General features: G+C 37.0%; 6 protein-coding genes across 6 annotated transcripts; 3 read left to right on the forward strand and 3 right to left on the reverse strand.

The window, feature by feature from the left end:
• Nucleotides 1-18,288: 18,288 nt before the first annotated feature.
• On the forward strand, nt 18,289-104,200 carry ITK (IL2 inducible T cell kinase). The gene is made up of 17 exons (XM_051978794.1): nt 18,289-18,525; nt 42,732-42,836; nt 48,515-48,596; nt 50,650-50,778; nt 56,709-56,749; nt 62,840-62,991; nt 70,580-70,645; nt 73,176-73,230; nt 82,724-82,806; nt 85,204-85,337; nt 85,737-85,811; nt 88,584-88,755; nt 92,385-92,601; nt 94,767-94,831; nt 94,922-95,040; nt 99,845-100,002; nt 101,785-104,200. The coding sequence occupies exons 1-17, from the start codon at nt 18,388-18,390 to the stop codon at nt 101,854-101,856; spliced, it is 1,863 nt and encodes a 620-aa protein (XP_051834754.1). The 5' UTR covers nt 18,289-18,387; the 3' UTR covers nt 101,857-104,200.
• A 15,568-nt stretch (nt 104,201-119,768) lies between these two features.
• CYFIP2 (cytoplasmic FMR1 interacting protein 2) lies at nt 119,769-262,996 on the forward strand. The gene is made up of 31 exons (XM_051978795.1): nt 119,769-119,918; nt 145,996-146,135; nt 148,319-148,408; nt 153,046-153,123; nt 154,606-154,707; nt 160,154-160,335; nt 160,675-160,771; nt 161,861-161,989; nt 164,960-165,064; nt 166,821-166,912; nt 168,952-169,069; nt 171,299-171,418; nt 171,516-171,641; nt 177,064-177,230; nt 178,182-178,329; nt 181,721-181,874; nt 184,928-185,084; nt 185,820-185,916; nt 189,411-189,487; nt 190,725-190,833; nt 194,753-194,872; nt 199,453-199,652; nt 202,646-202,733; nt 221,851-221,994; nt 224,321-224,411; nt 226,129-226,259; nt 251,721-251,793; nt 252,175-252,269; nt 256,866-257,104; nt 258,370-258,517; nt 259,287-262,996. Exons 2-31 carry the CDS (start codon nt 146,019-146,021, stop codon nt 259,452-259,454), a joined length of 3,762 nt encoding a protein of 1,253 aa, XP_051834755.1. The 5' UTR covers nt 119,769-119,918; nt 145,996-146,018; the 3' UTR covers nt 259,455-262,996.
• Nucleotides 202,947-209,280, reverse strand: FNDC9 (fibronectin type III domain containing 9). Its single transcript, XM_051978796.1, has 2 exons — nt 209,181-209,280; nt 202,947-205,101 (listed from the first exon to the last, which is right to left on the reverse strand). The coding sequence occupies exon 2, from the start codon at nt 205,092-205,094 to the stop codon at nt 204,435-204,437; it is 660 nt and encodes a 219-aa protein (XP_051834756.1). The 5' UTR covers nt 205,095-205,101; nt 209,181-209,280; the 3' UTR covers nt 202,947-204,434.
• Nucleotides 262,997-285,327: 22,331 nt separating the features above from the next.
• Nucleotides 285,328-313,167, forward strand: NIPAL4 (NIPA like domain containing 4). Its single transcript, XM_051978798.1, has 6 exons — nt 285,328-285,532; nt 302,692-302,931; nt 303,555-303,611; nt 306,614-306,704; nt 307,602-307,762; nt 308,776-313,167. The coding sequence occupies exons 1-6, from the start codon at nt 285,496-285,498 to the stop codon at nt 309,393-309,395; spliced, it is 1,206 nt and encodes a 401-aa protein (XP_051834758.1). The 5' UTR covers nt 285,328-285,495; the 3' UTR covers nt 309,396-313,167.
• A 256-nt stretch (nt 313,168-313,423) lies between these two features.
• Nucleotides 313,424-434,245, reverse strand: ADAM19 (ADAM metallopeptidase domain 19). The gene is made up of 23 exons (XM_051978797.1): nt 434,097-434,245; nt 431,323-431,405; nt 416,742-416,812; nt 382,244-382,322; nt 374,914-374,990; nt 361,352-361,544; nt 358,388-358,453; nt 347,151-347,222; nt 343,630-343,796; nt 337,659-337,743; nt 336,459-336,598; nt 331,809-331,986; nt 330,212-330,301; nt 328,854-329,049; nt 328,084-328,192; nt 327,093-327,297; nt 326,533-326,610; nt 326,284-326,392; nt 325,927-326,068; nt 324,832-324,916; nt 324,187-324,411; nt 316,344-316,502; nt 313,424-315,682 (listed from the first exon to the last, which is right to left on the reverse strand). Exons 1-23 carry the CDS (start codon nt 434,218-434,220, stop codon nt 315,629-315,631), a joined length of 2,787 nt encoding a protein of 928 aa, XP_051834757.1. The 5' UTR covers nt 434,221-434,245; the 3' UTR covers nt 313,424-315,628.
• Nucleotides 434,246-487,096: 52,851 nt separating this feature from the next.
• SOX30 (SRY-box transcription factor 30) lies at nt 487,097-513,072 on the reverse strand. The gene is made up of 5 exons (XM_051973673.1): nt 511,598-513,072; nt 509,831-510,070; nt 508,029-508,208; nt 495,177-495,669; nt 487,097-488,084 (listed from the first exon to the last, which is right to left on the reverse strand). Exons 1-5 carry the CDS (start codon nt 512,856-512,858, stop codon nt 487,703-487,705), a joined length of 2,556 nt encoding a protein of 851 aa, XP_051829633.1. The 5' UTR covers nt 512,859-513,072; the 3' UTR covers nt 487,097-487,702.
• Nucleotides 513,073-529,206: the final 16,134 nt, after the last annotated feature.

Here is a 529,206-nt window from a genome sequence, read left to right on the forward strand (position 1 = left end):
TATCCTACCTCATATCATATTTATTTTTTATTCATCTCATATACTCCCAAATTTCCTTGAGGAGAAGGAACATATCATTTTCCATCTTTAGGGACGTGGCTAGGGATCTAGCACTGAACACATTATACATAGTAGACATTTTAGAAATTGTTGTTATTTTTCAATGCATTTACATTCATAGCTAAAGGTCCACTGGAAAATAAAACTGTCTATATCACTAGTTCAGGTCCAAAAAAAATGTGACTGGTTAGAAATGAAAATTAGAGGAAGAAAAATATCCTTTAACAAAAGTATGTGCCTCTGTCTGAAAGTGGAAATCCCCTTCTGGCTATATAGCACTATTTTATCCTCTATGACTTTCTTATCATTCATGACTGCCTTTTTTTCCCCCATCCTTCCTCTGACATCATTTCCTTTGACACAAAGTGCATATTTTAGGGCTTCTTCCTGGAAGGTTGAAATTTAGGAAGATATATCTTCATTAACTCTTCTCAGCAAAAGGGAATTAAAAGCAACATAGTCTAAGGCAGATTCTGTGAGTACAACGTAGGCTGAGTTCTATGACCTCTGACTAGGAAGGTCTCTTAATCTGTCTTGGAGCATGTCCAAAAGATTCCATTTTTATCTTTGTATTCCAGGATCTTGCATAATGCTTTACATGTATTAGATACTAATAAATATTTCAACTGATAATCTTATAAGGTGTTATCTACAGTGGAGAGATTGCTGGTCTTATTATATAGCATTATTTCCTCAATCCTTTGATATATGTTGTGCTTTAAAATCTTGAATAGTTTGTAGATGAATCCACTGCATCGAACAGGTAGTTCCTAGAGAAATGGTTGTTGGTTATCCTTTGTTCTCCAAGAGGACTAAAAGGACTTCACTATTTTGGGTTTGGGTACAGTGTTTGGAGATGACTGATCAAATCAAAACAAGATTGCTAGGCTCTACTAAAGGTCAGGTATAACTAGTTCATAATGAACATTTGAACTGGAGATGTTACTAAATTTGCACATCTCACATCTCCTTTGAATTAGATTAGAGCCTAGAGACAGATATATGACACAGAGGCATTTATACACCAACAACAGGGAAACATCCCCATTTACTAGACTCTCCAGAGTCACCAAGTCCAGACACACGGAGGTTTAAACTAGCTCTCCTTTTTAGCAGTGAGTTTTGCAGTTAAGAGAAGCAGTTTAGAAACACAGCCAGCCAAGAAGTCTGTCCTAGCTTTGTATTTGCACAATGATTTCATTCAGCCTCAACGGGGGCTAAGATGCTAGTGCTCTCATAAAGTTTGATGGCAAAGCTATTGGTAACTATGCCCCTTAAAACTCAATCTTTCTCCTTTCCTGCCCTTGGAAGATTTGTGTGATTTGGCCTTCTTCTATGTATCTGAGTGAGAATTGATTTATATCAAATATGGGTCTAGACATCTTTCCTCTATTCTTTAGCGTGCTACATAGTTGCCAGGTTTTTATAGCCACTAGTTGTTGGTTGGCCACCTTCCCCAGAGATGACTATTTCCTTTGTCTAAGGACCACATATCTCAACATCTATAAGCAGTCTATTTTACTACTTTTCTCTGAAAGGACTGATTAGTACTAATGGTTACTCTATTTCCTCTCTCCCTTTCATATTTTAAAGGTTCAGCCAGAAGGATCAGACTGTGTCTTGCTGGCCTGAAGTAAGAATTTAAAATTATGAAAGCTGTCAGCCTAGGCCTTTTTTCCTCCCTTACAAGCAAGATTGATTTTTAAAAAGTTTTATTTATTTATTTACAAAGCATTTGCATGGGTAATTTTTCCAAAACTAACCCTTGCAAAACCTTTTGTTCCAAATTTTCCCCTCCTTCCCCCTACTCTCCTCCCTTAGCTGGCAGGTCATCCAATACATGGTAAATATGTTGAAATACATGTTAAATCCAATATATGTATACATATTTAAACAATTATCTTGCTGCATGAGAAAAATCAGATCAAGAAGGAAGGAAAAGAAAAACAGAAAGAAAACATAATGCAAGCAAATAACAACAGAGAGTGACAATACTATGTTGTATTCCACACTCTGTTCCCATGGTTCTCTCTGGGTGTAGATGGCTCTCTTCTTCACCACACAAGTAGAACTGGTTTGAATCCTCTCATTGTTGAAGAGAGCCATGTCCATCAGAATTGATTATTCTATAGTGCAAGATTGATTTTAAAGTTAGATGAGACTTAGAGATCCTCCAGATGAATACCATTTTATAGGAAAGGAAAATAAGGCTTTAGGTTAAGTGTTTTGCCCAACAAGGTCACACAGATAGTAAATGGCAAAGTTGGGCACTGAACCAGGTCATCTGATTCCAAATCCATTAGTACTAATCAGTCCTTTCAGAGAAAAGTAGTAAAATAGACAGCTTATAGATGTTGAGATATATGGTCCTTAGATACAGGAAATAGTCACCTCTGGGGAAGGTGGCCAACCAACAACCAGTGGCTATAAACACCTTGCAACTATGTAGCATGCTAAAGAATAGAGGAAGGATGTCTAGACCCATATTTGATATAAATCAATTCTTACTCAGATACATAGAAAGACTCTGCTGCCTGCTGGGTAATCTGGACTGTCCTCCTTGTTGGACCATTACATTTTTTCCTCTTAATACCAACTGTTATAGAGATCATTGTGAAGTAATGGATTAATGGACTTGGTGTAAGGAGAAATGTGGGAGATTTCTCCAATTGCATAATTGAATGATAACCTCTCTCAGCCTCAGTTTTCTTATCTGTCATATAGGTATAATAATTCCTGAAATTCCTTTTTCATGGGGTTGTTATAAGAATTAAATGAGATAATGTACATAAAGTAGTGTTTTATAAATACTAGCTCTTATTATTATTATTTAGGAAGATATGACACTTTATCCTTAAGAGCCAGATTTAGGGAAGGCTCCTTGACTTGTTCTTGAATCAAGGCAGGCATGAGTAATTATGACCCAAATACTGGTCCCTGGGATGATAATGTTCACCCCAAAATACCTGGTCTGAGAGAAATCATTCCCTTATATATCTACTTTCCTCTCAGAGAAGATAATCTAAGACACTCATTCTGTACACAGGGACATCTTCCTATTTTAATAAACTATAGGCAAGATACTCTCCTGAAGCAATAGATGCCCCTCACCCTTACTCCTTCAGTTTTAGTAATGTCTCCTATTCTGATATCAAATATCTCATTTGCTCCTTTTATTTCTATTATAAAGGAGCATCATAGGATAATAGGATCACATATTAAGAATTTTATTTAAGAGATACCTTAAAGATTAAGCCCATCATCAATATTTTATAATATTGAGGACTTATGTTAATTGAGTACATTCTTTACTATTTCTTTTTCTCCTCTTGTTCCTAAAAGATAGCAAGTTCTGTGATCTGTGAGGACTGAATCACCAACCCCTAGCAAAGTGGCCCACACATCACAGATACACAACAAAATGTTTGTTAGATTGTAAGATCCTTGAAGTAAGGGGATGTCTTTTGCCTCTTTTTTGTATTCCCAGTGCTTAGTCCAGTGGTTGGCACATAGTAGGCTCTTAATAAATGTTTATTGGTTGATTGTTGTTGAACTGAGAGAATTAAATGACTCTCCAACTGGCATCCAAATGGATGTCAACCTCGTTATGTCTGTGGTGTGCTTTGGACCCTCCTAGACAAAAGTAGGCCATGAATCAAGCATATAAGCAGTTCATCAGACTGCTGTGATTGTGTCAGCAAAGCAGCTGCCATGGTGATGAAATCTGTTGTCACAAATATTGACTGCTACTTGATAGGGCTTCCCATCAGATACCCCAAAGGAAGAGCTGCTTGATAGAGAAACACTGATATTTGTGCCTTCATCTCTTGATGAATAGTCAAGATAGAAAAGGAAATGCAGAGAAAGTACATGACGGAGTTAGTCTTGTGCACTTGGCATTTCCCACCTGCCACCACCCTTGCTTAGCAAGCACCCGTTATTGAATAAATAGAATGTATGGTTAAAAAACAAACAAAATAGGCTTCATTGAGGCTTAGAGAGAAAAATGGGGAAGACAGGGTACTTTCCAATTTTTTGAAATGAGTAAACAAATGAAAGACTAGAAAAATGAGAAATTTGGGGTCTCCAGAGCAAAACTGGATAATTCCACCATATGTATTCCTCGTTCCAGTTGGTCCCTTCCCTTACTAGTTCATGTGCTAATGGTTCAGATTCCCTGCTAGTCTCTTGGCTCATATCCCCTTCAAGTCCTCTCAGTCTCTCTTTGGCTTGTTTCATCCATTTACTCCCCTCACTCTACCCAACTGTCTCCCCACCCAACCTTGCCCACAATTCACTCTCCCCCTATTCCCCACAAAGAGCCCTTGCTCTATAGAAACCACAAGATAGGGTTCTGTAGCTACCCACCAGAGTCACTTCAGATGGTCCCCACCCTCCCTCCTCCCCAACATCCTCATCTTCCCCCTTCCCCACCCTTCCAGATACCTCCACCCTTCTCTACAATAGCTTGTTTTGTCATCAAAATAGGCAGTATTTTTAAGCTCTTCTCCACCTTTGTTTCCTTCCCCCATTAGAATGTAAGCTCCTTGACAGCAAGAACACTATTTTTGTTTTTATTTGTATCTCTAGGTTTAGTCGAGTATGTAATAAATGCGTGTTGACTAACTGACTCAGTGAACTAGGCAGCTCTTTTGAGACTAAAAATTGCAGAACAGGTGTTGATTGGCGTTGGTTGAGGAAATTCTTTGTATCAAGTTCTGCTTTTTTTTTTTTCTTTTCTTTTTTTTTTTTTTAAGTACAGAAGCAAGAGCTGATGATCAAAACCTTAGAGAAGACCTGGTCTTCAGCTTCATGTAGTGGATAAGACATCCATATACATATAACTCTAGGACTAGGGACTAGATCTATGATTTCTCTTAGGTGAGGAGATCTGGATGTGGGACTTTACCAATACAGAGACAGCCTTAGAGAGCTACCTACAATATTGAGAAGGGTCGCATGGCCAGTGTGTGTTAGAGACTTGATTTGAACTCGATCTTCCTAGCTCTAAGATCAACTCTTCTTTTTTCACTGCTCCTCACTATCTCTGTATCATTCAAAAGAATTACAAATAAATATAAAAGAGTTACATGAAATCAAAAGTTGTAGCTGATGTTGGTTCAATGTGATGACAGGGAAAGCTTTTAAGAGATTGTTTTTGAGTTGGATAAATTTTTTGAAAGAAATTGTTTTTGGATTTGTGGGATTTTTTGGCCTTTATATCTCCAGTAGTACAGTGCTTGACATATGATAGGTGATAAATACATGTTTGTTGATTGATTATAATTCTCTTATTTCTAAAGCTTTTTATTTACAAAACATATGCATGGGTAATTGTTCAACACTGACCCTTGCAAAACCTTCTGTTCCAAATTATCCCTTCCTTCCCTCTGGCAGGTAGTTCAATATATGTTCAATATGTTAAAATATATGTTAAATCCAATATATGTGTATATATTTATACACTTATCTTGCTGCAAAAGAAAAATCGGATCAAGAAGGAAAAAAAAAACTGAGAAAGAAAACAAAATGGAAGCAAATAACTACAAAAGTGTGAAAATGCTATGTTGTGGTTCACAATCAGTTCCCACAGTCTTCTCTCTGGGTGTAGATGGCTTTCACTGAACAACTGGAACTGGTTTGAATCAGAATGATTATAATTCAGATCTGTAATGTTAAACTCAAATAGAAATGAGAGCTATTGATCCATTTATCTGAGCCAGGTAGAGTGAATGAGTACCACGCCTGGACTCATAAAAACTTATCTTCTTGAGTTCAAATTTAGCCTGATATACTTCCTAGTTGTGTGATCCTGAGCAAATTGTACAACTCTGCCTCAGTTTCCTCATATATAAAATGAGCTGGAGAAGGAAATGGCAAACCATTCCAATATGTCTGCCAAGAAAATTCTAAATGAGGTAGTGAAGAACTAAACATGATTTAAAAATGACTTAATAAAAACAATAAATTCATACATAAGGATCCCTGCCTATTTTGCAGGCAACTTTGACACATCTCTTTAGAGGACTAAAATTAATTCAATAATCACAGACAGTAGGAAACAACATTCTGAAGATAAGAAACAAAGTCACAGGACTGAAATGGGTTCAAGAAGGGATGTTAGATTGGTCAAGTTGTGGGAAAGGCTGAGACAAGTTTGACTATACTGTAAAGTATATGAAAAAGAGTAATAAGAGAGAAAGTAGAAAGCGTAGGGTGATACCCTACTGTGGAAAACCTTAAAAACTAGGGAGAAGTGAGTTTATTTAGTGAACTGTTAGGAGTCACTGAAAACTTGTGAGTAAAAAACTAATATGACTAGATCTGGGTAATATAATCATGGCAGTACTATAGAAAGGACAGAGATTGGTCAGGAAAACAGATTATAAAGCTCTTTAAATAAATTCATAGTGAATAAAGGAACAATTGAAAGAGACTCAGAGACTGCATGATGCATGATTCTGCAACATTAGATGCAAATTTTCAGAAAGGAAAGTGTGGTAGTATTCATTGTTGTTTAATTGTTTCAATCATGTCTGACTTTTCATGAATCTCATTTGGGGTTTTCTTGGCAAAGATATTGGAATGATTTGCTATTTCCTTTTTTTTTTTTTTTGATATAATTACATTTAAATTTATTTTCATTCAAAAAATATAGAAAATACACGAATATGTACAATCCAATATCACTCCATTTCTTAATACAAACTTTCCCCTTTTTGTTCCAGTTCTAAGAAAATTGTTGAATCTTATGCTACCTTTTTGTTGCAGTCTTGTTAATAAGATATAATAAAAATAACAATACTCTCTTGGGGCCCAAATCTCTTAGGTTTCAAAACCCAACTCTCAATTAAATAATTGCCTCTCTGAATTTGGATAGGCGTTTCTGGGCTTCAATTTCTCATTGATAATGTTATATCTAAAGAGTTTTTAAGTTCTACATATTTTATCTTTTTTTTTTTTTAATAACTTTTTATTGACAGGTTATTTCCTTCTTCAGCTCAGTTTACAGAAGAGGAAACTAATGCAAACAGGATTAAGTGACTTGCCCAGGGTCACACAAATAGTAAGTGTGTAAGGCCAAATTTGAACTCTGTTCTTTGAAACTGGGACAGAATTTTATTCACTCTACTACCTTGCAGATTAAGATTGCCATGACACAAGACTACATACAAGAGATTACAAGTTAATGAAATAGAATAAATTTTTAAGAGTGAGAATCAAACCAATGAGAAGTCCACAATTTGAGAAAATATAATGCTTTGACGTTTTCAGGATATTCATTCTGACCTTTGATCTCTAATCTTAAATTTCCTTTGAAACTCAGGAAATAATTTAATATATTTGGTATAAGTGAAAATACTATATTTTCCTCATTTTGTGGAAAGAATAAAATCAAAACAACCCATGGTGATCAAATTTATTAATACTATAGATAGCAGTGATATATACTAGAAGGAGTGCTAAGTTTGCCACCAAAGGAATTTTTGAATTCTGATTTTGGCATTGAGTGCTCTTGGGTCAATGATTAACCATTTGAGGAAAAGTGCCCTCATCTGTAAAGTGAAAGGCATTAGACTAGATGACTCCTACAATTTATTATTTTTCTAAATCCATGATTCTATGGTAATAATTTATGTCAAATGCTAATATCTTTTTCACTCTTCCTCACTCCCTGCTTTTCACATGCTGCTTATTAGGAGGATGGCCACTCAATAAATAGTTATTGATTAGCTAATCAACTTATAAATTATATGATTGGACTTTGGGGTCATAAAGATTGAATTCCTGAATGACTGAATGCCTGAATGAAAGGAATGAAAGAAATTTTTTCAGCATTCATAAAGACATGATTCAGCTAATTCTCAAACATTGTCCCTATTCTAACATCTCTGTTCAGTTTTGGGGGAGGGAGAAGAGGGAGTTCATGATGGAGGGTTTCATTTGGATCTGAAATGATATTACTGATTTTGCTGGAGAAAATGCTCTTAATTCCAAAACTCCTGAATCATGCTTTAAATGATTCTGATTTTATATATGTGAACAAACACTCTATTGCACACCTTCCTATACACACCTTCTCAACCTGTATTATTCTTGTCCATGCCCTTCCATAAATTCTTCATAGAGAATTTGTACAACAAAAAGGCTAGAAGAGTTTTTCTGCTTTCTTTAATATTTTGCGGATTCAAATACAGAATCTGTTGTCTGGTTATCTTTTATCTGTGAGAAGCAGCTATGTGACATAGTAGCTAGAGCACTAGGCCAGAAGTCAGGAAAACCCAAGTTCAAATCTAGCCTTAGATACTTCCTAGTTATGTGATCCTGTGCAAATTACTAAACCTCTCTCTGCCTCAGTTTCCTTATCTGTAAAATGGGAATAATAATGACATCTCCCTCCATAAGGGTCAAAAGAGATAATTTTAAAGTGCTTAGCACGATGCTTGGTATATAGCAAGCATTATATAAATGTTAGCTATCATAATTATTATTATTAAAAAGTGCTTTGTAAACTTTAAAATGATATATAAATACTACTACTATAATTATTACTCCTCAGTTTTACTATTTGTTTGTCCTACCTCCATTTCTGCTCATACATACTCTCAAAGATGTCATTTCTTAAATATAAGTTATCAAATGAGAGAACATTGATTTCATTAGAATCAAAATGTAGCTGAGCCAAAGGGCAATGGAAAACTACACAGTAGAACTAAGTCAGCTATTGCATTTCCATTGATCAAGCTTATTGCTGATGCTAAATTGCTAAATAAGAGCCTTTTATTTATTCTTTTGGGGACAATTTGAAAGCTGTGTTGGCAGTGTGCTAGAACAAAAATAGTCATAAGGTGGGCATAGGGTTACTGTGACATGATAGATTTACCCAAGTATAGCTCCTTCAGAAATCAGCAGAAAATCTGCAAGTGTGTTTGGAATGGGGGCATCCCAGAAGTTTTCAATCGCCCTCTCCTTCCCATAGCAATAATACTTGTGATTTCATATCTCTAATCCAAATAATAAAGCTTTGATACTCTATTCAGGGGTCCTCAAACTTTTTAAAAAGGGGACCAGTTCATTGTTCCTCAAACTGTTGGAGGGCTGGACTATAGTAAAACAAAAACTTTGTTTTGTGGGCCTTTAAATAAAGAAACTTCATAGCCCTGGGCGAGGGGACTAATCGTCCTCAGCTGCTGCATCTGGTCGGTAGGCGGTAGTTTGAGGACCCCTGGACTCTATTTCTTTGAACCACTTTTCATAGAAATTAGAGCAAGTGTACAAGATGAAGTTCTGTTCCTCGGCATAACATGATGACTCCAAATTCCTTCTGCTTAAGTGAGAAAACTGTTTGTGCCACAAAAAATTGGATTTTATTCACCCCTACCATTCCCAATTGTCACTCAAACATAGCCTATTTCTTTATCACCTATAAATGTCTCTTACCAGATAGAACTTAAATGGTTGTTTCCTTTTTAAAAGGACAATCCAATATTAGTGATATATAGTAAACAATTTAATTGTTTAGTGGCAAAGTAGTTTTCTGCCATATTTATTCTACATGGCACAATGGATAGAATATAGAACTCGAGTCAAAAACAGCTGAATCCAAATCCTGTCTCAGACACTTATCAGTTGTGTGATATTGGGACAAGTTACTTACCTTCTCTCCACTTCAGCTTACTCTTTTATAAAATGAAATTGATAATAGTACCTACATCAAAGAATCAATATGAGTTTCAAATGAATTATATGTAAAGCACTTTGCAAACTTTAAAGTACTATATACGTGCTAGTGATAATTTAAAGTCCTAGATTTTTGTTTTCTCTGCAGTTAGGTGGCACAGTAGTCTGGAGTCAGGAAAACTCATCTTCTGAGTTGAAATCTGGCCTCAGACACTTACCAGTTGTGTGAGCCTGGACAAATCACTTAACCACATTTGCCTCAATTTCTTCATCTATAAAATGAGCTGGAGAAAGAAATGGTAAACAACTCTAGCCATGTTTCCAAGAAAGCCCCAAATGGGGGCATGAAGAATTTCAAGACTGAACAACAACACTTTTATCTTCCTGCTTCCATGGTCTACTGCTGCATACTATGCTGGACAGCACCATGGACCAGGGCACAGGAGAGACTGAGTACAAATCCTAACTGTCACTTTCTAGCTATGTCATCAGGGGAAAGTCATTTAACCTCTGAGTTTTATTTTCTGTATTTGCAAAATGGAGATAATTGTGCCTTTAGAACCAAGTTCACAATGCTGTTGTGAGGATCAAATGAGATAATATGTGAAAAAGGCTTTGCAAATGTGCTATGGAAATATCAATTGTTATCATTTCCCCTCTGCAAACCATGCTTCCCATCACATCAGAGTAATCTTCCCAAGATACTACTCTGATCATGCAACTTCATTATTCGAACGCTTCAGTGGCTCTCTATTGTTAATTGAATAATAAATATATCTTTTGTCTCTGCCATTCAAGACTTTCTACAATCTGATTCCAGCCTACTTGTCCAATCTTATATCCTGCCATTCCCTTTCACATATCTAAGGTTCCTGTAAAACTGAACTAGTCTCCATTGCTTTAGTCTAGTGCTACTCTTTTCTATCTCATTGTCTTTGCTCATACCATCCCTTATGCTTGCAATGGAATTCTCCTCCATTTCAATCTCCCTGAAAGCCTCTGCCTGCAAGGTCATCTCAAATGTTATCTCCTTGATAAAAGTTCCATGATTCCTACCAATATCCCATTCTTCTTTGGTTCCTCCCCTTACTCCCATACCCCATCAAAGTAACCTCTCCTTTCTCAGATTTATCATTTCTTAGCGCACATGCTTGCAATTCTTCTTTAAGTTTAATATATTTTCTGTCTTATCAGTGCAACCTTTAGTCATTCCATTCTTCTCCTCTTTCCCTGTTTACGAGCCCTATTCTGACCTTATTTTATTCCTTTTGAAATTTTTGACTCTAAAGTTAAGCAGTTCAACTTTATACTGACTTTTACCTTTAAATTCTCAGCCTTCTAAATCCTATCATGATTCTCTTACTCACAACCTTTGAAACACTACAAAAAGTCCCACAACAGTTGGTGACTGAGCCCACTTTGAATTTGTTATATAATCTCCACTGGCATCTCATTGCTGATTAATGTCTATCAAAACTTCCTTCTCCATCATTTCCCTTCTCTTTCTTTCTCAAGTCACTCTCTACCACTCTATTTTAGCAAATATTTTGCTAGGAGAATTGAGGCCCTCCATTATTAGCTAAGCCTTCTTCTCCCTATTTCTACATACCCCAAATGTCCTAAATATTATTCTTTCTGTTTTTTGCTTTAATCTGAAAGGAAGAGGTGGTCCTGCCCTTCCCAAGGTTTATTTTTGTCTCTATTTGTCTCATTTGATCTCATATCTTTGCAGGGCTTAATCCTTCAATCATCTCCTTTACTAACATTACATCTCTCTTTTATCTAATAGCTCCTCTCCTTCTGCCTATAGATATGCCCAGTTTCCCTCATTCTTAAAAAAAAAATCTTTCATTTTACCATCTCTTCTAATCAAGTGATCATGCTCTCTCATCTTTTTCACTGCTAAACTCTTAGGCAGGAAAAACTATACTCATTCTCTCCATTTCCTCACATCCCACTCACTTCTTAACGCTTTGCTGTCCCAACACCATCATTCAACTGGAACTTCGCTTACTAAAGTTACGAATGATCTATTCACTACTAAATTCAGTCTTCACCATTCTTGGTATCTCTGTACTCTGCCTGATACTATTAGCCACCTCTTTCTCCTGAATACTTTCTTATCTCTGAGTGTTCATGGTATTCATATTAGTATGGCTACTTTTCGCTGACCTTTGCTAGTTCATCAATCAAGTTCCAATCCATTTGTATGGGTATGTCTGAAAGTTCCATCCTGGGCCCTCTCCTCTCTCTGTGCTATCTTGTTTTGTTATCTTATAAGTTCCTATGGATTTACTTATATAAGTTATGATTCCCATATTTGAATATCCTAATTTCATCTTTCTCCTAAATTTTGGTCCCTCATTTCCAGTTGCCCACTGGCAACTTCTCAACTTCTCAACACACTTCTCAAACTTCTCAAAGACAATGTACCTAAAATGTAATTCATTATCTTCCCTCTAAAGCCTATTTATATGTCTTCATAACTTTTCTTCATGATCATTCGTCTAATCATCCAGGTTCACAACCTCAAAGTTTACCTTTTGCTTTTAATTATTTCTTATCCCCTACAAATAATTTGTTATCAAATCTTGTCCTCTCTACCTTCAAACTTTCTTCTTTCCATTGTCCATTTCTCTCCACTCATACCAACACCACTAGTTTAGGTATGCCCTCATAATCTATTACCTGGATTATTGTAATAAACTACCAAACGGTGCTTTACCCTCATATTATTCTCTCCCCACTCTTCAATCCATCCTCCACATAATTGCTAATAGTATACTACTAAAGTGCAAATTTTTCATGGCATTCCTATGCTCAAAAAATTTCCATGGCTCTCCATTGCCTCCAGGATAAAATACAAACACCTCTGTTTGACATTTAAGACCCTTTACAATCTGTCCCAAGTTTATCTTTCCAGACTTATTTCATATCACTTCCCTTCTGGCATTCTTTGCTCCAGCCAAACAGGACTATTTGCTGTTTCCAGGCATGACATTCTATCTCTCAACTCCATACTTTTGCATGATCTGTCCTCATGCCTACGATGTTCTCCTTCATACCCCTTACAATCCCTAGCATGCCTCAAGGCTCAGCTCCAACGCAATCTTCTACACAAGGTCTTTCCTGATACCCGTAGTTATTGATGCTATTTTCCCTCCCCAAATTATTTTGTACTTAATTTGTATATTTTAAAATTTTATATGTCCATGTAGAGTTGTTTTTCTGTAAACATTATAAAGACAGGGAATATTTCCATTATTATCTTTGTACCATCAATACCTAACATAATGCCTGCTTTGTGGTAGGAACTTAACAAACCCTCCTTCAATTGAATTCAATTTTTTTGTTTGTTGTTTCCCAATTAACTGATAAACTGCCTGAGAATAGGGCCCTTGCACACTATCACAAAGTAGACACTTAATGTCTGTTGAATTGAATGACTAGAAGAATAATGTCCTAATAATGTACTTTATTGGTAAAAGAAAATCAAGACAAACTATGAAAAGTCTTCTAAAAACAACCAATGAACAGAAATGGAAGAAAAAATTGAGAATGTCATCCACATGGATGATTTCTGGTTCCATGTTTCTCAATTTGCCCTTTTTTCTTCAAAATTTCTAAAATATCATGATATAAAAATAAAGTAAATGTCATCCAAAGCAAATCCTCTACCTTTTCTTTTTCCTTTAGCAATCTTCTGAAAATGTATCATCTCTCTTACCCCCAAAACAACCAGAAGTGACAAGTATTCAGGACATTTATCCTATTAAAGAATTCATGTTTCTGATTTGACTAATATATTTATTGAGTAGCTATTACACATACCACACTGCAAAGGATACAAAAGTTTAACAATAACAATAATAGTGGACAATGATATTAACTAGCATTCATTAGGTGCTTCCTTTGTCCCAGGTCCTGTGCTAAGGACTTTACAAATATTATCTTATTTGATCAACCCTGAGTGATAGGTGCTCTTATGACCCCCATTTTGCAATTAAGGAAATTTAGGCAAATAGAAGCTAAGTAATTTGCTGAAGGTCACACAGCAAAAAAGTATCTGAAGTTGTATTTGAATTCAAGTCTTCCTAATTCCAGCCTTACTGCTCTATGCATTGTGAACAAAACATGGTCTCTTCCCTCAGAAAAATCATAATCTACTTCTGGAGACCAAAAAAATTCATTCTAAACAATCAGCAAGCAGAACAGTGTGTGTGTGTGTGTGTGTGTGTGTGTGTGTGTGTGTGTGTGTGCGTGTGTGTGTATTTAAAACATGCTTTATTGATACCCTTTTTATATCTTCATCATTTCCAATTATATCCTCACCACCAATGAGCTCTACTTTGTAACAAAGGAAAACAGTTCATAAAAATCAACGGATAATGTTCACATAGAATGGGTTTTGCAGCATTCACAGCTTATAATTTGAACTCCTCAACAAAAAGAAGGGAGGAACATTTCAACCACTGTTCTTCCAGACTAAGACTAAGATAATATGCAATTAAGTTTTCAATTATGTGGTCTGTGAATGTTAGATAAATGATGATCTTCAATCTCTGCCACTGTATTTAAAAGTTATTTGAAAGTCCATGGGTCAGAACAGAGAAGGCTAACATAAAATGAAAATATTGTACAGAAGAGATTTCCCAGCTCTAGAATTTTATGACATCTAGAGAAAAAGCTATTTTTGTTAAAAAGTCCATAAAACCACAGACTTAAAGATATGCTTTTTTTTCCCCCTGAGGAAATTGGGGTTAAGTGACTTGCCCAGGGTCACACAGCTAAGACCTGTTAAGTATCTGAGATCAAATTTGAACTCAGGTCCTCCTGACTTCAGTGCTGGTACTCTATCCACTGTGCCACCTAGCCATCCCTTAAAGATATTCTTAAGTCATCTGAGACTAGAGAAATCACTTCCAGAAAATGAAATATAAGCTATCCAAATAAATTTCACGTGTATGTCAACATATATAATTAGAAGTGATAAGTCAATATTTTGTAAGTTTTTCCAGATTTTTCTGGAAGAATATTTCATGGGAAGGGCAATTTCTCTGGCTATGTCTAATAGTTTTTGCTACTTTCCTGTCTTTTATTTAAAAGAAAGAAAAAGGAGAGTAAAAGAGAACTTTGAGCTATTTATAACTTTTTCAATGATTGCACATCAGAACAGTTTTGTGAGCTGAGCAGGATGTGAGGGTGGGGAGATTTCCATTCTCTACACAGTAAGTACCTGCTGAGTAAATCCCCAGTTTATAACCAGGAGAGACAGGACTCTTGTATTAGTGTTGTACAGCGGAGGTGGCAGGGACCATGCTGTGGTTAAGCATCAGTCTATAAAGAAACCTGGCAGGGACTTCAGGAAGTAATCCTGATTTAAATCTTGAGTTTTCTACCAGTTAAGAAGGACCAAGGTCATCTAGATACTTCCCTTTTAAAAAAATTATCCTGCACTGACCTGCCTAAGGCCTTAAAGGAGTCAGGTAATTGACTCTAAGAAACAAGTTAAGGATTTTGATAAGCTCTTTATCTTCCCACTCATTCTCTATTCTCCTTCTTTCCTTCCTTTCTTCTTTACTTTGACCCTCTGGCCTTTACTCCTTTCTGTTCTTCTTCCTTTTCCCCCAGCCAAATGACTTTTGTCTCACTTTAGCATTCTGAGCTATATTGTGAATATGATCCATTGGTTTTCCTATTTCAATTCTCAGTTCCTTTTACTGATTTTTCTCTCATATTCTTTTCTATGGAGAAAGTAGAGGAAAAAGAAAATATTTTTAATTTGTTGAAATTTTTTTTTTGTATTTCTAACATGTTAGTACCTCTAGCTAGCTCTAGTTTTGCAGAGACTTGAGTGAGGCAACCAGATGACACCCAGAACAGGATTTTGATATCTGGTTTCCATGAGCTAAAAATTCTAATAATTAAGTTTTTATGGCACTTTAAAATCACAAAAGGACTTTACACATGTATTAATTCATTTAGTATTCACAATCCTGATAAGTAGGTATTATCATTATTTCCATTTTACTGATTAAGATGCTGTGAAGAGTCAGTATCTTGCCCAGAATCACAGAACTAGCAAATAGCTGAAACAGGGTTTGGATTCAGGTCTTTCTAATTCCAAGTCTGGCACTCTATTTTTTTATGAACTTTGTCACTGTATCTAATCATTCATTCATTCATCCATTCTTTCATCCATCCAAAATCTATTTATTGAGTACGTACAAGGCAGGTAGGAAGTATAGTGGAAAGAATAAGAGACTTATTCAAAGTCAGATCTGAATTCAAATTTTGCCCAGTTTCTTAACTCCTTTAAGTTTGTTTATCTCAATTTCCTCATCTGTAAAACAAACTGAAGAAAGAAATGGCAAATCTTTTCTTTTTCTTTGACAAGAAAACCCCAAAGAGTCACAAAGAATCGGATATGACTGAAGTAACTGAACAATAATAATAACAATACAACAACAATTACTAAGAGTAATTGTAGGAAATAGGTTGAATAAGACATAATTCCTGCCTACAAAGCACTTATAGATTAGTAAGGGAGATAAGATGGATACAAAAACCATGAAATGATGTATAATATGAAAGTACAATAAAAGAGACACAAATCATGTGCCATGGATGTTCAGAGGAGGGCTAGCTTGAGCTAGAGTATTGACAGCTTCATAGAGTAAGTAGCATTGAAGCTGAGCTTTGAAGAATGTGCTTATCAGTTGAATCAGTTGTTAAGGGAAAGAGCATTTGCAGGTTATAAGGTGAACAAAGACATGGAAAAGGGAAAGTTGACAACCTGGAAATATAGGAAATAGCATGAGGAAGAGAAGGAATTCTAAATTTAGCTGGAATATAAAGTACAAGAAGTAAAATAGTGACAGATAAATCTAAGAGAGGCTATATCATGGAAGTTTTTGATCCCAAGGCTAGGGAGGCTGGGCTTTATTCAGGAGGCAGTAGGGAGCCTTTGAAAGCATTTTTGGAGTAAATTGAGGGATGATGTGATCTGATTTGTGTTTAAAGAATATCAATATGTATAAGATGAATTTTAGAGTGGATAGGGACCTTATTCAGTCAGCCAATAAACATTTATTGTTGTAGTATGTTCTAGACACTATGCTAAACATTAGAGGTAAAAAGAAATGCAAAAATAGTCCTTGTTTACATTCTAATGGGGGAGAAAGATAGCATTCAAATAACTTGATATATATATATATAAGATATAGATAGATATGGAAAAGAGAGGAGAGGAGAGGACAAAGAATCTCAAAGGGAAAGGGGAAAGGCATTTGCATTTGGGGGGAGGAGCAATCAGAAATAACCTTTTGCAGAAGGTTGGGTTTGAATTGAGTCTTTAAGGAATTAAGAAAATTAAGAGGTAAAATTGGGAGAGGGGAACAGGGCATTCCAGCTAATATTAAGTACAGAGACAAGGAGGTGGAAATAGAGTACCAAATAGACTAGTATAAACATATTTATTGTAGAGTCTGGAGAGAGGAGTAAAATGGAAAGGTAAGAAGGGGCTAGTTTATGAAGACCCTTAAATTTTTTTTTTTATTTGAACCTGAAGATAACAGGGAGTCAGTAGCCCTCAATGCACTGCTTTAAAATAATCACTTTGGTTTTGAAAAAAACCAAAAGTTTCCTTGAAAGGAAGGCTGACCTGGAGTGGGAAGAGACTTGAGACAGGGAGCCAATGCAAAAGTCCAGATGAGAGGTGACAAGGTCCTGAGCGAGGGTGGCCACTGTGATTTTATAATTTTTTTACCTTATCAATTGGCTAATGTTTCCCTCTTCCTCACTCTTCTTATCAAAGGAAACTAGCATTAGGAATAGGAGCTGGGTTCAGGTACATAAGAATGAATTTAGTTTTAGGCACACTGAATCTGAATTGATGACAAGATCATCACATCAAGGTTTTGTCAAGCAGAAATATTTATCAAGTAAAATAAATGGGAATATCCAATAAAATACTATGGAATTAAACTGTGGCTTCATGATTTAAGACAAAATAACAAACTTTTAAATAATTCTTTATATCAGAGACTAACAATTTTTCCTTCCTTTAATCATACCTGTCTATAATACACTTTCTCCAGTTCTCCAATACTGTTTGGTTTGCTGAAAGCAGATTGAAAGACATCATGAGTTACTACATGTGACATGTGAGCAGCAAGATGTATGTCCCTCTTTTGCCAGTTCAATTGTATTGTCACCAATGTGTAGATCAGCAGCCAGCTATTTTTGGAATATATTAATTAATTAAATAGCTCATAAACTAGCTAATCTATGAAAAAATGGACAGCAATTTTTTTAAAATTAAAGAACTAATCCTTAAATTCACTTTGATCACTATCCCCTTCAAAAATAATTTTCCAAAACATACAGTAAAGAATTTTTTTTCAGTCCATGGTGCCTCATTTGTTGAATTTTGAAAGGATGTGGTTATGGCTTTTGACATCAGAAAGGAAGCCAAGCGATGCTGACTGAATGTAGATAGAAAGATAAAACTGGAGGCACCTAGCCTGCCGTTCAATAGTGTTTTAGAATTAACTGTCTTCCCTTCACAGTCTTTTTCCTAAACTGGCTTCCTCCAGCTGTGCAGAGAGGTTATGTCAAGGTGTTTGACTTTCTTAGGGCTGGACCATGAATAACTGTATCCTTCTGGAAGAACAACTGATCAAAAAATCCCAACAAAAGAGAAGGACTTCCCCCTCCAACTTCAAAGTGCGCTTCTTTGTTTTAACCAAAGCCAACTTGGCATATTTTGAAGACCGCCATGGGGTATGTGACTGCTAATTTTTTCCCCCAATATGCTAGAATGTATCCTAGAGAAGATGGATTAATACTCTGAAGATATAAAGGACATTTAAGTTTTTTATAAATTATCTATTTTGTTTTTACCAGAATCCTTAGGAATGTATCAGTTATTATCAAATGCAGGTGTCCTAAACTTTGCCTGTAGGTTGGCAAAACAAAAAACAGTGGGAGATCTTGATAATACACAGGACAAAGTGAAGAGGCATAAGGCAGCTATTTTCTATTCTAGAATATCACTTACCTAGGGATTTGTTCTCAATGTGATTTCCAACTGTCTTTCTAATTCCAGTGAAAAGTTTCAGCCATCAGATTGTTTCCACTTATCAAGAGAGCAGAACACAATGACATTATATCATTATCATCATCATTAATTTACTGTAGGGGAGAGCACTGGAGCATCAGGATGCCTGGGGTCTAGTTCAAGCTTTACTATCTCAGTCATTAATTTTCTAGCAGGGCATTTGTCTTTAGAGAGCTTTTCAGCTTATAGATGCAATGGGGAATTGTTCCTTGTATAGTACTTTCTAATTTTTCAAAGGGTTGTCATCTATAATTCTATATTCATAGTGTCTCAATAATGTGGATAGATACAAGTTTTAGTTTTGTTTTTACAAAAGGAGATATGTTATAAAATGATGAAGTTGGAAATGACATTTAGACATCATCTTATCTAAACTTTTTATTATACAGATGAGAAAATAAAGGCCTAGGGATGTTAATTGCTTGTAAAAGGTCATATAGCTAATTAGGGACCACTCTGGAATGGTTAGATTTCCTCCCTTCCAATCCAGTCCTTGTTTTGCTATAACACGCTTGGTGGCTCTCCATGTGCTTGATAGATAACTGTCAAAAATAACAACCTGATTTTATTTAGAATCTGAACCTTGCATAAGAAAGCAACTGTGACTTACTGGTTGTTAGTAATCATATACATTTAATGTTGAAATCATGTGGCCTATTTTTCCATTAGTATGTATATGTGTGTACAAGTATGTACATATATGTAAATGTGTATTGCATGGATGTGTGTTGTGTTCATGTGCCTTTAAAAAAGAGAGAGAGAAAGAAATCTGTAATAACTGAGGACAGATACTGGGACTAAAGCATTGTGATAGATAATATAGAATAAAGTTTTTTAAACTATGGGCCACAATTCCATCTAGTTTTATAATTGAATGTGAAGGTCATGAAATTATGATTTATTACCAGTAAATGTTTGATCACCTATATATCTGGGGTCACACTAAAATTTCTTGGGTAAAAGGGGTTGTGAGTGGAAAAAATATAAGAAGTACTGTTATAGAAGATCATAGTCAGGTTATCAGTCTAGATGATGAAATATTAACCTTTTTTGGTTTGCTTTTATAGTATTTTGATAAATCTGTTTCTGTATAAAAATTTCCTTTGAAATCCTATGTATTATATTTTATGTGTTTAAAAACATTATCCTGAAAAGGAATCTATAGGCTTCAAGAACTCTCAAAAGAGTCCCTCATAAAAAAAAAAAATAAGAGATCAAATACAAATAATGTATTCCATTGAGCTAAGAAATAACAAAATATGACTATATTTTTTATTTATTGTAAATGATACCTTTTGCTTAAGTCCTTGTTTTAATTTTAATAGTAGTTCTTGGCTCTTAAACATTCCCATTCATTACTTCTTGTTTGTTCCATGTACCATTGCCTTATTGAGCAATGAAGTTAAGACATTATTGTATTAATTAGGCATAAAAAGTGCTTTGAGGTTATAATTTCCAAATAAGAACCCATCCTATTGGTTTAATTCCATAGAAAACATTTTCTAAAGGCAAAACTTAATTATGTGAAAAATTCTGTAATACAGAAGGACAATTTGTCAATCCTGGGAAGTAAATGTTCTGACTAAAGATTCCTTGCTGAGTTCCAAGAACATATTGTCATTACTCCAAGAGTTTATTGTTTTCTTGTATTTATAATGCATGTATGTAAACAAAGGTAACTTGCTTTTTTCTTTAAAAATATGTAGTAAATTACAAAGAAACTTGTTTGAGATAGCAATGGTATTGTTAGGGTAAATGGCTTATGGTTTTTATTATTACTTTCTCTGTTATAAATGCTAAAGCTACTGTCTCCCACACAATCTGTTCATTATGGACCACTTGACATTAATACCAATATCATCATTAGGAGCATAGCACCTTTCTTCTCAAGATTTCATTAAGTGTGATCACCTAAATTCTATTTGAAGTAACATAATTATAGATTTAAAAGTTAGAAGGGGCCTTAGAAGTCATCTGGTCTAGTCCCTTCATTTTACAGTGGAAGACACTGATCCCCAGAGAGTCACTAAGATTACTACCTTAAATAAGTAAGTAAGTAGAAGAGGTAGAATATGAGATAGTATTCTCTGCTTCTGAAGTTAAGACATTTAGCACATCACAGTGGGAAATGATATGAACATCTTAATTTTCAAGTGAAAGAAAATGAAAGCCAAGAAATTAAATGACTCCTCATGATCACAGTCACACCAGGAGTCAGTAGGAAAGTTGATCTTAGTTCTTTCTATTAATATGGCTTAAATATAGCATTCTCTCTCTGTGTGTGTAATTTCCAAAGTTAAATAGCCACTTTCATAGAACCATAACATTTCTCAACTCTAGGAGTTCTTAGGTCATTGAATATCAGAGCTAGAAGAAATCTTCAAAAATAGATCATTGCATGTCAAAACAAGAGAGTTCTTTGAGCAAACTGTTCATGCCAAAACCTTAGAAAATGTAATGTCAGACCATGGAGGGACTCTGAACATGGCATGTTAAAGCTGGGAGGAATATTTACTTGCTGATCCTTGTGTCCTTTTAGAAGAGCAGTCCATATGGAAAACCAACAGGTCACAACCCTCCCCATAATTTAAAAGCTAAATTAAATGACTATTATAGTTTATTTTGTTGTTGTTGTTCAATCATTTTCCAATTGTGTCCAACTCTTCATGACCCTTCATGACTCTTCATGGAGTTTTCTTGGCAAATATATTGGAATGAGGTGTCACTTCCTTCTCTAGCTCATAATGTAGATGAGGAAATACACAAAGAGGGTTAATTGATTTGCCCAGTATCACACAAAGTAGTAAGTGTCTGAAGCTAGATTTGAAGGCAGTGCTTCCTAACTGCAGGTCTGGTGCTCCATATCTAGATGCCCCATTATAATTTATAGAGATATTTATATTATATTAAATAGGAAATTTAAATGATGCATATAGCAAGGGTTGCATAAGACTGAGTTATAGTCCCCAAACTAATATTAGCTAGCTAACTTATTTTAGGCAAATCATTTTCTCTTTATGACTTTCATTTTCCTTCTCTGTAAAATAAAGGAGTTTGTCTAGATGATATCTAGGACTCCTTGACAAATCTAATATTCTTTGGTTCTACCTAAAATCCTAGAACAATATCCCTCTAAGGGATAAATGACTTTATTTCTTCAGAGGTAGTTCTGGTAAAGGGAGCAGAAAGATCACAAGAAAATGTCAAGCACTTGGGAAAAAAGGGACTCCAGAAAAGGAGGAAAGGGGAACAGTAAGGGAGGCTTGGTCCACCAAAAACAAATTTCTGGAGTTTACAAATATACAATCCTAAGTTTTCTTCAAGACTGCTTGGTAGATCAAAACTAGCCTTAAGAAATATGTTTTCTCCTTTAATGTTTTTCTTTTGCAAGAGTTGTCAGGTGGCAAATTGTGTCCCCTTACACAAATAGAAGTTTAAACATCAACACCAAGCAGCATGAACGTTTAAATGGAAATATAAAACTGCCCCAATTTTGATTATTGTCGATTCAAGGGTAGAAATATTACTCTGAGAGTCATAGAACTTTAGAACTAGAAAGACCCTTACAAATTATCCAGTCCAACACATTGATTTAGCAGGTGAAGAAATTGAGGCAAATAAACCTAAAATAAATCACGCAAAGCAACATAGTGACAGAGCTTGGCCTAGAATCTATACTAATTAATGAGTTAGAATGACAACCCAAAGCTCCTGATGCTATTCAAGGGAACTTTTTCATTATATTGTCCAAAATGCAGATTTTAGGCCAGGCTCTGTCACTATCTATCCTGTCAAAGAATAAAAAGCTGTAAGTAGGTATTTCTGCTCAAATAAGAGTTTTAAGGTCTCTAACATCACCTCCTGTTCAGGCACTCTATAGTTGATTAATCGCTGCTATTACAGTCTGCTTGGAAAAAGCACTGACTCTTTCCTGGATTACAATATCATTTCTGTTGCTTCTTATCTATATGACTTTAGGTAAGTCATTTAAACTCTTGGGCCTCTGCTTCCTCATCTTTAAAATGAGGGAGTTGAGTTAGCTGCATCTGAAATCTTTTCCAGCATTAGATTTATTATCTTTAAGAATTTAAACTATTTTAGGCACTTCATATATATTCATTGATTGATTCTCTCACCTCATAAGAAAACAAATTTATTATCTAATCCAGTTTGATTTTATAGATGATGAATTACAAAATGACCTACCCAAAATTATCTAATTTGTAAATGGCAGAGCCAAGACCCAAATCCTGGTTTTCCAGTTCCAAAACCAGTGCTTTTCCCACTTATCTTTCACAAGAAGGTTGTGAAACAAATATTTTATTTTGAAGCTAAAGCCCCTGAGAAGCATGAGCTAGTACATAAAGAAGAGTTTTAATTTTATGTATAATCCTTTTTTAGTAATATATATGTGTGTAAACAGTCATTTCATTTCAAGTTTGCTAAATTGAGGACTAAAAAAAGTTAAAGGTTAAAAAATGTGAGATAATGATATTTCAATTATGATGTATGCAGGGATTTCTCCACTACCTGTCTCTAAAAACAATGAAAAACTTATGTGTAATAGTAGTAGTGATAGTTGTGGTAGTGGTGGTAGTAGTAATAGTAGTAGTAGGAAGAGGAGGAGGAAGAGGAAGAAGAGGAGGAGAAAGAGGAGAGGAGAAGAAGGAGGAGGAGGAGGAGAGAAGGAGGAAGAGAAAGAGAACTAACATTTATATAGTGCTTATTATGTACCAGGCATTATACTGAGAGCTTTATAAATTTCTCATTTGATTCTCTAGAAGTAGATGCTATTATTATTCCCACTTTACAAATGGGGAAATGGAAAGACAAAAATTAAGAGAATATCTAATCTAACATTATCTTTTGTAGATGAGAAAACTGAGGTGCCTAGAAAGCCAATGGCATGCCCAGGGGCCATTTAAAAAGCCAGTCACACAGCCAGAGCTGGAATCCCTGCTTCTTGATACTCAGTCCAGTACTTGCCTCAATTATTATCAACATTCTCATTATTGAAATTATTACCCATTGTGCTAGCTCTTTCATTCGGATGATATATATATATATATATATATATATATATATATATATATATATATATATATATATATAAAACTTTTTATTGATAGAATGCATGCCAGGATAATTTTTTACAGCATCATCCCTTGCATTCACTTCTGTTCCGATTTTTCTCCTCCCTCCCTCCATCCCTTCCCCCAGATGGCAAGCAGTCCTTTACATGTTGAATGGGTTACAGTATATCCTAGATATAATATATGTGTGCAGAACCGAACAGTTTTCTTGTTGCACAGGGAGAATTGAATTCAGAAGGTATAAATAACCCGGGAAGAAAAACAAAAATGCAAGCAGTTTATATTCATTTCCCAGTATTCTTTCTCTGGGTGTAGCTGCTTCTGTCCATCTTTGATCAATTGAAGCTCTCTTTATCGAAGAGATCTACTTCCATCAGAATACATCCTCAAACAGTATCGTTGTTGAGGTATATAATGATCTCCTGGTTCTGCTCATTTCACTTAGCATCAGTTCATGTAAGTCTCTCCACTCCTCTCTGTATTCATCCTGCTGGTCATTCCTTACAGAACAATAATATTCCATAACATTCATATACCACAATGTACTCATCCATTCTCCAATTGATGGACATCCTTTCATTTTCGGATAATATTTTTAACTGGAAATCAAAGACCTGAAGAATTAGGGTTTTCTCTAATATCCTTTAGAGGATGTTGATTTGACATTTTGTGCAGTGTATATGGTATACTCTTCTCAGTTTATGACAAGTTCTCTCATTTGAACAAGTATCCATTCTCTATCAGGAACTATTCTCCTTTCCTGGTTTGCATTTAGAGGGGGAAAAAAAGTAAGAGTTGATTTGAGACACAGTGATCTAGCTGCTAAATTACTTTTCATCTACTCTGTTTTTATTTTATATTTTCTAATTTGTACATGCTGTTTCCCCCTAAGAATATAAACTCCTTAAGGGTAGGTACTATTTTTGCTTTTTTGTTTTTTATCCCTAGAGTTTAGCACAATGCCTGGCAATTAGTAAATGCTTAATAAGTACTTTTTTGATTGATCTATAGGTACAAAATAAGGCATAAATTTTCAATAGAGACAAAACTCTGATTTTTTGCTTGGGCTTTTACCTACTTATTTTGAAAGAAGGTTCTATTACTGGAACAGTTTTAGAGAAGTGACAGGGATATATAAAAAGAGCATGAATAAGTTCCTTTTGAGCAGATGAACTTTATATCCTCAGTACCTAACATAATATCTGGCATGTAGTACGTGCTTAGAAAATGTTTGTTAATTGATTGATTAAAATTTTTAAAAAAGAGAGAGAGATTAATAGACACTGGCTTTAACATAAATTTAGCTACAAAGATCTGATATTTTACTTCTCTTGTATTTAAGAATAGGATGTTCTTAACAACTCTAATTCTCTTTGTAGTAAGTGATCTCATTTAAGAAGCCATTAATCTTCGTTTTTCTTCCTCTAAGAGACTTTCTTTTCTTTTTTGTTCCATTAAAAAACTTGGTATTAAATGATATGTAATAAGATAACAATGCTCTCAAATGCCTGCCAGGTGTTCACTTGAAATATGATCTTAATGACCACACAAGTTTACTGCTAGTCTGTGTTGTGGACTAGCTATGAAATTAGAGAAAGCCAGTATTGTTGTACATCAAAAAGTATTGTTAATTTAAATTATGGTGCCAGAAAGGACTTTAGAGATCATTTAGTCTAACCCTCTTTTTTCAAATGAAGAGACTGAGACCCAGAAAGTAATTGACTTTACTGAGATCATTTATCAAATGGGTTGATAGAACTGGGACTAAAATATGTCACATGCATAGTTCAGTGCTCTTTCCCTATCATTCTTCCTCTACTAGAGAGATAATACATTGTTTCCAGTTATTGCTTTTTTTTTTTCAGCTAAGCATAGAACCATAGACCTAGAGTTACAAGGGACTTCAGATTTCAAGTCCCATTCTCTCATTTTTAGAAATGAAGAAACTGAACATCAAAGATAAGTTATTTGCCCAAGACCACATAGAAAATAATTTCTGTTAATATTTGGTTGCTCCATAAATTTAAACTAGTTTACCTGGTTGTATTACAAGGGAGATTTACCCTCATTCAAACCATGTGAATGATATTCTTCAGACCTTGACTAGTTTTCTGAAAAGGGATTTGTAGTGCCTTTTTACTTCCAGGAAAGGCCAGCTTATAGTGTTCCAAGTGTATTCCATTGTATGATTCTTATAGTGACAAAGAAAAGTCCACAAACAAAATATCTGGCTCATGGTTCCCAATTTTTCCCATATATCGAAAGCATGGTGGCCAAATTCTCCAAGTTATCACACTGTTTGGTTGTTCAGGTTTTTTGTATTTACATTATCTTCCCTTCAAAAAGTGTTACATGAATTAATTCTTCCTTTAATCTTATTGCTGAAGCTAGCATTTCTAATACAAATATTGAATAGTAATGGTGCTAGTGGACAACCTTGTTTCACTCCTGAATTTATTGGGAATGGTTCCAGTTTATCACCATTACATATGATGCTTACTGATGGTTTTAAATAGATGCTACCAACTATTTTAAAGAAAAGTCCATTTATTCCTATATTCTCTAGTGTTTTTAATAGGAATGGGTATTGGATTTTATCAAATACTTTTTCTGCATCTATTGAGATGATCATATGGTTTTTGTTAATTTGGTTATTGATATAGTCAATTATGTTAATAGTTTTCCTAATACTGAACCAGACCTGCATTCCTGGTATAAATCCTACTTGGTCATGTAATCTTTTTGCTAATATTTTATTTAAGATTTTTGCATCAATATTCATTAGGGAGATTGGTCTATAATTTTCTTTCTCCGTTTTCGTCCTACCTGATTTAAATATCAGTACCATGTCTGTGTCATAAAAGGAATTTGGTAGGACTTCTTAAATCCCTATTTTTTCAAATAGTTTATATAGCATTGGAGTTAATTGTTCTTTAAATATTTGGTAGAAGTCACATGTAAACCCATCTGGTCCTGGGGATTTTTTCTTAGGTAGTTGATTAATAGTTTATTCTATTTCTTTTTCTAAAATGGGATTATTTAACCAATTTACTTCTTCCTCTGTTAATCTGGGCAATATTTTTGAAGGCATTCATCCATTTCATTTAAGTTATCAAATTTATTGGCATAAAATTAGGCAAAGTAACTCTTAATTATTGCTCTAATTTCTTCTTTCATCAGTGGCAAGTTCTCCCTTTTCATTTTTAAGATTAACAATTTGATTTTCCTCTTTCCTTTTTCTAATCAAATTTACCAAGGGTTTATATTAATTAATTCTTAAAAGCAAAATCTTCTAAAAGGGTTTTATACTACTCTTTAAGGTAAGTGGAGACATCTTAAGGAGTTGTGAAATCCTGGTTGGTAAGCACTACTCTTAAAGTGGGATAAATGTGAGAAGGATCAGTCAATCAATTAACAGATACAATTAAGCATTTGCTATGTGCAAGGCATTGTGCTAAGCTATCTGGAGGAAGGCAAGTAAGACTTGGGTGGCGGGGAGCGGAGAATAATGGCTTGAAATTATAAAATTTTTAAAGGCTTACAAAGCATCCTTCAAAACAGCTATATGAAGTACATGGTATGGGTATTATTCTTCCAACTCTATAAATAAGGAAGCTGTGATCCAAAATGATAAAATGCATTAATTATGTTCATATAACTAGGAAGTGAAAGTGCCAGAATTCAAGTCCAGGTTTCCTAACTCCAAACCCAAAGTTGTTCATATTATACTACAATGTATCCATTTGAAAAGTTAAATATTAGGAGATGGAAAGCATATGCAAAGTGTCAAGTAGATGTTATAGTCAGTGCTATAAGAGATTAGAAAGAGAGCCCCTTATGGACTGCAATGGCCAAAGAAACCAAGGTGGAGTTTGAGTTGGTCTTTGAAGGACAACATTCAAATAAATATAGAAAGTATTTCACTATTAAAATCAAATTTACAAAAACTCAGAAGAAAAGAGGAAGGCAAGGAGTGAATTTTGGGCCCCTAGTTAAGCCCACACTCTCTATCCCACACTTTCTCATTCCATTTAGATGTGAAAGCATTTATAGCAGTTTCCACATCATAGGATTAATCAATGAATCAACCAACAGATACTTATTCAGTACTTACTACACACCAGGCACTGTGCTAAAGTTGTGAATACAAGTACAAAGAATAAAATAATTTCTATCTACAAGGAACTTGCATTCTAATGAAGAGACAAGTACCTAAATAAATGCTTACAGAATAAATTTTAAAATGAATAAGAAGTAATTAATTAAATACAAGATCATTAGAGAGGGAGGGAGTTAGTGGTTGGGGAATCAGAAAAGTTCAGCAAGAGGTAATGCTTTTGCTGCATCTTCAAAGGAGAAAAAGATACTGGGAGGTTCAAGTAAGGATAAAGTGCATTTAGTATAGTAGAGAATCATCATAAAAACATGGATATGGGAAATAATGGAGTGGCAACTATGTGGAAAAGAGAAATGGTCATCTAAACATCTAGGCCAGTCCCTTTATTTTATCGAAACTAAGGTCTAGAAATGGGAAGTGACATGTTTGAGATCACTTAATCAGCAAATAAACGATCAAGATTTGTTCCAACTCTAGTGTGTTTTTTTTTCCCATTATACCACATATAAAACTTGGATAGTAAATTGTAAAGGTTGTCACCTTTGTATATGAGACACTGTTAAATCAATAAATAGGGCTTGGGATCACATTTAGACCTAAAAAGAACTTTTAGAGATTATCTATAATGTAATTATTTTGTTTACAATTGAAGAGATTGAGGGACAAGTTGCATCTAACTTTGGCTTTGACATCAATGAATAGAAATAAGTGAGAAATTAATTCCAGGCATGGGGAACATTTTGAGTAAAGGCATGGAGCCTAAAGAAGACTGGAAAAGAATTATAGAGAGTGTAGTTGTCTTTGTTGTGGTTCAGTCTTTTCAGTCACATCCTACTTTTCATGACCCCACTTGGATTTTATTTTGGCAAAGATACTGGAGTGGTTTGCCATTCTTTCTCCAGCTCATTTTACAGATGAAGAACCAAGCCAAACAGGGCAGGATCAGGAATTCATATTGTTTTTCAGTAGGCAATAAGGAGTTACTTAAAGATATTTGAGTAGAGGAAAAAAATAACCAAAGATGTATTGCGTGTTCAATGGTGATGAAGAGAGATCAGACTGGGAAAAGACTAGAGGCAAAAGAAAATGGAAGCAAGGACATTTGTGGATAATTCCAGCTACCCATACTTCTATAGGGATATTATAGAAAAAGAGATTTTATCTGACCCAAATTTTCACTTTGGAGATTTACACTAGTCATATAATAAATATAAATATTTAACTAATAGTTAATGATCTACTTCACTTGACTATGTCTGCTGTAGAAAGTCTTAATGACCTCAAGCAATCTCATTCAGAATGCCAATACAAATATACTAACAATAGATTCTGGTGGAAATTCTACTCTTCTGAGCAACAACACTTTTACTCAGGGACCGATGCCTATTATCATTTCAATTTCTGCACTTAAAACAGGTCTGAGGGGAGAAAATGTTATACACATACACACTCACACATAAAAGCACAAGACTCAGGAGCTTTTGAAAACTAGAAAACAAGAAGGTCCATTTTCTTGTGCTATGAGATCAATATAAAATGAAATATGCACATGTCAAGCCCATCAAAATGAACACACAGAAATCAAACAACTTCTTAAGCCTTTCCAAAGACCTCATAAACTAAATGCTAAAATTCTTTCCCTATACCGCCTGGAACCTGCTCATAATCAATTACACCATTCATCCATTAGTTATTGGACCTGTCACAGCATTATTTTCACTAAAGCCCAATGTTCCTGTTTGACTTCATGACACTCTAGAGCCACTGAAAAGGTGAGAGCAGAAACGCTTAAGTAGTTTCCCATGCATATAAAATTCCCCCTTGGATCAAATTTCCCTCCAGTACCTTGAAATTCAGTAAAAGTAGGCTGTACTCTATAGGTTAATAATCTGGCCCAAGGGCTTTATGTTACTATATAATTTTCATGGAGCCTGAATAATTTATGCAAAAGGTCCCTGATGTGTTTAATTGCTTAACATTCAAATTTTCTCTCGGTCACCCTCTTTCTAATAATGCTTTCAATAAGAAAGCATTAAAGTGACATTCATGAGAGGCATCAAGCTTGAATATTAATTAGGCAATGAAGATGATTGGCAGCATTAAGTTAAACTATATGTTCATTCTAAAGAACAATGGACCACAAAATATCACATTTTGATCTTCAAGTTATTACATTTCTAGGGAAGATTATGTTTCTAATGGGAAACTTTAAGTATTGAAGAATACTATTATAGTGCTGGCATTCTGAAAGACTTTTCATCAAATTTAATCCTTGAAGAGACATCTGAGTTCTCCTTAATAAGGCAATATTCTTATCATGTTACTCTCCTGCTCAAAAACCATTAATGGTTCCTTATTGCCCAAGGATAAAGTACAAAATTTTTAGCTTAGCATTTAGGGCCCTACATGATCTGGTTTTAACTTACATTTCTAGCCTTATTAGCTACTCTCCTTCCTGAAGTCTACATATTAATCAAACTGAGCTGATCACTAAAACTCATGTGCCATTTTTCTCTCAGGACCTAGTGAGCCACCTTGCCATACTTCAGATGCCTTCTTCTATATCTCTTCCTCTTAATATCCTGAACTTCCTTCAAGGTTTAGTGTCAATTCATGAATCCTTCCCCGATTCCTCATCTATTAGTGGTCTTTTTATCCTCAAATTTTCCTAAATCACTGTGATTTTTTTTTTAACCATTTTCACTCCAACTTTGTATTATATTAATCCATGCACATACATTTATATACACACAAACATGCCTACACATGTGTTTACACACATACTTACCGTTAGGGGAAACAGATATATTTGTGGTATGATTTAAACAATGTGCTGCAAAAACAAAAAACCCTGTTCCAAAATACTCCCCCCACTGATGCTGTTAAGTTGCCTAAAATTCCCCCATTGCTTGAAAAAACAAATATTACCTAGTAGAATATATAAGCTATTATTATTAGCTAACACCATCAAATTAATAGGTAACTACCTAGAAGGATCCTGAGGGAATTAAATACACAACAAACATAAAGAGGATCCAAAAATGACTCAGCTAAAAAAGTGGTGGCTAGAAACAAGAAAAGGAGGGAAATGGGCCCCTGAAGGGAGGGGGGAGTTTTGTGCCAGCAGGAAAAATGGGTCAGGCAAGAAGATGAAGAATTAACAAAAATATATTTAGGTTTTTCTAACAAAGCTGCTTCAAACTGGCTCCATACTGAATAACCCAATCCCTAGACAACTTTATATTGAGATTTTAACTATGGTATTTTATATTGCATGCTCTCACAATAGCTGTTTTGTTTCTTTAACAGTTCTGAGAGTAAACTCTTATTGCTTCCATTTTACCGGAGGAAGTTTAGTATGAGGAAAAGCTGGAAGCTGAGAAGTAAGTTAGGTCCCATTTATTCCACTTAACTAACATAACACATAGGTCATTATTTTGTCTTACCAAGTTGTTGTAATTGTTTGTCCTTCATTTTTGAAGATGACCATGATATCAGGGAAGTAATGTCATGACATTAAAGTAAATTGGATTTGAGTTAGGGAGAGCTCTGCAAGGTCACCTTCCTCATTTTCCCCTCCAGAGTTATCTGGGTCCAGTGACCAGATATAGATCAGGATGACTGAAGATGGCCTGGATGCAGAGGGAGAGCTTGGTCTTTTTAAGCTAAGGTCTTTAACATGTATCAGTTTGACTGAAGCAACCACCCATTCAGCGGTTAAGGCTAGGTAAGAAAAAATGAGACAAAGAATGACCTTTTTAAAATACCAAGTCACAAATAAATATACAATAAATCAAACCCTCAGTGTTTCTGGACAAAACAATAATCATTTGTAGTAGGGAGAATGGTTGTTTAAATTACAGCAGCAATGCTTGATTGTTATATTTTGGTCAGTAAAAAAAAATCTATCTCCCTAAACATACATACAGTATGCCTCTTTCCATTTTTTACAACTATTCTATAAGGTGAGGGGAGGAGGTTATTTTTGTTTGTTTTGTTTTATTTTGATCTGGAGTTCTGGTTTTGTTTATATAGAGAACTCCCAGTGAGGAAAATCTTCCACCAATGCATAACAGCATCTAATCTGCAATTTATAGTTTTAGAAAGTTAGTTATTTATGGTACTGTCAGGTTAAGGGATTCTTCATTTAGGGTCACAAATCCAGTATATTACAGGTATTTATGCCTGTTAATATGCCCATTTTTCAGATAAAGAGTTGGAGGCTAAGAGAAATGAAATTATTTTTCTCAAAGTCTGCCAGATCATGAATGGCAAATGGCAGATGGATCTGAGCCCAGGTATTCATTCTCATATCTCAGGCTGCTTCATTTTATCTTCTCTGAGTTTTCTTCATCTATAAAACGAATAGGTCAGAATTCATGATGTCAAAGGTCCTTTCTATGATAAAGTGAAGAAGAAACTAAGATGTAAGCTTGTGCACTAATCACGAGCTTAAACAAAAAAAAACAATCATGTCTCAGTTCTACAATTATTCCTTCCCTTGAATCATAATAGTTTGTTTGCTGCGGTAAATAAAGTTTTTCTTTTTTTTTTCTAGTCCAACTTCTTTTTATTTTATTTTTTATTAAAGCTTTTTGTTTTCAAAAGATATGTGATAATTTTTCAACACTGACCCTTACAAAATTTTGTGTTCCAAATTTTCCCCTCCTTCCCCCTACCCTCTCTCCTAGATGGCAAGTAATCCAATATATATTAAACTTGTTAAAATATATTGAACTTTTTCTAAATCAGAAATCTCTGTGATCACCAACTTAGAAATTATTCCCCTCTATTCAGCATTTAAAACCCTTCACAACTTGGTTTTGCCCTATTAGAATGTAACTTTGAAGGCAGAAGTTGTTTTTATCTTCATATCATCATTGCCTAGCAAATCTATCCCTGTGCTTGGCACGTAGGTAATAAGTGCTTAACAAATGTTGCCTATTAATTGGTTAATTAATTTAAAAATTAAAGAATAGTACATTTGAATGAAATGACAAATCTGCGTCAAATTGGGCTTGTTATCTCTTCTCTAAAATGATGAAATCCCCATCACAAAGCAGGGTTTGCCTAAAAAATCATAGTGATCATCAGGAAAATAGAAAGTTCACCATTGTAGAACTGTGTACCTGATTGTCCTTAGTGACAGGAGATTTCCTTTTATCCTGAGGGAGGGTAAAAACTTAAAAAGATATAGATGTCTGGGGTCAGCTAGATGGTGCAGTGGATAGAGCACCAGCCCTGAAGTCAGGAGGACCTGAGTTCAAATTTGACCTCAGATACTTAACACTTCTTAGCTGTGTGCCCCTGGGCAAGTCACTTAACCCCAATTGCCTCAGCAAAAAAACAAACAAACAAACAAACAACAACAACAACAACAACAACAACAAAAATATATATATATATATATACATATATATATATATATATATATAAATGTGTTATGTCATCATATGGAAATAAGGAAGCTTATAAGATCAACCATCACTCTCAAATGGATTCTTGTCTGTTGTTCAGTTGTTTCAATCATGTCCAACTCTTCATCTCCCCATTTGGGATTTTTTGGGCAGAAACACTGGAGTGATTTGCCATTTCCTTCTCCAGCTCATTTTATAGATGAGAAAACTGAGGACAACAGGACTAAGTGACTTGTCCAGGGTCATTCAGAGTGTCTGCAACCAGATTTGAGCTCAGAAGGATTAGTCTTCCCAACTCCAGACAAAGCACTCTATCCTCCGTGCTACCTAGCTACCTCTCTTGTGGTCCAAACTACACCCTAAAGAGAAAAACTCTACAATAACCTTAAGAGATGGTTGTCCAGCTTTCACCAGAAAACCTCTAGAGATGAACAATTCTTTATAGCTCATTCTGTTCCATAGTAGTATTTCTCTAAATCAATAGATAGAAGTTTCTTGAGAGCATGACTAAAATTATAAGCATGTATCTAATGCATGCTGGATATGCCCAAGCATATTACAATGTGTGAGTAGCCCTCTATCATCACAATGGGGCTGGCTGGGATCCAGACCCCACCAAAGTTGAGGGAGACCTTCCTAGTCTCCCGGTTGCTGCATCTGCCATCTCTGCTACTCTTGCTTCCCTCTTCCATTTCCCACTAACTTCCCTTCACTGATTCCAACAGCCTTTGGTGAAGGAGCAAGTAGGAATGTTTACTGACCTGACTGCACCATAGTCAAAGGCCCTTTTATGTCTTTCCAGGTTCTAATGTTTCTTTGCTTGCTCAGGTAGTACTTTGCCAGTTCCTATAGGGAAGGAAAATAGGTGACTGGATGTTGACACCAGAACATTGAAGTCCTGCTCTCATCATTCCAATTGCTTAAGGAAAAATCAGCTAGCCCTATTTTCTGCTTTAACTCTTCAGGCTATTTTGTCTTCCAGGGTTCTAGTTAGTAACGCTAAGGGAGGCAACAAAGATAAAACTTTAAAAACATGTACCTTTGGTCACCAATCCTTAACCTTCACTCTGTTCTTCATGGCAAAGTTTGCAGGAAAGGGAATAGAGTATCATTACAAAGATGCTTCTCTTCCTTTTATATTTTATTTTATTTTTTAAAATCCAAGAAGATAAAGGTGAAAATGTTGTTTTATAGCGAAGGAATAAAAATTGACTAAAAGGAGTCATTTGCAGAGTTTATTTTAAAGTAAAGGATAGTTTTTAATTTATTGATTGTTTTGGGGGAGGCAAAACAGAATAAGTGGTTTGGTTGGGATGGCAAAGCTAGTAAACATCAAGTACCTGAGATTGCATTTGAATTCAGGACTTTCTGACTTCAGGGTTGGTGCTCTATCTAACTAGCTTAGTTTTTTATTCTTTTGCTTGATGAATAATATCCTTTATTGTTGCATATTCAACAAATGTTTGCCTTAAAAATATAAATAAAATTCTCTGCAAATGTTCTAATGTAACATACTAACATTTACCAATGTTTAAAATGCACTCCCTCCTTGCCTCTGAGAATCCCTAGTTTCCTTCAGAACCCAGTTCACATACCCTACTCTTACATAAACTTTCTAATTTTTCCATCCACTGGTGTCTCCCTCCCACTTACTATGTATTTACATTGCACGTATAATTTTTATTTACTTCTGTGTATATCTGTTGCTTACTTCCATGGATTGTAAACTCCTTGAGGGCAAGGATGTTTTTCTATCTTTGTATATCAAATAGTAGACATTTAGCTCATTTTTTAAAAAATGAATGAATAAAGAGGGGTTATAACTTTCTTTCTCTGAGGTACATCTTATCTCAGATGTCCCTCTCCCCCATTTAATTCAATTCATTTATTAAGCCCATATAGTAAAAAAAAAAAAAAAAAGAAATATATTAGAACCTGAGATGCAAAGATAAAAAAAAATCTCTCTTTCATGGAACTTATTTTTCATTAGTAATAACTCTTGCTAATATTCAAGCAAATTAATCAATAATTATTTATCAACATAGTATATATAAAGAATGGATTCTTGTATAGAGAACTTGAGGCTAATGCTAAATTTTACCCTGGAACAGTGACAGAAACCACAATGTGTTGAAAGATAGCCACACAAAAGCATTTTAAACTTGCCTTTCAAATTACCTAGCACTGAAATAATTAGTGGTTTGAAAGAGCATTTGCAGACTGGAACGGAAGCAAAGAGATAACCATGCCAGATAATCTAGGTGGAAGCCTCCATTTGGCTCCATGTATCTGGGTAAAAATCTCAATCCTACTTTATTCTGATGAACTGTCTGTCACATTAAACTCATGATTATTATTTTCTGCACCTAATTTGAGTTCTTTTTAGAGAATCTCTTATCACATAGGGAATTATACCCATATAAGATACAGGTAATATTCCAAGGGAATGTGACTGATTCAAAGACTCTGAGCAGGACACCACAATTTCTGAACTAATAGCTCTATGTGTACATGCAAAAGTATTGGAGTCAGATTCACTAAATACTCTACTACTAATGGGTCACATGGTTGCCACAGAAGCAGGCCAGATCCTTTACATGTTTGATAGGAAATTTTCATATATTGACAATTCTGTTGCCATCTTCTGCTATCAAATTCACAATGTGATATGTCTATGCTAAATAATCTTTTCTTTTGGTAGTAACCAGGGCACAATCTTTGGGGTTTTGTTTTTTTTAATGGCCCATTATAAGATAATCTGGATGGTCTCCAAACCATAATCAGTCTTTTGGCAGAAAAGGAGGAAAATTATATGACTATGATATCTTAGAAAAGAAAAAAGGACAAAAGATCGATTAGAGTGTGCTCTGTTCTAACTATCCACTCAAACATTCAACTCTATCAAATGAGAATCTCATTAGTTTAGCATGTAGATGAGAACTCTCCGGAAAAAACCAACTATAGCTGGATGGAAGCTGCACTTATGTTTCTATTACCAGTACTTCTTACTTTGAGTCAGTACTGACTTTATATCCTAGGAAAGGGAAGGGAAGGACAGAGGGTAAATAGATTGTTCTTTGTAAAGCATATAAAATCAAGATCTCAGGAAGTGAATGAACTCATGATTCATCCTGGGTATTTTTCACATGGGCAGTGTTAGACTCTTCAGAGAGATCCCTGAAGAGTTGTGGTTGTTGTTGTTTAGTAACTCATAGAATCTAAAGCACCTCAAAATCTGGATGGGACCTTAGAAATTTTCTAGTCCAACTACCTGATTTTTACATAGAAGAAAATTAAGGACCAGAGAAGGCAGAGACTTTCTTTTCCAAGGTCACTTGATTAGTTAGCAGCAGGTACAAAAGCAGTTTTCAGATTTCTTGACTGTTAATCCAACACTCTATCCATTATGACAAGTGATTTTTTTTTTTTTAAACTATCACCACCAAAATCAAATCCCCTTAAATCCTGCATTATGCACGTATAGGTGAAATAGATAACTGTCTTCTTGGAGTTATCCCAGAAGTCTCAAGAAGAGGGGTTGGGATAGTTGAGAGAAGAGCATCATTATAATGGAAAGAGCTAGAGACTTGAAATCAAAAGTTCTGAGTTCTAGTGCTGATTCTACAACTGACTATGTGACTTTGGGCAAATTATGTAACCTTTCTGATTTGAGTTTCTTCATGTGTTCAGTGAGGATAATAATATTTGTTTTCCTCTCTTCCTCTAGGCTTGTTGTAAGGATCAACCTATATATATATATATAGGTATGTGTGTATAGATGTGTAGGTGTGTGTGTGCCATCATTAGTCTCTCTGAGATAATGGCAATACAATTTTAAAATTACCTGATGATAGGCCAATGACAAGACTATAGTAATGAGTTTAGAGTAATGTCATGACAACTCAGCTTTATCTCAGTCTTTAAATCTGTTTTCCAATTTAATTTTTTAATTTAAAAAAATCTATTTTCTCTTTCTAATCTTAAAAAAGAAAATGAAACAAGAAAACTCTTATAACAAACATATATAACCACACTGGCCATTACCTAAAAATTTAAGTCTCCTTCTGTGCCTTGATTCTATCACATTTCTGTCAGAAGGTAAGTACGTGCTCCATCCATCACAGTGTATTTTAATAGTCTTAGAGAAATTCTTGGAATATGAAGAAGTCTAAATATCACAACTAGTACATGTTAGAGGCACAATTTAAACCCAAGGCTTTCTGATCTTAAAGCTAGGCTTCTATCTATCGAGCCACATGATCATAAAATGCACTTTTCAAAGGATGACTATGAAAGACACATTTTTGTGGAGTGTGCATTTTTTGTATATGTATGGTCATAAATAACTTGTCCTTTTGTATTGTGATGTATATATGCCAAGTATCCTACATAAAGCCCTGAGGTTGCCACATATCTTCTAGCTCTATACTCGGCAGATGAAAGAGATGAGACCAAAAGACAATATAATCCTGAGTTAGGCAGACAGAATAACAAACAGAAAACCAAGGGTATGTTTGGCTTGGGCTCTCTCTGGCTTATGGGTATAATCTTTTACTGTTTTTCTTGAGCTATTTTACCCTGGCATTTTCAGAAATAGCACGGTTGTTTGGGAGAGATTACAGGGCAATAGACATTTCCCAGACACAGGATTGTATTTAACCTCCTGGCCCACGGTTCACTCAAGTACAGCTGCCTAGATATTTCTAAGGCATCAGGACTCATGTTGCATCAGGAGAGGTCATGGAGAAAACTGTGACTGAGGACAAAGAGAGAATAGAATGGCTTCTAAAGGCAAACATGAAGAGTCAGATGATAATGAAAAAAAACTGTTGTATTAAGTCTATTCAAACATATGAGCAATGGGTTCATCAGGAAGGCAAGCTTTATAAGACAGGCTGATTTAAGTCTTAGAGACAACCACGATCTTGGTTTCACTTCCTACTTAAGAATAAAAGAATATTGAAAACTCTTCTGGGCAAGGTTTTGTGCTCAAAGATAGATCTCTTGTAGTTGAACTTGAGGAGGCTTCATTGGAAATTTTAGAGTTTCCCATTATAGACTTTTTAATCCAAATCTTCAAACCATCATTTATTTAACTTCATTGTCCATATATTAAGCCTTATTTATACAGCTCCTAGAAGCCTGATATCACCATTATCTTTTAGCCACGAAGAATGAATAACAACAGAGCTCACAGTATCATAGAAGCACAGAAATTGGGAGTCAGAGGGAATTTGATTGTCTATCTAATACAATATGTTCATGAAAGAAATCTCCACTGTAATATATTCAACACTCGGGCAAAATTGGAAGATCTCCAAGGAGGACACCCCACTGCTTCTAAGGCTTCCTATTCTACTTTTGGAGAGCCCATCTACAGCAAGTTTTCTTGAGATCAAATCTAAATTAGTCTCTTTATTATTCCATTCATTATTTTTTATTTTGACCTCTAGAACCAAAGAGAACAAATTCTCAAGATAGCCCTTCAAATACTTGAGACAAGTATTGTGTTCCCCCTCCCCCCATCTCAGTTCTCTACCCAAGTCAACTTTTCTTCAAGAAAAAATATCTCCTGATCCTCATATATTACTGACTGATCCTCATGTTCTCTCATAAGTCACTGACTCAAAGAATCATATGCTTCCCATGTGCTGAAATTAGATTATGGTACTGAGAATTTAAATGATAAAGAGTTCAATGAAGAATATTAACAGATAGAGAAGACAAGGACAGCTAGATGACACAGTGAATAGAGCATCAGCCCTGTCAGGAGAACCTGAGTTAAAATCCAGCTTTAGACACTTGACATTTACTAGCTGAGTGAATATGGGCAAGTCATTTAACCCTGATTGCTTCACACATACACACACACACACAAAAAAAAAAAAAGAAAAAAAAAAAAAAGAAAAGAAAAGAAAGAAAAAAAGAAAAGAAAAGAAAGGAAAAAAAAAGAGGATAGAGGCAGTGTGATATAGTGGCTAGAGTTGGATAAGAGAGAGACCGAGGTTCAAATCTAACTCCTATCACGCACAATCAAGGTAATCCTGGACAAGTCTCCTAATTCATCAATTTCCTCAGCAAATCTCTAAGAATAATTTGCAAACAGGTGCTGCCAATTCACATTAATAAAGACAGCTTCCTCATTGGAAGTTCTAATGAAATTGCCCAAATTGTTAATGCCTTTTCTTTTCTCATCTCCCTTCTTCCCCCAAAAATAAAAATAAAATAAAGAAATATAATAAAAGATGACACAGAGAAAGCAATCAGTCATCAATCAGAAGGAATATGGAAGCATCCACATTAACTTTTCAATTTGCAAAGTAAAAGATATCTTTTAACTTGTCCCCAAATATAGAAACATCAGCAAAGAGTTATCAAGGTTGCTGTCACTTTATCTCTGTTGCATCACATATATCATCAAATGGACAACAGAGATATAAAACTGGTAGCCTCATAACCTATGTAATTCAAAAGTCCATACCATGGTTCTGGATAGTTGCTGATCGATGCAGGAAAACAATTTTTTTCCATTTAGTCTATTTTGAAATATATTCAGATGAACCATGTTAAAGAACTATGATTATAGGGAGAGCTACAGTGTTTAATCCCAGCTGTGGCAGACTCAAAAGAAAAGCTAGCTTGTGTCTGATGAGAGAGTATGCTCATAGAAGTTCCTATAAGCAGCTGTTACTAAACCTTCATTTAAATCTATCATCTTATCTATCTAGCATATATTATTTTACAAATGGGGAAACAGTTCCAGAGATATAATGTTACTAGTCCAAATCCACAAAATAAACTGATGACAGAGGTGCTATTTTTTTGTTTCCTAGTTTACTTTCATTTTATGAAACTGCAGTCCTATAATCATAAAATTTTAGGCTTGAACGCTATTTCAAATTTCATCTGATTCAATTTATATCTAAACTTGAACTTCCATTACAGTGTCCTCAACAAATAACTATCCAGTCTCTGCCTTAAAACTTATTTTTTTTAAAAAAGGATATTTTCCCTCAAATTATATGTAAAAATGATTTTTAATATTTTATATTTTTTCAAGTTTTGAGTTCCAAATTCTATCACTCACTTTTTTTTCTCTCCTCCCTAAGATAGTAAACAATCTGATATAGGATATACATGTGCAATCATATAAAGCATTTCCATTTAGTCATTTTGTGGAAGAAAATTCAAACCAAAAAAAGGGAAGAAAGTGAAAAATGATATGCTTCCCTCTATTTCTGAAGACTTCTAATGAGATAGAATTCACTATCTTCCTGAACAACCTATCTCACTGTGAGCAATACTAAATAATTTCTTTTTTTATGTATATGTTCTCATAAGTACTTTCTTAAGGGAAAGAATATAGGCAGGATATTTGGTTTTTTCCTACAAACATATGCAATTTTATTTTATTATATTTTTTAGATAAGAGTAACCAGAGCTTCTTAAACTTTTTCCACTTTGTGGATCCCTTTGTGTCTGAGAAATTTTTACATGATCGTGGATATATAGGTATATAAAATAAGTATACAAATCAAACGTTTACTAATAATAAATCATAATTTCATGACTTCTACATTGAGTTACAAGACCCCATATGGTGTCATGACCCACAATTTAAGAAGCTGAGGGGCAATTATGATACTGTAAAGTGGTTTATTCTTGGGTGATTTGAAGTTTCTGACCCCATAAAAGATAAAGCCAAATCCATGGAGTAAATATGTTTTATAACAGACTTCTTCTTGTATCCTAAGGAAGTCATACACATTTTACCATAGATTACTTTTTTAGGCTAGCATAGGAAGACCCTGGGATGGGCACATTTTGTTGGGAATATAACAAAAGGAAAGATGTAGAATATGATGTATAGTAAAAACAGGTCTAACTGTAATACCACGATGTTATCATAACTAGTCAAAGTAGTTGAAGTAAAGAAGAAAAGTAAAAGGTACCTGATGGTTATAGAAAGTGATAAGAAGGGGATAGTGAATGTCAACTTTATCCAACTAATAGTAATATTTAGGGCTATGGGTTATTTAAATTATTGAACTAATGAGACAGTAGATTGGAACCGTAGGTAAACCAGTTAGCTCTGCTGCATTTATGACCATGGACCTTACCTAAACTAAAGCTCAAACTGTTTGCTTTTCAAATGTATGTCCTAAGTCACCTGGGAAATTTTGTAAAATACTGTGTATTTTTCAGTGGAAAGAATGCTGAACTTGGAGTCATAGGACTTGAGTTAAAATTCTGGCTCTCCTATTTACTACCTTATACAAGACATTTCTCTTCATCTGTAAAATGAAGGGGTTTCATTAAATGACTTTTAAGACACTTTCAACTATGATTATATCTACATTAATGGGAATATAACTCAGAACATGTGCAACTGATGGTGAGTAAGCAGCAGCACCTGCATTTGTTATAGAGGGCAAGCAATCCTTCTCCCTGAAGGATGGAGATAGACCAATTCATTTTGGAAGGCGTTATGAGAGAGAACTAAGGATTAGGGAAGGAATGGGAAGAAGATGATGGGAATTTTCATTCATCCATTCATTCATTTACTTATGTATTTTTGTATTTTTTGGCAAGGCAGTTGGAGTTAAGTGATTTGCCCAAATTCACACAGCTAGCAAGTTTTAAGTGTCTGAGGTTGGCTTTGAACTCAGGTTCTCCTGACTCCAAGGTCTATGCTCTATCCAGCTGCCCTCAGTGGAGAATTTTTCATCATAGGCTCATAAATGTAAAATTGGAAAGGGTTTTAGAAGTCATCAAAGACAACCTTTTCATTTTATAGATGAGGAAACAAGACAGTTTTGCCTAGAATCATATAGCTAGTATCTGAAGCCAGATTGAAACATAGGTCTTCCTAATTTCAGATATGATGCTTTTATGTACTGCACCATCTAGTTGCTTCTGATAAGTAAGATGGCAAATAAAAAAACTAGGATTTGAACCTAGATCCCCGACTCCAAATTCAGATTTTATTTATTTATTTGTTCATATTATTATGTATATGATGATATTATTTTAATTATGATAATAATTAATATGGATGATAAATAATTATTATAATAAAGCATAATATAATTAATATTAATAACCAATAATACAGCAACTATATTATTATTTATATTATTATCTTATTAATTAATTTATATTGCTGCTTCTGTCATTTGGAAGAATTCTAGACAGAACTTTTAAATTTTGCTTACTTAAGAGTTACAATTTTCTCTCCATAGAAAAAGAGAACTTTGAAGGGTTCCATTGAACTTTCAAGGATCAAATGTGTGGAGATTGTGAAAAGTGACATCAGCATCCCTTGCCACTATAAATATCCCTTCCAAGTAAGTCAACTAAACCATGCAATGGCAAGCCATTCATTCCTAGTGCCACAGTGACTGGACTTAGAAAAGAGAATGGAGACGGGAGGCGGGGAGTTTATGACTTTAGTCTTTTTTGTTGTTTATTCCTTTTTAAGTCATGTCTGACTCTTCATGACTCCATTTGGATTTTTCTTGTCAAAAATACTGGAGTGATTTGCCTTTTCCTTCTCTAGCTTATTTTACAGATGAGGAAACTGAGGCAAACAGGGTTAAGTGACTTGCCCAGGGTCACATAGCTAATAAGTGGTTGAGGCCAAAATAGAACATAGGAAAATGAATCTTCCTGATTCCAAGTCTGGTCCTCTATCTACTTTAGACAATAGTATATTGGTTTGCAATTTAGAGAGGGCCCCTAACATATCCCTGTTCTCTTTTTTACTGATAGATTATGAGTGGAGGTGTCAGTTTCAATTTCTGAGGCCATCGGCAAAATGTGGTTAAAGGTGCTGTACCTACACTTTGAGCCCATCACCCCTAGGAATTTCCTTGCCATTCTGTAGAAAAGTATATCTCCTTTGATGGGGCCCCAAGTTCAATAGTGGCAAGTCAGGTGGTCTTTCACCAGTGATTTTGAGATGGATTTGCACAGGAGGTATGTTATCAAAGTCAAAAAAACTTTGATGCCCACACAGGAAAAGTGACTTTCCCACGACCACACATAAATCAGGAGCAGAGTCCCAGATTAATAATTACTTGGGTATTACTGAGGAGGGAAACCTAGATTTCATAAACAGCATGTATCTGCATTGTATCCAGAACTCCCATGTTATCTCATCATAGTCTCTCCCTGCCTCAGAGACCTTCCTTCTCCAAATTTTGCTTACAAAGCTTCAAAGGGACATTACTTTGGCCTGAGTCTGATTATGACACCTTCTCGTTTTACTAAATGCAGCATTCTCCATTACTTCTAAAATTAAATAGAAAACTTGGGGGAGGAGACATTTAAAGCCTTTCAATGCATGATTCCAACCTATCTTTACAGACTTAAAATACACTACTTTCTTCTCCATGTTTCAGTCCAAACAAACTTCCCTTCTCTGTTTCTCACACATAACCCTCCACCTATTACCTAAGGCCTTTGCATAAATTGTCTTCCACTCCAACTGAGCTCCTCATACTTATAATGTACCCTTTCACATCGATAGCTTAGAATCCTAGTTTATTTAATTTTAATTAATTTTTCCATTGTGAACTTAACAATCATTTGCAAACATACAAAAAAAAAAAGATACAAAAGACAGTCAATCAATCAACAAGCATTGTTGATTGATTAAGGTCCCATACTAAAGGCTGGGTATACAAAGGAAAAGTAAAACAGACCCTGACCTCAAGGAACCTGCATTCTGCCATTAAAAAGATTATATAAGAAATTAGAAAGGAAAGACTATTAAAAAACAAACTGTGAGCTTCTATTATTCTGTATTATTCTATTCTTTATTTTAAAAAAGAAACATACACATTAAGTTTAATAAGACTAACAGAATCATTCTATTTGAGTTTGACTGTGCTCCTCTTTTTCCTTCCATTCTTTTTTTTTTTAAGTTTTATTGATGCTTCTTTTGCTTATCTTCTCCCATGCATCTTTACTTCTTTCCCTGTCCCCAGTAGTTTTCCCTTCTGATTTTGTCTGAGAATGCAATCTGGTTCTTTAGGTCTAGTCTTGCACCTCTGTGTATAGAAGAGGGAGGTTATCATCATAACTTTTTAAAATTATTTTTTGATGAATTATTAGTTTCCTTCAGAGCTCACCTCAACTATCTGGTCCTTACATGAGGCCTCTCCTGATCCCCTTACCTACTACCAAGCCCCCCATCCCTTTGTACTTCCCTTGTGTACTTGTCCATGTACTTATCTATGTACATGTTGCTTCCTAGGTCAGCCAGGTGCTATACCTAGCAGTACACTCTTCCTAGGTTCAAAAAGGACCTCAGCATTTCCTAGCTGTGTGGCTCTGGGATTAATCCTGCTTGCCTCAACTTCTTCATGTATAAAATAAACTGGAGAAATGGCCAATTACTCCAATATCTTAGCTAAGAAAACCTCAAATAGGGTCATGAAGAGTCAGAAACAACTGAACAACAATGCCTCCCTAAATAGAATGTAAACTCAGGGAGGGCAGGGATTGTTTCATTTTTATCTTCATAACTACAGGTCTTATATTTTTCATCATCCTTACCTTTGCATAGAAATCATTCAATATATTGATATATTTTATATAAACTCATATTATTTGTTTATATTTATATATTATATTGATATATGTATAATATATAATAACATATATAATAATATATAACATTATATATTTATATATTATTTATATTTATATATATTGATCTATTTTGAAGATTTCATCAAGTTTTTGGCAAAATTCCTCCACTTCTTCATCCTCAATGACTATGATGGATGCATAAGTTTCAATTAGTTTGATAGTAGTCTTCTTACAAATTCTTATAATTAGAATTGCAATATAAGACAATCATATATACTGCAAATAAAGTTTCTTGGGTGCCTTTGAACCAAGGATGCAATGGAATCAGATCAAACTAATGTATGAGAACCAGTTGTTAAATTTTTCTTGTAAACATTTGCACCTTAGAAATTGGTAAATACTATAAATCAAATCTTGATTTATGGTTTTGTTGTTGAATTAAGAAAGTGATGGGACAAAACTGACTTTGTCAAATCCTTTCTTTGCTTCTCCAAAATGTACTTGTGAGCCATCCTTCCCTTTAGTTGCAACTTCCATCTTTTGTTTTCAGCAAGAATGTCAAAATTAATATGATTCAGTTTCTACAACAGTATCATGGGCAAATAGAAAAGCAATAAATATGATAATTCTATTTTAAAAAGCATGGTTCAGAAAAAAAGAAAGGAGAGAGGTAAAAAACTTATAGAACAGAAATGGTAAGCCCTGGACTATAGCAAGCAACAAATATCATCACAAAAATGAAATCGGTTATATTTTAACATAGAAGAAAAGATTAAAAAAAAAAACTAATGTGGGAATTATATCAGAATAAACTGTCTATATATAGTTAGATCACTGATATGTAAGGGAAAAAACCCATATTTTTCCAAAGAGGGAAAAATAATAATGAGAAAATGATAGGGAGTACTGAAATAATTCAGTCTCAAACTACTTAAACAAGCAATGAAAACAAGCAATGTGGCACAGTGGAGAGAGAGCTGACTGACCTCACCTTCAGGAAGATCTGGGATTCAACTCTGACAAATGTTGGCAATTTGACTCTGCAAAAGTGAAATCTTCTCAGCATCCCAGACAACTCTCTAAAAGTATCTTTTACAGAGATAACGCTGACCTATATTGGTTGAAGGAATTTCTCAACGATAGTTTCTTGGGTTCATGAAATCCTGGATCTGAATTAACTATGGGAAATGGACATCAGACATGACATTGACATAGTTTTACATCAGAAATAAAATTAAAACAGTTTTTATACAGAAGTTTAACTGCTTTAAATCTATTGCCATAACAAAGAGACAAAAAGAGCCTAGAAAGGTCCATAGTCAGTAACATTTGATCTACTTTTCAAGCAGAGTGGTTAGCTAAAGGCAATAATGGTTTATAATACAAATTCATTCCATGAAGGATAGTAGTTGATTATGAGCAGGATTATTTCATCAACTGTTATTTTTCCTGAGTAGGAAATAAGATGAATTTTTTAAAAGCCTGGCAAAATATCCAATCAAGCAAAATCATGCCAAGGACAATTAAAAACAAAACTGAAAGAATAAGAAATAGAAGAAAATGCTTAACAGAACAAATTTTCCCCCTACTAAGGATAGTGAAATCCCTAGATTTGAATTCTAATATTACAGTCTCAAATGTGCTCATAGAGAAGGTAGAAATGGCAATAAAGAGAAAAAGGACTAGGAAAGCAGCTAATTATAAATATTGTACATGACACATATATACACATTATATATAATATTGTAGCACAATTGTGAAATATGATTTATGTTACAGTAGGATAGATACAATTGTGAGGATACAATTATGAAATACAATTATAAGAAATTTGAGAGACTGATAAGCAAAGAAATTCACATGGGGAAAATATAAAAGACATGTAGAAAGAAAAAAAAATCCAAGCCTTTTGTATTAATACAAAAAAAGACAGCTGAAAAAACGTGAACAACTACTGACCTATGTGCTTTACCCCCTAATGTATACAAAATCTTTATGAAAGTCATCTGATTTGAGGATCTCCAATACTTAATATATTGCCTGGTACATATTACTACTTAATAAATGTTCATTGATTGATTGATTTGATATGACTCTGATGGGACTCATAATTGGAAAGGTAGATAATTATTCTCATATTGGAGGTGTCTATTAAACTGAAACTATGAGCATTCATCATAAGCCTGGCATGGGAAAAGAATATCTCTCCTATGGAAAAAGATCCTTGTGTTCTGACTTTTGTGAAAGAAAATGAAAGATTTGAAATGAAAGAAATTACTTCAGTGACTATTGTTTGAAAAGCTGATTGCATATTTTCCATTTAATATCTTTATATCACATATGCCAGAAAGACCAAGCAAAAATTATCACACAATTGCAGCCTGAGAAATAAATGTGCTTTTTTAGTAAGAAGAAATTTGTCTTTTGACAGTGTCAAAATGTTATCTGATGTAAGTCAAAGTTATTTTGCTGAAGGCAAGAGGTCTAAACAACAATATTTGTTGTTTAGTCATGTCTGACCCTTTATGACCCTATTTTGGAGTTTTCTTGGCAAAAATACAAGGGGTTTGCCTTTTGCTTCTCCAGCTCATTTTTATAGATGAGGAAATTGAGGCAAACAGGGTTAAGTGACTTGTCCAAGGTCACACAGCCAGAAGCTTCTGGCACTAGATTTGAATTCAGATGTCTTCCTGATTCTAAACCCAGTGCACTATTCACTGGACATTTAGCTGCCCACCTAATGTTTACTCTTAGATTAAAGTAACTAACCACCAAAACATCTTCATTACATTAATCATTTGGACCAGCTATCATTTTAAGAGTAATTGGTGATTTGTATAGTATTTTAGAATTTGCTGAGCACTTTTACATACATTATCTCATTTGAGGCTCATAATGACCCTGTGAAATAAGTACTATTGCCGTAGTGATTACTTCAGTTTTATAAATAAGAAAATAAAGATTAAAGATGGCTTTCCCTGCTAGTCAGTATTAGAGACAGATCTGAAGGCAAGTTTTGCCTGACTTCAATTCCAGCAAACTAGACCCTACACAACTATGTCTCAATATCCAAATGTTTTATCTATATGGTGTCAAACAAATACAGCAACAATTCTCAAAGTGAGAACTGAATGGATCTCTGAGGTCCTGAGTCCTTTTCAGGGAGCCTACAAGGTCAAGACTATTTTTATAATAATACTAAGTTTTAATTTCCAATACAGGAAATCTAGATAGATACAACCCACCTAAACAAAAGTTTTTTGAGGGCTTTAATATTATTTAAAAGAGTAAGTGGATCCTTAGATGAAAAAGTTGAAGCCATTGACCTAAAGAACGAGGAAAAATTGCATGAAGCAAAAAAAAAAATCTTGTTAGCCAAAGAGTTTGTGTTATATTTACTAATTCTGTTACATGTTTCCAACTCCAGGTGGTACATGATAATTATCTCCTATATGTATTTGCTCCTGATCGAGAGAGCCGACAGAGATGGGTATTGGCCCTCAAAGAAGGTAATCATTTTTTAACATTTGTTTTGAAAATTTGGGGTCAAGTTGCTCAAGTTCACACAGTTAGTGCAAGTTCACACAGCTAGTAAATGTCTGAGGTTACATTTGAACTCGCATCCTCCTGACTCCAAAGCTAGTGCTCTATCTACTCCACTATCTAGCTGCCCCAAAAGTTACTGTTTTTGCCTATGATTAAAATAAATAGCAGTAACAAAAAATGCATTAAAGCTCTGTGACTTTTTTCAGTAACAAAAACATCATTTACCAATACAAAATGAAGCAAATCTATAATATCATAGAATAATCTTAAGAGATTAGCCTACAATCATATATTTAGTGTTCCAGCAACTCATGCCCAAGTGTTCATGACATCAATTCTAGCTTTCTAACCACTAGATCCTACAGCCTCCCTAACAAACTAATTTTGTTCTTAGTCATTTCAGATGTGTCCAATTCTTTGTGACCCTACTTGGGGTTTTCTCGGCAAAGATACTAGAGTGGTTTGCCATTTTCTTCGTTAGCTCATTTTACAGATAACAAAACTGAAGCATATAGGGTTAAATGACTTACCTAGTCACATAGATAGGATTTGAACTCAGACTTCCTGTGTCCAACATTCTATTCCTATATTACTTATTTGCCTATAAACCAATAAATAATTTGTTTTAATTTAAATAAGTCCCTACAATTAAAAAGTGCCTTCTTCCCTAAGATGATTCTGCTCAACCACAATTTAATACACTGACAAGTTTTGCTAGAGAGAAGCATATAATTTAGAGGCAGTACCTGAACGGTGTTCTTTGGTTTTGATTGTAAGAAAATAAAATAAATAGCAGTAACAAAAAATGCATTAAAGCTCTGTGACTTTTTTCAGTAACAAAAACATCATTTACCAATACAAAATGAAGCAAATCTATAACATCATAGAATAATCTTAGAGATTAGCCTATAATCATGTATCTAGTGTTCCAGCAACTCACGCCCAAGTGTTCATGACATCAATTCTAGCTTTCTAACCACTAGATCCTACAGCCTCTTTTACTTTTACTTTTCTCTTACTCTCATTGACTTCTATTTACTATGAAAGATCTATAGTTTACCATTTATAATTGGATACCCTCAGACTACCTATAGATCTTTTTATTAAGCTCTGTTCTGAATGTATGCTGAACAGAATCAAAACCAGAAAATTTTAAAAGTAGCTATTCCTGCCTGTTAGAAGCTGCCAATCTGAATTAAATTCACAAAATGTTACAGATGGAAAGGACTTTGGATGTTGTCTGTCTCCTCATTTCTTGAATGAGGAGAATGAATTCCGAAGAGTTTGAAGTGGTTTCCCCAATCTTACCCAAAGGTAGTCCAGGAACCAAGAATAGATGCCAGGTCTCCTACTGTGATCTTTCCACTATGACACACTCCAGATGTACTGATGGTACTACCAGTACCATCAATATAGGGATCATAGAATCACAGACTGAGAACAGGAAGGGAACTTTGAGGCCATCTTGTCCACTTCATTCTACAGAGGAAACAGAGACCCAGAGAAGTTAAATCACTTATCTGAGATCACATGTGTAGAAAGTGGTCTTAAACTCAGGTTCTCTGACTTCAAATCCAGCATCCTTTCTATTGCACATTGCTCAAGAGAATTCTGAGTGATATTCACTGTTTCTATTTGATTTTGCAAGTAAGGAATTTGAGGTCCATAGAGGATACAAAAACTTCCCAAGATGACAAAGAGAGTAAATAACAAAGCCAAGATTTGGATCCAGGTCTTCTGATTCAATGTTTTTGTCTTCCAACAATTCGGTGAGGTAGGCAGTATAAGTATTATTATTTACATTTTACAGGTAAAGAAATTGATGAGAGAGATTTGGTGAAACATAGTAAGTGTCTTAACTGGGACTGGAATATAGGCCTTTTGATTCCAAGTTCAATATATTTTGCAATAAACCAGAGATTGTTACTGCTAAAATTAGGAACCCAACTAATTCCATTTGTCTTCAAAATAGCTCATCTGCCTTTTTTTACCTAAATATTTATCAAACTCTTTCAGAAACCAAGAATAACAACAGTTTAGTGCCTAAGTACCACCCCAATTTCTGGATGGATGGGAGGTGGAGATGCTGTGCCCAGACTGAAAAGCTTGCATCTGGCTGTGCTGAGTATGATCCGACCAAGAATGGTAAGAATGTGTCCCCTTTTTAGAACCACATAAGGAGGGTAAATTTTCTTTTCTGCCTTTTCAGTAGTACTAGGTAATTTCTTTCTTTCTTTCTTTCTTTCTTTCTTTCTTTCTTTCTTTCTTTCTTTCTTTCTTTCTTTCTTTCTTTCTTTCTTTCTTTTTGACTGAGACAATTGGGGTTAAGTGACTTGCCCAGGGTCACACAGCTAGGAAGTGTTAAGTGTCTGAGACCACATTTGAACTCAGGTCCTCTTGACTTCAGGGCTAGTGCTCTATCCACTGCACCACCTAGCTGCCCCCAATACCAGGTAATTTCATACATTCATCCATCATCTTTGAGTGTCCCCATAGGCAATTTATATTTTCTCAACTGATAAATTTTGTTTAAGTCTTGAGGACTAGGAAGGGAGGAAAACCACCGATATGAATAAATGTAACGTGTTATTTTAAAGAGAAAATGTGTGAATATCCTCATGTCCACATTGTCTATACTTTCTTTCCATGTCTTTTTATGTATGTGTTGCCTCCCCCATTAGAATGGGAACTCCTCGAAGGCAGCAGCTATTTTTATTTTTTCATATCCCAGCAATTAACTCAGTGTCTGGCATATTACTCAGTGCTTATTAGCATTCAATAAATGTTTATTGATTGACTCCTTCCTCCTTTCCTCTTTCAACTGAGTTTTCTTCATAGTTGTTATATTATAATATGAGTATATGGATTGGCAAAGTATAGGATGATTGCTGATAGTACATACCCCGTTACTTACTATTATGAGTTACCACAATCACACACAATTTTGAGAATCTGCACTGCCTTAGTATCAGTTCCTGTCTTACACTTGCAAGAATGAGCACTGGACTCAATTCCATATTCTGTCCTCTGGAAGACCAGAATAATAGAATTCACCAATGTGGCCCTAATTTCAAAATATTGCTAACTTCAGTATTAGTATCTGGTGCTCACAGTACTGATAGGTCTCAATTCTGTCAGTGCGTTAAGGGGATGTCTACCTAAAGCATCTGAAAACTTCCCCCAGCAGAATGGGAGGATGAGAACAATTTGTTCCAATGGCTATGAAAGTAGCTTAAGTGAAGCTTACTCAGATATCAAAGAATTTAAGATCTTCCATTTCATTTTAGGCCATAGACAGTTATCTTATGTCCTGCCACTGGACTTCAATGATTGTAGAAGAGAGAATAAGAAGAGAAGAATAAGCAACTGACTTACTTCAATCCAAATTAAGACACTGATGTCATTTGTCCTGTTTGAAAACTAAGGATGAGCAACACCTGGAGCTCATCTACTTATCTAAGAGCTCATCTACTTATCTAAGAGCAGTCTACTTTATCTCCATTGGGCTGATCTGGGTAACAGGATCTTTTAGCAATAAACCACAACATAAAAAGGAAGTTAATACAAGAAAGTACTCTTTCTTAGGTGGAGATAAAATGTCACCTCTGCCTATGGGAAGTTCTGCTACCTGGGTACATGACCTTAGGCAATCTACTTCAACCCTGAACTTTAATTGACTCTTCTGTAAAATAAAGAAATGATTTTAGATCATAGATTATTAATCTGGAGTTCAGGAAATTCCAAGGGGGTTCATAGATTTTGGGGGTTTGTGAACTTAGAAAAAAAGTATGTGTTTATTTTCTAACCTTAGTATTTCTTTCAATTATGAATTTTTTTAAAGAGTACAATTATTTTCTTTTTCTTGCAAGGAAATTGGGATTAAGTGACTTGTATAGGGTCACACAGCTAATAAGATGCCTCCTAACTTTAGGGACAGTGTTCTATCTACTGAACCATCTAGCTGCCCCAATTCATCACTATTTCGAAATGGAATCCATAGTTGTCACCAGACTAGCCAAATTATCCATGACACAAAAAGATTAAGAACTCCTACCCTTTCAGCTTTAACACAATTACATTAAAGGGCATTAGGTTTGGACTTAAAAGACTGTCCCTAAGTTCAAATCCCAGATTTGCCACTTACCTGTAAGCCTTTGTAATTCACTCACCTTTGGGCTTCAGTTTCTTCATCTATGAAATAAAGACATCAAATTCTGTCTCTGCCAGCCTGAAATCTATTATTCTGTCTTTGAGACAATGATCATCAATTCAATCAATCTTTTAAGTGGGGCAGTTTTCATGAAGAGGAATATTGCTTTCAGAATCAGAGAGCTGAAGGTTGTACTGGAGGTATTCTGCTCTCATCAAAGACTGTGTTCATTTCAAGGCATAAGGATGATGTCCAGAGGAGGGCTAGTAGGATAGTGAGAGGCTTTGAATTTCATACAAGGATCAGTTGAAGGAACTGGGAGTATTTAGCCTGGAGAAGACTGCATTGTGGGGGAAAGGAGGAAATAAAATGATAACTGTCTTTTAGTATTTTGGGGGGGGTATGGAAGGGTTAGATTTATTCTATTTAGTCTCAAAGGGACCAACCAGAAGCAATGGTTGCAAAGTTGCCAATTAAGATACCATGTCAATAAAACCTTTCTAATTATCCAAGAGTGGAATGGGCTGCCTTCTTAGAGGTCTTCACGCAGAGGCTGAACAAATTGGATATATTTTCATATATGAGTTAGACTAGATGGCTGCTGAAATCCCTTTCAACTCTCAAATTCTATGATGATTCTGGATTACTGTACTGTTCAGGCTTGGGTCTGGAAATATAAAGACAAAAACAAGATATTTCTTGTCCTTAAGTAGTTACTGGTCTTCTCGGGTGAGGAGGAGAGGGGGTCTAGATATACACAGATAAAATTTAATCTAAGGTAATTCAAAGGGGAAGAGAGCCCTAACAACTAGGAACAAGAAGAAAGTGTCTAGGAATTTCCAGCAAGTAAGCTAGGAATTCCTAGGGGAGATAAAAATCATAGGGGAAGAGGAGTTGACATTTTGGAAGATAAGGAAGAAGAGATGACCAGCTTCATTGTAATATACTCTGTGTGTCTTTGTGTCTATGTAGGTCTGTGATGGGGGGAGAGGGAAAGAGAGAGCAAGAGCAAGAGCAAGAGTGAGATCAAGAGCAAGAGCGAGAGTGAGAGGTAGGGAGGGGGAAGAGGGAAAAGAGAGAAGGAAGGAGGAAGGGAGGGAAGGAGAGAGGTAACATTAAAGGTAAAAAAAACAAAAAGGCTGAAGCCAAAATATGGAAAACTTGAATTGCTGAGCTGAGTTTGTATTTTATCCTAGAGGCAATAGGAACTACTGAAGATTTTTGAGCAGGAAACTTCTATAGTTAGACCTAAGTCTTATGACAATAATTTTGACAATTGTGTGGTTGGTAGACATAAGAAGAAGATGGGGAGAAACTGGAAAGAGCTTAATTAAGAGGTTATTATAATAGTGGTATTATAACTGTCTAGGTGACTGGTGATGAGGGGCCAAACTAAAAGATAAAGGCTTTATCTGTAGAAAGAAGGGAGCAGATATTAGAGATTGTATCAACAAAATTTGGCAGTTAATTGGGATTGGACATAGTGTTAGGATGGCATATTGAAAAAGAAAGAGTTAAAAATGACTCAGAGTTTCTGATCGTGAATGACTGGAAAGATATCAACACCCTCAATAGAAACAGAGAAGTTTAAAGGACGGGCAGGCTTAGAGGAAAACATAATAAATAATCTTTTGGACATGATGAATTTGAGATGCTAGCAGAACCTCCAGGTAGAGCTATTCAGCCGTCAGAAATACAGTAAAAAGATAAAGATTATATATATAGATTTATAATTTAAATATAAAGAGATAATGAGTGAAACCATGAGAGGTTAAGCTCTCCAAGAGGGAGATAGTATAGTTAAAAAAAATAGAAGAAGGGGACATCCACACTAAAGAGACAGGAAGAAGAATGAGGAATAAGTAAGGAAAATGAAGGCGTAATCATACTAAGTGAGAACCTTATTATGGAAGCCAAGTATACCTGGTTACTAAGAAGGATTAGACAATAGTGTCAATAGATTGAGAGATCAAGTAAAAAGAGAATGGAGAAAATGTCATCGGGTTAGTAATTAAAAGATGATTAGTGACCTTGGAGAGAGCTCTTTAAGTAGAAAGGTGGGGTAAGACCAAATTGCAAAGTTTTGAATATAGAGATGGAGGGGACTTCCAAATCAATGTGATCACAGCTTCTTTTGAGTATAAGAACTCAATAAATACTTACTGATTGACAATTAAACCATCCCTATCTGAGTGTCCCTTTGATGAGGATCATACAGTGAGAGAGGTAGATATCTTGTTCATTACTGGGAGAATCCCCCAGTTGAGACAGTAAACATTCTGTATGATTCTGGCATGAGGAAAGAAAGATACCCCCTCCCCCATTCACTTATTACCAGACTAACCTTGGTGAAGGATTGTATTTGTGTGAAAATTAATGGCTGACCATGGTACCAATTCTGTTTCATGGTTAGAGAAGATGAGTGTTGGTAATTGAACACAATAGAACAAAGAAGCCAGCATGGTCTTGTCAAGAGGAAGACCTGAGTTCAAATTTGGACTCAGATATTTACCTGGCTCATAGTTTCTTCATCTGTAAAATGATCTGGAGAAGGAAATGGCAAACCACTCCAGTATTTCTGCCAAGAAAACCCCAAATAAGATCATGAACAATCAGACATGACAGGGGAAAAAAAAAAAAACCACTGAACAAGGGAACAAGGTCTACAAAGCTGACTCTCGTAAAAACCTTATGAGTTGATGTTCTGTCATTAGTAAGGGAGTGGAAAGGGCCCTGGCTCTGGAGTCAAATTCTCCCTCTGACATTTACAAGCTGTACGATGTTAGATAAGACATTTTAAGCTTCTTGGGTCTCAGTTTCCTCAATTACAAAATGAGAGGAGTGGAATAAATAGTCTTTTAGATCCCTACTTCCTCTAGATCAATTATCCTCTGCTCTCCATTTTATACTTAAGGAAATTGAGGTTCAGATGCTTCAACAGCTTGCTCAGGAGTCCATAATGAGGTCTGAAATAGGATTTAGCCTCGGAGCTTCCTGACCCTAAGCAATGCAAAGCAAATCAATAGTACTGAGTAGCATCTATAAGTGTCTGTGCTAAGGCACTGTTCTCCTTCAGTCTTGTCTTTCTCATGTTAAACATGTCCAGTTCCTTCAACCAATGGCATGTCTCAGCTTACCTTTCCCAGTCACTTTGCCCTAAAATAAGCCTGTGTCATTAGAAACCAACAGCTTCTACAAGAAGAGAAATTAGGAGAAGTGATAGTGATGAATAAAGGGAAAGAAAAAATGGAAAGCTAACGAGTGGGTGCTTGAAAGCCATAGCATATAGATCTGGTACTCCAAAAAAAAAAAAAAAATCCACCCCCAGCTCAAGTCTGTTCAGAAATGATGTGCAGGAGGTGACAAGGAGCCAACAGCAGTGTCAGGAAATCAGTGATTCACTAGTTCCCTGAGTCACTAATTCCCACTTTTAGACCATAATTCTTCTTCATTATATAATATAAAGAGCAAATTACCTATTCTGCCTTGTGAATTAGCACATATCCACATGCTTCAGTCTTAAATGAATTGGAGTAAATCATTCATCTCCCCTGTTTCTTTTGCTTTAGGTTTCCCATGGAATCTAGGGGTATAGAAGCTAGAGTGCTAACTTCAGGCAATGGCTAGCATCTCTTAGCCAGGCAAAGTGGGACTCAGCAGGAAAAGGAAGGGCTAGGGATAGTGAGTGAGCATACATATGGGCAGAGGAGAGCTTTCAGACTGCTGAAAATATTGACGGGCCCCCAAATTGAGAATTCTTTAACAGAAAGATTTTAAGCACTGTTTTTTTCTTCTTCTCACTATTATCCTTTTGTTATGCTACCTTTTTTTTGATGAAAAGCTTCCACATCCCTTAGGTGTTTGTCTCTGGGGTTTGCCCAGTTTGCTTTTATGTTTATTTTGTTTTTCTGGTTTTTCATTTCAGCTTCAAAGAAGCCTCTTCCTCCCACTCCTGAAGACAACCGGGTGAGTAAAGCCTTAGGGTTTTTGCAATGGTTTGACACCCACCACAAGAGTCTGGATGCATGTTTCCCCTCTATGTTTTCTCTCTCTACTCCTTTTTTCTTGGAAACTGGCTAAAAACTGCAACCAATTTCAATTCAATTCAGATCACTTAAGTGGATTTCTTGTGTTCATATTAATTCATTTGATGATCGAGTACAGTGTAATAAAAAGAACATTGGATTAAATGGTTTAAAATCAGAAGACTTAATCTTTAGGCCTACCTCCACCACTGAATTTGCTCTGTGACTCAGACTCTGTCTTAATTTCCTTATGTATAAATGTATAAAATGGTGATTACTTCACAGTAAGGATCACACAAAAGGATCAAAAATAATTAATTTAAAGGACTGTCATTACACATGGCTTTATAAGCATGGGTTGTTATGATTATCAAATTAAAGTAAAATTGACCTCACTATACAGCGTATGTTCAATAAGCATTTATTGATCACAGTGTACCCTCTGAGCAAATAATATTCCTTTACATTCATATAACTTGTCAAATCTTCATTTGTTGCTACTAATTCTGATATAACATCTCTCTTCCACTGTTTTCAAGTTCATCAGGTCTCTTGTTGACCCTTGCCAGTCACTTGATTGGGGAGAGAGTCCAATCTACAGGTAAAATACATGGTCTGAGTTCTTAAGGACCTTACAGATGAATTGGAAAGAGAAAACCCACACAGACACAGATGGGCAACAATAAAAAAGCAAAAAATCAAAAGTAACCAGTCCCTTATCATTTAACTCTGAAAGGCGATATCTTATCGATATCTCAAACTGAGTATGTCCCCAAAATAATTCACTATCTTTCTCCCAAGTTTCCCCTATTCCCAATGATCTTATTTCAGTTGAAGGTACATCTATTCTCTCAGTCACCCAAGATTAAACTTCAGAGAAATCCTCAATACTTCACTCTCACAATACCCAACCTGTTATCAAATCTTGTCATTTGTACTCTCACAGGATCACATGTATGTACCCTTCTCTTCACTCAACCAGCAACCACTCCAGTTTAGACCCTCACTCCCTCTTGCTTGGATTATTGAAACAGCCATTTAATTCTAATCTATGGTCCACTCAACTGCCAAAGTAATGTTCTTAAAGTGCAGTTCTGATGGCCATGCACCTATGTAATAAACTCTAGAGTCTAGTAGCTCCCTATTACCTCCAGTATCAAATACAAAGTCTTCTGGAGGGTATTTAAAAGTTCTTTACCACCTGATTCCTTCCTACCTTTATAGTCTTTGTAATACTTTACTCTCCTTGTTGAACCCCAGCTAACTGGTTTAGTTGCTGTTTCTTAAATCCAACACTCCTCTTGTGTGTGCCTTTGGACTAGCTATCTGCCATGCCCATTACCTATAATGCTTTCATTCCTCACTTCTGCTGTTTATTTTCTCTGTCTCTCTCCAAGAATCAGCTCCAATCTCATCTTCTAAAGCCTTTTTCCAGGTCTCTTCCCCCATCCCCCAGCTGTCCCTGCTTTCCCCACTGAAATTACCTTCCACCCACTATGCATATATTTTATGTGTGCCTAGTTATTTACATGTTGTCTGCCACATTAGATAATGAGCTTCTTGAGAAATTATTTTTGTCTTTCTTCATATCCTCAGAATTTAGCACAGTACTTGGCATGTGATAAGTTTCTTAAATGATTTTGATGTAATTTTTGATATTTTGATATATAAGATGATATGAGCACATAACAAAGCTAATTTTCTTGATATAGCCTTGTAGACTTTTCCTTACTAAGGGCAGTGAAAATATTTATAATTCCAGATAGCTTCTCTAATACCACATGGAGAATTCTTTCTCTATTGTTTCAATCAAACTGATTCTGCCTCTTTATGCTTCCTGAGGCAGAGAAGCTTTCTGCCCATTTCTCTCCAAGCAGAAGAATGACATTATAAAATTGGCATGTCCCCAGGTGAACAAACCCTGAATCACCACACTGAGAGAATAAGCCCATCTTCTTGGCAAGAACTATACCAGTTATTCTGGAAAAAAAATTCTTTCTACTCTTTTCTCTAAATGCCACATATAAAGTTTCACAACCTTCTTGGCAACGCCTTGCAGAAATTCACCCCGCTCCCTCCCCCTTAGTTTGGTACAGTGGAATAAGGCAATGGATTTAATCAGAATACCTGTGTTTGAACCCTTGACCTTTCATTTACTACTTTGGCAAGACATTTCGCCCTCTGGGACTCAGTTTCCCTCTGTTTTTTAAAAATCTTTCTAACTTGTCTTTGCTTGTTATATTTTCAGACATTTTTATTAAAAAACTCTTTTTAGAACAGAATTGATGCAGCTTCTCACAGTCTGACTCCTGGAGTTTGGAATCATAACTAAATGAGAGGGTTAGATGATTTCTAAAGTGTCATTCACTTCTGACAATTCTCCCTATCCCCATTTCCTTAATTCTCTTTCTCTCTTCTTTTCCCTTTCTCTCACTTCCCCTTTCCTTCCTTCCCTTTAAATTCCTTTCTTTTCCCTTCTTTCCTCCCCTTCTTTTTTCTCTTTCCTTCTTTTCTGTCTCCAATCTTCCTTTCCTTCCCTTCCCTTCTTTTCCCTTTCTTTTACTCCTTATCCTTTTTCTCTCTTCTTAATAATTTTCATTTCTTCAACTTTGAGCCATAGAATTTGTGACTCCACATCTTTCTCTTCTCTGTCCTACCTCTGGCTAGCCACTGGGGCTAGCATTTGTGATGTGTTTTTAAACACACACACACACACACACACACACACACACACACACATTCCTTTTGAGTTAAATAAACCTTGTCAGGTGGGAGAAATTACAGTATTGAAAAATAAGGTCTGCAAAATGTGATTAGGAAACACGGTGTTGGAATACAATGTAACTATGAACATGATTTTGCCTTTCAATTTGTCAGCAATTTAGCTTCATGCAAATAAATGTTTCAGTGCATTCAGCTAGTTCCCAATATTCTCTAATACAAAACAACAATAATAGGGAGGGGAAAAGGAAGATCCTCTCAAATCCCTTTACTTCATTTTTGTAGGTTGTTTCAACCTCTTTCTCCCCTAAATTTCTTTAATTCCACCCTCTGATGACAAACACAGATAATTGATTTTGAGTTTTGTCTTCCTTTCTTTGACTCTAACCTGTCTCCTTCTACGAAATTTATTCCAGAGCAGGGGCTTGAATAAAAGACAGTCTAGAAGAAGGAGAAGCAAACAGAAAAAAAGAGTAGAGCTGAAAAGGACCTTAGAACCTAGAGTATTATAAGTGGGAGGATCTTAGAACAATATGTTTGATTTGAGAAGAATCTTAAAATAGGAATGCCCTGGCCAATGCAGGAATTAGTTTTGCTTGACTTTGTTTATTTGTTACCAAGGTTTTGTTTTTCTTTCTTCTTTCTCACTGGGTTATAGGTAGAAGGAAGAAGGAAAAATAAAAGCTCAATAATTGAAAAAGATAAAATTTAGTTTAAAAAAATCTTCAGAAAAGAAAGGATGTAGGTCAAAGACTATGAAGTGTTTGTGCCTGAAGGATCCTTAGGATCATAGAATCATTGATTTGGAATAGAAAAATCTTTGAAGATCATATAATCCAACTCATTTTACAGGGAACTGAGGTATAAATAGAACTCACCCAAGTTCACACAGTTGGTAATTGACAGAGTTGAGATTTAAACTTAGATATTTAGACTTCAACACCCATGCACTTTTTCTACTGGATTATAATGTCACAGAATATAGAGCAGAGAATGTCACATCTGGAAGGGGATCTGAGAACATTTTTACAAGTCTTCCCAGGTTTCTCTGAAACCATCTCCTTCACCATTTCTTACAGGATATTAGTATTTCATTACATTCATGTACCATAATTTGTTCAGCCATTTTCTAATTGATGGATATTCCCTCAATTTTCTATCTTCAACCACTGTAAATGACACTCTAAATGGTTCTATATACATGGATCTTTTCCTTCTTTCTCTGACTTCTTTGAGATATAGACTTAACAGTAACATTGCTGTATGAACAGTTTCATAGTTTAATTATTTTTTCTTCAGTTGTAAAATGAGGCTTTAGAATATATGAAGAATGTCAGAGCTGGCTGGAACATTAGAATATAGTTTGTGAGAAAGAGCTGGAAGTAATCTCTTAAAATCAATGATAGGGCAAGAAGGATAGCTGGAAAAGATCTTGGAGCATAGCATAGAACATTAGGGTTAGAAGAAACTTAAGATAGACTGTCATTTTACATGGAATGTTAGAGATCCTCAAGGGATTTTTGAGACCATCTAAACTATAACTCCCTCATTTTACAATTGAAGAACTGAAGGCCCAAAGAATAGTAATTTGCACAAGATCAGATGGTTAGAAACCCAAGTCTTTTACTCTGATCTTGTGCCCTTTCCCTTTTTCTTTTCTTTTAAAATAACCTCATTAAAGAGAAAAAAACAGCAAAGACAATGGATAATAACAAAGAGAATCAACAATCCACTGAGAGATCGAAAATTGAATATAAGCCTTTGTAAAGAGCATGATGCTTCAGAAAGAATGAATGTGACTTGGTTTATAATCCAATATAGACTCAACTATCAGCATATAAACTGCCCGGGCTTCACTGTGAGCACAAATTACAGTGAGAAGGGCGGCAAGCTCCACTTATTTGGCTCTTAAGTGCATGGTAATCTCTGAGCCTCCTGCTACTATCAATCCTCTTCATGTCATAAGGGGATTTCTTCTATTCCTGAACTAGCTCCTCATTTCCCACTTTCACTTCTTGCTCAAAACCCATATTATTGACCTCCAGTTCCCACCCACTCTTCTTCCTGGATTCTTTGCATTCAGATTCACTGTGAAAAGGAACACAGGTTCCAAATTCTTCCCTAACCTGATGCTTAAGAAAATATCATATTGCCTCCTTTAGATTTTCATTGTTAGTCATTTTCAGCTTCTTGTTTTCACTACTAGTAACTAAAGGTATTGTAGTCAAGAGTTTTAAATAAGAAAGAAGGAAAAGCTTTAAAATTTAATTCATTTTGATTCACAAATACTTAATTACCTATTCAATGCCAGGTTCTGTATAAGGATATTTCAATCTGATGCTGGGGAGAAGGCATGTTTACACCTTCCCACCAAAAAAAAACAAACAAACAAACAAACAAACAAAAAAAACAAACCTTAAGATAAAGGGGAAAAGAAAAAAAGTTCTAACAAAATGCTGAGAGGAATTTGAAGCGGACATCTTAGTCTGTGGGGATGGTTTCATTGAGGAGATGGTTACTGAATTAACCACAAAGATTGTAAAGATTTCAACTGATGGAGAGAGGGATGGGGTTAATTTTACAGTGGGAGAGGGGGAAGCTTGAGGAAAGGCATAGAGAAAGAGAGGGGTTTTGTCTTAGCTCCTCTCTTCATTTTTTTTTTTCCATTCTTGTACCTGAATGATCCTTTCCTAAATTCTTTATTTTTTCTTTTAAATCCTACATTTTTCAGTAGATCCTAATCCCCTCATCTCTTTTTTAAATTTAATTTTATTGTATTTTCCGCTCTAAATTTTTTGCCTCTCCCTCTTCCTCACCCATTGAAAAAGCCAGAAAAATAAAACCTGTTGCGAACATGCGCCTCACTTTTTTTTTCCTTTGATCAAGATAGAGAATTCTGGAAATCCCCTCTTAATCCCACTATAGACCCCAGAAAGAAACCATGGGTATTAATGAGGACCCACAAAACCTAAGTTCGGTTTGTTTCCATCTTAAGTGTTAGGCATGATGAATACTGAGGTTCTGTGATCTCAGAGGAAACTCCATACTGGTATTGCAGCCAGTGTCCTACTTCTTCAAGAAGAAAGCAAAAAGCCAATTATCTTTAAAATGCCCCTTGGTTCTAACTATGCTGTCAAACCAAACAAAGAATTTGCAGATGGTTTTAGCTGATGTCCAAATGCGTTGTTCAAAGTTTGTTACTCTCATGTTGTCAGAAAATGAATCTAAATTTCAGTTCAGGGACTGGATAACCACATTCAAAATCTGAACCTCTTAATTCTGTCTTTATTTTATTCTTCCCTCATGACAGCGGTCATTGAGAGAACCTGAAGAAGCCCTTGTCATTGCCTTGTATGACTACAACACAAATGATCCCCAGGAACTCACCTTACAAAGCAATGAAGAGTATTACCTCCTTGACAATTCAGAAATCCATTGGTGGAGAGTGCAAGATAAGAACGGGTAAAGTATCTTTTTAATCTGATTCCCAAAACTCAAAGTAATAGAAGGGGACGTTGGAATGCTTCCTCTAACCCTACTAACTTTGATGACTACTTTGGATTAAGAAAGAAGAGGAGCAGTGGAAAGTACAAGGGATGGGGGAAAGGACAGAAAAAGAAGGAAAACAGAATCATAAATAGGATAGACCATGGAGACTTTATCCAGATAATTTAAAGGGCACTGACAAAATTTCATCCTCTGCATCAGTAGCCAAGAAATCTTATATATTGCCTTGGGTTATACTAGGATATGTTTCATCCCAGCCCAGACCTGCCTACCCAGCAGCCAGCAGCCCTTTAGCAGTCTAAAAACCTTTCAATATTCTATCCTGCTTCTTTCCCCTAAACTCCTCTACTTTTACTTCTATATAGAACAAATATTGCTAATTATAGCTCTGAAAGTAGAGAAGAGGTTTGTTTCTTTCTTAGAAATAGGAAAGGCCCGCTGTAAGCACTGAGTTGGCCCCTGACTAGGCTGAAAGTTTCCTGAGTTTTTCCATTGACACCCATAGTTTAGGGACTTTGAAACTCATAACAGTCTTATTGAATCTGGTTACATCAATATTTGGGCATGGTTGAAGATATACCACACAGAGGGTCATTTGTTTTGGCAGAAAGAAAAAGAAATACTATGCTGTATAGTTTTTTGTCCTCTTCTTAATGTAGCCACCAAAGATGTACTTCTGTTAATGTTCTCTTCTGAGACTTTGTGGCATGGAGATGACAGTTCTTGAAAACTATGCCGATTGAGCAGAAATTCCAAGAGGTTTTGCCAACCTGGGAAAGTTGTTGTTGTTGTTGTTTTTAAGATTTTCAATAGATTATTGATTCTGCAAGTCTATTGGTTCTGACAGTATCCAATATGAGGAGAGAGCAGGATTCTTGAGACTGGCCATGTCCCTTTCTCACCCTAACCATTTCCAGTGATTCCAATCATGAACCATCCATATATCTGCCTGCTCTATGCAACCAGAGTTTGTCACAGAGGATATTAAAGAGAATGGGGTTCCTTTTGTCCTTGCAAGCATAAGAAGAAGGCACACTGATTGTCCAGCAGTTATTAAAATTTTGGCATTAAAATACTGGAAAATCTCACATAAATCCTTCTCTTAAATATAGATAAATGACTGAAATTTGAAAATGGTATAAATTTGGGGATGTCTAATTCAGATTTTAGCCCCTACTTGACTGATTTATACCAAGGCCAAATAATATATAAACATTTGAAAATTTGTCTTATTTTTTAGACTAAGAAGCTGGGGCTAGAGCTAGGTACAGATGCATGTTATTAGTACAGAAGAACTCAAAACCAGATCTCCTGACTCTTCATTAAGTGTTCATTCCTTGCTTCATTAACTTTTCTTCAAATTCTACTTAGGGAGATGTTCAGTACCTGATCAATGGAAGCAATTTGAGATACTGGCAAGAACAATGGGGTTGGTGCCAAAAGACCTGAGGTCAAGACTCACACTAGCTATGTTGCCACAAGCAAATCACTTAAAGTTTTGGAGCCTCAGCTTCCTCATCTGTCTAATGGGAATAATAATCTTTGCCAGACTGTGTTCATTAACTATTTAAGAGTCCACCAGTTGTTAGTTTTTATGAACAACTGCTGTGTGCTTAAATTGTTAATGAAGCCAGCCTGATACCAGCTGGTTTAGCTATTTTTGGACATTTGGCTGAAATACTTGAGGCATTACCAGTATTCTTTGGTTCTGTCAGGGAGTTCTACCAGTAAAGGAAATTTGATACCAAAAAAATGGCTATTAGTACAAAATGGTAAATTCTTATTTATTTCTAAGTTTTAGGAATGACAATCAACTTGCCTTTTTATTTTGTTGACCTTATTATTGTTGCCAACTCTGATCTTGATGCAAATTCTGCATTTGTGACTTGCCCAAGATCACACAGCTAGTATGTAGCAAGTATTGGAGGCTGTATTTGAATTCAGGTCCTCCTGAGCCCACAGCTGGTGCTCTATCCACAGCCTACCAAGCTGCCTGCTGATGCAAATTATAAAAAATTCATATATTATATTTGCAATCCAAATCATGAACCATGAGTCTATTCTCCTACATAATGATTGATGGCATTGATCATTTAAGCCAGGGATAGAACCTTTTTTTTCTGCTAAGGGCAATTTAGATATTTATAACATCATTTTCAGACCACACAAAATTATCAACTTTAAAAATCAAGCAGTGGGGGCAGCTAAGTGGCACAGTGGATAGAGCACTAGCCCTGAAGTCAGGAGGACCTGAGTTCAAATCTGGTCTCAGACACTTAATACTTCCTGGCTGTGTGACCCTGGGTAAGTCACTTACCCTCAATTGCCTCAGCCAAAAAAAAAAAAAAAAAAAAGAATCAAGTAGTGGAGGGTTGTTGTTCATAGTTTTCAGCTCATCATTACCTGCAGTTGCCTTGGCAGGACCCAACCAAATGATTTTGCAGGCAATATACAGCCCATGTGCCAGACATTCCCTATATCTGTCTCAAAAATCTTGGTGGAAAATGTATCAAGGAGAAGAGGGCAATCAATGGTATCAAAGTCATGAGGATTGAGAAGAAGCCTTTGGATTTGCCATTTGAAATCACTTGTGAGCTTTGGAGAAAAGCCAGATTTAAGGGGTTAAAGAGAATGTGAGAGGAGAATAAGTGGAGACGCCTATTCTCAACAACATTCTCAAAGTGTTTAGCTACAAAGGACATCATGGATATAGGATGATTGTAAGAAGGGATGGAAAGATCAAGTGATAGTTTTTTGGGGAAGACATGAGCATGTTTATAGGTAATAAAGAAGATGCCAATAGGGAAAGATTGAGCAGAAATGACAGAGAAAAAATAACAGTTGGGGCAATCTTTTGGAGCAAGACAGGATAGAATGGAATCACTAATGCAGACAGAGATTGGGGTTTCATGTTACACAGGGATCACAAATTTCTACTGGCATATTTTTGCTTTCCATCCTTTCAAAGAACTATGGAATACTAGAGTTGGAAGGGACCTTAAAAGATCTTATAATCTGGTCCTTGCCCCAGGGAATAAATCCCATCAGACATCTGGTAATACAATAGATAGAATATTGGCCTGAAGTCATTAAAATCTAAATTCAAATTTGGTCTCAGATACTTACTAGCAGTATGACCCTAATAAGTCCCTTAACCTCTCTCTTTACCCCAGTTTCCTCAACTATAAGATAGGTGTGGTAATAGCATCTACCTTTCATGGTTGTTATAAGGATCAAATGAGATATTTGTAATTAAGTTTCAGTCAGTGAAGATCAAATGAGATAATATTTGTAAAACACTACACAGCCTCTGGAAGGCACTATTTGCGTTAAAAAATATATATATATATTTATTCCTTTCCCTTTTTCCTTTCCTTCCTGCTTAATCCAATGACATGGGCCTCTTGCTAGCATGGGACTCCACTAGCAGTCCAATCCATCTCTTCCCTTCAGCATTTACTCTGGCTGTCCATTTATTCTTGAAATGTTCTCCCTCCTCATCTCTGATTCCTGGCTTCCCTGATTCATTTAGGTTCCAACTAAAATCCTATCTTCTACGGGAAGTCTTTCCCAGCCCTCTTAATACTCGAGCCTTTCCTCTATTAATTATTTCCTGTTTATCTTGTTTAAAGATTGTTTATACATTTTTGTTTGCTTGTTGTTGTTTCCCCTTTTTGAGGACAGGGAATGTCCTTTGCCTTTCTTTATATACCCAGCACTTAGCATAGTGCCTGTCACATTATGGGCACACAATAAATGTTTATTGACTGATTCAATATTTAAAGAACCTGAGTTGTAAGGTCAGCCAGATACTGGCTGATGATGAGTTGGTAGTAAAAGTAAATAATCAAATGAGATTAATCAGCCTACTCATGGTCACAGAGTTTTAAGTGTCAGAGACAGAATTCAAACCCAAGTGTTCTGGTTTAGGTCCAAGGTTTTCTTTTATTCTCTCTCTCCTTTTTTCCCCCTTTTTCTCTCCTTTCTTCTCTTTATCCCCCTTCCTTCCCCCCCATTTACTTTCCCTTTCTCTTTCTTTTCTTCTCCCTTTCTTTTCCTTTTTTTCTTCCCTTACCCTTTTTGTACAACCTATTCTTTAAAAAAAATTAATGTCTTTTGTCATTACATAAATCACTTCCACCCCCTTCCTCTTGTAAGAAAGAAAAATGGTTAAGCAAAACCAACACAGCTCCATGTTCGGCAGGTTATGTAACATTCTGCACTCACACTTCTTTACCTAGATATTTACTGAAATGCTAATTTTTAATTCCTTCTTTTTTGTAAAATGCTTTAAGGATAGGAATAGCTGTACCAAAGTCTTTGAAAATTCAGCCTTCCCATGACCTAAACAAACTGTAACTCTGGCTCTATTCATTCTAAAAGAGGCAGCTACATGATGCAGTGGAAAGAGTGCTGGGTCTAGCACTTATGTTCAGATGTGACCTCAAGCACTTACTAGGTATGACCCTGCAAAAGTCACTTAACCTCTGTCTGCCTCAATTGTAAAATAGGGATGATAGAACCAACCTCCCAATATTGTCAGGACCAAATGAAATAATGTTTGTAAAATATTTTAGCATAATGTCTAGCACATTGTAGGAACTTAATAAATAAACCTTCCCTTATGTATATATTATCACCTTTGATAGAATGTAAACTTCTAGAATGTAATTATGTGTGCATTTATCTCTCTAACTAGATCAAAAGGTTTTTAAAACCAGGAGATGCATTTTGTACTTTTATAGTTCAAATCTAGCCTTATTTACTAGCTATATGAACCCTACACAAATTACTTAACCTCTGCCTACCTCAGTTGTAAAATGGGGATAAAAATAGTAGCTATTTTGTAAGATTGTGGTGAGGAGCAAATGAAATAATATTTGTATTTCACTTAGTATCATGTGTATTTTATAACAGGTACTTAATAAATGCTTGTTTCCTTCCAATAAGGTTATTCTCAGTTTTTGAACAAAATGAAAAGAAACAAAGCTAGTTCCTGAACAGTCAAATTTCAACAGGAAGATGAAACTATCTGATCTCCCAAAAGCCTTCTATATAGAGATCTGACATTTTCTGCCACATACATTCAAAATATGTAGATTTAAAAAAAAAAAAAGAATTCAAGATGTGTTTTCCTTTGGGGGTGGGTAATCCAGATAGGGAAAGAAACTTCCAGTAGAAAAAAGATCAGATTTGGAATAAAAAACATGGGTTCTAATCTCAGGTAGTAATCTATGTGACCTTAGGCACATCATTGCTTAGTTTCCTATAATTTTACTATATATTTAAAATACTATTTCCAGGGAGTAGTGAGTCATGGGTCTGTTCCTTACACCAAGTATTCCATCCAATCTTACAGGAGATAAAGACAGTGCTTAGATCAAAACCTAGGTGTGAGAGGTTCTTGGTGACTAAGCAACAGACCATAAAGACCCAAAATTAAAGTTTTGTTTTGTAGTTAACTTACCAAGGAATTCTGGGTTAGTAACATTTTCTTTGGATCTAAACTCCAACAACCTGAGGCTAATGGAATAAATGGCCCATAACTTACAGGAGAAAGACTGAGAGAAAGGTTGAGCTTATCCATATACAGAGAAATAGAGGCTATTATTCAGGTTATTTAGGCAAAAAATAAACAATAAAAAAAACCACATCTTTCCTTCAAAAATTTGAAAAATGGGGCAAAAAGTATTATGTTTAAAGCCTGTTCCCTTAGCTTATAGTACTCCCCTCAGAGATTTTGCACACACACACACACACACACACACACACACACACACACATACACACACACTTACATGTCTTTCCAATTAAAATATGAGTTTCTTGAGGGTGGCGATTGTACAGTGCCTTGTGCAAAGCATTTAATAAATGCTTTTTTACTGACTATGACATATCACACATCATTATAAAAAGGCAAATTCAGTCATCCATGTTGCTAAATAATTGGATATTTAGTATAAGAGGAAAAGTATATTATAAGAGAAAAAACATTGGCCCAGAGGTCAGGCAAGCTGGATTCTGCCACTAGCTGTGAAACCAATAGCTTCCCCTCTTTGTGTCTCAGTGTCCTTCTTGTAAAATGAAGGGTTAAACTAGAACATTCCCTCTGACTTTATTATTCAATAAAAAAAGTTACAAATGATAACTATATTTTGCAGGGAATAGAAAGTTGAGCCTGGTCAGGAAGACTTGAATTCAAATTCAGCCTCAGAAATTTACTAGCTGTGTGACCCTAATAAAGTTCCTCTGTCCTCTTTTATAAAATGGAAATAATAATAGCTCTTACATCCCAAGGTTATTGAGAGGAGCAAATGAGAAAAATTTGTAAAATGCATAGTACAATGCCTGACTTAGTTTGTTTAATAAATGCTTTTCCCTTTCCCCAGCTGGTTTTCTTCTCCATGGAAGACTTTGTAGAGCCAGGCTATTTCTGTTAAATTCTTCAAGTGATTGTTCTCCATTTAATTCACACAGTCAGCTAATTCTACCTCTACTCAGCAGAGTTTTTCTGATTCAGGATAAGCTTTATTAATTTCTCACTGTAAAGATTAGAGAGAACTTTAAATGCAAGCTCGCAATTATTGACTGATATTTTCTGTGAACTGTGGTTGGAAAGTCACTTTTAAAAAATATTTTAATTTGATTTCCTGAATGCAAACTTTTGGCACTGATGTGGAAAAAATAATTATCACAAAAATTTCCACAAGAAAAAAGGAAACTAATTAAACTTTCTTTTCCAATAAAGGAAATTTCATAGTGAGCCGGAAGAAGGTTATTGAAATAAAATGTCAAATTCTTGTTTAAGTTTTAGCAGTGGCAATCTACTCTCCTTTAACTTCAATTTGATCCTGTTTTTGTTGCCATTTCTGATCATGATGCAAAGCCTCTCATATTCAATATTAATATGTACATGGCCCAAATCTATTTATCTATATTTATAAATCTATCTATCTGTCTGTCCATCTGTCTGTCTGTGTACATAAAACTCACTTTTCCTTCATAGAGTCCATGAATTTTAAAATTTCTCTTGGTTTATTACTGTTGAGGTATGGGCTAAATTTTTAATGATTTCTGAGATCTCTCCTAATCTGTGATGTGAATCTGTGATGGTGCTTTAAGCGTGGAACTTTAGACATCAGTCAGAAAATGAGAGAATATTTAGGGACAAAAGGACTTTTCTAAAGTTCCCCAAATCACAGCCCTTCTCATAGAGGAGACGATACTGGTTGTCTGATCTGTTATAAGCAAGGGTAATCCAAGCTTAGAGATAGAGAAAGTTTCAAGGAGGAAGACTCATAAATGGGTCCCTCCCACAAGTTTCCCTTCTACCTTTTGGGAAAGGTTAATCTGTATATGTCACACCTTCTCCCCTACTTCCAATATCCCAATATTAAGTAACAATATCCCAGACAGGCAATGTGGCCTTAGGCAAAGGCAATTCCTTGATTGTAGATCATCTCTAGTATATTTTCCAGCTCTGTGATTTTAAAATTAATTAGGAATTTTAGTAATTTTCTAACCATGACTCATGTTTTAACAGGCATGAAGGTTATGTGCCAAGCAGTTACCTGGTAGAGAAATCTCCAAATAACCTGGAAACATATGAGTAAGATGATATTATTTGATTCTTGTGACTTTGTAATCTGATATGTACTGGTGTCCTTCCTAAGTGTTTGTTGGGGGGAGGAGGGGAGAGGGAGGCAAGGTTATACCCTCAAGTGTATATTTAAATGACATTAGCTTAAAATGAACAGACATCTTTGAAAGAGAAAAGCAGTCACAATAGAGGAGTCTGAGGGGTTTGTGTGGAAGGCAGGACCAACATTTTGCTCTAGTGTATATGGGGGAATTGGGCAGAACAAGATATGAGGTTTAAGAGAAAGATCATGTACTGACTGTACAAATTATTTCTGCTCCACCCCATGTCTCAAGTCATTCTCAATTCAATCTGTAGAAATATGGGTCCTTCCAAGTCTCATCACCCTGATTCCTCATATTCAAGGGATAGTCCTGCTTAAATGAATGGATTCATTTAAGGGAAGGGAAAAGGACATGTTGGATGGACCAGAATTACTGGTTACCCTTGAAAAGACAAGAAGAAAATTACAGGAAAAAAGTTCCATAAAAACATATCCTTGACACAGCTCAGATTCCAGGAAGTTCCCATACAATGTTTTCAAAATAAAAAAAAAATTCTATCTAGTGTGTCTATATTACGAAAGAAACAGCAAAAGTATTCTTTCCTAACCACTCTTTAGAACACTATATGTGGATATTAATTCGGAGGAAACAATGACCACCTCCCCCAGCCTCCCTCCCCAAATAAAAGTTTCACAATATAGAGCTGCAGGGTACAAAGTACTTGTCTTCTGAAAGAGCTAGAGATGTCAGTAGAATACAGACTAATGAAAACTGCTATTAAATCATTGTTGTTCTTGACAGCCCAGATATGGATGTTATTTGTTGCTGAAATTCTGATAGTATGAGCAGAGAAACACAGTAATGAAAAAATATAGGTATCATTTCCTGAAGAGGCTCTTACCCTTGGACCCATTATTATACTGATTGGCAGTGGGGTGTGTGTGTGTGTGTGTGTGTGGTGTGTGTGTGTGTGTGTGTGTGTGAGAGAGAGAGAGAGAGAGAGAGAGAGAGAGAGAGAGAGAGAGAGAGAGAGAGAGAGAACATAGTTTACTAACATGACTGGGAGGGCCATCAGCTGCAAGGATATGTGGAGTGCAAGGGGAGAAACATTTGGCCTATTTGAGTAAAATAATAGTATTCTGTTTGCCCCCAAATACATCCAAGAGATTTGATGAGGTCAAGGGAATTGTTCCAACTCTAAATCCTGTAGGTCTTTATTTTCCTCTTTGTTGATGATCAAAGGATATCAATGAAAAGTGAGAAGTTCCATCAATCATTGAAGTATTCTGTCTGTACAAGGACAAACAGTTCAAGGCATAGAAACATCAATGTCTTTTCATCCTCATGCTTGACCTTATGTTGACAGGGTCTGTTTCTACATAATAAACATAAGAGTAAACATCATGATGGCCTTAGGGACTTGGTGAGCAGTAAGATGCCCCAAATATTGAGATTTCAACTTTCACTGAATCTACCAGTTCCATTATGCTTTGTTGAAAGCTACATTCAGATTGTCACATTGACTTGACAAATTTAGGGATTTTTGTTGTTATTTAGACTAAGTAGTAATCTTTTTACCTGATTGACAGTGGTAGTCCCATGCAAACTTTAATGTATAAGTTCTTTGTAAATAGAATTTGTGCTTATATTAATGCTCCTATTGATCATGAAATGTTCCATATTAAATGACAATTCTCTCATTTCCTCCTTCCTTGCTACCATATTTTATTCAAAAAAAAAAAACAATTTTAAGGTTATTGAATCAGATGTGTGTGTGTGTGTGTGTGTGTGTGTGTGTGTGTGTGTTTCATTTTTGGTCCATACCATACATATAATTTCATCAGTATAGGAAACTCAGACGAATATGAGCTTTTTCTACCAAAGCAAACCAACTCCTGTTCTTTACTATATCATCTTAAAGAATTCCCTGGGAACATGAAGACCAAAATCTCAGAGCCAGTATGTGTTAAAAATGGAAATTGTGTCTCAGAATTCTTGACTCTAAGTCTAGGTCTCTATACACTATTCCTGTTAGCCTCTCCTACCTATGTTTTCATAACTAGAATTCCACCCTATTTCCATTCCAAATTCATCTGTTTTTCCTTTTGATTGTTGCTCTTAAAAAACATAGAGACACAAATATTTTTTATCAGTATTTGAGTCTGTGGTAAATCCAGCCTGAGTCTGTAAAAAATATGATTATTGCTATTTTAAAAAGCTATTTTATAGTCATTTAATTGGCATTAATGTTTTGAGCAGTCCCAGAAATCATCCCACATATAACCACCCACTGTGTTTTTAAATGAAAAATAAGATAAGAAAAATTAAATATTATATTATATGTGAAGGTATTATATATTTTATCTATTGCATTTGGGTAAAATGATGAAAGAAGGATAAAAACATATTATTTTTGGTCCTGATTCTTCTTTTTTATAATTATATAGTTAAATTTTCCATAATTCAAATGATGAGGACTTTTAAATTATTTTCAGGTGGTACAACAAAAGCATCAGTCGAGACAAAGCAGAAAAACTCCTTTTAGATGAGGTAAGCACAGTGACCTTGGCATTGGACTTGGGCAAGAGGGGAGAGAGAGAGAGAGAGAAAGAGAGAGAGAGAGAGAGAGAGAGAGAGAGAGAGAGAGAGAGAGAGAGAGAGAGAGAGAGAGAGAGAAAGAGAGAGAGAGAGAGAGAGAGAGAGAGAGAGAGAGAGAGAGAGAGAGAGAGATTGGTTTCCTTATACATTGTGATTGATATAAGAAACACAAATTGATTGATTCCTTGTATTAATGCAATAATTTCCATTCAAGGCAAGTATGGTCTGTGCTTATGTGCTATAGTAAAAAGAGAATATTGTCCATGTAATGTTAACGTCTCTCTGTTGTTGTTTACAAGTTATCTGGCTTTGGATAAATGTGGCTTGTCAGTTTTCTCATTGTAAAAAGAGAGCAGTGGCCCAGATGGTCTCTGAGGTTCCTTTCAACTTTAGCTTTATGATCCTATGAAAATTAATGAGGCTGGTCTCCTGTGTTGCACTGGTATAGATTAGTGCCCAATTATTACGGCCCTACTAATTGCAGATGGACCAGAGTGAACTGCAAATAATTTTGCTGTGTCTTTTTTTCTGATTATCATCATAGCCATGGCCACATCTAAGTAGTTATTTCTCAAATCCTGGCTGAGAGCCTGGTGAAGAAATGTTGATTGGCTTCAGGCTATTGGGAGAGAATTTGATATGATCACTGGAATAAGAGTCATGAGATGCCAGGAGTCAGGAGATATTAATTCTATTCCTAGACAGTAAATGTAGTGGAAAGAATGATGGATTTGTAATCAGAAGGATGAGGTTCATATTCTGATTCTTCTGCTTACTATGTGACATTGAACATACTTCATCTCTGTGGAACTCAGTTTCTTCATCTGTAGAACAAAGAGATTGGAAAAGAAACAGTTAAGTGACACAGAAAATAAAGCCTGGAGTCATCAGGAAGACCTGAGTTCAATCCTGCCCCAGACACTGTGTGATCCTGGGCAAGTCACTTAACTTGCATTTACTTAGTTTCCTCAGGCATAAAATGGAGATAATAACAGCATCTACCCGGCAGGGATACTATGAGGATAAAGTGAGATATTTGTAAAGCATTTGACAAATTTTAAAGTGCTATATAAGTGCTAGCTATCATGACCTTTAAGGTAATTTCCAGCTCCATCATCCCATGAGTCTTCACTAGAAAAAAGGAATTTTCAAGAATGATGAGCAAACTTTTCAACAATGAAGTGATTGAAGGCAATTATAATAGACTTGTGATGGAAAGAGCCACCCGCATCCACAGAGAATATGAACTATTCACTGAATGTGAATCAAAACATAATATTTTCACCTTTGTTATTGCTATTGTTTTGTTTGCTTGATTTTTTTTTCCTTTCTCATGTTTTTGTTTTCCTTTTTGATCTTTTTTTTTTTTTGCACAGTATGACAGGTATGGAAATATGTTTAGAATAATTGCACCTGTTTAATTTATCTTGGGTTGTTTACTGTCTAGGGGAGAGGGGAGGAGGGAGAGAGGGAGAAAAATCTGGAACACAAAATTTTGCAAGGTGAATGCTGAAGACTATCTTTGCACATATTTGGAAAATTAAAGTACTATTAAAAGAAAAAGAATGATGAGCAGAATCATGGATTAGAATTGTACAAGTATGTGTCAACTAAGGTTATAAAGCAGGAAGTTGTAATGTTGTTCTACCCACACCACACTGCCCTGAAACCCCAATGAAAGTAGATTAGGACTCTTGAGCCCAAAAAGAAAAGGTAAGATAAGAAAAAGGAAAGAAGAGGAGAAGAAGGTAAAGGGAGGGAAGGGAGAGAGACTAAAAAGGGAGGGAGGAAAGGGGAGAAAAGGGGAAGAATGATAGGAAAGGAAAAATTCCTAAGATTCTTTTAATATTCTAAAGCTATATGACTATATAATATAGAACAGTGATTTTCAAAATGGGACCCACTGACCCTTGAGTATCCCTAAAATCTTTTCACTGGCACTGTGAAGTCAAAAGTATTTTCACAACAATACTAAGATGTTTACATTTCTGATATGTGACAGTAGATATAACTTACCTAAACAAAAGCTCTTTTGGATCTTAATAGTTTTTAAGAATGTAAAGGGATCCTAAAAGTAAAAAAAAATCCTATGGATAGATTATAAGATTCTTTTAGCTATTTATACTTTTAATTATAAAAATTTAGAGAAGGAAAGAATCGAGATGGGCTGGAATAGTTTTGAGAGATTTTAAAAAAGAAGACCAGAATTTAACACTGGGCTTTTGATTATATGAAAGCAGACCTACTCCCTTCTTAGGTCCCATGTGCTCAGAATTTATACACAATTTATGCCGTAGTGAAACCTCACTAATTAGAACTAATTAGGAGGAAGACAAAATTAGTAACAAATCTGACCTATTAGGATTAGCTGAAGGGACTGAGTGTGTTTAGCCTAGAAACAAGAAGATTGCTTCATCATGTCTTCTATAATATTTAAAGGCTATCATGTGAAACAAGGGGTTATGTTTGTTTTGCCTAGATAGTCCCAAAGGGCAGAGTAATGAGAAGTTACAGAGAGAGGCTGATTTCATCTTGAGAAAACAACAGTTCTCACTGTACAAGGTAACTCAGGTAGCAAGTAGTAGGGATGATATTTGAATGAAGATCCTCCAACACCAGTGTTATTTCCTCTGTACCAAATTACCTCCCTAGATCTGAGGTGAGCCTCTGTTTGCTCATCTATAAATGAGAATAACTACCTGTGAAGTAGTTGAGAGACTTGAATGATATTATGCATGTAAAACACTTTACAAACATGAAAGTACTATATAAATATAAATCATTTTACAACAATAATTATTAATACTATTGATTATTTCTTTAGTCAATCCTTTTTTCAAATATCCATAAAGAATGCAAAGGTAAACTTCAATTTGACCCCTTTTGGAATCAGCAACAATTCTATAAAAACTAAACCAGTATATTCTATCCCCCAAAAAAATGCTTCTTTATAATTACTCTTGGTTTGTTTACTCTCTGTGTATATTTAATACTTTTGTTTAATTAATTATTACTTAATATCTTCTCAAAGAGACTGTACAATAGGACCAAGACAAGGGTGTTGCTTTTTTTTTTAAACTTTCCAGGGGGTTTAGTATAGATAGGCCCAGTGGTGTTCATTGGAAAGAGCCTAGTAAGTGCTTGCTAGTTGAGTGACCAATAGTAAGTTCTAAGTCAATTAGAAGTAGTTATAATGTTCTCTGTAGAAGAATGAAAGGAATACATACACAGAACACAGGTTTTAATGCAAGATTAGGGAAAAGGGCTTTAAAGCATGTAGATCATTAAATCATACCTACTCTCAATGATAATAAAGTCACCTTCAAATCCAAAGAACAATGAAAAGTCAGTATATATAAACAAGCCCCAAACACAGCTGGTTTTTCCTAAACTAAGGAAAAACAGTGAAAGAAATGATTAACTTTGAAAGGTAAGGTTTTACATAGTTTGACATGGATCACAGAACCATAGGGATGGAAACAAACTTGGAAGGCATCTAATCTAAGCCCACTCCTCATTTTATAAATAGGAAATTGAGACCCAAAAAGGTTAAGAGTCTTAATTCAGGGTTACACTGTTACTAAATAGCAGAAATGGGATTCAAAGTGTTATCCTAAACTAACATGGAAAAGTCGGTGTTGTCTGAAGTAACAATGGAGGGAAATTGGTAGAGACTGATTCCATTACACATGTTAAAACCTCTATTAGATTATACTCGCAAAAAATAAATAAAAATTAAAATAAAAAAGATTATATTCACCATCTAAGGGAGAAAATGAGGGAAAGGGAGGACAAAAATTTGGAACACAAGGTTTTGCAAAGGTGAATGTTGAAAACTATCTTTACATGTATTTTGAAAATAAAAAGTTATTATTAAAAAGAAAAAAAAAACTGATTCCAGAAAGAACAATAACCAGTGAGTAAAAGCTGGGAAAAAGAGGTGGAGGCAGTTGGAAAGTTTTCATTTGACAAATAAAAGAACTTCCTGTCAATTGGGGCTGAGCACTGAGACTGACTAGTGAAAGGTATTCTTCATCTTTTAGAATATTTTAAACATAGGCTGAATGATCACTAGTGGGAGACACTGTAGCATGGATTCCTTTGTTGAGTAAGAGTTAGGGCTAATTAAAGTGACTTGTTCAGTTGTTCAGTTATGTTTGATTCTTTATGACCCCATTGGGGTTTTCTTGTCAAAGATACTGGAATGTTTTGCCATTTCCTTCTTCAGCTCATTTTACAGATGAAGAAACTGAGGCACACACGGTTAAGTGACTTGCTCAGAGTCACACAGCTAATAAGTGTCTGAGGCCACATTTGAACTCATGAACATGAGTCTTTCTGACTCTAGGCTCAGCACTCCATGAAAATGATACCTCCTAGCTGCCCCTCCCCACAATAAATAACTGAGTGGCAGTCCTGACTGATTTTTTTTGAGGCTATGAAATCTGAGTGTTTTAGACTTCTTCTGAACTCCTTGAAGGAAGTGTACAGGTTTGTCGAAGTTTGGCTCACTCACCTTTCCCAGAATTGGGGCTCTATCTATTAATTTTATCTTCTGACCAACATTTCCTGTCTTTAAGACTGAAGGTTGCTCAGAGCAGCAACCAGGAGGAGACAAAGCAGCAGATTCTATCAGTTATAAAGCACTAGTCTCAGCAGTCCAAGCCAATGTGATTTAAACCTTCAGCTGCTAACCAAGAAATGACCAGCCTTTTCTATATTGGCAGAACCAAACAATCATCTATTGACCAAGACCATGTCTTCAGAGAAGCAACAGCTTCTTTAAAAAAAAAAAAAGTCTTCATGGCATTGTAAAAGCAATTTCTGCCTCCCTCTGTTCGAGTATAAAGCACATAATATTCCAGCCTAACAAACTGATGGTTCACAAACTTCACAGATGAAAAGTTAAAGTCAATTTTGTCTATTGATAGATCTTTCTCTCTCTTTCTCCCTAGCCTTAACTCTTCTCTTTTTTTCTAATAATAGCCTACTTCAAAGAAAGGGTCTGATGAAGACATCTGGGGAAGTGGGAACAAACATTTATTAAGTGCCCATTATGTGCCAGGCATTTTTACAAATATTATCTCATTCATTCTTCATATTTACCTTGTAAAGTAGATGCTATTTTTATCCCTACTTTATAGTTGAGGAAACTGAGATTAAATGACTTTCCCATATGACTAATAAATGTTATAGTCCGGATTTGAACTCAGTTCTTCCTGACTTGAAGCTCAGCTGCTCTATCCTCTGTATCACATGGCTACCTACTTACACTGAAGTTTATACAAGTGATATGTTTTAAGGTATGATATCCTCCTCTAGAGCATTATGAAATCTCCAAAAGAACAAAACAAAACTAGTGCTATGCTAGTAGATGAAAAAGTGAAATTCTTTGAATACATCCATATGATTTGCATAGCACCACCCAGAATCCCAGAGTTATATGGTTTCTCAGCAGCCATGCAACTAATTGAACACAGAACTATATAAGAATTTCCTCTACTTACCTCCTCAACAAAAATTCATCCTGCTTTACTTGAAAATTCGATATAATGGAGAGCCCATTCTCATGAAAGTAGCCCATTGCATTTAGGGGAACCCAAATTGCTAGGAGGTTTTTCTTCACATGGAGCTGAAATCTACATTTCTACTATGACTACTTCTTGCATCTACTCTTTCCCTGCAGAGTAAATGTTCTTAACAGGAGATCTGAGCACTTGGTCTTTTTTTTCTCCTATTTTAATGATTGCATTTAAATAACATCTTTTCCCTTTATAATTCTATGCATTTTACTTTATATATTTCAAAATGTTATTTTGAGAAGGGGTACAAAGGTTTCCAAATAGTGACAAAGAAAGCCAGGCAGAAAAAAAGGGCTAAAAACCTTTAATAACCACAATATCTTTCCCTTTTCTTTCCTCTATTCCAAACATCCTCATTTCCTTCAGTTAGTTCTTATATGCCCTCACCATGCCAGGCTGCTTCCTTTTGAAGAGCTTCAGCTTGTTACATTTTACAAAAATGTGGCATTCAGAAAAGAACCCTAGGTATGGTCTGCTAGGGCACAGTCCATACCCCTCTTATCTTACCTATTCTGGAAACTGCCTCTCTTAATGCAGCTTAAGATAGTACCTAATTTTTTGATTGCTAAATCACACCTACATTTTGAAGTTGCAGTTCCCTAAGACTTCTAAGTCTTTTTTTTCATACAAATCATTGTCTGGTCATACCTTCTCCATCTTATATTTGAGAAGATCTTGAATCCAAATGCAGAATCCTACATTTTTACCAATAAATCTCATTCCTTTAGATTTACCCCATAGGCTTAACCTCTTGTGGTCTTTCTGATCTCTTATTGTAGTATTCATTCCATTAGAGATAGTTTACCTTTCTTGATTTTGTGATACCTGCAGATTGGATAAATTCACCATCTGTGCCAGAATCTGATAAATTGTTGAACATTGCAGGATAACAGTGATTCCTCATTTTTCTATAATACTTTCCTTTCAAGGTCCTGTGAGATAGATAGTGCTCCCATATATAACAGAGAAGAAAAAGAAAAACTAAGTTTTAGAGAGAGGAAGTAATTTTTCTGAGGTTATGCAATTATTAAGTAGGTTAGTCTGGACTCATTCCAAACGGAGTAGCAAAGTAAAGCAATTACACATGTTGAAATAGTTGTTTTTAAAATATTTTAAAAAATTTTTTATACTTTTTAAAAGTTCACTGATTCCAAGTTAAGAACAGCTTCAAGTTAACCTCTACACCATGCTGCCTCTTAATAATTAGAACATTCCATTCATTAAAAAGTGTTATGTTCGCCAATATAAATTTTCTCTAGTTTTTCAGACAACTAGGTGATGGAATAAAGATACTCAACCTGAAATCAAGAAGACTCAAAGTTTCTCAGACATTTAATAGATGTGTGACCTTGAACAAGATCCTTTAACCTGTCTGCCTCAGTTTCTTCACCTCTAAAATGGGGATCATAGTAGCACTTACCTCCCAGAATGAGAATAAAGAGAATTAATATTTGTAAAATCCTTTGCAAACCTTAAGGTACTATACTAATGCTTATAAAATAATATATAATTGTATTAAATATAATGCACTATATAATATTTACTTGTGTATCATATTATATAATATCCAATATGATATGATAATATATGCTTAATATCATATACAAATTATATTATATGATATGTGATTATGGATTATATGTAATAATATAATGCTATAATAATAGTATTGTTATTATCATTATCATTTACATTATAAAGGATAGAGTATAGGCAAACTATCCTTTGCTGGAACTCTGTTCTCACTCCTCTCCCAATCTGGCCCTTAGATTCCTTATACTCCTTCTACTTCCTCCACCAGAAAAATATGCTCCAGAGAAAGCATCTGAAATACACCTATATACTCAGAAGTTTAAATAGATGATATCACTTAATATATATATACCCCTTCTAGGTATACGTGCATTTGTCTGGAACCAGATATCTTAAGAAAGGAATATCAAATTGTAAAATTTCAGAAGTTTGTGATCCTGTAGGGACAATACTGAGTGAATTACCTTTCTGGTACTCATAAGGGCAAAAATGTTCCAACTAAAGTCACAAACCCCTTCCAATGTGCAGGGTTCTGTGTCAGATTGCAGTAATACAAAGCTGAAAGACAATACATTTCCTGACATGTCACATTGTGATACACTATAAAGAAACATTCAGAGCCAGAAAGCCAGGATACAAATTCCAGCCTTTGTCTTCCTCACGGCTTGTTCATGGAAGATAGTGTAAATTATAATTGGACTTTAAAAGCTTGTGCAAATTGCTTAATCCCTCAGCCTCAGGTTCTTTCTCTATATAATCAAGGGAGAAATGCCAGCAAAACCTACTTCACAGGGTTTATGTGAGGCTCAAATGAAATGAAGTTTGGAAAATACATTGTAACTTTGTGCTATATAGATGGCAATTATATTATTAGTCTTATGATGTTGAGTAAGTCACTTAACTTTTCATAGTTTCACTTTACCCAGATGATTAAAAAAAGGAATGAATAAGGATTTATTAAATGTTTACTATGTGCCAAGTGCTGTGAATTCAAACACAGACAGAAAAAGTAAAATAGTTTCTGCGCTCAAGAGGCTCACACTTGAATTCCAGGAGATAATACACCAAAAAAACTCAGGTGGGGGCAGATAAAAAGGTCTGGAAGCCCTAAAGGAATACTAGAAAGGTAGATGGTAAAGTCCAGGGTTTCCTAAGTTACAATAGTAAATCATATGACAATGTCCAGGTAGAAAAAGGGTAGATGATAAGGCCTGTTGGTTCTCTAAAGGAATAGAACCAATAAGTCTTGTCTCATCCAAATGACGTCTGATTGGGCACTGGGCATTGGGCAAGGAGAAAGTGGGGAGCCAAATAAGAAGGGCACCCTGAGTTGAGGCAAATCTTTTTTCCTCTCAACAACCCAAATGGCTTCTGGGAAGCAAAGGATGATGGGAAGGGGCAGAAGGAAGGCAAGAAGTAAAGGACTGGATTAGAAGATCTCTAAAGTTCTTTCTATCTTGCATTACCCACATCACAGGGTTGTGGTGTGGATTAAATAAGATAAAGTATATAAAAAGCTTTATGGACTTTAAAACCCTGCATCAAGAAGAGCTGTTATGAGAGGCTTGGAGAGACTTACATGCACTGATGCTAAGTGAAATGAGCAGAACTAGGAGATCATTATACACTTCAACAACGATACTGTATGAGGATGTATTCTGATGGAAGTGGATTTCTTTGACAAAGAGACCTAACTCCATTTCAATTGATAAATGATGAACAGAAGCAGCTACACCCAAAGAAAGAACACTGGGAAATGAGTGTGAACTGTTGGCATTTTTGTTTTTCTTCTCAGGTTATTTTTACCTTCTGAATCCAATTCTCCCTGTGCAACAAGAGAACTTCGGTTCTGCAAACAGATATTGTACCTAGCATATACTGCAACATATTTAACATATATAGGACTGCTTGCCATCTAGGGGAGGGGAAAAAATCGGAACAGAAGCGAGTGCAAGGGATAATGTTGTAAAAAAATTATCTTGGCATGGATTCTGTCAATAAAAAGTTATTATGAATAATAATAATAATAATAATAATAATAATAATGTTATATCACTTGCTCCTAAATATAGTTGCTTTTGAAAAAATCTGACACTTAAAAATAAATTAAAATAAAAAGCTCCTTCACACAATAAAAAAAAAAGAAGAGCTGTTATTATTCTGCCTCTGTATAATACCATTGTGGAGCCACAGTTATCTGCTTCAAGCTTTGTTCTAGTACCTATAAGAATTATGGTTTCTCTAGAGTATTTGAAGACATGGCTGCACATAAAATTGAGTGGTTTCTAGTGATGGATGGAAAACCTCCATTTCTTCTGCAATTCTTACAGGGAAAAGAAGGAGCCTTCATGGTGAGAGACTCTAGGACGCCAAAAACATACACTCTTTCAGTTTTCACCAAAGCAATCTTAAGGTACGGTATGCAGAGATTCAGTTAGGCATTCTTGCCGTTACTGACCAAATCAGTTTTTGATGGGGAGGAAAGTATGCCTCTGGTCCAGATATGGTGAGAAAGGGATTGATCCATTTCCCAGAGAACACAGCCCATATCTCTGCAACAAATATTCTTACTTAACCCCCTGGGAGTAGGTGACAGGGAGAAGGGAGGAAATGTTCAGTCATGCTGATGGACTGGGTTCTCCAAAAGGAAAGATCATACTACAAGAGGGAAGAATGTAGGGAATAAGAGAACCCTCTTTCCACACCCACCTCATTGTACAATTCCTCCTACCCCTCCTAGCCTGTGTCAGCGGTCTAAGGGAAAAACTCTAATAGTAGAATAATTCTATTCTCATAAATATACCAGGTTGTTTCAGATCAACACCTTAGCCAAAGGCAAATCTGAAATTTGTAATGATTATGAGAGGAGTCAAAGGGAGAGAGAAAACAAAATTAATAACAAATATAATCTCTGGCCTGGAGTTTATAGTCTCCTGTGTCTCCTCCAATGTAGTCACTGATCTTCCTTACCAGTAAGTGAAAAGAATATCATTACCTGGGCCACTCCTGCTTCAAGTGTGGATTCTAACTAACTAGAGGATGAAACTAAAGTCAAACTTAAGTAGAATCTTGAAATAAAGGATTCAAGAATTAAAAGTCCTTACCACTCTACTTTTTCATTCTCTTTAAAACTCTTCATCAGTGTAGTTCAAAAAAAATGTGTTAAACTCTACTGATGTTTCTCTTCCAAGATGATTCTAAGCAGATTGATTGCCTTCTGGAAATAGAAACCAAGGGAATTTGGGTAACGTGAAGAAGTCTGTGCTAGCCTTTATGGGAGATGCAGTGGAAGTTCAGGGAATAAGCATTTGTTCAGTATCTATGAAAGGTTGTCACTGTTCTCTAAGCACTTTATAAATGTCATCTTCACATCTCCCTACCTGAGAGATAGGGGCTATTATTATTACCATTTTTACTGATGAGAAACTGATGCAGAACAGAAGGTTAAATGACTTGCTCAGAGTCACATAGCTAGTAAGTGTCTGATGCCAGATTTGAACTACAGAAATACAAAATATGTTCCCTGATGTTGAAGACTTTTCAGACTAGTTATAAAGACAATCAACACAGAGAATTAGAGAGTACATGTTAAATTATCTGGTACTGACTAATAGTATAAGAAGACTTCAGAGGAAGACCACAGGACAATGGAAGGTTGAACTAGAAGTGGCTTTAGCAATCTTTTCCTCCAATCCCCTAATTTTACAGAGGGAGAGGTTGAAACTTAAAAAGAGAAAATTTCATATGAGCTAAATAAGTCAGAAGAATCTTCTTAAGGAGGTGTGACTGGGTAGGAAGCAGAAATAGAGTGGAAGAAGGAGGGTTTTCCAGGCAAGAGAAACTGTATCATCACAGAGAGAAAATAAAAATGGCACATGCAGGGAAGGATGAGGAGACTGGCCTAGATGGGTGCAGGAGGCCAACTTGTGTCATGGAGCTATGGGTTTGGGTCCTGACCCATGATTTTATTAATGAACCCTTGGTGAGGGAATTATCTGAATCAATGCACATCAACTAATGCTCTGAACCTCTTGAGCTACATCTTGCCACTGGACTCAGATGACTCTGGAAGGAAAAGTGAGGCAGATGACTTTGCACAGCCCTTCTTCCCTTAAATTCACTTCACTTGCATGTCATGGCATCACCTCCCTGATGTCCTGGTCTTCTTCATAAACAAAGGACATACAACAAGTCTTAAACAGTTGCTGGAGAAATTATGTCCGGTGTTAACATAATATATGTCAGAGAAAAGGCATTAAACTAGAACTTTTTTTAGAAGCATCCAGGCATAATGTGTAGTTCTGGGCCTGGAATTAGGAAGACCTAATTTAAAATCCTACCCCAGGCACTTCTTAGCTGTGTGACTCTGAGCAAGTCATTTAACCTCTTTCAACTTGTTTTCTCAACTATAAAATGGGGATAATAATAATCCCTACTTCCCAAGATCATTGTGAAGATAAGATAAATTAATATTTGTAAAGTATTTAGTATAGTGCCTGGCATAGAGGTGTTTAATAAATGCTTATTTCATTTCTGACTTTGAGGTTGGTCCTCTAATTATTTCTCTATATAATGCTGTTTCTATGTTTCAGAGTAGAGGTAGGTAAAAATGAACACATACATGATGCTGGGATCACCCCTTGTTTTCTACTACCTGAAGCTAAGGATTAATTTGTACTCTGCAGCAGTTCAGTGAGAAGATAATTAGGACTTTGGGTAAACCAGTACTTAACAGATGTGTTTATTCTTCTTAGAAACACCATGATTTTTTTTTTGGGGGGGGTGATTTTGTTTTGTTTTGTTTTCATAGTGAGAACAACCCATGTATCAAGCACTATCACATCAAAGAGACCAATGACCATCCCAAACGATACTACGTGGCAGAAAAATATGTGTTTGATTCCATCCCCAACCTGATCAACTATCACCAGCACAATGGAGGAGGTGAGTCTTAAAGGGCAGGCTCAGAGAGGGATGGTTTACCTAGGGAATTTCAGCAAAGTAGGAAAGAAAAAAAGGTTCTTCTGGGTTTGGTTACTTGGTAGGTAACAAGGCAACTAATCTGAAACCAAGAAAGCTGTCAGATCTTTGAGCCTACTATGTAGTATTACTGGGACCTGTTCTGATTTTAAAAGCTTTGACCTTGATATAGATGTGACTTGTCACTAAACATCAGCTCCTCCCAACCCATATGGACCCATATGGACATTTACATTATCTTTCTAATTGTTTTCTTTTTCAAAGTAAAAAGGAGTTTCAATGTCAAAGAAGACTCCCTGAATAGTTTTAATCTGAACCATCCTTGTGACAGAATGATTACCTCTCTTTTCTTGATGTATGCAGGTTTAGTTACACGTTTAAGGTACCCTGTTTGTTCCTGGAGAAAAAAGGCCCCTATCACAGCTGGTTTGAGATACGGTAAGTAGTTTATGTTGAGATCCATTTCCATTGCTGGGTCAATAATTGAAACATCAATCTTATATCCGGGGCGTAGATAATGCTAATTCTAGAATTTCCTGTAATTAAAATGTAATTTTTTAAGTTTTTAACTTAAAGATTCAGGAGAAGATGGAATGCACTTGGAGTGTGCATAGAATTTGCACGGGCATATAGGCATGTGTAAGGCATCTGGGTGGATTATAAATGTATGTGTATTTGAACATATTATGTAATTATCACAGGTCTGTGTTTCTCTATTGATTTGAATTAATAATGTATCTATTCTACATCTAATCAATGCCTAGAATTAGTCAACCTTTATCCAATGCTTACAGATAGTCCATAAGTATTTTAAATATTTTTTCTACTTACATATAAAAACAATTTTAAAAATTCTTTAAATATTCTGTGCATGTCTGTACATGTATATAGCCTATATGCAATTGTATTCCTTCTCAATTAGTGGGAAGATGAGGGAGGAAAAGAATTTGGACCTCAAAATTTTAAAAAGCAAATATTAAAATTTGTTTTTCTATATAATTAGGGAAAATATTAAATTAACATTCTTTTTAAAAAATTTGAATTCCAAATTCTCTCTCTTCCTCCTTTTCTTTCCCCTTCCCAGAAAAGACAAGCAATGTGATGTAGTCTATATATGTGTAGTCGTTCATAACATTTCTTTATTAGCTATTCAGCAAGTACTTATTAAGCACATACCATGTGATAAGTGTTGGGGATATAAATACAAAGAGAGACAATTCCAGCCCTCAAGGAAGTTGCTTTCTAATGAAGGAAGAGCACAGAAAAGGAAGATGAGACAATGAAAGTACTCAGGTTAGAAGCATGGTAAGGAAAGATTAAAGTCTAGTCTGGAAAGGAATGAGACAGCTTATCCCTAACTATTAGCTCTGTTTAAACAGAGGTGCTCAGAGGTACAATGCAATCAGAGGCAATAAGTATTTGTGAAGTGTGACTTCCAGGATTGGAACAAGGTTTCAGGTTGAGGAGCTCAGGTATGTAGACTACCTTCCTAGGATAGCCTGGAAAAGAATGAGGATATGCCACAGAGCACAGATGTTAGAAACAGAAGACGAAGTTCCTCTTCTCAAGGAGTTCAGCGTAGGTATTTCTAAGTATTCTATGAAGGGCTCCTGCACTATAATCTCTCTTCAAGGTTTTGTTGCATCATGGTCTGCAGGGGGCTCTGGGTTTTCTCAAAGACCATGCCAGCAGAAGACCCAGGTCTCACCATGATGGAGAGATTTTAAGTTTAGCTCTCATGATATGATCTATAACTGCTACCTGAGGGCCGGACTACTAAGACATGAAAAAAGCTATCCATAGGCTAGCAACCAGGTGATAATTTTTTAAAACTAATAAATTAAAAATACCTACTCAAGTGTGAAAAGTCAATAATAGTCAATTTTGAGTAAGTAGCTACATCATAGTAAATTGAGTATGAGAAGACCTAAATTTGAATCTGGCCCCAGTCACTTACTAGCTATGTGACCCTGGGCAAGTCATGTCATTTCCATCTGCCTCAGTTTCCTTAACTTTAAAATGGAGATAATAATAGCACCTACCTCCTAGGGTTGTCGTGAGGATAAAATGAGATAATATTTGAAATAATATTTGTAAAAGTTTGTAAATAATATTTACAAAATGCTTTGAAAACCCTAAAGGATTATAAAATTGCTATCATTGTTATTACTAAGTGACTTGGGGCAAGTCATTTTAATTCTCTAGACCTCAGATACCTCATTTAAAAACTAAGAGAGTTGGATTTCTATCCAAGAGTTTTCTAAATCTCAATCCTGTGGTTTTGCAAGTATGGTACAAATGGTAGTCTCTATGAGAAAATTCCATGTGAATCCTTATTATAATAAAGATAATCTGTATCAAAAATGCCAAACCATTTTTACTTCATAATAATATAAATATATATTTATAACAGAATAATATATATACATAATATATTGTAATGTGTAATAAATTTATTATAAATATATACATAATATAAAGATATGCTGGCATTTTAAAAAATTAAAACTTATTTTGAGAATCATCTTAGATCCCCCAACTTCCCCACATCAACTCTCTAGTTTCCCATTCCCTGAACATTTCATTTGTACACATGATTCTGAAGATTATTTGTACAATGTTCTCTCTCTTCCATCTTGTCTATACAGATCCTAGCTGCCTTCAAGGTTCTCCTTTATTAATCTCTGTCTGCTCCCTAAAACCAGGCTTCCATCCAACTCCAAATTCAGTATTCTCTTCCCTATATCATATTGCCTGCTATTTTTCCAATTGTACTGTGAGATCCTAGAGGATAAGTATTGTGCCTTATATATTTTTGGTGTCTAAAAAAGTGCTGAAAACATATCAGATAATCATTAAATGCTTATTGAATGAAGGTGTCGATGAATTAAGAAAAAATAATTGTAACATTATTATAAAAAATGCGATTTCAGTACCAAATAGATACTGTACCGTATTATTGGGATTTTATTAGAACACTTTCAGTTACTTTTAACTGGTTTCTTGATCATTGCTTCCTTCTATGACCCTACCCATAGTTGTCTAAGTTTTCATATTGAGGGGAGAAAAAGATTAAATCCCTTTCCCATATCTTGAATTAGCAATAGCAACTACCCACCAAAATGTATTGCTGCTGTCTCTTGAGAGATGAGAAGTAAAAAAGAGAAATGAACTGAGTATCGAAAACTTCCCTCTTTTTCCCTCCTGTAGGCAAATGGGTGATCCATCCCTCAGAACTCACTTTTGTGCAGGAAATTGGCAGTGGGCAGTTTGGTCTGGTGCATCTCGGCTACTGGCTAAGGAAGCACAAGGTCGCCATCAAGACCATTCAGGAAGGAGCCATGTCAGAAGAAGATTTCATAGAGGAGGCTGAAGTCATGATGTAAGTGAACAATGGAAGAATTAACGACACCCTGGAGTGACCTGCTCTGGGGTCTGTCCTTCAGTGGAGTCATTCTTCAGATGCCTCTTTAGTGAGTAGAAAGGCTCATATAGTTTCTAGGTGGGCACAGAAGGGACACACAGTCTGACCAGGTTAGAAGATTTGAGACTAGGTTTAAAAAAAAAAAGATTCTGTTAGATACAGTGTTCAAGATATTCAGTTTGGTTGTTATTTTATTTTATTTTTGCCTGTTTAACCTAGCTCTGTGATTTTGTTGGTAAGGAAAACTTCCTAGACATTCTCCAGTGAAAATCTTTTCTTCAACTTAGAGCCTTGGAAGATTAATTAAAGGCACTGAGAAAGGAGTCTGCCCAGAGTCATACATGTAGTATGTATCAGAAGTTAGCCTTGCCCCAGGTCTTCCTGGTGTCCTAATTCCATTGTGGGTGGAGAGAAAGTTAGCTTAAGCATCTTTCCAGTTTGATGCAGTGCTGCCATATAAACAAAGCCTCAAGTTTTTCAGAGCATGAGATTGACCTTGGAAAAATATACTGGATATTCAATACTTACATACACATGTACAGCAGAGCTTTCCAGCTTCTTGTCAGGGGAATTATATGTCACCTCCTAAAAGGATTCATAAAATCTCAAAGTTAAGAGGGATCTTAGAGGTAATTTAGTATAAGCCATGCCTAGTGTATAAATCCCTTTTCTAAGACAACATAGCAAGTAGACAGTTTCAGAAAGTTTTATGGAAAAGTTTCATTTCAAATATTGAACACAGTGTATGGAGCCAGAAGGAACCATAGAGATCACTTTGTCCAACTTCCTCATTTTACAAATGAGGAAACTGAGGCCCCCCAAAATTGATTTACCCAATGCTACCTAAGTGCTAAATTGCAAAATCCAGAAGCATACTGGCTATCTTCTGCTTGAATATTCTGCAGTGATGGGAAACTCACTGCCTCCTCTTCACTTTTGAAAAAAATATTTTTTGGAAAGTTTTCCCTTATGTTGAGCCTAAACCTGATTCCTTGTATCTTTTACCATTGCCCCACTAGCAACTCAAAAATCAGGCAGATGACACCCATTCCAAAAATGTAACCTAAAAGTGAATCAATTTGAGATGTGGGAATTTCCTGGGGGAAGAAGAAAAGGGGTGAGGAAGAAGGACTTGGACTTGATCAGCCATATAAGTAGACAGCATCAGAGTCCCACCATTGGGGGTAGTTTAAGCAGAAGAGAGGCAATACTCAAACCAAAAATATCTAATCACTTCCCCATATGACAGTGCTTCAAATATTTGGAGATATTTATCCTCTCTTACTCTAATCCTACTGGGCAAGAATTCATATGACATGGTTTCCAGTACTCTGCTGATAACCCTGCTCTGTACAATGTGCAGATTTTCAGTGCAATTCCTAAAATGTGACATCCAATGTGTTCAATAGGCAAGTCCAGTTAGAATTATCAGCTATTCTCTACCTACCCTATGGGGTAGATACCTTATTCTAGATCCTAGATTTTTATGAATTCATCTTGATGAACCACATGGTACAGGGATAGAAGACCATACTTGGAGTCAAGAACTTATTGTTCAGTCCTTTTTCAGCCATGTTCAAACATTCTTGATCTCATTTGGAATTTTCTTGGCAAAGATACTAGAGTGATTGACCATTTCCTTCTCCATCTCATTTTATAGATGAGGAAACTGAAGCAAACAAGGTTAAATGACTTGCCCAGGATCAGACACACTTTCTAATTATCTAAGTTCAGATTTGGACTCAGGAAGATGAGTTTTCCCCCTACCTAACTCCAGGCCCAGGTATTGCATCCCCCAGATACTGGAGTCGGGTAGACCAGAATTTAAAGTCTTGGTTCTGAAGCTATTTGACCTTAAGTCTTGAACTGTGCGGTTCTGAGTATGTTCACTCTCAATACTTCAAGCATCTTTCCAAGATATTAAGTTACAGATTATTTATTCATCTGCATGGGGGAAGGAATTTCCACATGAAGAGATCCTTATACTATGAATCAGATCAAGACAGAGTCAGAGAGAGAAACACACACAAAGCAGAAAATAAATAGAAGCAAATAGGATGGAGGGAAATGCATTGTGTGAATAACTGTGAATGTGAATGGAATGAAATTACTCATAAAATAGAAATGGATAGTAGAATGGATTAGAAAACAGAATCCAACTATATGTTATTTTTGAGAAACAGATTTGCTGACACATAGAGAAAGAATTAAAATAGGGTTTAGAGCAAAATTTGTTATGCTTCAGCTGAAGTAAAAAGGCAGGGATAACAATCATGATCTCAGACAAAGCAAAAGCAAAAATAGGTCTAATTAAAAGAGATAATGCTAAAGGTACCATAGATAAAGAAGTGATATCAATACTAAATATAGAGGTACCAAATGGCATAGTTTCCACATTCTTTAAAAAAAAAGTTAAATGAGTTACAGAAGGAAATAGTAAAATTATATTAATGGGGGACTTCAAAGTTCCCCTCTCAAAACTAGACAAATATAACCATAAAATAAATAAGGAAGAAGTTAAAGAAATGAATAGAATTTCAGAAAAGTTAAATATGATAGATCTCCAGGGGAAAAAATTAAATAGGAATAGAAAGAAATATACTTTGTTAACATATACATGTTACTTTCACAAAAATTGACCGTGTATTAATCTCACAAACAAATGCAGGAAAGCAGAAATATTCATTGCATCTGTTTCAGAATAATACAACAAAATTTACATAATGCAATTAAAAATTACATTCAATAAAGGCCCTTGGACATATAGATTAAAATTAATTGGAAACTAAATAATCTAATCCTAAAATATGAGTAGATCATAGAAACAAACAATAATTTCATTAAATATAAAGACAACAATAAGATAACAACAAATTTTGTTGGATGCATATACATACACACATTATTTTATGAAGAACTCACATAAGGCAAGTGTTCACAAGGTGGTTAGAAAATGTGATACAAGTCTCTTTTAAGAACTTTAGAATTGATTGTATAACATGGGAGACACTGGAACAGGATTATTTCATCAGAGAAGATGCTGTCCTCTATGAGCAAAAAAGAATTGAATTAGCTCAGAAGAAACACAATATGTGCAAAATTAAAGAATCCACTTAAAAAGTTCATAGGGATTATTTGTGTCTCACCTGTGGCAGAACATTCTGAGCTCCTATTGGTTTGATCAGTCAGTCCATTGTAACTTGACTCTAATATAGTGATGTCATTTTGGTCCTTTTCAAGAACGAAAGTCAACAACTAACTATACATACAAACCCACATATATATGTATGTATACACACATACACATACATATAAACACACCAATAAAAGAGAAAGAACAAATCAGAAAATTGGATGTCAAACTAAAAATAAAAATAAAACAGAATAATAAATTTAAATCTCTGATTCAAATACCAAAACAGATATTCTGAAAAATCAAAGGAGAGATTAACAAAATTGAAAGTATGGAGTGATACAAGCAAGAAAACATGTTGCTCTACACTGTCTCAAACTTATTCCCAGGACATTATGTTATATGTTTACTTGGTTAATTGATTCCTTCTTCTACTCTTTTCTTCTTCCCCCAGGAAACTCTCCCATCCTAAACTGGTGCAGCTCTATGGAGTCTGTCTGGAGCAGGCCCCTATTTGCCTGGTGTTTGAGTTCATGGAGCACGGCTGCCTGTCTGATTATCTCCGGAACCAGCGGGGGCTCTTTTCTGCTGAGAGTCTCCTAGGCATGTGCCAGGATGTGTGTGAGGGCATGGCTTACTTGGAGGAAGCTTGTGTCATTCACAGAGACCTGGTAGGTTACTACTGAACTCAATCTGTCAAGCCAAGGATAGAAATCAATGCCTCTGGCATTCAGCCTTGGTCAAAGTGGCACACATTATTGCAATAAGGATCCAAGTGGTCCTACAGTAGGGTACCTCTTTAAGTAAATGGCATTTATATAGTGTTTGATGACTAGTAAGAATGCTTTAGAACATCCTCTTCTTTGATCCTCACAACAGTTTTAGGAGATAGCTAAACTTATTATCCCCATTTTGCAGATGGGGAAACTGAGACACAGAGGACAAGTGACTTGTCAGGGTCACATGGCTAAGAAATATTCGAGGTAGGATTTGAACTTAGCTCTTTCTGATTCTCTAATCACCATCTCCACTGCCCAGTTATCTATTATAAATAAGAGGTAACAGGACATCTGAGTCTAGAGTGCAAGTCATCTTCTTCTGGATAATGAGGAAATTCCTTTCTCTTTTCTACCTTTTCTGAAAATGAGGGGATTGAATTATATATTATTATTTTTAAATAATATTTTTGGCAGGCAATTAGAGTTGTGACTTGCCAGAGTCACATAATTAGTAAGTGTCTGAAGTCAGATTTGAACTTAGATTCTATCTTCTGCATCACTTAGCTAGATATGATTTTCTTGGAAAGGCATTTGGGATTAAGTGACTTGTCCGGGGTCATACAGATAATATGTGTAAAGATTCTGAGACTGGATTTGAACTCAGGTCCTCCTGACTCATCACTAGTAATGAGATGGCTGCAGATTCCTCATAATGGGGATCTCAGGCATAAGCTACTGGAGCAAACCCATGTAGCCTGATAACTGGAATGGTGATCTATCCACTGTGCCTAGCTGCCCCTAGGCACAATGATCCCTTTCAGCATTAAGTCTGTGCTCACTTATAAAGAGAGCAAAGCTTACTCACCTGATGAGTGGCAGGGCAGTCAGAACTTGAACCCAGAGCTCTCTGACTTTGTATGTTGTTATCTCCTTTGACTGAGAGAAATTTGGGCCATCTCCATTTATCCTGATCTATGTCTGGCCACTGGCCCCAGATGGTTCTGGAGGGGAAAGTGAAGCAGGTGACCTTGCGTAGCCCTCGTTCAGTCAAATCCAACTCCCTTGCATATCGTAGCATCACCTCCCTAACGTGTGGTCCTCTTCAAGAAGGAAGGCAAACAACAGTTATTGGATAAATGAGAGGTAATTCTCACAAAGTAGAAGAAAGCCCAACTTTGAGAGCAGAAAAATCTGGGTACAAGACCTGCTTCTGGTTTAGAGCATCTGGGTGACCTTGAATATGTCCATATCCCACCCTCCCCAACTACTCTCCAAGACTCCAAATTGCAGTTTCTACACTGTTCCCCACCCCCACCAAACAAACATAAATAAAACATTTATTGAGCAGCTACTCTGGACAATGCACTCTCCTCATTTCTGCTGATTGTGGCAGGAGTTAAAAATGTAAAGACAAATGTGCTGCGGACCCTTGTCGCTGATCATTTAAAAATCTAGTTGGAAAGATGAGAAATACACAGAAGAGGGGGCACCTGATCTAGAATTAGGGAGACTTGGGGTCAAATCTAACCTCAAAAACTTCCTGGGTGGGAGACCCTGGGCCAAGTTATTGAACTGTTATTGGCCTCAATTTACTCAACTGTAAAATGGGAAGAATAATAGCACCTCCCTTCCAGGGTTGTTGAGAGGAACAAATGAAAGAAATATGTGTAAAGCTCTTAGCATATAATAAGTGTTATATAAATGTTAACTATTATTATTACTATTAATTACAATACAAACGTGAAGACAGTCAGCATATAAAAGGAGCAGTATTAATTGCTCCAAAAGATCTAAGGTAGGAGAGATGATTTATCTGGTCCTTAATGCTATAATTTCTTCTCACACCAGACTGCATCAGTCAGAGCTCATCACTGGTAATGAGATTTCTCATAATGGGGATCCCAGGCATAAGCTACTGGAGCAAACCCATGTACCCTGATAGCCAGACACCTTCTAAGTAACTTCCAGCGGGGGAGTCGTGAGGCTTAATTAATGTTTGTAAAGCTCCCTTGATGTCCTTGCACAACAAATAACACAGGCAGAATACTATGATTATAAGAGACTTTAATTACTGATTACTTGCCAACCGTTTCCCTTTTCTTCTGCCTCAATTTCAGGCCGCCAGGAACTGTTTGGTGGGAGAAAACCAGGTCATCAAAGTGTCAGACTTTGGCATGACAAGGTGAGCAGCCAGGCTGGATGGGCGCTAGCCTCCCTCAGTGGGGTCCCCCTCCCCTTAAGTTGGCTCTTATTCCCTGCCCTTCTTTTCCAGGTTTGTTCTCGACGACCAGTATACAAGCTCGACAGGCACCAAATTCCCTGTGAAGTGGGCGTCCCCAGAGGTTTTCTCTTTCAGTCGTTATAGCAGCAAATCTGATGTGTGGTCATTCGGTAAGTTTCTGTCCAGCTTCCCCACTGACCCACTGGGTCAAGTGGGGCAAGTTGTGCCTCTGTGGACCTCAGGTTCTTCATCTGTGGAAAACAAAACAAAACACCCCAGCAAGTTGATGGGAGTTATCTTTAAGGCCCCCTGCAACTTTAGTAGTCTGGGTTTGTTATTTGTTTTTCCTTTAAATGCTTGTAAATAATAATAAAGAGGTATTTTTAGATGAGCCTTCTTCAGGGAAATTTTTTTGACAACTTAACACACTAATACATTACTATTTATTGACTGAATACTAACTATGTGCTCAACACTGAGTACCTACTATGGGGGATATGAGGGAAATGGAAGACAGTCTCTCAGAGATGACTAGTTGAAAAATTCATCTAATCCTCAGAGTTGAAGGAATCTCAATGGTCTAGATACAACCCAATAACTGCCTGAACAATGATCTCTTGCATTGTATTTGTGATAGCAGCAGGGTATAATGGATAGAACAAAAGACTTAAGAATCCAGAAGTTTCAAATCTTACCCATATGCTTATTAATTGTTTGAACTTAAGCAAGTTGCTTTACATCTCCAGGCCCCAGCATCCTCACCTATAAAATGATCTGAGATACCTTTGAGCCCTAAACTTACAATCCCTTAATGAGAAGTTAACCAGTCTTTCCTTGAGGATCTGCACAAAAAGGGAATCCAACATCTCTCAAGACAGCCAGTTCTTCTTTGGGGGCTGACCTAGTTCTAGGTGATTCAATATGTAGAAGGCTGAACTTCGGGTCAGGAAGAACTGGGTTCAAATATGACTTCAGACATTTGCCAGGCGTGTAACATTGAGCAAATCTCTGTTATCTCTAGTGTCTGTGATCTCAGTGGGCAGAAGTACCTATAAAGATGAAATCATAGTTCTTTGAAGTCAAGAGAGGGACCGTGTTTACTATATATGTGCCTCATATATTTCCACAGTGATCTCAATTTCTTCATCTGTAAAGTGGGCTTATCCATCTTTGATGTTCACTTAACATCCAACTCTCACCTTGGCTCCCAGGAACTATGGCACAGCAGCCACATATCATTGGAACCATCTTAGCAGATGGGCTAAAACAGGATGAGCTAACCCACAGACCTCAAAACTATAAGCAAGTTAGGGGGATATCTTTCCCCAGTGGAATGAGCAGATGAGAACAATTTGTTTCAATGGCCACAAAAGCAGCTAAAGCAGACACTGTGGCGTGCTTAGAGCTTCATCAGACATTGAAGATGTCAACATCATTTACTACATCCTAGAACAGTGGTTCTCAAACTTTTGTTCTCAATATCTTCATGTTGTTAAAAAAAAACTATCGAGGATCTGTTCAAAGAGTTTTTGTTCACATGGGTTATATTTATAACTATTTACTACATTAGAAATAAAAAAAATTTGAATTTGTAGATCCTCTGAAAGGTTTTCAGAGATCCCAGCAATTCTTTGGACCACACTTTGAGGACCACTGTAGGCCATCATCAGTCATCTTGACTGTAGTTCTGCTTCTGGACGTCGATGACTCTGAGAGAGTCAGTAAGACTGATGACTTGGTACAACTCTGCCTGACTTAAACCCAATCTACAAGGAAGTCATCCCCCCATGATGTGATTCAGCCTCTTCGAAAATGAAGGATAAACACCACAGTGAGGAATAATTGTAGCCCTTATTTTGTAGGGCTGGTGTAAGAATCAAATGAATTAATATGGATAGAGCAAACTATAGAATTGTTATCTTTGTTGTTAATGAACTTTCTTAAATTTATCTACACTGATCCTCAGACAACAAATATACAGTCTGACACCTAGTCCACAATCAAAGCCTTTGTAGTTTGAAAGGATTATCACCCTCTGGCATTGCCTTTAAGAACCCAGCATCACAGCCAGGTCATAAGGGACACATCAGATTGGAATTCAGCGGAGGGACTCTTCCTAAAAGAACAAAAGCATAATTTTGTTTCAGGAGATGATATATAGCACAGAGAGTAGTAAAATATGAAGTGCTCATTTATATGGTATAGGCAGAGTCACTGATATTCTGTAAGAGAAAGATCAGTGTACTGGAAACCCTTCTTTTCTCATATTGGAGTGACAAGCTGGCTGGCTGTGCCTTCAGATGATGATTATAGGGATTATTTGGGGGAGGGTCCTCTGTCCTATTAGCAATGCTTTAGGTGGTCCCTTAGAGAAGCAGGTGCTCCGGTGACCTATCTGTTATAGTCATTGTTTTATCATACAGTAGCCCAGCTTACATAACATCGAGACACAGAGTGGTAATAGGTTCTGCTACCTGCTTGTCTATTCAATTCCTTTGCTGCAGGTGAAGAGAAGGTAATCACAAGAGTTCTTGGTTTCTCCCAAATGAATGGTTTCTGACTCCAGACTCTTCCCCCCTTAAATCCATCCTATATTCCATTGCCAGATTAATCTTAAGGCACCACTGGGCATGTCACTACCCAGATCAAAAACTTTAGCAGCTCCCCACTGCCTGAGAGATGCCCCCTTAGTTTTGAAGTCAAAGTCCACCGATCTTCCTTCATAATTTTCTCCTATTCATGCTTTATACAACACTTGCACTGTAGTTGTACCTTTTAATTGATAGGTCACTGAATGCTTTCCATTTCTAGGTCTTTGCTCTTAATATTCCCTTTGCTCAAAGTGCATCATTCCTTCACTACCACCACCACCCTTTTTTTTGTATCTAAGTTTTAGCCTTGAGCATGGCTCAAGTCATGCATCTCACTTTTGGTGCTAAGTGTTCACTTTGCCCTCTAGTCTCTGTAAAAAATGTTGTTTATGTCAAAAATAGACCAAGGAGCCAGAATTCACCCTTGAGCTCTAGTTTGCCAACCCCTGGTCTATACCATATTTGTGCTATTTAAAATCATAGATTTAGAGCTGGAAATGACCTTTAAAGTTCCTCTACTCCAACCAATTTACAGATGAGCTGAGAACCAGAAAATTTACACTGTCATATGTATAGTGACAGAATTAGGATTTTAAGATAGATTCTCTGACTTTTATAAAATTTGATTACAAATTTAGCACTCTTTCCTCATTAGCTGTCTTTAGCTTGTCACCTTGTATTATTATAAATGTGTGCATGCATATATGCATGAATGTAAATATATACTTGCATTTATATTGTATACATACATATTATGTATATTTGCATATACATATACATATATGTAAATCGCCTGCATTTCCAACTTCATGTAATAGTCTGGAACGCAGGATTAAGATATTTTTTCTTTTGATCTCCAATAGTAGGTTATCTGTGATGTTCTTCAGTGATAATGCCATCCATGTGCATGATATTTATTCTTCTATTATGTCAGAAAGACAGCATTAGGATAGTTTCACCCAATCCAGATCATGTTAGAGGAGCAGAGCCATGTCTAAGCCCAGACATTTGCAATTTGCAAAGCATTTGAAGAAAAGCTCAAATAATAGAATGAACAGCAAGAAAATTATCAGAGACCATGGCTTTATCAATTTGAAGCTGTAAGAGACCTTATAAGATGACCAAGTTCAATTCCCCCCATTTTGCAAATGAAGAAACAAAGGACTACAGAAAAGAAGTGACTTCTCTAATGCTACCGAGGAATTAAGTGGTAGAGCTGGGATTTGAACTTAGTCCATGTGAATCAAAATTCCTCATTCTTTCGATCATAACATTCTATTTAGGCCTAAAAGACAGTATGAGACAGTGTTTAAAAGTATTGGATTTACTCTGGTCCAGAAAAACCAACTTAGAATCTCATTTCTGACTTATTTGCCATATAGTTCCTTTCCTTCTCTGAACCTCAGTTTCTATTATCTGTAAAACATATGAAATACAAAAAAAATTATAATATCTCCTTAATAAAGCTAATGTGACCTGAACTATAAGTACTATATAAATGAGCACTCACAGTATTATCCTAAAGGAAGAAAGGTTAAGAGACTTGGGGGCACACAAGAGTGGGGGCTGAAATATAGACTAACTCAAAATACTTTTCTTCAAATAAATGAAACATCATCAAATATGCTACACTTCAAAAAATTTTGTTGATGCTTTTTACCTGTACATCATATTTATTTCTGAATACACTGCTCCTTTCTGAACCCTCTTCATTGAGTCTCTCCTAGTAACAAATATTTTCAATGTAGTTTAGCCAAACCAACTGACTCATCAGCTAGCTATAACCTGCAACATTCCATACTCTATAGGCCTCCACCTCTTCCATGAAAGGATTAAGATGGTTTTTCTACCTCCAAACATTGTTTGGTTATGTAAATTGAAAAAAAATGGGCTAAAATCCTAGTAGGAGCTACTGTGGTTAGACATGAGCAAGAATGTCCTGAGAAATATTAAGTCTTGGGTCTTTGTTAAAAGTCAGAATTGATTAGTCCAAGCTGGCAGAAGTCTAGATTATGCGATTTTTATGTCGTTTTGGATGGATATTAATTTTTTTTTTGTTTTGGGATAGAGTCTACCCATGTCTTGAAGGATGTAAGTGCAGTGGCTACTCCTGGGCCTAATCCATTGCAATATTGATTGCTCTGGAATCTTTGTCTTGATTCATTTCTGACTTGAATCAGTTCACTCCTTCTTAAGCAGTCTGGTACTCCTGGGAGCTCACCATGATGGTGTTATAATTAGTGCAATGAATTGATCAGTTTTAGCCTCATTGCCACGTTGAGCCTTCAATCTCAAGCTACCCACCAGCCTCTCCAGTAATAAGGATTACAAGCAGCTGCTTAGTTTTTATTGTTAATCACAATATTTTTGTCCCTTTTTATAGGAGTCCTCATGTGGGAAGTCTTCAGCGAGGGCAAAATCCCTTATGAAAACAGCAGCAACACCAAGGTGGTGGAGGACATCAGCACTGGATACCGGTTGTATAAACCAAGGCTATGTTCCCCTCTCATCTACCAGATTATGAATTGTTGTTGGAAAGAGGTCAGTATGAGAGAGTCCTCCATTATCAAGTCCTTGTCATTTTGTAGTTCTTTCCTAGAAAAGTGTCATCAGTTTAAGAAATGAGATAAAAAGATGATTGGGTGATAGCAAATTTGAGCAGGAAACTGGTGTGGGGAAGTAGTTAAAAGCTACTAGGAACAGTAGATGATCAATCAATTGACTGGACATCTGTCATTGGTACACCAACTGAGATAAATTCAGAAGGACCCTTTACTAGGTTGGCTTTAGGATCATGAATTTTTTTGGTCTCATAAACTTGTAAAGACCATGGGCACTAAGTAGCTATGATTTGTCACATAGGAGAAGGATCTATAATGATAAAATTACAAGTTCTTGAAAATTTGAAATACACCGCAAGTGTATGTGTGCATCAAATATTTATTAAGTGTCTCTTATGTGCTAAACTCTGTGTTAGGTGCTAATGATAGCAATACACACACAGAGTGAAATAATCCCTAATCTCACAGATTTATATTCCAAAAAGAGGAGACAACAAGGACATATATAAATCAAATACAAAGTAGTGAAATACAAGATAGTTTGAAAGGGAGGGACTTGTGATTTCTCTCTCTCTTTCTCTGTCTCTGTGTTTCTCTCTGTCTCTGTCTATCTCTGTCCCCCTCTCTCTTTCTCTCTCTCTCTCTGTCACTCTGTCTCTATCTTTCTCTCTCCTGTGTGTTTCTCTCTGTCTCTGTCTTTATTATTCCATTTCTCTGAATGCATAGAATATTACTAATTGAATTTTCTGATTAATTTGAATTTCCTTTCTTGCTTTATTCTTGCTTTTGTAAATCTTTCTAAAAAGTCTGAGTTAACTTTTCTGCCATCCTAATGTAAAATAGATGCTCCATATTTGAATATTTTTCCCACAATCTTTCAGAACCTGTTCATTATCACTTTGAATACCGAGGATTACTGTAGACACCAAAGATGCAGACACAGAATTTCTAACTGATTCAGCTAAATAGTTACTGGCTAATCCCAAGAAATTGTTGTTGTTTTTAAGAGTAAATAGCTAGTATCAGTTTCTTTCCTTTAATTCAATTCAGTTCAATTCAGTAAACATTTACTGGGTACCTACTATGTGTTAGGTATTACACAAAGCACTAGCAATACAAGTAAGAAAAAAACAATCCTTGCACTCACTGAGCTTATAATCTAATGGAGGAAGACATTACACAAAAGGAGGCAAAAAGGAAAAAGGAAGTGGATAAGGTCACCAGAAATATCTTATTCCATGGATTTGAAACCAGGAAGAGCAGTGATGTAGAGTGAAGTATAAGTCTAAGTTTTGCCCTCTATAAAGGAAGATATTGAGAGGAAATTGTTACTCTACTCTTCAGCCCTCCTATCAGAGGAGAGGAGAGGAGACTTGAGGGAGGGGAGTATCCAAGGCTTGAGGTAGCAACATGGTAACAAGATTAGAAGTGATGAACTTATTGTAGGAAGAGCATCTTGTTCTGTGTAATGGAAACTAAGCAGTGCAGCAGATGATGCTGGAATATGGAAAAAGCAGAGGGAACAGTGAGGAAGAAACTTCAATTAATTAAAGATTCAAAAAAGTTAAATTATGGTTGAGGGTTTTTGTTCAATGTCTGTACACACACACACAAACACACGCATCTCCTGTTTATTTGTAATGGATGAGTGTGTTGGCAAATCATGATTTGGACTGTTACAGGATGGAAAACACTGCTTTAGGGCTGTTGGATTTGTTTCCTGGGAAGATTCACACTACTGTGCTTTCCTCCCTCTCTCTAGAAACCAGAAGACAGACCATCTTTTGCTAGCCTGCTGTGTCAGCTGGCTGAAATCGCTGAATCTGCACTTTAAGCCAGAATCTCTGGGACTGCCAAATACAAGCTCTAACCAGGGGTCTCTACGGCCCCCTGGGCAGCAAGTGTCTGAGTGGGGACAGGGAGTTCCTCCCTTCACAGAGCATTAAGGACAACCTCCATCCCAACCCTTTCTAAAGGCCCTGAGACCTGCCTGAGCCAGGCTCCAGACCTGCTAGGAAAGCAGTAATTTGAGAGTTACCTAGAGAATAGGGGGAGCCAGATTGGAATACAGAAAAGGTGGCAGAGGTCAGAACTATCCTGAAGCCCACTACTCAACTAACCTCATGCACGGAGGACAAGACTCAGTCCGGAAGCTTTTTGTGGGGTATTTCTTGAACATGAAATGGGGAAGGAGAGAAGCTATATTCTAACCCCGTGGCCTAAATGAGGCTTTCATTAGACTCAATAACTCCACACCCCAGAATTTTCAAAGCCTTTCAGGCCCACATGCTTTGCAGCAGAACAAGCATGCACTCTCCTACCCACCCCCGCAAGGAAACAGGGAGCTGCATCAGCTGTGCCAGGTACATTGCCCACCACCGAGAACCACAGCTTCCTGCCCATGTGCAGAGGAGGCTGAGATGACTCCCCGGTGTGGACGGGCTCAGCAGCAGCTGGCTGCAGTTGCAGCGAGCAACCCTGGCACCTGTCTGCTCAGAGGAGATGGATGGAGCCCCCATCTCTTACTGAGCAGGAGAAAAAACTGAGCTCTCAGGGGCAGCCAAGTCACTGTGTGAGTCTTGTGTTTCTGGAGGGATGGGGGAAGACAAAATGGAAGGTTTACAGGTAGGGTTAAGTTCCAAGATTCACAAACATCGAGAAGGAACAAGGAGTCAGTGCATTCTCTCTAACACAGGTGGGTGGCAACTGTCAGATGGGTGAGAAATCCCCCAGTCAGTTACCTAGGTGGGAGGCAAGAGCAAAAAGAGAAAACAAGTCTACGTGGTTTTTGATCTCCTGAAGTCATTCCCAGTCTCTGTAAACTAGAATGTAATTCCCATTCTTCTGCTCTGTATCTTTTACTTCTCACAGTGATCCTACTACAATTTAGTTCAGCATGAGAACAAGGCAAGAAGCAATCATTTATTAAGCACCTGCTATGTGCGGGACCAGTACTGTGCTAGGTGCTTTACAAATAGTCTCTCATTTGGTTCCCACCACAACCTTGGTGCTTTTATTATAAAGCTGAGGAAACTGAGGTAAAGAGAAGTTAGATGACCTATCCAGGATCTCATAGCTAGTAAGTACATGAGATCATATTTGAACTGACTCCAGGTGCAGTCTTGTAGCTGCCTAAACATACATTTATTAAGCATCTAGTGGATACAAGGACTACAGAGACTGTATCTGTCAACAATCTTTATGTTGTTCAGCTTTTTAGAAATGATTAAACACTGATCATTTGGAAAATAATAGTGCTTGATACATTAGTGGCCCTAAAATTGCATGCCAAGCAACATTATTACATGAATCCATTTACTGTATAAGTTGTGACATTGCTATTTCTAATTTTGTATTGAAAGAGAAAAATAGAAAATACCAGGTTTTCATGTTGTTGGATTTTTATTGGTAGTGGTTGGTTTATTTTTAGCAGACTTTGAAGAAAAGCTTCTGCAGTCTTTTTTTTTTTTTTTTAACACCTTGTAGCCTAATATAAGACAGGTCAGTTTTCTATCTTATTCGGGTAGTTATTTGAGAAATTACTGAATATGTCATAATATGTTCTTTGTAGACCGTGGAATAATTTGCTAATCCAAGAATCAAATGTTTTAATACCTTTAAGGGGAGCAGATGATTTCACTTACCTAACCAAAATAATTTCTATATATACAATTGTTTTGTTTTAATGGTGGGGCTAAAAGTCAGACTTTTCTTTGGAAATACTCGAGACCTCTGAAACTTTCAGCCTAGAATAGAAGCGTCTGGACTGATTGATTCCAGTGGTCTTTTTGTTTTCTGTAATATCCTATATGTTATGTTGTTTGCTTGTTTTCTTTTTCAAGCAATTTTATTGTGAATTTGACAGGACCTGTGGAAATATTTCATTCTTCAGCTATCCAGTGCTTCAAATCCAATTTTTTTCTGGTGTTTTTTTCTCTGAAAATGGTGTCTTAATAATAGAAACTCGCATTCGGGTCAGTTTTCTAGTCTTATTTTGCATTTATCTGCAATATTCCTTTGAGAGTATATATTTATATTTTAGTGAATTATAGTATTTATGAGTTGACAGCTGTATCTAGCAATGGAATGAAGTAATATACAATAAATGTTATAATTTTTCTTATTGCACAAAGCATAAAGCCAGTCATGTTCAATAAATGCAATTCTTCCCACTGTGACTATCGTGTATAAGATTTCAGTTCAAATATGGAATATAACATATTAACCAAAACTTTCATGCCTATAAAAAAAATTCTCACCTGGATCTAGATTAATGAAATAAGTAAAAACCTACACTTTTACTTAGGGTCAAAATTGACTAATTAACTGGACCCAAAGATTAGTAAATAAATTGAAACCAATAAAGAGGGAGGTCTTCAGTGGAGTTTCTGAGATTTTTGTCCTTATCCCTGTCCTACTTAATACTTTTAACAGAGATGAAGATGAAGGCATCCTCAAACCAATCAAACTGAAATCTATAAAACTTAGAGGTATAGATAATATGTTGGATGCCAGAACGAGATAAAGTGAGGATATTAAAGATTGAAATAAGGGACTGAAGCTAATAAAATTTAATAAGACTAAAGATAAAGTATAATACTTGGGTTCAAAAAATCAATTGTAAAAACATGGAATAGAAAAGATATATCTAGAAAAACTGTAAAGAAGGTTTGGTAATTTTTGTGGGCATACTAGCCCAATAGCAGATAGTAGTGTGTTTATAGCAACCAACCAAATCTCAATAGACTAAAGAACTTTTAGGCCACATTAATAGAAGGATAGTGTCCAGAAAGAGGGATTATAATAATTCTGCTGTCCTCTTCCTTGATTGGACACCCTTCATTCTGGGCTCACCATTTTAGGAGGTACAAATGGCAACCTTGAGCCTATACAGAGGAGGATACTCATGAATGCTGAGGGAACCTAAAGCCATGTAGTAATTGATGATATTTAGCCTGAAGAAGAAAAAACTTAAGGGAAATTAATCTTCAAAAGTTTTCAAAGAACATGTTAAAGAGGGTTAAACTGGTCATCTTAACTTTAGAAGGTAATGTGTGCCCATTAAATGACATTAATTTCCAAAGTACATTATATTTCCAACATAATGAAAACATTCCTAACAATTAAGAGTGAAATGGATTTCATCAGGCAATAGCAAGTTCTCCATCACTTGAAGACCGTAAGTAAAAAGCTGAATGTCCTCTTATGGGGAAATCATAAGCTTCTTGTTTTGAGTTCAGGTTGGATGAGGTGCCTTCTGGAGTCCATTTCAACATTGGGATTCATCTTGTCAGAAAAGTTTTATTCAAGACTAAATTCTTTTCTGATGCTCATTATCCTTCTCCCCAAGCTATTGGTGCCATCCCCAAATCACCTGAGCTAAACCAAGTCAAGGGCAAGCAATAGACCTGAAACCCTGCATGAGTTAGGAGCATGTGAATGCTTCACCAGGGGCAGAATGGCCAAAGAGAACGATTTATTCCAATGACCATGAAGGTTGAAGCAAGCACTGTTGAGCCCTAAAGCTTAGTCAGTAATTAAAGCTGTCAAGGTCATCCATTGCATCCTGGTCAAGATTTTTTGTCTTGTCTCTGGACGTTGATGATTCTGGAAGAAACAGTGAAGCTTAACAACTTTGTGAGACTCTGCCTCTCTTAAATCCAATTCATGTGATGGTATCTCAAGATATTGCCCTGTATTGTCAGTGATCTTTAAAATGAAGGATGAACAACAACAACCACAATAATTTTGTATAGGTTTTAAATATATCTGTATATATGTGTATTATTTTCTTCAGACAGATGGTAAACTCCTTAAATTCAGGGACTTTTTTTTACTTGTGTTTTTGTATCCCCAGAATCATTCACAATGCCTGACACATAGTAGGTGCTTGGCAAATGACCGCCAATTATTATTGTAATATTAACTTCTGAGTACTTAATGATCTAGAACAAAATTGAGTCTAAAGAGCCAAGGTAAGTAGTGAAGCAGTAAGCTATGAATGATTTTTCCTTTTTTTTAAAAAAAAAGTTTCATTATATTTTAAAATGTAAAAAATATTCTTAGCATATTGGCCTGGATTTGACCTTTGAGCCATAGTTTGCAGACTGTGCCAGAGAGGGAAAGGAAAAGGTTTTCAATATAGCTTTGCAATTCAGCTGCCTAGAAGATGAGCGGGAAAGGACTTTAGAGACTCACATTGAAAGAAACAACTTGAGCCACTAATAAGTTACTACTCCATCGGAGACACTTAATTAACCAGAAGACCATTAGCTGTGGGTGAGAAAGCATCTGCTTTCCACACATGTTGTAATAATAATAGCTGGTATACATGCAGATACTTTATCTCATTTGATCTTCATGACAACCTTGTGAAGTAGGAACTTCAGATATTATTCTTATTTTACAGATGAAGAAACTGAGTCTCAAAGACGTTAAGTGATTTTATTACTAAAAACATTTAGAGGCAGAATTTTAACTTACCTCCCTACTTTCTTCAAATTCTACAGTTGCTACTAAATCACACTGATTCTCTAGTAATTCAGTCAATAAACACTTATTAAGCACTTACTATGTGCCAGGCGGCTGTGCTAACTTCTGGGAATAGATACAAAGAAAGGCCAAAACAAAACAAAACAAAACCAAAAAAAAGTATTTGCTCTCTAGGAGATCAATGATGGGAGGGACAGCATGCAAATTGGAGATAATTAACAGAGGGAGGGGACAAGAATTAAGTGGGATGAGGAAAACCTTCCTGCAGAAAGTATGATTGTATCTGGGAGTATCAAAGAAACCAAGAAGAGTGAGAAGAAAGAGAATTTCTAGCATAGGAATTCTGTGGAAATGCCTAAAATCTAGTATGATAGTGTACCTACAATTTACCTGGTCATATATTTCTCATCTGGATTCTTTTTTTTTTTTAATTTTTTAATAACTTTTTATTGATAGAACGCATGCCAGGGTAATTTTTTACAGCATTATCCCTTGCATTCACTTCTGTTCCGATTTTTCCCCTCCCTCCCTCCACCCCTTCCCCCAGATGGCAAGAGTCCTTTACATGTTGAATGGGTTGCAGTATATCCTAGATACAATATATGTGTGCAGAACCAAGCAGTTTTCTTGTTGCACAGGGAGAATTGAATTCAGAAGGTATAAATAACCCAGGAAGAAAAACAAAAATGCAAGCAGTTTATATTCATTTCCCAGTGTTCTTTCTCTGGGTGCAGCTGCTTCTGTCCATCTTTCTCATCTGGATTCTTGATGAATGATCTGGGAGAACAAATGATCTGGTGTGGAACAAAACAATAATAATAATAATAATAACCTTAAGTAGCTTTAATATAATGCTTTAAAGTTTGCAAAGCTCTTTGCAAATTTGATCTCATTTTATTCTCACAACAATCCTGGAATTTAAGTACTATTATTATCCCCATTTTACAGATAAGGAAACTGAGGTAGACAGAAGTTAAATGATTGAAGTTGCATTCATACTTCAGTCTTCTGGACTCCAGGCTCCACACTCTACCCACTGAGCTTTTTTTTTTTTTTTTTTTTTTTTTTAAATTCTGCATTTTATATAGCTGTTCCAGAATGAGAGGACATCTAACCTTAAATAGTGGCCTGGAAGGAGGAAGCACCTCAGATTATGAAAAAGATCGGAAGTCCATTTCATTAAGGGAGACCATGGACCCTTTAATAAAGTGCCACTGGCTCAGCTCTGCCCCAATCTCTCTTATTGTAGATGGGATAATTTTAATCCCCACAAAAGGACTTCAAGGTCATCTAGTCCAACCTAGAGCTGAACAAGAATTCCCTCCACAACATTCTCAATAAGTAAATCAATCAATCAACAAACATTCATTAAGGACTCACTGTGTTACAGGAAGAGTGCTAAATACCAGGATTACAAAGAAAGGCAAAAATAGGCCGCGGTCAAACACTGCTTGAAGACAACTAATGAGGGGGGAACCTGAGCTTCCTGAGGTTGCTTATTTTGCTTTTGTACAGCTTGGATTTCAGTATTTTCCTGCAATTAAACCTCAATCTGCCTCTTTGCAATCTCTCCTCAAAGTTCTTAGTTTTATTCTTTGGAACTAAACAGAGCAAGGGTAATAATCCCTCTTCCATATGCTAGTTCATCAAAGACTGGAGCACAGCTGTCATGTCCCCTTAAATCAGACCTTCTTAACCTGATGGAAACTTAAAAAACAAAGATAGCTATATTTTAATATAATTGGTTTTCTTTGCAATTCTACGTGTTTTATTTTATGAAATTAAAAACATTGTTCTGAGAAAGGGTCCATAGGCTTGACTGGATCGGAGACACAGAAATTTGGAAGGATTACTTAAGTCTTTTTTCCATCCTTCAGCTGATTATCTCTCTCATTCTCCTTCACTGGATGTTACAGCTAAATCAGGGGTTGTCTCAAAATGTGGTTCCAAATGCTGAACACCATAAGCCAGCTGTGGGCTACAAAAGGCAGAGTACGTTGGCCTTGGGACAACCTCCCAAGATCAAGACACCATACCTTTGTACCAAAGGCAAAGACTGACATTTGGTTTTAGCCTGCAGTGGCTCTCTCCTAGAGGGCCACAGGCAAACTGGTTGAGTCTCCTGATATTGAAACACACTTACCACAGAGGAAGAACGCACAATAAATCCATTTATACATGTCCTCAATGAACTTTGAGGCCTAAGGGCTTCTTTATAGGGCTCTCTAGGTTAATATAGCACAGGGCGATGAGTAACAACCATAATCCCATCAAGAAAAAAAAATCAGTTAAAAAAACATGAGCAGGAAGCAGTCTGGTCAGAACCACAGAATTTGAGTCTGAAAGTTCCAAAATCCTGGACTTTTTCTATTTACCAAGCTGCCTTTTAAACTTTAAAATGGAGGTGAACAGGGAACATAGTCTGAAGCAGCTAGACAGCACTGCAGTGCCTCAGACACTTAGTAGCTGTGTGACCCTGAGCAAATCACTTTACTCTATTACATTATCAAAGACTGTTCTAAATATATTCTAAGATCTATTGTTTAATTATTCTATCTTTTTGTAAAATGCTAGTATAAGCAGCAATGGGGAGCCCCTAATGCGCTTGTAATGAGGTTTTGCTGTGTAAAATGATCCAAGACAGGGGCACCATGTTGGGGATGGCAAAGATCTGATGCTTCTGGTTGAGGACATCACATGTTACCTTACCACAAGGTGGAGAGATTTCTTTCCATTGATTGTGGGTAGCTGGAAGAGGTAGAGTCTATAAAACTACCAGACTCTCTGTCTCTGTCTCTCTTTTTCTCTCAGTGTACATGGGGTTGAAGGTCTTGTCCCCCCCAAACATGGTCGCTATGTACTGAACCATCCTTCTCCTTTTTAGTTCTGCTGGCCCTAAGAATTAGATTTGGGGCTTTGCTGTAAGATCCAGAGATGGAATCTAATGATGACATTAGAACCAGAATTCCAGGATAGATGTTGTTGCCTACCCAGCAGGAAAAACCTAAAAAGTTAGGATGTTGGGACCCAGCCCAGGAGGACTTTGGACTTGGAACTTGGTGAGACAAATTCTATATAGAAACTGTGAATCTGATCCCTTTCCTCTCCTCAGAGACTGAAATGGTATAAAGATGGGTTTTGCTCCCATCTTTGTTTAGAGTTAGGAAATATTTGGTTTGTTCTTGCTAGACCTTTGAAATAAGTATTTGTTTCTAAAATCTATTATGTAATGTAATTAAATAGAACTGGGTTGCATGGGACTCCTAAAACTGAGGGAACATAGTTGGTGGGGATAACAATGGCAGAAATCAGTCACCCTCCCCCAAGTCTCTTCAGACTGCTGAAGAACCCTAGGGGAGAAATGAAATGTATTATACCTGGGTTTCAGGCAATGGGGAGCAGGGTTGTCACTCATACACACCTTCCTTATATTCTTGACAAAAAACCCTTCAAGATTTAAGGTTTTTAATGGATACAAAACACCTTGGTTTCAGCCTAATGGGTAATTAGGTGATGTAGTAGATAGATCGCTAAGCCCAGAGGACCTAAATTCAAACTGACCTCAGACTCTTCCTAGCTACATGATTCTAGGCAAGTCACTTACCCCTGTTTGCCTCAGTTTCCTTGTCTGTCAAATGAACTGGAGAAGGAAATGGCAAACCACTCCAATATTTTTGCCAAGAAAATCCCAAATAGAGTCACAAAAAGTGAAAAACAACTGAACAACCCTAATGGTGAACAACTTATATCTCCAATAAAGGCTAAAAGTTAATTAAGCCCTTTTCACTGTGTAAAATAACCAAATACTTCTTTTTAGTGGCGATGGAGGTGGCTGAAGGCGAGAAGGCAGGTCACAGAAGTTAATTTATAGGGCCAAGGTGACACAGTCCATAACCACATTCAAATGTAGGAATGCTCCATAGAATCTCAGAATATCAGAATTGGGAGAATTTCTATGACCATCTGTTCCAACCTATATCTCAGAAAAATATCTCCTGTTGATTAACATATATAAAATATGCATTCCATTCTTGCCTGCATTTTCCCCAAGTTTTTATTTATTTAGTTTATTTTACATTGAAGGCAGCTATGGTCTGGCCTTTAATCATTCTGTACGGTGTAATGAACAGAAGATTGGACATTGATTCAAAAAAGCTTGGATTCTAATCCCATTCTAGAATCTCTACCTTTTGACCATACCAAATATAAATTGTATTCAGTAGATCTATAACTAGGACAAGGCAGTGGAGATTTTAATGCACCAGAATTTACAGGACACACAAACTTATACAGATTGTTCAATTTTCAAAGTTATTCTTACATTTAGATAGCCTTGCTCTGTTTATCAATATTGAAGTAACTAACATTAGCACCTATTTAGCAAGAGCAATTAATCAAATTAGGAAACTGCCAGGTTGTTTCCCCTAAGCTACTAAAGTCCAGGTGACCTTCTACCCAGAATATTCTCTGTTCCTTTCTCCCATCTACCCAACAGTAGCTTTTATGATGTCCCAGGTTCTCCCTCCCAATGCCAGGCAATGTGCCAGGATCTATTCATCTTTGCCCTGGAGGATTATCTTGGAGCTTTGTTTCATCATAGAAGTAGGGGAACCAATGTCCTAGTTTCTCTCTCCATAAAAGTCAGTAATCCCAGGGTTTCTCCCTGAATTGGAATCCTAAAATCTCATCTCCTGCTCAATTTAATCAGTCTTGATTTTTATTGTATTTTCACTTTGGGAATTACAAACCTATGAAAGCATGCTATTTTACTGCTTGCCCTGGGCACCAAAATTACCAGTTACAATTCAGCAGAATTGTATTCAGCAGAGAGCTGAATAGCTCTCATACCATTTGAATGGGAAAAGAATCATTGGCAGCAGATCTTATGTCTATGAATTTACAGGCAAAGGGGAATCCTAATTTAATTAAACAAATATTTGTTAAGTTCATCTAAGCATTGAAGATACCAAAACAAATATAAAACAATCTCTGTCCTCAAGAGGCTTACTTTTTATGGGGGTGGAGGAGGAGGGATGGGGATATACAAATAGTACATATAAATAAATGTAAAACAAGGAAACCTGATGGGGAGAGATCCCTAACAACTGGGAAAGGGACTGAAAAGATTTCATAGAAAATGTGTTAGTTAAATATGAAGCTCAATTACTTCTTTCAGAAGATGGAATTTTAGCTGAGATTAGAAAGGAGGAAAGAAAGAAGGGAGGAATGAAAGAAGGGAAGAAGGCAAGGAGGTAGAAAAAGAGGGATTAAGAAAGGAGAAAGGAAGGAAGGTAGGGAAGGAGGAAGGAAAAGAGGAAAAGTTGTTTCAGTAACACCTGAGATCAGTGCCAAATGATCACAGAGTTTGTGAAGAGGTGAGAAAGACAGAAATGTAGGAAGGGTCCAGTCAGGAAAAGCTTTAAAAAAAAAAAAAAAAAGAAACAGAAACAGAAAAATTGATGTTTTGGTCTGAAGGCAGTAGGGAACCCTACAAGTTGTTTTGTTTTTTGTTTGTTTGGTTTTAATAGCAGAGTGACATGTTCAGACCTAAGCTTTAGAAAGATCAGTTTGACAGTTGAGTTGGAAGCAAAGGCTAAATTTCAGTTAGAGATTAGTGTGATAAATAAATTCCCCTCCCCATCCAAGTTTACAGATCTCCTGGATCCTAGCTTAAGAATCCTTGATCTGACATCTTCATCATACAATAAAAGAAACTGAGGCACAAAAAGGCACAATAAAGTATGGATTCGTGGCTAATCTGGAACTAAAACTCAAGTCCACAGCCCTCATTCCATGATACCATAGGGTCCTTCAGAAGACATTTTATTATGTATTACTATCTTTCCAAGGAGGAGATATACCACTGTAGATTGATAACCTGGAAGGCAGTAAGACCTAGATTAAGTCCCATCTCTAACATACCCTGACTCTCTCTCTTACCATGGGCAAGTCACTTAATCCTTAGTGCCCCTGGCAATTCTCTAGGACCACACAATCTTTATTTTCTCTTGAGAAAATAACTACAAACTAATAAGGTAGAGGGCGTTTCCTCACCTGGAACTTCTCCACACAAATGAAATCACAGGCTCATTCCCTGAGATTATCTTAATTATATCTGCAAAACCTCAAAAATAGATTGCAAGAGTCAAAGGAACCATTTATAATTAAGATCTCATGCATATGCAGCTAGGTTTAAAAAAAAATTATTATCAAGACACTGAATCAATATTTCAACAGAAGAATGTATAATTCCTGGAAAATAAAAATCATTCTCAAGGGGAAGGTAACATCTAGCTTACCACGGCTAACTGAGCTCATTCCTATCAAACATTAGTTATATAAAAGTCTATCACAAAAAGCAGGTAAAGCCTCTTTGTCAAAATAAATAGCAAACAGATGTTGGGGAGATACACAAATTAGAGCAGACAAAAGTCTACATGAGAGTAGATGAGCTCTTTGGGAGTGAGTTAAGATCTTAGCTTTGGAGGAAAAAAGAATGATCTCACCAGGAGTAGTCTCCTCTCAGAAGTCTTAGCAGTTGCAGATACTGATAATCAAGGGACATGCTAGATGCTAACTTTCCCACATATCTGTGGCTGGGCAGGGGTGATCAGAGAATCTCCAATCTACCATTCAAAATTTCTTACTTGCTTTTCTCAATCACCTGTCTCAAACTCTTTCCCTGAAACTTCTGCAATATTATCCTGAGGGGCTTCTCAGCCAATCAGATGTCAAATCTCGTTCCACTCAGGGTAGCGATCAGGAAAACCAGGCCAGACTTCAGACAAAAGAATGGTTACATTTACACAGTATTTTGAGGTTTACAATACGCATAGCTGTCAGGGAGTATAGCATAATAACGCTATAATTATAATTATTTCCATTTTGGGGGACGAGGAAGGGGAGGGAGAGAGTCCAAATTTGTAATTTCTGTTTAGGGAGTTCCAATTAGGAAATTACCTCTGCAAAAGCAGATTTGAATTTTTTTTTTTTTAAAGCAATTTAGTTCTCTGGGACTTTGGAAAGTTAAATGACTTATTCAGGGTCACACAACAAGAGTATATACCTGAGACAAGACCTTGAGTTCAGATTGTCCTGATAATGAAGACAGCTCTCTATGCTATATCCTATGCTGTGTCTCATCACTGTTTTACAGATGAGGTTATTTTGGCTTAAATAAATGAAGGGAGATTTATCTATAATTACATAGCTAGGTCGCTGAAGAAACAGGATTCAAACTAGGGTCTTTAATCTGGGTTTCCATTATACTACACATACTGTAACAACACTAATAAATTCAGGTTTTTAGGGTTATCATTTTTGAGTACTTTTAGAAACAGCCTCTGAAAATCCCAATGTTGTTATTTGGAAAAAGTAAGTTTAGGTTGGAAAAAGAGAAAGGAAAAGGAAAGGCCAAAAAATAAAAATCCTTGATTTCTTATTCAAAGCCATCCTCCACAACCACCTCCACATCTTTCTCACATTGCATTTTTAAAAAATCTTTCTGAAATAGCGTTTAAAATTGGAATCCTAGAAACAGCAATACATCATCCAACCTAAAGGATTGCACATTCTAGGTGTGTGATGATAATGGAAATTCTTTGAGGGCCAAGATTTCTGTAAGTCCTTTCTGGGTCTAGCCAGCCTATAAATATTACTGTATCAAAAAATGACCTTGTGGATAGCCCTGAATTCTGGGGCAGAGCTTGCATAAATGTCTTCCTCTACAAAATTAATAATCTTTTATACTGGAACAGTACTATACATATTTTTTCAATGCTTATTTCTTACCAATCCTGTAAGGCAGGAAGGGTAGATATTATTTAATTCAGCAAGCATTTATAAAGCTCCTGTGATATCTCAGGCACTGTACTTGATCATGAGAACACAAAAAACAGAGATAAAATAATTCCTGCCTTCAAGTAGATTACATTCTATTAGGGGAGGAGGTATACAACATGTACATGGATAACTAACTATAAGACATATACAAATATTTCAGGAGGAGAAGAGAGCACTAGCACTTGAGGGGAGTATGGAAGTATTTCCCCTTAAGAGGTAATATCTGAGCTGGTGCTTTGAAGGAAGCCAGGGAATCTGTGAGAAGAAAAGGGAAAGAATCCTATTCTCTTTTTACAATTTAGAAAATTAAGCTTCAGAAGTTTTAAAGGACTTGCCAGCATTACATAACTAATTAGTGGCAACTCAAGACTAAAAAGCAGGTATTTTCACTTTTAGTCCTAAATCCAATCCAGCACACACCAAAGAAAAGATTACTAATAATAAGATTTACCTTTCTGAAAACCCCATCTGGAATTGTGGTTCCAATGCAATGGAAAAATTTGAGAATGAAGGGCAAACAACAAACAAAAACAACAAAAAAGTAGACTGATGAACAACTGAAGTAGTAGATAAACAATTAATGAAAACAGGTGACAAAAGAATCCATGGGAAATGTTTCCCTTCCCAGCATCCCTCAACACTTCTCACCAGAAAGTGTTATAGAGGAAAAAATGGACGATCTAGAAATGGAATAATGCAATGGAAAAAGATCTGTCTCTAAATTCAAAGGACTCAGTACTTTTGCTGTTCACTTCTTGTGTGATCATAAGCAAATCTATTAAGCTCTTTGGGTTTGAGATTCCTAAATTTTAAAAGTAGGGCCTTGGACTAGATAGTGTTTTAGGTCTCTTTCAGCTGTAAAATGTGATTTTCACTTATATTGATGACTTTACATAGATACCATCATATTGGTTTTTACAATACATGAAAAATAGCTAAATTCCCCAACTTCATTTTCCATAATTCAGAATTCAGAAATATAGAAATTACTTTGTAGGACTAGATGATCACCATGTACCGTCCCAGCTATTAAACTGTGTCAACTTTTTTTAAACTAGTATTTTATATTTTCTCTGGTTATGTTTCAAGAAAATTTTTGGCATTCATTTTTACAAGATTTTAAGTTTCAAATTATTTCTCCCCTCCCGCTCGTTTTTCCTTTCCCTGTTCCAAAGATTGTAGGCTGTTTCATCTAGTTTATATATGTGCTATTATGCAAAATATATTTCTGTATTAGTTACAGTTGTGAAAAAAGAAACAGGTCAAAAGAAGAAAAAAATGAGAAAGATTAAAGTAAAATATATATATATATATATGCTTTTATCTGCATTCCTAGTCCATCAGTTCTTTATCTAGTTATTGATAGTTTTTTCCTTTGTGAGTCTTTTGTACTTGTTTTGGATCATTGTGTTCTGAGTAGAGTGGGTCAATCATAGTTGATCATCATACAATGTTGCTGATTCTGTGTACACTGTTTTCCTGATTCCATTCATTTCACTCTGCATTAGTTCATACAAGTCCTTCCAAGTTTTTCTGAAATCTGTCCGTTCATCATTTCTTATTGCACAATAGTATTCCATTGCATTCACATAACACAGCTTGAATGACCACATTCTCCAACTGATGGGCATTCTCTCAATTTCCAATATTTTGCCACCACAAAAAGAGCTACTACAATATTTTTTGCCCTTTTAGATCCTTTTCCCTATTTTCATGTCATCTAATCCAATTCTTCCTTTATATAAATGCGGGTCAGGAAAATTAAAGCACTTACATCATTAGCAAGTGGCAGAAGTGATACTGAACCCATGTCTCTAGATCATCCATTTTTTCCTCTATAACACTTTCTGGTGAAAAGTGTTGAGGGATGCTGGGGAGGGAAACATTTCCCATGGATTCTGTTGTTACCTGTTTTCATTAATTGTTTACTACTTCAGTTGTTCATCAGTCTACTTTTTTGTTGTTTTTGTTTGTTGTTTGCCCTTCATTTTCAAAGAGGACCTATGACACTGGAATTCTTAACCTCTTTTGTCTTTTAAAGTGACAAATTTTGTTAAGCCACTCTAAGGCAATGATTCTTGTAGTATCTGTGATCCACAAGGGCTCTTCCGGTAAATCAGAAGGATCATTTTAAAAATTGGTGTCCGTGTGAGCGGCTCACTCTTTAAGTAACTTTTAAGGCTAGAAATTCACCCAATGCAAAATGATCTAGGTTTGAGTTCCAACTCTGCTGCTATGTGACCCCAGGAAAGTTATCCAAGTTCCAGGAGCCTGAGTTGCTTTATCTGTAAAGTGAAAGGACTGAATTAGATGGTTTCTCAGGTACCTTCTAACTCTAAGTAGATAATTCTTGAACCCTTTCTGGTTTCAGACTTCTGATCTAAAGAGCTCTCTGCATTTTAGGTTCTTTAGTCATAAAATAAAGGATCAAAGATAGGAACCAAAGTCCAACACATATCAAAATAAGCATGGCAACAGTCTTTGTGGTAGCAGAATTGGAGGCAAAGAGTACACCTATCAAAGCTCACTGTGACATAAAAATATAAAGTAATAGGATGTACTTGAAGAGCTAGAGTGAATTAAATAGAACCAAAGAATAATAAACACAATGATTACAACAAAGCAAAGGAGAACACTTGGAGGGGAGGTGAGGAATGTTGTATATTTTATTAGAATTGCTTAGTGTATTGGGTAATGGGGTTAGTATTTCCAAAAATAAAAGGATCATCAATAAAACATTTACTTTTAATAAAATGAGGGGATTGGTCTCTAAATGGTCTCTAAAATTCCTTCTTGCAAAAAATCTATGACCCTATGACCTCTGGGAAACTGTGCACTATTTATAGTGAGCCCTGGGAGAATTTGCATTTCTGTTGTTACAAAAGCCAACAAATAGTAATGTTTACTTGATAAAATGCTGGGTTGATCAAAAAGTTTGAAGGCTACTCCTCAATCAATCAGCAATAATAAAACCTTGGTAATGATAAATTAAGGGCATCCCAAAATAGAATCAGAGAAATTCTAAGAAGCAATGACCCTTGGTTTTGAATGTACACATAAATTCACACATTCCACTATAAATAAAAATCCTCCCACACTCACCCCTATTTCCTGCAAAGCCTTAAAGGTCTTCAGACCTCATTGGGGGCCAACAGAGAACCTGGCCAGTAGGTGGCATTAGACAACCCTGGGTCATGAAAGAATGATGGGCAAAGTGAAAAATCTACAGTTGGCTGTAGAACTGACATAGCCACACATAATCAGTCCCTTAACTTAAATTTTCTTTAATAATGTACAGTTCCCTTTGGCAAGGTAAACTAATTTTGGCTAATTTCTTATAAGCTGAGATCAAATGTACCATATAAAAAAATGGTCTATTATACTTTGGGCTATTTATGGAACCTTCTTAGCTTTTTCAAGAAATATTTAAATACACACACACACACACACACACACACACACACACTTCTCTTTATAGAGACAAGGGTATATACTTTTAGAACTGAATACATTGTCAAGGTTTTTTTTAATATGTTGGGTAAAAATTTCCCCTTCTTGAAGAATTATTTTTTGTTAAAGGGGATGATTCTCTGATAGATAATGAGTGACACTGAAAATATAGATGATTTGAAAACCAAAGAAAACAAAATTTATTTTATTTAAAAATGAAATATTTAGGAAAGAGAATACCTTATCTCATGATATCTTTGAAGGCACTGAAGGATCCATACTCTCAGGACATTAAATCTGAAGGGAACCTTAAAAATAACCTATAAACTTTGTCTTTTAGAGAAGACCAAAGGCCAAAGAAACCAGGGGGGATGGAAGGGTTAGTGTGAGATAAAGGCTGGATAGAGCTCCTGACTCCTGAACACTTTCTATAGCATCTTCTTCTTTTCTCTTTACCAAGGGACATTTTTTAGGAATCAGAACAATTAAAGTATGACAGCATGGTGTAATGGATAGAGGACTGGATTAGGATTCAATTGAACTGTATTCTAATCCTGCTTTTACTATCTGTGTAGTCTTATGCAAGTCATACAACTTCTAAAGACTTCTGTTTCCACCACTGTAAAACCAGGCAGTTGGGTAGCTAAATGATCTCTAAGGTCCCTTTCAGCTATAAGTCTATAATCCTATGGTTTATGTCCCAGTGTTGAATGGGACAATCCCATTTTGCAGAATGAAGAAGGAATTATGAACTTCAAACAAAGTACTACCATTAATCCCCCCAATTCAAAAAACCTTTATTAAGCATCTCTATGCAAGGCAAGGTCCTATGCTAGGGAGTGGAAATACACAGTATAACAACATTTTAACAAAGTATTTGACAGTCTGCCTTGCTTCTCTTAAGAACAAGGTGACAAGATATGGATTAGAAAGTGGTTTATGCTTAAATGGTTGAATGAATTCAACCAGAAATGGTTTGATAACCAAGTAAGGCTTTATGGTAAGATACATGATTTAAGCCTGGAAGGAAGAAACTTCATCATAGGGAAATATGGAAGGATCATAAGTCTAGAGCCCTAAGGAAACTCAATAGTGGTCTACTAACTCTACAAATGAGGAAATTGTGGTCCAGGAAGATTAAGTGACAGTCAAATAGTGAACAGCTGAAGTAGGACTTGAACCCAGGTCCTCTTACTCCAAAGCCAGTGTTCTTTCTACCACACTATGTTCATTTTAGGCATTGGGGTGACTTGGGAATTGGGTGATGTTAGATGGGAATAGATAGGAAAAAAATAGGAAGGATGGAGATCAGTCATAATAAAGAGGCAATGTAGAATACTGAAACAGAGTGAACATATTGGAACAGTATGGTATCAGGCTCGAACGGTAGAGTTGGATTAGAGTGTGGAGGGCCTTGAATGCCAGAATCAGAGCTATTAAAGTAGTAAGAGACCTGTGCTCATGAAGGGAGGATGGGGTGCACAACGACCTCTTAAGCTGCCAGTCTTTTAAAAGGGATCTGATAGGTGCAGTTGTGCTCAAAATATAGAGCACTTGGGCCTGGATTCAGAAGAAAAGGGTCCTTGAGGCATGTGGACTTGAACCTAGTCAGATGCTGTTCTCCTCCCGCTCCTTCCCCTCCCTTTGCTCCAACGCTGCGCGGTCCCCTCTCCGAGAGAGACTTCAGTGCACAATTCCCATCCCAGTCCCCGCCTCCTGCTCTGTCAGGCCCCAGGGCCCGCCTGGGGAAGCGGGCAGAGCCCTGGCCTGATGGTGGGAGAACGATTTAGAGTCCTTCCGCCCTTCCGCCCGGGTCCAGGTGAGGGGATCGCGGCCACTTGGGGAAGAACACGGTTGCTGGGGCCATTTCCTGCTCTTTGTGTGACACATTTGGAGGCAGCGGCGGCTGAGGCAGGAGGAGGAGAAGGGGGAGGCGAAGGGGGGCGGGGGCGAAGGCGGGGCCCGGAGCAGCCGGCGGAGCGGAGCCGGAGCCAGAGCATCCTGAGCCCCGGCCCCGGCCCCGGCCCCGGCCCCGGCCCCCGCAGCAACCGTGGGCCCCTCCCCGGGACCCGCCGCAGAGCCGGCGGCTACCTCGCCCGCCGCGGACACCAGGTAAGCGATGCCCAGGGCTGCGCAGCCCGGGGGGTGCGTGGCTTCAGAACGAAAACAGGGCAAGGATCAATAAGGATGGGGATGGAGATGGGAATGGGGATCGGCAGCTGGAGTCAGAGAGAGGCAAGATCATCCCAGCAGTCCCTATCCCTTTTCCATCATCCTCAGGGCACAGCGGTCGCGGGGCGCACCGAGCTCAGTTCGGTGACTGAATATCAGGGCCCTGCGGGTCCTGGCCCCGCGATTCTCCCTCCCTCTCCTTTGATGTCCGTCGGGGCCAGCGCCGGCTCCAGCCCCTCCCTCCCTTTCAGCCGGGTGGCCACATCTGGGCCCCAGGCGATCCCAGAAGGGCCGGGGCGCACGCGGCCCCTCTTCGGAGAGGGGGCGGGGGGGTGTGGAGGAAGGCGTCCGGGCTCTGCCGGTCCCCACCGGCTCCCGGAGGAGCAAGGGTAGGGGCATAACGGGGTCTGGCTGTAGCAGGTGCGGGCCCTAGGGCCGGAGGAAGAGGGGAGAGAGGAAGCGGCTCTCCCACAATGCCTAGAGACACCTGCAGCGGCGGCACGGCAGCATCCCCGCGCCTTGTTTACTGCAGAGCAGGAGCCGCCGCCTCTGCTGCCATCGCAGCCGCCACCACCGCTGCTGCTCCTGTCCAGGGCCGCCCCCCATCCAACACCCGCCCTTCCCCCTCACCCTGTCCCCCTCCCTCTGCCCTTTCCATTGGTGGCCCTTAGATTTATGATGAATTGCGGGATTTGAGGGGAACGTGGGAGCTTGAGCTGGGATTCTGGGAGGAGCAAGGGACACAGGGAGGATTCAGGAGAGAGCTAAAGAACCACAGAATGTCACAGCTCGGGGACTTAAGACAGGAAGACTGCTGTCACCATAAGGTGTCAGGCGTTCATTGGCTCCTCCCAGTCAATGGCCTTAAGGGGTGGGTAGGAAAATAAATCTAGGAAATTAGGCTCTTACTACCTGGTGATAAAGGTCAAGATCTTCTACCTAACATTCAAGACCTTCCCCAATCTCGAACCATCTTCTCTTTCTTTTCTAATCTCACATTTCTCCCCTGAGAGAATTCTGTGCTCCAGCCAAAGAGGACAAATTCCAGAGACAAATTGAGCTCTCTGTGAATCTGAAGCACCTTGGTTCTCACGCTGTTTCCTCTGTTTGGAATGTCTCTCTTTTTAATTGCTGAATTTTTAGCCATGCTTTTAAAACCCAACTCAATCCCCCACTCCTATGATGTCTTCAGTTTTGCTCCTATGGTCAAAGAATTTCCCCCTTGACACTCAGGGAGTATTTTGTTTAGTACACCTAGAAAATAGGTATCATGTAATACTGTGTTTAACAGCTATTTTTGCTGAGGTTTGATTCCTTCTAAATATCCACTATTGTCATTGTCAATGAGGTCTCAGTCAAACTGAGACCTGTTGAAAACCTTGGCTTAAAAAGGCCAAGATCTCCCAGTGCATCCAGGCCATTTCCAGTCGTCCTGATCTATACCTGGCCACTGGATCCAGATGGCTCTGGAGGGGAAAATGAGGCAGGTGACCTTGCACAGCTTTCTCTCACTTAAGTCCAATTCACTTGCATGTCATGGCATCACCTCCCAGATATCATGGTCCTCTTTGAGAGTGAAGAATAGACAACAATCTCTGTGAGTAAAGCTGGTTGCAAATTGGAATAGGTCGCTGGAAAAACTTCCTTCCTTCCTTCCTTCCTTCCTTCCTTCGTTCCTTCCTTACTTCCTTCCTTCCTTCCTTCCTTTTTTTTCCTTTCTCTGTTTACATAGGATATCATGCCCTTATCTATCAATGCTCTTAAAACCACTTTTTTTCTTTTCTTTTGGATCTCTGAATGAGTACATATATCTATGGCGCTCTCTCTCTCTCTCTCTCTACATACATTTACATATATACATACATATGTGTGGGCATGCACACATATATGATGTTGAATTGTGCAGAGCCACTATGTAGGAGGATATTATGCAGAAATATCTTGAATTTTCAGGGAGAAGTTTATATGTATGTAACTAGGTGATTAGAGATTGAGTGGGCTGCCAGAATCAAGTGAATGAAACGATGAACAGAGCGTGCTTGTGGCCAGTCAGCTCACTTCATGGAGACTCATTTTCCTCAAGTAGGGTCAGTGTCCTCACAAATACCTGGAGAATGCTGAAAATTTATCAGCTTTTCCTCAAAAGTGGTTTGGCCTATATTGTGGCACTGAGAACCAGGGAGTAAAAAGGCCTTTTTCCTCTCTAACCTACTTTTTAACACCATATCTACTGGTACTATTTAGTCCCTGCTATGTGACTTTCTACGGCAAATAGCAGCCTCCGCCCAAGTGAGGAACCCAGTCTGGGACACACTGGTGTCACTTTCCCTTAACTACCTCCTAACTGTGTGCCCCTTCAGCTCTGTGGATCTGAACTTGTTCTTGGGAAGTTATTCAAAGACAATCAAAGTTTGGGAGGCTAGAAAGAATTAGAAATATCACTTATAGGAAGTACTAGAGAGCGTATAATCCTTGGGCCAAATGGTGTATGGTTGGCAGTTTGTTTTCTTTATTCCTAATCACCTCCACCACCTGCCAGCATTTACTGACCTCGTGCTCAGTCACTTTTCTGACCTCTGAATTCTATTCTGAAAAGTCTTTGCTAAAGTCTTTCACTTGAATACATGTGTGTGCTTGACAGATATGTACAAAAAACTGCCCATTACTTCTTCCAGAGGTATTTGTCCCTGTCATTTATAAGCTGTATGACCTGAAACATATGACCTGGGCCTCAGGAAAACTGGGGGTGGAGTGGGGATAGACTAAAGTGATTTAAGTCGCCATCTGGCTCTAAATCTTATGATTCTGTGATAGATTTTTAAACCAAAGAAATGAAACTCCAATAGTAAAATAGTAATAAAAGTAATAGGTTGGTTTGGTGTGGTGTAGAAGTGGATGTGAGGGTGAAACATTAGAAGAGTAGTCCACTGAGGGAGTCTGTGTGGTGAGGAGGGGGAAGAGAGAGACAGAGAGAGAGAGAGAGAGACAGAGACAGAGAGACAGAGAGAGACAGAGAAAGAGAGACAGAGAGAGGGCCAAGACTTATTTTCATCCTTGGAAAGACTTTACTAAGTGCCCAGCACCTAATTGTATGAGGTTATGGATTGTATTTGATCTCTCCCCACAAAAATTTGATATTTTTACTTGTTGCTATCCTGCACAGGACCTAGCTTTCAGGCAGAAGGAAATAGGGCAATGTTACTGCTTATAAAGCTTGGTGCCATTGGCCAGCTCTGAACACTGAGACTCCTGCCTGGCAGCATTAGCTTTCCCCTTCTTTAAGCTCTCCCCTTCTCTAAGCTCTTTCATTATATTTCCTGGCCAGTTCTGATTGCCTCCACAGGCACCCAAGCCTTCCTGAATGATACATGCTGGAAAGCAGAAGGGCAAAAACTTGTTCTATGTCATAGGTTAAGTTTGCTTGATTGTCAAGATTGAATACAAATCAAATAAAGCTGGGTTCTAGGGTGGAGGAGTCATTTAAGACCAGAGACTGTCTCAAAGAAAGAAAAAGAACAGAAAAAAAATAAAAGACTGGAAGGGGCGAGGTGAAGGAAAAGAGGGAGAAGATACAGAACACAGTGTGTCTTCTTAATAATTCATATCCCCACTGCGCTCATTCATTGGGAGGCTCCATTTCCCATAGAACACTTTTCCTGTGTTCCTAACACTGACCAGCAAGCAAAATTAGGTAAGAAATAAAGCAGGCTGCTCATTAACATTGGGAACAGCTCTTCTAAAATTAGCACAGGGCACAAATTGACATTTATCAACCTCCAGCTTTGAAGATTTGGCACAATCTCAAAGAGTGTTCCGGGGACCACTGTTGGCTGCAGAGAACTCCACTAGGTGGCCTTAAAACTGGTGATTTTAGTCATAATGGTGATACCATGAAGACATCTCTGTTTTTAGTGTGATTTAACCTTTTATTTTTATGTAATAACACCAGGAATCAGGCCACCCCATTGATAGATTAAGAGAGGCATGGTGTCTAGGAATAGGAGGTCAGATGATATCTGTAGGATCAGATTCAATTCTAGAAAGGACATTTGGGGGATGATATTGATAAAATGGAGGCTATCCAGAGGAGATGAAGATTATAGATTCTCTGGTAAACCAGAGGTGATTGAACATCACTTAGAAATTGAGGTTGTTTATTTAGCCTGGAGAAAAAAGGCTTTAATAATAACAACTAGCATTTATATAATGATTTAAGCTTTTATGGGAGAAATATCTCCCCTCTGAGTTCAAATGGTAGGTAATTGCTGCCAAATATATATTTACCATAATGCAGAAATTGTGGGGGTAAAAACCTTGCTTTTATTAGTATGCCCAAGCCTAGGTTCAGACTTCAGAGAAAACTGGGACAATTATTAGGATTCTAATAAGGTTTCTCATAGGCAAAATTATATCAGAATGATAGAAGTAATTCTTTTACATTTTGTATTCCTGTATATTCCTCATATAGCCATAAAAGTTAAATAGAAAGTAGATCTGTAATTTTATACTCCCTTCAATGTCTTAAAAGTTGAACAAAGTCTTAATCTCATACATTCCTGAAGGTAACAGACTTTGTTGAACAAACTCTCTAAGTAAACTAAGTCAGGTTACAGACTCAACTACATTTAGATGATTCACAAATAGACTGATTGAGGGGGAAGAGAATTTGTTACCAAGAAATCAGGGACATGAAATTTTTCTTTTGGCTACAAGAAATACTTAAGACCCTTAAGTAAATTTTTATATCCTATGGGATAGCTCTTGTTCAAGAGAGGTTATTAAAAAAAAAAAAAAGCCTTTTAACCAAAATTTGCAGGAGGAATGTCTCTGAATCCTAAATTATACAAGGAAATAAATTCCCATAACAAAGCAATACAAAGCACTGTATAAATATCATCTAATCATATGATTCCCACAAAAATTCTGGGAAATAACCTCTATTATTACTCCCTTTTTCATAATGAGGAAACTGAGGCAGACAGAAATTAAGTGACTTGGCCAGGGTTATATAGCTAGCAAGTGTATGAAGCTACATTTGAACTCAAGTCTTTCTTACTCCAGATTCCACAATCTATCTACTGTGACACCTCTTTGTATTCAATACTTTGAAGGGCTTTTACTGGTTCTGTTTGGCCAGAGGGTGGTACTAGGAACTTTGAGGAGGAGTTGAAAAAAAGGCCGATTTAGATTTGACCTAAAGATAAAACTTTCTTAACAATCAGAGCTGTCCTGAGGTGTTATAGGCAATCTCAGGAGATGGGGTTTTCCCCTCATCAAAGGTCTCCAAATAGAGGCTAGACAACAACTTGAGGAGATTATAAGGGGAATTCTTGTTCAGTTTTAGAATTCTTTATTGGGATTCTGTGATTCCATGTTTCATCTAAATTGTGTTGTAGGGAAAATGTTAGCTTTGGAATCAAGAAATTTGGGTTCAGTTGGCCTCTCAAAGCTTCATTTTTTTTTCTTTTTCAAATGGGGACAATAATATTTATATCACCTAACTCATCCGACCATAATATTTAGGACTAAAATAACAACAATCAGCATTTATATGGTGCTTGATGGTTTGCAAAACTCATCCAGCCCAACTTTATTTTCTATATTCTCATTTGATCCTCATAATAACTGTAGGAAGTGCTATTATTATCTTCATTTTTCAGATGAAGAAATTGAGGCACAAAGAGTTTAATCGAATCACTCAGTGTCATACAACTAGTTAAGTGTCTGACTTCAAATTTCTCCTGACACCAAGGGTCATTCCCACTGGAAGTAGCTAGAGATGATTTAGGCCCATGGTTGAAAAATTCTTATGAATAAGAAACATCATAAACCATAGGGTTCCATATAAATGTAATCTGTTATGAGTCCCTTTCATTCTTAGTAGCAGAACTTTCTTTAGAGGACTGTACTTTGAATTGCAGGGCCTATGCCGTTAATCAGTGACTAAGGGAGATATTACCAAAAAATTGTGACTGTTTTTTTCTTCCCAGATGGTTTTAAATGGTAGAATAGGAAATCTTGTGGCCTGGGTTGGCAAGAGTCAGCAGATAGAGGTTCTAGGATTGACTTTATTGACTTCCTGTGGGATTTTGACCATTCACTTTTCTCTCTGGACCTCAGTTTCCCACACTGTAAAGTGAAGGAATGGAGTAGATGACCTGTAAAATCCCTTTTAACTCCTATGTGGAATAGTGCTATGATCTTTCATGTAGTACATCCAGTCACCCATCTATCCACTGATCCATTCATCCAAACCCTCACTACTTATTAGCACTAACACACAAAGCTGGATCATGGGATTTAAGGTTAGAAAGAATCTCAGATATCATCAGTTATAAGGACATAACATATTTAGATCATCCAGTCTATCTCTTCTTTTTATAAATAAGGAAAAATTAAGACCATAGAAGTGAGATGAGGTAAGGTGAGGTGACTTTTCTCAGGTCTTTTAGAAAACAGAAGAGAGCCAGGATTTGAATCTCATTGTTTTCTTTGATAGTATTGTTCCCCAACACTTCATCTTCCCTTCCCCAATTTACAATATATATCCTATTGGGATAAACATTGCCCCTTTGTGTCTACTTTTTCCTTCAAGATTATTCTTCATTTTCATTTTATTCTAACTTCACTTGGTTATAGATATAGGTGCTAGAGGGATGCTTACAGTTTGATTTACTGTGGATTTCTTCCTCCCAAGAATAGTTTTGCTGGGAAGCTTTTATTTTCCTTTTTCCAGTGTCAGCTGTGGAGCAAATGGGTTCTTTGATAGCCACAGTTTTCCACCTCTGCTGAGGCTTCCTTTAGTGACCTAAAATGTCTGAATCACAGAATCTTTTCTGAGCTCATCTCTGGCTTGGGCTGTATAGGAGCATTGTGGGGGTTCCTGGAGAAGCTAACTTCAATAAATAAGGAAGTTAGTTTTCTCTGAGGCTTGAATGAGAAGACATGGCAAAGGGAACATGGATCAGGAATGACTTTTATGGAAGAGGTAAGATTTTAACTAGATCTTGGAAGAGGGATTGAAATTTAAATAGAGAGAGAGGAGGGGAGGAAAACATTCCAGAGCTGAAGAAAGCCATGTAAGCAAAGGCTGAGGCAAATCTCACATTTCAAAGCATAGAACAGAAGGTCAGGAAGGAATTTTCCCCCCTGTATGCTCCATGTTATGCAATCAACAAGAGAGATTCAGAGAACATTTTGCTACTTACAAAAGTGCTAGGCAAAAAAAGTAACCTTGGCTTTTGTTTGTGTAGGACTAATGAATAGAGTAGTAATATGGGGTCCCAGGATTTTCCCATCACTAGTTATGTAATTAACATGCTATGTGACCGTAGGCCAGCCCCAGAACCTCTGTTTTCAGTTCTTTCCAAAATGGAATTGGTTTTACTTGCTACCTACTTATTCTATGAAATTGTAAGGATGAGATAATGTCTGTAAAGCAAAGAGTCTTAGGAGAAAAATGCTACCGAAATAGAAATGATGCTGACAATATTCCTGAATGTTAGAACCATTTGGACAGATGCCCTTCCATTCCTGAAGAGACTATTTATTAATTGCATACTCTACGTTGATCTAAAAAGGAGGATTGTGGCTTGTACCACCGAGCGACTGAGGGACTGAAAGGGACTTTGATTCAGAAATTCTAAAATGGCTTTTGGGTATAGAAAGATATTTCAACATATATTCAGTATGTGCCTGTGGGACGCCTATCCAAATGTGAAGAATTGAGAGATTTGACTCTCCATCCTCAGCCATTACTTAGAGTTCTGTAATGGACCTGTGTGGAATGGTATCCAATTGCTGGTTCCCAGGTGCCAGAAACTGCTAAGAGCAAGGATTGGATGCGGATCATTGCTAGGGGTGATTTGAGGATCTACCTTTGCCTGGGGATTGGTTTCAAGTGGGGGTGGTTTGGAGTCTTGTTATGCAATGCTCTGAAAAGCTGACACCTATTAAGCTGGGGTTCAAGGGAACTGGAAAGTAAACATGACTTTGTAGAAATACCTGAGAGAAAACCTACTGATTTAGGGAAAGGGAGTCCAGTGGGGGAAGGGGGTGTTTTTATAATCAATCACCCTCTGGTTATTCCTGTTGTCTACTAGGCAACTTTCATGAGTCTAGCATCTAAAAGTAGGTGTGAGTGAAACAATAACTGACTTGAAACAAAATCCAGGATTGGGGTTCAAATAACATACTGTGAGTAATGTAGCATCTTCTTGTTCCTGAAAAGGGCTCTTGTCTCCTTAACAAATTGAATGCTTTCAACCTATAGGGAACTTAGAGAAAGGCAGAGAAGAAAGACAAATTTAATAGCTACTCTCTGGTCTGCACACAGTTTAAATTCATTTCTCCCCCCCCCCCCCCCCCCATCATTCATTCATTCATGCATGCATGCATTCCTTCAAACAAGCATTTACCAAGTGCAATGCATTGTGGGGAATGTAAAGATAAATAAGACAGTCTTTTCATTCAAGTAAGCTTTGTGTCTGTCTTTGAGGGAAACATCCCACAAATGTTCTTTCAAACTGAATTTAAATCCTATTGTCTTAGCACTAGAATTTCAGTGCTTCAAAGAGAGACCACATTTCTATTCCATTTTTTATCTCTCACAACACGTACAACCAGGCTGTGTGCACAGAGCAGTCATTTACCAGCACATGTGTCAACATCCCAGCACTGCACTTCCATCTTTGTGGAGCCTAGGAAGACCACTCTAAACTATGGAAAGTCGGGCTGACTCTTTTCTTGCTCCCCTTTCTCCTCTTACATTAGGGGATAGAATTGCAAACATCCTTAATTGCTGCCTGATGCCTTTCATATAGCACTCTCCCCAGAAATCACTTTTATCCAACAAACATTTAAGTAACTATTTTGAACAAGGGACTTGCATTATGCAAGATACTGAGAATATCATACAAAGGCAAAAAGGAATAGACTCTACCTTCAGGAACGTATAGTTTAATAACAGAAAAAGAAAATGATCAATGATGATGAGGATGTGGGAATATCGGGACACTAATGCACTGTTGGTAGAGTTATAAACTGGTCCAACCATTCTGGAAAACAATTTGGAATTATGCCCAAAGGGCCATTAAATGGTGTATATCCTTTGACCTAGCAATACCACTCCTAGGACTTTTTCCTCAAAGATACTAAAAAAAAAAAAAAATGTATGTACAAAAATATTAATAGCAACTCTTTTTGTGATGACAAAGAATTGGAAATTGAGGGGATGCATTTCAATTGGTAAATGACTGAACAAGTTGTGGTATATGACTGTGAGGGAGTACTACTGTACTATAAGAAATGGTGAGCAGGATGATTTCAGAAAAAAACTCGGAAGATTTATATAAATGAATACAAAGTGAAGTGAAGCAGAACCAGCAGAACATTGTGCACAGTGATAGCAATAATATAAAGATGATCAATGTGAAAGATTTAGCTATTCTGATCAATACAATGATCCAAGATAGTCTCAAAGGCCTAACAATGAGAAATGCTATCTCCAAAGAGAGAACTTATGGATTCTGAGTGCAGATTGAAATAATTTTTCACTTTCTTTATTTTTCTTGCTTTTTATTTTTTGGCAACTTGACTAATATGTAAACATGTCTTGCATGATTTCACATGTGTAATTATCACATTTCTTATCTTTTCAATGAGTGAGAGAAGGGCAGGCAGAGAATTCAGAACTCAAAATTTAAAAAACATAAAGAATGCTAAAAATAAATAATGATTTTTAAAATCAGGAACTTTTGATCTGCCTCTTAAAAGATTACTGATACTTATAGTAAGTTTAAGAAATAAATATTGAGTAGACATTTTCTAATATGCTACGAAAGAAACTGTGTCCTTAAGACCAATCTTGGCAGGGTATTTAAAGTCCTAAGCAGATTACTAAAGTTTTCAAGGGCATTGGACCTGCAGAAGAAAAAGACAGGTACATAACTGAATTGTGAAGCTCATCTTGAAGACCTTTTGAAATCTATGCAAAGATTCTTTGGGATATCTGTGGACCTCCTGTGTTAAGAAACTTTATTATAGATTTAATAGGAAATCATTGAAGATTTTTTCAATTGGAGAGTGATATGGTTAGATCTGTGTTTCAGGAGTATCAATTTGGCAACTGTGTAGAGGATGAACTTGAGTAGGGAGATACTTGAGATAGGGAGCTTCAAATATAAGTAGGAGAAACCTTAGAATGATCAGAGTAGGTTATAAATTAATATCTGACCACAAAAAAAGAGCTAGATGTTCAGATTCTTATCAAGATTGAGGCAAATTGACAACTCTAATTGCTCCTTAAGATACCCTTTTTAAAACCAATAAACCTGATTTTGGTTAGTGGTGGACTCAACAAGCATGTAGAATCACAACAGCAGAAAATTTAGAAAAGAAAACAATCTGAGAGATGTTCTAGGTGAACAACCTTTTTTGTTTGTTTGTTTGTTTGTTTTTGTGGTGGACTGCTAAGGTGCCAGTAGTTAATGTGAATGCAGGATCTGAGGGGATCACTGGGGATTACCAGCAAGTAATTTTGGTACTGTGACACTTTCCTTCCTTCCTTCCTTCCTCCCTTTCTCCCTCCCTCCTTCTTCCCCCCCCCTCATTTTCTCTCTCTCTCTCTCTCTCTCTCTCTCTCTCTCTCTCTCTCTCTCTCTCTCTCATTCTCTCTCTCTCTCTCTCATTCTCTCTCTCTCTCTCTTCTCTCTCTCTCTCTCTCTCTCTCTCTCTCTCTCTCTCTCTCTCTCTCTCTCTCTCTCCTCCTCCTCTCCCCCCCCTTCCTCTCCCTCTTCCCCGTCCTCTTTCTCTGTCCTCTTTCTCTCTTCTCTCTCTCTCTGTCTTGCTTTTTGTCTCTGCCTCTGTCTTTCTCTCTCTCTTGGTATCTCTTTTCACATATATGAATGTATAACATTCACACACATACACACTTGCCCAAATCTATTATTAGAGGGTCCCTCTACCCTCACAGCAACACAGGAAACGGCTAAACAAGTTAGTTAACAGAATGGGGAGCCACTTGCAGTACTTCTTAATCCTATTAATCCTCCATTCTACTACGAATGCTGATCTGGGCTGGTTTCTTCTTTGAGACTCAGATAGCAGCACATTCGGTGCTCTTCTCTGACCAGGTGGTGGAAGAGAGGGCTGAGCAAGGAAGGGTGGGGAGAATGGGTGTGGCATTCTGATCTACTTGGCAGGATCAAAAAAACAACAATGATCAGCTGAGCAGTCAGAGCCCCACCTTCAGCCCCTTTCAGGCAAAAGAGAATTGAGGAGATCAGCTAATATTTGGCAGTGGAGAAGATCTGTTCTTGGTCAGAAACCTTGATGTTAGTGCTGAGAGGGAGGTTCAAAATTTTGAAAGGGACTGCTTTGCACAACAGCCTATCTACTCCCGTATCCCCTTAGGTCACACGGCTAAAAGAAGCTAAAGGAAGGTCAGTACAAAAGATTCTTTTTATTTAAGAGAAAAATGTATGCTTGTGCCTAGTTTGCTTGTCCCCTTTGGAGTGGGGGACCTTGGTCTTGGCTTTTTTAAGCATGTCTTTAATAGGTTTTAGTTTGAGGCAACAGGCTAGGTAAAGAAATGAGTCAGAGAATGGGTTAAAAAAAAATCTAGGAGGAGAAGAACATTAGGGTTTCTGGCCAAAACACAAACAATTGTTATTTACTTTCACTCTGAGCCAATCTGGGCCCAAACAGGTACCAAGTGGTTCTAGGCTAGGATATATTATTGGTCAAATAATGGGAGCCAGAGTGATTTGGATTTAAGGTTTGGTCCTAGTCCATGAACTCTTTAACAGTCTGGTTTAAAAGATAAAGATCTGGCCTTGGGGCAGGAAGGTAAGTTCAAATCTTGCTTGACAGATATTAGTTGTCAGTGTTTTTATCTTCTCTGTGTAATTTCTTGCTAAGTCTATGCAACTAAGACTAAACTGCAGAAAAGACACTGATCTCTACTGAGAGTTTCCTATGCCAATGAAATCACAGATCATGAGTCCTTAATGTTTAGTGTTTTGTCTTAAATCTGTATCTTGTGATTTCTTCGACATTCCCTCTGCAGAAATATCTTCCCCCAGGACAACTCAGCAACTCTTCTGTAATTTAGTCCTCATGAGTTGTTTTCTGGGCACTAAGAGTTTCTGATAGTGAGTATCAGGGACAGGAACTGGGCCTAAGTCTCCATGACTCTAAGGCTGACCCTAACTAGGTGACTCCCCTTCCTTGAGCGTTTCTTGGTAGATTGAATACTTAGATTGAAATGAGAGATACCATTTTAGAACTTGATGTTGAAAGAAAACTGATTGGGCTAGACTGCTTCCATCCTTTGATAAGAAAAGTTCACGTTCATTCTAAGTGAGAATTGGATTACCTAAGTTAAACAATGAACCTATCTCAAGTCCCAAAGTTCATAAAAAAACAACCAGGAATTATTTATAAATCAGATAGCCTGCTTCTCCGTCCATTCTATCCTGAGAGATTGATTCACATTAGATTTTCATGGCAAAAGTTTCTATGCTGTCTGGCTAAGGAGGAAACTTGGTTCTGCCACTAGCTGTGTGAACTTGACTAAATTATTTTGCCATCCTGGGCCACATCTAAAAAATGAGTGGTTTGGAGTAGATTACTTTTCAGAGCTTTTCCACCTCAGACATATTGTATTCTAAGCTTCTTTTCAACTTGGACATTCTACACTGTAAGGTATTTTCTAGCACTTAAAGCCTATTTTTATTCTAGTTTAATGTTCTATGTTCTAAGGTCACGTCTAGCTCTGACATGCTCTAAGACTCCTTAGAATTCTAAAATTCTGTGTTCCAAGTTTTCTTTAGCTCCAAAAATATATGTTCCTTGTTCTAAGGCAGTGGCTTTCAAACTTCTCAGATATTCTAAGTTCTTAAAAATTATTGAGGATACTCCAAAGAAAATTTTTTGAGTTATATCTATCAATATTTATTGTATTAGAAATTTAAACATCTTAGCATTATTATGAAAATAATTTTGATCCTACTGAAGACCTTTAGGGTTCCCAAAACCAAACTTTGAGAACTTCTGTTCTAAGGTAATTTATAATTCTTAAGTACTAGCTCTTTTAGCTGTTAGGTTCTAGGTTCATTTCTAATTTTAATATAAGGCCAGTTCCCTTGCAATCCTGACATGCTATATTTTATGTTAAAGAATTCATTCACCCTGAACCTTCTGTAATTGATTAGCTCAGAGTACTTTTCTCTCTTCTAGCCTAGAGACTTCTCATCACAGGACTTTTTCTGGCTAGATTGGGGAAGCCCCATAGACATCTGTGGTAAAAATTTAAAAAAAAAAAAAACTGTTATAGAGAAGAAGCATTTGGGCCCCTTCCTCTGGTACCTCCCTTTGGTTCCTCGTGAGGCAGGAAGTTGCCCAGAGGAGCAACGTGGGTGTGCCTTGCTGTCATTGATTGTGGCACCTGTTCAATGAAAACTCAGTTTCTTTCTGTCCTCAGCCTTTGAAGCAGAGGACATCTGAGGCTGTATCTAGCTGGAAAGTGAACTCAGAGTTTGTTGGTAAAGTTGTACTTTCTTTTTGGGAAGAATTAGAAATTGAAGAGATTTATCATCTTCCTAATTGCCTTTCTAAAGTGTTTAATGGTTTACAAGGTGTTTTCTTCACTACAAGCCTATAAGGAAGGTAGAACATATGTAAATATATCTCTATTTTACAGATGAGGAAATTGAGTCATGGGCCTTATACAACTTGGCTCAGGTTACACAGCTAGTGAATATCAAGAGCTGGAACTTTATTTAGACATCTACCAAACCATCCACCAAATACCTATTTTGTGCCAGATGCTGGAGATATAAAGGGAAGGGAACAAGCATTTATTAAGCATCTGCGTGCCAGTAACTACACTATCACAACAAAGCTGTGAGGTAGATACTATTATTATCCTTATTTTTAGGTAAGGAAACTGAGGCAAAGAGTAAGTATATGGGCTAGAGTTACAAAGCTGGGGAGTCTTTGAGACCAGATAGTTAGGTACTAGAGTGATAGAACACGGGGACTTGGAGTAAGGAGGACCTAAACACAAATATAATCCTAGACATTTCCTAGATGTGTGATCCTGGGCAAGTCAGTTATCTCATTTTCATCATCTACGAAATGAGTTGAAGAAGGAAATGGCAAACCTCAATATTTTTGCCAAGAAAACCTCAAGAAGTCGTGACAAAGAGTTGGACATAATTTCCTGAGTTTAGACCTAATGCAATTTTAAAAAATGAAACAGTTTCTGCCCTCAAGGAACTTAATGTTCATTTGTTGGGGGAAAGGTGCAGATTATGTAAAATGACAGTTAAATACAAAATATGCACAATATGGATACAAAGTAATTTCCAGGGAAATGGCACTTAGATCTTAGGGAATATCAGGTAAGGATCAAGTTGGTTTATTGGAAGATTATGGCATGTGATAGTGGTGAGGAGGGAGGGCATACCAGTCATAGCAGAAAGCCTCTGCAGTCAAAGAGGTGAGGAAATGGATTATTTGGGGGGAGAAGTGAATAGCGAAGGAGCTAGTTTGGCCAGACCGAATGAAGGAGAGTCATGAGAAAAAAGCCTATAAAGGAAGGCTAGATCCAGACAGTAGTCTTGTTGTTATTCTTGCTGTTATTGTTGTTGTTATTTATCCTTTGTTCTCAAAGAGGATCATCACATCAGGAAGGTGATACCATGACATGCAAGTGAATTGGGTTTAAGTGAAGGAAGGCTGTGTAAGGAAGGTCCTATAAAAGTCAAAGAAACAAATTTGCTTTCTCTTTTAGAGAAAAAGGAAGTTTCTGGAGCTTTTTGAATGGGGGAGTAATATGGCCACCCCTGTACTTTTGATATATCAATTTGTCAACTATATGTAGGATATATTAGAGAGCCATGAGATGCATGAAAACTAATACCTGCACAAGAGTGATGAGGACCTGAATTCGGGTGGTGACTGAATAGAGAGAAGGTCTTAAGCTTGGTTCTTTTGACTCCAAGACCAACGTTCTTTGTACCATGCAACTTATCCCTACATCATTTATGTATAGATGGATACTCTATATGCTATGTAACTGTGCATACCTGGAATTCAGATAATTTTGTAACGAATGAGCACGTTGGGATTAGACATTTGATCAAGAATAGCATGTAATTATTTCACAAAGTAAGGACTCCTGGTTTCTCATCCCACCTGTGCCATTATCTGAGGTGAGTAATTTTCCTTCTCTTTTCTTCACCTATAAAAAGAGATAATTAGACTAGATAAGCCCAACAACCTTTTTTGTATCTGTAGCATCTCTAGGGCTATCTCCCTGTAACATGTTCTCCACTGTTGGCTCCCTGGGAAATGATCATCCCCAAGGTCTGTGGGTCTGCATTCCTGAAACTGTAATTTACAAGCTGCCACTAATATTTTTACTTTTAATAGTGAGACAGAGGACATAATTAGCACAAAGCAAAGATATTTACTGAGGTGCCATTATAAGAACAATAGAAACCACTAGGTAAAAGCACTAGCCTGAGAGTCAGAAAGATCTGAGTTCAAATCCAAGCTCTGTCATTTCCTAAGTGTGTGACCCTGGATATCTATTAAACTTTTTTGGCCTCAGTTTTCTCATTTGTCAAATGTAAATTATTATGTCTCCTATGTTGAAGGGTGATTGTGAATATCAAATAAAACACATGTATACATATACTATGTGTGTGTGTGTGATCTTCTTCTTTTAAAATAAGTAGAATAGTTCTCTCTGGGGGAAAGAGCAGGTTTCTCGGGGGAGGTTTTCTTGGAGACAGCCTTAGTATCAGTTCGGATCAATACCCCAAATGCAGCCAGCTGGTAAAAATACAAACATTTATTTTCTCCTTCCAAAATAGCCTGGCTAGTTGAGGCCTATCTCTCTGCTTGGTTCCAAGAGCTCTTGCAGATTGTCCTTTGCTTTCTTCTGCCTCCAGCCAGTACAAAGATGGAATGAATCTCTTGTCTCCTTCACTTGGGGCTCGGCTAGCTTTCTGGTGAGTCTTTCAGACCAGCTTGGTCTCAGTGGGGGAAGTGCAGGAGCCCAGCCACCACAGTGGTGTGAGATGAAGACGAATCTGGTTGTGCCTCTGAGAGAGCCTTCTCAATCTTCCGCTGAACTCTCGACTGGTAGCTTCTTCCTCCCAAAACTCTCCTTCCGCCACCAGCCAGCCAAGTGGAAAATATTCTCCGGAATCACTCTTCACTGGCTTATATATGACTCTTCTGAGAGAATGGGATTATGGGTTTTCTCCCATAGTGCTCTCTGGCCCTAAGAGCTTTAAGGGAGGTGTGAATTCAGATATCTCATACTAAACCCTGAAATTTCCCAAACGTGTGAACTCCAAGGAGTAAAGGTACAAACACAAGCATTGTATCAATTAGTTTTACTTAATACCTTGTTTCAGGTTCTGGCCCAAAACATCTTCTTGTAAGATCAGATCAATAATCTATCAATTCTAATGAGTTAGCAGTTTGTAAAGATTCCAACACATGTGTACATTTCTTTGAAGGTGACATAAATGTATATACATATATGCAAATACCCATAAACATGACACCTGCTCTCTCACAAATGCACACAACATTACTAGGATGAATGGGGACATCTGTGGAGTAAATTATTAAGGAGACATATACTTATGGAACACACGTGACCAATACAGCTCTGAGTCTGCAGATCCTGATATCCTTTTTTTGTGATGTCCTCATTTTCTCCTCTGTATACATCATCTTTGCTTGCCATGTCCTTATGATGGTCTCCCCAGGCTTTCTCCCTACTAGATAAGGTCTTCTGGGCAAGTAGTTCCACTGGAAGATGCCAGGGCTGATGGCGAGGAGCGAGGAAAGAGAATCTCCTTCCTTCCAGTGTCCATTTCGAGAATTGAATTCTTCTTCTATAGGTGGCTCATTTCTCAGCTGTTAAAGTTCATCTTTGTAACAGCTGTCTCCTGACAACTGAATCCAAAGAAATGTTTCTTGCTTTTTAAAGAGCCACTAGGACCTGGCTAATTCTTTAATCATCAATGTCTAGCCTGCTTTTCAGTTCTATCAAGTTTGAAAGAAGGATTTCTTTGCACTTTATAAAGGAATAACAAAATGTTGGTACTTCTATGCATTTCATTTAATAGTACATCACAGGCAAGGAACTGGAAACTGAGTGGATGTCCATCAGTTGGAGAATGGCTGAATAAGTTATGGTGTATGAATTTTGTGGAATATTATTGTTGTATGAGAAACGGTCAGCAGGATGATTTCAGAGAGGCCTGGAGAGAGTGAAGTGAGTAGAACCAAGAGAACATTGTATACAGCGACAGCAAGATTATATTATGATCAATTCTGTTGGATGTAGCTCTTGTCAACAGCAAGGTGATTCAAGCTAGTTCCAGTGGTCTTGGGATAGAGAGAGTTATCTGTACTTAAAGAGAGGACTGTGAGAATTGAGTGTGGATCACAACATAATCTTTTCACATTTTTTATTATTGTTGTTTGCTTTCATTTTGTTTTCTTTCTCACTTTTTTCCTTTTTGATCTGATTTTTCTTGTGCAGCATGATAATTTTGGAAATTCATATAGAAGAATTGGCCATGTTTAACATATATTGGATTACATGCTGGGAGGGGGAAGGGAATAAATTTGGAACACAAGGTTTTGTAACGGTGAATGTAAAAAACTATTATGCATGTGTTTTGAAAATAATAAGCTTGGTAAAAAAAAAGAAATAAAAATAATATCACATCACAGGAAAGACAAATATCTAAATAGCTAGCACAAAATAATAAGAGAACAAAATGTCATTAAAGAGATAGGAACAAAAGACCATGGGTGTTCAAAAGAGAGAAACTTTATATTTGGTTGCAATCAAAAGAAATTTTACATAGGAAGGTATATTCCATCTAGGCACCTAGGTGGTATAGTGAATAGATCACTGGCCCCAGAGTCAAAAAGTTGTTGTTCAGTCATGTCTGACTCTTCATAACAGCAATGAGAATGTCCATTCTGCAAAATTGCTGATGCTTCCTTTTCCAGATTATCTCCATTTTACATAAGAGAAACTGAGGCAAATAGGAGTAAAGTGACTTGCTCTGGGTTACACAGCTATTAAGTGTCTGAGGCTGGAATTGAACTCAGAAAGATGAGTCTTCCTACTTCAGGCCAAGCACTCTATCCACTGCACCAATTATACCCCGAAGTCATAGTGGCCTGAATTCAAGCCTCAGACACCTAATAATTATATGACACTGGGCATATATAACTTAACTCTTATTTGCCTCAGTTTCTTGTAAAATGTGGCTTATAATAGCCCTATTTTCTAGAGTTGTTGTGTGGATCAAATGAGATAATAATTGTTAAAGCACTTAGCTAGTACATATTAAGCAATATATATATACATATACATGTGTGTATCTGTGTGTATGTTAGTATTTGATGAAAGGAGTTAGAGTTGAGTTTGGGAGAATATTCTAGGCCAAGGAAATTATGAACAAAAAAAAACAAAGATGGGAAGAAAGGAAATCACTAATAAGTGATTAAGTCTGGCTAGAGTTTAAGATCTATGGAAAGGAATAAGGGGAGATAAATTTGGAAAAATAAATTGGGGCCACAACATGATGAGTTAGGACTTAATTTGGTGAATAATGATGAATCATTGAAAAGTCTTGAGTGACATGATCACAGCTGTACTTCAGAAAGATTGTGCCTAGAAGTTCAGTTTCTGGCTAATAAATCAATGAATTGAATAAAATCATCTTGGCAGCTTTAAAAGAATTACAAAAACAGGTACCATCCAGGTAAAAGAAAGCAGAAGTGATGACCAGAAAATCTGGGTTCTATGGAAGGTGAATATAATGGAATATTATTGCACTATAAGGAATGGGAAAAGGCATGGATTCAGAGAAAGCTGAGAAAATGTGTATGAACTGATTGATGCAATGGGAAGTAAACAGAAATAGAATAATTTATTTAGATACTATAATATAAAGAAAGACAACTTTGAAAGACTTAAGAATTAGATCAATAAAGTAATAGATCACAATTTCAGAAGAGTGATTCTGAAAGAAGCATGTTTCCCACCTATAGATAGAGAGGGGATGGACCATAGGTACAGAATGAGACATGCATTTTTAGACCTGACCACAGTAGGCATTTGTTTTGTTTGACTATGCTTACTTGTTACAAGGGAGAGCTTTTATTTGGGGGACAAGAAGAGTTTGGAAGGAATGGGAGGAGTTGAAGAGATTTTTAAAAGAAGAAAGAATATAATGAAACATAAAAAAACAAAAAGAGATGCACAAAAGAAAGGCAGTGTTTGTACTATCCTATTAAATATAATATTTATAAGTCTATACATAATAGATTTACAGTTTTACACATAAACATCTTTTTCTGTCCCTTGATTATTGAAATTTCCATGTTTTTCAGGTTTATAATTTTTTAAAAACGTTAAAGATTTGTAAAGGGCTGAAATTCTTAAAAGATGGGCTTGAATCAGATAACTGAGCACTTAAAGCTAATTACTTATTGGACAATGATTCTATCAGCATATGTTTGGGAAAATGGCCCTTCTCACTGTTCTGTGCTGGCTCCATGTTTGGTGAACACAGATAATCATAGGAAGGATTAAGGGGTGGAGTGAGAGAGGCAAGAGAACTACACTTGGCCATAGGACAAGGAGGAGAAAAGTGTGGAGATTCTGGACTCTAGAATCAGGGAGGGATCGTTGGCAAAACTCCGGGTGATTTTGTCCATCTCCTTCACTTCTCCCCCTAAAGACCGAGGTCTTTTGCTTACCCTGACTCTGGCTGATCCTGAAGCCTCCAGGGAGCTAGCTTGGACTTCACAAAGATCCTACTCTTTTTTCTAATTCTGTTTCTTATAACAGTGTAATCCTGGACAATTCTCTTTACTTATGTCAGATGGAAATGGGACTGTTGTGCATGTGATTAATAAGAGTGTAATTTCTTTGGAAAGTCACCAGGTTTACATAGCATAGCCATACACTATTATTTATTTGGGGGAGATGGAAGAAAGTATCAAGGCAGGGATCTGCTATTGTATCTGTCTATGTATGGCATTCCCAGTATGGAAATTCATTCCACTAATGAAGATTGCCTGATGGTTTGTAATTCTTTAAGAAAACATGGGACACTAAGAGGTTAAATGACCTGTCCAAGGTCACACAGCAGGATATGTGTGTGTGTGTGTGTGTGTGTGTGTGTGTGTGTGTGTTCTCTTAAAACAATTTTATTTTGGGTTATTCTGGTACTGGCCTTCTATCCACTAATTTGTGCTGCCTCTCATTCTTACTATTATTTATAATTACTCTTTGAGCTTCAGAGATGAAAATTTTAAGATTATTCATATCAGAGGCCTTGAGTACCCTTGCTTCCTATCCTATAAACGAAACTTTTCTCTTTTTTCCTTCCAGTACACAAATAGGTGATTCTAATACAAAGCCATGTTAGCAAGGCTGGGACTCCCGAGGCCAGAATTTCTTTGGTCCCACAGCCAAGTTCCCACAGTGCCCTTGTCGACTGCTCCATGTTCCTTTCTCCTGCCATGGCCAGTGGCAGTTGTCAGCACTGGAGCTGAAAATGTATCACCAGCCTTGTCATCTCTGTATCCAAGGATACTTGGGTTCCTGAGCTGTACCAGTCCACAGCGTCTGACTTGCCTATTAAGACAAATCTGTGCCCTCCCACACATGGAGAGATTGCATTTTGGGCTTATTTCATGTGCAAATGGTAAAGAACACGAATCATCTTCAGTAGGAAGTTTCCATAATAGCTTGGAAACCCAAGCAAGACCATATAGGCAAACTTCTCTTTGGGCAATAGCCAGAGATCGCTATGTAAAGTCGATTTTGGGCAATTGAAACAGTATACATGCTGTACAACTGTGTGGCCTGGCACCCAAGGTTCCAGCCTAATTTCATAGGATTTACCTTTTACACTATTTTTATTTTACACTATTTACTTTACACACTATCCATCACAGGCAATGAGACTATGACCCATTCCCCTAGTTTTGTTCCATTGCTTTCTGTCTTGGAGCACTCGCACTCTTGTTAGTTATTCCTCAGCCTTACACTTACTCCCTTCTCATTTCTGCTCATCTAATTCCTTCTTCCTTTTTGAAGGCTCAACTAAATTGCCATAACTTCCAATGAAGCTTTCCCTTGATTTCTACAGCTGAAACTTCTCCCTCCTCAAATTTTTCCACAGAACTTGAGGTCTCTCCATTACCATGTGACAACCTACCTAATCTTAGGGGCATCCGGTTTAGGTCCATCTCTGGTAGAATGTAAGTTCCTTGAGATCAGTAACTGTTATTTTTGATTTTTTTAATTTCTGAAATACTTTGAGCAGAGTAGGTGCTTAATGAACATTTATGAATTTAATGGCACTTTTAAGTTTTTTTTTCTTTTCTGGATGATATACAGACTGCAGGGATTTTTGACATATAAGTAAATTTCTCTGGTCTCCTCCACGTGGTTCAGAGATGTATATAATTTCAGAAATGATTGCAGCTTTTGCAGAAGGCCTAAGGATCCTTTAAATGTGTATGTTTACATATATTGGGGCAGCTAGGTGGTGCCATAGTGCATGGAGAACTGGGCCTGCAATCAGGAAGATTCATCTTCCTGAGTTCAAATATGACTCCAGATTCTTCCTAGTAGGGAGACTCTGAGCAAGTCACTTAATCCTGTTTGCTTTAGTTTCTTCATTTATAAAATGAGCTGGAGGAGGAAATTGCAAAGCACTCCATTATCTTTATCAAGAAAACCCCAGATGGGTCACAAAGAATTGCCCCAGACTGAACAATAATACACAAGCACACAATACTCTTGATTTATCTGTTTTGTAAATTTATTCATTCATTCACTCATTTATTTATTTATTGACTTTCAACACACAAGATCCTAGATAGTTCAACCACAAACACTTCCACCCCACTCCCTGTTTTACAGATTAAAAATTTCATGGCCAGTGAAGTAAGGGACTGGCTCCACATCATGTCATACAGCTAGTTAAGCAGGCTTTAAGTCAAGTTGACCTAAGAATCATAATCAGGCCTTTTGATTCCAAATTCAGTTATTGTTCTTTCCATTCCTTTCCTCAAGGGTCATTCTGGGGTTTGTTTGTTTGTTTTTGTTTTTTTAATGAAAAGTTTAGGGACATCCAGGAGAAGAAACCAAATATCTAAATATCTAAAAACAACCCAAAAAACTAAATATCTAAAAAAATCAGAGAAATTCTGAATTGAAGGGGACCTTATCAACTTTGTTTTATAGTTGAGGAAGAAGGGAAATAATTAGCCCAACCAGGATCTGTGCTTTGCCCTGGTCTGTTGACTGCCAGGCCAGTGACCTTTTGCCTTTACCACCCTGCCTCCCACCTCCCTGGATGTTGCCCAGTGGGTGGTACCGAGAGAACAAGGAAGGAGAAGTTGCTTTTGAACATGGTATGCCCTTGTGAGGCTGTGGCTTTTAACTGTTACCACAGTTCATAACAGGAAGGTGTACTCACAAGAGCACTTAAGGGTGAAATAGTCATCTTCACAGGAGTTTAGGAAGATTCTTTTGATCTTCAGGTGCAGAGACTATTGGCCAGTCCCCCCCAAATAAGAGTTCAGTCCTGTCAGAATGTTACCTGCTTTGGCTTGGTCTCAACCTCTGGATTCTGCTCTTATGTGGGAGATTGGGATTTTTTTTTTTTTTTTTTTTTTTGGCCTTTTCTTTCCTATTTTTTGTCTTTTCTTTTTCTTTCTTTACCTCATTCCTTTGTTGTTCTTTTCTACTTCTTTCTCTCTTAGTCTCTCTCTCCCTTCCTTTTCTTTTTTCCTTCTTCCCTTCCTCTTTCCTTTTTTCTTCTTTCCTTTCTTTTTTCTTCCTTCTTCCTTCCTTTCTATCTTTTTCTTCCCTCCCCTTTCTTCCTCTTCCTTTTTTCTTTCTCCCTCTTCTTTTCTTCCTTCCTTTATTTTTTCCCTCTTTTTCTTGCCTCCCCTTTTTCCTTTCTTTCTCCCTTTTTCTTTTTTCCTTATTTCCTTTTTTCTCTTTTCCTTTCTTTCTTTCCTCCTTTCTTTTTCTGTTTTCTTTCCTCGTTTTCCTTCATCTTTCTTTTTTCTCCCTCTTTTTTCTTTCTTTACTTTTTCTTTCTTTTTTCTCCTTTCCTCCCTCCCTTCTTTCCTTCCTTTTCTTTTCCTTTCTTCCTTCTTTTATATCTTTCTTCCCTTTTTTCCCTCCCCTTTCTTCCTCTTATTTTTTTCTCCCTCTTCCTTCTTTTTTCTTTTTACCTTCTTTTTTCTTTCTTTCTATTTCTTTTTTCTTTCTTCCTCCCTCTCTCCATTCCTTTCTTTCCTTCATTCTTTCTATCTTTTTTCTTTTTCTTTTGTTTCCTTTGTCTTTTCTTTTTTCTCCCTCTTTTTTCTTCCTTTCCCTTTTCTTTCTTTTTCCCTCTCTTCTCTCCTTTCTTTTTTCCTTCTTCCCTCCCTTCGTCTTTTTCTTCTTTCCTCCCTACCTCCTTTTTTCCCTTCTTTTCTTTTTCCCTCCCTCCCTTGTTCCCTCCCTCTCTCTTTTCCCTTCTTCCTCCCTCTCTTTCTCCCCCCTCTATTTCTTTCCCCTCTCTTTCTTTCCTTCCTCCATCTCTTCCTTCTTCCTTTTTTCTCTCTCTTCCTTCCTTCCTTCTTCCTTCCTTCCTTCTTTTTCTTCCTTCCTTCCTTCCTTCCTTCCTTCCTTCCTTCCTTCCTTCCTTCCTTCCTTCCTTTTCTTTCTTTCTTTCTCCCTTTTCCTTTCCTTTCCCCCTTTCTTTTATTCTTTCTTTATTTTTTCTTTCCACTACTTATTAGAACTAATCCAAGCATGAAAAGAGAGATTAAAATATGATTGTAAAAGGAAAGAGAATGAGGCCAACATTAAATGCATGATTGGGTTTTTCACCAGCCTTTAACACAGTGGTGTGTTAATCAAAATAAATAAATAAATAAAAGAAAGAAAGAAAGAAAGAAAAAGAATTCAGGTTTCAATCCCAGGTCTGGTATTTACTAAGTGCATACTCTTGGACAAGTTACAATCTCATATGTCCCCAGTTTACTCATCCATAAAATAAGAGGGGTGAACTTGACTAGGCGTTCTTAACCTGAGGTTTATAAACTTGGAAAAAAAAACTGAATAAGCATTTTTCAATATAATTGGTTTCCTTTGTAATTTTACATAGATTATTTTCTGGGGTTGGGGATAGAAAAAGGGTTCTTAACCTTGGGTATGTGAACTTTAAAACAAATTTTGATACACATATTTCAATATAATTGGTTTCCTTTATAAGTCTATGTTTTTCAATTTATGCATCTTCAAACAGACTACCAAAGATGTTTAGTGCACCAAAAAAACTTAAGAACTCCTGAACTAAATAATCTCTTAAATTTTCTCTCAGTTCATGAAGCAAAGTGAGGATCATAGTTCCCCTATTCTATATTGTGGTCATTTAATTGTAACTTCTGATTTAATCAGTATTTAAAATCATTCACTTCATTTCCTTTCTCCAGCATCAAATACATTGACATTCAGGAATGAAACTCATTTTCTGAAAAATTCCTTTCCACTTCATTTCAGATCATCTGAGCTCTGTACTCTGCCAACAAGATCTTATCCAGGACACAAAATTTCCTGTTTGGCCTCCTTTGATTGGTGTGCCTCTCTAAACACCTATGTCCAGAAACAATTTTTTCCCTTTCTAAAAAAATAGTTTATTTGTCAGAATTTTAATTCTTTTATTTTAAAATATATAGAGAATTTATTTTTTAAAGGAAGAAAAGCAAAACTCATAACAAATTTACAGTCAATCAAAATACCTACATTGAAAATGCCCCCAAAATATGTCACATTCTATGTCCTGAGTTCATCACCTCTCTATCTGGAATCATTATCGATCCTTATGTTGATCAAATGTCTTAAGTTTACATAGTTATCTTTTAAATGTTACTGTATAAACCATCATCCTGGTTCTGCTCACTTCAGTCTGAATCAGTTCATAAAAATCTTCTCAGCTTTTCAGTATTTAATTTCTTTTAGACTAAACCTTATATTTGTACAAGCTTGGGCAGTGTGTCATATTTGAAAGACAACTAGCAGCACATAATGTCAGGATCTAAATCCATTCCTTCCTAGTTGTGTGTCCATGAATAACCCACTTAACTATTCTATTTCTCAATTTTCTCCCAGGTGAAATAGAGGGTGTATGACTTTAGAGGAATGAGTTTACCTCTCTGTGTCTGTTTATTTACATGATGGGCCTAAAAAAATAGTATATTTGTAGCTAGAAGACTAGAGTTCGAATCTCAATGTGACAATTAATTGCTGAGTCTTAACTTCTTCATCTATAAAATGGGTGAAGTACCTTACAGAACTGTTGTAACAAAAATATTGGGAAAATGGGAGTATTACTATGATAAAATTAGGGAGATTGAAAGAGCTCATTTCTGAGGTCTCTGCTAAGTCAGAGGATTCCCAAATTCACAAGTTCTACACTCTGGGACAGAGGTTCTTAACCTGGGATCCACAAATTAAAAAATATTTTGATAATGATTTCTATGTAATCATTTTCCTTTTTAATATAATATATAGATATTTATAAATTTAAAATGTTATTCTTAGAAAGGCTCCATAAACTTCATCAGATTACTAAGGGGATCCATGACACAATAAAAGCTAAGAACTTCTGACCTAGAATATATAGTCAGAAAGGAAGTGTCTGTGTAGGTTCCTGGTTCCCATTCAACATATGCTATAAACTCGCTTCTCTTGGTCACTTAGCAGGAACCATCCCCCCAGGAGTTCCTTATGAGGAATCACTAATTACAAGAATTGATTGCAAGGCAATTTCCCCTTCCTCAGCTTGGCTACAGTGTATTGGCTGGGGAGTGGAGATGGGGAGGGATTTCTGGCAATACCTGAGGTTTCCAAACGTTCTGTCCTCTTCCCTCACTTTGGAACCAGAACAGAACTGAGACGCCACAACCATGACGACGCACGTCACCCTAGAAGATGCCCTGTCCAATGTGGACCTGTTGGAGGAGCTGCCTCTCCCCGACCAGCAGCCATGTATCGAACCTCCACCATCTTCCATCATGTACCAAGTAAGTGCTTTCAGAACCAGTGCCAGAACATCAAAGCTCAGACATCTCCTGACACGATCGATTCACAGGCAGATGGGAGATTGAAGGAAAAGGTGGAGACCCAGGCCTGCATCAGGGAAGTGAAAAGTGGTGTTAAGAGGGGCAATCCCAGGTGCATTTTAGGAACGTGTATGTTGAGAGTAAAGTCATGGCAAATCTTATTCTACCTAGTCAAAGTTTAAAAATTGTTCTTCCTCTGCAGATTATTATCATAGTCTCTAAACATCCACAATAATGTATGCAACTTGCCTTAGTACAAAATAAATCCCTGTGGATTGTGGAGAGTAGACTTCTCTGTCTTGAAAGATATGTGCATTTATTAAAAGTTGTATTAGAAAGTGTACCTTGCTATAATACCTGCTTATGGTGCCCTAGGCAGCTGTCCATCTTTCTTGCCCTTAGACTGGGCTCTTTTGGGAGGAATAAACTGTAGTGTGTATAAAAGGACCTTCTCCCCTCTCCTGTTCTGCTGTGACCCCAAATAACTACTAACTGCTCCAGCTGCTGAACCAATCTCAGCTTTAGCAGTATTGACCTCATGAATTAAATATTGCAATTTAAAAACCCCTGGAGCCCAACTGGGTAATTACATTTTCTTCATGTATGTGAAAAGCTCTTGCTCCCTAAAGCGGATAATGGCTTGGGGAGCCTGGGTTATGACTGTTTGTTTTAACTTAAGTGCAAAGAGAATGTTTATAATAAATATTGATTGGCTTACCCAAGGAAGCAAATGCAACTGGAGAAGTGTCTTGATGCAGATGCAGTTAGCCTTGCAAATAGCCAGTGGCCCAGTCACTCTGGGCCACTTTCCACCAGATTGGTTTATTCATTTGTCTCCCTATGTACTTCCTGGTGGGCTGATAAATAATTTCACTGACTATGGATTGTCAGTGAAATATACTTACTTCCAATATTTCAATACTTCAGTATTGATCATTCAGTAAGCATTTAGTAAGGACTTATTCTGTGTCAGGTGCTGTGTTATAGGCTAGACATACAAAAATAAATAGTTCCCGCTGTCAAAAAGGAGACACCATGTACACTTATAAATACACATAGAATATATTCAAAATGCAGGGTCACCTAGAATAACCTCCATGCCATGAATTTTTTTAAAATTCATTTTTTAATAACTATTATTATAGTTATTATAACTATAATATGTTATAGTTATAACTATATATATTTATATATATAACTATTTATATGTAATAGATTTCCTTTTTAATCTAATATATGAATATTTATGCATTTTGAAAAGTTATTATTAGAAAGGCTCCATAAACTTCATCAGATTACTAAGGGAATCTATGACACATTAAAGGTTTATTGGAAGGAGGACTTTAAAGGAATATTTTTGCCTAAGGTTCTATTCCATTATAATAGGTATGAAATTAACCTCCTATTGACATAATACTTATTGTAAATTAGGTAGCTCAGTAGAGAAGAGTGCTAATCCTACCTCAGATACTTATGAACTGTGTAAACTCGAATAAATCATCATCATCCTCTCTTAACTTCAGTTTCCTCATCTGTAAAATGGGAACAGCACCTACTATCTGTTGTGAGGATAACATGAAAAAACATGTGAAGTTCTTTGTAAACATCAAAGTGCTGCACAAATGCTAACTATTAAGATCTTTATGATGTAGATTTGAATAGCACACCTAGTCTGACCCAATAGAATACAAGCTTATTGAGGGCAAACTTTTTCAGTTTTGTCTTTGTACCTCTTGCACTTAGCACAATTCCTGGCACAGAGTAGATGATTAAATGATTAGCTGGTTGATTGACTATCCCTTGGTGGTAGAAATGAAAAGGGCAGGGCAAAAATTCTTTCCTTGGAAAGCCCAATTTTTTTTTTCACTTTTGATAGGGTAATTTTCTGGTTGGGGAGAATGCCATCACTCCCAAGTGCTGGAAGATTTTGCTTGGAGACCAGTATCCCAGCAGTTCCCTTAAGCCTGATTTATAAAGATTATGTCACAATGACCTGTTCTATTTCAGCTGGATATTGCAAACTCTTTGATTTGTAGAAGCAGTGACATACCTGATCACCAAACCCACTCAGCAGAAGATATCCAGTGCCTTAGAACTGTTCTCTTCTGATCTGGCAATGACTTCTAATCTTTGGGTTCCCACAGGCCAACTTTGATACAAACTTTGAGGACCGGAATGCCTTCGTGACGGGCATCGCGAGGTACATTGAACAGGCCACAGTGCACTCCAGCATGGTGAGTCTCTGTGGGCACACATATACATGCAGATTTTGTAATCTGTAAATCCAGATTTTGATTATGACACTCATATTCACCTCTATCCAGACCATTCACCGTGGGCAGTCTAGACCAGAGGTTTTCAAACTTTTGTTTTCCGTATTCCTTTAGAAATTTTTGAGGACTGTTCAATGAGTGTTTTTTATTTATGTGGGTTTTATCTGCCATAGAAATAAAAATTAAAGTTGAATTTTTAGAATTTCTGAAAGGGTTTCAGGGACTCCTGAGATTCTCTGGACCACACTTTTGAGAACCGCTGCTATCTCTACCCAAGCCTATTTGAGTAAAACACAATGAGCTGAAATTCATTTAGATTAGATTCTTTTTGTAAATTGTATGTATGTGATCTGAAGATTTGAGCAATCTCTTCTATCAGCAATGTCCTTCAAATACTGTCTCTATGACTTACAGGGATATGTATGCAGAAGTAGAATAGGACCTTAATCTCAATTAGTAATTGGTTATTATATGAGACAATTAATTAATTATTAATTGATTAATAATTGATCATGTTACTCAGAACAAGTCATTTAACCTCTGTCTTCCTCAATTTTCTGTATTGTAAAATGGGATAATGAAAGTATTCACCTCATTGGGTTGTAGTGATCAATGAGATATTATTAAAGTGCTTAGCATAGTGCCTGCTTTATAGTGGGCACTTAGTAAATATTAATTCCCTTTCCCTTTCCTTATTCCTATCCCCACCCAGGAAGTAAGAAAATTATTTGATTTTTCTACAGAGCCATGAATTTATATTAAGCTTCAACATCACAGATTTCTTATTTATTGTTATAGAGTAAGGGCACCATGAGCAAATGAAATAGCTTACAGAGAAATGGAGTTTAATTTTATCAAACCTTTCATCATGACTGCTTGGAGTCAATAAAATAGATTGATGAAAGCTAGGTTTTGTATGTAATTTTTCTTGCCCTTTGGAGATGGGGAAATAGGTATAGCAGCCAGTGCAAGGGGGAGGAGAAAGAGGAAGAAGATATTGCATGAAGTATGTCAATCAGTTGAGCATTCTTTCATGAGGGTGAACCTTCAGAATAGAATTGAAAATCTTTTCTATAGTTAATTCTGAAATATTAATAATGTCACCTATACTCTAAAAATATTGAACATATTTTTTTTTAATTTTTAAATACATTTTTTTTTGTGGCCTGTGTAGGACTTTTTTTGTTTTTTAATATTGAACATATTTCAAAGAATTCTTGAATTTCTGCTCTTGAAAGGACCTTGGGATCCCTTTGGAATAATCCCCTCACTTTGTAGATAATAAAACACAAAAATGAACAATTAAGTGGCACAGTGGATTAAGGCCTGGAGTTAGGAAGACTCATCTTCCTTGTTCAAATCTGGCCTCATATAATACTAGCTAAATGACCTTTTGGGAAAAGAACTCTGCTGCCTCAGTTTCCTCATCTGTAAAGTAAGCTGGAGAAGGAAATGGCAAACCACTCCAGTATCTCTGCCAAGAAAACACCAAATGAGTCTTGAAGCATTAGACATGACTAAAAAACAAACGAACACCAAAAAATGAGATGTCGTGCTAATGACATACAGCCATTTACTAAAAGAGTAAGGACTATAATCTGGATTTCATCAACCACAATCCAGGTTTTTTCCCACTCTAGCAGACTACTCCACCCTGTTCTACTAAAAATTTAAAAATCATTTTTGCAATCATCTAGATTAGACAACTACAATAAAGCACTCAGAAAGACTGCTAGATCATAGATTTAAAGCTGGAAGGGGCCTTAGAAATTATCTTAGTCCACTCCCTTAATTTATAGAAAAAGAAACTGGGACTTGGGGAAATAAAATAGCTTGTAAAAAGTCACTTGGGTAGGAAGTGGCAGAGCCAGTATTTCAGCCCAGATTCTCCAACTCCAAATCCATTCTACCATGCCACATATTTAGTGCAAGTTGCTAGGACTTTGAGACTAAATTCAGTAAATATATAAATTAAGCCCAGCCTTGGTGGGGAGGAAGAGTATTTTTTGATCCAGATTTGTGATTTCATCGGTGTAGAAAAGTCACCAGTGTGGATACTTCCGCCTTTGATACAGATGAGCAACTGGTCTGCTATTTGTTTACCTGAGGACCTAAGAAGTTGACTTGCCCATGGTCACACAGATAGTATGTGTCAAAGACAGGATCCAAATCCTGATTATTTCTGATTCTAAGACTCTGCTGGCTACACCATGTTGTCTCTTGAGGGGATGTCAGTGAGGTATAAGACAAAAGACCTGTATTGAAATCCTAGTAGCTCTGCTTCTGTGTGACCTTAGGCAGTCACTTAATTTTTCTACCTCAGTTAATTTATGTGTAAGATGAGGGAGTTGGGTTAGGTGACTTCTAAAATTCCTTTTATTTCTTTAGCCTACATCCATGTCTGCACAGCATACAATAATGTAAGGGACACAAGACTAATGCAACTGCAGATGGGTACAATACAGCCCATGACAAAGTGCTTTATTGATAATAGCCAAGGGCCCAGACTATGATCTAAATAATCTAAGGACCTGGAGAGTCCTTGGCAGTGTTCAATGTCAGAAATCAGAATATGCTGCCATTCAGAAGAAAATGAATGTCCTCTCATCCACATGTACAGTGAAGCAAAACAATTAGCACAGGCAGCTCTCGCTCTGTAAAAGCGCCTCCTCCTCTTCCTTTATACACATGGAAACTCCAGAGCCTCCTCCCAACAACTTCAGCCTAGATATGGTCAGCACCCACTCTATTAGGACAGTGAAGGAATGGGGGGAAAGGTTAAGTGGTATTGGGTGGAAAAAAAATCTATCTCATTATAGGTTCCCTTTTTTGATGTGAACTCTGGGGGCAGATGACAGAACTATGTCTATGTTCTGATTCTTATTCTACCAGCTGCTCTTTTGTGGTCTTAATGCAAAGTCTTTTGGGTTTTTTTTCTCCATTTCTCCCTCCCTTTCCTTCCTCCTTTCATTTTTTTTCTCTCTTTTCCTTTTTTTTTTTTGCTTCTTTTTCCTCTTCCTTCCTTCCTTTCTTCCATCTTTCCTTCCTCCCTCCCTTCCTCCCTTCCTCTTTCTTTTTCTTTCTTTCTCTCTTTCCTTCTTCATTCCTTCCTTTTTAAAGCACTCAGCTTGGGAAATGAACATTTATTTCTAGACAACATTTGCTCTAAAAGGTAGAGCAGTTTAGAAAACCTAACTTCTACCAACTCCCAACAATTTGCTTGCTATATGTGCCTATGTTGATAGTCGGTAGCAATAAGTATTTATTAGGCAATATTCTAGATGCTATATTAAGTAGTGAGAATACAAATAGAAGCAAAATGAAGACAGTTCTTGCTTTCAAGAATCATACAGTCTAATGGGATAATGGGCAAAGAGAAAATATAAAGGGGAGATGGGAGATGGGAGATAAGATACTCTTACACAGAGGCATGACATCGAAGTCTGACTTTAGCTGGGAAAGAGATGAAGGTTTGCTGGCGTAGGCCCCTTTCAAAATGGAGCTTCTCCTCTCTTACAAGAGGAACTCACTAATGGAAGGTGAGGGCCAGTATGGCAGAAGGATGTTTTAGGATGGGAAGAGATAGAAGTAGATGGATGTTCAGGATGAGGAGGCCTCAGATGCTAAGGGAATTTCCAGAATGAGACTATATTTGAGACATTATACTGAAGTTTGGAAGTCAGAAGCAGAGACAGGAGGGGGATGAAAGTTGTGTCCCTTGGACTGCTCCCTAATATAGAAGCTCTGAGAGGAACTCATTACTGGAGAAAAAGACCCACATGGAAGAGGGAAACTCCAGGGTAAGGAGGCCCCAGGTACCAAGGGAGTTCCAGCGTGAGACTGCAACTGAGACATGGGGTTAAAGTCCAGAAAGTCAGAACCAGAGATAGAAGGCAATAGGTAAATTGGTATAAAGAGAATTAGTAACTAATGTGTGATGAAGTAAATGCATTTTGTGATTTGGATTTTATTATTATTCACTAGATCTAGGATTCCACTAGCATAGTTTACTTCCAACTTCCAGGAAGTATTCTGTAACTTAATAATTTTAAACAGTTTTCTAACACACTAAAAAGCTAAATGACTTAGCCAAGATTACAGACTAAAGTCTTAGGCCAGTTCTTTGTACAGTACAGAATTCCACATCTCTTTTTAAAATTATTACAGATCAACAAATAATCTGTGTAATTTTACTTTTTCTGATGCATGTGTGGTTTGGCAGTATAGATGGATGGATAAATAGGTGGGTGATAAGTAGGTAGATAGATATATAGAAGAATGGATAAGTGGGGGAGAAAGAGAAAAAGAAAGAAATGGATGCTAGGTAAGTGGATGGATGGATAGCTGGATGGATGGATGAATGTGATAGATGCTAAGAAGCTATGATGTAGAAGTGGCCAGGAGGAGGGATGATTTGCTCACTGTAGTCTTCTTATTTGTGCTGAATTTCAATCAGACCATTTGTCTGGAAATTAGACTCACTCTGGGAGCTATTGGGGTTCTAAACAGGGGTTTGGTGGCTTCTTTTAGAGTCTGGGGAAGTACGAATTATTTCTCCTCTAAAATCCCAGAAACATAGAAGTTTATCTCTATTTCAGAATGAAATGTTGGAAGAAGGGCATGAATATGCAGTCATGCTTTACACCTGGAGAAGCTGCTCCCGGGCCATCCCCCAGGTAAGTAGCTTCTTAGAATATGATCCTCTTCTCCTTCTCCTTGCCAGTGGATGCTATTAAGTAATGCTTTATACCAAGAAATAGTCATATATAAGGACAGACTCTTTTCTCAGACAGGAGAGGAATTCAGAGAGCTTTACAAAGAAGGTCACTGTATTTATGGGGTGGAAAAGTCTTAGTAATTAGCTAGTTCAACCCCCTTATTTTACAGATGAGAAAACACATCTCAAGGAGATGAAGTAATTTGATCAAGATTACTCATGCCAGGATTTAAACAGATTTTTTTTTTACTCCAGATTCAGTGTTCTTTCCACTGTGTGTGTCCCTGGAGGAGACTGTAGTCTAAGTGACTTGGTTTTATTAAATTTTTGTTCCAGATTTCATTAGTATAGGCCCTCTCCTTGAGGAAACTCCTGACAGGAAAAATTGGCTATTGTTCCATAACCTCTGCTCTTAACAAATTGAGTGGGGGTGTTAAAGGTTAAATGATTTGCCCACAGTCACTCTACCAGTGTGTGTCAGAAGGATGAGCCCAGGATGCCCTAACTCTTTGGCCATGCTGCCATGTTATTTTTACATATCAAGTAAATGCCTATGATTCACAAAGAGAATGAAAATTAAATGGATTTTTTTTTTGTTCCTTAACAAGTATTCCTTCCTAGTCTGCCCAGCTCTATGTGTGAAATAGGTTTTTCTTTGTGAGCAGTGTGATAGAAAAAAAGGAGTACTATCTGGAATCACAGCATTTGGGTTCTTATGAAAACTTTACAATTTATAGCTCATATCATCAAATCAGTTCACTTCTGTGAGGGTTTCAGTTTCCTTACTGGGGAAATTGTGGGGTTAAATTTGACTGCTCTAGTTCCTTTTAGTTCTAAATCCTATAAACTTTGGGTGGGACAGTGGAGATCCTTGGATGTGCTCGAGCCAGCATGAACCAGCTCCCAAAACCCAGTTGTTAAATTCTTATTGTCTACGTTTACATCTTGGAAACTCTAGAAATCAGGGATTGATTTATTGTTTTATTGATTGTCTAGATTTGAGTAAGCGATGAAGAAAATGTTAATAATGAGTGCCATGTATACATCTTTCCATCTTCTGAGAATTGGTTGTTAAAACATTTACCAGCATACTCCTGGATTTTGCCCTCAGTGCCCCATCCCCAAAAGAATGGATGGAGCATTCTACACTCCCAAAATCTGTTCCCTTCTCATCTATTTCTGGGGGGAAAGGGAGTGGCATTGGGAATGGTGGTTAAGAATAGAAGAGAAAGGTCTTCAGTGGAGGAGGGGAAGATATACATAGATCGATCAGGACAGATAGGGAAGGAAAGTAAGGTGGGTGAGATTCCTGGATGTAGCTATTTGCGTGTCTCCATCAATCTTCTGCAGGCTCCATCCAGTCTCCAGGCAAGCCTGAGTCCTCTACCTCTCTGTTATCATCAAAATACCCATCAATCCATGGTCTCTTATCCCCCTACAGGTAAAATGTAATGAGCAGCCAAATCGTGTGGAGATCTATGAGAAGACAGTGGAAGTTCTGGAGCCAGAGGTCACCAAACTGATGAAGTTCATGTACTTTCAGGTAAAAACGCAGACTAGAGATGGAACAAGGTGAGAGGGTATCTCTGAAGAGCCTCTCATTTTATTCTAAAGATAAGTGTTTCTAAGTTCCAATTATCTCACATAACTGCCTTGGAAGTGCCCATCCTTTTCAGGCATGTAGGCATTGTGCTATCATGGGTAGAATGCTGGACTGCCTTAGAGTCAGGAGAGCTGGGGTTTTATCCCACCTTAAATACTTCATAGAATGTTACTTGACTCTCTGAGAGTTAATTTCCTCATCTGTAAAATGTTTTTGTGACCTACTACATAGGGTTGTTATGAGGAAAGTTCTCTTGGGCAGTAGAAAATGAATTGAATTTGGAATCAGGAGATATGCATTCAGATCCTGTCTGTACCACTTACTGTCTGTGTGATCGTAGGCAGTTCACTTTATTCATTTGTAAGACTGTCTATATATTAAACTCTCTGTGTATATGTACACACAGTCATGAGGTGGTCAGAAAAAGCAATACAAGGACACTCTCAAGATCTCTCTTAAGAACTTTAAAACTGATTGTATGATGTGGGAGACACTAGCATAGGACTGTCCAGTATGATGTGCTCTTATTAGAGAAAGTGCTGTGTTCTATAAGCAAAGTACAATTGAATTACCTCAGAAAAAATGTGAGATATCCAGAGTTAGAGAGTCCTCTTCAGATGTTCATAGGAACTATTTGTGTTCAACCTGTGGCAGAGCCTTCCAAGCTTGAATTGGCCAGATCAGCCATAGTCAGACATACTAACTAGAGTCTAACATAATGATGTTATTTTGGTCTTCCTCAAGAACGAAGGACAACAATCAATCATTCATACACACACACAATCTGGATATATATAAACATATAATATATATGCATGTATAATGTTATATAATATTAAATAAATATATTCTATTATAATATAAATATTATATATATTTACATATATATAAATATATGTTGCAAACCTTAACGATACTTAACGATACTCTTACATCTAGCCCCACACAGACCAGGGTTCCTTGACTGCAAAAAGACTGAGAATGGCAACTGTGCTTTTATAATCTCTTTATTATTATTCCTCAATGACCACTATCTTGGGGAAGTCTCACCCTCTCCTTTTACAAAAGAGGAAGGGAAAGTGAACTTGACACCTGACTCCAGAGAAACAGAGACCTACAAAGTCAGTTCCTTTCTAAAAGAATACATAGCTTGTCAGAGAGAAAGCAGCAGAACCAGATTTTAATGCCCTGACTGAAACTGTGTGAAAAAGGAAGAAGAAAAGAGGAAGGAAAGAAGGAAGAAAAGACCGAGGCTGTAAAAACTTCAAGCTGGTCTGGAAAGCAACACAAAAGCACTGGGGGTAGGGAAGGGTGGTACTACAGGGGCAAAAGCAGAGGATTGTTCATTAATTTGGTTCTGTCTTATTAAAGCATAGGTGGTTAGGGTAACATTTTGCTTCTATTTTTTGAGTTTGCTTGGTTGACTGGATTGACTAAATGAATGAATGAGGGAAAAGAATAAGCATTTATATAGTACCTACTATGTGCCAGGCCATATTCTTTAAAAAAAAAGTTTAAAAAATATTATCTAATTGATCTTCACAACAAACTTTTAAGATAGGTGCTATTATTACCCTAAATCTCCCATTTCACAGTTGAAGAAACTGAGGCAAAAAGATGTTAAGTGATTTGCCTAGGATAATATAGCTAATGTTTGAGAATGGATTTGAACTCAGAACTTCCTGACTTTGTGCCAGCACTGCCTACTGTGTCACCAGGTGTCTCTGAATGAATATAGCACTTATTAAATGTTCACTATGTGCCAAATTGACAGTGTGTTAAATAGTTTTGGGGGCAAATAGGTGATATAGTAGATAGAATGCTAGATCTGTGTAGTCAGGAAGAGTCATCATCATATGTTCAAATTCAGCCTCAGACATATACTAACTATGTGACTCTGGCCAGTTCACTTAACCCTATTAAATAGTGAACTAAACAGGGAATTTGTTTATCAGTCATTTCAGTCCTATCCTCTTTGTGATCCCATTTGGTTTTCTTGGCAGCGATATTAGTAAGATTGGCTTGCCATTTCCTTCTCCACCTCATTTTACAGATGAGGAAACTGAGACAGATAGGGTTAAGTGAATTGGCCAGTCACATAATTAGTGTGACTTCCCTTTAAGGAAGGCTGCTTCTTACAGGGAGTCACTGGTATGGTAAGTTACTTAATAAGGAAAACTAATCAGCAGGCTCTTGTCAGATGCAGTGGTCATATTAATCTGATTGCTATGACTATAGCTCTTTGTTGACAGCTATTAAAATATATAATTTTATATGTTTAAAACCTTGAGAGCTAAAAGAGATAGTAGAAGATACCTAGCTCAATTTCCCTTTTGACAGATGATGAAACTCAGGTTGGGAAAGAGGAAGTGACTTGTATAATGTCATAGAAAAAATGGTCCATCACAAAACTGAAAATCATTAGATTGAACTAATAACAATAGCTCTTATTTACAAGGTATTTATCTTAATTTTCGATTTTCACAAGAACTCTGTTATGAGCTATTATTATTCCCATTCTAAAAAATGAGGAAACTGAGGCATTAGAGGGGAGTGACTTTCCTGGGGTCATATAATTAGAGAGTGACCAAGGTGTTATTTGAACTCGTTTTCCTGATTCCAAGCCTTATAATCTATCCATTGTGCTATCTGGATACCTGTGAAGTATGTAGTACCATCCTCACTTTGCAGATAAATCCATGGAATCCTAGATAGATTATCTTGTCTGAGGTCACATTTCTTCACAGATTAAACCTAGAATAGATTATAAAGATCATTACCTACTCTAATGACTTGACTTTACTGATAGGAAAACTGAGACACACAAAAAAGGGAAGTGATCTGTCCTGAATCTCTTGGTTAATCTGTAGAGTGGAACCCATGTCGCCTGGGTTCCAGATACATTATCTCATCATTACATTATCCTCTCATCAGAGAAAAAAGATTACAAAGTCTTCATAGGAGAAAGTGAATTTAAATAAAAAGCAAAACAAAAAGTCCATACACAAAATACCCTTACAAAGTATGGTCTCCTTATAAATTATATTTCCATGTTAGCATTAGCTATATTGAAATACATAATATATATCAATAATTCATGTGTATATATACATATATCTGTATATAATTTTATATATGGACATAAAGAGATATATCACACATACATGATACATATGTGATCATACACATGTATTAGTATATCTAATCATCTACAATACACAGGCATGTTATAAACATGTGTATATATCTGTAGACATGCATGCGTTTTGTTTTATTGTGTTGTGGCACATGTAACATACATGTACATATAATGTATAATTTTATTTTTATATATGTAATAAAACAAGATATTTCACAGACTGCTTTCTTGCTCTAAACACTTCAAAGCCTACCTTTCAACTCAGAGCAGTCAGACCAAGGTGTGCATCATTTCACATACCTTAGAGATGCAGGAAGGCATAATAATGTGTTGAACTTGTCATTAGGAAAACCCAGTTTCAAATCTCTCCTCTAACACATTAACTTTATGATTATGGACAAATCACTTAACTGTGTTAAGCCTCAGTTTTCTCTTCTGCAAAATGACAAATTGATAATATTAATATTTAGTGCATTGGGTTTGTTTTGAGGTTTCAGAGGTTGTTGTTCGTTCTGCATTCTCAAAGATGACCACGACATCAGGGAGGTAACAGCATGACATGCGAGTGAATTGGATTGAAGTGAGAGAGGTCTGTGCAAAGTTACCAGCCTCATTTTCTTTTTCAAAACTATCTGTATTCAATGGCCAGATACAGATCAGGCAGCCTGGAGATGGTCCCGGATGCAATGGGAGACTTTGACCTTTTTAAGCCACGGTCTTTCTTTAACAGTTCTCAGTTTGACTGAAGCAACCACCCATTCAGTGATTAAAAAAAAAAAGAATGACCTTTTTCACTGAGTCAAAAAAAAAAGTAACCCATCTGGGAAGGGAAGACTCACAGCGTTTCTGACCAACATGTCTGTGAGGCTCAAATGAGAAAATATAAGCAAAGCACCCTGCAAACTTCAAGCCACTACATAAGTATCTTACATCTCTCCTTTTTCCGTTACACTGAAGGAAAGATCTTGGTTTAGTCAGTTACTGAGTCTAGTGAGCGCCTTAACTATCGGAAGAGACATACAAGTAAAATACAAGCGAAGCCACAGAACATGGTCTCTGCCTCACAGAGTTTGGAAGTTAGAGGAAGTGAAACTGACAAACGTGTAACAAACATACGGCAGAAAGAGTGATGGGTTTGGAGTCGGTGACCACGGTTTGCATTCTGGCTCTGCTACTTAATATCTAATTATTGACTTTGGACAATTCACTTAACTTCTCTGGACCTCGGTTTCTGATGTCTAAAGCATCCTCCAATTCCATTTCTGTGACATCAGTACATTAGGGTGTCAGTGAAGGCAGAATCATGTCCTGGAGTTGTCAAGAAAGGGGATGGATCTAATCTGAGCTTTGAAGGATAGACAAGGGGGTAAAGAAAGAGAAAGAATGAACATTTTAAGCAAGGGAAGTAAAATGAATAAAAATAACTAAGTTGCAAAGTAATTGATGACCTATATTGGTAAAGGGAGTTTTCTCACCAGGAACTTATTATTATTGGATTTTTTTTTATTATTGGGATTTTATTATATTAATGAAATTTCAGGTTCAAACCAAAATAAAGATAAACAACAATTCACATTCATTTGCGCTTTAAGCTTGCAAAGCACTTTATGTACATAATCTCATTTGATTCTCACAACAAGAGTGTAGAGTTATTTATTATCTTCATCTGACATATTAGGAAACTGTATGAGAGATTTATTCCCACTCCCAAACCCAAGTATCTGAGACAGGATTCAGTAAATGTCTTGAAACCAAGAAGAATCAGATTCAAATCCTGCCTCAGACCTTTACTAATTTAAAGATCCTGGTCAAGTCCCATAAGCTTTCTGTGCCTCAGTTTCTTCATCTGTAAAGTAATGGATTGGGCTAGATGGTCTCTAAGGTCCCTTTCAGCTCTACAGCTATGAGCCTATCCAAAAATCTACCTTCGAAGACACTTTTCTCCCGATGAACAATATTTCCCTGTAGAAAAAGAATGGATTTGGAGTATACAGGAGACAGGGAAGGGATTAATCTGATTGCACTAGTGTATTAGTGTTGGAGAGGAATGGAAAACAGTGGTGTCTTTGATAAGTGAATTAGTCTTTTGATTAAAGTAACACAAGGAATCACAGATTCCACCCTATCCTAGAAATCAGGTTTGGGCTTGGGAAGTCCTTTAAGAAAAACTTGTTGTTGAGGACGACGGGTTTTGCAGTATCACCTTTGGTCTTCAGTCCACTCTAGCCCTTCTTTATTGCTTTCCAGCGTAAGGCCATTGAGCGGTTCTGCAGCGAGGTAAAGAGACTGTGTCACACGGAGCGGAGGAAGGACTTTGTCTCTGAGGCATACCTCCTAACCCTGGGCAAGTTCATCAACATGTTCGCCGTCCTTGATGAGCTGAAGAACATGAAGTGCAGTGTCAAGAATGACCACTCTGCCTATAAGAGGTCAGGGGAGCCCCTTCCCAAAGCCTCTTTCTCCAAGGCTTCTTCCAAGGGCCTGAGCTTTGGGTGGCACTGGGGACAAGGGCCCAGAGGCTTGCAGAACATGACTTTAGACACAACTTGAGGTTTGGGGGAGATGGGGCAGGTGATGGCACAGCTGGGTCCTTGAAGGGATCATTTCAACATAAAAATAGAACCTGAAATGTGTTTCTTCTGCTTAGAGGAAACCCAAAACCTTTCTTTTCAACCCAGACACAAAAAGTGAAAGCCTTCAAGACCAGCTCAGATCCACAGTGCCAGCTTTTTCCAGGGAATTTTCTGAGGGGGTTTTCTGTATTTCAGAGCAGCCCAGTTCCTGAGGAAGATGGCAGATCCCCAGTCTATCCAGGAGTCTCAGAACCTCTCCATGTTTTTGGCAAACCATAACAGGATCACCCAGGTGATAACCACAGGCTCCCTCACTACTCTCTTCTTCCTCCTTTTTTCCCTCCCTTTGTGTTAGTGTTCTCAGAAATGCAAACTCTGGGTGGGCAAGGGAAGGCATGCAATGAATGGGATGTTTTGCAGTCATTGATCAGACTAGTCCTTCTGTCACAGAGATTATCTGTTCCCAGTGTAATTTTCTACAATAGCCTTCAGCTACTATGTAAACCAAAGATTCAGTGGGAAAAACCATCCCACTATGATTTTAGCTTTTCCTTTTCCACCAAAAGTCAACCTTTGGTATCCTTTTCTAACCAGTCTAGCTTGAGATGCATGACAGATAATTTAGGCCTTCTATATAATATTTTTAAAGTCTATAAAATGCTTTACATTCATTATCTCATTTAATTCTCAAAACAATCCTGTGAAGTAAGTACTATTATTATCCCCATTTTATAGATGAGAAAACAGAGGCAAGTAATACAACTAGTACATGCCTGAGACAAGATTCAAACTCAGGCCTTCCAGAACACAGCCACTTTCAGCTATCACTCAACCCCAAGCTGACTTTAATGATGTGCTATCAGACAGAAGAGTTGACTTCCTATACAAATCTGAGAATAGCTATTCCTCTGTGGAAAGCTGTCATTCAAATTCCTTTCACCAAGACTGGATTTTCATTCTCTGCCTTGTCTTCATGTGGCTGGACAATGTTGCTTAAGGTTGGAAAGAGAAATATTTTCCCCCCAAAGAATTAGTTATTCATTATCTTATTCAGATTCTATCATTGGATACTCCTAGAAAAGCAAGTTTATAAATATTCCTTATAGGTTTCATTTGTCATTTTGGACATTTAAAAGAATGGTGCTAGAAACCTCAATGAGCTGATAAATTTCCTGATGGTCAGTACCCATATTATCATCATAGGGGAGCAGGGCTGCCCATAACTCTCTGGATTCTCAGATCTCTCACCTCCCATTGAGTTCTTTCTACCATCACACTACAAAGGCTCATTTCAGAGGCAGTTGAACCTGCACAGGAAGACAGAAAATCTTGGATGGAAAATACCAAAGGTTTTATCTAACACGGTGGGTGTTTTCTTCAGTGTCTCCATCAGCAATTGGAGGTGATCCCAGGCTATGAGGAACTACTGGCTGACATTGTCAACATCTGTGTGGATTACTACGAGAATAAGATGTACCTAACTCCCAGTGAGAAACATATGCTCCTTAAGGTAAAAGGTTTAATGTTCATTTATCATTTTATCTTTTCCCCTTCCTAGCCTTTCCTTCATTTTGCTTTTTTTAAATGCTTTATTAAATGCTTTTTATACCATTGTCACTTTCCAATAACCTGCCATCCCCACAGATATACAGAGACTATAACTTAACTGGATAAGTACTTGTAGTGCATCTTTCCTCTGAGAGAAGGAAATTGCATTTCATTATAAATTCTTTGAAACCAAGATTAATTCTTGCACATAGTCTAAATTGTGCTGTCTTTGAAATTATCTCTCTGAGACTCAGATGAACTATGGTAATCCAGATTCTCTTGTCTTTTAGTCTTATTTTCATTTCAGTAATTATAGTCATTATGTATATTGTTCTCCTGGTTCTACTTTTTCTTTTTTGCTTATAAATCTTCCCAAGTTTCTCTGACAACCTTGTATGTCTTGCATCTTATTCTCATTTTCAGACTCCCTTATTCCTTTTTTTTCTCAAGGCAGCATGGAATGATGAGTAGAAGGCTGGGTCAGGAAGATCCGGGTCTTTTGTCCTACTTCTAATACATCCTGGTTGTGTGACTTCAGGCATGTCCTTTAACCTCCCAATACCCAGAGAGCCTCTTTACGATAAAGTTGCCAAGAAAGTTCCAAATTGAATTGGTAGATAGAATCACAAGGTGTATCCTACCAATAAAACCAAGTTCTGACCCAGCCTCATTACCTACCCTCAAGCCAAATAAATCCTCTCATCTTCATTTGGACTCATTTTTTCTTTATTAAAATTTCATTTCACCTGAAATTTCATGGTTTTTTAAACTCCTATGCCAGTTGTTTCAATTCTCCTTCCCAATGACTCTCTCTTCAGGAATCCTAGTCACACCACATTCTCCCATGATGTCCCACTTTCTCATCTCCTTGTGATTTCTTTTGGGAAATAACTGCTCATTTCTTCTATCTCACTTTTCTCTATCAAATTTTCCATAACTGAGTTTGGCTTTATGAGTCACATTCCCAAATCTATTTGAACAGCACTAGCAGAGGTCTGCTAGGACAGTGAGATCTCATACTTGGGGCTCCAGGATTATGCTATTTTTAGAGTATTTCTAGGGAATAGCTAGACAGAATTCTTAACTCATATGCTCAAGTATCGTACACTTTGCTTTCAAATTATTGTCATTTCCGTACCCATCTCTCTCTTTCAATAATATTTCTCCCCTTTGCTTTAATCCTTCTTTTAAAGTCAACTTTGTCATTTTCCCCCTTTAAATTAATCATATGGAATTGTAAGTTGGACATTGAATAGTGGACCGAGTGTCGGGTCTGAAATCGGGAAACCTGGCTTCAAATCTGGCCTCAGATGCTAAAAAGCTTTGTGACCCTGAGAAATCACTTAATCTGTTTGCCTCAGTTTCCTCATCTGCAAAGTCAGAGTGAACATAATAAATATAGCAAGTGCCACATAAATGTCAGCCATTGTTTTTTATTATTATTATTATTATTATTTAAAGTACAGCAATTAAAGTCTACATGTCAGTGTATTATACTCTGCCACCACCAGATGGAGATACCTTACCAATAAACTAAACAGAAAGATGCCCATCATTTAAGGATTTATTAAGACAGGTTTTTTCCTTAAATTTTTCAGTGGGAACTTGTGTATTCTTACTCATCAAAGGAAAGTTTTGCCTTCGTGTGTATATGTATGATTGTGTGTTTCTATCCATTTCCCCTCCCTTTATTTTATAAAGCTCATTCCCTATAGAGCAGGGGTCCTCAAACTACAGCCCACGGGCCAGATGCAGCAGGTGAGGATGGTTATCCCCCTCACCCAGGGCTATGATGTTTCTTTATTTAAAGGCCCACAAAACAAAGTTTTTGTTTTCAGGATAATCTGGCCCTCCAATAGTCTGAGGGACAGTGAACTGCCCCCCTATTTTAAAAGTTTGAGGACCCCTTCCATAGAGAATCAGTCTTATAAAAAACCTTATGGTGTGGTATGGGGAAAAAACCAATCCAATATCCAAGAGATCATTAGAAAAATTATTTCTAGCCTAGGATGTTCTGTGAAAATTATTCTTTGAAATCTTAACAGTGTTGAGAGTGGCCCACTGGAATATCATGAAGCATATCAGAGTTCAAAGAGAAAGTCCCCCTTTTATCTTTCAATTTGTGATCCTACAAACTAAAGAGGTAATCTAGTTCAAAGTCTCTTAAACTGAGTTGCAACCCAACATAGGGTTGCATAACTGAATTTTTTGGGGGTAATGAAATTATGATTTGATATCAGCAAATGTTTGATTTGTATATCTTTTAAAAATATACCCAAGGTTACATAAAAGTTTCTCAGACCAAAAGGGGTCACAAGTGGAAAAAGTTTAAGACGTCTTCATCTAGTCCACCCCCTTTCTAAGCACTCTGCAACTTTTGTAGCAAATAATCATCCACTTTTCACTTGAAGATTCATAAAAAGAAACTTACTATTGTGTGAGGATACCCATTCCACGGTTGATTAGCCCTGTTAGAAAGTTTTACATTATGTTGAGTAAAAATATATCTTCATTGCACTTCCAATCATTCATTAATTCTGGTTCTTCTCTCTAAGATGAGAATGATTCTACTTCCTAACTATAGACCATCAAATGTAGAGCGTCTGAAAAATCTTGGGTACCATTTTTGCACCAAGACTTTTAGAATACTGGAACCTCTCCTAGGTTTCTTCTTCATGCTAAACATATCCAGTTTTTTCAACTGATCCTCAAATAATATCTTACACTTTCAGGGTTTCTTTAGGGAGACATTGAAGTCTTTTTTAAAAGTGAAAATAGAACTCAATTTTCTGCTTCCTTTCTTTATTTGAAGCTGAAATGAATAATATACTTTTCAAAATGTATTCTTTTGAGAAAAGAGCTTTCACAGGGATCTATCTGATCATGGGATGCCTTGCACTTAACTTCTCAAGCTTTCCCCACTTTCTTCTAGGTCATGGGCTTCGGTCTCTACTTGATGGATGGAAACGTCAGTAACATTTATAAATTGGATGCCAAGAAAAGAATCAACCTCAGCAAAATAGACAAGTTTTTTAAGGTCAGTGTCTGCTGTTGGGGCAAGTCAGATGATTATGGGGAAACTGAAATGTAGGCTCTCTGCTGCAGGGAGTACCTTAATTGGAGAACCAAGGGGGTCTGCTTGTGAGTATCTGAAGTGCTACTTATCCCCCAAAAGAAGTGTCCAAGAGAGTCAAGAGATAAATGAGGACACCATCTACACAGGGACAAAATGAGATGGAACCTGGCTTTGGACTTTGGAATATTAGAAGATAAAATGTAGAAGCTTTCAAGCCATAGTCATAATTCTGTCTGATGAGGAAAGCAATAGTTAATCTTCTGTTTTTGAATCACCATGTCCCCTCTCTGTCATCTAGAAAAAATCATTGAAGGAGGTATCTCCTAGTCTCATTTTCTGCTAAACAAGGTTGCCATTCCTACAATCATTCAGCTACTGCTACAATCAAACACGTACTGCATACAAAAAACATTAAAGGCACTGACAACTTATGTTTGTAATATACTTAACAATTTACAAAATATTTTACACATTTTTTTCACTTGGACCCAATAACTTGAGAAATATGCAGTAGAGCAATTGTTACTCCCATTTATAAGTGAGGAAGTAGACCAGAGATGAGATGGTTGGCCCAAGGTTATATTAAGAGATCTGGGATTTGAACTCAGACTTTTTGTGTATAAGTTTAGAACTTTTGGCAAGGGAAGAACCAAACTGAGAGTTTCACATTGAATTAGAATTATGGGATTAGAAAATGCTGAAAAGACCTTCCTGGATTCGATGATCTTGTCTAGTCTCATGTCTCCAGGCAGAACTATCTCATGGCCAATCTAGACTCTAATTTTTAAGGATCCCTAAGGGAAGAGAATGCCCTCCAGACATCTCTTCTAATGTTTTATTAATATAAATGTTGAATCCCGATATCTTTTTTTTTAATTAAAATTCCAATGTTTTCATGAAAAAAGATTCTATAGTTTTATAATTTCATCCCAATTGCATTTTTTTCAGTTTCTAGTTTTTCTATTAGTGAAATAAAATAATAACAACCTGTTCTTGAGGATAATGGAAATCTTCTAAGTCTTTCTGCTGATTTGAGAGAGATACCAAGGAAATAGCTTTGACTTAGTAGTAGGCAGACTTAGATTTCTAAAACTAGGCTGCCTGTTGACTAGCTCTGTAACTTTGGACAGGTCACTTAATCTACCTGGGCTTCAGTTACTTAAATGTAAAACAGGGATTATAATACCAAAGAGAAGGATTCTTAGACCATCAGTTCTGGGCTCCCCTCCATATCCTAAATTAGAGATTCTTAAAATGTGGGCTGTGATTCCATATGAGATTGTATGACTGAACGTGGGAATTGAGAAATTATGATTTATCATCATTAAATGTTTGATTTGAATTCCTATTTTATATCTTTATATACCAGGGGTCACTTTAAAATTTCTCAGGCAAAAAGGGGTCGTGAGTAGAAAAAGTTGAGGAAGTTAGCCTGGCTATTTTCAACTGGTAATTTAATTCAACAAATATTAAGTGCCTGCTATGTGTACTTAATATGTAAGACACTATAGTGTACCTAGAAATAAAAGCAAAAATGAAATAGTTCCTGCTTTCAAGAAGCTTACCAATAGAAGGGAACACAGAGTCGTCTCCACAAGAGTGAACTATTCCTGTCTTCAGGCTCACTTTTCTTCTTCTTTGCTGTCCCAGAAAAGCCCTGTGATTTCTTTCCCCTTCAGTCTTTTATTTATTATATTGTGTTTTGTTTCCTTTACAGCAGCTGCAGGTGGTCCCTTTATTCGGCGATATGCAGATAGAACTGGCCAGATACATTAAGACCAGTGCTCACTATGAGGAGAACAAATCCAAGTGAGTGCGTGCCGTAATGTCTCTTGGCTGCTGTGTGGTCACCTGGCAGGGAGGCTGAGGGAGCAGCTTCCTCCTCCCTCCCTGGCTTGGGGAGTGTTTGGGGTCTGGATGCGAGCCATAGCACCTGGCACCTGGCCTTGGAGGTGGAGCCTCCCGGGCTCATGGTCTGTGAGTGGGAAGGAGTGAGTGTACAGGTGTGCTTGGTGGGGTGCTCTGAACACTTTTTTACCCACTCTTTGTTCTCAGGGTACAAACATGCTCAGAGCATAGTCACAGCACTCTTTCTGTGTGATGTTCAGGTGTGTCAGTCCCCATATCTTTGGATGCTCCAGAAAGCAAAGGAAGTCCCTCTCCACTCTGAACTAAAAAAGGAATGTAGGATGTTGCATCTGGAATGTTTTTTTGGAAACTATGTGGGTACCACAAGTGAGTTACCTCCACCATACATGTGGTGAGGACCTTACCACATGAAATGGGTCTGACTGTCTCATCTTAGCCCATCTCACAAAATCACTCCATTTTGCACCATGGGGCACAGTTATCAGCAGTGCTTCTCTAAGAGTTTAAGCATCCCAGGAAATCTGTCCAACATCCTTGGATTCAGCCTGCCTTAGACCTTACCTGCAAGAGGGATCAGTCAGTCAGCAAACGTGCTTACTATATGCCAGACATGATGATAAATGCTGGGCACACAAAGAACGTGGCTTATACCAGCCAAAGCAAACCAGAAGATGAATTGTCTGAAACAAGATAATGCATGCAAAGCAAGCCTTACATCACTTTATAAGCAACTGACAATAATGAGGATGAGGAGGACGACCTTTGTCTCTTGCTGGCCGGTACTGCCCACTGTGTTCCCACATTGTGTGCAGAGGTTTTTTGAGATGGGCACCAATTTGAGAACTTCAAACTCATTTTCCCCAAGTGTACATGAATTCTCAGAGTTGAGAAGTTAAGAGTGAAGGCAGGTGCTGAATTGGTGAGAAGTGGACCAGCAGTAGGAAATCTGGGTTCTAGTCCCCACTCTAGGAAAAATATCACAAAGAACAAACAAAGTCCTTCTTTCTGGGCTTATGTGTAACAGGATTGCAGATTTAGGGCTGAAAGAGATGTTAGAAATCATCTCCTTAACTATCCTCACTTCAGAAATGAAGAAAATCGAAGCCCAAAGAAATTAAATGACTAACCTTAATGCCAGCAGAAGTTTGATTCAAATCCAGATCTTCTGCCTGCTGATTGAGGGTTGTTTTCCCTGCTCAAACACTGACACATTATACCAAATAAAGAGACCAAGCCAAGTGATCTCTAAACTCTTTTCTAGCCCTAAGCTTATGATTCAGGATGACTCCTCATCTTCTCTCCTATTCATAAAGAGAGATAGGAGTTGCATATCTAATTCTGGAGTTTTCTGGGCAAAAAGAGAGTCATTTGGTGTGAGAAGGTCAGTAGCACCAAGGATATTCCTCCACCACAATGATTCATTGTAAGTGATAGGCTTAAGAAGAATCTCCAGTCTAACCCACCAATCCCTAACCCAGGCCCCCATCCCAAATAAAATGCATCCTCAGGATGGTGGGACAATGGCACTGGCACATTGCACAGCTTGTGCTGCCTTTCTACAGCCACCAGAAGCTGAGTTATTTGTAGCCCTGAAGAGTGTCTGAGGAGAGGGTTGGCCATTCTCTCACCCCTCCTACCTGCCAGGTAAGTACGCAGTGGAGAGGGGCTGCCTGAAGTGGTGGTCAGTACAAGATAGTGCACTGTATGTAGAAACTAGTTCCCTAGCATTCTACCTGCCCCAGAGAAGAGGAAGCAGAAAGACCCGCTCCAGTGTGGGTTCTTCAAATAGTTGGCTTGGCAAGTTCCCCTGGCCATGCTGACTGAGCTGTGTCCTGGATCCTTGCTTGTTCCTAAGTCCCAAGAGGGCCATAGTGACAGACTGATGGATACGAAAGGAGCGGCTTCTGAACAGAAGGACTCTGCCCCACGCATGAATGTGATGCTGGGTGCCTACTCAGACCCCATGCTTTTCTGTCCAGGTGGACATGCACACAGAGCAGCATCAGCCCCCAGTACAACATCTGTGAGCAGATGGTCCAGATCCGGGATGACCACATCCGCTTCATCTCCGAGCTTGCTCGCTATAGCAACAGTGAGGTGAGCCCTGTTCCAGGTCTACTGGGATTGAGTATGGGAAGGCAAAAAAGGGGCCAAGAAGCAGAGGTTCCTTGTTCCCTGAGAGGGAAAGAGAAGGAAAAAGAAAGAGGGAAACAAGGAGACAGAAAAAGGAAAAAGAGACAAAAAGTGGCAGAAATAAAGAGAGAGAAAGAAAATGGAGAGAATGCAAGAGAGAGAAAGGTGAATGAGATAAAAAGTTCTGTGAGTTTGTAAACATGACTATATGAGGAGGTTAGAGCCTGAGGATTAATCTCAGAGGAATGCCAGTGAAGGTTTAAGAAGTGACTTTCCAAGAAAAAAAATACTATGATACATTCTTAAATTTAATCTGAATTATAACGTTTTCTTCATCCCTTTAAGTCCAAACAGCCAACAAAATGATAAATCAAGCCTTCCTTATCTGCATATTTCTGAGGTGTAAAAGCTCACAATGAAAATTTAACAATCAACTCTCAGAAGCCATTTGAAGCTGATCCTAGAACACTCTTTGATTCCCTCCTATTCTTTGCAATGAAGAAAAAGATGTTACTAGCTTTTCCCAAGTTTGTAATATTTGGCCAAAATAAGAGAGTTTTAGCAAGACTTTTAGAATCAATTTTGGGCCACATATGCTGGGATTAAAAACATGCTGTCAATAGGTCACAGATTTGGATTGTTTTTCATTCATTTATATTTTCATCATATTGTGGCCAATGATTTGCATTTAAAAATTATTGATAGTTTTTGTTTCTGTAGCATCGTCTGAATATTTCATTGCTCAGATAAGCCATCTCTTATAACAGAAGAAAAAAAGAAAGAAAAAAGTCTCAGTAAGCAAAATTAACCCACATATAATTGGAGTCTGACAGCAGGTGCAATATCCTATACCTATAACTGTCTTCTTAGTCATCCCTCTCTCCTTTCCCTCTGCAAAGAACAATGAGACATAAGACTTGCATTTTCAAGATGGCTGCCTTAGACATAGGTTTTGGATTATAAAATTATCGATTTAGGGCTAGAAGTAATCCTAGAGATGATTGAGTTTTTTACATTTTACAAATGAGAAAATTGAGGTACAGTTAGGTTAATTGACTTGCCTGGGATCATGCAGTGTCTGAACCAAAATTTAAATTCGGGTCTTATTGACCCTAAATATAGCACCCAAATATGATAAGATGGTACCCTTCCATGGCCATGAAGCAACAAATCACACAAGCTCAAACCTAATAGTCATAGTGCACTGTGTTCTAACCAGCCATCGACAAGACTACAGAAACAATTATTAAGATCTTCAATTAACACTGAGAATATTGAGACCATCTTGGCACTTTGATGCCATATTTTGGCTTAGTCTAGTTTTCCAGGCAACAATTAGTCAAATAGCAATTGAGCTCCTACTATGTCTTTGATACTTTTCATACATACTTTGAAGAGATGGGGCAGATAAAAAAGAAAAGACATCATTTCTGCCCCAAAAGAACTTATATATAATTTTGCCTGAGAGATAAGGCGTATTAAAAAATAAAACAATGTAAGGCAGCATATGATAAATGTCAGATAAGGGGAGATGACTAGTAGTGATGATGATGATGATGATGGTCAGAGTGATTATCTCTGGGCTGAGTGATTATAGAAGGTTTGACGGAGGTATGGGGGTTGATTTGACTCTTGAAGAATGGATAAGATTTTGATAGGCTGGAGAAGGGAGAAGGGCAGTACAGATGAAGTAATGACAAGATAAGGTAAGAAAGTGAAAATCTATGTATATGGAAAAGGAAATGCCTGAGCTAGATGTAAGATTCCTTCGAATTCTGGATCTATTATTCTAGCTTTCTATGATTCTATAATGGTTAGTAACATTCAACAGCTGTATTGTCCAAGCTGAGAGAGTTAGGCAACTGACCTTAGAATCGGGAACATCTGAGTTCAGATCCTAGCTTTGACATACACTAGCCATGTGATCCTGGCAAATCACTTAACCTCTCATTGCTCTCTAAGATTATAAATTGCAAAGAAGATACTTTGGTACAGGAAGTTTTTACACCAAAGACATCCTGCCTCCCATTACTCTCCCTAATTATCCTTGAGGCAAGTAGAAATGAATGAAAAGGTCTGTTTCCTTGGGAAAGAAAACCAGAGATGGAGGCAGGGGCAGAGCCAGGGGGCTGGGAGGGAAGAGAAATGAATTTGCAGATTGGTCTGACCGCCTTGTTGGGTGATATTCTCCAGGTGGTGACTGGTTCTGGATTAGACAGCCAGAAATCAGATGAAGAGTACAGGGAACTCTTCGATCTGGCTTTGCGGGGGCTCCAGCTGCTCTCCAAGTGGAGTGCCCATGTCATGGAGGTGGTAAGTGACCTCAGCTCCAATCCCAGGCAAACTGCATCTGCTTCCCATCCTGCCTTTAAAAACGTTCCTGGGTACATCTCTGGTCTTCCCTCCGCAGTACTCCTGGAAGCTGGTTCATCCTACTGACAAATTCTGCAACAAGGACTGTCCTGGAACAGCAGAAGAGTATGAGAGAGCCACGCGTTACAACTACACTAGTGAAGAAAAGTTTGCTTTTGTAGAGGTGAGTATCTCCTTTTTTCTACTCTTTGCTGCTCATGGTTGGCAGGAATGTTTAGAATGGTACACTTAGGCTAAGGCCCTATGCCCAATTTCTATGTTACTGGCATTCTATTGTCTTCACTGAATGGCCCTTTTCAGTTTTATCTCCCATTTACACATCATGATAATCTACAAATATTTATTGCTATCTTTTCCTTCCTCTCTTTTGCCCTTTTTTTTTTGCTCCTACCCTTCCTTCTGTCTCTTTATAGTTTTTTTCTGGGAACAAAATTGTTCCTAGGCAAGGTTCTAAAGCTCATAAACCCTGAGGCATAAATGACTGAGAACCATTACGTTATGACATCATCCAATCTCAGAGCTGGAGTTTACCTCAGAGCTCAATTATGCAACCCATACACAAGTATTCCCCCTATAATTTTCTTGACAGGTAATTCTCAGCTTGCATTATAAGGTCTCTTGGGTCAGACTTTTGTACTTTTGGAGAATTTCTAATTGTTATGTAGAGAGTCTTTCCTAATTTCCAGTCCAAATTTGTAACTTGAGAAATCAACTCTCCCAAAGGGTTATGCAATTAATTTCATGGACCTCAAAACCTAAACAAAGCCATGAAGGCTTAGGATAACATTTCAGTCTGCAAGTAACAAAAAGAGGAAAGATTTTTAAAAATAATGATGATAGATAATCATTCTCCCAAGTGTACCTTGCCCTCTGGAAGCTTTCATTTCCTAGCCAGCCTGCCAAAAGCATTTCTAGGCATAACCTTAAAAGGAAAGAGTCCTGAAGGAATGTTCCATCTGAAACAAGAGGCTGTTGTTCATGCTGGTTCCCAAGTCCACTTGATTGAAAAGGTTATCCCTGGGATAGGATAAAGAGAAGCGAAATACCTTCTTCCTTGCCATTTGCCCAGCTCTGACTGCTTCCCACTCTCCTAGCTAGCTAGCATTTATACAGCACTTTCACGTTTACAAAATGCTTTGCAATTATTGCTCCCATTTATCTATCCCAAGAGAAAAGTGCAATTATCACCTCCACTTTATAGATGAGGAAACTGAGGCAGACAGATTGAGTGACTTGCCCAGAATCTCATGAAAAGCAGGGTTAGAATTCAGATTTTCCTGTTTCCAGGTTCAGTGTTCTTTCTTTACTGTATCCCCTCTCTGCCTTTTCTAATCTTGGTTCCTGGGAAGCACCAATCATCAGGGATTGTGGTATTTGCCACCAGAACCTAAAACTGATCATCAATTCATTTCTCATTGAGTTTGGGTGAATATTTTGACATCCCACTGCCATTATGGCTCAGTGCTTGTTTGGTTACTTCCAAGATCCATGTTTTCTTCAGTGTGGGTGAAACTTCATACCTTAGAACAGGGGTCCTCAAACTACTGCCCGCGGCCAAATGTGGCAGTTGAGGACAATTATCCCCCTCACCCAGGGCTATGAAGTTTCTTTATTTAAAGGCCCACAAAACAAAAGTTTTTGTTTTTATTATAGTCCAGCCCTCCAACAGTCTGAGGGACAGTGAACTGATCTCCTATTTAAAAAGTTTGAGGACCCCTGCCTTAGAAGATGGTGCAGTGGAAAGAATGCTGAATTTCAAAGCAGAAGACCTGGTCTTAAATTCTAATTCCACTTCTACTACTTGGACAATCACTTGGTCTCTCTAAGACTCAGTTTCCCCATCTGTAAATCAGGGGGCAGCTAGGTGGTTGAAACTGGAATCAGGAAGACTCATTTCCCTGAATTCAAATCCAGCCTCAGATACTGCTGGCTGTATGACCCTGGGCAAGTCACTAAACTCTGTTTACTTCAGTTTCTTCGGCTGTAAAATAAACTGGAGAAGGAAATGGTAAATGAACTGCAGAAGGAGATGGCAAATCACTGCAGTATCCTTGACAAGAAAATCCTAAAGGTGTCATGAAGAGTCAGAAATGACTGAACAATGTTCTTTCTTCAACGGCATCCCTACTGAAATGGACAGCTGGACACAGAAAGTCTGGATTACTATAGAGAAACAGATTTGGGGCAAATTGTTTTAAGCTATTTGATGTCAGCAGAGGAGACAATGCACACTCACTAGAGACATGGAAAGAAAAAATGTGAAAGACCTAGATAAGCTCCTGCAAGTCTTCAATGTTAGGAAAAGCAGCCAGATTGACCAAGAGATAGTGGTCTGTGGGTGTGGAATGAGACATGCCCTTTCAGACATGGCCAATGTGTTTGTTGATTAAATTTTTTTTACTGTATTTTTTCACTTAATAGCATCTTATTTTTTCCAATTACATGGAATGATAATTCTCAAACTTCATTTTTGTAAGATTTTGCATTTTTCTCTCCCAAGCAATATGATATGGGTTATACACGGACAACCATGTTATACATATTTCCACATTATTTATTATATTTTAAAAGGGAGCTTTTATTTATTGTGGGTAGAGTTCAGGAAACGAGAAAGGATTGGGAAGAAACAGAGACAGGGCAGTAGTCTCTGCCTTTTTTTACAGATAGGGCAGTAGTCATTTGAGAAAGATACACACACATAAATAGAGTCAGAAAAAGAAAGAGAGACAGAGACAGAATCAGACTTAGAGTCAGAGAAAGAGAGAGAGAGAGATAAAGATACAAAGACAGAGACAGAAATGAAAAAAAGATATTCTCTCCATCCTCCCCCTAAAAGAAGCAGTAGCCCTTGGTTCAGTAAGAGAACCAATCATTGAGTTGACGCAAATCAAATTGAGTCCACAGGTAGCTCCTAAATGTTACCTTCCCTTACATTCATAGAGGCAGCTGTAGGAGGCCCTGGGGAAGGGGTGAGCAGAGAGCTGGAGGAGATGGTTGTAGAATCACTGCTTTCTTCTCATTCCATCAGAATTCATCAATCAACAAGTCTTTATGAATACTGACTGGACTCAGCTGAATAGGCTCAGCTGTAGCTGAAGTGGTTCATCTGGGGGTTTTATTTAACTTTGGGGCAGTCTCTGGACTAATGTTTGTTTGGAGATTTATAAATTTAATGCACGGATTTAAATATGGAAATTAAGTGTTCTAATTGAGGGGGGTCATCATTTAGTTCCAGATTTTGTTTACCACAGGTATCAGCTCTTAGTGTCACAGACTTTAGAGCTAGAAGGGTCCTTCAAGATGGCCTATCATTTTGCAAATGAGAAACCGAGACCAGTTTCAGTAACTTGTAATTTGTTACTTCAATAACTTGTTTAATTCAAACTCATAGTATTTGATGCTAGAGCCAGTGATGTGGCCACCAGATTGCAATGCCTCTTGCAGGGAATTATACTTGTAGACACCTCTGAGCTGGTTTGCATTTAGGCTGCATGAAAAGGAAAACAGAATGCTGACTCCCAAGTAAGGATTAGGAGAGTTCAAGTATTTCCCCCACTAATAGATAAAAAATGTGTGTCAATGTGACCCTGGACAAGTCATCTGACTTGTTTGGAATCTGAGAATCTGAGTTGAAATCCTGACCAAAATAGAAGATTGTGCACTTTTGGGAGGCTTAGGGACTCAGTCTAGGCACAGTCCTTCTATGTTAGAATTCTCCAATAATGTAGATTGAGAAATTATCTTTGAGAATTAATTAGGGCACCAAGAAAGAAAGATAGAGATAGAGAGAACTTCTAGAATGTTAAAAGAAAAAGCTTTAGTAGTTATCTATTACAACCCTTTTACAGATAGAGAAACTGAGGTATGAAATGACTTGAAGTCACACAAGTTAGCCCCAGCCAATTATTTTAACTTATTTCTATTCTACAAAATATCCACTTTACCCAGGTTAGTCCCTAACTTCTCCAAACTGCCATGTATATTCCCACCTCCCCATTTTTACTTCCTCAACTTCTTAACATGCCTTTCTCTCTTTCTTTCCCTTGTCTAAGGTCTACCTTGCCTTCAAAGCTCAGTTTATATCCTTCCAGCTCTGTGAACCTTTTTCTAATTTTGATGAACTGCATGGGTTGAGATGGAATGCCAAAGCTGTGACCCTCTTTTCTCTCCTCCCTGACTCCCTCTCTCCCCCATTATGTGCCTATAATTAAAGGTCTTCATCTGGGTTTTTTCCCACAGTTATCCTGATGCCTTTAAAAATGTTTAATTAATTATTTTTATCTTTAAATTATAGTCATTTCCTTTCCCATCGACCCTTCCCATATGGGAAAAACAATTGAACAAAACTCCTTTTTGTCTACTGATGTATACACTATTTTCATTTGGTGGTCTCACCTTTCTACAGTGAGGAAGGGAATATCATCTTGTTTTACAGCCATTCCTCTTTAATGTCTTCCCCCTGCTCTACCACCAAATCCTGCTTAGAACAAAGAAAAACATTTAAGGAAGATCAATGGACAGAGAGACCTTGTCTGATTGCATTTATCATATTCTTCCTCCATTGATCCCTACTTCCCTATTAAAAGAAGGGACACTTCACAGATCATTTTAAGGAAGGAGCTTTGTCAACATTAAATCACTGTATAAGTGGGAATTATTTTTGTTATTCAGCAGACAAAACTCTTAAGAGTTAGGAATCAGAACTATAACATTCTCATCCCAGCTTTACCAACTCATTGTATGACCTTGGTTGTGCACTTGACCTCCTTTCTCTCACTCCCTTCCGTTTCTTTAAAAAAAATTAATAAGTAAAAATGGAATTGTAATCCCTGTCCTACTAACCTCATGGTTAGAAAGTACTTTGGAAAAATGAAAAAAAAAAGAAAGAAAAATGAACATGAGGAGGAAACTGTCACTATCGAGTCAAAAGGAATACAACACAGCCCCAAGGGGAACAAAGACTGTTAGCTTTGAAAATGATTTTTGTCATGTTTCAGAAGGATTCAGGGATTTCATGGGAAACACAAAGAATGAGGGCAATCTGGGGATCAATCCAGGTCTGCTGTGCTATGTTTTGACCCTATGTTCAGAAATAGGGAAGAACAGTGCTCACTTTTTGCCACTTCAGAGTACCCCAGTAAGGCAGTGTGGTGGATTGGATAAAGGGCCACCTTTAAAAGCCAGTAAAAAAAAATATATATATATATAGTTGTGTGACTGTGGTCAAATCACATTACCTCCTAGAATTCTAGGCAAGTTTCCAAAGCTAAGTTGCAGAACAGTTTCTGATTTTTATATTGATAGAGGGAGTTTCCTCACTAGGATTTTATCACCCAAATGAAATTATAAGTGACTAAAAATTAAATAAATTAAAAAGCAACATGACATTATGGAGTTGGAGTGAAAGAATATGGGTTTGAATACTAAGTCTGCCATTTTACTATCTTTTTGACAACTCACTCAACTTTCCAATACTTTAATTCTTAATGTAAGGATTGAACGTCCCTCTTGCTCTGATGATTCTAATCAAAGACAATTGAATGTACAACCGATATGGTTGATTATCAAATTTGTTTTTGACACAGGTGATAGCTATGATCAAAGGTCTACAGGTGCTCATGGGCAGGATGGAGAGTGTTTTCAACCAAGCCATCAGGAATACCATCTATGCCGCCCTGCAAGACTTTGCTCAGGTGACCCTGAGAGAGCCCCTGAGGCAAGCTGTGAGGAAAAAGAAGAATGTCCTCATCAGGTTAGTGACGGCATCAATGCTGAAACAAAGATCTGGGGTCTCACTTTCTCATGATTCCTACTGGAACAAGGTTTAACCACAACCCAGAGAAGAAATTCTGAGCAGAATAGTCTTCATTAGCATACCATTTTGATTCCTTACTAAATTTCCATGTTATTGGAATTGTCCAATGCTTAGACAAACCAGGTGTATTTCCATATATGGGAGCTGGGCCATCTTCATTAGAGTAGTCCAGGTAACAGATGAAGGAATTTAGCCAAAAAGTCCTAAAAAGGGAGATTTCTCTTTCATCCAAAATGAAAAAAATACCCAATCTATAGGCACCTTAATTAGTCCAGTCTCTGTATTACAGAGTAAAAGCCTTGGAATCAGAAGACATAGGTGAATTCTACTCTGAATGCTGTCTACCTTTGTTACATCAGTTTTCTCATTTGTAAAATGAAGGGGCTGAACTAGATGGATTCTAAAATCCCTTCTAGATTTCTTTCTTTTCTTTTTTTCCATTTTCCCCCAGTTACATCTTTGTGTTATATGTGTATATTCATTTTTGACACATTTCTCTATGAATCATATTGGAAGAAAAAAATCAGAACAAAAGGGAAAAATCATGAGAAAAAAAAAGTGAACATAGTATGTGTTGATTTATATTCCATCTCCATAGTTCTCTTTTGGGGTGTGGATTGCATTTTCCATCCAAAGTTTATTGGGATTGCTTTGGATCGCCAAACTCTTGAGAAGAACCAAGTCTATAATATTTGGTCATCGCACAATCTTGCTGTTACTGTGTATAATATTTTCCTAGTTCTCTAGCTTTTTTTCTATGACTATGTGATCTTCCACCCAAGTTATTTCCCTTTACATGAGTTTTAGATTAATTTCCTGTCACATGAGTTTAGATTAATTTTCTCTCTTGGAAAACCAGGTCTGATTTCATGTCCCTTCCTGCTCCAGTGTCCTACAGGCTATTCGGAAAACAATCTGTGACTGGGAGGGAGGTCGAGAACCCCCCAATGACCCTTGCTTGAGAGGGGAAAAGGATCCTAAGGGTGGCTTTGACATCAAGGTTCCACGTCGAGCTGTTGGACCCTCTAGCACTCAGGTAAGAAGCACCAAGTACAGCCCATCAGATAGTTTGGCTTGGAGGTTGCAGGCCCAAACCAACAAGAAGACAAAAAATAAAAATAAATACTCTATTCTTATCATTTCATCTTGCATGGTATAGTAGAAAGAACACTGGATTGTGCTTCAGGAGACCAGAATTTTTGTTTCAGATATGACACAAATTCTTTGTGTGACTTTTGAGTAACCTCACTTTTCCATATTTCTGTCTCCTATCTGTGACACAGACAATGATGATTCCTCACCTTCCTTACAGGTTTCTTGTATAGTACAAATGAAGTAATATACATAAAAACTCTGAAAAGTATAAAATACCAGACAGGTATAAGGTAATACTATCTATATGTAGCAGATATTCAATAGTAACATATCTATATGTTATCATTTCTCTCTGTTTCAAAAAGAATAGTATTAATTATAATAGTAGCTTTGGGAGACATATCCCAAAAAACTCTTGGGAATTTGAGAAAGATTGTTTTCTAAAAGGATTATGGGAAAAAGAATTCATTAAGACACATTTTTTTTCCTGGTGTCCTCCTATATAAGAAGGGAATATTTCAGTTAGTATAATGGGACTTTAGAGCTAGAAGGGAGCCCAGAGATCATCAGAAATATCGCTCTGATTTTACAGAGTTTCTGAGAAATGATGTGACTTGCTCAAAACACATAGCTAGGAAATGGCAGAAGCAAATATCAAATGCTGGTCTCCTGACTCTAAACCCAATCATCAATCCTTTATACCATAACCATCTCCAAATATTTATGTTTCATACCAGAGTCAATGATCTTTTCAACTCTGAATGCTTTAGGGCATTAAACTGTGTTGTGATACAGGAGCCACCTGCCAGTGGCTGCTGGAGCTCTAACTCAGACCTGTAGAAAGGATCTCTTCCTGTGAGAGGATGATGATAATACAAGGAGACTGAGAGGCATTTGTGTTCTCTGACCTCCCCACTGAGAGGCAGTTGCATTGTCTGACCTCTCTCCTTTTCCCTCTTGACTTCAATTTATTTCATTCCCCCAAAACTGAGTACCTGGGTACTACTGGCAGGCCTGAGAGATGAGCAGGAGAGAAAGGAGATGAAAATAGAGTAAGAAAAGATGCTGAAGAAAAGATGAGGAAAATAACAAAATATAGATGGAGAGGAGAAGTAAAAGAGAAGGGAGTTGGATAGTCACTTTAACTCTGTTGACCTCAATTTCCTTATCTGTAAAATGGGAATAATGATAACATCTACCTTCTAGAATTATTGTGAGGATCATCTGAGATACTAATGTTTGAGAAGCACTTTGTATAGTACTTGGGACGTAGTAAGCACTATATAAATTAGCCAATATTATTATTGTTGAGGAAAATTGTGAGTAGTAGGGAATAGGAGAGGCTCACAAGCATTTATCCTTCTAGAGCAATCCCATGCTGGCCTCTATCTTTTCTCAGTAACAACATCCATGAATCTCAGTATTTCTTAGATATTGCACACCTTAGATTTGCACATTCTTAGATTTGCACACCTTTGTTTTATAATCATTTATATTGTAGCATGGGTTCTTAACCTGGAGTCGACAGAAGCCCAAGGGATCCATGAGTAGATTTCAAAGGGAATATTAAAAATTTTAATTTTAATTTTCACTAACTTCTAACAGAAAAATAGCATTTCCTTCATTTGTGAATTAAAAAAAAAATATTCTGAGTAGTGCCTAAGAAGACTGCCAAAGAAGATGAGGACTCTTTAAGCCCTTTATTATTCTCATTAGGTGGTATGATTAGGGAATAGGAAGCACAGGTGCTTAGGGGTATCCTAGGAAGGTCAGTACTATGAGACAGATTGCTGTTGAGATGAGACATTTGAGTTAATCTCTTCCTTGTCCTATTTATCGTGTCTCTGGCATGACTTCCACAGGCAGTAGCAATTTCAACAGCATTGCAATAATTGTTTTTATTGGATTATCTCCTTGTGATAGAGCCAAGGCTTACAACAGCAAAAACTGCAGTATAAATGCTTGAGTCTTGAAAGTTGTTTAGGCAACCTCACTGTTGGTATAAGTTCCAGCAAATCCATATTGCTGGGCATCTTGGATTTAGGGATTGCTGAGTCCCTAGAGTGTTTTAGGAAGATACGACATTAATTCCTGAATGCATCAATAAAATAGCCTTTAATCAGGAAATTGTCCTTGTCAATATATTCATTGGTTCAATTTCTAAAACCTCAGAACAAAGAAAAGAAAAGGGACATGTTGGCTTGGTTTTAAAGCATGCAATCAATAGGCAGTGACAATCAGTCCCTTAAAATAGGGCAAGGATTGTATTGTCTGTTCTTAAGTCATATCTCACTTTTCATAATCTCATGGATTATATCACACCAATACTGTCACATCTCACTCTTTAAAAACCCCATGGACTATATTACACCAGTAATGGGATTTTCTTGGCAGAAACTGGCCTTTTTTTCCAGTGGATAAAGGCAAACAAAAGTTAAGTGACTTGGCCAGGTTCACAGCTAGTAAATATCTGAGGCTGCATTTGAGCTTGTCTTTGTGACTCAAGCCCAGTACTTGATCCACTGAGCCACCAAGCTGGCTCTACAGGGCAAGGATTACTACCCTTATATAGATTGTTGGAGAAAAAACATTAATACAAATACTGCACTATGTACATCAGGTAGAATTCTGACAGAAACTACTTTTTAGACATTATTCTAAATACAAGCATTTCTAGCTCAGAGAGAAATGTCCAAACTGACGTTATCCTTCCATGTCCTTGAATATCTCTCTATACCCAAAGATAATTTGAAGTAATATTTATAGGAAAAGGTCATGATCTATTAAAATATACTTTAGAGTTAACACTCTATTGCATAAAGTAGAATAGTTACTCAATACTTACTCAGTTTCTTCTTTGACCACCCTCCTCAAATGTTCTCCTAGAGTGGTCAAAGGGGACTTCTCTGTGATCAACACCCTTATCCCTCCAGAGTTAAACAACAATTATCTTAAATAGAAAAAAAGCATAATTTTTCTAAATTTGTTTGCCACCCTTATTCCATATTTTTGTTCCATACTTTCCTAAAGGGAAAATTCTAGAAATGACTCTAGGCTAAAGAAATAGTATTTCTTCATATTTTCAGTGGAATTTAAAAGAATGTTTTTAATATATTTCTAAACTATAATAGATGGCTATTTACCTCAAACAATTTAAATTGGTAAAAAATACTTGACACTAAAAGTAAACTGAATGTGGTCAGATCTTTTGCTGATGATTCAGATGTCATCTTATAGTCAGAGCTATTGGGTGTTGCCAGCAGTATTACTATTTTTGGTATTATTGTTAGGGTAAATCCTCTAACTTTCTGGTGTCTTTTTGTCCTTTCAAGCTATACATGGTAAGGACCATGCTGGAGTCCCTCATTGCAGACAAAAGTGGCTCCAAGAAAACCTTGAGAAGTAGCCTTGATGGACCAATTGTTCTTGCCATTGAAGAATTTCACAAGCAATCCTTCTTCTTTACTCATCTGCTCAACATCAGTGGTGAGCCTTGATTCCAAATTCCAAATCAGAAGAATTTGGGAAGGGGGTAAGACCATGTTAATCTGATGAAATCTCTTTTGTTGCCATAATTGCTCAATTCCCTGTGGAGCATATTTATGGTGTGATTTGGGAGGCTAGGGAAACTCAGATCTGTCTGGCTTCTTTTCTTCCTGATTTAGCAAAATTCCTTTCAGCAGATGTTTGTGGCTGGCTTGGCTCATAATCCTCGAGGGAGGAATAGACATAAGCCTCCATGTCCTTGGGGAATAAGTATAACATAACTTTCTTTTTCCTATCACCACATCTGTCAAATTAGCTGTTTAAGATCCATTAATTAGTAATAGCTTACAACAAGAGAGGAGCCCAAGGCATTTCTAATAGTTTTGTTATCTTCCTTTTCCTCCCTGTAGAATGATTTTGTCTAGATTGGACAAGATGAGATGAAGGAAGAGTGGTACAGGGACATGGATAATGATCTCATGTGTGAGAATCTTGGATGATTTATACAGTCAGGATTGCTCCAAACTTAAGTCATGGCTTCATTGCCCTCTAAAGTTAGTACAAAATTTATTTTCCAAAAATTAGTATAGACTGTGATTCTATAGACAAGTTGATGAGTCAGTCTGATAGTAAATAACTAGAATACAAGAGAACTATAATATATGCCCTCTGACATTTTCTATTGGAAACACTAGATTAATGCTCATGAAACGATTAGAAAGTAGGTCAAAGTCATCAATTAGTCAAGCCTTTATTAAACACTTATTATGTTTCAGACACTGTGCTAGGTAGGAAGGAACCAAATACAAAGAATGAAATAATTCTTATCTGAAAGGAACTTACATTCTAACAAATGTATAAACATCAAGGTGTGTTAAGAGAAAGGAAATTAGTTTTGGCTGGAGTAATTAGGCTGAGCTTCAAGGAAGATGTGGAATTTGAGCAGGTTCTTTTTTTTTTTAATAGCTTTTTATTTTTCCAAACATATGCAAAGATAGTTTTCAACATTCACGTTTACAAAACCCTGTGTTCCAAATTTTTCTCCCTCCATTCCCCCTGTCTCCTCCCATAGACAACAAGCAATCCAATATAGGTTAAACATGGCAATTTTTCTAAACATGTTTCCACATTCATTATGCTGTGCAAGAAAAATACAATCAAAAGGTGAACAAAAATGAGAAAAGAACAAGCAAGCAAACAACAACAACAAAAAGGTGAAAATACTGTTTTTTTGATCCACATTCGTTCTCCATAGTTCTCGCTCTGGATGCAGATGGCTCTTTCTATCAAAACTCTGCTGGAATTGCCTTGAATCACTTCATTGTTGAAAAGAGCCAAGCCCATCACAGTTAATCATCATATATCTTGTTGCTATGTACAATGTTCTCTTGGTTCTACTCACTTTACTCAGCATTAGTTCATGTAAGTCTTTCCAGGCCTTTCTGAAATCAGCCTACTGGTCATTTCTTGTAAAGTAATAATATTCCATTACATTCATATGACATAACTTATTTAGCCATTCCCCAACTTATGGGCATTCACTCAATTTGAACAGGTTCTTGAAACAGGAACAGAAATTTTTTAGGAGGCATCTGGCTTAAGTGACTTACCTAGGGTCACACAGCTAAGAAATATCTGAAGCTATATTTGAACTCAGGTCCTCTTGACTCCAGGCCCAATATTCTAGCCACTGTGCTATTTAGCTGTCCTAAGAATAGGATTTAATATCAAAGAGCAGAAAAGAAACTTCTCAGGTGAGAAAGACATTAAGCAATCAACATAGATGGGAGGCAATGAAGGCATTAAAGAGATCCATCTGGTGTGAGCCGAGTTTATTTTAGGGATTAATGAGAAGTAGAGATGAATAAAATTATTTTGCCATATAATAGATATTCTCCAATTTTCCATAAACTTTTTTTTATTTCAAAAATATTTTATTTTTCCAGTTACAAAGATAATTTCCAACATTTATTTTTGTAAGATTTTGAGTTCCAATTTTTTTGCTGCTCATCCTTACCTTCTCATTCCCCTATATTATTTATGTTTTGAAAGAAAAAATCATAGCAAAAGGGAAAAAGCATGAGAAACAAAAAGCAAATTAAAAAACATGAAAATAGTATCTGCATTCAGCCTCCATAATTCTCCATCTGGATGTAGAGTTAAATCTGTCATAGTTGATCATCACATAATCTTGCTGTTACTGTTCACAATGTTCTCCTGGCTCTGCTAACTTCATTCAGCATCACTTCAGGTAAGTCTTTTCAGGCTTTTTGGATATCAGTCTATAATTTCTTCTAGAACAATACTATTGTATTACATCCATATACCACAATATACTCAGCCATTCCCCAACTGATGGGCATCCACTCTGTTTCCAGTTCCTTGCCACCACAAAAAGGGCATATGTGGGTCCTTTTCCCTTTTTTATGATCTCATTGGGATATAGATCAGCAATGATACAAAGGATTTTATAGTCCTTTGGGCATAGTTTCAAATTGCTCTCCACAATGACCGGATCAGTTCTCAACTTCCCCATCAATGTATCAGTGTTCCATGACTCATCCAACATTTATCATTATCCTTGCTTGTCATCTTAGCCCATCTGAAAAATGTAACTTATTTTAATTTGGATTTCTGTAATTAATAGTGATTTAGAGCAATTCCTGTTATTTCTTTTTGATCTCCTTAACCATCTTCTGACTGATAACTCCTAAAACTCTTGTTGTTATGGCTGCCTCGAAGGCCCTCCATTAGTGCTCCTACTATTCTGTCAACATTTTTGTCCTTTACTTCTTCAGGACAACTGGTGGCTACCACGATCTGCAAAGACATTAACCAAATAGCAATATCAGTGGTGATGATGATTAACTGATGCTGTTGTAGCAATGGATTCAATGAACCTGGCATTAGCCCTGTGAGATCAGTTTTTGAACTCCTTTTAGGCCCTAAATCCTAAAGAAACATGCAAAAAATCTGGTCCCCCTTCTGCAGACATTTGACATTATCCCTCCCTGTGATGACTAATTCTGGCTTTCTCTTTCTTGTTCCTCCAGAAGCACTGCAGCAGTGCTGTGATCTCTCCCAACTTTGGTTCCGAGAATTCTTCCTGGAATTAACAATGGGCCGTCGAATCCAGTTCCCGATTGAGATGTCCATGCCCTGGATTTTAACAGATCATATCCTGGAAACCAAAGAACCTTCCATGATGGAGTAAGAAGCAGCAGGGCTGGGATTAATGGGGAGGCTTGCAGTGGAAATGGCTGTTAAGGGATTGGGCCTCCCAGGGCCATAAACTCTCTGGGGAAACTGGAGAAAAATCAGAAACACAAAAGAAACTCGCCCAAACACAAGTCATTTGAATCAGCTTTGTAAGTAGACTGAAAAAGTCTACTCTCGTTATAGTGGTCGTTCAATTACTCCAGTTGTGTCCAACTTTTCATAACTCCATTTAGGGTCTTCTTGGCAAAGATACTGGAGTTATTTACCATTTTCTTCTCCAATTTATTATTTTTATGTTAGGAAACTGCATCAAACCAGGTTAAGTTACTTGCCCAGAGTGTCACAGCTAGTCTGAGGCCAGATTTGAACTCGGGTATTCCTGACTTCAAGCCTGGCACTCTATGCATTGTATTACCCAACTACCCCATTTATATGCCTCAGTTTCCCCATCTATAAAATGACCAGGAAAAGCAAATGGCAAATCACTCAAATATCTCAACAAAGAAAACTCCAAATGGGGTCACAAAGAATCCTATACATCTGAAACAACTGAACAACAAACTTTGGGTCCAAATGTATATAATATATTGTGCCTTAATTAATTCCCAAATTCTGCTCATTCTTTTTTTTTCTCATCCTTTTTTTTTTCCATGGAGTCCAAAAATCCTGCATTATGGTGGAGTTTTTTTTTCAGAGCTAACAACAAACATCCTTTGTTCCCCGTAGATATGTGCTGTATCCTTTGGATCTCTACAATGACAGTGCATATTATGCCTTGACGAAGTTCAAAAAGCAGTTCTTGTATGATGAGATTGAAGCTGAGGTAAGGACCTAGCATCACATTTCTGCCTCTCCCCTGCTTTATAACTGACAACAAAAATCTCTTGTCTTGAATATAGAGACAGCCACCTTCAAAGATGTACCAGCATGAAACATTTTAGAATATACATAAAGGAGAATGGAAGGAAGTTCAGAAAAAGACAGAGATAAGCAGGGTGGTGTTGGAACTATTGAGCTAAATTTAATATCTGCTTTTAAAAAATTCCAAGCTATACATAATAGAGATCCACCTCCTACACAATCCTCTTTTTTTGGTTCTTTGTATGAGGGAACATTAATGTTTGCTCATATCTGTCAAGTTTTTAATAATAAAAAAGAAAAATTAAATTAATAAAGTACCTCCTTTAATATCTATAACAAGTTGACAGTTTTTTGGGAAGGATTAGTTTAACAAAGGGACATTTATGTCTAGGTCATCTTGGGTTAGGGAGGCAATAGGATGGAATGGAGAGGGAGCCACGCATTATGGTGTTCTACCTCTGATCTATCCTGGCTATTTGACCAAAATTATTTAACCTTTCAGTGCCCCTGGCAACTATTTAAGACTCAGTTACATATGAGTTGCTGATCAGTATCCATGGAAGGGAGTTTCCATAGTGGGAGTTCAGTATATAGGTGAAATCATTTGTCCAAACAATTGCAATAAAAACAGCTATTGTTGCCTTGATCCTGCCCCACTCCCAAACAAACAAATTTTAGTCATTTGAAGCACTTTCTGTGGCTCAGTTTTACTCTATAAAGAAGCAATGATTGTCCCTCTCCTACCCTACCCCACCTGAAGAACTGTCATGATGCTCAAATGAGATAATGGGAGCAGAAAAACACTTTGCAATATAAAGTGGAGGACCAATTAAATATCATGATTGGGGAAGCACTGGGAACTACTCCTGCAGTGTGTTGTGAAGCAAAAGCTTGTATATTTAGGGGGAAAATGAACAATAATACCAACTTCTTCCCAAACTTCCCAACTTCAGCCCAAAGCCCTGGAATGGCATGCATACTAGAACCAGTAGGAACGCCAAGCCAAGTTGGGTGCCACAGATACTGGATATATAACAAGGCTTTGAGGAATATGGCATCAATATCAAATTGAATTTACTAAATCTTGGTCATTGTAAACTTCTTGAAAGCAGAGACTATGTCTTATTTCATCTGTTTCTCCAGTGCCTAGTATGGGGATCTTTGTCCATAGCAGATGACTCATTATTCTCATTTTTTTATTTTAGATGCTTTATTCTTCAGCAAACTACCACTAAAGGAACAAAATCAAATCAATAGAACAAAAAATATCTTGAGTGAAATGGGGAGGTGGCTGTCCCTACTTTTTAGCTTATTCTGTTTTATATGTAGTTGTAGTGATACAAAAGTTCTGTTAGAAATCAAAGAAGTTTCAACAGAGAAGTGGGTCTTGCAGATCTGAGGATTTAGGAAAGAATAATGCAGGATAACATAGTTAAATATAACCTATTTCTTTTATATTTGTCTTCACACCCTGCTCTTTGCTCATCCACATCTCTTTTATAGCCTCAGCCCTGGCCCATTTACAGGTCCTGCCTTTGTTAGATGGTTGAACTTCTATTTCTGAGGTGAACTTTTATTCATGCTGGAACATGACAAGTTCACCACTGATGGTTTTCTATTGTGTCAGGAGATAGGAGATAACTGTATGGTCACCACATTTCAAGAAAGATATTAACAAGTTGAAGCATGCCCATTAAGGCTGATGGAGAGTATAGACCAGTGGTTCTCAAACCTTTGTTCTCAGTATCTTCATGTTGTTAAAAAAACTATTGAGGATCTGTTCAAAGAGCTTTTGTTCACATGGGTTATATTTATAGCTATTTACTATATTAGAAATAAAAAATAATTTTGAATTTGTAGATCTTATGAAAGGATTTTAGAGACCCCAACAATTCTTTGGACTACACTTTGAGGACTACTGGCATAGACCATACCATATGTTGTTTCTATTGTCTTTCCTCATCTCACAAACATAATGTCTTGACTTGTGCGTGAATTGGATTTGAGTGAAGCAGAACTATACAAAATCAGCCTAGCACCCTCCTCCAGTCATGAAATCCAGTGGCAGAACAAAGATCAGATGGGATGACCCAGGATGCAGTGGGTGATCTTGGTCTTTTTAAATTAATGTTTTTTCCTAGGTCTTAGTTTGTCGAGACTTCACTTAGTCAAATTCAGTGACTAAGAACTATAAAAAAATTGAGATAAAAAATGGTCCAGTTTACTATCCCAAAGATACTTTTCTGAGTGGGGAAGACCTTTAGAGTTTCTGGACAGAATAGAAAAGAATTTGCTATTTATACTTATTCTAAGCCATCAATACCCTAAGCAATATGTCATAGAGGTTTACATACTGTATGAGGATTGATTGAAAGCACTGGGAATATTTAACCTGGAAAAAATGTAGGTAGTATATGATCATTTTCTTCAAATATCTAAGTGTTGTAATGGGGGGAGGGGGCAATTTAGAAATATTTTATTTTGTCCCAGAAAGTAGAGTTTCAGAGAGATCAATTTTGTCTAAATGTAAGGAAAATCCTAATTTTCAGATCTGTTCTAATGTGAAATTGAATGCCTCATAACAGCATATTTCAAATAGAAGATGGATGATCACTTGTCAGTAAGCGTTGAGAGGGAACTAGTTTTGTTTTGGTTTTTTTTTTTTTAGATACAATTTAGACAAGATTCTTTCCAATTCTGAGATCCTATGATTCTTTGAAAGAATGTGGAAAACTGGTAAAAACAAATAAACAGGAAGGAAAAACGGTTCAGAAGCCAGAGGAATAAAAAAATATCATCCCAACATCCATGTTAGAGTTTGGAAAGCATGTCCCAAATGAGATGCAAAATGGAAACATAGCAATTCAGCAATAAATGGAGGATATTAGTGTTGAGAGTATCATATCATTCGTTACAGGTCATGAAGTTAAATTTCTGAGAGATGTTGCTCCCTCACCCCTCCATTGTTTTGCCCTCCAATCCAAGCTTCTTAAAAACAGAGAATACTTGGTTTTTGTCTTGAGTCCATGGCAGATTACGGTAGATTAGCCTTTGTACTCCTGCTTCCGTGAAGATTTTGGTGACTAAACAACTTTGCCATGTCTATAAAATAGACCTATAAAATAATTATAATGCTAATTCATCAGTTTTCATAGTACATTTACGAAATGCTTTCTTCACAACAACCCTATGAGGCAAATATTACCATTCCCCTTTTACAGATGAGTAAACTAAGGCTCACTTGGCCAGGATCACACAATCAGTATGTATCAGAGGTGAAATATGAATGTAGTCTTCCTCACACAGAGTCCAGAACTCTGTTTCTTTCTGCCACCTCAGCTCTTACTATAGCTCAAGATAACATTGAAAACCATATAAATTGTTTCTTCTCCATTTCATAAATTCAAATTAGAGTGATTAAGAGGTGCCAATAATACTCTCTGTTTTCTTCATCAGGTCAATCTTTGTTTCGATCAGTTTGTGTATAAATTAGCAGATCAGATTTTTGCCTACTACAAAGCAATGGCTGGCAGGTATGAAAATCCCCGGGATGGAGTGGTGAGTGATATTACCTCTAAAAACTCCACTGGGACATGTCATTCCCCGGCTAAACGATAAAATCCTTGATGAAAAGGACTATCATTTTTGTTCTTGCTTCTCCACTTCTTTACACAGTACCTGGCATGTAGTAATTAATACTTGCTGATTGATCAAACTATTAACATTTTATTCATCTCCTTACATAAATTCAAAGTAACTCTGTTCTTATCCATATCAATCATTTTTAAATCGGCATTTTAATCCTTAATCAGATCTTTAAGTCTCTGAGATAAAGGATATCCAGATAATCCAAAGGAAAATATTGATATTTCCCATTGCCAAGAATTCAATCTCCTGCTTCTCCAAAAAAAGGTGTGCTATCCATAATCCCAGCATTAAAACCTAAATCATGATTCAGAAGGTCATTCTAATTAGTTCCAATGCTATTATGAAAATATCTGACTCATACTTCAATCTGTCTCTCCTTATCAGACTCAAGATGATTATCAGAAAAGGCCTCAAGCATAGTTATGGCCCGCTTCAGAAAAAACTAATATGAGAAATTCTAAATTTGAAAAACAACTGCATTATAAAATGATTTTTCTTATTTTAAAAGGATTCCCTGTGACATGATTTCAGGTCATAACATTTTTGCTTATGACACAGTATTCTTTATTCTGAGGAGTCCTGGCCTAATGACATCACAGGAGATTTGGGACACTCAGACATGCACAGGACCCTTTTTTAGAATCTGATATGTATTGAGATTACTATATAAGAAAGGCAAGTTTACTTTTTTTGTAAATATTGTACTATAAAAATTTGATAAGGAAATTTTGTATTAAATAAAATTATTTCTAAATTTTCCTTCATCTGCAATAGTATTACATCCAAAATTTCATGCCACAACTGCATCCACCCTTGGAGAATCATTATTTGACAGGTTTGGAAATATGCTTATCTTTGCCCAAATTTTATTTGTTTTCAAAATTCCTATTGAGGAATATAATATATCTCTTATAATAAGTTGTTTGTTTATATATGATGAAAAGAGAAGCAAGGAGATGCCTAGGAAGCAGTCACTTTGACTCCTTATCCCACTTTCTGCTACCTAGGGCAGAAATTAACATTGAAAAGCATTCAGGAAGATTCTAATAACATAGATTTTCTGTTCTGAACAGATTTCTGAGGATGGTTATGTTCATTTATCTTATTTTTTTCTCCATCTAGTGTACTATTGGATAAACGTTTTAGAGCAGAATGCAAGAATTACGGAGTCATTATTCCATATCCACCATCTAATCGCTATGAAACTCTGCTGAAACAGAGACACGTCCAGGTAAGGTGGAAGAGTCAATAATCAAAGAACATCTAAAACTCCTTTAGAGATGGGTGGGTGGGCTAAAGCAGCCCGGTGATCTGTTCTAGATTGGACCAAGAAAACAAATCAGAAAAATGTAAAACATCCATAGTATTACATGTGTGATAAGTTGTATCTTTCTTTCTGTGTTTCTCTCTCTCTCTCTCTCTCTCTCTCTCTCTCTCTCTCTCTTTCTATATATATAATGTATGATATATAAATACTAAACTTGAGTGATTTTTCTTCCTCCCTGAGACCATCTCTGGTAGCTATTGCTGCTATCAATGTCCCCTCTTACCAGAGGCAGTTGGTGGCCTGGTCATTAGGCCACGGGTCAAGGAATAAGTAAATTGAGTTCAAATCCAGCTTCAGACATGTATTACCTATGTAACTCTGAGCAAGTCATTTTAACTCTCCTTGTCTTAATTTCCTTAACTATAAAAAAAGGAATACTAACAGTACCTCCCCCTTAGAGTTCCTCATCTGTAAAACTAGCTAGAGAAGGAAATGGCAAACTATTCCAGTATCTTTGCCAAGAAAACCCAAATGAAGTCCCAAAGAGCCAGACGCTGTTTAAAACAACTCAATAATAAAACACCAACACAACTAAAACAACTCAACAACAAAACAACTTCCCAGAGTTGTTGTACAGATCAAATGGATAGTATTTTTGAAAGCACTTAATATTTGTAAAAGTGCTAGTACATAAAACACTTTTTTTTCTTCCTACCTTCCCCACATATCCCTAAATGGCTGTCCACCATGGTCCTTTCTATGTGTCCCCAGCTCCGTCCTTAGCTTTATCTCTTAAAATCCTCAGTTTCCCTCGAGGCTCAGATAAAGTGACATCCTCTTCCAGCTACCAGCTGCCATCCCTTCAAAAATCAATGCTGTTTATCTAAGTAGTTACTCCCATAAAGGTAAACATCATCTCCCCTCATTAAACTGTAATATCTTAATATAAAGAACTGTATCATTTTTGTGTTTGTATCACCAGCTCTTTGCATAGTACTGGCCCATAGTAATTAATTAATGCTTATTGATTTATTAATTAAATTTTTAACATTTATTGATCATCTACATAAATTTTAAGTGCCTCTCTTCTTACCCATGTCTGCCATTTGTAAGTGATCAGACCTTTAAGTTTAGAAAGATGGGGGGGAGTCTCTGAAGTGTAAGATAGTCAAATAATTCAAAAATAAAAATTGATATTCCCCATCATCATGTTTGATTCTTAATGTCGAGGAAATAGTTCTGAGAGCCAAGCACAAAAATTCCCCAGTGAAAGATTTGAAGATGACTGGGGATGTCAGGCTCCAGATAGACATGGAGACTTCATATCCTACTTTTGGGGACCCCACTGTGTGACAAGCTGTCAGCTAAATAACCCTGGAGCTCTTAGCTCTCTGTGCTAATTACATGGTCTGTGCACAGCCCTGCCTTGCCCAGTGATTTTTCCAGGAAAGGAGAGAAGTAATGTCACCACAAGGACTGACTAGCAAAGGTCCCAAAGATCAAAAGGAAGTGGTAGAATTGTAATCAGGAGTGTTGTAGGACTCAAATGAAATAATAGATACAAAGCGTTTTGTGGACATTAATGTTCTATATAAAGGCTTATCGTGAAGATGATGATGATGATAACTCCAATCACCAGATTTTTCTTGACCTTTGTACTATTATTGACATCAAGCAAGGTTTATAGAATAATACAGAATGTGCTAGGAAATGTTTAACAGTCTGATTCTCTAAGAAAAAAAATGTATGCACACACTTTTAAGTTTAGTTTACATTATTAATATTTTCTTAAAGCTAGACAATCAAAAAAAACCCAATAAATCAAGCCCTGATTTATAGCATTTGTTGATTTCTAAAATTTAAATGCTCTCATTGAAAACTGATCAGAAGGCAACTAGCTAGAGCTGGCTCCAGTACATCTTTACTATGACTGATTATGACCAGGACATAGTAATAGAAGGAGCCATTACTTCTTGGATTGGAAGTGAGAAAACCTCATTTTGAATACTGATTTTAAATGTTGGGCAGATTGTTTTGCTATTCCTTGATTAGGTATCTCATATGAAAATGAAGAACTTGGACTAGATTTCTGAGATCTTTTTCAGCTCTACAACTTGGATACCATGAATATTGATCCCTCAGAGAAATTAAAAGGCTATAAAAAGAAGTATTTATAATCATGAACATTTTGTTATTTTGACTAACTGGACCCTGAAAGAAAACTTTGGCATTCTTCAGTATTCATCTTTCTATATTTCCTATACTTAACACAATTCCTTGCACATAAACTAGTCAATCAATCCACAAACATTTATTGTCTACTGTGTACTAGACCTTGATAAATGGGAATAAACAAAACTGCCCTCAAGGAGCTTACATTCTACTGGAAAAGATAACCTAAATAGTTTTAAGTTTATAAAAGAGTATATGCACAAACAAATGAATATAAACATGATAATGGGTGATAGATGCACCCGCTGCTTAGGGGATAAGAAAAGGCTTCAGGTAATGCTTGAGCTGGACTTTGAAGGAAGTTCAAGAGTTGTGGATGAGGAAGGAGTATATTCCAGGCATTAGAGACAACTAATGCTAAGATGTGGAAACAGAGGTTGGAGGTTCAGTTGTAAGGCACGAGAAAAAAGCCAGTTTGATTGTATCAAATGTTGTAAGAAGGAAAGTAATGTGTAATAAGGCTGGGAAGATAGTTTGGAGCTAAGGAATTCATTAACATGAGAATTTCTGGTATGGAAACCCTCTCAACTTAGATCACATATTGCAACCCCTCTATGACTTAGTATATAAGATTTAAAAAGTTGCTTGACATTCTCTATTACTCTCTGTGTCTTTCTTTTTATTTTTAATTTAATTTTTCTTGAGGGTTTTTATTTTCATTAGGATGTTTTCTTTCACAACTTGACTGTTATGGAAATGCTTTGCATAACTTCATATGTGCTTTCTTAATTGTGGGTGGGGATAAGGGAGAGAACCTAGAACTCAAAAAACTTAAAAAACAAATATTTTTAAAAATGTTTTGAATGTAAGTGGGAGAAATATTAAAGAAATACATTTTTTAAAAAGAAAAAAAGTTGCTTGAGGTACAAAGGGTTAAGTCACTTGCCCGGGGTCATACAACAAATAAATACCAGGAGTATCCAAGCCCAACAGTCTTTGTACTATGGCCTAGACACTTGAGATCTGAGAAGTGCTTAATAAATGCTTGTTAAGCATGTTGAGTTGAATGTGATTCCACTTTCCCCAAAGCAGATATATTGAATTCAGTTCTGGAAACAGCCATAATGATCCACAAGGTGGCCCTAAGAGAATGCAGTGCAGCTCTTTCACTACAAGAGATCCATTACTGTCAGTGGAACATGTTTCCCCCATAGGGAAAAAAAGATAGAAAATTTAAGTAACGGTATTAATGATGATGGCAGTAATGACATATAGTGAAATACTATCAATACATACAAGATTTTTCCAATGAAGTATTTATTATTATATAGGGCATGTGCAATAATATCCATGTCTATGCACTGGGGAAATTTTCTCCTCTGCTATATTTTGCATTCCTGAAATAAACCCTTCCTTTATGCCACGGGCATTAAACTATACCTCTGTGATATGACAGCAATAGCTGTGTAGAAGTAGGTCATGTTTAAAGTACCTGCTGCTCTGCAGTGGCTCTGAGATGGTTTGTTAGGATGTGGGAGTGTGGGAGGGAAGATAAAGAGGTAGAGAAGAAACAGGGGCTAAATTTAGGATTTAAGTTGGGGGAAAAAAAAAAGGCACCTGAATCAGTGCCCAGAATCCTGCCCCAAGCCTGCTGTTAGCATTTTCTCCATTGCCTGCATGAATGTTAAATAACTTCTCTCCTTCTCCACAGCTGCTTGGTAGGTCAATCGACCTAAACAGGCTCATTACCCAACGTATCTCTGCTGCAATGTATAAGTCTTTAGACCAAGCCATCAGCCGATTTGAGAGTGAGGACCTGACCTCAATTGTGGTAAGAGAATTAACTGGGAACTCTTGAGGGTCTGGGCCCAGAACTGGTCCCTGAGTTGGAATCGTGGAGACAGAATACTCAGAAAGGAAGTGACTAGTTGTAGTTAATAGAATGAATGACTTTCTTATGAAGAGAAATGGATCTCTTATTTCTTCCCATCCTCAATAGAGCCAAATTGAAAGGAATGGATAGTCAATAGAATATTAGCCTTGGAGTCAAGAAGAGAAAATCTGGGTCGAAATCCTGACTCAGCCAATGATTAGCTAAGTGGTGTTGGGCAAGTCATGTAATTTTTCGGTTCCTCAGTTTCCTCATTTTTATTTATTTGGAATTGGGGTTAAGTGACTTGCCCAGGATCACACATCCAGAAAGTGTTAAGTGTCTGAGGCCATACTTTAACTGAAGTCCTCCTGATTTCAGGGTCTAGTGCTCTATCCATTGCACCATCTAATTACCCCCAGTTTCCTCATTTTCAAAGACGGGGTTAGACTCAGTGGCCTTTAAAGTCCCTTCCAGCTCTAAATCTGTGATCCCTTGATCTCTGATTGGAAACAAAAGCAGAGGTTTTGACATTCTCCAGGAATCTCTTAAAGTTCTGCTCCTGACTCACAGGCATAACTGTTTATTCCCCAAGATGTTTAGAATCAAATGCGTGCACAGCATTTTACCGGGATGTGGGAGGATGAAACTCAAACATAGCTACACTCTCCCAGTCCCCTCTCTTTTCAAAGTTTCCCTGAGGGTGACGTAGAGGAAAGAACATCAGGATGGCAGATAGAAGACCTGAAATTTACTCTCAGCTCCAACACAGATATTGAGGGGTATTGTACAGGTCCTCTCCTCTCTGAATGTCAGTCTCTACATCTCCAAAATGAGAAGATTGTACTAAATGAATCTCATAAGTTCTTTTTCAGCTATATCATTATATTTTTAAGCAATTGGTAGCTTAGTGAATGGAGCTTGGAGTCAGGTAGACCAACTTCAAATACAGCCTCCAAATACTTCCTAACTTTAACAATTAATCTTTGTTTTCCTGACAAAAAAAGGATCCATAAAGATGATCCACTGGAGAAGTAAATGGCAAACCACTCGAATATCTTTGCTAAGAAAACCCATGAACAGAGTTAGGGAGTCACTAAGAGTCAGACATGACAACAATTAAACCACAAAGCAACAACAAATTATATTTTATATTCTAAGATTTCTTTCAGTTTTTATATTCTGTATTTTAATTCCAATTCTGAAGAAGAATCATAGATCTGGAACTGAGAGAGCGTTTAGAGGCCATTTGGTCCAACCCACTTATTTTATATATGAGAAAACTAAGGCCTAAGAAGGTTAAGTGCCTGACTCACCCAAGATTACACAGGTAGAAAATGGCAGCTATCTAATTTGAACTCAGGTCATCCAAAATGTGTTCTACTTTAATGTCTCAGCACGCTATACTTAAAGTCCTTTCTAGATCTGAAATTCTATGTGTTTTTGAATGACCCAGAATTTAAAATAGACATGGGTTGTAAATGAAGTGGGAGCTTCATATTTTGTGGACAGCATTTTGTTTCAATAGTATCTGAGAGGAAAATTGAAGTTTTTCTCTTTCTGGTGAATTTTTTCCAGTTTTTCATAATGAAAGTGGTCAGTTGCTCATTCTGGTGGTCCCAGACCACATCAGAAAAGTACAGTGTTCTATAGGAGTGTTCTATAGAAGTACATTTTAACCAATTTAGAGTCCAGAATGGTCTCTCTTTTTTCCTCACAATATAAAATGTGCTCTTTGTTGGTAAATGTGAGAGGTGCTGGTTTTGATCATGCAAAGAAAGACAACCCCCAGAGAGCATCTTTTTCTGAGAATCCAGTACAGTAACCCCAAGATAATGCTCGGTTTGCTGGGTCAAGGTGGCCTTGGCTCATGTTCATTAGGAGAGAGAGGCTTTTGGTGCTGCTTAGCACAATCTAACAAAGGTAATTGCCTCATTGCTTTTCTGCTTTAGAAACTTGATACCTAATGAGTTCTGGGAATAAGAAAATGTTAGAGTCAGTGCTGAGTCTTCTCCCCTTAGGCCTTAAAGAGCTCTTGGTTTGTGCATCCTGGTGCATTTTTCAAGTTTCATTTTATATTATAGTTACATGGATATAGTTCATACCTTCCAACTAGATTGTAAACTTCCTGAGGGCAGAAATGATCTTCTTTAAGAAAGGAAACAGTGCTTTGAACACAAGAGGCCCTTAAGTTTAGGAGTCAGCATTTTTTTCAGGAGAGAGACTTTAGAGCCATCTGGTTTTGCCTTCTAGAATCTTGAAGCTAGAAGGACCCCCTGAAGCCAGTGGTACCTGATCAGTATAACATATTCAATGATGCTCATCCAGATTTTCCTTAAAAAACTCTTAAGAGAGAAAAGCACTTTTCTCTTTGGGATGCTCTAATTTTGGGCAAGTTTTCCATTATATTGAATTTACATGTGCCACTCTTCAAATTCTATCCAGTGTTTCTTATTTAATTTTGGGGACCATACACTTGGTAGCCTTTCAGACATTTAGGCAACTTGATGCTGCAATAAATAGAGGACTGGACCTGGAATTAGGAAAAACCAAATACAAGTCCACTCTCAGTCATTACTAACTATATGATTCTGAGCAAGTCGCTCTTGACCTCTGTTTACCTCAATTTCCTCATTTGTCAAATAAGGTTACTTACCCAGGTAGCACTTACCTCCCAGGGTTCTTGGGAGGATCAAATGAGATTTTCATTGGTAGAGGGAATTTCTATGAAGATATTTCCCTCCACTTGATAAAATCTCAAATTTGGACCAAAACCTCATGAAGCAGCTAAGAGGCACAGTGGATAAAGTGTTGGATCTGAAGTCAGGAATACTCATCTTGAGTTCAAATCTCACTTCAGACACTTACTAACTGGGTGACCCTGGGCAAATAATTTAATCCTGTTTGCCTCAATTTCCTCATCTGTAAAATAAGCTGGAGAAAGAAATGGCAAACCACTTTAGTATCTTTGCCCCCCCAAAAAAAACCCAAATGGGGTCACAAAGAGTCAGAAATGATTGAAGTGACTAAACAACAACACCTATTTCATAGAGTTGTTCATAGAGTGTATGTCAAGGAAGGGAATAAGTATTTATTCAATTACCAAGAATTGTGTTATGTCCTTTACAAATATTATCTTATTTGATCCTTTATCTTGTGAGGTAAGTACTCTTATTGTCCCCATTTTACAGTTAAGAAAACTGAAGCTAAAAGAGGTTAAGTGATTTACCCAAATTCTTATAGGTACTGAGGATCTGAATTTAAGGTTGAACTCAGGTCTTCTTGACTCCAGGCCTAATATATCATTTTATGACATAATTATATCATAAAGTAAATCTCAGAATTAAAGGAGATAATATATGTCAAGGACTATTAACTAATCAATCAAAAACACTTATTAAGCACTTATTATATGCTAGATATTGTGATAAACTATGATGATACAAAGAGAAGCAAAAATAGTCCTTACCTTCAAAGGATTTATACTCAAATGGAGGAAGATAATATAAAAATAATTAAATATGTACCAGATACATAAAGTAGAAGGACAATAACCTTAGAGAGGCTCTCGTAGCTAGAAGAACTAGGAAAGACATTGTAGAAGGAAATGTTTGGGCTGACTTTGAAAAAAAGAGTCAAGAGAGAGAGGGATAGAGAAAGAGACAAAAGGAGAGAGATACTGAAACAGAGAGAAGGGAGAGAGATGGAGAGAGAGAAAGGGAGGAGAGAGAGACTGAAAGAAACACAGAAAACAGGAAGAGAGAAAGAAAAGAAAGATGGGGGAGAGACAGGGGGACAGAGAACAGAGAGAGACAGTGGGAAGATGGAGGGACAGAAGGACAAAAGGAGAGGGAAAAGAGAGATAGAAAGAAACACAGAAGACAGAGGAAGAGAGAGAATGAGAAAGGAAAGGAGAAAGGAAAAAAAAAGAGATGGTGAGAGGGATAAGGAAGGAAATAAAGACAGAAGGAGGAGAGAGAGACAGAGACACAGTACAGAGAGGAAGAGAGAGAGAGAAAGAAAAGAAAAATGGAGAGAGAGGAGAGAAAAAGACAAACTGAAAGGTAGTCTATGAGGAGAGAGAGAGAAGAAGGAGAGAGGGACAGAGAAATAGAACTGAAAGAACACAAAGGCTCAGAGGAGGATGAGGTTCTGTGTGGCTGGATTGCAGATTACAGATGCAGATTGCAGATGGAGGAGGCTAAAGTGTAAGCGATCAGGAAGGTGCAGGTAGTGAAGAGCTTGAAATGTCAAACAAAAGGCCTTCTGTTTGATCCAGGGGGCAGAAGGGAACCCTTGGAGTTCGAGGAAGGAGGTGACATGGTCAGATCCACAGTGTGGTAGTTCTATGGGTGTTTTTAAGTTCCTATTTTATCAACTTCCCTTCAGTCTAATCAAGTCCCTCAATCCCTTGCATTGCCTTAAGCAGTTTTTATTTTTCATAGAATTTTCGTATACCATTATTTAATTGTCCCCTCATCCAAACCCTGGAGATAAGTGAGGGCTCATTCAGCCAGCTCTGTCTTCTTTCTCTGGGGCAGGAGCTTGAATGGCTTTTAGAGATCAACCGTCTAACCCATCGGCTACTGTGTAAGCACATGACTCTGGACAGCTTTGACGCCATGTTCCGGGAAGCCAATCACAACGTTTCTGCTCCCTACGGCCGCATCACCCTCCATGTGTTCTGGGAGCTGAATTTCGACTTCCTCCCTAACTACTGCTACAACGGATCCACCAATCGGTGAGGGCGTTTTTGTGGCGGACGGGGGGCTGTGGGGGTTTGGGGGGGGAGTGATGGGTACTGTCTGTGCATACTAAGCACCTCCTGTGTGCAGAGCACCATTTAGGCAGTACGGGAGATCCAGACTAGGTAGGAGAGGGTCCTTACCCTTAAGCAGCCTAAAGCTACCAGGAAAAAACAACAACAATAAAGTCTGCCTACAACATAGGTAATAGTGGGCAATATGACACGATTGGTGCATTAACAGGTGCAAAACATCGAGCGGGGGAAGTCAGGAAACAATGCCAGAGTATGTGGCTTCGGACTGGATTTCAAAGGAAGAGAGAGAAGGGGAGCAGGAATAAGCATCTTAAAGCACCTACTGTGTGCCAGGTGCTGTGCTAAGCTGTTTACAATTATTATCTCATTTGATCCCCACAACAACCCTTCGAAATATTGTTATTATTCTCATTTTTTATTTGCTGTTATTATTCTCATTTTTTAATTGAGGCGAGTGAGACGAACGGGTAAAATGGCTTGCCCAAGTTCTCGCAGCCGGTAGTGTCTGAGGTCACATTTGAACTCGGGCCTTCCTGACTCAAGGCCCAGCCTTCTATCTGCCGTACCCCTAGAAGGACCCTCCTGGTATAGAAGACAGCGTAAGAAAAGATGGAAAGGCACGGAGACATTGCCTGTGAGGGGGCACATGTTCCTTAGTTTGACTGGTATATAGAGTGCAACTAAGGATGTAATATGAGAGCAGACTGGAAAGTTCCAGGCTGTGCAGGGCCTTGAGTGTCAAGCACAATATACATGAATAAATGAATGAATGAAAAAACATTTATTGACTGCTTACTAAGTGCCGGGACAGTGCTAAGGAAACAAATAGAATAGCAAACAGAGGCCTTGCTTGCCCAAAGCTCACATTCTAAATGGGTGAGATATGCAAATACACAGAGGAGCCATGTAGTACTTAAGTGCATGAATATATTTACATATATGCATATCTCAATAGACCTGTGCATAATTAAAATCAGTTAACAAACATTCCTCATGGACCTACCACATATATGGCACTCGACCTGCTTAGTATTGTAAGGGATCCCAAACTCATGTTTCCATAGTGCTTTTTCTCTGTGCTCCTGTGGGTTGGTACTATAAGTAATAGTATCATTACCTGTATATTATAAGTAAAATAAAACTAAAGCTTGTGGGAAGTTAACAGACTTGACCACGTCATATCATATAAGTGAGTGATGGATTTATCCTAGATGCCTGCTCTGTATGTGAGAGGTACGAGATAAGGCTCCTTGCTCTCTAAGAGCTTACATTCTGGGAAGGAGAACAAATGTTCACAAATAACTGGGATACTCAGTGAACTTATGTGCAGAAAGGCTTCAGGCATAAGATGCACACAGGCCCACCTTTTTATATACATATACCCCAGTACAACAGAAAACATGTGACAGAACGGGCTTTTTAACCCCTTGGGAGTCTGTCCTCCTGGGCACCCAGAACACTAATTGAGCTTGCTGGTCGATGGAGAGACAGCTTGGTATATCGGAATGGGCCCTGCTCTCAGAGTCAGACTGAATTAGAGTCCATTCTCTGCCACTTACTAGCCATTTCACTAGACAGGTCACCTCCCCTCTCCGAGTCTTCATTTTCTTATGTAACAGAGGGGAGAGAGGCAGGATTGTGTAATAGCCAGATGCCAGGAAGTGGGCCAGCTGCCACCTCGGAGCTTTATTGGCTGTGAGACAGACCCTGGGCCAAGAGGCCTCTGTTCTCTAGGCTAGACAAGCCAAACACACAGCCTGAAACACAACCTAGTGAGTCCGAATCAGAGGAAAATGCAGTTGGAAAATATTTAACAAAAGAAGCAAAAAAGTTAGGTGCCATAGAGAGCCAGGACTGGAGTCAGAAAGATGTGAGTTCAAATCTATTCTCAGATATTTAATATTAATGTAAACTTGAGCAAATCATTGAAACACTATTTACCTCAGTTTTTGGAAAGTGAACTGGAGAAGGAGATGGCACAACACTGCAGTATCTTTGCCAAAAAAACCCAAATTGCGTCAAAGAGTCAGACAGGTGACTAAATAATGAACAACAATGAACGTTAATATGTGGTTTTCTGGGGGCAGGAATCCGTGTGCATGGTTAATGGCCCCATTTCTATATGAGCTTGACACCACTATTCTAGGTGCCTATGACTTTCAGGTGGATGGAAAAGTAACAACCTACATCAGTAGTAGATCCTTCCTTACCAGGGAGTTCTCACATAGCAAATCACAGTCCCTTACCTAATTCCTTTTCTCTACATACATAATCATACATGTGTATGTTTACAGAATGACACCTGTATATGCTTACGTACACATAAGAAAATGGTGAGAAAGAACTTGAGATCTAGACCGTGTCTGTCCCACTGAATTGCTGATTGTATGCAAAGCAAACATTTACTTCAGGCTACATTTTTTTCCCATTTGTGGAAGGAGATAATACTCCTTAATGAGAAAAAGTTTGAAGAGTAAGAGAACCTTGAAAGACAACTGCTTGTTAATTATGACTGGTGCTATTTTAGGGGAGTTTTTTTTGCTGATTCTAACAAAGTACTTTGTCTTTTGGATCTCAACATGGAACTTCTTGGACCTCAATCCTCTTTTTAACTTATTTGACCTTGATAAACATGCAGCTAAGAGCAAATGACCAGCTCTGCAAACCTATTTCGTTTTTCCATGGCCATGTAACTTTCAAAAAGGAAAAGTGGGAAAGGAACTTATAACCTCCTATAACATCCATTCCAGGGCTTTGCCCATATTAGGTGGTTAGTAAATGCTTTTTGATGGATAGAACACGATCACCATAGTCTTTGATAAAACTCCCGAATTAATAATGGGTGAAGTCCATTCTCTCGATTCAGTTCAGAAGGGGCTTTATTACAGCACATATCCCTGTATTGGAATTTCAGAATACATCTAACTCTTGATCCCTCTCTTCTCCTGTGTCAGCTTTGTCCGAACAGCCATTCCCTTCACCCAGGAACCACAGAGGGACAAACCTGCCAATGTTCAGCCATACTACCTCTATGGGTCCAAGGTCAGTGATTTATCAGCACATTCCTTGTAAAACTGTCAGTAGAAGACCTCATATCAACAGATTACATGAAGGGAAGTGTCTTCCAGACTGGGAGCTCAATGAGTCAGAAGGCTTAGGGATAAAAGGACAACAGAGAGAAACAAGAAGACTGGAGTCTTTTTAAAATCAGCTTTATTTAGGCTGAAAATCTGACTTGTGCATGACAATGTAAAAACATGGTATTTTATTTTATCCTGGTCACATAATCACTATCATGAAGGGCTTGAGAATAGGAGGAGGGTATATAATGATCCTCTCTAAGCTTGGGTACTTCTTTTACTTCTTTCTTTATATACTAATTATAGGCTGCTCATATAGTCCTGTGATTCTGCTAAGTGATGACATAGGTGTAGAGTGGAGGGAAGGGATGGATGCTGGTGGTGTTAGGGAGAGTGTAGAGATGTCTATCTTTGCTCGCTGGTTTCAGCCTTAAGGGCCAGCAAACCCTCATTTCACACTGATCTAATGTTTTTCCCTTCCTGCTATTTATATTTACATTGTATATGTACATATATATATATGCACAGATCCAGCCTACGGCCATTGTGCCTTTTTTGGACCATCATCCACAAGGTGAGTTCACCTAAGAAGGAAGTTTCATGTCAGGGGGCTTTGTAATAGGAGAAACAAAAGAGCTGAACATTTCAATTATTTAAGAAGATTATAGTAAATCCAATCAAAATTCAAGAAAAGTTTTCCTCTCAGTTAAACAAACATCTACCACTATTAATTATCAAGATCTTTCCCAAGCATCTGGCTTGGGACTCCGAATTGATAAAAATAACCCCCAGGGGAATGAGAGTGTGTGATCTTGGGCAACATTAATTACCTATACTTATTCTTAAAAGTTAGCTTAAGTCCTTTCTTCTCAATACCCTTACAAAGTAGAGAGTACACAGATTTCTCTTTGATTTTATTCTTGACTGAATCTGCAATTTCCTTTGTATTGGGTGCTCTTCATGAAGAACTTCTTCCCTCAATGAGGATCAACATCTGTTCTGTAACTCTTAATTTTGGAAGGGGGAATAATCTTCTGGAACGTTGAAAGTTTAAATGGTTTGCCTGGGAACACATTGCCAGTGTGGGTTCAAGGTGGGACTTTGAATTCAGGTCTCCCTGCGTCCCAGGCCAGCTTTCAGTCCAGGATGCCATACTTCCTCTCTGGTGCAAACGTCACTGTCCTCAGGATCATTGGGGCTAATTGGCTTGTCTATGGCCATAAAGGAACTAGATATCATATTCTAAGGCCAGTCCTTTTTCCCACACAGTTTAAATTCATACGGTCTCCCTAAAGCTTCACTTCTTCCAATATAAAATGGTAGATGGGGGATTGTTGGACTAAGTAATCTCTATTATTTTCTGCCACTCTACACGCCACTCTGTGCTCTCCCCTTCCAGAATGTAGGTAGGGGTGGGAAATATATGTTTTGCACTTGAGATGAGAATAGATAGAAGCCACAATGTGCTAGAGGCTGTGGGGGTTTTTTATTTAACATCGATCCAAACCTTAAATTTTGTCTCCCCTAGAATAAGAGAAAAGAAAAAGGAAATTTTTCTTTTGACAAAGGAAAAAAAAAAGCAAATTAACCAATATTACTTAAGCACATGTCAAGAAATTGGCTGCACTCCTTTGGCACATCTCTCTAACCACTCATCTATCATTCATAGTCCACAATGAGGAAATACAGCAGCTTGATCGTTAGTCCCCTTGTGGGAGAGGCAGGCAGAGGGAGAACTGTGGGAGCTCTCAGGGATGGCGGTGGAAGCCTTGGTCAGTAGCACTGTCATGGGAAACTCCTGCAGGTCTTCCTCCCTCTGCCCTCGGCCCGGAGCATCCTCAGCCCACCTCACCAACTCATCAGCTTCTTCCTGCTGGCTGGAGTGGTATGCCCACCGTGGCTCATGGCATCTCAGACACCAGAACTGCAGGCAGAAAAAAGCTAAGATGGCCATGAAGCAAGCAAGGAGAAGAGCGGTGACTACCCAGAGAGATACGCCAGCATCCAGCTGAGAGCCGGGAGAAGCTCTGGTGCCTTTATCCAGAGTGTGGAACATAGTGCAGTGGTTGCTGGAGGGGTAGGAATTCTTGCAGGTGATGCACAGGAAGTAGAGAGTGGATGGAGCGAGTTGGCGAAGGACCAGGGAGCTGAGCGTTCGGGGCACTCTTTCTTCATGGTGAAAAGGGTGGCGAAGGTAGCCTGAGAAGATGCTGTTCCAGTTGGGCCTGTACATGACGTGGTAACTGTTGTCCAGACAGGGCTCCAGCGTGGACCAGGAGATAGTTGCTTTGGTGTAAGAAACATTGTTCACTTCAATGTTCATCACGTCTCTGAAATCCAAAGCACAAAAAAAGATCAGTTCTCCTTACCCTGGCTAATCTGCCTCCATCCCAAGGACAAGAGTCTGGAGATGAGCAGTAAGCGTGGTCTCGGTACATGGCGTGGCCAGGACATATTTTTAAGGAAGACTTCTGGAGAATTCGGATATTTAGTAAAAGCCTGTTATACGCAGAACACTGTTCTCAGTGCTGGGGGGATCGATAAGTCACAGTTTCTGTCTTCATGGTATTTACAGTCTAGGGAGACAAAGGGGAAATGACTATAATACGGTCAGATCCAATGAGCATCTGTGAAGACCTTGTTCACAAAGCGCTCTGCTGAGCAATGGGGGTACCAGGAAACTGTAAAAGCCCCAAGAAGCTCATATTCTACTGAGGAGACGAGAGGACGAGGAACAACGTCTTAACATAAATGTAGGGATAGGGACTAGATCTGTATTTCACTTCAGTTGAGGAAATGCATTCTCATCTGGGCAGGTCAACTCCTCTGCATTTTCTAGTAGTAGAAAGTTGTCTACAATGCTATGAAGTTCCATGGCTTGTTCTAAGTTCCACAGCCAGGTATACAGCCTAAGCCACAAAACCAGTCTCAAAGGTGAGACTTAAATCCAGATCATTCTGACTTCAAAGCCAGCTCTTTAGCCATTCTATTGCACTGCCTCTCTCTCTTACAGATAAATATATACATGATAATTTGCTCATTAAATTAAAGAAGAGAGAGAAGACACTGAAAGTTAATGGATCAAGAAAGGCTTTTCAGCTAGGGAATGAAACTTGACCTGAGTTTGGAAGGAGGCCAGAGATTCCAGGAGCATGTATGAAGAGAGTCTGCCATCCAGACCTGGGGAACAGTCCAAGCAGACAGTGCCCCATAACTGGAAGGCACCTCCAGGAATGTCCCCACTAGTATCTCTTCTCATCCCAGCTTAGGGATGAACCTGGGCTCTTGAAGGCTATGCCAGTGAAGTACAAACCCTGACGAGTCCTATCAAAAGGCCAAGGGTTTGATTCTGTGCCCAGAGAGAAACTGTGGGCCTATCTTTCAAGATAAGCTTTGTTAAGTCGATCAATCAATCAGTCAGTATTTATTAAATGCCAGCACTGTGTTAAGTGCTGGTGTTTGGAGAGATGCATCTGTTTGAGCACCAGATGATTGTTATTTTTTTTTTTTTGCCATAATAATTCTATTAAGTTGGACAATCTCTTCTGAATCCTGGAGTGGCTGTAATCAATTTTTTGTTGGTTTTGTTTGTTTTTTTAAAAGGAATCCTCCCCTTTTACTCCATGAAAGAATAGGTCTTTTGAATTTTGAAATAAAAAATTCAATAGAAATGCATTGAAAATATAGAGAATAATATGAGCAAAGGCATGAAGGCAGGTAAATTTAGAGTAAATAAAGACGAAAGTGAGTAGTTCACAGTCTAACTGAAGCACGCCTTGCCTGGAGATAAGGTTGGAAATATTATATGGCATTATATTGTGGAAGGTCTAAAAAACCAGGCTTATGAGGATGAGCTTTTCTTAGTAGATGACAAGGAGTCATAAAGGAATTTTAAGCAAGGAAATGAAATTTTGAGTTCTGTTCCAAAAGAAAGATTTCTATGGCAAGGGTATATGGGATGTCTGGGGGGTAAGAAAGAGCAAAAGCAGTAATATTGGTTAGGAGGCTATTGAAATAGTAAAAAATGAGTGATAATGAGGAGCTGGGTTTATATAGTATCTGTGAGAATAGAGAGGAGGGGTTAGGATATGAATCATTGCAGAGATATGGTTGATGAGACTTTAGCAGCTAATTAAATGTGGCAACTGAGGGAGGGGAAAGAAAAGAGTGAAAGGAAAAAGATATAGTTGTAGGGATAGGATTGAAACAATCTCAACTAGCTTAGCTTAGAATGATCTTCTGGTCCAAACTCTAAGAGCAGAACAGCCCAGAGTTCTGGGAGGCCCTGCCTAAGGAAGATGTTAGCATGGAAGAGACTTAGGGTCTTTGGCACAAATGGGAGAGGGGAAATTCTAGGTAGACACCCCCTCAAGTGGTACCTGCGACAACAGTAAATAGGCCCAAATCCCCCTTCATCTCTTCATATATATTTTGCTTTTTTCATCTCCCTCTCTGTTTCAATTTCTCTCTCTCTCCTCCTTCTTCTCTTCCTCCTCTCTTGCACCCTTCCCTTTTTGCCATCTGCTTTGCCTGTGCTATGAGATCCAGTGGTCCCCATGGACATTGGGACAATCTCATTAAGTTTTCCAAGCTAAATAGAAGGGTATTTCCCTCTGGCTAAGATTCTTGATCTTTGAATGGTCTTAAAAAAGAAATATTCTTAGAAGTATAAGGAGGAAGGAAGCAGCCGAACTAGAAGCTTCAGGTTCGGTCACCGGAGCTCCCAGGTACCTATTCAAATTCAATTTATGCAGCTTCTTTCCTCTGTGATAGCTCCCCTTTGTCTATTCATTAAACTATAAAATGCGTCATGCCTGATAACATGGGAGAAGGCTTTGTGCCAGACAGCTCCTGTCTCACAGCGTGGTGCACTCAGCAAAAGCCAGCCAGGCTTTTACAGGGAGGTCCATCAGAAGACAGAACTGCTGGGCTCTGTCTGGAGACCCTGGCAAAACTTGGGACTGGCGAGGAGAGACACAAGTGCTTTTGGCTCCTGGCTACCAGAAAACTTCATCAAATCAAGCAAAACCCCAAAGAGGCTCCCACAAAAGAGGAAAGCTATTGTAAGCCATTAGCCTGGCCATATTTGAAGGGAAGCTATGATCAATTCTGTTCTGCTGATTTACAGTCTTAAAGCGGGTCAGAATCTTGTAATCCTTCTACTCCAAACCCTCTCATTTTACACTGAGCCCCAGAGAGATTTAGTAACTTTTCTCTGTAACATGCCGTCCATACTTCCTGAATTCCTTCTCTAAGTTCTTGCTGTAACAGTAAGAAACAGACATACTCTGCATATGCAGTTTTGCATGCAAATCTCCCCCCAATACACATGCACTGTTTTTTCCTAAGACAATAAAAATTAAGCAATCCAATGTTATCTTGAGTTTACCAAGAGGCTTGTTTTGCTTTTTTCCCTTCACCATCTCCTTATTATCTTGCCTGCGTTTCTTAAAGGAACTGAACTAGAGGAAAATATATGGTGCTGAAATGATTTTCCAGGTATTGCTTTTCATCTGAGATCACAACAGTCAGGCTTGGAAATATTCCTTCCATTTGGCTGAGCATCCCTTCCTTAAAAAATGGATTCTAAAGGGATTCATTAAGTGCTTTCAGTAACTATCACTGAAAGGCTATTATAGGACAGTATCTGGGGAATCTTGTTCATTCTCTCCCTTCTCTTATTCCCTCCCACACAAGCATATAATCTCTTCAACCTAATTTGACTCGGAGTGGAGGGCCCAATTCATTTACATAGAATATCCAATGGAAGGACCTTTAAAGATAATTTATATTTACCCTATAATTTTATAAGTTGAGAAAACTGAGACCACTAACGTGGTCTGAAATGAATATATACCTCAATAGTGGAAGACTTGGGATATGAACCCAGGACTGCTGACTGCGAGTCCTGTGATTTTTCTACAGTACAACCCTGCCTCAAATCTATGCTGTTCAGTACTTTATACCTCATGGAGGATTGGGAAAGAAGATTTTTATAATGGTTACCCCGTCATCTTAGTTTTAAAAAAAAAGTGCCTCTTTTCTCTTCATTTTAGCCTAGGGCCATGGTATATTGGCTCACTTGACAGATTGAATTGTCTAATAAAGCATCTTCTAGTTCCCTAATAAATAATATAATATATAGATATATAATTTACCTACATATACATATGTAGTCATTCCTTTCCTCTCTGAATAAATGCCTACCTCTTCTAATTCAGCCTCACTCTCCTATTCTCCTTCACCCCATTCCATTACATTCCTACCTATTTCCTTTTTGTCTTCCTCTCTGCTTTTGTTCTTAAAAGCCCTGACTTTGTTGATTCATTCCCTTGTTCCCTCCTCTGTTCCAAGTAATGGCAGGGGTTTCTCCAGACAGAGCGTGAGAAAGAAAGGCTGTGTATCTTACCTTACAAGTTCTCTTCCCTGGAGAACTATTCAGCCAGAGCCCAGCTCTCGGTGATAGAGCAGACAGAAAGCAGAATTAATGATGCTTTTCCTTCTTTCCCTCACAGTTAGGGTCCTCCCTGATGTCTCTTTTGCTGCTGACTGAGAAAGCCCATTGCCACCTCTACGCCCCTCCAAGCTTTGTATTATACATTTCTTCAGAGTCAGCATCCCTCACCATGGCAACCAATAAGACCTGTACGCACATCCGTTTTCAGGGAGCCAGTCAGTGGTCTGTCTCCTGAAAGCCTGCAGCCCTGGGAGGGAGAACATTGCTTCTTTCTGTTTGGACAAAGAATTTTAAAAAAAAAATGGGAAAAATCAAATTTCATGCTTGCCTTAGTTTTATCTCTTCTTTAATACTCCTGTTTGTTCATATTTTTCTTTACTCACTTCAGCCATGATTGAAGAGTTAAGAGAATCCATTTGAGTTTTTTGGTGGCAAAAATTACCTTATCTTCTTATCTCCATTTATCCTAGTTGCACTTAACGCCTTTTCCTTTTTTATTGCTATTCATTTGAGTCTCATCTATCACCTTATTTTCTCCCCATCTGACTCTTCATCTCTGTAATATCTCTTAATTTCCTTATTTTGCACTGGTATTATGCATTCATTATGCAATCTTGCCATTTAATCATTCAGACAGGGTCTCAATTTCCTCACTTGTAAAACGAGAGAGCTAGTCTACTTGAATCTCAATGATCGAGTTCAATGATTCTGGGATCCTTTCAATGATTCCTTGTTCTCTTTCTCCACAGCAGCATGCTCTGCTTGTGAGATTTCAACTCCTCTCCTCCCTATGCTTTTTATGTCCAAAATGAGCCACCAAAAACCCTGTTTGGAGAATACAGGAAGAAGATTTACTCCAACAAAATAGGGATATAGCTATATTATTCAGAGAGAAACAAATTCATGATAAAGTTTTTTAAAAGCACTATACTCAAAGTCAGAAGACCCAGCTATGGTAAGCCCTCAACTCTGACTGGTTAGTGTCTGTTAGTGTACTGATAGTGACCATGGGCAAGTCACTTATTCCATTTGAATCAGTTTTCCAATCTTCAAAGTGGGGATAGTGTTCCTTACACAACCTTTCCCCTTAGGGATGTTGTGTGGAAAGTGCTTTGGAAATCAGAAACAGTTATATAGACATGTGAGCTGTTATTAAATGTGTCAACCTTTCTGTTGACTTGTCCAAATTTATTCACCTGGTAAAAGGTGGGGGTGAAGTTAAAACTTATGAATTCAGATTCCTTGACTAATACTTTTTCTACATTGCCAGGTGGAATAGCCAAAACCAAGAATAGCCTAGAGTAGTAGGGAATTGTCTGGAGACAAATAATTCATCCTTCAGCCCTGTTCTTCAGTCAGTGATGAAAAATCCTCAGTATGGTCCTTTCACCGCATTATGCTCTAATGTTTTCTTTCCATTTTCATAATGAACAATGGCCAGAGAAAGTCATCATAACTTTGGGTCAGAATCAATCCCAGATGACAGGAAAGGAGCTATAGAATGGCATCTGAATGTACCACAATCTCTATTTGGCCATAGTAAAATCAGGGACTAAAAGATTAAAAAAGGTTTTGTTGTGCTCAATCATGACTGATTCCTTGTGACCCTATTTGGGGTTTTCTTGGCAGAGATACTGCAATGGTTTGCCATTTCCTTCTCCACATCATTTTACATATGAGGAAACTGAGGCAAACAGGGTGGAATGACTTACCTAGGGTCATATAGCTATTAAATATCTAAGGCCAAATTTGAAATCAGGAAGATTAATCTTTCTGACTCCAGGCCTGGCACATTATCAAATATGCTCCCTAGCTGCCCAATAAAAGATAGAAAAGAAAATAACAGCTCTGTTATTGTTAGTCTGGCAAGGGTTTATACCTGATGGTCTCATTGGGCAGGACAAGTTTTTTCAATGTACATACATTCCTGTTTTTTTTTTTTTTTTTTTTTAATAAACAACAGTGTTTCATGGTGCAGCAAGGTGAAGAGTACCAGAGAGTAATTATTACCAAAGTAGAGATTCAAGTTCCAATAGAGAAGCAGTTTGGTATACGACAGCTTAGGCCAGCCTTGGAGCCAGAACAACTTGGATTCATGTCCTGCTTCTACTTGCTGTGGGATGGTAGTGAGTCACTTAACCTCCTAATGTCCACACAATTGGTAGGAATTGGTGATAAGTATCTGTAGATGGAATTTCCAATATTGGGAGTTCCTTACACCATTAAAATCATTTAAAATCATTAAAATCACCAGATAACCAGATTTTTAAAAAAACAATTGACACATCACTTAAAATTTCCAAAGCCGTGTGTGTGTGTATGTGTGTGTGTATGTAAATAAATTCATTTAGTCTCACAAATCCCTATAAGATTTCTAGATGTTTTATTTTATTTTACAGAAGAGTAAAACTGAGCCTCAGAGCAGTTAAGTGCATGGCCCAGGGTGACACAGTTAATAAGCATCATAGATAAAATTTGAACCCAGTTCTTCACGATGACAAGTTTGGGACTTTTTCTACTATATCACACTGCTTCTTAAGCACCAAATTGTACATAGTAGACATAGCTCCCAAGAAATTTAATATTTCCTCTTAAAAGCATCTCTGATCAAATTTTAGGAACATGTAACTATAATTTTTCCCCAAAATTGTCATTGCCTCTTAAAATTGTAAGGTTAAGAGAAGGCTATACAGTACAATATATTTGGCCTTAGCTTTCATACTGCAGTTATCCCTTCCATATTTCTGGGTTAAGGGACATGGGAAAGTGCCCATTGGGATGAAAAGTACTGGGATCTGGAAAATCCTTGCAAGATTTTTTTAGCCCTCCTTTGTACCAGAGAAGAAGTCTGAAGTTTTTCTTTTTCTTTTATGGAGTATTTATGGTACCTTGTTGTAAAATTTGTGTTAGGTATTTGGTTATAGGCTCTGTGTTGTCTTCTGGTCTTCTTGTGTCATCTACAGCTTCTGCAAAACTCCCCAAAAGTTCCCATTTAATTTCTTATGCTAACCTATGATATATCGAAACCATGATGTGTATTCCATCCCAAAAGTATACTGTATCCATAAGAGCTATCTTTTACTGAATTTAGCAACTACTCTACATGACACTGGTCAGCTAGGTGGATGGTGATTAGGAATAGGAATATTGATTTTTTAGTTCAGATCTGGCCTCAGATACTTTCTATTTGCATGACCCTAAGATCACACAATCCTATTTACCTCAGCTTCCTCAATTCATAAAGTGAGTTGAAGAACTTGGAAATGGCAACCTTTTCTAGGACCTTTGTCACGAAAACTCCAAGTGGAATCATGAAGAATTGGATACAATTAAAATGACTGAAGAGAAAAACAGTAAACAACTTCTGTGATCACCAAAACCAAAATACCACTTATTACTCAGTCACAGGAATAAGGACTAAACCTATGTTTTCAATGGTATGAGTAACTTCTGGGTGATGAAATTCCCTCTGTCAGTACAGGTCAGACCTTTCTCTGCAATCTGCAGTCTTAGAGAAATTGACTTATCCAGGATTACAAAACCAAAATGTGTCAGAAGCACGTCTTGATTCAGATCTTCACATTACCTCCCTCTATTTACTCTTTGAGAGCTCTCAAACATCTCATTCCCAAAAGGACAGGATAGCAACTACCAGTTCCAGAAGAACTGGATCATCTGGTGGTTGGAAAACTGAGTCTTAGAATGGATTCAGACAAGTAATAAAAATATAAAACTTTGGCTGCTTCTCTCTGTGCCTCTGTTTTGCATTCTCTAATATGAAAACAATGAATTACAAAAACCTTTAAGAGCCATTCTTTATATGATATTCTATGTTCTGAGGTTCCTTCCAACTCTGATGTTGGATTCTTTACTGTACTTCTTCCCAAGCATGGATACTGCTGATTCAGTCATTCACTTTCAAAGACTTTGGTTTTTCAAAGTGATTTAGAATTTTAAGATCTATATATTCCACCTGAATCAAAGATCTAGTTTATTTGTCAAAGTGTGACCAACTGGTTACAATCAAATATCTAGGAAGAGGAAAGAAATTGGAAAGGGGAAAGTAAAGAATTGTAAAAAAAAAAAAAAAAAAAAAAAAAAAAAAAAAAAAAGGAGAGGAAATCTGAAACAGCTTTAACATCAGGGGAAAAGTCCTTAATACTTAGAAGTTTTGAGAAAGATAGCAATTGTGACTACAGATTTCAGGGATGCAAAGTGTTTATAAAATAGTTTACTAAGGAATTAAGTACTTTTAGACTGTCCTCCCACTCCCACCTCCTACACACACTGGAAGGAAACAAAAGGTTAAAACCAAAAGCCATCTTAGAACATAGAATTTTAGAAGAATCTGGAGTGCTGAAACTAGGGAAAGAGTTAGAACTAGTAGAAAGTTACAACAGCAAGGGATTCTAGAATGTCTCTTAGGCATTCCCAATTGGAAGAGACTTGCAAACATAGACATTATTATCTGATTTCCACAAAAATCAAGGTAAAATAGGAAATTCCCTGGTACTATCCATCATGATTTGTAAGAATATTATGCTCATAACAAAGTAGAAATCTCAGTTTAGAAAGATACATTATATAAAACCTGTTTAAGGAGATCCACCAAGGGTGGCAGTGGCAGATATCCATCCTCTTATGTCATGAAATACCAAGCAGATCAGAATAGATGACAAATAGGTGGGTTATTCAACAGACTTGATTCCATCATGTGACAAACAACTGAGACTCAATAGGGCCAAACAATGATATGGGAAAAATGGGTGCAGGGTTAACAATTCTAGCATTCATTAACTTAGTGCTTGCTTTAAAATGAGAATATGAATTATCTTATGGCCAGTAGACAGTCCTATGAAATGCAGATAGCTGATTCACAACATTCAGTTACTAATTGGGTTTTGTTTTGTGCTTCTTTAAGCATCCTTCACACACACCTCCATTCTTAAGATATTCCTTTGCCTGAAGAAAATGCATTTGGCATCAAACCCAATTAATATGTGGCCTTAAATTAGGGTTGCTTGTTATTTTAGAGGAAAGAATCATACCATTTTAGTGCTGGAAGACACCCTGGGGCTCATCTAGTCCAACAGATGGGGAAATGAAATCCAGAGAGGAAAGTGGCTTTTATTTCATGCAGTTTGACTTTAAATGAAGTCTGTTTTAAGTGAGCTTTCCTAAAATGACTAGGTACATATTGAATTCAAGATACGCGAGTGTTCAGCCCTGTTAATTGAGTCAGCTCAGAAAGGATGTTCAAGTCTGCTAATGAACCAGTCCTGCTAATTTGACTCTGCTCTTTTTAGTGAAGTCAATTAGCAGGATCAATTTAAATTTAGTTAATTGGAAGTATGCCCAATAGGAATATTTGTAGTAGGTTTCAAAGCTCTAGAATCACCATTGCATCCCTATTTTTCTTCACATGGTCAGAGCATGTCCAGCCTTCTGCCTCTCCACCCATTCCCCTATGGGGCAGTAAGGTCCAGCCTCCTATTGAGTCAGCAGGTTAGACTGGGTGCCCTCAGGGGTTTTATGTGCATGTCTCTGTTGGCATGGGTGTGTTTCTATACTTGCATGTGTTGGCGTGTCCATGGGAATGAAGAAGGGTGACAGTTGAATATTGGTGATTTTTTTAAAGGAGTTTTGTTTGCTTAATGCTGACTTTGGAACTCTTCCATGCAATCCTATTTCTGAGAGACTTGGGTCATACCTTGAAGGATTTAACAACTGAGTTCCATTGAATTTGGCAAGCATTTCTTGAGTATTTTGTTATGTGTAAGGATCCATGAAAGACACAAAGACAAAATATACGGTCCCTGCCCTCAAGGAGCTTAGTCCTATCAAAATGTCCAAAAGAGGGTCTTCCAATTGCATGGTGTGTGCTTGGTTTGTTTGTTTTGTTAGTGGTCCTGTCCTGTGTTGGTGAAGCAATTCGACATTGAATTCATTCCTTACTCCTGCCTAGGAGAAAAAAGAAAACTCTCTCTGAGTCTTGTAGTTCCAAACTTTTGTTCTATCAAACTTGTCAGGGAGCTGATGAATTGTCATCCACTTTTATATGATTTATTCATGTTTGCTGAGAAGAGCTGCAATCGGCAATAGGAGACCTTAGAAAACAGACATCTCAGAAACAAAACTTTTGGGGGACAAGACAGTGGAGTATATTCCATACTTTCTTCACTCTAAAGTGATTCCTCCAATAGAGGAGATTCTGGAGGTGGCCCACCTGCCTGCTTCCCAGGATAACGGTGAAATGAAAGGAATTTGTGCTAAGCCTTAAGGCAGCTTCAAAATAGTACTGTGGAAAATTGTATACCCTTTCATTCAATAAGTATTTATTAAGTCTACTGGGTGGCCGGTGCTGCTGTGCAGGTACTGGGAGTACAAAAATAAGTCCCTACCTTCAAGAAATTAACATTCCTTCATTGATTTTGTGAATCTTGAAGTGCTATGTAAACAAATGAGTTGAGTTGTTGGGTACTACTATGTCTCAGTCCTGAAATGTGTAAAATAATCAAATTAGACTAAATTATCCCTAAGCTCATATTTAGCCTTGATTGTCTCTGATTCTAGAGTAGGCCTCAGGTCTGTGACATAAGAAAAAAGCCAAAAGATTAAGAAAGAAATGACAAACTGCTGACTTTCCTTCAGTGGGCACAGTTCAGAAAAGTGATCATTGTCCCAACTCTCCTATCCTAAAGAAGCACTTATAGGAAGACCAGGGTGCATTCTTGCTACTCTGTGGGCTAGAAGAAACAGCTAACTGACACTGAGAAAAGAGTGTAATGGACCATAAACTTTGAGTTTTTATCAAAGGCAGTATTCTCAAATGCTCACCATTACCAGATCAGCATCTCAGCATCCTCCTGTGGACCTAGACAACAAAGCCAAACCATTAATGGCTCTTGTCAGAGACTGTTAGCTAAAAAAGCACTCACTCACTTGAAGAAAAATCCTTTTTCCTAAAAGAAAACAGAAAAAATTAGAGAAATCAGTCTTTTGTGGCTGCTGTGTTTCAGGCACATTGTATCTCAATACATTAGACAAGAAGACACAAAATTTAAAGAGCTGGCCTAAGAATCAAAAAGGCTTGGATTCCAAGCCCATTTCTCATACTGTCAGCTCCTCAACCTTTAGCAAGTCACTTAATTTCTCACAGACCACCAGCAGTTCCCTAAGAAGAGTACTAGGTGCTTTGGGAGAACTTCCACATCAAGAATTCTCTATTGCAGTGATTCTCAAACTTTTTGGTTTCAGGACTCCTTAATGCTCATAAAATTATTGAGGACCTACATCTATCGATATTTACTATATATGTAATCAAAATGACTTAGTATTATTATGGAAGTAGTTTTTGCTTCATGAGTCCCCTTTTGAAAATGTCCCAGGGACCTCAGGAGTCTCCAGAATTCACTTTAAGAAGCACTGCCCTTACAACTAATATCAAAGATCTGGTACCAAAAAAAAAAAAACCATACAATTATAATATAAAAATTGCAATATGTACTGCATTGTGTGACATTTTCAAAGTTTGAGAGGTGTAATTTCTAGGTAATTAATAATTTTATTAATAATGGTGTTATTTTGTTAATAAAAGGCCAGTGACATTCTTAAATGCCAAAGATCAATCATGGTAGTAGGATCACAGTTTATATGTCCTTAGAAACCTGGGTGTTTCTGATTTTAGTGATCAACTCTGACTGGTTAACAGGTATTAAGGAAAAATAAATATTACAATGAGTAGTGGACCTATTCTAATGAGAGGCCCCAGGAATGTGACTTTGATTATGTCATTTAATTCTGAATTGCCCAATCTTGAGCAACTTAATCAAAGGATTTATGTCTTACATCCAAGATAGAGCAGAGGATAATGGGTGGTGTTTCACCATAAATTAAATTCTTTGTAAAGTTAGGTGGGGTAGCAATACCTATACTGAGATGAATGTTAATCTTATCTGCTATCATCTTGAAATGAGGAATTTAGAAAAAGAGGGAGAACTGTGGATCTCCCCAAATCATTGATTATTAATAATCATTTCTTTCAACTGTTAACATGTACATTTGATTTGAACATGAAAACTTAATTATAGTACTGATCATTTTCATAAAAATGCCTGGTATGTGCATGATACTAACTTGACCAATTATCATACTTTTGACTCTGTAATAGGTACAGGGCCACTCCTACCCTGGGCCAAAGTGGCCATTAGAATTTTGTAGCTACATGTGATAATGTCTCCATTCACCCTCTATTTGGTTGAGAATTTTATCACAATCAAGTAATATTAAGAATTCATCTGCATAGCACCAAAGTGGATTTTTGCGGCATAAATGTTGCAGCTGCATATAACACACTTTGAACTCTTACCTAAAAGTGGATGAATTTTTCATATAATGAATGTATTCTGTTATCCAGAATGGTGAAGGGATGGGGGACTGCAATTGATCAAGTATCCTGAATTTTATGCAATGCAGAAATTTTCCATATTAAGATGATTAAGATTAGATTGATTAGAACAATAAAATTAGATTGAATAGAACGGAAATCTTTCTTTGAGGATCCTTATAAGAACTCTGAAACATAGTTAAGAATGCCATTAACATTGTATTGTGGAAATGCTAGGTAGCAGTGTTCTGGCTAACAGAACATCAGGTAACACTTTCTGTTGATTAAATTACAATGTATTATTAATTTCTGATAGAGGCAGAGTAGCATAGTGAATCAATAACTTGTTTTAAAGCCACAAAAATTTGGATTTAAGTCCTTCCTTGAATATATTCTACCTGTGTAAACATGGACAAATCTTTTATCCTAGCTGCAACAATTAGGTGGCACAGTGAATATAGAGTGCTTAGTCTGGAATCAGGAAAACCTGAGTTCCTATACAGCTTCAGATACTCCCTATCTGAGTGACCCTGCTAGGCAAGTTACTCAAATTTATGACTGTTTCAGTTTTCCTAACCATAGAGAAATATAATCATAACATACATTCATCAAATTATTGTGAAAAACAAATAAAACAATAATTGTAAAAAGTATTTACTATAGTGCCTGGCACATAGTTGGTTCTTAATAACTGCTCATTCCCTCCCTTCCTCTTAACTTCTCAATGTCCTAGTCTAAAGTCTCTAAAATGGGAGGAAAAGGGTTTAAACTGACCTCAATGTGATCAGTTAGGGCTTGAGAATATCAATTGTATACTATAGAATTCTAAAGCCAACTCTTCCCAGCTGGAGAGCTAATTATTAAATTTTCACTGTGAATGTAATTACCACTCTGTAAACTCATGATGTAGATTAAACTTTAAAATATACCCTACATACATTGGAAGGCTGATTATTAAAGCATTTACTAGCATACCTAAGTTACATACCATATTCCCTCCCATAGCCAGTCTATACTTAGTCTCTAAAACAAGTACCCCTACTTTAGCCTCTCTCCTAAGCACTCTCTACCTCGCCCTTTTTGTCCCTCAAAACAATATTCTAACTGCTATCCAAAGAACTAATGCCAGGTATATGGAAGCCATTGGGAAAATGCCTACCCTCCCCCTAGCATACCTAGCTTCTATCTCCCAAGTCTCTCATCTCCATGCTGTAATTGGTGAGTAAGAGCCCCAGTTTTGGGTGGGTACTTAGAAGAGATTACCTTCCCCTTGTCCCTAACCCACTTGTCTTCTAAATCTCCCTATTACTGATAAGATAACCACCCTCTCTCCAGTCACCCTGTCGCCAGCATTCTCTCTCCTTCCTCTTTCTTCTTCATCTGGCAAATTCCTCCTTCAATTATACCTCCTGAACATTTTTTAACAACTCACCTCCTTTTCTCCATCTATATAATGGCAACCACTCTGATTCAGGTTCTCATGATCTGTCACCTGGATTATTGCAGTAGCTTTCTGCAATATTCTCCCTACATCTTCACTTCTTTCTCCACTCTGTACTGTCAAAGAGATTTTCCTAAGTACAAATCTAATAACCATATCATTCCCCTATTCCTTAAATCCTAATTGCTCACTATTGACCCCAGGATCAAATATTATTTCTCTTTCATTTCATCTTTTTAACATATAAATTTTGGGAATAAATTTTATGACATATATATAATTATTACCACAGTTACATATATGATAAATAAGTAATTCTGTATGTGGACAGTATAATAACAATTGTTTACTACAACGGATGTGTAATCCAAAAATATTGGAGGCCCTGGACAGCTCTGATAGAGGGCCCTCCTCTTTGATAAATTCCTCACACCAATGAACTATCAGGTTCATACTAAAAGAAAAGTCCTTAGGGGTGGGGGTTAGGGGAATTCAAGTTAAATAGGTCCTTTTATACAAATAAAGAAGATTTCTAAAAATTCTTTCAATTATCTGACTCTGTTGTCTATGCCATTCCAAATTTAATTGTTTTATCATTTCTGTCATTGAATTAACTGATTTGAGGATTGAACTAAATCATCTGACCAGGTATTGTGGTTTTGTGTAAATATCAAAATGCCTGTAAAAGAGAAGAGTGGTCTATGTGATTTTGTAATCGTTACTTATTCTATGATGTACCTGTGTGAATATTTCTAAAATTCTTTGTTACAAAGAAAGGGAAAGAAAAGGCAAAAGAAGAGGGGAAAGGCACTTATATGTATATTTTCATGAAATATGGGATATTATATCTTTGATATTTTGCCTCACAATTTTTGAAGAGTCATTTAGAGCAAGATATTCCAATATGTTGATTACATTATTAGGATAGAAATCAAGAGTTTTCAGTTAGAGAGAATTTCTTTTAAGTTCTCATATTTCAGAACTCTTTTTTTAAAAATAAAATAAGACCTTAATTTTTTAAAAAATAAACTCAATCTAATCTCAAAAAGAAAAGAAAATTATGAAACCAATCCACTAGTTTTTAGTTTATGTCAATCATTGAGCCCTGCTAAGTGCTGAGAATTAGTCTACATTTTAGTTGGGGAATAAGGGGGGGAAAGATAACATGTACATAATTAAGTACATATAACATACAGAGTAAATGAAAGGAAGTGTTGGAGGATAAAGCATTAAGAGTTAGCGGGAGGACTATCAAGGATCCAGACTTTAGAATATTTCTTTTCCTTAATTAGCCATCTAGTTATTTGCTTGTGTTTAGGTATTTGAATCTAATATGAAATCAATAACAAAGGAAATTGCATTTGTGATTTTAAGTTTTACTCAGAATCATAATTTTAGAGCTCAAAGAACTTTAGAACTTAGAATTTTAAAGCTGAGACATTGTCAGAGCTGAGATATGCTTTAGAACAGCAATGTTAGAGTTGGAATAGGCTTTAGAACATAGAATGTTAGAGCTAGAACCTTAGAATATATAATGTCAGAGCTGGGATAAAAGGCTGGGATAAAGTTTAAAACATAGTATTAGAGCTAACACCTTAGATACAATGTTAGAATTGGGAATAGGCTTTAGAATAAAAAGTGTTAGAAAAGGAAGGAACTTTACAAATAATCTAACTCTAACTCTGTGAGGTCAAGGTTACATAGCTAGTAAATGACAACATACATCTTCCAACTCCGAGGAAAATATTCTTCTTATTATGTCAAGCTCTCCTAACTATAATAGTGTTTAGTCACAATTTTTAGTTACAGAAATGCTTATAATGAGAGAGAATAGTTTCTTTCTTCTTTTTAAATTTTAAAGCCTTTTATTTTAAAAACATATGCATGGATAATATGACAACATTGATCCTTGCATAGCCTTGTGTTTCAGATTTTCTCCTCCTTCCCCCCATCCCCTGCCCTAAATGGCAAGCAATCCAATATCTTGAACATGTTTAAATATATGTTAAATCTAATATGTATAAACATATTTATACAATTCTCTTGCTGCGCACACACACACACACACATTCAATATAGATCCCAAAAAGCATTTAATACTAAAAACACTTTCCTTTAATCTATAGGAAAACAATTAGCTCCAGAAAATTAGATGTGAGCATGCCATTTGTATACTACAGATTTGAGAGGGCAAGAAATGGGAAGAGGCTCCTTCTCATAATACTAGTAGGTTATTGAAGAAGACCTAGAAGTTCTGTGTTACTGGTTTTTGTGGAGTTAGTCTGTGTTGTTGTAAATATTTTATTCAGCATTACTATTAGTCATTAGTACATCATCTAAGTATTCTTATCTTCCAGATTATAAAAAGTCAGCTCAAATTGGGAAGAGGGATGTTTTAACTAACATAAAAATCCACCTAGAAAATGTTTACACAGACTTGAAATAGTTATTTATTTTCTTAAATAATTATTTTCTTTTTTCCCCATTAATCACTTACTGTTAACTACCTACTCCTCCACCCCCAGAATCCTTTATTGTATTAAATAACCTAAAAAGTACAGTTAAACAAGGCAAAGCAACACTTCTGCCACCTGTGAACATGAATGCCTCATCCTTCTCCTCTAGTCTAACATCTCTTTTCTAAGAAGTGGGGGATATTTCATTATCCCTCTTTTAAAAATAAGGATTAGTCTAATTAAAGCAGATGAATTTTAAAACACAATTTTCAGGGAAAGAAAAAAATCAGCCCATCTTTCAGTGCTCCATTCATATTGCAAACTTTCCTGTTTTTGCAGCCCCTCAATATTGCCTACAGTCACATCTACAGCTCCTATAGGAATTTTGTGGGGCCACCTCATTTCAAGACAATCTGCAGGCTCCTGGGTTATCAGGGCATTGCTGTTGTGATGGAAGAACTGCTGAAGATTGTCAAGAGTTTGGTAAGTTCAAGTCTGAACAAACTAGTTTTGCCTTCAGAAGGCTTGATCCACTTTCACTTTTAGTTAAGTTTTACTAATAATGAGAGTCTTTTTGAATAAATGAATAAAAAGCATTTATTAAGCTTTTACTTTGTGCTAAGTGTTGGGAATAGAAATACAGTGGTAGGCCAGTACTTGCCCATTAAAAGCTTATATTCTAATAGAAGTGTTTGGGTCTGGGATATCAGAGGAACAGTGGTACAATTCATTGACACATCTTTTCCAGAAACAGTGGTACTGTGGATTTGATTGCAAGTGGTAGAAAATGGAGAAGTCAACCATTAAATTGAAGACTGGTTAGATTTAATTGGCTCTTCCTAAATCAATAGCTCAATCTAGGAATATACTGGTAAATGTTTAACAACCATCTCTCTGGGGGGAATATGTGCCCACAACCCACTTTAAAATTTAACATGTATTATTTAACACTTTCTTAAGTGTAGACAATGAACAAAACAGTAAATCAAGCTCTGGTTTATAACCATATTTTTTTTCCTATTTCAAAGTTTAAATGCCCACGCTGAAAATTTAACAGTCAGCTCTCATTTAACTAGCTCCGGCACAAATCTGGCTTATTGCCAGATTGAGATTCTGATTGAGAGGGTATAGCAGCAATTTCCAGCATTAGGGCATGATCACAGGATATAAATACACATGGCCAAGGTGAAGAAGCAGGATTCATTTTCTTCTTTGAGGAAGGGGAAAGGGTAAAACCCCCACATTCTTGGGTTTAAGGTCCTGAGAGCAGTTAAACAGTCTTTTAACATCACTATACACATTTGTGTAATGATTGGAGAGTATACCAACAAGATGCCTTCTGGATGAGGAAATAAAAATAGCTTCAGAAAACATCTAGATAAATTCATGGGTTACACACTAGTTCATTTGTACTGCATATATTCTATCATATACCCTGTAATGTACCATGTGTGAAACAGCAAAATACCATAAACATTTAGTGTATATAATATACAGAGCCTTGTGCTAATGATGAGAGTGAACCTTGTGTGGCCTGAATGAGCCCTGTAAAATCACACACACAAAAAAATTGTCTCCTTTGATCTACAAACCCAAATGGTCTTGCATCCTCTCAGAGCAAGATAAGCTTTCTTGGGAGAAGTCACAACTCCTGGCAAGATTTCACATTTACTTGAGACTTCCCTTAGACTCATACATAAAATGGGTCTTCAAAAAATGACTCTTTGCAGATCACTTCTTCCTTGAGAATGATTAGCCAGCCAAGAGAATCCCTCTGGGTGTTTCTTTAACAATAAACCTTTTTTTTTTTTTTTTTTAAACCATAGCCTCTGGGTTTAGTGAATTCCTTCACTCAGAACTGCTTGTGCTTTGGAGAGAAGGAGCCCCACTCATTCCTGCCTAATCTCTTCTTCTGTACCCTCATCCCTCATCAAAAAGTCCCAGTAAACATTCAAAGTTTAGATCAGATAGATTCCTTGCCCTCAAGTAACTTTTTGCATAGTAGGGATACAAGATACCAACAAAGATAACCAGACTATCCAATAAGTACATCAGTTACAAAATAGTGTTAGGTGGAGTATGAGGGAGAAGGTCATCGCCAACTGGGGTCAGGGAGAGGAGCAGGAAAAGAGAATTAAGGAAGATTTCATGGGCCAAGGGACATGTCAATTGAATTGTAAAAGATAGATAGTAATTCAACAAGCTGAGGGACAGGTGGACCACTCCAGGTATAGGTGATGGCTGAAGCAAAAACATAAGGTCACAGATTAGTCAGTGTTGGAAGAGACCTCAAAAGGCTTTTAGTCCAACCCAAATCTAAGCAACTTTATAACCTATCCAATATTCTTTGCCTGAAAACTCTTAGTGAGGAAAATCTCCTGTCTCCTAAGGAGGCATCCCATTGCATTTCTGGATGGCTCTAATTGTTAGGACATTTTAAGGCTGGAGTTTCAAATCTACCTCTTTGAATATCCATTGTTGCTACTTCTATCTTTAAAGGGTTAAGGAGAACATGACTAATCCAGCTTCCCTGTGAGTCTTGAGATATAAGAATTCAGTCCAATTTGGCTAAAATTTGGGATTAATAGGAAACAAGGCTGCAAAGGTATGATGACAGAGATTGTGGAGACGCTTGGGAATCCATCTGTGTTTTCATGTACTAACATTCAGGAGACAGTATCTAGGTTTCAGACTCCCATCTTTGAGTCTTTCCTTTCTGGGTCCCTATTTCAGAGAAGGAACCTTATGGAACTTGAGCCTAACATTTTCTTTTCTTCTCATGCTGTCTTTTTTCCTTTTCCTTTGCCAGCTACAAGGAACCATCCTCCAGTATGTGAAGACCCTGATAGAGGTGATGCCCAAGATCTGCAGACTGCCACGGCATGAATATGGCTCCCCAGGTTAGTCTTGGGAAAGGCATTTAATTCAACGGGCATTTGCTTCATGGCTACTGAAAGCCAAATGGCACACCGGGGAGTAACACAAAGACAAAAGTGAGGGTTCTTGCCCTCAAAAAGCTTACTTTCCCCTGTTCAAGTAGTTGCTTTGAGTGAGCTTTCTTTTGGCACAGCAGCATCAGGGTGAACAATAAACGAGGTAGAATTCAGGAGACTTGAGTTCAAGTCCCATATCTTAACTTGTTTGTGATCTTACCATTCTTTACGTGTAGATTTTACATATTGTCTCCCCCATTCGAATATCAACTTCTTGATGCTTGTTTTTGCCTTTCTTACCCCCAGCACCCAGCAGAATGGCTGGGACAAGGGGAGTGCTTAATAAATGTTTTTTTTTTTTTGAGTAACCACCTAGAAGATCTTGAATAAGTTACATCTCTAAACCTTAGTTTCTTCCTCTGTCATTGAGGAGATAGTTGGGGAAAAGGGTAGGAATTCTATGTACCAAGCTAGAGAGGGAGATCTCTCTAGGGGCTAGACTTGTAATTCCATTGATAAAAGACCCCTAAATGAAAAAACTCCTACTAATTCAGGTGGACATAGTCTCTGCCATTTGGAGTCTGAAAGGGTTGCTAATAGCACTGAGAATAACTTATCCTTAGTCACCCAGCCAGTTCTCATCAGAAACACCTTTTGAACCCAAATTTTTCTGACTTATGAACTGTCTTTCCCTTCCCTAGGACAATCTGTCTCTCTTGGGGAAGATAAAACAAGATAATGAATATAGAATTGTTTTGAAAAATACAGATGATTGTACAATAATAATAAATAGGAAAAATGAGGTAGTTTATTGACTTGACATTTGAATTGAGTTCATATTCTACCTCAGACATGTAACTAACCTATTTGCCTCCATTTCCTCATCTATAAAAGGAAGATAATAGCAGTATCTATCTCCTAGAACTGTTGTAAGAGCAAATGAGGAAATAATTGTAAAGCACTTAGCACGATACCTGACACATATTATATAACTGTTAGTTATTGTTGTTCTTATCATTATTATATACCAATCCATCTAACCTTTTCCTCCAAACTCCTGAAATGATTTACCCTTATGAAAAAGGCCTCTGAAGTGTTCATAGCACCCCCGAAAGTCAGATAGGAAATGGAAGCTTTTTTCATTCCATGGCTAAGCAAGAAATAATTGTCTCCTTGCATCTTGATGTCTGGTGACCAAGAGGAATGGGGCAGGGACCAGGCCTTGGACCAATGCACGTGGGCAGGAGATTATATATGAGATTGGAATGAGACATTTTCCTGCATTGGGAAATCCAATTTCCCTCTAGGTTTTCTTCTTGTGAATTGTAGGTTATGTACCAGGCAATTTTTACCCCCTCTTTCCCAGTAGAATCTAAAACAGATTAGCAAGGATGTATCTTGGGTTACCCAGATTTCATTTCTTCTCATCCCTAAATCTCACCCAGGATTTCAGCCCCAAAAAAGCCAGCTAGACATGCTAAATCTATATTGGACTGTTTTGTCTTGAGGAGGGAGCAGGGCAGAGAAAAGGAGAAAAAATTGGAACACAAGGGTTTTGCAAATTGGCTTTGCATGTATTTGGAAAAGTAAAATACTATTGAAAAATAAAATAAGATAAAATGAATATTTTTTTAAAAAAGCCAGCTGGGAGCTCTCTGATGATTTGCCTCCTCTGTCTCCCTAGGGATCTTGGAGTTTTTCCATCACCAGCTGAAGGATATCATTGAATATGCAGAACTCAAGACTGATGTGTTCCAGAGTCTGAGGGAAGTGGGCAACGCCATTCTCTTCTGTCTCCTCATAGAACAAGCTCTGGTAAGGCCTGGGGCCACAGTCCTCACATCACCCCAGCCACATAATTTACATTTTATTTTAGCTCATTCCCCATGCTTTTTATTAAAAAGGTCACACTCTCAAAGTTTCGATCTATGTTGATGTGTTTCTCTAATCCTGCACTTTAGTCTGAGCTATTTTGTGATCAGAAACAAAGTAGGTGGAGGTGATTTGTAATATCCTTGAATTAACTTCAGGTGTTTCAGAATCTCTCTTGATGAGGGAGGTAGAGGAGTCTCTGCAGTGTACCTGGGGATCCAAAAGCTAAAATGAAAAAATGCTTACCCTTAAGGTACACACACACACACACACACACACACACACACACACACACACAAAATTCTAAGAATCAGAGATGAGAAGGGAATGTCTTCTAGACGTAGGGAACAGAGCATAGTTTAGAAGAGGAAAGTGAAATGTTGAATGTGAAGAATAACAATAAGGTCAGTTTGGCTATTCCACAGAGTATGTGAAAGAAAATAATATTTAATAGGCAAGAGTCAGTTTGTGGAGGGTTTTATGTGCCAGAGGAGGCTGCATTTAATCCAAGAAGCAATGGCAAGGGAGTGATATGGTCAGACCTGTGCTTTAGGAATATCAATGTGGCATCTGCAGGGAAGACAAATTGAGAAGAAACGAGAATGGAGGGAGAGAGATCAATTAGAAAGTCATTGCAGGTGTCCACCTACTAAAAGAATAGCTATGTGAGGGGAATGAAGAGGACATGTGCAAAAGATGTCAGGGAGATAGAATCAATAAGACTTGGCAACTGAATGGATGAAGAGGGGTGAGGAGTCAAGAATAATATACTGAGCTCTAAGTCAGGACAGCTGGATTCCAGTTCTTTTCTTTTCTTTCTTTCTTTTTGAAGGAAAGGGAAGGCAATTGGGGGTCACACAGCTAGTATCTAAGGACAGATTTGAACTCAGATCCTTTTGATGTTAGAGTCTGTGCTCTATCCACTGCACCACTTAGCTGCCACTGGATGCCAATTCTGACTTTACTACTATTAACCTGTATGATCATGAGAGAAGTCACATGACTTCTCTGAACCTTAGTTTCTTCATCTGTCAAATAAGGGACTTGAACAAAAGTGTCTCAAAAATCTCTGCCTGATCTCATTTTTATTTTTTAAAACTTTTATGAAATGAGAATGGCTTTGCTCTTCTAACTCCTCTCTAGGGAGGTAGTACCGACTTCCTCTTCTTTTAATGGACACTTGAGACAGCTCATTGTTCCCTTTTAATGGTACCAGGTTTTTAGCATCATTGAGTGGCCATGCGTTGCCATAGTGACCTATCTTCAGAAGCAGCTGGAGAAGGCTATAGAAAGCTAGTCCAAGGCCTTGGAAAGATAAAAGCCCTCAATGGGGAAATGCACCGATGCTGCTATTTATGTGTCTCATTTTATCCCCTTTTACTGACCTTTAATTAGGAGCCTGGGTTCAGAAATCATCCATCAAGTTTGCACTTACTGCCCCCAGGAGAGGGACAATTTTCAGCAAAGTAGAAATGAATGAGTATTGATCAGGAAGAGAAAATCTTTTCCCTCGACTGACTCACTTCAATCTAGTTAATCATCTTATGTCTCACAAAGGACATGGAGACACACACAACAAATCAGAGGCTATTAGAGGCTAAGAAATCAGTGATTGCCTAAGCTTGACCATTCATTTTACTAACAGTTACCCAAAGTCACTCAATTAATTATGATGGAACCGGACAAGAGGCTCAGCTCTCTTCCTCCTTGATTTTTTTTAATGGATTCTGCAGTTTTAAGTGTTTGGGGAAGAAAATTTAAAACAAGAGCCAGGATTATCTAGAACGGTTTTCTTCTCTTTCTGCTGAAAATGCACTCAGAAAATTGTCAGTGCTGAAGCAGCTAAGGAGGAACTTCTCCAAGGAAAAAAAGTGGGCATGAAGTTGGGAGTTTCAATGAAATTAATGCAGTATTATCAGGAAAACTGAATAACTCATGATCATAATATCATGACTTCAGAACTGATCTAATGCTACTACTCCATTTTACCTCAGTTCCCTCATCTGCAAAATGCTGGGTTATGCCATCAGATGTAGTCACTGTGTCTGTGGGTTTTTCATTCACTGTTGTGCTAGTCGGTGTTTAACAACCAGCTCCCTGGGGGAGGAGAAATCTATGAGTCATACCCACTTTTAAATTTAACCTACATTATTAACATTTTCTCCATCACTTTCTTAAGTATAGACAATGGACAAAACAATAAATCAATTCCTGATTTAGGGCATTAGCTGATTTCTGAGATGCAAATCCTTACCCTGAAAAGATAACTATCTTCCAGTTAGAGCTGGCCCAAGTATACTGGTTTTGTTAAATTATTTTTCTCTGTTTACAAGGGAAGGCTCATGGAAAACAGGGAATGTATACTGGTTTTGTTAAATTATTTTTCTCTGTTTACAAGGGAAGGCTCATGGAGAACAGGGAATTTCTTTGGAAATGACTGTGATGGAAAAACTAAAGGCATTAACAAAAACCTTTTTTTGGAGAAAGGAAAATGAAAATAAATGAGAAATGGACCAGATGACCTCTGAGGATCTTCCAGCTTTAATAGCTTCATGCTTCTAATCTAATTGTTCCAATCAATCAAAAGTATTTATTAATCATCTCTTTCTAAAGGTTTTTTTTGAGAAGATATTGGTTAGCAACTTCTACAATGTCCCCTACCCAATAAGTGCCAGAGGGAATAGTAATTTGAAAACAAATTAATCAAGAAACTATTGACATTTTAAAGTTTCTTGGTTATTTCATAATCAGGGGGATGTTTTGAGTCAATGCCTTATTGGTTATACCAGCAAACACCAGAAGGGGTCAGCTTACAGCTACGGTCACACTGTTTAGAGCTGAAAGGAACCATCCAGGTGATTTAATCTAACTCTCTGCTTTTACAGAGGATAAATCTGTAGCCTAGAGAAGGGAAACAATTGGCTCAAGGATACATTGCCATTAAGTAGCAAAACCGGGATTTGAATCTTGGATCTTTTCATAATCCCAGGCCCAGTTCACTGCTGACTGGTGTGGATCCAGTATTCTTGTAACTTACATTCTTCTGCTACCATCTACCCCTAGGAAACTTCTTATTGTAGTTTGGTTGTTCAATTGTGTCCAACTCTTTATGGCACCTTTTAGGTTTTCTTGGCAAAGATACTAGAGTAGTTTGCCATTTCCTTCTCCATCTCACTTTACAGATGAGGAAACTGAGGCAGAGTGAAATAATATGCCCAAGTAAATAGCTACTTAGTATCTGAGACCAGATTTAAATTCAGAAACATGAGTTTTCCTGATTCCAGGTCAGGCATTTTATCTAGTGCCTTCTAGCTGCTTGTAGAAAATTTCTAGGTTTCCTACTCTCAGTATCATCCCCAACATGCCCAATTAGTCAGCAGTAACATCCACTCAGGCCAATTAATAACTACTACAACAAGAACAATAACTATTACAAGCAGTAAAGACAATCTAAGTGTATACTTTTCACTTTAGGTGATCCTAGATATGTAAAGTAGATGCAGAGACCAGCATTGGAGGGAGTTGTTACTGTCTCAGTGTATATCCTTACAAAGAGACTGGAAGATCATTTGCCTAGGGTGTCAGAGTGTGTGTTCATCCATCATTCTGTGTGATGAATGAGTTCTAACACCAAAATTCTAGGATTCCATTCCTCTAATTACTGATCTGCACTCTACTCCACTGATCTGCACTACCAGATCACATTGTTCTTGGTTTGTCTTCAACCTGTTTTAAACTTTAGTTCTTAAACATCTCTCTGGTTTCCCAACCATATTCTAGATTTTTATTCTTGGTCTGAGATTTCTTGGCTAATTCTCAGAAATCCATTTTGTTCTTAATCTAAGGTTTCTGCTTCTCCTAAGATTTTCCTAGTGTTGTAGCTTTCTTATTTCTTCTAGTTGTATTTCCAGCTCAGATAGCTGTATCTGTATTCTTTATTCACAGGACAGCACTGAGACAAAGAGAATTCTTGATTTATTTATTTAAACCTCAGAGACATTAATAGATCAGATGCAAGACAGAAATACAAATGTGCAAGAGAGATCCCATATTCAGACAGATTCAAAGCAGGAAAATTCACTGTTGTCTTTCAGAATCAGTCCTTGAAATCTATCCTTCTGCATAATTCAGAGAGCTCATTTTATGACTTTTACAAATAATCACTATAGCTAATAGGGAAACCTGATTAGTGATAAGGAATTTGTATTTCATGGGCTTTTCTACCTTTTAAAGGCCTTTTAGACATGGGGGACTGTGATTAAAACCTTTTGGGATAGGAACATAATGAATGGCGATTTTATTATGTAGAATCATAATAAATATTATAGACATTATGAGAGTGGTGGATTTAGAGAGCTGTCCTCAGAGTCAAAAAGATCTAGGTTTTTAAGTCTTACCACTGACATTTATTGGCAGCATGACCCTGGGCTTAAATTCTCAGAGCTCCAGGCAACAATGTGGAACTATAAAATGCAAATAGGGTACTGATCTGCATTGCCAGAGAGCATTCCCTCATCCAGTTGTTCTCTATACCAGTGACATTATGGAAATGTACTAGATTGGAAATCAAAAAACTTAGTCCCTGCTCACCCCCCCTAATTATGTGACCTCAATTGGCTACTGTTTGTTTCCTTCTCTGTAACAGAATTTACAGAGTAAGATTAATGTATTTCTAAAGTCTCTTTTAGTTCTAATATTCCATGCTTCTATGTTATTACCATTTATTCTTCCCCATGAGATTGGAACTATACCAGAAATTTCTTGGGATAATTCTATTTACAATAACAATTTCAGAAAATATAATTTTTAACTGACAAATACTGACATATACTCATCTCTTAGAACTTTTATTTTGTCTCAAAGATCAGAAGTACAATTACTTTAGATAATGCATAGATGAATATGCTGATGTATTGGTATGATGATTTCCTTTACAAAATGTTGTATATTTTCATTAAAAAGTATCAATGTTGTAAGCATCAATAGTTATTAAGCACCTTGTTGGCAGAAGCAAAAGAAGAAGACAGGGATAGTATTGATGGCCCAAGAAGATAAGACAGATACACTAACATTGTGTCTCAATGTCAATTGGCAGGAGTGCTCCAAGGCTATGTGCTTGAGGTTAAGCTGTTTAACATTTTTACAAATGACTTGGACAAAAGCATAGATAGTATGCAGATAATACATGGCTAGGAAGGACAGTTAACACATTAGATGGCAAACCCAGTATGCAAAAAGACAAGAACATTGAGTTGAATCCAATTGGATGAAATCAAATGATAATGAATGCAAGGTAATTACTACCTAGGTTCAAAAGACCACCTTCACCAATACACATGGAGGATGCATGCTTTGTAAGCAGTTTGTCAGAAAAAGAGGGTGGAGAGGGAGTGTAAATTTTGAGTGCATAAGCTCAAAATAAGTTAGCAGTAAGATAGAGGAGCCAGAAACCTATCCTGGGTCATTGTTACAAAGCACAGATTCCAGGAATAATGAGGTGATAGTCTCTCATATTCAGCACTGGTCAGATGGCATCTGGAGTATTGTGTTCAGTTTTGTATGACATGGGTTAGAAAGGACATGGTAAAATAGACTTGGGATGGAAAATGTCATCCATATCCAGAGAGAGAAAACTAAGGAATCTGAATGTGGTTCAAAGTATAGTATTATAACCTTTTGTTTGTTGGTTTGCGTTTTCTTTCTCATGGGTTTTTTCCCCATTTGGTCTAATTTTTCTTGCATAACATGACAGATATGGAAATATGTTTACAAGGATTGCACATTGTATCAGAATGCTGTCTAGGAGAGGGGAGAAGTAAGAGGAAAAGGGAGAAAGTTTGGAACACAAAGTCTTATAAAAATTAATGTTGAAAACTATCTTTACTCCTATTTAGAAAAAACAAAATATTATTGAGGAAAAAAAAGGACATGGTAAAGTTGGAAAGGAACTAGAGGAACTAGATTGGCACACAGCCTTGAGTCCATGTCATATTGGTGGTTATGATCCTTCATTCTCAAAGAGGACCAATGATCTCAGGAGGCTGATGTCTTTCTTGCTTTGCAAGTGCATTGAATTTAAGTAGGCAGATTAGTAAAGGTGGGTTGACAATCTCAAACACTTAACACTTCCTAGCTGTGTGACCCTGTGCAAATAAATCACTTAACTCCAATTGCCTCACACCCTCCCCCCAAAAAAAGCTTGAATTTAGAATGGTTTTTAGCAAATTATCCAAAAGTGAATGGGTTGCTTCAGTTTTTTATAGGATCATAGCTGTAGAGTGGAAGAAAGTTTAGAAGTCAGATAGACTAAATCATTTTAGCTTGAATTTTTTAAATTTTCTTTTGGGTTTTAGGTTCTTGGGTTTTTGACCATAGAGACAGCTGAAGTTGTTTTATCTTTGTTGCATAGCTTCAGTTTTAGAGAATTTTGAGAGGCCTTGGGGAAGCAGAGAAATGTCCCCCATCTTGTTGATCCCATAATCCAGAAATCCCTAGCTCATTTTATTTTGAAGGGCATGTTTAGCATGGAAGAGGGAAGACTTAAGAGGCACATGATGACTCAGTTCAAATATTCAAAAGATTGTTATGTTGAAAAAAAGATTAGGCTGTTCTGTTTGATCCTTGAAGATAGTACCAGGAACAATATGTAAAAGTTGCAAAGAAGGAAATTTAGGCTTAATGTCAAGAGAAACGCCTGAAAAATTACAGCTTTCTAGAAGTAGCACTCAAATCAAGTCAAGCCAGCAAGCATTTATTAAGCACCTACTGTGTGCTAGCAACTCAAGTTCCGGGAACCAAAAAAAAAAGCTAAAACTTTACATGCCCTCAAGATGCTTACAATCTAACTGAGATAACTCATAAATATATGGACAAGTTAGATATTTTACACAAAAAAAAAATTGGATATAATCTTAAAAGAAAGCTGTTAGCATTGAGAGAAACTAGGAAAGGCTTCTTATAGGATTTTAGCTGAAACCCCCAAAAAAGTCAAGGAAGCTAGGAACCAGAGACAAAGAGGAAATATACCCCAGTTGTGGGAACCATCCAGTGAAAATGCAGTCAGGAGATAGGATGTTTTGTGTCAGGAATGGCAAGAACTGCTTTTTCATGCTCCAAAATTTATATTATCTCATAGTAAATAATATAGATGGCTAGAATTATAATGGTTGATGAATTGTGGATTGGCAGATGTCCTTACCAATTAAAGCAAAAAACCAAAACCCAACAAACCCCAAAGCTAAGTCAGGAGTAGCTCTGGTGTATAGTTGATTCTGGATACTTTGAAAGTCTTCAAGCAGAAGCTGGACAGTCACCAGTCAGTTGTGTCATGGGAGGGAATCCTTTCAAGTATGAGTGCTAATGAGGTGACTGACTGCTGACATTCCTTCCATCCCTCAAATCCCATGATTCTATAAAGCCAAATGAGACTTGCCCACCACCATCACTGGGGGCAGAACCAATATTCTCAAACTCAGATTCTGTGAATCCCAATTTGCTTTCTTCCAACTGATCATGAGATGGTGGGGTCCTCCCCTCCCCCATCACTGAAGGTTTTCAAGAAGAGAACAACTTGATGACCATTTTTCAAGGATATTTTACTCTGGATTTCTTTTAGCTGTGAGTTGAGTGAACCTTTCCAACTCAACCTCTGTGATTCTGCATTTATATAGGAGTACCAAGTATACAAGGGAACAGATCCCACCACTACTTCCTTAGGAAGATCATTCTTGAATTTATTTTAATTTTGTTCTATCTGAAAAAACATCCCTCCCTCTCTCCACCCAAAGGCCCACTTGGTACTTATTCTGTACTCTGGCCTTTGACAAAATGCAGTCAAGCTCAGATCTAGTTTTATTATATTCCAGAGGAAATAGTGAAGCTTAAATTTTGCTGGCAAACTAGCCAAGGCATTGGCACTCCCTCTATTGATTGCTTATTATTCATTATAGATTGTTTAATTAGAGTTACAGAGTAGAAAGGTTTCAAGTTTATTAGGGGCACCTTTGGTGATAGAGGACAGATTTTTTTTTCTCTGGTAGAAAAATGTGCTTTTTCTAATGCTAGAACATTAACCTACATTCAACTTTTTAAAATTTATTCTGTTGTCAGGGAGGAGTTTCCCTTAGTCTCTTAATCCCTAATAAATATCCAGTTTCATTTGGAATCATGAGTATTGTGATCAATGAGAATACTTGCATTGATACAGTTTTTTTTATTTACCAAAGTACTTTCTTAACATTTTCATTCATTTAGCAAGTATTTAAGTGTGTGGCTGATAAATGAGATTCTCTTGGGTTGTTGTGTTTTAGTTTGGTTCAGTTGGATTTGGTTTTTTCATAGAGATACCACATAGGCCCAGTTTTAAAACCTCATCAAGTTATTTTTTGGGGGAAATGGTGAACAAGTAGAAACAGCAATAAATGTACAAATAGAGGTAGGGGAGGAATAGGAGAGTAGGAATATTGTGTTTCCTTTGTCCAGATATTCATTACTCTTTGGGAAATATGTCACCCATATTATATACCATATATATATATATATATATATATATATATATATATATATATACACACACACACACACACACATATACATACTCTTGACTTAGGTTTGGGGTTTGTTGGGTTTTGTTTTTTTTTGCTTTAATTGGTAAGAACATCTGCCAATCCACAAAATTCCTCAACCATTATAATTCTAGCTATCCATATGATTTACTATGAGATAATATAAATTTTGGAGCATGAAAAAGCAAATAAAATCCTGAATGCTTTCAAGCCCTAATTAGAAAGATATTAGAAAGGCTTCTTTCCAAATCCTTCTAAGAGATGAAGCTATAAGGTCACCATGTGTCACCCTGATTCGTGTGCCATGGTATGGTCTTTCAGTTCTTAGCTTCTCTGTCTCTGAGACCCTTTCCATAAAGATGATTAGTTGGCTGATTTGTGTTCCTTTTAAAAGACGTGAAAGGGTGCCTTTCCTTCTGGATTTATTTCAAGAGAGATGGCTTCAAGCCCAGATGGCTTTGCTTGGCAGTAAGTCCCTTTTGTGGCTCATCACTAATGACCCCACAGTAGGAGTGGAACCCCCACACAAGTTGAACTTGACACAGAAGCAGACTCACCCACAGGCAGAACGGATAGATGCTGACCTGTTAAAGTGTCTGTTATTTGCAGCCATTCATTCATTTGAATTAGGAAGTCTTTTCCCTTGAGAGAGCAAGTGAGGAAATAATTTAATAGAGATTAGTCAAACAGACCAGCAAGGTCCTGGGGAGTAATAATAACAACCCATAATACATATTGAGAGGCAGCATGGAATTAATGATGGGGGTAGATGAAGAGATGATCTTGGAATCAAAAAGCCCTAGAGTTAAGTCCTGTCCCTGTCCCATCCTAGCTGTGTGACTGTGGACGAGTATCCTAGTTATCTAAGTCTGTTACAACCAAGTAACTACAATTTGGTTACTCCTACCCAAATTGTTAAAATCTACATTGACAAGTAACTGCTCAGGATGACACAATTAGTCGGGATAGTAGAGTGAGATTTGAAGCTGTGTTTCCTGATTTGGGGACCAAGGCTTTTCCCCCTGTACCATGTAATAGATAACCAGATGAGACATTTTGAGAAAGAAAAGATTTGCTGACCCAGTTGCCTATTTCTTCCTGGCCTTATGAATATTGCCATGAAGAAAGATGGAATCTCAAACCAGTTTCAATGATCTTGTGATGAAGAGAGCCATTTATACCCAGAGAGAGGACTGAGTTTAGATCATAACATAGCATTTTCATTCTTTTTGTTGTTTGCTTGCATTTTATTTTCTTTCCTATTTTTTCCTTTTTGATTTGATTTTTCTTGTTCAGCAATATAATTGTATAAATATGTATGCATATATTGGATTTAACATATATTTTACCATGTTTAACATATATTGGAGTACTTGCCATCTAGGGGAAGGAGTGGGGGGAAAGGGAGGAAAAATTGGAATATGGGATTTTGCAAGGGTTAATGTTGAAAAATTATCCATGCATGTGTTTTGAAAATTAAAAAGCCTTAATGAAAAAATAAAGACGGAATCTACATGGCCTAAGATCCTAGAAATGATTTAGTGTCTCTTGTTGTGACTTCCCAACCATCCTATTTTTAGTCAGAAATTTTCCTATCCAAATGTGCATTTCTTTCTGGCTTTCTAATAGTTAGCCTTTTGAGACAAGGTGCCCTTTTCGGTATCTCTGTATAGGTAGTATCAATTTGCTCTCATTAAATTTCTCTTTCAAGACATGAGAAAAGAAGAAATGATTCTCACTTTAATTAAGACATGAATTTAACTTCATGTTTTCTCCAGTCTATCAATTTTCTAGTCTATTAATTTGGTGATTTCATATCCCAGTAATTTATAATAAATGGAATTGGTCTCCAACCCCCCTCCCTTAGCTCCAGGACATTTCCAGCTGAATTCAAAGTACCATAGTCCCAATATGTGGCTTGTAACACATCTCAGCTAATTCTAGATGGCAAAACATAGGCTGCCCTATATAACAACAGTAAAGAAATCCACCAGATACTGAGAATGTCTTTGATACTGAAGGCTGGCATTGAGTGTCTAAAGTTTTTCAACTAGTATTTGCAGCTTGAGACTTGCTAAACCTTTTTCCTTTCAAGAGGGTCTTCATGTTCTTGTTCCACTAAGAGAGACTTTTATTCCACCCAGATCTGTTACTCAGCAACTATACAAACTGGGTGGGAAGCAATCTCACAGGAAGACATTAATAGTAGTGAAGACTGAGTAAGACCTCTTGGAAATAGGATTTGAATTAAGACTTGATGGAAACCTGAGAAGAGGTAGATATGAAGAGGAAGAGAATGCAGGCATGAGAGATAACCAGGAAAAGGCAGGAATCAAAGATGTCTAAGTACATTGAGAGGCATAAAGGTATAAGAAGACCGGAGGGGCTGGAAGAAGGTTTTAAAATGTAAACAGAAGAGTTTATAGTTGATCCTGAAGGCAATTGTAGGGGTGGATAGGTAGATTTTGAAAGCTAATATTGGGTGCCAATTTGTAACTAGATGGTTTTAACAAAAATAACTTCCCTAAAGATCAGAAGAGTACTTATAGTTCAACTTTAGTTTGGGGGGAACAGGAAAGATCATATCTCTACCCTTTATTGCATTAAATCTGGTACTAGATTTGGTACCTTGGGATCAAGGGACTACCAAGCTATCTAAAGAAAGGCAAAGTAACCCAGATCAGAAATGGAGCAAGCAGACCCATAAGTGACCACTTCATTTCCAGCCTCAGCAAAATGAAAAGATTCAATCTCAAACAAAAAGCCAATTAAGTCTAGCCTTCAATCTCTCTTTCTATTGATATAATAAATATTTCTTGAAAGTCAATTATTTATAGTTAGTCTTTTGTTATGCTAAGGCAAATGGCCTCACTTCTTTGGCAAAGTTTTAAGCAAGTTCTTTAGCTGAGGGGATGGAGGAAGAGTACAATGATAGACTTGAAGAGAAAGGATTTGAAATAACTGTGGTGAATAGGAAATTGAATTGATTAAGGAAGTATAAAAGACCCCCTCGCTGTCAGATCCAATTGAGATTATATAATATACATTTATAAAGGAACCAATCAGCATGGTTTAATGATTTTCTACAGCTCCAGTAAGCAGCATGTGAATGAGAGTAAAAGTAGTGGATGCTGGGAGTAATCCATAGAGGAAGTCTGGCAGGTCATAATAGTGCACAGGATAAAGAAGCAAAGGACTTGAGAGTAGAAGATACCAAGAGTTGATTCACCAAAGGGTTGAGGTAGTGAAAAAAAATATGATAAACATGCAAAGAATGAAAGGGGGGGTCAGAAGTCAGTGGTGATGAACTATAGGAATTATGAGGCAGAGGGAAAGCTGATATGATAAAAGATCATAATCAAGTAAAAGATTTCCATAATTCATGAATACAGAAGGTAACATATAAGGCAAGATCAAGGGTATATATGACTATTCTATGTAACAGGTGGAGTAGAGGAGTAGGTCATGGGAATTGAGTAAATTATGGAGCTGGGAGTTAAAGTATTTGAAAAAGTATTAATATGGATCTAGAACAGGAATTTGGATAGAGAAAAAGACAAGAGCCTGTGAGTCAAATACTAAATTATTGTCTTTGTAGTTGTTATGTCTTATTTTTGAAGAGGACTAATATTATGGGTAATGTTTTAACTTGCACATGAATTGAATTTAAGTGAGGGTTAATTCTCTCATTTCCTGCGTCTTCAAGTCCAGTGGCAGGACAAAAGTCAAGATTACTGGAGATGGCTCAGTATTCAGTGAATGATCATTGCATCTTCTATGCCTGACCAAACTCTAAAACTCTACAATGTCTGCTTCGGCTGCCTTCATGGCCACTGGCACAAATTGTTCCCATCTGCCATTTCACTAGAGTGTGCTTGGGATAGCGATCACTGTAAGTTGCCTACAATCTGATTTAAGTCTTCTGTTCAACCAGTTTTACTGGCATTGTGGCCAATGCCACATGCTACAGCTTCTTAGAGCCACAGGTAAGAGTTCAGTAACAAGTAAAACCAAAGATGGATAAGCAGCCTGAAAAGGGCTCAGCAAGACCTCACGCCAGAGGTGCTAGTCCTTCTGAGTGTCCCACATATTCCATTTGTACATAGACTAAAGTAATTTAAAAAGAAAAATGATCCTAGTCAGAGATGGGTGGAGAGGGTCAATAGATGTCAGGATCTGAATAAATACGATCAAAATCAATCTTACTACCAGTATGAGTGAAAGTACAGCCAGGGTAGAAAGAGTGGCCAGGGATACAGTATCATCAGGAGGATACATATGGAGATGGGTGAAATGCTTTGTTTGAAGACAAGATAAAAACATTATATACAAAACAAATAATAATTTCAAGGCAACAAATAAAGAGTGGCAAAAAAAGAAAAGGAATAGAAATAGTAAGTGCTATGGAGAAATATTGAGAAGGTGAGACTTTTATTCTAGTAAAATTTGAATGGACAGAGGGGAGAAGGAAGGGCTTCCCAGGAGGAGGAAAAAATGAACAAAAGAATCAAAGTGGTGATGAAATGATATTCACATTCGCCTCAAGAGATCAGGGTAGCTAGACTAGGAAGGTCATCAGGGAAAAATAGAAGAGGAATCTGAGTAACTGGCAGGATACCAGATTTTAGAAAACCTGAAAAGTTCAGTATAGTACACAATAATCAGTGAGTTTTAAAGGAAATTAAGTGATTTAACTAATATTTTAGAAAGATGAATAATCTTTCTAGTTTTGTTTTGTTTTGTTTTGTTTTTGTAGTTAGCTCTGGCTAACATATAGTGTCTGCTGTTTGTCAGGCACCATGCTGAGTAATTTACAAATATTCTCATTTGATTCTCCCAATAATCATGGGAGGTAGGTGATATCCCCATTTTATTGTTGTTGTTGCTCGGTCATTTCGGTTGTATCCTACTCTTCATGACCCTATTTGAGGTTTTCTTGGCAAAGACATTGAAGAGGTTTACAATTTCTTTTCCATTTAAGCAAACTGAGGCAGACAGTTGAAGTAAGTTGCCTAGAATCACACAGTTAATGAGTGCCCAGGGTTGGATTTGAACTTGTGTTCCAGACTTTGGATCTAGTACTTTATGATGATGAAGCATCTATTAAAGAAATAGTGAATATTCCAGTCAAACAGATTATCTACTAAAAATAGTTGAATGCTTATCTGAACATGCTGTGCTAGGTATAGTACACAGGTTTTGTCATACAAATGCTTAGCATTTCAATACATGGGATCTCAAATTAGCCCATCCTTTCATTTAAGTGCTAAAAATACTTTAAGCCAATCTGCCCTCTTCTTAGGAGAAAATATGCACAAATACATGGATTTAGCATCTACTACTAGGTATTCAGCAGAAATCCCAGGGGAAAGGAAACAGTCATCTCTACTTAAAAAAAAATATGCCAGGCAGAACAAAAATGATGAAAATGTGGGCATTTCCTTCTTTTAATCTGAACTAACAGCTCTCGGAGAGATCCTCTTTTTTTTTTCTCAGAAGTACCCTGAAAAGACTCCCCAATCCCCACTGCAAATAATGTATTTGCATAATATTTGGAGCATCTCCAAGTTTCAGTATGTGCTTTCAGTGTCTCGGGCTTATCATACATTCTTCTTCTGGGGACACTGGATTGATGGATATTTGATGACTCATTCTACAGTCAATTTGGGGATTGTTGTTCAGCTGTTTGTCATGTCTGACTCTCAGTGACCCCAATTTTCTGGACAAAGATACAGGAATGGTTTGTCATTTCCTCCTCCAGCTCATTTTACAGATGAGGGAACTGAGGCAAACAGGGCTAAGTGACTTGCTCAGGGTCACATGGCTAATAAGTGTCAGATCTTCCTGACTCCAGGCACTCTATCAGGGGACCTGCTAATGTTATTAACAAGCGAAACAGTGCCCTTTATTGAGCTCATGACACTCAGCAATGGATATGGATTCTAAGGTTCAGTGGTATTATCCAATCTTCAACATGAATATTAATTCAAGTATTTGTTGAGCCCACCCTCTTTCCTGAGTCCTATGCTAGGAGTTCTAGGCACTTTTGAGAGGTAAGAGGTATTTAAAACAGGGACCATTCACTGAAGAAACAATCTCCTCATAAAGATAAGACATGTATAATTGAAAAATAATGTGTGATTTATTTTATTTTATTTTTGTGGACCAAACTCACATTTCATCCATGTAGGGAATTTCCAGGGCAACTTCTAGCAATGGAAACTCTCACCTTCAGTATAACTTACAGTGTTAAGATTTTGCCCGAGTAAATGTTGAAAAGTATCTTTGCTTTTATTTTGAAAATAAAAAACTATTATTTAAAAAAAAACTTACAATATTATAGAGTTGCCTAGGGCACTGTAGTGATGTGATTTGCCCAAAATAATGCGGTCAGTATGCAACAGAAGTAGGCCGTGAAAGCCATGAAGTTACATCTTCAAAGGCCAGCTTTCTGTCCACTAGTCAGTGATGCCCTCTGGCCACCTGGATCAGTGCCAAAATTAAAGAAAAAAATAAGAAATGTGGAATCTAGGGAAAGAAGAGATTTCTATAGGCTGAAGTATTCAGAAAAGTTTCATAGAGAAGGTAGGGTTTGAATTGGATCTTGAAAGAGGAATAGAATTTTGAGAGCAAGAAGGCATTTTAAGAGGAGAAAGGAAAGGAGGAAAAGGCAAGGAATTATCATAAATAGAATCTGTTCTGAATGTTTCCTCTAGAATCTTAGATGAGAAAAAGGAAATCAGTTGTGCATATCATGAATAGCTTACTAAATGAACATTACTTCACTGGGGGAGAAGATTGGCAATAAGCAATGAACCCCAAAGGACAAGTTAGTTATAGAATTTAAGAATATTAGAGCTAGGAGACCTGAGAAATTATCTAATCCATTTATAGGTTAAAAAATTAAGGATTAAGAGAAAGCTTTCTCTTTTTAATGCTTTATTGATCTTTTCTGGTTTTTAATGTCACTGCTATTTCCCAATTTAACACTCTCACCCAACAGAACCAACACATCAAAAAAGAAAAAAAGCCACACCAAAAGCCTATTTTCTACTGAGGGAAGGCATATATGCTTAATCAGTTATCTAAAACAAAAATTAAATATTATAATAACTAGATATCATGATCATAATAATTCTGTTTCTTAGAATTGTTTTCATGTATATTTTTGTTGTCATTGTGTGTACTATTCTCCTGATTCTGATTTCTTCACTCTTCCTTAGTTTAAAAATACAGAGCTTCCCATATTTCTCTCAAATCCTCATATTCATTGTTTCTTGATGAAGTAACTTTCCCAAGATTTTACAGGCTGGAATACAGCTGGAATTCAAACATAGTCCCCAAACTCCATTCTTTCCACTACAGTATTTTTATTGTACAATAATGTTCTTTCTCTGGAGGCAGGGGACTATTCCTTCCCAAGGTTCTTATTTTACAAAGTGTTTCATCTAAGACTTTGAAAATCAGCAATTGTACCAAGAAACAGCCTCACTAAGACTGCAAAGTCAGAACTCACAAGGAAATGATACTGTGTTTTAGTTCCTTTGAAGCGAAGACATTAGTCTACAGAAGAAAATCTATTAGGAGCTTTTAGGGTTCAGCTTTTTAAGAGAATGTTGACTAGAAAAACATCAGAGTGGGAGGAGAGCAATTAGAGTTTGGCACTTAAATTGGAAGTTTGTTAATCCCTTTTATGTTTGTGTAGAGCTGGAGAATAAAGATAACTCTTCTATCTTTCTCCCTAATTTTAAATCATTTACAAAAGTCCCAGACTAATGAACTCCAAACAAATATTTTTTGCAAGGTAATATGTGTCTAACCCATCCAGTATGTCATAAATATATGGGCAAACAATGCCCAGATCTTCCTGGAGGATGATAAAGTATGTCTTTTAAGAAATCCACATTTCTCATCTGTTTCCACACCTTCAATAGCATGTGACTGAAGGAAGTAAGAAACCAGTCCAGTGTCCAATCACTTCTAGCAAAAAAAATTAAGAGCCATGGATAGCAGTCTTCAAACACATGATATTATTTATATAATGTTGCAGAAAGAGCTCCAGATTTTGAATCAAAGGACTTATAGAGCTTACAATATTATGATAGTTCTGCTTGACCTAGAAAACAGAACTAAAACTAAGTGGTAGAATTTTAGAGATAGTAGTCTGTGACTTCTTTGGCAGAGGAAACTCCTACATGATGAAACTCCTTCTACTGGTGCATGTTCAATATTTTTTCTTCAGCTTTACAGAGTTGCTTAAGTAAAATCATCAAAAAGCATCAAGATGGCCCATTGGATAGAGAACTGAGCTTAGAATCAAGAAGACTCATCTTCAAGAGTTCAAATCTAATCTCAGACACTTACTAGTTATAGGACTCTGATCCTATTTATCTCAGTTTCTCATTTGTAAAATGAGCTGGAGAAGGAAATAGCAAACCACTGTAGTATCTTTGCCAAGGAAAGCTTCAAATAGGATCACAAAGAATCAGATAAAATTGATAACATAGCCTAGAGGCCACACTGGCCCATAACATTCCTGAGTTTAGCAGAAACAGATTAAAATATAGTTGGGAAACTTAATGCAATAAATAAAAAATACTGTAGAATATATATTATACAAATATACAATATTTATATATATACTATATCTACTATACTATATACAAATATACCATATATAAATACTATAAAACACAGGTAAAATTACATTTAAAAATTAAGTCCATTTGTGACTTGCAGTGGTCTTTATGTACAGATTAGTGATCTGTTTTTATTTGAATTTGACACTTCTGGGCACTAGCACTAGGATAATAAGTGACTTTGTCATTCTAATGTATCTCCAAAGAAGGATTGGGGTCATGTTCTTTCTGCCTCCCAAGACAGCTGTCCGTCAACTATTCCATATTATCTCTCTTCTGAAAGTTATAGAAGGAGAAATTTCAGCTCAACTTAAAAGCTTCCTCTCAACTAGACCCATGTAAAAAATGGAAATTTGCTGTTTCTTCATAAGGGAGTAAATTCTTCATCTCTGAAAATGTTCAAATACAGTGAGTACCATTTAAAGAGGAACCATTATAATTGCTCTCTGCTATAGAAGAGATTCCTGTTTTGGCTGCTGGATGAGACAAACCCCAAAGATATTTCCAGCTCTGATGTTCTGTGATACTGGTAGGTGGTTGGGCAAGAAACTCAAGATTCTACCCAACTCAGATACTATGTTCTATCAAAGAATTCCAATGGAATAAGACTCTGAATTGGAGGAAAATAATCTAAAAATGATAAGAATCACTGTGTTTTTGTGAGGGGAATAAAAAAAGTCCAGAATTTTCTTGTTAAGAGGTTTAGATTTGCATTCACTTTAAATTAACCAGTCTCACCCAGTAATTCTTAAGCTTTTACTGGGAAGGAGTTGATGAAAGACTAGTCAGAACTGGAAGGGACTTTAGAACACAGAAGGCTAGAACACAGATAGAATATTAGCACTAGAAGGGACTTTAAAATAACCCAGCTGGCTATCATGTGGAAGAAGTATCAGATAAATTAATATCTAATCAATATCTAATAATAATTATAATAACAACACTTATACAGCACTTCCTATGTGTTAGGCATGGTACTAAATACTTCAAAAATTATTATTATTATTATTATTAGTGAGGTAATTGAGGTTAAGTGATTGCCCAGGGTCACACAGCTAGTATCAAGTCTGTGAAGCTAGATTTAAACTCAGATCTTCCTGACTCACAACAATTTTGGGAGATAAATGCTATTGTCCCCACGTTACAGATGAACAAACAAAGGAAAGCAGAAGCTGTGACTTATTCATCTAAGTAAGGCCAGATTTCAAGCTAGATGTTCTGATTCCAGGCCCAGAACTCTATCCACTGCACTGTCTGCCTAGTTGATGTAAGGATTCAGAAATCCAGACATATTTATCGCTTATCATGATGTAGAGGAGATACCTAAAGGAATGCATCCCTAATGGTGAAATTGCAAATACCATCACAGATGATAGGGGTTTTTGTCGGATACAACCAGTCATTAAATGAACATTTCTTAAGTGCTTACCTCATGCCAAGCATTGTGCTACATATTGGAAATGCAAAGCTAAAGATGAAATAGCCCTTGCTCCTAAGGAGCTTATATTCTAATCTCAGAAATACAGAAGTGTCAACATAATATATACAAAATGAATACAAAGTAGCTTGGTGAGAGATGGCACTTCATGAAGAAGCTGGCACTTGAACCATATCTCTAAAAGAAACGTGAGATGTGCAGAGGCAGAGGTGAAGAGAGAGTACCTTCAGGATAAGGAGGACAGCCAGTTTGAAGGCACAAATAAGGTAGAAAGGGATGAAAAGTGTGTGTGTGTGAGAGAGAAACAATGAGAGAGAGACAGAGACAGAAAGAGAGAGAGAGAAAGAGAGACAGAATGAACATATGTAGGGCAGTACAGAGGATTGATGTATATAAGACGACTAGGAAATTAGGAAGGGATCAAATGATAAACAGATTGAAATTTCAGGCAGAAATATTCATGTTTGATCATAGATATATTTTTTAAAAAATAATAAAAGCCTGGAGTTTATTTAGTTCAGGCAGCGAAGTGACTTGATCAGACTGAGGTCAAAGAAAACCACTTGGCAGCTTTATGTTGGATGGATTGGAGAAGGGAGAAGTTTGACGCAGGGAGTCCAATTAGGAAATAATTTAGGCAAACAGTGATAACTGGGGTGGTGGCTGTTTGAGTAGAAAAGAGGTTACAGATTCAAGAGATGTTGTAGAGATAGAATCAACAAGATTTGGCAACAAATTAGTCATGTGTGATGAGAGAGAGATAAGGCAGCTAGGACAGTGTGGATAAAGTCCTGGAGACAGAAAGATTCATCTTTCTGAGTTCAAATCTGGAGTTAGATATTTAGTTGTGTGACTCTGGGCAAGTCACTTTATCCTGTTTGTATCAGTTTTCTAATCTATAAAATGAGCTGGAGCAGAAAATGGCAAACCACTGTGGCAAAAACTCTTACCTCCCCAAAAGAGTTGGATACCAGTGAAATGAGTAAATGATAAAATAGTGGGGAGTTGAGAATGCTGATGTTAGGAACCAGAGGCCTAGAAGGATGTAGTGGTATTCTAATAGGAAAATTCAAAAAAAAAAAAAAGGGGGGGGGTGGATCTGGGGGGAAAGATAACTTCTTATTTGGTTGTGAAGAATTTTGAGATCCCTAGATGATTGTGTGAGTAGGTCTTTATTATAATAATCTTATTGGCTACTAAGCACTCTCTTCTTAGAGAATTGCTTTTCACTTACTGACTTATTTATGGGGAAAAAAATCTCCTCAATTGCTTACTTTTCACTCTAAAAGTCACTGCGCCTTCCACGTTACTGAGGAAAGTCTGTTAGAATTCTTACAAGGTGCTAAGTCAGTAGAATTGATAGAGGCAATAATTATCTAACTTAGCATGATACTTAACAGTTCTCTAGTTCACTAATGTACTTGCTACTTATTAGAGTTCCACAAGATTCACACCTTTAAGAGAGCATATATAAGGACAAGCCCACTAAAGGACAAGCCCACTCTCAGAGGCAGAGACAGACTCATTCCAACTTCCACCTTTGTGCTGGCTGGAGGCTGAAGCTGGAAGAGGCAAAGAACTAGCAGCAGGAGCTCTCGGAACCAAAGAGAGAGATAGGGCTCTATCTCTCTGAGAAAGCTAACTGGGCCCAAGGAAGGAGACAATAAAGGATTTGGACTTTAACTCCTGGCTGCATTCGGGCTGATTGATTACTCAGAACTGAAACTAAGGCTGCCTCTAGAAGCTCCCCAAGAAACCTGCTTCCAGAGAGCAATATATTTTAGATAAGAATATTACAAAAGTCAGTCTTGTGCCTTGAGCTCTCTCTCTTCTCCCCCTAATAATACCCCAAATCCTAACCTTTTCTCCCCACTCCAGTGGTTCTCCACTTAGCTGCCAAAATAAGCTGTCAAAACCTACCTATCCACTCCTACAATTGCCTTCAGGATCAACTATAAACTCTTCTGTTTACATTTTAAAACCATTCTTCCAGCCCCTCCAGTCTTCTTACACTTTTATGCCTCTCAATGTACTTAGCCATCTTTGATTCCTGCCTTTTCCTGGTTGTCTCTCCTGCCTGGATTCTCTTACTCTTCATATCTACCTCTTCTCAGGTTCCATCAAGTCTTGACTCAAATCCTATTTCCAAGAGGTCTTACTCAGTCTTCACTACTATTAATGCCTTCCCTGTGAGATTATTACTTCCTTCCTAATTTGTATAAATCTTTATGTGCAGAATTATTTATATCTTGTTTGCCTTATTAGAATGTAAGCTTCTTAAAGCAAAGACTATTTTTGCATTTCTTTGTATACACAGTACCAGGAAAAATAAATGCTTGATGATTGATTGTACTCTCTTCTCTATGAAAAGGAAGACTTTTTTCCTTGCCAGGGCCAAGCTTTTGCCTTGTGCCTTTGATTCCATTGACTCACATCTCTTCTGAGAGCTTGTCTTTTCTATCATTCCCTTTGTTTCTCTCATTTTAAATTTCTCCTGAATTTATGTCTAGTTCTCTCCTGTACTTTAAAAAAAAATCATATTCATTCAGCTTTGCCATCTTTTAAATCAATTATCCTATATATATCTTCTTTTCACAATCTCCTGGAAAAGATCATTTAGCTCAATGCCTTATTCCTTCACCTTCCTCTTCTCAACTAATCAATCTATCAATAAGAATTTATTAAGTGCTTAATATGGATACAATATTCTCAAGGAACTTATATTTAATTGGAGGAGACTATATCTATCTATCTGTATCCAGATATACATAGAGTAGATGGAAGGCAATCTTAAAGGGGAAGATACTTGGAGGAACAAGGAAAGAACTCCTAAAAGAGATGAGATTTGAGCTGAGTTTTGGGAGAAAAAAAACTAGCAATCAGCCAGCAATTAGCAAGTATTTATAAAGCATCTGCTATGTGTGGGGCACTATTCTACTCATTGAGGATACATACATATGAAGAGAATAAAACAATCCTTGATCTCCAGTAATTTATTTTCGAAGAGATAAAACTGAGGAGGGAGAGTGTCCTAGGTATTATGGACAGTCAGTGAAATAGTAGAAATAGGAAAAAGAATGTCACAGATGGAGGGAATTAAATCTATTTTGGCTAGATTATAGTGTGTATAAAGGGCAAGAATGTGGAATGAGGCTGGAAAGGTAGGTTTAAATGCCAAAGAACTTTATTGAGAAATGGGGGTGGAGTGGTCAGTGTCATGGGTGAATATGGAATCTGACATGGTCAAACCCATGGTAGGCAAATCACTTTGGCAGCTAAATAGAAAATGTAGGTACTTGAGAAAGGGCAACCAATTAAAAGACTATTGCAACATTCCAGGAAAGAGATGATAAGACTATCTGTGTAAAAAAATAAGACTATACTGTGTAAAATATAATAAGATTTGGCAACAAATTGGTAAGTAAGAGTGAGGAGTCAAAAAAAAAATCAAGTTAAAGTTACAAATCTGAGTGATAGGGAGGATAGTAGTACCCTCAAAGTAATAGAAAGTCTAGGAAAGGGGAGGGTGAAGAGGAAAGAGAGGAACTCTGTTTTGGATCTTTTGAGGTTTAAATACTTATGACACATAACTGTTGGAAATGTCCAAGTAGTTAATGGCTCAAGGTTCTACTCCTAGGTCTTTTTTTTCCTATTTCTTGTCTATTACCATAAATTCAGTTATCATCTCTGGACGATATTCTTAAATCTATATAATACAACCCTACTCACTCCTAAACTGGCATCAACTGGCTGGCGTCATCATGTGCCTTCTGGATACTTCTACCTGGATGCCTTTTCAGTATTTGAAACATGTAAATTTTTAGATTTAGATTTAAATTAACATGTTCCCAATAGAACTAACTATTTTTCCTGATAAGCCAACTCCTCTGTTTTCTCGGTTTTCTGTGGAAGCCCCTCCCCTGCTTCTAGACATCAAGATTCTCTCTCTTAGATCCACTTGTCACTTCTGCCTTTACAACATCTCTCATATTCTACCCCTTATTTCACTCATAGTTGTGGCATTCTCTTCTTTAAACTATAATAATGGTTCTCTCTCTGAGCAGGTTTCTTGGGGAGGTTTTCTGGAGGCAGCCTTAGTTTCAGTTGAAAGTAATAATCACTCCAAAATATAGCCAGCTGATAAAATGCAAATGTTTATTTTCTCCTTCCAAAATAGCCCGGTTAGTTTTTCTTAGAGGCCTATCTCTCTGCTTGGTTCCAAGAGCTCTTGCCACTAGTCCTTTGCCTCTGTTACCTTCAGCCTCCAGCCAGCACAAAGGTGGAAGATGGAATGAATTTGTCTTGCCTCCGAGAGAGGGCTTCTCTCTAAACTAACTTGACTGGCTCACTGAAGCTCTATTTATGCTCCTTCTCCGAAAGTGGGATTATGGGATCCGAGAGTGGGATTGTGGGATCCGAGAGTGGGATTTTGGGTTTCCTTCCAGAATACTCTCTAGCCCTAAGAACTTCTTGCTTATATGAGCTCTCTAAAGGTGTGAACATAAGCATTGTTTCTATCAGTTCTACTTAGTACCTTGTTTCAAGTTCTGGCCCATAACATCTCCTCATAGGATCAGATCAATCATACTGAACCATGCTAAATTAGATAATTATTGTCTCTATCAACTCTAATGAGTTAACACTTTGTAAGGATTCCAACACATACTATCACTGCTCTTGTTCAGGTCCATTATGACCTGGAATTTTGCAATAACTTCCTAATTATTTTTTCTGCTTCTAGCCTCTTCTCCTAATTAATACTGCACATAATTACCACATTAATATTTCTAAAACAGGTAGGACTATACCATTCCCTTGCTCAAAATCTTTAGTGTATTCCTAAAAAAAAAAAAGTATATTTTGAGTATAAAATACTAACTCTTTAGTCTAGCATTTAAAGTCCTTTATAGTCTGGCTTCTACCCACCTTTTTAGATATATTTTATTCTCTTTCTTATACCCACCATTTTAGTCAAATTTAAGCTCTGTCTCCTATCTCTAAAGTCTTTTCTGACACCTCATACCACCCCTGTTGCTAATCTTTTCTTTCTACTAAAATTATCTTCTATTTTCTTATTTGCAAACAGATTGCATGTCTCTAGTAGAATGTAAAGGAACAGACAGATGGTTCATTGAATAGATGTGGCCTAGAGTTAGAAAATCTTGAATTTAAATCTGGCCTCAAACACTAGGATAAGTCAGTTCATCCTGTTTGCCTCGGTTTCCTTATCTGTAAAATGAGCTGGAAAATAAAATGGCAAACAACTCCAATAACTTTGCCCAAAAAACCCCCAAAACAAAACAGAAAGGATCATGAAGATTCAGACATGATAGAAAAGAGACTAAATAACCAAGAAGAATGTAAAGATAGAAATTATTTCATTTTGTCTTTGTATCCCTAGTACCTAACACCATGCAGATAACAAATACTGGTTGGACTCTATTGACTTCTTTGGTACATGGCATTAGAACACCCTCATTACAACTTATTATCTGGGAGAGCTTATGCTGAGAATGAATGTGGAACAAAATACTGGTATTTGACCTTCCCTTGTGCTACCCAGCATGAATGCTGACAGACTAGCTAAACTGTTGAGAGATGAGACACAAGAAGGGTAAATTCTAATAAAGTAAAGGGGGGGAAAGGGGAAGAAGGGAGATTCTCAAGTACGGGGTACCAGTTGAGGATGCAAAATCTTGGTGGAGTGCCACAGGAAAGGAAAGCATGACTGTTCTATAGGGCACTGGGATTGGAAACACTAAGGAGGGGGAGGGAATGTGACCTAATAAAAACAGTATGGTATCATGAGGGAGAAGAACTGGATTCTAGCCCTAATTCTGTTACTGACTTTCTATGTGATCTCAGGGGGGTCATTTCTCTTTTCTTGGCCTCAATTTAGAGTAGATGACCCAAAAGCTTCTTTCCTACAGTTTAAAGTATGATATCTTAAAAGAAAAAAAAAACACCTTTGTATATTTTGAAATTTTATAAAAGGTCAGTCTTGCATGTTCTGACATACTCCTGTCCTTGTCTGACTTGTTTAGATAGTTGGTCTAGGAGAATGTACAATATAAAATATCTTTACTAGTTAACACATCCAGAAATCTACTCCTCAGACAATTTCCTTTTCCTTGACTGGACCAAAGCCAAGATGTATTGTCCCAAAAGCTATTGGCCAGAGCCAAATTCTTCAATTCACTACTTAGAATGTAAGCTTCTTATGAATAGGGGTCGTTTCATTCATTCCTTGCATCTTGCTTATGGGTTGGTTAGAGCCAAGAGTTCTTGACATGAGGTGTGTGAAATATTTGGATTTTAGGGTTGGGTGATTTGGGGGGGGTTGCATTTTTAGAATTGTAAAATGCATTCTAAAAGTCTTAGTGCATTTTTAAGCTACTGAAGATTTTGGGGACTCCCTGTATTTCAACAAAAGTGATTCTGTATATTTTATTTCTTGCATTTAAAAACATTATTCTGAAGTCTATCCATAGGCTTCACTAGACTGTCAAGGAGGTCCATGTGTCATGGTGCCATGAGTGTCTTGGTTTAGAGAACTGCCTTTGTGTTGCAGGAAAAAATCTTGATAAAAATAAAATGAGGGCAACGGCTGAACCTCACAGCAAACTTGCAGGCAGATTTTTCAGGCAAAGAGTTTGTCAGCATATGCTCACTCATGTGGAACACCAGGGACATTAGTTTTCTTAGAGTAAAATGATTGACTTTCTCTCTCCCTTTCTCTTCCTTTTTCCCTCCTCCCAACAAGTCTCAGGAGGAAGTCTGTGATTTGCTCCATGCTGCTCCATTCCAGAACATTTTGCCTCGGGTCTACATTAAAGGTAAGAAAATCCTGAGGGTTATAATCGGTTGAGCTAAGGGACTAGCCTAAGCCGATTCCAATAAATAATTTCCAAAGAGATTTGCCTTTCTTTGCAGTTTTCCTTAAGAGACTTATTCAAGAGTTAGTGATTCTCAGCAAAGAATGGAGGGAGCATAATAGGGGAAAAGCAGAGAGAATTTTACCATTTCAGACCACTAAAATTAGCTCAGGATTTTCATGCCATTTACACACAAGTGGAACTTACTGATTAATAATTAGAATTAAATAAAGTCTGACTTCCAAGTCCATTTATAAATGTCTCTCCAGAGATTACACCTGAACACTATCTCTAGGTTCATTATTTACTCTCTCTTTTTTTCCCCACTGTTTGCCTAAACAGAAGGAGAACGCTTAGAAGTCCGGATGAAGCGACTGGAAGCAAAGTATGCCCCTCTTCATCTTGTCCCTCTCATAGAGCGGCTGGGAACTCCTCAGGTAAGAGCTCAGGTGGAGGGAAAACTTCCTTCAACATCTCTAGAAGTATCCCCAGCCATTCCAACAGTTTTAGGATTTAAGGAGATTTCACACACACACAAAAAAATCGAGATCAATAATATGCAAAGGCACAAGTCATTCATAATGGCACATTTTAATTCACACCAGGAACAGCATGTGACCTAATTCGAGACACTCAAGGTGCCAGGCCATTAAGAAATAAATGCAAGGGAAATGGGATTCATGGAAAAGGAAACCATCAGGTGTAAGCCCTAGAAGGGGAGATGGTCAGGCAATAGCAGGAAGAGAAAGAGGCTCCTAAAGTATGTTAGTGATAGTGAACCTAGTAGGATAGTATAAATACAAGAGCCTTTGCAGAGAACATTTGGGCTCTTTTTATTCCTCTTTGGATTTGAAGGGAAAACAACAAATACAAATACTCACCATTTGGAGCCTTCTCCAGGAATTGATATAGGTCTGTCTGTGGTTATGTTCATGCATCCCCTGAATTCCTCTGCTTCTAAAAGAAAGCTCCCTGAGATCAGAAGCTAGCTAAGTCCAAATGACTAGGGATGGGTTAATACAAGTGGGTAAATTAACCAGAATTTTAAATTCTCTGTCTCTTCAATTTGGACTTTTCCTAATTGAGTTATCTCACCAGCAAGAAAGAAGGGGAAAAGAAAAAGGAGCTGAAATTTTAGCACATGGGGAAAATAGAAACAAATATTTAAAGACTGCTTCTCTACAAAATGTACTTAGAAGAATGTGTCTCAGTTGCCAACTTCTTAACAATAATAATGACAACAATAACTGATGTTTACATGGCATTTTAAGTTTTGCAAGGCACTACATACTTCATTTCACCTTCACAGCAATCCTGTGAGGTAGATGTTATTATTCTATCCATTTTACAGATGAAGAAATGGAGGCTTAGAAAAGTTAAGTGCCTTGCCAAGTGGTACATAGCTAGCAATTGTATGAGGAAAGATACAAACCTAGGCATTCCCAGTGCCAGGTCCAGTGATCCATCGGCTACACAGCTCTGCCTAGAAGACCCCAGGGTCCTGTTACCATGTCACAGATATACATTTTGAGTGAGAAAAATGCATCAGAAAAATTGAGGCAGTTAGGTAACCCAGAGGATAGAGAGCAAGACTTGAATTCAAGAAGATCTGAGTTCAAATTTAGCCTCGGACATCAGTTATGTGACTCTGGGCAATTTATTTACCTATTCTTCTATACCTCTATATCTCAGCTTCCTTGTGTGTAAAATGAAAGGATTAGGTTTGATGAACTCTTAAAGTCCCTTTCTACTCTACCCTGACAGCCCTATGATAGTTCTTAGGAATATGGCATCCATACCTTACAATCTTTCAGATGTAGCCATTCTTATTCCAGGACAGTCAGAAATACCAGATAGTATTTCACACATACAAACACCAGGGGAGAGGCAGTTCAATTTAATTTTAAAAATCTTTATTAAGTTCCCAAGATATCATGGGCACATAAAAGCACTGGAGAAATTCAGAGATTGATAAAACAAAGAACTAACTCTCTAGACTCGGTAGCTACAAGCAGGAAATTATAGGTAACCCTGGGGCATTCCCAGAGGCTGGGATCTGTGAAGTCCATCCAGCCCATCAGCTTGCAGAACTCTGCTTCTCCCTGTGGACTCCCTTTGCTCACTGCCACACATATGCAGCTAGTATACAAGCTCTCTTCTTTCCATCCAGCTGCCCCTAAACAGCCTGGCTAACTGCTGGCTAATGCCATTACCTGCAGCTTTCTCATCAGTAAAATAAGTTGGAGAAGGAAATGGCAAACCACTGCAGTAGCTTTGCCAAGAAAACGCCAAATGGGATGATGGAGAGTCAGACACAATTGAAAAAGACAGAATCACTACAGTGTATTATGAAGTTGAAAAAATAGGTTGGAGCCCCAAAGTCTAAGCATAGTTTTAACTGAATAGCTTAAAATTGTACTAAGCTAAAGGCTTTAAATTACATTAAGACTAAAGGGACGCCCTGTTTATGTAAAGTATGTTGCAAACTCTAAAGCACTCTGAGTGCCTATTATTATTGTTATTTGAGCAGGAAGGGACTGACACAGCAGTTCGGATACCATATTAATGAACACATTTTCGACCTAGTTCTCCAATGAGTAGGATCAGATAATCCAAGAAGATTTCCTTTTAGGGAGTAATTCCTAAAGCCAGCAGTGTGCAAAATCGTCTTCTGTGTTAGCACTCTCCCACAAGAATCTGGTCTCCAGTTCTTAATGTTTGGCATCTGTTTGCATTTAGAAAATTATGAATCACTTCATGATACTGTTTAACAAATTGTCCTTGGGCTTGTTAGAATTCCCTGGTCAAACACTCAATATTTACCCAGTTAAATTCCCTTAGGTTTTATCCAAGTTGGAAAGGAGTTAGCAGTTTTGTAAACCTTCTCCTCTCAAGAAATGATCCAAAACTTAGTCATCCAAACAACTACAGGAAAGCTAACAAAACAGTTTGGGAGCCAGTAAGAGTTCATCGGAGGACTCGGCAATAGCTAGAACAGGGTCTAAGGGATTGTGCTATATACTAAAGTTCTTAAGGGATCCCAGAACTTGTCTTCTTGAGTGGCTCTTTTCCAGAAACACTGGACCCAGGATATGCAGGAGGCACTGAATGTGTCAAGGACAACACCACCCCTGTCCCAGAGTTTAACATAGGCCAGAAGTCCTCCCCTTTTTTGTTGAGAATTGGACTGCATCTCAGAGACCAAGGAAAGTCAAGTTTCCATTTGTTATGTAGTGTAGTAAGAAAAGTGTTTGAACAGAATTCACTTCATCTTTAGCTTGCTCTGTGAACACAGCTGTTCTGTTTAACCATCCCACAGTACAATGTAAATTATTTGAGATTAGGGACTATTTTTCCCTTTCCCCTTTTATCCCCTGCCTCTAATCCTGTATCTGGTACATACAGCACCTCCCCCTACCAGTGTAGGAAGACAATAGTGTAGCTTTCCTATCTGTCTGGCCTGAGGAGGCTGATCATTCATAGTAGGTTTCTCTTGCTAGTGAATAAGTCTGTTTAAGAGATAAAGATCAAGCGGTTGCTTGGAGAGCACAGAATTAGAGCCAAAGGATATTCCTTTTGTATAAGGGATAGTAGCACCAATTGGGGGCAATTAATCTCAACTCTGGGAATATTTCTGTCTAAAAAACTGGAACTGGTCATCTAGAATGAGGGCATCCTTTCCCCAAGAAAGAGCTGGAGAAATACCAAGAACATTTTCATGTCTAACACTCCCTTCCCATGACTCCTGCAGACCTCTCTGTTATTTGCATTTGTCTTAGCATTCCTTGACTCCATTGCAACAGGCTTTTCTGATAGCCCCAATTTTATAAATTAGTGTTCGTTGATTACATTTGAAGTGGACTATTCCTGGGGTGGTGTGAAATCCTTAGTTTTATAAGGATTTTTATGTCTAGTGTCATAAAGATACAGTAAAACAAGACATTATTGAGAAAGCTTTCATTCAGACAGTCTGAAGAAGTGGCATTTTATAATCTGATCCCTAAATTTTTGGTTGTCTAATGTTTAAGGACAGAAAGAATGTCACAGAGCAGCCCCAGTTGAAACACCCATTTCTTGTCAGTGGAACTGTGGTAGTGTTGTTTGATTGCTAAACTCAGAACAAAAGATAAAAAGCAGGAGGGGCAAAGGGATGATAGCAAGATGGCCAGATTGGATGATTGGATGGGATGTGAGGATAGTCTGATGGGCTGGGGCCAGCTAAAACTGGCAGTCTAGTTGAGTTTGCTCTCACTCACCAGTGAAAACAGCTAAGCCCAGGGCAGGTTCTAAACCTAAATGAATTAATTCTCCCAGGGATTGGGGATTCAGAAGTGCTGTTTCAGGAAGAAAATAGCAGGACAGAAGCAGGACAGATGGCAAGATAGCTAGGGCGGATTTACCCTCAAATATTGTGCTGATTTTTGTAAGGTGGGTTGTCCATTTTGCACCAAGGTCCTCCTCTTAGAGCCATGGCAACAGAGCATATCCTGCCAAACTGGAAAGCATCAATCAACTAGCATTTATCAGTGCCCACCATGTGCCAAGAACCTGAAATGCAGACAGAAGTCAAGGAGTCCCTGCCTTTAGGAAGCTTAGATTCTGTGGGGAACCAACATATACATAAAGAGAGATATAATATATACAAAATATATTGAGGGAAGGTTGTAGAGGATTAATGACAGATTATGTGGCTATCTAGAGACCTCCTAAGGTCACTAGAAAGCTGACCTACTGAGTGCTGCAACTTCTGAAGACTCTGTTGGGATTCTGACATGAAGGGGTCCCAGTCTGTAGTAGTTGAGGGAATGTTCACACCAATAAAAGCATGAAATGTTATCTGAAGTAATGGAGCCTTGAAAGATCCCTAAGCATTCTGAATCCCAACCTAGCCCTCAGTCTTTGGGAATAAACTCTAAGTTCTGCTGGTTTGAGAAGTAGGGGGAGGGGAAAAGGGATAAAATCTCAAAGGAGAATGGGATGGGAAGAGAAAAAGAGAACAATTCACAAGCTTTCACAAACGCTTTCCTTGCCAGCAAATTGCAATTGCCCGGGAGGGAGATCTTCTGACTAAGGAGCGACTGTGTTGTGGACTGTCCATGTTTGAGGTCATCTTGACGCGCATCCGGAGCTACCTCCAGGATCCCATCTGGCGAGGTCCTCCCCCTACCAATGGTGTCATGCATGTGGATGAGTGTGTGGAGTTTCACCGTCTCTGGAGTGCCATGCAGTTTGTATACTGTATCCCAGTGGGGACCAACGAATTTACAGCGGAGTAAGTGACTGGGGCAGAAGTTTCCCTGCTAGATATTCAGTGATTCAGAGATAACTATGGGAGGAGGGAAGGATAAAAGACAAGGGAAAATAAGAGTCCTTGTTATCAAGGAACTTACAATCTATTGGTAAGATAAAAATATACATATAGAAACTGAAGCAAGCTCTAAATGGTACAGAGTAGGCGAAATAAGGTCATGTGTCATAAAGGTAATCATTGTTCAATATAAATAGCAAATACAAAAAAAGGGGGGGGGAGGAAAATCCTTCACTAGAATAGGCTACTTAAGGCAGAAAGAACTTGGACTAAGTCTCAAAGATTGAATAAGATTTGGACAAGAGGAAAGGAGAGGGGAAGGCATTCCAGAAAGTAGAAACTGGTAGAACAAAGGTATAGAAGTTGGAAGAAGCAGGAGGAAAGAGAGGAGACAGACCCGGCTGGAGTAAAAGGTTTATATAGTGACAAATATGTCAGTCAGTCAGTCAGTCAGTCATCTAGCATTTATAGGTAAAGTGGGTTCAGCTGTATGGAACCATATTTGAAAGCCAGGATCAGAAATATGGATTTGATCTGAGAGGTAATAAGTAGCTATTCTGGGTTTCTGAATGGGATTTCCAGGTTTCTCAGTTGAACTTGAATTCCATTACTACATCAGACACTTAATAGCTGTATGACCTTGGATAACCTATGTTTGCCTCAGTTTCTTTATCTGTAAAATGGGGATAATACAAGTACCTCCCTCCCAAAGTTATTGTGAGTCTCCAAAGAGATAATAATTGTAAAGCACTTAGCATAGTATCTACCACATAGTAAGAGCTATGTAAACATTAGCTATCATTAAAATTATTATTAGCATTGTTAATAATAATAATCTGATGTCCTCTCATAGAATCATTGGATATAGAACTGGAAAGTATCTTAGGAGTCTTTGACTCCAACTCCCTCATTTTACAGATGAGGAAACTAAGGCACAGAAAAATCAAGTAAGTTGCCACTAGAAAGTATCTGAGATGGGATTTCAACTAGGACCTTTCTGACTCAAATTCAGATTTGTTATATCGTGCATCTCACCTACAAATCCCATGGATAAGATATGCTCATTCATACCCACATAACACATTGGGAATATGAGGATAAAGGATGATGGTTGAGCTCCTTCTATCTCTGGGACTAGGCTACCAGCCATGATACTGGCACAGGGACTTAGGAGGCTCTAGTTCCCAAGCTCCCCTCTCATTCCAAGCCCCTGTTCTCTTGTCTCCCAGGCAGTGCTTTGGAGACGGCTTAAACTGGGCTGGCTGCTCAGTCATCGTCCTCCTGGGACAGCAGCGAAGATTTGATTTGTTTGACTTCTGTTACCATCTGCTGAAGGTGCAGAGGCAGGATGGGAAGGATGAAATCATAAAAAATGTGGTGAGTAGTACAGGTTCAGTGACAAGTGGGAAGTCTGAGGGAGAATGTAGAGACAAAGTACAATAGAGCAGAAAAGGCAGAAAATTAAATGAAAATGAAACAAAGTAAAATAAAAGGAATTGGACTGTTCCAACAAATGAGAGGGCTATAAAGATAATTGGATAAGGAATTGTTAGTGTGAACCTATGAACTTGGAGCTCCTCTCATAGGGCAAGAAAAGAATACAAGCAAGACCCCTCCCAAAAAAATATATATTTTTTGTATTTTGTATGTATGTATGCATATATATGTATAGATATGTGTATGTAAACACATACACATATATAATTTTTCCTTAATTACATGTTAAAATAATTTTTAAATTTTTAAAAATTTTGAGGTCCAAATCCTATACCTCTCTCCTTTTTTTTTCTTCCCTCCCTCCATTGAAACACTAAGCAATCAGATATTGGTTATCCATTTTTTACAAGAAGACTCAATTAAAATAAAGTGAAAATAGCATGTTTTAGTATTCAAACAATATCAGTTCTTTCTCCTGAGGCAGACAGTATGCTTCATCACTAATCCTTTGGGATTTTGGATCACCGTTTTGCTGAGACTAGCTGGTTGAGTTTTACCAAAACAAGGTTATAGGGGTAGGAACCTGGATACTTCCCAGATATGTGACCCCTGGCAGATGATGTTTCTGTGCCTCTGGTGCCCTCCCTCACTTCTGTTCTTTTTCTGTCCTTCCTTGTGTTTCCCATCTCCACTCACCATCTCCCAACAGCCCCTGAAGAAGATGGCCGACAGAATCCGCAAATACCAGATCCTAAACAACGAAGTCTTTGCAATCTTGAACAAATACATGAAGTCAGTAGAGACGGACAGTACCACCGTGGAGCACGTACGCTGTTTCCAGCCACCCATCCACCAGTCCTTGGCCACCACTTGCTAAGTGTAGAGTTCCTATCGGGAGGTGGAAGGGAGGAAGCGCCTCCGGACTGTGTCAGGGCTGGCTCAGGAAACTGGCGACCTGTGGGCTGGACATCAGACCAAACCAGATACCCCAAGCACACCTTGACCCTAGCCAAGAGCTGGGCCTGTGCATGCTCTTCCATGACATCTCCGTGGTTGGTTTCTTCCATAACTTAAAACACACACACACACACACACACACACACACACACACACACACAGCAATGCGTGCTTTTTCTTCCTCATTTTCTCCTGTGTTGATCCTGAGAATTCATTGTTTGACCCTTTGGCATCCCCCACAGTCTCCAGCTCTCCCCATCGCACGGTTATGGCTGTTCCTTCAGGCCTTCCATTTTTGTGCCCACTTCTGCAAACATAGCCATCTATGACCTCGTGCTGTTATCCACAGGCTTCAAGGAGGGTGGAACCTTGTGGTACCCGTGGTTCTCTGAGAAGCAGCATCTGGCAGAGTTGGGAACCAAGGGCGAGTGGTCCTTGAAGCGCAGCTCTTGGTCAGGCCCCGGCTCGTCAGCTTATCCCTCAGTCCTTGCCTTGCCCATTCTCCTCACTGGTAGCCGTTTCCTCCTGCTCCTCCGAACCACGTGGAACTCCAGGGACTTCAGCCCTAAGAGCACTCACGGACTGAATAGCTGTCCTCCAAGGGCTATTGGGCAGTGCCCACCCACATGCAGTACATGAGGTTTCTTGGTGGTGGTTTCCTGCTGGAGATGGTGCTTGCTCTTGCTTTTTTCTGACTCTAAAAGAAAATCAGTAATTTTCCCCATCCCACCCAACTACTGCCCTCCGGGAGGGAATTTATAATTTCATTCATGCCTACAGCACATGGAATAGTATCAGGGTTAGGAGAAAGAGCAAGGGACCCCTAGGACACAGCACTCCTAAAGCATACATGACCTTCATCCCTAAATAAAAAATCCTTTTAGCTTAAGGGCCTTTCTGGTCTTGTCCATGGTTTGTTACCAATAGGAAACTGAGCTGCAGAAGCTCAACAGTAATCCATTTGTGTATCTTCCTGGGGTCCAGGTACAAAGAACACTTTTGACCGAAGGAGAAAGCATGGTACAGTTAAAAAGTGTAATGACTCTGGTCAGATATCTCAAGTTCAAGTCCCACTTCTGATACTACCTATGAGACCTTCAGCAAATTATTTAATCTCTCTGGTCCTTAATTGCTTCATATGTAAAGTGAGGAGGTCATTCTAGATGGCCTCTATGGTCTGTTTCAACTCTAAATCTAAAATCTCACGAAATCTCAGTAAATATTTGCACTTATCATTGCAAATTATGGTCAATTATGGAATCATTGCACTTATGGTCAAATAGCGTCTGTTAGGGAGAAGAAGTGGGATAGAGAGGGAAGTGGTAAATAAGCACTTGTTAACTTAAGTTTAGGGGCACGGAATCTCTCTCACAAATGCTTCCACTCCCAGCTCCTACTTAAACTGTTTAAAATTCCACTTGCCTATAGGATGATAAATGACTTTCACAAAGAGTATAGGAATCCCTTTTCTAATGGAATTGTCGGAAAATGCATTGAGGCAAATGTCTCATAGTGGGGGCTCTTTTTCTCTCTCTTCACAGGGTGCTTTGGCCATGGGCAGCTGACAACATTAAAGTGCCTCTTTGGGTAGTCTGTGCCCCGCAAGAGATGGAATTAAAAGAGGAAACTCTGAAAGAGGTTTCAAGCCGATCAGCTGGGCCAATTTTGTAATTAGGAAAAGCAGGAGCAAGAGAGGCTTGAAGCTAATTGAATACATTTGTGTCCCAAGTAAGGCAAGGGGAGAACAGGAGGTAGATGCAGGAGTCTCCTGTTGGAGAACTCCTGAGAGGCACTGCTCTCCACCTGGACTCTGTGACCCTTCTTTGTACAAACAGGGCGGCATCCCTAAACTGTGGGCAGGAAAGGAGGATAAGAGGCAGTCTGGTGCAATAGAAGTAACATTGGATTGGGAGGTTCAAATCCTGGCCTTGTGTGCCCATGGAAAAGTCACTTACCCTATGTGGGTCTCTGTTTTCTCATCTATAAAATGCAGGGGTTGCACTAGATGGCTTCTGAAGTCCCTTCTAAATCTATGATGATGTGAGTTATCTAAGGGGCTGCTCATCAAGAATGCTCTCATGGAGAGAACCATCCTTCCTTTTCCACCTACAGCCAGAAGTGCTTCCCAAAGTGGTGGAAGGTTAGATTCATTAGCAATCAGATGCTAAAGCAGCCCAGATGCTCACAACTTGTTGCTAATGAAGTTACCCAATCCTAGGTCTATTAGGTCAAAAGGTACTGTGTGGTCAGATTCTTCCTGAGAACAGCTATTGACCTATCAGGATTTCTCAAGCTGCTACTGAGCTGATGAGTTCATCCTTAATACTTGATTTGCCATGTTCAATCTAGAATTCCTAATCAAGGTTGGGTTGCTGCTCCTGCAGTCTTATGCCAACCCTGGGGTCGAATGTAGCCCTCTAGCAAAGTCACCTTCTCCACGGGAACCCTGCTTCTGGGGTGATTAGAAGGGCAGGATCTGGCTCAGGGCACTTTGCCACTCAACCATCTTGAACAATGGTTTTCAATCAAAATGTAGTCCTGGAAGCTCAAAAAAGATACTTAAGTCCTCATATAATCCCAGGCGAGAAGAATTGAAGTTCTCTACAACACTATCAGACACCTGGCTATTGCCAAAAGACATCCATTGCAAATATCAGACAATTCTGGAATTTGGATTTTAGACTCTGGGAAGAGCCAATATTGATTAATAAGAGTTCAACCCAGTCAACATAGCTGTAGTTGTCTCAGAATAGGCTATTTGGTTTACTGATCTAATACCCCTCCAGGAAACAGGTAACCCTGTCTCAGGTTTGAGGTTGATTTACTTTATATGATATGGATTTACCTGGGAATGGCTAATGTTCACCGGCCTGTTCTAAGTGATAAAAAATAAGGATGACACCACCTTAAAAATCTTCCACTTCAAATTCCCTCTTGAAGTTAACATTCTTAACTCCTGCAGCAGAAAAAGTCAGATCTTAAGCCTTTGGAAATTTGTGAATTTGTGGTATTTTCTTTTTTCATTCTATTTTCTAGCAGCACTTCTTTATGGACACTAAAGATAAAAGTCCAATATCTCTGTGACCTCCTTCCCTGTTCCCCCACCCCACCCACCCTACCCCACCCAGTATTATTGGCCCAGTTTAATTGATGTGTCCAAGAACCAGAAAAAAAAAAAAAAAACTTGGTTTTTAAGAGTTTAAAAAAAAAATCTGTTTGCAGAAATTGTCAAATGTACCATATTTGTATTAAGAGTCTTTGGGGTTTTTTTGTACAACGAATTTACATTTATTTATGGTGAGTTATATTTACGCTAGTGATAAAATCATGGTGTTAAATTCTTACATCATATTTGCTATGCAGCCGAAGAGGATATTTTGGTTTGTATTTTGGGGGGTATTTGTGTTGAGTTAATAGATGTTCCCATCTTCATTAAAACTGCTTCTGAACTGGTAAAAACTAGCATCAGAGTCTCTTCTCCAAACTTTGTCATTTTCAAGCTATGGGAGGCCCCTGAGAATGGCTCATTGAAAGGAATAGCATAGAAAATTGTTATTGACCAAGTGGGGAGACGATCGATAAACAGAGACCAGGGGCAGCTGTACAGCCTGATTGCCTAGCATATGCTGCTTTCTTTCTGTGGTTGGTGTATACTCGGTGTTTACACAGTACAGATCCACACAGAGCCCAAAAGAACCCAGCCCTTGCTAGCACTGGGAGTTTCTGGTCTCTAGTTGGAAAAGGGAGTGTGACAAAATAGAAATGAGTACATAGGAGACATAAGGTTTGAATATAGTCTTGGTTCTCCTATTAACTATGTGACTTTGGGTAAGTCATTTTTAGGGTTATTTTAATAGCATGGCCAATAAATTAATCACAGAAATCAGTTGCTAGCAATAGTATATAAGAAACAAAAACATCTTATCAAGAACTCCATTGATTCTTTGATGAATGCAGGAAAGATTTTATTTTACATTCTTGCAAGAATAGGTATATCCCAATTCTGTATACTGGGAACACTTTACAGAGGCCAGATCAAGCCTTTTTATATTAGTCCTACTCCTTCTATCAGTATCCTGATTGGTCAAGATTCTTCCAGGTTACAATTCTCTTACAAGGTAATAATATACCCAATTTTAAGCAAAATGTGACCAAAGCAGCTCTTGGTTTTGTTCCTTGAGCTCATGCTTTTGATCATGTCTCCACCTTCCCAATCCTTCCTTATCCAAAATGCAACGTTCTACTCCCTCTCCTGAAATACAACCTTAGTACATTTCCTGGGGTATTTACCCTCTCAAGGACACCTGTGGAATAGGAAGAGTTAAGATTGTAAAATCCCAATTCTCAGAGGTCTATGACCAATCCTAGTATCTTTTAATATTTGGTTTTTTTTTTTTTATCACCTAAACAATTCACCAAACTGAATGAATGGGACTTGGAAGCAGAGGAAGATGGAAGTGTTTTGGTAGTAATGATGGGGGTAAAGAAGGAAACATTCTTACTTAACTGTTAGTTACAGCCTTTATCTTACTTAGTCTTGACTTGGGTAAATCTAGTAACTTCCCCTATCTGGACCTTGGCTTCCCCATCTAGGACATGAGCAGGTTGTACTTGATGACTTGAAACCCCACACCCACACACTCCTCTTCCCCCCTTCACCCCCTCCTTGGCTCCAGCATCTCATGCTTCATCTTGCAAGGGTTCTAGATTAACAGATTCAAATTCATTGATGAATCAATTGCATCACAAAATATCAACATTAGAACCTCAAAGGCCATTGAGTCCAGTCTCATAGCTGAATAACAATCTGCTACACAATATACTCAAGAAGAGGTCGTCATCCAGCTTCTGATCAAGGACATCTCCCTTCCTCTCTACCCCCTCTCCTCCAGTCAGCCCAAGGAAGCTTCTTTCCCTTAATTAAGTAAGGAAGGGGCAGCTAGGTGGCACAGTGGCACCAAGCCTTAAATTCAGTAAGATCTGAGTTCAAATACAGCCTCAATTTCTGTGTTTCCCTGGGTAAGTCATCTAACTTGTTTGCCTCAATTTCCTCATCTGTAAAATGAGCTGGAGCAGGAAATGGCAAACCACTCTAGTATCTTTACCAAGAAAACCCCATATGGAGTTATTAAGAGTTAATTTGTAAGGATGGTTTCCCAGACATCAAATCTAAGTTTTTTTCTTTACAACTGCTACCCTTTGTTTCTAATTCTGCTTTCTAAGACCAAGCAGAGTACAGTTTATCTTTCTTCTACAGAAGAAGCCTTTAGCAGGGAATATAAAGAAAAGGAAAGTAAAAAAAAATTATCTTTCAAGGGAGTCAAAGACGGATAGGGAAGAAAACAAAACATTTGTACAAACAAGATCAATATACAGAGATGTGTTGGGATCCACTCAAACTGAGAGCTGCTTGCTAAATTTTCAATTGTGAGTATTTACAACTCAGAAATCAACAAATCCTCCAAATCCAAGCTTGTTTTATTGTTTTGTTGATTTTCTAGATTTATTAAAATGATGAAGCACATTAACATTTGCAGATTAAACTTCAAAGTGTGGGACTCATGCTTTTTTTTCTCTCTCTTTCTCTCCAAAGAGTCAGTTAAACTTTTACCAGCTCATCACTCTATAAAATAATTTGGAGATAATCTCAGAGGGAAGGCACTAATACTAAGAGGAACAGGAAAGGCTTTTTGCAGAAACTGTCTCTTTTGAATTTCCCCAAAAAAGAATAAAGAATTACCCAAAATCTTAATCTTAGACTTTTAGGACCTCCTGTATAAGCAACTTGAGAACAGAGACTATTTGCTTTGTTTTTTTTTTGCTTTGTATTCTTAGCATCTAGCACATGTTTTGCACATGATAGGTGCTATGCTTGTTGATTGACAGTCTGATAATGTCTCTAAATGGTTAGTGCCAAATCAGTGATTCCTGTGGTTCTAGCTGGTCCCACTTGAAGACTCTCAGGACAAAAGACGATGTTAATCTTTGCCCTTCATCTCATCACAACCCCCTGATATTAATAGAGAGGACAACAGAGAGACCACATTCAGAAAGACATGTTTTTCTGCAAGTGGAGACTAACTCTCTCTATCAAAACTTTATGACTCAGTTCATACTGCAGAGAGTAATATCAAAGTCTATTTTTTAACTCTTCGTGCTGCCATTGAGGCTGGCATTTTTGGCATTACCCTCCCATTCTTTGTTATTGGCATTAACAGGGTTGGCCTTAAATGGAGCACAGCAGTAAACAAGTTCAAATATCAGTTCAATTCTCCAATGCCTATATTAGGTATAGAGAATACCAAGACAAAGCACACACACACACACACACACACACACACACACATACCCTGCCATCATGGAACTTAACAGTCTAATTCTACGAGACATTTAAGAAACTATAAAGCAAACTGCATGGAGTGTGATGAAGGAGATTGGAGGTGAAGGAAGAAGATGAGGAGAAGAATTATTATTCCCACACTGCCCAGCCTGGATATTTGATGTGACAGTGCTAAAATCTTAGACCATATCTTGGCACTAACAGCCTAAACAAATCAATAATTGGTGCATTTTTAAAATACACTTTAGGAGATTTCATATGGAAAGTGCTAAAAAGAAAAGAAAAGAAAAGAAACTGGCATCTAAATGTCATCTAATTTCCAATTAGGCAGTTCATTTAATAAAGCTTCCGGGTACAAGTAAGGACCCTGACTCAGTGTGCAAAACCATGATTCAGTGTAAGATCCCTCTTCCCCCAGAATATCTATCCGATTCACCTGTCACAAAGCCCAGTATTCTCAACACTGACATCCCTCCTTTGAATTAGAGTTTCTTGTTATTTATCCTGACCCTTGTTTTGTTTCTATTTTCTCTATCAAAAAAAAAAATTATCTCTGCACTGGAAAATTTGGAACAAACATGACTGATAGGCAGCTGATACAGAAGATAAGTAAGGAAACTCTGCTAAGCAGTGGGAATGCAAATAAGAGAAGCATGGAGTCTCCCCTCTCTTTAAGTTGCTGCCTATCTAAGAGCAGGGAGAGTAGCTAGATGATGCAGTGGACAGAGCGCCAAGCCTGGAGTAAAAAAAACCTGTGTTCAAATCCAGCTTTAGATACCAGCTGTGTAATCCTACCCAAATCATTTCACCCTGTTTGCCTCAGGTTCCTCACCTGTAAAATGAACCGGAGCAGGAAATGGCAAATCATTTTAGCATCTTTGCCAAGAAAACCCCAAATGGGGTCATGAAGAATCAGATACTTCTGAATGATAGCAGCACATTTAACAGTGGAAATAAACCACATACATATGTGAAAGTTATCCAGTGAGTATTTGAATCATTTTAAGGAGTTCTTCCCAGTCAAGTCAAGATAACAATGGGCCTTGTTTGGGAGCATCTTATCTGAAGGGCATGTCCCCAAAGTATGACCACCTACCCCTTGCTGAGAGGACATCAGGAAGCTGCCATTGACTGGCTGCCTGGGACATAGCCCTGTCTGTGCAACCATTTGTAGCTCCTAAGAGAAGGCTATTTCAACTTCACAACTTCTCATCCTCTCTCATGAACTCCAAGCTATTCTGCTTCTTTCCACTCTGAACCATCTGAAAGAAAGTCCCTGAGAGAATAAGCTACTTTTGTAAAAAGAGACAACTCCCCTAACCAGATTGTATCCTCCTGAATGTAGCTCAATCAGTGAAAGAAAGGTTCGTGGCAATCTCATTAAGCATAAAAGGGTAAACAGAAAAGGGAAAATAAAACATGTTATTTCAAGATTAAATTGTAGATGAGGATACTTGAAACTCTTGAGGACTGTATTTTTATTAGGATAATTAGAAGGGTATACATAGAGGATGGTTATAAGTTGACTCTGATGAGATGATATTAAAATGACATTAAGGGATGGAAAAAGAATTGTACAAGAAGAAGAGGACAGGGGAGATAAAATGAGATAAATTGGATCATATGAAGAGGAACAATAGACTCTTTACTGAAGAGGAAAAGAGGAGAGGGGGGAATGAACATTGTTTAAAACTTAATCTCATCAGATTTGACTCAAAGAGGAATAGCAGATACATTCAATTGGGTAAAGAAATTTATCTTACCCTATAGAGAAGTAGGATAAAGGGGAAAGAAAAGGGAGAGGGGGTGATAGAAGAGAGGATATAGTAAAGGAGGCAGTGGTCAGAAGCAAAACACTGAGGAAGAATCGTGTGAAAAGAGAAAAAATACATAAACAAGGGAGAAAGTAGGACAGAGGGAAATATATAGCTGGTAATCATAACTGTGAATGTGAATGGGAAGAACTCTCCCATAAAATTGAACAGCAAAATAGATTAAAAAAAAAAAGTCCTACAATATGTTGTTTGTTTATAAGAAACACATTTAAAGCAGAGACATACACAGAAGGAACATAAGAGGTTAGAGCAGGATATATTATGTTTCTGATGAAGTCTTTAAAAAAATTATGGGGTAGCAATCCTAATCTCAGACAAAGCAAAAGCAAAACTAGATTTAATTAAAAGAGATAATGAAGGCAACTACATCTTGCTCAAAGGCATCAATGACATTGAAACATATATGCACCAAGTGATATTGCAGACAAATTCTTAGAGAAATTAATCGAGTTACAGGGAAAAACAGACAGCAAAACTATATCAGTAGGTAACCCAAACCTCTCTCCTTCCTTCCTTCCTTCCCTCCCTTCTTCCCTCCCCCACCCTTCTCAGAATTAGATGATCTAATCACAAAATAAACAAGAAAAAATTAAAGAGGTGAATAGAATTTTTAGAAAAGTTAGATATAATAGACCTCTGGAGAAAAGTAATTGGGGAAAGCAGTATATCTACATAAAAATGGCTTTGTATTAGGGCATAAAAACCTTACAATCAAGTGTAGAAAGGCAGAAGGAGTTCTACCAAATTCTTTTTATGACACAAATATGGTATTGATGCCTAAATCATGAAGGGCCAAAACAGAGAAAGAAAATTACAGACCAATTTCCCTAATGGATATTGATGCAAAATTTTTAAATAAAACATTAGCCAAGAGATTATGTCAATTGATCAGCAAGATATTACACTATGACCAAGTGGGATTTACACCAGAAATGCAGGGATAGTTCTGTATTAGAAAAATTATTAGCATAATGAACCATATCAATAACAAAATCAACAGAAATCATATAATTATCTCAATAAATGAAGAAAACAAGCCTTTAACAAAATATAGCATCCATTCCTATTAAACATACTTAGAGAGTGTTTGGGACAAAAAGACTTACCCAAAATGACTACTTCAGAGATCATTCATAGAAAGCAGAATTATTTATTAGAATCTCAAGAAGTGGACCCCATCCTGGTCTGCGAGCCAAATTTCACAGCAGAATAGAGCCAGAGCCTTGAAAATGCTTACAGCTTTTATACATTTCAGACAAAGGACCTCCAAAATCCCACCCTCTATATGTTGTGATTGGTTACATAAGTCTACTGTTCCCCTAGTTGGTCAGTGGAATGTAGTCCAGGCCTTATCTAAAATCACATGATCCCAGAGAAGCTGAAACTGAGGTCTATAGGCTTGACCTACTTTAGCTAACAGTCTCTGATCAATATGTGCTTAATCTGTAAGTTCTTCACCTTTTCCCATACGAGAGCATAGGAATAAATGGGGTTTTCCTTAAAATGACAAGCAACATCTATGTAAAACCATAAGCAAATATTTTATATAATGGAAATAAATTCAAAACCTTCCCAAAATAAAATCAGGGGTAAAGCAAGGATACCCATTATCATAACTATTATTCAATATAGTGCTAGCAATGTTAGTTTTAGTAATAAGAGAAAAAGAAATTTAAGGAATTAGAATAGGCAATGAAGAAGTAAAACTATTATTCTTGGCAGATGATAAAAATAGATAATCCTAGTGAATCAACTAAAAAATTATTTGAAATAATTGACAACTGTAGCAAATTGCAGGATATAAAATAAACTCACACAAATCAGCAGCATTTCTCTATGTTACTAGCAAAGTTCATCAGCAAGAGATAAAAAGAAAAATTCTATTAAAAATAACTGTAGACAATATAAGATATTTGAGAGTCAACCTTTCAAAATAAATCCAGGAACTGTGTCAACACAATTACAAAACACTTTTCACACAAATAAAGGCAAATCTAAAGAACTGGAACATATCAGTTGCTCATGGATAAGCCCATATAATAACATAATAAAAATAACAATTCTACATAAATTAATTTACTTATCCAGTGCCATATCAATCAAACTGCCAAAAATTATTTTATAGAGCTAGAAAAAATAATAACAAAATTCATCTGGAAGAACAAAATTTCAAGAATATCAAGGGAAGTAAAGAAAAAAAAATGCAAAGGAAAGGGGCCTAGCCATAGCATATCTAAAAACGGGCTAAGAACTCACCATTTGACAAAAACTGCTCGGAAAAGTGGAAAAATAATATGGCAGAAAGTAGGCATTTACTAACATCTCACACTATATACTAAAATAAGGTCAAAATGAGTATGTGATTTAAATATAAATGGTAATGCCATAAGCAAATTAAGATAGCAAGAAATAGATTACCTGTCAACTCCCTGGAAAAGGGAAGAATTTATGATCAAACAGGAGACAGAAAACATTAGGAAATGTAAAATGGATAACTTTGGTTACATTAAAAGTGTTTGCACAAAGTCAATGCAACCACAATTAGAAGGGAAACCGAAAGTTGGGCAACAATCTTTACAATCAGTGTTTCTAATAAAGGCCTCATTTCTAAATATACAGAGAAACCAATCAAATTTATGAGTACAAGTCATTCCCCAGTTGATAAATGGCCAAAGGATACAAAAAGGCAGTTTTCAGATGAAGAAATTAAAGACATCTATAGTTATATGAAAATGTTCTAAATTACTATTGATTAGAGAAATGCAAAATAAAACAATTCTGGGGTACCACCTCATGGCTGTCAGATGAACTAATATGACCCTAACAAGTTGATCCACTTCAAATACAGTGGTTTAGAAAAGTAATGTAACTTTTCTAAGTTACATTAAACATAAGTTACATAAAACAAAGTAACCCTTTGAAAGTCTGGATAGGATGTCAGACAGGTCACTTAACCTCTTATGGAGCACAGTTTCTTTGAAAATAAAATGAAACTGTTAGATTAGATAATTGCTAGCTATAATTTCTATGACTCCATGAAATAACCATCTTATATTATAAGAGACAGGGGTAGGGGAAGAGGAGAGAAGATTCTTCAGAAATTTTACCTATAGACTGAGAAATGTATCCCAAATCATTAGTCCCATCCCATTCCCATTTATTTTCCATATGAATTTTATAGAGTTATCTTATGCTCATGATTTTTCTCTATGTCATATGAACCTCAGAATATGTTTCTCCTGGTTCTGAATAGGTTACTGCGGATGATATAATGTCCGTCCGAGAAAACAATGGTGTAATAAATGTCCTTCTAAAAAGTTTTTTTTTTTTAAATTTTGAGTTCCGAATGCTCTCCCTTCCTCCATTTCCTTCCTCAATCATGAAGTATATCTATTATACATGTCAAGTCAGGCAATATATACTTCTATATTGGCTATCTAAAAAAAAAAGAAAAAAGAAAGTGAGAAAAATATGCTTCACCATGTGCTCTGAAATCAGGCATTATTGTAGTGAATAGAGAAGCTAAGCTTTTAATAAATTCTTACAATATTGCTATTATTATTGTCTACAGTGTTGTCATTCTCATTTCACTTTATATAGGTTCATTACAAATCTTCTAAGTTTTTCTGAAACCATCCCCTTTCTCATTCCCTATATCATACTAGTATTCCATCACAATCAAATACTACAAGTATGACTCTCAAACTACCTTTTCTGAACCAACTTCTCTGCTAATCTCTAATTTTGAATCTCCAATTACCTTTCAAACAGCTTGAACCAGATATCCAGTAAACATCTTAAATTCAATATGCCTCAAACTGAACTCATTATCTTTTTAACTTTTCCCCCTGAGTCCTCCTCCTCTCCTACCTTTCCTGTTATCATAAAAGGCATCACCATCTTCCCAGTCCCTCAGGTTAACAACCTAAGAATCTTCCTCAACTCCTTCTGACATTGCTTCCACTTTGGTAAGGCTCTTGTCACATCAACAATAGTTTATTGGTGAGTTTGCCTATCTCAAATCCCTTACCACCCTATCCATCTTTCATTCAGTCATTAAAGTGTTTTTCCTAAAACTCACATTTAACCATATCACAAACACTCTCCTACTCAATAAATTCTAATAGCTCCTTATCATCTCTGGTATCAAAACCAAACTCCTCTCTTTAGAATTCAAAGTTCTTTGTACCATTCCCACCCAACCTTTTCAAATTTCTACTAAACTTCCTGCTACTTTCTCTTGGATCCAGTTAGTTACCATTCTTCAAACAAAATACTCCACCTTTTGGGTCCAGATATTTTCTGTGATTGTCCCCCATGCCTGGAATGCTCTCCCTCTTCATCCCTGTCCACTGAATTCCATGGCTTCCTTTAAGTCCCAACTAAAATCCCATCTTCCATAAGAAACCTTTTCCAATCCTTAATTCTATTATATTCCCTTTTAAAATTATTTTCAACTTGTCCTGATTGTATCTTGTTTGTATATATTTGCTTTTTGTCTCTCTCATCAGATTATGAAATTTTTGAAAGTAGGAACTCTCTTTTATATTCTTTTTGTATCCCCAGAGTTATCACAGTGCTTGGTATATATTAGATGCTTAATAGTTGTTTATTGATTGACTGATTTTATTCAGTGCATACAGCAGAAAGAGCACTGAACATGGAGTAATAGGACCAGAGTTCAAATTCTGAGTCTGCCACTTAATACTTGTGTAACCTTGGACAATTCACTTATTAAATTCTGAATTTTCCTCATTTGTAAAATGAGAAGATTGGACAAGATAACCTTTAATGTTCCTTTCAGCCCTGCACATGTATGATCTATGATCCTTTAGGTTTCAAATCAAGCTTTTAATTTAAGTTTTTCTATCAAAGGGTTTAGAAGAAAAAGAGAAGAAATGGAGGCACCACTTGTGGATGACTTTCTCAAGGAATTTAGAGATGATAGTATAAATGATCAGATCATGTAAGAATCCTTTAAGGATGAGGGAAAGTCAGGTATATTTATAGGTAACAAGGAAGCAGAAAATAGGGGGAAATTGAGAATTAGAGCATATGCATGCTATTGAGGGGCCCTTCTTTTTTTGGGAGGTTAAAGATTTGTTGAAAGCAAAAGTGATGGGTGGCCTCTATGTGAATGAAGTGGAAATGAAGGAGCAGATAATGGGAACAGATATCTTAGTGATATGAGATAAGCAAATATCTGAGTGATATTGGATGAGGAAGAGGGAAAAAAAGGGAGCTCTTGGCAAATGGACTCAATTTTTTTTTTTTTTTTGTGACATATTTGGCAATGTCTTTAACTAAGAGGCTAAGGAGAAGAGTTTCACAGAAGGCTTGAGGAGAGGCAAAAAGCTATAGAAGAGTGGTTGCGGTGAGTGGGATAGTATATCTGTTAGTGTAAAATGATTCCTTGTTGCTGAGAACCCTGTTGAGATTATGGTGCGTAGATTCAGCCAGCATTTTCATGATTTTCACGATTCATGATTTTCTATAGCTCCTTTAAGCAGCATGTGAATAAGAATGAAGGCAATGGATGTTGGGAGTAAGGCAAGGTCAGGGCTTGACAAGGCATGATTATCAATAGCACAAAGGACTTGAGAACAGAAAATAGTGTAGACATGAAGTGGTCCACTAAAAGATTGAGATAAGAAAGGAAAAATAATATAGCCAGTGAAGAGTGATGGGCTAGAAATGAATTGAGGATGGAAGGATTAGAGGCCATCTTGAGGATGAACAACAGAGTTAGGGTCTGCAAGACAAAGGAAGAAGGAATGATAAAAGATACTGATCAGATAAAGGAAGTTTGAAGTTCATGGACATGGAAATGGAACACTTAGTAGTGATGGCAAGAATGAAGATATAACCATTTCTGTAAGAAGGTAAGGTGGTGTGAGTAGGTAATTGAAATTTAATACACTGAGAAACTGGGAATTTAGAATATTTAAGGAGCTTTATCAGAGAAATTAATTGGAAGAGGTAACTTTCCCTTCTCGTTACAAGGAATTAGTAACAAAGTTGGAGAATATTTGAACAAATTATGGCATAGAAATATAATGATATATTTTGCATTGCAAGTCTGACGCACTAAGGAACAATGAAAAGGATGTATTTAGAGAAACGTGTGAGGACTTGCATATATAAACTGATATAAAATAGAGTGGACTGAACAAGTAAAACAGTTTACACAATGACTACAGCTTGTAAAGGAAAACATGTTTGAAATATTGCAGAACTCTGCAATACAATGACCAATTCTGACTTCAGAACATTAATGATGCCTCATGCTTTCCACCGTTTGATAGTGTAGAATTCAGAGTTATACATTTTCACATATGGCCAATGGGAGGATTAGTTTTGCTTATCTGTAATTCAGACAATTTCTTATGCAGTTCTAGATTGTACAAAGGAACTTTTTGCTATTTCATTTTCTATAATATTAGATTTACTGGTTCATTTTTTTTAGAACATTTATGGAAGAGCTCAACCGCTCTGAGACTTTTCATGTTGCCATTTTAATAAAAAAATCCTGCCTCATTTTATATTAATAATAGATTTTTTTATAATAAAGAATGACTTTCTGGGAACAAGGGAGGGATATATTTTGGGGGAAAGTGATATAAAAGCAAAAGATATCAGTAAAAATTGTTTAATTGTTCAAAAGTAAATAATGTAATGTAGGAAGAAAATTTTATTAATCACATAATTAAACAGTAATGAATGAATGAAGCATTTACCAAGTACTTATTATGTGCAAAGTACTGTGCTAAGGACACACACACACACACACACATACACACACACACACACACACACACACACACACACACAGACAAGCCTATGATAAAATCATATCAGTTTCTGATGCTAACCCACTTAGTCATGGACAATTTTGTGGTACAATTAATAGAGTTACAGGTCTATAGTCAGGAAAATCTGATTTTAAATTCAGCCTCAGACACTCACTAGCTGTGTGATACTGGGCAAGTCTCATCTGTAAAATGAGCTAGAGAAGGAAATATCAAACCTCTCCAGTATCTTTGTCTACCTCTAAAAAGATCACAAAGATTTGAACACTACTGGAAATACCACCTAACAAGAGAACTTTTCTCCATCAAATGAAATTTTCAAAAATTGTCAATAATACATAAATGGGATTTCTATTTTCTTTACTATTTGGTCAGCTGTGTGACTGTAAATTTTGCCTGTTCCTTTTTATATTTTTGTCAAGAATGTCATAAAACATACATATGTGTGTACATGTGCAAAATTATTTTCATGAATATTATGTAGAGCTCAAAAAGCAAGTTTAGGGTGAAAATGAATGAATGAAAAATCTTTTATTAAACACTTATTATGTATAAAGCATTATCCTAAATGCTTAAGATACCAACAGGAAACCAAAGGAATCACTGTCCTCCATATACTCACATTCTAAAAAGGGGAAAACAACATATAAAAAAAGTTTTAGCTGCAAGTCAAATAGAAAAGCCCCATGGTTCTCTTATAGGTCCCACAGCCAAGTAGGGTAATGCATCTCCTTTAATGTCTTCAAATAGTAGTGATGTCTTTTAAGTCACTTTTTATCATATTAATAAGCTCTTACCCATAGTATTTCTTTTTTATTGTTAGCTATCTACTCCTGTTTCAGATATCGTTAGTGTTTAATTGTATTGCCTCCTACATGGATCTACTTTGTACATATGTGATCAAGTCTATCTGTTTTTTCTTTCTACTGAATCATGCAATGCATTAGGGACAGTGATATCAGAGCCAAAATATGGGGGCTATGATGTCACTGACAGAGAAAATTAATATATGTGTTTAGAATGATTCTTTTCTGGTTTCTCCAATTTCATCCTTGAATGTTCTTGATATCATTAGGCTTAACTGAGTCTCGTGCCAAACTTCTGGCAAACTCATTTTCCCTCCTACCATTTCTCAGTTATTTAATAAGGTGATTTTTGTCCATAATCTTTCATTTTTCTCTTCTATAAGATTTTTACAAGTGTAGTTTATATGCTGTATTAATGTTGCCTTAACTGTTATATCTCTCTGCTTGCAAAAAGATTAAGAGATTACTGACTGAAGAGGCTTCTTGGCTTTTTTGGCCTCCATATGGTGGTGATTGCTTTACAGGAATTAATTGTATCTTTTTCTCTAGAATGCCCCATTTTCAGAGTCAATATCTTGCTTAAATGGGTCAGATTGGAGTTGTTTTAATTGCCTAACATATCTTCTCATCTCTATCTTTTGTTCCAATTTGGAGATAATTCTGAGCTTTGCTTTGCTTTTTGCTGGTCTGATTACATACAGAGAGATCTGTAAATGATACCTAACTCAACAATCTGCCCATTGGATAAAAAAGAAACACATTAAACTCTTGCTGGATGCTAGGCATATACTGGGGATACAAAGAAAGGTAGAAGAAGGAGGAGGAGAGGGAGCAAACATTTATGAAGTACCTACTCTATGCCAAGCATGAGTCAAAAGTCAATAAATATTTATTATACACCTACTAACACCAGTCACTATCCTAAGTACTGGGGATATAAATCAAATGAAAATAAAGACAGTCCCTTCCTTCTTAGAGCTTATGATCTAATGGAGAAAGACAACAAACAAAAAGAATAGAAAAAACAGTGGAGGAAGGGGCTGAGACTAGTGGGCAAAGAAGGTATCATATGACTAAGAGAGTGACAGAGAATTCCATAGGTGTTAAAAAAAAAAAAAAAGGTAGTGAAGCTAGGGAGAAATGGGGAGAAAACTGTAATGGTGCCCCTCCTTAAATGTAGGTTTTGGTCTCCAGTCATAAGGTTGAGGGAAATCTGATAAGATGTGAGCACCAAGATTGATTCAATTGTGCAGGATAATGAAAGCAAGGAAGAAATAAGCATTTATGTAGTACCCACTATGTACCAAGCACTGTACTAGCATCTTTACAAATACTATTTCATTTGATCCTTACCACAGCCTTATGAGGTAAGTGCTATTATTATTCCTAGTTTATAGTTGAGGAGGCAAAGGTTAGGTGTCTTGACCAGAATTACATATAATGTTGAGGATTAAATGAGATGTTTACAAAGTGCTTAGTATAGTATCTGACATATAGTAAGTACTATGTAAACACTCATTCTTTTTTCTCTTTATCAAGGTTGGAATTATGAATTACAGGTATGAATCAATCAGCAAACATTTATGAAGCACCACTCTGTACTAAGCACTTTATTGTACACTTACTAAAACCAGTCACTATGCTAAGCACTGGGGATAAAAATACAAATGAAAATAAAGACAGTCCTGTCTTTATAAGTTCCTGAAGTCACATTTGAACTCAGTTCTTTCTTTCTTACTCCAGGGCCAGCAGTCTATCCATTGTGCTCTTAGCTGCTTTAGGTTTCCCATTAATTACACATTGAGATATCAGAGACACAAATACAAAAGCAAGATAGTTTCTGCCTTAAAAGAACTTGCATTCTATAAGGTATAATATGAAAGAAAAAAATCAGAGATCTTCCTTGAAGTCATTTTTTCCCAGTTATAAAACCTAATTTTTTTTGAGATATAAAACTATCCTTTACTGCCTGCTGTAGCATCACAAAATAAACATTCATATACTTTACTTGGGAACAACTGTTAGTGCTTATTGGGGGACATTTTTATCACCTTAAACAATCCCAAGCCTTTAATCGGTCCAATTTCTTAGTGCACAGCCAGTCTGTGCCCCATCTTATCTCTTCTAAACTCCCTATCAATCAGGAATGCTATTCAATGGGCTAGGCTGGAAGAGATAGGGGAGAGGGACCTGACTCAGGATTAGGTATTTTTATACCTGCTCAACTTGACTTGTGGGATGAAGAAATCTTAACCCACGCTCTGGATTCCTTCAGGGCACCTCACCTGCTCTCAAGCTTGCAAACCAGTATTTCCTGTGTATCTGCATTTGCAGGAAAGCCACTGTTACACAGCTCACAGACTTGTCTCTCGCTAGAAATTTGGAATCAAAATATTCTGATTTCACACTGATTTGTTGGAAGTTAACAAGTTGGGAGCCATTTTGTAACTAGAAGCAGTATCCAAAACCATGTCTAAATGCAAAAGGTGAAAAGGAAATCCTGAAAGTAGAAAAAATCCAAGTTTTATCTTATTATTCTCCTCAAAGACCCACCTGGACTTACGAAGCACAATTGCTGGAATCAAATGTGATATATCATCCTCTAAATTTGAGCAAGAAAAGAAGTTACAGAAGGATATAATTCTTAAGGATGAGGATCCTGTTTTCCCCCAAGCTCTAGCAGTCTAACTCTTGTATACCTCTCAGCCAATGCTCTGGTGCATTTGTCACTCAGGGCCTTTCTTCTCATATTCATCAGTTAAAACAAATAAATATGGATGAGCCATGATTTAAGCAAAGCACCATGAAAATTTCTCAATTAGAAAGTAGCTCTTTATTTCAGAAAAAGATTAACCAATTCACAGCAAGATTCAACTTTAACCAGAGAGAATTTCCAAATATATTTCAAATAGCATTTGATTCAATCATTCAACTAGCATTTATTAAACACCTCACTATGTGAGGCACTGTGCTATACTGAGGATACTAGACAAGAATAAAATGATTCCTGCCCTCAGGGAGCTTCTGTTCTATCATTTAATATGAGAGAGTTAAACACTTAATAAAGAGGGATTATGTTCCATACATTATGCTAAGTGCTAGTCATACAAGTAGACAAGACCATTCCTTCCCTCCATGCTTACATTCTAATAGAGGAAGACAACACATTAAAAAAGCTGAGAATAGACATGAGGGAAAGTTTTCTGGTGAAGAGGTACAGGAGCCCAGAGAGTGAATTCAGTTGGGAGTAAAGTGAACATTAGTGGGGGCTCATGAAATGGTGAAATGTTATTCAGAAATTTGGAATCCACGGTGCAGTTGTGGGCACCATATAGCAAAAAGTCATGATGAAGCCAAAGAGTCACAGAAGCACCAGATTAAGACCTAGTAGGGATCTCAAGATTATCTGGTTTTAGGAGCATAGATTTAGAATTTGGAGGGGCCTTGGAGATCAAGTCCAACCCTCTCATTTTACAGATGATGAAAATATCATTTAACTGACATGATCTCTCCAAAGTTACCAATGAGGTCTTCATCATCTAACTGAATGTCCTTTTCTCAGATTTTATCCTTCTTGACCTCTCTGAAACACTTCATGATATTTACTCCTTTCTCCTACTGAATTTTTTTCTGGGGTTTTAGAACACTGTTCTCTCCTTATTCTCTTCCTTCTAGCTGTCTGATCTCTCTTCAATTTTGGATCTTCATCTTTGTTATTATCACTCCTGTGAGTGCCCCCATCCCAAAACTCTGTCCTAGGTCTACTTTTCTCTCTGTTGTTGAAATATTTTTCAGTTGTGTCCAATTCTTTCTGACCCCATTTGGAGTTTTCTGGGCAAACATATTGGAATGGTTTGCCATTTCCTTCTACAAGTAAAGCAACTAAAGCAAATGGGATTATGATCCCACAGCTAGCAAATATTTGAGGACATATTTGAATTCAGGAAGATGTGTATTCCTGGCCCTCTATCCACTGTGCCACCTAGCTGCTCTTTTTCTCCATACCCTCTCATTTACAGATCTCATCAGCTCCCAAGAGTTTAAGTATCATCTCTAAGTAGATGATTTAAATATCATCATTAATTGTCTATTGGACATTTCAAACTGGAAATTTCATAGGCATCTTAAATCAACACATCCAAAACACAATTCATTATCTTTCTCCCAACCCCCCTTTTGATATTACCTATTACAATTGAGGTCAACATTATCTTCCAAGTTACAGAGACACAGCCTCAGTGTTAGCCTCTCATCCCAACATGACAACATATCCAGTCTCTTGTCAAGTCCTGTCATTTCACTTCACAATATCTCTCATTAACATTTCTTTCTCTCCCCTCACAAAACCACCTTTCTAGTTAATCCCCCTTCCCTGAGGAATAGTCTTCTTAATTACCTTACTTCCTTAACTCTCTTCCCATTTCAATCTATCCTCCACTCTGTTTCCAAAGTGATTTTCTGCAGGCAAAGGCCTGACCTATTTCCAACTCAAAAAACTCTAGTGATTCCCTATTATTTTTAAGATCAAATATAAATTCCTCTGTTTAGCATTTAAAGCACTTCACAATCTGTCTTTCCAGTTTTTAAACACATCCCTTCCATTTATTCTTCTTTCTTCATACTTGCAGTTCTTCCCACAATCTTCCATCTCTCATTTTCTTACTGTTGGATTTTATTGGCAATACATAATAATATTAATGATTTAAGTGGATGTTTTATATCCTGAAAATCTGCTAAAGTTATTAACTTTAAAGGCACACTTTATTTATTCCTTTGTTGTCTAGTGCTTTAATAAGAATGAGTGTTTTGTTTTGTCAAAAGCTTTTTATGTATCAGTTGAGATAATTACATACTTTCTGTTAGTTTTGTTATAGATATGGTCAATTATGCTGTTAGTTTTTCTAATATTAAATCACCCTACATTCCTGGTACAAATCCCACCCATTTATAACATATGAACCTTGTGATAGATAAGATTGTTGTAATTTTCTTGCTAGTATTTCATTTAAATTTTTTGTATCAATATTCATTAAGGATATTGGTCTATAGTTTTCTTTTTTTGTTTTCACTCTTCCTGGTTTAGGTGTCAGCATCATATTCATGTTGTAAAAGGCATTTAGTAGGACTCCTTCATCCATTTTTCCTAATAGTTTAAATAGTATTGGAATTAATTGTTCATTAAATGTTCAGTAGAATTCATTCATGAATCCATCACAGATTAAGTTTTGTACTAGACTGCCATGTTTAATTTTATGTTCCAAGGCTGGAGAAAATATACAAGATATCTGAAGAAGAAGATTTAAAAAGCAGTGAAAAAAATATTGGACCTAATTGGTCCAATGAGAGAATGAGAGAACATTAATAACTATCAATAATAACTATCAAAATTATATACTACTCTCCCATCTATATAAAATCTTTATGTAAATAATTTATGCATGAATCTAAGATATATTTAATGAAATTATTAATAAGGAACAATCAACAATATTCAACAGTGGACCAGATCTTTGCCCCTGCACAATTAATTGAAAGAAGTTTTTTAAAAATCCCATGTGGTCATTATTTGTTAATTATCAGCAAAAGAAACTTATTTGATAGAACATAAAGCTAGCTTGTAGGCTATTTTACAAGTGTCTCAAATCCATACATCAAAATCATTCAAGATTCCTTGAAAGATATAATGACAGAAATAGTTCTGTTCAACTACCCTCTGGGTCATTAACATCATGAAAAAATGGAGATGTATTCTCACCAAAGGTGCTTGACACTAGGTTGGAGAAATGCCAGAGCAGGATCAAAGTAGAAAAAGAATTTCCTGTGAATTATAAGATCTTCCAGATGCTCTAGCATGCAGATGACATTGTGGGAATTTCCTCAAACCCCAGGGCACTGTAGAACATCCTGGACAAGATTAATAATCCAAAGGCATTTGACTTGACCATCAACACAGGGAAGATTGAATGGCTGAAAAATGCTTAGTACACGGTTACAACATGCATTTGGATAGACAATCAATAAAACTTGTATACAAATATATATATGTGTGTGTGTGTGTGTGTGTGTGTGTGTAAAAATATATATGTATATGTGTATGTGTCTGAAATAGTTCAGATGAAAAACAAATTGAACCCAGAATGGAAAAGAATGAAGAGAATGTGATATATTGTCTTTGAAAACTCCTATCTTGAAGTTTCCAATTTTCCTATGAAAGCAAAGACCTATCTTTTTAATACCAATTCTCCAATATTACAATAGGCCAGTTAAGACATAGAATACAACAATCTTTGAAGAATTAAAAATGAATATCACAATGAGAGTAATGGCAAGGCATATGGTAGATGTGACAATGCTTCAATAAAGAACTCAAGAAGAAAAACAGGAGTAAAAGAGATAATCAAGAAATTATAAGCTAGCAGGAAGAAAAGTTGGGCTGATCATGTGTCTGTGTCACTAGTAACTAGTATAGGTACAAAAGTATCTACACATAGTAACTGCTTAATAAATGCTTGTTCAATAAATGAATGAATGATGAGGTGGTTCCTAACAAGAGAATAAGGAATGAATATGTGTGAATACATACATACATATATATATATACATATATATGTACACACATATATATAATCCATAATTCCATTACTTTCACCAAAGCAAAGACTCCGCCTCTCTTTTACTTCCATCCTCTTCTGGATTGTCCTTAGTGTTTCCTATAATTGGATTTTATATATGTTCTTATGAATATATACATAGTATGATTTGTCCCAGGCAGAACTCCCCTGGGGATTGTCTTGTCCATTCCCACTCTTGTCCATAAAGATGGATTCATTCATTCATTTATTCAACAAATATTTATTAAGTGATTTTCATGTGCAATAACCATACATCTGAGATGATCCCAATTTCAAAAAAAAAAAAAGAAAGAAAGAAAAGAAAAGAAAGAAATGTGCTTTACACAGCTTCCTTTGTCCACCTAAGGTTTTCTAATTTGACTTCTGAAAACTATAGTTTCTGCAGAATTTAGAGAGTCTGAGGAATGGGTAGAAAGAATTAATTAAATCCAAAATTGCCCTAAATGGTCCCATTGCTATTCTGCTTTCCCCAGGCACCCAAGAGGGAGGATGATCTGGGGATAAGGCAGCTTCCCTGAGGGGGAGGTTAAGGGACCAGTGAATCAGTTATTAGTCTCACTAAACTTGACTGTATGTCAGCTCTGGTAGTTGAACATGACAAGTCAAGCTCATTCACATAGCTTAATATGTAAATTCCATTCCAACTATTATTTCTCAAGACAATGGAAGCTTTTAAATAGTATGAATCTCACACCCAGAAGAGACCAGTCAAATTCCCATGATACCAAGAGAGAGAAAGGGCAATGTTTCCAAAAGGAGGCATGTCATTACTGATCTCTCCTTTCCAATTTCCAACAAAAACAGGTACAAAAAAAAATGAAGCAATGAATTGGAATGCTACAAGGGCAACCTAACTACATCTAATGTGACTAAAATCATCCAACAGACTAAACACCAGTTATAGAATTCTCTGTCATTTTAGAATCACCAATTCATAAATCTGAGCAAAGGATCTTCGAGATCATCTAGTCCTACTCTCCCCCTGCTCCATTTTATACTGTACCAGAGAGTTTAAGGATTTTCCCAAGATCATACAGGAAATAAATGCGCTCCTCTGATGTCCAATTCAGTACTTTTCTCTCTGCACAAAATGACTCACTGTGGTGTAATGAAAAGAAAACTGTGCAGGGAGTCTAGGAATCTGAGTTCAGGTTCTAGTTCCATTACTTACCAAATACTGGATCTTGAACAAATCACTTAATCTCCTCTTCATCTAAAGCGCCTCATCTAGATTATGAAGAGAATTGACTAGGCATTTCATTTCTTTCATTCTTGTGTGGGATGTTCTTCTTCCTTACCTCTGTCTTTGACTCTTTAGCTCTGTTCAAGCATTGATTACTATTTAAGGCTTTTCCTTTATCCCTCCAAGTGCTACAATCCTCTTCCTCTCCCTATTATTTTGTACAATATATACACACATATTTATTTTTCTTTGCACTTGTCCTGAAGAGTATGTAAACTATGCATTTCTGTCTTTGTATTATCAATACCTAGCACATAGTAGGTACTTTTAGTACCTACTTTTTGCAAAGCACTGTTTTCTGTCTATTATATCTAATATCATTTAACTTCTAATACAAAACAAGCAAACATGGATATCAGGAAGAGTATGGGTCTATTCTGACACCAACTTATTTCAGAAAAGCACTTTGCATGGAATTGAATCTCTTCTTTTAATCAGAAAATTCTACAATTCTGATTCAAATGTTTGGGTCATTCCTCATAATCAAAAATATCCTTAATGGAGCTGGTGCTTAATGAATCAATTTATGTAAAGATATGGGGTATGGCGTTTGTAACGTTGACTGGTCTGACTCTTTAAAGGGACAGCCACAAAGCTGATCTGAGTTGAGTTTGGACAAACAACAGTACAGTCTGTTGTTCTCCATTGGGGAGGACAATGCTAAGGTCTACTCTGCTGTCCTAACAGGGACATTGTTGCTGGAGAAAAGGGCATTGTAGTCAAATAGAGAAAAGGAGCCAACACTTCAATGGGACGAATTGTGTCTGGAGTCATAGAATCCTAGAATGCCCAAGCTGGAAAGGACTTTAGAGATAATTTAGACCAACCCCCTCAGTTTACAAAAGAGGAAACTGAGGTCTGTAGAGGAGTAATGAGCAACAAGATCACAGAACAAATTAGGGACAAACCAACTCTCCTGATTATTTACTTCACCATATTAACTATAGGCATGGATGCCATTTAAATCTAAAATCAGAGACCTGGGTCAGAGATCATAACATAGTGTGGTATAGTGGAGAGAGTGCTTTGGTCTGAGATTTCTAGATTAAATCATGGAACCTTGTGTTTAAAACCTGCCTTCTATACTTACTAGCTGAATGTCCAGGGACAGCCACTGAAACTCTTAGATCTTTTTCCTCCTTTGTAAAACAGAGATGGGGAAGGAAAGTGGAAAGGATAAAACGAGATAAAATATATGAAAATTTGAATAAAACTTTAAAGCATTTTATCACTGTTAGAATCATGCAAAAGAACTTATTGAATTGGATTCGACTCATTTCAGGTATCTGACTGCCTTTCAAAAGACCGTCAGAGGTTCTCTTCCATCTAAGTAAGTGCTCCCTCAAAAATTAGAGCTGGTTCTAATTGGATAGGATCAAATACATCACGTAATATTTTATTTTAGGAAATATGCTCAGATAAGTAAAATGGCTTGATCCAAATAATTCTTTACTTCTACTACCCTGGTCCTTTCCCTAATACTACCAGCATCCCATCTCCCATTTAACAAACATTTTTCCTTGACTCAATTCAAGATCTGATATGTTTTTCCAGAAGCTTTCTTTCATTTCATTAACTGGACGGCTGCCCAAAAACCTAAATTAGTAAACTTGTTTCTAGTTTCACCACTTATGTGGGATACAGAACTTCTAAAGAGAGGAAAAGTTGCTTCAAAGGGGTGAACTGAGTGGTCACACAACGAAAGGACCAAGACAGAAAGCATATGAAAGAATGAATAAGTGATTAAGCTGATTCTCGACTCCAGGGGAGGAAAAAAAAATGAGTCAGATTACCAGCTAGATTACTTTTCTGGGACTATCCCTGATTTTAAACTATCGCTTGTCTATTAATTTAAGTTTGTTGGGTATTTTTTTTTTTCCACAGAGTTATACTAAAGTGATGAAAGGTCCCATTTGGCGATGCAAAGTGCAGAGCTCGGACGGGATTCCTGAAGTTAATTTCCACAAGACCTCCCTCCTCAGGAAGATTCCTCTCCCTCGCTCCCCACCCAACTCAAGAGGATCCTCCCCGCAGCCGGGACCCAGTCCCCTTCCCGCCCCGCCCCGCCTCGCCGCCAATCCCCACCCAGTCCCCAGGCCCGTGCCGGGCGCTGTCACTCACCAAAGAAGGAGTCACGCATTGGCAACTTCTCCTGAGCCCAGGATCAGGGGTGCGAGCCGGGCCGGGCAGGCACCGCGCGCCGCCTCCATTGCCGTCGGAGCCCGGGCAGTCTCTGCGCCCGCGCCCCCGGTTCCGCACGCGGAGCCGGAGCGGACGCCGGAGCCGCAGCTGCCCCATGGAGACGCTGGGGAGCAACAGCAGCTGTGCGAACGGTGCGCCTGGGATCTGGCCCAGGGAGGGGGGCGAGGGGCCGGAGAGCTCCGGATGCTGGAGCTAGGGATCTGCGGGGAGGGAAGGACTAGGATGAGTTTAAAGAAGCTCTGCCCTTTCCATCTCAGAGCACCCACCACACTTGCATTTCCCTTAGACAGGCTTTTTTAAAAATCTGGGCAAAGTAGCCCAAACTACTAGCCCTTGGCCAGATCTTAAGGGCAGGCCACCCAGTTAGTAGCCTAAAAAGAAGAAACGCTGGGTTCCCATATTTAAGGATTCCGAGTATCAGTCAGTCAATAAACATTCATTAACTTCTTCCTAAGGAAGCTGGAGGAGCCATGAGAAGCCAAAACACATTATTGCCCTCTAGGAGCTCACCATCTGATGAGGGAGACAACATCCCTCATCAAGATGTATGCAGTGTAAATGGAAAGTCATCTCAGAAGGAAGAGAGCAGCAGGTTGTTCTGGGGGAAAGCCTCCTGTAGGAATATGAGCTGTGTTGGTAGAAGCTGGGAGGCAAAGGTGAGGAGGCAAGTCATTCCAGGAATGGAGAACAGTAATGGAAAGGCATGGAGTTATAAGAGGGGACTGTCCTCTGTGAGAAGTGTCACTAAGGCATATCTACATCATAGGAGAGGGTAAAGTAAGGTCTTTCAGGGTCAGATTGTAAAGAGCTTTAAAAAGCAAGAGAGGAGTTTATAATTTAGATTTACCCCAAAGGTTAAATAGAGATGTCCCTGGAGACTAATGTATCTGGAGCCGAGTGATATGGTCAGATCTTGGTAATCATGGAGTTCGAACCCTTCTTTTCACAAGATAAGGAAACTGAGGCATAGAAGAAAGTAAACAGTGTGCCAGTGGAGTGACAGGAAGAATTCAACCACATGGTTGTGTCAGAGAGAGGATCTGAACCAGCATTCCTTCCACAATACCTTGCTGTTGGTGGTAGAGCTGGAACTCCAGACCAGGTTTCCTGAACCCCAGATCTATTCCATGTCTGTTGTACTTAAAAACCCTCTCCATCCACAACAACAAAAAAATAGCTGCCCTCTAAATGTCTTTTTTCTTAAAGATCGATTCTCTCAAATTCCTACCACACACCTTGTCTAGGATTATAAAAGGGTTCATGTGCTTCATAGGATCATAGGATCATTTAAAGCTTAGAACAATATTAAAGGTTATCTACTCCAGCCTTATTTCTTTTTTGCAGATGAAGAAATTTTAAATCTGGGACTTCCGCTATATCCTACTGGGTTGCTCAAAGCCAGGCAGGGGAAAAAAAAAAAGAGGCATTAAGGCTTCTCACTGAGAAACATTAAGAGAAGGAAAAAAAGTATCTACCACTAGTCTGTAAAATATGGATAAAATCAAATACCTATTTGCTCTTATCATATACTTAGATTTTAAAAAATAAGTTGTTCTTGATTGTTTCTATTTCTTACACCACCATAGTATCTATCCCACAAAACCCTCTCCTTCCCTGGGTTGAGTCATCCCATAGAATAGATAGGTGTGTGTTTTTAGAAAGAGGGAGAAAAGTCAGCACAACCAATTAATATATGAAAATGTGCAGTGTGTAAAACCTGTGGCTCTCTCATATCCATAAAGAGTTGGGGATTTCTCCTTATATCATTTTATTCAAGGCCTGCTTGATCTTTATAATTTTGTAAAGATTTATTTTGCACTTTTTTTTTTGATATGCTATTCTTTCCATTTACACTGTTGTAGTTACTGTATATATTCTTTTTTTGCCTCTGCTTACTTCACTCTGCTTCAGTTCATAAGGATCTTTACCAAGCTTCTCTGTATTCATCATACACATCATTTATTACATCACAGTAATATTCCATTACATTCATGTATCACAAATTTGTTTAGCCATTACCTGATTGATTTGCATCTAATTTGTTTCTGTTTATTAGCTATCACAAAAATGTTGTTATGAATATTCGGGAGTGTATGAGAACTTTTTTATTGATAGTTTCTTAGCGTATAAGCTCTATAACCTCATCTTTGACTCAAAGGGTATGAGCATTTAAGTCACTTCACTTGCATAATTCAAAATAAGTTTCCAAAATGGTTGGACTACTTAACAACTCCACCAACAACATATTAATGGGCCTACCTTCTCATGACCTCTCCAACATTGGCTATGACCATTTTGTGGCACTTTTGCGAATAATCAGAGAACATGCACTTAGACTTAAAGTTTAGAAGGATATTAGGAGTTATGTAATCCAATCCCCTCATTATTACATATGAGGAAACCTTAGTTTCCTTTTTCCAAAGAAAGTTAAGTGATTTGTCTTATAGGAAGAAAGGGACAGCACCAGGATATAAAATCAAAATTTTATGACCCCAAAGCTCTTTCTACTAGACCTGTATGTTAACCCAGAATCTAGATGCCTCCATAAGAATGTGCTGTGCTGATTTCCTTCACACTTCTTTGGTTTCCTTTGGGCAGGAAAAAAAGTATTAATTAATTACAGAATCTCAGAGCTGGAAACGTTTGAGCTCATCTAATTCAGTAATGTCAAAGACAAATAGAGATGGGCTGTTAATCCAAAGAGCCAGATAGTGACAATGGGCCACATATTGACTTAATTTTAAAATATAATATTACCTATGTTTTATTTTATTTTATTTTTTGTTAAGTACTTTTCAAGAGTGTTCTGGACAATTAATTAATATTTATTAAGCACCTACTGTGTGTTGGGTACTGCACTAAGCACTAGGAATAAAAAAAGAGGCAATCTAATGGATCCTGCATGTAGCTCACGTGTTTGACACTTCTGATCTAGTACAAGGCTTCACTTTATAGAGGAGAAAACTTAAAATTTCTGGGAATTTCATTTTATTTCATCTCCTGCCCTCTCCCAGGTCTTTTGTTCTTATAAGAGAACCAGGTCAGGATTATTAATCTTAAATGAATGAGAAAGCATTTATAATGTGCCAGACTTTTTGCTGAGCACTAGAAAAAACAAATATAAAACAGTCCTGATTCTCCAGTAGCTTAAATTCCAATAGATCATTCAGACCCCAAGGTTTTTTTTCTTTAAAGTGCTTCTTAAAAGGAACAAAATTCCTGAGCAGGTCTAGACACTTCCTAATCTTAGGAGATCCCATTCTACAAAAAGCTTTTTGGCTATATGACTCTAGACAAATTAGAGGGAGGACCTGAGTCCTATGCATTAAAATGAAACGCATGAAGGAATATGCTAAGCTGGCTATGAATCCCAGATCTGTTCACCTTAGTTTCTGGACTTCCTTCCCTCAGCCCTCCCTGTTAAGCTCTTGCTCACTTCCTCTTCTCTGGGAACTCCCCAGATTTCTATCTCTTGGAAATATGGGGCAAGAATTAGCAACTCAGAGCTGATTTGATGAGGGATGGAGACTTTAAATAAGGCAGAGGATTTGGGAAGAAAGTCAGCCTGGAACTTAGGAAGGCCTTAATACAAGTACTGCCCCTGACATTTCCGTCTGGGTAACCTAGGACAAATTATTTAATCTAATAGTGCTTCCAGACAACTATAAGAGCAGGTGTTGATTAAATTTAATAAATAAAGTTTCTTCACAGGAGGGAGTTTCTTAAAATTAATAAAACCAGACATTTGCATTAAAAACTATGCTTCAAGTAGGGGTTGGACAAGATGACCTCAGATGCTTTTGAAGAGAAAAAGCATAGTATCTTAGAAAAGCATTGAACAAGGCATTAGAAGGCTTGGGTTCATGTACTAAAGTCATCATTAGACATAATGACCAAAGCTTATATTTATTTATGGATTGAATTTAAGGTTTTCACGTCTTTCACATATGTTAGTTCATTTGATCCTTATAAAAATCCTTAGAATTATAGCTCAGAGAGGTGACACAATTTGCCTAAAAGATTATACTTCCAAGGAAGTGGCAGAAAGACTCAAGTCTTCTGATATCAGATTTATGCTATTAAGTGACCCCATGGGGAGACATCAGGCTGAGTCAGGAAGACTTAAGTTCAAATTTGGTTTTAGATACTTCCTATCTGTGTGACCAAAGTCAAGTCACTTAACCCTGTTTGTCTCAATTTCCTTATTTGTATAAGGAACTAGAAAAAGAAATGGCAAACCATTCCAATATCTTTGCCAAGAAAACTCCAAATGGGATCATGAAGAGTCAGACATGACTGAACAACAACAAATTCATGACAATAATTGAAATTTATATAGAACTTTATGGTTTGCAAAGTGTTTTATATACATCTTTTCATATCAATCTCACTGCAATCCAGTGAGTTGATAATGGGTGTTACCTCATTTTGTAGATGAAGAAATGGAAGCTCAGATGATTCAGTAACTTGCCTGGAGCCAAATAGCTAGTAAATGGCAGATTTCAGCTTAGGTTTTTTTTTTGCTTTTGTTAAAAACCTCTCCCAGCCTTTCTTATCTGCAAAATGGTGATTAGACTAAATGCCCTCTACTTCTTCCCTAGAAATTCTAGGGTCTGAAGTCCATCCCACAAATATCTATTTTGTCACCAAAATGGTAGCTAAACTTCACATGGAGGAATACAATGGAGTCACTATTACCTTTCCCCACTTCCGCCTTCTGGATCTTGGCTGATACTGAACCTTGATTTCTTGGAAAGGACTGGAGATGCAGTTTGATAAGAGATTTGGCCTGTATATCCTAGTTTTTTTGGGATTCTAAGAGCTTGATCCAGATTTAATGTCCTCAGTGTCAGAATCAGTCTAGAAAGAGAAGAGCATGAGAAGGGACTATACCAATGATCTAGTTCATCCTTTGGAATCTGGTGCATTGTGGGACACTAGTTTGAAGAGGGTCTCTTACCCAGAATATGTTGAATTTAATTAAAATGGATTGAGATCCCGCATCCATGGTGGCCTAGGTGAAGGCTAGCTTGGCCTTGAGAATCCTAGAATCTCAGAATTGGAAGAATCTCAGAATAAATAGTATTATCCCACAAAGTTGTTGTGGGAATCAAATGAAATCATTGATAGAGTAGTGCAAACCCTGAATATGATATGAAGGTTAGCTATTATTCTGATTAACATCCATCCTTATCTCCATCTGTTCCTGTTCTTAATGTCCATTTTCTTCACTTGTTTGTTACATACTATCCATCCTCATTCCCCTTTCTGTATATATCCCTCAATCTGCCCTCATCCTTCTATATCAGCTTCCTAATCAGTCATCATTTTATGTGTCCCTCTCCCTCATAGCTCTTCTCATTCAGATATGTACTTGTCTTCCATCATTCTTCCTCTCTGCCATCTATCCCCCAACATTTATCCTCATCCCTTATCTGTATTTCTCCCTATATTTCCTCTGATCTCTCCATTTAACCCTCTGTCCAACATCTGTATTTGTCTCTTTTTTCCTATTCTTGTCAACTGTATCCAACTTCATCTCCTATTTGTTGCATCATTACTTGTCTTTCTGCCTCCATCCTCATTTCTATTGTTTTCATTCAACAGAGTGTACCCCTTTGCCTGTGTCACTGTCCCAATATCCATCTTACTTTCTTATTTATTACTGTTTCCTACCACCCATCCTTGTTCTCCAGCTCCTTGAGAATACCCATTCTCATCTCCTTATCTTAACCTATCAACTAACACTTATCCTATGCCCTAGAAAAGAAGTTCCTTGCCTGAATGGGAGGTTGAAATGTAGAATTTGTGACGTTTCCTCCAAACATGCAAGTTAAAATTAAAGCCTAGGAAATTTTCAACAAGGAAATCTAATTATTTAGAATGGGAGCTGACTATCTATGAATTAGCTGAGTGGGAAGCTTGATTGTCCAGACTTGAGATTTCATCTTTGCAAGAGATTCCTGGCAAGGAAAATCCCTGTACCAAACAAGATCATAAACTATTCTGCAGTTTACAGTCTTAGAAAGTTGAGATGGGCTCTGAGATTTTAAATTACTTACCTAGGATCACACAGCTTCTATGAATCAAAGAGAGGTATTTGAATTCTGACATCCCAATTATAAAGTTAATCTTCTATTTTCCAAACCACACTTTTGGGACATAGTATTAAAATGAAACTAGGCTAAGAAAAAACTGTTTAAAGAGGTAGCTGGTGATACATTGGTTAGAGGGTTGAGCCTTGAATTAAGAATATCTGACTTCAAATTTGGCCTAAGATACTTACTAGCCATTTGCAAGTCATTTACCTTTGTTTACCTCAGTCTCTCATCTGTAAGACCACTATAATAATAGCACTTACCTAGCAGGATTGTTATAAGGATTAAATGAAATAATATTTGTAAAGCACTTAGCAAAGGATCTATTATATAATAGGTCCTACCTAAATGTTTAGTTCCTTTCCTTCCCCTTATGAAAATGATCATATTGCTAAACTGGGGCATTATTCCAATTTCCCTTTCTCCAAGTCGTTACACAATTTTATATAAAGGTTTTATTAGAACCCCTGGCAAATGTTATCTCTCTCCCCCATTTGTTCCTCAAACTTCTATTATATTAATTTTTATTTTTTTCTCTATCTCATATTGGACTTTGACCTGTTTTTAAAAAATTCACTATCACAACTTCATGAGCATAAATTCAACCATGGGCCCCAAACCAGTGCATTTTTAGGGGGGAAGCTTCTCTGGCTTTTTTGCTTAGCTTCATTGGAAACTCAGGAAGAGTGATAGCTCACTCATTTATATATAGCATCATAGAATCTCAGATTTGGACTTGATTTTATAGGCCATGTAGGTCAGTTTTTCCTAAACAGAAAACTGTTCTACAATATCCCAACTAAATAGCCAAGGCCTCATTTGACAGCTTTCAGTCATAGCAGACCATTTTCTTGAGGATAGCCCTAGTTCATATAAATAAACCAACATTCAAATAGAATTTTTTTTCCTTTTGCTGAGGCAATTGGGGCTAAGTTAATTGCCCAGGATCACATAGCTAGAAAATGTTAAATGTTTGAGACTCAGGTCCTCTCTACTTCAGGGCTGATGCGCTATCCACTGCACCACCTAGCTGCCCCCAGATAGAATTTTAAAGTCTGCAAAGCACTTTACATATATTATCTCATTTTATCTTTACAACAATACTAGGAGGTAAGTGCTATTATTAATATCACTTTTAAAATGAGGAAACTGAGGCAGACAGACTTAGCCAGGTTCACAGAAGCTAGTAAATGATTAGAAGGGATTAGAAGCTGAGTAGAAGTGATTAGAAGCTTCTTCTTTATCCATTTGTTATCTGTTTATTCCTAGACGTGTTCTCTAGGCCTCATAGAATAAGTATAATCCCTCTTCTCATGACAGATCTTCAGATATCTGAAAACCACTCGTATGGCCCCCTCTGTGTGTTTCCTTGTCTAAGCTAAATAGTTTCATTTCCTTTAACCAATTAGTTTGTAGTTCAGGCTCCAGTACTCCAACATACTGGTTATCCTTTTAAATATATTTCGTTTATTTATCTCCCCCAAGAGGTGACTACAATTTTTTTTTTAATTAGGTCTCCCTATTTTACCAAATTGGAAGTGTCTAACCCAACTCTGGAACCTTAACCTGCTTTGTTTCTAACCTGGACCAGTCAGGAGTCCAACTTCCTTAGGCAGTCTGCTAGATTTTTGATCCTATGAGTACTGAACTTAGTGCAGCTATACAATCAACTTTAGCCTATCTGCAACTCAGAACTCCTGAGCTCAAACAATTTACTAATTTCAACTTTCTTGTATCATAGATTATAGGTGTGGACCACCATGCCTGTGCCATCAGTTAGTTCACTAGCTTTTTTTAAGGGCTTGCTATGTATTAAATGGAAGTGTAATAAACACTGAGGATAAAAAAGAATGGGGAAGAAGAAAAAAAAATAGTTTCCAGGGAGCTCACAGTTTAACCAGGGAGACAACATACAGATACTATGCAAACAAGGTACAAGATAAATTGGGAGTAATCTCAGAGGGAAGAGATTTAAGATTGTGGAGCTTTTTGTAGATGGGTTTCTTGTAGAAGGTAATGCTTTAGGTTTAACAAGGGAAGTCAGGAAAGCCAGAAGGTGAAGATAATGAAGGAGAGAATTCTAGGGACAGAGAGCAATCATTGAAAATGCCAAGGCTGATACAAGGATACCAGTATCACTCTATCCCAGAACATTTGGAGTGTAAGAAATACAAAGTAAAAAGGGGCAAGGTTATGAAGGGTTTTAAAAGCCTAAAAGAGGATTTTATATTTGATCCTGGAGGTAATAGAGAACCACTGGAATTCATTGAATAAAGGCATGATATGGTCAGACCTATATTTCAGAAGATTAATTTGACATCTAAATGGAAGATGGATTGGAGTGAGATGAAACTTGGGGACATGGAAACCAATCAGAGAAGGGCTTTTATATTAATCCTTGAGTGAAGTGATGTGAGCCTGCACCAAGTTTGTTGCAATGTCAGAGAAAAAGGAGCATGAAAAGAGAGATAATACTATAATAGAAATGATAGAATTGACAACTGGTCAAATTAGATTAGATACTTAAACAGTATATTCCAGATAAGTTTTGCCCAGGCCAGAATTTAGCAGAACTACCATTACTCTCGTCTTGGGTATTGTTATGGAATTGACAGCCAAAAAGCTTTGTTGTATTATTGAGTATAATATCTACCAAATATGTCAGGTCTTTTTTTTTTTTTTTTTTGAATTATACTATTATTTAACTATTTCTATAGTCTGGTTCTTTTACAGTACATTATACATGTATAACTAGATGGTATAGTGGATGGAGCACCAGGCTTAGAATCAGAAATTCATCTTCCTGTGTTCAAATTCAACCTCAGATACTGTGTGTGTATAGCTGTGTGCCCCTAGGCTAGTCACTTTATCCTGTTTGCCTCAGTTTTCTTCTCTGCAAAATGAGCTGGATAAGAACATGGCAAACCACTCCAGTATCGTTGCCAAGAAAATTCCAAATGATGTCATGAAAAGTCAGACATAACTGTAAATGACTGAACAACATCAACAACTTTTCTAGTTTACCCAGTCCCAGAATTACTCTCCTAGATCAAAGAGTTACAAAATATAATTGATTCATTATACCTTCCCCGTTATCATTCATTTATCCAGTCTGAATAATAACCACATCCCCTCCTGGATCTTTCTTTTGCTGCTAGTGGAGTTTTAAAAAAAAACAAAACTTTTTATTATCCTTATAATTCATCATTGGCTTTAGTACTTTCTAGACTTCAATACTTCTAACACTTTTCTCACAGGATCACATTTCTTTTTTTATTACCTTTGATTATCACTCTTGATTTCATTTCATGTATATGTCTTTTTGAAATCTTAATTCTTTTCTGTATTTCCTGTGAATCCACGTTGTTCACTATAGAGTTTCCCTTTTTTTTTTTTCTGTTTTATTAAAATTGTGTGTTTTTGTCATCATAACGTCATTACTACATTACTACAATTTCTCTTGTGTCAACTTCCCCTGAAGGATTTCAGAATGCAGGAATAAACTCTTTCATATCAGCAACTGTCCCCCTCCCTCTAATCCAAGTGATACTCTGCTCATTCTTCCATAAACAAACTACTAAAGTCCATGAACTCATAGATATATTTCTGGAAAAGGCATTCAAGACCACCCAGTCCTACTTCCTCACTATAAAGTTGAGGAAACTGAAGCTAAGAAAGGTCCCACAACTAGTAACATCTTAGACCCTAACTCTTCTTGATTCTAAGTGCAGCACTCCACATTCCACTAGGTACCTCTTCATTTATTTCTACTTCTTCTATTTCTATTTCTTCTTTATTGATTAAGTTCATTTTAAATCAACTGTGGCAACATTCTTCCTTATTGATCAAGTCCATTCTCAATCTTTGATCTAGTCAAAGTAGTTTCCCTCATTGTTTCTTGCACCTTTTAAAGAATTAAATTATTATCTGATAATGTGATAATGTGACTACCACCACCTATCAACTTTTACAATCAAATATAAAATCTGTTTGGCATTCAAAGTCCTTCACAACTTGGCTCCCTCCTATTTTTCCGGTCTTACATGCCTTCCAACATACTGGGTCACTGGCTCCTTGCTGTGCCTTGCACATGACACTTCAGTTCCCAATTTGGGGCTTTTTTCACTAGCTGTTCCCTATGGCTGGAACACAGTCTTCCTCTTCATCTTAACTTCCCGGCCTCCTTGGCTTCTTTCAGGTCCATCTAAAATCCCATCTTGTTTGAGAAGCCTTTCCTAATCCACCCTAATGCTAGTGTCTTCTCAGTGATCTCCAATTTATCTTGTATATAGCTTGTTTGTACATAGTTGTTTATGTGTTGTCTCTCCCATTAATTAATTAAGAATGTGAGCTCCATGAGGGTTGGGCTCATGCTTTGCCTTTCTAAATATCATCAGCACTTAACACAATAGCTGATACACTAGTAGGAGCTTACTAAGTGTTTACTGACTGACATAATTAAGAGAAGTTAAGAATTTATGACATGCTCTGCTTTTAGCAAATAGATGACTCTAGAATTCCAGAAGACAATGGAAGTCTTTCCCCTCACCTAGCCCCCAATTATTGCTATATCATACCTCCATGTGAAATATGTGATCTGTTATTCAAATATATCTTCCATTTCCTCCTGGCTAGATATAAGCTGAGATAGACTCCTCCTACTCTCTTCTTCCATCCATTGATTGTCACAGATCTGATTTGCAACATAGTTTTTTCCTCCAGTCTATGTATTTCCTCAGCAAATATACTTCTTATAATATATATTGCTACCTCACTGTCTCTTTTACCTACTCTGTTATTTTGTATAAGATATGTTCTTCCATATTCATATTCTAGTCTCGAGTTCCATTCCACCAAATGTCAGTGGCCTCCATGCTGTGGAACTTACCTCCTTCCATTAACCATATTTACATTCTATACTTTGCACACATGTATCAAACTGACCAATCTAAAGTTTGAAACTTGGAACCTTTCTTCCCTTTTCAGTAATCAAAGTTTTCTAGAGAAGTTGTACTTAGCATTGGAACATGGAAAACACAATTCATTTTCTTTTTTCTTCTTTTTGTGTAAATTCTTTATTCATTTTAAACTTAAATACAAAATAAGAAAAGAAAAAATATTTCCATGTATACAGCAGAACATGAGAGTATTAATAGAAAACGATCAATTTCCATTTCAAGAAAACCTATGTAACAATTGTTACCCATTGTTTTCAAAGCAAGCCAGCTTTTCTTTGCTACCTTCTAGACTTCCTTTTATTTTCTACTGCATATTTTTTACTTGATTTTCTCCTTAGAAAGCTACAATTAAATGAGGAAATAAATAGAAAGATATACATAGATAGATAGTTATAAACATATACATGCAAATGCATATATATATACACAAATATGTATGACACACAAATATATATGACAGAACTATGCATATTTCTATTTGTCATTTCTTTCTCTGGAAGTGAATAATATCTTCCTTTATAGTTCCAAATCTTTCCATAGTTTTCTAAATCAACCAGCTCATCATTTCCTACATCACAGCAGTATTCTAATACAATCATCTCTAAAGGACTATCTATGAAAGTTCTCCCCCTCTCAGTTTTCTGTTATTTTTTCTATTCTTGACTACATTAGTCTTATTTATACAAGAAATGTTTAATTTAAAATAATCAAAATTATCCATTTTACCCTTTAACAATGGTTTCACTTTATAATAAAGTTTAAGATCTGGTACTGCTAAATCTCCTTTTATATATTTTTCTCTTTTTAAAAAAAATTCTTGAGCTTTTATTCTTCCAAATGAATTTAAAAAATTTTTCTAAATCACTAAAATAACTTTTAGCAATTTAATTGAAATGGCATTGAATAAATAGATTAGGCCAAATTATCATTTTAAAAATTATATTGGCTGTACCTGAACATGAACAATAAATATTACTTCATTTATTTAAATTCGACTTTATTTTGTATGAAAAGTATTTTATATTTATGTTCATGTACTTCCTTTGCTTTGGGAGGTATACTCTCAGATTTTTTTCTTACTGTTTAGTTATTTTAAATGATCTAAAACAATGTTGAATAAGATTGGGAATTCGAAGTGTAGTTATTAAATCTATTTTAGCTCTAACTTTCTCTGAAATCTTGATTACTATCCCTGCTTCTTTTTTTACGTAACAAATTCTACTCTTGTCCTTTGTTTTATCTGTTTTTTTATTGTTTTCTGAAAGCAACTTGCTTTAATCCATTCTGCTCTCCATTTCTATTTTATGGGTAAATGTTTTATGTTGTGTTTTCCCCTCCTTCCTATTTTTCCTCACCATCCTTCTCATCCTCACCATCTCATTATTTACCCCATCCCTCCTCATTCATCTAATGTACTTCTGCTACCTTGCCCTCCTATTCCTTAATCTACTACCCCTCTGAAAATCCCTCCCTTATACCCTATTCTGAATTCTTAATCTACACATTCTTCTAAAAGTTCTTCCCTTATGCTATCCCTTAGCCCTCTTATTTCTTTGTAAATTTAGAAAACTTTTATATCTTTCTACCCTTTTAAATGTATATGTTGTTCTTACTTTTCAATTCTTTTTCTGCTGAGAATAAGGTTCCAACACCAGCAGCCCTCCCACCCACCCACCAATTTATTTCTTAATCTACCACCCCTTCCTTTTTATCACTCTCTCCAGTTTTATTTTTCAGAATCACCCCTATCATACATAGCTCAGTCCAAACTTTTCTTTCAAACTATCAAACATCAAATGATGGCAGTCATAAAAGTACTGATAATTTTTTTACATATAAGAAGTAAACAGTTTGATTTTATTAAGTCCCTTTTAATTAGTCTTTAATGTTTACTTTATATTCCTTCTAGATCTTCTATGTCAAATTTTCCATTATTTTCTTCTGTTCTTTTTGTCACAAATTCCTGAAAATCTTTCAATTCATTAAATATTAATTTTTTTCCCAATTCAGGATTATACCTAACTTTACTGAGTTGTTACTCTTGGTCATTTTGTGATCCTAGTTCTTTTGATCTACAAAATAAAGTGGTCCAAGACAGTTCTTCAGTGTAGAAACTGCTAGGTCTTGTATCTTGTAATCTGTTTGTAACTCTATGATATTTATTTTTTTTCTTGTTCCTTATAATAATTTCTCCTTAACCTGAGAGCTTTGAAATTTGGCTATGATGTTCCTGTAAATTTTCCTCTTGGCAATCTTTCTTGGTGATAATCAATGGGTTTTTTTTTTCTATTTCAACTTTTACCTTCTTGTTCTAGAACTCCAGGGAAATTTTCTTTAATAATTTCTTGTAATATTGTATCAATTTATTATAAATTTCAGGTAGTCCTACAATTCTTAAATTATCCCTCCTTGATCCTTTTCCAGCTTAGCTATTTTTCTAATGAGATATTTCATACTCTTTCCATTCTTTTAGCTTTGTTTTATTATTTCTTGGTGTCTTATAATACCATTAGTTTCCTCTTGCCTAATTCTAGTTTTTAAGAAATTATTTTTCTTCCTTAAGTTTTTGATTCTCTTTTCTAGATGGTTACTTTCTTTTCATAATTTTCTAGAATTGCTTGTATTTTTCCCTGATTTTTTCTCTATCTCTCTTATTTGGTTTTTTAAGTACTTTAAAAGTTATCCAAGAATTCTTTTTGGGCTTGGGACCATTTGATGTTTCTCACTGAAGAGTGGCTTTTTTAACTCCACTATCTTCCTCTAAATTTTTACCCAGACCTTCTCTATCTCTATAACTAACTATCTATGCTTCAATTCTTTGCCCTTGATTAATCATTTTTATTTTTATTTTATTTTTAACAGCTATTATCATAATCAAGTTCTAGTTCCAAGGTGTGAGGAATGATGTCCCAAATTTCAGGTCCTTCTCACTGTTATTTTTTGGCCTCTGTTCTGAGCCCAACCTTGAGCACTTCTCTCCACCCTTAGGTCACAGTTAGCAATCCCCAAAGCTGTCCAGAAAATGCTCCTACTCCCTATGGTCCCTTTGATGACTTCAAAATTCACCTGTTCTCTCTGCCCTGGAACCAAATAAAACCAGGGATGCTGCTCTCTGGCAAATGCCCACAGCCAAAAGGATCTCCACCTCTCTGCTACTGCACTCACCAAATGCAGGACACATCTGGTCAGCACATCTACATTTGGTGTCCCTTGAGAAGAGAAGTCTTTCAATCTTCTACTGAGCCATATGCCTCCAACACTGTACACAAGGTTAAAGTTCCTGAGGTTTAGTCAGCCTCCCAACCCAGCCACCCCCAGGGCTATCCTTTGTTGCTTCACTGGACCAGACCTTCACCTGGATATGGGAATCTTTTGTGGGGTCTACTCAAATTGTATCAGGAAGACAACTGCCCCACCCCTACTCCTATTTATTTCCACTATTCTACAGATCACTCAGAAGTGAAGTTCTGGATTTTGTTGTGGAGGAAATTTGGAGAGCCAGATGTTTTCTGACCTATTCCACCATCTTCCCAGAACATAATTTACTTTCAAGATTTATGAGAATAATTGTATTTTTGAGGTAGAAAAGTCCTTAGAAATTTTTGAACCCAGTCCTCCCATTCGACAAAAGAAGAATAAGAATAAGAAACAGAAGTCAATTGCTTAAGTTAATGATAAAGCCAATACTAGAATTCAGGTCACTTTATTATCAGCCCAGTTCTCTTTCCACTAAATCCTTCTTTTAACTATAATGAATACATGTGTTCTTTTAAGTAGTTCATTATTTTTATTCTTCAAGTAGCAAGTATTATTTATTAATATCTCTCCCACTCCCCTTATTGAACAAATTGAAAAAGAAAAAAAATCCTTCAATACATAGTTAAATCAGCAAAACACATTCTCTCATTAGCCATTTCCAAAAATGCATTTTTGGAATTTAAACTTCTGAATGGTGTTTGATGCCTCTCTCTTAGAAGATGAGTGGTAAATTTCATCTACATTCTTTGGACTCATAAGTTTTCATTGTGTTGATTAAAGTTTGAAGGTTTTTCAAAGTTGTTTTTCTCTATAAGGTTGTTATTGAGTCATTTCAGTCATGTTCAACTCTGTGACACTATTTGTGATTTCTTGGGCAAAGAAACTGGAGTGAGTTGCTATTTCCTTCTCCAGCTTATTTTACAGAACTGTGGCAAACAGAGTCAGATGATATACCCAGGGTCACATAAGTAATAAAAGTGTATGAGGTCCAATTTGAACCCATGAGTATGACTTTTTCTGAAACCAAGTCCAGTACTCTATCCACTGTACTACTTCATTGCCCATAAGGTTGTTGATATTTTGTAAATATTTCTCTTAGTTCTACTCACTTTATATCAACTCATACAAAGCCTCTCAGGTTTCTTCCAAATTGTCTATTCATCATTTATAACAATAAAAATCCATTGTAATCAATTAATATAATTTATTTAGCTATAGCCCAATCAGTGGGCATCCCTTTGGTTTCGAGTTTGGGCATATTATGAAATAAATTGTTACAAATATTTTCCTTCATATATGTTCTTTTCCTTTCCTTTGATCTTTTCAGAGGATGGGCAAGTCAATAGAAATGTAGTTAGGTCAAAGGGTCATAGTTCGCTGCCCTACCCATCACAAGTCTCTCTCCACTCCAATGTATCCTACTCTTAGTTGTCAGTGACCTTCCTAAAGTGTCCTTCTGATGAATGAACCATAATTCTGACCATAATACCATAGTTTATTGAATACACACATACTTAATAAACTTCTGTATCTCCTTATTACTTCCATGATCAATTATAAAATCCTCTGTTTGGCTTTTAAAATCATTCATAAACTTGGTCCTTCCTGCCTTTTTATTCTTCTTATACCATACTTCCCCAGATTGAAATCCAGTAACACTAGCCTCCTTGCTATTCCTTGTACATGACACTCCAATTTCTGACTCTGGGCATTTCATAAGTTGCTCCTCATGTCTGGAATTGTCTCCTTTCTCCTGCCTCCTGACTTCCTTGGTTTCCATCAAACCCCAGTTAAAATATGACCCTCTACAGGAAATGCTTTCTAATTCATTTTAATTCCAACATCTTTCCTCTGATGATTATTTACATTTTTCCTGTATATATCTTGTTTTTACTATTGTTTATATGTTTTTACGGGGATTATCTTTTGCCTTTATGTTTATCCCATCTTTAGTTCAGTGTCTGGTACATAGTAGGCAATTAAGAAATGTCTTTTGACTCATTGACACAATTCCAAATTACTTTCTAGAATGATAGGCCTTTCTCCACCAATCGTGCCTGTTAGTGTGCTTTTAATGCAGTTCCTCCAATGTTTGTCATTTTTCTCGCTGGTCATCTTTGTCAATTTGATGGCTATGAAGTTGAATTTTAAATTTGCTTTAATTTGCAGTTCTTTAACTATTAGTGATTCTGAAGCATTTTTCATACAGACGATAGATAATTTGCTTTTCTTCCTTTGAAAAGTACCTATTTACATCCTTTCATCATTTATCTAATGAGGAACAGATATTAAGATCTTATAAATGTGAATCAATCTTGAATAAGAGACCTTCAGCAGAGAAACTTGTTACAAAGATTTTATATACCAATTACTTCTATCCCCTGCATTAGATTTGTTGGTACAAAAACTTTTAAAATTTTATATAATTATGCATAATATATTATAATTTTATATGTACATCATATGTAATTATATATAACTTATATAGTCAAAATTTCCTGTAATCTTCATCACTGGTATGATTGCAAATACCTACTTTCCCATAGATCTGCAAGACAATTGTTTCTTCACTTCTCTAATTTGCTTATAATGAACCTGTTTCAGATTTATCTTGATATATACAGATAAATAGATAAGATAAGTAGATAGATAATGTAAAGTGTTGGTTTATTCCTAATATCTGAGAGATAGCTTTCTAGTTTTCTAAGCTTTGGTCAAATAATGAATCCTTAAATGCAATAAGTAGGATCTTTGGATTTATCAAATTCCATGCTCTTACTGTGTTTGTTTCTGCAAATTGTATGGTTGATCTGTTCTACTGCTCAACTTTTTTTTTTTTTTTAACTAGCACCAAATGAGTGTTGCTTTGTAGTACAATTTTGAAATCTGATACTAATGGACTTAATTCCAATATTCTTAAAGACCACAGAAGGTAAGTAATTTAAAAGTAATTTTCTCTCTCTTAATATCACACAGGCTCCCTGATCACCCTGTATTGCTCCTCCCAACAAGTCCTGTGCCAGATTGTCAGTGACTTTGAACCTGACAGCTCAAACAACATCACCTTGAGCAGTTGGCAAGAGAAAGTTAAGAAGAACTATGGCTTCTTCATTGGAGTGGGTCTGGCGGTCTTCTCCAGCTTCCTCATTGGCAGCAGTGTTATTCTTAAGAAGAAGGGCCTCATTCGGCTGGTAGACAAGGGTGCAACTCGAGCTGGTAGGATTACTGCTTATTGGGAAAGGATGGGGAGCTGGAACATTGAATCAGTAATGACTTCACTCCAACACGTTGTATAGGCAGTTTGAGAATTAGGCCTCAGGTCTTACTTACAAGCCAGTAATATCACTCAAACAAAATTACAAATTAAACCAAAGGCTGGACCTTCAGCATAGCTTCTAGAGTCAAATCTTCTTCTCTTATCGGTGTAATATCCATAATACCTTGGGTTAGTGGAATAGATATCTTGCCACTGTTTCACTTTTCTCCTCTCCAGAATATATCTAAGCATATTAATTCCCCTGCCACTGCAAAATACTCATTTTCTGTGGAAGAAAAGATATGCCAAATAAAGACTTTGGACAAGGACAATCTTCCCAGCCCACATCATAGGATTTTTTTCAAGGCAGAGCAAATTTCTTGGATTAAGTCACGTTTTTAGTTTTGTTTCAGAGGCCTTTAATATCTCTGTTTTGGTAGTTCAGATAGTAGTTCTTTTACAGTAAAAATTATTATTATATTGATTTAGTTCCTTTTGAAGAATCAATTTTGGAAGCCTTATGTGTTCCCTTTCTTCTATTGGGTGCTTTATTTTAACTTTAACTTTTTCTTTCCTTTCCTAGTGGATGGAGGTTTTGGCTACCTCAAGGATAAAATGTGGTGGGCCGGATTTGTCACCAGTAAGTACGGTCATTTGCATTACTAATCATGGAAAGGAGTTCATGGGGAGAATGGAGGAACCATTTCCATCCTATTATATATAGATACAACAAAGTGGAATCCTAGGAGAATCATTTTGTATCTGTTTTTGGTTATCATTTACCTTAGATAAATTTCTTACCAACAAAATTTTAATGAGTTCAGATTTCATGAATCATCTTGGACCTCAAAGCAAATTACTATACCAGTGTTTGGAGAGCTATTCATGGTTGAATGATCTAGAAGAGTTATTAGAATTTGAAACATAAAAACTTGAAGGAACCTTAGAACACACAGACAGAATTGTGAAAGACTTTTAGAGTTCATATAGTCTAATTCCTTGTACTCTTTCCAAAGGTCATCTTGCCACTCAGTACTGCAGATTGTAAAAGAGAAAACCTGGAATTTCTCAAGATTTTACTATGCCATTAATAGGCTTATCTTTCTCTCTTTATAGGGTTGAATTAAATTAGCCTAAACTCCAGATAATTTACATTTCTTTTGTCTTCCCAGCGTCCAACCCATTCTCTCTGTCTCCTAAACTCTTGATCCTTCACACAGGTAGTCAAGAAATTAAGTCAACCAGTATTTATTAAGCATCTACTATATGTCAGACACTATGCTAAACCCTGGGGATAAAAAGAAAAGCAAAAAAAGTTCCTGATCTCAGATATCTCACAACCTAAGGAGAGAGAAAATATTCAAACAACCTTGTACTATATATATATATATATATATGTGTGTGTGTGTGTGTGTGTGTGTGTGTGTGTGTGTATCTAGCTATATATATATATGTATGTGTATATAGCTAGATATATGTCTATATGTGCATATATGTACATGTATGTATATTACACTTGCATGTATACATACACATGTGTGTATATATACATGTTGTGTGAACATATACATTCAGATCTATCTGTATGTTTAAATATATAGAGATATAGATATATGTATGACAGAAAATCTCAGCAGGAAGTCACTGATACTAAGGAGGGTTGAGAAAGTTTCCTTGTACAAAGTGCTTGGAGGAAGCTAGGGAAGCCAGGAGTTGAGATGAAGTGGAAGAAAGTTGCAAGAATGAGAGAGCTGGTGAAAATGCCTGGAGTGAGGAGATGGCATGTTCCCTGTAAGGGATAACAAGGAAAGTGACATCACTGGATACCAGAATACAATGGGGATGGGTTGGAGGGGATCAAGAAGTAAGAATTCTAGAAAGATAGGAAGGAGAATTGTATACTAATCCTGGAGAAAGGAGGAATCACTAGAGTTAATTGAATAAGGGGAATGATATGGTTAGCCTTGTGTTTTAGGAAAATCAATCTGATAGCTGAGCAGACTCAGGAGAAACCCTATTGCTGTTGCAATAGTCTGGGTGTAAGGCCATAAAAACATGTATCAGAAAGTAGGAGTATTAGTGGACGTAATAAATCAGGTCCTCTGTCTTCAAATTCCTAAAGACCTTTTCATCATACCTCATTGCCTCTCAAATACTCCTGCCAACTGGAAATGCAAATAGCAAAAATAAGGACCATCAAAAGCCAAAAATCTGTCAACTCGTGAGCACAAATTCCCAGTGAAGTAGCATGGGAAGGAGTTAACTTGGAGTCAGAAGGCCTAGGTTGGAATGCATGCTCCACCGCATATTAATTGTCCATATCATTGTTCTTCTTTTGAACTTATTTTCTTTATTTGTAAAACAGGGATAATAATGCCTGTATCATTTATTTATTTATCTGTTTCTTCTCTATCTCTCTGTTGTGTATATAATAGGACAATGGAAAAAGAAAGTTCTTTCTAAATTGTAAAGCAATATAAAAATGAGCAATTAGTACCAATTCTCCTGGGAAAGATGGTATCTTAGCAATGTAAAGACCTTAGGGATTGAGGTACACAGAAAGCACTGGCTTTGTAGCCAAAGGGACTGGGCTGTAACCCCAGCTCTGTCACTTCACACCTGTATGATGTTAATGAATGACTTCCATTTTCTAGGCCCAAGCTTCTTGTTTTGTGAAATAAGGAATTTGTATAAGCAGACCCTAAGTTTCCTTCCTGCTCTAAGTCATTGGACCACTATTCACCACTGGCAGCAATCCTCTAGAACTTACCTTTTTTTTTTTTTTTTTTTTAATAACTTTTTATTGACAAAACCCATGCTGGGTAATTTTTTACAGCATTATCCCTTGCAATCACTTCTGTTTCAATTTTTCCCTTCCCTCCGTCCCCTTCCCTCCCCCCCAAAGAGGGCAAGCAGTCCTATACATGTTGATTATGTCTCCATATATCCTGGATACAATATATGTGTGCAGAAACAAACAGTTTTCTTGTTACACAGGGAGAATTGGATTCAGAAGGTAGAATAACCCGGGAAGAAAAACAAAAACGCAAACACTTTACATTCATTTCCCAGTGTTCTTTCTTTGGGTGTAGCTGCTTCTGTCCATCACTGATAATTGGAACTTAGTTAGATCTTCTCTTTGTCGAAGAAATTCACTTCCATCAGAATACATCCTCATACAGTATCGCTGTTGAAGTGTATAATGATCTCCTGGTCCTGCTTATTTCATTACCATCAGTAGAACTTACCTTTTAATGCCTAAGGAAGTGACCTCCATGTAGACTCTTACCTAAATATAGATAGCACATGGGTCTTCAATGGGACTTCTTCCTATGCTGGCCCTTGAACTTTTGCTATGAGATGCAATCTGTATTTGAGTCAGTCAACAAGCATGTATTAAATGCTTACAATATGGCAGACACTGTGTGAAGTGCTAGGGTTACAAAAGCAAAAATACCAGCCTCCTTCCTCCCTCCTCCCCACCCCCAAGGAGATCACATTCTGATGAGGAAGATAATGTGCAGATAACTATGTACATACAAGATACGCACAGAACCTTGTTAAAACAGTTGAGATAATAGGAAAAGTTTTTCATTAATGTCTTATTTCTCCTCTCTCCTCCCATCCCTTCTTATTTCCTAGTGGGCCTAGGTGAAGCTGCCAACTTTGGAGCCTACATATTTGCTCCTGCAACAGTCGTCACTCCGCTGGGAGCGCTAAGTGTGCTTATAAGGTCATTAATAAATACCTTGTTAGTGTGTTTGCTTTTTTCCCATTTGTGGCTCATTATGATATGCATTTGATGAGGCTCTTCCACAACCACCAAATAAGACTGAATTTACTTTACATGTCTAGAATGTATCAGCCTCAGTTTCCCCAGAGAGGATATTATGTGGCACTCTATAACAGAGCACGGTGGAAAGAACTCTGGCTTTGAATTCAGAGGACATGAGTAAAAATCAGGTCTCTGCTGCATGCTGGCTGGACAACACTGAGCAGGCCATTTATTTCTCTGGACCCCCTTTTCTTCCCTTGTAAAATTAAGGTGTTAGGCTAGATCATAGTTGTTTATATCATGGATCCTTTCAGCAGTCTGATGAGATCTATGGATCTCTTCCCAGAACATTATTTATAAATAATTAAAGAAAATGTTCAATTTCAGTAGAGATCAATGAAAATAAAAATGTAAACTTTTTTTCATTCAAAGTTCATGGACCTCCTGGAATATATCCAGGGACTCCCACATTAAGAATTCTTGAATTAGTTTGCCTCTCCAAATCCTATATCCCTAGCAGTCTGGCAAGTAAATTTTAAAACCAGCCAGCTTAGATAGTTGACATAAATAATGCACTGAGCCAGTGTTTGCACTATTTTCTTGGATAAAAGTGACAGTGATTATAAAAGAAATCAAACCAGCATGTTTTGTTTCATTGTGTTTTGTTAATCACCAGAGTTTGTGGTTATTCTTTTCAGACAAGTTCTGATTTAAAAGCACAATTAGTGGTTTGAAGCACTTTTCCCTTTAGAAGACTAGGCTTATTTCTAATGTTCCCATGTTTCCCACCTCGTTGGAGACAACAGATTCCCTAAGCTACATTCTGATACCCCTCTGTCCCTTCTCTCTATGTAGTGCCATGATGTCATCTTACTTTCTGGGAGAGCGACTGAACCTGTTGGGGAAGTTGGGCTGCATGATCTCCATAGCGGGCAGTTCAGTGATGGTGATTCATGCCCCCGAAGAAGAGAAGATCAAGACAATGAATGAAATGGCTTCAAAGCTGAAGGATACAGGTGAGGGTAAACTTTGCTACTATTCAGTCATTTGGTCCTATCTGACTTTTCGTAACTCTCTATGGGCTTTTTTTGACAGAGCTACTGGAGTGGTTTGCCATTTCCTTTTCTAACTCATTTTATAGATAAGGAAAATGAAAGCAAACAAGATTAAGTGACTTTCCCAGGTATTCCTGACTCTGAGCCTGGAATTCTATCCACTTTGCCAACTGAGGGTAACCAGACTTGCCCTAAAACTGGGAAATGTTGGGGGATATAGGAGATGGGTTTGTTTTGCTTAATTGGTATATTAATTTCTGGGCCACTAGAGATAAGCCAGAGAAAAAAAATTTGCTGAGTGGGTACTTGTTAGTATATGTGTATATTTGTGTACAAGTTAAGGTCTGGGGAAGAATTGGCCAATGAGGACTCAGTCCTGGGATCTTGTTTGTTTGAGGAGTCTATTTTCGGGCTTTCATAATGAAGCTCCTTGGTTTCTACTTCAGGACATTCAAGGTTGTACTGTAACTATTATCTGGCCCACTGACCATATTGTGAAGGAGTTTTTGGTTGGCTGCTGAGCCAGAACTGGGTTTACATTAAAAAAATAATAACTAGGCAAAAAGAGGTCCTTCTCCTTTCTCTTCCTGGTTGTATTCCAGTGAAGAGGCAAGGACTCAGACTGGATGGAGAACAGTAGGTTAGTTCTAGGAACAGAGGGAAAAGCCGGCTCACCAAACATCTGTGTGTTCCCAGGACTGAGTCATCCCCACCTACGTCCCAGTCCACTTCCAAGGCTAATTTAAAAGCACCCTTGCGGGCAGCACACTTGGTACAGTGGATAGAGCACAGCCTTGAAGTCAGGAGGACCTGAGTTCAAATCTGATCTCAGACACTTAATACTTCCTGGCTGTGTGACCCAGGCAAGTCACTTAACCCCAACTGTCTCAGCAGAACCCTTGGTTAGTAATATGCTTTGTTTGTATTCCAAGATATAGTGTTGAGATTCAAAATCTTTCTCTTCTTTCCTGCAGGCTTTATTGTGTTTGCTGTGATCCTAGTGGTGAGCACTCTTGTTTTCATCTTCATCATTGCTCCACGCTACGGACAGAAGAATATTCTCATTTATATCATCATCTGTTCTATGATGGGGTCCTTCTCCGTATGTGCTGTCAAAGGCATGGGGATTGCCATCAAGGGCTTCTTCCAGGGACAGCCAGTGCTCCACCACCCTCTTACATATTGCGTTGGGGTGATCCTGGCAACTTCCATCCCCATACAGGTCAACTTCCTCAACAGGGCTCTGGATATCTTCAATACCTCTTTAGTGTTCCCCATCTACTATGTGACCTTTACCAGTATGGTCGTCACCTCCTCCATCATCCTCTTCAAGGAGTGGAACAGCATGTCAATTGTGGACATTCTGGGCACAATTTCGGGTTTTGTTACAATTATCCTGGGGGTATTCTTGCTCCATGCTTTTAAGGACCTTGATATAACCTGGGCAAATCTTCCCCATACTTACAAAAACCCAGTCCCACCTCCCACTCCTGAACCCACAATCATCAAGCTGGAAGACAAAAGTATCCTTGTGGACAACATAGAACTGCCCATACCTGAGGAGAAACCCAAAGTCTTCACAATCCACACCTAAAACTTTTAAGTGTTATAGGAGAGGATGCATTCTATTAGCCCATCTAATCCCAGAACAATCTAGTGATTTCAAATATTATTCAAGAGGCAGGATGCCCTTGTCCTAACAGTGTGGCTTTATACCTCATTAATATTTCCAGGAGAAAGTAATTTCCAATTGTGTAGGACTTGGTCACATCCTGACTTCCTGGAAACACAGACTCAATGGCCATACTGCATGGTTTGTATTGGTGCACTATCCCTTCTTTTCCCACAGTCCCTCAGGTCTCTTTAAAGACTTTTATTTTTGCCTTCTACCTTCCATGCCTATGGCAGTTGCCTATGTTGGCAAGTGGGGGAGAGAACTTGACCCTTTGAATGTATTAGAGTCCAAATGATTCTGTGGGGTGTTGTAAAATTAAGTACTGGCCTCCATCATAAGGATGCATAAGCTATAACATTCCTCACCCTGGTACTGCGACATGCTGGATCTGAATGGGATGAGTAAGGATTCCTTGCCCAAACTTCATATGGAAATAATTTGGACTGTAGTGTAAAAGTTCAACATTTGCGAGGCCATTTTTGGATCCTTGCTTCTCCCTTCACTTCAGTGTTACCCCAAAGAGATGACAGGTAGATACCAAAGGTCTAAACCATGTTAAGGGTAACTAACAGGCCACAAACTTCTCCATGAATTAGGAGTTTATTTACACCAAGTAAATGATGACTTCCCTCAAAGGAATTAGTGGGTGAGAAATGTGTTCCAGTGGCCATGAAGATGGCTGAAGCAGGTGCTGTGTTGTACTGAGAACTTGGTTGGTCAGACATGGAAGACACCATGGTCACCCACTGCATCTTGGGCCATTCCAGTCATCCTGACTTTTTTGTCCTGACACTGGATTTCAATGACTTTGGAAGAGAGAATGAGGTTGACAACTTTGTGCAGCTCTGTCTCACTTAGATCCAATTAACTTGCAAGTCAAGAGAGCTCTGTGAAGTCATTGATCCTATTTGAATCAAAAGACAAACAACTCAAGAAAGATGGACCTCCACTTGATTTTGCTCTGAGAAAGTCACTTTGTGACTCAGGGAAAAGCCTGGAGTAAAAGAAAAATTTTTTAAAAGAAAGAAACAAAAAGGAAAAAAAGGCAGGAGCTAAGTTAATTCTTTGGATTTATAGCTCAGTGGTTGACATTGGCTTTCTGTCTCTCTTTTGGCATGCTGAGGTACCAGTCACCAAGAAAGTCACACAATGACCTCAAAATTCAAACAAAAGACTTGTCACTACCAAATTATGGATGAGCTGGTGTGCTTGTGGATGTATGTGGCATTGCTCTTAAAAAATGTCTTGGTTTCTGGGTTAGAATCTGGCAAGATATGTTAGTTCCTGTTCCTCCTTAATAGTAAACAGGACATGGTATTTTGGAGATGGGGAAAAAGAGGAATAAGCATGGGAGGTAAGGGTTAGAATACAACAGATTAATACTGTTTACTCTGGATCCTAACCAAGCATTTTGAACTGAAGGACTCCCATATCCGTCCTTTTGATATTGCCTCAATGACCTGGCTCCCTGGTTAATAAAAGTGTGCCTTCAATTCTGGATGACCTTGTAGGCACACAGGCTGCGAGCTTGGCAGGGTGCACCTAATTCCCTGATGCTGGCTGGTGCTTCCTTTCCTCTGGACGCTGCAGAAGGGCTAGTCCCTGCCAATGAGCTGCCTACAAAGGCAGCCACCCAAGTATAAGTGCCTAGCTCCAACAGCTGCAGCTGCCTCATGTTCCCTCATTCCCTGCTCCCTTCCCCCCAGCGGATGGAGTGCTAGCTCATCAGAGCAGCTGCCAGCCCCAGGATCCTGGCTGAGCTGCTGTGCAAGGGACCTTCAGATGGATGGGTTGGGCTCAGAGAGCACTGATTTTCCTCTGCCTCTCTCCCTTTCTTCTGCCCTTGCTGCAAGAGTAGAGGAATTGATGCAGAAATCTGTGTGGGAAGTAAATTATAGAATCTGGCACAAGAGAATTAGTAAAGGGGGGCAACTCTTTCCTTACACTCAAATAATGGCATGGGTATGGACAATGTCCCCAATGACTATTGATGGTTGCCTGGGGACATGTGTTTATATATCTCCATCCCAAGCAAATGAAAACAGTTTCTGAGATCTGATGGTCCCTATTGAAGACTTTATGGCCATGCCCCTAGAATTTGAATTTCCCCATTTCTAATGAATGTGGATTTCTGTCAAGGACTAAATCAAAGCAACGTAATTTATTTATTTTTTTTTGTAGTTGAAAAGAACCTCATATCTTCTGAGATTAAAAATGTATCTGTGGAAGCAGATAACAAAAGCTTTCAGACCTTTGATTAACTGATCCCTGTGGTCTTAGGAATTTTAGAAGCAGATCTCAACTAACTGCACCTATACTACTTATAAGTCAGTCACTGGATATCTCAAGATTTTCCCTGATATTTCAACCTGTCCATTTTTGCTTATTGGGAGAGGGAAAGAGGCTTGTAGTTGATTACAATATTATCTTGGGGGGCAGCACAGTATACATGGTAGCATGTTGGACCTAGCACCATGTTGACCTGAGTTCAAATTCTGCCTCTCACACCAACAATGTGACCACAAAAAAGCCACCAGACCTCTTTGGACCTCAGTTTCTTAATCTGTTTAAAAATCAGGATAATAATGGCACCTACCTCACAGGGTTGTTGAGAGGCTTAAATGAGATAATGTATGGAAAATGTTTTGTAACCTTAAAGTGCTTTATAAATGTAAGCTGCTATTATTGAGATATGATTTGGAGAATATTCATCAACTCCCCTTTTATTTTCCTATTCTAAACTAGCCTTAGGCCATCCATAATCCAGTTTTCTAGAGTGGTCTCTTAAGACTAAGTCTAGTCCAAGATCCATTGCTCTAAATGGGAATGACTCTAAAATAGATTTCATTAAGAGGTAGCCTGTCAAAGTGGAAAAATCATTTAGCAGGGAATCATGCTCTGGTTTCTAATCCCATCTGTGCCACCAATTTGCTATATGAGCTTAAATATATCCTTTCCCTTTTCTGGGATCCACAGGCTCAGTGTAAAGTGAGTGTTGAACTAAGTAACTGGTTCTTAAACATTTTGGCCCCATGATTCCTTTATATTCTTTAAAATTATTCAAGACCCCCCAAAAGAGCTTTTGTTTAGGAAGTTATTTATATCAGAATTTACCATATTAGAAATTAAAATGTTTTAGTATCATTATGAAAATAGCTTTAATCTCCTGGACTCCCTGGAAGGAGTCCTTGGACCACATTTGGAGAATCACTGGACTAAATAATCTCTGAGGTTCCTTTCTACTCTAGTGCCATTTGGTCCATGGTCTTGGTCCTTTTGCTACTCCACATTTAAGTAGTTTATTCTTTCAAGTTAAGATCAAATCTTCATTCAGGGGATTTCATTGATATTTTCTGTTTTTCCCAGTTTTTCAAAGATAGATGGAGATAACTGAACTAATCTCACACTGTACAGAAAAATAGCCCCCTCTACTGGTGAAATAGCATTCTGGGCTTTCCTCCTTGTGAGCTGGACCATTTGCGTTCTAGTCTGATGACCTTTAAGTGGCTTGGTAACCTTTAAACGCTACAAGGAGATCTCCACAGCTGAATAACTGATGGTGTCCAGATCCCAGAAGTGGGATGTTCTGGGATTGTTTTGGTATTCTGAATTTGCAAGACAACTCATGCGGCATTTCAAATGGCAAACCATAATTCGTTTTAATTAAATACAAACAAGGAAAAAGGCACAATGATTTGTATCATTCAAGTATTTTGCATAGATGCACATATATCATCAATTGTAAACAATTAATAAGTGAATCAAGAAGAAAAGGATCTAAATTCTGTGTAAAATCTCCCAAATCAAAAGAAAACTTCACATATACCCTATAGCCTCGACACGCACCAATAAGCAAGTACACAACCTCTCTCCCCCTTTCTCCCTCTCCCTCCCTCTCTCTGTCTCTCTTTATCACACACACACACACACACACACACACACACACACACACACACACACACACAAATACACACACACACTGAAAGTTTACTTTGGAAGGTTTTGTTTTTGTAAAGTTTCAGCCTACAACTTCCAAAGGGACTAGGAGTACCTTTCCAGTTGGTCTCTGAAGTTTATATTCCCTGGGATTTTCTTGGGCCTAAATCCTGAGCAGTACTTCTTAGACAGGGAAGTGGAAATGGGAATCAGGGTAGAAGAGTGGTCTCTAAGACTTTTTGCAAGCCTGAGATTCTATCAGCTTGACCTGCTTTTAGAGAATAGAGGCAGAAACAATACATGAGACAGAGATCCAGAGAAAATTCACCTATTTCCAGGTCTCAGTGCCCCTTTACAGGAATAGAAAGTAGGAAGGAGAAAGGGGTCTTTGAAAAAGCAAATCATTGATTTGATTTCCTTTCCACGTTTTTTTCCAAGGAGAAATGATTTTAGGATTAAATGGTTGCCCTTCTCCCACCAGCTAGACATCTCAGCTGTCCATCTTCTATAATTAGGGATTAGGAGAGAAGCTGTGAGAAGGCTAGGAAAAACATCTGGCTTAACCACTGGAATTTCTGCCAGTGTACAAATGGCTAATGAAGCCCTTTTTTCCATTGTATCCTCTCAAGATTATAAATAATCTTTTTTGGAATAGTTCCACAGATCTATGAGGAGCTGGGTCATTTATGATAGATTGTTTTTAAAAGGGCTGTGAGTTGGCTGGCAGGGAGAATGCTGCACAAACATTCCAAATGGACTTGTGATCTGGATACTCTTCTGGGTCTTTTGCTAGGGAGAACATTTTTCAGAGCTGGGGAATTCAAGGGATGTCTCTTTTCTAGAATATTTGACTAGAGAGGGTTGAACATTAGGTAGAATATGTCTGACCAGGTAGGTAGAGTTAACCCATGTCACATGGCAATTGCTTAGATTCACACTGGAAATTGAAATGTCTTCCTTTACCCCCGATTTCACAAAACAAAATTTAAACTAAACTGTGCAGGGGATAAAGGGAGTATCATTAATGTTTCCACTTTGCTCATCCTACTCTAGTCAGAAGTCCTGAGATCCAATACCAGGAAGCCCAAAACACAAAGATAAACACAGTGTTATAAGCAAGACGCTCTCTGGAATTTTAGGGAATTACTAATAAGCCCTGAGGATAGCTATACATATCACAGCCCTGGAAGGCAGGGTTTGATATTGTCCATTCAACAAAGCACCACACATCATTAGAGTCGAGGGCCTGGGCAAGAGTGAGGTGGAGGGTGGGGGAGAGGGATCACACAATGGACCTGCAGGGCAGCTAATGCTAGAATGGAATGTACCTGATATGCACCAAGGAGGAGAAGCCCACTCTATTGGTACTCATGACCTTTGGCATTACCATTATGGCTCAGAGGAGGCACAAACATGGCGCTCCCCCCTGCTGTCTACATTATTGTAGATGGAGTGGTTCATCTGGCTGTAGTACCTATCTGAGTCAAAAATGACCCGTGTGAATAAAGGAGAAGGGGAAAGGGGAGTAGGGAAGGAGAAAGCTCAGACCTCCACAGGATATCCATTACAAACAAAACAAAAAATAAACACAAAGCAGCCCAACCAAGATGGCTCCAATGACCTGGAGCACCTTGATTGGGTTCTTCTCTGGGTCCCAGGGTTCTCTGGAGCTGGACCACTTTTTCCAACTTCTTTGGGAAGCCATGAAAGAGATGGTGGCTGGATCCACCGCAATCCACAAGTCCCAGAATGGGTTTTCCAGGTTGGGTCTTGATATGAGATGTCATAGGAAATAGATGTGACATCCTCATTAACCTGATTTCTCCTTCAATTCTGGTCTTCAAGAGTTCAGATGACTATTGGAAGGTAAGATATGCTCTGCAAATATGCTGGGTGGTTGACAGTCCATTCTGAAGTCAATGGTCATCTTCGTCCTAGGGTCCAGTCCTCCTCTCTCCCCCAAATCATATATTGCACAAAAGAACACTTAAATTTTGTAGAAATAAGTCACTCAGGGCTTTCCAAGTGAATCTGGGTCAAAGGATCCAAGAATTGGAGGTGATGAGGTTGAAGGTGGGGGAAGGAGGTAAGTTAAGTAAGATGACAAGTAACTATGGTTCTGTCTGATTACAAGACTATGACATCTTTTGTGATATCCAAGGTCTTCACAGAAAAAAGGGAACTCTGGCTGGGACTCCTCAAGTAAAGTGTTGGAATTAGATTTTTGAGCTAGTTACTCCTCTAGCCCTCTGGGCTCTGAAATCTGGGAACTTTGGAAAGAAATAGGGGAAATAATTAGTTCAAGGCACTCAATAAAGACAGACCTAATCACCTGAATGTTTTCTAAGGATGAGTAGTAAGAAAGTGACTTCCCTCTATGAATATCAATCTGTCTATCCCGAACAATAATTCTCACATTATAATATAATATAATAATTCCTTACCCCAGGCCAGTGATGTGTTATCCTTATTTAATAGATGAAGACACTGAGGTTCAGAGAGGAACATTGACCTGACCCATAATTATAGAGCTAATAGTAAGATTCAAACCCAGGTCTTTTAACCCTAACTCTTATTGCCATTATGTTGCCACAGTTGCCATAGGAACATTATCACAGAAAGTGTTCCCTTCCTAGAAAAAACCAAGATGTAAACAAATTATATCCTCACAACCTAAGGACTTAATAAAGGGGTTCAAGCTTTTATGTCTATTCAGGAATCTATTAGATAAACACTGAACTAATCAGCTGATTTCATTTCCCCACCCAAAATAGGTAACCTGATAACACACCAATCAAAAAAGTGCTGTCCAAAATGAAGGAGTCTGTTCTTTTACCCTTAGGAAATTATACTCATTTCTTCTAGACCCCAGGGGCAAGAAGAGGCAACTTGTACCTGTTCCTAATCTAAATACTTCCCCAAGAGACACACCTTAGGAGCCGGAGCCACCAGTGGTTGGAGGTGGCGGGGGCTGCTCGCAGGAACAGGTGGTAGCAGGGCAGAGGAGCTCCCATTCTTTGGAAGTGTCTTGCGCCCTGGCACAGGATTGGCTGGCAGAGCTTTCTGTGGTGGATGCGGTCTGGAGACATTCTAAGGAGAAAGTTAAGAGACTTTCAGCTGATTCTAAACAGACATGGCAATAGCAGAGATCAAAAGGTGGAATTGGTCTCATCGGGATGACCAGCCTTGCTGGGATGGTGGAGAAGAAGTAATCATGGAGAATAAAGATTCATTCAGTTGATTGATAATACCAATACACATTCACCTAGCACTTTTAGAGTTTTAAAAAAATCTGTTCAAAGACATGTTCTCACAAAATCCCTCCTACAAAATCTACATGAAGTAGATAAGGCAAATATTATCCCCATTTGACAGATGAGAGGACCAAAAGATACCTAGACTTACTTATAATTCATGGTTTTTTTGTGGTAAAGCTTCTCCTAGAACTCAAATCTCCTGACTCAAACCCTTTGTTCTTCCCATCAGCCCATATTACCTCAGTGAACAAGGGAAGAGAAAAAGAGAAAGATGTAAGGTGGGAGTTTTGGAGAGGAACACAGAGCTTTCAAATTCTATAATTTTGATTTTGACTCAGTTTTTTTTTTTCAATTTTCTGTTTTTTTATGGAATGACTGACATATCTCAAGGAGATTTATCAAATACAAGAAATGAAAGCAACCTCACATGTCAATGAAATATTCTACTGACTTCTGCGTTATTGACCTTGTCAACCCCTACCCGACCTTTCATTTTTTGAACGTTTTCTGATCACCTGCTAAGTACAAGCCCAAAAAAACAAGGCACATTCCCTGTCCTCATGAAGTTTTTTGACTTTTTCTTTAAACCAGAAAAACCAATTTGACATGTTTAAATTTTTAAATCTGTGCTTTCTTTTCACTGTTTTTCCTTAGTGGACAGTGGAAAAAGTCTGAGGATAATCTCAGAGTTTGAAAAATCCATAATCTAGGTCATTAGACCTTAGAAAATTTAAACTGGTTTATATGGATCATTGAACTCCCGGGAAAGGATGAATAGATGGCTCTTGCAAAAGAGAAGAACTTTTGTCTAATTTATCTCTTTCCTTCCAAAACAATCCCTTAAACAGCCAATAAAATAGGAAGGGATATATTAATTGGGTCCAAAGTGAGGAAATGAACAGCTGTGCACAGATGTCAAACTGTCATTGGAAAAACTCTACTCCAACAGCTGTTTGCCATGCAAAATTGACCTCTCAGGGGAAGCATTAGCAGGAAGGAATCTTCATCCATATCTCAGCATTTGGCCTCCTTGCCTTCCGCCTGCTGTGAAGGGAGGTTCTCCAACTCTTAGCCACTTGGCTGTGTTAAGAGCTATATTAAACTTTCTGAACAGCTCTAGATAAAGAATTCCTCATCTGGATAGAGTCTATGGTCCAAAAGGATAAGGAAATAAGGGAGATCATGCTATCCAGGGACACAAAGAATTTCATGGAAATCAATCAACCAACCTATGAAATATTTCTCTTGAGCACAAAGTATCTGTGAGGAGAAGAGTCTTGAAATGTTGAACTCATTAAAGGCTAAGAACACAGAAATAGATCTTCAGGGTCCTTAACTTGGCCTTCAAGATCTTCCAAGGTCTTTTTAACTTCCCAACTTTATAACTTTGTTGAATAGGGACCCATTAAAGACCTTGAAGTTCTAAGAATACAGAAATAGGTCTTCAGGGTCCTTAACTTGGCCTTCAAGATCTTCCATGGTCTTTATAACTTCCCAAGCACCAAGTTCATATGTGTTTTCCAGGCACATACTTAATGCTTTTTGATTAAATATTTGTTGACATTGAAGCTTATAAAAGCTAAAACCCTGCTTTTAAACTCTCTACATCATTCAAGGCCGGTAGATCTATTTTCTCAGCTATAAAATAGGAACCACAATCTCTTTGTTTGCTTGCCTAAAATGGTCACAGTGGGGTTTAAAGAAGACAATGAATATGAAAAGCCTAAGGGAATATAAAACTTAGAGAACTATACTAAGAATCAATGGTAAGATTAAAAAATGGGAGCCTGCAATCTGGGTCTCAGAGAGCAAAGCCAGCCATTGCATGCACAAGGAAGGGATGAGCTTTCTTGTGTGTCTTTCCCATTGTGAGATCTTCTCATCTGAGAGGAGAGGTTGACTTCAAGAAGTTCTTTTACCAGATTATGTAGGTAATAATGGAGACCAGTATTGGTGGTAAGAAAAAAATACTGGGTGATAGATTATTTGATCAAACAATAAAAGAATAATGAGAAAAACCCCTAGAAATTGCAAAACAGATGGAACAGCCTCATGCACTCTCTGCAATTTATAATTAATCTTAATTCTCCATCTCTTGGGTAATAAGGGTACCTGGGGTAGGGTGAAGGTATTTCTAGATCTTTATGTCAACCTAAGCCATGCCTTGTGTTACTTGACTGTAAATTCTCTGAAAGAACGATATATTTTTTATCTAAACTTTATATTTCTCATCACCCTCTACCCCAGAGGAATAGTACACTGCATAGAGGTATTTAATAAATATCTGTTCAGTTGTAATATTTTGAATTATACTGATCTTGTACACAGCACTTTCTTGAATTGGGAAGTATCAAAGGCTGAGGCTATGAAATTAGACCCAATCTAGCTCTGTTGGTCGACTTGTTCTATCAGACCTAGCTTCTGCTGTTTTGTGCCTAGACAAAGATAGTAACGAACACAAGTCAAACTTGATGGGTATCATCATCATCATCATTTCAATGTTCTGAGCAATTATGATTGAGATAGAAGGGAATCAATCAAGGTAGATCAACAAGTTAGTTCATATTAAGTTTACCAGTAGGAGGAACATCAGCACACCCAGAAACATATTCAAAAAAATGGGGACTGATCTCTAATTTTTCCAAAGTCAAACTTTTCTGGGACTTAGCTCACTCATCAATAAAACAAAAAAAGGTTAGACCTGATGGCCTTAAAGGTTCCTTCTAACTCTAACAATCAATAAGTCTATAATCTGATTTGGATTCAGTGAATAAACCAATATGTCAACATCATAACTCACAGTCACTTTCCAGTCACTCAAATGAAGCCCTTGGATCATTTCAATAGAAGCTATCCTCCACTGCTTTTCCCTTTTATATAGATGCCATTTATCCAAATGAAATGTAATGAAGAACTTGCGTGAGATGTGGCTCTAATTCATTTTTTTTTTTTTTTGGTCATCTAGTTAATCCAATTTTCCCAAAATGATTTTTTATTGAATAAAGATTCCATCTCTAGATATTTTTAGTGATGAGTTTATGAAATAAATCACTTGCATATATTAATGATCTATTTCTAGCTTCTTTACTTTGTTCCATTAATATTTTTCCCCAGGATGACATTTTTATAATTACTGATTTAAAATACATTTTTAAATCTTGTAAGATGAAGTCCCTTTAATTGTTTTTTAAAACTGTTCTATTTTAAAATTGTTTATGATTTTATTAAATCCTGTGATTTAAGTCTATTGATAGAGGCTGCAGAATTGCAATAAATCTACAGATTAATTAGGGAAGAATTTTTTGCAACATTTGTTCAACTTAACTATGAGGAGGTTGATAAATTTTTGTTTAGTTCCTTCCTTGATTTCCATTTTTCTTATGGGTTTCTCTTGATTTTTTTGTTGAGGTTATATACAAATTAAAATGATTTTATTCAACAATTTTGCAGTAAAGTGATATATTACAGTAATACTGTATAATGTAATTTTTTTCAGCATCACTTTTCCTTAGTCCAAAGATCAGAATCATATTTTCCTCATCTAAGGAATATGAGTTTGCCAACTTTTTCTATTTAACCTATGTTTCTCTATTTAAATAATCTCTATGAAGAAAAAATTTTTTAAGTGTTTAGAATTCACTGATGTGTCCATGCAGCAGCAAACCACTGGGTTTTTTGGGGATAGCTCTTTAATGATTTGTTGATTTCTCCTCCTACAATAAATTTTCTACTTTGGTCGGGATAGTTTTAATAACTTATAGTGGTAAATAAACATCAATTTCCTTCAGCGCTTCAAATTTATTAGCATAAAGCTTTGCATAGTAGTCTCTGTTCATTGTCTTGATTTGTTTTGGTTTCATAATCTCTGCTTTCTCATTTCTAACTTTGGAAATTAGGGATTATTTTTTAAAATTGATATATCCATTCTTTATAGATTTGTTATTGGTTTTATTTGTCAATTCAATTGTTTAATTATTTTCAATTATGTTAACTTTATTTCTTGTTTTGGTTATTTTCTTTCCTATTTTCTCTTGGTATATCATTTCACTTCTTTTCTAAGATTTTTAAGTCTGGAGTCATCTGGCTAAGTTTCTGTATTTATTGATATGGGCATTCAACACTACCAGGTTTGTCTCTAGGTTTTCCTTTGGCTATATTCCCCAAATTTTTATATATAGTACCTAGTGGTCTCCAACAGATATAACCCGTTATTTTTTTTTTGACAATTTGCTTTACTTTATCTAATAGATTTAATATTTTAATCTTAATTTTAATTATATTAAATCTACAAAATGGATTTAATAGATTACTTAACCATAACCCAAATGGCTTTTAACTTTTGATTACATGATTATAATTTATGACTAACTTTGTTAAATTATAACTCAATGAATAATGTATAGAATCTATGCTTTCTATCTTTCTTAGTCAGAATGTATTTTTGTTTACTTTCCATGTATTTTAGGATGGGGAGGAAGATATGTGTATTTCTTTTCTATTTTCTTTTTTTCTCTTTTCTTATGCTTGTTGAATGAGTTAAATTTTAATTTACTCAATACAATTTTCTGAAAGTTTTCATAATTACTAGTGAAATATTTATCTTATATTGTTTTAAGTCATTGCCTTCATAACTCAATTAATTATCTTGGTACCTTTATAATGTCATCGAAATGCATATAGTTTTGTGAATTGTTCAAAGTCCAAAAGTTTAATATTTGTTCATTTCTTTCTTTCTAACAATATGTTAAGTTTGGCTGGATAGATAGCTCTAGGATTTCTAGTCCATGCATATGGGATAGTGGAAAACCTAATTTCAAATCCCACTTCTGACATTTAGTGGTATGATCATAAGCAGATTTTTTTTTTTTAACTTTCTGCCCTTCACTTTCCTCATCAGTAAAATGGGCATTATATTAGTAGTACCTGCTTCATGGGGAGTTATGAGACTCAAATTACAAAGTATTCTATGGAAAGTACTTTGCAAACTTTAAAGAACTATATTTGTTGTTCAGTCACTCAGTTGTGCCTGACTCTTCATGACCATATCACATCAATACTGGCCATAGGGTTTTCTTGGCAAAGACACTGAAATAGTTGGCCATTTTCTTCTCTAATGGATTGCAAACAGGGTCAAGTGACTTGACCAAGTTCACACAGTTAATAAGGGTCTGAGGCCAGATTTGCACTCAGATTATATTTCTAGGGCAGCTTTGTAGTTCAATGGATAAAATACTGTGGCTGGAGTCAGGAAGACTTATCTCCCTGAGTTAAAATCTGGCTTCAAATACTTACTAGCTTTGTGACCCTGGGCAAGCCACTTAACTTATTTGCCTCAGTTCCTCAATTATAAATGATCTAGAGATTATAGTCCAATTTATCTGATTATTCTTTCTTGGAAAATCTACTATCGTAATTCTGAGTATGCTCTTTTATCTTATTGCAGTTCATATAGGATTCTTTCCTGTTATTTTAACATTAATAAAGTTGACTCATTAGTTTTTTACCAAGTAGAAATTCGGATTCTTTATATTTATCTATTGTCACATTTTCATAATTTTAGAAAGTTTTCCTCAGTAATCTTCTAACTATTTTTTCTGGTTTTGCTTTTTCACATTTTTTAAAAGCAATCCTGACACTGGTATGCTTTAACCTTGTGTCATTTATATTTTAATACATAAAAATTTTGTCAGTATGTGAGCTCTCTTCTTAGCTTGCTTTTCTGCTTTGTATATGTTGTCTGTGCCTCTGTTTCCTACCATTGTGAATCTTAAGGGTGATTGGTTCTACAAGGATTTTTTCAGGTTTTTCAATTACATTTGCTAGATTGGTCATATTTTTTTTCATCATATTCTTCTGATTTTTAAAAGTATCTTTTCATTCCCGCTTCAGTTCTTCTCATTTAAAAATGTCTACAATTTTTTTTTTATTTGTTCTGGCAATTTTCTTAACATGGAAATTCCTCATTCAATTATTTAAATGTGGCAAATATCCTTTGAAGGATGTCAGGTTATTTGTATTTTTTTTTTTTTTTTGCCTCTGGGATTTTAATTTGTTTCAGTTGCTCTGTGGTATTTTGTGGTATTGTGTTTTTATTATGCTGGTTCTTTATTTTCTTTTGTGGTAAATTTTTATCATGTGTGGTTTTTTAACTACTCCTCCTACTTTGGTATTTCTCTGGTTTTTTAAGGGAATGTGAGGAGCTTGGTTTACTTATAACTTCTCACTCCACCATCTTGACTGGAAGTCTGCCCAAGGACATCTAACCCAGCTGTGCTCAATATCTCTGTCTTAGTAAACACCCCTGATGTGAGGGGAAACGATCTCTGTACTTAGACACTAGGGATATTTATTTGACACGGATTCGTGGTCCCTTCCTGGTTTTGTTTGCTCCTTCTTCCTGCCAGAAGCCTTGTCAACTGGGAGGTGGGGCTGGCTGTTGAAATTGCTTGTTTGTTTCCTTCTGAACTCCAAAAGCATAGCTGTACATTTAAATTTCTTTTTCTCTGCCTTTCTTTTCCACCCCCTTGACCTGGTACTCAGGGCCAGGGGATAATATGAGGTGAGTTTTAGCTCTTTCTTCCTCAAAAAATGATTGTGTGGATTTCTAGGAATAATAGGCTTATAACTTCTCTCTTCAATTTCTTTTTTTCCCCTTTCTTTTTCTTCTTTCTATTTTTCTTCCTTCTTTTTTTCTGTTTTTCCCCCCTCCTCTCAATTTATCCTCTCTCTGCTTTCGTCTTTCTCTTCTCACTATTCCCCTCCTTTTTATCTCTTTCTAATGTTGTCTTCCCTCTTCCTTTTATCTTTCCCTTCTTTTTCTCATGTCTTCCTCTTCCTTTCTCTCTTCTTTTTCTTCTCTATTTCTCTTTCTTATTTCAGTTTTTAGGAAATGCAGGAAAGAAGCATTAACAAGAAATCAAAATCAAAACCAACTCTTCTTAATCTTGATCCTAACTACTCTAAACTCACCAAAGCCCTGACCCTTTATCCTAGAATCCTTATGAACCTGCCTGTAAATTCCAAACTGCACCATCTGGACCAAGAAGAACAGGAGGAAATAAATCCAAGGTGAATAAGGCAACAGGAATACAACTGAGTATTTACCTCTGGGAAAGGGGAAGTAGCAAATAATGAAGCCCAGGAGGTTTAGCTGAAGATGGAAAGTCTAGTAGCTTCAGGGAAGCAGCAGCTCTCCCTGCCTGATTTTCCTCAGCAGACAGTTCTCTCATTAGAGGGCATCATTAGCATGTTCTGATGAAACAGGTACCTTTTTATTCATAAGTTCTTCTTTGTTCTAAGTTCTTTGCAGTTAGTGATAATAGGGTTGGGAACTGCTGAGATTATAATGCAGTGATGCTATTAACACTATGTTGCATCCCACATTTAACTATATGACCTTAGCAAAGTCACTTGCACTTTCTAAGTCTTAGGTTGCTCATTTATAAAATTAGAAGGTTGTTCTGGATAGTCTCTAAGATTCTTTCAGCTCTCATACTATAAGATGGGAAAAATCTTACCTGCGTAGCACTATAATTAGGAGCAGGAGGCACAGGCCGGCTTGGGGGGGGCCTTCTCATAGAGTCCTCTTTTTCCACTTGGGGCATGGCTCCTGGGGAGTTCCTGATGTCCCTGCTGAGGTGTACCAAGAGAGGGGGAGGTGGGGAGCCCCCATGCATATAGTCTGGAGGTGGTCTGGGGGGAGGTTGTAATGGCTTGCGTGGAACTTCAGGTGTGTTGTTAACCTATATATGGGGTTAAACACAAAACACTGATGAGACATCCATACCCCACACCTGAATGATCTACATCTGTATATGTACAGATGCCCTCCTGTATATTCCATTAGGATGGATGACCACAGGTAGTGTGATAGGTAGGATATATTCTGGAAGATCCTTCTAACTCTAGAATCTATCCAGATTATCCAGAGATACTTGGAGAAGTCTTGTTTTGCCAAATATGTTTTTTTCAAGAATGCCATAATTAGACATAACTTTTAGGCCAATTTAGTAAAATTTGTTCACAAATTTATTTGTAACTCCTTTCCCTCCCTTCCCAAGAACTCTGGAGAAAACTAATGGAAAATATGCAATATGAATGCTTCTAGGAGAGTGCAGAAATAGGAAGAAGGTGCAGGATTCCCAAACATTCATGGGACTTACTTTTCTTTTTCCCTGAGGTGTCTGTAACTTGAAAGTTGGGTTGGCATGGCCAGTCCCACCATTCTGAGTCACCTTGAAGGGGCAACTGGAAAAAAGAGAGAAAAAAATGGAGTGGATAACCCACAGGTGCTATCAAAGACAAGTCCCTTCATGCTCCTAATCACAATCAATGTGTCCAGATTTTTCCCTTTTCTACATTCCTTTGTACCCTGATAAAAAGGAGCTTCTATTCCCCTCTGTATGGTCCCTAGAACCCACCCTACCACCCTCCAGTCCCCTTCTCCATAGTCTGGTCTAAAAATGATATAGTCCACATGCATGGCCCTCTGAAGATGGAAAGCATCACAAACAAAACTTCCACTTTCCCAGTAATACTTTTCTTCCCTCAAAGCTATTTTAGCAAAAAGCTTGGGCTCTGCATCAGAAGATTTTGCATTAACGTGTTGTTTTTGGTTAAAAAAGAAAAGATAAAAGAGAGGAGGAAGTAACTTGCAATATAAAAAAATTAAATAAGGCTAAGACATGCCAAAATAGAAAGCCTCATATCCTGACTCCAAACACAGAAATGGGATGGGGTAATTCAACTTTGCCCACCTCTGTTCCTTTGCTCTAGCACCCCAACCCTCCTCACCTCAGTCTCTCAGCCTCAGAGAATGTCTCACTTACTTTTCAAGGTATATTTCAAGCTTCACTTTCTAATCTACATAAAGCCTTTCTTTCCCTAGAGAGCTCAACTGTTACTGCCTTCTTTCCCTAAATACTTTATAGTGGATAGCCTTGTGTTCATTTAAATTTATTCTGCATGCACTTAGCATGCTGTCAGCTCCAGGTACCAGAACTGTTCATTACAGCTCTACCTGTCTAAGTTCCTAGTAGCTCTAGCCCTTTATTTAGAAGTAGATCATCTCCAACTTTCAAAATCCAAAGGAGGCTAAATGACCTCAGAAAGTCCATCGACCATGTCAGACTTCTAAAAGACTTGTCATTAAAAGGTGAGAGATTCAAGGCAGGGAACCAGCTTGAGGAATATTATAATTGTCCGGAGTTAACTTGGGGCAGGGGCTATGTGAGGAGGAAGGCCGACACTCATCTCACCTGAACTGTTGTCTCCACTTGGAAGGGAGAGCAGAGGGCTTTAGTGGGCCCAGTTTGCGCCTTTTGTAGCAATAGAGCACTAGTAGGATGATACCCAATAACAAGATGGCGGACAACACTCCAGCTACCACAGGGCCAACACCTGTCAGAAAGAGAATGAAGAAACAAAGCTGGAAAAAATCCTCTGAATGCTAGTGTAAGAGTCATTGAGACTTAAGAAGCTTCTGAGGAAAGTAAGGGCTCATAATTATCATTACTCCTACAAGTTTCCCCAAGGTCTTCCATCCCTCCCTCTGACTGGTTCTGTCCCCCTTCCCAAAATACAGGGAATGACAAAGATGAGGGTATCTCACTCACTCTGGGGGGGCATGGGCCCACTGTCAATGCTGCCTCCATGGCCCACAGTGTTGCAGAAAGGTGGAGCCCACCCTTGGAAGCAATGACAATTCTGTTTATTGTTACAGACCTGTGGTGGAAAGACAGGAGGCATGAGAGCCTGCCTTGTGGCAGACTCAGGAGAGAACCCTGGTCTCCCACAGAGAACTGCCTCCTCCACCCCCCATGAAAACAGAGGACAAGTCATGGGGGATTTCTGCCAAGACCTACCCCATGGCCATTGCATTTCTTCCCACAACCTTCAGTTTCAAAAAAGGAGGTGTTCCTGCATTGTCCTTCGAAGCAAATCTGTGGAAGAAGGAACTGAGTCATCCACAAGCTGGGAATCAGGAATCTTGGCTTCTAAATCCTGTCTTTACCAAGACTTAAAACTGAAGCCATGCACGCCCTGAGATTTCAATTCTCCATTTTAAGATTCCCCCAGGAAAAGGCAGAGAGTCATGTTCTGACTGGAGTTCATGACCCGCAGTCATCCTATTGCACTGGCAGACAACTTTAATTATATGAAGGTAAAATCTATCTTGCTGGACCTTCCATCCATTCATCCTTAGCTCTACTCTATAAAGTCAAGTAGATTAAGTCCAGTCCCTCTCTCTCCACATTTCCAAAGGGAGACCTTGAATTTGGGGCCTGAGTTACTTTATCCCTACTGTCTACCTTGTCCCTAATGCTCTTCTAGGACAGATGGAGGCTTGTCTCTAACAACCCCAACTGCCTTACTAAGCCTTCCTGAAGTCCATTCTCCACTGTTGCCAGGCAAGAGCACTCACATGGTTATAGCCACACTTGGTTCCTGTCATCACTAGCCCCGGATCCAACATGTCCCCCTCTTCTTCTGGAGCTCGGTACACATGGGTGCCCCGGCAGTGGATTTTCTTCCCATTTATGGTGATGGTGGTATCAATAGGCACTGCATTGGACTCCAGGGGCCTGGCCTCTGAACTCTGGCACTGGATCTTCCCACACTTGGCATCTCTAAACCCAAGGAAGAAAAGGAGGTGGAACTCAAGGAAGGGGACAGAAGCCTGGTACCACACACTGGTTCTATCTGAAAGGCCCTCCCCACTGGTGAGCAAAGAATCCTAAAGCCAAAGCCATCTTGGTTCTTCTAGCCAGGGGTCTTCAAACTTTTTAAATAGGGGGCCAGTTCACTGTCCCTCAGACTGTTGGAGGCTGGACTATAAGAAAAACAAGAACTTTGTTTTGTGGGCCTTTAAATAAAGAAACTTCATAGCCCTGGGTGAGGGGGATAATCGTCCTCAGCTGCTGCATCTGGCCTGCGGCTGTAGTTTGAGGACCCCTGTTAGCCACTCCTTCTGGATTCAGCATTCTTCCTCTTCCTCAGACCCTGAGGTGAGGTACACAGGTGCCCCAATAGTGGATTTACCTCCCATTCATGGTGATGGTGGTATCCATGGGGCACACAGAATGGGGCAGAATCGGCTAGGACCAACTCCTTCTTTGGGGAAAAAAGCAAGCACTGATAGCACAACTTTGTAGGTTGTTTGTTTTCCCAATCATGAGAAGAGATTAGCAGTGATTCATCCCCTTTCTGTCACCAGGCCTTGGTTTAGAAAGAAAGGCCTGCATGTTATAAACAAGCACTACAGGAGAGGCAGGCATCTGGCCAAGGCTTGTCTGGTCCATCTGGAGCTTACCGAGGCCCTCAGATACTCTGGGGTCAGAGCTAGGCTGGGGGTGGTAACAAGAAAGACCTTTCTATCAGTCTGCTCCCCAAAGGACCTCTCCTACAATCATCACCTCATGGCACACTTCTTGTGTTCTCCATTCATGTCCTTCCCACAATTCCCAAAAGGGTCTCCTGCTACGTTCACCTTCTCAAAGCAGAGGTCGGGGGCAGGGCGAGCTCCTGGGAAGAGAAGGGAACACATTTATCAAGCAACCTCCTTCAAGAGAGCTCAGAAGAGGTCCTCTGCAAAACTGTGTCATCACTGACTCTGTATTGGAAGCTTCACAGAATACCCTTCATGTTCTGTTCCCTCCACTCTGTTCTACTATTAAAATAAAAATAATAACTAGCATTGACATAGATAGCACTTTTAGATTTTCCAAAGTGTTTTACAAGTATTATTCCATTTGATCTTCATAATGACTCTAAGAGGTAGGTTCTATTTTTATCCCCATTTTATAGATGAGGAAATGGAGACAAGTCAAAAGTTAAGTGGCTTGCTTAGTGTCACAGTTAATAGGGTCTGAATCAGATTTTCATCCAGTTCCTCCTGATTTCAGGTCCACTACTCCACCTCGCTGCCTCTAAGATCTATGTTTTATTTTGTCTGTTTTTTTTTTTCACTTTTGACAAAGACATTTATATAAAGCTTCTTCCAAATCCTTTGTCCTACCTAGCCAGGAGATTTGTAGTGAAAAAAGGAGTTTCCTAAATCTTATGGCACCATACATATGAGTTGTGAAGTTCTCTTCACACTAAGACACTGGCATTTAGAGGAAAGAATCAGATTGAGATGAAGGTTTTTAGGAGGAGAGATGTATGTCATTGGAGAAAGACTCACCAGGCCCCCAGAGCTGTTGGCACTGCTCCTGATAGGTAAGGCACATGCCGTTGTAACAGTAAGCCTGCCCGCCTTCACACGGGGTGCCATCCATCTGATAGAAGTTGGTGGGACAATGAGGTGACTTTCCAGTGCAGAACTCCGGAAGGTCACACTGCCGGGACTGCTCACGGCACAGAGTGCCTGGAGGTAGCAGCTGAGTAACAAGAAAAGAAGGCATCAGTCAATAAGTGAATTCTCTTTCACCTCACAAGGGCTCTCTCATTAGCATCCTTTTTATATTTCAATGGATTTTTCTGATTTTCCATTTTTAACCCCAATATTGTAGTGATGGGACAGGGTTATTGATTTTGGAAACCCATAAGCTCAGAAGAATCAAGATTATAGATGGAGGAACAAATACCCTCAAGGATAAAACCAAAAGGAGAAGTGAGTCAGTTAAGTCCCAACTACAGGAAGTCATAGATAGATGCTCCAAGAGTTGCACAATACCTTAAAGGGTATACACTCTCTCATTAACTCAACTCTTTCCCAACTTCATCCCTATCAGTATTCCAATGGAAGTCTGGTGACCAGGAGTACTAGACAGAATAGACTTTATCTCTCCCTCTCCCTATTCCTCCACCATTAGTCAGAGCTTCACACCTGTTCAGTCTCACCTTTACATTCCTGAGGAGGCCCAAAGTTTATCCTAAAGACATGCATGATGTCTCGGGAGCTACTTTGTAAAGAACAAATTATGCTGCAACCTTCCCACTAACTGCAAGCAGCACGTCCTTCCTTCTCTGGAGAGAAGTGGACAACGTCCATTGTGCTAGCACGTAATAGTACAAACCTGAGATCTGAATGGCGATAGGTGATAAGGACGTGAGCTGGGAAACATAGTTATTTACTGACTTTATAAATGAAATCTGAGTCACCCTTTGGAAAAAGAACAGAGATGCTTTAGGGGAGATACAAGTCTTTATCTGTAGGTTATAAGCAATCAATGTTCACTAAGTCTCGGGCCACCGAATGCATTCTGCCCCCTGGTATATGGCTTTCTTCCTTGGGAGGAATTGCTCAAACTTCCCTGTTCACCACTAGAACAAATAAAACAATTCCTTCTGAGAGAATAAACCAGATCTTCCACTAAGCTCCCAGAGAAAGCCAAACAATACATTTTGGCAGCTTCAAAGAATGGAAGGGAGAGTTCCCTAGGATGGTTAGAGTCAGACTGATCTAGAGATAAGGTGATGGAGTCGGTGCTCGTGGACAATCTCTTCCACCTGAAAGCTTCTTCCCATGCCTTCTCCCTCCACCAATGGAAGACAATCATGTAGCCAGTGCCCCTCCCTACAGCAGCCCTGTCTCCTCACCTTGCACTGGTGGCAGCAGGAGCCATGGGCACACTCTGCCCCTGGTTTCAGAGTACAATTAGAAGCATTGCAGCAGGGATTGTGGCATTCCTGGGGGAGAGAGCAGCAGTCAGGAAATGTTTACAGTGCTGATAGGAAAGGTGGTGAGGATGGAGAGGGACACAGAAATCCAGGTGCCTCCCTTCCATATCCCTGCTCTTCCATCCATGAGCTATAGATCCAGAAGGTGTGTACCCCAAAATCCACACCTTGAAGAGCTTCTATAAATCCACTCATTTGGCCCACAATTGCCTAGATCAGTGGTTCTCAAACTTTTGTTTTCAGTATCTTTATCCTATTAAAAATTATTGAGGATCTCTCCAAAGAGTTTTTGTTTATCTGGATGATATTTATAGACATTTGCCATATTGGAAATAAAAACTATTTTTGAATTTGTAGACCCTCTAAAAGGGTTTCAGAGATCCCCAGGACCCAGGGGTCCTCAAACTTTTTAAATAGAGGGCCAGTTCACTGTCCCTCAGACTGTTGGAGGACCGGACTATAGTAAAAACAAAAACTTTGTTTTGTGGGTCTTTAAATGAAGAAACTGCATAGCCCTGGGTGAGGGGGGTAAACGTCCTCAGCTGCTGCATCTGGCCTGCGGGCTGTAGTTTGAGAACCCCTACCTAGACCATACTTTGAGAACCACTGGCCTAGATTAAGACCCTCAGAACAAAGGGCAGGTGAACATAGTTCAATTAGGCTCCTGGGTTCAGCACCAGAGACTCCCCTTCTTACTAAAACTGATCTCAGCCCAACTAGTTCCTTCCACACCTAAAACATTATGAGTCTGCAGGTAGATAGTCCTTCCCTTCTTCCCACTGGCCTCAGTGGGGCTAATTTATTCATCAGATAAGAACTTTTCATGTATAAAACACATACAGCAAGCTGATAAAACTCTCAGTTGAAAGTCCTCATCACAATTATGCTGGAGGCTGGGGGAATTTACTGGAGTAAAGGCAGGGTGGTAGTTCAAAGCAAGACTTATCTAGAGAATCTCTGGGCATGAAAAACAGAGCAAGTCTCTCCCTGTTAGTCCTTATTCCCTGTCTTTAGGGAATTGTTTACTTATCTACTATTTTCTATCATTGGGATTACAGTATCTGTAGCTAGAAAGATACTAGAGATCATCCAGGAAGGGAATTTATAGGTTCCCCCAATTCAGTATCCTCCTCCTCATTTTACAGATGAGGACACTGAGAACAAGAAAGAGTAAAGAGATTCAAATTCAGTTGTGATGGGACCATAATCAGCACTTTAGTGTTCTGTCTACTGATTGCCCTTTCTTTTACACATGAAGGAATTGAAACCAAGGGACTAGAGGGAGGTAGGGAAGTCGCTATTCTAAGATTGTAGAGATAGTAATTCACAGAGCTTGGCTGTCTAGTTCTTTTTTACTACATCAAGCTACTACATGAATTTTGGGATCAATCAATAATCAAAAAAAAGTAGCATCCTTTTTCCCCCCTGATTTTTAAAAAGACTCAAAAATCCTTCCCCTCCATTCAAGACCCTATTCCCCTCCTCTTTTCTCCCAGCACCAAGTTCTTATTCTTACCTCCTCCTCACCACAGTCACACTCTTCTCCATCTTCCAGATACCCATTTCCACACCTCTGGCCCCCATACAATGTCCTGATATCTGGCATGTTGGAAAGACACATTCCACCTCCTGATTGCAGGTACCTGTCCAGCTCCTTCCTGTTGCATCGGTTGAACACCTTGGGAAAGGGGTGCCTAATAGAAAAATAAAATAAAGCTGTCATGAATCCACCAGTCAAGGCAGCAACATAACAAAAAAAAAAAATGTGTCTGTTTGTATGAGTCCATCTGCATAAGGTATACCAGAATTCTGCACCCATATTTCAAATTTCCTATATCCTTTAGCAATGACTTAGATTTGTTTTTACATCTTTTATGATAATTTATAGACAGCCCTATGTCATGTTGCTTTCTTTAGTGAAAGTGAGGAAGGTGTTTAGCACAATGGGTGGAATCCCCATGTCAAATTTAGGGAAAAAAAGATCAAGACTAGCACAGGATGAGCACCAATTGATCAACTATGCTCTATACTATTGGAGGAAGCCTCCAAGTCTCTGAGATCACAGATCCATACTAGAATACCTGACTGTGACAACATGGCATTCCCAGATTTATTTTTGCTTCATATAGCACCACAGCAAGTATTTGGGAATCGGAGACAGCAATATCAATATTGTGCATGGATGATACAGATTTTGTGTGTCTCAGCAGAATTGTAAGTATTTTAAGGAGGTTGCTCTCCCCTTAGAACTGATGAACAAGCCAAAAAGAAAATGTTTCCAGAAATTTTTCACCAATTCATTCACTCATTCAATAAATATTTAATAAATACCCACTATGAGAAAATTTCCCTTCTGGTGCTGAAAAAGATATTGAGTTTAAAGGACAGACAATATAGCACAGTAGATAGCTGTTGGATCTGGAATCAGAAAGACATGGATTTGAATCCTGCCTCAGATGTTTATTAACTCTGTGACCCTAAGTTATTTATTTAACTTCTCTGAGCCTCAGTTTCTTCATAAGTAAACTGGAAGTAATAACAGCACCTATCTATCTATCTATCTATCTAACAGGGGTCTTTGTGAAAATCAAATGAAATATTACATATAAAACACCTTGTAAAATTTTAAAGTCCTGTACAAATTTGAGCTATTATTATTAATGTTTACATAAATAGTCCCTCCTATCATGGACCTAACTGTCTGATAAGAGAAAAAAGACATAAACAAATAGAACTTAATATTCAGCATTACAAAATAATTATGTAGATAAAGATACTAAAACAAAGGTTTTATATGCGGTCTGAGAAAGAAAGTCATTATAGACCAGAGGAATCAGGAAAGATTTCTTGGAAAAGGGGAAGAGAATAAGCATTTTAAAATTTATTATTTTTTTTAACGCTCTTTTAAAAAAAGTTGAGTCCCAAATTCTCTCCCTTCCTCCCAACTCACCTCTGTCCAGGCAAGAAATGTGATATCAATTATACATGTGAAATCATGCAAAGCATATTTTTCATGTTAGCCATGTTGCAAAAAAAATTCCCAAGGAAAATAAAGTGAAGGAACTATGCTTCAATCTGCATTCAGATTCCATCAGTTATTTCTTTGCAGGAGTATAGCATTTTTTATCACGAATCCTTTTGAATTGTCTTGAATCATTTTATTGATCAGAATAGAACAGTTGATCATTATACTATATTTCTATTTTTGTATACAATACTTTCCTGGTTCTATTTACTTCACTTTTCATTAGTTCATATGAATTTTCTCAAGTTTTTTTTTTCTAAAATTACTCTGCTCCTCATTTCTTATAATCTAATAATAATTCCATCACAGTTATATACCACAACTTATTCAGCCATTCCTCAATAATAGTAATCCCTACAATTTCCATTCCTTTGCCACTACAAAAAGAATTGCTATAAATACTCTTGTACAAATAGGACTTCTCCCTTTTTCTTTGATCTCCTTGGGATATAGACCTAGCAATGATATTGCTAGGTCAAATGGCATGTACAGTTTTACAGCTTTTCGGATTTAGTTGCAAATTGCTCTCTAGAATGTTTTAACTCTACAAAAATTCATTAGTGCTCCAATTATTCCACATGCCCTCCAACATTTGTTATTTTCCTTTTCTGTCATATTACTCATTCTGACAGGTCTTAAATAGTATCTAAGTGTGAACAAGAGTAATTAAGTGCCTAATATATATGCCCTGCACTGTGATAAGCACTTTAAAAATATCACCTCATTTGATCCTCACAACAATCCTGGGAGAGAGATGCTATTATTATCCTCATTTTATAGCTGAGGAAACTGAGACAGATGGAAGTTAAGGGACTTGTCTAGGATCACATAACTAGTTAGTAGTTGAAAAAGCTAGATTTCTGTTTCTAGTTCTATGCTAGAGCTCCCTCTCTAAAGAAGATAGTATTAAAGTCAGGCTTTAATTTAAATAAAGGCCAAGATTTCAACCATATGAGATGGAAAAAGAAAAAATTCTAAGAGTATGGAATAGCATAGGCTAAGACACAAAGGCAAAGGGCAGGGTATATTTTGGGGAAACAACATAGTTCCGTTTGCTAGAAATGCAAAGTACACAGAGAGAAAGGATATGAATGAAAGGAGATGGAATTGAGACTAAGTGGCCCTGAATGTGAGACATTAAAAGTATGAATTTTATTAAGGAGGCAGGCAACTAGAAACCACTGAAGAATTAAAAAAAAACTATTTTAAAATGCTTTAAGTAGATCAAAGGGCTGTACCAATGAGACTAAGGTCATGGGCTTAATGCCTAGGCCAAACAGCTTAGTTCTGTTACATGGTCACAGATCACAGCTCTAACTCTAGCCAGCAGTTATCTCATTACAGATATTATTGATCACAACAAGAACTGATCACAACAAGGGGTGTGGATGATTCAGTGAAAATATGTGCCTGTGTAGTTAGTTCTTTCAGAGGATGGGAAGAAAGGAGAAGTATCAAAATATAAAGCATGAGTTCTATTAATGATAGGTTACCATGAAGGGAGCAGAATCAGGCAAACAATTCATACAATGACTCTAATTTTGTCAAGGAAAACAACTATGAAAGAACGCCGAATTCTAATCAAAGCAACGATCAATCACGATCCCAGAAGACAGATGATGAATCATCCTCTTGGCTCAGCCGTCATGGACAGAAGTGCAGAATGAGATAATCCACGATTTTCAGACTCAGCCAAAGTACAGCTTGGCTTTGCTTGACTGCTCTTATTTATTACCAGGAAGGATTTCTATCTGGGGTGAGGGAACTCTAGGGGATGGAGTGCTGCCAGTTAATGATAGGGAGACAAAAAAGAAATACAAAAAATGCTAATATATTAAAAATATTTGTATTACATGGCTCAAAAGAGGCTCTGATGAAAGTGAATTTCAGAATTGGGTGAATTAAAGATAGGAAACATTCATTCTTTCTCGAAGAGGTAGCTTTCCTCAGTACTTCCCCTGTGTGGTTGTAAATGTTTCTTCTCCCTTCCTCTTTCTGAGGGCCACATAAGCGCTCTCGAGAGAAACTGATCCTCTGATGCTACTTCATGCACTATTTGTTGTTGGCAAACACCCCAAATCACCATAGTAATTTGTGATAACCATGATAATAAGTCATGATGATAATAATACTGATATTCGGTTTTTGCAACGTTTTTTGTTTTTTTTTTTAGTTTTCATAGGGCTATGATGTTAACTTTTCTCATTGGCTCCTTATAAAGGGAAGAATAGGCCCTATGATTGTCCTTTATAAAGGTGACCCTGAGACCAGGAAAAGCAGGGATAGATCCAAAATGGGAACCAAGGTCAACCTCATCTTTGGGGGTCACGGCAAAGCATAGTAAAAAAAGACCAGGCTTGGAATAAGATTATAGGCGTTCATGAAGTGACTCTCCTACTTAATGAGCTATGGAACCTTAGATCATATGTATCTCTCTGAATCTCATTCTTCTCCTATATAAAGTGGAGGGAATGTGGAGGGAGAGGGGAGGGAATGAGGCTAGAAGTGGGAAAATGCTTTAATTACATTATATTATTATGAACGTTTCAATTTTCTGCCAAAAGTCACAGAATTCCACAATTACTTCTGATGGACTGAGAAACACTGGCCATTATCCCATCCTTCCCCTTTCCCAAACTCCATTCTCACAGACTTCTTAGCTAAGAGATCTGGATGTTAAGTCTAAGATCTGCCACTAACTGGTTGTGTAACATTAGACAAATTGCTGTTTTCTCTTTTATAAAATTACAGATGAATTCCAAGATCCCAAGCTCTAATGTTCTACACTCTAAGTTCTAAGATCCTACTCAGTTCGAACACTATCCGTTTTAGGGCCTATCTCATTCTGTTCCTATTCTATATTCTAAGATATCTCTAACTGTAAGATTCAGTTCTAAGATCCTATCCAAGTTTTAGCATTCTATGTTCTAAGGGTCCTTCCGGTTCTAATCCATGTTCTGTGCTCTAGTGTCCCTTCCAGTTCCTGTCATTCTGTATTGTAAGATTTTTTTTCATTTCTAGCACTCTAAGTTCTAAAGGCCCTGCTACTTTTAACTTCCAACACTCTATATCCCAGTGTCCTTCCAGTTCAGGTATTCAGTGTTCTAAGGTCCGTTCCAGCTCTCTGAATGACTCACTCACCCAGTGGCTGCTGCCATGATGCATCCACCATCTGCAGCACTTGCTGAGCAGCAGTCTGCAGAGTCATGGCTCATTCCAAAGTTGTGGCCCATCTCATGGGCCATGGTGGCTGCCACCCCAATGGCATTCTCTGAATGATCCTAGGCAGAAAGAGAGATCGGTCAAGGTGAGCAGTCTAGGCCATCACCCACAATCCTCTAAGGATTTCCTTGGCCATCTTTACTGATCCAGCCTTTTAACAGCCTTTTGAATTTGGGAGTCATTTTTTTCTTATACTTTAAAGAGGATGAACTTGTGATATTCTCTACACAGGGGTCCTCAAACATTTTAAATAGGGGGCCAATTCACTGTCCCTCAGACTGTTGGAGGGCAGGACTATAGTAAAAACAAAAACTTTGTTTTGTGGGCCTTTAAATAAAGAAACTTCATAGCCCTGGGTGAGGGGGTAAACGTCCTCAGCTTCGCATCTGGCCTGCGGGCCATAGTTTGAAGACCCTGAACTACAGAATAAAACACATGGTCTATCTGGCCCAGTGTTATGCCTCAGACAGGGGATATGTTAGAGAATGCTTTGGTTGTTTTCTGTGACACCACCCTAAAAAGTTAGCAGTGAACCCCCCAACATCCTCACAAGAAACATCTCTGCCAAGGACAGCACTTTCTAAAGTATTACCAAAACCCATTACCCGTAAGAGCAGAGGTAGTATCATTTCTATTACTTTCTTAGCTCCTTGGTTAGAATATATAGGAGAGTCTAGCAAACTCTGAATATTTCTAGGAGAAGTTGAGGACCTCTGGATGAGGGAGTAATATTATCATATCAGGAGTAATGCTGCCACAACTAGCTAAAAGTAATGTTAAATTAATTGACCTGGATTTTATGGTTCAGATGAATAGACACTGGAATCCTGCTTTTTAGCTTATATGGCAATTGCTTTCCTATCTCCATTCCTCTGTTTTTTCTCTAAGGATTGCAGAGAAGAGCCGCATAGGAGGTCCTGAGACGTGAGGTCCCTCTGTCAATATTTGACAAAATTGAAACAGTGGTTCCCAGCAGAAGTGGGGGTTCAAGAGTGGAAGCCAGTTATTTCAATTCAGCAGAAAGAAATAAGGGACCAATTTTCAGAGACTCAGATTTCCTGGTTCTTGCAACAATTCATTCAGCTTCTACACTACCTGACTTATTTGGATGGGACTCACCATGTTGACTCCTCCAGACTGGTACACAGAGCACATGGCCATCAGTGGGGCCAGGCCAATTGTAGTGCCATGGAAAGACATGCCCCTACAAGAGAAGAGAGAATAATAGAGCGTAGTTTGAGAAGAGCACTGCAAAAATAAGCACAGATACAGGAAAAATATAGTCACACAAGATGTATTACAGTTTTCAGTGGTTTCATTGAAAAGACAACTTTCTTAAGCCCATCCTCTGACTCACAGACAAATAAAAATCTTCTGGTCTCTGAGCTATATCTATGGCTTCCAAGAGACCCAAGTCCACCCCTCACCACTACCATTTTCCTTCACTCTCTTCCAGGCAAACTCAGAGAGGAGAAAAATAGAAATCAATGACTTCAAGAACCAAAGATGTATTTTTTCCCTCTCTCCTCCTATTCCTACATTATGCCAATAGTATAATCTCCACTGGCAGGAAATGAGCAGGTTTACAAATTGCTTCCTATTCCTGCTGAACAGGATGAAGCCATCTGGGTGGAGAAGGGCATATGGAAGGGAAGGTGGTATGGGTCATGATGCTCAGATGATTCACACTCACTTCCTTCAGCTGCCAGGCTTCCCCATCAGCATCCCAGGAGAAAGCGGTAGCTATAGGTTCTGGTACATCACCCTCTTGTCAGACTCAGGGCCAACAAAACTAACGTCATCTTAGGCTGCATTACGTGCTTACAGGAATGAGAGAGTGAAACTCCGCTATAAAATCTGCCCTATTAAGCTCACATCAGATTTCATGTGCAGACCTGAAGGCCAAATTTTAAGAAGGACATTGCTAAGCTGGAAAGGATCCAGAGAAGGGCAGTCAAATCCTAGATATCTGAGGAACTGAATAGAAGGATCTGAGCTTATTTAGCCTGGAGAAGGGGGCAGGGAGAGAAAAGGGATGACAGTTGTATTTAAGTATTCAAAAGGACTTAATAGGGGAAAGAATGAGAGTTATTCTGTTTTCCCTCAGAGGACAGAAGCCATAGGTAGAAGTTGTAGAGGTGAATTTAATCCTTTTTTTCATTTTTATTATTCTTTAAAAAATTTTTTTAATTTTTATTAAAGCTTTTTATTTACAAAATATAAGCATGGATAATTTTTCAACACTGACTCTTACAAAACTTTCTGTTCCAAATTTTTCCCTCATTCTACCCACCCCTTCTCCTAGCTGGCAGATGGTCCAATACATGCTAAGTATGCTAAAATATATGTTAAATCCAATATATGTATGTATGTTTATACAGTTATCTTACTGCACAAGAAAAATTGGATCAAGAAGGAAAAAATAACCTGAGAAAGAAAACAAAATGCAAGCAAACATCAACAGAAAGAGTGAGGACACTATGTTGTGGTCCACCCTCAGTTCCCACAGTCCTCTCTCTGGGTGTATAGGGCTCTCTTTATCATTGAACAATTAGAACTGGCTTGAATCATCTCATTGTTGAAGAGAGTCATGTCCATCAGAATTGATTATTGTATAATCTTGTTGTTGTGTATGATGATCTCCAGGTTCTGCTCATTTCACTTCATCAGTTCATGTAAGTCTTTCCAGGTCTCTCTGAAATCATCCTGTTGATTGTTTCTTACAGAACAATTGTGAATTTAATCTTGATTTAAGGAAACTATTCTAGCATATAGAACTATCCACAGGAGGAATAGGCTGCTTTATAAGGAATGGGATTACCCCTCAATGAAAGTCTTCAAGCACAGGCTGGGGACTATTTATTGTCTTGCTATGTTGTAGTAGGATTCCATTTGAAGTGTTGGTTGGATTGGATGAAGACTGATGTCCCTTACAATTCTCAGATTCTACAACTCAGATGCTACATTTTGCCTTCCAAAGGTCCCTTCACATTCTAACCATCTATGTTCCAAGGTCCTTTCTAGTTCTAATATTTTTTTCCTCTTGAGACTGCTCTCCCTATCTCATCTAGGCTAAAAGTTCAGAAAATCCCTCCTCATAGACATAGTCTCATTGCTGGTTGATAAAAGAAGCTTTAGTCTGAAGTTTTTCTGATTTAGAACAGCTTAACCCTTCTTAAGCAGCTAGGTGACCTTCTGTTTTGGGGGAATTTAGTAAATTACTGCCAGATATTATGCAAAAATCTAATCAGTCTGTTGTGACTCAGAACCCCCCAAACTCAAATGACTCACCAGCCTCATCAGGCCCCAGAAGCAGGGATTACATTCTTTCTGAAGGGATGGGCCATAGCCTCCACTGCCCTCTGAGATTACCTTATACTTACATGGTATATATTATGTATGTACTTAGTTTTTTGTTATCTTTCCATAGAATATGAACTCCTTGGTGATAATGACCATGTTATTGCCTTTCTTTGTATTCCCAGCACTTAGACATAAAGACAGAGACACAGTCATAGTTAATATGGTTAATATGTTTAATATAGTTATTATGTTTAATAAATGCTAATTGACTGATTTAGTGTTTGAGCTTGGGAAAAATACTCTATACTGGAAACTCTCCAAAAGCTTGAGGTCCAAGTAATCTAAGCATGGCCAGAGTTCTGTTTTTGTAGACACTTTCTCCAATTTTCTACTTTGGGAGTTCTTGCAATAATTCTCACTTAGCTTTTTCCTTTTTCCTTTTCCTAAGCTCTGGGCATTCCCTTTTTTATTGTGTAATTGTGGGGAGAAGAGATAAAGGAGTGGAGAAAAAAAAGAGAGATTAAAAAAATCAAACATGACAATTTCTGGTCTGTAATTTTTTAAAGGAAAAAATGCTCCAAAAAAATCTAAGAATTTGTTATTGTGTTCTTTCCACTAATGAAGATTAAAAAAAAAAAAAACCAAACACCCACGCCTTCTTATCCTATTCAATTCCTTTCCATAGATGATCTCCCCACTGGGATAGAAATCCTTTCTTTTTCTCCTTCCTTTAATCTTTCATAGGATGACAACATCAGAGTTTTAGAGCTACAAAGGGTCTCAAAGGTCAGATAATCTATTTCTACCCATTTTACAGAAAGGTCAAATGATTATTATTGCTCAAATTAGTAAAAGATTCATGCTTAGTCCTTAACTCTTTTCCAGCACCACTTCCAAAAAAGTACTCAACCAGTATAACAGACAAGCTTTTATCTATCCACCTTTAATCCCTCTCTCATTCTACAAAGACATCCTACCTTCTTTTTCAGCCATATAGATCCTCGATGATATACTATATCTTCTTTTATCTCCTCATATTAAATTCAAAACCACTAGTGAGTCTCCTAATATTTTCATTATCTAGTGAGATGCTTGAGAAGACCCCAAAATAGACTGAGATTGAAGTACTTCTGCAATAGAGCCAAATGCCTCTCTATTCCTTATAGATAAAATTACATTTTCCTCAGCCTTTGAGCTGGCTGTTCCTCAGGTCTGAGATGTACTCTTTCTTCATTCTACCTTTGAGAATCCCTCTCTTCCTTTTAAACATAACTTCATCACCATTTTCTATATGACATCTCCCCCCCCCTTCTTCTCTCCAAAACCACTTCATGTTTAATTACCTTAAAGACTTATTCTCTTTATCCTTATTTTGGTATAGGTATATGTATGTATTCCCCCAATTCTTGAGAATAAGAATTGCTTCATCCTTCTTCCTTATAACCCCAGCCAGTTAACAAATGCCTGTTTTTTGTCAAAAGCATGATCATGTACTAATGATTCTGGCCTAATCCAGAGTTTTCAAGAATTGGAGAAAATATTTCAAATGATAGCCCATTGAATGGCTACCCCCTTGCCTTCCACTGGGGTGGATTCTACCTTGCTGACCATCATATTAAAATATATCCATTATTATTGGTGTTGCCTGACTGACGAATATCTTGGATTCTGAAAAGGTAAAAGTGGAAGTTTGTTGTTAGCTCCTGCCCTTTGTCTCCTAATTGTCCTACTCTATGTATCTGTGAACATCTAATGCATGTTCTCAAAAGGCTTCTTTGCCTTTAATTCTCTTCTCTGTTAACTGACACTAGATTCTATGTCCCTAGAGATCATCATGGCAATGAGCACAGAAGTTTCCATGATGGGGTAACTGACCAGGCAGGCCATTCAGCCCAAGTAATTAGAGACAAAGAAGCCCCAGGGAGCAGGTTTCTACCTCATATGTGCCAATTAGTTATGCATAAAGAAAACTCCTGACCACACAGTCAACTGTGTGATAAACGTGTGCTCTCTGTCTCAGGGGGGTTTCCTTCACTACCTAATTGGGTATGTCTTCCTACTTCTTGCAGGCAAGAACTGTTTTATATTCTTTCTACACTGTTTGGCACAGTTCTGGACATGTAGAATTGTAGGATTCCTAGCTAGAAAGAGCCTCAGCAGAGTGCCTTGCACAAAGGAGATGGCAAATAAATATTGGATTGAATCTAGTCCAAGACCCTCATTTTACAGAAAAGGAAGCTGAAGCCCAGAAATAGAAAATGATTCGGTCAAGTAGTAGATAGCAGAGTCCAGAATTTAACTGAAGCCGGCAGACTGCAAATCTAATACTTGCTTGGCTTCCCCATCCTGTCTGACAGTATCTGCTTAATCATTTCAGAGTGCTGGGCAAACCCCCCACCAAAGGATATCCTGCTGATAGCCCCAGGGGATGAACCCGAGATAATGGGGATTTTGAAAAACTTCAATTAACAAGAACTTAGAAAGTGCCAGTCCTCTCTCAATTACTATGCTCAACAATGGGGACACACAGACAAAAAGGAAATGGCCAATATCCTTAAGGATCTTGGTTATATTCTGTGAATCAGGGAAGATTAAGGGATCCTGCATCTACCACTTATTTAGAACTCTTCTATTTTTAGGGAGAACCATGGTGCTGACCTCATCTGAGTTGTCTTAGAAAAATTCTAAAGCTCACCTAACAAGAAAAGATACTGGACACTGAGGTCCTTTCTCAAGCATTCAAACTCTGCAGAGAGCACAGCTCTAATGGACTTGCTACAGCATTCGAATGCCAAAGATATGTTTGCCCAAAAAACTGTTTTACAGAGAGCTCACATAAGGCAAGCACTCACACAGAAGTCAAAAGAAGTAATGACACTCTCAAGGTCTCTCTGAAGAGCTTCGGAATCAATAATGAGGTATTAGAGACACTGAGACCGGACTTGCCAGCATGGCCGGCCTGCATCAAAGAAAGTCCTGAGCTCTATGAGCAATGAAGAATTGCAATAACTCAAAAGAAATATGAGATGCACAAATTTAGAGACTCTCCACTCCAAATGTCCACATGGACAAATGATAGACTGTTCCAAGCTCATAATGGTCCAATTAGCTTTAGTCAGAAACACTATACTTTGGCCCCAACATAAGGACATCATTTTGGTCCTCTTCAAGCACAAAGAACAACCAGCCATTTAAAGAGATTAAGCAATCCTCTATTCATTACTTGTTCTATTTTAAGGGTCCAAGAGATCCTGTATCCATCATTTGTTTGAAATCATCTTATTTATTTTTTTGAGGACTTAGCACTGCCTTCTCAGATAGATTTGGAGACAGACTTTCATCCATTTAGAAGAATTGCACATGTTTAACCTATATTGGAATGTTTGCTGTCTAGGGGCGCAAGGGGGGGAGGGTGGAGAAAAAAATTGGAATACAAAGTTTTTGCAAGGGTGAATGTTAAAAACTGCATTATTTTGAAAATAAAAAGCTATTATTAAATTTTTTTTAGAAAAATTGCCTCATCATGGCTTACAAACTGCTTTACATTCTCTTTTGGTACTCACAATGTTTCCAAAAAGTAGTAATATTATCCCCATTTTACAGATGAGGAAGTTAAGGATCAGACAAGTCAAGCAACTTGCCCAGTAAGAAGTAGAGCTAATATTTAGAACCTAGTCCTTCTATCTCCAAATATAGTGCCCTTTCTACTTTACCACCAATAGCAGTGGCTACTGTCCTCTTCATATTGGGAAAACAGTATCTCTTAGCTCAGGAAGAGTTCACATACGTGATCAACTGGGCATTGTCATGGTTCTTCTGTGCAAGGAGCTTGCGCCGCCAGCTGAGAAAGGACCAAAGAGTAGAATAGGGATTCTGGGAGACTTCACACATGTTTCCATGAGTCCAGACTTCCAAGCCCACAAGAGCAATGCGGATGTTCAGGGAGCGATAAAACTGCAAGGATAAGGGGAGAAAAACATATTGGTATCTCTTCTTATTGTTCAGTCATTTCAATAATGTCCACTTCTTCATTACCCCATTTGGGATTTTCTTGCAAAGGTACTGGAGTGGTTTGTCATTTCCTTCTCCAGCTCATTTAAACTGATGAGGAAACTGAGATAAACCAGGGCTGATCCTGGTATCTCTTCACTACTTTTTAAAATAATGTCACTTGGGATTTACTTCATCTTTTCCTTCCTGATTAGTCAAAGCATCACACTGGTTTTCTCAGAATCTCTTAGGACAAAAAGAAACAAGCATTACTCCCATCTTTTACTCAGGAAAAAAGACAAAGAAGTGAAAAGCTGATGACAAAAATATAGAATATCAGGAATAAGATTTAAAAAGGTCCTCAGAGACCATCTTGCTGAAAGATATAACAACTGAAAATCAGAGAGGTAAAGTAGAGGCAAGATGGCAGAGTGGAAAAGGTACTGGAATCAGAGCTGAGGTTGGAATCCCAACCAAATTATTTATTCCTTTACTCTCATCCTTATTCATTAGGTAATGACTGGAAATTCAAATCTGGCTTCAGATACTTACTAAATTGTGACCCTGAACAAGTCACTTAATTCTGTTTGCTTCAATTTCCTTGTCTGTAGAGTGAGCTAGAGAAAGAAATCACAAACCACTCCAATATCTTGGCCAAGAAAATCCCAAATGGGATCATGAACTAAACTAAAAAATAACTGAACAATAACTCTTTTAAAAAAAGAGCCCAATTTCCCAATCGCTGAAGACCAAGAATACTGGATACTAGATGAAAAGTAGTACAATCTGCCTCCTCCAGTGGCCCTGGAGAAGCTAAGTTTTCATATTTTTTCCAGATGTTGTTCTTGTTTTGATTTGGGAATGTCCCAATATTATTGTAGCATAGATTGAGGGCAGGACAGAGGTGCTAGAATAATGGCTCAGGGGACTGATTTCTCTAGTCATTCTTTGTCTAAGCTTGGCAGTGTTGAATCATGATTTTCTTCCTTCCAGGTCCCCTTTCCTCCCTTAATGCCCACCATAAGTAATAGGTTTAGGTCCCACTTAAGTCATTTAAATGGGAAAAAAGTAAAATCCCACACTCGGGTTAAAGTTTTAAAAACTCAGCTGTGAGCATGATAAATGTAGAAATATGTTTAGAAGAATTGCACATATTTAATGCACATTGGATTACTTGCTTTCTAGGGAAAGGAAGGGAGAAGAATTCAAAATATAAAGTTTTGCAAGGGTGAATGTTGAAAACTATCTTTACATTATTTTGAAAATAAAAAGCTATTACTAATTTTTTTTTACTATTTACTAAAAATTTTACTTTATACTATTTACTAAAAAAATGACTAAAAATGTCCCTGACAAGCAGTTGTGATTTCTCCAGTTCTAGACCTCCAGGTATAGGAAACTTAACATCTCCTGAGGCAACTTATTCTATTTTTGAATAGTTCTCATTGTTGATTTTTTTTCTTATATTAAGGGGTGAGATTGTGTAAATAAATAGATGGCATTGAAATTAAGAAAACTTTGGTCCAAATCCCATCTCTAACACATCTCCCCATACTGTAAGCCAATGGTGTCACACTCAAATGGAAATCAGGACCCCTAGACTGTATACAATGATCCATGCCAGTCACATACTGACTTAGAAAATCACATATCAACATTTTCTGTTCTGTTCTTGACACTAAAATGGGATTGTACCTGTATTTTTAAGTGTATTTTTTTTACTTTGTTAAATATTTCTGAATTGCATTTTAATCTGACATAGGTCATTTTTGTCTTACATCTCTGTTCTAAGCAAATCTCTATGACTATAATTTGAAGGTGCCTACCTATATCAGTAGAGGGATCTTCCTTCACCCAGGAGTCCCCTACACCAATGATATTTACTAGTTCAGTTCCTATCACGAATCGACCAAGCTGAAATTTATATCTCTGTACTTTCTACCCCTTACCTCTAGTTCCGCATTCTAATGTTAAGAAAAATAAATGACTTGAAGGTTCCATCAATTTCCCAGTTCTCAGCCCCAAGTTTTTTCTTCTTTAATACAAATATCTCCAGGCCTTCACTTGATTTAGTACCATTTTCTCTATAACACCCTCCTGGTATCATACTCCAACTTGTCAGAGCAAGGCCTTTCTTAAAATGAATTGTTTATAATTGAACACAATAAGCCAGGGGTAATTCGAGTTCATGTGAAAAAAAAATCTGAGACTTTTCATGAACTGAAACTCAATAGAAAGCAATACTATTATGTAGTAACCAAAAAAGCTAATAAAAGAATAGGTAAGCATAATATAGAGAACAAAAAAGAATACAGGCTTTTGGGTTTTGGGAAATTAAGCTTAGGTCTTTATACTTATCTATATTAAATTTAATTATTATATATGTTCATAATTTTTTAAATATTTATTCCTTTAAAACTCAATATAAAATAAGAAAAAATAAAATAAAAAATATGAAAAGGAAAATAAAACAAAACTAAATAAAACATTGTCATATGCCCAGCAGAACATCAGGAAATATTCAAAATATGTAACAATAAATTTTCATTTCAAAATAACATATAACAATAGAAAAGATTATATTCAAAGCTACCCATCTTTTCTTTGCTTCCTTGCAGGTTATTCTTTTGTTCTTAGCTATGTACTTTTTGCTTTATTTCTTTTTTTCCTCTTTTATCTTCCCCAGGAAGGCTACAGTTAAGATGAGTATATATAAATATATATGTGTGTGTACATATAAAATAAAATAAATAAATAATAAATAAATAAATATATATATATATATATATATATGAACACACAAATGTTTATAACTAAACTCATATTTTAGCCCAATAAGATATCTTTAATTCAAATTCTACTATTCAAAGTATGAACTAACCCTTATTGATTTGTGTCAATTGACATTCTGATAAAGTGCTGTGACTTCTTCCATGTCATTGCTAAAAACATTGAGCAAGACAAGTTCAATGGTAGAGTCTTATGGCATTCCATAGCCTTCCATTTTCACATAGGTGCATTCATCATCACTTTTTATGTATCTATCAGTCAGTCAGTTTTAAACCTATTTTATTTTCAAACCTGAATATCTCCATTTTATCCATTAAAATATAATGGAATAGTTTGTGAAATGCTGTATTGAAATTCTATTCAATTATGTATATAATATTTCTCTGATTTATTACTCATCTGGTAGTTAGATCAAAGAAAATGAGATTATTCTGGCACTTAATGAAATCATGATAGCTCATGGTGACTATGGCTTCCTTTTCTAAAATTTTGTCCATTTAATAATCCATTCTACACACCTGGTCTCACCTTATCAACATAATTAGCGATTTCCATGAGTTTGTGTTTGGTAGCAACCTGGTCTCGACGGTTCTTCTGAAACTAAAAGGAACAAACAAAAACACTAAGTGATTCCCCAGAATTAGGCTCAGAATTTCTGCCCCCCCCACTTTCTCAGGACAATTTAGCATGCTATGGCTCTATCTTTTCCCAACTTATGACAAGTTCATCAAATTTTCACGACAATTCAGAGCAGGGAAAGATATATTAAATCAAGCCATTCTCAAGACAAAACGTGGATAAAGTCATTACCACTATGTTGCTCAGGAAATATCCCCAAATATAACCATTCAAGGAAATTGAATATTGGGAGGGAGTATGATATGGTGGGTAGAAAACTGACTTTGAAATCAAGAAGAGCTGTGTTGGATTCTGGACATCACAAGAGGTGACATTGCTAAATTGAAGATTGTCCAGAGGAAAGCAATCAGCATGGTGAAAGGTTTTGAGACCAGATTATATGAGGATTGGTTGAAGGAATTAGGGATATTTAGTGTAGAGAAGGGAAGAATCAGATAGCATGATAGCTATCCTTAAATATATGATAGGTTATCATATGGAGAAGGGATTATCCTGCTTGGCCCCAAAGGAACCCAAATTAGGCTTGTTGTCAAAAAAAATTCCTAATAATTAGAATTGTTCACAAGTAGTGTTCACAAGTACAAGTTTCATCCTCCATGGAGGCATCTAAGCAGAGATAGTATGGTCACATTTTTGGCATGTTATAGTAGATTAGATGGTCTCTTAAGACCTTCCCAGGAACCATATTCTGTGATCCAGTGATTTCTGCCTTTGACACGGACTAACTGGCTACATGATGCTAGGCAAATTACTTAATCTCTCACTGCTCCCAAGCTATGCTTTAGGACTCTAAGTTTTGGACCTTTTGCAGTTGTAGAGGAAATTTCCTCAAGAGGATTCTGTATACTAAAGAAAATTAAAAGTAGGAAGACAAGGAAGTGGGAACAGAAGGAGAAGAAGATAAGGAAGAGGAAGAAGAAAAGGAGGAAGAAGAAAAAGAGAAGAAGAATAGCATCTTGGTAGTACAGTAATTAGAGTGTCCTGAACTGAAAAACAGTCTCAAAACTACTACTAGTTGTATGATCCTGGTTAAATCACTTAATCCCTGCTTGCCTCAGTTTCCTCATTTGTAAAATGAGCTAGAGATGGGAATGGCAAACCACTCCAATATCTTTGTCAAGAAAACCCACAAATAGGGTCACAAAGAGTCAGACACAACTGAAAACAACTAAACAATAATTGTAGTAGTAGTTGTCATCATTGTCATCATCATAATAGCAGTTTAAATTAACAAAAGGCTTTAAATTTTACAAAGAATTTGTTGATAATAAACCCTTGAGGTAAGTAGTACAGGTACTGTTCTTCTTTTACATATGAGGAAACTGAGGTTTGGAGAATTCAAATGATTTGTCCCAAGTCACAGTTAGTAAGAGGAGACCCAGGATTCAAATCCAAATATCTTGGATTCTATTCACTACATCCCAGACTGTCTCTGGATAGGGTACTAAGTCAGGTACTGTGGAGATTATGAAGAATAAGATCTCCATTCTATTGAGGCTCATAAATAAATTATTTGGATGGCATATACACATGTAACTCAAAGCAGGGAAGTTCATTTTTAACAACAAAAAGATCTGCTGTTTTCTTGGATCATGTATTAAGGATAAAATAATGGACCTCCCAAGATTAGTCAAACTTGATGATTACTACCCCCTTCTGGTGATGCATGAGGGCATAAATAATATTGTCACAAAGAATAGGAAAGCATTGTTACAAAATAGGAGGTCCTTAACAAGAAAAAAACTTGGGGGGCACAGTTATTTTTTTTAATCCCTGTTGTTACTTGTTAAGAGATAGGCGGATTTAGTAAATGAACAACTGGTAAAGGAAATGTATCTGAAAATAGGTTTAGGATGTCTAAATTATAATTTCAAATATCGAAATCTTAGACTCCTAGCCAAGGATGATTAAAAAACAACAACAATATTTGACTATACTTTGACTAACCTAATCAAAGGAACTTTAAACTGGAAAAAAAAAAGCCTGCTTGCATATATTCAGCAGGCTACATACCACAAAGAATAACTACAGAGGAATATCAGTAGAGACACCCAAAAATTCAATGAAGAGAAAACTTAAGAAACAAGAAGTGATAATACCTCAGATTCTATAGACAAATTCACAGAGTGGATAATAAATTGTTGTTTTGTCCATCATTCTTGAAGAGGACCATGACATCAGGGAGGTGACGCCATAACATGCAAATGAATTGGATTTAAGTGAGGAAGGGCTGTGCAAAGCCACCAGCCTCACTTTCCCTTCCTTAGCCATCTGGTTCCAGTGCCCAGATATAGATCAGGACAACTGGAAATGGCCCCGGATGCAATCAGGACTTTCTAAGCCAAGGTCTTCAACAGTTCTCAGTTTGAGGATCCATTCAGTGATTAAGACTGGTAGCAATTGAAGCAAAGACTGTTCTTTTTTACCTAGTCTAAAAAAATCTAAATAAATGAATGAATGAATTTGGCCCTCAGAGATTTTGGCCAAAGAAAATAATTTAACTATTTAACATGTATGAAAGATAACATAGAAATCCCAACTAAAGAAGGGAAAAATGACCTCCCAGATATCCCTCGTATATGATGGGATGAGTCTCAGACTTCACAGTCTGAGTTTAGATGGGTATACTCTATTTAAAAGGGAGAAAAGAGGTAAATAATGGCCTGAGGATGTGAAGCACAATTTTATTTTAAAAAGATTTATTAAACACCCTTCATGATTGCTTCTAATTAAGAGGCAAATAAGACAAAAATTTTCTGACTTGACTAATATGTAAATATGTCTGGCTTGATTATATTTACTTGTTATGTGAATATCCAGACTTTTATTTTTGGCAAAGGGAGAATTATAGTGGGCAATTATGGTGGGATAATTATAAGGATACAAAAAAGTTGAAGAGAGCATTAACGAGGCATTTTAATAATATATATATAAGAGTCAGGAACAAATAAATATGCCTGTAGTCTCTGCTGCGGAGGATGCTGAAGCTGGTGGATCTCTTGAGTTCGGGGATTCTGAGTTGCAATGGGCTAAGCCAATCAGATAGATGTCCATTCTGAATTCAGCATTAATGTGGTGAACCCTTCAGAAGTAGAAGGTCAACAGGTTGCTTTAAGAGGGACAGAAGAGCTCAGGTCACAAAAATGGAGCAGGTTAGAGATTTGGTGCTTATCATTCATAGGATTACCCCTGTGCCTGTCTGTCGTATTTCCAGCTTGGGTGACTTAAGGAGATCAAGTCTCAAAAAAATCATAAGAGAACAGAGGCAAATAGAAAAGGAATATAGACAAGTAGAGCAGTTAGATACTATTGAGTTAATTTAATAAGCACTTTAAAAAACTATTAATAAAATTTCACAGTTTCATATATAATTCTCTTTTCTGTTCTTTGTAATTGAAATGTTCTTGTCTGTTAAGTTCATGATTTAAAAAAAAGAACAAAATTTAAATAAAGAAGGTAGACTCATAGGAAAAAGTCCAAGGACTAAAAGGGGAAATGTGATAAAGAATATTTGAGTTAAGATCAATATAGGCAGGAATAGATGCAATATTGTCAGTGGAATATACTCCAGATGACCTGGACAAAAAGAGGAAATGTATTAGGACATCTTGGCACACAGTCATAATATAGCAATGACAGGGGACTTGAATTATTCAGACATCTGCTGGTTCTCTCTCCTCCTCCCTCCCCTCTCTCTGTCCATCTCTCACTCTATCTCTGTTTCTCTCTATCTCGTGTGTGCCTGATTCTCTCTCTGGAAAAAAGCAGAACAGCTAATAACTTCCTGGCTTCTCTTAATGATCATTTCATTGTTCAAAAGTTATGGGAATTATGATCAGATTTTATTTTAAGGGAATGGGGAAATTTGGCAAAAGAAGACTATAGGGCAGCAGGGAGCAAATGGAAAAAATGATAGCTGTGTTGTAACTCCTTGAAGGAAGCTATTATTTTTCATGTCTGTCTTTGTATTCTCAACACTAAGCATGGAGTCTTGTACATAGCTGACATTTTAATATAAGTTTCTTGAATTGAACTGAAGTATTTGAAGGGTTATCCCCATGGAAAAGGCACTTATTCTGAGTGGCAACAGAGACCATAATGAGGAACAATAGGGGGGAGGTACAGTGGTAGATTCAGGCTTATTGAAAGAAGTAATTTCCTAACAACTAGGGCTATTCAGGAGGCAGTGGATAGATCCCTGAAGTGAGTGGGAGCTCCAATAGTTGTGTAAGTTGTAGACAAGGTATTCAGTCAGATAAGATTTGGGATAAAAGGCTTTTATGGCTCCTTCCAGCTTTGAAATCCTGTGATTCTATGTAATAGCAGATAAGAGACACAAACAACCCTGTCTGTAAGATCCTAGGGGAAGAATATTCCCTTCAAGATAGTTTCATCAAGCACTTTATGCCTTGACAGGTGGGATTTTCTCCCACTCAAGACATTTTTTCAAGCAATAAAAGCAGCCTGGTAAGCAGTCCTTAGGACATGACTCAACAACAACCAACAACCCAACTTGATTTCTATATGAGAGAGACCATGTGGGTTTTTCTACCCCAAAACACACTATCCCTTCTTTTTCATTTCTCCAAAAAATACCTATCCCAAGAGCTCAACATTATTAACAGCAAACATCAGAAAAATTAATAAAATGACAAGCTAGAAAGGAACATCCAACTCAAGCTTATCTCTCAAAGATCTACAAGAATCCCAGGGCTTTATTAAGTGCCTACTATGTGCCAGACATTGTGCACAATGGGAATTAATATCAATGAAATAAGAATAAAGAATAGACCAATGATTTTACTGGTACAGAGAACTCTCAGACGAGGAAAATTCCTCTGCTAATTCCGAAGATCAGTTTCTCTTTAAACTATCATTGTAATGAGTTGCCTAGGACACTGAGATTTTAAGTGATTTGCTCAGGGTCACAGAGTCAATATATGTCCAAGATGGGACTTATACATAGATCATCATAATTTCAAGGGCAGTTTTCTATTTACTATGCAGTTGTTTGTCCTTGGACAAATCACATAATATCTCAGTGACCCTGACAACTCCCTAAAAGGAATATGAGTTTTAGGGAAAGTGCTAATTGAATTGTTAGAAGGAGATCCTCCTATCAATAAGACTACAAGACCAGTGACAGCTTTGTTATTGTTGTTATTATTGAGTCATTTCAGTCATGTCCAACTGAACAGATAGTGTCTAGAGATATCTCTAGCTATATTTATCTATCTATCTTCCCCTAATAGATGGTAAGTGCTTTCTGAAGAATTCTTTCAAAAAATTTTTTTGAATCCCCAGCAACTAATATAGTGCTTGGAATAGAATAGATATTTAAAATGTTTATGGTTGATGTTTACCATATCTTCAAACAGATGACTATCCATGTCAATTCCAACTTCAGTCCCCTAGCAATGTCTGTCCTTCTCTATCTCTCTGTGTGTTTTTCTGTCTCTCTTTATCTCTGTTTTTGTCTCTCTCTGTCCCTCTGCCTTTCTCTCTCTCTTTTTCTCTGTCTCTGTTTCTTTGTATGTCTCTCTGTCTCTCTGTGTGGGTCTCTATCTCCATCTCTTTGTGATTATCTCTCTATCTCTGTCTCTATCTTTCTCTGTATGTCTGTCTCTTTGTATATCTCTCTATATCTCTATCTCTCTCTGTCTCTCTGTGTGTGTTTCTCTCTCTGTCTCTATGTGCTTCTCTGTCTCTGTCTCTCTTTTTCTCTATCTCTGTCTCTGTGTCTTTCTATCTTTGTATGTGTCTCTACGTTTCTTTGTGTATGTCTCTCTCTCTGTATCTCTCTATGTATGTCTCTCTGTCTTTGTGTCTCTATCTCTCTGGGTGTTTTTCTGTCTTGTCTCTCTTTTATTCTATCTCTGTCACTATGTTTCTTACCTTTATATGTGTCTCTCTGTCTCTGAATGTGTGTCTTTCTCTGTATCTCTCTGTCTTTCTCTGTCTCTGTGTCTATCTCAGATCTCTCTGTGTCTCTGTCTGTCTCTATCTTTGTATGTGTCTCTCCATCTCTCTGTGTATGTCTCTCTCTGTGTCTCTATCTCTTTCTAGCATTTCTCTATCTCCATCTCTCTTTTTCTCTATCTCTGTCTCTGTGGCTCTCTATCTTTGTATGTGTCTCTCTGTGTGTCTCTCTTTATCTCTGTCTGTGTATGTCTCTCTGTCTCTGTCTCTCTGTTTATGTCTATCTCTGTGTCTCTATCTCTCTAGGCATTTCTCTGTCTCTATCTCTCTTTTTTTCTATCTCTGTCTCTGTGGCTCTCTTTGTATGTGTCTCTCTGTATGTGTCTCTCTTCATCTCTCTCTCTCTCTCTGTATGTCTCTCTGTCTCTATCTCTCTGGGTGTTTCTCTGTCTCTGTCTCTCTTTTTCTCTATCTCTGCCTCTGTGTCTCTTTTGCCCTTGAATCTCCTAAAGAATGGAAAGATGGGAAACCCTCAGTCATCTCAATGAGGAGACAAAGGAAGAGAGGGAATGAGTCACCAGATTTTCCCTAAGGGATCTACATCTCTCCTGAGGCAGTATATCACACTCAGCTCACAACCCTAAAGACCCTGTTTGGTTTCAGAGCCAGGTTGTAAATCATGAATGAGGCAGACCTTCTCTTGTCCTTCTCCTCTCCTCACAGCTAAGTAATTAATTAGTCGGTAATATAATTCTGCCAGGGGAAGACGAGAAGAAATGAATGTGGCTAAAGATACTTAGCTCAAGAATCTCAGTTTAAAAAGAAACGGGGGAAAAAAAGCTTAGCCTTTGACACTCCCCTTTCCATGAATCATTCAGAACTGCAGAAGGGAATGAAGAGTTGGGTAGGGCCCAGAGAAATGTGAATACCCTCCTATCAAATGTTACCACACTGAATCATTTCCATGCTGGGAGATTGATTCTGAGAGTGATGTCATTGCTGGTGTTGGAGGGTTCTCCTCTGGGGATAGTTAAGCGGGATGCAAAGCTGCATGGCCTGAAGTGGGTCACAGAAATCCTAGGGTTGTTATTTCCAAAGCTGATTTAGTGTCTGGAATGAGTGCTGCAGAGCTATAACAAACAATTTTTGCACCAGAGAAAAGTAGAATCAAAAGAAGGTCTCCTGGAATGTGGCTGGGGAGGAGGAAGTGCACCCCCAAAGCCTTGGAGGTTTCTCTCCTGCTGAAGAACTGGCCATGCTGAGAAAGCAAGCCTGGGCCCAGAGCATTGTGAGGATCCTTGTTGTTCAGCCATGTGACCCCATTTAGGGTTTGCTTGGCAAAGATACTGCAGCATTTTGTCATTTCCTTCTCCAACTCATTTTACAGATGAAGAAACTGAGGCATATAGTAATTGTCTGAGGCCAGATTTGAACTCAGGAAGATGAGTCTTCCTGACCTAAGGCCTAGCGATAGCCACCTAGCTGCCCTGTGAGGAGTCTAAGTTCTGAAAAGGAAGGAGGCAGGACTTAAGATGGGCTTATCTACTTCCTATACATCTCTCAGCCTGGAGCAAATGAATGATCCCACTTTTGTTACTGTTCTTGACTTACCTCAAGTAGTAATAAAATCAAAATGGCTCCCCCATTCTCACCCCTTCTGAGTCCTCAGGATGCAAACTAAACAAGATCAACAAGGAAAGAGGCCTAAAGATTGAACAACTGTACTATTTCTTCAAGCCAATATTTCTGCTCCCAGAGATACTATAAACTAGGCTAAATGAAAGTCATTCATACATTTCAATGTCCATGGAAACCTGGGCTAAACTACAAGCTTCCTTTCTAAGCAGTTACAATATTCTGGAATTTGAAGAGTTCTTGTTTTTTAATGCAGAATAGAATTGTTTTTCTTATCAATGACCTAATAAAAGGAAAAATGAAGAGTTGGAGAAATCCCTATCTCAAGCCTTTTGACTCAGCAATCCCAATTCCAGGTTGACATCCTAGGGAGGTCAAGGATTGTGGAGGAGTCCCATGAAGACAAAAATATTTAAAGAAGCATTTTTATAATAGCAAACACCTGAAAGGAAACCATGAGACTGTTGATTGAGAAATTACCGAACAAATTCTGGCATATGAATGAAAGGAAATATTATTGCAAACATAAGAAAGTCTGAAAAACTTGGGAAATCTTGTATGCATTAAATTCAGGAGAACAATTTATATTACTACTCTAACCATATAACCATATAATAGAAAATAATGATGAAAGATTTTAAAACGGACCAAAGTGGTGACCAACTGGGTTTTCACGGGACTGATGATGAAATATATCTCACAGCAGAAAAGTAGGAAGAAATAGAGAATGAAACTTACAATTTCAGATGTGGCCAATGGGTAGATAATTGTTGCAAGACAGAGTTCTACTGGGGAATTATGGAGACATGACAATGATAGAAAAAAGAAAATCACATCAATAAAACATTTTTTAAAAGGAGAGGCAGGGGAGGAGGGAGAAAAAAGCCAATATCAAATTGTTTCAAATTTCAATATAAATTGAAAACATAGAGCCTGCCAAGACATGACTCTTGGCAAGGTTGAGTTTAAAGATGTCAGTTGTCTTCTTATTGGCTGGATTCTCTGTTTGATATATAGCACAACACGGCTACTTCATTATAATTCTGTCTTCAATCCAATTCAATTCAACAAATATTTATTAAAGACAAGCTGTGTATGAAACACTGTGGTTAGAGAATTGGGGAACATACAAAGTTTATACAAGATACATATAACTTCCACTCTTGTACAGCTTAGAATGAGACAAAATAACAAGATGATATTATCTACTGAAAGCACCACAGTGATAAAATAAAGTACTATATGAGAGCTGAGAAGGAAGGTTGTTCCCATGAGGAATGGGAAATAGTGGGAGAGGAGGAATTAGGGAAGACTCCATGGATGGGATGGCATTTGAGGTGATCTTTAAAAGATAAATAGGGACTGATCAGGGCAAAAGGGAGAAGGAAGACTAGGATTCTAAGGATTATAGTATTTGAAACTAGAAGGGACATTAGAGATCACTGAATCCAATTCCTTCCTTTTAGGCAGCGAGGTAGCACAGTAGATAGAGCCCTAGTCTTACAGTAACAAAGATCTAAATTCAAATGAAACCTCAAATATTCTTAGGCCATGTAAACTGAGGGAAGTCACTTAACCTTGATCTGCCTCAGTTTCCTCATATTTAAAAAGGGGATAATAATGACATTTGCCTGTAAGACTTCTTGTGAGAATAAAATATTTGTAAAGTGTTTTGCAAACTTTTAAGCTACACAAAAATGAGAGATATTATTCTTCAATTTATAAATGAAGAAACTGAGATTTAGAGAGGTTAAATAATTTTAAGATGAAAAATTGGAGAACCAGAGGAGAATGACTTCTCTGAAGAAAATTCAATAGGAAGGAGTCTACAGCATGTCACAGGCTGGAGAGAGAGGTGAAGTAGAATAGCAAATGGAAAAAGAAGATTTTTAATGAACTAGAAGAACCAGGAGAGAATGGATTTTCTGAAAGAGATCCATTTTCTCCTGCTTCTTCTAGGTCATTAAAAATAGCAATGGAGCAGAAGAAAAATGCTATGATAAAGTTATCAAGAAATAAGGAACAGTAGAAGTCAGGGAAGCAAGGGGCTCTTGCTAGCTAGTACAACATTAAAGTAACAGATTAGGCTAAAAAAAATTGTGGTACATTATTATGGCAAAATATTATTATGCTATAAGAAATGACAAGCAGAATAATTTCAGAAAAATCTGGGAAGACTTGTATGATACAAAGTGAAGTAAGCAGAACCAGGAGAAAAAGCAATACTGTATGATGACTATGAATGACTTAGCAATCCTCAGCAATACAATGATCTAAGACAATTCCAAAGAACTCATAATGAAAAATCTTATCCATATTCAGAAAGAGAATTGATGAACTCTAAATGCAAATTGAAGTATAATTTTTTTCACTTTCCTTTTTTTTTTGGTAGCATGGCCAATATGGAAATACCTTTTGTATGATTTCACATATATAATTGATACCACATTGCTTATCTTCTTAGTGGGTGGTGGAGGAACTAGAGGGAAGGAAAGAAGTTGGAATGCAAAGCTTTTTTAAAAAAGAATATTAAAAATAAATAATAATTTTAAAAAAACAACAGTTCTTAGGGTCAAGGTTGGGAATAAAGTCAATTGAAGTCAGAGCAGGAGAAGTGAACTGGAAGAATAGAGATAATTGAAAAAATATACTTCATGAGCATGAAAAATTAAGAGGGAAGGGTGAGAGCCTGAGTCCACATGATATAATTTCCAAATTCCAGATCTTGGAGATGGCACAATTATGAGATGATGAAACCTAAGATTTGATTGTAGCCTTTTATAGCCAAAGGAAATGGAGGTCAATGAAACTGAAACATATTTCCTCTTCAGGATCCATTTCCATCAACATCAATGAGACCTCATTATCTAAACCCCTTTAGATAAGAGCCCAAGACATATTCATTTCTTTTCCAGATATGAAGTTAACTATAAATGAGAATACATTTTTATTTGGTTGTGTCATTGTATAAAACAAAAATTGTTTTTTTTTTAATTTAAATTTTATTTTATTTAATAATAACTTTGTATTGACAGAATCCATGCCAGGGTAATTTTTTACAACATTATCCCTTGCACTCGCTTATGTTTCGATTTTTTCCCCTCCCTCCCTCCACCCCCCCCAAGATGGCAAGCAGTCCTATATAAGTTAAATATGTTGCAGTATATTCTAGATACAATACATATTTGCAGAACCGAACAGTTCTCCTGTTGCACAGGGAGAATTGGATTCAGAAGGTAAAAATAACTCGGAAAGAAAATCAAAAATGCAAATAGTTCACATTCATAAAACAAAAATTGTTATCATAATCAAATAAAATAGGCTCTTCATGCTGAAATATCTGAAAAAAAGAACTTTATTTTGTGTACCTGCACACAGATTTTATTGAGGGGACTTTCCCTCATTTTTTCACCATGTTCTAGATGGCAAAAGGGATTTTTCAAAGACCCCTTTGAAGATAATATTTGAAATGTTCAATGAAAGAAACAAAAGTAAAGACTACTTAATTCCTTCTATTTAGCAATAATAGGAAGATTTAACCCAGAAATAATTAGTAGAGTCTTTTTTCTTACCTCTGCATAATCTGCTACTAGGTATAGCTCTACATACTTTGTAGACTGTAAATCTTCCCTCCTGACCTAAAAAAGAAGAGCACAAAATGGGTTAGAGTCCTAATAGAACTTAGCATTATTCAAAAGAAATGCTCAGCAATGAAGTCTGGGGCCTTCATGTTCATTGTAATTGAGTATCTTACCATTTCTTCCTTCCCCTTGGTTATTGTTGGGGAATATACTGAGATGTTAGCATAATCACAAATGGGATTTAAATTTAGAGCTAAAAGAGGCCTTTGAGATCATCACTTCATTTTACAAATGAAGGCACAGAAGTCCAGAGAGTATAAATATCTTCTCTGAAATCACATAAGATAGCAAAAAACTGGAAGTCTTCTTGACACCATCCCATGACTGCTTTTCCCTTTTAAATGAAAGGGTGCTAAAGTAAATTACTTATTCTTCCCATTCCTGAAAGAGAGAGAGAGAGAGAGAGAGAGAGAGAGAGAGAGAGAGAGAGAGAGAGAGAGAGAGAATGAGAGAAGAGAGAGAAAAGAGAGATATATAGAAAGAGACATTGAGACAGATGGGGGGGAGAAGAGAAAGAGACAAAGACAGAGACAGAGACAGAGAGAAAAAAAGGCAGAAAGACAGAGAAAGAGAGAAGACAGAACGACAGACACACACAGAGAGAAAGAAAAAGAACAACAAACACACGGGGGGAGGGGAGAAATAGAGAGAGAGAGAAAGAGAGAGAGAGAGAGAGAGAGAGAGAGAGAGAGAGAGAGAGAATAAGAATTAAGTTAATTTGTCTGATCAGATAAGAGTGTAAAGAGTAGGAAAAGGATGAGTTATAAATGAACACCACTATCTCCAATACACTATTATGAAATAAGTAGCATCATCTGAATTCCACATGAATGGAGTGAAAAGAGTGCTTGGTTCAAATTTTAGTTACTTAAAGGTATGATTTCCAAGCAAGTCATCTAACTTCTCTGGGTCTTAAGTTCTAATCTTGGAAAATGAAAGTGTTTCACTTCTAAAGTTCCTTTTAATTCTAAATCCATGATTCTCTGTTCCTGCCCTTGGGAAATTTCGAGCTAGGACCTCCCATATCTGTCAGGCAAGGTTAACTCTCACCAGGTCACAGTGCCATCACCCTAGAGGTCTGAGGATCGCTTCAAAATGCCTCTTCAGCTGAAAAAAATATTCCTTGATCATGTTCTCAAGGTTGGAATTAGAATTCCTGGGGGTGTACTCTACCTCAAGAGATCATCTGTTCCATTTAGAAATGAAGGAACCAGAGAGGTTAAGACCAGGGTAACATCAGTGGAAAGCAACTCCCTGCCCAAAAAGGACAGTGTATAAAAGATGGAAGATGCAGATGGTCATGCAGCCAATGCCTCCTTTCAGAACGTGTTCTTTTGACTCCATGCCCATGCCCTAAATCCCTAACTTTTCTTCAAGCTTCTCCTTCTATCTCCTGCTCAGCTCTTGGTTACCCTGTGAAGTGTTTCCTGACTAGAATTTCTTGTTTACTTTCTTGGTTACCCACTTCTTTCCCTCAGGATCCTCTAATTGTTATTATCTGTTGCCCCTAGCCATTCCCTAGTGGGAAAGGGGAAGCACATGGATGTGAAAGGAACACAGAGTTCATCTATGAAATATGGAAGAGGTTTTGGATTCCTGGTAAGTCCTAATTAAATCCCAAGGATACAAAGTACTAGATTAGGAGTCATAAAAACCTGGATTCAAATGCTGCTTTTGATACTTAGATTATGAGAAGTCACCTAATTTCTCTGAGCTCCATCTTTTTCCATGAGGACTCAGGGATTCCTTCAGTTCCAGTTCTATAAACTTATGATCAATCATTACCACAGAATGCATTTATTCCAATGATTACGTGCATAGTCTAACATTCCAAGCAAGGCAGTCTTGGTCTTTCTGGGAATTTATAACCTGAAGCACACATTGTAATTTAAGATAGGAATCATAAATACCTACATACCTGTGAAAGACTAAACACATATATGTAGCCATCAACCAACTCCTGAGACTCCTATCTGGTGAATAAGACACTTCTATCTATACAATAAATCAAGTTAGAAATTCAGAGATGGAAAGGAGAAAAGGACATGATTCCTTTTTTCTGTGTTTCCATTTCTTCACACCTCCTTTTCTAGTTGGCATCTACCTACTCCAAAGTAAGAGTCCTAAGGCTAGGCAAAGCACATTTCCATTCTAAAATGCAAAACTCCATCTGTATCCCAAAGAGACCATAAAAGAGGAAAAAGGACCCATATGTGCTAAAGTTTGTAGCAGCTCTTTTTGTAGGGGCAAGGAAGTAGAAATTGAGTGGCTGCCCATCAGTTGAGGGATGAGTGAATAAGTTATAGTAAATGACAAATGAAGTAATGGAATATTATTGTTCTATAAGATGATGACCAGGCTAATTTCAGAAAAGCCTGGAAAGACGCATATGAACTGATGCTGAGTGAAAGAGCAGAACCAAGAGAACATTGTACACTGTAACAATAAGATTATGTGATGATTAACTGTGGTGGACTTGGCTCTTTTCAATAATGAAATAATTCAGGTCAATTCCAATAGACTTGTGATGGAAAATGCCATCCACATTCAGAGAAAGAACTATGGAGACTGAATGTAGATCAAAGCATGGTTTTTTTCACCTTTTTGTTGTTGTTATTCGTCTGCTTGGTTTTCCCCCCTTTCTTGTGTTTTTTTCTTTTAATCTATTTTTTTTGTGCAGAATGACATATATGGAGATATGTTTACAAGAACTGCACATGTTTACCTATATAGATCGCTTGCTTCTTAGAGAGGGAAGAGAGGAAGAAAAATTTGGAACACAAGGTTTTGCAAAGATGAATGTTGAAAACTATCTTTGCATGTGTTTGAAAAACACCATTAAAAGAGCACCCCAGCAAGAGTCCAGCATCCCTGATTCCATTGTGGAGAACTCACCCTATGTTGGTGCTTACTGGCTTGATTTGTGAACTGAACAACCCAGTCCATGGCATTGGGGTGGGAATGCTCATAACCACAACTTCCAGTAGGTAACTTGAGATGCTCTGCTCTGTAAATAAGATGCTGTTCCTGCCCATCAGTAAGGGGTTCGATGAGATAAGTTAGATTGCTCCTCACCACAATCAGGCCTCTGTTGAAAGAAAAAGACAAGATAACTTCAGTCAAAAAGAAATACATTCAGAATTGACATCAGTCCAGACAAGAAGCCAAAGAACCTTCTGAATACCAAAAGGGCATATGATAACGTATGAAGGTGAGTAAATGAGGGATAGCTTGGATCACATCTTTGACACCATAAATAATTACCGCAGTATCAGGAAGAGATACCATTGAACTAGCAAACAAGAGAGCTGGTTTCTGGCTCCAACTCTGTCAATAACACCTTGTACAAACTTTAGTCTTTCTGTGCCTCAGCTTTTTTCCATCTGAAAAAGAGGGAATAATAATCCTTATCCCCTCCAAACTCAGAACTGCTCTGAGAAACAAATGAAATACATGATGCAAAAATGCTTATACAGATCAATACAGAAATCTCTTTACTCTGTAAAGAAACCTGCAGAGTGACTAGGTCTTTGAGAAGTCCCAACCCTACCAGGGAAGATCATCAAGTTTTTAAAGGTCAGCAGTGTGGAGTCAACAGCTCTTCCAAGATCTTGTCCCAAGCTAATTTCATTCTGGTGTCAGGGAACCTAATCATTATTATAGGCTGGTAGCCAGGTCTGACTCACCTAACCTGCTGTATCAATAACTGCCTCTCCCTACAGCAAAAGCCTAGGGCTATCTCTTTCCTGGCTGAAGGGCAAAAGCCAAGGTTATATCATTAACCCCATGGTGTTTTCACCGGCTGGAGACACAAAGAGCAGGAAAGAACAGAGGGAGGGGAACTGATGTGAGCATCCTGTTGTCTGAGTAATCTTCCCAGTCCTACTCTCAAAATAATATCAGAGCACAAATCAGTTTTTGCCAATTCCTGTACCTCAATTTCCCTTGGCTGGGTGGAAAATTGGAAATGCAGAAGCACCCTAAAAGGGCCAGAGCAAATAAACATTCATGTCTCTAAGGCACATTAATATGGGGTGGGGAGAGGAAAGAGGAAGGCAGGGTGATCAGTACATGTCAGTAGGAATAATAGGATAAATTAGATTAGATAACCATTTATAACAGATCAGGAATTTTATCGTAGTCTGTAAGAGAATGGGGATACTGTGGAGAAATGGTATCAGGTATCTGGTAAATGGGGAAAAGAGGAGAAAAGAGTGTATAAGGAGGATGCTAGAGGAACCAAGACCAACTTATTACTGTACCATTTGTCTGAGAGCCAGTCATGATACAGAGTAAACACTTTTCCCAAAGATGGGAGAATAAGAACAGAAATAAAAGAGTTTGTTGGTGATGGTGATGTTGTTGTTATTGTTGTTGTTGTTGCTGAGTAGTATCTACCTCTATGTGACCCCATGGATTCCTGTTCATGGACTTTTTAGTTGGTTTTGTGTTTTTTTTTTATTAAGTTTCTTGTAGTTTGCCATTTTCTTCTCTACTGTACTTCTCCCCACTTTTTTCCCCACAGATAAGGAATAAAGGCAAATAGGGTTAAGTGACTTGTCTCTTTTGGATACCAAGCATTATGGAGATTACTGAGTTCTCCACAATACCTATCCACTCCTAGCTCCCTAACCTAATAGGACAAAAAGAATACTACATTTCAGAGAATCAGAAGATCTAGGCTTGAGACCTAGCTATGATATTTATTAGGTGAATGATCCTGGCCACATCACTTTACCCTTCTGGGTCTATTTCCTCATCTGTAAAATGAGGATAATAATATTCAAACCCCCTGGTTCACAAGGCTTATTGTGAGAAAAAACAATTTGTATAGCAAGGAAATGGTATTGAATTATTCAGACTTTGGTCTCAGTGACAATGAAGATAGGAAGTAATCCTTACACTACCGCAAAAGTTTATTATGAGGAAAACTCTCTGTGAAGCTGAAGATGAACAGTAATGAGCATTATTATTTGTACTATTTGCCAATTTCATTGTAAAACATGGGATAGCTAGTTGGTGCTGTAGACAGAGTGCCAGGCTGGAGCCAGGAAGACTCATCTTCTGATTTCAAATCTAGCCTTAGACACCTACTGGCTGTGTGGACTTGGGCAAGTCATTTGACCCTGGGAAACTCTCAGTTTCCTTAAATATAAAAAGAGCTGGAGAAAAATGGTAGATCATTCCAGTGATTGCCAAGAAAACCCCAAATTGAACCACAAAAAGTCATACATGAGTCAAACAACTGGACAACAATCAAAAAGAACTATATATCAATATTAGAAATTAGAATATCAAATAAAAAAAGAAAAGAAATTGGGACCTCCCATGATTATTATGACATACAACTTCTAGATTTTCTCTTCTACTGCTACCTGGAATCCCTTTCTAGCTACCCCTTTCCATCTCTCTTTTTTAAAATTTATTTTATTTAAAAAAACAATAAGAGAAAAACTGAAAATGAATACAAAACAAAATGAAACAAAACAAAAGAGAACATTGCCATGTGCCCAGGTGAACATCAGGAAGGATTTGAAATATATAACAAGTCAGTTCAAGAAAGTATATATATATTTCTAGAAGAAATTATTTTCATGAATATCCATCTTTTCTTTACCTCCTTGTAAATTGTTCTTTTGTTCTCTGATGTGCACCTTATTTTCATTCCTTTTCCCTCTTTTATCCCCCCTACCATCCCCAAGAAGGCCATAGTTAAAAAAGGATATATTTATGTATACATATGAAGATACACACACACACACACACACACACACACACACACACACACACACACACACACACACACACACCTTTCTTATCCCTTCTGACTATTTGCTTTAATTCTGTTCCTTAAGTTGCCTTGGTATTACTTAACTTCCCTCCACCCTTATTCCCTGACCCTTTGCTTCCTGGTCTGCCCATTCCTCCTCCCTTATTTCTTTGTAGATTTTGGAGGGTGCTATATACCCTTTATAGTATATATGGAGTGTTGCCTATTTAACCCATTCCCAATGTGAGTAGGTTTTCAGAACTAAGAAACCTCCTATCCTCTGTTCCCTGTGTCTATTCTTCCTTTACACCTCATTTGAATGAACATAATTACTATTTTTACCTTAACTCTGCCTCAATCTTTCTTTTCAGCTATCCTATTGTTCATGTCAATCTTATGGTATTCATTTCCCATGTAAAAAAAATATAAGCAATTTGTCCATGTTCAATTCCTTGAAATTGATCTTTGATACTGTTTCTAATATGTTAAATTTTTTATTAAGTTTGGGTTTGGTTGATAGAAAGTCCTGAAATTCTGCAAGTTCATTGAATTTCCATTTTTTCTCCTTCAATATTATAATTAATTTTGCTGGATATGATATTTTTGGCCTCAGGCCTACTTCTTTTGATTGTCAGTAGATATCATTCAAGGACCTATAGTCTTTTATTGTGGTTGCCTGTACAATTCTAATTGTAGTTCCAGCATATTTGAATTGTTTTTTCTTGCTTTTTGCAAAATTTTCTTTTTGATCTAGTGATTTCAAAATTGGGCAATAATGTTCCTATGTGTTTTCCACAAAGGATCTCATTGAGGTAGTGATCAATGGATTTTTTCCTATTTTTACTTTCTCCTCATGTTCTACCACTGCAGGACAATTTTCTTGGATTATTTCTTGTATCATTCTGTCAAGGTTTTTTTTTTTAGGTCACAGCTTTCAGGTAGTCCTATTATTCTTATTTTTTCTCTTCTTGATCTATTCTCCATATTTGTCATTTTTCTTATTAGATATTTCACATTTTGTTCTTTTTTTTTTCATTGTTAATAATCTGTTTTGTTATTTCTTGGTCTCTCATAGCTTCACTGGCTTCCCCTTGTCCAATTCTAATTTTCAAGTAGTTATTTTCATCTTTAATACTTTGTATCTCCTTTTCTAGTTGGTTAACTTTTTTATAATCTTACTTTTCTTGGATGGTTTTTGTTTTTGTTTTTAGTTTTTCTTCAACGTCTCATTTGACTTTTAAATTCTTTTTTAAGTTCTGTGAATTCTCTCTGGATAGGGAGCCATTTCACATTACTCTTTGGTGTAGGAACTTTTTTTACTTCAGTGAGATGAACCCCCATCTTCCCTGTTCTCATAATATGTTTCTTTAATATTATTATTCTTCATTTTTTAAAAATGAGGCATTAGTGTAAGCAATTCTAATTGTGAGGTGGGGGGATGGTGCCCCTGGCTTCACTTCAGCTCTCCCCTCTGATCTGGAATCCCAAATCAAGAATTCCACCCTCCTGCAACTGTCTAGTAATGTTCCTACCCCACTGCCTCTGCACTCCTGCTGTATTGGGTTCCTTCTTGCCCAGGGCCAGAGTTCTGCAGTTGCTGGGCCTGATGTTCCTGATCAGCCAAAGTTCTCTCAATCTGCCCTGACTCAGATCCCTGACTCCACAGTCTAGGAGGTGAAAGTTTCTGTGGTTCTACACAGCTAAGTCAAGGGATTCCCACTTGATATTTCTGCAGAGCTAGCCGGGGGGTGTTTGCACTTCACACAGGTAAACTTCGAGTCCTAGGTCTTTCTTCAAATCTTCTCAGGTTGTATCAGAAGGACTCTAGTTCTGCCCCAAATCTTCTTGATTTTTTACCAGTCTGTTTGCCCTGAGGCTCAAATTTGTTCTATGGAGGGAAATCTGGAGAGCTTGAAATTTACCAACCTATTCTGCCATCTTCCCAGAATCCTCCCCCAACTTCTTTCCACCTCAACAGCTCCCCTCTAAGACATGTTTGTTACTGCAGAAACACCGGACAAGACCCAGGATTTGTCCTCTAATGGTGGTTTTGACCTTGAGAGAATTCCTCAGAATCATCCTCCCAGAGCTCTTCACTGCTGCTGGTACCCATTCAGCTCAGCTACTCTTCTCTCTGAACAAAAACCAGTTGTTTATTCTATTGGGAGATTCAGTTGATCTAATTTGCTAAATATTAGTGCTGGCAGATAGAAATTGGGAGAGGGAGAAAGAAAGAAGCCAGACCTCTGGCCAGGCGGGAGACCTCACACACCATCTTTCATCATTAAGTAAGTGCTCTCTGAAAATGAAATCCAACAGAATGAATCCAAATGGAGCCATGCATGGGAGCTGGTGAGGCTATTCACGTTTAACCTCTGAATGGATGAGGGCATCTCCCTGCAGTCAAGATCAAGTCAGTCCTACAGAGGGGTCTTCACATAGGGGTAATCATCAAATAAAGAAAGTAAGGTTAGTCCTAAGGAGAACAGGGTCTGGAGCAAGATGCACTGGATATCCTTAACAGCATCCTTAGGTTATGATGGAAATCTCATGTTAAATCAATATCAGGGGCAGTCTTCAAGGAGAATAGAGGCCACAAAAGGACAAAATGTACTCTTGCATGTATATAGGGAAGTGAGGGAGGAAGAGGATTTTTCCTTTATCTTGGTGAATGAGGAAAGATTTTTACGGAACTGCATAAATATGAGACTAGAGCTTAAAAAAAAGACACCAGTTGCAAAACCTACTTTGTGGTTTCACCATATCTACCCCCCATTCACTCATTCCTTCAATCAACAAGAATTCTTCATTTCAGGCACTATGCCAGACACTAAGGATACACAAATGAAACAATCCCTCTCCTTTTCCTCCAAGAAGGTTCTGCCTTACTTATTAGCTGTGTGGCCTTGGACAAATCTCTTCACCTATGTATCAGTTTCCTTATATAAAATGAGAATAGGAATAACACCTGCTTCACAGAGTTGCAAGGATAAAAAGAGACAATATTTATAAAGAGTACTACAAACCTTAAAACTATGTAAATGCTAATTATTATTACTGAGGCAAGTAGGTATCACAGTGGACAAGACAGAACGCCAAGTCCATAACCAAGAAGACCTAAGTTCAAATCCAGTCTCAGGCACTTACTGTCTATGTGACCCTGAATAAATCAATTAATCTCTCTTTACCTCAGTTTGCTCATCTGTAAATGGAAATAATAATAACTACTTAACCAGGGTTCAACTAGATAATAATTGTAGAATGTTTAACACCGTGCTTGTCATTTAGTAAACACTATATAAATGTTTATTATTATCATCATTATGGAAAATAGTACATACAAATCTAAGAAACACAAGGTCCTTTTGGAGGGAAGGCACTCGTACCTCCCCTATAAAGGAGGTCCAGAAAAAGCTTTTGAATTGCTCTTTGAAGGAAACCAGGGGTGTTAAGAACTGGAAGTGATGGAGGAGTGTGTTACAGGTATAGGAATAGCCTTTGTTGCTGCATACTTAACCTCAATGAAAATTAACCTCCAAATATGCAAAGCTCAGGTGCTAGGGAACATCTCTTTTAAAATAACAGCAACAACAATAATAGTAATAGCTAAGATTTATATAATGCTTACTATATATGTGCCGGGCATTGGGCTAGGGGCTTTACAATTATTATCTCATTGGATCCTCACAGTAATATCAGGAGATAGGTACTATTATTGTCCCCATTTTACAGATGAGGAAACTGAGGCAAAGAGAAGTTGAATGACTTATCCAAGATCACACAGCTAGTAAATAAATTTAAGGCTGAATTTGTACTATGGTATTATACTCTTATTCACTGAGTCATTAACTATCCTAACTTCTCAAAAACTTCAAGAGCCAATCTGACTCATTGTGAACCCATCCCAAGAAAACAACATGTCAACCTTACAACAGACAATTTGGCATAGAATAAAGAGCAATAGAATTCAAGAGAGTAGATACAAGTTTGAACCCTGGTTCTGATACTTATTAGCTGTGGGACTCTGAGCAAATCATTTAACCCATCCTGTACACTAATTTATCTAGGGGAAAATGAGATTAATACTTGGTCTACCTACCTCTTTGATGAGAGGAAATTGCTTTGTTAATCTTAATAAACTATAGAAATACAAGCAATTGTAATTGTCCTCATAAGGAGTACATCATTACTCATCTGCCATACTCATCTACCATAGTGCCTAAATTTTTACTATTGGAGAGTCATTACTTTGTGTTAAGAATAACATTTTCTAAGTATAACATTTTATTAAGAATAACATTTTTTCACTTTTAAAATAAGAATCACAATAGCTTACATCAGGTCATATTTATATATGTGTATACATAGTTTATGTATATATATAATGCATAATGTCAATTTATGTTTTGTAGAATAAAGGTGTTGCTAATGAAAAATAGGAGGCTTTATATAATGCTTCAAGATTTGCAGAGCATTTTGCAAATATTATCTAATTTTATTCTATTAAATCTTCTCAACAACCTTATGAAGGTTTTTTTTTTTAATAGGAAAGAAAATTGAGACAGAGATTAAATGATTGCCCAGGGTCACATAGCTAGGAAGGATCTAAGATAGAATTTGAATGCATCCTTTTTTGACTCAAGATCCAGTACTTAATCTGCTGTGCCATCTAACTGGTCAGGATAAAAAGGGACAGAAAGCCTTTCCTGACCATTCCAGCCAGCCCTTAATGACCATTCTCTGGGATACTATTTTTCTATAGTATTCACTTAATACTCATTCCTTGACTTGATTGCCCTTTCCCTTTATTCCCAGCATCAAGTACAGTGTCTTGCAACTAATAAAATTAACAAGTATTGTAATAAAGTGCCTACTACAAATCAAATACTGTGTCAAGCACTAGAGATACAAATTTTTAAAAATGAATAAAAAACAATCCCTATTTTCAACATTCTTATAATCTATACTGTGAGTCACAAGGTATATCTATAAGCATATGGAGAATGAACACAAAATAAAAACAAGGCCATTAAAAATAAAGTACATTTTTAACAGGGAGAATAAGTACACTAGTAATTGGGGAGATCAAAAGAAGCTTCATTAGATGGTGGTACTTGAACTGGGTTTTAAAGAAAGGAAGGGATTCCATGATATGTAGTACAGAAGTCTATTTTCTTTTCTTTTTTATTTTAACCTTTTTTTATTTGTTTGTTTGCTTGTTTTTCTTTGTATGGTTTTTTCCCTTTTGGTCTGGTTTTTCTTTTTTTTTTTTAAATAATTATAACTTTTCAATTGACAGAACCCATGCCTGGGTAATTTTTTACAACATTATCCTTTGCACTCACTTCTGTTCCTATTTTCCCCCTCCCTTCTTCCACCCCCTCCCTCAGAAGGCAAGCAGTCTTATACATGTTAAATATGTCACAGTATATCCTAGATACAATATATGTGTGCAGAACCAAACAATTAAGAGGTCTATTTTCAACATAGGCAAGCAAGAGATATGGAAACAGAAGATAAAGGTGCTATTTGTAAGGAAAAGTGGAGAGGCCTCAAATGAATAAAGGTTGGCTGGGTTGGAGGGGGGGAAATCTCTCTTTTGAACATGCTGAGTTTGAGAAGTCTCTGGGACACCCTACATGAAATGTCCATTGAGCAGTTGGTGATGTGGGACTGGGGAGCTCAAGTAAGACTAGTGCTGGTAATATAGATCTGAGAGTTATCTGCATAGAAATAATAATTAAATCCATGGCATCTAATGAAAGTAAAGTACAGATGATTATAGAGAGATATAGAAGAAAGGAGGGGAGTAGGAGAGGATGGGGGGAGGGAGGAGAGGGACCAGGACAAAACTTTGGGCCATACCCACCAGTTAGATGGTGTAAATACAGATAATGAACTGGAAAGGGGGCTGAAAAAGCATGCTCAGAGAGATAAAAGGAGAACCAGGAGAGAGTAGTTCTAATTTTTAAAAAACCCAGAGAGGAGACAGTATTTAGAAAGAGAGAGTGGTCACATTGCGAAATGCATCAGTTGAGAGGTGAAAAACCATCAGGTTTGGCAATTTAGAAATCATTCCTTAAAACAGTTGAAACAGTATTATGGAATCATAATGATCAAGCTTAACACCAAAAAAAAGTATATGAAAAAGTACCTTCACCACTCCTTTGCAGAAATAGGGGACTATGAGTGTGGGAAGCTCTGTTATACATAGTATCCCACAGTCATGGTTCCCTATTTCTGCAAAGGAGTGGCGGAGGTACCAATCTACTAGAGATTGAAGAGGTTGAGATGAGGGTCACATAAAGAGGAATTGGCCTTGCTAAGAGAAAAGGCCACCCCATTATTAGATTCTAGAGAGAAAAAGAGAGTGTTGAAGATAATGTCAAGGTATTTTGAGATGTAGAGAGACAAGAGGAAGCACATAGCAGGCACTCAAAATTTTGCTGAATAAAACGGTATTGATAAATCTTATATATCTCCAATAAGGCAGTGGTTTTTAACCTGGAGTCCATGAACTTTAAAAAAAAATAGTCTGATGATTGTATTTCAACATACTTGGTTTCCTTTGTGATCCTAGATGCTTAATTTTATTCATTTAAAAACATTCTGAAAATGGTTCATAAGCTTCATTAGGTTTCCAAAGGACCCATTAGCATATATACAAAAAAAGACTAAGAATTACTGCTGAAATCCATGAACTTTTTTTAAAAAAATAGTTTGATAACTTTATTTCAATATATTTCCTTTGTGATACTAGATACCTCCATCTCTCTTGCTATACATGTTGAAAATAGACTGCTAAAGTTCATTCCAACTCAAAAATCTATGACCTTATGACTTTTTCTGCATTCTCCATTATCTAGAATAGTAATGACCTAACCACAGTAAGAGCTCAGCCATACAGGGTGAGCTTTCCCCTAACAATGAGAGCTAATTGCTTCTCCCACAGGTTACCTAGCCTAGGAATTAATTCATCCATCCTAAAGCTTCTATTCCCAGTCTTCAGTACTACAGTGTTTCTCAGAAAGAAAAATACAATTGAATGCTATATAATTATAAGGGCCAAGTTTAATCCCAAGGAACAGTTAAGAAAATGAGCCCTATTTCCCTTCTTTGCAGAAACAAGAGATTATTGGTATGGATTATTGCATATACTGTTAGATATGGAAGATTTTTGGTTGGTTTTCCTGAACCAATTTTTTTCCTTTTTTTATTTTTTGTTACAAGGGGTAGCTCACTGGGAGAAGAGGGGGAAAGGTTATATTTGGAAATAAAGGTGTTATAAAAACAAAAGTTATTGATAAAAACAAGATTAAAGGTGAGAAAACAAGAGAAGGAAAGAGCTGCTTATCACAGACTGATAATTTTCCTGGGAGAGGCTCCAACTTTGTCATTCTAACTATTCCACACCCTCACAGCAATTCTTTATTGTTGTTTATATCCCTTCCTAAATCGAGGGAAAATTCAGTAATGGTGGCCATAGAGAGAAGTGCTCAAAAAAGAGGAAATGTGGAAATGAGTAAGACTCATGGGTAGAGTTTGTCTCACCCACCCTGAGGATTTGAGGGGAAGGACAGAAAAGAAAAAGGAAGGTACTCTTGTTCTCTGTTCTTTGGGGACCAGAATTCTCTCTTCCCATTGATCTCTGAAACCAGAACCATAGAAAAGGAGTGAGGAATGTGGACTATGGCTCCCACAGGGAATAGGAGGTGTTATTCTCTTAAGCAGAGCCCAGAGTTAGGAACGACAGTTAAGGAATCCAGTTCTTTCATGAATTCATTCTGATCTGGAACCCAAGAAAATCATTAATAAAATCTCCCAGCAGAGCAGGGCTTGCAGCCAAATTCCAGCCAGTATTTCCAGGGCCAGGAGCCAAGAAGCAAATGATAACACACCTTCCATTTTTATAGCCCTTTCCAATTTACATGATGTCTTCCCATCCATTTTCTATCTCAACCCAACAACCTGTGAGGTAGGCAGCTCAAGGAATATCTTATTGCATATTTTTTTTTTAGAAAGCAAGTACAACAAGGTAAATTAATCTGCCATGGTTAGTGTCAGAACTAAGCCTGGAATCCAAATCAAATGCCTCCTTGAGTGCTTTTTCCATCTCCCTATATACATTCTTCTTCCTGGTCCTGTACCTGCAACTCATCAACTTGATGATTTGTAAACAGCCCTAGAAAAGCTGAGCTCAAGGGAGCTTTGCAACAGCTGTGTCACAGAACAGACCCAAAAAGAAATAGGGCTGAATTTCTCCACATTGGTTTCATAGGGCCCGAGGACTTCTTATGGTATAAATCAGGTCCATTTCCCCAAATCACAGAAAACATGTTTCTAGTAAAAGAAAAGCAATTGCTATGGAGATTTTCCATTACAGAGCTCTTTTAATAAGACTCAGGGGCTAACTATGGTGTTATATGGGTTAGTGCATGGGGCTGAGGAGCTGCAGTCCCATTCCTCCACGGGGGTAAGCTTAAAACCATCTGGCCCTGAAACACTCGCTTTTACTCACACTCACAGGAATAGTGTCTGGTCTGGAAGCACCATTGATTTCCTGGGAGGGGAGAGGAGAGAGATGGAAAAGAACATGGAGGCAGGGAAAAGGTAAGGACTGGAGGAGAAGGCAAAGTGAAACCATATGGAAGCTTCAGCTAGTCCGCACACATTGTGTGCTCCCGGAATGATTTATAAGAGACTTTGCAGTCCAAGCCAAAATTCTGGCAGCTCCTGCCAGAGCAGACAGAAGACAGCTAAAGAGAAGCAGGTCACACCTGCACCTTCCCGTTTTTCTGGGGAAGTATCTTATTGATTTGAGAACCACAGGTGGCTGTGGCTCAGCCTTGGTCAGCCAACATGCTGATCCAGTTTATGGGCTCAAGTCACTTAAGGGGATTTGGGGAGTATTTCATTCCAGCCCCTCAGCCAAACCTCATTTCCTGACTGCTTGAATTCCCATTAGGGAGCTTTGCCAAACAATATTAGGATGGAGACAGCCCTAAACAATCAGTGTCCTATTTATAAACAAACATGTGGGGGCCATGATGTAGGGAATGAGGAATATGTCTCCTGCTTCAGAATACACAAGACAAGGCAAAGCAATGAGTGTTTATCAAGTACTCACTATGCATTGTGCAGAAGCACAAACCAGGGCTATTGGATCAGATAACCAACACAGATAGGAGAATAGCAAGATTGAGTAAATGGGTGACAGGATGCCAAATTGAAAAGGCGATCTATAGACAAGGAACATTTTGTTTAAAAAAAAAGTGAGGGAGGTAGAATTGGGTTAGGGGTAAGGAAGAGGTAGAATAAGGGATTTTGGGGAGCAGGGACAGCAGAGAAATGATGATGATGATGATGATGACAACCATCCTCTATTCAGCACGTTACTTTCCTAAAGCACAGGGGTGATTATATCTTGCTACTCAAAAAACTCCAGTAGTTTCCTGACACCTCCAGGGAAAATACCAAATCCTGTTTGATGTTCCAGGTCCTTCATAATCTATCTCCTTACACCTTAGTGCCCTCCATGCACTCTTTGATCCACTGGCTTCTTAGTTGTACCTCAAACAAGGCATTCCATGTTTGGCTGCAAACATGTTCCTTAGCTTCTCTCCATCCCTGGAGTGCTCATCTTTTTTATTCCCTCCTCCCTGGCCTCCTTCAAGTCTGTGCTAAAATTCCATTTTTTACAAAGTCTTTCTTCCTTTTCCTTATTAATTGTTCTGCCCTTTCTCTGTTGATTATTTTCACTTTATCCAGTAGATAAATCATTTGTACATACATGCTGTCTCCCCTATTAGAATGTGAATTCCTCAAATGCAGGAATTGTCTTTTAGTTCTTTTTATACTCCCAGTGCTTAGTAGAGTGTCTAGCTAAATAAATAGCAGATCTGACTAATAATAATAGCTAGTATTTATTTGGGGCAACTAGGTGCATAGGCTTAAAGTAAGGAAAACCTGAATTCAAATCTGATCTCAGACACTTACTAGCCATGTGATCCTGGGCAAGTCATTTAACCCTGATTCCTCATTTGTAAAATAACATGGAGAAAGGAACAGCAAACCCTTCTAGTATCTCTACCAAAAAAAGAAAATCCCACATGGGGTCATAAAGGGATTGAATAACAGCAGCATTTATATAGCACTTAAGGTTTATAAAATACTTTATATATAATTCATTTTAGCCTCACAAGGATCCTGAGAGGTAGATGTTATTATTATTCCTATTTTACAGAAGAATCCTTGGAGAAAAGTGTTATTATTATCCCAAGAAGAAACCACTTAAGTCTTTACCTAAAACAACAAAAAGGTAAAAAAAAAAAGAATAACAATATTTTCTTTAAATCTCATTTAAAAAGAGGCACTAGAGCACTGGTCTAAGAGGCATGAAAACTGAGTTTAAGATCGTAGACTCTGACTATATGGTCTGGACAAGTCCTTTCTCAATGTCCTAGAAATATCTTAGATTCTGATATATAGAACAGGTTGTATCCAACACTGCTTCCTCAGGAGAAGTGACCAAAAAACAAAGAAATCACAAATTTTTTTTTTAAGTTGAGTTTGCAGAAAGGAAGAATAGGAAGAATTCCTAAGTGTAATGACAGAATATCTGGTGGGGATGGGTTTGCCATTCTGCACCATACCATGGGGCAGGAGTGGGGGATCCAGATCTACTTACCTGATGCCTCTGCAGGTGCTGAGCGTAACACTGGATTGTTCCTCCCTTCTCACTTTCCCATGGTAAAAACAGTTATCCTGGAAGGGTCAAAGAATTTGGTCAAGATAAAGAAATATAGGAATGGTATCCAAAGTTGCCTTTCTCATTCCAGAGATAATTCTACAAGTCCTATCCTCCTTACTTAAAAATTCCCCCAACTTCTCCAGCCCATAGATGACTTCTCCCTCTTTAAACTCCTCAGATCCTTACCTACAAAATCTTGGACTTAGTATAGAATAGTAGATTATAAGAATTAAGCAGGATGATAGAAATTCCTTAGTCTAAAGTTCTCATTTTACAGAGGAAGAATCTGAGGTCCAGGTAGAAAGAGTTTCTAATAATTTCCTCTTCTGCTGCTGTGGTTTTTCTTCTTTCTTTTCTTTCTTTCTTTCTTTGTTTTTTTTTTTTTTTTGATAATTTTGATAATTAAGTTTTTCTCTTTTCATATATTTTTTTTAATATCAAGACACCTTCTATTTTGCTTCTATTTTGTTAGGCAAGTCAAAAAAATCAGCCTTTCGGTTTTGTTTTGTTTTTTTGTCTCCTAAATTTGTTTTTAAAATTCTACTTATTCTGTTATCTCAACAGGAATGCTTGAAAGTCTTTTATGTCATTTGCTGTTAAGCTTTATGGGATTCTTACCATGACTGCTTCCTGCCTGACCTCTTTCTCCATGGCTGGCTGAAGTATTTTTTTTTTTCCTTTTGACCTGAAAACTTTAAATTGTGGCTATGACATTTCTAGGTGTGTTCAATATGAGATTACTTTCAGGAGATAGCCAATAGATTCTTTGTTTTCACTTGGTCTTCTGAATCTAATAATTATAGGCACTTTATTTTACTTTTTTTCTTAGACTTTTCCTAGACAATTTATTTTAAATATAGTTCTGTTTCTTCACTTCATCTGTTTCTTAGGGTATCAAGTAGTTGGTTAAGGTCTGTATGCTTTTTGCTTTAAGTTATTTATTTTCGTTCTAAGCATTCTAATTTCATTTTTTATCTCTTGTTTAAACTCTTCATTTATTCCATTCTTGGAGTCAATTCTTTTTTTCTGAGGATTACATGATCATTTCTTATAAGATTTACTATTGATGTTTTGTTTTTATATTGCAAACATTTACACAAATATCATCTCTTGTAACAAATACAAAGCAAAAACAAACAAACAATATAGTTATATCATTTGAAAGTACTTGCAATGCCCCCCATTTGTGGTACCATCAATTTTTTTAAAAAGTAACAAATTGATTTTCTCTTCCTCTGATCACCATTGAATATAGATTCTTTAAAGCTTGTTTCTTGTAATAAACATGCATAGTCAAGCAAAACAAATTCCCTCAGCTATCTATCATATACACACACATACAAGAGATAGATAAATGAAAGACAGGTGACAGATAGATAAATGGATAGCTAGATGTCTTATTATGCACTAAATATATCACTTCTCTTTCAGGAGTTGGAAAGCATGCTACATCAATCATCTGGAATCATGGATGGTTGCTGTATTGATCATAGCTCATACAACATTCAAAATTGTATCCTCTGGAATCTACAATATTGCAGTTGTATACATTGTTGTTCAGTTTCTGATCATTTCATTCTTCATCAGTTTATAAAAGTTATCAAATTGCTCATTTGAATAATATTGATAGTATAAATTGTTCTTTTGGTTTTAATTATTTCACTATATATCGATTCATATCAATCTTTCCATATCTTGTTGAAATCAACTATTCCCTCATTCCTCACACAATAATAATATTCCATCCAATTTATTTCATATATAACAACTTATTCAACCATTACAAAATTTATGGACATTTCTTTAGTTTTAGACTAAAGACTGGACGTACTGGCATTGATTTAGTAGTGAGCGAAGAGCCAAGATTTAAGGGTTAGAAAACATGAATTCAAAAGTCACTTAATCTCTGATAGCATTAGGTTTTTTATCTGTAAAATGGAGATAATAACACCTACCTCACTGGTTTGCTATAGGGATCAAATGAAATAATATATAAAGCTCTTCACAAACTTTAATACATTATAAATTCCTGCCACCACCACCATCACCATCATCATCATCATTATCATCATCTTCATCATCATCATCATTACCAGAGTCCTCAATTCTAGTAGTTGCTTTTGCTTTAGGTCTTATCCACTTATATTGTCACTTATGATTTTTTAATTTGGTTTTAAAATTCTATTTGGAGTTTTAATTCAGTGGTAATAGATATTTCTCAGGTAATTTAGATCTGCTTAGAATTCTTCAAATTGTCATCTCAGGTATTTAATTTTTAGTTATTACAGCCCAGTTGAATCAAGGCTAGCACTGAGTTTGAGCTGCAGACCACATCCTGGTGACAGAGCTTAGATAACTAATCCACTGAGCAAACCAACTACAGATGGAGGATGAAGGCTATTTAGGCAGTTGAGCTATTACTAGCAATTCTGATATCTGGGACAAATTTATTGAGTGACAGTTGGGCACAATCATACTAGAAAAAGTAATATCCAATTCCTCCCAAGTGTCTAGCTCCAGTTTTCAAGGCATGCCCGTGACCCTTAACTGCTAACTCCCTGCCATACTCACCAGCAGGATACAGAGGAAGAGGAGAAGGAAGAAGAGGAGAAAGATAAGGGATTAAGTGATGAAGCTAAGTCCTAGAGAGCACCTAGGAGAGAGATGTCTCAAACAGGGATCACTGAGGGTCAATTGTTGTGAGCTGGAGTCCTATCAAGAAAATGTAACCCTCGGATTTCAGTGTCCTGGTCCCCTTTATCTAGTTATAACTTTGTCAAATTACTTCCTCAGGTTGCATAATAATTACAATATTTATCTTAGCTGCAACCTCATCTGGATTTTAAGATACTGGCTAATGGTAAAATTCCTTCAACATCTGGGGCTCATGTGTTTTCATTCCAATACATACAACTCTAACACGCAGTAGGAGAGAAAGATATCCTTCATAGTCTTTCTCTCTCTCTCTCTCTCTCTCTCTCTCTCTCTCTCTCTCCCTCCCTCCTTCCCTCCCTCCTTTTATTTCTCTCTCTTCCTCCATCCAACTGATGGCATGACTAACTGATAATGGCATGACTAGCAATTACTGCCCTCCAAAAGAAAAAAGCTAGTTTTGGTTTACCCCAAGTCCATAAAGAAATTCCTCTTTCATTCTTTAAAATCTTTTACCTAAATATGCCATCTTTCCAAGTTATCATCCCATAGTCTCCTTATCATTTGATGATCAAAATACTGAAGAAAAACTGTCTAAACTTGTTGCCTACAATTTCTCACCTCCACCTCATTTTTCCATCCCTAGTAATTTGACTTTTAAACCCACTCTTGACTGATACAATTTATTTCATGGTTTCCAATTATCTTTTAACAGCCAAACCTAATAGTAATCTGCCAGTTCCCATTATTTAACCTTTTGGGAGTTTATCAAATGCCAACCACCTAATCTTCCTACATCATTTTCCTCCTTTGGTTTCTTCATAACATTGCGCTCTTTCTTCTCACTTTTATGACTATTCTTCCTTAGCCTCCTTTGCTCAATCATCAAAAGCTCCTAAGTATAGATGTCCTCCAACACTCTGTCCAGAGCCTCTTCCTTTTTGATTTCTCTTAGTGATCTCATCAGCTCCAATATAATAGCACATTTATGTAAATAACATCCAAATCCATATATGTAACCCTGATTTCTCTCCTAACCTCCAGTCTCTCATTGCCAACAACCTATTTGGTATCTTCACCTAGATATCCCATTGGTATCATAATCTTAGCATCTTTAAAACAGCACTTATATTATCTCAAAAAGCTATTCCTCTTCCAAACTTCCTTATTTCTGTTTAGGACAATGTTATCCTTCCCAGTCATACATGGTAGCAACTTCAGAGTCTTTTTGATTCTTCCCTTTCTATTATCCCTCATATTCAATCAATTGGCATATTCAATCATAATTCGACCTCTGTAAGTTCTCTCATAGTCTTCCCTTTATTTCCATCCCCAAAGTCATTACTATTATTAATTAAACCTTGGACTCCTGGAGCATCAGTTTGAATGGAGATATAGGAAGGCAGAACAAAGGTGAGTCAACTCCACCATCCCCCTCTAGTTTTGCTAAGTAAAGGTCTAAGAAAATATGAATGATACCCCTAAATCCATTCAATTTTCTTACCCCTCCTCAAATTTCCAGACCTGAGAATATTGCCACTGCAAGTCATTTCTCAGTGGCAAAAAAAAAAAAGTTAAAAAGATAAATTAGACCTGAAAAATTCTTTCTGAGTTGACTGAGTATGGCAGTACATTTGACATACAAAGTAGCTAAAAAAGCCATAAAGCTATACATGATTTATGAACCAATGATTTCACAGAGGAATTGTAACCAATCACTTGCACCAAAGTGCCCACTTGGCAACTTAAGTTCAATGTATCATCAATGGATGGTATTACACTGAAAAAAAAACGATGCAAGAGATGATATCAGCAAGCCTGCAGAGGCATCTCTGCAGGGAATTAGCAAGCAGCTTTAGAAGGGAAAACATACTCTAGTAAGCCCTAAACCTTAGAAGCCAGAGTATTGCCTCTGTACTCCTTGGGGAGATTTCCCATGTTATGAAACTTAATAATCTATATTACTTAAATGTATTTTGCAATGAGTATGGTGTTTTCTTGTTGTTTGTTTCCTTATTGGTTGTTTTTTGTTTGTTTGTTTGTTTTTGCTGAGGCAACTGGGGTTAAGTGATTTGCCCAAGGTCACACAGCTAAGAAGTATTAAGTGTCTAAGGTTGAATTTGAACTCAGGTCCTCCTGACTTCAGGGCTGGTGCTCTATCCGCTGTGACATCTAGCTGCCCCTTTTTTATAGAAAGAAAGATGAAATATAAGATCATAGCTCATAGCCTGTGTTTTTGAATAGATTCTCTAAAGAGTTCCCTGAATCTAGACAGAACTTTTGAGGACTTTTAACTGTATCATTGGCTTTCTTATGTAAGGTAGAACTCAAAGGTAAGAAGAACAGATTGTTTCAGATTCATTTTAACCTTTGATTCTCAAAAAAAAAAAAATAGAATTAATTTGAGAACCATGACAGGCACAGGAGAAGGAAACTATAGGAACCCTAAGCAATAAGCTTTGGAATCAACCTTGCACCTTCTGGATCACTAATTCAGAAAATGTGAGTATCTTTACAGGCTCCCTGCTATCTCATGAATGTATATTATACAATAGCACTCTTGGACAAAAATTCAAAAGAACAGTACTGGGGTGTTGAAGAGGAGCAAAAGAGGGATGTGTGTGTCTCCAAAGAAATTGCATGACATCTTCCACTAATGTAGATGCCAAGGGCACAGAGAACAAGCAAATCATTAGGGTCTATGAAGTCACAGAATTCCATCCCCACTCCTCAGCCCTGAGGGAGCAACTACATCAAGAAGGATGAGCTCACTGACTTTTGCCAATCTGTGTTTCTAAAGCTGTGACCAATTCTGATCTATGTGGAGCAGCAGTGGCACAAGCACTTGGCTGGCAGCAGAAATTTCATGAAGTCTTTGTGAATGAATGGAAACCATCTGGCCCAGACTATGACCTCCCCAAAAGGCTGGGAATAGAGCTCACGCTGAAGTGAAAAGTTCCAGCAGAAGGGCAAGAGGAAGGAGCAGATTCCTAGAACTCTAGTCACAGCTGGACAGTCCCCCAGAAAACTGGATAACAGTAGAATCTGTATTGTTCTTAAATACGCTTTTTAAAAGAAAAGCCTCTCCATCAGGAAAAGCTCTCAGCAGAACTGTAGAAAGGATAGTTTATCTTTGGTGTCCCTCCAATCTCCTTTCTATATTCTTTCCTTTTTGGGAATCAGGAGGCCTGCACTGACCAAGTTCTGGACTTTGTTTTTCTTCTACTCAAACTTAGCAACTAATACTGTCTCTAGAGCTGCTGTACCAGTACTAATTTGAGGAACCATTTCAAGCTAAAGAGTTGATAATGATTTAATGACTTCATTCATTCATTCAACATTTACTAAAGCCCTATTGACCACAGTGTTTTTGTCATTAGCATGGAATGTTTTATCCTTCTCAGATAGCATTTTTATCTTAATAACATTTTCAGTACTTTAAGGAATAAGCAGTGGGGGGATTTCAGGCTGCAAACAGCCTGACAAAGAAGGGCATCTCAGTCTTTCCTGGTGACTCCAAAATCACAACACATAAACATCTCTACCCAAATATACATGTAGCTCAAGCCCCACTCAAGGGAGAAGCAATATGATATGTTGGAGGCAGGAATATACAATGGAAAGAGTATGCATTAAGAGTCACAGGACCTGAGTTCAAATTTGACTTCACCCCTTACAACTTGTAGGATATGGGAAAAATTACTTCACATTTGTGTCATACTTCTTTCTGTAAAAAAAAAAAAAATGAGGGTTTGGGGCTAGATAGTGCCTAAGGTCCCTTCTCACTCTAACTCTATGATATGATCTATGACTTAAAGAATCAGAAAACATGGATTTGAATCTTGTCTCTGAACTTTATTAACTATGGAGTATTCAATCAATCAATAAGATTTACTGGGTTCTGTATATTCAGTATTGTGTTAGGCATGGGGATATACAATTGAAACAGTCCCTACCCTCAAGGAGCTTATGTTTTGTCAGAGAAGGTTTTATATAGAGATAGATATACATATACATATGCACATATATATATATATGCACACATATATATGTGCACATAAGTACTGATAGATCACATATAAAATAAATCAAAGGTCACTTGGGAAAGGAGGGCACTAACAGATAGAAAAGAAAGAACCAGGAACTCTAAAAGTCAGAGAGGAAAAGGGAGTTCATTCCAGAATGCTGGAACAGAGGAAGGCATGGAGATAAAAAAAAATGGAGCATCATGTGTGAGAAAAAGGATGGCAGCATCTGCTGGACTACAGATTATGGGAAGAATAATGTGTAATATGAAGGCTGGAAGAAGCCAAATTATGAAGGGTTTTCAATATTAAACAGAAGTATTTTTGCCTTTGTCCCTAGAGACAATAAGAAACCACTGGAGTAGGGGAATGATATAGTCAGAGTATACTTTGGTAAATGTATGAATAATAATTTGGAAAGGAGAAAGATTTGAAGCAAATAGAAAAATATTACAAAATGAGAGGTGATGAAGATCTGAACCAAAGTGGCAACTATTTGGTTAGTGAGAAGGTATTTGGCATGAGACATGTTATGGAGGTAGAATGAATAGATCTGGCAATAGACTAGATCTGTGAGAGAGAGTACTAACCTCAGCTTTCAGTGGTGTGACTTGATGGCTCCCATTTGGTGTATACTGGGTTTCTGTGAAGCCGGGGGCAAAGAGGTACCTGTAAGCAGCAAAAGCAGAACCAGGCTTTGTTAGAATATGGATACCACTTTCCTAGCAACATCATTTATTAACCTTAACCACTTTCAGAGTATACTCAAAAGTAGCTTCTCCTCTGGAGAATACCCTGGGTGTTCAAAATTACAGGGGAAAGTACTGTCATTTAGGCATTTGTCATTCATTCATTTAATCAACAAACCTCCTTTATACACTGTCTATAAGCATTGTGCTATATTAGCTCCCAGCAACAAAAAGAGGTAGATAACACAGGCCATTCTCCAAAGAAATTTTTTTTCTTCCAAGAGTCTAATTTGCTTATTTATTTATTTTTTAGATTTTAAATAACATTTTATTTTCTAAATACATGTAAAGATAGTTTTCAACATTCATTTTTGTAAAGGCTTTGTGCTCCAAATTTTTCCCCTCCCTTCCCTTTGCTCCCCAAGACAGCAAGAAATCTGATATAAGTTCAATTCTTTTAAACATATTTCCATAATTGTCATGTTGTACAAGAAAAATCAGACACAAATGGAAAAACCCATGAGAAAGAAAAATAAAAACAAAAAGTGTAAATACTATATTTTGCTCCACAGTCTGCCTCCATAGTTCTCTCTCTAGATATGGATGACACTTTCTATCACAAGTCTATTAGAATTGTCTTGAATCATCTTATTGTTGAAAAGAACCAAATCCATCACAGTTGATCATCACATAATCTTTTTTTTTTTTTTGCTGTGTACAATGTTCTCTTGGTTTTGCCCACTTTATAGCATCAGTTCATGTAAATCTTTCCAGGTTTCTCTGAAATCATCCTGCTCATCATTTCTTACAGAGCAATAATATCATAACTTATTCAGTCATTCTCCAACTAATGGGCATCCACTATAGTGTCTCCTTGCCATTACAAAAAGAGTTGCTGCAAATATTTCTGCACATGTAGGTCCCTTTCCCTTTTCTATGATCTCTTTGGATACAGACCCAGTAGTAACACTTCTGAATCAAAGGATATGCACAGTTTTATAGCCGTTCCAAGGAACTTACAACATAATCAGAGAAAGGAAAAGAGGAAGCTAGGTGACACAATGAATAGAACACTGTGCCTGAAGTTAGGAAGACCCAAGTTCAAATCTAGCTTCAGATGCCTACTAAATGTGGGACCTTGGGCAAGCAATTTCACCTCTGCTCACCTCAGTTTCCTCATCAAGAAAATGGGGGTGATAATGATAGCATCAACCTCACAGGGCTGTTGTGAGGATCAAATGGGATCATATTTTAAAAATGCTTGGTACAATATCTGGCATATATAGTAGGCACCATATAAATGCTTTTTTTCCTCTTTCCTTTAATATATAGTAGCCAAATAACTGATGCGAAGGAAAGTGGGCTAAATAAGAAGAGAGCACTGTAAAATATTATCAGATAACAAAATCTAAGAATATCTCAGTGGTCACCACCATACTCTACCACATAGGAAATAAGAAATGTCAGTAAAAGAGAACTAAATTTTGTGTTAGCTTTTTAGTAAATGTCGAAATAAGTCAAAAATTTAAAAGGAAAATGTGAAAGGGTTTATCTCTTATAATGGTAGTTCTAAGCCTTCATTTCAAAAGGATTTGGAAAAGTATAACATCATCCCTTTAAGGATAGTTCTAAGGACTTGAAAAGTACAAGTTGCCCACTCTGGCCTTTCCTGCTTGAAAAATGCCCTTAGACTAGACTCAGATAGACTGCAATTCCTTTTAAGGATCCTGTCAGACATAAAGGACCTAAGAAGTGAGGAGGGATACAGAAAAACCTTGGCTGTTAACTCTACACTCCTGGGGATGGCCGGTGTGTGATGTGGTAGAGGCTCCCCAAGGCCAGAATGAGACATGCAGAAAGCAGTCATTTATACTTTCTATGAAAGAAAAAATAACAGAGGAACAAAACCATTAAAGAAAAAGGAACAAGATTTCCTTTTACTTGGGAAGTAGATCAAATATAGGAAGAAATGAATCACACCATCAGAGAAAAATCAACCAGGATAAGGGCTTAACTGTCCTTAACTGCCCCTAAAAAAAAAAGCTTCCCTAGAGGCAATGTGGTATATGGGAAAATATAAGAGACTGGGAATTACAAGGATCTGAGTTTGAATCCAAGCTGTGCTAATTATTGTCAGCATAACTTTGGGCATTAAAAATAATAGCTAACACATATGTTGCACTTTAAGATTGGCAAAGTTATTTACATACCATTATGTGCATACTTTATCTCACTGGACCCTCACAATCACATTTTGCAGTAGGAGTTATTTATATTCATTTTACAGCTAAGGAACTTGAGGCTCAGAAAATTAATGGATGTCTGAAGCAAGATTTCAACTCAAGTTTTCCTTATTCCATAACTAACACTCCATCTAATATACCACCTACCTATTTCACTAGTCATAAGTCATTTAATTTAATTAATAAACATGTAAGTGCCTACTATGTGCCTCTCTGGGCCTCAGCCTCATTTTCCACATCAGAAAAGTCTGGGAAAATGGATGAGTTATTCCCTAATATCTTTTTTAACTCTGATTCTTATTATTCTACTCATTCCCATACTAGATGGTACTTAAGCTTTCTAATCTAATGTTTAATTACAGTCCCCCAGGCCTAAATTAACCTTTATGAGACCCTTTAGATAATCTCTCTCTTGGGCAATGAAGATAAAAGAGATTTTGCCCTTCAATGATGCTCTCTCTCTTTAGCTTTTGGCTTCCTGAGAATTCCAAAATGGAGCTGGAACTGTGCAAAAGGAATACAAAAGGATCATTATGACTATCTTTCAGTGCATTTTTGTGCTTTTCTTCCTGGCATCTAGTGAGGCAAGAACTTTTATGAGCTTCTGGATTTGGAAAGGGGACAGTACCCTATTTCCCACCCAGTCACCACATGTCTATGAACAATGTTTCTTTCTTGATTTTAGGTCTTCCTAAGGATGGCAGTATCCAGGCAAATGGTGAGATGATCCATTAAGACATCAGAGATTCAACTAGCAATCAGAGTTGTTGGCCATAGCAGCAGTAATCAAGTCTAGTAAGGAACCAGTCCTGCAGCTAACCAACAATTTAACCTTGCCCAGCTGAGTAAGGGGAGGAATTTTTTTCATGGCTGAGAACTCACCAACTCAGTAGTAACTCCATGAAGAAAAAAAGGTACCCCTTGCCCCAGATGTTCGTTACATGTGTACCTCAATATCTTTGAGCCCATTCTCCCAGCTACTAAACATGTGCAGAGGGGAAAGTGAGTCTCATGGATTTTATCTTTCCTAAATGTTCTCAGTGAGATCCCATTTGTAATTTGACTATAGCCAAATGGTTGATCAATATTGTGAAGTATATTATCAGAACTTGTGAATAAGAAAAAAAAAACCCTTTCCCCTCATAGTTAGTCTTAAAACCCATGAGAACAATAGTCATTATCTTCTAGAGGACTTAACCAAATAGTACAATGGGATTTGAAAAAGAAATGAGTGAAGCCAGAAAAGCTGCTATACATAAATGAGACCTTTCCTGATATCTCTAGGTACTTAGTACCCTCTTCACTAAAAATTTAGCTTATATTTATTTTATATTTGCTGATTTGCATATATGTTTTCTCCCATGATAAGTTCCTTGGTAATATAGAGGCTTTGTATCCTTAATACGTGGTAAAGTATCCAGCACATAGTAGGCACTTAAAATTGCTTGTGCATTAATTGGTTAGTCATTAGTTAACTTTCTAACATGGCAGAAAAAAGGAAATACAAATAGATTACAATAGAAGTTCCAATCTCCCACAATCTAAAATGCCACCACTAAGGCAAAAGCATACAAAGATGAACCACATAGAAAATATATATTACTTCTACCAACTCATTCACATTACTATAAGATCATAAGAGGAAGGCCAGAGATTCTTCTCTGGAGATGCTACAAGAAGCTGGATATTAGATCCAGCTTGGGAGCCTTAGGAATCCACAGCAGTGACCAGAGCTTCTAAAGAGACAGTTATTTCCTAGCCAAGATTCCTGGTCTCCTCCTACCCTTCCTACCCTTCCCACCCTCTACTCCCTTCTCTGTGGCCAGATGGAACAAGACACATAAGAATGGTCTCTCTTGTCACATTTCACCCCCCTTCTTCTTCTAGACTTTGGCCAGAAAATAAGAGCCAGCAGGGAGATTAAATATAAAGCAAAACACAAGAATCATTTGTGCATAGAAGCTTTTGGTTCCATGGAAAGTGTTCCTATCATGTCAGAATATCTCTAATCTCTCCCAAGTCCTTGCATGTAATTCCTCACATCTATATTCCCAGCCCTCTTCTCTAACTAGCATTTCTAGTCCCACATCACTAACTGCCTGCTAAACATCTCCACCTGGATGACCCATAAGCGTCTTTTAACATGTCCAAAGCCAAACTCATTCTCTTTTCCCCTAAACACATACCTTCTTCTTCCTTCCATTTTTCTTTGAAACCCCATCACCTTTCCAGTCACTTCAGGTTTGAAACCTCAGAGTCAGACTCAACTCATATCCAAGAACTTACCAAGTCTTGACATTTCTATCTCAACAGCATTTTACACAGTACCTGACATGTGCTAAGTGTTTAATAAATACTTTTTCATTCATTTATTCTTTAGGAACATCTATCTCTACCATCTGCCCCTTTTGTCTATTCTAGTCAAGTCATTTCTTGCATAGATTATTGCAATAGCCTCCTACTTAAATTAGATTTTCCTAAATTAGAGATTTGACTATATCACTCTTCTACTGAGGAAGATTCAAGGATTTCTTATTATTAACTCTAAGACAAAATATTAACTCTGACATTTGCAAACTCTTCGCAACCTAGTTCCAACTTCTCTCCCAGAATTTCCTCATATCTTTTTCATTTCACACATTTACTAAAGTGCCTACTCTTTGTGAGGCACTATGCTAAGCACTGGGGATACAAAAAAAAGAAGAAAAATACAGTTCCTACCCTCAAGTTGCTTACAAGCTAACGAAAGAAACATATAAACAAATATATACAAAGCAAATTATATATTAGAAAAATTGGGGAATAATTAACAGAAAGAAGGCAACTAAGATGAAAAGAAATTAAGTAAGGCTGCCTGTAAAAAGACAGAAACACAGAAGATCAGTAGTGTGAGCATAGGAAAAACAACATTCCAGGCATGGGGAATAGACAGAGAAAATGCCTAGAACTGAGATATGGTATCTTGTTCACGGAATAGCCAGGAGGTTGGTGTCCCTGCATAGAAGAGTATGAGTTGGAGGCTAAGGTGCAAGAAGATTAGAAAGGAAGAAGAGGACTAGTTTATGAAGAGCTATGAATGCCAAACATAGCATTCCTTTTGAGATCCTGGAGGTGACAAGGAGTAGGGAGAGTGATGTGGTCAGATCTGCACTTTAGAAAAATCACTTTAGTAAGTAAATGGGGAATGGATTGGAATAGGGAGAGATGTGAGGGAGGCAGATCCACCAGCAGGTGGATCACATGAGGTGATGAGAGTCCGTACCAGAAAGGTGGTATGTTACAGGAGAGAAGGGGATGAGGTATTGGATAGATGCAAAGGTGAAAACGGCAGCCGTTGGCAACACTGGCTATGGGAAGGTGAGAGACAATAATGGGTTCAGGATGAGAGATTTTCTAGTAACTATTGTAACTCTTAGTTCTATACTACTTTGCAAGGACAGATACCTATGCTCACAATACTCTCCCTCTTCACTTTTCTTCTTTAAATCCTGAGTTGATTTAAGGCTTGAATCAAGTGCCACCTCTTACAAATGACTTCATGATCCTCCCAGTTAGTATGCCCCCATCCTCTATTCCTCAAATTACTTTGACTTTACAAATATTGTGAATCTTCTTATATGTCCTCATGCTGTCTACCTTCCCCTACTTCCTTTACCATCACCAATAGACTATAAACTTATTTTCATCTTTGTCTTTTTATCCCTAGCTCCTAGCACAGTTCCTAGTCCATAGAAGTAACACAAATACTTGCTGAATCAAATGGATGTAGTATTAGATACTACATAGATGTAGTACTACTTCCTAAAGAGTCCCAATAGTAATAATTAATTCCCATTTACATATTTAAGTTTTGCAAAGTTCTTCCCTTACAATACTCCTCTGAGATAGTACAGGGATTATTTCAACATTTTATAAAAAGCAAGATCAAAGGAAAGAACTAAAATCAAAGAGCAAGCATGTATACTGGAGGTGGGATTTGAATCCATGTCACCTGTTGCCAAATCCAGCACTTTCTCTGGCATCAAGTTGCCTCAACAAGTTCTAATTAGATGTGGCATATGAAGGTACCCGTCGAACACATGATAAATGTATGTTTCAGGATATTTATTCTCAGCTTTTAGAGTTCTCTAGTTTATTCTTATTTCATGGGTTATTAGAGAATTCGTCACCTTCTGGGCAACTTCCTGGTGATGAGCCTTTTATGCTAGCTAGGCTGGTTCTTAGACAGCAGTAACTATCCATCACAGGGACCCAGGGGTGATGTAAGAGACAATAAATTAAAGAAAATGTAATTGGAAAAGATATTTATGAAATATCAAAGGATCCCAAGAAAGGCCTTCAGCACATTGGACAGATATACATTTGAGAATTACAAACAAGAATTACATATGATAAATAGATGTAGATATGTAAGCTATAACAATGGATAAAGAATCCATATTGAAGAGATAATATATCATAAAGGAGAGGTAGCCCAGGGCAATTAAGCCAGTGTGCCCAATAAGCAATGTTTTTCTCCATTCTCTGTTGAGCCCAGACTGTTTAATAGATTATAGGTTCTTATTGTTGTTTGTCCTTCATTTTCAAAGAGAACCAATGACATCATGGGGCAATGTTTTGATTCATGAATTAGATTTAAGTAAGGCAGAATTTCACAAAAATTTCAGCCTTACCTTCCAATCACCAAGCCTAGTGACAAGACAAAAGTCAGGAAACTGGTTAATAGTTCACAGATTAATGGTTTTCTCTCTAACCTTCAGCAAAACTATGTATTCCTCAGGGAATGTATTCTTGATTATATAACATTTAAAACAATTCTTCTGGAAAAATTTGTAGAAGTAGAATGAATTTTAGACTTGGAATCAGGAGTTCTAGGTTTAAATTCAGACTGAAAAGGCTAGTTATATGGTTCACAGAGCAATGACCCTAGAGTCAGAAAGCCCTGAGTTCAAATCCAGCTTCAGATACTTAATAACTTACTAGCTGTGTGACCTTGGACAAGTATCTGTCAAAAAAAAATTCAGATTGAAATTTACTAACTGTGAGACTGTGGAGTTGTTACTTCATCTCTCTAGGGCTCAATGTTACCACCTATAAAATGCAAAGGAAAGCTCTAATCAAATATGACACACCATAAAAACATAAGTGAACCTGTGCCCCCTCAAAATTCATTCATTCAATGAAATGAAGATGCTCCAGAAAGAGCCACCCTTCCTCCATTAAAAATCACCCCTCAGTCTTCAGATTCCTATCTTTAATCTTTAATGTATTCTGTATCTTGAATAAGGAAATGGCAAACCACCCCAATATCTTGTCCAAAAAAACCCTAACTGGGTCACAGAGAGTCAGATGTGACTGAAGAAATGATTGAACAACAACTCTGTATCTATTATGTATGTGTTCTAGTTATTTACATGTTATTGCTCCATTGGACATACATTAAAATTGATGCTTCTTGAGAGCAAGATGTCTTTTGCCTTTCTTTGTATTCATAGTGCTTATTTACCACATAATAAATGATTGTTGACTGACTCTTGATTTAAGTTGCCAAGATTCCAAACCAGAAAATATTAAAGAAAGAAGATAGTGGAAAGGCCAAAGTAATATCTATTATCTATCTGTAGGACCTTGGCAAATAACTTATCCTTTCTGAGACTCAGTTTCCTCATCTGTAAAATGATCCTATTGTTTTGGCAACAGGCGATAGGAAAGCACTGAAGTATCACAGACTGCCAAAGGAATGAGGATTAGTACTAAGCCATCACCAGTGGAACTCATCCTCATCCCTAGAGGCAGATCACATATTAAAGGGACTTTACTGAAAGGCTGTTTAAAATCTTCAGCAAGACCAGAATTCCATCCAAAATAACATGGATGCTTGAATTATAATGACTACACAATATCTCACTACTGTACTCCTCCATTATCACCCTTCCTCCAATGTCTCTCCACTGTGCTCCTCCATCACCACCCTCCCTCTATATCTCCTTATTGTGTTCTTCCACCACCACCCTCTCCCCCACAACCCCAAGAGAGGACTGAGACAGAGAGATTACTCCAAATAGCTATTGGATAGTTACAATAAACTACAGGGCAAAGAAATTAAGTAAACCAAGTTCTGTCTCCAGGGTCCTTGTCCTTTACTCCTTCTTTCACAAAATTTAGGATCTTAAGTAGACTAGTTTGGAAGTCAGGAAAACCTGGGTCCAAGTCTTTCTTATGATACAATATGGTTGTGAGACTGGTGAAGCAACTTCCTAAGACTACAAGTTACAGAAGAGATGCTGATGCACTTTCTTTCAAAGGAATTCCTTAAACCGATGAGATCACAGGTTCACCTCCCTCTCCTCTCAAAAAGGCCCTAAACAGATTACTCCCATTCTTTTTATTCAGTTTGTCTCTTCCTCCAGAAAAAATAGGCTCTGGAATAGACTCCTAAAACTAAGATTTCCTTTCAGTTCCAGACCAATAATTTCATGACCTAAATTCAAATTTGGACTCTTGCCAGTTAATATCTGGTGAGGTCCAAAGCAAATAATTTCCTGGCTCTGTGCCTCAGTTTCCTCACATAAGAATAATTGAAGAAGTTGTGTAGTACAATGGAAAAAGCGTCTCATTTGCAGCCAGGGGACCTTGGTTCACATTTGAGTTTTTCTACCAACTACCTCTATGACTTCATGCAAGACATTCATTTCCTGCCCCATGAGTTTCAGCTTCTTACATCTGTAAGATGAAGCCCTTAGAACAGATGATCATTAAAATTCCTTCTAGCTTTGAATCCTAAGATTCTAAGATATGCATCATTCAAAAGCTCCTGACAGGGGTCCAGGTCTGGCAGGGCTACTATCAACACTAGTGCTTCCAAGGAGAAAATAGCCTGCAGAACCAGTCATGAAACACTTCCCCTTCTCAACCCATCTCTTTTTTTCTACTCTTCTCCTCTGACATTAGCTGGCTCAGCAGGAATCCACAGGAAGTTAGTCTTTCATCACTCAGCTGAATTGGAATTTTCAAGAAACAATCTTGAATAACGTGTGTCCCAGAAAGTTACCCCATCTCAATTCCTTCCCATTACTCTATCCCCTCCCCCACCCCAAACATACCACAAACCAACACCTTTTTTTTTTCCCCCTTAGGAGTATTTGACTTGATAAAAAAGGAAATGGGGGTGGGGGAGGGAATGACCTGCCATATGTCTCAATGGTCTACTGGTTCCCCTTTGTTTTCTCTTAACTAGTTCCTCATGCTTGCTCACTGTTGAGGCTGTTGATAGTTTTATTTCTCTTAATCTTCCTGGGACATGTTTGGAAAATTGCCTCTACTCCTGAAGCATCTTACTGAGATAAGCTAAATATCAGCACTTAGCACTGTGCCTTGCAACTAGGGAGTGATAAATAAATGATTCTTTATTCACAGAGCAGAGTGGAAATCATAATGAGATGGCAATTTTAAGCGCAAAGTAAGTAATGTCAGTACTTGCCATGTAGTATCCTAACTGTAAGCCACTCTGAAAATAGCTCCTTAGTTTCCATGACCCATAGGGCATCAAACAGGAAGGCCCTTTTGTACCCCCTTTAAGTCTCTACCTATTACCAAAAGCCCTTTTAGTATCTAATCTGTAAAGCTTCCTTTTCTTAGTTGGACTTAATCTTCGGGGCTGGGTCTTTAAAAGATCTGCAACATTTCCTCTTTTAGCTTATATCCCCCTCCTCTTTTAGTCTGATGAGCTGATAAATTAAGAACTGATAAGTTCTGAAAATAATTAAGATAAAAACTTTTTACAAACTGACTCAATATCAATATGTCACTGTCACTATCATTATAAGCCAAGTTTGAGAAATCATGAAATCTCCCTTTTCACTCCAGCTCTTGAACAGAAAACATTCCTGGGTCTCAATTTTCTCATAGTAAAGGAATTTTTTAAGGTCCCTTCCAGATCCAAAGATGCTATAGATACTTCCCTAAGAAGACTGATATTCATTAGTGATTCTGGGGACCTTAGAAGTCATTTACCTCTACTTCTATGGCAGGATTTCTTAATCTTTGTGTCAAAAGTCTATTTGGTAGTCTAAATAAGCCCAAGGACTCCTTTTCAGAATAACATTAGTAAAAATAAAGATATAATTTTTCCCATCCAAGTTTTCTGGCCTCCTGAAACCCATTTACAACCCCCTAGGTTAAGAATCCCTGTTCATATGGCCAAAGGGCATTCAAACTGCACCATACTCTTTGACCCAACAATACCATTACTAGATTTATCTCCCAGAAATATCATTAAAATGGAAAAGGATCCACATGTACCAAAAATGTTTATAGCAGCTCTCTGTGGTGGTAAAGAACTGAAAGTTAAGGGGATGCTTATCAACTGGGGACTGGCTGTACAAATTGTAGTATATGAATGTTATTACATTATCATTCTATAAGAAATAACAAGCTGGAGAATTTTAGAAAAACTTGGAAATATTTACATGAATTGATGCTGAGTGAAGTGAGCAAAACCAAGAGAATTTTGTACACAGCATCATTTTATAAAAGATCAATTTTAATAGGCTTTGCCCTTCCCAGCAATACAATGATCTAAGAAAATTCTAAAAGAATCGCAATGGAAAATGCTATCCACAAACTGTGGAGTCTTAATAGACTGAAGCATATTATTTTATTTTTTGTTATTGTTTTCTTCTCTTTCATGGTTTTTCCCTTTTGATTTTATTCTTCCTTCACTATATGATTAATGTGAAAATATGTTTATATGTATGTATAATTGATATTGGAATGATGCTATTTTTGGAAGAGGTGAAATGACAGAGAAAAAATGGAAATCAAAAATGTTTAAAAGTAAATGTCAAAAACTAATAAAATTTTAAAAAGGACTCCTGTTCTATAGTAACTAAATCTGAAGGCTTTAACAGGCAGACCACAGACTTGTGGGCCTGTCCTTTCTGCTTCCTGCCTCTTTCCAGGTAGAATGTAAGCTTCCTGGGATCAAGAATTCTTTCAGTTTTGACTTTCTATTCCTAGCAAGTAGCATAGTGACTAAAATGTGGTAAATGTTTAATATATGCCTGTGTTTTTTTTTTTTTGAACTGCACTAGGGAATTCCCAATCAAATTCCTTAATTTTCAGTAAACCTTGGACAGCTGTACTTTCTATATCAATTTTTTGTGCATACCTGATTACTTTAACCCCTTTCTTTATATAACCCCTGAAGCTTAGGGTGATGCCAAAGGAGAGGGGCTACAGATGGAAAAAGACTAGACTAAGAACTAAGGAACCTGGTTCCCTTTGCATCACTCATTAATTGGCCCTCACTTTCTTCCATCCATGTGAGGAATTCTAGCTTTGCCTATATCTCCATTTGATTTTAAATCAATTTAGCAAGGATGCCAAATAAGTGTTTGTATGCCAGTCCCTAAGGATACAAAGACAAATATTATCTGCCCTTATCCTATCTCTATGCCTCAAGAAACTTTCTTCTGTGGGAAAACTGGGACACTGATACATTGTTGGTGGAACTGTGAATGTACCCAACCATTCTGGAGAGCAATTTGGAATTATGCCCAAAGAGTTATCAAACTGTGCATTCCTTTCGATCCTGCAGTGTTACTGCTGGGCTTATATTCCAAAGAGATCTTAAAGGAGGGAGGGACCCATATTGCAAAAATGTTTGTGGTAGCCCTTTTTGTAGTGGCCAGAAACTGGAAACTGAGTGGCTGCCCATCAATTGGAGAATGGCTGAATAAGTTACGATATATGAATGTTATGAAATATTATTGTTCTATGAGAAACAATCAGCAAGATGATTTCAGAGAGGCCTGGAGAGACTTACATGAACTGATGCTAAGTAAAATAAACAGAACCAGGAGATCATTGTACACAGCACCAACAATGATCAATTCTGACAGACATGGCTCTCTTAAACAATGAGATAATTCAGACCAGTTCCAATGATCTTGTGATGAAGAGAGCCATCTCCACCCAGAGAGAGGACTGAGGGAACATTGGTTCACAACATAGAATTTTCTCTCTTTTTGTTGTTGTTTGCTTACATTTTATTTTCTTTCTCATTTGTTTTCCAGTTTGACTTGATTTTTCTTATGCTGCAAGATAATTGTATAAACATGTATGCATTTATTGAATTTAACATACATTTTTACCATATGTTACATATATTGGAATACTTGCCATCCAAGGCAAGGAGTGGGGGAATGGGGAGGAAATTGGAACTCAAGGTTTTGCAAGGGTTAATGTTGAAGAATTATCCATATATGTTTTGAAAAATAAAAAGCTTTAATAAAATAAAATAAAAAAAGAGCTTCTATACTGAAAAAAAGAAACTTTCTTCTTACTTTCATCTTCTACTTTCTCTCAGAACTTCTATGAGAGTAAAAGGTGATCAGAACCAGAGCTTTAATGAGTATAGAATTCTGTATAGCTGTTAAAATACTATGTCATTCCGAAAACTGAAGAGAAGAGCTAAAAGTTTTTGTTTTGTTTGTGTCTATGAAAGTTAAAAGGTTAAAAATCTGGTAGAACTTATAGTCTCTTCTAGGCATCTTCCCATTCTTAAATAAGGAAATTCTAGGAGGCATAGCATACTTCATTATTTTGATTTACATAAGCCAAGTGGGATCTTATTGAAGGCTTTTTGAAATTCAAGAGAAGATAATCAAACTATAAACAAAGATAAAAGGGGTCAAGATTTAAAGCACTGACTTTGATGTCAAATGACCAAGCATCAAATTTTAGGTCTACAATTTAGTATCTTTATTACCTAGGCAAATCACATCCCCTTCTCAGGAAATTAGTATTTATTCCTGTTGGCTAAGAAGGACCCCAACATTATCTGGGAAGGATAATACAAATACATTACTTGAAGGAGTGAAGGGAAAAGCACTACATTAAAATCAGAAGACCTGAATTAAACTCATTTCTACTACCGTGTAACTTTGGGCAAGTCACTTAAATTCTCTAGATAGAAATTTTCTCATCTGTTAACTTAGAATCTCAAAGTTTCTTTTTAAGCTTTTATGTAATCCTCTCCTCATATCCACTTTTTAGATGTAAATGTCCAGAGTATTTATTGAATTCTGACCTGGGAAGGTCAAGAAAAGGGGTCTGGCTAAAAGGTTCCTGGGAAACACTGAGAATCTGGCAAGGAAGGGATATTAAATATACACTCAGGGTCCTCTCTCCTAGGAATGTGAAAGGTTTACTTTGGGGAAGGTCATCAAACTTCTCAATCTCCCAAAAAGAGTTTTATTATGAATATTCCTGGAGGAGAATGAAGAAAGACCCTACAAGGCCAAATAGAAATTCCAAGATGAGAATTTGGGAGTTCCTGACCCCCCAGGAAGCAGAACAAACCAACAAAACTATGGTCCTAAAGCAAAAGTAGTATAAGGCCCTGAGTCAGACAAGTATCAATTTGAGGTTACTTGAGCAAACCAAACTCTAATTGTCAATCTGGTCCCAACTTCTTAAAGCTTTACTCTTAGATATAAAATCACTGCATGGTTTTTCAATCTGACCAAAGTCACATTATCTCAGCGGAATCAGAGCTGGAAAAGATGATGATGCAAAAAAAAAAAAAAAAAAATGGCGCCACCCAGAAGCCTGGTTAAGAGCCAAACCTAGGAGGTATGTTTTCCTTAACCTTCTTCTATGCAGGAAGTTTCAAACAATGTATTAAGTCAACACTTCTTTTCACAAACTATTTCCCATTATATCTGCCCTCAACTCTTACAAGGGCCCCTGCCTCCTTCTGTTAGCCCAGATTTCTTTGTTTTATTTTTACATTATACACCATAGGATGTTTTCACTAATCCTGTTTACTCCATCAGCAGCATGATCTTTATTTAACCTCAGATTCTTTGTGGGCAATTCCTTGAGCTGAAGGATTGACCAGCACAAAGGGTGAGACCTAAATCAGGACTGATTATAAAGTGCTCTCAGAGGCCAGCATTGTCTCTCCAAGAAAATATGGTATAGTAACAAATACCTGAACTTAAGTTCAGAAGACCTGGGTTCCAATCTCAGATCTGTTTGTTAGTAATTATCCTCCTGCATAAAAATTGTTTTACCTCTTATGGTTTTAGTTTCTTTTTCTATAAAATAGATGTTATTTAAGATTTCTCCTACCTTTATGTGCTAAGTCATCCTGAATCACTCCTCTAAATTAGAAAATAAAAATCAAACATTGTCTTTAGAAAACTACTATTGAAGTAAAACTTGGTTAACTAGCATCTTGTGCCCTGAATCAGGTACAATTTAAAATGAGCAGGAGTTGGTGGGAGATGAGTAGAAGGGGGTAGAAAGGTCTGAATAATGGGAGGGGAAAAACAGCATAGAGCAATTGAGAATAGACCTTAAAGTAAAAGGGCATCTGTGAGAAAAATAGCCCCCAAGAAGAGATGGTACACATAAGGAAAGACTTTGACTTCTGGCTCTGCTACTCGGTGGGAGCCTTTGTTTCTTCATATTCAACATGGAAGAGCTGGATCACACAGCTTCTAAGATAATTTCCAAACCCAAAACCTGAGAACCACGAACAAACTTGATTTGTTAATTAATTTCCCTCAGAACTGATTCTTTCCCCAGAATCCTGACTTGCCTAGGACCTCCTTTTAGCATTTGACTCTCTCAGAAGTTTTTTCTGCTCTTTCTGGCCTTGACCAGGCTTCTTAGAGTCTGAGCTACTAGAACCCAAACCTTTGTCCCTGGTCTTATTTTATTAGTTTAAATGTGCTAAAATTGACAGTTAGGTAGCATAGCATAGTGCACAGAGTGTTAGGCCTGGAATCAAGTTGACATCTTGAGTTCAAATCTGGTTTTATGGTTACTAGATGTGTGACCCTGGCCAAGTCACTTAGTCCTGTTTGATTCAATTTCCCCATTCATAAAATGAACTGGAAAAGTAAATGGCAATCCATTCCAGTATCTTTGCTCCCCCCCCCAAAAAAAAAAACACCCAAATGGGGTCACAAAGAGTAATCCACAACTAAACAACAACCACAATCAACAAAATATGCTAAAACTAGAAAGGAGGAAAACTAGAGAGTAAAATGTAACAGAGGGTTAAGCTAGCTGGATTTCCACATAAGCCCTGCTAGTACCCACAGAAGAAACCAAAACACAGGAAAGGATGAGGCTTCAGGGTCAATAGGGACCAGCTAGTCTGCTGGATGGCCAGTATGTCACCCAATGTAGTGCTGAGAGACAGGACAATGAAGATTTACACACACACACACACACACACACACACACACACACACAAACATACATTGCCTTGTTTCTCCAATCTAATCAGTGATATGATTCTGATTTGCTTAATAAACCACCTAGTGTTGCACAGCACACCTTCCTTTTTTCTGAGAATTGTTGCAAAGCATATATGCAATCACCCCTACTCTTCCCCACTTCTAGCACAATCATAATAGACCTTCTCCACAGGCTTGAAACTGGACAAAGAATGACAGGGAATGGGGATCAGAGCCCCAAGGAGCTCTCATAATTCACCTTTCACATTCTACCTTCTATCCACCTATCATTCTAAAAGGCCACTCTGACCATTGCTGTAGCATCCCTCTTGCCCTCCCACCTTCAAGCTCACAGAATGAACATTAGTAGTAAAAGCCAAGATATCAACTCTACACAGGCTTCTGTTGTCCTTAGCTCATCCTTGCCCATGGCATTCCTGACATTACCCTTCTCCATGACTCCCCTTACCCAGCTCTAGGAAGAGGACAACAGAAAAAAAAGAAACCCCTTCTGGTATATAATGTGGCCATTGACAACTCACAGCCCCAGTCAGCTGCTCTCCAAGGAGCCTGGGGTACTCAAGGGGAAAAAGTCTGACACTGCCAATTTTCTTTGAGGCAGAAGGAAAGGGGTCATATCAGATCTGGTGAGAGAAGAGCTGGAATGAGGCCATGATGTAAAGATGTCCTAAAGACCCTGTTTCTCCTTAAAATGGCTTACAGTGATTTTGGCTCTGCTCCACCCACTCAATGATATCATTGTTTTCACCAAGAACCCAAATCTCAAGGGCAGCTTGAGAGCCCATGAAAAGGTCCCCAGTGAAAGGCCTCCAGTGGTAGAATTGATGGGCGTGGGGATGGAAAAGATGGGGTGGGGGTGGGAACTGCACTACCCCCTTCCAGTTACTTGAGGGTGGAGGTCAAATGTTTAAAATTTTAGATGAAGATCATGTAGGAGGTCCAAATTAAAGAATGAAGACAGATTTTGTTCTTGACAAACATTAAATTAGGAGGCAAGAGACTTAGTCTTTCAAGGCATGTTCACATATAGCAAGAAGCTTGTACTAACCCTGCAAAGTAGAAGAAGGAGGGCAACTACTTGTTAGACTCATTGAAGAGATAAGGAATTCAACAGGTTTAGAGCTATTTGGGACCTCAGAAGCCTTATTATATAATCTCCTCATTTTATAATGGAAAAAACTGAACCAAGAGAGGTAGGCTAAGCAACCTTTAGATTTAAATCTAAATCTTCTGGCTTCAGAGGCCATATTCTTTCCATGAGAGTGCAAAGTAACATAAGTTACCTAAACACAGACTTATCTTCCTGACTTTTTTGTCTAAAGGTGCAAAAACACTATAGAGAATGAAATAATGAAAAATGCAAGAAGTTTCTACTGTATCCACAAGGAAAATGGATTGTATTTTGTGTACATCAGCTGACTAGGAACAAGAGCTATAAGTTTCAAGGGCTACAAGTTTTCATGAGCATGCCCTCATTCATCTCATTTAGGTTTCAAGGTGTCTCCGAAAGGCTGCATGAGTTATTGGCTCTAAATCTGGAAAGAGTAAATCTTACTTTCTCAAAATCAAAATATCTTCTGAGAGAAGTATAAAACTGGCTAAAAGCAGTCAAGGGAGGGCACATTTTCAGAGTTTCATGATCCTTCAATTTGTCTGGCCTAGAATTTTCCTATATCATTTCCTCTAGCTTCCTTCCCTCCATGGTGCTAGAAAGCATTATCTGTGGCCCTCCTGGGGACTGAACCATGGAAAGAAACACCAGCATGCCCCAAACCTTGCTGGTATGGCACAGATCATGAAGCATGATGCATATCCCAATATGTAATATATCCAAGAAATAATACTGGGCTGGTAACCAAGAGATTTGGGTTTGAGTCCTGGTTCTTGCTAGCTTAACTGTCTCAACCTGGGCAAATCACCAGCCTTCATTTTCTTCTCTGTAAAACGAAAGTTTGGAGTTGGAGTAGATTACCTCTAAATAAATAAAGTCCAGCACTAAATCTATTGTTTTTGTTGTTGGTTGTTGTTTGTCCTTCATTCTTGAAGATGATCATGACATCAAGGAAGTGATGCCATGACATGCAAGTACATTGGATTTAAGTGAGGGAGAGCTAGGCAAGATTACCCACCTCACTTTCCCTTCCAAAACCATCTAGATCCAATGGTGAGATATAGAGCAAGACAACTGGAGATGGTCCTGCATGAAATGGGAGACTTTGGTCTTCAACAGATCTCTGTTTATTGTGTAAGATAATGTCTATTCAGTGATTAGACTAGGTAAGAAATGAGGCAAAAGATATCCTCTTTTACATACTCAAAAAAATAAAAATCTCTGAGGGAAAAACTCTCAAGATTTTTGACTAGAACAAAAATAATATTTATACTCCCTCTGACCCAAACAATGAAAGGCTTGGACTGAGACTTATTACTGGCTGAATAGTGAGAGCTCGAGTGATTTGGGTTTAGGCATACAATTTGAATCCAAATGGGTTTTACCAACACTTGGTTTTTCCAGAGTTCTATTTAAAAGAAATCCATTTTCCTTTGGGCATATCACCCATCTGTAAGTGCATGATTCCCCTTGTGGACAAAAGAAGGAAGGAAGGAAGGAAGGAAGGAAGGAAGGAAGGAAGGAAGGAAGGAAGGAAGGAAGGAAGGAAGGAAAGAAGCAAGGAAAGAAGCAAGGAAAGAAAGAAGGAAGGAAGGAAGGAAGGAAGGAAGGAAGGAAGGAAGGAAGGAAGGAAGAAGGAAGGAAGGAAGATCCTCATTTTAGGGAGGGAGAAAGGAAGAGAAGGAGGAAGGGAGGGAAGGAGAGAAAAAGGAAAGGAGGGAGGGAAGGAGGGAATGAAGGAAGAAGGAGAGAAGGAGAAAGGGAAGGAGAAAGGGAGGGAAGGAGGGAGGGAGAGAGTGAAGAATGGAGGGAGAGAAGGAAAGAAGAAAAAAGGATAGAAGGAAGGAAGAAAAGAAGGGAGGAAAAAGCAGCATTGCCAAGTGAAACTGCTCAGCTGTGTTCCAGGGCGCAGCTACTACAACTCAACCAATGACATCAAGAAGATAATGTCTTGATTTGCAAATGAACTTTATTTTAGTGAGAGAAGGTTGTGCAATGTTACCAATCTCACTCTTTCCTCCAGAGTTATCTATATCCAGTGGCAAAATATAGAGCAAGACAACTGGAGATGACCCTAGGTGCAATAGGGGTGACCTTGGACTTTTTAAGCTAAGGTTTTTCCCAGATGTCAGTCTGTCTGAGACAACACCCATTCAATGATTACTGCTAGGTAAGAAATGAAGCAAAAGATGGATGTTTCCCTTCACAAAAGACAGGGCATCCAGTAGAAAGATGAGCACTAAATCACTGAGCACTAAATCTATGATACCATGAATCCTATGGCCTTCAGCTTCCTCCTCTCTGTAAAAGAGGACTGGTATAGATTAAATAGGTAGAACATTCATTAAGCATCTATTATGATATGTGTCAGGCACTATGCTAAACATTAGAAGAAACAAAAACAAGCAATCAAGACAGTATCTTCCTTCATGGAGCTTACATTCTAATAGGTTAAGACAACACATAAAAAGGTACTGGAAAAGGGGAAAAGGGAATGCATGATGCAGAGAGGGCCAGGAAGTGGTATAAACAAAAGCTTATTTATCAAATTTGGGAAACAATAGAGCAAAGTCCAAGGTTTCAAAAATGAGAAAATAATAACAGGCAGTATGATAAGGAGATCCAGAGTCATCTGGATCCAGAGGCAAGATAAGATAAGCCTTTCAGAGCTTCTAAATTTTAACAACAGTCAGAATTCTTGCAGTTCTTTACAATCGTGGGTCTTATAAATTATAAATTCTCATTAAGATGGGAAGGTAATGAATTTTCATGAATCAAATGAGTCAAAAAAAGGGAATCTTTTATTTCCCTCTATATATCCTCTGCCAGACTTCAACGAATCCATGATCTCATTTATAAGGTTATTCCTTACACCAAAAATAGACTATAGTCCATTCTACTCCTTTCTATCTTGGGTAAATCTTGTTCATATCCTTCCACAAATACTCAGAGAATCTACTCAATGTGGTACAATCTTATTCTTTTAGTATTTCATGACTAGTAGGATAGCACATCTTATCCATCACTCTTATAAGCATCATGACTATGCTTCATGGTCCTTCAGTGACTCATTGTAATGTGGAAGTAACCCTGAGTGATCAATTCACATCAGTGAAATGTAATGTCTGAAAGGCCTTCCTAATGTAAAGATTTCAAAGTTCAGGACTAGTGAGAGAATAAATGTCTTCAGTACAAAGACTAGTCAATCAATCAACAAATATTTTTTAAGTGACTGATATGTGCCAGGCACTATGTTATACCCTGGGCACACAAAGACATATGGGAAATAGAATAAAGAGACTCCCCACTGCTATGGGCCTTAAGAAGGAAAATAGTTTTTGTTCAAAAAGCAATTTATTGTTGTTCAGTTATTTATCTTTGTAATTATATTTGGGGTTTTCTTGGGCAGAGATATTGGAATGGTTTGCCATTTCCTTCTCTTGCTCATTTTACAGATGAGGAGAAAGAAGTCAAACAGGGTTAAGTGCTTTGTCCAGAGTCACTCAAATAGCAAGTGTCTTCCTGATGTAAGTCTTCCCAATTCCAGCCCCAGCATAACCACTGAAATACCTAGTTTCAAATTCAAAAAAAAATCCACTGACCACTCTCAAGACTACCAGGCTTTCCCTGCAATACAAAGCATCTGTCTAAGTCCAGCAGGGTAAGTTGTCCACTTTCCATTATTCTTTCACAGGACCTCATTCCCAGGCTGAAGAGACATCAAAGGAACAAAAGAAAATCTAGACTATCCTTCCTGCTCAGGCCTGAACAACAAGCTCTGGCTTTTGGTTTCTCACCAGTCCTCAGTTTTTACAAGCCTGCTAAATGAGATAAAACTGTGACCAAAAAGTGAACCTCTAATGCTTTATCAGTTTAGCATTTTTAAAGGAGGGGCTATTGTTATTTCAGGCACAAAGAAGAGGTATCCCATGCCCCATATGTTTGGAAACTCTGCAAAGCTGTATGCTTGCACTCATCTCAATTTAAGGCATGAGGACCAGTCTCTTTAACAGTAAATTCTCTTTGGGACACTGGGTTTTCAGGTCAATCCTGAATTACATTTGGCAACAAGCTCAGGGGATTTCCCTCTGATTCCACTTTTAAGTTCTATGAAATCAAGTAAAATGTGTGTAGGAAGGGGAAAAGGAAAGGGTGGAGAGAAGGAAAAAAGTAAAGTAGGAGGGCCAAAAACTGCTGAGGTGAACAGAGGAAAAATCTGAAAACTACTGACAACTTAGAGAATCATAGATCTGAAGCTGAAAAAAGGATTTTAATGTTCATATAAGTCTTCATAGGCATAGGAAAGGCACCTCACTGGCATACTAAGGAAGCTCCACTAATTCCTTCCAGAATCTGAAGCCAGATTTGAACTCATGAAAAAGAATTTTCCTCACTTCAGGCCCAGTGCTCTATATATTACAACACCTACCTGCCCATACCTGTAACATAGTAGGCACTTAAATGTTTACTGAGCTGAAATGAACTGAAATTAATGATCCTTTTTCATTATATCATGTTACATCTTGGCTGGAAGAATGTCTTCTTGGAGTCACAGAGAGCACTCAATGTTTGCTTGAGCAATATTAATGAATAATAAGCAACTGAAGAATATTTCTAAAAATGTTTCCCTCACAATGAATACAGAGAAAATGATTTCTTGGGAAATATTGCTGACAGGTAACTGTGTTATCATAAGAGTTAGCCAAGACCTGGGTGAAAATACTGCCTCAGAAACCAGTTATATGACTATAAGCAAGTTATTTACCTTGTCTTAGCCCACTTTCTTCATCTGTAAAATGGGGATAATAAAACTTGTAGTAAATACCTTATAGGGTAGTTGTGAGGCCTAAATAAGAGAGGATAAGTGCTTTGTTAACATTAAAGCCCTGGCTAAAATGTGAGCTATCACTGTGCACCTATGACTATGTTGTGACTTCAACAAAGACCTGAGCTCTCTCCAGTTTTGAATGAGGCACTAGATGGATATTGGATTTGGAATCAGAGGCTCTGGATTCAAATCCAAACTCTGCTAAATACTGTGTGATCGTGAAAAAGTCACTTCATTTCTTTGGCTCTTGGTTTCCTTAGTTATAAAATGAGAAAATTTGATTAGAGAAGTTTAAAGTAAATTCTCGAATTTTAACCTATTTGCTCTGCAAAATATCTAAGCCATTCATTCTCTGAGACTTTGTCTGCCTGTCTGCAAAATGGGATACTCTCCAGATGAAAAACAGACATTTCTTTTGATCCACAAAGCCACTTAAATTTACTGAACAAGGAAGTGACATGATCAGATCTTTTGTAGAAAGAAGCACCTAAAATTTAGAGGACTTTAGGCAAGGAGACCAATTAGAATTCTATTGTGATAGTCCAATTAAAAAATGATGAGGGCCTGAAAAAAAAAAAGATGAGGGTATCTATGTAAGTAGAGGAAAATTATATAAGAGATACAATGAATAGAAAGGAGATATTTATATAAAAATATATGTGAGAGATACAATAGAATGGATTTCTATATATGAGAGACAATGAATACAAAGGATATATATGAGATACAATGGATAAAAAGAATATATATATATGAGCTACAATGAATACAAAAAAGATATAATAGATATAGATATAAAAGAGATACAAAAGATATATATACACGTGTGTGTGTGTGTGTGTGTGTATACAGAGAGAGAGAGAGAGAGAGAGAGAGAGATACAATTGATTTGGAAAAGGCAACATTTGGCAACTGAATGGATATGTGATGAGTAATAGCATGAGGAAGACAAAAAAAATTGTCAAATATTTTGCTAAAATCTAGATATCTGCTATCTATAATAGTACCTCAAGACTAGTAATGCTATACCAAAAAAAAAAGGGAATGAGATTAATTATATGATTTGTCCTTAATGAGGCCATGCCGGCTTTTAGTAATCACTGTTTCTCCTTCTGAATGCCCACAAATCACTCCTTTTAATAAAATCTTGAAATTTTTTCAAGAAGCAAAGTCAAGATCACCAGTCTGCAATTTGCATAACCCATCCCTTTTCCTTCTTTTAAGACATCTTTCCTTGTTTCTAGTCCCAAAGATCTTCTGCTATCCCACTGATATTTCAAAAGAGAACTGATTGTAAGTCAGTAATCACATCTGTTCCGCTATTAGAACCCTGGAATGTAGTTCGAATTTCATACTTGTTGAAGGTAAAGCTTCTTGGACCCTGCAATGTAGACGGTAACTGAGAAAATGTGACCATGAAGAATCTGGCCCTTTTCATTCCCCAGGGGCCATATGGGATAGTGGAACGCTTAACTTGGAGTCCAAAGGCTTGAATCTTGATTCTGTTACTTTACTAACGGTATGATCTGAGGCAAGTTTCTTGTTATTTTCCAAATATAAATCTATGGTCTTATGATCTACAATACCAAGTCAAAATCAATTATCAATGAGTCACCAGAATAGCAAGGAAATAGCCTTTTAATGGAATTTGCACATAAGGAGATATAAATAGTGACACAGCCTGAGAATAATAATACATGGGCCAGGAGAAGTTAGGAATGTGGAGAGAAAATAGAACTGATATTCAATGAAGCTTCGTGTATTTTCCTTCATTCAACAAATATTTATTGAGTTCCTGCTAAATACAAGGTATGGTGCTAGATGAGGTGGGAGATACAAAATTTTTCTAAGACAGAGTTACAGTCTTCAAAAACAATTTTGTAAAGATAAGGCTTTAGAATAATAGAATGAAAAATGCTCTGAATAGATTCAATTTCAGTTCTGGCTCTGCTCCTCATTACACTTGGGTAATTATAATCTAAGTTTGCTTCAAATTCACTAGTTGGTAGTGGGCAGAAGAAACCTACAAAGTGAAAATAAGTATTAGTTACAGGGACTGGGAAGCTAGGTGGTTCAAGGGATAGAATACTAGGCTTGGAGACAAGAAACACTTGAGTTCAAATCTGGCCTCAGACACTTACTAGCTACATGATCCTGGCAAATCACTCAACCCTATTTCCTCATCTGTAAAAATAACCTGGAAGAGAAAATGACAAAGCCACTGAAGTATCTTTGTCAATAAAACCCCATATGAGCTCATGAAGAGTCAGATATGGCTGAAATGATTGAACAAGACAAGGACTGTAGACAAAGACGTCAAAGAAGAAGCTCCATACCCTAGGATCCATCAAGTCAGACCTTTGGAAGCAAATCATGAAATAGTATGGGAATATTATTTTGATTGATATGTGTTTAAGGGAAGGAAGGAAACATAATTACAGCACTATATGCTAAGCACTATGTTAAGCGCTTTACTGTAATGTTTGGGCTAGCTTTCTGGAGGTCCTCCGGACAGGCCTTAGTCTCAGCAGGATAGACACCACGAGAATGATCAAGAATAGTCTATTTTCTTTATTCTAGCCCAGTCTTGATCTTAGTGCAGGAGGCAGGAGAGCCATCAGGAGCATGGTCAAAGATAGAATGTCTATTTTCCAGTCCTTGTTAGCCCTTATATACCTTATTGTAATTACATCATTACAGCATATTGATTATGTGTGAACTAGAAAACCATTATATCACCATACTAAGTATTAAGTATATATGTGAACTAGAGAACCATTATCTCGTCAATTCCACTGAGTTTACACCTTGTTTCAAGTATACTTCTCCAGAGTTCCAGCCCTCTACACTTTATAAATACTATCTTATTTGATTATGCTCTTATATATTTCCCAACATCTAATTCTGAGTAACTTTTCTTCCCACTTAATTTCTCTCCTTATTATTAAAAATATCAACCCTTAAATCTTATATGAAATAGTACAAAAAAGAGGAGTGGGTCCAAAGTCAGAATATCAGAATTCAAATATCACCCCTCCTTCTTTTCAGTGGGCTATAAATCAACATAAGTCATATTTATAATATAGAAATAAAAACCACTGATGTAACATTATGTATGCTCACAAGAGGCATAGTATCCACAATAGTATCCTATAACTGGTCCTAGGCAGAGCACAGTTGGAGTATCACATGCAAGTCTGGACATCACATATAATAAAGACCATTGACAAACTGAATCATGTTCTTTGGAAGGTAATCAGAATGACAAAAGAACAATAGTATAGAATACATTTATTCTTTTTAGAGAAGTAGAAATATTTAGTCTGGTGAAAAGAAGCCTTGAGGAAGAACAGGACAATAGCTTTCCTCAGATATATGAAGTATTATCACATGGAAGAAGAACTAGTCTTGTTTCTGCTTATCCAAAAGTCAGAATTAGAAGAATTAGGGCCAAGTGAAGAGAAAATATTATCAGTTTAACAACAAGAAAAAAATCATGAAATTAAAAATGTGCAAAAGGAAATGGGCATCCATAGTAAGAGAGCTAATTTTTCCCCACCAGAGATCTTCAAGCAAATGATGCCTTACAAATAAGGTATGTTATAGAGAGAATTTTTGGTCAGGTAAGAATGGAACTGAAGTAACTTCTAAAGTTTCTTCCAACTCTGAAATTCTATGATTTTCAGGACAAGAGAGGAATAAGTAGAAGAAAACACTAAGAAATTCCTTAAATTGGACAATTGAAAGGATTACAATTCAATATTGACAGACATTGTCTATTTTTCCCTATAACTGAAAAATGTGACAAACCAATTTTTAAATCAGAAAATTATCTCTTCTCAAGAAGATTATTTAGTATCTGCATGTATACACATCACATATTAGTAATACTTTAGTAAACAAGTACAATAATTATTCAAGAGTGTTATGAGTTCCTCTCTCTAACACATGTTAAAAGCTAAAAAGCCAAGTTCAGAACAAAATTGCAGGAAACCATTACCAAAGGGGAATCAGGTGAAGTCATGTGCTTAACTTTTTTGCTTCCATTTCTGTCAAGAAACCTGACTTCTGCCAACTAGGGGAACGCAGCAAACAACATGCTCAACCTTTTTCTTTGTTTGGTCTTTCTCTCATCAATATCAACAATAGATCAAAAGCATGTATTGAGCATCTACTATGTGCCCAGGCACTGAGAATATTAAGATAAAAGTAAAACAGTTCCTTCCCTCAAGATGTTTACATTTTGTGAGTAGACACATGTCTATAGCTACATACAAAATAAATGCAGTTTTATTTTGAGAGTGAAGATTCTAGTAACTGGGATAGGGTGGAATTAAATAAAGACATCATATAGAAAGTGATGCTTAAGCTTAGTTTTGAAGGACACTTAGAAAATCTTAGAGGCAGAGGTGAGAAGAAGAATATGAACAGGAACTGACCTAAGAATTCTAAATGTTATCTTGTGGAACAAGTCATCACCCCCAAAACAAAAAACAATTCAGACACAGGGTATATAGGCAGTGCAAAGGTTCTAAAAGAGAAGAAATAGTGTCTTATCTAAATTATATCTCACCAATGCAGAGCACAAAAAAAATCTGCATCTGGTGCTTAATAAATGCTTCTTTTCTGTCATTTTACTGATTGCCATTAAAAAACAAAAGCCTCCAAAAATAATTATGGGACCTATAACTATGTATGCAGAGAGATCTCTGAGAACTTTTCTAAGCGGGAAAGGAATAATGATGGTTTGAGAACCTGGAAAACTTATTTAGCACTCTAGAATTATAATCTATCAGTCTACTTTGAGGAAAGAATCGTTCCAACTTTAACTTCAAAATAAATTCCATTTTTAAAAAGATAATAAAAGAAAAAAAATCTCAAAATAATATTCAAAGGGACAGTGAGAAACATTTCTCCCACTCAGACTGAAAAATCATGTTTATCAGAATTCTCATAGTCTTCTATGATTTCATTGGGTAAAAATCATGAAATCACAATTCTCCATGATTTTATTGGGTGAATTTCATGTGAGTGGCCCATCCACCACTAAAAAAAATGATCTTCATAAATAACTATCATGCAAGAAAGTTTTTGCCTAGTTGTCAACCTTCTTGTGATAAATCTCTCCAACGTAGCTAGACTGACCCTCAAAAGACTGATAAACAATCACTCACTAGGCCTATATTTAAAGCTTTCTTCTTTAAGACTTAGGAGACACTGTTTTCTTAAATTTAGAGCGATCTCAACACCATGATAGGGAATCAGAAAATGTTAGTGGAGGATGAAACCATCAAAAAATGAGAGAAAACATGCTGTCCAGTTATTTCTCAAGAGAACACCAGCTGAACTAACACAGTACATTGTACTGTTCTCATTCCTTGTAAATAACTATAGTTATTTGCTGTATCTCCTACTGTAATTTAAATCCTATGAGGGTAAGAAGTCATCAGTCTTCTTAAGAAATTTCTGTAATGGACAAAGCACTGGACTTGGAGCCCCCAGTACCTGAGTTCAAATCCCACCTCAGTCAGTTACTAGATATATGATCCTGGGCAATTCATTCAAAATCTCTCAGCCTCAGGTTCTCACTTATAAAAAAGGAATAATAACAACAACGATTTCACATTGTGGTAAAGATGAAATGCGATAATATAAGTAAAGTGCTTTGGAAACCTGAAAGTGCTTATTTTTATTCCTCTTCCTACTACCATTATTATTATTCATATCTTTCATAAGACTTAGAACAAAACTGAGGCATAGAATAGGCAGATGATAAATATCTGTCAAAGGAATGTTGACAGTCAAAGGAAACGTTTTCCACACTGGAACATGGAAGTAATAGATCTCAAGATTCAGAGCTAGAAAGAACCAGAGCTGATGAGAAAGTCAGCTTCACCAAACCCTTTAAAAAGGTAATTATACCTTGCATTTTTACATCACAATCATTTCTGAATATTCTCACCCCAGAATTAGACTTCCTTTTAACAAAACAAAACAGTAAGTTAAAAAAAGAAAAAGGTTAATATATCTGACAACATCTCTCTCACTTTGCAAATGAGGAAAGTTTTGCACTAAAGTTATAAAGGTTCTGGCTATAGATTAGTATGAAAAGAGGAAGATCTCTAGAGGTTCTGGCTATAGATTAGTATGAAAAAAGGAAGATCTCTAGCTTTCTAGGAGTAGGATGGGAGCAGTGCCACTTAGAAGCAGGGGAATAGACAAAATGACTTTGGGGGGACAAGGAAGCTGAGGCAGAAAAGGAGCAAAACGAAGCTATCTGATTAGAAAGGAGAAAAGAGGTACAGATGGATGCAAAATGGATGCAGCAAAATTAGCTTCTGTTTAGACAAGGGAGTTGAGGGGGAAATCTGCTCATTATTGAACAAAAGAAGATGAATAGGCTGGTTCTCATTGGTGAGGAAAAAGTGGTCAACATTCTGCAAATAAACTAAGCTGCCAAGAAGCCCCAGCATGGCTAACAGAGTAGAGGGATATTAGAAGAGGAGTAAAAATAGAAAAGGAGGACAGTTTTGGAACTACCATGTTGAATTCATTACTATTTTTTAAAATATGCATAATAGGGCTTGGAAGATTCATAGACAATTTTATTTTTATTGCTAGTTAGCTACAAGTTATTATTTAGTCATTTTAATCATGTCCAAGTTTTCTGTGGCTCTGTTTTCTTGGTAATGATACCAAAGTGGTTGGTCATTTCCTTCTCCAGTGAGTCACAAGAGCTGCCAACATTAACACCTGAGGATCTAGGTTAAAACAACTGTAGAAGGAAAAGGAGAAATATATATTAAATTGCAGAATATGGGCATTAGTGACAAGTAACTTTATGTGAACAAAGAAGGGGAAAAAATAAAAAATAATGACTGGGACAAAAGATTTCTCGAATGTAGATAACTCTTGAGAACTCTCAGGTTAGCCAGGAGGATAAAGTATTCTTATGAAGAATGGAGAAAGTTCTTCAAAGGGTAAATAAAAAGTATAAAGAAACAGTGGAGAATCCTACTTGGGCAGGATGGAGAGGGAAAGAAAAAAAATGCAACACCAAGAAGGAAGGGAGAAAGAAGATGCCCAAAACATTTGGATGATGGAAGCTAGCTGGGTTTGCAATCAGGATGACTCATCTTCATGAGTTCCAATCCAGCTTCAGACACTTATAAGCTGTGTGACCCTGGGCAAATCACTTAACCCTATTTGCTTCAGTTTTCTTATCTATAAAATGAACTAAAGAAGAAAAATAGCCAACAAATATCTGTGCCAAGAAAACTCAAAATGGGGTCATGAAAAGTAGGATACAAATGAAAATAAATAAACAATGTAAATGAGTGAGTTTCTACAGAAGAAATGAATTGCCTCTGGAGGAAAGAAACTAAGATTTAATGATATGATGCATAAATGCCATGAATAGAAAAATCATTCAGAAATAATCATATTAGAGGAAGTAGAAATGAGTGATAGTGCTTGGTGACTCCCTGCTGAAGGGTATAAGGGTAACCAAGCATCAGTCTGACAGAAGCATGAGTAAGATTGACTATCCTTTCAGGATACATAAGCAGCTTGCAATAGAAGGCCTCCTGAGAGTTATCAGCAGTAATGGCAAGTACTCTTAGTGTTGTCCAAGAGAAAAATTATAGTATTAGAAAGAATCTAGAAGGAATTGTTAGGGATGACAAAATCCTGAGAAGAAACTGAAGATCTTAGGAGCACAGGTGATATTTTCATTACAAGTATTGAATAAAGGGGGGGGGGGGAAGGGCAATAGAGGGAATAGAGGAAGGTAAAGGCAGCTTTAAGAAGTGAAAAACTGATTCAGAAAGTGGTAACCAAGGGGGGGAAATCTGGATTTCTGTACCACATATCAGCATATAAAAATGAATAGCTCTTGCCAGAAATAGAGCACATTTAATGAGGTCCAGTGAAACACATATTTCACTAGTCTTGAAAATCTGATTGAGAGGTCTTTAAAACCAACCATAAATAACACATAGCCTCAAAATCCTACATACAAATGTACCTACTATGGATAGTAAATGGGGTGAAATCTTAAGAGAAAGACGCAAAGTAACAGGTTGAAACCAAAAGAAATTTTTTTAAAGAAAGAATGCTAATAAAACATTTTTTAATTCATAGAATAGAAGGATATTGGAAGGAGGTAAAAATAAAATAGGAGGATAGTTTTGGAGCTACCATGTTGAATTTATTACTATTTTTTTTAAATATGCATAATAGGGTTTGACAGATTCATAGACAATCTTCTTTTTATTGCCAGCTGTGTGACCCTGGAGAAGTGAGATAATCGAACTAAAATGCTTTGTAAATCTTAAAATATTAGATAAATGTTAATTATTGTTATTATCATTTCTATTATAATTATTATTATTTACATTTCCCACAGCACTTCTTTAATATGAAAATGATATTTGTTAATAAGTTCATAAGGATTTTTTAAACAATAATATATACAAATGTGAATAAATTCATAGATTAAAAAAAAGACCCCTGATGAGGAATCTTTGAGTAAAAATTAATGAAGAGAATAAAATAAATGATAGTGTCACAATCTGGACAGAAAAAATAAATTAATAAGAATTTGGAAAATAGATTTGAAATCAGACACAGAGTTCTGATATTGCAGTTATGGAAGATATTTACTTTTTAAGTTATTTCATCCTCCTATAGCTCTTTCCTTTTTTCTCCCTTCCTTCCCTGATGCTGATGATCAAAAAGCTGATGCTGATAACCAATTCTTAATTTATCTTAATGGTAATTTTATTCTTCAAAACAATTGGGAGAAGCAATGAAGGAAACTGCTATTCTGCATCTAAATCTGATTAATAAGTAGAAATCCTTGGAATTTACAGAGAAAACGATTATTCTCTTCCGCAGTGAGTGATAGAGGAAAGGAAATCCAAATATAGATAGACAAACACCCTTGATACTATAGGACAAATTTCAAATAGTAGAGGGATAGGATGAGAGAATCCTAAAACTCTAAAGGAGAAGGGAAATAGGAAGTCTATTCAAGGAAAATGGGAAGCTCTCAAGAATAAAATTTAATGGCACAAATGACTGCAATGAATAAAAAAGGGGATGCTTATCTAAAGAGATCCAGATGAACACACAAAAAGATTAATTGACCAATTTAGAGCTTTAAAAGGCCATATACAAAGCGTAGTTACTAAAAGATTAGCATCCACTCTAAAAAGAATTCCTGGTGGAGGGATACTGAGAATCTGTCCTTGACCCCATGTGTAACATTTTTATCAATGACTTGGATAAAGTTCTCTGTTCGATCATTTTCAATTGTGTCCAGCTCTTCATGCTCCTATTTGAGGTTTTCTTGGCAAAAATACTGAAGTGGTTTGCCATTTCCTTCTCTATCTCATTTTACAGATGGGAAAACTGAGGAAATTGGATTAAATGATTTGTCCAGGGTCACACAGCTAGTGAATATCTGAGGTCAAACTTGAACTCATGTTCTCCAGTCTCTGGGACTGGCACTCTATCCATTGTAACACCAATTTATGAGACCTGGAAATGATACAAAACTGAGAGGTATAACTAGAACATTAAGTAAGTGAGTCACAGAAACAGATTTCCATAGGCTAAAACAATGAGTCATACCTAATAAGATTAAATTTAGTAAAGATAATTGTAAAGTACATGCCTTGATTTCTAAAAATTAGCTTCATAAATACAAGATCATCTGGTTAGATAACAGTTCATTTGGAGAACATCTGAACAATCTACAAGTTCTGTAAACCAACAATGTGAATTAGAAACCAAGAAAAAACCCAATCTAATATAATCTTAGGCTGAATTAAGAGACATAATACTCAAAATAAACTATATTTATAACAATATGTTCAGAAATGCACTTAAGTATCCTAACACTTGAGACTTTGCCATGTGTCTATCTATCAGCTGAAGGAACAAGGGATTTTAACTTGGAGAAGACTTAGACATGATGGATATTTTTATATATTTAAAAATCTGTCATGCCCAGTGCACATAAACATAATAAACATTTATCAATTGATTGATGTGGAAGAGAAATTATATCTATTTGACCCTCAAAAAGCAGAACTAGAGGCAATGGGCAGTCATGGAGAGGAAGACAACATCTCCATATAAGAAAAACTTTCCTATAAACTATCCACAAATGGATCAGGCTGTTTCATGAAATAATAAGATAAATCCATTAATCCATAAGCATTCATTGAGAACCTATTATGTTCAAGGCACTATGCTAGGCACTAGAGAAAGAAAGGAAAATAAAGAACCCCCCGTTTCAAGCAATTTTTATTCAAATAGGGGAGAAAAACACGTATACAGAATAAATATAAGAAGAATAAAAGCAATTAAATAGTCATTAAATTCAAGGTAGTTTATAGTGCAGCTAAGTGGTGCAGTGGATTCAGAAAAAGCTGAGTTCAAATCTGTGTCTCTGACACTGTGTGACCCTGGGCAAGTCACTGAACCTTGTTTGCCTCAGTTTCCTCATCCATAAAATGATCTGGAGGAGGAAATGGCAAACCACTCTGTATCTTTGCCAAGAAAACCACAAATAGCCAAATAGCATTAAACATGGCTGAACAACAACACAAATTTATGAGAGAGGGTACTAGAAGAGATTAGAAAAGCTTTTATGCAAAAGACAGTTTTCAAGCTGCTTTTTTTTTTTCATTGTACAGTAAGTACTTTTAATGACATAGCATTTCCATTTTTAAGGATGAAATTGTTAAAACAGAGCTTTTTACTTTTAAAACTCTCTATGAAGGGATTTGCATTTCTATCAAATGTAAGATTAGAATTAAATTGGTATGCTTTACAATTAAAATCACAGATCAGCAAAATCAGACTAGAGGTACTAAAGTATGAGCTGCTTCTTGAAGGAAGAGAAGGATCCTGTGAGGCAGAGGTGAGGAAGGACTACATTTAGACATGAGGAACAAGCAGTGCAAAGGCTAGAGATGGAACTTGATCAATGAAAAAGGCCAATTAGGCTGGATCATATGATATGGGAGGGATCGTACAATGAAGTTGATAAAGAGAAGTTGGGGTAATGTCATAGAGAGCTTTTAAAACACAACAGAGGCAAAAATAAACCAACTAAATTTTACTGAATAGGGAATGAGGCCGTTGGATTTGCACTTAAGTAAAACTCACTTTGATGGCAGAAAAATGAACTGGAGTAGAGTCTTGGGACAGGGAAACCACATTATTGTAGTAATGCGGGTGAGAGGTTGTAGAGGTGATTTCAACTCAGGTAAAACAGACTCTGCCTGACCTCTGAGGGCCCTTTTAATTTTGAAATTCTGTGGTGCAATAAGGTAGCCTCCATTTGTCACCATGATTTTCCTCATTCTGCTACATTCATGTCCACTGCTAGAATAACTTTTACCTTGTCTCACACATTCTTCTCCTTCCTCTTAAAAGGATAGAAAAGCCCAAATTAGGAATAATTCATTTTTCCCTTGCTACTAGACTCTAGGAACAATTCTCATCGTGCTGAATATGGAAAGATCCTCATCCATCCCTTTCTTGGAAGCATTTGATTTGATTACTCATCTGCTTTCAGTGGGCTCGGGGAGCTGCCAAGAAGAAGCAGGCAGCTCTCCAAGCCTTGCAGTCTTATCAGCTATGTTTACATGTCAGAATAAAGCCTGGTTCATTTGGTAGAGTTCTTATTGAAAGAGAAACGGAGATCACCTGGTCAGGGATTGCTCTCCCACTACCCTTGGGGAATTTATCAAGGCAGAATATTTCTGCTCACCAACACAACAACCTGAATCAAGATATTCTAAGGCTAGATGGGAAATCAATACATAAACATTCCCAGGCCAGGCCACCACCCAAAAATCAATGGCATTAGGTAGACAGATGAGCACAGAGCAAATGTGACCTCCAGACTGCTGACGGAGCCACTATCAGAAGAATCCAATCCCTTTGCTTAAGGAGAGAGTGCTGTTACAGAACACAGAAAAGCCAGGTCCCTAGATCCAAATCCCAGCACATGCCTTGCTGGCCTCTGCTCAGCTCTACTGGTTTTCACAATTTCCTTTGCTTCTTGCTGTATGGTAGATTGGAGCTTGGCTATAGCTGGGGTCTTACATTGTTTTTCTTAAGCAATCCTTTCCAAGAGAGCTATCAAAAATTCTAAGGAATCCAAAACTTTAAAAAAAAAAAAAAAAAAAGAATCCCTAAGTAATATGGTAAGCATGCACCATAATATTTAGAATCTTGGGGACCATCTAATTCTGAGGCATCAAACTCAAATAGTAACAAATTGGCCACATATTGATTTAGAATCAAAATTAACAATATTTATGTTGTATTGTATTTTTATGTATTTTGTTACATATTTCCCAGTTACATTTTTATCTGATTCTTGCCACATCAGAAGTTTTATAGCACCTCAAAGGACACCAATAGACCCTTTCAATCTAGTTCATAGGTTCATCACTCAGAGACCTAGAATTAGAAGAGGCTATTTAGTCTAATCTCAGGAAACTGAAGCTTAGACTGATAAAGTGACTTGCCAAAGCTGGGATTTTGAACCCAGTTCCTCTAACTCCATATCCAGCCTGTTTCCCACAGAGCCTCTTTTTCCACAGAGCCTCCTTGAGTACTTTTATTTTACAGATGAGGAACTCACTCTGCAGTCATCAGCATATGCAAACATCAGAGACGGAACTGGAACTTGATCTAACTTCAAAGTTAGTATCCCCTTTCTACTGTAGTAGAATTGAGATAACTAAGTACTCATGTCTTACTACTCCAAGCTACTTTCTCAACGAAACTGTGAATTCTTGCTGTGAACTAGCTATTTCCATTTTAAAACACCAACACCTGCTTCCTCTACTTGACACGCAGGGTAGCAAAAGTTAATTGGTTCATTTCCTAGACATTGTGGTAATCCACTTACTCATTCTTCTCCAGATCCAAGATGAGGTCTTTTCCTTCTGCGATTATCCTGAGTTCAGCTTTGAGGGGATGCTGAAAACAATAAAGAAAGAATGTCAGCTCCCTGAGAAAAGGGCCTGAGTCCCACAGATGTGCAAGGCAGGATTGAGCACAGAGGTTCAACACTAAGTGATAGCAAGACAGAACAGTTGGCTGACCAAACTTCTTTAATAAAAAGCAGCCCAAACAAACAATCACCAGAGCCTTCTATCCACCTTTTTCCTGAAGGACAAAGGAAACAAAACAGAAATTCAGTCAAACAAAAGCCAGAACCATGGAAGTACACTGGGAACTCGGGCTGTCAAGGAAAAATGTTAGAGAAGAGACCAGTTTTATTGTACTGAACAGCAAAGACAAAGATGTCGCTGGGGACAAAGAAGGCTAAATCCCTCATTTGGCTGCAACACATTTTTGCACTTAGCTGGAATATTACTGTTCTTATAATTATTAGGAATAATTAATAATTAGTAAAGAGGCTTCAGTGCTAATGAGATATAAAATCATGTCTTATCTAAGCTTTGTATCTCTATCTCTATCACTATTTATGAAACATACTTCACACACAGTAGGTATTTAATGAATGCCAGTTAGGATTCCACAATTCTGTGATTCTAAGTACTGTGGTTAATGTTTGCTTTTCTTGTTAAAACATTTTTAGTCATATCTGATTCTCCATGACCTCTTTAGAGAGTTTCTTAGCAAAGATGCAGTAATGGTTTGTCATTTCCTTCTTCAGTTTATTTTATAAATGAGGAAACTGAGGCAAATAAGCTTGAGTGACTTATAAGGGTCACAAAGTTAGTATTGATTTACACCTTCCTCATAGAATTATTTTGAGGCTTATGTGATATAATGGAATTTCTTTTTTAAAAATTTTCTTTTTTAAAAGAAATTTCAATAGTATTTTATTTTTTAGTTACATATATAGTTTCAACATTCATTTTCAATGAAATTCAATCAGTTCCTTCTCTGGGTATGGATAGGATTTTTCTTAAGTCCTTCAAAGTATTATTGAGAATAGCAAAGTGATTCACAGCTGGTCATCCAGAAGCATTACTCTTACTTTGTATATAGTACATTTCACTTTGCTTGAGTTCATAGAGGGCTTTCCTGAGAGTATCCAGCTCATCATTTCTCATAGAACAATAATACTCCATCACAAACACACATCATAATTTATTGAGCCATTCTCCATTTGATGGGCATCCCCTCAATTTCCAATGTTTTTGCCCTGAATCAGCATTTTCAGAGGCAGCCCATTTTATTTCAAGATACCACTAATTGTTAGAAAGTTTTTCCTGACATCTACCTCAAATCTGTTCATCTCGAGCTTAAAATCATGTGATCAAAGATTTTGAACTGAAAAGGACCTGAGAGATCACCTTATGCAGGATGTAGGAGTGGAGACACTGTGTTAAGCAACTCACTCAATGTTATAAAGCCAGTAATCAGCAGAAATGATATTTGTACTCTGTTTACTGGTGCCCAAATTCAGTGCTCATTCCCACACACCACTAACCTGCCTCTTTCATTGATTCTAATTTCTTTCTGGGACCAAACAGAACCAATTTAATCCACAATCAATTTTCAAGTGTGAAAACAACTATTATTTCCTCCTCCATTGCAGCCCTCTATTCGAAGTCTTCTTTTCTCTGGGCAAAACCTTCCCAGGTTCTTCATGTTCATGTGATAGGATTTTGAGGCTCTTCATTATCAGAGTTAACCTTTCCTGGATTTTTTAAACTTATTTTCTTCCAGATGTGACTTATTATGCAGGATACAGTAGAATCATTATCACCTTCATTTCGGGTACTATACTCTCTTCAAGGCTGCCCAAGATAATAAGTCAATTGTTTTGATTGCCATGTCACTTTATTGACTCTTATTGTATAGGATGAACCAGATATTCATATATCTTTCAATTCCCAAATCCTGTCGTTCTTGATTCTCTGATTTTGTAATCCATTAAAAACAAACTTCTACCTAGCCAAGCCTCCCTCATCTTAGATTTGTGAAGTTGTATTATAACCTAACTGCAAGTTTATCCTAATTAAATTTAATCTTATTAGATTTTGTTCATCATCTTAGCCTGCCAATATGTTGGATCTGGATTCTCTCATCCTATCTATTAGCCTTCCCTACCAGCTTTAGATCATCTGACATTTTTTGAACATGCCATTTATGCCTTTATCCAAATCACAGATAAAAAAAACTGGTTGAACAGCCAGATTCAAGGATGGATTCCTAGGGTACTCCACTAAAGATCCTTATGGTTTTTAAAATATAAAAGCATTAATGATCATTTGGTTCTGGCCATTCAACCAATCCTGAATCCTCTTAGTTGTACTGTTATCTACTCCATCTTTTAACCTTGTCCTTTAAGAGACTGATGTCTCCTAAAGCTACAACCCTAAAATTGCCTTCTTCTCTTTGCTTCCCATGGACACTGGTCCAATTTTGTCAAGTTGCATGCCCAAAAGCCAGATAATTTGTATCTACCCACATATTCCCCTCTTCTACCAGGTTAGCAATCCCATCAAAATTAAATGAGTTCAAAATGACATGATCTATTCTGGATGAGACCATGTTGTCTCTTTCTTTTGTTTTCTTGATATTCACAAACTACCCTTTAATAACACATTTTATAGTTTTGCCGTTATATCAGACTCATTGGCTAAACTTTGCTGAATGTGTTCTTTCTTCTTTTGAAAGTAAGAATAACATTTGTTCTTCTCCAGCCCATCGTAACTTTCCCATCTCCTATGAACTTTCAATGATTCAGGAATCATATTTGTCAGGGTTTGGGGATTCCATGAGATGTACTCCATCTGGACCTGAAAACATGAATTTATCCAAGGCAGCTAAATGTTCTAGATCCCAATCAACTGATACTTCTTATATCCTGCAAATGGCAAAAACCTCTCACCTCTTTCTCTAATATCTATGATAATTCTTAAAACCTACTCCTTTTAGCACACTTCATTCTCTCACATCCACAAAATTCATGTAAACACATACACACACACACACACACACACACACACCCCTCTATCCTATTCTACCTTTTTGTTTCTGTATTAATAATAGTACTGTATTAATAATACAGTATTATAATAATACTGAAACTGTATTAATAATAGTATTCTATTTTTCCAGATACATGCAAAGACAGCTTTCAACTGCAAACCTTGTGTTCCAAATTTTCTCTCTCCTACTCCTGAAAGCAAGCAATCCAATACATGTTAAATGTGTACAATTCTTCTAAACATATTTTCATATTCATCATGCTGCACAAGAAAAATCAGATCAAAAGGGAAAAAACAAGCAAACAAAAAAACAACAATAACAAAAGGTGAAAGCACTGTGCTTTGATCCATAGTCAGTCTCCATAGTTCTCTCTTTGGATGCAGATAGCACTGTCCATCACAAATCTATTATAATTGTCTTAAATAACCTTGCTGTTGAAAAGAGGCGAGTCCATCATAGTTGATATCACATAATCTTGTTGTTACTGTGCTCTCAATATTCTCTTGGTTCTTCTCACTTCACATAGCATCTGATCACAAATTACTGTCCTTCCATCTCTCCTAGCTACCTCTCTGTACTCTTGCTCCCATGTTGCTAAAGACCTTGGGAAAAGTCTTATTACTATGCCAATTCTTATTTCAAATTCACATATCTGATTTCAACAAGACCCTCACTGCTGCATAGACATTTCCTTCTTTCTGATTAATTCTCTATTAACATTCCCTGCAGAGGCCCTTCTAAATCTTCTTGTTCCTTAGCCTTCCTTTGCCACTTCACTTCTCCTCCCCTTCCTTTTCAGTAAAGGACTTTGGCTCCTACTTTGTTGAGAAAATCCAGGTCATGAATTCTAAATTATATCCTCCATTATTTCACACTTCAAAATCCTTTTGTCATTTTACATTTCCTCCTCCTTTACTCCTCTGAAGAAATGGTCTTTCTCCTTGCCAGGACCAACTCGTCTATTTGTATCCTTGATTCAATAATCTTCCCTTTCTTCCCAGAAGGTTGCCCCGTTTTTTTTTTATCATTACCTCTATCTCTAATTTTATACTTTATCCTCTTTATTGGTTCCTTCTCCAATACTTATATTTTCCACCCTGAACAACCTGCCTTTGACTTTGGTATATTTCTCAAGCTATTATTCTATATAATTATTCCCCCCTTTACAGTTGGACTCTGTATTTGCTGCCCTTCTTTCCTGGCTTCTCAATCCAGAGAAATTAAATGACTTGGCTAGGGTAAAACATCTGACACCAAGTACAGTGCTCCACCCTTAAATTATAGTTCACAATCCCATATGGGGATTCATAATTGAATGTGGAGGTCACAAAATTATGACCATTTATATAATTGGGTTTGATTTGTAAGCCTATTATATATATAGCTATATACTCAGGATCATATGGATTTATAGGCAAAAAGAGGTCACAAGTAGAAGAAGCCCTACTTTATCCAAGCTACATCTCAAAAAAAATTTGAATAACACATAGCTCTCTGTCCTTGAAGAACTTACAATATAGCAAGAAAAGTCACTTTTCCTTTTTTAACTCCAATTTTCTTCTTTGTTAAATGAATGGTTTATATTGAAAAATGTCTACGGGGCCTTCCAGGACTGATATTTTATTACTATGATTCAAAGGACTTTTCCTATATCAATGATCAAAGGCAATGTGAATTACAATGCATATAATTGCAAAATATTTTTGTTTTTATTATTACTAGACAAAGGACAATTTACTAATGTCCTCAGATATCTGAGTGATATTCTCCTGTTATTAATATCTACTGAAGAAGAGCCAGATCTAAACTGAAATTTGAGTAACCTAAATTAAATAAAAAGCAAACTTCCTAACTATAAGTATTGTTAATCCTCTAAAAAGTCATCTCCAATTCAATAAACATTACATTCATATTACATGAAGTTCACAGTGGCAACTCTTGCCAAAACAAAGATCTAAAAATGAACAGTTCACTAGGAGCTCACAGTCTGCCCAGAAGACTATATATGATATATAAATAAATATAACAGAGTAGGAAGAGGACAAAGGTGAGAGAGATATTTATTTCAAAGGATTATAGAATCATCAGCACTCTCAAAGTCTACAAAACAGAGGGGATCTAGAATGTTTTTAGCATGATTTTGCTTAGTCAGGACCACCTCAATAGGTGATCTGTCAAGGTTTCTTGAAACCCCAGGAAATTCCTGCCAAGAAGTCAAATGAAGCTCCTTGCTTCTCTTAGTTTGAGTCTCATTTCCAACTCTGCTGTCAGGACAGTTTGGGCTCTTTTTTTCCCCTATCACCATCCCACTCCCCCAAATTCCACTTCCCTAAGAGCCCCAAGACAAAGATCTTCTGAGATCTGAATGTTCTGACCCAAAGCTCTTGAGAAATGACAACAGGGTACATTGCTTAAACTCTCCTGTTACCTAATCACAAGGAGAAGAATTTCACTCTTAGAAAACAAGAAAGATGCTAAAATTGGTTGCTTAATTCTCCCCAAGTGAAGACACATTTACCAATTCAAGTGATCTCTGCCATCACCTATCAGCCCCTGTGCCCATATTGGTTGTTCTGTCTCTCACAGTCAAATTATGCTATCCAACACAGTATCAACTTTCTTTTTCTTTTCTTAAATTTTAATAATATTTTATTTTTCCAAATACATGCAAAAATAGTTTTCAAATTCATCTTTACAAAACCTTGTGTTTCAAATTTTTCTCCTTCTCTACCTCACTCCCCCCTTCCCAAAACATCAAGCAATCTGATATAGATTAAATGTGCAATTTTTCTAAACATATTTCCATATTTATCATGCTGCAAAAAAATCAGATCAAAAGGGAAAAAAAAACACAAGAAAGAAAAAACCATGAAAACAAACAACAAAGGTGAAAATACTATGCTAAATAAATAAATGAATGAATGAAAATAAGACTTTATTTAGTCTTCATAATTATCTCTTTGAATTAACTTGAATTACCTCATTGTTGAAAACAGCCAAAGTCCCAACTTTCTATAGATATTGAAAGGTATCTCAGGGGCCCACAAATAGGACAGATGGGGCTTCAGTATGGATAAGTAGCAATAGGGCTGTAGTAAACTTTTTGTTCAATAGCATTATCCTATTATAAAATGTTACAAACAGATCAAAGGAATATCCTCACTCATGAAGGGATGGTGTAGATAATTCCCAAAGAAAAACAAACTCATTTAAAAATCAGTTCTCTTTAATTTTTGAAAATGTCCTTAAAATTAAATCCAAATAGGACATTCCTGATACACCAGGGATACCTCAAGCAAAACAACTAAACAACTTTCTAAGGCTTGTGGTGAGTATCAAATGAGAAAATAATTGCAAAAACCTCAGCACAGTGCTTTGCACATTGTAAGTTAAGCACTACATAAATGTTAGTTATTATTATAACTTGCCAAGTACTTGAATACTTGCCAAGTCGTGTGGAGGATATATAAAGACAGAAACGACTCATTCCCTGCTTTCAAAGAATTCATCTCCCAAGACTTCAATTACTTTTGTTTAAAAGTCTTTTTTTTCTGTTCTTGTTGAATTAGATATAACAAGATCTTATTTATAGCACAAGATTTGATGAAAAGTCATATCAAGTTGTACCCATTGTCCCTTGCAAAACACAATATTCTTCATTTGGACTTGCTACAATTTGGTAGAAAAACAGAATAACATTTTCTGTTTTATTTATAATTCCCTTTCCTTAGTAATTTAATTACTCTGCTAGCTATATGACTACAGAAACACATAGTGAGTCTTCAGGAAAGAGTCTACAGCAAAAAAAAAAAAAAAAAAAAAAAAAAAATTCCCTCCAATGTTCAATGCACATTCCTAATTTACCTCAATGATAGATTACTGTCTGGTAGTCATCAGTTACAATAACATTTTCTAAAGCTATTTTCAGTTTCTCCATCTCAGATATAATGAATCTCATCTATTTACTGGCCTATAAGGTTCTTCAAGACAGAGACTAGGTGCCTTCTTCATCTCTGCCTGTTAAAATTTGTCTCTTCTTTCAAAGTCTGTTCAGATGCCATTTCTTTCATTAAACTTTCCTGAACTCATTCAACAACCCTCCCCCAACTAAAAGCATTTCCCTGCCTCATATTGTCCTATAACACTATGCCTGGATCTCTCCTTTGTACCATCTCCCTACTGAATTATACTATCTATGTACATGTCATTATTTGCCTTTCCCTGCTCCCCCAGAATGTAAGCTGCTTGAGGGTAGAAATTACTTCCTTATTCACCTTTGTACCTCTAGTTCTTAGCACAGGCCACAATTTATGCCTAGTAGGTACTTAAAAGAATGCTAAATTAAACTTGGATAGTTTAAGATTCTTCCCTAATCTTGTTTGACTTGTACTAATATTAGAAGGAATTTGCATTCACTTAACAGACCAAATGTTCATGATATCTTCATAGAAGCACAACTAGATAACTGTATACTTTATTTATAGCAGAGGAAACTGAAGCTCAGGGAAGCTAAGAGATTCTCTTCATGATCACACAGTTAATGGGCCAATTATGGAGCCAGTGTTAAGAAATGGCCCAAAAGTGTACTATGTGATAAAAGAAAGCTAGTCTTGGACTTTTTTTATTTGTCTATAAAATTCACAAAGTTTATACATACACACACACACACACACACACACACACACACAATAGTAATTGAGAGTTACAAGGTGGAGGAGAACAGACTGCTTAAACCAAATAAGGAGGGGGAAAATAAGAGGGAGGAAGCACAATCATTATAATAATGGAAACGAAAAGAACTTTTCAGTGAAATCAAATGCTGAACAATTGTACAGATCAATCTTGAACAGAAAAAAAAAAAGTATAAAAGTATCCCTCTCTTTTTGTACTGAGAAGTGGCAGCAGGAGGATTATAATTATAGTATATAGCACAAACTGTTAAATACAGTCACTGTGTAGGTGGGCTTTGATGAATTCTTTGTCTTTGTCACATGGAGACTTTTTTGATTGAGGTAGGTTTATATTTGGGACTGACTAGAATAAAAATTAGTATTTAAGAACTTATTTTTGAAAACAACAAAGACAAAATAGGCTACTATATCTGTGTCTACATGGAAGAAAGATAGATAGTATATTACAAACAATTAGGTATAATAGACAATGAAGGACTCCACATTCAGAAGACCTACCTCAAATAGTAGCTTGACTAGGGGAAAGGTGCTTACCCCCTCTGAGAATCAGATTCTTTGTTCGTAAAATAATAAACCTTATAGTATCTACCTTGCAAAATTATTGTTGAGGATCATATACATAACACTTTGCAAACCTTAAAACACTACATAAATGTCAGTTTTTAATATTATTATTACTCAAAGTCACCAAAGGGCTTCACTCATTCCAAAACAATTTCTGTGGGCCTGCTCTAGTATTCCTCCCTCTACTTATCTCCTACATAGCCTGAAACTTTCACCATTATTTTCATTTAATAACTTATGACAGTAAAAACAGGACATTGTCTCCAGAAGACACAAGTAGTTCCATGAGCTAGTGGAAATAAATACTTAATACTTAATAATACTTATCACAAAGCAACTATATCATTTCATCCTTGTGATACTTGCCCTTGTCCTCCCATTAATTCCTACACAAGGGGTTTACCCAGTCAATCACTTAATATGTGCCAAGTGTCTATTATGTGTTCACTCCTGAGCTAGACAGAGGAGAAATAAAGGCAAAGGTAAAATAGCCCTGCCCTTAAGAAGCTTACAGTCTAGAAAGGCAAAACAAAATGTACATGTAGGCAAATAAAATTTGATATATAATTAATACAACAGAATTTGGAGAGGAGAAAGACACTACTCTCATTCAGGATATTGAGCTTGAAGTAAGCTTGAGAATAAGGTAGGGACTCCAAAGAGCAGGTAAGGAGGGAGCACTTCTAGTCATTAGGGACAGCCTTAATGACACAAGAGTGGGAAGATGGAATTTTGTATGTACAAGACAGGAAAATACTTGCTTTTTCCAGAACACAGAAAGTGTGAAAGAAAGTCTTCATAATGAAGATAAGAATACAGCCAGATCACAAAAGGCTTTAAATGCCAGGCAGAGGAAAAAAATTTTTTTTACTTACTTTTAACTTGTATTTCATCAGAAAGATGAAAGAGAGCTAGTAGAACTTCATGAGCAGAGAAGGGATATGATCAGATGTATACTTTAAGAATATCCCACTGGCAGGTGTGCAGAGCATAAGTTGGAGAAAGGAGTGAATATAAGGCAAGGGAAACCAATTAGGAGACCGTTACAATATTCTAAGAGTTATGAAGAAGGCCTAAACCACAGTGGTTGTGTTACTGCAAAGATAAGATCTGCTATATATTATTTGCAAAAATCTGTTTATTCCCTTCTCATATCTTTTTCAAGGATAAATCAATTAATCAAAAAGCATTTATTAAGTGCCAGCAATATACTCTGTTAGGCATTGGGGATACAAATATAGGGAATGAAACAATCCCTTCTCTCAAAGAACCTATATTTTATTGGGTGAGAAAATAGGTAAATATAAGATATTTGATCTCAATCTTGAAGGAAAAGAAAAATTCTCTGAGGTACAGCTAAGGAAAGAATGAATTTCATGAACAGAGGAAGGCAAGCAATGTACAGAGAGTGGGAGAAGAAATTCCATGTGAGGAACAGAGAAAAGACTAGATTGTAGAGTATGGGATGGGAAGTAGTAGATACCAAGCCTGTGTCTGACTTTATTCTTTTAAAAAAAATTTATTGCTATAATACTGATTTTCCCTCCCAGAGAGCCATTTCATATAGCAAAGAATTTACTTTTAAAGAATAAAAGGAGAAGGGAAAATAATCAGCAAAACTGATCAATATATCAAAAAAAATCTGCCAACATATGCAATGTTTCATATCCATGAAGCATCCCCTTTCATCTTTGCAGAGGAAAACAGAGAAGTATTCTTTCATGTTTCTCCTTTAGGGCTAAACTTGTTCTAGCACATTCTTAGTAAGGTTACTAATGATCCTAATTTCTAAATCCAATGGTCTTTTACTTATACCCATTCTTCACCTTCCTGGAGTGTTTGAAACTGATGTCTACCCTTTCTCTCTGGGTACTCTCTCCTCCATGGGTTTTTTATGACACTACTCTAGATTTTCAGACCTAGTTTCCTCAGTATCCTTTGCATGTTGCAGGATCCTCATCCAGGTTTCACAGACTTTGTGTGGGTGTACTCTAGGGCTTTATCCTGGACCCTATATCCTCTCTTAATTGATGATTTCATTAGCACCATATATTTACATATTGTCTCTATGTAACTGATTTCCAAAAATACATTCATCTCTCCCCTGAACTCCAGTCCCCCATCTTCAAGAGTCTGCCAGATATATTTACCGTTATTTCCCACAGGCATCTCAAATTCAATATATCCAAAGCAGAATTAGTTATCTTTCTCACTAAGCCACTTCTGCTTTTAATTCCCTTTTTCCCAGCAAAGAACCTAGGTTTGCAACCTACGAGTCACCACTGATTATTCCCCTTTGATTCTTGTAGCCAAGAAAGCTTGCTAAATTTTACTGTTTCCATCTCCTCAATGCCTCTCACATCTGGTCTCTTCTCGCTACTCACAATCACAAACCACTTTAGTCTAGGACCTGCCTCTTGCTTAAACTACCTGCAAAAGCTTCCTAAAAATGCCTCCAGTTTCTACCATCTCTAATTCGTTTTCACAACTAGCAGGAAATGTTCTTTCTGAAGCACAGTTGGAGCACAAAACTCTCCTCAAGCAGCTCTGATAGCTCTCTCTTACATCTAGGATAAATTTCAAACATTTCTTTACAATCTGGATTCACCCTCTCTCTTTAGGATGATTACACATTACTCTAGTTCACATACTTTTATGCTCCAGCCAAATCAGCTATATACAAAATTCTCTCTCCTGACTGAGTGTCTTTGTCCGGGCTGCCCTGATATAGGGGAAACTCTCCCTTCTTACCTCCACCTCTTAGAATCCTAGCTTCCTTCCAGATCAGATGGCAGTTCTTTCAACTGATTGCCCCACTTTTTAATACCTTTTTTTTTTTTTTTAACACATTCTGTATTTACTTATCAGTGAACATTTGGCATTTGCATATAATATCCAGTACAATACCTGCCATATAATAAATATTTAATAAATGCTTTATTTTTATAAGAATTTAGTATAAAAATCTTTACAGACTTCCCTCCTCCCCATTTTCTGTCTGTTTTGTCATCATTCTTCCAATTTCATCCTTCACTCTTGGGATAATTCTACTTAGTTGCTTCTCTATCCAAGCTGTCTATAGATTCATTTTCCTTTTCACTATTTTATGTGGTAACCCCATTCATATTCTTGCCCTCTATAAAATTTTACAAACAAGTTTATGTTCTAAAACAGTATTTATCTTGGATGCCCATAGATTTTTATGGCTCTCAGGCTTAGAGCTAAAAGGGACCTCAGAAATCAACACCCTTATTTGACAAAGACTCTTTCTATTGTATTACACCATCTTCTCTTTCAGCTTGTTGAGGTGATCAAATATTTATTGGCTGTAATGAGTCTGACTTTTTTTGTTCTTCTTGTCCTGACAATTAAACTTCCTTAGGAAACTATGATCATTTGTGTCAATAGTTGCTGCTATATTCAATTATTATTTGGGGTCACCTTTAGTTTATTTGAACAAATAAAACTAAAGTTGCTACAGCTAGGAGATCTTGTATTTAATCTTTCTTCCCCTTTGGTGTTGGTTTTGATCTTTGCTTTAGCATGTTGTTGATCTGACTTTATAACAAGAAGCTGATTCAGAAATGCCATTCATATCAATAAGATAGCCATTTTTGTCTATTAAATTGCAATCAATTTCATTTTTTATAACATAGTTTGGTATTCATTATATCCAGCACATTTCAGAGGAAGTAGTTACTGTATGTAAGTATGGGGCTTTGAGGGATAGCTCAGTGGCTCAATAGATACAGTACTGAGTCTGGAGTCAGATTCATCTTTCTGAGTTCAAATCTGGTCTTAAATACTTAATAGCTGTATGACCCTGAGCAAGTCACTTAACCCTATTTGCCTCAGTTTCCTCAACTGTAAAATAAGCTGGAAAATAAAATGGCAAAACCACTCCAGTATCTTTGTCAAGAAAACCCCAAAAGGGGTCATAAAGAGTCAGACACACTGAACAATAACAATGTGTGTTCAATGTAATTCCAAGTATTTGGTGTCTGATTTCTGAATCCTGGGATTTATGTTACAATATAGTTTTCACCTTAGGCTACTTTTGCATTGATGTTAACTTATTGGTGAAGGGTCTCTCTATATCAAGGTTGATTCTAGGAAGCTGAGATAGTCTATTACTGAGCATATTTATTCAAAGCCTTCTGACATTATAGAGATTGATTGATCTTGTATCTTACGTATATAGTTTTTAAGAACTCAGGATCTGGATTTGAATTTTTCTCTGACACTAGTTGTATGACCACAAATAAGTCACTGAACCTCTGTGAGTTCAATTTAATTCTCTGTAAAATGTAGGCAATAATATCTATAGGGAGATGATAGTATAGTAAATAAAGCATGGTCTTTGATGTCAAAAGGATCTTCTGACCCATAATAGCTACATCACCACAATCTCCTCAACTCTGCATGCCCTAGGTGGATCTGAATTGTTGGGTACAATTTCTATTTCAGAAGTTCCGTTTGGCAATGAGATCACAGTTCTGGATAACACCTCTCATCACACACACACACACACACACACACACACACACCCCTCAGGGATTGTTGTATCCAGAAAACCTCAATGAAAACTTATAAATGGAATAAGAGGATTTAGAGCTGGTCACAATATTAAATGTCTTGTGTAAGCCCTCCACTGAACATATGAGGAACCCAGAGCCCAGATAAGGGAGACTGACTTATGCAGGATCATGTTCAAGGTAAGAAGAAACAAGGCCAGGATTTAGATTCGATGGGGGATGGGGGATGGGAGCAGGGATCAATAATGTCTGAAAGCTTCAAAGGAATGAGATCAAGAACTTTGACCTCAAAGTGGTTGAGGAAACGAGAGGGAGGATGAAAGAATGGCAATGACAAAATCTCAGCAAAGAGAGGTCTGGTCATTGTACTAGGTTAGAATCAGATCAAAAAACTTCAGAGTTTTAAAGTTAAAGAGGGGCTTTACAGGGCATCATCCAATCCAATTCCCTCGTTTTATAATTAGGAAAGTTAAGTCAAATGCTCAGGGTCCCCACAGGTTTGAGGGAGACTTGTATTAATGGATGCAGAATGAATTGAGCAGAACCAGGAAAACAATTTATGTACAATGGCATAACACTGAGAAAGCAACTTTAAATTGACTTGAGAATTCTGATCAACACAATAATCAACTATTGTATCATGGGATCAGTGTTGATAAACCTCCTGATAAAGAGATGATAGGCTCAAGACAGAGAATGAGACTTATATTTTTGGACCTACCCAATGTGGGAATTTGTTTTGTTTTATTATGTATATATGTTGTTTTTCTTTTTTTTCATTTTCCAGTGAGATAAGGAAAGAAAGAAAGAAAGCAGAAAGGAAAAGAGGAAGAAAGAGAGGAAAGAGAGGAAGAAAGAAATAAAGAAGGGAGGAAGGAAGGAAGGAAGGAAGGAAGGAAGGAAGGAAGGAAGGAAGGAAGGAAGGAAGGAAGAAAGGGAGGGAGGGAGGGAAGCAGGAAGGGGGAAGGGAGGGAAGCAGGAAGGGGGGAGGCAGACAGGAAAGGGAGGGAGGAAGAGAGGGAGGGAGTGAGGGAGGGAGGAGTTTTTAAGCATTTACAATGTGCCTATGAGTAGAAGGTGGAAAGGAAAGAAAAATTTCTCCTCTCTCCTTATTCTCATACTGATAACTGCCATTATTCCCAACCAACCATCGCTTAGGGTCTTACTGTACATTATTAAACAGCTGCTGTGGGTCTTTCCAGACCTGACTTCATTTAGTGGTACATAATGGAAAAAGGTCTCCATTTAGAGTCGAAAGAGTTGAGTTCAAATCCCAGCTCTGGACAAGTCACTTAAACTTCTCCCAGCCTCAGTTTTCTCATCTGTGAAGTAAAGAAACTGGGTGCCTATATTATAAGTTTCTAAACCCTTTGTCCATTAAAAAAAAAAAAAAAAAAAAAAAAAAAGCAGTGCTTGAACTGCAGATGATTCCCAGATTCATTAGGCAGAATCTGACAACAGAGGGCACTAGCATTCCTCAATGACCTGAGAGCTGGGATCAAGCTAGGAAAGAGGAAGTAGGATTGTTTATAGAAATGACCATAGTGGTTGTGGGTTAACTTCTACTGATTGCAGATTTGATAACTTAAAACTGGCTTTATTCAACTTGTTTTCATCATTATTCATTAACAGAGGGCATGCCATTAAAAAGAAAATGCATTCAGATACTAATTTCAGTAAATTCATACAATGCTAGCAACTCATTAAATTGCCTCTTGAGTCTCACCTTCTCTCTTCCTGGGCTCTCTATTCTCCATTGAGGTATTATCAGTTCATGCTGTGGCAAGGGATTTGCTTCACTTTCTTGTCCTGCAGAATAAATAGTACAAACTTCAATGAAAGCCTGGGCCTCCACAGTAGGTCAAGGAAAAATGCCACAATGGCAAGACCTGGGTTCAAATTAACTCTGTCTTTTATACTTATGAAACCCCAAAATTACTGCCAAATTCAGTTCTAGGTCCAAATCTGTGATTCTGTAACAACTATGGCAAACACTTTCATTTCACTAATTGAGACCATTACTGTCTTTCACAACAAATTATTCTTTATCAAAGAATTGTAAACAATTAGGGAGCTAAAGGAGATTATAAATCTGGTTTAGCATGAACTAAACTTTAAAATCACAGACAGGTCAATTAAAGACTGATATAATTAAGGTAATGAATGTTTTCATCTGTGTGGACAACATTTGAAGTATCTTATGTAATAGTATATACCTTCATAAAAGCCCAAATTGAAGGAAATGGTGTGATTTAGCTTTGAGGCTGTCCTTCTGAACTGGACAAGTACGTTCATTTCCAACAAGGCTCATTTCTTCAAATAAATTCATATGAATCCTAGGGTCCATTTTGGCATTCTTTTCAGCTCAATTAAAACTCAGATCTGGTGTTCTGTTGCTATAGCATTTAGGCCAAGATAAGACATAAGTGTAGAACACTATGGAGGATAAAAGGAGGGAGAGGGGCCCATACAAAATGTCCATTCAAGTCCCTGTTCTGTTTTTTACTTACCTGTGTAACCTTAGACAAGTCATTAAACTTCTCTGTCTCAGTTTGTTTATATGTAAAATGAGGGAGATTGAAATTTTGAGACCTCTTTCAACTCTAAAGTTATGAAGTAAACATCTACTCTACATAAAGGGACTGAGTTAGCTATTAGGACAAAATTGTGCTTACGTTTTTTTATTGAAGATGCTACATTCTTACACATAACTGCTACGTTTTATTGTTCCATGAACCTGAGTCTTGCAGACTCACCAATTAAATTGTATATTAAAAAAGAGTAGGAATTGTGCTTTGTTTTCCACTTGACTTTACTTCACACAGTTCCTATACATTATCCAGACAGGAAATACTTAGTGAATTGAATGGTACTGCTCATTTTAAAGACATCCTTTTAAAGGATTATGGACCCCAGACAGCCTCACTTAGTGGTCATTAAAGGAGGTGAAGGGTTTTTCCTTCTTGGTATTATAAATGCTCAGCACTTACTGAGCATAGCCCAGTTAATTCTAATTCATAATCAGGAAGGCAGGAATAGTTTTCTACTCAAATTTACAATCCCCCACCCCATGATTTGCAGAAAGACCACCTAACCTTTGTAGGATGAGGAACATGAGTTCATTCTCCCTAGAGCATCTCTCAAAAAAAAAAAAATACCCTTTTATCTCAGACATTCCAGAATGGAAAAATCTGTGTTGTGGGGAAGGATGGCAGATAAGCAGAGGGAATAGAGACAAAATTGAAATGCTGAGGACCTATGTCTGTCAACTCTATATTTATCAGCTTGTCTAGGGCATAGCTCCTGCCGGGAATTCTCTGTTCAGCTTCCAGGACTGTGACCACTCCATAAACATGAAAACAGATTCAACTGCTCCCTTCGAAACCTCCTCTGGTGGAGTAAGGCGCCAACAAAGTCCCAGGACAGTATCAGCCTGACTCAGCTCAGATCAACTCAGCCCTCCTTTAAGAATTAGGTTTCTGAACTCAACCCCTTTTCCAGAGAAAGGTTTGGAGCTTATCAATTATCTTAAGTCAGGGAAGCCAGCCAAGCCTTCCAATCTCGGGTCGGGGCTGTAATTTCTTAAGGTTGTAATGAATGAGTACAGTGAGTCACCCACCTAGGAACATAGAATATAAAATGACAGAGCTGTAAGAGTCTTTAAACCACAGAATATTGGAAAGAAAGGAGACTTTGAAATATGGTATGACACAATATGAACGAATCTTAGAACACAGAACATATTTTAGAGTTAGAAAAGATCTTAGACCATACAATGACTGAGTTTTAAAAGAATCTTGGAATAGAAAGTGTTGGAATTATAAGCATAGAATGACGGACCTAAGGAGACCCTTAGACCATGATTATTTCAAGAGCCGATAGAATATTGGGCGTATCCGGGGAATATTAGTGTTAGAATGGAGATAGCTAGTCCCGAAGAGAACTCGAGGGAAGTACAGACTTTCAGGATTGCCCCAACGCCTCCTATGCGTCTAACACTGTGCCGGGCGATGAAGATGTCCTCAGCATAAGCTCTGGCAACCAAAGCTCAGCCTCCCCCACGGAATCCCGGGTGAGCGAGGATATGGATGCTCTGGGCTGGCGGTGAACGGAGGAAGAGAGTGTTTGTTTATCCTTTGCTCCATCCAGTCCCTCTGCAGAAGAGGCAACCTCGCTAGCGAGCCGGCGCAAGACAACTGAACAAAGCCGAGCCGTGCCTAGCCCGTAGTGGGGGATCTAGCAGAGGAGCCACTCACAGGGCGAAGCCGGGCATCCTGAGGAAAGTTCCCAATCAGAGGGCAGAGTGAGGGATGTTTTTTCCCTTCTTGATACAAGCCACCACCCAGTCCCCCGCACTTCTACCCATATTTGGGGGACTAAGGGGATCTCTCCATCCCCCCAATCAGCACTCCAGCCCTTTTTCCCAAAGCCCCTGCCCTACCAGAGAGAGAGAGAGAGAGAGAGAGAGAGAGAGAGAGAGAGAGAGAGAGACTGACTTACTTCTCCATCTCGGATCCTGAGCCGCCAGCAGCTCTAGGACAGGCAGTGAAAAGAAGAGAAAGCAAAGCCAGTGTCTCCCCGCGACCCCCAGCATGGCTTCTCGTAAGCCTTCACAGAGCCACATCCATTCTGACTGAAGTGGCTGCTTCTCCCCTCCTCCGCTGCTCCTAGCTCTCTGCCTTCCCCCTGCTGCTGCCTTCCTTTCACAGCTGCGATGCTCCACCCCCAATTCAATTCAGTAGGATCCAGACCTCTAACCAGTCAGAGATATTGTAAGGGAAATTGAGCCCTGGAAGGGAGGAGCTGCAAAGGACCCAGTTCAGGCAGGTGTGATAGGAAGGGAAGGACAGAGACCTAAAGGTGAAAGAGGCCCATGTGGACAGTCATGTGGAGCCAGAATTAGCTTAATGACCGAATGCAAAGAATAGACTACTTTCAGGGAGGTCTCCAGTGAAGTACCCAAGAGATCTATCCTTAGTCCCTGGCTATTCAACATTTTATCATTGATTTAGATGAGAACGTAGAAAACACGTTTGAAAAATCAAACTTGGGGGAGAGGGGGGAACCCTAACAATGGAGGACAGAATTAACATTCTCAAAGATGAATCCATTGAAATAGGATGGAATTTATAAAGGATAAATAGAGTTCTCTATTTGTGTTTGTATTTTTTTCAATTTATTTCAAAAATACAGAATTGAGGAAACTTCACAGTTCATATGAAAAAAGAGCTAGGGGTTTTTAGTGGATTGCAGCTTTAAAATAAGTCAATTAACAACACTGTGATATGGCAGGCAAACAGAAACTCCTCAGGGCACTGCATGGAATGTTGTTCTGCAACCAGACCTTGTCAGACCACAACCAAAAGATCATGTCTATAGGTGAGTGCCCCTTTTTGGAAAGATATTGACAAGCTAGAGAAGGTCCAGAGGTGGGTAACCAAGGTTGTGATTTATATCATATGATTGAAAGAACTGGGGATGGCTAGCCAGAAGATGAGGAGACACAAGGGAGACTTTATTACTCTTTCAAATACTTGCAGAGAACTGCTAGACATTTTCTTGTTGGCCTCAGAGGGTAAAACTAGGCATAAATGGGGAAAGCTGCAAAGAGCTCTGTTAAAGTTAGATTTTTATGTAAGGAAAAACTGCTGAATAGTTAAAGCTATATAATGATTTAAAGTTTGCAAAGCACTTTGCAAATATTTCATATAGATCCTCAAAACAGCCCTGTGAGGTAGGTGCTATTAATATCCCCATTTTACAAATGAGGAAGTTGACACAGATAGCAGTTAAATGACAAGACCAGAGTCACATAACTAGTAAGTGTTTGAGGACAAATTAGAAAAATCTTCCTGACTCCCAAGTCCAGTATTCTTATCCATTGTGTCACTAAACTAGAAAGATCTAAAAGTGGGTATGGCTTGAATTTAAATGGTTTCAAAAAATACTTTTAGAGAGCAGTTAGGTAGTGTCATGGATAGATTGCAGGACCAAGAGTCAGGAAGACACATCTTCCTGGGTTCAAATCTGGCCTCAGATACTTACTAGCTGTGTGACCCTGGGCAAGTCACTTAATCCTATCTGCCTTGGTTTCCTCAGCTATAAAATAAGCTGGAGAAGGAAATGACAAACCACTCCAGTATCCTTGCCAAGAAAATTCCAAATAGAGTCCAGATAGGACCAAAAAAAAAAAAAACTGACCAACAACAAAACTCTTTTCAATTTGAAGATCCTGTGATTTATTAAGCACTTATTACTATCTGAGTTCTGAGTGTGGTGGGAGATAAAAAGTTTAGATCAACCAGTCTCCTGCCCCCTGGAGTTCCCTGTCTGTTTAGGGGATTAAAACAAACACAGACAAAGAATACACCATTTATGAGAGGATTCCCAGCTCTGCTATTTGTTGTGTTGCCTTGAACAAATCACAGATTCCCTGAGTCTCAGTTTTTTTCATCAATATGTAGAGGAGTGGAGATTTGCCTCCCCTCTATGTCCACCTTCATGGTCATCCCTAAGCACTATGATAGCCATAGGATGCTCTTAGTTCAATCAATGTAATGGCCAACTACAGAAGGCAGAAGACCCTGAAAGTTACATGTTACATGAGAGTGTGGGCGCCCAGTGAATGCAGATGTATGCATTGAGTACTATTGGAAGGATGACAGGAAATAAAAGATGGATCTTTGCCATGAAATCACAGAATGCCCAAACTTTAAGAGATATTAGAACACAGAATGCAGAATTTTAAAATCTGGATCTAATTTAATCTAATCCATTAACTTCATTTTAGAGATGACATGGAGATCCCAGAACAGTATGATACATCCAACAAGGTCCCAGCAGAACTGTGATTAAATCTCAAGTCATCTGACTTCTCATTCAGTTTTATCTTCAAAATTAAATTTCAAATGAATATGTTGGTTGGATTTGATGCTCTACAAAGTCCCCTCTTTTTGACTCTTATTACCTTTCCATAGTTATATCAAGTTTCTCTAATTCCCTTTCACATATCTTAGGTTCTGGCATACTCCTATATTGCCAGAGTATATCCAAAATTGACATGTCATCTTCCACATCTATGCATTCATCAGGCCATCTCTTATGCTTGAAATACACTTCTGCTTCCTTTCTGCCTTTTTGCCACACTAACTCATTTTTCAAAGTTCAAGTCAGAACCACTTCACCCATGAAGCTTTCCCTGATCCCTACATTCACAATGTTCCTCGATCCCCTCTGATCATATATTGTAGTCTACTTATACCTACTATGTGTCTTCTCCCTTTCCCCTCCCCATCTTTTAAGTTCCCTTTGTGTTTACTGTCTTTCCCCCATTCGATTGTAAGCTCTTTAAGGGCAAAGACTGTCTTTTTATTTGAATCCTCAGTACTTAGCATAGCACCTGTTACATAATAGGCCCTTTATAGATTATTGACTATTTTTTCATTGCCCTTCAAGTTGGCTATAACTTCAATTCTTCTAAAACATGACATTCCATGACAAAGCCAGATAATATCACCAGAAGAGTAATAGTTTTATAAAGATGGGCTGTCTCATCAGCAAAATATTTGCAATTCCTGAAAGTGATCCTATTTAGTCTCAGTGCAGGGCACTGTCCATGATACAGATAAATATCTTGGGTATTTGGCTACATATGTCTCTTTGTTTTATAACTCACTTGATGTTGAAACTCAACAGATGTATGAATAACTGAATCTCATTTGGGGGGGTTGTTTTTTTTAATGTTTATCCCATTTTATTTGTTATGGTCTTACATGATATTAACATTCCACGGGAAAAACCTTATTAAAGAATCAAAAGCTTATACTTTATACCAAGTCAAATGATTAAAAAAAAAAAGTCAACAAACCATAGCCATAATAATATCTTTTATTCTCTAGACCCATTAAAGAAGCTGTGGGATTGTGAATATGTGGTCTGCTATAGAAAATGCCTGCAAATGTCTGCCTATTCCTTTCTCATGTTTTCATTAAAGATATCTTCCACACTTGCTTAAGTTTTCTTATTCTCATTTTCTCATAGAGAAAATTCTCTTCTCATAAGAGGATTCTCTTAATGTCTTCTGCATGAAACTGATTAAGTTTGGCTCCACTTCCCAATATCATCTTTGTAAGTGAGATTGTTACTTTCTCAAAGAGTACATGGGGTATCAAAGTAGTGAAAGAAAAATATTGTGCATCCATCATCATCATTATCAGTTAGAATAGATCACTACTGTAACATCTGCAGATCTGTTCTATTTCATGAATCTTTGTTATTCTCTTTTAAGTTTCATCGAAAAAAATTTCTGGGATGATCTGGCCTAGCTAACTCTTATTCCAAGCTCATAGCAATCTGGTTTTCCACTTGCCTGCTTTTCACTATTTTGTGAAATAATATTTTTCATAAGCTACTATCATCCTTCCCCAAAATATTTTTGAAATGAGTTTATACACTCAACCAATATTGTTCTTGGTTGCCATGTCTCTGCTTGGCAAGAATAGACGTGTTAGTTGAATGAGATAGTTTCTGTAGTGTTTCAACCTTTTTGAGGCAAATATATTTTATTAAACTTCTTTAAGAAATAGTGACAATCACTGTCTTTTATCTTTTCCCATTCTCCTAAATTGATCACTTGTTTAAGCAAGTTGTATTGTAACTACTATAAACATGTGATAAGGGAAACCCTTTATTTGCTAGGATGCAGTGAATGGCTTCTTAATCAGGGACATGCATCTTGTTGGGATAACATGAAGTCCTGATTGGACCCCAGTGGGCAAGATTGTATTGAAAATGATTCACTATGACTTGCATGATTTCATGTGCATAATGGCATTGTACTTCTTGTCTTTTGAGAGGGTCAGGGTGGGGCAGAAGGAAGAAAGAAAAGTCGGCATCGAAAATGAAAATTTTTTTTAAGTTAAAAAAAAAGAAAAATGATTGGCGACAGAGTATTGGGAGGGATTTACTTTTGTTAGAGGAATCTCCATTCTCTGAGGTCTATCAGAGTTGTGATAATTCCTCTTTCTCACCTTACACATTTTGCATAATGTTTTTTCACCCCTAGGATTTCTAGCAAGTGCCTTTTAGCCATGGCAGCTTTGCCATGGTGGATTTGAGACTGGACCACAAACCCCTAGATGCTTCTGTCTTTTTCTTTTATCCTCTGATCACAGGTCAGTCATTAACAATCCTGAGAAATGAACATCTCCAGCTTTGGGGTTATCTCATGTCAAGAGTTCCTATGTTGGATGTTGGATGCCCAAAATTTCCTTAACAACACACTTCTTGGAGGACAAGATGACTATTGGATAATCTTGTAGTTGAAAACCTAAAATAAAGAATACTTTGACTGGTCAGAAAATCTCTACCTTATGACTTACTTTGACAGTGCTTGTCTGAGATTAATTAGAAATATCTATTCAGCATCCCCAAAAATTGTCTTCACTTTCTGGGGGAATCATAATGAATATATGACTATTTGAAATGTATTTTACATTTGTTAGTACACATCTGCGAATCTTGTGTTTTGTAATATAAAAGTTTATAATAAAAACCTATTTTCTTACTTACCTCTTCTCCATTGAAAAGAAAAAAGGAAAATAAAACCCTTGCAACAAATATAAACAAAGTTAAGCAAAACAAAAACTTTAGACATCTGTGATTCTTTTACATATAGTTACTATAGTGAAGGAAATAAAAAATTAAATTATCACAAACAATGTAAGAGTCATATTATATACTGAATACCTTTTCTGGAAGGGAACCTATAATCCTTATATTTAAGAAATTCAAATGTGAGCTTTGTTTTAGGGACTCCTCTGGAAAATCCCTCTTTGGGGTTAGCCTTCTTCTCCAGAATTGAAGCGCTGCCTCTGTGAACCCAGAGCTTACTACTTGATACACACATACAATTCTTCTTTGAATCTTTGTCTTTTTTGCAATTTGATATAGACTTATTCTATTCAGTCAATGATTCAACTTATTCTTAAATTATTCCTAGGCAAGTGATCAGTCTTTTACTATCTGTTAACATATAACACTGTGTAAATTAATTTACAGATTTGGCACTGCTTCAAACTAGAAAAATTATTTTAGATAACTAAAAATAATAATAAAATTAATTTAAAGAAATAGTCAATAAAAAGTAGAAATTTAAAAAGGTCTAGTGTATTAGACCTCAAATTATATAAAAAGCAGCTATCAAAATGATTTTGTATTAGTTAAAATTTTATATTATAAAAATGTTGATTAGTGGAACAAATTAGGTAATCAAGATTCAGAGGCAACCAAAATCATAGTATTCAATAAACCCAGGAGTATGTAAAATACTGGGATAACAACTCACTCTCTCACAAAGTCTATTAATAAAACCAAAAAGTAATCTAGAAAAAATAGATTTAGACAAATATCTCACACCATAAAATACAATAAATTCCAAATAATTACATAATCTAAATTTTACAAGGTCATGTCATAAACAAATGAGAAAGGAAATAGGTGTCTTTTACAATTATGTATAGGAGAAAAAATATTAACTAAACCAAAAAGAGAGGAGCATAAAAAGTCAATTTCAATTTCAGAAAATTGAACAAATTTTGCGAAAGCAAAATCAATGCAATTAATATTAGAAGTAAAATTTTTTTTTTAAAAATTTACAGCAAACTTCTCTGAGAAAGATTTGATGTTAAGGTATTTAGTAAATTGATACAAATATGTAAGATCAAGAGCCATTACCCAAAGGATAAGTGGTCAAAAGCTATGAGTAGGTAGTTTTATTTTCAAAGGAAGAAATGTGAGCTATTAACAAATATATGGGGAAATGCTCAAAATCATTATTAAGAGAAATGCAAATTAAAATAATTCTCAGATTCTATCTCACATCATCATATTGGAAAAGATAGATGAAAACAGCAATTACTGGAGGGATTATGGGAGAACAAGTACATTACTGTACTGTTGGTAGAAATTTGAGTTGTGGAAAGCAATTTGGAACAATACTCCAAAAGTCAATAAAACTGTGCATATCCTTTGCTCTACCAACACTAATATTAGACATATGCCTTAAGGAGGTCAAAAACAATGGGAAAGAACCCATAAGTGCACAAGAATATAACATCTTTTTGTTGTAGCACAGAACTGAAAACAAAGAAAGGGCCAATTGATTGGAGAATGGCTGAACATATTATGATATATATGAATATGAATGCAATGGAATACTAAGTCATAAGAAATGACTTAGGGGCAGCTAGATGGATAGAGTGCAGGCCCTGAAGTCAGGAGAACCTGAGTTTAAATCCAACTTCAGATAATATTTCCTAGCTGTGTGACCTTGGGCAAGTCACTTGACCCCAACTGCCTCAACCAAAAAAAGAAAAGAAAAAAGACTTAAGATACTGAGAGATTAAAAACAGATTCTAAAAAACCTGAGATTTTTGTGAAGATATAAAATGAGAAGCTCAGGACCACAAGAAAATGTCAAGGAAAACAATTCTGAAAGTTTTTAAAACACTAATCAATATAGAAATTCATTATAACTTCAAAAGATTAACATTAAAAGTGATGGAGTAAAGATGCAGAGATAGATGTGTTTTTATAGATGTGGTCAATGTATTATTATGTTTTGCCCATCCATACTTTTTGATTATAAAAGAGAGCTTCTATTGGGGGTGGGGGTGGGGGTGGGAGTTGGTGAGGAATAATAAAGATACAAAAAAAGGAAGAGAAGCATCAATGAAATATGAAAATACTGGAGAAAATTTTTGTTATTCTTGTATTAGATTCAATACATAAAACTTATGTAGCAGAAGTTCACAATTCTACATTTAATCCTATTTTCTGTTCTGTGTAAACTGAGATATTCATGAGATATTGATGTTTGAGTTTGTCATTAAAAAAAGAAAATATTATTAAAAGATATTGTCAGTTTCATTTTTTGGTGATGTTGTTTGTTGGTTTGTCACTTCTAACACCTTCTGATCCTCTTAAGCAAAGTAGCAAAGTATTCATGACACATAGGCTTAAGATTTCTGAGTAATCTTTTTTTTTTTATTTTAAACTGTCCAACATAGCTTGTACATATTCTCTTGTGTCTATCTAAACACTGAATCCACCAAGTACCAAGGTATGTTTGAGTTGATGAGGAAGATTCTTCATAAAACTTCTCTATTTATTCATCCTCTCCATCCCAAAGTTGTGAATAATTATATTTTTTACAGCCTCTGGTGCACTGCCACCTCTGAACTTGAGCTTTATTCTTTCCTAAGAACTCAAAACCTGGTGGGGCCCTTTGGCTGACATCACAAGCCAGGAAGGAGAGTCAATTGGTGTTTTCTCTCATTTGACCCAGAAAAGTATTTTTAACAATGTTGAAAAGGATAATTATGTCAAAGTGTCTAGAAGGATCCAAGGCCAAGACTGAGCATCCTGCAGCTGCTTCCCTTTCAAATTACCAACTTTTCTTCACTCCCTCCCCCGAGCATTTTTCCTGCCCTGGTCAAGCTATTGTCATTTAAGTTTTAGTTTAGGCATGGGATGAATTGGGAAAGAGGAGAGAAGCAGGGGGAAGACTGAAAATTGTACCCTCCAATATTGGGGGCTTTTTTCTCCATGGTATTGAGCCCCAAAAACAGAACTGTTTTTCATTCAGAATTCCTAAGCAACTTCTTTATTGCTAGCACTAATTTCAGGAATAATCTTAAGGAAAATTGCAAAGTTAGATCGAAAATAGCCTTTTTTTGCAAGGCAATTGAAGTTAAGTGACTTGCCCGGGGTCACACAACTAGAATGTTAAGAGGTATGCCTGACTCCAAGTTTGATGCTCTATGACTGTGCAGTCTAGCTGCCCTTATTAACTGATTTTTAATCAATTAACAGAAATTTGTTAAACTCAAACCTTCAAGGAGCTTATTATTTAATAGATACAACAAAAATAAACATAAACAAGTCTGAATCTAAGAAATAGAATGTGATAAAGGCAAAGTCCAAATTGATAAAGAAAATTCAAGGAGGAAGAAAGCACTTTTACACATGGGATATGCAAGGTTTCAGAAATGAAGAAATGAAGTAGCATATGGGCCTTGAAAACAGAAAGGATTTTAACAGAAAGGATGATCTATGCAGATGCACAAGGAGGGGTGAAAGTGAGGTGGAGAAATAGTTTGTCTGAAGGATAGATTCCCTGCCTGACCTTATTTCTCGCACTGTTGTAGCCTCCCCATCATTCTAAGCCATGCTCTATGGCCCATTACTCTCCTGCTACACAAATCATTGATCTCCCCTCCCCCATCTTTCTGCCACAGAAGCGAGTGTGGGCTCATATATACATGATTACAATACAGTCTCCATCATCACTACTACCATTCCTTAAAATCAACCTGTGCTATAACTCAAGATGACAATTTTATTTCACTTGAAAAGCTAATACTAATTTCTGATATTAGTTAATGTGCTAATGATAGTTGTTAAAACATTTTGGAGATATCCTGTTTCCTATAGCCAAGGCTCAGCAAGTAGGCTGTGTTCTGAATCTGGCATAATAATGATCCTTCGCACTCAGAATATTGCTCTCTGGCAAAGTGTATTGCTTGGACTAGCACCAGGTGTTCACCAAGGGATTTTAGCCCCCCTTATTTCCTAGGGCCATCCATCACATGTTCACAATCCCTGTTCCTTGTCACTGGCAGGTACAACACTCCTATTCCTGTCACAGAACTCTGGTTCTGTACCCTCACAGGGTGACCAACTCCCCCCTCCCCCAATTTGAGACTATAGTCCATAGGACCAAAAAACATTGTATTATCTCAAGAAATGCTAACCGCAAGAACTATCTCAAGATCTAAGAATGATTATGTTGTGGGCCAATCACTTACATATATATAAATGACCCTAGCACCAGCAATGTTAGGTTCTTCTTAAGAGGTGGGTTTCCATGGGAAAGTTTGTTCATTCTGAAATTAATTAAATTTGTGTTTGTGTCCTGACTCTCCTGTCTCTGTCTCTGGCTTGCTTTGTGTGAATCCTGCCACCAGCTAGGTGGCAAGGTGGATAGAGCACCAGCCCTGGAGTCAGGAGGAACTGAATTCAAATCCAGACTTAGATAGTTGATACTTATTGGGCAAGTCACTTAACTCTGATACTACTACTACTACTACTACTACAACTACTACTACTACTACTGCTGCTGTTGCTGCTGCTACTACTACTACTACTACTACTACTACTACAACTACTACTACTATTACTGCTGCTGCTGCTGCTACTACTACTACTACGAAGAAGAAGAAGAAGAAGAAGAAGAAGAAGAAGAAGAAGAAGAAGAAAAGGAAAAGGAGGAGGAGGAAAAGGAGAAGAAGAAGAGAAAGGCAGAGACAGAGAATGAGAGAGAAAAAGAGAGAGAGAGAGAGAGAGAGAGAGAGAGAGAGAGAGAGAGAGAGAGGAGAAGTAAGAGAAAGACAGAGAGACAGAGAATGAGAGAGAAAGAGACAGAGAGAGAGAGAAAGAGAGAGAAAGAGAAGAGAAGGAAGAGAAGGAAGGAAAAAAAGAAAAAATTACATCTTAAAGACAAAAGCAAAAGACTTGGCTGCTAATCTATTACTTTCCAGATGTCTTCCAGATGTCTCCTTGGGTTATTAGTTCATTATACCTATAGATAAGCCCAAGTTTCTTCATATATAAAATGAGGGAAACTAATATTTACACACATTAACTTCCTCACAGAGTTGTCTTGTAATACTTCAAAGGAAGTACTGTAATACATTATCAGATATAATGAATTAATGGGAACCATTATGGTTGTTAGAAGGATGTCTCCTCCACTTCCTATCCCTCTTTCCTCCTTCCTCCTTCCTCCTTTCATTGTGCTCCTCTTCCTTTAACTTTCATCTGTAAGCAATGTACACCAAGCATGAAATAAATCTAGTAGATTCTAAGATCATGGTATATTACATTGTAACAACAGATCCTTCTTAAGGATATCTGGAATCTTGCCTAAAATACCAGAGTTTTTAAAAAGGTTTAGAAGATGTAGTGGGAGAAGTATGTGGATAGAGAGAAGGAATATTAGGATTGACAAAGTGGGTAGAACTAAAAAAAAAAGAAGAAGAAGAAGAATAGGCCTCTGCCCACATTCAGTCAACTTCTTGTCCCAAAGTCCAATCCCTATCTACTTGACTTTATTTAATTCTGATTGCCTATAGGACAATGGGCAATTTTAAGAGCATCATCTCTGTTGTATGGCAATTAGGCATCAAAATGTATTTTTTGAAGAACCAGAAGTATGGTCTGTACAAAGAATGTAATATTTGCAAAGGATTATCCTTTTTTTTTTTAATGTGAACTGGGTTTCACATCAGAAACAGCAAAGGGCCCAGACATTGAGAGATATAAAGCAGCTACTACAGATACATTAAAAGTGAATTGAAGGGTCTCAGGAGACCAATTAAATTCATCATTTCTTCTCCAAAGTCTTCAAAAGGTTATTGATTTCTATCAGCTCTGTCCTTTCCCTTAAAACCAAAGTTCTCTGGAGAGAAAAACCAAGAGGGGAAATACTTTTTAAAAATACTTAATGGTTTGCCAAAAGATTAGAAATACAAACTGGGTTTGAGCAAATGCCTGCTTTTGAATGTTCATACATCAGCACAATGAAGAATTAACATTCTATTTGGAGAAAACCTTTATCAAAGCAGAAGTAATGATTTTCTGTCTCACAAAAGGATAGAAGCTCTCAGGGTGGAATGAGATGATCATTAAAAGCATTTTGCATAAAAATCCACCAATATTTAAATAGTTATAGATGATGATGGGAAAATTTCCAGAAGCAACCATATGGAGATATATCAATTGCCAATTCATTCAGTCAACAAATAATTGAGCCTCAACTTTGTGTCCTGGACAATATGAGCAGTCCAAAGACAAATAACAGTGCTTGCTGTCTTGGAGCTTACAATTCTTTGACAAAAAGAGAGGTGCAAATGAATAACAACAATACAAAGTAACAAAGAATTATAAGTAGTACACAAAATAAATACCATGACAGTTTAGTCAAAATAGATCACATCTAGTTGGAGTGATCATGGAAGGCTTCCCATAAGAATTATCATTTAATTTCAACTTGAAGAATGAATAGAGATATCAATATTTGAGATAGGAAAAGGGAATTCAGAAAAAGGAAAGAATTTAAGCAATAGGATGGAAGCTACAAGAATTAAGTCAGCCAAGACATCATTTTCATGTGGTATGGTAGTGAGAAATAAGTGAGAAATAAGCCCCCAAAATAGGTTAGGACCAGACTGTTGAAACCTTCACTAGGGGACTTCTGGGGGTGGAACCAAGATGGCTGAGAAGGCACACACAACTCTCTAAGCTCCTCTCATTCCCCTCTTAACCAACTATTTAATTCAACCTCAAAAACAGCTCTTCACTGCTTAAATTCATGAAAATTAGAAGCACTACAATTTACCAGCGAAGTCAATCTGGAAGATCGCCAGGAAAAGTTTGTCCTGAGGGGCCAGGAACAGACTAGCACAGGCAACGAGAGACTAGCGTCCTGAGCAGACCAGGGGCAGGGGCTAGAGAAGTTATAGAGACTACTATGCTATAGGCTAACTGCTCTACCTTGACTACAAAGCAGTAAACTGGCAGAGAAATTAAAGCCTAAAACAGAGGGGACTCTAAAAAATTCCAGAACCTAACCAGATCTGGCTGTAACCATTCAAACCTGGAAGAGACTCAGGCAGACTGTAACGCAGCCCTGCAGCCACATCCAGCAGTTCGGGGCTTTTGTGGGGGCAGTTACTAATCTGCTCGGCAGGGGGGCACAGCCTGGGCAGCCTCTAATCGGCACAGTAGGGGGCTCAGCCTGGGGCAATAGAACTCCAGCAGACTGTGCTTCCCGGGCAGATACTTCCCTTCCAGTCCCTGCAAATCCATTGCTCAACCGCTAATACCCACAGCCCCAGGGCAGGCTTTGGCTTGGGGTAGTGAAACTCTCACTGCTCAGCATCTAGCCCCAGGGCAGTCGTTATCTCATACAGCAGGGGTTCTTTGCAGGGCACTTTCCCAGCCCGGCCCTGCGGGCCTGAGTTACTCCCAGGTGGGGAACTCTTTCCCAGAGCACTCCACTACCTCGCTGCTTTTTGTAACCAGGTGGCAGGACAGCTACCCATCCATACACCTTTCACTGCTCTGAAGAGGAAGCTGGTAATTTTCTGACTCGAAGGCAGACCCTTCAGGCTTTAACAAAATGAGTAAAAAAATCAAAAGAACAATTGATAGTTTCTATACAGAAAGAGAACAGCTTTTCAACCCTGAAGAGACTAATAGCAGACAGTCTCCAGATAATTGTTGGTCCTCAATACAAAAGGCTCTCCTAGAAGAGACTATTAAAAACCTCAAAAGAGAACTAGAAGAAAAACGGGGAAAGTAAAGAGAAGCTATGCAAGAGAGCAACAACTTCCTAAAATGTGAATTAGAAAAGGTAAAAAACTCCCAAGAAGTGTAGGGAAACAGAATTTGTAAATTGGAAAAAGAAAATAACTCACTAAAAAAAAAAAAAAAAAATTAGCAAAATGGAAAAAAATTCCATAGAGCAAAACAACTTAATTGGACATATACAAAAAAAAGTAAAAAAAGCTAATGAAGAAAATAACTCACTAAAAATCAGAACTGAACAAATAGAAATGACTGATTCATTGAGACATCAAGAATCAGTCAAGCAAAAACAAAAAAATGAAAGATTGAAAAAAATGTCAACTATTTACTTGGAAAAACAACAGACCTGGAAAATAGATCTAGGAGAGATAACCTGAGGATCATTGGACTACCCGAAAATTATGATGAAAAAAGAGCCTAGATACTATTTTACAGGAAATCATCAAAGAGAACTGCACAGAAGTAATAGAACCAGAAGGGAAAATAGGCGTTGAAAGAATTCATCGAACACCTTCTGAAAAAGACCCTAAAATAAAGACTCCAAGGAATATTGTGGCTAAACTTCAGAATTTACAGACTAAAGAAAAAATTTTACAAGCAGCCAGGAAAAAACAGTTCAAATACCGAGATGCCACAGTAAGGGTCACGCAAGATCTGGCTGCCTCAACATTAAAGGATTGAAGGGCCTAGAATCAGATATTCTGAAAGGCAAAAGAGCTTGAAATGCAGCCAAGAATAAACTACCCAGCTAAGCTGAGTATTTTTTTTCCATGGAAGAAGATGGACATTTAATGAAATAGAAGAATTCCATTTGTTTCTAAGAAAAAAACAGACTTAAACAAAAAAATTGATCTCCAACAACAGGACTCAAGAGAAGTAGAAAAAGGTAAAAGGAACACTTGAGAACTGTATTTCTATTGTGGATATACATAAAAACCATATTATAATTTGATTTTACCAATATAACATAAAAAAGGGAAGTAGAAATGGAAAGAGGATAGTGTCAGAAAAAGAGAAAAGGGGAAATAAAAAGAGGGAAACTACATGTGACAATGAGGCAAAGGAAACCTATCATATCTGAGGGAACTTAGAGAGGGTGAGGAACATTGTGTGAATCCTACTCCCATCAGAGTTGGCTCAAAGAGGAAATAATTGATATATTTGTTTTACAGAGATTCTTCTCTCACTTCATTAAAAAGTGGAAGAGGAAAAGGGAAAAGGAAAAAGTGTAATAAGGGAAGGATACAAGAAAGGGGAAGGGATTCAAAGGGAGGAGGGAGGAATACTAAAGAGGGAGAGCTGCATGACGCAAGTGGGACCAATAAGTTTAATACTAGGGAAAAAGGGAAGGAGGAAAAGAAAAAGAAAAGCATAATCTGGGGATATTAGGATGGCAGGAAATACAGAATTAGTAATTTTAACCATAAATGTGAATGGGATGAACTCTCCCATAAAGAGGAGGCAGATACAGACTGGATCAAAAGTCAGAACCCTACAATATATTGTTTACAGGAAACACATTTAAAACAGGGAGATACATACAGAGTAAAGGTAAAAGGCTGGAGCAGAATCTATTATGCTTCAGGTGAAGTCAAAAAAGCAGGGACAGTCATCCTTATCTCAGATCAAGCAAAAGCAAAATTTGATCTAATTAAAAGAGATAAGGAAGGAAACTATATCTTGCTAAAGGATACTACAGACAATGAAGCAATATCAGTATTAAACATATATACACCAAGTGGTATAGCATCTAACTTCCTAAAGGAGAAGTTAAGAGAGTTGCAAAAAGAAATAGACAGCAAAACTATAATAGTGGGAGATCTCAATCTTGCACTCTCAGATTTAGATAAATCAAATCACAAAACAAATAAGAAAGAAATTAAAGAGGTAAATAGAATATTAGAAAAATTAGGTATGATAGATCTCTGGAGAAAACTGAATGGTGACAGAAAGGAGTATACTTTCTTCTCAGCAGTTCATGGAACCTACACAAAAATTGACCATATATTAGGACATAAAGACCTCAAAATTAAATGCAGGAAGGCAGAAATAGTAAATGCTTTCTTTTCAGATCACAATGCAATAAAAACTACATTCAACAAAAAGTTAGGTGTAAATAGACCAAAAAGTAATTGGAAACTAAATAATCTCATCTTAAAGAATGATTGGGTGAAACAGCAAATTATAGACACAATTAATAATTTCACTCAGGATAATGACAATGGTGAAACATCATACCAAAATTTATGGGATACAGCCAAAGCCGCAATAAGGGGAAATTTTATATCCTTAGAGGCTTACTTGAATAAAATAGAGAAAGAGAAGATCAATGAATTGGGCCTGCAACTTAAAAAGACCAAATTTAAAACCCCCAATCAATTACTAAACTTGAAATTCTAAAATTAAAAGGAGAAATTAATAATATAGAAAGTAAAAAAAAAACTATTGAACTAATAAATAAAACTAAAAGTTGGTTTTATGAAAAAACCAATAAAATTGATAAACCTTTGGTAAATCTGATTAGAAAGGATTTCTGATTAAGGAGAGAGGGAAATCAAATTAGTAGTCTTAAAAATGAAAAGGGAGAACTTTCCACCAATGAAGAGGAAATTAAAGAAATAATAAGGGGTTACTTTGCCCAACTTTATGCCAATAAATTTGATAACCTAAGCAAAATGGATGATTACCTCCAAAAATACAGGCTTCCTAGATTATCAGAGGAGGAAGTAAATTGCTTAAATAGTCCCATTTCAGAAAAAGAAATAGAACAAGCTATTAATCAACTCCCTAAAAAAAAATCCCTGGGCCCAGATGGATTTACATGTGAATTCTACCAAACATTCAAATAACAATTAGCCCCAATGCTTTATAAACTATTTGAAAAAAATAGAGAATGAAGGAGTCCTACCAAATTCCTTTTATGACACAGACATGGTACTGATACCTAAACCAGGTAGGTTGAAAACAGAGAAAGAAAATTATAGACCTATCTCCCTAATGAATATTGATGCTAAAATCTTAAATAAGATATTAGCAAAAAGACTCCAGAAAATCATCCCCAGGATAATACACCACGATCAAGTAGGATTTATACCAGGAATGCAGGGCTGGTTCAATATTAGGAAAACTATCAGTATAATTGGCCACATTAATAATCAAATTAACAAAAACCATATGATCTTCTCAATAGATGCAGAAAAAGCATTTGATTAAATCCAACATCCATTCCTATTAAAAACTCTTGAGAGTATAGGAATAAATGGACTTTTCCTTAAAATAATCAGGAGCATCTATTTAAAACCAGCAGTAAGAATCATATGCAAAGAGGACAAAGTGCAACCATTCCCAATGACATCAGGAGTGAAACAAGGTTGCCTACTATCACTGTTACTATTTAATACTGTATTAGAAATGCTAGCTTTGGCAATAAGAGTTGAGAAAGAGATTCAAGGAATAAGAATAGGCAATGAGGAAACCAAATTATCACTCTTTGCTGATGATATGATGGCATACTTAGAGAACCCCAGAGACTTTACTAAAAAGTATCCACACCTTTAGCAAAGTTGCAGGATACAAAATGAACCCACATAAGTCATCAGCATTTTTATATATCACTAACAAAACCCAACAGTTAGAGTTACAAAGAGAAATTCCATTTAAAGTAACCACTGATTGTATAAAATATTTAGGAATCTATCTGCCAAGGGAAAATCAGAAACTTTATGAGCAAAACTACAAAACACTTTCCACACAAATTAAGTCTGATCTAACCAACTGGAAAAATATTAAATGCTCTTGGATTGGGCGAGCAAATATAATAAAGATGACGATACTACCTATTTATTTAGCGCTATACCAATCAGACTCCCAGAAAACTATTTTGATGACCTAGAAAAAATAACAACAAAGTTCATCTAGAAAAACAAAAGGTCAAGAATTTCAAGGGAATTAATGAAGAAAAAATCAAATGAAGGTGGCCTAGCTGTATCAGTTCTAAAATTATATTATAAAGCAGCAGTTACTAAAACCATCTAGTATTGGCTAAGAAATAGACTAGCTGATCGATGAATAGGTTAAGTTCAAAGGACAAAACTGTGATGACCTCATATTTAAAATCATCCAGAGTCAGGAATTCAGGTTAAGGGAAAAATCTTCAATCTTTATTCTCAGTAGAGGTGAAGAAGGATTGTGATAGCAATATGGGCAGCTGCAACAGGAAGCCAGCTAGCAGAGGGGGATCGGATAGCAATGCGAGCAGCTGTGACAAGACGCCAGCCAACAGTCTCTCTTTCTGCTTCCCTTTCCACTGCCCTGTCTCCACCCACTAAAACTGTCATTTCCTATGCAACATATCAGGACTTGCACAAAGAGTGGGTGGGGGCCATTCTTTCTCCAAGCATATATATTAATAGAGTATGGTCCAATTACTATTTAGCCATGCTTGGGACCTCAGTGCATCAACTCAAACCTCAGCCCATAACATCTCCCGCTTTCTTTTGTTTTAGAACACAGGTGGTTATGCCATCCCTGACTCCTCAGGGAGGTCAGAGCCCCCAAGGGGAGGTGATCACACCCTCCCTGACTTCTCAGGAAAGGAGGTGAAAGCACCAAAAAGGAGGTGATCATGACCTCCCTGACTTCTCAGGAAGGGAGGTGAAAGCACTAAAAAAAAAGATAATCATGCCCTCCCTGAAATCTCAGGAAGGGAGATGAAAAGCACCAAAGGGAAGTAGGGGTTGCTAGCGGGTCTCTGGGCTGAAGGGTCTTATTAGAAACAGGTATGCACAAGCCCATCAGCATGGGAGATATTACACAACCACATAGCAATAATGCAGAGGCTATTAGTGATGACTCTCTCCACAGTCAGTGCAGGCTTGATTTGGTGTAACAAACATGAATTGTACATGCAAGTAACAGTATAACAAACAATCTAAATCAACATGGTGTTGTAAAAGATTGCCAGAAGTCCTAGAAGGAGAGTATGTAAACAGCAGTCACACATACACCTTCTTCAGTAGCCAAGAGATAGTCCAAAACCAATCTATTGTCCATTGCTTCACATATCAAGGGACCCAATGATCCCCCCAAGTTTTTGAAGTCCTGCAAAAGTCTTTTTATGTATTAGAGAATCCAATGATTCCAGCAGATTTTGAAGTCCTATAACAGTCTTATCATTTCCCAGAAAATCCAATGATTCCTGAGGGCTTTCAAGTCTTATGTCTCAAAGTGAGATGCTTTCTCACTTGCTCCTGAAGTTCCTTAAAGAGCTGATATATATTAGAGGATGCAAATTTTATTTGGGCTGTGGCAATTCTTTGTACCACACCTACTGAATAGGCTGAATCAGATATTATATTTACGTCTCCTGGGTAATAAATGAGAGCTAGCATGATTGCATCTTTGTCAAAAATCAAGAAGTTAATAGTATAAAAGGTTAGATTTAGAAGTTTACTAGGGTTACCTGTGGCTCCCCCTTTCTTTTGTTTTTGGAGCAGCATCTTAATGTCCCTGTTTCTTCTTTCTACAATCGCCTGACCTTGAGGATTAAAGGGTATACCAGTGGTGTGTAAAATCTTATACTGTGCACAAAAGTGTTCAAAATGTTTGGAGGCATATGCAGGTCCATTCTGTTTTTATTTCTTGTGGCACACCCATAATTTCAAATGCTTCAATGAGGAATTCAGTGACCACTCTGGCTGTCTCTTTTGCTGCTGGTATTGCAAAAGGGAATCCTGAAAAGGTGTCTACTACAATGTGGATAAAAAACAGACGACCAAAAGATTTATAATGAGTCACATCCATTTGCCAGATTTCAATGGGTCTCAAACCATGAGGGTTCTTCCCTGGAGGGAGTGTAGGAGGGGGAAAGGAAGACAAGCTGTACAACTTTTTACTATGTGCCTAGCTTCCTCTTTTGTTATCCCAAATTGTAAACGCAAAACTCGAGCAGCCTGATGGTATTTAGAATGGGGTTCCTGGGCCTCCTGAAATAAAGGCATATTGGCTAACATAGTTAAAAGGCTATCTGCCTTTGAATTTCCATCAAAAATAGGACCTGGAAGTCCACTATGTGAGTGGACATGCAAGATATAAATCTTTCCTGGATGCTTTCTCACTTGCTCCTGAAGTTCCTTAAAGAGCTGATATATATTAGAGGATGCAAATTTTATTTGGGCTGTGGCAATTCTTTGTACCACACCTACTGAATAGGCTGAATCAGATATTATATTTATGTCTCCTGGGTAATAAATGAGAGCTAGCATGATCGCATATAATTCTTTCTGCTGAGTGGACTGAAAAGGAGTTCTGACTACTCTTTTTATGGTTAAATCATGAGAGTATACAGCACAAATATTATGTTTGGATGCATCTGTAAAGATAGTTGATCCTTTAAGAGGACCTTTAGAAACTTTTTCTTCAAGAATCTATCACCAATTACGTAAAAGTCTGGTTATCTTTAATGGAGACCCGTGTATAAAATTTGGAGCCATGGCTAATAAAATTTGCCACTCTGGGAAGGTCTCACAGCACACATTAATTTGTATATTGGTGTAAAAGGTATATATCTTGTCAGATCTTGTCCAGATAATTGTACTGCTCGCTTAATGGCCTTTAATAAAATTCTAGCCACAAGCACTGGGTAAGGAGTAAGGCTTTGTTCTGGTTGTACCGGGAGATTCACCTACTCTATCATACTGTCTCCTTGATGAAGGACTGCTGTAGGTGCTTCTTGTGTGGCAAAAACTGATATTTTCAAGGGTTTTTGAGTGACTCTTTCAACCACATTGGATAAAGCCAGTTCAACTTTTCTCAAAGCCTCTTGAGCTTCTTTTGTAAGCTGGTGTGGTGCACTGTCTCCCCTTAAAATGTCATATAATGGTTGTAACTGATAGGTAGTCAAGCCTAATACTGGTCACATCCATTGGATATCTCCTATCAATTTCTGAAACTCATTTAAGGTGTTTAGCTTCTCTGTTCTTAAGGACAGTTTTTGTACTGTAGCACCTTAGGGTATACTTCGTATCATAAATATTGAAAAAGAGCATGTCTTTGAATTTTTTCTTCAGCTATGTACAATTTGTAATATCTTAGTGTTTCTACGGTCTTTTGTAGACTTGCTTCTAACATTTGTTCCTCAGGTGCACATCCCAATATATCATCCATATAATGTAATAGCATAACTTTTGGAAATGCTTTTCTTATTGAAGCAAGAGCAGCAGCAACATACATTTGACACATAGTGGGGCTGTTTTTCATTCCCTGTGGCAAAACTGTCCATTCATAACTTTTATAAGACTCAGCTAAGTTAACGCTGGACACTGAAAAGGCAAATCGTTTCATATCTTCCTTATCCAGAGGGATAGAATAGAAACAATCCTTAATATCTATGACCCAAAGAGGCCATTCTCTAGGCAATTGGGTAGGAGATGGAAGTCCAGGCTGAAGAGTTCCCATAGTTTCCATCTGTTCATTCACTTTTCTTAAATCAGTGAACATCCTCCGTTTTCCAGATTTCTTTTTTTACAACAAACACTGGGGAATTCCAAGGACTTAGAGAAGGTTGTAAATGCCCTTGTTCAAGCTGCTCCTGTACTATATCTAATAAGGCCTGAATTTTATCACTACCTAAGGGCCACTGTTCTATCCACACTGGTATATCAGTTTTCCATTGGATAGGAACAGGTGAAAGTGTTGGCAGGCCTTCAACAGCAGCCCTGCTTAAAAAACCGAAGTACTCATTTTTAACCCTAATTGCTGTAAAACGTCTCTTCCCCACAGATTGATGGGTATTTTTTCAACTATAAAAGGAGTAAAAACATCTGTTTTGCCTTCAAAAGTCCATCTCATAGGGGCAGCACTAACTTCAGGTGCTATTGATCCTCCTACTCCAGACATGTAGGTGCCTGCTTTAATCTTTGGCCAGTGACTGGGCCAATTGGCACCTCTAATAGATTGTACGATCTGCACCTGTGTCTACCAATCCTTCTAATGGTAGGCCATTTATATAGATCGTGAGCACAGGTCGGTCAGCTGTTACAGCTGCTGTCCAGTATATTCCTGGATTTTGTGGTCTGGAGTCAGAATCTGGGTGACTATAACCAGGTTGCTTATTAGGATTCTGTATGAGTCAACCTGATGCTACTACTTCTCCTGGATGATAAGTCACACATTGTCTACCCGTATTAGTGACTGGGATATTATCTACACATTCCCCAGTTTCCCACATCAGTGTGTGGATGGACACTGTTTTGTACATACAAAAAGGAGGTGAAATGGTCAAGCGTACTGTGCCTGGAGGCAAGGGATCCATAGGCTGGAGAGGAACAGATTTCACCTCTCCAGGGGGTATCTCAGTTGTCCCAGATGCATACAGCTCTATTCTCCCCAATTGTAATTCCTTTCTCCCATCAGGTTGCTTCCTGGCTGGTTGATTGTGTAATCCCCTTCTCCCATCATATGGCTTTCTGACTGATTGGTCATGTCTGGGTACTGGACTTCTAGGCACTCTCTGGGTACACCATTGGCTGCCATCATGCCCCAAGTGTTTTTTTCCTGGGGCCTTGGGGCTGGGCCCCTCAACCCGTTTCTCTGAATCTGTCTACATTCTGAGGCCCAATGGAAGTTTCTGTTGCATTTTGGACATGGGGTATTGGGTCTTGTTCTCCCACCCTATTTTCTCATTCTGTCTCTATACCAACATTGAGCTTTCAGATGCCCTACTTTACCACAATGAAAGCATCTATGAGTCTCTCTGGAAGTCTCTTGCCAGGAGGACTCTGTCTTCCCATGTTTGGATTTTGGGAAGTCTGCATCATAGCCTGGCTATAAAAGGCATCTGTGCCCACTGTGGCATAGCATCTTATGAACTCCTCTAAAGGAGCATCCTTGTGCAGTCCTAGTATAATTTTTCTGCAAACCTCATTAGCATTTTCCTTAGCAAGTTGCCTTATCAAAATGTTACTGCATTTTCCCCATTTGTTCTTGTGATAGCTGTCTGCAAATGTCCTACAAAGTCAGCAAAGGGTTCATTTGGCCCTTGTATTATTTTTGTGAAGTCCCCATCCTTGTCATCTTTATTGTGGAGAGAAGCCCACGCTTTGATAACATTAGCAGCAATTTGCTCATATGCTGCTATAGAATAATTAATCTATAATGCGATGTCTGCATAGGAACCTACATCTGTTAGTAGGTCATAGGTGATTGCAGCATGAACTCCACTTTGACTATTTTGTTGGGCTTGTATCCTATGGAGCTCACTATATTCAGAAAGCCACAAGTAGTTTTGTCCAGGTTCTAGGCATATCCTTGCTATAGATTTCCAGTCATTAAGGGTCAAGATTTCAAAAGCCAAATTCTGTAATAACATCTTAACATAAGCTGATGTAGCCCCATAAAGAGTGCAAGCCTTTTTCATGTCTTTGAGGATTTCTATATCAAAAGGAGCGTATTTTCTACTTTCTTGACCTGAAGAATTAAACTGTTGAATTACAGGAAAAATGTGGTATTGAAATTCCAATACATTTCTCCCTTCCGCTTTTGGCCTTAATTAGTCCTTTTTGCAATCTAGTCATAGGAGCGGCTGGATGCTGGGGGGAGGTGCTGGTGCTGTCACGTCCCCTCAACTATTCCTCCTCCCTCCATCTCGGAGAGTGGAGTTGATGGAGGGGAGTCAATTATCTGCTCCTTAGGTGGGGCTGAAGCTGCCTCACATTCACCACACCCTTGAGCCTCACTTAAGTCTCCATGCCCTGTGGGGATATGTTCATTAATCTGTTCTTTGTCTTCCTCCTTTATCTCAGGCTTCCCCATTTGGCTATTCCTAGACCCTTTTCCTTTTCTTCTATAACTTATACGGTATCTTAAGGCCAACTGTATTATATTGTATAAATAGAATGCCTAGATGGAAATTGAATGAGGACCATTTTCGTTGTAATATGCGGAGAGCTGCTGCCCAATTAATGTCCAATTATCTGGAGAGATTTGCTCTTCCTCTAAGAACCAAAAGGAGGTGCATTTTAATGTACCAAGAAGTCTAGCTGTCTGTTCCCAAGTTATAAGTAGCCCTTGATCTTCTATCAGCTTAAGCAGGCTTTCTATAGCGCCACTCCTGGGTGGAGGATGGAGAATCTTTAGCTAGGATCTGTCCCATTTCAGCCAAAAAAAGGTTACTAGTTTAGTCTTTAAGAAAATAAGTTCCGTGTTTGTCTATAATACTCACCTAAGCTCCTGGTCACTGGAGATTTCTTCAGTGAAAGTAGGGTCCTTGGTTCCCATGCTTGGGCGCCAAATGTGATGACCACATATTTAAAATCAGCCAGAGACAGGAAATCAGGTTAAGGAAAAAATCTTCAATCTTTATTCTCAGTAGAGGTGAAGAAGGATTATGATGGCAATATGGGCAGCTGTGACAGGAAGCCAGCTAGCAGAGGGGGATCGGAGGTGAAGGGCGGTTGCGATAGCAATGAGAGCAGCTGTGACAAGACGCCAGCCAACAGTCTCTCTTTCTGCTTCCCTTTCCACTACCCTGCCTCCACCCACCAAAATCGTCATTTCCTATACAACACATTAGGACTTGCACAAAGAGTGGGCAGGGGACATTCTTTCTCCAAGCATATATATTAATAGAATATGGTCCAATTACTATTTACCCTCATATGCTTGGGACCTCAGTGCATCAACTCAAGCCTCAGTGCATAACACAAAACAGCCAATAACTTTAATAATCTAGTGTTTAACAAACCCAAAGACCCCAGTTTTTGGGATAAGAATGCATTATTTGACAAAAATTGCTGGGAAAATTGGAAATTAGTATGGCAGAAACTAGACATTTGTGCACCAAGATAAGGTCAAAATGGGTTCATGACCTAGGCATAAAGAATGAGATTATAAATAAATTGGAAGAACATAGGATAGTTTACCTCTCAGACCTGTGGAAGAGGGAGGAATTTATGACCAAAGAAGAACTAGAGATCACTACTGACCACAAAATAGAAAATTTTGATTATATCAAATTGAAAAGTTTTTGTACAAACAAAACAAATGCAGACAAAATTAGAAGGGAAACAATAAACTGGGAAAACATTTTTACAGTCAGAGGTTCTGATAAAGGCCTCATTTCCAAAACATATAGAGAATTAACTCTAATTTATAAGAAATCAAGCCATTCTCCAATTGATAAATGGTCAAAGGATTTGAACAGACAATTCTCAGACAAAGAAATTGAAACTATTTATACACATATGAAAATGTGCTCCAAATCATTATTAATCAGAGAAATGCAAATTAAGACAACTCTGAGATACCACTACACATCTGTCAGATTGACTAGAATGACAGGGAAAGATAATACAGAATGTTGGAGGGGATGTGGGAAAACAGGGACACTGATACATTGTTGGTGGAATTGTGAACACATCCAGCCATTCTGGAGAGCAATTTGGAATTAAGGTCAAAAAGTTATCAAACTGTGCATACCTTTGATCCAGCAGTGTTTCTACTGGGCTTATACCCCAAAGAGATACTAAAGAAGGGAAAGGGACCCGTATGTGCCAAAATGTTTGTGGCAGCCCTGTTTGTAATGGCTAGAAACTAGAAAATGAAAGGATGCCCATCAATTGGAGAATGGTTGAGTAAATTGTGGTATATGAACATTATAGAATATTATTGTTCTGTAAGAAATGACCAGCAGGATGAATACAGAGAGGACTGGCGAGACTTACATGAACTGATGCTAAGTGAAATGAGCAGAACCAGGAGATCATTATATACCTCAACAATGATACTGTTTGAGGATGTATTCTGATGGAAGTGGATCTTTTCGATAAAGAGAGCTAATTCAGTTTCAATTGATCAAGGATGGACAGAAGCAGCTACACCCAAAGAAAGAACATTGGGAAATGAATATAAACTGCTTGCATTTTTGTTTTTCTTCCCGGGTTATTTCTACCTTCTGAATCCAATTCTCCCTGTGCAACAAGAGAACTGTTCGGTTCTGCACACATACATTGTATCCAGGATATACTGTGACCTATTTAACACGTAAAGGACTACTTGCCATCTGGGGGAGGGGATGGAGGGAGGGCGGGGGAAAATCAGAACAAAAGTAAGTGCTAGGGATAATGCTGTAAAAAAATTATCCTGGCATAGGTTCTGTCAATAAAAAGTTATTTTAAAAAATCAAATAAAATAAAAACACTAGGGAAAAAAAAGAAAAAAAGAAACCTTCACTAATGGGTATGAATTTTCTTTCCTCAATAATGGGGAGGTAAGAAGCAACACAATCAAAACTTTAGGAAAATGAAGGTGACAATCTTCCAGAAAACTGGAGGACATCATTGCAATAGTTCATTTATTAGCTTAGGAAAAAGTTCTTACAAATTTGTTTTGTCTGAACAAATCTGTTTTGTCTGTTTTAATAACAAAGTTATTAGATTAAAACAAAAATATCTTTTAAGTGCTCAATAAGTTCAAGATCTGTACTAGATTCAGCAAAGGATTCCCAAATAGAAGATAATAGCAGTAATAGTAGGGAAAAAAAGAATAAGATGGGGAAGCAGTAGTTGATTTGATTTGATATTGAGTTTCCCTATCTTACTCAAGCTGAAAGTGCAGTGAGTATTTCCAGGCCTGATCCCAATGATGACTGGAACAGAAGCCTTGTTTGGTTCCATTTTTCTAGCCTGGATCAGTTCCTCTTTCCTTAGACAAAGCATCCAATCTCAGAGACTGACTATAGTGATGCCAAATTTAGTTCTGTATTCAGTTTTTTACCCCTACTTCAACTCAGAACTCCTGAACTCAAAAGATCCATCACCCTCAGACTTCCCCAATAGTGGAGAATGTTCCATGACACTCAGAGAAGAATTTTAAATGGATACTTTCTAGGCTCCATTCTGCTCTGTAATAGATTATCATCTATAACTAATAGTCAGAGATCCTGATCTCAAAGAAGCTTATGGTATTTGTGACTATATCATACTTGTGACTTTTCAGAAAGTTTTCCTATTTTCTTGAGGTTGATAGCCTCTAGCAACAGATCTCTTGATTTTACTGTCTGAGACAGAATGCTAGACCAGGTAGAGCATAAGTCTGAGATAGCCAGGAGATTCTTATGTCAAAAGATTGCTACACATGGGGACAGAGAGAGATATATAAACATCTACACCTTATCTGATTACCGTATCATAGGTTAACTCCAAAAGTCAAGGAGAGTCAATGGGTTAGGATTGAACCGATGTAGAACTCACTGGCCACCAGGTCAGAAAGATAAGAGGGCAGAACAGCAGAGGCAGACTCTCCTTCCTGGAATCTATCCCTGAGTTCAATGCTCCTAGTTACATGAGGTATGAGCTAGAAGCAATCATAGGTCCCCACTAACCACAGGACACCAAATAGAAAAGCACCAGTCATAGGAATTTCTGTTTGCACTGAGGGGTTTTCCCTAAGGTCCTGCTGTGTGATACAAAGACAATCCAAGACCTAGATCTCAAGTTCCCAGTATTTTATCTAATGACTATCTATAATGGATGCCATATATTGTTTTTCCTACACTCCTTTCCTTACTCCCGGGGCAAAGGCTGTGGGGGAACTAATGATCTGAACTATGTCTTTCCTGGAACTTCTGAGTTGGGAGAATGCTAATAAACTGTTTAGAGGCAACTTGAGTATAGGAAAAGCTCTAAGTTAATAGCTATATAATGAATACTCTATCAGGTGTTACTTTTTATTAATTCTATGCAAAAAGCATAAAACATTTCTGCAGTTAAGTCTGTCTGTCCATGTGGCAGGATATTATATTAAGCTAATTTGGAATTTGTATATAGCAAAAAGAAGAGAAATAGAATTTCTAATAAGTGGGTACTAGAACTATTTTAATTTGGCTAGATTTATATTAGCCACACCCATTAGACTAACAAAATGAGAAAAAGATCCTGGCAATGGCAGAGAGTAAGCCAAAAAGGAAGAGAGAGAAAATGTACATATTCTTTAAAAACCAAAGAAAATTTGGTATTTGCCCAACACTCCTCAATTAGTAGAGAGTATGACCACCAGAGTGAAAATAGGACTTTCCAGAATCTGTTATCTTTGGGAAAGACAATCAGGTTAGTGACTAACAATAGTGTCTGTTACGTTTTATTTCTCCTTCTATTCCAATGACTGAGTGTTTGAGAGTCCTGCCATTCCAAAAAGAGCTATAGCCCAAACAAAAAAAACCTATGTCTGAATTTAAAGACAAAAATGAGATAGAATAAGTGATTCCTCCTAGAGCAGAGGTGGCATCTCAGCCAAAGGAAAGAAAAACTTCACAACTATGTTTCAAGAGGAGTTGCATCTGACAATAATAAACAGAGATCACTAGACCAAGATAGAAAGTAGGGGCAACCTGAGACTAGCAAGGAACAATGCTTGGCAGAAAGTACATACTACAACCACAAAACCAACAGAGACTATATGGCATGGGAAAGTGACAGGCAATAACATAACATCACCAGAAGACATCAGTGATCTTACAACAACAGACGTCCTATCAAGCTTAGCCCTTCACCACACATGGTGTTATTGTACAGTTTTTTTTCAGTCATTTCCTATTCTTCATGATCCCATTGGAGTTGTTTTTAGCAAAGATATTGGAGTTTTCCATTTCTTTCTCCAGCTCATCTTAAAGATGAGAAAAGAAAACTGAGGCAAATAGGGGTAAGTGACTTGCCCAGGCACACACACCAGTAAATGTCTGAGACCAGATTTGCCCTCGGGTCTTCCTGACTCCAGACCTGGCACTCTATCCACAGCACCACATAGCTGCCTACACATAGTCTTATAGGACTCAATTTCCCAGTGATGATATCTATAATTATAGAAGTGTATGTCCCAGGTTAGGAGGAAATGTTTTATTGCTCTTTCCAACATGCTATTTTACAAAATGCCTTTGCTATGAACAAATTGTCTCCTGTGGTTGGTAAATAAATATAAACACATTTGTGATGGCTCTTGAACTATGGTTTTTAAGTGGATGTAGGTCTATCTAATGTCTTGAAATGGGGGTAGATTAAAAAAAAAACAAAGTAATTGAAGGTAACTCTGATAGAGAAACTTACATTAAAATTAAGGGCTGGCTCAGAAGATATTTTTTTTCATGTATCTAATGAACTTATCATGTAGTACTATGCACTCTTCTCATCAGACTATGGGTCATTCCACCTTACCAGAACGTTAGCTCCATCAAAGGCAAGAAGCATGTCTTAGCTAAGACTTCCCACACCAACACCCACCAACATCCTCCTTAATGAATTTTTATTGATGAATTGATTATTCTTTTTCTCAATTAGACAGGAAAGAATCTAGAATAGAACAATAATATCTATCTATCTGGAACAATAGATCAATGCAATCTAAGATACTAGTTCATATCAAATCATAAGATTTAGAGTGGGAAAAGACTTCAGAGATCAATTCCAATTTTCTCATTTGACAAAGAAATAAATCAAATAAACCACAATAAGCCAAAAAAGGAGATTCTAAATAAACCTGTAAATAAATAAATAAACCAGAAGGGGCTAATAAACCAAATTAATTAATCAAAGGGGTCGAGTGACTTGTTTAAGATCACAATAGCAACCAAAGAAGAACTAGAGATCGCTATTGACCACAAAATAGAAAATTTTGATTATATGAAATTGAAAAGTTTTTGTACAAACAAAACAAATGCAGACAAAATTAGAAGGGAAACAATAAACTGGGAAAACATTTTTACAGTCAGAGGTTCTGATAAAGGCCTCATTTCCAAAATATATAGAGAACTGGCTCTAATTTATAAGAAATCAAACCATTCTCCAATTGATAAATGGTCAAAGGATATGAACAGACAATTCTCAGACGAAGAAATTGAAACTATTTATACACATATGAAAATATGCTCCAAATCATTAGTAATCAGAGAAATGCAAATTAAGACAACTCTGAGATACCACTACACACCTGTCAGATTGGCTAGAGTGACAGGGAAAGATAATGCGGAATGTTGGAGGGGATGTGGGAAAACAGGGACACTGATACATTGTTGGTGGAATTGTGAACACATCCAGCCATTCTGGAGAGCAATTTGGAACTATGCTCAAAAAGTTATCAAACTGTGCATACCCTTTGATCCAGCAGTGTTTCTACTGGGCTTATACCGCAAAGAGATACTAAAGAAGGGAAAGGGACCTGTATGTGCCAAAATGTTTGTGGCAACCCTGTTTGTAGTGGCTAGAAGCTGGAAAATGAATGGATGCCCATCAATTGGAGAATGGTTGAGTAAATTGTGGTATATGAATGTTATAGAATATTATTGTTCTGTAAGGAATGACCAGCAGGATGAATACAGAGAGCACTGGCGAGACTTACATGAACTGATGCTAAGTGAAATGAGCAGAACCAGGAGATCATTATATACCTCAACAACAATACTGTTTGAGGATGTATTCTGATGGAAGTGGATCTCTTCAATAAAGAAAGCTAATTCAGTTTCAATTGATCAAGGATGGACAGAAGCAGCTACACCCAAAGAAAGAACACTGGGAAATGAATATAAACTGCTTGCATTTTTGTTTTTCTTCCCGGGTTATTTATACCTTCTGAATCCAATTCTCCCTGTGCAACAAGAAAACTGTTCGGTTCTGCACATATATATTATATCTAGGATATACTGTAACCTATTCAACATGTAAAAGACTGCTTGCCATCTGGGGGAGGGGGTGGAGGGATGGAGGGGAAAAATCAGAACAGAAGTGAGTGCAAGGGATAATGCTATAAAAAATTACCCTGGCACGGGTTCTATCAATAAAAAGTTATTAAAAAAAAAAAAAGATCACAATAGCAGTTAAAGAGGGCTGGGACTCAAATCAGTCCTCTAACTCTTAAGTCTAGTTCTCTTTTAACAGCTTCATATTTCATTCATTCGTTCGTTTTGATGCTTAGGTCAATCACACAGTATTGCCCTTGAAAGAATAAGACATCTATGATAGACAGCACTGGGCTATTGTTAGTCCCAAAGGCAGCTCTTAAAAAGAAGGAAGCCCAACTGATAATCTTATCTTAGAAGGTTGTATTTTTATACTAGGGGTAATTCAAGCTTGCCTCTCAGAGTTCACAGTCACAAGAAATTCTTAATAAAAATACTAGTAAGGTCATACTCTCAAGCCCAGTTGAACACATGTTGAAATCTTTTAGAACCTTTTAAATTTAGATAAGTTTAAAGAATTGAGGTTTCTTAACTTATTTCTAGTCTCAAATAACTTTTAACATTTTTATCCATTCTTGAAAAAATATATATTATATATATTTTGTTTGGGATTTCTGTAAGCCAATTCAAGAAGTGAACAAATATTCATTAGGGATGTATTATATGCTCAGCATTTTTCCAGGCTTCCTGGGGTGTGCAAATGAGTATGATTCATCTCATAGATGTCTTTGAGACATCTACCTCAAAGAGTTCTTCACTACTCGGGGAGGACAAGAGTGTCTGTGAAAGGATTAGAGAAAAGATATAAATAAATACTTTTGTTCTAGGACTAGGATTCTATACCATGCATAGAGTAGATGCTATGAGCTGTATGGCAGGTACTAACTCATGGGAGAAGACAAGAAAGTCTAGAATGCCAGTATAATGCCAGGGATTGGGAAGAAGAGTAAATTCAAAGGCAGAGACTAGATAGCTCTTTTTACCAATAAATTGAACCCAAGAGTTTAGGCATTCAGTTGCTAAGAGTTACCAGCATGCCATGTGGTAGTTCTTGTTTCAAATAATTTTTCTTGCTAATAGATTGTAAGCCTTGAGTGCTGAAACACTTTAAATTAAGTATTCTCTAAATTTGGGACCTAGATTGCCTTGTAATAGTAACAATTCTGGATTTCAGAATATTAGTTAGTATGGTAAGTCCTGGTTTTACTTTGCTAAATATGCTTCTGCTTCAAAAGATCTGTAATTTCAACATTGTGAGTATTCCTTCCACCAATAAAGATCATGTGGAGCCCTTTCATGACTTAGGAAACTGCCTTCTTGTGTTGCTACAGTCAAAATAATTCATCATAACTGGTGGCCAATATTCTGGCGACAAGCCTTTTGATTTGATCTGATTGCCAGACAAAAGACAACCCCTATACATCACTGGATCCATACACAAAGTCTTTTTAGTTGGGTTAGACCTATTGCTGATCATCTGCTGACAAAACCTTCAAGATTAAAGCTATTTGGAGGGTCTTAGTCATGGCTTTCTTATTCTATTCAGCTTCAACTATCAAATAGATGGTAAGACTGTGATATAGACATTTGGCTTCACCAGGCTTGATGATTTTTCTTTTTTTTTTCCTTGAGGCAGTTGGGGTTAAGTGACTTGCCCAGGGTCACACAGCTAGGAAGTATTAAGTGTCTGAGTTCAGATTTGAACTCAGGTCCTCCCTACTTCAGGGCTGGTGCTCTATCCATTCTGCCACCTAGCAGCCCTCTTGGTAATTTTTCAATAGCTATTCACTACAACTGTGTGATCTCATTAGACTTACTACATGGTATTCTTTTTACTTTTAGATTTGAAATTTATACTTTATATTTAAAATTCAAAATATTCAGGTTAAAATGTTGGCTACTACCTGTGTAAATTTGCATAACTCAGCTTACTTCTTTAGCTGCTTCTTCTTAGAAACTTTTCAGTTTCCTCACTGTAAAATGAGAGAACTGAAAAAGTTCTTAAAAGTACCTTATTGCTCTAAATCCTATGATCCTCTCTATTTGTTTAAAAAGAAAGAGATAAGAGTGACTTCTTCACTATCTCTTATCCCACTGCTCCAGGTGGTAAGGCTCAGGAAAGAAAGAATATATAATTGTTGCTTCAACTCTGAAACTTAAAATTGTTTGGAAATATTGGCATAGACAATGGTTGTTTGGATAGAAAATCTGTTTCTGGATTTGCTGTTGATCTATATCTTACCTTTTGTCAATTTGAATCTCTAAAAGAAATATTCTTGGAAAGACTCCAAGAACTTTCAGGCCTCTAGATGTATGTATTTCAGCTTCCTCTCTGCCATTTATTGTCATGTAAATATAATTTCATCAGTGAACTGATGATAATTCTTCATTACTACAGTCATAGGGTTGCTAGTAGGACAATAATAATTGCTGACACTTATAGCTCTTTCTACTTTAAAAAGCATTTTAGATGCATAATCTCATTTGATCCTCAAAATCAACTTGCAAGTAGGTGGTGTAGATATTATTATTCCTATTTTACAGATGAAAAAACTAAGGCCATAAAGGACTAAGAGTCTGGCCACAGTTGTTTATATTGTTAATATATAAAAGAGTGAGCATTTGAACTCATTTCTTCTAAATCCAACTTTAGTATTCTTTCTACTACACTATAGTATACTATCCTATCTATACTCTCTCTCTCTCTCTCTCTCTCTCTCTCTATATATATATATATATATATACTATATATAACACTACTACTACAGTAGAAAGCACAAGATAGATAAGTTATTCATTATAATGACATGATATATATAATATAAATAATATAATAATAATATATAATAACAATACTATGTATTATATATTAATGTTATATATAATAAATAATTATATATAATAATAATAAATTATATATACTAATTTGAAACCAGAAAAGTTTGTTTTGTTTCTCCTACTTCTTGAGCCTCAGTTCTCTAATGTATAAAATAAGCAAAACAATAATTGTATTACTTCACAGTATAGGTGAAAGGAAAATGCTTTATATAAATTGTAAAGCATCACAGTAATGAGACCTTTTATCTTTACTATTATTATTCTAAAACACAAGAGTGGGATCATTTAAATATCCAAACTTTCACATTCCCATCAATTAAAATATTCTCTGGAGAATGATTTCACAGGGACTTTCCAAGGATGAAGTAGAAATCTATTGGCAGCCTGAGTCAAGCACCATACCCTTAGGTCCAGGACAACTTCCATCTGAATTTGTGTGTTGGAAATCCACATAGTACAGGAAGACATACATCCTTCAGAGGAAATTAGCATTTTGCTCACAGCAGTTTCATTATTTGGGGAAATGGGCTGTTTTAATTCATCCCAAGTTAACTCTTCTCATCTGTTTCAGCCCTGTTGAAGAATAGCAGACTGTATTCAGAGACGCCAACAACAGCTGTGTCTTCCAAACTAAGGAGCTGTTCAGTAAGATGAAACCAATGCGGGTTGTGGATTTCAGCTCTACTTACTGGGGCTTTCCTACTCAAAGTGCTCTTTGTGTGCTTTTTAAAGATTGGGCACTATCCCTGCGCGTGGCTAAAGCATGATGAATGACTGAAGAGTTCCAAGTGTTCAATTTAAATTTGGCTAGTGGCCAAGATTGAAAAGTCAAAATGCACAGATATCTGACATACTCAGGACCCTACTTGTTTAGGCTTGTTGGTAACAGACTAGGCTGTTCCTGTAGAATTTGTTCTGTCCAGTTTTACAAGGCAAAACCAAACTCAGCCACTATACAAAACAAACAATAAGGTTTGTTCTAGAGCTTTGCCCTCATGATTGATGCTCGGAAATAAAAATAAAAAAGATAAAAATACAAAATAGTCCCTGCCCACAGGAAGCTCATATTCCTTCTTCCATGAAGGAGTGGATATTACATAAATTACATGGATATGGTAGAATCCAATTTTAAGGCTTTCCCTGATCAATCAAATTCAATTTTCTTAGTCTGCCATTCAGGTCCTAAAGAATCAGAGAGACATCTAACTTTTCATCCTTACTCCCCACTTCAGCTTCTCATGAACCATGTTCTAGCCAAATAAGACAAATTCCTACTTCTAAATAAGTTGTATTCTTTCTTTCCAATTTCCACACCTTTACTCACATTATATCTTATATCTAGCTAGCCTCTGTTCCATCCATGGTTACTGTCATCCTGCCTATATTCAAAGCCCAGCTCAAATGACACCTCATCCAGAAATCATTTCCAGAATGCTCAGCTAAAATTGATCTCTTTCATTTAGGCTTATAATATTTTGCATTTATCTTTTATATGTCATATTCTAATTTATTTATATAAATTTCTTATCATTCTCTTCTGTTTTATAAGTTCTTGAAGGTACCACTGCAGCAGAAAGAAAATTTCAAGTAATAGACCTTGAGAAGGTAGTCATTCATGTATTATTGTTGTTTAGTCACATATGATTTTTCATGACTCCAGACAACATTGTTCATGGGTTTTTCTTAGCAAAGGTACTACAGTGGATTGTCATTTCCTTCTCCTGTGAATCAAGGCAAATGACTTACCTGTGGTCACATAAATGGTAAGTTTCTGAAGTCACATTTGAACTCAGTTCTTTCTGACTCCAGGTCCAATTCTTTATCCAGTGAGCTACCTCTTGTTTCATGGATTAAACACCTATTATAGGCAAGACAGAAATACAATGTCAAAAATACTTTGAAATATATCTCTGCCTCACTAGAGTTTGCATTCAATATAGGGAACAACATGTATACATATAAATATTTACAAAGTATATAGAAAGTAAATATAAGATAGTGAGGAGGAGGAGGAACTAGCAGCTTGGGGTGAGAGGAAGCAAGAGATACATGAAGGCATTGATGGGAGGCACTTTTGATGCAAAGACAAATGTTAAACAATACCTGCTCTCAAAATGCTTATATTTCATTGTGCTGAGGTGGGGTTAGAGAGAGATACACCATGTACACATATAAACATAGAGCAATTTGAATGGGCATTAAATTGGGGAGACTTGGAAAAACTTCACATAAGAAGTGAAGTTGTAAGAGAAATTACAAGGGGCTAAGATAGAGAGAGGCTATATCCCACGGCAGGGTATGTCCCAGAGACATGGAATGCTAAGTTTGGAGAACATCTAGTAATCTAGTTTGACTGCCAGATAGAATGGGTCAAAGGTAATAACATGTACAGCAAGTCTGGAGAAAATGGGCTGGTTCCAGATTATGCAGAATTTTACCTAAGAAGCAATAAAGAGTTGTACACTGAACTTTATGTCTCAGTACAATTGTTCTTCAAAGTTGTGAGATATCTTGGAGATGGAAAAAATTAACCATTCTTATCCTTATTAGAAGATCAAGGCAGATATTACAATAGTCCACACAAGAAGTCATAAAGGCTTGGACCAGCAGAATGAGAGTGGAAATGAAGAGAAAGGGAGATGGTTAAGAAAGAGGTTATAGAGGAACAGGCCTACATATAAAGGGCTGAAACTCTGAGTTGATGTCCTGGAATTAGACAACTGAGCACTTAAGGCTAATCACCCATTGGACAATACTCTATTAGCATATGCTTGGAAATTGACCCTTCCCACTATCCGGTGCTGGGTCGATCTTTTGGTGTATACAGAGAATTGTAGGAGGGATTAGGGGTTGGAGTAAGACAAGCCAGAGTCACTTTGGACAAGGATGAGGAGGAGAGAGGAGGTTGTTTTGTCTCCTTTATTTCTCCCCCTAAAAACCCCCTAAAGACCAAAAAAAGACCCAAAAAAGACCCAAAAAAAGACCAAAAGGACTTTTGCTTATCCTGACTCTGGCTGATTTTAAGGTATCCAGACTTCACATTTAGTGCTCAACATGTGAATCAAGGACCCTAATTTCACTGAAGAAGTCCCAGGTGACCAGGAAATAGGGTGAGTATTTTAATAGACAAACAGGGAACTTACTTTGTTAAGGGCTAAACTAGTAACCTTTTCTAGCTGAAATGGGGCAGATATTAGGAAAAGATTCTCCCCCATTCCCAGATCTACCCCTACCCCCATCCCAAGGGGGCACTATAAAAAGCAGACTCAAGTTGATCAAGGGATAAGGCTTACTTGTAATTTGGGAGCAGATTGCTGGACTCTTGGGTACATTAGAACACATGTCCCCTTGGTTCTTAAAGGAAGAAGATATAGGGGCAGATAATTGGAAACTAGTAGGAGATCTATGTGAATACTACAATGATAAAGATCCTGATTCAATTTCCAAGGAAACATTCTATATATACAACATAATACAATATTATGGGCCAGAACCTGAAACAAGGTCTAACTCACTGGAATTGATAGAAACAATGCTTATGTATTTAAGTTCACACTTTTAAGAGTTCACACATTAGCGTTCAAGACTCACAAGTCAGGATTCAGTCGGGAGATTCACAAGTCAGGAACCCACAATCCCACTCTCTCAGAAGAGAAGTCAACCTTTGAGTTCACACCTTTAAAAGATCATATATAAGAAGCTCTTGGAGCCTCAGCCAAAAGTCAGTTGAGGAGATTGAGAAAGCCAGGATTTGGAGAGAGAGTGAGAGGCTGAAGCTGGAAGAGGCAAAGGACTAGCAACAAGAGCTCTCAGAACCAAGGACAGAGATAGGCTTCTAAGAAAGCTAACTGGGCTATTTTGGAAGAGACAATAAAGAATTGAACTTTTAACAGCTGGCTACATTTGAAGTGATTATTGAAGTGATATTTTTTTAAAAAGGCTGCCTCTAGAAGCCCTCAAAAAACCTGCTCCCAGATAACATTATATTTGAGAAAAGAGAACATTACAATACAATTGGCCTTAAAGAATCCTGCAACTTATAAAAAAAGAAAAATTTTAAGAATAGTCCAATGAGGAAGTGTGAAAAAAAAGAGGAAGACAAAGGACAGATTAATGGCAGTATCACCAGAGGGCATAAGGACTTAAGTGAAGTTGAAGGCTTGGTGATTCTCACTCTCACAAGGCAGCTTCAACACTGCCTAAACTGGACACGCCCCCATCAACTCCACCTTCCAGGATGGAGGGAGAAGCAGTAGTGGGAGGGGCAGTGATATCACCAGAACCTCCCCCCAAGCAATCACCCCTCCTATAACTAGATTACAAAAGGCACTACATAAAGTCACAGAAAAGGGGCAGACTACAGCTGATTTGAGAATAGAAATGTATCCTGTGATTCAACAGTTTAACTCTTCAGGTCAAGAAAGTAGAAGGTACACTCCTTTTGATGTAGAAATCTTCAAAGACCTAAAAAAAAAGCATTCTTTATGAGGCTACATCATCTTATGTTAAGATGTTATTACAGAATTTGGCTTATGAAGTCTTAATCCCTAGGGACTGGAAATCTATAGCAAGGACATGCTTAGAACCTGGACAAAATTTATTGTGGCTTTCTGATTATAATGAGCTTTGTAGGATACAAGCCCAACAAAACAGTCATAGTGGAGTTAATCCTCCAATCACCTATGACCAACTAACAGGTGTAGATTCTTATGCAGAAATTTCAGTACAGATTAATTACCCCATAGCAGCTTATGAGCAAATTGCTGCTGCTTCTGTCAAAGCTTGGGCTTTTCTCCCTGGTAAAAATGACAAGGAAGAGGCTTTCAAAAAATTAACACAAGGGCCAAATGAATCCTTTGCTGATTTTGTGGGACATTTGCAGACAGCTGTCATATGAACTATTGGTGAAAATGCAACAACAGAAATTATAATAAGGCAACTTGCTAAAGAAAATGCTAATGAGGTTTGTAGAAGAATTATACTAGGACTACACAAGGATGCTCCTTTAGAGGAGATCATAAAATGCTGTGCCACAGTGGGCACAAATGCCTTTTATACCCAGGCTATGATGCAGACTTCCCAAGATCCGAACATGGGAAGACAGGGTCCCTTTTGGCAAGGGACTTCCAGAGAGACTCATCAATGCTTTCAATGTGGTAAAGTAGGGCATCTGAAAGCTCAATGTTGGCATAGAGACAGAATGAGAAAACAGAGTGGCAGAACAAGACCCCAAACTCCATGTCCAAAATGCAACAGAGGCTTCCATTGGACATCAGAATGTGGATTGATTCAGGGAAATGGAATGAGGGGGCCCAGCTCTGGGGCCCAAGGTAAAAAATACTTGGGGAATTATGGCAGCTGATACTACATCCAGAGAGTGCTTAGCATTTCAATACCTCATCATGACCAATCAGCCAGGAAGCAATCTGATGGGAAAAAGGGATTACACAATCAATCAGCCAGGAAGCAATCTGATGGGAGAAAGGGATTACAATTGAGGAGAATAGAGCTGTATGCAGCTGGGACAACTGAGATACCCCCTGGAGAGGCGAAATCTGTTCCTCTCCAGCCTATGGATCCCTTGCCTCCAGGCACAGTAGGCTTGACCATCTCATCTTCTGAGAGTACTTATAAAACAGTGTCCATCCATACACTGATGTGGGAAACTGGGGAATGTGTAGATAATATCCCAGTCACTAATATAGGTAGACAATGTGTGACTTATAACCAGGCAAAGTAGTAGCATCAGGTTTACTGATACAGACTCCTAATAAGCAATCTGGTGGTAGTCACCCAGATTCTGACTCCAAGCAACAAAATCCAGGAATATTCTAGACAGCAACTGTGACAGCTGACCGACCTATGCTCACTATCTATATAAATGGCATACCATTAGAAGGATTGGTAGACACAGGTGCAGATTGTACAGTCATTAGAAGTTCCAATTGGCCAAAGATTAAGGCAGACACCTACATGTCTGGTGTAGGAGGATCAATACCAGCTGAAGTTAGTGCTACCCCTTTGAGATGGACTTTTGAAGGCAAAACAGGAATTTTTACTCCTTTTATAGTTGAACAAAATCCACATCAATCTGTGGGAAGAAATATTTTACACCAATTAGGATTACAAATGAGTACTTCGATTTTTTAGGCAGGGCTGCTGTTGAAGACCTGCCAACACTTTCACTTGTTCCTATCTAATGGAAGACTGATACACCAGTGTGGATAGAACAGTGGCCCTTAGGTAGCAACAAAATTCAGGCCTTATTAGATATAGTACAGGAGCAACTTGACCAAGGACACTTACAACCTTCTCTAAATCCTTGGAATTCCCCAGTATTTGTTATAATACAAATTTGTTGTAATACAAACTATACAAAAGAAATCTGGAAAATGGAGGATATTGACTGATTTAAGAAAGGTAAATGAACAGATGGAACCTATGGGAACTTTTCAGCCTGGACTTCCATCTCCTACTCAATTGCCTAGAGAATGGCCTCTTTGGGTTATAGACATTAAGGATTGTTTCTATTCTATCCCTCTAGATAAGGAGGATACAAAAAGATTTGCCTTTTCAGTGCCCAGTGTTAACTTAGCTGAGCCTTATAAAAGATATGAATGGAAAGTTTTGCCACAGGGAATGAAAGACAGACCTACTATGTGTCAAATGTATGTTGCTGCTGCTCTTACTCCAGTAAGAAAAGCATTTCCAAAAGTTATGTTATTACATTATATGAATGATATATTGGGATGTGCACCTGAGGAACAAATGTTAAAAGCATGTCTACAAAAAACCATAGAAACACTAAGGTACGACAAATTGTACATAGCTCCAGAAAAAATTCAAAGACATGCTCCTTTTCAATATTTAGAATATGAAGTATACCCTAAGGTGCCACAGTACAAAAACTTTCCTTAAGAACAGAAAAGCTAAACATCTTAAATCACTTTCAGAAATTGACAGGAGATATCCAATGGATCCAATGGATCCAATGTTAGGCTTGACTATCTATCAATTGCAACCATTATATGACATTTTAAGGGGAGACAATGCTTTAAACTCTTGGAAATATCAGTTTTTGCTACACAAGAGGCACCCACAGCAGTCCTTCATCAAGGAGAAAGTGTGATAGAGTGGGTGAACCTCCTAGCACAACCAGAACAAAACCTTACTCCTTACCCAGAATTTTATTAAAGGCCATTAAGCGAGCAGTACTATTATCTGGGATAAGACCTGACAAGAATGTATGCTGTGAAACTATCCCAGAGTGGCAAATTTTATTGACCACAGCTCCAAATCTTACACATGTGTATCCATTAAAGATAATCAGACTATTTCATTATTGGTTATGGATTCTTGAAGAAAAAGTTTCTAAAGTTTGCGCTATATACTCTCATGGCTTAACTATAAAGAGAGTAGTCAGAACTCCTTTTCAGTCCACTCAGCAGAATGAATTGTATGCAATCATTCTTGTTCTTATTATCCAGGAGATATAAATATAATATCTGATTCGGTCTATTCAGTAAGTGTGGTACAAAGAATCGCCACAGCCCAAATACAATTTGTAGCCTCTAATATATATCAGCTTTTTAAGGAACTTCAAGAGCAAGTGAGAAAGCATCTAGGTAAGATTTATATCTTGCATGTCCACTCTCATAGTGGACTTCTAGGTCCTATTTTTGATGCTAATTCAAAGGCAGATAGCCTTCTAACCATGTTGGCCAATACTCCTTTATTTCAGGAAGCCCAAGAATCTCATTTTAAATATCATCAGGCTGCTCAAGCTTTACGTTTACAATTTGAATAATAAGAGAGGAAGTTAGGAGCATAGTAAAAGCCTGTACAACTTGCCTTCCTTTCCACACTCCTACACTGCCTCCAGGGAAGAACTCTCGTGGTTTGAAACCCAATGAAATTTGGCAAATGGATGTGACTCATTATAAATCTTTTGGTTATCTATCTTTTATCCGTGTTGTGGTAAACACCTTTGCAGGATTCACTTTTGCAGTACCAATCGAAGTACTCATTTGTAATCCTAATTGGTGATATCTCTTCCCACAGATTGATGTGGATTTTGTTCAACTATAAAAGGAGTAAAAATTCAAAAGTTCATCTCAAAGTGCTAATCGGACATCACACTATGGACCTCCAAATCATCAGCAACACTGGTGGTTTCTAGACCTCTCAACCAAGAGACGCCAAAGACAACTTGGAAGGTCTATAGGAAATATCCATCAGCAGGATGAAAGAAAACCATAGGTGAATGTGGGCCAATTTGGCAGCTGCAGCTTTCAAAGGCCTCAGCTCACAGGAAGTCTCTTTAGTAGCACTCAGGAAGGACTTCATTGCTTTAGCACACTAAATCTTATATCTACAGAGGGGACAGGGATGCTTCTAACAGTTCCAGAGCAAAAAATAAAAATGCTTATGGTCAGATTCCTAGAAGCATCACTGAAAACATCTGCACAAAACCCCTGGAATTTGGGACAGTGCACCCTCCACTCTGAAAACAGAGCCCTACTTTAATAAAGAGTTAAAAACTGAGTAATAGGATAGGAAAATGAGAAGACAACCAAAAAAGATTCTGATCATAGAAAGCTATTATGATAACAAGGAAGATCAAAACACATATTCAGAAGAAGATAACAAAATTAAAGTTTCTACCCAAAGCTTTCAAGAAAAATAAGAATTGGGCTTAGGCCATGGAAGAGCTCAAAATGAATTCTGAAAATCAAATAAGAGAGATAAAGAAAAATTAGGAAGAGAATTGAAAGTGGTCCAAAAAGCTAATGAGGACAAGAATGCCTTAAAAAGCAAAATTGGCCAAATGGGAAAGGAGATACAAAAGCTCACTGAGGAAAATAATTCCTTAAAAATTAGAATTGAGCAAATGGAAGCTAATTACTTTATAAGAAATCATTGATACAATAAACTAAAAGAAAAATGAGAAAGTAAAAAAAAACAGTGAAATATTTCATTGGAAAAACAACTGATATAGAAAATAGATTCAGGAGAGAGAATTTGAAAATTATTGGTCTATCTGAAAGTTATGATCAAAAAAAGAGCCTGGACTTCATCTGTGAAGAAATTATGAAGGAAAAAAACTGTCCTAATATTCTAGAACCAGAAAGTAAAATAGAAATTGAAAGGATCCACTAATCACCTCCTGATAGAGATCCCAAAATAAAAACTCCCATGAATATTGTAGTCAGATTCCAGAACTCTCAGGTGAAGGAGAAAATATTGCAAGTATTCAGAAAGAAACAATTCAAGTGTAGTGGAGCCACAGTCAGGAAAATATAAGATTTAGCAGCTTTTACATTAAAGGTCCAAAGGATTTGGAGTATGATATTCTAGACAGCAATGGAGCTAGGATTACAATCAAGAATCACATACCAGCAAAACTCAGTATGATACGTCAGGGAAAAAAATGAAAAATTCAATGAAAATAGGGGATTTTCAAGCATTCAGGATAAAAAGATCAGAGATGAATAGAAAATTTAATATTCAAATACAGTACTCAAGAGAAGCATAAGAGGGTAGCCAGGAAAGTGATAGAGACTTAATAAGATTTACCTGTTTACACTCCTACAGGGATGATTCCTTACAGAATGATATTTGTAACTCATTATACCTTTCTCATTATTATGGCAGTTAAAAGGAAAGCACATAGAGGTCACAGATGTAAGTTGAATATGAAGGGATAATATCTTTTTAAAAATGAAATTGGGAGGTGAGAGAAATTTAGTGGGAGAAAGGGAAAGAGAAAAGTTCAGTAGTGTAAATTATCTACCATAAAAAGAGGCAAGAAAAAGATTTTATGGTGGAAAATAAGAGGAGGAAGACAGGAGGGAATGAACAAATCTTACTTTCATCAGAATTGGCTCATAAATGAAATAACATACACATTCAATATGAGTATAGAAATCTAACTTAACCTACATGAAAGTAGAAAGGAAATAAAATACAGAAAGGGGAAGGGTGATAAAAGATAGAGGAAGGAGTGATTAGTAGCAAAACACTTTTGAAGAGGGACAGGGTGAAAGAAGAGAATAAAATGGGAGAAATATGGTAGCATAATTTTAAAGCAAGTTTCTCTGACAAGACCTCATTTCTCAAATATAAAGGAAACTGAGTAAAATTTATTTAAAAAAATAAGAGGATTTGCCCCAGTTGATAAATGATCAAAAGATATGATCTGTGCCCAAAGGGCTATAAATCATGCACATCCTTTGATCTAACAATGCCACTATTAGACATAAATCCCAAACGAGAAGTTTTTTTAAAAGGAAAAGAACTTATACATACAAAGATATTTGTAGCAGCTCTCTTCTCAGAGCAAAAAATGGAAACTGAGGGGATCTAATTAGGGAGTGGTTGAATAAAATGTGGTGTGTGATTATAATGGAATATTATTGTTCTAAGGGAAATGATAAGCAGGATTTTCTCAAAAAAAGTGGAAAATCCTACATGAGTTTAAGCAAAATGAAGTATACTGTGTACAAAATAACAGCAATGTTTTGAGAAATGATCAATTGTGAATGACTTTGCTATTATCAGCAATGTAATGGTCCATGACTACTCTGAAGGAATTATAAAAATTCTATCTATACTCAGAGAAAGAACTGATTTTGTCTGAAAACATTCCATCCACCTCACTCTTCTCCCCATTTCTCTTTTTTTACTTTATTTTTCTTGAAGGTTTTTTTAAGAGGAAGATCTGTTTTCTTTTACAAGGTGATTTTTATGGAAATGTTTTGCATAACTTTAGAGTAGTTTTTTAATGGGTGCCAACTTTGGGAATAAGGGAGAAAATCTAGAACTCAAAGTTTTAAAAACAAATGTAAAAATTGTTTGAAATCTAATTGGGGAAAATATTAAATGAAAAAAACGTACTAAAAAGTGGTTACAAAGAGCTACAACATTTGAATAGGGAAGGTAAGAGAACAAAGTTAAAGATGACTTGAAAGGTTTACAAACCTGGAAGACTAGAAGTATCACAATGTCTTTAACAGAAATAAGGAAGTATCAAAAAGACAGATCTGAGAGACATATAAGTTTCTTTTTTGGACATGTTACAAATGACCCAAAGAGAGACCCAAGACAGATGGAAATGTGGGATTATAGTTCAATTTAAGGATTCAGTTTAGTCATATAGATTTGAGAGCTGTCTATTAGGTGGCATAGTAGATAGAGTACTGGACCTGGAGTCAGAAAGATCTGAGTTTAAATCTGGCTTCAAACACCTACTAGCTATGTGAGCCTGGACAAGCTACTCAACCCTGTTTGCCTCAGTTTCCTTATCTGTAAAATGAGCTGAAGAAGAAAATGGAAAACCATGTCAGTATCTTTGTCAAGAAAATCTAAATGGGATCACAAAAGTCAGACAAGTGAAAATGCTTCAACACCAATACCACTACATTGGACTAATCTTTGAGCCTATGGGAGCTCATGGGATACTAAGAGAAAATGTAAAAACCCAAGACAAGAGATTTGGGTGGCAGATATGTGATAATCTGGCCAGAAACCTAAGAATCAGATAGAAAAAGAATCAATGTAGTGAAAGTAGAGGCAAGAAAACAATTTGAACAATGACTACACCAATTTAAGTGGAAAGAACAACCATCACAAAACAATAAAAAAGTGAATGTTGCAAAATAACAAAGAACAAATTTGACCCCCAAAAAGAGACATGAGAAAATACTTCCTTCTACTTCTTGCAGAGGTGGGAATACACAAGTGTGAAATATTATTTTCACACGTTTTCAAATTTTTTTATTGGTTTTGTTGATTTCTTTCTTTCCTCTTTCTCTCTTCTTAAAGATCTGTTTTCCTAAAGGATGACTTTCTGGGAGAGTTAGGAGGAGAAATATAGATTACATTTAGGTCCTATAGAAAGGATGCCAATAAAAATAATTTTTAAAAAATAAGATTTTAAGAATCATAGCTCTAAGTTTGTACTGTTACACCTTTAAAGAGGAAGAATTTAAAAAATAACAATCGACAGGCATTTAAGGCAACTTAAGGACATCTTGCCTAGGTCACAATTTTGTCAAGGATTAGCCTTGTTCCATCTCATTTACAAATTGCAAAGTTTCCATATCCTTAGGTCCTTTCAGGACAGACTATTCTAGACACTAAGGCACGAGTTTCATATGAGACTAGATGCCATGTGCTGTTGCTAAAAACACAGGATGGTAAAAATAATGGGGCACGCTGAAGGTGAAGAATCTGCATACAAGTAAATAGCCTGTAATCTCAAAATTGCTACCTCCACACAATGCTTTTGGGAAGTGTTGTTTTCTAAGCCCCCAAAAGGGAGTTCCTCATTTCTGGTCCTTATAATAATAGTAGGAAATGGAAGGGTTTGGGGGTGTTGCCTATTCTCTTCCAAATCTCAAAATTTTCTCCATCACCTTTAACTCATCTCTTTAACTTCCCCTAATCCTTAGGGATTTTTTTTTCCATTCTAGTTCAGACTCCACCCAAGAACTCCGAAGTCTGGCAAATGAAGGAAACTAATATAGAAGCTGTATGCTTTTAATGTTATGTTCTTCTTGTCTTTATATGAAAAAAGCACTCTTCTCTTTATCCACAAAGCAGTCCCTGGGGTATGAAAAAGGATAGTTGCCCTGGGGCCTTAAAACAATGACTTGGTGGGTTTGAAGTAAAGGAAAAAAAAGGGAAGAAATGAAAAGATCTTGTCGACTTATTAAAAAGACAGAAAGCTCATATTCATAAATTAGGCTATAAAGTGGACAGTAATCATTCAGGCAAAGTTGTGATATTCATTTATTCAAGAATCATGTATTGAATGCATACTAACTGCTAGTTACTGTACTATGTAGACACTGGAGATAGAAAGGGAACAAGTCTCTACCATCAAAAAAGTTATATTCTAATCAATTACTGCCTCCTTCCTCCTTTTCCACTTCTATTCATGTGCTGCTAAAGAAAGGAGCTAAAGAAAGATACTCAACTGTGCTGACTGGGTCAATTATAAATTCATGTTACATACAAATGCAACTGAACCTTTACTATGGCAATTTTATTCTGGTCAAAATGAATCTCTCTCTCCACAAAAGGTCCTCATGTCTCCCGTAATTCATTCTCCCCCACCACCTTCACTGAAGGCTCACTTCTTGACTGAGAAAATTGGGGTCTCTGCTTCAAGTCTGTTCCCACTTTAGTTCATTCTTCACACTGCTATCAAAATATTTTTTCCCTTTAAGTGCACATTTCACTTAACCAATCCCAGTAGATACCTATTGTTCCTAGAATCAAATAGAAAATTTCTCTGTCAATTTACAACCTAGTCTCAATCCATCTTTCCATCTCATTATATGTTACTTTGTTATCCCACATTTGCCTTCCCCACTTCTCTTTTCTTTGCACTGTCTGTACCCTATATTGCTCTCCCTTCTCACTTTTGATCCCTTCTTTCAAGAAATCACGCAAAAACCCATCATTTTCATGAAGTTTTCCTGATGTCTTCCTTTCAAATTACTTTGCATCTAAAAACTTTGTATTTATTTGACTTTGTTCTCTCTCTCTCTCTCTCTCTCTCTCTCTCTCTCTCTCTCTCTCTCTCTCTCTCTCTCTCTCTCTCTCTCTCTCTCTTATATATATATGTATGTATATATATATACACACACACAATGTTTCTATATATTGTATATGTGCGCACACACACACACATACACACATGTTTCCACCATTAGAATGTAATTAGCTCTTTGATAGCAGGATTGTTCAATTCCTTGTTTGCAGCACCAGATTTCCTGGATTAATAAATACTTATTGACACAATAAAGACCAATTGACTAAGTGATGAAATTGCTTCTTCTCCCTTCCATAGTCTGAGTTATTTTTGACTGAAAACTTCAATTGCTTCAATAAGCAATCTTATGTATTTTTTTCTCTCAGATACTTTTAAAAAATTCCAATAATTTAACATTCAGATTTGGAATTACCCAAATCTCACTCTGAAACCAATAGACATCTGATCTTTTTCAATGGTGGACTTATGGACTCTACTATCCTATCCAGATTTTTCAATAATTACTCAAGTTTAGATTTCAGCCTGAGATCTTATGCCCAATGGAATGCCTAACCCTTGGCTTTAAAGACTAGTTATTCTGTCAATAAAAGTTATTAAAAAAAAAAAAGACTAGTTGTATGGAACTGTCTCCTCACTAGTGGCGACAAATTTCATAATGATACAAACATTTTAGTTTTGACAGAAACCTTAAAGATGATCTAGTGCAGGGCTTTTTAATCCTTTATCATAGATTCTTTTTGTTGGTAGTCTGTGAAGCCCATTGACCTCTTCTTGGAATAATGTTTTGAAATACATTTTTTTAAAAGACATAGGATTATAAATAAAATTATCTCTCCTCTCTCTCTCTCTATATATATATGTATGTATATACATGTAATAAATATATACACACACATATATAGAGTATGCATATGTATTATATTTGAGTTATGTATGCATAAAATTATGTTAGAGTTATAAGATCGAGGTGATTTGTATGTGTCAACTTCTATGTATATAGATACACACATCAAAATATTTGGAAAAAAACAAGTTCATGGACACCAAGATAAGAGTCCCTAATCTTAGTATCACTCAAGTTCCTCATTTTTCATGTGAGGAAAGTGAGGTTCAAAAATATTTAGTGACTTGTACAGCCAATAATTGTTGGAGTTGGCTATACAAGCACAATGCTTTTTTGATATAACACTATTATGTCGAATCATATTAAAATTTACTAAGAATGAATGCTGGACCAACTAGTGAGATGTGTTTTAAACAATAAAGCCCCTTTGACCCCACAAAAAGTGAAAGTTTGGACTATTACTATCTGGTCAGGCTGATCTAAGTCAACTAACAATCTAGATAATTCAAAACCATAAGATTTGTAGATGAATATATATATGCATATTATATATATATAATATATTTTGATCTTTGTAGAAGAGATAACACAAAGAACAGAAGCACAAAGAATAGAGAGTTTCATCTTCTACGATTCAGCCTCACAGAAAATACTAGGCAGACGTTAGAAATAGATACATAGATAATTATGTTTGTTTATATATATGTATATGTAAATTTTCCTTAAAAATCTATCAACCAATCAACAAGCATTTATTAGTGCTTACCTACTATATTCCTGGAATACAAAAATAAAAATGAAACAATAGCAGAATTTCAGATTATGATCAATAGTTTCTAGTCTGATAATTTGTTTCTAAACTTTAAAATGGTCTGTGTGTGAGAAAGAGTTAAAGAATGTCAAAGAGAAATGTCAAAAAGTCCTACATCCACTTCTTCTCTAGAAAAATTCACCACATTCATTTTATTATTTCTATATTATTGTAGTCCTAGTGAAATTTCTTTCTGTATATTGAGCTTCCAAAAGCACCAATAGATGATACAATGGATAAAGCACTGCACGTAGAACCAGGAAGACCTGAGTTCAAATTCAGCTTCAGATACTTCCTAATCTGCATGACCCTGGACAAATGACTTAATCGCTTTCTACCTCAGTTTCCTCAACTGTAAAATAATAATAGCACCTAAATCCCAGGATTGTGAGAATCAAATGAGATAAACATTTGTAATGCACTAATCACTGTGACTGATACTTAATTTTTTTTCCTTTTCTTTCTAAGAAATACTTTTTAAGAAAGTATTTTTGCCAATGTCTCCTGGATACCTTTAAATTTCCATTTATTTCCTAGTTATTTAAAAAAAGAACACATATACAACATTTATATACATACAAATATATATGTATGTATATACAAATACATTAATGTATATGTGTATGCTTGTATATATGTATGTATATATACATGCATATGTATGTGTGTGTATATAAAAGTTTAAGAAATTTAGAAAATTGCATACCACAGAAGATCTCATTCCACAATAAGACAAAAGATATGAGAATAATCTTAAGGACATTAAATCCTCACTTTTTTTTTTTCAAAATCAGTCCAATGCTCTAAGTTTCAAAAGGAGCTAACAGAGGCACAACCTCTGTTGGCTTAGGGAATAATCCTAGTGACAGGTGGTTTACATTGTTGAAAACATACTTGTGTAGGAATTAGCACATTTGCCCACTTACTTTCTTGGGTATAAGATCAATTTTCAGCAAGAAGTTAGTCTAGGTAATTTACACCTATTTATAACTCTTCATCTTTTTCCTTAATTATTATGTGTTCAATTAGAAAAGAATTCACTGATTTTTTAACCTAACACTATTATTACATATAATTACTATTATTATTATTACCTAATTCTAATAACTCAAATAGTTCAAAACTGGAAATGAGCATAGACATAACTATATGAGGCCCATGCAAAATTATGTCTCAGCAAATAGATCAGCCCCAACAATACAGACACAAGAACTATTTAATGTAAACAAATTTCAATACTGTTTTAATGACTAATTAGGAAGTGCTTGTCCTTGTGATGATGATGATTTTGAGACACAGAGGAACCAAAGCTCCAAATATTCCTGTTCTTCTAGATTAGCTCTTCCATTTTCTTAAAGTGTAAAGGTATGATGCTGAAAAAAAAAAATGGCAAGGTAGAGTTTAAAATGGATCTGTCAAAGAACCTAGATTTGAATCTACAGGGCAAAGATTAGACCAGATGTTCTGATCTCCAAACTCCCTTTCAGCTCCAGATCTTATCACTTAGTAGGGCAAACTGATAAGTACTATACTCTGTATCCACTAAGCCAGAGCCAGTAGTAATATTTAATAATTTCAGTTAACTGCATTTATTTTCAATTTGACACATTTGTGAATATGGGCTACAGCTAGTGATTATCACATTTTTCTAACCCCAAATCAGGAGACATGATCTGATTAATGCTGTGCTTACTAAGTACCTATTTTTCTTTCAATCAAGGTAATAACAAACCACAACTCCAGAGGAGCAAAAGCTAAAGCACTCTACTCACTTCTTGACAGAAAGCTCTTGGACTAAAAATGACATTTTTGGACATGGCCAATAAAAGAATTTGCTTTGACGCTGCATATTTGTCCTGAAATTTTTTTTCTTGTTCAAAGAAAGAGGAGATTGTTAGGACAGAAAATAAATCATTGGGTTTTTTTTAAAGATTCCTCAAAAGTACATATGTTCTTTTTTACATTATTCTACAAAAGACAGAAATGGTGTTAGAGAAGTTAAGAAAAGATAAGCCTTCTAGCATACAGTGAAAGAACTATGAATTGATCCAACAATTTATGAGATTTACAATTATTCTTAAATATAAGTGATTAAGACTTTGGACTCACTGGTAGCAAATATTCCAAGAAGGTCAAAAGCCAAAAGAAAAGTTCATATATACACAAAAATACTTCAAATCAGCACTTCTATGATAGCAAAAAACTAGAAACAAAGCAAATGCCCATTGATTTTAAAATTGCTAACCAAATTGTGGTAAATGACTATAATGGAATATTTCCTGGGTCATAATGACAAATATGAAAAATTCGAAATTTAGGAAAACGTATGAACTGATGTAATCTAAAGTAAGTGGAAGTAAGGAAACTATCTACAAAATAACTACTGTAATATAAACAACATCTTCATCATCAGAAACAAAAAAAATTCTGAATGTTGTGTTAAAAAATACAATGAACAGTTTGGCCCTAGAGAAGAGTAAGAGAGGAGGGATAGGAATTAAATATGTGGAATATTATACATATTATAGTCTTATGAATTGCCACTGGACTTGAGGAGTGAGGCTGACACAGTTTGCACAACTGCCTCACTTAAATCCAATTCACATGCAAGACATTACCCTTGTGGTATCAATGGTCCCCTCCATGAACAGGATGAACAAGGATAATGTGTCAGATGCATTCATCTATTTGTGGAATAATTTTTCTCTTTCTTTTTAAAATCTTTGTTTAAAAGGAGTGGCTTATTTAGTAGAAGAAAGGAGAAGGAATACATTAAAATGAAAATGACATAAAAACAAAATATATTAATATTTATAAAAGAAATTTGACTGATCTGTAAAAGCCAAGATTGTATGATTTCCACAACTATAGCATAAATACCTCTTAACTCAAATAGAAACTCTAAATGTTACAAGCCTGATATATCAGATCACCTTATTTTGAAATTGTAACAGAATATAAATTCCATATCCCCTAATATATACCTAATAATACTTGGGCCTATAAAAAAAATCTAAAATAGCCCACCTCATATGATTGTGAGATTCCTATCAAAGTTCCAGTTGAAGGTCTTCCAAAAAGGATGGATGTTGGACAGGGTAGTCTATTTACATATAGGTTGGATTAGACAGCTTCTGAAGTCATAAACATAAATGTTATGATTTTATGGAATAGTTCAGTAGCTAGATAGTCCTACATGTTAGACATAGCCTTTTTTTGATGGGGAAGGGAAGAGTGAAACTGATTTTTATCAACATAGGGAAATTCCAATGACTTTTCTGAAACTTAGTCTTAAAGAAAGTTGTCTTGGGCATTAAATAATATAATGACTTCTCTGTGATCATAGAGATTGTAGTAGATGTCAGAGGCAGAATTTGAAACCCAGTCTTCTTGATTCCGATGCTGGCCCTCTACCTACTAGCATACTGCATCTCATAATTAAGCTATAACATCCCACAAGTTCTCATTAAAGTATTAACCAGGCCTAACTCTACTTAATTTTGGATGTGGCACAAGAACAGTTTGATTCAAAAATAAGACTTTCCAAATCATATGAACTTAGCTTTAAGTTATAATAAAATAAGACATAATCAATGTAGATATATTATCATATAATGATTTTTATCAAATATGTAGAACAACTTTGAATTATTAAAGTCAGATAAACTCAGTTTTGTTCTTTAATCACATAAATATAACATTGTACAATTAAATCTGCTTTCTATAGAATAATAGAATGAAACATGATGAAAATAAAAATTTATAAAGAATGGGGAAGGAAATTCTTTTAAAAATGTAATGTTAATGGAAGATAGTGGATTACTAACTTGGAAACTGAAGTCTTCTACATGTACACAATACAGATACTTTTTTTTACCACACAAAACCAAAAACAGGTCTCTAAAGCAAAAATTATCCAGGTAATTTTAGGCAAAACGAATAATTTTATATGAATTATACATTTAAAAATGGATAAATTTTGTAGAGGGGAAAGAGAAAGGGAACAGCAGAGAGTGTTGGCGAGGATGACATAGTTTGCCAGAATTATCTGTACCATTTTTGTGCTATGTAGACCCAAGTATTTCAAGACATATATTACCAACCATGGTAGGCCCCGACTTTTACTTGGAAAAAAAATCACTTCAAATATATGTACAATACTCTTTTGAAGAAGTTTGCTCACAATTAGTTGTATCACAATTACACATTTTTGTAAATATATTAGTTAAATGAAATACAAGCACTAAAAGTTCAGGGCTGCTTAAAAATTCTTAAGAGCTGCTTAAACTGAATCTATATGAGGTTGTGATCATTCAAAAAAGCCTCTAAGGTATTTTTTTGGGGGGGAAGGGGAAAGAGATTCATTGGGTTCATGTGCAGCATGTTAAATTTCATATGGATCTGCTCTAGCTCCCTTCTCTTTACTGTAAAGTTCCATGCTCCATGCTTACCTTCCCTATTTGAATCAGTGGTCAATGCCTTACAGCTACCTGCCCATAAGGTCATGAGTTTAAAGTAAGTTTTTGTTCCTTTTCCTTTAAAATAGAGGCTTGTGAGCCTCTTAGAACCACCCTGATGTAGAAGACACTAAGGAGTCAGACATTCCATGTGGCTGAGAGGCAGAAAACATGACAAAATCTGTGCGTGCCCAGTCTTTAGATGGCTTCTTCAAAGAACCAAGATGGGTTCTCATTGCTCTTCCCATTTATTCTGTTCTGAAAACTACCACAATCTGAGACCCATTTGTAAGTGACCTCTGGCAAATGTGACTCTGGTTCTTTCCTTGCCCTTAGATTCCTTGTTCTTTGAACTTTGGTCACCTACACCATTTAAATTAAGTTAAAATGTGCTGTAATAAAGTCTCATTGGCAGCAACACATTATTGACCTGATTCCTCCAATTGTTAAAACTTCCAGAATGGATCAGGACAAGTATTCTTTTTGAAAGAATTAAAATCACATTCAAATATGTGTAGTATCTGAATGCACAACCTCTATGTTTCCTGACATTGACACAAAATTTGTCTAATAGAATTTACATGTATAATTCTGGAAGTTACAGGGGAGAGGGTTAATAATTGCATTATCTGAATGGTAAGAAAACTGCTTGTCCTGAGACCATCCATATTCATTTGCTTCTCCTTTTTATAGGATACTGCAAAATATTTATATTTATTTGTATATGACCCCCAAGCTCCCACTATCCCTTATGTTTTATCAATAGAAACATCCAACAAGAACAATTTTATCTAAGTTTATTTAAGTGTAACAAAAGTAGAACAATGCATACCAAATGGAAGAAATGTCCAAAAAGAGGAGACAAAAATATTTAGAAACAAGAATGACTTAGTTTGCCAAGAGTGACCACCCAGGTGCCATTAAAAACACATTTAGCAATTTGTAAATGTTACTAGTATAAATTAAATTCAGGAACTGACTCTCAGTTCACTGCTAAAAGTTATCAAATTATTTCCAAAATATTACATTAGAACTGACAACATCCATAAGTATATAAATGTCAAACAAAATAAATATATTAGAATAAACAAATGTATCCTAAGAGAAAATAGAAATCATCACTCATGGTGCCAGAGAAATATTCCATGTTTCTCACATAAAATTGTGAGGATTTTTAATATTCAAAAATATATTAATAAATCTTGTATGCAAATTTCTGACATAAAAAGAAAACTGTTTCACATACTAAATATTCCTACTATGAAACAGAAAGAATTCAATTTCACTAGTCAAAACTTTCCTAAAACAGAAATTGCATTTTAATTTGACTCCTCAAATCAAGGCTGAAAATTGTCAGCAAGGCACTCTAGGCTTTTCTCACACCAATTGACCCAAAAGATTTTTTAAGAAATGTTTATTTTCTGTGCATATCATTTGATTTAAAATTATAAATCCCTGAGCACTTTCTCTTCTTCCTCCTCATCACTGTCAGTTACATTAACCTGCTGGATGCTAGAGGGAGTAGATGCAGGAGCTGTGAATACATTTTCTAAGGCTCCAATGTCCAGTTGAGGCATGGGGTTTAAATATTCCTCCCCACTATGGCTATGGCTGTTATAGTAAGAGGCTCCATCCAGGCTCTCACAGCTTCGTGAATCTTCACTGTGTGTACGTTCATCTGGGTAGTCTCTGAAGGGATAGTCTCTATTTAAGGCAGAAAACATAGCCTCATGCTTTTGGTACCTATCTTCATAATAGCCAAGGCATTCTGGCATTGAACTTGGGAAATTTCCATAGCCAAAGGGAGGACGACTATAAGGACACGTGCTGTAGCAAAAAGATACCAAAAAGGAGTTAACTTGGACCTTTTGTTATATATTGCTTTGCATAAAGACTAACACAGAAAATTGACTACATCCTCATTTGGACCTAGAATGTTACCAATATTGTTTTTCTGAAACCACTTCATGAATTCTTATCTTTTTTTTAAACGTGATAAAATAAGCTCATGACTGAAATACTCACCAGCCCCATTATCTGCTTCATGCTTCTCACCTTTTGACAACCTTGATAAAGAAAAAGGATTCAGGCCTTTCTCTTCTAATGCTATACACCATTTAGGGCTTGGAAGATGCAAGCATGTACAAGGCATGCTAAGAATTCTGACACTCAGTGAAGCATGTGACATAGTTGTTACTATTTGCATTTTTTTTTTAAAGCTAATGGAGAAAAGAGCATAATTTTGGTCAATAAATTTTTTTTCTTGGGGAAAAACAAGAGATTAAAAACTTAGCTACCATTTTTTAAAAGGCAAAAGAAAAAAATAACATCTAAAGTCTATTCACTACCAAAAGGAAGTGGAACTCATTGACATTACTCTATGGTTTTAGAGATTTGCGAGATTCAGTTTTTAGGGGAAAAGCAGAGGAACTGAAAAAATTTATTTTGTTGCATCACAAGGGAGGATAAAAAGAGCCAAGGTGGATAATTGTCCTTCAAATCCATTTGGTTCAAGGTAAATAAATGTTAAAAGTTGGAGACATTGTTCTCTCCATTCAGAAGCACAGAATAGGAACCATATATAGAAGGTTGGGGAAGAGCTGATCATATGGTTCCCTGTGCTCAAGGCCTCCATCTAGTGACAAGATGTTAATAAATTTTAATTGCAAATATCATAACAAGCTGTGTTTCTTTTAAAACTTTTCAATTAACTGCTTACCTTTAAAGGTATTAATCTGAATAGCAGACAGTCAATCCCTACATGATTTTCCCAAACCAGACTTTCTCCATAGTAGGAGGGGTATGTATTCCAACCCCAAATTCCTTAATAAGCAATTGACCAATAAGTGGATAATAAATTAGAATAATGCATCAGTTTAGTAAAATATTTTCAGATTTTTCTTCCAATTATTACCATCCTAGTGCAGGCCCTTATTACTCCATTCCTTGACCACTCTAACAATCCACTAAATGTGTCTTGTTTTCTCACCTTTTTACCTGTTTATAGCTTTTCCCTACCTAACTCCCTTTTTAAAAAATCTTATCCATACTTTAAGACTTCCATTATGACTACAAAGAATTTATACACATATATGTATGCATATATATATTTATGCATATATCTTCAAATAAAAGGAAACTGAGGCTCACCAAAATAAGTGGATTTGCCTGAGGCCACACAGCTAAGAAGTGACATTCCTTTTAACTCTAAGCCCAATGGGCTGAAGGATACAAATATGAGTTAAGACACATGTCTGTAACATCATTAGCACATCAGGAGTTTACAATTCAGTGGGAAAGAGAAAACATACACATAAATGACCACAATATAGCAAGATACAGAATAAGTGACATTGAGGGGTACACAGACTAAGTGTACAGATAGACTTTTCAGTTGAGCGGATGGCAAAAGGCTTCATGAAGCAATCTACAAAGTGTAGAGCCAGAGCAGTGTTAAGAAAAAAAGTCTGGGACTTATGAGCCCAATTCTCAAATCCTAACTGTGTCACCATCTGGGTGACCTTGGACAAGCCACTTCAATCTTTGGAACCTCAGTTTCTTCATCTGTAAAATGGGAATATTAATCCTTTTCCCTCCCTATCTTTAATTGTGAAGATGAAAGGAGATAGAAAACAAAGAACCCTTAAAGTTATAAAAGAAAGCTACATTTTAAATGTTGCATTCACGAGATATAAAACAGTAATACACACATTCTGTTCAATTTTCTCAAGGATTATTTTGGATTTGCCTTTGTATCTCTAATGCTTAAGCACTTAAAATGCTTATCAAATTCTATTAAATCACTGAGAACAGATGATATATCACTTACCTCATCATACTGTGAGAATCAAATGAAATAATATAAAAGGCTTTGTAAAACCTAAAGTAGTATATAAATATCAGCTATTATTCCTTCTCTTCTCTCCTGCATTCTCCCCATAAAGAAAACTAATATTCAAGATCTAAGACCGAAAATTCTCTTCTGTGTAGATATTAACATAGAGAAGTAGTTCAGGGGTTACCTGCTATGGTCCTGGAAGAATGCCCAGAAGCCCAAGGCAGTAATGTCCTTCAGGAAATTCAAGGTCAAAATGGTTCTGCACTAGGTCACTCTGTATCTGCATGGAGCAAAACTGCTATTTGTAAGATCTTAGGATCACAGATCTAGGACTGGAAGAGTCTCTAAGTTCATCTGGCCAAACCAATTCATTTTACAGATATGGAAACAGGTCCATTGAGATCAAGCTAGTTTTCCTTCTACATTAACCTAGAGACATGACCTGCACAAATTCATGTAGTTCTTACAAGTGAAGGAGAGGAAGGATTTAATTCATTAAGCATTTCTTGATACTGCAGGACATATTTCATTTCCAAAGGATTATGTTAAATACAAATATATGTGAAAATAGCAAAAAGCCTAAAACTGTAGTTGGTAACTTCTTTGAAAAGTAGAAGATCCAGATTTCAACATATTTTATCACATAGTGTTTGTAGATGGGGATAATAATAGCTAACATTTATTTAGCATTTGCTATGTACAGGCACTATGAGAAGTACTTTACAATTATCTCATTTGATCCTCACAACCACCCTAGGAAGTATGTATTATTTTCCCTATTTTACAGATGAGGAAACTGAGGCAAACAGAGTTTGATTGACTTGCCCAGAGTTATACAGCTAGGAAGTATCTAAGGTGATATGTGAACTCAGGTCTTCCTGACTCCAGGTCAAGTGCTCTATCTGCTATATATGCCACCTAGCTGCCTCTATATGGAAAGGCAAGCACTTGTAGCAATTGACTCACAACAGGATGGCTTCAGTGGGAGCTCTCTAAGGTGGCAGAGCAGTGCACATAGATGTGGTAAAGGAACTGGAAGGGGGAAGTGGTTTGGCATCCCAGTCATAGACTGCAGATGCCTGATCTTGTGAAATATAACAAATCATAGAAGAATTCTGTTTTAAATTCCTCAAACATGATCTAAAAAAAGAACCACACAGAATGAGACTTGCTTACTTCAAAAGGATATAAAATGAAATATAATTCAGATCTAGCACATCAAGTCCACAACATGCACTCAATTCTTTGTCCTTCTGAAGAGATATTTAGTGTAACTCTTAAATTTCTGATAAACAGAAACTCATCATACAGCTGTTCCCAAAGGTGGCAACTTCTTCCTAAGCTCTGCTTCTCAAGAACAAAAAGAGGAATAGGTCAGCTTCAGTAATCCTGCCCCACATATGCCCTGGTCTTACTTGCAACCTAACATAGGGACCAGAAAGCAGAGTGTTTGCAGCATCAGTGAGAAATATGAGTAGCAGCTGTATGCTACTTACCCTAATGGTGGCATCTGGACCATTGAAATTGGCTAGTGGAAATGATGAGAACTGAAGAAGGGCTATGTGCCTTCTATTAGCACTTTGATTTCATATCCTCAGCATGGTTCTGCTCTGAAGCTGGCAAACATCTGAAAGTCAACTGGTCTTTTCTAAATATTCTAACATTTTCCCGCCAATAGCTGACTCAATATTAAGCCCATCTTCAAACTTTATCATTCTTTCTCCTTATTTCCCTAGCTTTCAATTCCAACTCCCTCCAAATTTGAAAGTAGACCTTGGGTTTGTTTATAACTTCATATTACAAATTTCATATGTATTTGTTGCTCTTATGTCAAAGCCCAATTCATTCCAAAATTCCTAACAGTTTTTAGTTCAAATTATGAAATTTTATAATTATGCTGGGATTATAAAATAAAGTGGAAGACCAAAATAAAAACAATGCTTATTTACATAAGATTATTTTTCCTGGGGGGATAAGCCTATATTTTCTCAAACATCTTGCCTTATTGAAGACTCTTATCTCCAATTGTTCTAGATGTCTTTTGCATCACTTCTTCACTTGATGGTTAGAAGAAGAGATACTCTGGTTCAGAGGTGTCTAACACAGGGCAGAACCAGATTAAAACATAATTGGAAAACATGTAATAAAATAAAAATGCTGATATGTAGTTTTCTAAGTCAATATGCCTTTGTAGGAATTCTCATGTATTGTTTCCATTTGAATTTGACATCATTGCTCTTGATAATTCTTTTTAGTGTGGGAAATTTATTTATTTAAATTTGTAATGAAAGTAAAGAACTAATGCAAGAAACTAGTACAATATGGAAGAAAGTTCATTATACACTATGAAAAAGGTCATCGAAGAAACTTAAAGGACAGGTGATATATTAGTTCTTTAAAGAAGAAATAAGGATTTTTGAGTCCATCTGTTCAATTAAATGACTCTTCTGTTAAAATGATCAAATTAATACACTGATCACTCCTTTGTTTTCTACTCTAAACCATGGTTTCTTCAGCTTACAGATATGGAATCTTGATCTTCAAATTTCTTATCTGTAAGATGGAAATAGTATCTTTCACTTACCTCGCAAGGTTTTTGTGAGGACTGCATGAGACAACATATATGAAATATAAACCCTAAAGATTTATATTTAAAGAGTTAAAAGCAGGAAATAAACAGGATGAGGAGATAATGTAAATATCTGATTTTTCTGTTTAGGAAATCTTTATTTTACAAAAGATAAATTTCTATACCACCATGGTTGTTGTTAGACACAATCCTTTGAAATCCCTAAATTAAATGAAGTCCAGTGTTTTAATACTGTTTCAACAAGGCAGTCCTTTGGTCCTTCACAAAATACAATAAACATTCAAGTATCCAAACACCTTAGTCACTGTTCCTACCCTCTGAGCATTTATATTCAAAGACTGCAGCTCAGTGATCTGTTTTGTAATGTCTGAGAAATTTCAAATTCACATATATTTAGAATTAGGGAGATAGATTTCACTATGGATTAGTTTGACTTAAATAAGGAAACATCCTACCCAAGAATGCCAATAGTCTATACAAAGACCACTTAACTAAATAAGCAATTTGATTGATTTTAAATTTTCCAACCAGATGTTTTCATATATTTCCCTGCTACATAAGCATCCCTAGAGTTGTTAGTCCTCTAAAGTAACCATCATTTCAACTAGATACAGAGATACAAAAGGACAATTAATGGTGGAGTTGAGTATATTAGGGAAGTACCACATTTGAAGTCAGAAGACCCTAAAGGATCCAAATACTGGCTCCATCACTGACTAGCCATGTTAACTATAGGCAAATAAATCCACTTCTCAGTTTCCTCTTTGTAAAATGAGTATGATAATAATTTTGCTATCTATTTCACATGAAATAATGTGCTCAGAGAAAAATAATTTGTAAATCATACTTTAATCTTAGATGAGGGCTAAAATAAATTTCTAGCTATGACCCTTTAAAAAGTTCACAAAACTCTGGTATTCTCTGCCCCTCCCACACTAGTATAACAGTAAAACTTAAAATCTAGATTTACAATTTCCAAAGCACATTTATAACATACTATCTCATTTGATATTTGATATGTTTATTTATTCCCCTTGTAGCTCCTAAAAGCTCTAGGGATCCAAATATTGAAATAGTTCTAAGGGGCCAATCTTCAAAAGACAAAGTAATTTATCTTTACCATCTCCTCTAGAGGTTTCTGCTAATTCAACAAGGGATATGAACTAAATAATATTAGAAGACCTTTTAAGGCTCCATAAAATGCTTCATTCAAATATAATACTCACTTCAGCTAAATCCTCTCAATTTATAGAAGGTACCCACTTGCTGAAGGTCAGTTACTCAACTTATTTGAGGGCTACTGGTCTGCATTGGGAAAGTGAAAAAGGCAATGGTGAGCAAACAAGCGTCAGAACAAAGGACATATTCTCTGCCCACTGCCTCTTCTTTAGTTGCTCCATTGGAGAAACACTGCCCAAGTTTTGGCTTGGAAATCTATTTAATTTACAATATACAAAAGGCAAAAAAGGAGAGTCATTTTGTCTTGGAAGTCTCAAATTTAGAATATAGATGATTATATAGCATAGAATCAAAACCTCTTGCCCTGCCCAAATAAATACTATCCCATTGAAGGAAGACCCCAGGGAGAAAGGTATAACCCAACCCTGAACTTTAGATCCAACCCCCTGACACTTCTGAAGACTGCCAAAGCAAACATCCTCCCCTCCATACCCGACCCCAATAACTGAAACTCTCCTCTTTTCAAATTTAACTTCCCCACGTCCTTTTTCTGCTAGGCCTGAAGGAAGGACTTGAAATAAGCCAGCCTAGATAGGGTAGGTTCAATTTAACACTCTGTTGCTTCAACAGGTCTTTCTTTTGACGGAGAGGGGTAGAGCTGGAAGGAGAAAAGCATAAAGGTGGGGAAATTGTATCAATATGTAACACTCTATGATGTCAGAACCTACTCACACCTACTAACTTAAACCCCTTGATAAATGAAAAGACTAATAAAAAAGATAATAGAATGCTTGCAAGGGAGCTCAATGTTTCTATCTCTAAATTATAAATTTTCCCTTTCTAGACTGTTTACTAAAAATTCACGGAAGAATCAATTTACATGTAATAATTTATATATAGGAAGCATATGGATAGTGAAAAGAGCACTGGACTTGGAGCTAGGAGATATGAACAAATTTTAGATCCATATCTATCCACTTTTCTGCATAGGACTTCAATTTCCTCATCTATAAAAAGGAGGGATTTAGACTCCATTATCTCAAAGACACCTTCCAATTCTAAAATTCTAAGGCTGTATATTCATCCTGAAAACCAATGTATCATAGAATAATTAAAGTCCTAAAAAGTATAACCACATTTGGAAAACACAGTTTCTCAGGGTGAAAAAGGTATAATCTTACTCCCATAAGTAACTGAGGTTTTCAAAGACTATTTTAAAGCCTGTTCTACATATTGTAGGAGTCTTTGGTTTCTGAGTTCCATTAAGAACATAAGTAACTATTTCTATGTAAAAGAAAAATTCATTTGTTACCTTGATGGGAAGTAGTGAGGTCCAGGTAAGAAGTAAGGGTGATGAAAAGAGAATCGAGGTGGTGCACCAAATAATGTGGCTGGGTGGCCAATGGGAGGGGGTTGATAGACATGAGGATGTGGAATGGGTGGAGCCTGAGGGATTGGTGCACTTCGGGGGCAAGTAGAAACGCTGGGGTACTCCTTGGGGGGCTGAATGGTAGAGGGGGCAAATCTGGCATGAGCAGTACTTGCACTAGTTGGATTTCTACTGGTACTCTCCAAAGAGACTGGGGTCGGCCTCTTTACAGAGCGGTTAGCTCCTGAATGCAGACGATGAGTGTCCGTTTGGGTGGGTCCAGCAAAGCGCTGTGGTGGAAGAGCTGGACGAAGAGGCAAGCTTGGAGCCGGGACGGCCACCTGAGCAGTGCTGGCAACGCTTGGTTGGAAGAGTGTAATAGGGCTTGGACGCTGGACTGGAGGCGTGGGTAGCTGGATAGTAGGTGGGGCTTCACCTTTAAAAATAAAAATAAAAAGAGTCTGTGACTATTACTAAAATCATGATACAACTAACCAAAGTAAATAGTTAAATTCTTTATATTTTTCCTAAACTTCTACAATAAAGAAATTTCCAGATTGTCTAGAATGTAGCTTCTGTATGGCTCAATTTGGAACAGAAAAGTGTTTCTGAAAGCAGCCCCTCAAGGAAAGGAGGATGAGTGATTTTGGTCAAATGATGGTGTATTTGCTCTTCCTAGAGAATGAGTTGCTGATTGGTAAATTCACACATTAGTGAGAGAGGTAGAATTAGTAAAACCAAACACAGGATCACAGTTAAAATTAATCCATTCATTCAGGTTCATTTGGGACCCAGAATATAAATCCATTCATTATTATATCACTGTAACAGGCACTTTTATAGAAATTTCAAAGTAAATATGGTTCAGTTAGCCTGATTTAAAAACTTGATTCTCACTTGTCATCTAACCTAGAAGAGAGACCAATACATTTGGAGCCAGATCTTGAAGGCAATTTTTGAGTTGCTAATGACTTCACATATGCCTTCTCAATGTGGGGGAGGAGTAGAAGAAAGGGAAAGAATCTGGAAGTCAAAGTTTTAAAAACACATGTAAAAAAATTGTTTTACATTTAATTCAGAAAATAAAAATATTAAAACATCAAAAAAATTGCCAAAAATTGAATCTAAGAGAGAGAAACTCAAAGAAATTGAGATGCAATGAGGATAAATTAAAAAACAACTTCTACTGAAGAAGAGGGCCTATCTGAAGAAAAAATTTTGAAGATAAAGTATCTGGTTATCCTACAAGAAATAATAAGAGGAGCAAACCTTCAAATAAGAGATCATTCAGAAAAAAAGTTAAATAAAGGGTAGACTTCCCCATTTTAAGGTACTGAGGCAATTGTTTGTCAACCTGGTAGCAACAAATAAGATGTGTTGTCTTTGCAAAGCATATATCCAATGCAAACCAAAGAACCTATCAAGACTTGTCCAAATTCTTGAGTATTCCCCATTTCTAGTATTTCTCACAAGTAAATGACACTAACAAAAATGACACTAAAAAAAGTAATGACAATGATTATGAAGCAAGAAAATAAGAGCACAGGGGCATTAAAAAATTTATAATTTAAGTAAGAGATATAGAAGACTCAGAATGGAATGTGTATTTCTGGATCTTAGATGTCGCTATAAAGATGGAATAAAAATAACAAAGGCTGATAAAAATCTATTTTCCTAGTATCTTGCATAGCTAGTAAAAAGAGCTTTAAAATAAAAAAAAAAAAGATGGAGAGAAACAACTTCCTATGTGTGTCCACAAACTTAGATATTAAAAGTAACTACAGTAAAGGAAAGAAAATCTCACACAATATAGTAGTAAGATTCATGCCTCAAATGTCTGTGTATAAATGTCCCCAACAAGTAATATGAACTACAAATCTTAATGCAAAAAGGCAAATTGTACCTCACCTGAAAATGTACCATCACTGAGACTAAATGGTATGAAACCTGAAACATATCTCTGAATGGATGTATCATATTTAAAAAATAGAATAGCTAAAGCAGGGGAGAATGACTGGGGGAAAGTTATATATTAAGAAGGAATATTTATATAATAAAATCTGGGATCAGGAGGAAGCATTGTGGTTAGTGAGGAGGGTAGATTTATATAGTAAGAAGATACCTTCCTATAATGAAATCAGGAAACCAGAAGGTTATATTGTGGCAAGCAATTGCGTTGGATTAATAGAGTTAGAAATAGAAGGAATCTTTAATCTGAGTATTCTAGAAGCCACCTGAACAGGAAGAGAAAATAGTTGAGAAATTCAAGAAACAGAGCATAAGTCTAGAGCAGAAGAATGATATAACAGTGTAGAGTAATGGGAGAAATCAATTGTTAAACAGCTGCAAGAGTGTGTTCATTTCTAACTACCCCTTTCTCTTTCTCTACCAAAAACAGAGAAGCTAATAACTTCTTAATTTGCCTTTATAATAATTTCCTACTTCAAAAATTGGAGAAATTCCATTCTAGATTTTCACTAAAAAAATTGGTTGTTGGGGTGAAAATAATGGGAACCCTGCAGTGAAATAGACATTTGCTCTTAAGAGTTCATGGTAAAGGAAAATAAAAATAGGCAAAGGCTAACATGTACCCTAAATTTCAGAAGAATAGATTTCTGTATTCTCTTTGGTATTTAGGTATATGAAAGAACAGAATGGATTCCCATGTACCATAGACAATTCTACAGAAGTCAGCAATGGAAGGAAAAATGAAATTCTAAAAACACAGAAGGAAATAATTCTGATGAAAAAGAAAAATAGAAGTTGTCTATATATAAGCATATGGAACTCAGCCAATTCTTGATTATAAAAAGATATGAAAAAAAATGGAAGCAAGATTAAGTAATGATGAATACAAGAACATAATATGTTCATTCAAAAAGTATCTACAGTACTAATACTGATTCTTTTTTTAACTTATAATGGGAGTAGAGGAGGATCAAAGAAAGGAGAGAATCACTGCTTGGGAAGAATGGAGTGATAATAACTGACAAGAGAGAAAAGAAAACAGAAGTGTTTAATTCTTTTTTGCTTCTATTTTCTCTGCCAAGGAAAACTGGAATAACATAACTAAATGTTAAGTAGAAAGTTTTACCCCAAGAGAACACCTAACTGTCCTTGATGAATTCAAGTCACCTAGCCTACATGAAGTACATCTACCTGTTGAGAAATCCGGAAATAGGGTACAAATGCAAAAGAGCAAAAAGGGAAGAGAACAGTCTGCACTCTATTGGCTTGTAATCTTGACTTCAAATTTTGGGGAAATTATGCAATGGATAATTGAAGTGCTTAGCGAACATCTGGAAAAGAACAAGTTATGGGATTTTACAGCATTTTTTTTTTTGTGTGTGTGTGTGTGTGTGTGTGTGTGTGTGTGTGTGAAGCCAATCACACCATGTGGTAAGGGAGAAGGACCTAAAGGGGCACTTACTTTCCTCTCTTTCCCTCTCTGAAAAATGGACCCGATTCTTGTCTCCAAAGTGGCCCAAGAGCAAAAATCCCAGGAGTCTAGGAATTCAAGAATCTAAGCTAGATGTTACAGCCAGCCCAGCAGCAGCACCCTGAGTAATTAGGGTTCAAGAGATGCCAGCCTAGCAGAAGTTGGCTCTGCCGGTTTTGAATATGAAATTGTTATGAAGCTAGATTCTCTGAGGACAAAACCACTTATTTTCCTTCAATGAAAAGAGTCACAGGTGTCACCAGAAAATATTCAGTAAATTGTGGTGGTCTCAAAATGGCCATATGTCCATCTGACATGAACATTGGAAATGTATACTGTCTTTTCATCATGTGTCGAGAGAACATAATTGTGAGCATCCTAAGACTTGCCACAACTGATGACTATTACCCATTTCAGGTAATTGATATGAAAAAAGTGACACTACCTGAGAGGACCAAGAAAGATTATTAAACACTGGTCAAGAAAATAAAGACCTTAGGGGAATAGGTTGTTCTTTTTTAAGCACTATGACATTGAATACACAGGCCTCAGAAAAGAAAAGTAGATCTGTGAAGTAATACTTTAAACATTTCAAGGATCCATGATTTTAAATTTGTAGATATCTCTTCCATGCTCTTCTATGATTTAGAAGACTTTCCACAGCCTATGGTACAGGAATATAATAGAAAATACTGTTGTGCTTTAAAAAATAATGAAGAGGATAGTTTTAAAGAAACTTGAGAAGACTTGAATGAACAGATACAGAGTAAAGTAAGAATAAACAGGAGAATAAGTTATACTGTAATATTGGTTAAACTAAAAAACTAAACAAAACTAAAAATGAACAATTTTCAAAAGCTTTAAAACTTTGATAAAAGCCATAATAAACCATGATTATTCTAGAGGACCAGCAAAAATCATGCTACCCAACTGCTGACAGAGCCAATTAACTAAAAATACAGACTGAAACATATGTTTTTGTACTTAGCCAGTATGAGAATTTATTTTCCTTGACTGCCTACTTGTTACATTGGTTTCATTTTTCCTTTTTGGAGTGTAGGAAAAGAGGGTAACAGAGAGATGAAATGAATGCTTGAGAGTTGGGTAAAATAAAATTTAATTACTAGAAAAACTAGAATTACCATTTTTATATGTGGACTAAAGCAAAGTAAAGCAAGCAGAAGCAATGTAGAATAGAAGCAATATAAAAAAAAATAACCACAATTGAAAATAAATGTTGAAATTTTATAAAGACCAAGCTTGACACTAAGAGAAGCTATGAAAAGATACTTTCCCCCACTACTTTACAAAGCCTTGGGTCTACAGGCCTAGATTTGGAATACTGTATATAATGTAAGATTTTTGAATGTGTTGATTTGATTTTACTAAATTTTTTCTGCCTTCCTTTTTACCAGAAAAAAAAATGGCTTTCTGGGAGAGGGAAGAAAAAGGTAAGCAAAGAGAAATGTAGGCTAAGTAAAAACTAAAGATATTGATAAAAATATTAAAGAAAAAATCATTAAAACTAAGTTAACCTTGAGGAGGTCAAAAAAGCTCCCAAATATATGAAAATCCCTATGGCACTATTTTTTGTGGTAGCAAAGAATTAGAAAGAGGCTAGAAATTCATCATTTGAGGGATAGCTAAATAAACTGGTACATAAATGTGATGGAATATTAGTCTACTTTGGGGAAAAAAATAGAGAAGCATAGAAAGAATTACATTAACTAAAGGAAAAAGAAGCCGAGTCAAAAAACCAACATTCACAATGAGCAAGCAGCCACCACAAACAACTGAAAAAGAATGTTGCAAAATTATAAAGAACATTAGTGGTCCCGAAGAAATGATTTGGAAAAAACAAAAACATTTCTCCCTCATTCCTTTGGAGAAATGGAAGTTCCATTAATAGGGAACATCACATATGTTTTCAATTTTTTTTCAGGGTGTCAATTGGCTTGGATTTTTTTTTTTTTTGCTCTTCCTCTTCCCTTTTTTCTTCTTTAAAAGATGAGATGATTATCTGATAGGAGAAAAAGGGAGGGATGTGGGGGGTTAAATTTAGGTGGCATAAAATTAAAAAGAAAATTTTTTTAAAAAATCAATTTTTGAAAAAAAAAAGAATCTGACACTATATTGAAATTTAATCTTGCTGAACTTCTTTTCTTGCCTTTTAAGAATTTTTTTATTATAAAGGATGGCTTTCTGCTAAAGGAAGATAGAAAATACTGGAAAACAAAAGTAATGTAAAAACAAGATATGAATATAAATATATATTTTTTTAAAAGAATAGGTCACAAATAACTTTTATTTCTTTTTTTTTTGGCAGGGTTACTAAGTGGCAGAGAGGTCAGAGGCAGTGTTGTATGATGGCTAGAGAACACCCTTAGACTCAATCTGCGTTCAAGTCCCAATTTTCACACATAGTGGCTATGGAACCTTAAGAAGTCACAACCTATAAATACCCAAGATATTTCTCTTAAGACTATAAATTACAGAGCAGATGTCGATCTATCCTAAGGGAGGGAGTTTCCTCACTGAGAATTTCCTACACCAATGAAATTACAGGTCCAAACAGAACTGAAATGTTGACATAGGCCTGTGATCCCTGCTGCTAGCTGAGGCTGAGGCTGAGGATAAGGCTTGAGTGCAGGACTTAGAACTGGGTTAAAATGAATTAGGTGTCCTCATTAAGTCTGGCATCAATATGGTGCGCTGTCAAGAGTGGCAGACCCCTGGGTTAAGGAGAGACAACCTAGTCTCAGTTGGAAAGAGAGGTCATCAAAGATTTCTAGTGCCAAATAGATGTGGAATCAGCCCCTTGAACAGCTGCTGCACTTCCAGCCTGAGTGAATAGGGAGAGCCAGTCTCAAAAAACAAAACCAATCCTATTAGATCAGGGAAATCCTATAAATGTAATTTACCTAAAATTTAGCAATTCACTTGATTAAGTCTCTCATTACTATTATGGAAAAGATAAGAGTGTTATGGACTAAACCTAAAGTATATCTACATATAGGACAAATTATTAGATGACTACAGAAATGGCAGAATGACAGTCAATAAACATTTTATAAGTGCCTTTTTTGTGCCAGGCACTGTGCTCAGTACTGAAAATAAAAAAAAAAAAAAGGTAAAAGGCAGTCCCTGCTTTTGAAAAGCTCATAATCTAATGGAGCAAACCACACGAAAATAACTATGCACAAGACAAACTATAGAGATAATTGGGAAGCATCAGAATTACCTTGAAAGACTTCTTATAAAAGGTGGGATTTTAGCTGGTACTTAAAGGAAGCCAAAACCAGCAGGCAGAGATGAAAAGGGAGGGCATTCCAGGCATGGAGGTGAATAGTTTATGGAGTAGAAAAATGACACTGTTGAACTTGTGCTTTAGGAATATCACTTTGAGAACTTAGGGAAAGTTGAATAGGAGGAGAAGATTTGTGGCAAACAAATCAATCAGCAAACTACTACAAAAACCCAAGTGTGATAAGGGCCTACACTAGAATGGTGGTTATAGCAGAGGAGAAAAGAGGCATAGGCAAGAAATGTTACCAAGGTAAAATCAACAATCTTTGGCAACAGAGTAGATATGAAAAGTAAGAATGAAGAATTACGGATGACACCTTGGTTGCTAACTTAGGAAATTAGGAAGATAGCAATATTTTTGATAGCAAAATGAATGGCTGGAAGAGTTTTTTGGGACAAAGATTTTGAATCAAGTTCTGGACATGTTAAATTTAAAATGTCTACAGGCATGTCTAATAGGCAATTGAGATACAAGAGTGGAGTTCAGCAGAAAGGTCATGGGTGAGTAAGTAGATGTGAGAATCATCAGCATAAAGATGATAATTGAATCCATGGTAGCTGATGAGATCATCAATTGAAATAATATATAGAGAGAGAAGAGAAGAGAGCCCAGGATAGAGCCCTGTGGACACATGGTTAGCAACATGGCCTAGATGAAGATCCAGAAGAGAAGACTGATAAATAGGAAGAGAATCAGGAGAGAATAGTGTCCCAAAAACCTAGAGAGAAGAGAGTATGAAGAACAAAGTGATCAACAATTCCAGAGGCTGCAGAGAGGTCAAAAGGATCAGGCCTAAGAAAGACCATTAGATTTGGCAATTAAAGAGATCAGTATTAACTTTGGAGAGGGCAGTTTTGGTTGAAGATTCTCAGTAAGAATATAGACAGTTAAGAAGAATGTGAGAGGAAAAGAAGTGAAGGTACTTATGAGAGACAATCCTTCTCAAGTTTAGCCACAAAAGGTAGGTCTTCAGTGACATATAGGGTTCTGTCCTTACTCCTTATGTTCATTTAACATTTTTATCAAAAAACTTAGAAAAAGACCTGATTATCAGATTTACAGATAAATAATAAGGGAAGGGACAGCTAATGCACTGGCTGACAGAGCCAAGATTCAAAAAAAATTCTGACAGGCCAGCAGACAAGGTTCAATTTAATAAGATCAATTTCACTGCAGATAAAATCTTATACTGGGATTTTTTTTAAAAATCAAGGTATAAGTATATACAGGATTAGAGTTTAGAGATCTAAAAAAGACCTGGAGTTTTCAGCAGACTATAAACTTAATATGAATCAGTAGTACATACAACCTTTGGATTCACTGAAAGGATAATTTTCATAAGGAGGTGTGAGTCTCTCTGGATCTTATTCTGGAATGAGACCACAATCACAGTTTAGAAAAGGCAATGATAATCTGCAGAGGATAGAAACCATGATCATGAAGCTCTTCAAGACCCAGCTCTATAAGAGTAAGCTAAAGGAACTTGGAGAAAAGAAAACTCATGGGGATCATGATAGCTACATGATAGATTCCAATAGAAACAAGATTAGAACTGTTCTTTTTGGCCCAAGAGGCCAGAATAGATATAAATTGCTAGACTTGATGTCAGGAAAAGCTTCCTAATATTTATTCAGGAGTATCCAAATGTAGAAGGTACTGTCTTGAGAGATAACAGGATGGATGACAACTTGAGTGATGTGGTAATGGGGACTTCCTTATAGATGACCACTGAGGTATCCTTCAACTCAAAAATTTTGTGATTCTATTATCCAGATCTGCCTCCCTCACAATTTCGTGTGAACTTTGATAAGTCACCTATTTTCTCTAAGTATCTGTTTCCTTGCTTGTAAAATGAGGGAAACAAGAAAGAAAGAACAAAGACACATTATATTACCAAAAATTTTGTTTCCACAATTAGAAAGAATATAAGGAGCATATGGATGTATTTCAGGATATGGATTTTCTCTTAGTCATTCATTGCTTCACTGTATATTCCTTTCTCTCTAATCTGGTTCACCTCTGAAAGGGTCATTCTTATCCCTCTATATCATTATACTCTATAGAAACATAATGTGGGCCCACATGCCTTGGTGACAAACAGGACCATGAAAGCTCTTGGGGTAGAGAGATGATCTCTACAATGCATCCCAGTTCCCAAATCCTGTGCTATCCCCTAGTCTCTCATCACCTGGGTTGGCCAACCTATAAAAAGTACAGATTTAAGACATCATCAGTACCTCAATTGCATCCACCAATCCAAGATTAAGGAGAACAAAAACTCTATATTCAAATGAATTTGTTAAAAAGGAGTTTTGTTCCAGAAAGATTTGTTAATCAACATATATAACAATGCACCTGGATTTCTTCTTCATTTGAACAAGAATGGTTTTCTATAGGCAAGGGCAGATAACTCAAAGAGTTTCTGAAACAAAATACTTCATTAATAATACTTATAGGTACTGCAGTACCTTTCTAAGAGGAACTTATATTGTAGCTAGTGGCACTTTTATACTAGAGTGGGTCTTCTGAGGGAGGAAAGTCCAGAGAAGAAACCGGAGCAGAAGGTGGCAATAAGAGTTTCAATCATAAGATGCATAAACAGCTAAGTCTTCACAGCCAGCATTACTACTTAGGGATTTGCCTAGGTTGAATGGTTCTAGTTCATGTGAGTTATCAAATGAATTCTAGAACTTCCAGGAGATAGTCCCTGACATGGTGCCAGTTCACATGAAAGAATTGTACAACAGATCCACATTCTTACTGCATGGATGAGATAAAGTCAGAAAAATAATTTTTATAAATACAGTAAAAAGGAACTTATAAGAACTTATCCTGAGACTAAGTCAAAGTGGTAGAATTTTTACCAGTGAGAAATAAAAGGAATAGCAAAGCAATTTATGGAAAGCCAAGGAATTCAGAAGTATAATAGTAGTGGTTAAAAAAAAAGTCTGAAAGAAATCCAACAGCAGAATGGAGAAATATGGAGAAAACAAAGTAACAACTACTAATCATATGTGAAAGATGACAACAAAAACAAAAAAAGGCAGAATATTTAAATATTCAAAATATTTAAATGCCGTCATAAGAATTCCTGAAATCTTTAAAATAGAATGACTAAAATGCCTGTTTGGAAGCATTTTAGAAATCAAGTATCTATATCTATTATCCCAGACAATACTTGTGATATGATATTGCCATCATACAAATTATATAGAATGGATTAGGGTTGGGAGAACAGATGGGAAAATAGTGATATATTCTATAATATATTTTACCATAAAAATTTTAGTAGACAAAAGGAATACTACAGAATATTTTTTTAAAAAACTTTGCAGTACTTGATAAGGGTGGGGCAACAGAATTACACTATTCTCTACTTGATCAAAAAAATGAAACTAAACTGGATTTTGATGAAATTTTGTATGCTGGGTTTCAAAATGGAAAAGAATACTTTACTCATATATTAGTTGGTAGAATACTTTAAAAGGTTAAAAAGTGGTAGCAAGATATTTTATATATGACAATGATTAATTTCTAGAACAAATCATTGTATAGTCCACAAGAAAAGGAAATGCACTCAATTCTGGGGATTAGAAAAGAACTGGTAGAAAAGAATAGTGCTAATAAGACATTTTAATGTAATCTGAGAGGACAAAAAAAGTGATTATTCATTTTATTTTTTAAAGTGTTTCCAGAAACAAACCTAAAAAGATATACTTAAACAAAGATTAAGTCATAGGAAATGTGGGAAATGATTTAAAATATCACACTGGCAATCTAGACAAAATGTATACCAAAGATCAAAGAAATCAGGCTAACTGGAAAGAGGAGAAGAAAAAGGTATCTACTACAAAAAAAAAAAAAAAAAAAAGGTTGCCTAAAAAAGAACAGAAAAGAAAGATCAAGGAAAAGTAAGAAATTAGTTGGGAGGAACTTGAAAGCTAATATTAAAAATTTCTCTGAAGACATCATAACTAGGAAACTAGCAAGTTAAAGCAGGAGGATTAGTATATCATTAGGGCATAAGTGGCAATACTTAAAGATGAGAATGATATGCCAGAGATTCAGTTAAGTTCTTTACTTTAGTCTTTACTAAGAAAAAACTTCAGAAGACTTCCTAATATTTTTCATAACACTCAAGCCAAAAGTATTAAAATAATATTCTAGATTGGGGGTGTTTAACCTTTTTTATGTCATGGATTCCTCTTGAGATTCTGATGCAGTCTTTGGACTCATTCTTAAAATATGTTTTTAAGGGCAGAAAACAAAATATACAGCATTACCAGAGAAATCAGTTATAATGACAGTTATCAATATATTTTTAAATGAATTCATAAACACATGATCTATTCATAGGTCCCTGGGGTTTGTGGTCTCCAAAATTAAGAACTCTTTTTCTAGGCCTAATTTACAAAAGGCACATTTTAGAACAACTAAAATAACACAGTCTAGTGTTATAATTGATCACTGTGCCAGGTAACTAGTAAGATGTGAATAAAATTTTCATCTATAGGAAGATCTGCAGATCCTTGAAACTATAGACTTCTAGATGTCACTTTCATCTCTGGAAATCTAGCATAATTTACAATATCATATACAATAGTAAACATAATCTTGTAGATTATTAGTTGTTATATAGAACTACTATAATTCATTCATTGTACTATTATTTGGAGGGCAGAAATGAAAGATTGAGGACTAACAACAGATAAAGATATGAATGGATATGGATAAGAAATAAAAGGAGAAATAAAATACAGGAAGTCAAGTATGATGAACAGAAATTTAGATTTAGAAGCTAATCATTTCCGTTCAAATCCTGATTTGTTTGCTACCTGTTTATTTTGAAGAATCAATTAACTTCGCTAATGTTCTTATAAATTTCTTCATTTTATAAAATGAGGATATTGAACTAGATTACCTTAACATCTGTCCTACCTTTAAATACAACTTAGTAAAAGAGAAGGCCATGTCTCTGGACAAATATGTGTTTATAATAGGATTCTTACAAGGATTTTTGATAAAAATCAATCCATTTATAAATTATCTAAGAAATACTAGTAAAGCATCCAAGTTTAGTCTGGAAAGATGAAGACAAAAAAATAAGATTGATGATTATGAAGTATCAAAAGCATGAAGATAGTTAATATAGACTTGTTCAACAATATTGATAATAATAGAATTGGGGAATATTATTTTATACTTGAAGGAAGTGGTTTTGCAACAAGGAAAATAATACTTAAGTCTTAGGCAAATCCATTGAGTTTTCTAAGACTTAAAATAAAAATATTAACAAGCTCAAAAAGAATAAATTATGGTAACTCCAATAATCTGTTATTCAGAAGCTAATTATCCTAAAATTTTGCAGCTAATATGTAAAACATTTGTTTTACCCTACTAGCTCCTTTCCATTACCCACCTCAAAATCTTTATTGACACTATTGACAGACTATTTCACAAAATGTAATACTAGTCTGAACTAATTTGTGAAAACTTGTGTAAGACAGAAGTTGAAACATTGTATCCACTAAAACTACACAGGAGTTACAATAGAGAAGCAAGCAGATATTTGGCTGAATAATGGGTTAATTATCCCATTTTACAAAAAATCTTTCATGATCTCAAAGGATGAGAATTTTTATGGAGAATCTTCAAAATGCTTTTTAGACTACACTGTAAGGATTTTTTTCTTTAATAATACAGAATGTCAAGAGACTCCCATTTCCTTAATCATTTCCTATATTGTGTATATAATCCTTGTGTTCATCTACCTGAAACCTGATTTTCTTGAGAAATCTAATTTAATTTACATGGAATATCTGTTACCCATTTGCAAATCTACTGTTTTAAATATGTTGATAGATCCTACTGGAATTTTTCAATCAGTTATTAATCTTTTCTCATCTTCCTCATTTCTAACTGCTTCTTCAAATTCTAAAATGTTAGTAATATATGTATACATACATGTGTATTACAAGTGATTTAAAAAATAAAGTCTGCATTTTACAGCTACAAAAATAATTGATATTCAATAACAAAACTAACTCACCAACTGGATGAGTGATAGTGTTCTGTAAGCTGGGGATAACCACTGAGTATGTAGGTGAGCGATAAGGATAAATTGTTGTTGGATTTGTAGAGATGATATTCTGCGTAGTACCAGAAAACACAGTGGATACACTTAGGGGGAAGCGTTTTCTCTTGCCTGGACGTGGTTGATAAACCCAACCTATGAAAAATTAGATACTACTTATAATTTGAATATATATATATATTACACCTATGCTCTTATATAACTATTATCTATACTTAAAAAAAAGCAAAACATCCTAACCATAGCAAACAACTATACTATTCTGTGTATTTAAATTTACTTTACAAATATAGGCTTTTTAAAATCTTCTGAATAGTAGCCACTGTAATTCATATTTAAAAGAGCAATTGAGGTGGAATCCAGTGGTAGAATCAAGATAAAAGACCATAAATGAGGGTTCTTAACATCTACCTAAAAGGTAATGTTCCATTTATAAAATATTACTTTGTGTTAATCTCATTCCATGAAACATAATTAATGTTTTATAATGGTTGCTTATGCCTAGTCATTTTTTTTTCAGTCTGGCTAAAAAAAGGGGGGATCAATATCCTACAAATTCTTCAGTGCAACAAACATTGCAGACTTATTTGTCATACCAGTGAAGATTCATACAAGCTTAATCTTACCAACCTCCCTATAAGAGAGAAAACAAACTTACTCCATATTATTTAATAACTGGAGAAAAACATCCCAATCAAAAGGCAAAACAATGTTCTATTAATCACATGATATTGGAAGGTAATAGAATGACAACCCCCTTCACTTTTATAGGCTCATTTGGGAAGGGAGGTGGCTCAGTGGATAGAGTGCCTGACCTGGAAACATAAAGACTCATCTCCCTGAGTTCATATGTGGTTTCAAACACTTACTAGTTGTATGGCCTTGGGCAAGTCTTACAATCCTGTTTGCCTCAGCTCCTCATGTATAAAATGAAAAGGAAATGGCAACCCTTCCAGTATCTTAGCCAAGAAAACCCCAAATGAGCTTATGAAGTCAAACAAGACTGAACAGCATGTGGAGGCTCATCCTTGTATAAATATACAAGGATGCAATAAATATTATTCTCCTTTCCTATAATAGTTTGTTTTCTACAGAGCTTTGCAAAGTTGAAATAAGGACATGAATTTCATTTCATTTTTCTAAATCTAAAATAGATTTAACATACCTTTCCCCATGTGTCCTTTTTCTACTTAGAAGCTACTCAGAAAATGGAGATTTAACATGAATCTCTTTAGTCCTATATAATTGTGTTAGCAAAACTATAATGCAATGATATTCAACTCCCCCTTCCAGGTGTAGCACCTAATAAGCATAAGGATAAATACCAATTGGCTTGGTTTTATCAAGATTTTTCATGCCTGAGATGCATTAAATTTTATCTATTATAGTGACTAAACAGCATGTCATGGTATATAGATAGGTGGCCTGAAAACTAATAAGATCTGGATTTAATTGCTGTCTCTAACACATTTTGACTCTAACTTTGGATGGATCACTTCTCAGGATTAAAACTGTTTCAGAGAAAGTGTTGATCTACATTAATAGAAGGAGTTTTTATAATTTTAGTAGTTCTCTACACCAATGAAATCATCTTTCAGTCCCTATCACTACTACAATGAGTTAGGTACCATTTCTTGAATTCCAAGTGTCATTAAATAATGAAGTGAAGAAATAAAATTATCTCAGTTTCAAATACTAACCCAATACCTTAATTCAAAGACAATATGAACAAAGATTTGTCTCTTTCTTTTGATTACCAGGAAATTCTTCTCTGTGCTTTTCTTTAATTTTTTGTGCTTCATCATAGTAAGGTTTCTTTTGTTCTTCACTAAGTTTGTTCCACTCTAACCCGAGCTGGACACTGATTTCTGCATTGTTGGCTGCTGGGTTAGCTTTGGCTAGTGCTGGCCGATGGATTCTTGCCCAGACCATAAAAGCATTCATGGGTCGCTTCACATGGCCATTTCTGTCCTTACTGAAGGGAGTATCAGGTATTCCTACATGATAAAAATCAATATACTGAATTAATGTGGGATGAACATATGGTTTTGTATAAGAAAGTACCTCTATCTCCACTAACTCAATTATTTATGAAGCATCTGGAGAAAATCCAAACTATACTTAGCAAAAGAACTGCCAGTATTCCAGAACTTACAGCACCTGAACTCACCATTCTAAACTGTAGCTTAGAATGACTCTCCTTTTCCTCAACAGAGAACAATATGCTTGTTGAAAACACAAACAACCTATTGACTTATTACTTCTATGGGCTATACAGCTATTCTCCATTAATAAGATCCCTTATGTAATAAAATTAATAAACATTTATAGGAACAAAATGAGTGATAATCACCAGTTGTTCTTCACAGCATAAGTTTAATTAGTATATCAAGTCTCATTTCCAGAGATTGAATCACAAATGAAAGAACTTGTTTGCTGCTCTTGAGCAAGTCACTGATCACAGAAAGGAAGACTGAGTCAACATCTCTTGTTAAGAGTTCATTAACTACCACAGTCTCAACTTTCTCAAGATTTTGTTTTGCTTTTATCAGTGAGACTTAGATTGAATTAAGGATGCAAAGAAAAGGGACACAAAAAAGCTTAAGGAAATGACAAATTAAAGGGGTAGAGTAGTAGAATAATAATTTATAAAGCTTAATAATTGGTAGGTGACTGATGGGAAGGAACCAAACAAAGAATGGAGAAGTGATTAGGAATGACAGCAAGAATAGAAACTACCAAAAGGGGGAAGCTAATATGAGAAATGGTATTAAAAATATAAATATTGCTAAGCATTCAGCTTGAACTAATGATTAACAATTAGTCATTGCTAAGTACTGAAATACTGGACAGAAATATTTATCTATTTGTTAAGATGACACTGGTAATTACATGTATTCCTTCAGAATAAGTTTTCTAATTTAAGAAATTTAACAATTTATAGAGCGATATTTTCATTCCTTTTGTTTTCAAATGAAATAAATGCTAGTTACAAAATCCAAGTCTTGTTCTAAGAAGAAACCATATTTATGATTGACTTATCTTTAAAAATGTAGAAATAATCTTGTGTGTGCTATTCATAATAACCAGTTTACTTCATGTAAATTTTTATCTCAGGCTTCCTACTGACACAATGTGAAAGTTGTGTTACATATTAGCTATTTTTTAAAATGCTAATTTTCTGTAGTACTCCTTTGAACAGAAACCCATAGTGCACATTAAGTATACCAAAAAAAAAAAAAAAAAGCTTGTATTTCTGCTTGAGTGCATTTGGCCATTTAAAAAATTTATCTCTAGATCTTGAAATAGATGTTTTTAGGTGTTTAATAATCATACACCTGTTTTCATGTTTTACTAGCAAATATACAATTCAATCCGAAGTGATACCTGTGCAGACTTTACATTGCAAAAGAATCAGAGTTCCATCATTTTTTTCCTAGTTTTTGCTTCTGAATTGCTGAAATGTCAGCTATGGGGCAACATGGACGGAGCTTTGAAAATCATATTCCCCTGCTGTCTAATACCTGCATCAGAGGGAAGCACGGTGAGTGGGACATCTTTGGTTTCAATTTTTACTGAAGGCTCCAGTAAGGATTGCATTTTTATAGGAACTGGTGTCAGAGGCACCTTAGTCAATCGTATCAGCTCTGAAGGCGGAGGTCCCTGAAATTGGATTCTGGCCCCAGGGGGTACAGTATGAAGAGTCAAAGGGATCCTCAGATCTTGTGAATGTGGGCCAAATCCACTGGGAGGCTGAGCCAAAATGACATCCTTGTTGGAGTGGACCAGGCCATTGGATGCAGGTGGCTTGACTTGTGTAGCATCCTTGCCATGCCTGCAGTCCTCATGCATTCTTTCAGGTTCCTCAGTTTTTATGGTTCCTTCTCTCATGGACCCAAGGCTTTTGCTCTCCCCATTGTTTTTGGCCATCTCACGCCTGCTCTCCTCTGCCTCTGCCTTGCTGCCCTTCTCAACTCTGCGGCTATCAGTCGCTGAGCCCGAACCTTCACCCTTGCCCCCTCTGGCAGCCCTGTGGCTACCCTCAGCCCCCCTTCTTCCCGGGAGCTCCTGGCCTGCTCCTTCCCTGGTTGACAGCAACTCCTGCTTTTCAGCCTTCACCTGCAGCACCCTGCTCGCAGGGATGTGCTGAGGCGGCGGTGGCAGCTGCTCCCCCCTACAAGGGGCACCCTCCCCGGATACCAGGGCAGGGGGCAAAAGCAGGACCTGCTCAGACTTTACTTGCAACAGTCTGGACGGGCCAGATGCCGCAGGGGCAGTGGAGGGGTGGGAGGGCAGAGCCGGGGGCGTCGCAGCCTCCTCTGCGGCGAGGGTAGGATGCAAGAGCAGGATGGGAGGAGGAGCGGGGGGAGGCAGAGGAGGAAGCGGAGGAGGAGGCGGCGGCGGCAGCGGCAGTGGAGGCGGCGGAGGGGGCTGCTCCGCCTTCACCTGCAGGAGCAGCCGGGGGGCGGCGGAGGCCGGGCCTCGAGGAGGGGGCCCGCCTGCTCCGCAGTGGGGATGCAGCGACAAGGGCTGATCCCCGGGGGGTTGGCACGGGGAGGGGCTTCGGGGCCCGGACCCCAGGCGGGGAGCCGGAGGAGACTGAGACGGCGGCTGAGGGAGCTCGGCGGTCTGCCGACAGGGGGCGCCCTCGGCCGGAGGCTGGGAGAGTAGCGGGGGCAGGGCAGGGCGGAGCGGGCGCGGCAAAGACCCCCGCGGCAGTTGGCGGGGCGGCGGCGGCGGTGGCGGTGGTGGTGGCTGCGGCGGCTCCGGCCGGGCTCTCTCCATGGGGCTGCGCGGGGGCGGGGGAGGCCCGGCCCGCTCCCGGATTGTGAGCTCAGCCGTTTGTTGGCGACCCCCCTTTCGGTTAAGACCCTTCCAAACCCTTTGCTACCCAGAACGCTACGCGGTTCAAAATGCAGCGCCCCGGGCCGGCGCCGTCCAATCACAAGCTGGGGGGAATCCCAGCCCCTCCAATGACAGGCGCGCTTCCCCTTCCTCCGCCCACCCCCTTCCTTCTATGGATTGCGCCTCGCGCTGGGTCCTCGAATCACCAAGGCCGGCACGTGCGCCCCATTTTTCTCCCTCTCTCTCCCAGAGTTCTCTCCTGGCCGTTGTCCGTAGTTACCCACTTCCCCGGCAGGAGCGCCCGACAATGGCGTTGCCCTGGAGATGCGGGGGTTCCACGCCATTGCCCCGGGGGTCGGCCCTCGTGCCCTTTACACGTGGAGGTAGAAAGGGGGCACCGCCAGTTCTCGGCCGGTCCTTGGGGCCGATGCAGGATTGACCGAGGCTCTTGAATGAGGGACGGAGGCCAAGACTTTAATTACTTTTTGGCGCCTAAAAAAAGAAAAGAAAATCCCAAACCACTTTACATTCTGCATATCTGGTATCCTGCTTAGGAAAGGTAAATTTTATTGCGTGCAGGAACTCTCACAACTTTGGCAAACATCTAATTGAATTCCATCTTCAAGTAAGGAGCCCTTTGAGTAAGCATTGTCACTTGTTAAAACGGACAGAATAAGGGAAAGGCACTATTGCTTTCCTACCCTTAAAATGTTTTTGGCTTAAATCTGAGCACCTGTCTTTAAAACTACGGGTTCCAAAACAGGATATCAAAATCAGTTTTGTTTTGTTTAATCTAAAAGATTATAATGGGAGTCAAAGAACTTGGGTTCCAATCCTGATTTCACTACTTAATCTGTGATGATAGACAAAATCACTTACCTTCACTGGATCTCAGTTTCTTCATCTTAAAACGAGGGCGTTGAAGTAGAAGGTCCCTTCTAGCTCTATAAGCTTATGTTCTATATTCTTGTGTTCTATGTTCCAGTAAGAATCAATAAACTTCTGTGATAGTATGCTAATCAAATAGCTGTTTGGCAACTTGACTTTAGTCCTTAACACTACTGAAATCCCATAACTTTCATCACTACCAACACCACCACCATCACCTCCTTCTCATCCTCAAATCCCCTAAGGCTGCATCACAGTGAAAGAATTTTAATTCAGATATTAAAGCCAGGCTTAAAACACTACAGATCACTACTAAAATCAGAAATTTTCTAACATTGGATTTAGGAATTTATATCACATCCAGATTTGAGAGGGGTTTAAAGGCGTTACTATTGAATAAAATGGGGGCAATGTGCCAGGGGTATGACTTACTTAAAAAAAATATTGTTTAATTTGCCAAATGGTGAAAACTTCTGCTCTTTCTCCTCCTAGTCCTCATGAAGTAGTAGAAAAAAAGTACAAGGAAAATGAGATGTAAATTCAAATAATTTGTACTTTTAGAGTTCATATTGTCTTGTAGGTGTTGCAGGATATTTACAGAGTAGGTAATTCAAACATGGTTCCTGCAATTAAATTTTCTCTGCCCACTTCCCATTAGGTGTCAGTGGCAGCAAGGAGCTTCAGGAATTTTTAATTTTGCTCATATCCCTAATGCTATAAGTTGCAAAGAAGTTATCCACTTTCATTGGTAAAAGGAGTTTCTTCATATGAAAGTTGTCAATAACATTAAAATCATAGATCTAGGACCTATCCTATCCTTTCTGTTTTTTATTCTACTCATTTCCAAATTATGCCACCCCTAAGATAACCTTACCTTTATAACAAAGAACCATAGTTCAACAAAAAATGACCAACAAGAAAACCTCATCTGATTGTACATTGGAACATTCAGGAACCGGAAGGAGTGAATAATAAACAGAATATGCCAGGCAAGTTTAAACATCACCACTTTGACCACTATCTCCCCTTAGACACCTTAGACCTTATAGGGGTCAACCCAGGACCCTGAACTCAAGAACCTTGGGAATGATTATGCTCCTAATCAAGTGCCCTTGGTCTTTATTCTGGGAAACAATCCAAGCAGAGATGCAGCCTGACAGTGTTGCATCAAAGTCCTTGATACTCTCAAATAGTTTGATATCAGAATCTGATATGATTTTGTTAGAATTAACATTTGTTTTGCCTCTTCTACCCCAGGATCATTGGACTTTTCCATATGAGTTGTCTCTCCCAAACCCTCTTAGAATGTATGTTCTTTGCCATTTGTATTTGCAGCACTTTTTAGCAAATTTCCTTCTATATAACAAAGATTTACAAAATGCTTTATTCATTCATCTATAATCTGCTATTCTCAAATTAGAGAAAGAAGAAATCTGTTCTCCGAACCAAGATTTGTCAAACTAATTAATCTAAATATGACTAGCTTTGAGCAGTTTCACTTAAAGTATTGTAGTCATTGTTAATTGGTTCTACTTTTTTCAATCTATCCAATCAATTCATACAATGCCTATTTCTCTCATTCTTCATATTTATTAAAATGGTGCAAAAATAAATACTCCATTGAATTCACAACCTCAATTTATTCAGAATTTTCCCAATTAATGGATATCCATTTTATTTCCAATTTTCTGGTACCAAAAAAAAAAAAAAGTATTGCTAGAGATGTATTTGGTTTTGGTTAATAGATGAGACCTTGTTCAAGCCTAAGGGACAATCTTCATTCCAAGATATTAGTCAGCTGAAATTTACAAAAGACATGAATTATTCTAAAACTAGTGAAATTGCAAAACTTCAGTGTCTATGACAAATATGGTATAGTGGAAAGACCACTACACTTGAAGTTGGTTTAACTCTTGCCTCTACCATTCATTAGGTATATGTCTTTAGAAAATTCATTTCACAAAATCATGCTTCAGTTTTCTTATCTGCAAAATGAGAGGGTTGTAGTAGATGATCTCTCAAATATTTTCTAGTTCTAAGTTTGCATCCAGATGTCATCAGTGTAATTACATTATTTGATTATTTAAAACATTTAATTTTTAAAAAATATTCAAGACATATACTTCTTTACTCCAAAGATCTATGATTTTATTCTTTTACCAAACAGTTTAAAATCCCTGTGTCTTAGTAGATGATCTTTGTTACTTGGTAATGGCCAAAAATCATAGGCTACTGAGCAACCTTGTAAATGAGCTTTTCTGAAGTTAATTAAACCAGTGCTCAAAAAACCAGTCACATGGTTTATCTTCAGATCTATATTCAAAGCTTTTCCAACTTGGTAGAATCTACTAAAACCTACTACACTGACAATGTTTGAGAGTTCAAGTTTATCTGTATCCCATAAAGATATTTAAAAAGGGCTTTAATGAAACATTCTTTATTAGAGTAAAATGTAATCACTTTGAGATACACTGTAACCAGAACAAAATCTATCTAATCAAGTTCAACTTTAGCCACTTAAAGCTATTCATTTTACTATCCTCACCCTAATATCAAGTTATCGGTCCTGTTTTATTCTATCTCTAATTCTATTTCTACAATGTCTTGCAAATCCACCCCATCCTTCTTATTGTCACTACTACCACCCTACAGTAAGCTATAGTTAACTTTTTAATAAATTAAGTGCATTAATGTTTTAACTGATCTCCCCAACACAGATATCCTCTCTCTATATCTCTACTCCCATATAATTAATCTGTACTAATCTATTCTGAGTTTCAATTAGGCTTATTAATAGCATACACTCTTATGGGTGGAACACTCATATATAAGAAGTAATGTGTTTTACTCTCACATCCATCTTTGAGTACCACATTTGATCCTCTCGGAAATTAAAAGTATGTTCAGGAAATTGAGATTACAGTGGTCCAAAAATGATAAAGTCTATAAACTCTAGCATCTTTTGTCTACTGAGATAGATAACATCAGAAGATTAGTTATTGCTATATTCAAGATTCTAGAGGTACTCCTTTTGGTAGCTGTCTTTCTAATTCTCTAGCCCACAAGCTCACTTTAATGTGCTTCCCCTTAACCACTCCAACCCAAGGAGACTCATTAGTTCTTTAACAAAGGAATTCATTCAAATGTCATAAAATGAAGAGAAGTTACAAAGCATTTCCCTCAAAATCAGGGGTACATCCTCTCATGAATATGCAGAGTTCAGAAGTGAAAGAGTTGACACAAACTTAAAGTACAATTGGTAGTAAGACCCACCCATAGGGAATAAACAAGACTAAGGCAATTCACAATTCCAGAATTGTAGGGCCTTAATGTTCTTTCTCCATAAAGTCCTCACAGTGTTGGTGATGGATCCAGAGTTTATATGAGCTATTTTCTCCAAAGGCATGTCACCTCAGTTAAATAGGTTACTTAGCTGGGTTATTTTGAAGACGCAGATAAATAAAATAATTCAATGATAAGCTGGTCAAACAAGTCAATCATTCTGTCCCTCACCAGGCTTGGCTGTTAATGGAGTGGAACTAGAAGGTTGGTTGGCCACTAGAGGCTTCTACCTCTGGGCTGAGCCAGACAAACTATATAGCCATCAGTCCATTGTTTGATTGGGCTAAAAAGATTACTCTCTACTGCCAAGTAGCTGCTGCCAGGCTGGGCTAGATATGCTGTTTGGTTACTGAGTCATATATATATATATATATATATATATATATATATATATATATATATATATATATATATATATTTTGGGTATGGCATCTTCATTGGACAAAATGATTTACTGCATTCCCTGGATTCACTCCTTAATTGACAGTTGGGTATTACTACGCTCTAACCAGCTAGAGTGCAACTTGACTCTTTTTAACTAGGACAATAACCCTTAAAGTAGGATTGACAAATACTTTTCCTTTTTTAATGCAAGGTAGAAGATAGCAATCCTAAGAAATTCCTGGGTCTGTATTAGGGGAATACAGTTGGTGGGGAAAACTCAGATGATTATGAACATAGTCCACCAAAAAACTATGAACACTCACTTCTCCACAGACAGTCTAGAAGATTTCTTGACTGTTATACTGAATAGATATGATATATCGTTAAATAAAAATGATATAGTCAAAATTTCACTAGGTCTGTTATGCATTAGCACTTTTTACAACACAGATTTTGACTTTACCAGAATCCAAAATCTCTGGTCACAGCCTCAGTCCAATGGACCCTCATCTACAAAACTTACCAACTAAAGAACATCATTTTTGCCTTGCTGTGAGAGGCACATATAACTAAATTTCTAAATTAAACTTCTAAAGCCATTATTCATTAAGTAGGTATGTCATGAGTGATAAGGATCCCATTAAATCCTCCCAGTGAGCTGAATTGTGAGTTCTTGGCTAGTGTAAGAGAAATTAGAACATGGGTCTATCCAATTGATCTGACACCTGGAGAAAACAGGATTGAACAATCAAAAATGCTTCACCTGCCTGAAGTCAGGACTAATGTAGAAATTTTATCAATGCCTCCTACTGAACCAAATAATGATGTAGGTTCCACTACAGGAACAGATGAAGCTAAGCAAGATGATGCAGATGAGGCTAAGCAAGATGATGTGTACCTTATAATTCATGCTACTAAGAAGCTGAAGTTGATGAGCTTCTTGATTTTAGGAGTTCTGAATTGTAGACAATCAAAGTCAATCAGGTGTCCACACTAAATCTGGTAGCAATGTATTAAGCTCCTAGGAAAGGGGTGGGAGAAGTATACTAGGCTTGCAAAAGATGGTCAAATTGGCCTCTTGGAATTGGAGCAAGTCTAAGCTTCTAAGACAAACAGAAATGGGACCTATGAAATGACTGTTGCACTTGTACATTTGGCAGTAAAGGCTGAGGAGTAGGATTATTGCCTGTCTATATATAGAACCACATAATTATTGGTCAAGTAGCTACTCATGCCAGTGGGACTCTTCATGCCCACCTATTCCAAATGATCTTCAATATACTTTGCTTAACAAATGCTTTTTCATTCATGCATTCAAATTGGCCCTTTCCCCCATCTCAGTGGAATAAGTTTTGCCCCTGTTAAATAACAGCTTTGTCATCATGCCCTAGACTAGCAGGGTAGGTTATCTTACCTCCCTGAAGTCATATCTAGAATTAATTGCTTTCCATTATGGCCTATTCTAGTATCTAGCCAGAGGAAGACATTTAAGAATAGATTACTTTTGTACATCATTCTATTTGAGACTCTCTTGTCCTATCATAATTTTTTTTTTTTCCTGAAAGGCAAGGTTGTCTCGAGTTCAAGTTCTTTGTTCCCTCAAAAGGCTCACACATTTTGGAAAAATGGCCCAGGTCCTTCTGAACAAGACGATGATTTTTATATTTATGATTTGGATCTGAAGGACTTTTCTTTTAGGTTGAAGTGGAAAAGTCCTCTGATATAGTCAGTCTGAATTATTTGTCCCTAAGTAAGGACTATAAATGTGTCAACCCAAGTAGAAGTAGGTAAGGAAAATGGAAGTTTTTTGTCCAGTTTTCACAAGCATGAAACAGTGAGAGCAATATAACAGCTTTGTAGACTTTCAGTTTGATCATCATTAACAGCAAAAAGGGTTCCAAAACTTCATCCAGTGTGCTGGAAAAGGTTAAAAATTGTAGAGGGCTGAAATTCCAAAAAGGTATGCTTGGATCAGATAACTGAGCACTTAAAGCTAATTACCTATTTGATGTAAGACAACGACTCTATTAGCATATATTTGGATAAATGGCTCTTCTCATTGTTGGTGCTTGCTGAATGTTTGGTGTTAAGATAATCAGAAGCAAGGATTGGAGGGTAGAGGGAGACAGGCCAGGGTCACTTGGTAGCAGGACAAAGAAGAGAGACTCTGATGACTCTGAACTCCAGAATCCAGGATTTTGCTTGTCTGCCTTCTTCACTTCTCCCCCTAAACACCAAGGACTTTAATTTATGCTGACTCTGGTTGACCCTGAAGCCCTCCAGAGAGCTAGCCCGTACTTTACAAAAAATCTCTACTTTGACAAGAAAACTAGTAATATAAAAGGAACTATGTCCTTGAGTCATTTTACAATCATGTCTGACTCTTCATGACTCCATTTGAGGTTTTTCTCGGCAAAGATACTGGAATGGTTTGCCATTTCCTTCCATTCATTTTACAGAAGAGGAACTGAAGCAAACAGAAACTTGCCAAGATCATAGAGCTAGTAAATGTCTGATGCCACATTTGAACTTATGAAAATGAGTCTTCTTGACTCCAGGTCAGGTACTCTATCCACTGTATCTCCTAGATGTCCCTAAAAATAACTTTACTACCACATCTGATGTGAGAAATGCTATTATATAAATACACAGTGAATTATTTACTGATGGGAAAGATCACATTGATGGGGAACCAAGAAAGGTTTTATGGAAAAGTCAATATCTTAAGGGAGGAGGGAAAAAACAAAAGTAAAAAATAAAAGCCTTCTAAGAATCAAGGGTATATAAGGGAACAGTGAGCATCTAGTTTTTACTATGGGGGAAAGAATATTTTACTTTGTGCAACAATCATATGATCATAATTATGCTTTAGGACAGTTAACCTCATAGTAGTAGATAGGATGGTGGTGTAAATTGATTAGATCAGATTTCTTTCCCAAAAAGATAAAGGATTTCTATCCACTCTAGAGTTTACCCTACTCCCTAAGGGCCAATTGATTAGTATCCCAGTTCTTTTTAACAACTTAATATTGGATTAGCTTTTGGTTTTACTTTAAAATATAGCAAGAACAAATACAAACCATAGTAAGGCCATATTTTTCTCAGATTTTCAAATGCATAAAATAAAATACCTAGGTTTACAAAAGAGGATTTGTTATTGCCTTGGGATAGAAAATGCCATAAATAGAAAAATTTGCATCCAGAAAGAAAACTATAGAGACTAAATATGATTGAAACATACTATTTTCATCTTTTTTTGTTGTTTGTTTTTTTCTTGTGATTTTTCCCTTTTGTTCTGATTTTTCTTTCACAACATGACTAATATGAAAATATGTTTACAATGATTATATATGTATATACAACCTATACCAGATTGCTTGCTGTCTTTGGGGGTGGGAGATAAGGAAGAAGAAAAAATTTGTTAACTCAAAATCTTATAAAAATGAATGTTGAAAACCATCTTTACATGTAATTGGAAAAATAAAATACTATTGAATTTTTTAAAAAGCAAAAGAGGACTTGAGCCAGTGACAGAGAAGAGACGATCCTAATCCCCTTAAGACAGCTAAAAACATTGAGAAAAGAGTTTCTCTGAGAAAAGGCTTCTTTCTCAGAGAGTGAGTTCAGAGGTCAATATGTTAAATCTGAAATATCATAGGCAAATGGTGAAGACCTGGGGAAGTAAGTTTTTGTAGGAATTAAAAGTATTGGGTATAGCAAGGGGGATATGGTCCTTCTTGGACAGGAAAAAGAAGGAAAAATTCCCTTTTTTTTCTTCCCAGAGATATCTAGCTGAGTAGTTGACACAAACCAAAAGCCAAATTGTATTAAGTCCTCCAAAGCAAAGAAGCCTGAGTGAATCTAGTTATAGTCAATAAATGAACTGGCAGGGAGGAACTTTGGTGGAGAAAAGATTCTTTTTAAAGTTCCCTTTCAGAGTGCTGGCCACAGGCCAAAAATGCTTTCTAATGTTCTCTCAGCCAGGTAAAAAAGAATATCAACCTTGATTGAGACTCTGAGGAGTATTGGTTGAAAAGGGCAGTAAAGAAGAGAAAATTTGAATTAGGGGTTGGCATCCCTGAAGACAGGAGTTAGGAAAGGTGACTCCACCATTGTAAAGTTAAATATGCCAGAGAGAGAATTGTTTTTTTATGGGGTCCTGAGTAATTACCCAGGTGAGGTTGGTAGAAAAAGTCTAAAAGTGCTGATAAGTTAATACTCCATGAGGCAAGCTAGGAAGGGCAGTAATGAGGATCGGCTTAGCCTTATAGTTACACCTCTATGGAGGTCTTGGGAAATGCCACCTCCTATATCCAATCAGAAAATTGAGTTATGATGTCAACCCCCCCAAAAAAAAATTAAATTTCCCCCATAAATTTGGCCCCTATAAATCTTTACAAAATCCCTTTTGGGTTAGCTTGCCACACATGTTCTGCCTTATGATGTCTTTCTTTTACTCCCTCCCCCATGCCTCATAGTGTTTTTCTCTTTGTTACACCTAAGTCTTTTAGAGTGCTAAATCCCTTTTAGGGTTAGCCTGCTAATCAATGGTGTAATCTCCTTTGCTTACTAACCCCTTAGTAAGTCAGTTAGTCAACTCACCTTCTCTATGGATTTAGTCTGCCACTTAATGGCATACATTCACTTCATGGTATATTCCCTTTGTTCTGGTTAATTGAGTTGCACTAGGAAACTTTCTTTTCCCTTGTTAATTGTTAAAAAACACAAATAATTTTAAAAAAAGCCAACCCTTTCCTTGCTACCTGTGTGCTGTCCCAAATATATTTCATATTTGCCATTCCTCCTGCCCATGTTATTTCTTCATTTTGTTTGTAATCTCTTCTCAAAAACAAAGGTATCTTTTGGCAAAGAGGATACCATTGTAAATTCTCCATATATGCCTTGCATCTTGCATCTTGTATTTTGAACTAAGAATTGCTACTGAACTCCCATCAGTTTTCTTCTTCAACCACTACTATATCTGGCACTGTCTCATAGGATTATTGTCAGGAAAGTATTTTGTCAACTTCTAAAATGTAAAAATGTAGCCAGTTACCCACTTGACTAGGATTGTAAACTCCTCAAGGGCAAAAATGATTTCTAATTCAAGTTTTCTATTCCTCCTCCAGCACAATTTGACACTCTGGTTTATATTATACTTATTGAAACTTTAAATTCTTTGATTGCTTTTTTAAATGTACAAATACAGTAACAATTCTAAGTAGTGGGTTGAAGGAAGTTTCATTATTGTTTCTATGAGTAGCAGCAAGGCTTAATGAATAGTTGCTATAATTGAAGTCAGAAGAGAACTGTTCAAACTCCTGAGCTTCAGTTTTCTCATCAATAAAACAGCAATGACAATATCTGTATTGTTTACCTCACAAAATTGTTGTGAGAATTAAATGTGATAATGTGTAGCAAATGCTTTGTAAACCTTATGGTAATATATGAATGTTTTCTATTGCTATTTCTAATTGGGAAATCCCAAATTATTTCCCCCAGTAGAAAATAAGATCCTTCAGAGAAGAAACTGGTTTTTTAATGTTTTTGTAATTAAAATGATAGATTCAATTCTTTTTAACCTATGAATATCATGTATGTTGTGATTGTTTGCATGTGTCTTCCACTTGTGTGGAATGGCAACCCTAACTCAAAATGACTACTCAGAGATTTCTCAAAGTGAAGAACAGAAGCTTTATTTGAATCTTTGAGAAGTGGCAGTCTGCTCACTGGAGCCTTAGAGAGAGGAAAGCTGATTTACAAAAGCAAAAAGATGATTTAAATAGTCAAAAACCACAGGAACCTGTGACCTCCCTTCCCTCATGTGGTTAATTTTCACTGCCTGCTTAGATAGAAGTAGCAAAGGTTTGCTAAATTCTAGTCAAGCCAATATAGTTGACTCATTTCAGGTGTGTTTACCTAAGTTTATGGTGGTCAGTTTACTGCAAATGCTTGCTTAAGCTAGTATGAGAACTCTATTGTAAGGTTTGTACAAAGAATTTCATTTTCCCAAACCCATCAGACTTTCAAAAACTAAAATTTAGAATCTAAATTCAATTTATTTTAGTTAATGATTTTATGAGAAATCACATAATTCCTCACAATAAGGAGATTTATTTAGAGGTAAGTAATTGATTAATCCAAAGGGGTTAAAGGTTTCTAAAATAACTGAGACTTGGTTTTAACTCAGGCTCTCTCTCGATCAGCAAATAGAGATAGCTAGTTTGGAGACTTCTTGAATATCTCCAGGCCATTAAATATTTAGTCAGGTTCTCCTCTAAGAAATTGAGAGAAGGTCAAAGGGATTATTTTAGATATTTCTGCTTTGCTTTTGTTCCCAGAGCCTTAATGATTAACAAATCCTTGGTGCTGAGTCTTGAATTACCCATGGTTATATTTCTGAGAAGTGCTCAGTTTCTTGTTTCACTCACTCTTAGATTGTGAGCTCCTTGGATTAGACTGTTTTCCCCTTCCCTTTCTTTGTATTCCCAATGCTTGGCACAATACCTAACATATAGTAAGCAATCAATAAATGATTCTTTACTGATTGATTAACAAAAAGATTGATAGATAGAAGATGAATCCTTGGCCCTATGAGCTAGGCAATTTTTTTCTTTTCATTTTTTTTTTTATTAAAGAGATAAAAACAAAATAAACATCTAGAATGAGAAACCATCAGCAACAAAGATATACCAATCTAGCTGTATGTAACTATACAATCACAGCTTCAAATTCCACATATAGTATTTGCCTAGCACTGTTTCATGCTAAATGTACGAAGACAAAATGGGATAATTCCTGCCCTCAAGAAACTTAAATTCTTCTGAGTGAAATAATAGGTAAATATATAAGTAGATATACACAAAATAAATGCAAGGTAATTTTGGAAAAGATTTTATTTCCATCTATCTTTCTCTGATTTTGTGTACTCTCATAAGATAAAAAAATCTTCAGAGTCTGCTCTTATTCTCTCTCTCTCTCTCTCTCTCTCTCTCATTCTCTCTCTCTCTCTCTCATTCTCTCTCTCTCTCTCTCTCTCTCTCTCTCTCTCTCTCTCTCTCTCTCACTCACTTTTCTTCTCCTCTTACCAAATAACTAAAAGAAATGTAACTCTCAAGTATTATCTCATGTCCTTTAAATTGGAAGAGATGACCAAAAAAAAAGGAAACAGTTAGTGAAGGAACTGGAATAAGTTTCTAAGGACAGGTACCATAATGTACTATTGTTGGAACTGTGAATTGGTCCAAACTTTCAAATTTTATCAATTTGAGATTATGCAACGAAAGGTTGTAGGTAATTAAATGGAACAGTTGATAAAGTCTTGGAGTTGGGAAGACCTGAGTTCCAATATAATAGCAGATAATTCCTAATTATATTATCTTGACAAGTCACTTAATCTTTGCCTCAGTATCCATCACCTCTATAATCATTAGATGGGTAATAGGTTTCATCATTTTGGAATTACAAATGGTCATTGTGTTAAGCACAATACCTAAGTCTTTCAAAGTTGTTTGTCTTCACAACCTTATTACATAAATCATTCTCCTGTTTCTTCTCATTTCATTTTTTTTCATTTATATCAGTTCTTAAAAGATTTTCACTGTTTCTCTGAAAGTATTCTTTTCATCATTTCTTTACAGCACAACAGTATTCTATTACATTCATATGTTATAACTTGTTCTAGTCATTCCCCAGTTGATGGGCATTTCCTCATTTTCCAGTTCTTTACTTCCACAAAAAGAGCTTCTATAAATGTTTTTAAATATATAGTTCATTTTCTTCTTTCTTTGATATTTTTGGGGATCTAGACCTAGTAATGATATCACTATTCATATATTTTTAATTTTAATAGTTTTGGGGATATAATTACAAACTGTTTTCCAAAATGACTAGACCAGTTCCAAGTTCCACTAATTTGGTACATTGATGTATTTGTTTAGGAAGTCCAATGTTTATTAAATCATCTCTCCTTAACATATTTTCTAAGTCCGTTGTGTTTTGATATCAGATATCTTAAATCTATTTTTTCAACCTTTTGATTTTGTCTAATATTTCTGTCTCATGAAGTCATTGATTTTTTTGTTTAATCCAGTATCATTTTCAAGGAGTCTATTGTCTGGGAAAGCTTTAACCACTTTTTATCGTGAGCTGTTAGCCTTCTAATTTTTCCTTTAAAGCCTTTATTCCATTTATTTATCTGTTGCTTCATTTCTTTCAGGCATTTTGTTTAGTTTTTGTGGGAAAACAGTTTTTTCTTTGAGTATCTGTTTAATTTTATTGTTGTTCTGCTGTCAGAACAATTCAATTCTTTATGTATTCATTTGGGGTTTTTTAGTCAAAAATACTAACAAGGGTCCTCAAACTATGGCCTCGGGCCAGATTCAGCAGCTGAGGACGTTTATCCGCCCCACCCAGGAAGTTTCTTTCTTTAAAGGCCCACAAAACAAAGTTTTTGTTTTTACTATAGTCTGGCCCTCCAGCAGTCTGAGGGACAGTGAACTGGCCCCCTATTTAAAAAGTTTGAGGACCTCTGAATGGTTTGCCATTCCCTCCTCCAGCTCATTTGACAGATGAGGAAATTGAGGTAAATAAAATTAAGTGACTTGCCCAGGCTCACATAGATAATAAGTTTCTAAGGCTGAATTTGAATTCATGAAGGTGACAGCTATGCTATCCGTTTATACTTTGTATTGTAGTATGCTCTCCTTCTGAGTTAGGTTTTTGGCAATCACTGATTCTACAATAATTCTTTGAACTGGTTGATGTTTTCTTTGTTATATTCATCTTTCTAGTATTAGTTGCTGAACTGGCATTTAGGTCAAGGGCCTCCTCCTTGTTGTGCTTGTGATGTGATGGGGTAAGTAACTCTACTTAATTTCCACTTGGGTCACCTATCTCCTTGAGCTGATCTTACTTTCCTGAATCTTTGAGATTTAGAGCATTATTCTTCATGGTCCTTTATAGTGCCTCATGACAGTGTTTGGATAGCCTGGGATATCCAAGTCTTAATACTGTTATGCTACTCTAGTCAATCCAATTCCATTGGGTTTACAATGTATTTGGGCTTTCTTACCACTTTGAGATTTTTTTCAGGGAAGCCCATTACTATCTCTGAATACTGAATTTTATAAGCTATACTTATTTTTGAAACTTCCCTGGTTGCATTGGGAGGCTACCGGATTTTTTTGCCCATGCTATTACTAGCTTTACTTCTTTTCTTATAGCCCATGTATCTTCTGGTTGACTTTTTTGTGCAGTTCTAGAGTAGAAGAAGTGGCTTCCTATAGTTTTATTTGATTTCTTAATCAGTACTCAGTTTATTTATTTTTTTATGAATATAGAAATAGATTTATTTTTTTTATAGCCTTTTATTTACAAGATATATGCATGGGTAATTTTTCAGCATTGACAATTGGAAAACCTTTTGTTCCAATTTTTCCCCTCGTTCTCCCCACTCCCTCCCCAGATGGTAGGTTGACCAATACATATCAAATATGATAAGGTATAAGTTAAATATGATAAGGTATACAATATATGTATACATGTCCATACAATTATTTTGTTGCAGTACTCAGTATGATTTTTAGGTTTCTATTGTCAAGAATATATTGGAATATTATTTACTTTCCTCTGTTCAAGTAGTCAACTTGCCCAGAAATCCCCTGGAATGGTCTAAAATCACAATCAATTCTCTTACTTTTCAGTTAATTACTTCTACTATCATAATGTTTTAAATTCATCTAAATGCCAAGTAAGTATAAGATCATAGTATAGAGATCCTTTTTAAATACAAAATTTTTCATCAATCTATCAACAAGCACATGTTTAATAAGGTTTTGTTATGTGTTAGATACTGTGGTAGGTAATCAGGATACAAACACAACATTAAGACAGATCCAGTCTTCAAGAATCTTGCATCCTACTATAGGGATAAAATATAGTATACAGAATAAATGCAAATGAATGGTGACAAGGACATTAACAACTTGGGGGTGGGGTTTAAAGAAACTGGCCAGGTCTTTTGAAGGTGGTGGCACTTTAACCTATCCTGGAAAGTACTTCAGAGTTCTTAAGAGATATAGTTCAGGTGGGAGTGCATTCTAGATGGAGAACAACCTATGAAAAGGTGGAATGGGGAAGAGGTATAGAAGAGGAATATACAATATTTTAGACAAGACAAAGCAAGTTAAATTTTCTGAGAGTAATGTATGATTGTGTAGAGCTTCAAAGGTCAAACAGACATGATTGAGTTTTATTCTAAAAGTAATAGGAAGCCCTTGAATTTCTGGATGCAAAAGAATAATATGTCAGACTTAAGCTTTTGAAATATCAGTTTAACTACTATGGATGATAAATTGAAAAGGAGAGAAACTAGATGCAAGACACCAATTAGAAGACTACTGCAACATTCCAGCTGAAAGAAGATGACCTTGACTAAACAAAATATAACCAACTTAGTTATCTCCTAGTTCAGGATATAGCTAGGTTGGTTGTATAAATACAAAGAGGATGGTGCAAGAGGTTCTGAAGAGATTGAATCAAGACTTGACAATGAATTAAATAATGGGAATTAGAATGAATCATAGGGGTGTGAGTTAAGGATAACTCCTAGGTTTCAAACTTTTGACAGATTGAATGATGGTACCCTCAGTAGAATTAAGGAAGTTAGGAGGAAGGGTACTTTCAAGAGTAAAAATTTTTTAAATTTATTTAATCAAAACAACTTTCACACTTGACCAAATTAAGTTGTGGTACTCAGTCTTTTTACCAATTGATGGCCTTGTGAAAAATTGATTGAAGAATCATTTATCATGTTGCTATAGGACCTTGAACAATACATGTAGGCACAATGGTCCTTTTATGGTCAGGCATGAAAAATGCTAAGATCATCTACTGCATCCTGAGCTATCACCAGTCTTTTATTGTTAGGCAGTAGTACTTCAGTGACTCAGGAAAAGAAAATGAGCCTGATATCTTTGCACAACTCTGCCTCATTTAAAACAAATTTATGAAAATTAAGACATCACCCTGTGATGTCATTTGGTCTTCTTTGAAAATGAAGAGTGAACAGCAACAGCAATAAACAATATCTATTGTGGTGATGGGATTTCAACATTTTATTTAGCTGAACATAATGATTTGATTGCAATAATGTTTACTAAATTTAAAAGGATATATTGAAGATTTTAAAATATCTTATAAGATAAATTATATTTTATTTCATGTGCTATTTTCTTTTAATTCTACTAATGTAATATAAATCTAAATTGTTATCATCTTATAACAGAAATATTATAACATCTCCTTCTTGAATGTGTTGTACTCTGATACATCATGCACACCATAATTAGACTTTAGAATTAATTACCATCACCATATTACACTCCTTATCAAAAATCCTCTGATGGCTCTCTATTGCTGATAGGGTCAAATTCAAATATTTCAACTTTATATTTAAAAACCTTCAGAATTTTGTTTGCCTCTTCCTGTCCAACTTTATTTCCTACTAATACCCTACCTAAATATTCCATTTCAATAAAACTGATCTATTTACTCTCCTACAGAATATGCCTAGAGAACTCAGGTTTCTTTGCCTTTATTCACACCATTTCTACCACATGACATAGACTCTACTTTTCTTCATGTACATATAATCCCCAATTATTTGTCAAAG

The sequence above is a fragment of the Antechinus flavipes genome, chromosome 2 (assembly GCF_016432865.1).
Source record: "Antechinus flavipes isolate AdamAnt ecotype Samford, QLD, Australia chromosome 2, AdamAnt_v2, whole genome shotgun sequence".
Classification (NCBI taxonomy): Eukaryota; Metazoa; Chordata; class Mammalia; order Dasyuromorphia; family Dasyuridae; genus Antechinus; species Antechinus flavipes.

Excerpts from the sequence above, each read along its gene's own strand:
- FNDC9 (XM_051978796.1), bottom strand. The coding sequence starts at position 205,094 with ATGAACATTGAAGTGAACAATGTTTCTTACACCAAAGCAACTATCTCC.
- ITK (XM_051978794.1), top strand. The coding sequence starts at position 18,388 with ATGAATAACTGTATCCTTCTGGAAGAACAACTGATCAAAAAATCCCAA. Across the intron at positions 92,602-94,766 it reads GTGTCATTCACAGAGACCTG|GCCGCCAGGAACTGTTTGGT; the intron begins GTAGGTTACTAC and ends CCTCAATTTCAG. Across the intron at positions 100,003-101,784 it reads TGAATTGTTGTTGGAAAGAG|AAACCAGAAGACAGACCATC; the intron begins GTCAGTATGAGA and ends CCCTCTCTCTAG.
- SOX30 (XM_051973673.1), bottom strand. The coding sequence starts at position 512,858 with ATGGAGAGAGCCCGGCCGGAGCCGCCGCAGCCACCACCACCGCCACCG. Across the intron at positions 510,071-511,597 it reads CGTGCTTCCCTCTGATGCAG|GAATACCTGATACTCCCTTC; the intron begins GTATTAGACAGC and ends TTTATCATGTAG. Across the intron at positions 495,670-508,028 it reads CACTATCACTCATCCAGTTG|GTGAAGCCCCACCTACTATC; the intron begins GTGAGTTAGTTT and ends TTATTTTTAAAG.
- CYFIP2 (XM_051978795.1), top strand. The coding sequence starts at position 146,019 with ATGACGACGCACGTCACCCTAGAAGATGCCCTGTCCAATGTGGACCTG. Across the intron at positions 153,124-154,605 it reads GCTCCCGGGCCATCCCCCAG|GTAAAATGTAATGAGCAGCC; the intron begins GTAAGTAGCTTC and ends ATCCCCCTACAG. Across the intron at positions 160,772-161,860 it reads ACCATAACAGGATCACCCAG|TGTCTCCATCAGCAATTGGA; the intron begins GTGATAACCACA and ends TGTTTTCTTCAG.
- ADAM19 (XM_051978797.1), bottom strand. The coding sequence starts at position 434,220 with ATGTGGCTCTGTGAAGGCTTACGAGAAGCCATGCTGGGGGTCGCGGGG. Across the intron at positions 382,323-416,741 it reads TTGGATCTGGAGAAGAATGA|GTACCTCTTTGCCCCCGGCT; the intron begins GTAAGTGGATTA and ends TGCTGCTTACAG. Across the intron at positions 343,797-347,150 it reads TCGCTAATTATGTTGATAAG|TTTTATCGCTCCCTGAACAT; the intron begins GTGAGACCAGGT and ends TTATCCTTGCAG.
- NIPAL4 (XM_051978798.1), top strand. The coding sequence starts at position 285,496 with ATGGAGACGCTGGGGAGCAACAGCAGCTGTGCGAACG. Across the intron at positions 302,932-303,554 it reads CAAGGGTGCAACTCGAGCTG|TGGATGGAGGTTTTGGCTAC; the intron begins GTAGGATTACTG and ends TTCCTTTCCTAG. Across the intron at positions 303,612-306,613 it reads GTGGGCCGGATTTGTCACCA|TGGGCCTAGGTGAAGCTGCC; the intron begins GTAAGTACGGTC and ends CTTATTTCCTAG.